We start from the raw sequence: 466,256 nt of genomic DNA on the forward strand, positions 1-466,256 counted from the left end.
AAGTCAAGAGGACCTCTGCAGGACAGGGTACCTGGGGTGTTTGGCCCAGAGTCAAATGTGGCGGCTACCACTGGCCCCTAACTGTTAATTATATCTCTGTGGGCAAGCAATGGGGGCAGTATTGTTACAACAGGCAGACCACAGACAGCAACCCTAACCCCCAGCCAAGGAATGGGTAAAAGCACAGAACTGGAGGGATAGGAGGAAAAGAGGCCAGATGGAAAACTTGAGAGTGGAGAGAGGCCCTCACATTTTGGCCCCAGAGGAAATGATGGGGGGGGGGGGGTGTTGGTCCAGTCTGGGTGGGTTTGAAGAAGGGAATGTGTCATCAAGTACAGGGGGAAAAGTTGCCATCAGACATGTTCCCAGGGGCAGGACAGACCCCTTCAAGGGCTGCAGTGGGAGCTGGAGAGCTCAGTGCTCTCAAGAATGTCATTGGCTAAATATATATCTACATATTAACATCATTGGAGCTCAAGGCCAGGCTGAATGAGGTCAGAGGATCTGACCTGGTGCAGCATCTAGTAGCTTGTCACGACCATCTGAGGTGCCCATCTGTAACCCAAATCACATTCTTTGCCTTCTTGCAGCTGGTTGTCTGAGAATTTCTGAGGGTTCTCCTTGGAATTCTTAGAAAACCAATGAGGAGTCAACAGAGAAGATCCTGGGCTACTGCCAGCTCATCCATGTTCATAAGCCTACTTCAGAATATGAAAGGTCATATTCCTCCCTTTCCAGAGGACCACAATCTGGAACTGTCTGTGGTATTGATACCACCTGCAGGAACAGAGATCTGCTCCATCTGCTTGAAGCCACGATGGAGGTCCTGATCTTCTTCATGAGGACCTGTCCTTTACAGTACAGAGAGTTGATGAGCTCACACAGAACTGTGCCATCTTTAAGCCAGTTTTGGTAGTTTTCATGCCCAGGCTGAGGCCGGCCCACAACCTGTGGCACGAGGTGGTGATCCGCTGGATGAGGATCTGCTTCTGATGTGCATACTATTGCCTCTCAATCTTCTGCTGGACTCCCTGGCTCAAGCCACAGGGAGGCCCCCACTGGCCATCTGAATGGCAGTGGCTGTGGAGAGCATGTGGACAGTGGCGTTGAGAGTTTGAGAGGGGGCTGCAGCAACGAGTAGGTCAGAATTCTGAGTGGCAGTTTGGGGCCCCCATAGAAAGGAGGTTCTAGGAGACCCAGAAATAAGCTTCAATCTCAGAAGTCATAGAATATCACTTTCTACCACATTCTATTGGTCAAGCAGGTCACTAAATTCAGCCCAGATTCAAGTAGAAGTAGCAGAGCATGATCATCTTTAAATACAGCTCCCCTTTTCTCAGATTCTATTTCTGCAAATCCACCTAAGACAAGGGTCATGGGAGGCTTCAGGATCTGGACACAGCTATCTCTTGAGGACTATCTTGCCCTTGGTGCCTGTTGCCCTGTTTTGTAACATGCCATGTTGCATCTTGCTTCTGTGCCTTTGTTTGCTTTTTATATCCAAACTAAAAAGAAAAAAATATACAATAAATGTAATGACAATAGACACTCATGTTCTTCTATGCATAGAAGTATATCTGTAGATGCTTATATACCCATTTTGAATGCAGCCATAAGCAGAACTTACCCAGCAGACCTACAATGGGCTTCATCTTTTCTGTTACAACAAGACCACATGCCTTTCCTCTTGCTCCTATCTCAACAGCCAAGTAAACTTCAGTAAGTTCTCAGGAGAGGGAAAGCCCCTTTCCTTTATCTCTGTACCCTCCTGTATGTTGACAGATGGATGAATGAGCTGTGGCCCTAAGAATGCCCAAACAAAAATCTAATCAGTGAAGCAGACTGCTAAAATTTTCACATCAGTGTTCTTCTGTCATTTGTTGGTTGTTTCCTTAATGTCAACCAGCTAGTTGAGCTGATCATTAAGCTGTTATGGGAGAGAGACTCAGAGGGGAAGAGATGATCAAATCAAACTTTTTGATTTAAAATGATTGGAAAGAATACATCATGCAAAAATGAAAAATGATGTCAAATATAAATAAATAAATAAATAAATAAACAAATAAATAAATAAAATGATTGGACAGTATATGTAATTGATTGTTTCTGCACCCGCATTTAACTTTCCTTGATCCCTAATAAACATGGTTGATATCTTAATAAATTTGATCTCTCTCTGTTGTCCTGTTCTTACAGTATAAAAGAAGTCACAATTGTTCCCAACAGGGGAGATTTTGTTCATAACCCTGTAGGTTTACTGCATATATACTGGAATATAACATAATGCCAGTGCAGTAGTCAGCAAAAATTTTTATGAAGGATCAGATAGTAAATATTTTAGATGTTGTGGATCAAGAGGGAAATTCTAAGATACTTTTCTGTAAATGATTATATAACCACTTTGAATGTAGCCATTTAAACATTTTTACAAATATCCTTGAGCCAGCAGACATTTGGTTCATGAGCTGTGGTTTGCCATCCAGGGTGTAGCTGGTTGAAAGCAAGATTTGAGGTAAATGGAGCTGGGCTCAAGCCCTGACATAGTCACTGTATGATCTTAAGCAGGAAGCCCTGCTGCAGAGTCTACTAATAATGAAGACTCCTGTTCTGGTGGATGTACAGAGAGGTAAGGATTCTACTAATCTCCTGTGTTCCTGGGCAAAAGGGAATTCCAGATACTTGATCCTATTATAACAACAGAGAAAAGGGATATGATTAGTGCACTGGCGCTCCAGAGAACAGATTGTGAACTCCAGAACTACACTTAAGAATGGGCGATGCTGGGTCCATGGATAGAGTGAAGGGATCTTTATGGTGGACCTCAAGCTGATGCAGGCACAATGACTCAACCACAGCACCCATCTGAACATCCCATTCTGCATCAGCACCCAAACAAAGGTGCCTCTCATCGGGTTTCTGCTCCTCTGTGAGCTAGGAATTAACTGGCATTAAAGCTCCATTATTCAGGGTGCAGCAAGCACAGGACACTCAACCAGGATGCCCCCTGTGTTACATCTGAAAATGTGCGACAGCATTCCCCAGTGACCTTTGGGGAAGAGCATGTGCCAAGGATGCACACATTCTGCAACTCATGAAACAGACCTATAGAACAATGACACATCTTGACTAAATATCATCAGTGACCCCATTGAGAAACACTGCTAATAAGGCCCTGTGGTGACCCTGGCTGTTGAAAGGGGGAGGAGAGGGACAGTCTCATTACCTTTAACTCTAGTGGGCTTTGCTTTCCTCATCTAATCTAAAATGTTTTCAAGCATCAAGAGTCAATGGATATAAAAACTGTAGACCCATAAATGTTACAAATATACCAATTATCAGATGGCTCCCTTTAAAAAAATGAGATGTAACTTACATGCAATTAAGTGCACAAATTTTATGGTACAGCTCGTTTACTTTCCACATTTGTGCACATACCTCCCTATCACCCAGATCAAGATGTACAATGTTTCCATCATCCCAGTAAGTCCTTCAACTCCTTTCCAGTCAATACCCCTCACCCAGAGGCAACCACTTTTATGAACTCTCTACAGATTAGTTTTGCCTTTTTTTGAACTTCGTAAACTGTAGATGCTCTTTTGTGTCTGACTTCTTTTGCTCAACATGTTCCTGAGATTCAGTCACGTCATAGCTCTGTGAATGGCTTGTCATTTTTTTTTATTGCTGTAACATAACATATATCTTTTTTAGGTCAAAAAGACTTTTCAAATCTCACATTTATAGCAGGACAACATAGAATCTTTCCATCCCTAACACAATTCTGATCTTCATCTCTTTCCAGTCTCACTCCCCTACTTATTAAATTATCAAGTCAATTAGCTTTCGGATGGTCATCTCTAACAGAGACAAGATCTTTGAGAGGAAAGGGTCCCATTGCCTTGACATTTATTGATTGACTGATCTGTCCTTCAAAGCTGGTTTCATATTTAACTGCTTTACTTTCTCAACTTGGGAGCACAGCACTTTAAGATAAAGAGACATGCTGCAAATAAGACATGGGGAGTGGGATGGAAAACTCACTGAGTGCTTTCCTGGCTTCTTGCCATTCTGTGAACACTTAACGATATATATATTTTTAAAAGCCAACTGTTCTCACATTTAGGCCAATTTTTCTTTTGCTAATATGATCCTTTCTTGTCTGCAAGCCAAAACATATTAAGAATAGAAAAGTATATTCTAGCCACAGTTTTATTTCACCAACAATCCGTTCAATTTCCACTAACAGCAGTCATTTATATGTCTTTAAATATTAATGTTGCTAATAAAGAACACAAGACAAATGCAACGTTCAGAGCCCAACTTGAATATGAATTCCAGCAGAGGTGTTAGCAAAGTGGGGTTTCTTCAAGTTGGTTGATATGGTCTGGTAATACCCATTGCTGAAGATGATGTGCCCCACAAGGAAATAAATGAGTCAGTAAGAAACGGTGTCTGTCAACAGTCTAGGAGTTTAGAGATAAATTAGGCAAGTGTCTAGCTCATTTTGTGTGATAGTCAATGGTGCCATATTAAGTTGCCTATGGACCCCCTTAGAAACTGAAAAGGAATTCAGAGAGATGCACTGCATTCCCCACCTTCCTTTTGTCATTGGCTTCACAGCACTTTAATCAGCATTCCCATTCTCAGCCTTTGTATTTCATAGTGCTCTGCCTAGGCTCTGGTTTTTAGATTCATCCAGGAGGTGATTAGGGAAAGGGCTTTGACAGGAGGAGGTGTTTAATGAATTCTGGAAGCAATGCAAGTTAGTAAAGGAAGGAGGTGCTGCCTCCTCTTCTGCCTCCACTTCACATTTAATGTTACCCTAAGAAAAGCCCCAGAATAAACCCTTCAGAATGTTTTATTAATGTTTAGGAAAAAGGCAGTCCCTACTTTAAAGTAATTAAATATAAAGTCTTGTTGGTAGAATCAGATTAAATCTGCCCATCTGTCCCAGTCAAGTGACTAAAAATAATCAGGTGTTATAGCTTATTGGCTTCATTTACCCCCCATCATCAGAATATAAACTCCACGGCAGGACACTGTTAAGTCACCATTATATCACTGGTGCCTAGGCCAGAGCCTAACACGTAGCAGGTAGTCTATAAATACTCACTGAATAAAGGAGAGAGTGAAAAAAGGAAGAAATGGGGAAAAGAAGGATAATGTAAAGCTCAGATAGGGAAAGTGGTATATCTAAACCCATGTAACTACAGTAACCTGGATATTCAAGAAGGATTAATATTAATACTACTCCTTTGTTAAATCTTTTCAATTTCTCTTCATTTACATTGGCAACATTCATTATTTTTATGGGGGCAGAGGAGGGAGAAAGGAGAGAAGCCATTTTCCAAGACAAACATTTTTAACAAGTCATCAGGGTTACTGCATAGCCTACCTGAGAAGGGAAGTAAGAGTGGCTCTGGAAGTCTATGCTAACAACCAGCCAAGTCCACCAACTTGCAAACAAGTAGCTGACTTACAGCATATGATTCAAATCCACAGGTTATTACATAATAGAGACCTTAACAAGGCTATGGCTGCTATTCCACAGACATTAAAGGTTTGGGTACTTCGTCATCTTGAGAGTCTTATATCTAATCTATATTTAAAGAATGTCACCCATAATTCTTATGTATCACAAGACCCATAGAAAATTTAGAGTTATTTGATGGTTGATGCTTAGAATATTCTGGAGAAAATATATCTACTCATGAATATGCAAATAATTGATTTAAGGTCTAACTGATTTGTAAAAAAATTCTTGAATCGCCTCTTGCTTTCTAGGAATTCAATATTTCTCAGGCAAATATCAAACTCCTACTCAGACCAACCAAATTGTGACTTGGCTGCATCTGAAACATCTATTTATTGAGGGGAATAAAGCCCACACTTAGGAGAAAATGTATATTCTCCTTAATGTTCCAAATGCTTCTTTGCATAAGGATTATTTCAAAAGGATGCCAAGGGAGACAATGCAACTTTATAGTGAAGGATGGATCAATCCAACTCAATATTAAATATTTATATTGCAAAAAATTATAAGGCTCACAGTAAGAAGAAGGAAGAGTCAATACAGACAGAAAGTGCTTATGCTTTTTGGAAAGAGGATGCCGGGATGGTGATGGTACCAGACATCATACCTTAATGTCTTTTTAAAAATTAATGTGTGTACCTTTCTTTCTCCTCCTAGTCTGTGTTTTTAAGATAGAGAACAACTCCATGGCTTAACAATGTTTTCTACCAGCAGAAAAATTAGAGTAGCCATGCATACCAGAAAGCTCATAATTTTCCTGGCCAGCCATCTTTAGGTTTATTCCTTTGGTTATATTAAAAATGGAGGCTAATTAAGGCAACTGTGGCTAAAGTAAGCCAAATTGGATTTTTCTGACAGCTTTTCCTTCATCTCACAGAATGATGTCATTACATATTCAGGCTATGAAATGGTAAGAACAGCCTGTTTCTACTGTGCAGGGGCAAACTGCAAGGCCAGGGAAATACACAGCAGAAGGTTGTAAAGCTTTAAAGAGTTACAATGAAACCAATGTGGAGACCAGAGAAGAATATAAGCATTTACATCTCCTTGCAAAAAGACTGCAGGAAGCAAGAGGGAACAAGTATGGGTAGGGATATGGGAAATGAAGGAATTATAGCCTCAAGTAGCCACTCTTGATGCTCTGGGGGGTTTCTTGAAAGGTGGGTCATCACTCATAGGCTTTACATAGACCTGGGGATTGGGACTTCCAAATTGCCCACTTTCTTAGCAGACATATTTGACCACAGGCAGCTTTAGGTTATATGTCTATATACCCAAGTTTTTGTTTTACACAATACCTTCTTGTAACTGAGCAAGCTCCAGTGGGCTTTCCTAATAAACATGCATTAGTCCAGTCAGTTTACTTCATTTGTTCTCCTGAGCCCTATCATGTAGAGAATTAAAAGATAGGTTATAGTTCACTAACCAAGTTTGTTTCATATAAAAGATTTTCTTAGAATGTATCTATTTCATTCTCAATTGAAAATTATTTAGCCAGATTCTTCTTTATTGTCGTATTTATGTGTCTAGGTAATTTTTGAGTCCTTATCCTTACCCACACATAACCAAGTGTGTTGAAGTTCAAGGAAAAAAAGAGTAGTAAGGCATCAGCCACGCACATTTTAGCGGGTTCCTGCGCCCCAGGCCTCGCCATTCCTCAGCCATCATGCCAGATGTTCATGGTGATACCAACCTGCCTGGCACCTCAGTGCTCAATGGGCTCCTCTCTAAGCTAACCCAGCAGCCGGCACAGGTCACTGGCAAGCAGCCCCCAGTACACAGGGCACATGGTCCCAGAATAGCTCATGACCTTTGGCGGCTGCAGCGAGTCTTGCACCTCTGCAGTCTGCACACAGCATTCTCAGGATCAACAGTACAGCAAGCTGCTCGGCGACCCAGAGCCTGCCCTTCCGCCGGGACAGGATCTACCTCAACTATTGACACATAGACTTTAATGTGGCCAGTTTAGGCTGAAATGGCTCTATTTTCGGCTGAGGATACGTTTCACTCCACTGGTCTGCACAGGCAGGCCCCTGCTTCCCAGAAGTATTGTGCCCTGCACCACCACCACCACCCACTACTTTAACTAGAATCTAGAATACCACTTTAACTAGAATCACAAGGTTGGCCATGTTCCACTAGTGGATTATCTCAAATGTTAAACTAAGGAGTATTATTTTTCCTTTATAAACAATAGGGAGATATAGAAGGTTCTTAACATTTTTGTACTACTTTGTCATAAGCAATGGAGAAGTCAAAAGACCTGGCTTAAAACAATAAAGTGAGTTTTCAGCTTACATAATAGAAAGCTCCACCCATGACATAGGCAGGCCTCAGAGAAGGCCTGTTCTAGCAGTCTCAATAAGGTCTCCAGAGAAGCTGGCCTCTCTGTCTCTGTTTCTCTCTCTGTTTTATATTGTCCCTCCAGCCTGTCCTCCTCAGAGGCAGCTAGAGACTCTCCACTTGTAGTTGCAAAATGGTTGTAATAGCTCCATACCTCAGATCTCCTCCCATACCTTCCAGAGGAAGAGTGAGCATTATTTCTGGTAGTACCTGTAGAAGAGGAAACCTTGTCTTTCTCACAGGCCTCAAGTGTCCCTTTTTGTCTCAGTGGATCTGATTGGATAACTAGCTTATGGGAACGAGCAAAGGAAGGGAGTAGGCAAATAGGAAAATCTGATCAATTTAATCCAACCACAATCCATGCCTAGAGCAGGGATGAGGCCAATATCTCCCAAGTCATGGGACTGAGAATGAGGAAAGAGAAATGTCCGAGAGGGAACTCCAAGTACACTTAGGAAGAATGGTCACTGGGTGACCAAAAAGGGACACATGTCCAGTAAAGGGAACAAAATGACTAAAGAAGAAATATTTGATGTCTAAACCACTTTATTAATATGAAATTGGAGAGGTGTAAGTACCTAGTTATCTTCCCCACCTTCTCCTGGCCTTGTGTGCACACACCTTGCTCCCTTTATTTCAAAAAGGCATCATATAGAAAGAATTCTTAAATTTGTATTTAGAAATAATAGAAAATATTTCTAAAAAGTCAAGATTTTTTCAGAAATTGTATCCTTGGATCCAAGTTTATTCTGTACACTGACCGGCCAGAAGAAGGCAGTAAGCATTCAGAATTCATTAGAAAACTGGTTGGCTCTGAAGCCTGCTTTTGTGAGCATATATTCCCTTTAAAAAATTGTTGGGTTCAATCCTTTGTCCCTTACAAAAGCAAATTTTAACATTGACTTCAGTGGGGAGAAGGAAGCCACTTTTCAATAGAAGGGCATTTTGTTGGTCTGGTTCCAGTCCCCGTGGGGCCGGAACCCACTGTGAACTACAAAGCTATATGTGCACAAATTAGGAGCACAACCGCCAGGCCTTGCCAGCTGTTTGGCATTTTTCAATGAAGTCACAACTGTCATGGTCACCATGGTTCAATACCACAGAAGCATTTGTGAGGGCTTAGAGTCTGTGTTGCTCAAAGTTTCTAGGGTTGGGGGAGCATGGTGGATGTCTTCTACCCAGATTCATACATAGAGTAACACTCTCTTCCTTCATCCTTACCTCTCTGCCCCTTAGCCAGTATCTTTTTTTTTCTTTTTTTTTAATTTAAATTTTATTTTTATATTCCCCATACAATTACAACCTCCTTATTTTGACCCCAATCCCTCCTTTCCCTGCCCCCTACCCCCCAAAGAGTGTCTCTGGTTCATGGTTGTTAGTTGATTTTGATATTTTCTTTCTTATAGTTATTCTTTTTCCTGGTCCCTTATTTAAGTTTTCTAGATTCCTGCTATGAGTGAGACCATCCAGTATTTTTCTTTTTATTTCTGGCTTATTTCGCTGAGCATGATCCCTTCCAGCTCCATCCATGTTGTTGCAAATTGCATGTGTTTATCTTTTTTGAATGCTGAGTAATATTCCATGGTGTATATGTACCACAGCTTCTTGATCTAGTCATCTATTTTTGGGAATTTGGGTTGTTTCCAAAGCTTACCTATTGTAAATAGTGCTGCTATAAACATAGGGGTGCAGGTGCTCTTTGGAATGGATGTTTCTGTGTCCTTTGGGTAAATACCTAGGAGTGGAATTGCTGGATCATATGGAAGCTCTATGTTTAGTAGGTCAAGAAAACTCCACACAGCTCTCCACAGTGGTTGGACCAGTTTGCACTCCCACCAGCAATGCAGGAGAGTTCCTTTTTCTCCACATCCTCGCCAACATTTGTTGTTGCTAGTTTTTTTTAATATGTGCCATTCTCACTGGTGTAAGATGGTATCTCATTGTAGCTTTGGTTTGCATTTCCCTGATTACAAGTGATGCTGAACATTTTTTCATATGCCTGTTGGCCATTTGCATTTCCTCTTTGGAGAAGTTTCTTTTTAGCTCTTCTGCCCATTTTTTGACTGGATTATTGTGTTTGTTTTTGTTGAGTCTCATCAGCTCTTTGTAGATTTTTGTGATCAGTCCTTTATCATTAGTGTTGTGTGCAAAAATGTTCTCCCAGTCGGTGGGGTTTCTCTTTGTTTTTGTTATTGTCTCTTTTGCTGTGCAGAAGCTCTTTAATTTGATGTAGTCCCAGCTGTTGATCTTTGCCTTCACTATCACTGCTTTGGGTGATGTGTCTGTAAAGATGTCTTTGATGTGCATATCACGTAGTGTTTTGCCTATATTTCCTTCTATGTATTTTATGGTTTCAGGTCTTATGTCTAGTTCTTTAATCCATTTTGAGTTGGTTTTTGTGCATGGTTTGAGGTAGTAGTCAAGCTTCATTCTTTTGCATGTAGTGACCCAGTTTTCCCAGCACCATTTATTGAACAAACTTTCTTTGCTCCAATGCATATTCTTTGCTCCTTTGTCAAAGATTAGTTGACCATAAACCTGTAGGTTTATTTCTGGATTTTCTATTCAATTCCATTGGTCTGTGTGTCGGTTCTTGTTCCAATACCATGCAGTTTTGATGATTATAGCTTTGTAGTATAGTTTGAAGTCTGGGAGTGTGATGCCTCCATCCCTGTCTTTTTTTTTTTTCAGGAGAGATTTGTTAGCCAGTATCTTGACCAATGAATGAAGTCCCGGGTGGTGTGAAGCTAGTCAAGGCTTGAAAGAAATCTTTGAATGAGAATGTTGGCTAGAGGAAAGACAAAGGACTCAAAAGGAGAAAATGTGACAGTGATTGGAGACATACCCCTTATAAAGTTCACCTATGCTGACATGATTCTCTAACACTAAGATGGATGCCTTTGTGCTTCTAAGGCTTTTCATTCATAGGAACAGGCTGAACCATAACAGCCCTTGATTGGGAAGTAAACGCCAGTCAGAAAGGGAAATAAAGAGCAAAGCAGAAGTTTTCCACTCCCAGTCCATGTTCGTTTGTATTCAACTAACAGCTGGACTGAGAGAGGTTTACTCTTATCCTCTCTGGCAATGAACCTACACAGAAAGAGGAAAATTGATTTGATTCACTAAGACTGTAGACTCCGGTTTTAAAAAATTGTCTCCCCGCTCTCCACCCCATGCAGATGGCCCAGCCTTCTGAAATGCAGCAGTTGATACGTGACCCATTGAAGATAATATTGCATGTCTGAAAAATGTAATATAGATGGAAAGTGAAAACAAATGTAAAATTGTAAATTGCTTAGAGCCAAATAAACAAGTGCTAGGTAGAGAGAAGTAAAGAGTGGAAAGGAAGGAGGATGGAGAAGGGTATGAGAGGTGAGAGGAGGTTTTCCTCCACACATACTAGTACTGAGGTCAGTGCTAAGATTCTTGGCATTTAAAGATAATGGGTGCCAAATGCCCAAAAATAGATGACTGGATCAAGAAGATGTGGTACATATATACCATGGAATATTACTCAGCATTCAAAAAAGATAAATACATGCAATTTGCAGCAACATGGATGGCGCTGGAAGGGATCATGCTCAGCGAAATAAGCCAAAAAGAAAAAGAAAAATACCGGATGGTCTCACTCATAGCAGGAATCTAGAAAACTTAAATAATAGTTTCTAATGCCCTTGAAGCATAAAAGAAGTGCAAACAATTCTAAGTCAATCTTCAGAAAGCTCACTAAATAAACAATACTGAAAATATTACTCATTTTGCCTAAAAAGAACTATGACCACATATTTATGCCACCGTAGTACCAATCTTGTTGATGTTTGTTCAGAGTAATCCATGTGCATGCCAGTAAGTCAAGCAGAGCAGCTTCTGATGAAATCAGTCATCTTCACGGAGCCCTCCCCTTACTCAATTATAAAAAATTAAATAAAATTCCTTTATTTAATTCTCCTGATATTTTATGCTTATCTCTCAATTTCTTGACCTAACTTTAGGCTCCTTACTAACTCTGGTAAGAAAGATGATTTTGATTTACTTTTATCTGCCTCATCTCTTCCTCCTATTTCTAGTGACTGAGTTACCTGATAATTATTAGGCTGTCTATGGGTTATCTTTGTAACTATAAATAATATACTATGTCTGAATATTACATAATAAATAAAAAATAAAATCTCTAGTTTTTATTCTAATAAATCCCTTCTGTATAAGATCCTTATCTTATACAGGAGGCTTAATTTGGGCTTAATCCTTCCCCCCCCACTCCTTCTGCTGCACTACTCTTGCTATAGCATTACCATTATATCAACAGGATGCTCCCTCAACCTGCACCAAGTCTTTTGTGCCTTATCTGACTGAGACTAGATCTACAAGTGGGCAAGCAATGAATGCAGAGTCCATGTAACCATTCATTGCCAAAGACATGGATCCCTCTCCAGATTCAGCTACACAACTAAGTACCTCCTCACAAAGTCACCTGTTTGATTGAGAGACATACCCAGAGGGTTTTAGCTACCATCCTACTCGTGTCCCTGCCTTAGAGTTTTAAGACATAACCTCTTTAAACCTTGCTGCTTCAATCATTGTATTTGCATAAATTAGCACCATTTCATCAGTGAAACAAGTTGTTTTTTAACAGCTTTTTTTGATGCAGAAAACAAAGAACTGAACTATAAATGCATGGAATTGAATGGCAGTCACATGTCCCACTTTGATTGCTAATGGTTTAAAAGTATATTAATAAACATTTATCAGTGACTCGGCTGATTTTCTAAATATACAGAGCTCAGATACACCTCTTTCCAGTAATGGAGATCTAAATGTAACTGGGGTTAATAGGAATAAGTGTGTTTTTGAAATATAAGCTAGAAAATTTCCATTGCAACCAGACATTTCTTGATAATTGATCAAAAGCAACCCTTTATATTACTTAAAGCTTATGGTAAGTACAGCACAGAACTTTTTCTAAGTAGGTGCTAAGATGACCAGCTATTCCAGTTGCTTACAAATTGCCCAGTTTTAGCACTGAAAGTTCCGCATCACAGGAAACCCGTCAATCCTGGATAAACTTGACAAAGTTGATCACCCTACATATGGTAACAATGATGATAGCAATATTATTTGTGCTCCTTATGGGCCAGGCACTTTACTAATTAATGCCGTTTCATCTGTGACCATATACTAAGTGATTTAGACAGTTTTAAAATTTAATCTTCACAATAACCATACAATGTAGATATTAATAATCTCATTTTAGAGATGGGGAAACTACAGTCTGACAAAGTTAAATAACTTCCTCAAGTTCAATTAATCAATGAGTGACTGAGCTAAGATTCAAACCCAGGCTATCTTACACCCCACTTACTCCTATATCAAAACAAATTCTATCGTATTTTGAATTGTCAGGTAAAACATAGGGCATCCAGTCAAATTTACATTTTGGAGAAGCAAGGAATACTATGCAGTACATGTACCACTTGCACAGGGCATGCTGATACTAAAAAACTTTCATCACTTACCTGACATTCAAATCTACCTGGACAGTTACATTTTTACTTGCTAAATCTGACAACCCTAATTTGGAGCAATCACCTTTAAAAACAAAAATAAGGGCCTCCCCGGTGGCGCAGTGGTTGAGCGCTGGGTTGCGAAGCTGCCCGCGGCCTCTGCGGCGCCAGTTCGATCCCCGGCTGCTCCCCGGCCACCAGAGGAGGGTCCCACATGGCGCGCAGACCTCTCCTGCCGCCCGCTGCTCCCCTCAGCAGTGTACCTTGGTCCTTCTGCCTGCTCTGCTCCCCGCTCTGGCTCTGGTGAATTCTCTCACCCTCCCGCGCTTCTGACTGTACCCAGTGCATGTATAAAACAAAAAACAAACAAATAAATAAATAAATAAAACATGCCTCTATAAAAAAAAAAAAAAAAAACAAAAATAAGTTTTTACTGATGTTTTATGTGACCCAACGTATTTATGCGCTGATAAGATCTAAGGAAACAGATTTCAAATTCAAGAAGTCAATAAATTAGAGCACAAATGCATCCACATGTTGCTTTATTTGAGAAACCTCGTTGATGTAAGTGGCCTCTTTCTGAGATAGCCTCTGAATAATGATATATTTAGTATGAGAGTGAAATGAAAGTAAAGGACATACACTCAGTTATTTTTACATTCACTATGAATTGAGTGCCTACTAAGTTCTAGGCCCTATTCTAGACCTTGGGTTATAGTAAAACAAAACATGGTTCTAAACTTCATAGAGCTTACATTTTCTATGGGGTAAATGGAGCCAAATAAACTAGCAAGAAATATGGTTTCAGGTAGTGGTAAAAGATACAAAAGTGAATATAGCTGGGTAAGAGGACAAAAAAAAGGCAGGTATCTTTTGAGATAGGTATTTTTAAGAAAAGGACTCCAGTAGTGATCAAAATTTAAATGAAGGGAATAATATAACACGGAACCTGGGAGGAAAGATGCATGGCAGAGAGAAAACTGAGTGCAAAGGCCTAGAGATGAGAATGTGTTAGACACATCAGAGACCGGAGAAGCTATGGTCAGACCATAAACATTTCGGATCAAAATAATAGTGGGACCCCTGGGAACTGAGGTAGATGACAGTTCAGGACATAAGGCAGGAAAAGAACAAGAGTAGATAAAACAAAGTGAAAGAGTTCAGTGACAATTTTTTTTTAAAGATTTATTTATTTATGCATACAAGAGCTGGGGTACAGGCCAGAGACGTGGGGGGTGAGAGGATTCACCAGAGACAGCGGGGAATAGAACAGGCAGACTGATTGAAACACACTGCTGAGGGGATCAGCGGGCGAGACAGGAGAGGTCTGCTTCACCATGTGGGTTGCTCCCTAGATGCCTGGGGATTGAATGCGTGCTACAGAGGCTATGGTTAGCTTCATAGTGCAGCTCTTAACCCCTTGCATCACCATGGAGGCCCCGACAATATTTTTTTATAGAGGCATTTTTTTTTTTTAATTTATTTGTTTGTTTGTTTGTTTTGTTTATACATGCACTGGGTACAGTCAGAAGCGCGGGAGGGTGAGAGAATTCACCAGAGCCAGAGCGGGGAGCAGAGCAGGCAGAAGGACCGAAGTACACCGCTGAGGGGAGCAGCGGGCCGCAGGAGAGGTCTGCGCACCATGTGGGACCCTCCTCCGGTGGCCGGGGAGCAGCCGGGGATCGAACCGGCGCCCCAGAGGCCGCGGGCAGCTTCGCAACCCAGCGCTCAACTGCTGCGCCACCGGGGAGGCCCCGACAATATTTTTTTTTAAAGCAAGTTATTAACAACATTCAAAGATGTCCATAAACACACATGGTTCAAGTGCCTCTGTTTCACTTGTAGTAGGACAAGTGTATTGCATTACCACAAACTTTGGGGGCTCTATGATCTCCCCCCTTTCCTGCTTCTCTTGTCCATGGGCTCTCAGAAGCAGAATTGGTCATTGGTAATTATGTTCCCACCCTGTTGCCTAGCCCCAGATCACGACATGGTCACAGTGGTGAACTTGCAAGTGCCTTCTCCTTCACTACCCTTGCTTAGGCCAACTCGGTTTCCAGGGGACATCAAGGTCTTAGAGATTGCAGGATAAATTGGGAGATGACCAGACCACAGTTCTCTTTTGTTCCCTTCCAAGGAAGACATATGGTGACCATTCTCCCTCCTACACTGTCAGAAGCAGCCCTGAAATTCCCTTAACATTGATGGGAAAACTCAAACAAAAATCAAAGTGATAATCAATGTCACTTAGTGAATTAGTGATGGAGACAAGAACAGAATCCAGACTTTCTAACTTGGGGATCCCCTGCTTTTAAGTCTAAATGGCTCTCTCTCTTTTTTTTTTAATTCCAGCTGTGCTGAGTTAATAAGACTTTGACGAGATCCAGCCCTGTGTTTTGTGGAGTTAACATATTTGATATTTACCTCAGCTATTTGTTGTCTGTTTAATAGGTTTTGTTTGTCTTCCCAGATGCATGTTATTTGGCAGTGTATAATCACATACAATTGTTTACACCATTTACTGCTTGCTTTCAAGTCTTGCCAAGAAGGCCTTGGTGTAAACTAGCTGTCTGCAGCAGCCACACTAAGTTAAGCCTTTAAAAGGGTCTAATCGAGCCTATATAAATAAACAATATGATATGGAAAATAAGTCCATATAAATTTACTATACTGCAGGACAGCTGGTAAATTTGCAGACGTCTCCTACGGAACAGATAGGATTAATATAACTAATGACAGTACTGTCCATGTAATGATTGCAGAAAGGTATTTCAGTTTTAATTTCAAGCTTTTTCCAAACCTTACACACACACACACACACACACACACACACACACACACACACACGAAAAATCCTTTTAGTGATAATAAATTTCAATCATGTGGTAAGCAAAGCTCTGCTCTGGCTTTTATTTTCAGAGAAAATAATCAGTGGAGCATATTCCATGTTTACCCATTAGTAGGCCAGTGGACAGGTCCTAAAAATGGGGGAAACAATATCTTTCTGAAAATGTTCAGCATTATTGGGCCTCCCCTGGGGGGCACAGCGGTTGAGCACTGGGCTGTGAAGCTGCCTGCAGCCTCTGCAGCACGAGTTCAATCCCCGGCCACGGGCGAGAGTCCCACATGGCACGACAGACCTCTCCTGCCGTGCCTGCTACTCCCCTCAGCAGTGTATTTCGTCAGTCTGCCTGTTCTGTTCCCGCTCTGGCTCTGGTGAATTCTCTCACCTTCCTGTGCTTCTGACTGTACCCAGTGCTTGTATAAATAAATAAATAAATCTTTAAAAAAAGAAAATTTTCAGCACTATTGATCCCTCATAATTCCACGCTTCCTGGTGGGGGTTCTGTGTCATAGTCTTCATGTATGCAATCAGCACAGTATAATGTAGAAATTTTAAGACAAGTTGAGAACTGATATTAATAACCACTTGGGTAAAAAGTGAATTTTACATTCATTTCTTCAATAAATGTCTCTTGAATGGCCACTATGTGTCTGGCACTGTGCGAGGTGTCACACAGTCCAGGGCAGTAAACTGGAAACCATTGGAAGATCTCGCCTTTGCTTTTGAAGAATAACTATAATAATGACTTATCTTTATGCCGTTGACTCCTCTGGCGAAAAGACCTCTTCTGCTGCTTCAGAACGGCACACATCCTTTACAACTCTTTTTAGTGGCTCCTTTACCTCGTGTCCTCATTTGTGGGTATTTCCTTCTACTTTGTACTGAAATGTAAACATGCATGTTCCTCAATTCCTGAAGGACAAAGTTCAGATCCCTGGATCTTGTGCTCAGTAAATATCTGTAGGATGGATGGATGAATTAATGGATGGATGAATGACTCAATAATAGTAATATATCTCTGGAAAGTGGCCAGCTATATTAATACTGATGGGAGTGTTTGAATTTGCCTTCTCTGAAATGTTACTAGGATGGTATTTGAACTTGTCCAAGCTAAATACCAGGATAAAATCCTGGAAGATCATTTCTGCTTGATCTAGCAAATTTTATTTTAAATGCCTTTTTTGGGAATTATTGTTAGTTTCGGGTGTGTGTGATGAGGGTACTGTTGTTATGTTTAAATGAGAGAGTCCCCAAATGTTAAAATACATCCTGAAACATTTAAAGATGAAATTAGATGATGTCTGGAATTAGCCTCATAATAACTAGAGAGGAATAAAGAGTAGGACTTGAGACAAAACAAATCAGCCATGAGTTGATTGTTGTTGGAATGGTAATACGTGGGGACTCATGAACTAGACCCTCTATTTGCAAATGTCTAAAATTTTCCATAACAATAATTTTGATATTTTATTTACATTTTCAAAAAAGGAGAATCTGGTGTAAGGGTCACAACTGGGTAAGTATAAACCCACAGACCTAAGTTTCTCTTGCTCAGAATGCCCATAACACAGCACAGTTTTTGCATGAAGTAACCAGAAATTCATAATTGATCCATTTCTGACCACAGTATTTCTTTCTTAACTCTTACAAATTGTTTGTTATAACTTTCAAGGATTACAACTTGACCATTCCCTATTATAAATGTACTTGTTGAACTGTTTATGGCAGACTCAGAGAAATGGAACAACAACAACAAATATATATATATATATTTATATATATATACTGCAACACATGCATCTCACCTAAGAAGTACCTTGAGGTCAGCCCTGGGTTATCTGGGTGGAGTAAATTAAAAAAATCCCCCATTTCTCATCTTCACTATGTTTCAGTCTAGCAATTTTCATGAATTCTACCATTTCTTACATAGGGTTGTTAGATAAAATATAGACTATGAAGTGAAACTTGAATTTCAAATAAATAACAAATGATACTTTAGCATAAGTATGTCTCAAATACTGCGTGGGAGTTATTTTTATTTGTTAAATTTGGCAAAGTTATTCTTCTATGTTGTGCTTAAAATTCCAGACACCATATTGGTTAATTGATTATTTACTCAATTAAATATTTAAAAATTAAATATTTCCTTAGTTGGTTTAATTATCCTGAAAACCTCATTCAGTTCTTTTCATGGGAACATTGAGTTAAGAAAGACCCAGCCTTACTCAGAAACACCAAACTCTGCAAAAACCTATATTTTCAAATGTAATCATTTTTTATTTTAAGTAAAGTAACATGCAGATTGTTAAAATAAAATCTAATATGAAAAGACTGATGATGAAAAACACCTGACTTTGGCCATACCCTCTCCTGAACCCTTGATTCACTTACTCCTTAGAGCCAACAGCAAATAGAGACCATATTACGAAAATGTTTGTACTGTTATTTCTTGAATTATCAACTTGTGGCATTATATATTAAATTTCTTTTGATAGAGGGAAATTTAATTTCTTTTCCTCTGTTCTTACTTTCCCTTTCTAGTTTTATTGCTAATTTTAATGAAATCAGTGATCAAGTGTTTGTATCATAACATTGCTGTGGGTGAATTGTGCCCGCACCTTCAAAAAAAAATTCATGTGTTAAAGCCTTAAATGAGGCATTTGGACATAATTATATTTAACTGAAATCATAAGCATAAAGCCCTTGTGATGGAATTAGTAGTCCTCTTATTAAAAAAAAGAGGAAGAAAGAACATTTCACCACCTCCCCTCTGCCCCCACACACTTCAGGACACAGAGAAAGCAGCTGTCTCAAACCAGGAAAAAAAATGTTGCCAGGTCCATTAGCACCTTGATCTTGGACTTCCCTGCCACAGAACTGTGAGAAATAAATGTCTGCCACTTAAACCACTCAGTATTTTGTTGTAGCCATACAGCCACACATATATTCACTGCAAAGTCATGTTGTAATGACTTATTATGATTACATTTCCTTTCTTTATTTACCTTTTAGAATTAAGAATTTTCTTGATTTTTTTCTTGTATACCTTTAATTATTTACGTATGTTCTGTTATATAATACTACAAGTCAAAGTAATGCTCCACAGACCAACAATATCAATATCACATAAGAACTTATTAGACATAATGAAGCACTTGGATTTCATTTATAAAAAGAACACCCTTTATAAAATTTAACCTCAAATGTATCATAGAGATAAATATAAAACCTAAATCTATAAATCCTTCAGAAGGAGACATAGGCGAAATCTTCATGACCATAGATTAGACAAAGATGTCTTAGATACAAGCAAGACACGATCCATAAAAGAAAAAAATGACAATTGGACTTAACCAAAATTAAGAACTTAAGCTGTTTGAGAAATACTTTAAAATAATGAAAAAATAGGGCCTCCCTGGTGGTGCAGGCAGTTGAGCACTGGCAGTTGAGCGGCCTCTGCAGCGCCGGTTCCATACCCGCCGGCTGGCCGGCGAGGGTCCCACATGGTGCAGCAGACCTCTCCTGTCTCATCCGCTGCTCCCCTCAGCAGTGTATTTCATCAGTCTGCCTGTTCTGGTCCCCGCTCTGTCTCTGGTGAATCCTCTCACCCTCCCGCACATCTGGCATGTACCCCAGTTCTTGTATAAAAAAAAATAAAAAAATAAAATGAAAAAATAAGTTATATAATGGAAAATATATTCAAAACATATATATAAGGACTTATACACAGAATACGTAAAGAATTTTCAAACTCAGTTATAAGAAAACAATCCAATAGAAAATGGGCAAGACATTTCAACTGACACTTCACCAAAAAAAAAAAATATATGGGTGGTAAATAAGCACATGAAAAAATGCTTGATATCACTAGTCACTGGAGATAGGCAAATTAAAATCACAGCATGACCCTAGTACAGGTTTACTAAAAATGACTAAAATTTTTAAAACTCACCATATGAAATATGGGCAAGGATGTTGAAGAACTGAAATTCTTTTGGTGGACAAGTAAACAGCAAAACCACTTTGCAGGGCCTCCCCGGTGGCGCAGCGGTTGAGCGCTGGGTTGCGAAGCTGCCCGCAGCCTCTGCAGCGCCAGTTTGATCCCCAGCTGCTCCCCGGCCACCGGAGGAGGGTCCCACATGGCGCGCAGACCTCTCCTGCCGCCCGCTGCTCCCCTCAGCAGTGTACTTCGGTCCTTCTGCCTGCTCTGCTCCCCGCTCTGGCTCTGGTGAATTCTCTCACCCTCCCGCGCTTCTGACTGTACCCAGTGCTTGTATAAATAAATAAATAAATAAATAAATAAATAAATAAATAAATAAATAAATAAATAAATAAATAAATAAATAAATCTTTAAAAAAAAAAAAAAAAAAACCACTTTGCAAAATAGCTTGGCAGTCCTTAAACAGCTAAACATATAGTCCAGACATTTCATTCCAGTCACTTACCCAAAGACTAAGCAACCTAATTTTCAGTAGCCAAAAATAACCCAAACTTCCATCAGTAGATGAATGGCTAAATAGATTGTGGTCTACCTATAAAATGGAATTCTACCAAGTAGTATAAAGGAATAAATTGTTGATACACACTATAACATGGATGAATCTCAAAATAATGAAAGAGGTCAGACAAAAAAAAGAATACATGTTGTAGGATTCACTTACGTGAAGTTCTGGAAAATTCAGGAAAAAATTACAGAAAAAATTCAGAGACTGCCTGGAGTAACAGTGTGAGAGGATTACAAAGGGACACAAAAAACTTTCTGGGGTTATATTAGGTTATGTCACAGGTGTATACAATGTCAAAAAAATCAATTTTTAAAGTTTATGTGAAGTTAACTATATGTCAATTTTCCCTTGACGAAGCTGTTGAAGAAATAGTGGCTGAGAAACATGGCATTTTCCTGGTTGATGGGAAAGATAGAGGGATACTTCTTTTAGGCTACTTAACAACAGAAGGAGAGATGTTTTCTAATTTTTAGAAGCAGGGTGGTAATGTTGAAAGAATAAAATACCAAAAAAAAGTTCATGAAAAGAACAATGTAAATTAAGAAACTCTAGTTGGTTTGGTCTGAACAATGCAAAAGTTTCAAATTTTTCATCAGGATGAAAAATTAAGCTGTGCTCAGTCAGGGGTGGCTCCCATCTGGCTCCTCCTTTCATATTGATTTATTGTCACTTACACAATTTTTCATCACCCAGTGCAGTTTTTTATTCCTCTTCATTTGCTTTGAAATTTGAACCATAATCAGTTGTAGTTTATTTCTTGGAAATGTTTATCAGTTGACTAGATTGTCAACAGAGAATTCTTCTTTGAAATCTCTCCATGCCTCTCAGGTATCTCTATTGTCTTGTTCTTTTTCCTTATTATTACCTCTTGTCTCAAGTGAGTTGGGATATATATACAGAGGTTGAGTAAACTGATTCATGGCCAGTGTGCCCACCTTCCATGCTATGCGCTTGTGATGACTCCAGAATATCTAGTATAGCCCCAGATTTGTTGCAGTATAAAGCAATTCCAGGTGTAATCTCCCTAGTGTGATCCCAAGTGATCTGAATGCTCTTGGGACAGTAAACATTCCGAAGACTCTTATAAATTGGTATTTGGAGGTAGTTCAAGGGGACAAATGTTTTTCTCTGCCTCTGAATGAATAAAAAAGTCTGTCTGACATCTAAAGAATTCCAGTGATTTGAACTCCTCCTTGGCTGACTTCCCAATGTGTCAGAACCCTACAACCTCAGCACACTAGGTTTGGGTAAGACATTCTATATCTCCATGTATTCAATACAAGGACAGAATGATACAAATGCTGTTCTAATTAGAACAATGGAGCTTATTTTAACAAAGCTCAGAAACCAGTGGAAATCCGTGAAGAATTATCAGTGTCTTCTACAACCTGTGATGTAAATTCTACTCTCCTCTGGAAGATGGCACTGTGCAAGTCAATTCATTTGTTCCCACTTAGGGCAACAAAAGCCACCCTCACTGCATCTGGAAAAATAATGCATATTTTCAAACATTATGAAAGGTTCACACTGGATTCCATATGGTACCATGGGACTTCTGCTTTTAGAAAAATTATGAAATGTATGTGATTTTTAAAGATTAGAGTGCATGCTCAAAATATAATTTGAGACATAAAGTCCATCCATGAGAAGTTTACCAATACTACGAACTTATAAACCAAAAATGTGAAATGAAAGAGGGTGAAATTATTTATAACTTGCAGCTCAAGATTTGGCAAGCTTTACTTCATATCTTCATCAATCATCCTAACACTGACCAGCATTTGTGTTCAGCTGAGATAGAACTAGAATTAATAGAAGAGTGTTATCCAAGAGTATATATTATTAATACTTAATAGCATGACATTACTTTCCCTAAAGGAGACATTTAAAATTCTGGAGTAGGAGTGAAAATAATATATTAGGAAATAAATGCTATTGCTCTATCTTAGTCCTTATAAGCCACCTCCATACAAAGTTATCATCTTAGGTTTTCATCACACCTGCTTCTTTCTTTGGAGCTATCACCTTTTGCCCAAAGTAATGGTACCAAATTAATGTCATAAATGATTTCTTTGTACTCATCAAATGTTCAATAAATTTACCTCATAATAAGTGAATTTTTTGGAAATTCTCCCTTTGCTTGTCCTGAGGCAAAGATTTAAATGAAAATCATTTAAATAGATGTTAATCCCAAAAATCACTGAGGAAAAGTTAGGGAATAGAGGAAAGCCAATAAAGGGTAAATTCATGATCATGTGGGTAACTGAGGCTCATTTCTGTCAGAGACCTTCTGACATAGACCTCAGAATCAACTGGGTGAGGGGAAAAGAGGCTGGTTTTAATACCCAATCCCTCATAGGCTAAAAGTAATTGCAGTGAGGTTAAATCCAGGTGCACAGGCTGAATGGATGGCAGTGACCAGAGAAGGCTCATATGTAGAGGTATACAAGAAGACAGTGGGCATGTGGGTGACTTTCTGAAAGTGACCTTCCAGGTAGGTTGTAGGGGAAATATCTGTAGGTGGTGGGTCAAGGGATATGGGAAGGGCATTAACTTGCATCTTCAACAAGAACTCTGGTCTTTAAATCCTTACTCTAAAATTTACTGCTTGGTCTTGAACAAGTTAGTAGTGTCATATGACAAACCTAGATACCCAGAGCCAGGTATCCAGGAATTCTGCATGATTAACTTAGACATTTGCTTCTTGTGTAGGGTGTGGTACTTTTACATCCTGGCAATAAAATATTTGGCATCCTCCTCATATTCCCTTCCACAGAAGTATACTCGGAAAACATGTTTGTGCTATGACTTGCCTTCTCACCAAACTTGACTATGGTGGGCACTTGACCTAAAATGGTGCTCATCATATTTATCCTCTCAGTGACTTGGAATTAGAATTAGAATCTGAAATCTATTATAATGAGAAGTTAATAAACTTGGGCATTCTGAGTTAACCGAATTACCCATCACATAACTAGAGATTCAGAGAAAGTAGATCTAGGAAGAGAGAAACAGTGAAGAACTGCTTGAAAACAAAGAGAAAGGGAAGGCTAGAGGGTTCTGCAGGCTTCCCATGGTTCCTATGACCCGTTTGCATTTCTGCCCTTGGGTTCTGTGAGTCACTACTGCATTTTTGTAATAAATTTCCTTACACAATACTTGGAAACCAGGGTTCCAGCTAATATATGCACCCAACTTCATGGTAACCTTTTCTTAGGAGACAAGCAATTTGTGTTATCAGTAACTTTATGGAAGTATTTCTTTTTCAAGTGGATTTTTAAATAAGAGTCCTTAAAACAGTTGCTTGTTGATTTTGATTTTTACTTTGTATTGATTCGTCTTTTTCCTGGTCACTTATTTAAGTTTTCTAAATTGCTGCTATGAGTGAGACCATCCGGTATTTTTCTTTTTCTTTCTGACTTATTTCGCTGAGCATTATCCCTTCCAGCGCCATCCATGTTGCTGCAAACTGCATGTGTTTATCTTTTTTGATTGTTGAGTAATATTCCATTGTGTATATGTACCACATCTGGGGGGGGGGTGCAATTGTATGGGGAATATAACCATAATGAAAATACATACATTGTGCAATGAAAAATGATGTAAGAATTATATAAAATAAAATATTAAAAAATACAACTTAAAAAGAAGCAATTATTTCTCAAACAGTAAAAAAATGAATCCTTAAAACACCATTATTACTGAAAATGATAGAATTAGAAAAAAATTCCATCACTTTTGAAAAATCTTTCAATCAAAGTGAATCCTACATGTTCTTATGAATGTATCTCTCTAGGTTAGGACAAATAGCAAGTTTGCATCTTCTTGTGAAATCACAGTGTTTTGGGTGGGCAAATGGACCCCAATTCTGCTTGTTTCCAACACTGTCATTGGCAATATGAGCAACTTGCTTCCATCTGCATAAACATGACCTGTAAAAGTCTTCCACTTACAGGGTGATTACCTAGGTTTTTAGGACCTTGTTCCTGGTTAAGGGGCCCAGCGGAGAGAGTTATGCTGGCATCTTCCCAAAGGTACACTTTAAGTTTGTGCTTGGGGGCCTCCCCGGTGGCGCAGCAGTTGAGCGCCGGGTTGCGAAGCTGCCCGCAGCCTCTGCGGCGCCAGTTCGATCCCCGGCTGCCCCCGGCCACCAGAGGAGGGTCCCACATGGCGCGCAGACCTCTCCTGCCGCCCGCTGCTCCCCTCAGCAGTGTACTTCAGTCCTTCTGCCTGCTCTGCTCCCTGCTCTGGCTCTGGTGAATTCTCTCACTCTCCCGCACTTCTGACTCTGCCCAGTGCTTGTATAAATAAATAAATAAATAAATGAATAAATAAATAAATAAATAAATAAATCTTTTAAATAAATAAATATTTTACCATGAATGTCATTCTCTATACAATAGGAATCACCATGTTGCAAATACTTTGGCTATCATAGTTTAATGCCTCCCTGTGCCATATTTCTTATTTTCAGAAACAAAAGAGCATCACTTTCATTCACAGTGCCCTTGGAAATACTGTCCTTTCTGTTTACTTTCATCCTCCCTGTTTACTTTTGTTATTGCCACGGTGCTCTTGTAGCCATAGGACTATAGCCCAAATTGTTATATGTGGCTATATGCAAAATCTACAATAATCTCTTCAACCCACATTGACCAAGTCCCTAAGATGACTTGTAGCTCATGGCTCTCAGGACAATCATATATATAGAAATCAAATCACCTTTAATTCACCACCCACCCAAACAGTGTGATTTTTTTCCCTGGAAACCTGCAAATATTTCAAATCCTGTGTTTATATATTTTTTAAATAATAAATTTTATTTTTATATCCCCCATACAATTGCAGCCCCCCATTCTGACCCCAATCCCTCCCCTCCCGCCCACACCCCCCTAAAAGTGTCTCTGGTTCATAGTTTTTTGTTGATTTTGATTTTCACTTTCTTATAGTTATTCATTTTCCTGGTCCCTTATTTAAGTTTTCTAGATTCCTGCTATGAGTGAGACCATCGGTATTTTTCTTTTTCTTTTTGGCTTATTTCGCTGAGCATGATCCCTTCCAGTGCCATCCATGTTGCTGCAAATTGCATGTGTTTATCTTTTTTGAATGCTGAGTAATATTCCATGGTATATATGTACCACATCTTCTTGATCCAGTCATCTATTTTTGGGCATTTGGGCTGTTTCCAAAGCTTAGCTATTGTAAATAGTGCTGCTATAAACATAGGGGTGAAGGTGTTCTTTGGAATTGATGTTTCTGTGTCCTTTGGGTAAATACCTAGGAGTGGAATTGCTGGATCATATGGAAGCTCTATGTTTAGTAGGTCCAGAAATCTCCACACAGCTCTCCACAGTGGTTGGACCAGTTTGCACTCCCACCAACAGTGCAGAAGAGTTCCTTTTTCTCCACACCCTCACCAACATTTGTTGTTGCTAGTTTTTTTAATATGTGCCATTCTCACTGGTGTGAGATGGTATCTCATGGTAGTTTTGATTTGCATTTCCCTGATGACAAGTGATGTTGAACATTTTTTCATATGCCTGTTGGCCATTTGCATTTCCTCTTCAGAGAAGTTTCTTTTTAGCTCTTCTGCCCATTTTTTGACTGGATTCTTTTCTTTGTTGTTGTTGAGTCTCATCAGCTCTTTGCAGATTTTTGTGATCAGTCCTTTATCATTAGTGTTGGGTGCAAAAATGTTCTCCCAGTTGGTGGGGTTTCTCTTTGTTTTTGTTATTGTCTCTTTTGCTGTGCAGAAGCTCTTTAATTTGATGTAGTCCCAGCTGTTTATCTTTGTCTTCACTATCACTGCTTTGGGTGATGTGTCTGTGAAAATGTCTTTGAGGTGCAAATCACGTAGTGTTTTGCCTATATTTCCTTCTATATATTTTATGGTTTCAGGTCTTATGTCTAGTTCTTTAATCCATTTTGAGTTGATTTTTGTGTATGGTGTGAGGTAGCAATTCCATTAAGATCTGGAACAAGACAAGGATGTCCACTCTCACCACTGCTTTTCAATATAATACTGGAAGTCCTAGCCAGAGCAATAAGACAAGAGAAAGACATCCAAGGAATCCAAATAGGAAAAGAAGAAGTCAAACTATCACTATTTGCAGATGATATGATAATATACATAGAGAACCCCAAAAACTCCACAGAAAAACTAATTCAACTCATCAATCAGTTCAGTAAAGTGGCAGGATACAAAATCAACACGCAAAAGTCAGTAGCCTTCCTATACACAAACAATAAATCTGAAGAAGAAGAAATCAAAAAAACCATCCCTTTTTTTATTGAAACAAAAAAAATCAAATATTTGGGAATAAATCTAACAAAAGAGATAAAGGACCTATACAAAGAAAACTATAAAACACTGTTAAAAGAAATAGAAGAAGACACAAAGAAATGGAAAGACATCCCCTGCTCATGGATTGGAAGAATAAACATTATTAAAATGGCCATCCTTCCAAAAGCAATATACAGATTCAATGCTATTCCAATCAAAATTTCAATGTCATTCTTCAAAGAAATAGAACAATTATTGATGAAATTCATATGGAATCACAAAAAACCCCGAATAGCCAAAGCTCTCCTGAAAAAAATCAGAAGGGAATGGAGGCATCACACTCCCAGACTTCAAACTATACTACAAAGCCATAATCATCAAAACTGCATGGTATTGGAACAAGAACAGACATACAGACCAATGGAATCGAATAGAAAATCCAGAAATAAAGCCACAGATTTATGGTCAACTAATCTTTGACAAAGGAGCAAAGACTATGCATTGGAGCAAAGAAAGTTTGTTCAATAAATGGTGCTGGGAAAACTGGGTCGCTACATGCAAAAGAATGTGTTTATATTTTGACACATTCATCCCACCTGTCTCTCATCAATCCACAGTGAGTTTTAGAATTTTTAAAAAGTTTAGAGTTTTCACAGCTCCAACTTTAGGAGATGATGCTATCAAACCCAAGCTGAGTTCTAACACATCCACTCCCTTTGCCATGCCATGTAGAGGGGGGACTATGTTGCCACTTAATGGATAAGAGATTTGAAAGATAGGCTTTAAGCTAATGTTATTCATTCTAAAAGGAAATTGTGTCAAGAGTTTATGTAACTGTATTTGGAATCCTGGTGAAAATTTTAAAACTAACCATAAAACCATTTAGTGATTTTAAAAAATAAAATCAATATGCAGATGAGAAAAATACAAGCCCAAAGAAGTTGGGCAAGCTGCTGAAGCCATGAATATAGTGACAGAATCAAGAAAATACCTATAATTGGAGAGGGATATAATAGATTACTCATACCAGGAAATCCTGGAGCCTCTTATTACACGGCAAGGAAAGACTATAACTTCCACTGAGCACAAATAGCCACTTCTTTTCTGTGAAACTTAAAGTTCACAATAGCCTAGAACTATCAGAATGGCATACCAAAAACTAGACTGCAAGAAAACTATGCAAGAAAAGTATTGTAAATATAGTTTAATTAAAGTTAGTATACAATAGAGCATATTGCAGAGAGGACTTATTTAGCACAGTCACCAAATACTTCACTGGGAGATAAAATCTGTTTTCTAACAAAAGAAATGAAGGCTACTATGCAAAGCATAGAAAGTATGATAACAGTGTTTTATAATTTTCTTTGTATAGGTCCTTCACCTCTTTTGTTAGGTTTATTCCCAAGTATCTGATTTTTTTGTTTCAATTATAAAAGGGATGGTTTTCTTGATTTCTTCTTTTTCAGATTGATTGTTTGTGTATAAGAAGGCTACTGATTTTTGTGTGTTGATTTTGTATCCTGCTACTTTACTAAACTGGTTGATTACTTTGAGTAGTTTTTCTGTGGAGTTTGTAGGGGGGTTCTCTGTGTATATTATCATATCATCTGCAAATAGTGATAGTTTTACTTCTTCTTTCCCCATTTGGATTCCATGTATGTCTTTCTATTTTCTTATTGCCCTGGCTAGGACCTCCAGTATTATATTGAAGAGCAGTGGTGAGAGAGGACATCCTTGTCTTGTTCCTGATCATAAAGGAAAGGACTTCAGCTTTTTGCCATTGAGAATAATATTGGCTGTGGGTTTGTCATATATGGGTTTTATCATGTTAAGGTATATTCCTTCTATCCCGAGAATTTCAAGGGCCTTTGTCATAAGTGGATGTAAAAATGAAGCTACCATATGGCCCAGCAATTGCACACCTAGCAATCTACCCAAAGGACTCAAAAACATTTATTCAAAAGAAAATCTGTGCCTCTATGTTTATTGCAGCACTATTTATAACAGATAAAACCTGAAAATAACCCGAATGTCCAAAAATAGATGATTGGATCAAGAAGATGTGGTATATATATGCAATGGAATATTACTCAGCAAGCAGAAAAGATAAACTCATGCCATTCGCAGCAACATGGATGGAGCTAGAAGGAATTATGCTCAGTGAAATAAGCCAGAAGGAAAAAGAAAAATATCGGATGGTTTCACTTACAGGAGGAATATAGGGGAACCAACTACAAACGACATCAGTATAAAAAAAAAAAAGGCAATAAGAGACGTCATCAACATGGCGGCGAGGAAACGCTGAGAGTAAGGCCTCCCATAAAAAAAAAAAGTTAATAGGGAGGAAAAGTGGCAGGTCCCTGAGAGAACTGGGACACGGAAGATAAATGGGCGACTCTGGCAAACTGCCCGAAGAAAAAAATTGCCATAAAAGAGATCAAGAAGGGAGGAAAGCTCAGAACCCTGCTACCCTACCCACCCACAAAGTCCGCACTCTCTGACCAACAGAAAGGAAGAAAAAAAAACAAACAACCAATAAGAACAAACAACGCATCAAGTGGGACTGTGAGTGGAAAGGAACTATTTCAGCCACCGCACCCTGTGAACTGGAACTGTGGAGAACTGTGCAGGATTCACCGCGGAGGTGAGCGAACAGCTCTGGGTGCCATTGGAGAAAAATAAAGACTCCCAGGAGACCTACAAATAGCCCAAGGCCAGCCGGTAAGCTTGTGCAGAAAAGCGTCGCGCTTGAAAAGCATACGCGGATAGGGGCTGCCCAGGTCTCCGTGCCTGCATCCTAGGCTTGCGGGGAGATGCATGGGGACCCTCATTGAGGTGAATGTCCCTCACTGAGTAATCAGAAACCAGGTGCTGGACACGGGAGCGGGGTGCAAAAGGCGCCATTTCTGCGGACATTGAACTGGGCTACAGCCCTTGTCCTGGACCTGAGGTCTTTGGGAACTGAGACCCGGGGCATGAAATTCAGGGTGTGGGATCCCCATGACGGTGGGGCACAAGGCAGACACAGCTCCCCTACGCCGTTGAGGCTCTCCACACCACTCCCACTCTGTTCCCCCAGACCCACGGGGTTAAAAACAGTTCCCAAAGGACACTAGGAAAGATCTCTGGTGCCACCTAGCAACCAGAAAAAAAATCACTAACACCCTATAGTTGGAAACCAGGGATCACATAAACACCCTCAGGCGCTGAGAGAGGGTGGGCCACACAAATGGGGGTAAGGAGCGAAATAAGGCGTGGAGCAAGACCCAATCCTGGAACTGAGAGCTAGGCACAGGATCCGGGGCGTGGGATGTGCCATAGCAGTGGGCACTGTGCAGGGTGTCAGCCAGCGTTTTGGATCTGATAGCCCTGGAACTGAGACCTAGAGTGCAGACTTCAGGGCATGGGTCCATACAGCTGCGGGTACAACACCTGGTGAACACAGGGCAGACACAGCACCTGGCTTGAATAAGAGCCCCTGTGTTGAGGTGCTCCTCTCCACCCTCGACCCCCCCTTCCCCTGCTACTCAGAGGTCAACAAGTACCTGGGAAAAGCACAGGTCAGCAAGTACGGGTCTCTGGCACCACCTCGTGACCAGAACTAAATCACCAACTAGCTGATTCCCTGTTGGAATTGAGTAAATACAGAGGGAGGGAACTGTAAGGGACAGAGCCCAGCAACACAGCATCAACACCCTGGTGGAGTTTTGGCCTACCAGTGCTGATCTCAGCCTGGTAAACAGTTTCCAACACTCCTAAAGGAGCACTCCAAAGAGATGCCCCCCAACACCAGTGGCACAATGTCCCAATGCATAGAACTAACTAGAAAGCAAACAACAGGGAGAAGAAAAAATATAAATAACCAAGCAAGCCAGCAGGAGGACACACCACAAAAAGAAACACAGTACGAGAGCTCAATGATGACATGGAAGAACTTCTCGGCCTATCAGATAGAGAATTAATAATCATCCTGATTAAAAAGCAGAAAGAAAACGAAAAGGAAAAAAAAATGATTTGAGACAAATAATCACTGAACTGAAGAATGAAATTGAGAACTTAAGAAAGGAAAGAAAAAAAATGCAGGAGATAAAAAGATTACTAGAAGAGATAAAGAACTCTGGGAAAAGCAATGAAAACTGGATCGATGAAATGGAAAAAGGGATCAGTACTATCAAAAATACAGAAATAAAAAGAGCCAAAAGAGAAAAGGAGAGAGAAATGCAAAGGAAGCAGTATGAGGAGACGCCTAGACAATTATCAGACTCCATGAAGAGAGGAAATGTAAGAGTTACAGGCATTCCAGAAGGTGAGGAGAGAGACACAGGAACTGAGAAATTATTCAAGGAGATAATTGAAGAAAACTTCCCAAGCATGATAAAGGAGATGAATACAGACATACAGGAAGCGAGAAGAACTCCCAATTACCATAATGAAAAGAAAACTATGACAAGACAAGAGTCCAAGACAAGGAAAAAATAATGAAATTGGCAAGGGGGAGGAAACAGATAATTTATAAGGGAAAACCAATCAGGTTAACTTCTGACTTCTCCGAAGAAACATTATGGACAAGAAGAGAATGGAGTAACATATTCAGCAAACTTCAAGACAGCAAATGCCAACCAAGAATACTTTACCCTGCAAAGCTCTCCTTCCTCTACGAAGAAAAAATATGAACCTTCTCAGAAAAACAGAAACTCCAGAAATTCATTACAACTAAACCCCCACTGCAAAAATTCTATAAGAAGTCCTAAAGCCAAAACCAACAGAGGAATGAACAAGAAGAACAGAATAAAGCAAGGAATAAAATCACAACAAAGACAAATAAAATGGCAAACACAGATTACAACATATCAATATTAACTCTAAATGTAAATGGATTAAACTCATGAGTAAAAAGACAAAGAGTAGCAGACTGGATGAAAAAACAAAATCCAACCTTCTGCTGTCTCCAGGAAACACATTTAAACACAAAAGATAAACACAGACTGAAAGTAAAAGGGTGGAAAACAATCCTACAAGCAAATGGACCAACCAAAAAAAGAAGGCAGGAACAGCCATACTTATATCAGAAGAAATAGACTTCAAATTAAAAAAAGTAAAAAGAGACACAGATGGACACTACATTATGATCAAGGGGACAATACATCAGGAAGATATAGCACTCATCAACATATACTCACCAAATGAAGGGGCACCAAAATATATTAGACAATTATTATCAGCTCTGAAAACAGATATTAAAGAAAATACAAATATAGTGGGAGACTTCAACACCCCACTCTCACCAATGGACAGATCAACGAGAAAAAAATAAACAAAGACATTAGAGCCCTAAATGAAGACATAGAACTCATGGACTTAACAGACATCTATAGGACACTGCACCCAAAAAAATCTGAGTACACATTTTTCTCAAGTGTGCATGGATCATTCTCCAGAATCGATCACATAATGGGCCACAAGACTAACATCAACGGATACATGAAAATCAAAATCATTCCATCTACCTTCTCCAATCATAAAGGCATCAAGCTAGAAATAAATCATGAAAAGAAAATGAGGAACCTTCCCACTTTATGGTGATTGAAATCCACACTACTGGAAGACCACTGGACTAATGAGGAGATCAAAAAAGAAATTAAAAAATACTTTGAGTTGAATGACAAGGAGGATACCACTCCAGAATGTATGGGATGCAGCAAAAGCAGTAATAAGAGGAAAATATTTAGCAATACAGGCTCACATCAAAAAACAAGAGAGAACTCAAAAAAGCAACCTAACCTCACATCTCAAAGAACTAGGAAAAGAACAACAAAAAAACCCTAAAGCCAGTAGAAGAAAGGAAATAATAAAAATCAAAGCAGAAATAAATGAAATAGAAAGTAAAAAAACAATCCAAAAGATCAATGAAACCAAAAGTTGGTTCTTTGAAAAAATAAACAAAATAGACAAACCTTGAGCAAGGCTCACAAAGAAAAAATGGGAGAAAACACATATAAATAGGATTATAAATGAAAGAGGAGAAATCACAACAGACTCAGTAGAAATCAAAAGAATAATAAGAGATTGCTGTGAACACTTATGCGCAAACAAATTTAACAACCTAGAAGAGATGGACAAATTCCTAGAATGATATAGTCCTCCAAAGCTGGACAAAGAAGAAATAGAACAACTAAACAGACCAATTATAAGCAGTGAAATTGAAGCAGTAATCAAAGCACTCCCCAAAAACAAAAGCCCAGGCCCAGACGGCTTCACAAATGAATTCTACCAAATGTTCAGCAGTGAATTAGTGCCTATCCTACACAAACTCTTTCAAAAAATTGAAAAAGAAGTAACACTACCAAATACATTCTATGAAGCCAGCATTACACTAATACCAAAACCCAATGAAGACAGCACAAAATAAGAAAATTACAGGCCAATTTCCCTAATGAACACTGATGCAAAAATCCACAACAAAATCCTTGCCAACAGAATCCAACAATGCATCCATAAGATAATTTCACCACGACCAAGTAGGATTTATTCCAGGGACACAAGGATGGTTCAGCATCCGAAAATCAATCAATGTAATCCAACACATCAACAAAAAGAAATATAACAACCATATGATAATATCCATAGATGCTGAGAAAGCATTCGACAAAGTACAACACCCATTTATGATAAAGGCCCTTGAAATTCTCGGATTACAAGGAACATACCTCAACATCATAAAGGCCATCTATGACAAGCCCACAGCCAATATCATTCTCAATGGTGAAAAGCTGAAAGCATTCCCATTAAGATCTGGAACAAGACAAGGATGTCCACTCTCACCACTGCCTTTCAACATAATACTGGAAGTCCTAGCCAGAGCAATAAGACAAGAGAAAGACATACAAGGAATCGAAATAGGCAAGGAAGAAGTCAAACTATCACTATTTGCAGACGATATGATAATATACATAGAGAACCCCAAAAACTCCACAGAAAAACTAATTAAACTAATCAATCAGTTTAGTAATGTGGCAGGATACAAAATCAGTGCACAAAAATCAGTAGCCTTCCTATACACAAATAATAAATCTTAAGAAGAAGAAATCAAGAATACCATTCCTTTTACTATTGAAACAAAAAAAAATCAAATACTTGGGAATAAACCTAACAAAAGAAGTAAAGGACCTATACAAAGAAAACTATAAAACACTGTTAAAAGAAATAGAAGTAGACGCAAAGAAATGGAAAGACATCCCTTGCTCATGGATTGGAAGAATTAACATTATCAAAATGGCCATCCTACCAAAAGCAATATACAGATTCAATGCTATTCCAATCAAAATTTCAATGTCATTCTTCAAAGAAATAGAACAATTATTGATGACATTCATATGGAGCCACCAAAAACCCTGAATAGCCAAAGCTCGCCTTAAAAAAAAAAAGAAGGGAATGGAGGAATCACTCGCCTAGATCTCAAACTATACTACAAAGCCATAATCATCAAAACTGCATGGTATTGGAACCAGAACAGACACACAGACCAATGGAACCAAATAGAAAACCCAGAAATAAACCCACAGATCTGTGGTCAACTAATCTTTGACAAAGGAGCAAAGAATATGCACTGGAGCAAAGAAAGTTTGTTCCATAAATGGTGCTGGGAAAACTGGGTCACTACATGCAAAAGAATGAAGCTTGACTACTACCTCACACCATGCACAAAAACCAACTCAAAATGGATTAAAGAACTAGACATAAAACCTGAAACCATAAAATATATAGAAGGAAATATAGGTGAAACATTACATGGCATGCACCTCAAAGACATTTTCACAGACACATCACCCAAAGCAGTGATAGTGAAGGCAAAGATAAACAGCTGGAACTACATCAAATTAAAGAGCTTCTGCACAGCAAAAGAGATAATAACAAAAACAAAGAGAAACCCCACTGCTGAGAGAACATTTTTGTACACAACACTAATGATAAAGGACTGATCACAAAAATCTGCAAAGAGCTGATGAGACTCAACAAAAACAAAGAAAATAATCCTGTCAAAAAATGGGCAGAAGAGCTAAAAAGAAACTTCTCTGAAGAGGAAATGCAAATGGCCAACAGGCATATGAAAAAATGTTCAACATCACTTGTAATCAGGGAAATGGCAAATCAAAACTACAATGAGATACCATCTTACACCAGTGAGAATGGCACATATTAAAAAAACTAGCAACAACAAATGTTGGCAAGGATATGGAGAGAAAGGAACTCTCCTGCACTGCTGGTGGGAGTGCAAACTGGTCCAACCACTATGGAAAACTGTGTGGAGATTCCTCAACGTACTAAAGATAGAGCTTCCATATGATCCAGCAATTCCACTCCTAGGTATTTACCCAAAGGACACAGAAACATTAATTCCAAAGGGCACCTCCACCCCTATGTTTATAGCAGCACTATTTACAATAGCTAAGCTTTGGAAACAACCCAGATGCCCAAAAATAGATGACTGGATCAAGAAGCTGTGGTACATATACACAATGGAATATTACTCAGCACTCAAAAAAGATACACACATGGAATTTGCAGTAACATGGATGGAGCTGGAAGGGATCATGCTCAGCGAAATAAGCCAGAAAGAAAAAGAAAAATACCAGATGGTCTCACTCATAACAGGAATCTGGAAAACTTAAATAAGGGACCAGGAAAAAGAATAACTTTAAGAAAGAAAAAATCAAAATCAACAAACAACAATGAACCAGATACACTCTTTGTGGGGGGGGCGGCAGGGAAAGGAGGGATTGGTGCCAAAATCGAGTTTGCAATTGTATGGGGACTATAAAAATAAAAAAAAAAATGGCAATACAAAACACAACAAAACAAAAGAAAAACAATCAGTTATAAACCAGAGACATCTGTAGGGGAGGAGGAGGGAGAGGGATCAGAGGGAGGGAGGGAGGAGCACAGGGGACCGTGGTGATGGTGCACATGTGCATTGGTGATGGAAATTTTATGGGGACTACACCTGGGATGGGAGCAAATATTGTTTAAAAATGAACAATAATGTAAAAAATAAATAATTTTTAAAAAGAAAGTATGATAAATTTTCTGGAGCAAATATTTAGTGAGATTGAAGCAGAAGAGGACAAAGGAACATGATTTAGAAACTAATGGAGAAACACTATGAGCATTATCAGATTTCACAAGAAAAGAAAACATAAGGATAATGGTATCCCAGAAGGTGAAGAGAGGCAGAAGGGAACCAAAATATTATTTAAAGAAATAATTCCTGATGGGCCTCTTTAAATAATTCCTAATTATTTAAAGAAATAATTCCTGTAAAATAAATAATTTTACAATTTATTTAAATTGTAATTCCCCATGCAATTATTTCTTTATTTAAAGAAATAATTCCTGGTGGCACACGTAGTTGAGTGCAGCACTGTGAAGCTGTCTGCAGCCTCTGCAGTGCAGGTTCAATCCCAGGCCTGCCATGGAGATACCTACATGGCATGGCAGACCTCTCCTGTCTCACCCGCTACTCTCCTCAGCAGTGTATTTCAGTCAGTCTGCCTGTTCTGTTCCTCACTCTCTCTGGTGATTCCGCTCACCTTCCTGCACATCTGGCCTATACCCCGGTTCTTGTATAAAGAAAATAAATCTTAAAAAAAAAAAAATAATGCCTAAAACTGTTGAAATTTAGGAAAACAACTAACCATGTAAGTTCATGAAAGTAACTATCTAAATGCAAAATGACCTATACCAAGATCTTTTGTCAAAAGTCAGTGATAAAGAGGGCCTCCCCTGTGGCGCTGCGGTTGAGCGCTGGGGTGCAAAGCTGCCCGCAGTCTCTGCAGCACCAGTTCGATCCCCGGCTGCTGGGTGAGGGTCCCACATGGCGCGCAGACCTCTCCTGCTGCCCGCTGCTCCCCTCAGCAGTGTACTTCGTCACTCTGCCTGTTCTACTCTCCATTCTGGCTCTGGTGAATTCTCTCACCCTCCCGTGCCTCTGACTGTACCCAGTGCTTGTATAAATAAATAAATAAATCTTAAAAAAAAAAAAAGTCAATGATAAAGAAAAATAGTCATGACTAGTAGGAGTACCTCATAATGCTACTACCAGAATTTTCAGCGGAAATTCTACAGACCAAGAGACAGTGGAATGACATAATAAAAATACTAAAAGACAAAAACTACCATCCAAGAATACTCCACCCCTTAAGATTATCATTCAAATACGATGAAAAAAAATTAAAGCTTTCCCAGATAAACAAAAACTAATAGAGCTAATCATCACCAGACTTGCTTTATAAGAAATGTTGAAAAGAGTTCTACATATAAAGAAAAAAATAAAGAAAGAATACAATATCTTGAGTAAGATCATAGATAAATAGAAAGACGAAGCAGAACGTTGCAACTATATCCCATAATAGATGTAAATTGGTTAATTATAGCATAAAAATTAAAGAGAATGAAACATTAAAACTATGATAATTACTTCCAGTTAACAGCAATCTCACTCATAGTTTAAAATAAAATTATAAGTGAATTCCTTTTTCTTCACACTTTTGTCACACTTGTTAATAGTTTTTTGTTGTTGTTTTTTTTTTTATATACATATGGGTCTTTCTCAAAGGTTTTGATTTGCATTAACCAATAAGTGATGATGAAAGTTTTTTCATATGACTATTGGCCTTCTACATGTCTTCTTTGGAGAAGTGCCTATTGAGCTCTTCTTTCTATTTTTTTTTTTTGATGGAATTGTTTGTTTTCTTTTTTTAAATTATATAAGCTCTTGGTAGATTTTCAATATCTACACTTATAAATGATGTGCAAATATTTTCTCCCATGCAGTTGGGTGTCTTTTTGTTTTGGAGACTGTCTCTATTGCTGTGCAGAAGTTCTTTAGTTCAATATAGTCCCACTTGTTTATTTTCTCCTTTGTTGGCATTGCTGCTGGAGATGAATCCACAACGATGCTTCTGATGGTTATGTTAAGGAGTATTTGCCTCTGTTTTCTTTTAGGTATTTTATGGTTTCAAGCTTTACATCCCAATCTTTGATCTATTTTGAGTTGATTTTCATGTGTAGTGTGAGACAGTAGTCTAATTTCATTCTTTTGCATGCGGAAGTCCAATTTTCCCAGCATCATTTATTGAAGAGGCTTTCCTTGTTCCAGTATATATACATTGCTCCTTTGTCATACATTAGTTGTCCATAAATGAGTGGTTTTAGTTCTGAATTGTCAGTTGTATTCCATTTGTCTATGTGTCCATTTTTGTTCCAGTACCATACTGTTATAATTTTTATGGATTCATAGTATAGCTTGAAGTCCAGAAGTGTGATACTTCTATGTTTCCCCTTTTTTAGTCAGAAGAGCTAAGGCTGTGTGTGTGTGTGTGTGTGTGTGTGTGTGTGTGTTCCCATATGAATTTCAGTAATCTTTGTTCTATTTCTTTAAATAATGCTTTTGGAATTTTTATTGGAATTGCATGAATCTATAAATTGCTTTGGGTAGAATGGCCATTTGAAACTATTAATTCTGAACATGGGATATCTTTCAATTTTTTTGTGTCTTAGTTAAACGATATTTTATAGTTTTTCTTGCATAGGTCCTTCACCACATTTGTTATGTTTATTCCCAGGTATTTATTTGGTGAGACTGTAAATGGGATGACTCTCAATTTCCTCTTTCTCTAATTCATTATTTGTATATAGGAAGGCAACTGATTGTCATGTCTTGATTTTGTATCCTGCCACTTTGCTGAACTAGTTTACTATTCAACTAGTTTTTCATGGAATTATTGGGGTTTTGTGTGTGTGTGTTATTATCATATCATCTGTTAATAATGATAGTTTCATTTCTTCTTTCCCAATTTGGATACCTTTTATTACTTTATTGCCTTTTTATTACTTTATTGCCTTTTATTATTTTATTACTTTATTGCCTAATTGCTCTAGCTAGGACTTCTAATATTATGTTGAGTAATAATAATAAGAGTGGACATCCTTGTCTTGTACCAGATCTTATAGGAAAGACTCAGTTTTTTTACCATTGAGAATGATACTAGTGCTGGGTTTGTCTTACGTGACTTTTATTATGTCAATATATATTCACTTATCTCCAGTTTTTCAAGGATTTTTATCATAAATAGATGCTGAATATTATCAAATGCTTTTTCAGCATCTATTGATATGATCATGTGTTTTTTTCTTTCCTTTAGTTGATGTGGTGAATAACATTAATTTTTAGGTGTTGAATCATCCTTGTCTTCATTGTATTTATCCCACTTGGTCATACTGTATAATCTTTTTAATGCATTGTTGGATTTGTTTTAATAGGATTTTATTGAGGATTTTTGTCTTTGTGTTCATTAGAGATATTGATCTGTAGTTTTCTTTCTTTGTGTTGTTTGTGTTTGGTTTTGGTGCTAATGTAATATTGGTCTCATAAATGTTTTATGCAGAATTTCTTTCTCGATTTCTTTTTGTTTTAAGATTTATTTATTTATGCATACAAGAATTGGGGTACAGGCCAGAGGTGTGGGGGGGTGACAGGATTCACCAGAGACAAAGTGGGGTGAGAAGTGGCAGACTGACTGAAATACAGTGCTGAGGGGAACAGTGGGTGAGTCAGGAGAGGTCTACTGCACCATGTAGGTAGCTCCCTGGCCGGGGATTGAACTCGTACTGCAGTGGCTTCAGATAGCTTCATAGGTTGCATCTTAACCCCTTGGTCACCAGGGAGGCCCCTTTCTCAGTTTCTTGAGAGTCTGAACAGGATAGTTACTAGTTCATCTTTGAAGGCTGGTAGAACTCACTTGAGAAGCCATCTGGTCCTGGACTTTTGGTTTTGTAGAGAGTTTTGATTGCTGTTTGAATTACCTTGCTTGTGATTGGTTTGTTCAAGTTTTCTATTTGTTCCCTATTCAATCTTGTATGAGTGTATAATCTATGTCATCTAAATTGTTGAATTTGTGCATATAAATTTTCATAGTAATCTCTGTCCTCTGAATTTCTTCAGTGTCTGTTTTAATTTCTCTTTCATTTTTTATCATATTTATTTAATTCTTCCCCCTTTTTCTTAGTGAGGCTAGCTAATGGCTTGTCTATATTGTTTATTATTTTAAAGAGACAGATTTTTTTTCTCCCATTGGTCTTTTGGACTGTCTTTTAAATTTCCATTTAATTTACTTCTGATATGATTTTTAGTATTTTCTTCTTCCTATTGGCTTTTGCATTTTCCCATTTTTTTTTCTTGCTCCTTAAACTAGATTCCTGAGATAAGAAACAAGGTTTGTTAGTTTGTTTGTTTCAGCTCTTTCTAATTTCTTTTTTTAAAAAGATTTATTTATTTATGCCTACAAGAACTGGGGTACAGGCCAGACATTCTGGGGATAAGAGGATTCACCAGAGACAGAGTGGGGAGCAGAACAGGGAGATCTAATGATATACACTGCTAAGGGGAGCAGTGGGTAAGACAGGAGAATCTGCTGCACCACATGGGTTGCTCCCTCGCCAGTCGGGGATCGAACTTGTGCTGCAGAGGCTGCGGATAGCTTCGAACTTGTGCTGCAGAGACTGTGGATAGCTTGATAGTGCTGTCTTTAACCCCTGTGTCACCAGGGAGGCCCTCTAGAATTTCTTTTTTTTTTTTTTTTAGGGATGTTTATGTGGGGGAGGGGATCTACCTATAAGCTACTCCTATGCTCCCAAGGCATCAGATCCTAAATATTGACAAATTATAGTGCAGTAAAACTGCAGAGATGTTAGTGTCTCCATATTGCTGGCCCGATTGTGATTGCCCAAGTGCTAGAGAAAACATTTTAAAAATATGGATGAATAAAATGATTCTACCACCTGAGACCCCTTCTACTTGCTGTGCAAAGTCAATATAAGCATCAGAACAAAACACTGGAAAGGTATCATGGGTTGCAAGCAGGGGAGGCAACTTGGCAAGACACAGCCCCTCTCCTCAAGAATTTCTTAATGTGGGCCTGTATTGCTATATTCTTCTCTCTTAAAAATCCTTTCACTGTGTTCATAAATTCTAAAAGGTTTTGTCCTCATTATCATTTGTATAGTTATTTTATTAATTTCTTCTTTGATTTCCTCATACAGTAGTGTATTGTTCAGTCTCATAATATTAAAATATTTCCTTGTTCTCCTTTCATAGTTGATTTGTGATCAAAGAAGAAACTTGGTATGATTTCAATATTTATGAATTGGTTGATGTTTGTCTTGTGACCAAATATGTGGTCAGTCCTGGAGAATGGCTCCTGTGCACTTGAGGAAAGTGTATAATCAGCTTTTTTGGAGTGCAGTGCCCTGCAAATGTCTAATAGACCTGTAACAGGGTGGTACCCAGGAAAGGGGGAGGTTCCAGGGTTCCTGCCCCACCCAAGGCGGGGTGGAGCTGAGCAGGGAGAGAAGAAGCTGCAGAGGAGACTGAGGAAGGAAGGAAGGAAGCAGGATGGAGAGCAGGAGGAGACCTGGAGGAGGCACATGGAGCCAAGCTACACGTGAAGAAACTACACTTGCCTTTTGGTCGTGGACTGGTTGACACAGATGTGGGTGAGAGACCCGTGGGGAGGTGACAATGGAGGTTTTTGTCTTGATTTTGATTTGCTCTTTTCCTTCCAGACTTGTCTGGTTGTTTCTGATACTTTTCTGTGGGTCCCCACTGGAAGATGCTTTAGACTTGCAGAAGGCTTTGGAGCCTTGCTCTGGGCCAATCCCATTTGGATGGACTTTTACCCAAGAGGGGATGGGTAACTTTGGGTGCTTGATTTAGAAACCATATTCTTTGTCCTTTCTGTATTGTTCATTAATTGTATTAAAGTTCTTTCCCACTAAAGTCTTATTTGTTTTGTGCTGGTGTTGTGGATGGCAGAACCTATTTAGAGCAGGGGGTTTTGCGGGTTCTGGAGTGTCCCACTCCCTGCCCTGTAAAAGATCCATGATTCTTTGTTTAGGGCAATTATGTCTTTTTTTTTTTTCTCTAAATTAGGGTAATAGCTTTTTTTTTTTAATTTAAATTTTATTTTTATATTCCCCATACAATTGCAACCCCCTTATTTTGACCCCAATCTCTCCTTTCCCCGCCCCCCGCCGCCCATAGAGTGTCTCTGGTTCATAGTTGTTTGTTGATTTTGATTTTTACTTTCTTATAGTTTTTCTTTTTTCCTGGTCTCTTATTTAAGTTTTCTAGATTCCTGCTATGAGTGAGACCATCCGGTATTTTTCTTTTTATTTTTGGCTTATTTTGCTGAGCATGATCCCTTCCAGCTCCATCCATGTTGCTGCAAATTGCATGTGTTTATCTTTTTTGAATGCTGAGTAATATTCCATGGTGTATATGTACCACATCTTCTTGATCCAGTCATCTATTTTTGGGCATTTGGGCTGTTTCTAAAGCTTAGCTATTGTAAACAGTGCTGCTATAAACATAGGGGTGCAGGTGCTCTTTGGAATTGATGTTTCTTTGTCCTTTGGGTAAATAACTAGGAGTGGAATTGCTGGATCATATGGAAGCTTTATGTTTAGTAGGTCAAGAAATCTCCACACTGCTCTCCACAGTGGTTGGACCAGTTTGCACTCCCACCAACAATGCAGGAGAGTTCCTTTCTCTCCACCACCTCGCCAACATTTGTTGTTGCTAGTTTTTTTAATATGTGCCATTCTCACTGGTGTAAGATGGTATCTCATGGTAGTTTTGATTTGCATTTCCCTGATTACATGTGATGTTGAGCATTTTTTCATATGCATGTTGGCCATTTCCATTTCCTCTTCGGAGAAGTTTCTTTTTAGCTCTTCTGCCCATTTTTTGTCTGGATTATTTTCTTTGTTTTTGTTGAGTCTCATCAGCTCTTTGTAGATTTTTGTGATCAGTCCTTTATCATTAGTGTTGTGTGCAAAAATGTTCTCCCAGTCGGTGGGGTTTCTCTTTGTTTTTGTTATTGTCTCTTTTGCTGTGCAGAAGCTCTTTAATTTGATGTAGTCCCAGCTGTTTATCTTTGCCTTCACTATCACTGCTTTGGGTGATGTGTCTGTAAAGATGTCTTTGATGTGCATATCACGTAGTGTTTCGCCTATATTTCCTTCTATGTATTTTATGGTTTCAGGTTTTATGTCTAGTTCTTTAATCCATTTTGTGTTGGTTTTTGTGTATGGTGTGAGGTAGTAGCCAAGCTTCATTCTTTTGCATGTAGCGACCCAGTTTTCCCAGCACCATTTATTGAACAAACTTTCTTTGCTCCAATGCATATTCTTTGCTCCTTTGTCAAAGATTAGTTGACCATAAACCTGTGGGTTTATTTCTGGATTTTCTATTCGATTCCATTGGTCAGTATGTCTGTTCTTGTTCCAATACCATGCAGTTTTGATGTTTATGGCTTTGTAGTACAGTTTGAAATCTGGGAGTGTGATGCCTCCATTCCCTTCTTTTTTTTTTAAGGCGAGCTTTGGCTATTCAGGGTTTTTGGTGATTCCATATGAATTTCATCAATAATTGTTCTATTTCTTTGAAGAATGATATTGAAATTTTGATTGGATAAAATTTTAGCTATCAGAATCCAACAATGTATCCATAAGATAATTCACCACGACCAAGTTGGATTCATTCCAGGGGCACAAGGATGGTTTAACATCCGAAAATCAATCAACGTTATCCAACACATCAACAAAAAGAAATATAAAAACCATATGATAATATCAATAGATGCTGAGAAAGCTTTCGACAAAGTGCAACACCCATTCATGATAAAAGCCCTTGGGATACAAGGAACATACCTTGTATGTTGTACATACAACATACCTTGTATGTTGTACATCCCTTCTTGGGATACAAGGAACATACCTCAACATCATAAAGGCCATCTATGACAAGCCAACAGCCAGTATCATTCTCAATGGTGAAAAGCTGAAAGCAATTCCATTAAGATCTGGAACAAGACAAGGATGTCCACTCTCACCACTGCTTTTCAATATAATACTGGAAGTCCTAGCCAGAGCAATAAGACAAGAGAAAGACATCCAAGGAATCCAAATAGGAAAAGAAGAAGTCAAACTATCACTATTTGCAGATGATATGATAATATACATAGAGAACCCCAAAATCTCCACAGAAAAACTAATTCAACTCATCAATCAATTCAGTAAAGTGGCAGGATACAAAATCAACACGCAAAAGTCAGTAGCCTTCCTATACACAAACAATAAATCTGAAGAAGAAGAAATCAAAAAAACCACCCCTTTTATTATCAAAACAAAAAAAAATCAAATATTTGGGAATAAATCTAACAAAAGAGGTAAAGGACCTATACAAAGAAAACTATAAAACACTGTTAAAAGAAATAGAAGAAGACACAAAGAAATGGAAAGACATCCCCTGCTCATGGATTGGAAGAATAAACATTATTAAAATGGCCATCCTACCAAAAGCAATATACAGATTCAATGCTATTCCAATCAAAATCTCAATGGCATTCTTCAAAGAAATAGAACAATTATTGATGAAATTCATATGGAATCACCAAAAACCCCGAATAGCCAAAGCTCTACTGAAAAAAAAAGAAGGAAATGGAGGCATCACATTCCCAGACTTCAAACTATACTACAAAGCCATAATCATCAAAACTGCATGGTATTGGAACAAGAACAGACATACAGACCAATGGAATCGAATAGAAAATCCAGAAATAAACCCACAGATTTATGGTCAACTAATCTTTGACAAAGGAGCAAAGACTATGCATTGGAGCAAAGAAAATTTGTTCAATAAATGGTGCTGGGAAAACTGGGTCGCTACATGCAAAAGAATGAAGCTTGACCACTACCTCACACCATACACAAAAATCAACTCAAAATGGATTAAAGAACTAGACATAAGACCTGAAACCATAAAATACATAGAAGGAAATATAGGCGAAACACTACGGGATTTGCACATCAAAGACATCTTTACAGACACATCACCCAAAGCAGTGATAGTGAAGACAAAGATAAACAGCTGGGACTACATCAAATTAAAGAGCTTCTGCACAGCAAAAGAGACAATAACAAAAACAAAGAGAAACCCCACCAACTGGGAGAACATTTTTGCACCCAACACTAATGATAAAGGACTGATCACAAAAATCTGCAAAGAGCTGATGAGACTCAGCAACAACAAAGAAAATAATCCAGTCAAAAAATGGGCAGAAGAGCTAAAAAGAAACTTCTCTGAAGAGGAAATGCAAATGGCCAACAGGCATATGAAAAAATGTTCAACATCACTTGTAATCAGGGAAATGCAAATCAAAACTACCATGAGATACCATCTCACACCAGTGAGAATGGCACATATTAAAAAAACTAGCAACAACAAATGTTGGCGAGGGTGTGGAGAAAAAGGAACTCTTCTGCACTGTTGGTGGGAGTGCAAACTGGTCCAACCACTGTGGAGAGCTGTGTGGAGATTTCTGGACCTACTAAACATAGAGCTTCCATATGATCCAGCAATTCCACTCCTAGGTATTTACCCAAAGGACACAGAAACATCAATTCCAAAGAGCACCTGCACCCCTATGTTTATAGCAGCACTGTTTACAATAGCTAAGCTTTGGAAACAACCCAAATGCCCAAAAATAGATGACTGGATTAAGAAGATGTGGTACATATATACCATGGAATATTACTCAGCATTCAAAAAAGATAAACACATGCAATTTGCAGCAACATGGATGGCGCTGGAAGGGATCATGCTCAGCGAAATAAGCCAAAAAGAAAAAGAAAAATACCGGATGGTCTCACTCATAGCAGGAATCTAGAAAACTTAAATAAGGGACCAGGAAAATGAATATAAGAAAGTGAAAATCAAAATCAACAAAAAACTATGAACCAGAGACACTTTTTGGGGGGCGGGAGGGGAAGGATTGGGGTCAGAATGGGGCGTTTGCAATTGTATGGGGAATATAAAAATAAAATTTAATATTTAAAAAAAAAAAAAAAAACCAAAAAAAAAAAAAGAAATTTTGATTGGAATAGCATTGAATCTGTATATTGCTTTTGGTAGGATGGCCATTTTGATAATGTTAATTCTTCCAATCCATGAGCAAGGGATGTCTTTCCATTTCTTTGTGTCTTCTTCTATTTCTTTTAACAGTGTTTTATAGATTTCTTTGTATAGGTCCTTTACCTCTTTTTTTAGATTTATTCCCAAGTATTTGATTTTTTTTGTTTCAATAATAAAAGGGATGGTTTTTTTGATTTCTTCTTCTTCAGATTTATTATTCGTGTATAGGAAGGCTACTAATTTTTGCATGTTGATTTTGTATCCTTCCACTTTACTGAACTTATTGATGAGATTAATTAGTTTTTCTGTGGCATTTTTGGGGTTCTCTATGTATAGTATCATATCATCTGCAAATAGTGATAGTTTGACTTCTTCTTTTCCAAGCGCTTGGTCTTAACAGACATCTATAGAACACTAAACCCAAAAAAATCTGAGTACACATTTTTCTCAAGCGCACATGCATCATTCTCCAGGATCGATCACATACTAGGACCCAAGACAAATATGAACAGATATACCAAGATTGAAATCATACCAAGTATCTTTTCTGACCACGAAGGCATCAAACTAGAAATTAACCATAAAAAGAATCCAAGGAACTCTCCTACCTCATGGAGATTGAAAACCACACTACTGGAAGATCACTGGACTAATGAGGAGATCAAAGAAGAAATTAAAAAATTCTTTGAATTGAATGACAAAGAGGACACCAATTTCCTAAAACAATGGGATGCAGCAAAAGCAGTAATAAGAGGAAAATATATAGCAATAGAGGCTCACATCAAGAAACAAGAAAGAACTCAAAGAAACAACCAAATCTCGAAGCTCAAAGATCTAGAAAAAGAACAACAAAAAACCCCACAAAACCAGTAGAAGAAAAGAAATAATAAAAAACAAAGCAGAAATAAATGAAATTGAAACTAAGAAAACAATCCAAAAGATCAATGAAACCAAGAGCTGCTTCTTCGAAAAAATAAATAAAATAGACAAACCCCTAGCCAGGCTCACAAAGGAAAAAAGGGAAAAAGCACAAATAAAGAGGATCATAAATGAAAGAGGAGAAATCACAACGGACACAGCAGACATCAAAAGAATAATCATTAACTACTATGAACAGTTATATGGAAACAAGTTCAACAATCTAGAGATGGACAAATTCCTACAACTCTACAATCACACAAAGCTAGATAAAGATGAAACAGAACACCTAAATAGACCAATTACAAACAGTGAAATTGAAATGGTAATCAAAAACCTCCCCCAAAACAAAAGCCTAAGACCTGATGGATTTACAAATGAATTCTACCAAACATTCAGAAATGAATTAGTGCCTATCTTTCACAAACTCTTCCAAAAAATTGAAAAGGAAGGGATAATACCAAACACGTTCTATGAAGCCAACATTACGCTAATACCAAAACCGAACAAGGACAACACAAAAAAAGAAAATTACAGGCCAATCTCTCTAATGAACACGGATGCAAAAATCCTCAATAAAATTTTAGCTATCAGAATCCAACAATGTATCCATAAGATAATTCACCACGACCCAAGTAGGATTCATTCCAGGGACACAAGGATTGTTCAACATCCGAAAATCAATCAACGTTATCCAACACATCAACAAAAAGAAATATAAAAACCATATGATAATATCAATAGATGCTGAGAAAGCTTTCAACAAAGGGCAACACCCATTCATGATTAAAGCCCTTGAAATTCTTGGGATACAAGGAACATACCTCAACATCATAAAGGCCATCTATGACAAGCCAACAGCCAGTATCATTCTCAATGGCGAAAAGCTGAAAGCAATTCCATTAAGATCTGGAACAAGACAAGGATGTCCACTCTCACCACTGCTTTTCAATATAATACTGGAAGTCCTAGCCAGAGCAATAAGACAAGAAAAAGACACACAAGGAATCCCAATAGGGCAATTATGTCTTTATTTATTTTCTGTCTTGTTGATTTTTCTCCCAACACCAGTTGTTTTAATTACTGTTGCTTTATAGTGGGGTTTTAGGTCAGGTAACATGATTCTTCCATTTCTCTCCTTTTTGCTCATATTTTTTGCTATTTGAGGCCTTTTATCATTTCATATGAATTTTAATTTTTTTTTCAATTTCTTTGGAGAATATTGTCAGAATTTTATTGGAGATTGTGTTAATTTTATATATTGCTTTAGATAGGATAGTCATTTTGATTATACTGATGTTCCCCTGCAAGAGTATGGAAAGTTTTTCTATCTCCTTATGTCATGTATAACATGTAAGAGTATGGAATGTTTTTCTTTCTCCTTATGTCATCTCCTATATGCTTTAATAATGTGTTGTACTTTTCATTGTATAATTCCTTCATCTTGGTTAGGTTACTTACTAGGTATTTGATTCTGTTAAAAGTGGTTGAGAATGGAATTATTTCCTTAATTTTTTTTTCCTCTCATGCATTGTACAAAAATCATGACAGATTTTTCTATGTTGATTTTGTGAACTGCCACTTGTATTTTTGTTTCTAATAGCTTTTGGTGACATCTTTTTTTTTTTGAGAGGGAGGAAGGAGGGAAGAAGGAGAAAAGATTGTAAAAGGGAGATTGGTGAGGAAAAAATAGAAGTGAACTATTTGAAGCAAAAGAGAGGATCTACCGGCAGAAGAAACAGCATGGCTAAAGTCCTGGTAAAGGTATGGAGCAATGCATGTGCAAAAAAGGAGGGGAACTTAAAATTACTGAGAAATTGCCATTGAATTTAATTATGCAGAGACTAAGGTGACCTTGATAAGAAGTATTCCAGTGGAAAGGTTGAGTGGGGTTTTTGTTTTGTTTTACACTTGAAGTGGCTATATAGTATACTATTATATGACCATATCTAATACATTTTCCAGCTTTATTAAGGTATGTTTGATAAACAAAAATTGTGAATACTTCATTGTATATAACTGTATTATACAACATTTATTTTGTGAAATGATTACTAAAACCATCACCTCATATAGTTACTTTGGGTGTGGAGGAGGAAAGAAAGCTTAATATCTACACTCTTAGCAAATTTCCAGTGTACAATACTTTATTAGCTTTTGAAGAGGATGGAAATCTTCCTAACTATTTTATGAGGTCAATGTTACCCTGATTCCAAAGCCAAACAAGAACATCAGAAAAAAAAGAAAACCACACAACAATAATACCTTTGGTGAACATAGAAGGAAAAATCCTTAACAAAACCTTAGCAAGTCATATCTTATAATATGTTTAGAGAATCAAACACCATGATCAACTGTGGTTTATACGAGGGATGCAAGTATGGTTTAATACACAGGACAATTAACATGATACACCATTTTAACAAGAGAAGAACAAAACCTATATGATCAACTCAATAGACTCAGAAAAAAATAATTAAACAAGATTCAACATTCATTTATGATACAAACTCTCAACAAAATGGGTATAAAGGGAACAAAGCCAACATCATCCTCACTTGTGAATAATTGAAAGTGTTCCCTCTAAGATCAAGAACAAGACAAGGATGATCACTCCCACCACTATTATTTAACATAGTATTGGAAGTCTTAGACAGAACAACTGGATAAGTAAAGGAAATAATGAAGTAAAACTATTACTGTTTGCATATGAAGTAATAATATACATAGACAATCCCAAAGACACTGGTTAAAAAAAACCACAACTATATAAATCATAAACAAATACAGCAAAGTGGTTAGCTACAAAATCAATAAACAAAATCTGATACTTCTGCAAATAAAAAAATATTAGAGAAAGTCGGGAAAATAATCCCACATATAATAGGAATATATTTAACCAAAGAAGTGCAATGAAAACTATAACATTTTGATGAAAGAAATGGAAGAAGACACAAAGAAATGAAAAGCTATTCCATGCTCATGGACTAGAAGAATTAACTTCATTAAAATGGCTGTATTACCTAAAGCAATTGATAGAATCCTCATGCAAATTTCAATAGCAGTCTTGACAGAACTACAATAAAAGAACATAAAAGTACTTGGAGCTACAAAAGACTACAAATAGCCAAACTCATCCTGAGAAAAATGAGCAGAAATGGAGGTATTATGCTTCCTGACTTAAAATTATACAATAAAGTTATTGTAATCAAAACACATAATATTAAAATAAAAAACTGATACACATATAAGTAGAACAGAATAGAGAGAGCCCATATAAAGCCTACACATATACAGAAACTAATTTATGACAAAGGAGTTAAGGGAATAAAATGGAGCAAGGAAATTCTTTTCAACTGCATTGGAAAAACTGAATAACTACTTGTGAAAGGATAAAACTTAGGTCACTAAGACAATACAAAAAGAAAACAATTCAAGTGAAATAAACCCTGAATGAAATACCTGAATCCATAAAATTCAGAGAAGGAATTATGGGTGATATCTCCTTGCCATAAGTCTTATAGGTGTCTTTGAGTATTCTATACCAATGGAAGGGAAACAAAAGCAAAAATAAACAAATTGGACTACATCAAACTAAAGAGCTTCTGAACAGCAAAATAACCTATTGTCAAAACAAAAAGGCATTCTATTTTGAATGGGAGAAGATATTGGTAATCATACATCTGACAAAGGGTTAATATCCAAAATACATTAAAAAACAACTTACAAAACTCAACAACAATAAACAACCAAGAGTGGGCAGAGGATTTGAATAGACACTTCTCCAAAAGAGACATACAGATGGTCAATAGCCACAAGAAAAGATGTTAATTATCTCGTATTATTGGGGAAATACAAATCAAAACAGCACTATGCTATCACCTCACAAACTGTGAGTATGTGTGTTGATGAGGATGTGGAGGAAAGGTAAACCCTATACACTGTATGTGAGTGTAAACTGGTGCATCCAATATGGAAAACAATAGACAGATTCTTCAAAAACTTAAAAATAGAAATCCCATAAGAGTCAGTTATCTTACTCTAGGTATTTATCCAAAGTATATGAAAGAATAATTCTAAGAGTTACATGAACCCCCTTGTTCACTGCAGCATTACTCACAATAGCCAAGAATTGAAAACAACCTATGCCCATTGGCAGATGATTGGATGAAGAAGTATCTTCAAAATGAAAAGATAACCTACTGAATGGGATGTATTTGCAACTCATACATCAGACAAGGGGTTAATACTCAAAATATATAAAGAACTCATCAAGCTCAACAGCAAAATAGCAAATAATCCAATTAAAAATGGGCAGAAGATCTGAATAGACAGGAGACATAGATGACCAACAGAAATATGATAAGGTTTTCATCATCTCTTATTAGGAAGCTATAAATCAAAACCAACAATGTACCACTTCACACCCATAAGAATGGCTATTACTCAAAAGATAAGAAACAAGTTTTGGCAAGGAAAGAATAGAAGGGAACTTTTATACATTATTGGGAATGTAAGTTTGTGCTACCATTATGGAAAGCAGCATGGTGACATTCTCTAAAAACCAAGAACACAAGTACTATATGATTCAGCTATCCCACTGCTGGATATTTACCCAAAGACCATAAAAACACTACTTTGAAGAGATATATGCCCTTCCATGTTGATCGCAGCATAATAAGCAAAAGTTGGAGACAACATAATGATGCATCGTTTTTGGGGAGTTCTTGTCTCCTGCTACTAAACTTGGAGACACCGGCCACAAAAAGTGAGTTTTAGAGAGTTTATATAGCGATAGGAAAGCAGGAAACTTCCCTGCAGTAATAGGAAGGAGCATCTGAATAGGTACCCCTGAAATGGTTAGCTTGCTAGGGAGCCTCTATCTGTTGAATACAGGAGTCGGAGGTAGTTGCTAAAGATTAACACACAATAAGCTAATACGCTGGAAGCTGTCTACCTAACCAGAATCTGTTTCGCTAAGAACTAATTTGGGATACTCCTCAGTGCGCTCTCTGTGTGTACACACACACACACACACACACACACGCACACGCACACGCACACACACGCACACAGATATGCAAATATACTTGCATATATATGTGAAATTCTGCTATTTGTAACACCATAGGTGGACGGAGAGAGTGTTATGCTAAGTACTATAAACTGGATGGAGAAAAATAAACACCCTGTTTCACTCAATTGTGGCAAAGAAACAAAATGAACAAATGAAACAAAACAAAAACAAGCTTTCAAACAGTGAGAATAAAATAGTTGTTACCAGAAGGGAAAGGAGTGAGGGGTGAGTGGGTTAATTATGTAAAAGCGGTCAACTATATGGTGATGGAGGAAATGAAAATTCTACTGGTGAATATAATATAGTATATACAGATGTTGATTATATGACTGTACTCCTGAAAGCTTTATCTTATAAAGCAGTTACTTAAGTGAAGTATTTAATTATATTTTTCATAACAATTTACTTTGTAAAACCTAACTTTTCCTGCACAGTCATGAAAAACAGGTAGAAATATGAAGGAATGAATGGGATTTTATTCTTATGAGTACAAATAAAACAATGTAAAGTGTCAGCTGAAGCATGACCACGATTGGTATTGTGAGTGACTCACAAAAACAAGATACTTCATATCCAGTTGTTTGGCTTCTGTTGCAATTGTCATATACAGTTTTAAATGCATACGTTTCCAGTTTTCTGAGTTAATTTTTACACTGAATAATCAAAAAGAGAATGGAAACCAACTTTATAATGACTTGTTAATATTAGAATCACTGTTCTTGACTTCAAAGTTTTAAAATTCTATTTTCAGTAGGATTTTAATGTAGTGGAATATGTCAACAATCACAGCTGAAACGAGTAAAATAGAAATGAAACGTGTGCTTCTGTATTTAAATATCAAATTTTTTCTTAAACTCGTCAGATTTAGCAATTTAGAATTATTTTTAGTGGGGGTAACTCGATAATCCTACAGCTGCCCAAAGCAGACAAGCTCTCCGCGGTTTCCCAGGGCCTGGCAACTCTGCGCCTGCGCAGACCTCCCCTCCTGCTCCTCTTCCTCTTCCTCCTCCAGGGGCGGGCCAGGCGGACTGCGGTCAGGGCGCGCGTGGATGACGTCGCCTGGCACGTGCCCAGGTCGCCAGTGGTAACCCCGAGTCTGCGGAAGTGGAGACCGGTGGCCCGGCGGCTGAGACAGGTAACCAGTGAGCTCCTGTTTGGGTCGCTGCCTTCCTCTTCTCTAGCGTCGGGATGGCGGCGGGGACTGTAACATCCGCGTTCTCAAGGCGATCGGGCGCCCTTTCCTACCCTTAACCTTAGCCAGGACCGCGGAGAACGCTTGTCCTTGTCAGTCCTCCCGGAATCCGGGGACTGAACCCATCAGTCCGGGGGACCGGACTAAGCGGCCACTTCTCTCCGCCGGCGTTCTTGGGCTGGCAATGGGCGGTGACTTTCCTCTCCTTGGTCCACCGACCCTTCCTCAGCTTGGAGTTGCCGCCTCCTTTCTCGCCTGCCTCCCAGCCCTCTTTACCCTCCCCTTTGCTCCCAGCCCTAATCTTGTTTAAAGAGACAGAATACTTACAGATTCTGTTCATTTTCGAGAGCAGTGAAACCCATGCACCTCCTCTACCTGGAGAATCCTTACTGAGAGCACCAAATTTTGAATTTTGTTCTCTGTCAGTCTGGAGTTTTGCTCATTAACGCCTCAGGGGTGTGGGGGGAGGCATTAAGGGATTGTTGCTGTAATGTGAGAATCAGTTGTCATAAGAAATGATCCACATGCACCCAGTCAGTGTTGAGATGGAACAGTTACGGAATTTCATGATAATGCTCCTTGACCCTGGATTTCTTTTAGACTCGAGCAATGATCCTTTGTATCTTGCAAAGATAGCTATCAAAATAAATTAGCGCTGGGATTAATCTGATGTAGGAATACAAGTCATTACAAAGCCAACCAGAATAGATATGAGAGGAGAAATAGGATTAAGAAATCTTTCATCTTATTCGTGGTTTCATTTTGTATTTTTTGTGCGGGTTTTTTTTTTTTTTTTTTTTTTTTTTGTGGGACCCTCGCCGGCGGTGGGGGAACGAACCAGGGCTGCAGAGGCTGCGGGCAGCTTCACATCCCAGCTCTCAACCGCTGAGCCACCAGGGGAGGCCCTCGTGTGTTTCATTTTTTAGTACCCTATAAATGACCTTGTCAATTAGATTGGTAAGATTAGGTTCTTAGAATCTTTGGGGGACAAAATAGAATAAGTTTATGGAATAATAGTAGTTGCTCATTGTTGATTCTCTGCCACATCCCCTGTCTGTGTTCAACTATTGCTTGTGTTTTCATCTTAACTCATACAACAACCTTGTGAGTTAGGAATTATTATCCCTAATTTACAGAGGAGGAAACTGAGACTCAGTTATGTGAAACTAACTTGCCAAAAATTCACAGTAACTAAATAGCAGAGCTAGGATTTAAGTTTAGGTCTGTGGATGACTTCAAAGTCTGTATTTCTTCTTTTTTTTTAAATTACCATTAGTAAATTCTAGGCCATTTACTATTGTCACAAACAATTCTATGAGTTTCTTTACTCATCTATTCAAATGATTTGACACTAATACTTTTAGTATTAAGTTCTTGTATAAATCTGGAATTAAAACACCCAGAAAGCTTAATTTATCATCACCCTACACACACACAGACACATACATACTCATTATCATCATTTCTTAAGAATGAGATAAATGGCAAATAAGATTGCTCAGTATAACCCTTATGTTTGGAGCCCTTGGGGAATGAGTAATTTTGGATAGTTGAGTTTTACCCCTTTAAAAATGAAAATCATCTTGATTGTTTTGGGTGGAATTTTTTTTAAGGTACTAAAAAATTCCTTCCTTTCTTAAACACCAAATCTACTGAACAGATCTTAAGGTTCCCTTATGTCTCAGAGCAATCATTTTGAATATAATTAATTTTTGTTGTGTTTTAATATGTTGATTTCCTCAGAACTTTTATTATATTTGACCTCCAGATTGCTTTCCATTTTGGGTTTGCCTGTATTTTTTGTAGTCCATTCCTTAATGTCATCAAGGGACAGTAAAATATAGTGATTAAAAGAAGGGTCAGGACATTTCCAGGATTCAGAACCAAGTTCTGCCATTCTGCCATTTCCTAGCAGCACAATGAACCTGGGCTTGAGTGTTGACCCTTCTGCACCTTAGTTTTCTCATTTGTGAAATGGGAATTCTAAGAGAACTTTTCTCAGAAGTTTGTTGTGAGGGTAAAATGAATTAATATACATAAAAACTTAGAGTAAACCAGGCATATTATAAGAGTCATATAAGTGTTTCTTAATATTTTTTGTCTGGTTTTGGCCTTAGGTTCTTTGAAAATTACATTTTAGTTCTTTGAAAATTCTTTGTTATTCCTTGAATGATATTTGATATATGGTATTTATGAGTTTACTAGAGAATTAAATTATCCCAGCTTGAATCCCTTAATATAAGCCATTTTGGGAAAATGTTAATTTATTAAATTCATTTTCATTATGTCTTGTAATGCAATATGCCTTTTTCTTGGGGTGTTTCGAGTGGAGATTTCAAATATTTCACTTTATTATATGTATCAAAGCAATGGATTTAATTTTTGTTTTGAATTTGGAAGATATTCCAGTGTTTTAAACTATGGCTTACCATTACATGGGAAGCTTCTCTACTTTTGAATTGAATATCAGTTGATTACATGCCCATTTATGGGCCAGTATAATATTGCACTCATATTATCATGATTTGATATGGATAAGAATCTCCTTATAAAACCACCACTGTGCACTGGCCACACATAAAGGTATCTCCTCAGTGTAGTTTTCTTTCCTTCTTCAAGGAGAGAAAAAACCCAACAAACTGATATGTGCCCATTTTCAATACCAACTTTTAGTTGGTGTCCATAGTTCGAACTTGAGAATAAGTGATCCATACTTTATTTTTGACACTCATCTTAAATTTCCTCTTGAAAACATAGGCTATATTTTTTAAAGATTTTTTTTTATTGTGGTAAACTATACATAACATAAAGTTTACTATTAACCATTTTAAGTTTACAATTCATTCGCCTTAAGCACATTTGCAATGTTTGCTTATCACCATTGTACACTTCCAGAATGTCTTTATCATCCTAAATAGAAACTCTGTACCCATTACACACTAACTTCCCATTCCCTGAGCCATACCCCCACTCTACCCTAAACCCCAGTAATCTTTATTCTACTCTCTTTTTCTATGGATTTTGCCTATTTAAATACCTCATATAGGTGGAATCATATATTATTTATTCTTTGTATCAGAATTTCATGACTTTTTATGACCAATAATATTTTATTGTATGTATATACCATATACTGAACTCTGGTGTGTATCAAATTAAGTTTTTTTAGACTTTTCATTTTATATGATATGAACTTAGTATTTGGTGATTTGATTTGACTGTGAACTTAGTATTTGGTGATTTGATTTGATTTGGTGATTAGCAACTAACATAACATGGTTATTGAACTATGGACAAAATAACTGATAAAAAATGTTAAACTGGACCTGGACTTACATTAGAGTGTTACTTTTTTCATCTAATATTTAATTAAAGTGAGTAAAGAAAATAATAAAAATAATAACCTAGTATATATGTGGTGTTTACAGTATGCCAGGCATTGTAGCAAGCATTTTAACTATAAAATGCTATCTTTATCTATAAAGTACCTACCTATGAAAAACTACTAGATACTACAACTGATCTGTTTTACAGATGTAGAAACTGAGGCACTGAGAAATTCTATGAATTGTTAAAATTACAAAGCTGAGAGGTGGTGAAATTGGAATTTGAACTCAGGATGTGTAACTCCGGAGTTGATTTATCCTAAATTATGAGTTGACATGTTAATATCGACTTTGCAGTGGAAATTGTTTTGCCTACCACACTGTTCCACTATACACTCCTTTTATTCACTCTTTAAAACAGAGCATTACTTTTGAGCTTAGTAGGCAATGGAAGAGCAACTGAACCCAACAGGTTAACAGGTGCTGCTCATTTGGTTGTGGTGATAACATTTTAATAGATTCAGAATGCATTTTCACAGCTTAGCTCATATTATCTTTCTTTGAGAGCCTTGTCTTTGCAAACAGATGCTGAAACTTTTAATGATGTCATATTGCATATATATTGTGTTGGTGTGTTACTTTTACTATTGTACAATGCCCACTCAGCTCTTCTGTGGATATAGAGAAAATTTTGTTCATGCTGTTATTGACTGTCAGAATGGTTTACAGTGTAATCATTTTGTTGGGAACTCATTGTTCTGTGTTGCTTGATTCCTGAAGAAATTATCTTGAAATAGCATTTTTATATACATAATCAATTTCATTATAATTTTTCTTAAGTTTTTCTTTTGCTTACATTTTATTTCTTTAACACTTGCAGTTGTGGCTTTGGTTTTTGAAACAGGTGGAAATTAGCATATGCTTGATGTATTTTGGCTGCAAAGTAGACACATCAGCCTGTTTCTTTTGGCACCAGTAACGTCTTGAATATAGCAAGTATGGTGCATATTTGGAGATGTGAGCTATCTATGTCTAGTTGACGTGGAACGATAGAATGAATGTTAAGTGTTCAAAAGGTCCTTAGGTATATCTCTCACTTTTCATTACCAACTACTGCTGGTAATCTGAAACCTAGGGTGATTAAATAACTTGCTTATATATAATATTACAGTAATTTTTTAAAGAAGAATACTTTTTTGCTTTTGAATCACACCTCATTGAGTTTTGATGTGCTTATATATAAGAAGGAACTCTCAAGTTTTTTTTTACCATATGTACTTAATTAGCATTCTAGTTGTAATATGTTCTGGATGAGAGATAATGACCTGAGTTAGGTTGCAAAGAAAATGAACTATGTTGAGTCCCAGGGATACTTAGATTAAATTGATAGGATAGGCTATTTTAAGGATTTGATTGTGAGAGTGAGAGACTTAGAATATAGAATTAAGGAGGGTTTTGGGGGTTTCTTCCCCCTGTGAAGAGATTGGAACATTCACTTATTCCTGGGGTGGAAAGAGTTGGGAAAGAGGAAGAAATTGAGGTAGAGAGAATTTAGGGAGCTGGGTGAATAATGAAGCAAGATCCAGACGAGGGTAGTGAGAGACAGTATCCAGATCACAAGTCATGATCAAAGAGGGACAGTTCTTCCACTCTCCTGGGAGAGATGTGGAGAAAGGTATAGGGGTAAGATGTAAAGAAGTTTATAGTGTAGGAAAGTAATAATTGAAAGGTGTTTTTTGTTTTTTTTGTTTTTTTTGATGATGGCAAAATTTCTTAAGTGGAACAGGGAAATTTGTTAATATTGAGGTGAGGATATGGATTGAGGAGAGAGGTAGAAATTTAGAATGGTAACTGAGGGGAAAGGACTGGAGTTTAACTAGAGACAGACACAGAAGGTTGCCTTCCTGGTGCTGAGGATCCTACTGAGGTTGGCAGTGTGAATATGTAGTGTCAGCTATTTTCATGGCTGTGTAATATTTATGTATGTACATATTTATGGTAGCCCCCCTTATCTGCTGGGCAACCACCCTAGTGAATGCCTGACACCATGAATCATATGGGACCTATATAAACTATGTTTTTTACTAATACATATATACCTTTGATATAATTTGATTTTTAAATTAGTCACAGTAAGAGATTAATGACAACTGATAATAAAATAGAACAGTTATAGCAATATATTATAATAGAAGTTATGTGAAAAATCTTATATACAAATTTTCAGGTGCAGTTGACTATGGGCAATGGAAACTAGGGAAAGTGAAATTTCAAATAATGTGAGACTACTGTATTTAGCTTTTGTTGAGCTCAGCTCTCTGAGTTTAGAATAGACACTTTAGATGATTCAGTGCAGGCTTAGATTAGAACAGGTGTGTCAAAGGATGAAAAGGCACAAAAACTGAGGTTAAAATGCTCAGGGATTGATAGAAGAAATGGACCACTTTGTCCAGAGAAGGCCACAGAGCAAGTGACTCTTCTCAACTTTGGAAACATTTATAATTCTCTGTTATGCGTGCAGTCCTGAGTACTGTAGGATGTTCAGCATCATGGCTTTATCTACTGGATACCAATAGCTTGCCTCTCTAGTTTTGACAACCAAAAATATCTCCAGAAATTGCCAGTTGTCCTCTGAGGGACAAAATTATCCCCAATTGGAGCCACTATCCGGAATCAGAAGAAGCAGATCAATTGGAGAAAATCCAAAAGCCAAAGAACTGGAATCTCAACAAAACAAGTAAAAATCATTGGCAAGTAAACAAGAGAGAGAGTAGGGAGAATAGAGGGTATGTTCTAGATTAGAGTATGAAAATTAAATATTTCAGAGGTGAAGCTGTTCTAGGTAATGAAAATGTCAGGAATGTATCATTGGTTTGCTGAGTGGCATTCAAGCAAAAGTTGTTGGCATTGAGTAGGTAATTTTGGAAGAAAAAGCAAATAAGCCTAAGTTATAGAAATAATTGGAAAAACTATTGTGTGTAGCCTAAGAGTTTCTAAATTGAAACCAGAACTAAGACTTTCTGAATGTTCTCTCCTCACTCATCTGTTATTTCTTTCTCAGCTATTTCTGACATTGTCAATTCCCTTAACTTGTGCCTCCCTCTTGCAGTGTTTCAAAAGTCTTAGAAATTATCCAGCTTGCTTTTTGTAGTACTTTTTAAGTGAATAGTTTTTGTTGTTTCTTTTTCAATAGGTTCTTGATCTGATTTTGTGGTTCTTTACCTCTGATTATACTACTTTTCAAAGTGGCCTGGTTCTGTACTGTCACCTAATTTCAGGCTGTTTCTTTTGCATTTGGGCGTCAACTCCCTACCTCTCTTACAAGGCAGCAAATAAAAAGAAAATTATCCACAGATAAAAAGTGATCTAGATTTTGTTATTACAGGTGTTGTCTTGCAAAATGAGATGTAAGTAGATGCCTTGATAGTTTTACTTAATTCTCACTCAGGTGTTTTTCATAGATGCTGATCAATTTGATATAGTATAAAAAGTGGCTTTTCTCAAGGAATAGCCTATGATTGCTAAATCCCCCATTGGTCATTACTAATGTTACTGTATGACCTTATTTCCATATTTAATTATAAGGATTTCTATGAGAAAGATTAATTTACTATCTCAACAAATGGTGACCAGTATTTCATAAAGACCTTGGTGTTCAGAATCTAGCACCTTAAAGGAGAAATGGGTTGCTCTCTCTTTATCATGAATATGAACATTCATGGTGAGTATAGAATACTGAACCCAAAGCATGCCAGATGCAAAACGTTTTCAAATTATTGTACTTTAAGAAGCAACAGCATCCCATTGGTTGCCTTTAGTGACTGATGAAACTGAATGATTTTTGTGTCAGTGCTACAGTGCTGGACAGGTATAAGATTCTTTGATGGTCACAGCAGAGCCCATGGACTTCAACTGTTGTTTATAGTAAATATTTTTTATTCAGAATATGGCTTAATATCTTTACTAATAAAGAAAGTGTTTCTGGTTCTGACACATATAGTATATGTTGTGTTTAATAATTTTCTTACTATGCTTTAAAGAAATAATATTTTTTTATACTATGGTAAATTGTAAATGTTATGCAGTATTTATAATATTTAACTAGCTTATGGCCAATACTTTAAAAATATCCTTAGGTTCTTTCCATTTTAGTATAGTCCTATATTCATTCTCTAGGTTTACTTTTTTTCTTCAAGCATTATCAATGTTTCAAAGGCAAAAAAAACCTGAATTTTTAAATATCCTACTTAACTTTAACATATTTCCCAATTGTCAGTTAAATGATCAGATTTCAAAAATATCTGAGTACGTAAAGGTCTTCTAATGATATTTAAGCTAAATCAAATGCATTTTCTTATCTTGCTCCCAAATGTTTCTCAATCTCCAGGAATTAGTTGAAATCGCTTTTCTTAAGAAGGATGAACTGAACACATATCCAATTCACCACCAACATCTAATGCTGGGAGTACATTTTATATCTCTATAAAGATGAATTTGAAAGCCTTTTAGAGAGAAGGCGGCACCCATTTGTAGTGTGTAAATTCTGCATCTACCTCTAAATAGAGAAACCTGTGTTCCTACAAATAGAGAAACCTTTTGTTCCTACAAAAGACTAGAATGTAAAAATGAGATCTGAATGTTTCTAATATTTTTAGGGAAACTTTGAGTGATACTTGACCTGATTTTGCCTTTAGATGCAGTACTGTTTGCTGAGTTCATCTGTCCAAAGGTAGCCTTGTGACAACCACCAAATAAGTTGCTAAATGGAGGGTGTCTATCTTGATTTCCTGCTAAAGGAAATGTAGACAGGAACTACACTGAGACAGGAACAGAGGGACCTCTTGCCCTTCCTACACCTTTCCTGCTGAAGGAAGTATAGCTTCCTGTAGAGGACAGAAAGACTGTCAATGCAGGGTAGGAAAGGGGACTGTAGGGTCAGGTGGAGGACAAGAATTGGGGGAGGGATAGCAATATCCCCCGAATTGCCAAGAGGAGACAAACTTACCATTTATACTACAAGTTTTGAATTATGGGAAGTTCCTGAAGATACTAAACAACAAGATTCCTGTAAGAAGCCTTACCGCTAGTGGTTAGTTAGTGGTAATGTCAGTAGGAGCCATTTTTTAGTATCATTGAACTCCACAGTGAATACTAAATAGTGCTGGTCAGGAGATGAGAATTGGATTAAGCTGATGGTTCTGAGACTCTAGTTTCTCAAGCAGCAACAGCAGTATCACCTGGAATTTGTTAGAAATGCAAATTTGGGGGGCCTGGTAGTCTATGTTTTAACAAGATCTTCAAGTTATTCTCACTACACATCAAGTTTGAAAATCCCTGGCCCAGGCAATTCGAAGTGATTTAGAACCACTTGGCTACTTGTGGTGGCAAAGACAAAATGCTGAGAAAAAAAAGAACAACCTTTAATCTTCTTGCAGGGATGGCGTTTCTCTTACGGAGTTATTGTATTTCAAGTGAAGCACAGAAAAGGTACTAGTGTCTTCACTAAAAGTACCAGTAACAGGTAACACTTTTTTTTTTTTTTTAGGATTTTTATTTATTTATTTACACAAGAACCAGGGTACAGGCCAGATTCACAGGAGGGTGAGAGGATTCACCAGAGACAGAGCGGGGAACAGAACAGGCAGACTGACTGAAACACACTGTTGAGGAGGGGAGCAGCGGGTGAGACAGGAGAGGTCTGTTAGGCCATGTGGGGCCCTCGCCAGCAGGCCGAGATTGAACCAGTGCTGCAGAGGCGGTGGATAGCCTTACAGTGCTGCGCTCAACCACCTGCGCCACCAGGGGAGGCCCAACAGGTAACACTTTTTGTGGGTGAATACCCTAAGCTCATGGTTGCATTTCACACCACAGTCTAGATAAAAGAGAGTTTTTACCTTGCCTCCTTTTTAATTTTAAATATTTATCCTTTGATGATCTTTTTTGTACTTTATATATTCAATAACCCATGAGAATCCTCCTTTGAGGGCTTTGGATAGCAAGAGTCATTTCACTTAACTCAAATGGTTCCGAAGCATTAGGGTACATAAGAGCTACCTGAACATCTTATCTAAATATGGATTATTAGTCCCTAGGTATGATTTAGTAAATCTGATGTAGTGTCCAAGAATCTGCTTTTAAGAGTGCGTGACCTGCTCAATTGATTAGTGCTTGTGATCTTCAGATCACACCTTGAGAAACACTGTGCTAGATCTTGGAAAAGAGTAGAGATTTATCCAATTATAATTTTATCTTTGGGGATTCTGAGATAGAAATGTTTTCTTGAGTTTGAGAATATGCACAGATTGAATCTTAATTGCTAAATGAAGCTACCTGAATCTTTTATATTTTTGGGAAATTGCACAGAGACGCTTAGGATAAAATTCTGTGAGTGAAGACCACTTTGATAGTATAAAACATAATCAATTAGCCTTTAAAATATTGTAATTCTATAATTACATAGAGTCCCCATAGAATTTCCTTCACCAATGCACCTGTTCATCACCTCCGTCCCCTGTGCTTCTCTCTCCCTCCCTCTCATCCCTCTTCCTCCTCCTCTCCTGCAGTATGTCTCTGATTTATAAGTGTCCATTTTTGCTTTGTTGTGTTTTGTATTGTTATTATTTTTTTTACACTGATGTCTTATTTGGTTCCCCTATATTCCTGCTTTAAGTGAAACCATCTGATATTTTTCTTTTACCTTCTGGCTTACTTCACTGAGCATAATTCCTTCTAGTTCCATCCACGTTGCTGCAGATGGCATGAGTTTATCTTTTTTGATTGCTGAGTAATATTCCATTGTGTACATGTACCACAGCTTCTTGATCCAGTCATCTACTTTTGGGCATTTGGGTTGTTTCCAGGTTTTACCTATTGTAAATAGTGCTGCAATAAACATAGGTGTACAGATGTTCTTTTGAATCACTGTTTTTGTGCCCTTTAGGTAGATCCCTAGTAGTGTAATTGCCGGGTCATATGGTAGCTCCATTTTTAGTAGACTGAGGATCCTCCAGACAGCTTTCCATAGTAGTTGGACCAGTGTGCACTCCCACCAGCAATGTAGGAGAGTTCCTTTTCCACCATATCCTCAACAGCATTTGTTGTTGCTAGTTCTTTTTTTTTTTTTTTTTTGATATGTGCCATTCTTACTGGTGTATGGTGATATCTTATGTGGTTTTGATTTGCATTTCCCTGATTATAAGAGATGTTGAACATTTTTTCATATACCTGTTGGCCATTTGCATTTCCTCTTTGGAGAAGTGTCTTTTAAGTTCTTCTGCCCATTTCTTGACTGGATTGTTTACTTTGTTTTTGTGGAATGGTGTGAGTTCTTTGTATATCTTTGAGATCAGTCCCTGTCATTTGACTGGAGTGCAAAGATTTTTTCCTAGTCAGTGGGATGTCTCTCTGTTTTGGTTAATGTCTCGTTTGCTGTGCAGAAGCTTTTCAGTTTGATGTAATCCCAGGTGTTTATCTTTTCCTTACCTTTCTTTGCTTTGGGTGATGAGTCTTTAAAGATGTTATTGCAATGTATGTCTTGTAGTGTTTTACCTATATTTTCTTCTATATATTTTATGGTTTCAGGTCTTATGTCCAGTTCTTTTATCCATTTTGAGTTGATTTTTGCGCATGGTGAAAAGTAGTGGTGTTTCATTTTTTTGCATGTGTAGCACCCCTGTTCTTTCAGCTGCTTCCCTCATAGAGTCCGCTGCCTACCATTTTCCTCTACCTTTCACTCTGATATTCTCCTCAAATACTTAAGTGCCAGCCTTGTTGCTCTCATTGAACATGGACCTTATTTTATGAAATAGTCCTAAATTTTGCTGAGAAGTGGTTTTCTGAACATTTTAATTTCCTTGTCTCTTTTTAAAATATAGACATAGATATAAGTATAAAACTAAGCTGATTTTTAAAATCAGCGTTTTTTTAAAATCAGTGTTTTCTTTTTTTTTTTTTTTAGAGACATGTTTTTTTTATTTATTTATTTTATTTGTTTGTTTGTTTATACATGCACTGGGTACAGTCAGAAGTGCGGGAGGGTGAGAGAATTCACCAGAGCCAGAGCGGGGAGCAGAGCAGGCAGAAGGACCGAAGTACACTGCTGAGGGGAGCAGCGGGCGGCAGGAGAGGTCTGCGCGCCATGTGGGATCCTCCTCCAGTGGCTGGGGAGCAGCCGGGGATCGAACCGGCACTGCAGAGGCTGCAGGCAGCTTTGCAACCCAGCGCTCAACCACTGCGCCACCGGGGAGGCCCTAAAATCAGTGTTTTCTTGAGTTGTAGATGAGGTGATTTAAAGTTGTATATAAACATCTTTGACTTTTAATAGTTACATCTATTTTAACATATGATGGGAAAATGTAAATTAGCAAATCAAACCCAATGATTTCATGAATCTTATAAAAAGTGAGCCAATGATAAAATGGACTGAAGAGAAAGATTTAGCAAATAATAATGCAAATGGTGGGAGGAGGGCAGAATTACTAAAGGTGGTACATAAATGAATGAGGTTTGGGAAGTGTTTAAATATGTATGGTCTTTATCATAATAGACAAAATAAATTATAAATTTAAAATGCTATACCATGTTGGAAGAAGATGTATACTTAGTGTAGAATAACTCCTTAACTGCAAATTCCTAATTAAATTAGTTGTGCCTCTATTTTAAATAGAGACCTTTGAAACACTAAGCTTACATTTAGTCCTTGCTAATATCATTTATATCTTCTTACTGAGTCTTTTGTTCCAAATTATGTAAGGTTTCCTGTTTTCTGTAGGGCACTTGTGAGAAAACCACTGGTAAACTTTGTTTCAGTGGCTTGCTATTCTTTTTTTTTCCCCTCTAAAAAATTGAAGTTTTTTTGAAATACAATTCATATACCATAAAATTCACCCCTTAAATATGTACAGTTCAGTGGTTTTGGGTATGTTAACTACTGTGAGTTGTATAATCATCACCACTGGCTAATTTTAGCATATTTTCATCACACCAAAAGGAATTCCTGTACCTGTCAACAGTCACTCCCCTTCCCCAGTGCCTGGTAACACTAACACTTGTCTCCTTACTATGTGTGGCACAGAATGTAAAAAGATTACTCAGAGTCCATGAGTAGCAGAACAATGAGAAGCCTAGAGGGATTGCACCATGAAGGCATAGCCCAGCTGCCAAGGGCAGTCTCGTTTTTATTTAGAATCAAACAAACAAAAAATCAAAGAAGCAAGCAGGCAAGTGGGGAATGCACAAGTATTTGGGGATGCATAACCAGCTGGCCCCAGCCAAGGCTGGGAAATCAGGGAGAGATAACATCTATTGCTGTTTTCAGTACATGCTGTTTTCAGCATGTATAGATCCTCATGCCAGGACTTTTGCCCTGAGAATTTCCTTATCTCAAACTTTCCCTGTTCATATTCTGAGTGAAAGGCAGAGAATAGTCAAGGCACAGAATAATCAAGGCAAAGACACAGAATAGTTGAGGAACAGAATAATCCAAGTTACCACCACTACTAATCTACTTCTATCACTGAAGATTTGTCTATTCTAACCAGTTCATATAAGTGGAATCCTTTGTGGCCTTTGATATGTCTTCCTTTCATTTGGCATGTTTTCAAGCCTCATCTATGCTGTAGAATATACCACTATTTCATTGAACCACTTTTTTTTTTAAGATTTATTTATTTATTTATACAAGCACTGGGTACAGTCAGAAGCACGGGAGGGTGAGAGAATTCACCAGAGCCAGAACTGGGAACAGAACAGGCAGAGTGACAAAATACACTGCTGAGGGGAGCAGCGTGCGCTGCAGGAGAGGTATGTCGCGCCATGTGGGACCCTTGCCATCGGCCGGGGATCGAACAGGCACTGCAGAGGCTGCGGGTAGCTTCGCAGCCCAGCGCTCAACCGCTGCGCCACCAGGGGAGGCCCATGAACCACTTTTGTTTAACCATTCATCACTTGAATATTCTGGTCATTTTGTTGTTTTTAAAAAAACAATATTAAAAATACATTGAACTTTTGAAATAGTCTCTGGATGACTCTGTACATGAGTTGTAAAGGACATTCATGTAATGAGTGGGAACTGGATTTCAAGTTCCTTGAGATGACAGTGAAGAGTCTGTATCTGTTATTTTTTTGTGCTGGTGAACTATATAGTCTACAGGCTGGAGCAAGACTTTTTTCTCCACAGCAGAATGTTCGTTAATAATAAACTTTTTTTACATTATTTCTTTAAAGGCTGACCTTCAAAAGTAGCTTCTGTTGAAAAATATTTTTCTACATTTGTAGACAAGGAAATCCTCCTGGAAAAGCTGATATTTTTATCTGTATTTTCTCTTCCAATTTCTTTATTTTTACCCTACTACACTCTGTAACCAAATTCTGTCTAGAGCCTGTTTCAAATATATGAATATTTATAGACAATAATAAATTTCATTCTCGTGGAATTATAGAACTTTTATTAATTTTTATTAAAATGAAAATCCCTGGGTGTTCTGATAAAGCCCTCATTTAAAATACTAAATATTAGGCCAGGTTTTTTAAAAATTTTCAAGACTATATTAATTGAATTTTATCCACAAAAGTATTCAATAGTTATTTTATCTTGAGTTGGTTGTATGCAAAGCACTTTAGGCAGTAGTGCTTTGGCATCTGCTGTAGTCATACCTTGTTTCAATTGTTGTATTCAGATTCTACCATGAGGAGAGCGACTGAAATTGAGTATGATTGGTATTACAAAGATTTTAGAACCATGTCACATGAGAATTAGGTGATAGAACTGAGGTGGTTCACTTTTTTTTTTAAGATTTATTTATTTATTTATACAAGCACTGGGTACAGTCAGAAGCGTGGGAGGGTGAGAGAATTCACCAGAGCCAGAGCAGGGAGCAGAGCAGGCAGAAGGACCGAAGTACACTGCTGAGGGGAGCAGCGGGCGGCAGGAGAGGTCTGCGCGCCATGTGGGACCTGCCTCCGGTGTCCTGGGAGCAGCCAGGGATTGAACCGGCGCTGCAGAGGCCGCGCACAGCTTCACAGCTCAGTGCTCAACCACTGCGCCACCGGGGAAGCCCGGTGGTTCACTTTTTAAAAAGAAGACTCAGTTTCATGAAATGCTCCCAGCCATTCTTGTCTGTAGAAATCTTATCCTTTTGTAATACTGCCAAATATGTTTTATGAAGCCAATATTACACTAATGCCAGAACTGAACAAAGACAACGCAAAAAAAGAAAACTACAGACCAAGCTCGCTAATAAACACTGATGCAAAAACCCTCAATAAAATCCTAGGCAACAGAATCCAACAGTGCATCAAAAAGATGATTCACCATGACCAAGTGGAATTTATTCCAGGGGCACAAGGATGGTTCAATATTTGAAAATCAATTAATGTAATCCAACACATCAACAAAAAGAAAAACAAAAAACATATGATCATAACAATAGATGCTGAGAAAGCATTCAATAAAGTTCAACATCTGTTTATGATAAAGGCTCTTGAAATTCCCGGGATAGAAGGAACATACTTTAACATAATAAAAGCATATATGACAAACCCATAGCCAATATTATTCTCAATGGTGAAAAGCTGAAAGTATTTCAGCTTAAGATCTGGAATAAGACAAGGATGTCCACTCTTACCCCACTGCTTTTCAATATAATACTGGAAAGTCCTAGCCAGAGCAGTAAGACAAGAGAAAGACATAAAGGAATCCCAGTAGGAAAAGAATAAGTAAAACTATCACGATTTGCAGATGATATGATAATATACATAGAGAATCCCAAAAATTCCACAAAAACTAATCAAAATAATCAACCAGTTTAGTAAAGTAGCAGGATACAAAATTAACACAAAAAACAATAGCCTTTCTGTATACAAACAATCTAAAGAAGATGAAATCAAAACCATCCCTTTTATAATTGAAACCAAAAAAAGAAATCAAATACTTGGGAATAAACCTAACAAAAGAGGTGAAGGGCCTATACAAAGAAAATTATAAAACATTGTTAAAAGAAATAGAAGAAAACATAAAGAAATGGAAAGACATCATCTGCTTATGCACTGGAAGAATTAACATTATCAAAATGGCCAAAAGCTGTTTACAGATTCAGCACTATTCCAATAAAAATTTCAATGACATTCTTCAAAGAAATAGAACCAATATTGATGAAATTCTAATGGAGCCACACAAAAACCTTCAATAGCCAAAGCTCTCCTGACTGAAAAAGAGAATGGAAGTATCACACTCCCAGACTTCACCGTAATACAAAGCCATAGTTATTAAAACAATATGGTACTGGAACAAAAACAGACAGGCCAATGGAATTGAATAGAAAACCCAGAAATAAACCCACATCTTTATGGACAACTAATCTTTGACAAAGGGGTAAAGTATTTGCAGTGGAACAAGGAAAGTTTGTTCAGTAAATGGTGCTGGGAAAACTGGACTGCTGCATGCAAAAGAATGAAGGTAGGCTACTACCCCATACCATGCACAAAAACCATCTCAAAATGGATAAGAGTACTGAACATAAGACCTGAAACCATAAAATATATAGAAGAAAATATAGGCAAAACACTACATGACATACATCTTAGTAACATTTTTAAAGACACATCCATGAAAGCAAAGAAAGTGAAGGAATAGATGAACAGCCGGGATTATATCAAACTGAAAAGCTCTGTACAGCAAAGGAGACATTAATTAAATCAAAGAGACACCCTAATGATTGGGAGAAGTTTTTGTACTCCATACAACTGATTCGGGACTGATCACAAAGATCTACAAAGAGCTGACAAAACTCAACAAAAGCGAACAATCCCGTCAAAATGTGCAGAAGAGCTAAAAAGACACTTCTCCAAAGAGGAAATGCAAATGGCCAACTGGTATATCAAAAAATGTTCAACATCACTTGTAATCAGGGAAATGCAAATTAAAACCACCATGAAATACCACCTTACACTAGTAAGAGTGGCACATACCAAAAAAAACAGGAAACAACAAATGATGGCAAGGATGTGAAGAGAAAGGAACTCTCCTACACTGCTGGTGGGAATGCAAACTGGTGCAACCACAATGGAAAGCTCTGTGGAGGTTCCTTAGCCTACTAAAAATGGAGCTACCATATGACTCAGCAATTCCACTCTTAGAAATCTACCCAAAGGACACAAAAACTTAATTCAAAAGGATACCTGCACCCCTATGTTTATTGCAGCACTATTTACAATAGGTAAGCTATGGAAACAACCCAAATGCCCAAAAATAGATAACTCAATCAAGAAGATGTGGCATATATATATGTATATATATGCCATATACACACATACACAGGATGGAATACTATTCAGCAATCAAAAAAGATAAACTCATGCCATTCACAGCAACATGGATGGAGCTGGAAGGGATTATGCTCAGTGAAATGAGCCAGAAGGAAAAAGAAAAATACTGGATGGTTTCACTTATAGGAGGAATATAGGGGAACCAAATAAGGATCAGTATAAAAAAATTATAAATAAAAAAAAATTAATGGGCAACAGCAACTATAAATCATAGACATTCTGCAGGGGAGGGGAAGGGGGAATGGATCAAAATGAGGAAGGGAAGAGCACAAAGGACTATGGTGATGGTGCACGGGTGAATTGGTGGTGGGAATTTTACAGGGACTACACCTGAGAGGAGAAAGCATACACTGTACAAAAATGTAGAATGATGTAAAAAAAATATATATATATGAAATATTTTCAAAGGAAATGTAGCTGTTGATTTATTAATCTTGTTTTTGTTGTTGTTTGTTTGTTTGTTTGTTTGTTTTCCCAGTAGGAAACCTGAGCAAATTTAAAGACTTCCATGTGGGAAATGCAATATTGGTAAAAAGGAGGTAGTGGTGTTTCATGACTGGGTGTAGGGATAGAAAACAGAGACCACGGACTTAACCTGAGTGTTGAGAACAGGGGTAGATTGAAGAGGAATAATGCAGTAGCCCAGATAACTACTAGCAGGTGACAAACTGAAGGTGCTTAGGACAGATAGGAATTTGTAAATCACAGTGGACTCAAACAGGAAAATATAAGATAGGGGTCAAACATTGATTCAGAGGGTATAGTCAAAATGAAGTGAGCACAGACTCAGAAGTCCTAGTAATAGCATTGATGTAATGGCTCAGAATTGTGACTGTGGGTCAAACATGGGTTATTCAGCTTCTTAGTTGAATTTCTTTTAGTTATTGTTCCATAAATATGAGCACTGGGCAACAAAGCCACGAAGGGAAGAATGCAGTGGGGTTACTAAATCCTTGGTCATGGTTAAAAGAAGAATAAAATTACAATACAAAATAGATTTAAGATAAAATTTTTAGTTTAATTTATGTTTAATGTTTAAAAACACAGTCATTATTCATCAAAAATTGTGGTGGCGCAAGGGGTTAAGTCTCAGCACTATGAAGCTGCTGGCAGCCACTGCAGCACAAGTTTTGTCCCTGGCCAGATTGCTAACCCACATGGCGCAGCAGACCTCTCCAGTCTTGCCCGCTGCTCCCCTCAGCAGTGCATTTCAGTCAATCCACCTGTTCTGCTCCCCACTCTGTCTCTGGTGAATCCTCTCCCACCACCTGCCAACCTGCACCTCTGGCCACACCCTAGCTCTTGTATGCATGAATAAATAAATTTTTTAAAAATGTGGAAAGGATAAGGTATGATGTTTTGGGTGCACTGAGCATTGTAAAACCTGAAAAGTGTCTTAAAACTCCTACATGTCAATCTGTTAGAGACTTCTCATTTTCATTGAGTCCTCTCTTCCATTAAGTATTAGCATGAGATAAAAGCTATGCACAGCTGCTATATCTGCTCTTTGTAGTTACCTTTCTTTCTCTGACCTTCCATGCTCCCTTTACAGCCCTGAACCCCACCCTCACCTTTGCTTTTGCCTGGCCTGGGTTTCTGTTTGATTTTCCAGATGACGTGGATATAAGGTAGCATGGTGTGATTACTCTTTAGAATTGTCATGCAGTAAAAGCTGTGGATATGTAAACTAAGAATATTCTGGAGTCCAGCTGCTTGAGTTCAAATCTTAGTAATCTTGGATACGTAGCTTCTCTGAGCATCATTTCCTCAACTGTAAGAGAGGGCTAGTAAGAATAAAAAGTATTGCAAAAGTTTAGGGGAGGGCATCCCCTGGTGGCGCAGCGGTTGAGCGCTGGGCTGCGAGGCTGCCCGCAGCCTCTGCTGCACCAGTTCGTTCCCCGGCCGCTGGCGAGGGTCCCACAAAAAGAAAAAAAAAAGTTTAGGGGAGTATCAGATACATAGCAAGTTCTCAATAAATGTATTTCTTCCTCTAAGTAGGCATCTGATAGATGTTTTCACTATTTTTATGTGTTTTGTAAATACACTTAATCAAGCCCTTTGCCCTCTATATGAAGAGTTGTCAGTAGGCAAAGTCTTGTTCATTAAGATAGAAAGGCCCTTGGGCCTCCCTGGTGGCGCAGCGGTTGAGCGCTGGGTTGCGAAGCTGCCCGTGGCCTCTGCGACGCCGGTTCGATCCCCGGCTGCTCCCCGGCCACCAGAGGAGGGTCCCACATGGCGCGCAGACCTCTCCTGCCGCCCGCTGCTCCCCTCAGCAGTGTACTTCGGTCCTTCTGCCTGCTCTGCTCCCTGCTCTGGCTCTGGTGAATTCTCTCACCCTCCCACGCTTCTGACTGTACCCAGTGCATGTATAAACAAAACAAACAAACAAACAAATAAATAAAAACATGCCTCTATAAAAAAAAAAAAAAAAAAAAATTAAAAAAAAAAAAAAAAAAGATAGAAAGGCCCAGGGAAGAGGGAAAAATAACGGGATTACATAAGGATAAAAACAAACGATATAAGAGACTTATCTACAGGCTGTGCTATGATTGATTGACTAATCTTTGTTATGTTCCATTGATATATCTTTAACAGTTTTGATGGAGAGGTTATTTTGCAGTTTCAAAAATTAGATATTTCATATGAAGTCTTTAATTGTTGATAGTGCCAGGAAAAAAATCAGTGTTGATAAGACACATCTTCAATGTAGAAATCAGATGTTGCAGTTTAGTAGATAAATAACATTTACAAGTGCCTTCACTGGTCAGCCTCCCTGGGCAGGCATAACTTCTTAAAAAAGAAGCAGAAATGTATAATATCCTTTTCTTCATAACTGTAATGATTTCTCCCTGGAATCCTTTTCTCATCACTCTGCTCTAATTTAGTTTAGTCTACTTTGCAAGCAAGTAGCAATCAAAGGGATACATTCTTTTCTCTTTGAAAATAGGGTAAAATCACTTCCAATGTGATCCTTGCAACCCAATGCCTTCCGATAATGTGAGCATAAACACATTAGGCACCAAAGAGAAACAGCATCTGGATGCTGAGATGTGATGAGGCTAGCCAGAATAAACACAAGCTGCCATCAGGGAAGCTGAATTCCATCACATCACATCATGTTGAAGCATAATTCAGTGTAGTCATACACCGATGTGGGTAAATCAGTTTTTGCTTTCAGTGTTCACATTTTGGACCCCACTCTCGCTCCCCCCTTGACAAACTGCAATATATAAATCAAGCCACAGCTGACAGTGATTTGCTTTCTTTATAGGGGAAAAGGGTCTTTGACTCTGATTCTGACTTGGCTTCACTGCATTGATCTTCATCACAAGTGCTTTTTATAATTCCCACAATAACATTAACTCCAGTTGTGTTATTTTTTTTTTTGGTGGGAGGGCATGTGCATATCACAATAGGGGCTTTCATTTCATGCTCGCAAATTATATGCAGTCACTCTCATATGCTTCATGACAGCAGTAAATTTAAAAAAAAGAGAGACTATTTAAAACTTGAGACCAGAGAACACAGTTTATCTTATTTACAATTTGACTTAATGATTGGTATTTAAGTTAATATCATACCACATGTAGTAATCTTGCAAAGAGCCATGTATTTTTATTTATAGTTAAGGGAATAAAGCAAAATCCCCTTTTCATAATGTTATGTTGCATTATTTACTCAATGATAAATGGCATTGCCTCATGGGTGTGAGTTTTGCAGTGAAAGACCCTATTGTAGCTTATATTTATATGGGGTTTGCGGGGGGACTGGTTGTTAGAATTACAGTTCCAAAGGGAATTTAAACTCTGAATATCCTGTAACTTGTTTAGTTAAAACATATAGCTTAATGTTGTTTTAACACTGTATTTTTACTTGAAGTAGAAGAAAAATAAAATGGAAGGAACACAGGAGAAAAACAATGTTAAAATGATGAAATGAAATGACTGAAGGCATATTGGCATATCCTAAAATCAAAGATTAAATTGTACCAGAGATCATGGTGATCCCCTTAAGTGGTTTGTTTTAGCTGTTTAAAACTAACTTAATAAATTTTAGAGGTTTATTAACCATTTAATGATGTCAGTAAATGATTTCTATTATATTGGGGAGATATGAAAATTAGGGGCTGAGAGAAAAATTCTCATTGGAAATAACAGAGGTCCAGAAAACAATGGAAGGACAACTTTTAAATGTTAAAGAAGTTGGGGGAGGGGTTGGAGCATTTAACTCAAATATATTAGTTCTAAAATCTACCTATAGGGTAAAGTAAAAAGTATCAGACTTTTCTGCCCTCCCACCATTAGGATAGATGATGGAACCCTGTGGTCCCGAATGCATGCCTGATGGCGGGCACATGGAATAGGATGTGGGCATATGTAGATGGGATTCACCTGGGCTAAGACTGGGCTTTTTAAGGATGGCGTCACAGGGAGGACAACAGAAGCAGAGAAGCAGAGAGGCAGCCAGAGAGTCCAGAAAGAATGAAGACTTGCTGGGAGCTGGGAGGCCTGCCAGCCTCCCGGCCTCCCAGCACCCCTGCCTGCTGTGTACCTGGTAAATCCCAATAAAAGCTTGCAAAAGCCACTGAGGACTCCAGGATTCGCTGGACTCCTCCTTTACCTGGTCTACTGGATCAGAAAACCTGCTCCGTGTCCATTCCTGCCATTACACTACCTCACTTTATTCATATGGTAGAAAGTAATTGTTTTTATACCAGTAAAATAGTACCCATTTGTAATTGAATTATCAGGGGTTAGAGAGCTCAAGCTTTTGAGAAGCTTGAGCTTCTCAAAATCAAGTCCATACTATATATATATATATCGCTTTGTGATATATCACCTTGTCCAATATTCATGAGAATTTCTACCAAAATAGCAGAGGTTGATATTCTTTCAGAATATATGTTTTGAAATAGAACAAAATATAATGAAGAGGAAATGCCAATTTCAAATAAGGTAAAAATTCGTGCAGGCACCACTCATTCAAACTTTGGATAATTCAATCAGAAATGGGGTACCATTTTACTAGCATAAAAATAATCACTTTCTACCATATGAATAAAGGGAGGTAGATTTTAGAACTTATATATTTGAGTTAAATGCTCCCTGTAGGATAAGGTGAAAAATCAGGCTTTTCTGCCCTCCCGCCATCAGGATAGATGAGGGAACCCTGTGATCCTGAATGCATGCCTAATGGGGGGCACCTGAAGTGGGTACACCTGCACTAAGATTGTGTTTTTAAGGGCCGCGTCACAGGGACGCCAGTAGAAGCCAAAAGAGAAGCAGTGGAAGCCGAACGAGAAGCCGAGAGAAGCAGCAGAAGCCCAGAGAGAAGCAGAACGTCGGAGAGCCCACATAGAGTGAAGACTTGCTGGGGGCTGGGAGGACTGCCAGCCTCCCGGCCCCCCCAGCACCCCTGCCTGCCGTGTACTGGGTAAATCCCAATAAAAGACCTGCATAAAACCACTGAGGACTCTGACTCCTCCTTTACCTGGTCTGCATGGGATCAGAAAACCTGCTCTGTGTCCATTCCTGCCCCTACAATTGGCGTAAGTCGGCAAGATGATCCATGCAGACGGGTATGGAGCCCTCCGAAGACCTGGAGGGACTAAGGAGTAACAGGCTGATTCCCTGTGACCGCGTTGGAGGCGTCATGGCGACACAGGAGAGGGACAAGGTCCGGAAGCTACAGGATGAGACCTCGCATGGAGAAGACGCCCGAGTGGACCAGCCAATAACCCCTGAGGCAGCAAGAACCGTCGGGAAGAGAACCATGATTCAGAGCTCGCCAGTGCTGATGGCAGGGAGAGACCTAATGGACTTGGACTGATGGACTGGACTGACAATCCTGCCAGAAGGCGGAGGACCTTGGCAGGTTATGTTTTTCTGAGAATCTGGGGTGGCCAGTGGGCCTTGATGGCCAAAAGCAGCCTGTGTATGCCCAGCCAGGCAGAGGAGAAAAGCCAACTGAGAAGGCAAAAGCTGGTGCTGATGCTAAGTTTGGGAAACCTTGAGCGGCTGTTAAGCAGCCTGGGTATGCTGAAGACCTGTGAGTCTCGTAAAATCACCTGTGGGTGATGCCCTGCTCATTCCTGAGTGAGGGTGAGGAGCTGAGGAACCCGTCCTTGGGGGACGGATGAGGAACATGGCTTGGGGTGGAGCCCAAGCCGAATGTAGAGTTTGGATCCCTGACCCATGTGCTTGTGCAGTGGGTTGGCCTGAGTGCAGGGGTCTGTGAGTCACATTGGTGGCTATGAAGGCCGAGTGTTGGAGCGACTGCCGACAGAAACCCTGAGGGTTGGCGATTACCCCCAACAGTATAGAATCGCCAATCCCAGAGCTAGTGCATCCTGGGGGTGGATGCGGTGTGTGGCTTGTAGCTGAGACTACAGCCAGAGAAGGCCAGGAAGCCTGACAGCTCCTGGCGTGTTACAGTAGATGCTGTGAGTGTTTCCCCTCCCTTGTATGAGCAGTGCCTTTGGCAGCAGATTTGGTGGCTCATCTGCTGGTACTAATAATTGTCTTTTGCACTAGGTTGGGGCCCTGCCTGGACTTATTTGTGTTCTTTTGTATTTTGTTGTTATATTGTGATGTATTTGCTTTGGTGGGCCATGGCTGCATTGTTTATGTTTGCTAAGAAAATTGTGTGTGTGTGTATATATATATATATATATATATATATAGACTGTATGGTGGAAAACCCTGAGGGGGTGGACTGTTGGGTAAGGTAAAAAATCAGGCTTTTCTACCCTCCCGCCATCAGGATAGATGAGGGAACCCTGTGATCCTGAATACATGCCTGATGGCGGGCACCTGAAATGGGTACACCTGCGCTTTTAAGGGCCGTGTCACGGGGACGCCAGTAGAAGCCGAAAGAGAAGCCAAGAGAAACAGCAGAAGCCGAGAGAGAAGCAGAACGCCGGAGAGCCCAGATAGAGTGAAGACCTTGGTGGGGGCTGGGAGGACTGCCAGCCTCCCGGCCCCCCAGCACCCTTGCCTGTCGTGTACCGGTTAAATTCCAATAAAAGACCTGCATAAAACCACTGAGGACTCTGACACCTCCTTTACCTGGTCTGCATGGGATCAGAAAACCTGCACTGTGTCCATTCCTGCCCCTACACTCCCCCCACCCCAACTTCTTTAGCATTTAAAATTTGTCACTCCATTGTTTTCTGGGCCTCTGTTATTTTTAATGAGAAGTAAAGTGTCACTCTGATGAGAAATCAACTGTCCCTTGTGTCATTGTTCTGGCTTTCAAGATTTTTTTTTATTTTTGTTTCCAGTGTGACTATGATGTGGCTAGGTGTGGTTTCCTTTGCATTTATCCTTCTTGGGTTTGTTCATATTGTTGACTTATGTCTTGTATCAAGTTTGTAAAATTTTAGCTGTTATAAAAATAAATGGTTTATTTTGGAATACTTTTGGATTTACAAAAAAAGTTACAAAGATAATAGAATTCTTACTCATAACCCAGATTTTCCAGATGTTAACATCAAACATAATCATGGTTTACTTGTTCAACTATAAAAGTGATATTGGTACAATGCTAATAGCTGCAATATTTCTGTTAATGTCCTTTTTCTATTTTAGTAGAAATAATCCAGTAGAATAGTCCAGTAATAGTCCAAATTTTAGTTTCTTTTCAAGACTTTGACACTTTTGAAGTGTACTAGTTATTTTTTTAGCTTTATGGACTGGTATGTTTATTTCCTTCCCCAAGTGTGGGATGTTTTCCTCTATTATTTCCTTAAATAAGCCCTCTGTTCACCGGCACCCCCTTCCCTTCTGGGATACCCATTCTTATGTTGACTTCCTCATTAATCTAGCGATCTTTCAGTAGCATGTTCTTCAGTCTCCATGTAATGGGAGGGGATGTGTTCCTTGATTTTTTTCACGGTTGATTTCTAGTTTGATGCCTTTCTGATCAGAGAAGGTAGTTGTCATGATTTCAGTATTTGTTTATTTGTTGATGTTTGTCTTGTGACCCAATACATGGTCTATCCTGGAGAATGATCCATGTGTACTTGAGAAAATGTTTGTTTTTTGGGGGGTCCTGCGTCCAGTTTCCTATGGATGTCTGTTAGGCCCATGTGGTCTAGATCTTTATTTAGGGCTGTTGTGTCATTGTTTATTTTTTGTGTTGTTGATCTGTTCTTTGATGAGAGTGGAGTGTTGAAGTCTTCTACTGTATATGTATTTTCTCTAATATGTTTTCAGAGGTGAATGTATTTTGGTGTTCCTTCACTTGATGAGTATATATTAATGAGTGTTATATCTTCCTGGTGTATTGTCCCCATGAACATTATATAGTGTCCATCGGTGTCGCTTGTCAACTTTTCTCATTTTAATTCTGTTTTGTCTGATATAAATATGACTGCCCTTGCCTTGAGGGGGTGGGGGTGGGGGAGGCATTTGCTTGTAGAATTGTTTTCCAGTTCTTTACTTTCAATCTGTTTATCTGTGACAAAGATTATTCTCAGTGTTTCATCATTCTTTCTCCTTTGTACCTCTCTTTTCTTTTTTGTGTCTTTTTATATCTGTATCTTTGAGAGTACTGATTTATTCTGTCATTTCACTTATTCTATTTTTGTGACTTCTTCCAGCATTATTTAGCTCTGGAGAGGTATTTTAAAGTCGGTATGATTAACAGGAGTCTAACCTGAGAGGGTCTCATAGAATAATAAATAATAAGCCATAGGAGCTGGGGTCCTGATCTCCACCAAGTAAGGGATACCCACTCATGGGTCAGTACATGTTAAGTACTAAACCTTAGACATTTGCATATTTTGGGGGGATGATCCCTATTTTCAGTGGATAAAGAAAATTCCATACCACTGATCCTTTAGAGAGGCAAGGAAATGTGCTGTCTACTTAGGACATTGCATACAAATAATTCCTGAGTCCTCAGATTGAAGGAGCACATTGAATCTTGAGCCAACCAAATAAAAATAAAACCACATTTAGACATATTGGCTGAAACTGTAGAACATCAAAAGCAGTGAAAAAATATAAAAGCTACCAGGGGAAAAATGTAAACTACATGTCACAAAATGCAGAGTAATAAGAAGCTTCTTATCAGTAAAAAAGTGTCAAAATATAATAAAGTAATATATTCAAAGTGGTAAGTGAAAATAACTGCTTAAAATTTTAGTTTTAGTTAAGTGATCATTCAATAATGAGGGTGTAATAAAGACACTTTTAAACACAACAATGGTGAAAGAGTTTACTACTCACAGACTCCTCCTGGAAAAAATGCTGAAGATATATACTTAAGTAAAAAGGAAATTGTGGCAGATTGTATTTTCCAAAAATGACCATAACATCTGTCATTTTATGTGCTCTTCTCTACTATTCCCTAATCAAGAAATGGAGTTGAATTCCCTCTCCTTGGATCTGAGCTCTCTTCTGAAACCTGTAAAATGTGGTGAGAGTTATACCACATAGACTTTTTTTGTATTTTTAAAAATATATAATTCTTACATCATTTTTCATCTTTGCACAATGTATGCATTTTCATTATGGTTATATTCCCCATACAATTGCACCCCCCCCCCTTATTTTGACTCTAGTCCTTCCTCTCCCCGCCCCCCCCCACCTGCCATAGACTTTCAAGAGTAGATCAGAAGAGTTATTCAGCCTTCAGCTTGAGCATTTTTTCATGTGCCTCTTGATTATTTGTATGTCTTCTTTGATGAAATCTTGCCACTTGCATAACATGGATGGAACTGGAGGGATTATTCTAAATGAAGTGAGAATGAGAAAGACAAATACTAGATGATTTAAATATGATTTAACTCATATCTGTGGAACAAACCAACAGATCAAACCTAAACAAACCCTAGAAATCTAACTGTAGATTAGAGGCTACCAGATGGAGAGGGTGCGAACACAGTGTGGAGGGGCACACATTGGATTATGGTGGAGAACTCGGTGCCTTGGTAGTAGGTATAGTGTGTAACATATATCTGAAGAGGTGTGAACTTATACCTCTGATCATATACAGTATTATAAACCAATGTTACCTCAATAAAAAATAATACAATTTCAAAAACTTTAAAAATAATAAAAAGTAAATAAAAATGTAATACTAAGATGTTAGCCATAATAATATGCAAACTGATATAGAGTGGAAAAGAGGAGACAATAATGATAAAACTTTCCAGGATCCTTCTGTTTTTCAGAAGACTACTTAGAGATTGACTTTAAGCAGACATGTTATAGAATTGAAATAAATTATATAGCTTATGAAAAGTAGATGAAATAAAGAGAATTTTAAAAAAAAATCAGCAAAAAGCAGCACAGTAAAAGCTAGAAAGCAAAGGAGATCATGATACATGGAAAAAAAAAAAGTTGGCTAAGGTCACTGCTATTATAGCCGTAATCGGGAAATGTAAAGAAACTAATTTTAATTATTAAAAATGATAATTACATTTTTTTTTATAGAGGCATGTTTTTATTTGTTTGTTTGTTTTTTGTTTATACATGCACTGGGTACAGTCAGAAGTGCAGGAGGGTGAGAGAATTCACCAGAGCCAGAGCGGGGAGCAGAGCAGGCAGAAGGACCGAAGTACACTGCTGAGGGGAGCAGCGGGCGGCAGGAGAGGTCTGCGCGCCATGTGGGACCCTCCTCTGGTGGCCGGGAGCAGCCGGGGATCGAACCGGCGCTGCAGAGGCTGCGGGCAGCTTCACAACCTAGTGCTCAACCGCTGCGCCACTGGGGAGGCCCCGATAATTACATATTTTTAATGTAGCCAGATGGTGCTTTAATAAAAACATCCAAGGTGAAACAATCTAGAACAGTTAAAAATAATAGGACTGAAAATGTATTTCAGGAAGAAACAAGTAAAAGAGGTGTGACAAGTCAGACAAATGAAATTTCTAGGTATTTTTCCAGGAAAATCTTGCAGAAATGTTCTAGGAGATATGTTCAAGGTTGTTTATTGCAACATAGTTTGTAATAATGATAATTTTAAAAGAGCTGAAATATCAGTAGGGAAATGTGTAGATAAATTGTGAAATATTCATATGGGACACTAAACAGCAGCTAAAAGAAATAAGCTAGATTTTATCACAGTCTGGGTTTCTTTTCTAGCTTGTCTATGTTTTCTCAAAAGAGCACTTCTGTTCTTTTTTTAAAGTGATGACTTTTAATTTGCTTGATTGAACTAATCAGTCTGCAATGTACACAGATATACTGTACACTTTAAATATATGCAAATTTTTGTTGTCAAAAATGAAGGAAAATATCAAAAGAAAAAAATAAATGCAACTTGAAATATCAAAAAAAAAAAAAAGAAACAAGCTAGATCTCTGTGTATTTATATGACTACTTCTCAAAATCTTTGAGTGAAAGATCTGTTACAGAATAATATGTGTGACATTTCTAAACACAAAATAATGTATTTCTACTTCCTTCAAATTCTGAAATTATTTTATTGAATTTCACAGCAATAAGCTAAGCAGTGTTCCTGTGACTACGTGCATTTGAGTGTCTGAGGAACTATGCCCAGAAACATACTTCAGAAAGCAAACTGTCATTAGGAGCAATCACTGTATTCCAAACAGTGAATATATTTAGAATAGCAGAAAGTGGTCTTTCTATAATCAAGTATTGTGGAAAATTAAGTGTTTTGACACTGCTCACAGTGTGCTCTGTGTTATATAATAAACATATATGCAAAATTCCTTTTTGAGATGCTTACAAGATGAGACATAAAGAGGAACAGGTATATCCTGTTAAAAAAAAAATGAGAGCTATCTGAAGGAAGATATTTGTTAAGTGGTAAATTTCTATTGTTCTGTAAATAACTAGGCATTGAAATCACAAATGCCCTTAAATGTCAATTCCATAGATATTTATTTGAGAACCTTCTATGTACTGGGTATTCTATTTCACGTAGTCATAAACTCACAGATGAGTCAAGAGTTCAGAGGACTTCATAAACTATAGAAAGATAAAGGGCAATAGGGTAATAACTTGAAAGGAGAATTATTTTCTTTGGGGGAATTCAGATTGGCTGTACAGAGGCATTTGTAAATGTGCATTCTGTTTGGGTGATTGAAAGTGTCAGGACAGTTTCTTGACTTGCCATTGCTCTGTTTCGTGTTTGATCTTAAGGAAAATATTGTTGTACATTAATCATTTTGGAGTTTTTAATGGTGTTGCTAAGATAATAATTTTAAGTATTTAAAATATATATATATATATTGCATGGTACACTTATTTTAGAGACTCAGTGGTTAGCCACTGGAATCCATTGAATTTGATAAAGGGGTGAATTTTATAAGTTATGGCTTATGAGCTTATGAGAGAGAATGGAAAAATGTTTCGGTGAGATGGGGTGGCTTTGAGCACAGTAGTAGTAAAAAGTGCTGAAGTCAACAGATTGCTTAGAAATATGGTTACTATTTGCTGAGAAAGATCTTTCAAGGTGGCCACATGTACTCATTTGCAACCACAGTCAGTTCAGTTCTTCCCTGAATGTGGGACTGTGACCTTGATTGACATCAGTGAGAGTTATGTACTTGCAGAGAAAGGTGATTTAGGGCATCCACAAATCCAAAGCAAGTAGGAAATCAGTGTGGTAACCAATGAGTGTAATAGATATACACATTGCCCATTACTTAGGTTGGAAACCATGCAAAGATGACAGTGATCTGACTTTTCTGAGGCAGGCCTTAAAGTTTTCCTTTTTCCCCTAAAGCTATTACAATAAGAAGTGATTCTAATACACATAACTGTAAGAAGATAAAGAAAAGTAAAATGGAAATATGGAAGAGAGTCTTAGGAGGTAAAATTTGACAATATGAAGGAAATGACTGTGAGAACTGGAGGATGAGAATTCCAAGGAAAATCATTAGAAATGAGTGAGCTTATACAAGTTGCTTTACCTCTCTGGGCCAAATTGTTTTCATTTGTAAAACTAAAGTTAGATTAAGTCATCCCTAAAGAATTTTTTAGCTCCAAAATTCAATAAAGCAGACCAGTTTGAATGGGCAACAAAAGCAAATGTACTTTTTGGTTTTTGTTTTTTTCCAGTTTTACTGAGAGATAATTGACATATAATAGTGTGTTAGTTTAGGGTGTAAAACATAGTGCTGTGGTACAGGTAGTAGTGTATGTATATGTTTGTTTTTAAAGCTGGCAATCCTATTTGTTTGAAACATTGGAAACAGGATGGGAAATTGAATGGGAAAAATGTGGCAAGGAGAAAATATCAAATTAAACAAGACTCCAATTTAGTGTGAAGAGGCGGTGTTGGGGTGCTTCTTTCTCATTTGATGTTTGAGTGGAGAGAGCTTAATTATTGTAACATCCCCAGTCCCTTTACTTCTACCCAAAGGGAGGTAGAATGACTTGGTAACTTTGGGAAGAAACTTACTGTGTTCTATTGATCTCAGTTTTCCCTTTTGCTTTTGGACAGTGATCCTGACACAGAAAACTGTTCTCTTTTCTTCCTTAAGCCTTAAGTCTTACATGAGGAAGGTACTTTCTCTTCTGCAGCTTTTACCTGATTCAGCACTGCCTGTGATAGTATATCTAATTTTGGAATTTGTTTTTCAGGTACGATTGTCTCCTACACTAAGCCTTATTCTACAGTTTAGCCCCCATCAGTAATAGTGGTGATGTTTCAGTCTCCCTCTGATTTATCCTCATCTTATTTTCAGAATTTGGATGGATGAGTGCTATTTCTTTGACTCTTTTAGACCTCAAACCCTGCATTCCAGGGTAAAGGAATTAGCTTTGGCTCAGAAGAGTTATTGTTTTCTCTGAGTCAAGAGAAGGCAATAGTTGAAAGAACTCAATGTTTGAGGTATGATAGAGTTTCAGAGATTCAAAATCATTTCAGTTAAGTAGAAAGACAAATAATATACTGAGAATAAGTCAGCAGGCATGGAATTGAAAAGTTAAAAGAAGAAAAGAATTAAAATTACCTCTATGAGTATTGGACTCAAGAATCCACTGAAGAGGACCAGTGGATTGTCTGTTAGGAAGACAAAGTGACATTAATAGATTTGGAAGGGTAGGGGTCTAAGGTAGACTTTTCACAAGTAAGTGAAAGTGTCTTTCAAGGTTGGGCAATGAATGGTTACTTCTATATAGTTACAAATGCTGTACTACTTTTCAAATATGATAGTTTAGAGAGTCACTAAATTTACCCTATTCCAGTTGATTTAGATTTTCCTCTTGTCTGTATATGGTCAGGGTTTTTTTAATGAAACAAGTGGTCTTTTTTTTTTTTTTTTTTTTTCATTTTAAATAGCACAGTCAGTGAAGCACTGCATGTTAGTAGCCCCAGACATCGGCAGGATGAAGTTTTAACATCCGTTGCGTCTTATTACATAGATAAAGCCAATGATTTTATTGAAGGTTATTATTACGTGACAAGCTCAATTGCTCACACACAGAAAAGAAAATACCCAGACTTATTCCCTTTGCTCATTGACATTTCTAGGACCAAAGGGAGTACTAGCTCATCCATAAAGTAATCTCATTCTTCTTTGCATTCCTGATTTCTCTTAATTCCTATTACATTTAAAGTCAAAGTATATATTGTCACATACAGTTTGATGGGGGGAAAGGGAAGGGAAAAGGAATGATTTCAGGATGCATTTGCATTTGTACTGGAACTGGGTGTGGAGAAAATAGAATTTGCAGGTGGATTTGGAAAGTAGTGCTCTTGTACTCTAATTATGGAACTTGGCTTAATGCAAAAGTCATGGTGGAATAGTCCTAGTCACCTTTGGGAAGCAGGATGGTGAGCAGGCCTTTCAGATAGAAGTCAAGGATGCAAAGGGAGTGCTGTCTTTAAGATTGGAAACAAAACCAAAGCAGAAATAAATGAAATTGATACTAAAAAAACAATCCAAAAGATCAATGAAACCAAGAGCTGGTTCTTTGAAAAAATAAATAAAATAGACAAACCCCTAGCCAGGCTCACAAAGGAAAAAAGGGAGAAAGCACAAATAAACAGGATCATAAATGAAAGAGGAGAAATCACAATGGACACAGCAGAAATCAAAAGAATAATCAGTAACTACTATGAACAGTTATATGGAAACAAGTAAAGAAGAAATAGAACACCTAAACAGACCAATTACAAGCAGCGAAATTGAAATGGTAATCAAAAACCTCCCCAAAAACAAAAGCCTAAGACCTGATGGATTTACAAATGAATTCTACCAAACATTCAGAGACGAATTAGTGCCTATCCTTCACAAACTCTTCCAAAAAATTGAGAAGGAAGGGACAATACCAAACACGTTCTATGAAGCCAACATTACACTAATACCAAAACCGAACAAGGACAACACAAAAAAGGAAAACTACAGGCCAATCTCCCTAATGAACACTGATGCAAAAATCCTCAATAAAATTTTAGCTATCAGAATCCAACAATGTATCCATAAGATAATTCACCACGACCAAGTTGGATTCATTCCAGGGACACAAGGATGGTTTAACATCCGAAAATCAATCAACGTTATCCAACACATCAACAAAAAGAAATATAAAAACCATATGATAATATCAATAGATGCTGAGAAAGCTTTCGACAAAGTGCAACATGCATTCATGATAAAAGCCCTTGAAATTCTTGGGATACAAGGAACATACCTCAACATCATAAAGGCCATCTATGACAAGCCAACAGCCAGTATCATTCTCAATGGTGAAAAGCTGAAAGCAATTCCATTAAGATCTGGAGCAAGACAAGGATGTCCACTCTCACCACTGCTTTTCAATATAATACTGGAAGTCCTAGCCAGAGCAATAAGACAAGAGAAAGACATCCAAGGAATCCAAATAGGAAAAGAAGAAGTCAAACTATCACTATTTGCAGATGATATGATAATATACATAGAGAACCCCAAAAACTCCACAGAAAAACTAATTCAACTCATCAATCAATTCAGTAAAGTGGCAGGATACAAAATCAACACGCAAAAGTCAGTAGCCTTCCTATACACAAACAATAAATCTGAAGAAGAAGAAATAAAAAAAACCATCCCTTTTATTATTGAAACAAAAAAAAATCATATATTTGGGAATAAATCTAACAAAAGAGGTAAAGGACCTATACAAAGAAAACTATAAAACACTGTTAAAAGAAATAGAAGAAGACACAAAGAAATGGAAAGACATCCCCTGCTCATGGATTGGAAGAATAAACATTATTAAAATGGCCATCCTACCAAAAGCAATATACAGATTCAATGCTATTCCAATCAAAATTTCAATGACATTCTTCAAAGAAATAGAACAATTATTGATGAAATTCATATAAAATCACCAAAAACCCCGAATAGCCAAAGCTCTCCTGAGAAAAAAGAAGGGAATGGAGGCATCACATTCCCAGATTTCAAACTGTACTACAAAGCCATAATCATCAAAACTGCATGGTATTGGAACAAGAACAGACATACAGACCAATGGAATCGAATAGAAAATCCAGAAATAAACCCACAGATTTATGGTCAACTAATCTTTGACAAAGGAGCAAAGACTATGCATTGGAGCAAAGAAAGTTTGTTCAATAAATGGTGCTGGGAAAACTGGATCGCTACATGCGAAAGAATGAAGCTTGACCACTACCTCAGACCATACACAAAAATCAACTCAAAATGGATTAAAGAACTAGACATAAGACCTGAAACCATAAAATACATAGAAGGAAATATAGGCGAAACACTACGGGATTTGCAAATCAAAGACATCTTTACAGACACATCACCCAAAGCAGTGATAGTGAAGGCAAAGATAAACAGCTGGGACTACATCAAATTAAAGAGCTTCTGCACAGCAAAAGAGACAATAACAAAAACAAAGAGAAACCCCACCAACTGGGAGAACATTTTTGCACTCAACACTAATGATAAAGGACTGATCACAAAAATCTGCAAAGAGCTGATGAGACTCAGCAACAACAAAGAAAATAATCCAGTCAAAAAATGGGCAGAAGAGCTAAAAAGAAACTTCTCTGAAGAGGAAATGCAAATGGCCAACAGACATATGAAAAAATGTTCAACATCACTTGTAATCAGGGAAATGCAAATCAAAACTACCATGAGATACCATCTCACACCAGTGAGAATGGCACATATTAAAAAAACTAGCAACAACAAATGTTGGCGAGGTTGTGGAGAAAAAGGAACTCTTCTGCACTGTTGGTGGGAGTGCAAACTGGTCCAACCACTGTGGAGAGCTGTGTGGAGATTTCTGGACCTACTAAACATAGAGCTTCCATATGATCCAGCAATTCCACTCCTAGGTATTTACCCAAAGGACACAGAAACATCAATTCCAAAGAACACCTGCACCCCTATGTTTATAGCAGCACTATTTACAATAGCTAAGCTTTGGAAACAGCCCAAATGCCCAAAAATAGATGACTGGATCAAGAAGATGTGGTACATATACACCATGGAATATTACTCAGCATTCAAAAAAGATAAACACATTCAATTTGCAGCAACATGGATGGCGAGGGAAGGGATCATGCTCAGTGAAATAAGCCAAAAAGAAACAGAAAAATACCGGATGGTCTCACTCATAGCAGGAATCTAGAAAACTTAAATAAGGGACCAGGAAAATGAATAACTATAAGAAAGTGAAAATCAAAATCAACAAAAAACTATGAACCAGAGACACTTTTTGGGTGGTGGGGGGCGGGGAGGGGAGGGATTGGGGTCAGAATGGGGCGTTTGCAATTGTATGGGGGAATATAAAAATAAAATTTATTATTTAAAAAAAAAAAAGATTGGAAACAGCAGCATGAATCTAGAATATACTAGGTCAGAAAACCAGGCCAATTTTTTTTTGTGGGGGGGTGAGGTGAGATTTTTATAAGGAACTAGACTAAGGAGAAATAGAAAATGAAAATTCCTTAGGTTTGATTATAAGTGTGAGTCTAAAAGAAAGGGGAATGAGTCTAGTAGGCAGATAAAATCAGAAAGGGAGTGAGGAGGAGTTAAATACAGTAAAATAGGAGTGCTCAATTTTACTTGTAAAGTCAAACAAAAGTAATGTTTGTTAGAAATACAATTTTTTTTTCCCCTGACATTTCTTTTTCATTTTTGGTAAGGTGATGATGATAATGATCATGATGATGATGATGATAATAATAATAATAGTGCAATTGCATATGCTGAAAGAAATTAGGTACAGAACAGGGTCTGAAATGATTTTTAATAATTTTTCTTTTAGCTGGATTGTTATTATAAAATAAGAATACATTTTGACTTTGAACTTTTATGAAGAACTTGTGCATTTTATTATAACATCTGTTTCTACACTTAATTTCTCTCCTTCCTTTTATAGGTATTTGCATACTTTTTTTTTTCAAATGAGAAGACCTTTTTGTTTGCCACAAGAAAGCTATTATCCAGAATGTTAATGGATTTTCAGCTATTAAGATGTAATGATATACCTTGAGTATTTAACTATAGATTTGAAAAATCTCTGTGAAAAATCTCAAAGGAATACTTAGAATGCACTCCTGGTAAATTGGCTCATTTTCCTGTAATTTACTGGAAGTGCTGATATGAGAGCTGTCCTAATGTGAAAAGTACATTAATCCCTGGAGTTACATTGTATGTATTAAATTATTACTCTCAAAGAATAAAATGTATGAGGCCATTTAGCCTTCATTCACATTTGTTACTGAGAATCACTGTAGAAAAACAGTCACTTATCTTTTTTGATGCACAAAATTAGAATTGATGCATTTAATATCTTTTAAGACAAGAGGCACAGTGATGCTCACTTACACTTTTGCATAACAATTGCTCTTTCCCAAAACAAGGGCTGGTCTAGTTTGAGAACAATTCTTTTGACTTTTTGGAGGCCCATTTCATTCCACTGGTAATTGAAATATTTTTAGAAACCCATAATGGAGCTTTCTTTGACGTAGTCAAAAAGATTAGTCTGCCTTGTAACCATGAACTTCTACCACCTTGGGGGAGTATTTAAGGAGGTAGTCAACTTGCAAGAGAAGTGGGTGCAGGAACATTTAGGATATTATCTGGAATTTTGTCTAATTGTGTTTTTCTTTGCCAGAGGACTGAAGTTGTGGAACCATAATATGTGACATCAGGTGTGTTTTGGTCAGTAGCCATTAATGATTCTGGAAATTAAAGCAGATACAACACCTCATCTGAGCTCTTAAAAAGCAAGCTACACCATGGACATAAAGCTGAACTCTTCCCAAGATGACCTACCTCTCATGGCCAATACCAGCCACATACTTGTGAAGCATTATGTGCTGGATTTCGATGTGGATTTAGAAAGCCAAATCATCGAGGGCACCATAGTGCTTTTCTTTGAGTCTGAAAACATATTCAACAAACCAAGTAGTTCCACTGAGGAAATCTGCCAGTCAAATGAAGCCTGCAAATTTAGGATGACTGAACCCTGCCATATTCCTGTGACAAATACTAGGACTTTCTCATCTAAAATGGGATATAATGATTTTACCATCTGTGGCAAAGGTGAAAGAGATACTTCTGATAATGATGGTAACCATGACAACCAGGAACAGGCTTCTGGGATTTCTGGCTCAAAGTACTGCTGTGACACAGGGAATCATGGAAGTGAGGATTTTTTGCTAGTGTTGGACTGCTGTGATTTATCTGTGTTAAAGGTTGAGGAGGTGGATGTTGCTGCTGTGCCAGGTATTGAAAAATTTACAAGATTTTCCAAGCTCACGGCTGTTTCTGAGAAGCTTAGGAATCAGATTGTACATGAACTTGTGACTCTGCCTGCAGATCATTGGAGGGAGCAGTTAGACTATTACGCTCGCTGTAGTCAGGCTTCTGGCTGTGGGGAACTCCTGTTTGACACTGACACTTGGAGTTTACAGATCAGGAAGACAGGAGCTCAGACAGCTACTGACTTTCCTCATGCCATAAGGATATGGTACAGAACTAAACCCCAGGGGCGATCAGTTACATGGACCTCAGACCAGAGTGGCAGGTAGGTTATCTGGGCACTCTGCATCCCCCTGCTCATTAATTTTACACACTGGGAGATGAGCCTTTGTGGGACTCTCTTAGACAAGGAACCAACTCTACAAAGATTCTCCTTTTTATTTGGTGGCATTATCCATATGGACCCATAGTGAGGCAGATAAATTCTCAGGAATGCTGAACCCTTAACAGGATTACTACCCTTAAATCAGGATGAAAAGATTATTTTAATAAGCTCCTATATTTCTGTGTTAGGAGATGGAAAGGTAAGCCTAATGATTAAATTCAGAGCCTAGCTCTCTGCTGAGATATCTGCTGGTGACTTCCAGTGCTGTAGATAGGAGCCATATGTATCTCTGAGTGAAGACTTTCTCAAAGTTGCTTCATATTGTTATTTCCCTGAAGGGAGTAGACTACCTGCCAAGTTGGCTTGGTGTAAAGCCTGGCAAAGTGCTTCCAAATATAGCCAGCTCTGCTTTGTAAAATTCTTACTCTACCTGTCTCCTGGCAGAGTTGCTTCCTTGGACTTTGTTAGCTGTTATTTAACGTGGACCCCCTACCTTCCTCCATTCAGTGCGCACACACACACATTGAACACTAGAAAGATTAGTTTCTGGTGAGTATGATGATCAGTCTTGCTGAGATTGCACACTTGCATCTTTGGTTGTGATTCTCAGTGTTTGATATTAGGGAGACTCGTGATTTTAAGTGTGGGGAGAAGGAATTGAGGAGACATGGATTTCCAGGGCATGTAGTTCGGCAGTCATTTGTTCTTGCCCTTTCTCCAACAGTTGTTTGGGGTTTTAGAATTGAGGATTTTTAAATCAAATTTTATTGATTCCTTATTATTTTACCTATTTGTTTGTGTTAATGTACTGTAAATCAATACAGTCATTATTACAGAGCATAGTTGGAAGAACGTACATCTCTGTGAGCTTGTTTTGAGAGCCTTCATTTATAATATTGTAGTCCCTTAATGGAGGCAGTGGTCTCAGTACATTACTTACACTCTGCCCTAACCCACCCCCCAAAAGCCTTTTCGAATTTTTTTTAAAGTACCACTTTGACTTTGAGCTCTAATTATGCCATTCCTCTCCTCTAATCTTCACTCCTGCTCCAGTCTCCTGCACTGCTCAGAATGAGTTCACTTCCTGTCTTATTTCTGCTAGGTTCTGTGCAGCCCTTAGGAAATTGCAGACTTAGTGCAAACTTACATCAGTCAAAAGCATTGTGACTTTTTTTTAAAGATTGATGTATGGGACATTTTTGGGAGACTGTGAAAGAGCAGGTGTTCTTATTTTATCTGAAAATTTTTGCAATTAGTAAGGATGAGGTTTTCAATAAGATCTAACATACTATCTCTGACTATTTAACTAGAACATTGTAGTTTTTATACTCCCAGATATTTCATTTACTTTTTTTTTTATTTTTCTCCTCCTCCCCCAGATATTTCACTTTTTAATTAATGATGGGGTAAAAGAAACTAGATGCATTAATAGCCTTCACACTTGACTGTTTTCTGTGCTCGCTATGAAGAAAGAGATTTGTGAATTACATTACATGTCAAGTATGAGTAGGAATGAGTTATGTGTAATTGCTTGTTTCCTTAAAGAAACTAAAGAGACACTTAGGCACATCTTGTTTCTGCAAAGGTTGACTTGGTGAATTTACTCTTGATATCTCCTTTCTGACCATTCAATAAAATGCATGATCACAGCGGAATTTAAACTGTACCCTTTGCATTGGTGAAGGAAACTCTATGGGGACTACACCTGAGGGGGTGTAAAAATATTGATGAAAATATTGTTTAAAAATGAACAATGATGTAAAAAATTAATACAAAAAAATAAAAAGGTGACCACAGAGAAAAAAAAAGCAAAAAAATAAATAAACTGTACCCTTGGTATATGTGCTGCCAAAATAAGCACATTAAACTATACCCTTGGAAGTTTGTGATTATATGCTAGTAAATAAATGGCATATAATGCAGTCTTAAGAGAATAATAAATTTTATTTTTTTTAATTCTCAAAAGATGTTTTTTTTTTGCCATTTCATATACAATTTTATTTTTTTAATTTTTTAAATAAATTTTATTTTTATATTCCCCATACAGTTGCAGCCCCCTTATTTTGACCCCAATCCCTCCCCTCCCCGCCCCCCACCCCCCATAGAGTGTCTCTGGTTCATAGTTTTTTGTTGATTTTGATTTTCACTTTCTTATAGTTATTCATTTTCCTGGTCCCTTATTTAACTTTTCTAGATTCCTGCTATGAGTGAGACCATCGGTATTTTTCTTTTTCTTTCTGGCTTATTTCGCTGAGCATGATCCCTTTCAGCGCCATCCAGGTTGCTGCAAATTACATGTGTTTATCTTTTTTGAATGCTGAGTAATATTCCATGGTGTATATGTACCACATCTTCTTGATCCAGTCATCTATTTTTGGGCATTTGAGTTGTTTCCAAAGCTTAGCTATTGTAAACAGTGCTGCTATAAACATAGGGGTGCAGGTGCTTTTTGGAACTGATGTTTCTGTGTCCTTTGGGTAAATACCTAGGAGTGGAATTGCTGGATCATATGGAAGCTCTATGTTTAGTAGGTCCAGAAATCTCCACACAGCTCTCCACAGTGGTTGGACCAGTTTGCACTCCCACCAACAGTGCAGGAGAGTTCCTTTCTCTCCACACCCTCCCCAACATTTGTTGTTGCTAGTTTTTTTAATATGTGCCATTCTCACTGGTGTAAGATGGTATCTCATGGTAGTTTTGATTTGCATTTCCCTGACTACAAGTGATGTTGAACATTTTTTCATATGTCTGTTGGCCATTTGCATTTCCTCTTCAGAGAAGTTTCTTTTTAGCTCTTCTGCCCATTTTTTGACTGGATTATTTTCTTTGTTTTTGTTGAGTCTCATCAACTCTGCAGATTTTTGTGATCAGTCCTTTATCATTAGTGTTGTGTGCAAAAATGTTCTGCCAGTAGGTGGGGTTTCTCTTTTTTTTGTTATTGTCTCTTTTGCTGTGCAGAAGCTCTTTAATTTGATGTAGTCCCAGCTGTTTATCTTTGCCTTCACTATCACTGCTTTGGGTGATGTGTCTGTAAAGATGTCTTTGATGTGCATATCACGTAGTGTTTCGCCTATATTTCCTTCTATGTATTTTATGGTTTCAGGTCTTATGTCTAGTTCTTTAATCCATTTTGAGTTGATTTTTGTGTATGGTCTGAGGTAGTGGTCAAGCTTCATTCTTTTGCATGTAGCGATCCAGTTTTCCCAGCACCATTTATTGAACAAACTTTCTTTGCTCCAATGCATAGTCTTTGCTCCTTTGTCGAAGATTAGTTGACCATAAATCTGTGGGTTTATTTCTGGATTTTCTATTCTATTCCATTGGTCTGTGTGTCTGTTCTTGTTCCAATACCATGCAGTTTTGATGATTATGGCTTTGTAGTACAGTTTGAAATCTGGGAGTGTGATGCCTCCATTCCCTTCTTTTTTTCTCAGGAGAGCTTTGGCTATTCGGGGTTTTTGGTGATTTTATATGAATTTCATCAATAATTGTTCTATTTCTTTGAAGAATGTCATTGAAATTTTGATTGGAATAGCATTGAATCTGTATATTGCTTTTGGTAGGATGGCCATTTTAATAATGTTTATTCTTCCAATCCATGAGCAGGGGATGTCTTTCCATTTCTTTGTGTCTTCTTCTATTTCTTTTAACAGTGTTTTATAGTTTTCTTTGTATAGGTCCTTTACCCCTTTTCTTAGATTTATTCCCAAGTATTTGATTTTTTTTTTGGTTCAATATTAAAAGGGATTTTTTTTTTGGTTTCTTCTTCAGATTTATTGTTTGTGTATAGGAAGGCATGTTGATTTTGTATCCTGCCACTTTACTGAACTGATTGATGAGTTGAATTAGTTTTTCTGTGGAGTTTTTGGGGTTCTCTATGTATATTATCATATCATCTGCAAATAGTGATAGTTTGACTTCTTCTTTTCCTATTTGGATTCCTTGGATGTCTTTCTCTTGTCTTATTGCTCTGGCTAGGACTTCCAGTATTATATTGAAAAGCAGTGGTGAGAGTGGACATCCTTGTCTTGTTCCAGATCTTAGTGGAAATGCTTTTAGCTTTTCATCATTGAGAATGAAACTGGCTGTTGGCTTGTCATAGATGGCCTTTATGATGTTGAGGTACGTTCCTTGTATCCCAAGAATTTCAAGGGCTTTTATCATGAATGGGTGTTGCACTTTATTGAAAGCTTTCTGAGCATCTGTTGATATTATCATATGGCTTTTATATTTCTTCAAAAGATATTTTATCTTTTTTTTGTGGGAAATTTTAGTACAGTTAAAATAATCTTACATGAATGACCTATAGATCTCTCTAAACTCTCCCACAGTAAATCTAGGTATACACTGGTAGTTGTTTGAATTTTTTTTTAAAGATTTATTTATTTATGCATACAAGAGCTGGGGCACAGGACAGAGATATGGGGGGTGAGTGGATCCACCAGAGACAGTGGCGAACAGAACAGGCAGATTGATTGAAATACACTGCTGAGGGGAGCAGCCAGAGAGACAGGAGAGGTCTGCCTCGCCATGTGGGTTGCTCCCTGGCCAGCCAGGGATTGAACTCGTGCTGTAGAGGCTGTGGATTGCTTCATAGGCAGTACTTAACCCCTTTCGCCACCTGGGAGGCCCTGTTTGAATTTTTAATGACTTTTAAGTGCCTAAAGATCCCAGTTTGATAGATGGAAATAACTCCTTAGTGGTAAGAGCGAATAGTAATCACCAGGTTTACAGAGGCTTTATGAATATAACAGTGTGAAAATATAAAATTTCACATTTGTGTGAAAAATATAATTGGATAAAGTTTATTTCCGGGCCTCCCCTGGTAGTGCAGGTGGTTGAGCACAGCACTGTGAAACTGTCCTCAGCCTCAACAGCGCTGGTTCGATCCCAGCTGGCCAGCGAGATACCCACATGGCGTGGCAGAACTCTGTTGTCTCGACCGCTGCTCCTCTCAACAGTGTATCTTGGTCAGTCTGCCTGTTCTGTTCCCCATTCTGTCTCTGGTGAATCCTCTCACCCTCCCACACAAGTGGCCTGTACCCCTGTTCTTGTATGCATAAATAAATAAATCTTAAAAAATAAAAAGCTTATTTCCTCTAAGGCATAGGCTCTACATTTATTAAAACTAAAATAATTGTTACATTTTATCCTTGAATTGCAAAATACTGTCAGCATACCTACCCAGTATTCTTAGTCCTGGAGGAGAAACTTTTGATTCCTATTTTATAAGCAGAAAAATTAAAGTTACCAGATGTGCTTAGGAACCTCCATGTCTCAATTGTGAAAGAAAACTATTCTTGATCTTTACCACATCCTTTAATGTATGCAAAGGTATACTGAAAAATAAATAAATTACATTAGCTTTCAATGGAATTCTATTTTCAAGCATATATTAGACAGAAATATAACAATATCTCTATAAATTGTTACCTTTTCCTTTGCATTACATCCTTGGCTTTTCCCCTCCCCACCCTCACCATACTCCCTTTCAAGAGTATAATTTAATTTATTTTGTTTAATAATATATAAATAAATAATCATTTGGAAGGTGCCATCATAGAATGCAAAATATGATAAAATAGTCTAGCTATATGAAAAGTGCATGAAACAACCTCGCTGAAGAGGAATCGGGGAAAAAGTGGTAATCTAACTTTGGAAATGAATAATCTGTAAGACTAAAGGTAAAGAACTATATACATAATTAATTTTCTGTAATTGATAAAGTTGTTTCCTATGAGGGTATAGGTTAACAATTCTGGTGCTGTTATATGCATGCTAAAATTGAGCAATTATGTAAATGGATGGTGGATAGTGGGAGCCAGGTTTCTCACTATTGAAATGGGAGTTGACAGATAAGCAAGTAGAAAAGAGTGATCCATGTGGAAATGAATTAGTAGTTGAAGACATCTATGAACCCGTTTAGCTTAATTTATTTTTTTAGGAAATTTTTCCATAAAATATTCCATAATTAATGTTTTATTTTTTAAATTTCCTTTTCATTTACATAACTATATATTTTGAGGAGTACAACTTCATACTTCCATGTTTATATATGCTTTACTCATCCTCCACCAATCTGATCACATTTCTTCTCCTACCCTCTTATATCCCCTCTGGTATTTTGGTAATGCCAGCTTGTTTTCTCTAGCTGTTTATAAACAGCAGAATATATTCTGCAAATGAATGGAGCCATCCAATAACTGTCTTTCACTTTCTTATTTCACTTAGAACAATCATCTCAAGATCCATCCATTTTGTCCCAAAAGGCACTATTTCATCTTCTTAAATAGCTGAGTAGTATTCCAGTAAGTATATAGTCTGTAATTTCTTTATTCAGTTTCCTGTCAGGGGCATTTAGCATGGTTCCATGACTTGATTAGTGTGAATAATACTATCATGAATATAGGAGTACATAAAAATTTTCATATTAGTGTTTACAAGTTCTTTGAGTAAATACTTAGAAGTAGTATTGCTAGATTATAGTGTTTCCATTTTTATATTTTTGTGGAATCTCCATTCTATTTTCCATTGACAGTCCCAACTGCAATGGATGAGTGCTCCTTTTTCTTCACATCCTTGCCAGCACTTATTGTTTCCAATTGTTTGATATAGGCCACTCTCACAGAGGTAAGGTGAAAACCTCATTGTGGTTTTGATATAAATTTCCCTTATAATAAATGATGTGGAGCTTTTTTTTTGTTTTCATGTACCTGCAGACAATGTGTATGTTTTCTTTAGGCAGGAGTCCATTTAGGTCTTTTCTAATTATTTTTGATTGTGTCATTTGGATTTTTTGGTTACTGAGTTATTTTAGTTCTTTATGTAGCTTGGAAATTAACCCCTGTTGGACGTGTGATGTGCAAGTATCTTCTCCCAGTCCAGAGGTTGCCTTTTTTGTTTTTGTAGTCATTTCTTTTATGGTATAAAAGTGTTTTTATTTGATATAGTCTCATTTGTTTGTTTTATTTTAGTTTCCTTTGCCACTAGAATTGTATCCCTAAATATATTTCCCTGGTTGACATCTTAGGATTATATCTGCTATGTTTGCTTATATGTATTTTCATGGTTTCAGATCTTACAGCCAAGTCTTTACTCCATTTTGAATTAACTTTTGTATATGGAGTTATATATGTATTTATATATAACTATAACATATATATGTGTATGTGTATATATATATATATATATATATATATATATATATATATATATATGGTTTCTTTTTGTTTGTTTTTTGTTTTGCTTGTGGATGTCCAGATTTCTCAGCATATGTGTTATAGAGGCTTTCTTTTCTCCATTGTATATTTATGGCACCTTTGTCAAAGATTAACTGACCACATTTGTGTAGGTTTATTTCTGGCTTTCTGTTCTCTTAAACTGGTCTGTATCTGATTTTATTCCAGTACCATTCTGTTTTGGTTACTATTGCTGTGTAGTATAGTTTGAAATCAGAGAGTATGATACCTCATTTTTCTTTTTCACACTCTGCATTGATTTGGTGTTTTGTGGCCATTTGTGGTTCTATACAAATTTTATAATTGTCTTGAAAAATGCCACTGGAATTTTGACAGGTAGTACATTGACTCTGTAAATTTTTTTCATTAATATGGCCATTTTACCAATGTTTATTCCTACAACCAATGGACATGGTTACCTTTTCATTTCTTTGTGTCTTACTTCTTTTGACAGTGTCATAGTTTTCAGTGTATAGATCCATCACTTCTTTTGTTAAGTTTACTTCCAGTTACTTCATCTGTTTTGCTGCAGTTATAAATGGGATTGTTTTCTTAATTTCTTTCTTATAATTTATTGTTTGCATATAAGAATGAAACAGATTTTAGTGTATTGATTTTGTATCCCACCATTTTACTAAATTCATTATTTCTGGTCATTTTTTGGAAGGGTCTTTTGGATTTTCAGTGATATTATGGCATCTACAAATAGTGATAGTTTCACTTCAATTAATTTTATGTCTTTGTCTTCCTTAATTGCTTTGTCTAGGACTTCTAATACTTTGTTGAACAGTAGTGGTGAAAAGTGGACATCCTTGTCTTGTTCCTGATCTTAGGGGAAATGTTTTAGTTTTTCATCATTGAGTATGAGGTTCACTGTGGGTTTATCATATATGGCCTTTATTATATTGGGATATGTTCCTTTTACACCCATTTTATTGAGAGTTTTCATTATAAATGAGTATTGTCAAATGCTTTCCCAGCATGTATTGAAATGAACATGTGATTTTTCTCATTTGTATGATATGATTTGATGGTTTCATTGATCTTTTGTATTGTTTTTTATTGTATTGTTACTGAATTGTACTGTTTATGAATGTTGAACCAAACTTGCATTTCTGGAATGAATCTTGGTTATGGTGAATAATTCTCTTAATATATAGCTTTATTCTGTTTGATAAGATATCACTCTATAGTTTTCTTTTTTTGTGCTGCCCTTGTTTGGATTCAAGGTAATGTTGGCCTTATGAAATGTGTTTCTGATCTTTCCCTCCTTTTCAGGTTTTTGAAGAGTTTGAAAAGTATAGATATTAGATCTTCTGTGATGGTTTGGTAGAATTCACTAGTGAAGCAAGTCGTTTAGACCTGGACTTTTGTTCTTAAAGAGAATTTTGATCATTCTTTGAATTTCTGTGCTTGTCATTGGTCTGTTCAAGCTATCTGTGTCATCCTGGTTCAGTCTTGGATGGCTGTATGATTTGGAAGGCACTTGACCATTTCTTCTAAGTTGTCTAGTTTGCTGGCATATAAGACATTCAGAGTAGTTTCTTATGATCTCTTGCATTTCCGTGGTATCTATTGTAATTTTGCCTGTTTAATTTCTGATTCCATTTATTTGTGATTTGGCGCGCGCTCTCTCTCTCTCTCTCTCCCCGAACCTACTTAAAGGTTCATCAACTTTGTTTATCCTTATAAAGAACCAACTCTTGGATTTATTGATCTTTCACATTGTCTTTTTGGTTTTTAGTTTGTGTATTCTGTTCCTAATATTTATTATTACCTTCTTTCTACTGATTTTTGGTTAAATTTTTTTTTATTTTAGTTCCTTCAAATGTAAAGTTAGATTGCTTATTTGGGATTTTTCATCTTTTAATGTGGGCCTATATTGCTGTGTACTTCGATCTTAATACCACATTGATGCATTCCATAGAGTCTGGTAGCTTGTCTCTTCATTTTTGTTAGTTTCAGATATTTTTTATTCCTCTTAGATTTGTTCATTGACCTAGAATCATTCTAAAGCATTTTGTTTAGTCTTCACATGTTTTGGTTTATTCCAGTTTTCTTCTTATGGTTTATTTCTACCTTTATACTGTTATGACCAGAAAACATGTTTGATATAATGGCAATTTTTACATATTTTTGAGACATGTTTTGTTTCCTAATGTATGAGAATGTTCAGTGTGCAGTTGAGAAGGCTGTATATTCATTTCTGCAGCATGGAAGGCTCTTTAGATGTCTATTAAATCCATTTGATATATAGCTACATTTATTTCCTTCTTTCTGTCTGGGTGATCTATCCATTGACATTACTGGTGTGTATAGATTTCTATTAGGGTGTTTCTGTCAATGTGTTGCTTTTTTTCTCTTAAGTTACTTTTTATATTTGGGTACATCTGTATTGGGTGCATAAGTATTGATGACAGTTCTACCTTCTTGATCAATTGTCCCTTGGATCATTATATAGTGCCAGCCTTTGTCCCTGATTGCCTTTTTGGCTGAAAATCTAATTTATCAGATAAGAGATAGCAGTTTCTGCTTTTTTTCTCTGTGTTATTGTCTTGAAATACTCTCCTCAAGGCTTTCAATTTAAGGCTATGTTTGTCTTTTATCTGAAGTGAGTTTCTTGTATGTATAATATTACTTATTTATCCAATTGTCATTGTCTGTCTTTTAATTGGTGTGTCAAACTGTTCATGTTTCAGGTGATTATTTATATAGGAGGCTTATTTACTGATATTTTTCTTTTCTTTTTTTGATTTATTTTCCTGTTGTTTCTTTTTCCATGTGTTTCTGTCCACTTCTTTATTTGGATGTCTTTCCCTAAGGGTTTTCTCAATTTTTTTTTTTTTATTCTGAATGTCTGTATTATAGGTTTCGTGTTCCCATGAGGGGTGTGTCTTACTTTCTGTATCCAAAGTTTTTTAGTGCTAGTATTTACTTACTGTCATTTGACTATATATATTTTATCCTTTTCTTCTTCCCCCTTAATGTTTTGTTGTTGTCTTATATTATTCTTGCTTATACTTCACCTTGCTCCAGGTTTTATAATTTTTGTTTTTTCTTCTCATGTGGAAGAACTCCTTTGAACACTTCTTATAGATCAGGTTTGGTGGTGCTAAACTTCATTAGCTTTTGTTTGTCTGAAAAAGTCTTTATTTCTGCACCATATTTGAACAATACTTTTTTAAGATAGCATATTCTTGATTGGTAGTTTTTAATCTTTCACAATTATAAATAGGTCATTTTACTCTCTTGAAAGTTTCTGCTGAGAAACTGATGAGATTCTATTCAAGGTGACTTGTATATAACATTCTTCTTCTTTGCAGCCTTTAATATTTTTTTCCTCATCTTGGATTTTTGATAATAATGATATGTCTTGGTGTAGGTCATCTACATTTGCAAATTTGGTTGTTCTTTTGGCTTCCTGTATATTCATGTTCAGTTATTTCCTTAGGTTTGATCAGTTCTCAGCTACTGTTTCTTTGATTTTGTTTGTTTTTTCATATGTGTATATATATGTTTGCGTGTGAATTTATATATATATATATATTACATCATTGTTCATTTTTGTACAATGTTTGCTTTGTCCTCTCAAATGTATTCTCCATAAAATTCCCAGCACCAAAACATCTGTGAACCATCATCATAGTCCCTTGTGCTCGTCCCTTCCCTGTTTTGATCCCTCTGCCTCCCCCTCCCTTGCAGTATATCTCTGGTTTATAGTTGCCTGTTGATTTTGATTTTTACTTTATTATAATTAGTTTTTTTTCCTGATCCCTTATTTTGTCTCCATATGTTCCTACTATAAGTGAAACCATTGATACTTTTCTTTTTCCTTCTGGTTTATTTCACTGGGCATAATCCCTTCCACCTTCATCCATGTTGCTGCCAATGGCATGAGTTTATCTTTTTTGATTGCTAAATAGTATTCCATTGTGTATGTATATATACCACATCTTCTTGATCCAGTCATCTATTTTTGGGCACTTGGGTTGTTTTCATAGCTTACTTATTGTAAATAGTGCTGCAATAAACATAGGGGTGCAGGTATCCTTTTGAATTAATGTTTTTGTGTCCTTTGGGTAGACTCCTACAAGAGGAATTGCTGGGTCATATAGTAGCTCCCTTTTTAGTAGTTTGAGGAATCTCCAGACAGATTTTTATAGTGGTTAGACCAGTTTGCAGTCCTACCAGCAGTATAGGAGAGTTCCTTTCTCTTCACATCCTCAACAACATTTGTTGTTTCCTGTTTTTCTAATATGTGCCTTTCTCACTGGTGTAAGGTGGTGTCTCATTGTAGTTTTGATTTGTATTTCCCTGATTATAAGGGATGTTGAATATTTTTTCATATACCTGTTGGCATTTGTATTTCCTCTTTGGAGAAGTTTATTTTTAGCTCTTCAGCCCGTTTTTGGACTGGATTATTTACTTTGTTTTTGTTGAGTAGTGTGAGCTCTTTGTAGATCTTTGTGATTGGTCCCTTATCATTTGTATAGAGTGCAAAAATTTTCTCCCAATCATTAGGGTGTCTCTTTGATTTGTTAATGTCTCCTTTGCTGTACGGAGCTTTTTAGTTTGATATAATCCCAGCTCTTTGTCTATTCCTTCACTTTCTTTGCTTTGGGGGATGTGTCTTTAAAGATGTTACTGAGATGTATGTCATGTAGTGTTTTTCCTATATTTTCTTCCACATATTTTATGGTTTCAGGTCTTATGTTCAGTTCTTTTATAGATTTTGAGATGGTTTTTGTGCATGGTATGAGGTTGTAGTCTACCCTCATTCTTTTGCATGTAGCAGTCCAGTTTTCCCAGCACCATTTATTGAATAAACTGTCCTTGTTCCATTGCATATTCTTTGTTCCTTTGTCAAAGATTAGTTGTCCATAAATATGTGGATTTATTTCTGGGTTTTCTATTCAATACCATTGGTCTGTGGGTCTGTTTTTGTTGCAGTACCATACTGTTTAATTACTATGACTTTGTAGTATAGTTTGACATCTGGGAGTGTGATACCTCTATTCTCCTTTTTAGTCAGGAGCGCTTTCACTATTTGAGGTTTTTTGTGTTTCTATATGATCTTCATCAATATTTGTTCTATGTTAATATATATAGAGGACCTAAAAACTCCACAGAAAAACTTATCAAAATACAAAATCAACATACAAAAACTAGTAGCCTTCCTATATGCAAACAATCAATCTGAAGAAGAAATCAAGAAAGCATCCCTTTTATAATTGAAACAAAAAAAAAATCAAATACTTAGGAATAAACCTAACAAAAGAGGTGAAGGACCTATATAAAGAAAATTATAAAACATTGTTAAAAGGAATAGAAGACGACACAAAGAAATGGAAAGACATCCCCTTCTCAAGCATTTGAAGAATTGACATTATAAAAATGGCTATCCTGGGCCCCCCTGGTGGTTCAAGGGGTTAAGCACCACACTATAAGCAATTTGCAGCCTCTGCAGCACGAGTTCGATCCCCGGCTGGCCAGGGAGCAACCTACATGGTGCAGCAGACCTCTCCTGTCTCTCCTGCTGCTCCCCTCAGCAGTGTATTTCAGTCAGTCTGCCTGTTCTGTTCCCCACTCTGTCTCTGATGAATCCTCTCACCCTCCCGCACATGTGGCCTGTACCCTAGCTCTTGTATGCATAAATAAATAAATCCTTAAAAAAAAGGCCATCCTACCTAAAGCAATTTACATATTCAACACTGTTCAAGTGGAAATTTTAATGACATTCTTTAAAGAAATAGAACAAATATCATTTCTTTATATAGTGTCTGTGCTCCCTTTTCTGTCTCTTTTCCCCTACTGAAATACTAAATATCCTTATGTTTCCTCTTCCTATGTAGTCATAAAGTTTGTTTTAGTTTTTGTTTTACATTTTCCTAAATATCACTTCTCTCTTTCTGGGTCATTTATACAAACGTTGTGTCTTCAGTTTTGGAAATTCTCTTTTGCTTGCTAAAGCCTACATATATGTTTTCTATGTTTGTCTTCATTACATTCTGTGTCTCTTTATGTGTGTGTTTTAATATCTTCAGTCTCTTTAGTGAATAACTCCTTTTGTTCCTGGATCTCAGATCCTATATCTGCCTTTCTGCATTTGATTAAGCTGCTAGGACCTTGTTGATTTTTTAAAAAAAAAATGTTATTTCAATATCTTTGTATATTAGGTCCTCAAATTCTGTGTGCTTCAGATCGTTCTCTAGACTTATATTTTTCTCTTTCAGCTTTTCCATCTTGTGTTTGGATGCTCCTTGTCTCCTGGCTATGTGTATTACCTTATTTACTTTTTCCAGCTGAAATGCTGTGGCTTTAATTTTGTTTGTTTGGCTTCTATGTTTAACTTGGTAACAGTGGATACAAGAAGGGTATGCTGGAATTCAAAGACGGCATCAGTCTCAGTGAGGAGGGAGAGTTATGCAGAGATTTACACTGCCTCTGCTTTCCTTGCTCTGCAAAGCAAACACTGTTTGCTGCTTCACGGAACCCACATTCTGGGGGCCACTTCTTTGCTACCTCTCCATAGTACAGGGTACCATGTTTTGGAGCAAGTCTCTCTTAAATCTCCCAGCTAGGAAGCGGCTCCACTGCCTGCATTGCCAGTAGTCAGATTATTCACCACTGAACCAACAGCCCCAGTACCCATACACAAATAGGTCTGTACTTTCCTCACACACAGTCTATGCACCTTCATAGTCTGTGCTCCGTCCCCAGTTTATTCAGCAGCTTGGTGTGACCTCCACCCTGGTTACAAATCCTTTATGCTCTCCCTATTCCACTCCAATAGAGTTATCAATATCAGAGCAAAATATCCATGTTTCAATTACTTGTTGCCAGTAGTGAACTGGTATAATTTACTGACAGACAAAATCAGCTTTTCTGTAGTTGTATTTAGGGATGAGGGTTATCAGAACCTTCCTATTCCACTTTGTTGTGGGTAGTCTAAGATAGACATGGATGGTTGCATATAGAAATAATTGTAGGTATAAATGTTCTAAGAGTTAGCGTACACACATGTATTTCCTTGCTTATCAGCTGAGACGGTTTAGGAGTAGTGAACTCACCTTAACACCAGCATTTTGGTTTCTAATACCATTATTCAATGAAAGAACCAGAACTTGTTGGAAAAAATGACTTGAACTGGGGTAGGAAATATACAAAATGAGCCTGGAGCAGCTTGCAGTGTTAGAAAATAAGGAAGTTCTCAAAGAATAAGCAACTACTTATAATTGTGAGTATATATCAGATCCCCAAGAAGTCATCTAAAAGAACTTCTAATGGCCAATACTTAGCAACAAAATAAAGGAAATAAATAAAATAAAGAAAAAAATTACTTTGAGTCCATACTGTTATAAATGATTGACAGAAGGAAAAAAATGGGTGAGAATGAACAAATCCAATGATAAAGAGGTCCCCATGATATAGGTACTCTGTCCCAAAAGAGGTGGAAAATAACTCTCACTCTTTAAGTGCAGTCTTCCTTCTAAAAAGGATGGTATGAAAAAGGGGGGAAAAGAATCACTTCGCACTGTAGAAACCTGGCAAACAGCCTGAGATTAAGATTAGCATCAGTAGTGATGTGATGAAATGACACCTTTGTGAACCTCCTCCCCCAAACCTCTAACTCCTAACCCTCTCTAACCAAGAGAAAAACAAAAGGTGAATACTCCTGTGGTATTTCAGTAAAATACCTGTCCAACAAAATACCTAACTGGTACTCTTCAAAATTATCAAGAGCAACACAAAAAAAAATCTTATGAACCTATCATAGTCAAGAGAAGCCTGAGGAAACATTATTAAAAAGTAATGCAATGTACTGGCATAGGAAAAAAAATCATTAAGAAGCAAACTAAGGAAATCTAAATAAAATGTAGACTTAATGTGTCAATATCGGTTTATCAGCTGTGACAAGTATGGCATACATGCAATGTTAATAATAGGGAAAACTAGGATTAGGGTATATGACAGCTTTGTGTATTAGTTTTACATTTTTATAAGTAAATCTAAAGCTGATCTAAAAGTTTTTTTTTTCAATTAGCTTCATATTTATAAAAAGTCACCATGATGTCCCCCCATTTTAAGGGCTGTCTACCCACCTTTTACCAAATGGTAATGTTCTCTGAAGAACTAAAAATATATATGAAAGTACAGTAGAGTATTTCTTTTAATAATTGTCAATAATTTCTTCTTCCCTATTATTATTATACTGTAGTTCTAAAGTAAAATATCTTGAAGTATAAAAGCTACATTTTCCTATCTTAGGTTATCCATCATAGGATTGTGGCAGCTCTTGAATTGAAATGCTCTTTCTCATCTTCATCATTCTGATATTGGGTGTTAGCTGACATTAAAGAGTGAGTGGTGAAGCAAACGTATATGTAATAATACAACATGATTCTTGGAAAAGTTGTGTACTTTGTACACAAAGGAAGAATATGTCCTTTAAAAATATTTTTGTGAGAATGGGACAGGATCAAGAAGGTGTAAATGTGTTCTTGCAAAATTAGAGAGAGAGGGGACTTAATATGGTTTTGATTCTTGATTCTCAGTAAACTTAAATTTTGAAAACAGACATTTTTAGAGTTTTTTATACTTTCTGCATTTTCCCATGTTTTTCCCATTCTACTAAGTAAAAATGTGATTCCAAATGCCAAAAAAAAAAGCATTTTCTCTGGATTAAAGAACTAGACATAAGACCTGAAACTATAAAATACATAGAAGGAAATATAGGCGAAACACTACGTGATATGCACATCAAAGACATCTTTACAGACACATCACCCAAAGCAGTGATAGTGAAGGCAAAGATCAACAGCTGGGACTACATCAAATTAAAGAGCTTCTGCACAGCAAAAGAGACAATAACCAAAACAAAGAGAAACCCCACTGACTGGGAGAACATTTTTGCACACAACACTAATGATAAAGGACTGATCACAAAAATCTACAAAGAGCTGATGAGACTCAACAAAAACAAAGACAATAATCCAGTCAAAAAATGGGCAGAAGAGCTAAAAAGAAACTTCTTTGAAGAGGAAATGCAAATGGCCAACAGGCATATGAAAAAATGTTCAACATCACTTGTCATCAGGGAAATGCAAATCAAAACTACCATGAGATACCATCTTACACCAGTGAGAATGGCACATATTAAAAAAACTAGCAACAACAAATGTTGGCGAGGTTGTGGAGAAAAAGGAACTCTCCTGCACTGTTGGTGGGAGTGCAAACTGGTCCAACCACTGTGGAGAGCTGTGTGGAGATTTCTGGACCTACTAAACATAGAACTTCCATATGATCCAGCAATTCCACTCCTAGGTATTTACACAAAGGACACAGAAACATCAATTCCAAAGAGCACCTGCACCCCTATGTATATTGCAGCACTATTTACAATAGCTAAGCTATGGAAACAACCCAAATGCCCAAAAATAGATGACTGGATCAAGAAGCTGTGGTACATATACACCATGGAGTATTACTCAGCATTCAAAAAAGATAAACATGCAATTTGCAGCAACATGGATGGCGCATAGCAGGAATCTAAAAAACTTAAATAAGGGACCAGGAAAAAGAATAACTATAAGAAAGTAAAAAATCTAAATCAACAAACAGCTATGAACCAGAGACACTCTATGGGGGTGGGGGGCTGGGAGGGGAGGGATTGGGGTCAAAATGAGGGGGTTGCAATTGTATGGGGAATATAAAAATTAAAAAAAGCAAAAAAAAAAGCATTTTCTTGTAACCCAAAATTTCCTTTTTCCTTGGGATTATTAAAATACTTTTGGAACCAGCCAAGTGATCTGTAAGAGCTGAGCTGAAGCTGAAGAATTATTGAATATGAATTGAAAGGTGGAAATCTGATTAAATACAAGAAATTTATTTTTTAAAGTATAATTATTTGGACTATGGTGATGGTGCACGGGTGAATTGTGGTGGGAATTTCACAGGGACTATAACCGAGATGAGAAAGCATACATTGTACAAAAATAAAGAACAATGTGAAAATGGATATAAAATAAAAACTATAATAAAAAATTGTTCCCCTCGCCCCCCCCTCCTTACTTGCCTTAAGAAACCAATACAAAACTCATGAGAACTGAAGTGGAATTATACATCAATTTTATAATATCATTGTATAACTTCAAAGGAAGAATTGATCTTCTCAAACTTGAAAATATTTGGGAAGGATCTTTTTAATCCTGTACATTCTAGAATTAAAATTGTTTCCCAGAATCCCAGAAAGTTATGGAAGAAAAGACAATTATGGACTCTCTTAGTTTAAACAAGTAACCAAAATCACCAACCAAACTAAAAAAGAAAAATTCAAGTAACAAAACATCAATGGAAAATAACATATCTCAACCTATAACCAAAAGCATATTGGAAGGTTAGAGTCAGAAGACACAAATATTGCTAACTAACCTATGATTTCAGATAAATTATTTATGATTTTATGATTTATTTGTGTAAAATAAGAGGATTCCATGAGAAGATCTTCACATATTTGCCACATATGAAATCCTATATTCACAAGGGACTTCCATATGAGTAATACTGTCTTTACTTTTATGAGCAGCTTGCCTAATTTGTACCTAAAACACCTCTGGTGAAGAAATAGTGAACTCTTCAAAAGCCACTTTCAGTCCATTTCATTTGTACTATATACAAAATCTGTGTTTCTAAGTCAAAGCAGCATTTTCCTTGGACTTGCCATATGTTCATCATGATTGACAAATCCTGATTTTGGTAATTGTCCCATGAAATAGAATGAAATCAGAGGGGTGTGTGTGTGTGTATGTGTGTGTGTGTATGTGTGTGTATAGGGAAGAGAGAGAGAGTCATAGTTGACACCTCCTGTTTAGTAATCTAGCTCCTGGCACAAGAAGGCAAGACAGTTGCTCACCTGCAGTGGAGACTGTAACTTAAGTTTAATGAGAACATGGAGTCATAAAAAGACATCTGGTGCAGGGACAGACTGAAAAGTATTGGAGGAGGTCTGGAGACTTTTTAACCCTTGGAAACTTATAAAAGATACTGACCTATGAAATTGCTACATCTGAGGCCTTCTGACCTCCAAATGACCATAAAACCATACCCAAAGCAATTGCAGACTCATCACCTCCTATATGTCTCTCCTGAAACAGCTCTATTCCCAGTCACTGATACAAATCTCTGAAAATGGTGACTCTGTGGAAAGTAGTAGGGCTTGAGACATTTTTTTAAACTAAAAATAACTGACTGCAAGAAGACAAATGTGAAAGAAAATGCATGGTTTGAATCAGTTCTCTACAAGTTTTCCTTTATTATTTTTTATTTATTTAAATTTTTTTAATTTGTTTTTTATTTTGTATATTATTTACATCATTTTTCATTTTTTAAAAAAGATTTATTTATTTATTTTATACAAGCACTGGGTACAGTCAGAAGCGTGGGAGGATGAGAGAATTCACCAGAGCCAGAGCTGGGAGCAGAACAGGCAGACTGACGAAATACACTGCTGAGGGGAGCAGTCGAGGTGGCAGGAGTGGTCTGCGTGCCATGTGGGACTTCGCCGGTAGATCGAACCTGCCAGGGATCGAAATAGCACTGCAGAGGCTGCAGGCAGCTTCGCAGCCCAGCGCTCAACCACTGCGCCACCAGGGAGGCCCTCATTTTTCATTTTTGTACAATGTGTGCTTTCTCATCTCGGTTATAGTCCCTGTGAAATTCCCACCACTCATTCACCTGTGTGCCATTACCATAGCCCCTTGTGCTCTTCCCACCCCTATTTTGATCCTATTCCCTTCTCCCCACCACTGTGGAATGTCTCTGGTTTATGGTTGCCTTGCCTGTTGATTGTGCTTTTTACTTTATTGTAATACTTTTTTTTTTTTCCTGATTCCTTATTTGGATCCAAAAAATTTTCCTTTAAGTATGGCTTGTGACTAAAGCATGTCAGTGTGAATTGACCTCTTATCTTGGAAGGTATAGGTCTTAAGCTGTTTAGGCTGCTATAGCAAAATATAGCCCTGGGTGGCTTATGAACAACAGAAATTTATTTGTCACAGTTCTGGAGGCTAGAAGGCCAGCATTGTCAGATTCTGGATATAGCCCTCTTCCGGGATGAAGGTTGCCTACTTCTCACTGTGTCCTCACTTGGTGGAAGGCACTAGGGAGTTCTGTGAGGCTACCTCTGTAAGGTCATTAATCTCATTCATGAGGGCTCTGTCCTCATGACCTAGACATCTTCCATAGACCCCAGGTCTGAACACTATCACTTTGAATGTTAGGACAATTCTGGGTACCTGTACATCTATCCCATAAGCATTTTAGTACTGGGACCAAAATGCCAGTATGTGCATGTGGCATATATACAACTGCATTTATTTCAGTGATTATACATCTAGATAACTGCAAAGTATATTTATATACATAGATTTATATACATAGAGTATATCTATGTGCATAGATTTTCCTTCCCTCTTAGGACACAATGGGCAAAAAAGTCAGCCCTCCAAACTTTAACTTGAATGGGTGCGTGATAAGAGCCATTTCACTCTGAAGTCAAAATGACGGGAGGACACTTTTCATGACTCCCCATCCTCCACCTGTTCGTTGATACCTAGAATTCCACTACTAGAGCTTTTCTAGGGCTTAAAGTTTTTCTCCCTATTAAGATATACTTAATTTTAAATTGTTTTAGATATTTGCACTCTGACATGTGATGTACATAAGTATATCAGGCTGCAAAAGCTTAAAAGGCACTTGGTTTGGGTGTGTCGAGGAAGGGAAAAAGGTCAGAAAAAAGTAGGCTGGGAGTACAACTTGAAACTGCCTACCAGGGTATTTCTGGCTTAGGATCTCTTACACAAGGTTGCTGTGAATTGTCTGCCAGGACCTTTTTATGAACACATTTCAATATGAAAGAGACTGAGTCTTATGTGGGTATATTTGTGGATGCCTTTAGATAGATAACTTGATCTACACTTTCAGACTGATAGCTTTGGAGACTGAGTGGAAATCTAGAAAGAAAACACACACTGCAGCAGAAGGGATACCCAAGCATGTAAAGAGGAGGCAAGAAAAGAGAACTGAGAGAACAGTGGGGAGTTGGAGGTGAGTTTTTCCTTGGGGCCTGCCAAGTAATTAATGCCCTTGGTGGAAAAGTACAGATATCTAGAGGATGACAGAAGCATCAGGAAAAACTCCAGAAGAAAATATCTGAAACCATATCATTTGGAGAGGAAGTAATAAGAGAATGGGTTGGGGGAAGGATGGTGATAACAATCTGTACTTCAAGCTGGTCAGTGGAAGAACACCTCCTCTGATTGTGTGGTACCCAACTCAGATTTGCCTGCCACACCAGTACTTTTTATTTAAAAAAAAAAAAATCATCATTCCCAGATTTTTTGAGATTGGTCTGATTTCAGATGCTCAGTATCATTATTGGACACTGCCTTTTTGGAGTTAAGAAATCACCATCCTTGTGTCCCAAGTATCCTCTCTCTCTGGAGTGTAAAACCCCTTACACACAAACAATAGGAACTCTTTCTATTTTGTCCCTTATTTTAGCCTTGAATGTCATCCTTTCTTGTTTAATAACTTCACCATCCCTCTTATCACTTGAGCCAGAAACTTGAGAAAATTGTTATCTATTGTAGCATGACAAATTATTCCAAAATTAAACAGCTTAAAGAACAAATGATTATCTCACATAATTTCTAAGGGTTAGGAATCCAGGAACAACATAAATGGGTAGTTCTGGCTTAGGCTCGCTTGCAAGGTTGCAGTGAACTGTCTGCCAGGACCAGAGGTATCTTAAGGCTCCATTGGAGTTGGAAATTCCTTTTCCAGACTCACTTTCATGGTTGTTGACAGACCTTAAGTCCTCATGACTGTTGGGCAGAGTCACTGTTGCTACCACTTGGCACCTTCAGGGTCTGAGTACCCTCATGGGAGCTGGGTTCCCCCATAGCAACTGGAGAGAAAGAGAGGGAGAGATAGAGAACCTAAATGGAAAGCCAGTTAGGTGCTTTCCATTTGTAAATAATCTAATGTCAGAAGTGCCATTACTTCTGCCATATCCTATTGGTCACAAAGATCATCCCTGCTACCATGGGAGGAGATTATATAAAGGTGTGAATACTGAGAGGCAAGGGTTGTTATTTTCCCATCTTCTTTTGTAGTGTTTCAGACATGACCTTATCGTAAATCTGATTGATTTTTCAGGTAGCTCTTGAGGTTGATGGAGGAAGCCTTGGTTACCACACACCTAATCTCACAGGTGAAAAGCATAATAATATGCCAGCATGGCCTCCAACACAACATTATAGAGAGGACAGTAAACATCTTGTCATGCCATTCTTTTGGGGAGGATTTGTTCCCTGTGCAGGGAAGGAAAGACATGTGACACCAGAGTCATCCTAAAGAAATGAGGTGCTAAGTACAAAAGCAAGAGAGCTTACATAGTTTCAGAGTTGGCCTAAGAACCTTAGGACTTAGGAACATAATATGGGGTTAGCTCCCTTTTGTGTGAGGCAGAGAAAATCTTAGAGATTTGTAGGCATGAGCTTGATACTTCCAGTAAAAATCGCAACTTGTTTTAACCCCAGGAGTCTCTTTAGATTGGAAGTGGCTTCTAGAGTTCCAGAAATGAGAAAAGTTGGGGGGGGGTGGGAAGCATTTGCTTCAGTGAGGAAGAAAAGAAGACTTGATTCTCTGTGTCTGCCTTTGCCAGAGAAAGCACTGGGAAGATAGCCTGTTTCCACCAATGAGACTTTTTTTTTTTTTTAACCAGCATGTAATTTATTTTTTATTTATTATTTTATGTATTTTTACATGATTTTTCATTTTTGTATAATGTATGCTTTTTCATCGTGGTTATAGTCCCTGTGAAATTCCCACCACCCTTTCACCTATGAACTATCACCATTGTCCCTTGTGCTCTTCTCACCCTTGTTTGATCCTACTCCCTTCACCTTCCCTGCAGTATGTCTCTGGTTTGTAGTTGCCTGTTGATTTTGATTTTTGCTTTATTATAGATTTTTTTTCTGATCCCTTATTTGGATCCTCTACATTTCTGATATAAATGAGACCATCCGGTATTTTCCTTTTTCTTTCTGGCCTATTTCACTGAGCATGATCCCTTCCAGTTCCATCCATGTTGCTGCAAATGCCATGAGTTTATCTTTTTTGATTGCTGAGTAATATTCCATTGTGTATATATATCTACATCTTCTTGATCCAGTCATCTATTTTTGGGCATTTGGGTTGTTTCCATAGCTTACCTGTTGTAAATAGTGCTGCAATAGACATAGGGGTGCAGGTGTCCTTTTGAATTAATTTTTTTTTGTCCTTTGGGTAGATACCTAGGAGTGGAGTTGCTGGGTCATATGGAAGCACCATTTTTAGCAGACTGAGGAAGCTCCACACAGCTTTCTATATATAGCAGTTGCACCAATTTGCACTCCCACCAGCAGTGTAATAAAGTTCCTTTTTCTCCACACCCTCACCAACACTTGTTGTTGCTAGTTTTTCTAATATGTGCCATTCTCACTGGTGTAAGGTAGTATCTCATTGTGGTTTTGATTTGCATTTCCCTGATTACAAGTGATGTTGAACATTTTTTCATATGCCTGTTGGCCATTTGCATTTCCTCTTCGGAGAAGTATTTTTTTTTTTTTTTAGCTCTTCTGCCCTTTTTTTTTTTTTAAAGATTTATTTATTTATTTATACAAGCACTGGGTACAGTCAGAAGTGTGGGAGGATGAGAGAATTCACCAGAGGCAGAGCAGGGAACAGAACAGGCAGAAGGACTGAGGTACACTGCTGAGGGGACCACCGGGCGCGGCAGGAGAGGTCTGCTGCACCATGTGGGACCCTCGCTGGCGGCCAGGGATTGAACCGGCGATGCAGAGGCTGAGGGCAGCTTCGCAGCCCAGCGCTCATCTGCTGCGCCACCTGGGAGGCCCTTCTGCCCATTTCTTGACTGGGTTATTTACTTTGTTTTTGTTGAGTTTTGTCAGCAATTTGTAGATTTTTGTCATCAGTCCCTTATCATTAGTATTGTGTGCAAAAATTTTCTCCCAATCAGTGGTTATTGTCTCTTTTGCTATACAGAAGCTCTTTAATTTGATGTAGTCCCAGCTGTTTATGCTTTCCTTCACTATCATTGTTTTGGGTGATGTGTCTTTAAATATGTTACTGAGGTGTATTGGAACAAGAACAGACACACATACCAATGGAACCAAACAGAAAACCCAGAAATAAACCCATAGATTTACGGTCAGCTAGTCTTTGACAAAGGAGCAAAGAATATGAAATGGAGCTTTCTTGACCTACTAAAGATAGAGCTTCCACATGATCCAGCAATTCCACTCCTATGTATTTACCCAAATGACGCAGAAACATTAATTCCAAATGACACCTGCATCCCTATGTTTATTGCAGCACTATTTACAATAGCTAAGCTATGGAAACAACCCAAATGCCCAAAAATAGATGACTGGATCAAGAAGCTGTGGTACATATACACCATGGAATATTACTCAGCAATCAAAAAAGATAAACACATGCAGTTTGCAGCAACATGGATGGAGCTGGAAGGGATCATGGCCAGCGAAATAAGTCAGAAAGAAAAAGAAAAATACAGGATGGTCTCACTCATAGCAGGAATTTAGAAAACCTAAATAAGGGACCAGGAAAAAGACTAATTAATACAAAGTAAAAATCAAAATCAACAAGCAATTATAAACCAGAGACACACTATGGGGGAGAGGGTGGGAGAGGAAGGACTAGGGTCAAAATAAGGGGGGAGGGTGCAATTGTATGGGGAATATAACCAAATGAAAATGCATACATTGTGCAAAAATGAAAAAATGATATAAGAATTATATAAAATATAATTTGTTTTTAAAAAGGAATATGCAATGGAGCAAAGAAAGTTTGTTCAATAAATGGTGCTGGGTAAACTGGGCTGCTACATGCAAAGGAATGAAGCTTGACTACTACCTCACACCATGCACAAAAACCAACTCAAAATGGGTTAAAGAACTAGACATAAGAACTGAAATCATAAACTATATAGAAGGTAATATAGGCAAAACACTATATGACATACACCTCAGTAATGATACTTACTTTTTCTTTCTTGGAGCCTTCTCTAATTTGGGCTTTGGGGAAAAATATCAAAACCAGCATCCCTCCCTCCTCATGCATCCCCCACCCCCAGCCCCATCTAGAAGGAGGTGAGCTCTAGAGGCTTCCTCATAAGATTCTTTTTTTATTATTTTATTATTATTATTTTTTAACAATATTTGCTTTCTTTCCTCAGGTATAATCCCCATAAAATTCCAACCACCAATTCACCTGTGCACCATCACCATAGTCCCTTGTGCTCTTCCCACCCTTGTTTTGATTCCTTTCCCTCCCCCCTCCCCTACAGAATGTCTCTGATTTATATAGTTGTCTGTTTATTTTTATTTTGTTGTTTTCTTATTGTTACTATTTTTTCCTTGATCTCGTGTATCATTCCCATATATTCCTCCTATAAGTGAAACCATCTATTATTTTTCTTTTTCCTTCTGACTTATTTTACTGAGCATAATCCCTTGTAGCTCCATCCATGTTGCTGTGAATAGCATTAGCTTATCTTTTTTAATTGCTGAATAGTATTCCATTGTACACATCTCTTTGATCCAGTCATCTATTTTGGACATTTCCTCATTAGATTCTTAAACAGCCTGAGGCTGGACAGTTAACTGAAGTTAAGTCTATTCAGTAAGGGCTCAAGGGCCCAGAGTGGGAATCCCTTTCATTGAAATTGATAAGAGATTCTGAGTCTTCCATAAAATCTTATCTTTGTTCTAATATCATTAACTTGAAATACAGAATCATACAATTATATTCTACAGCAGACAATTTAGAATCACCTGCCCGTCCCCATCCCCATTTTACTCAGAGAGGTCAAGTTACTGTCCACAGTAACGGAGTAAGTTGGCATCCCAGGTGGTAAAGTCTAAAGTCTTCTGAATTTCTCATCTTTTTTCCCTATGCCAAATTGAACCTGCGAGTTATAATGGCAGGTACATTTCTAGGATAGGCAGACTGCAACTGCCTATATGCTCGCAGGTCCAATTTTTTCTCTTATTGTGATCTTCTCTGAATGACAAGAAAACTCATTGTCCAGGCTCCTTTGTCTTCTAGCTTCCTACTAGGTTTGGCAATAGTGGGGGAGGGGAGGGCACTGGTGGAATTTTTGAAAGGAAGAGTTGGTGAAAACAAGTTATTCTTCCCCACTTCCTGCTTGCTTTAGCATCAGCAGCAGTGACGGGGTCTTCTCTGTGGTCCCAGCATTCATGAGACAGCTCCCATTTGTGACTCAGGCTTCTGCCAAATGATGCAGCCACTAACCCTAGAACATCCAGCAACACCAGCTTTTCCAACCCAAGAAGTCAGTTTACTCACTGTTGTAACTACACTCTGAGTTGCCTTGATCTCTCTTGCTTGGGTTTTCAGTTCTTCTCACTTATTTAACCAGTTCCATGTATTAAATTATCTGGTTGTTAAGACCTAGACTAGTTTCTCTTTTCCTTACTGGACCCTGACTCACAGAGTGGGGCCAGTGCGTTCGTGCACTTTGTAGGAATACAATAAATCCTAGTGTTCAATCCTAGTGTTGTTAGTAAAGCTGATGAAAACTACATATTTGTCCTAACTCCTGAAATGCAAAAGGTAGACACATTTTCATAAGGGTTAGTCTTGTGCCTTCTGTGGTAGTGTCAAAAGAATGGATTACTTTGGTCTTGTAGATCTCCATTTATGTAAACCATGACTTAATCATGGAAGACACTGTTCTTGGTATAGGTGGGTTCGTATTTTTTAATTAGTAGAACGAGCCCCAATGTCATGCCGTTGGTTTCCACCCTCATTTTGGTAATGACTCTGCCCTTGGCCTTCCCATCACAAGCTGGTTGTTGTGACCTATAGTCCTGTTTATATGCCAACCCTGTTTTTGGCCTACACACAAGGATTCCCACAAGGGTTCCATTTGAGATGGTGGTTTCCAAGATTGGGGTGTCTGTCTGCCAGCACTGGATTTGAGACCACCAGCTTGTTTTTCCAAGCATTAATATCTCAGTGATCTCCAAACATATTTTCTTTTCCAGAATATTTTCCAAAAGGTTTGTAAGAATATCTCTAAAACATTTTTCTTTTGAAGGCAAAAGGGTGTAAGGGGAGGGGTAAGGGTAATATAAATTTTAACTTGGCAGGCTGGTTTAAAAACCTTTATCCAAAAAATATTTTCCCTTTAAAAGAAAACAACTCTCTTTACATATTTAAGTAATTCATTTGGGAGAAATTACCACTCGACTATTCACATAGCCAACGTTTGGCAGCTTTAGTTCAGAATGCTTTGAAACCAGTCAACTACAAAGCCTCAAATGTTTTGTCTTTGAAAGCTCAACTTAACCTTTACTACCATGGTGGTGAGAAAAGTGACAACTCATTTTAAAGATTCTCCTCCTTTATTTCTTTGTCTTTCTTCTATAGGCCATGTGTTTATACTATGGGATCGCCCATAAACAACAGGGCCCTTTTTCCGTGCCAGGAGCCACCCGTTGCCATGTCAACATGGCAAGCTACAGTTCGAGCAGCTGCATCTTTTGTTGTTTTAATGAGTGGGGAAAATTCTGCCAAGCCAACACAGCTTCGGGAAGGTACCGTACATGTGGTCTGTGCTGCTTTATGTATTGCACACATGCTGGACCCAGGAACCCAATACGCCCTGTTTTTCTCAACTTTAAAAAGCTCCTTTATTAGTTGGGTTGGAATGAACATGCTGTAATATATCGTGCCAGAGAAAACAGCAGGGAATGGGGAGGGGCACCTGGGATCCTGGGCAGGGGATGTGGATTCTTCATGCCAGAGTTATCAATTCCTCTATTATTTCAGCAGTTACTTTCACCTGGTAGCTTGTGGGCCATAAGTGGGTGGTCTTGAGTAAAGACTTTCTGGGCAGACTAGTATGTCATGGAAGCCTCTGAGGTGTCTATGGTTCAGTCCCAGAGCCTGTACAAGATCATTCATTACACTGAGTGATAATGCTCCTTTTGGCCAACCACTGGAGTTGTTCTGCTAAAGCATCTGTTCTTTTAGCCCATGAAGTTCTGAACCAAAAGAAAAAGGGAAGGCAAGTACAAAAGTACTATCACAGTTTTTTGTTAGGATAATTAATTTTTTCATTTCAATCCCCAGCATGTTGATGCCAGGTAAAATTTTGGTAATTATAACATTTCTTCATCTAAAGTATGATGCCTGTGCTACATACTTATAGGAACTAAAATAGAAAAATAAAAGTAATAAGACTAAATAATTTTAAAGAAAATGGTTGCTTACATTTTGTTGCATTTCCCTCCAGTATTTAAAATGTGTATGTATAGAAAATGTTGTCTTAAAATTGTCATATAGCACTTAATAATTTTATATTTCTTTTCCATTTATCTATTGTTTTTCAAAAATAGTATTTTAAATCCTTCATAATATTTTGTTGTATGAATATGTTCATATAACATTACTAACATATCCATATTGCTAGATCTTTTTGTTTCTAGAGTTTTTTTTCCCTACTAGTGGTAAAGTTGCATTAAATTCTTGAGTTTTATATAAAACTAGAATTATTCAGTCTAAAATTTTGCACATTTTTAAGGCTGTTGGTACATATCCCAGGTTGTTATGAGGATACCTGTTTCCCATCTGATAGGCAAGGGAAGATCTCGTTTCAGTTTCGAATGTTCTGATTACCAATGAGATTTCAGATGGTCTGCATGTTTCTTAAACATTTTCATTTCATTTCTATCCGTTTCCTTTGCCCATTTTTATACTGAGGTCTTAGTGAGGTTTTTCAAAGGCTTGATTTGTCTTTTAATTGATTGTTTTTTAAAAAAAATAAAGAATTAATTTTGTCTTTGTAAGAAGTATTTTTTAAGTTTTAAGTATGCCTTGTATTTAATGTTCCTGACAGGAAATCTTCATTTTAATGTAATCAAGTACATCAGATTTCTTTTGGAACGTCTTTTGCTCTGGGATCCACCTGTTTTATTCCAATGTTTTAATTTAATTTTTAGTTTAAATTTTATAATTTAACTCTTTAATCTGTTTGTAGTTTATTATGGTCAGTGCTGTGAAATAAGTACTAGAGTTTTTTTGTTTTTTTTTTAATATCAGAAACCATTTCTTCCAAGATCATTTATTGTTTTTCTGATTTGTGATATTTCCTTTATCATATATTATATTTAGATGTGCAATAGATTCTGCAATGAGTATTTACTTGATTATAAAAGCATTTAAAATTCCGATATCTTTAAAATAGGTTACCTTTATATGATTTATTTACAAATAAACAAAGGAGAAAAAACTGCAATAAAGTCTCCTTTTTACTGCTAATTCCCAACTACTCTCATACAAGGCAGCCAAGGTCACCAATTTCCTTTGTTACAGTAATCATAGCATGCTATATATATTTTTTGTATTATACTTCTACTTTAGAATAAATTAATCTTCTAGATAATTTTGTATCTGAACATGAAGTATGTCCTCATTATTTTTATGAGTGAATATTTGACAATTTAGTTACACAATAGCTCTCAAGTTCACTCTACATCTAATAATGATTAATTTAATGGTAGCATTTACTACCTACTGTCATCTTCTGTCATCCCCACCCCCCTGTTTTAATTAATGTAATTTGAGGTTTGGGACTGTTACTGCCTTTATATATATATGTTTTGTTTTGTGTCTAGGAATAACAGTTATTGTTTGACAAATGTCAAACAGTTTCATGTAATTTTTGCAATAAGTATTTAGATTTTCTTTATTCTTCACTTCTTAAGTGTGAATCATCTCTATCAGCTAGAAAATAGTTTCATTTTTTTTCCATAAGGGTGGGTGTGTGGTATTATTTTCGGAGTCCTCCCATATTTAGGTTGTGGGTTTTTTTTTTTTTTTTTTGTTATATAACTTATAAACAGTTATTGTCTAGACATAAAAATCTTAGGGCTTCTTTTCCCTCCAAAATAACTGTAAACAAATTTTCATTATCATCCTTAGTATTTCTGAGGAGAAATCTGATAACAATTTTTTTTTACTCTTTGGAAGTAGTCTGATTTTCCTTCCCAGAAATTCGTAGAATTTTCCTTAAGGTATGCAATTCAGACTTTTTAGAATGCAGCTAGTTATAGATACCTTTTTATAAAAATCAACTTTATTCAAAATTTACATATAACAAAATGCACATGCTTTAAGACTGTTTCAGTGGGCTTTGACAAGTATACCACCTCTTTGAAGATCTAGGCCATTCCATTATCATAGAAATTCCCTCCTGTCTTTACTGTTTTTCCCTTATTCCATTCCAGATCAACCACTGAGCTAATCTCCCTATCTGTAGATTAGATTTACCTCTTTTATTTATTTTTTTAAGATTTATTTATTTATGCATACAAGAACTGGGGTACAGGCCAGAGGTGTGGAGGGTGAGAAGATTCACCAGAGACAGAGTAGGGAACAGAACAGGCAGACTGACTGAAATACACTGCTGAGGGGAGCAGCAGGTGAGTCAGGAGAGGTCTGCTGTGCCACGTGGGTTAGCTCCCTGGCCAGGGTTGAACTCAAGCAGTAGTAGTGAGACTTAACCCCTAGGCCTCCAGGGAGACCCGATACTAGTATTGTTTAGCAATTCTATTACAGATTTAAATAGTCATGGTATTTGTTTCCTTGAAACTCTTATCACTATCTGTCACTTTGTCTCTGTTTCACCCTGTTACACTCTTTCAACCTGCTGTCATCTTATGGATTTTTACTACTTTTTGTACAGAAGTGATAATAATCTTCTTGTATCATAATGGGAATGCCAGTTTCTTTTCTTTTCTTTATTATTTACATCATTTTTTCATTTTTGCACAACGTATGCATTTTCATCTTGGTTATAGTCCCCATACAATTCCCACACCCCCCCCTTATTTTGACTGTAATACCTCCTACACCCCTTCTCCTGTAGTGGTAATGTGTCTCTGGTTTATAGTTGCTTGTTGATTTTGATTTTTACTTTATTATAATTAGTCTTTTTCCTGGTCCCTTATTTAGGGGCTCTTATTTGCAGTCAACTTCTAAATCCCTGCTATGAGTGAGACCATCCAGTATTTTTCTTCTTCTTTCTGGCTTATTTCACTGAGCATGAACACTTTCAGCTCCATCCATGTGACTGCAAGTTGCATGAGTTTATCTTTTTTTTTTTTTAAGATTTTTTTTTTATTTATTTATACAAGCACTGGGTACAGTCAGAAGCACGGGAGGGTGAGAGAATTCACCAGAGCCAGAGCAGGGAGCAGAACAGGCAGAATGACGAAATACACTGCTGAGGGGAGCAGCGGGCACGACAGGAGAGATCTGCGCACCATGTGGGACCCTCACCGGCGACCCTGGATCGAACCGGCGCTGCAGAGGCTGCAGGCAGCTTTGCAGCCCAGCGCTCAACTGCTGCGCCACCAGGGAGGCCCGAGTTTATCTTTTTTGATTGCTGAGAATATTCCATTGTGTATACATATCACATCTTGATCCAGTCATCCATTTTTGGGTATTTGGGTTGTTTCCATAGCTTAGCTATTGTAAATAGCACTGCTATAAACATAGGGGTGCAGGTGCCCTTTTGAATTAATGTTTCTGTGTCCTTTGGGTAAATACCTAGGAGTGGAATTGCTGGATCATATGGAAGCTCCATCTTTAGCAGGCTGAGGAATCTCTAAGCTTTCCATAGTGGTTGGACCAGTTTGCACTCCTACCAGCTCTGCAATAGAGTTCCTTTTTCTCCACATCCTTGCCAGCATTTGTTGTTGCTAGTTTTTTTAATATGTGCCATTCTCACTGGTGTAATATGGTATCTCATTGTAGTTTTGATTTGCATTTCCCTGATTACAAGTGATGGTGGACATTTTTTCATATGCCTGTTGGCCATTCGCATTTCCTCTTTGGAGAAGTGTCTTTTTAGCTCTTCTGCCCATTTTTTGACTGGAGTATTTACTTTGTTTTTATTGAGACTGTTCAGCTCTTTGTAGATTTTTGTGATCAGTCCTTTATCATTACTGTTAGCATGCAAAAATTTTCTCCCAGTTGGTGGGGTGTCTAGACGTTTTGGTTACTGTCTCTTTTGCTGTACAGAAGCTCTTTAATTTGATGTAGTCCCAGTTGTTTATCTTTGCCTTTGCTATCATTGCTTTGGGTGATGAGTCTTTAAAGATGTTACTGAGGTGTATGTCATGTTGTGTTTCACATATATTTCCTTTTATATATTTTATGGTTTCAGGTCTTATGTCTAGTTCTTTAATCCATTTTGAGTTGGTTTTTGTGCATGATGTGAGGTAGTTTGTCAAGCTTCATTCTTTTGCTTGTAGCGACCCAGTTTTCCCAGCACCATTTATTGAACAAACTTTCTTTGTTCCACTGCATATTCTTTGCTCCTTTGTCAAAGATTAGTTGACTGTAAATCTGTGGGTTTATTTCTGGATTTTCTGTTCAGTTCCATTGTTCCATGTGTCTGTTCTTGTTCCAAAACCATGCATTTTTGATTATTATGGAAATGCCAGTTTCCTAAACTAGTTTGGTTTAAGTAGTAATTGATTTCCAAAACTTGTTCTTCCTCTGAGTGCCTAGAACAGTGTTTTGTTTTTTTTTTTTTTTACCTTTTTACTTCTGTATTTTTCTTCTTGTGGCTATAGGATAAAGTCTGTTGATTTCCCTTTGCTCCATTCACTGCCCACTTGTTTATTTTCCAACCCCCATACCCTTCTTGGTTCAACAGATTAGCAGTTACTGAAGCCCACCACACTATCCAGGGCATAAGTGTCTTGTTGATGATTGTCTAGTGAAGCTCTGCTGAACTCACATAGGATCTTTTTTCTACCCTCCCTACTCCCATGCTGAATTGATTGGGTTTGTAAAACTCTGCCATCTGAAGCATGCACCAATACCTGTACTCCTCTAGGAGTACAGTCCATTTCTGCCCATAGCAGTTAACTTTTGATAACTATACCTCCCCAGTTACCACAACTCTTTCCATATCTTACCAAGCCAACATTACTTTCTTATTCGTGATGTGGCCCTGAAGTTCAGATTTAAAGGCTTGTGTTCTCAGGGTTCTTAAACTTGAACCTAATTTTTGTTTTAAGCAGGGGAAAATATCTCATGATTCTCATGTAGAAAGTGATATTTTAAAAGATATAAAAGCAAGATGAGGTAAATGTATATGCCTATAACTCTTAAACATTTACAAAGTTAAAATCTAAAACACAGACCATATTACTAAATCAATAAAATTCAAATGAATGACTTTAAATTTAATGTAAAGAATAATACATTGCTAAAATGAGATTGCCCTAACAATATGAATGTGATGCCAACAGTTCCACGAAGTTTCTTTTGTATTGTGCTGTTCTACCATCAGCCATGTGATACTCTGGTTTTTCACTACTTTTCTTCCATCTGTCTTTTTTTAGAATTACTGAGTCAGGGCAGAGTTATGATAAAGTAGGTACTTATTGGAATTTGCCTATGTTCAAGCCATTTATACCTTACATAACATCACAGAAAAGAATTTAGGAACTCAGGCTGAGGGCAGCCCACAGGTGGGGTCTATGAGAAAAGAGCTAGCAAAGAGTCAGACCTGAAATGGCTGTAAAACCCAGAATGGAGCAATATCTATAAATGTCTTCATACTCCTTGGAGAAAAAGGATACCACTGTCTTTCCACCTTTTGTCTCTGGACTGGTAGATTGGTGTCCTAGACCTCCAGTCTGCTATACATAGCACTCTTTGAGACAATGAGTTATCCCTGAAAACATGAACTGCAAAATCCAACCCACAAGTCATAGTTTCCATCACAGCAACACATCAACCTGGTTAGCACATTTGCCAGGCACCAGCTGATTCTCTGAAAGAAGCAAAACACCTGGTAGCGGCACAAGGTAATGAGGCAGATAACAGTTACAGAAATGCAACCCTTGAGCAGGGGGAAGAAATCAAAAGATGGACCACTGGTTCCAGCTATGTGAAAGAAATAATTCTTTAAAGGAAGGCTAGTGGTTCATGTTGTAGGGTGATGACAACCATAAGTATTTTATTAGCTGAGGAGTCACTAACCTTTCTTATGAAGGCTAAGCCAAAGTTATAGATTTTGATTGACTTTTTTGACTCCTTTATTATTTAATTTCCCCAGCATAATGTCATTTGGGTAGACAGAAATGTTAGCCTGTGTGTTATTGTCAGCCTGTATCTCCTGCCAGAATGTAGCTATCCTGTTAAGTACAGAGACTCAGTGCCCAATACAGTCCTTTGTATATAATAGTTGTCAATACCCATTTGTTGAATAACTGTGTTCTTTATGATCAGACGGAGTAATATGTTCATGGAAGAAGCATTTTGTCACCACTGATAGTGACAAAAATGATTTAAAATCATTTCTTTAGCTATGTTTCTGATTAAAGTGTATACTTCTTCACAATTTTAAAAGGACAAAAACTGGTATAGTGTATCCTTATTTCCCCATGTTTGGACTTTTTTGTTGTTTTTTACAGAATATTGTATTTCTAATTCCTAGAAAAATAAAACATTCCACTTGTATTTTTATGAGAAACCTCAGGATGAATGAGATGGCCTAATTTAAGCTCCTTCCAAATGTAGGAGAAAAACATGAGCACGTGAAAGGTGTTAAAAATTATATGTGCCCTTGCATAGGATCTGATTTCATTTTTCTGTGAAAAAGTATGAGACTGTAGACATTACTTCATCCTGGACAAAATGCTACTCTCTGGCCTGTCCAATAGACCAGCTCTCTGACATTCTCTCTCTTGATTTTGTGTGGGAAATTCCAGGAAAAAGCCAAGATTTCAGAATCCAGACCCTCCTGTATGCAATTGAAAGCCAACTTTTCTTCCCTCTTGATGCCTCAAAATGAGCAATACTATTTAGACTGCTCCCACAGTGTGTAGACGGGAATTACATAGAAGGAAATGGAAAATTAAAAAACATTTAGGAATGGTTATGATTAAGTGTTTTCCCCACAAAGAGAGAATACAAAGTAGAGAAAACTCCTTGTTTCTGGAACTGAGGAAACTTTATTCTGGGATAGTACATATACATGTGTTTCAAGGGGCAGGAGAACAAAGTGAATGCATTTTTTTTTTTTTCTCTTTAGAAAGTTCTGGTGATTAAGGACCATGTTCTGCTCTGTTACATCATTCACAAGGTTTCACATAATGCCTGCACGTTCGAATCTCTGTCAACTCATCCTCCTCCTCCCCCCCTACTTTGGTGATTTACTTTTGACTAGTTCTTGCTTGCCCTCCTAGAAACAGTACTTACCTACTTGGCATATAGGGAGGTCATCATGATTTCTTTTGGATAATGATTCCTGCAGGCATGTGTGTACCAATTCTGTTGCTGTGGATTTTTGTCTTAAAATTCATGAATTTTCTCACAACTGAAGCACTGTGATTTGGTGTCCAGTTTACTGACTAATTCTGCACATAAGTTTAAGGGGAATTATGTTAACTGTGTCCATAGATTAGAATGGCAACTAAGAATTACTTTGCCTTCTCTCTTTGTGGGGAAAACATTAATCATAACCATCCTACATGTCTTTTTTTTTTTTTTTTTTTTTTTATAGAGGCATGTTTTTATTTATTTATTTGTTTGTTTGTTTTGTTTACCTACATGTCTTTTAATTTAGCATTTCCTTATATGTAATTCCTGGCTATACACCGTGGGAGCAGTCTAAATAGTATTGCTCATTTTGAGGCATCAAGAGGAAAGAAAAGTTGGCTTTCAGTTGAACACAGAATGGCAAACTGAAGAAAGTATTCATTAGCCAGGAGGGAAAACCCTCAAAACTTATGGCGGCACTTGTGTTCCAGGTTCAGTAGGTGGCGCTCTTTTACCTGATTCACAAAAAAGATCTTCAAGGTCATTCTCTCTTGGGCCTCCAGTGCCTTAGGCGGTTCCATGTTGTGGAGAAGGAAACCTGAAGCTTTGCTGGGTGGCATCAGTGTTTGAAAAGTAGTGGCATGACCTGGCACATGGCACTGGTTAGGCAGTGCCGGTGCATACCAGCCCGGGGCGTCTTACTGTCTCTTTGTTCTGGTGCCAGTTCCCACCCTTGAGCAATAGCAGAGAAGAACTAACGAAAGACAGTCATGCCACTGGTATTCAAGAGGGTGAAATTAGCTCATAAAAGCAATACATGTAGACTCGGCATCTAAAAATTAATGAAAGAAAAACAGCTGGGTTTGCTGAAAGACTCAAGCACTAGAGAAGAAAGCTAAGAGAAAAAGCATATTTCTATAGCTTTATAAATGTATTGGCAATACTCTTATAAAATACATAGTTACATATATATATACATTTTCCTACATGTGTTGCCAGTCACCTTTAATTTTTTATATAGAGATGTCCCAAATAATGAAATTGTTTGGAAGAATTGAAAGTAAGAATAGTGACTGGAGAAGAAAACAATCTTGAGATGGGAAAAAGCAAGGACCACAGAAGAATTGAGTAAAGAAATGGTATATATTAAAGAAAAGCATGTAACAATTGTATATTTCTGAATGTGTCATGCTGTCTTTTTAACATATAAAAGTTTAAAAGATAGACATTTTAACAGAGTTTAAGTGTGTGTTTTAATTGAAGTGAAAACAATAGCTTTTTTAATACAAGAAATTCTATGAGATGCTGAATTTTACAAGATAAATTGTCTGCTTTTGCTTCTATGGATTGAGTATGTTGTGACTGCCTTTTTATCCAAGGCTCCCTTAAGTATAGGATGTCATTCTATTAATTTTGTAATTAATTTACTATGTCTGGGCATGATTGCTGTGTAAAAATGACTATAGTATCTTAAATTTTATTCTTAAACGTTTTTCCTTTGTATAGACATGATTTTTCTCAAAGTTTTTCATAAGTTTAGCATAAAATGTTCTTTCTCCCCCTAGGAGAAGGGAACTGACTACTCCATTATGTGCTGCCTTTTTTCATTTTCTCTCTAGGAAGATAGAATCTTCAAAAATATTCAAAGGACAATATTCTAGAGTGGTGATTGTAAAGAATTAAGAAAATTGTTCTAACACTCTCTAGTTACAGGTATTTTCAAAAACAAATTTTAAACTGCCTGTTATGATTTGAAAAATGGTCTATTTCCACTTACATCAATAGTTCACCCAGACAGAAATTAAGAAGAAAACAATGCTCTTAAGACAATTTAGATTAGATGTACTTAATAGATATTTAAATAGCATTCCACCTGAAAACAGAAAAATGCACATTCTTCACAAGTGCACATGGAACACTCTCAAGGGGAAAACATATATTAGAACATAAAACAGTACCTATAAATTTATGAATATTGAAATCATAACAAGTCTTTTTTGAGCACACTGACACAAAACTAGAAATCAATAGAAAGAATAAAGAGGGAAAAATCACAAATACCTGGAGATTAAATAACATGTTGCTGAACATCTGTTGGGTCAATGAGTAAATCAAGGAAGAATTGAAAAATACACCTGTAGAGAAATGAAAATAAAGATACATATTACCAGACCTGTGAGATGCAGCCAAAGCAGTACTAAAAGGAAAATTGTAGCAATACAGCCCTACTTTAGAAAATCAAATTGTGTACTTAATAGTATAAAAAGAGAATAGGAAGGACTTAAAAAAATTAGGGCAGAAATAAACAAAATAGAGATCAAAGAGATAATACAAATGAGCAATGAAAGCAAAAACTGGTTCTTTGAAAAGATAAACAAAATAGACAAACATTTTTACCAGACTCACAAAGAAAAGAAAATTTAAATAAAATAGAAACAAAAGAAATACAAAGGATCACAAGAAAGTATTAAGAATATTTATATGGCAATAAATTGTAATAATCTACAATATAAGGATAAATTCTTAGAAACATACAGCGTTCTAAGACCAAATGAGGAATAGAAAATCTGAACAGACTGTTTACCATAAGGAAATTGAAACAGTAGTCAAAAGCCTCCCAAGAAGCAAAATCCCAGGACCAGATTGCTTTGCTAGTAAATTCTACCACATTTTCAAAGATGAGTTAATACCAGTCATCATCAAACCATTCCAAAAAATTGAAAAAGAGGGAAAGACTTTGAAACCCACTTTATGACATCAACATTAACCTGGTTCTAAAACCAGATATGGGCACCACAAGAAAAGTATAGTTTACTATCTCTGATTAACATAAATCCAAAAAACCTCAACAAAACACTAGAATTTAACAATATTCAAAGAATCGTACACCATGATCAAGTAGGATATTTCCAGGGATACAAGGATGGTTCAACATACACAAATCAATTAATGTGATATGCAACATCAAAAAAGGCAGGATTAAAAGCAAGGTCATCTCAGTAAGGGCAGAAAAATACTTTTTTGACATGATTCAATGCCTATTTATGATAAAAACCCTCCAGCAAATAAGTATAAAAGAAACATACTTCAGGGTCTCCCCTGGTGGTGCAGTGATTGAGTGCTAGGCTGTGAAGCTGCCTGCATGCAGCCTCTGCAGCACCCATTCGATCCCCGGCCCCCAGCGAGGGTCCCACATGGCGCAACAGACCTCTCCTGCCGCGCCTGCTGCTCCCCTCAGCGGTGTGCTTCGGTCCTTCTGCCTGCTCTGCTCCCCGCTCTGGCTCTGGTGAATTCTCTCCCGCTCCCGTGCTTCTGACTGTACCCAGTGCTTGTATAAATAAATAAACAAACAAATAAATCTTTAAAAACAAAACAAAACAGGGGGCGGAGCAACATGGCAGAGAGGAGACACTGCGAGTAAGATCTCCCATTAAAAAAAGTTAATAGGGAGGAAAAGCGGCAGGTCCCAGTGAGAACTGGGACACGGAAGATAAACGGGTGACTCCAGCAAACTACCCAAAGAAGAAAGTGGCCATAAAAGAGGACTAGAAGGGAGGGAAGCGCAGAACCTTGCTCCCCTCCCCCGCCCACAGAGGCGGCACTCTCCCACCAAAACCAAAACGGCCCGGCCCACAAGAACAAACGAGGCAGCAAGCGGGACTGTGAGCAGAAAGGAACTATTGCAGCCACCACACCCCGTGAACGGGAGCTGAGGCGAACCCTGCAGGATTCGCCACGGCGGTGAGCGAACGGCTCCGGGCGCCATTAGAGAAGAACAAAGACCCCAGGAGACGCGCACACAGCCCTGGCTGCCGGTAAGCTTGCCCGGAAAGCAGCGCGCTTGGCAGTGCGCTTGAAAAGCAAGTGCAGACCTGGATCGCGGCTGCCCAGGTACCCGCGCCTGCGACCTAGGCTTGGGAGACGACCTAGGCTTGCGGGGAGATGCGCGGAGGTCCTCACTGAGGTGAAGGTCCCTCCCTGAGTGAGCAGGAACCAGGCGTCCAGGCACGGGAGCGGTGAAAAAGGCGCCATTCCCGCGCCACTGAACTGGGCTACAGCCCGCGTCCTAGAACTGAGGGCTTTGGAACTGAGACCCGGGGCACGAAATTAGGGGCGTGGGTTCCCCACTACGGTGGGGCACAAGGCAGACAGAGCACCCCAAAGCCGTTGAGGTGTACCCTACCATCCCCGCTCTGCTCCCTGTCCCACGGGGTGGAAAATCAGCTCCCCAAGGGCTCTAGGAGAGATCTCTGGCGCCACCTAGCGACTTGAAGCCAGCACAGGCTCCTGAAGGAGCTAGTGGCCAGCTGGGGAGTTAGCCCACACCGGGCCCCTTCCGAACAAGTAGTCTGAGCCCACAGGGAGAGCGAGCACCCACAGCCGGGGCAGACCAGGCGCGCAGAAGAGTGTGCCTGAGACTGGACGCGCAGGGAGTGTGTCCCACATCACCATTTTAGAACAGGGACATTTCTTCAGTAAAGACTAACTGCACAAGGCTTCCTCAGGAGCCAGAGGTGAGCAGGGGAAGTTCGCCCACGCCAGACCCCCTCTGGCCTGCAGTCCAAGCCCAGAGGGGGAACAGGAACCCACCGCTGGGACAGACCAGGCGCACAGGGGAGTGTGTCCCCACATCGGCATTTTAGGACAGGGACCTTTCTCCAATAAAGACTGCTTGAAACTGACAGATGACTCCTGGAGGAACCAGAGGGGAGCAGAGAAGCCCACCCAAGATGCCGGCCAGTCCCAACAACACAGTGTCCCAACACATACGGCAAATTAGAAAACAGACAGTAGGGAGGAGAAGAGCCACACGCAACCTAGCAACTCTCCAGAGAAAAAGCACACCACAAAAAGAAAACCAGCCCCCAGATTGCAATGACAGTAACTTGGAAGAACTTCTGAGCCTTCCAGAAAGAGAATTTAAAATTGCCATGATTAAAAAAATGACAGAAGTCATAAAGGAAAACAATGATAAGGGAAAAATAATCAACGATCAGAAGAATGAAATTGAGTCCCTAAAGAGGGAAGTAAAAGAAATGCAGGAGATCAAAGAATTAGTGGAAGAACTAAAGAATTCTGGGAAAAGCAATGAAAGCAGAATTGATGAAATGGAAGAACGAATAAGTGCTCTTGAAGACACAGAAATAAAAAGAACCAAAACAGAAAAGGAAAGAGAAGTACGAAGGAAAAAGAATGAAGAAAGACTTCGGGAACTATCTGACTCCATGAGGAAAGGAAATATAAGAGTTATAGGAATACCAGAAGGAGAGGAGAGAGAAGTAGGAACAGAGAAAATATTCAAAGAGATAATTGAAGAGAACTTCCCAAATGTGAAGAAGGAGCTGAAAATTGATATACAAGAAGCAAGAAGAACACCAAACTTCCACGACGAAAGAAAAAATACAGCAAGACACATAATAGTAAAGCTCCCTAGAATCCAGGACAAGGAAAAAATAATGAAGCTGACAAGAGGGAAGAAACAGATAACATTCAAAGGAAAGCCAATCAGGCTGACATCAGACTTCTCCGAAGAAACACTACGGGCAAGGAGAGAGTGGAGGGACATAGTCAACAGACTCCAAGAAAACAGATGCCAACCAAGAATACTCTATCCCGCAAAGCTCTCTTTCTTCTCTGAAGAAAGAATATGGACCTTCCCAGACAAACAGAAACTCCGGAATTTCATTGCAACTAAACCCCCACTCCAAAAAATACTACAAGGAGTCCTAAAGCCAGAACCTCAGAGGGACAAATAACAATGAAAGAAGGCCAAAAAAAAAAAAGTTATTAAAAGAATAAATAAATAAAATCAAAGGAAAGACAAACACAATGGCAAATACAGATGTTAACATATCAATATTAACTCTAAATGTAAATGGACTAAACTCTTCAATAAAAAGACACAGAGTTGCAGCCTGGATTAAGAAACAAAACCCAACCTTTTGCTGTCTCCAGGAAACACATTTAGCTACAAAAGATAAAAATAGGCTCAAAGTTAAAGGATGGAAAACAATCCTACAAGCAAATGGACCAAAAAAGAAAGCAGGAACAGCTATACTTATATCAGATAAAACAGATTTCAAACTCAAAAAGATAAAAAGAGACCCCAATGGTCACTACATTATGATCAAGGGGACAATACTTCAAGAAGAAATAACACTCATTAACATATACTCACCAAACGAAGGAGCACCAAAATATATCAGACAACTGTTGTCCTCTCTGAAAACAGACATCAGAGAAAACACATACGTAGTGGGAGACTTCAACACACCACTATCAACAATGGATAGATCAACAAGACAAAAAATAAGTAAAGAAACCAAAGCTCTAAATAAGGACCTAGAGCAATTGGGCTTAACAGACATCTATAGAACACTAAACCCCAAAAAAACGGAGTACACATTTTTCTCAAGCGCACACGGATCATTCTCCAGGATCGATCACATACTGGGGCACAAGACAAACATCAACAGATACACCAAGATTGAAATCATATCAACCATCTTTTCTGACCATGAAGGCATCAAACTAGAAATAAACCATAAAAAGAAGGCAAGGAACTTTCCTACCTCATGGAGATTAAAAACCACACTACTGGAAGACCACTGGACTAATGAGGAGATCAAAGAAGAAATTAAAAAATTTTTTGAATTGAACGACAAGGAGGACACCAATATCCTAAATGTATGGGATGCAGCAAAAGCAGTAATAAGAGGAAAATATATAGCAATAGAAGCTCACATCAAGAAACAAGAAAGAACTCAAAGAAACAACCTAATCTCGAAGCTCAAAGATCTAGAAAAAGAACAACAAAAAAACCCCAAAACCAGTAGAAGAAAAGAAATAATAAAAACCAAAGCAGAAATAAATGAAATTGAAACTAAAAAAACAATCCAAAAGATCAATGAAACCAAAAGCTGGTTCTTTGAAAAAATCAATAAAATAGACAAACCCCTAGCCAGGCTCACAAAGGAAAAAAGGGAGAAAGCACAAATAAACAGGATCATCAATGAAAGAGGAGAAATCACAACGGACACAGCAGAAATCAAAAGAATAATCAGTAACTACTATGAACAGTTATATGGAAACAAGTTTAACAATCTAGAGGAGATGGACAAATTCCTACAACTCTACAATCACCCAAAGCTAGATAAAGAAGAAATAGAACACCTAAACAGACCAATTACAATTAGCGAAATTGAAATGGTAATCAAAAACCTCCCCAAAATCAAAAGCCCAGGACCTGATGGATTTACAAATGAATTCTACCAAACATTCAGAGACGAATTAGTGCCTATCCTTCACAAACTCTTCCAAAAAATTGAGAAGGAAGGGACAATACCAAACACATTCTACAAAGCCAACATTACACTAATACCAAAACCGAACAAGGACAACACAAAAAAGGAAAACTACAGGCCAATCTCCCTAATGAACACTGATGCAAAAATCCTCAATAAAATTTTAGCCATCAGAATCCAACAATGTATCCATAAGATAATTCACCACGACCAAGTAGGATTCATTCCAGGGGCACAAGGATGGTTTAACATCCGAAAATCAATCAACGTTATCCAACACATCAACAAAAAGAAATATAAAAATCATATGATAATATCAATAGATGCTGAGAAAGCTTTCGACAAAGTGCAACACCCATTCATGATAAAAGCCCTTGAAATTCTAGGGATACAAGGAACATACCTCAACATCATAAAGGCCATCTATGACAAGCCAACAGCCAGTATCATTCTCAATGGTGAAAAGCTGAAAGCAATTCCATTAAGATCTGGAACAAGACAAGGATGTCCACTCTCACCACTGCTTTTCAATATAATACTGGAAGTCCTAGCCAGGGCAATAAGACAAGAGAAAGACATCCAAGGAATCCAAATAGGAAAAGAAGAAGTCAAACTATCACTATTTGCAGACGATATGATATTATACATAGAGAACCCCAAAAACTCCACAGAAAAGCTAATTCAACTCATCAATCAGTTCAGTAAAGTGGCAGGATACAAAATCAACACGCAAAAGTCAGTAGCCTTCCTATACACAAACAATAAATCTGAAGAAGAAGAAATCAAAAAACCATCCCTTTTGTTATTGAAACAAAAAAAATCAAATATTTGGGAATAAATCTAACAAAAGAGGTAAAGGACCTATACAAAGAAAACTATAAAACACTGTTAAAAGAAATAGAAGAAGACACAAAGAAATGGAGAGACATCCCCTGCTCGTGGATTGGAAGAATAAACATTATTAAAATGGCCATTCTTCCAAAAACAATATACAGATTCAATGCTATTCCAATTTCAATGTCATTCTTCAAAGAAATAGAACAATTATTGATGAAATTCATATGGAATCACAAAAAACCCCGAATAGCCAAAGCTCTCCTGAAAAAAAAAGAAGGGAATGGAGGCATTACACTCCCAGACTTCAAACTATACTACAAAGCCATAATCATCAAAACTGCATGGTATTGGAACAAGAACAGACATACAGACCAATGGAATCGAATAGAAAATCCAGAAATAAACCCACAGATTTATGGTCAACTAATCTTTGACAAAGGAGCAAAGACTATGCATTGGAGCAAAGAAAGTTTGTTCAATAAATGGTGCTGGGAAAACTGGGTCGCTACATGCAAAAGAATGAAGCTTGACCACTACCTCACACCATACACAAAAATCAACTCAAAATGGATTAAAGAACTAGACATAAGACCTGAAACCATAAAATATATAGAAGGAAATATAGGTGAAACACTACGTGATTTGCACATCAAAGACATCTTTACAGACACATCACCCAAATCAGTGAGAGTGAAGGCAAAGATAAACAGCTGGGACTACATCAAATTAAAGAGCTTCTGCACAGCAAAAGAGACAATAACAAAAACAAAGAGAAACCCCACCAACTGGGAGAACATTTTTGCACCCAACACTAATGATAAAGGACTGATCACAAAAATCTGCAAAGAGCTGATGAGACTCAACAACAACAAAGAAAATAATCCAGTCAAAAAATGGGCAGAAGAGCTAAAAAGACACTTCTCTGAAGAGGAAATGCAAATGGCCAACAGGCATATGAAAAAATGTTCAACATCACTTGCCATCAGGGAAATGCAAATCAAAACTACCATGAGATACCATCTTACACCAGTGAGAATGGCACATATTAAAAAAACTAGCAACAACAAATGCTGGCGAGGGTGTGGAGAAAAAGGAACTCTTCTGCACTGTTGGTGGGAGTGCAAACTGGTCCAACCACTGTGGAGAGCTGTGTGGAGATTTCTGGACCTACTAAACATAGAGCTTCCATATGATCCAGCAATTCCACTCCTAGGTATTTACCCAAAGGACACAGAAACATCAATTCCAAACAACACCTGCACCCCTATGTTTATAGCAGCACTGTTTACAATAGCTAAGCTTTGGAAACAACCCAAATGTCCAAAAATAGATGACTGGATCAAGAAGATGTGGTACATATATACCATGGAATATTACTCAGCATTCAAAAAGATAAACACATGCAATTTGCAGCAACATGGATGGCGCTGGAAGGGATCATGCTCAGCGAAATAAGCCAAAAAGAAAAAGAAAAATACCGGATCGTCTCACTCATAGCAGGAATCTAGAAAACTTAAATAAGGGACCAGGAAAATGAATAACTATAAGAAAGTGAAAATCAAAATCAACAAAATATGAACCAGAGACACTTTTTTGGGGGGCAGGGGCGGGGGCGGGAGGGGAGGGATTGGGGTCAGAATGGGGGGGCTGCAATTGTATGGGGAATATAACAATAAAATTTATTATTAAAAAAAAATAAAATAAAAAAATAAAAAATAAAAACAAAACAAAACATACTTCAGCCCAATAAAGGCCATATAAAACAAATGCCCAGCCAATATCATCATCAGGGGTAAAAAATTGAAAGCTTTTCCTCTAACATCAGAAACAAAATTAGGATTTTCCCTCTCATTACTATTTTTTAACATTGTATTTACACAAAGTAAATAACAGTTATTCAAATTGAAAAGGAAAAAGTAAAATTATCACTATGATGTAAATGAGATGTTAATGTATGCAGAAAATCCCAACAACTCCAGTTAAAAAAAGAAAATTAGAAATACTAAACAAATATAATAAAGTGATAGGCTCCAAAATCAGAATACAAAAAATCCATTGCAGACGAGAAATCAGGAGAATATTCCTATTTATAATCACATCAAAAAGAGTAAAATACCTAGAGCTTAAGTAAGGACATAAAAGATCTATACATGTAAAACTACATTATTGAAAGAAAAAAAGAGACACAAATAAGTGGATATTCCAAGTTCATGGGTTGTAAAATTAACTTAATTGAAATGTCCTTATTACCTAAAGCAATATGCAAATTTAGGGCAATCCTTCCTATCAAAATCCCAAAGACATTCTTCATAGAACAAAGGACATTACCAGCACCCACCCAAACCTGCAGAGGCCTTGTGACCTTCCATGGGATCCTGCCAGCACCCTTCTCTACCTACACCACCTGAACCTCCCACAAGATCTCTGCTGGCACCTACAAAGACACCACCTCTTTTAGGGAATGAGTCAGTAGACAGAGACCTCATGACCTCCTATGATACCCTGCCAGCTGCTTGCCCAGAGAGAGGATACCACTGACCAGTGACGGGGGAGAGGCCATCCTCAGAGGAAACTCCACATACAACAGTTGGCTTCCAAAGCTAATAATGGGCAGAAGGAAAAAGCTAACAAACAGCAAATTGAGTCAAGAAAATAGTGCAACTCAGAGAGAGAACAAATCTACAAGACCCCAGTCACAGACATGAAAGCTATGTTCTCTTGATCAGATATAGATTTTAGAATTGTAATGATAAAGAAATTCACTGGTAGAAGAAAACTCAGAAAAAAATGAATGTCCTTAGAAATAAAATCAATGAAGATAGAAAATGATGCTCTAAATAAGATGAAAATGAAGCTTCAATACTTCAAAAGAGAAATACAAGAAATGAAAAATTCAAGAGAAAGTCACAGACGTAGGATAGATCAAGTAGAACAACAAGTCAGTGGAATTGAAGATACAGGTATACAAAGAATCTGGGTAGAGAAGGAAAGAGAGAAACAAAGTCTTAAAAAAGCAAAGAAAAACTGAGAACTATCTGACTCCATGAGAAAAGGCAATGTAAGAATAATGGGAATACCAGCGGAAGAAGAGACAGCGAAAAAAACAGAAAAAGTTTTTGAAAAAATAATGAAGGAAAACACCCAGAACCTAGAGAAGGGAATAAATGTGCATATTCAGGAAAGTAAAAGAACCCTGGCATATCTAGATAAAGCAAGACATATATTAGTGAAATTTCCAAGAGTTCAGGATAAAGAAAGAATACTGAAGCTGGAAGGGGGAAGAAGCAGATAATCTATAAAGGTACCCTGATCAGGTTAACATCAAGGTGCTCTGAGGAAACACTACAAACAAGAGAATGGAATGGTATGTTCCAAATACCATTTGGAACATGAAAGAAAAAAATCTGCCAGCTGAGAACACTCTATCCTACAAGACTTCTTCAGATGAGAGGGAGGAATAAAGACCTTTTCAGATATAGAAAAACTCAAGGAGTTGGCAAACATTAAACCACTAATCCAAGAAATATTGAAAGGAGCTTATACATTGAAACCAAAATAGGCACATACACAAAGAACTGAATAAGGGAATAGAATGGCCCACAAAAATTAAGAATAAAAGGGTAGCAGTAGACCATCACATATCAATAATCACTTTAAAAGTAATTTGGGCCTCCCTGGTGGCACAAGCGGTTGAGCACTGTACTATGAAGCTGTCCGCAATCTCTGCAGCACGGGTTCGATCCCAGCCGGCATGGGAGAAACCACGTGGTGTGGTAGACCTCTCCTGACTTGCCTGCTGCTCCCCTCAGCAGTGTATTTTGTCAGTCTGCCTGTTCTGTTCCCCACTCTGTCTCTGGTGAATCCTCTCACTGTCCCACTCATCTGGCCTGTACTCCAGTTCTTGTATAAATAAATAAATAAATAAATCTTAAAAAAAAATAATTTAACTGAATTCAGCAATTAAAAGACACAAAGTATCTAGCCAGATCAGGAAACAGAATTCAATCTTTTGCTGTCTCCAAGAGACACACCTAAACTGTAAAGACAAATGTAGGCTTAAGACAAATGATTGGAAAACAATCTTACAAGGGGATGGGACTTTAAAGAAGACAGAAATAGCCATACTTATCTCAGATAAAATAAATTCCAGTTACGAAAGGTAATGAGAGCAAGGGAGGGACACTACATAATGATTAAGGGAACAATACATCAGGAAAACATGACATTCATCAATGTATATGCACTAAATTAAGGAGCACCAATATACATTAAACAACTACTATCAACTTTGAAAACAAACATTGTAAAAAAACATTTGTGTTAGGAGACTTAAACATCCCACTCTCACCAATGGACTGACATATCAACTAGATAATCAGGGATACAATAGCCTTAAATAGAGAATGTACCTCACAGATATATATGTGTGTGTGTGTGTGTGTGTGTGTGTGAGATATATATATATTTTATATATATATATATATATATATATATATATATATATATATCAATGCACGCCCCCCCTAAAAGAGAACATACAATTTTCTCAAGTGCATATGAGACATTATCCTGAATAGACCATTTTCTGGGACACAAAACAAATATCCACAATTTCATGAAGATTAAAATCATACCCAACATGTTCTCAGACTATAAAGGTATCAAATTAGAAATCAACTATCAAAAGAAAGCAAGGAAATATTTTAATACATGGAGACTGAACAACACACTACTGAAAGACCACTGGGTTTGAAATAGGGGCAGAGACAGAGACAAACAAGGCAGAAGGCTGGATGGATGGAAGGATAGGATGGCCATCCACCTGCCTGGGCATTGAGGCAAGAGAGCCACCAAAAAGCCCCAAAAGGCCAAAAATCAAAACTAAGGGCTATAACCTAACAAAGAACAGTGCCCGGTAAGAGGACAGGTCACTGTCTGTGGGTTCTCACCCATGCACACAATTACAAGAAACCTCAGGCTCCAGGAGCAACCACGGGTTTTATTTTACAAACAGGGGAAACAAATGGCTGGCTATTTCACCCAGATAGTGTCAATGATGGTCAATGCCAGTCTCTTGGAGTTCTGGAAAGCACTGGCCAGTAGTGATGGTCACTACTGGTCCCTCAGAGGCAGTGTCAGAGAATCCTAGTGTTAACAGCTCTTTTTGAATTGTTGGATTACACCAACAACAAACAGCTCTTTGAGACACCAGGCCCAGGGTCTTTGATGCTCCTTTCAGGCCCAGTCTCTGACAGAAGTCTTCAGCTTCACTTCTCTCCTTGAGGGTCAGTTGCTGGATGCTCCTTTTCCTCTTTCGTCAGAGGCCAGGAATAGAGTCTTCCTCTTCTTTCTTCTACTTTTGGAGACTGGAAAAATCTTTTCTTCAGGGGCTGGCGTTGTCTCTCCTGTTTGTCTCCTCAGGGGCTGGCATTGGGAGCTCTCTCCTTCAGTGGCTGGTGTCCTCTCCCCCAGCTCCCTCTGTCCCTGGCTTATATCTTTTTTCAGGGTGCCCCACCCACAATTCTGATTGGATCATTTTTCAATCCTGTGGCTGATTAGATCATTTACCAGTCAGCTCATAGCACCTGACTGGTCCATTCCACAATCCAGGAAGTATGCTGTTACATAAAAGGGCTGAGGAGCAACTGCCACAACTAACTTGTGGTGCAACAGGGTGAAAGAACAACACTGTTACTGCTGGCTCCCACTGCTGAGGTGGTTGGGTCCTGGTAACAAAAGTCTGATTGGACCATTTTTCAATCCTGTGGCTGATTGGACGATCTAGCAACAATCAGCTCATAGCTCACACCTGATTGGTTCATTCCATGATCCAGGAAGTACCTATTACATAAAAGATCTCTGAGGAGCAACCACCACAACTGACTTATAATGGAGCGGCAGAGTGAAAGAATACCACTGCCCCTGGAGGCTCCCACAGCCAGAGTAGCCAGGTTCCTGTAACAGGTTCATGCAGAAATCAGAGAAGTTTAAAAATATCTCTAGACAAATGAGAACAAGCATACAAATATACAAAACTTATGGGATGTGGCAAAAGCAGTAGAAACTGCTAGCATGATTGTAAGAACAAAATATGATATTATATGTCTATCTTACTAGTGAGACAATTGAACTAAAAGAATCACACACACCCCCACACAACCCCCAGAGTAATGTGATCATATATTTGAACTGGAGCTTTGGTGGGGAGTAAGTGAAGCATATGTACATGTTGAGGTGTGAAGCTGTACTCCCAAAATGATATAATTGTGTAAGCAAATGACAAATCAAAATTCCATTTAAAAACAAAAGTTTATTTTTTTTATAATAAATTTTATTTTTATATTCCCCATACAATTGCAACCCCCCCATTGTGACCCCAATCCCTCCCCTCCCGCCCCCCACCCCCCAAAAAGTGACTCTGGTTCATAGTTTTTTGTTGATTTTGATTTTCACTTTCTTATAGTTATTCATTTTCCTGGTCCCTTATTTAAGTTTTCTAGATTCCTGCTATGAGTGAGACCATCCGGTATTTTTCTTTTTTCTTTTTGGCTTATTTCACTGAGCATGATCCCTTCCAGTGCCATCCATGTTGCTGCAAATTGCATGTGTTTATCTTTTTTGAATGCTGAGTAATATTCCATGGTATATATGTACCACATCTTCTTGATCCAGTCATCTATTTTTGGGCATTTGGGCTGTTTCCAAAGCTTAGCTATTGTAAACAGTGCTGCTATAAACATAGGTGTGCAGGTGCTCTTTGGAATGATGTTTCTGTGTCCTTTGGGTAATACCTAGGAGTGGAATTGCTGGATCATATGGAAGCTCTATGTTTAGTAGGTCAAGAAATCTCCACACAGCTCTCCATAGTGGTTGGACCAGTTTGCACTCCCACCAACAGTGCAGAAGAGTTCCTTTTCTCCACACACCTCGCCAACATTTGTTGTTGCTAGTTTTTTTAATATGTACCATTCTCACTGGTGTAAGATGGTATCTCATGGTAGTTTTGATTTGCATTTCCCTGATTACAAGTGATATTGAACATTTTTTCATATGCCTGTTGGCCATTTGCATTTCCTCTTCAGAGAAGTTTCTTTTTAGCTCTTCTGCCCATTTTTTGACTGGGTTATTTTCTTTGTTGTTGTTGAGTCTCATCAGCTCTTTGCAGATTTTTGTGATCAGTCCTTTATCATTAGTGTTGGGTGCAAAAATGTTCTCCCAGTCACTGGGGTTTCTCTTTGTTTTTGTTATTGTCTCTTTTGCTGTGCAGAAGCTCTTTAATTTGATGTAGTCCCAGCTGTTTATCTTTGCCTTCACTATCACTGCTTTGGGTGATGTATCTGTAAAGATGTCTTTGATGTGCAAATCACGTAGTGTTTCTCCTATATTTCCTTCTATATATTTTATGGTTTCAGGTCTTATGTCTAGTTCTTTAATCCATTTTGAGTGGATTTTTGTGTATGGTGTGAGGTAGTGGTCAAGCTTCATTCTTTTGTATGTAGCGACCCAGTTTTCCCAGCACCATTTATTGAACAAACTTTCTTTGCTCCAATGCATAGTCTTTGCTCCTTTGTCAAAGATTAGTTGACCATAAATCTGTGGGTTTTTTTCTGGATTTTCTATTCGATTCCATTGGTCTGTGTGTCTGTTCTTGTTCCAATACCATGCAGTTTTGATGATTATGGCTTTGTAGTATAGTTTGAAGTCTGGGAGTGTGATGCCTCCATTCCCTTTTCAGGAGAGCTTTGGCAATTCGGGGTTTTTGTGATTCCATATGAATTTCATCAATAATTGTTCTATTTCTTTGAAGAATGACATTGAAATTTTGATTGGAATAGCATTGAATCTGTATATTGCTTTTGGTAGGATGGCCATTTTAATAATGTTTATTCTTCCAATCCATGAGCAGGGGATGTCTTTCCATTTCTTTGTGTCTTCTTCTATTTCTTTTAACAGTGTTTTATAGTTTTCTTTGTATAGGTCCTTTACCTCTTTTGTTAGATTTATTCCCAAATATTTGATTTTTTTTGTTTCAATAATAAAAGGGATGGTTTTTTTTTTTATTTCTTCTTCTTCAGATTTATTGTTTGTGTATAGGAAGGCTACTGCTTTTGTGTGTTGATTTTGTATCCTGCCACTTTACTGAACTGATTGATGAGTTCAATTAGTTTTTCTGTGGAGTTTTTGGGGTTCTCTATGTATATTATCATATCATCTGCAAATAGTGATAGTTTGACTTCTTCTTTTCCTATTTGGATTCCTTGGATGTCTTTCTCTTGTCTTATTGCTCTGGTTAGGACTTACAGTATTATATTGAAAAGCAGTGGTGAGAGTGGGCATCCTTGTCTTGTTCCAGATCTTAATGGAATTGCTTTCAGCTTTTCACCATTGAGAATGATACTGGCTGTTGGCTTGTCATAGATGGCCTTTATGATGTTGAGGTATGTTCCTTGTATCCCAAGAATTTCAAGGGCTTTTATCATGAATGCGTGTTGCACTTTGTCGAAAGCTTTCTCAGCATCTATTGATATTATCATATGGTTTTTATATTTCTTTTTGTTGATGTGTTGGATAACGTTGATTGATTTTCGGATGTTAAACCATCCTTGTGTCCCTGGAATGAATCCTACTTGGTCGTGGTGAATTATCTTATGGATACATTGTTGGATTCTGATAGCTAAAATTTTGTTGAGGATTTTTGCATCAGTGTTCATTAGGGAGATTGGCCTGTAGTTTTCCTTTTTTGTGTTGTCCTTGTTTGGTTTTGGTATTAGTGTAATGTTGGCTTCATAGAACGTGTTTGGTATTGTCTCTTCCTTCTCAATTTTTTGGAAGAGTTTGTGTAGGATAGGCACCAATTCATCTCTGAATGTTTGGTAGAATTCATTTGTAAATCCATCAGGTCCTGGGCTTTTGTTTTTGGGGAGGTTTTTGATTACCATTTCAATTTGCTGCTTGTAATTGGTCTGTTTAGGTGTTCTATTTCTTCTTTATCTAGCTTTGGGTGATTGTAGAGTTGTAGGAATTTGTCCATCTCCTCTAGATTGTTGAACTTGTTTCCATACAACTCTTCATAGTAGTTACTGATTATTCTTTTTATTTCTGCTGTGTCCGTTGTGATTTCTCCTCTTTCATTTCTGATCCTGTTTATTTGTGCTTTCTCCCTTTTTTCCTTTGTGAGCCTGGCTAGGGGTTTGTCTATTTTATTGATTTCTTCGAAGAACCAGCTCTTGGTTTCATTAATCTTTTGGATTGTTTTTTTAGTTTCAATTTCATTTATTTCTTCTTTGTTTTTTATTATTTCTTCTACTGGTTTTGGGGTTTTTTTGTTGTTCTTTTTCTAGATCTTTGAGCTTCGAGATTAGGTTGTTTCTTTGAGTTCTTTCTTGTTTCTTGATGTGAGCTTCTATTGCTATATATTTTCCTCTTATTACTGCTTTTGCTGCGTCCCATACATTTAGGATATTGGTATCCTCCTTGTCATTCAATTCAAAGAATTTTTTAATTTCCTCTTTGATCTCCTCATTAGTCCAGTGGTCTTCCAGTAGTGTGGTTTTAGTCTCCATGAGGTAGGAAAGTTCCTTGCCTTCATTTTATGGTTTATTTCTAGCTTGATGCCTTCATGGTCAGAAAAGATGGTTGGTATGATTTCAATCTTGGTGTATCTGTTGATGTTTGTCTTGTGCCCCAGTATGTGATCGATCCTGGAGAATGATCCGTGTGCGCTTGAGAAAAATACGTACTCCGTTTTTTGGGGGTTTAGTGTTCTATATATGTCTGTTAAGCCCAAATGCTCTAGGTCCTTATTTAGAGCTTTAGTTTCTTTACTTATTTTTGTCTTGTTGATCTATCCATTGTTGATAGTGGTGTGTTGAAGTCTCCCACTACATATGTATTTTCTCTGATGTCTGTTTTCGGAGATGACAACAGTTGTCTGATATATTTTGGTGCTCCTTAGTTTGGTGAGTATATGTTTAATTAGTGTTATTTCTTCTTGAAGTATTGTCCCTTTGATCATAATGTAGTGACCGTTGGGATCCCTTTTTATTTTTTTGAGTTTGAAATCTGTTTTATCTGATATAAGTATAGCTGTTACTGCTTTCTTTTTTGGCCCATTTGCTTGTAGGATTGTTTTCCATCCTTTAACTTTGAGTCTATTTTTATCTTTTGTAGCTAAATGTGTTTCCTGGAGACAGCAAAAGGTTGGGTTTTGTTTCTTAATCCAGGCTGCAACTCTGTGTCTTTTTATTGAAGAGTTTAGTCCATTTACATTTAGGGTTAATATTGATATGTTAGCATCTGTATTTGCCATTGTGTTTGTCTTTCCTTTGATTTTATTTATTCTTTTAATATCTTTTTTTTTTCCTTGTCTTCTTTCGTTGTTGTTCATCCCTCTGAGGTTCTGGCTTTAGGATTCCTTGTAGTATTTTTTGGAGTGGGGGTTTATTGGTAATGATGTTCCATAGTTTCTGTTTGTCTGAGAAGGTCCTTATTCTTTCTTCATAGAGGAAGGAAAGCTTTGCGGGATAGATTATTCTTGGTTGACATCTGTTTTCTTGGAGTCTGTTGACTATGTCCTTCCACTTTCTCCTTGCCCGTAGTGTTTCTTCAGAGAAGTCTGATGTCAGCCTGATTGGTTTTCCTTTGAATGTTATTTGTTTCTTCCCTCTTGTCAGCTTCATTATTTTTTCCTTTCCTGGATTCTTGGGAGCTTCACTGTTATGTGTCTTGCTGTATTTTTCCTTTCGTCATGGAAGTTTGGTGTTCTTCTTGCTTCTTGTATATCAATTTTCAGCTCCTTCTTCACATTTGGGAAGTTCTCTTCAATTATCTCCTGGAATATTTTCTCTGTTCCTACATCTCTCTCCTCTCCTTCTGGTATTCCTCTAACTCTTATATTTCCTTTCCTCATGGTGTCAGATAGTTCCTGAAGTCTTTCTTTGTTCTTTTTCCTTCGTACTTCTCTTTCCTTTTCTGTTTTGGTTCTTTTTACTTCTGTGTCTTCAAGAGAACTTATTCGTTCTTCCATTTCATCTATTCTGCTTTCATTGCTTTTCCCAGAATTCTTTAGTTCTTCCATTAATTCTTTGATCTCCTGCATTTCTTTTACTTCCCTCTTTAGGGACTCAATTTCATTCTTCTGATCGTTGATTATTTTTCCCTTATCATTGTTTTCCTTTATGAGTTCTGTCATTTTTTTAATCATGGCAATTTTAAATTCTCTTTCTGGAAGGCTCAGAAGTTCTTCCAAGTTACTGTCGTTGCAATCTGGGGGCTGGTTTTCTTTTTGTGGTGTGCTTCTTCCCTGAGGAGTTGCTATGTTGCATGTGGTTCTTCTACTCCCTACTCTCTGTTTTCTAATTTGCCGTATGCGTTGGGGCACTGTGTTGCTGCGACTGGCCGGCATCTTGGGTGAGCTTCTCTGTTCCCCTCTGGCTCCTCCGGGAGCCATCTGTCAGTTTCAAGCAGTTTTTACTGAAGAAAGGTCCCTGTTCTAAAATGCCGATGTGGGGACACACTCCCCTGTGCTCTTGGTCTGCCCCGGTGGTGGGTTCCCTCTCCCCCTCTGGGCTTGGACTGCAGGCCAGAGGTGTTCTGGTGTGGGCGAACTTCCCCCGCTCACCTCTGGCTCCTGAGGGAGCCTTCTGCAGGCAATCTTTACTGAAGAAATGTCCCTGTTCTAAAATGGCGATGCGGGACACACTCCCTGCCTGTCCAGTCTCAGGCACACTCTTCTGCGCACCTGGTCTGCCTCGTCTTTGCGTACTCACTCCCCCTGTGGGCTCAGACTACTGGTCGGTAGGGGCCCGGCGTGGGCTAACTTCCCGGCTGGCCACTGGCTCCTCCAGGAGCCTCTGCTGGTTTCAAGTCGCTAGGTGGCACCAGAGATCTCTCCTAGAGCCCTTGGGGAGCTGTTTTTTGTTTTTGCTTTTGTTTTTTTTTTTTCACCCCGTGGGACAGGAAACAGAGCGGGAATGGTAGGGTAAACCTCAACGGCTTTGGGTGTTGTGTCTGCCTTGTGCCCCACTGTCGTGGAGAACCCACGCCCCGAATTTTGTGCCCCAGATCTCAGTTCCAAACCCCTCAGGTCCAGGACGCGGGCTGTAGCCCAGTTCAGTGTCCACAGAATGGCGTCTTTTGCACCCCACTCCCATGCCTGGGTGCCTGGTTCCTGGATACTCAGTGAGGGTCTTTCACCTCAGTGAGGGTCTTCGCGCGCTTCTCCCTGCAAGCCTAGGTCGCAGGCGCTGGGACCTGGGCAGCCGCGATCCCAATCCGCGTTTGCTTTTCAACCGCGCTGCTTTTCCGCGCTATCCCGATCCCGATCCACGTTTGCTTTTCCAGCACACCACTTTTCCGCGCAAGCTTACTGGGCGGCCAGGGGCTGTGTGCTGGTCCTGGCCTCCTCCTGGGGGCGGGGTCTCTGTTTAATGGAGCCCGGAGCTCACCTCTGTGGCGAATCCTGCAGGGTTCTCCGCAGCTCCCATTCACGGGGTGTGGTGGCTGCAATAGTTCCTTTCCACTCACAGCCCCGCTTGCTGCGTAGTTTGTTCTTGTTGGTCATTTTAGTTTGTTGTTTTCCTCCTCTCTGCCGGTCAGAGAGTGCCGCCTCTGTGGGTGGGGGAGGGGAGCAGGGTTCTGCGCTTTCCTCCCTTCTAGTCCTCTTTTATGGCAACTTTCTTCTTTGGGTAGTTTGCTGGAGTCGTCCGTTTATCTTCCGTGTCCCAGTTCTCACTGGGACCTGCCGCTTTTCCTCCCTATTAACTTTTTTTAATGGGAGATCTTACTCGCAGCATCTCCTCGCTGCCATGTTGCTCCGCCCATCCTCCCAAAAGTTTATTTTAAAAAGGAATTTTCTCCCCTATAAATTCCAATTTGAGATGGTGGCATAGGGGCCTTAGGGAACTTTCTGAGGAAGCCTAGCCTTATATGATCTATCCTGCAGGGAGTGGGAAGGTGAGCTGGATGGCTGCTTAGTCTGCAGCTGGGGATAACCACTTCCTTTGGGCCCCTCTCTACTGCCCCCCTCCCTATTAGTCTTGCTAAGGAATCCTGCCCTGGTCTTAAAATCATCCAGTGGTGCAATGAACTTCTGGCCTTTGCAGAGGAGAACTCTGGGTTAATTCAACTACAGTGTGTTCCCTTTGTTTTGCAGTTGGTGTAGTGAGAGTAGCAAGTGGATTGAATCAAAAAGGAAAATGAAGGTATTTGCTGTCCATTTCATTGAGGATGGCTCATTTAGAGTAAACACCATTTAAATGGTCTCCAAATGGTCCATTCTATGTGAAGTCATGTGGGATGCCCCCTTTAGCCTGTCATTCCCCTTTAAATGAATCACTTTGTGTGCACTGTGCTTTAATGTCATTCAACCTTAATCCCCATATGTGGACCTCATCAGGCCACAGGCTCCATTGCACATGTGGCAGCCATACCTTCAACATTCTTCATTTCTGCTTCTAGGAAGTCAGGCCAGGCAATAGGAGGAGGCAGCTATAAAGTAGTCAGCAGTTAACATTTCTTCTCTACGTACTGTGTGCCAATTGCTATGCACTGTGATTTCTATGTATATTATCTAATTTAATCCTCATAATCCTATGAGGTAGATTTTTGTGATATTTCCCCCTTGTGATAGATGAGGAAACTGACACATTAAGAGATTAAGTTATGTGCCCAAACTGGTAAGTGTGAGCAGGAAACTGTACTCCAGCAGTCACATTCCAAAGCTGGAACTCAATCAATGGACAAATTCAAAAGAAATAATTCTCATCAATCCCCTTTGCAAGGTAGGCTTATCCCAAACAATGGGTAATCCAGAAATTATTTCTCTTTGTCTCTGGAATGCATGCTCTGCTTTCTGGGCCAGAATTTCTACCTTGTTATTTGCATTTTTTACAGTGTTGTTTGAAGATAAAAGTCAGGTATTCCCTAAGCAGCTGTGCAGTCTTTATACAAGACTTGACTTAGTGGAATCATCTCAGAACAGACAACCTCATTTTCTACCAAATGAGGATATTAGACATGGTGTGACAGTAATGAATTGGTAGCAGCTTCCTGGAGTCCTGGAGGTATTCAGTTGTCACAGCACTGGCTTCAGTGTCCACTCAGAGCTGGGCAGGAAACCAGAGTTGGAAACCACCTTTGAGAAGCTCTTGCAAAGAGCCCAACCAGGGTCTTTGGGAAGTGGGTTCCTGACCAGTTCTTATTTAGCTCTGCCTATTTATCTGCCCCTGTTTTATGACCACATGATAGCCTAGAAATGTTTTTGCTTTAAAAAATTGAAGTATGAAATGGTTTAGTAGGGGACCTTATGAGTCCAAAATAAAAAAAAAAAAAAGAAAGAAAATTTATGAGGGCTGCCTAAGAGAAGTTCATGTAGAGCATTTAAAATATAAGTTCAGGTGCTGATTTCAATACATTTGGGAAAAAAATCCTTGTCTTTCTGTTGTTTTACTTCAGAACAAACTGAAGAACAACAGTTCTAAAATGTTTTTGCTGGAGTTAATTCAGGTTCTGTTTCCACTTTTTGCTATCTCACTCCAAACTTCAGGTTATTTCAAGTTTCTGACTAAAAAGTAATATTCCTTCCCCATTCTTTCAGTGACTCTAGTCATCTCTCCATATATCCTGGAGTGCACAGAAATTCTGATAAAAACACTGGGACGTGATTTGGTTGCACCCTATGTGCGAATTCCTTGTGACTTTGTGCATGCACTTAACAGATACTTCTTATTCCATTAGCAGTGTTCTCTTTTGAAAGCATTTTCAAATACTGCTGTTTCCAAGTCTCATCTTGCCCAGGTACAAGAGTCAGAAGTGCAGGGAAATAATGGGTCAAGAAATCATGCAGTCTCCTGCACTGTTGGTGGGAGTGCAAACTGGTCCAACCACTGTGGAGAGCTGTGTGGAGATTTCTGGACCTACTAAACATAGAGCTTCCATATGATCCAGCAATTCCACTCCTAGGTATTTACCCAAAGGACATAGAAACATCAATTCCAAAGAGCAACTGCACCCCTATGTTTATAGCAGCACAGTTTACAATAGCTAAGCTTTGGAAACAACCCAAATGCCCAAAAATCGATGACTAGATCAAGAAGCTGTGGTACATATACACCATGGAATATTACTCAGCATTCAAAAAAGATAAACACATGCAATTTGCAGCAACATGGATGGCGCTGGAAGGGATCATGCTCAGCAAAATAAGCCAGAAAGAAAAAGAAAAATACCGGATGGTCTCACTCATAGCAGGAATCTAGAAAACTTAAATAAGGGACCAGGAAAATGAATAATTATAAGAAAGTGAAAATCAAAATCAACAAACAACTATGAACCAGAGACACTCTATGGGGGGTGGGGGGTGAGGAGGGGAGGGATTGGGGTCAAAATAAGGGGGTTGCAATTGTATGGGGAATATAAAAATAAAAATTATTAAAAAAAGTCATGCAGGATGAAGGGAGAAAACCTATTATATACAGTGTTTTTTGTTTCTTCCAGCTTTACTGAAATATAATTGATAAATTTTCACAGAACTTTGTGTAAGTTTAAGGCATACAAAGTAATGATTTGGTATGTGTATATATTGTGAAATGATTACCATGGTAAATTAACACATCATCACCTCAAACAGATAGAATGTTTTTGTTTTTGATGAGGATTTTTAAGATCTACTCTCTTAGCTACTTTTAAATATACAACACAGTATTGTTATATTGTTACCTATATTATTGTTACCATGTGGTATGTGTCATTCTTAGAATGTATTCATTTTATAATTGGAAGTTTGAATGTCTTCTCTCTTTTTCCCTTTCATCTCCCCCACTCCCCATCTCTGGCAGCCACCAGTCTACTCTGTTTCTATGAGTTGTTGTTTTTAGATTACACATATAAATTAGACACTAAGGCATTTGTCTTTTTCTGACTTATTTTACTTAAAATGATGCCCTCCAGGCACATTCATTTTGTCACAAATGATGGGATTTCTTTTTTTAAAAAAATGACTAAAAATTATTCCACTGTATATATTCATCAGTCCTCCTTATTTGCTAAGGATGCATCCCAAGGCCCTCAGTGGATTCCTGAAGCCATGGATAGTACTGACCCCATATGCTGCACTGTTTTTTCCCTATACTTGTATACCTGTGATAGGGTTTAATAAATTTGGCACAGCCAGAGACCAACAATAACTAATAATAAAATAGAGCAATTACAATTTACCATAATAAGAGTATTAAAAGAAGCTGAGACAGCTACTAAATGACTATTGGGGAGGTAGCATATGCAGTATAGATACACTGGGCAGAGATGGTTCATGTCCGGTGTCGGACAGTCCCATGTGCAGGTCAGTGTGAGATGGCATCATACTACTCATGGCTCGCAGTTTAAAATGTGTGGATTGTTTATTTCTGAAATATTCCATTTAATATTTTCAGAAGTTGGGTAATTGCCATTGGAAATTAAAACCTTAGATTAGGAGAAATGTGTACACCACATATTCTTAATCCTTTCATCCATCAACAGACATTTAAGATGTTTCTATATTTTGGCTATTGCAAATAACGCTGCATCAAACACAGAGTGCAGATATTTCTTTGAGTTAGTGATTTAAGTTCCTTCGAGTATATATATATTATAGTTGCTTGATCATATGGTAGCTAAATTTTTAATTTTCTGAGGAACCTTTCATGTTTTCTATGGAGGCCGCACCAAGTTACAATCCTGCCTACAGTATAAACAAGTGTCCACTTTTTCATATTCTCACAAGCACTTGTCTCATCTTATTTTTGCTAACAACTCTAACAGATGTGAGGTGACCTCTCTTTGTGGTTTTGACTTGTATTTCCCTGATAGCAGTGATGGTGAGCATTTATTGACCATTTGAATATCTTCTCTGGAAAAATGTCTGTTTGGATTCTTTCACCCACTTTTTAATCTGGTTATTTTGTTTTTGTTTTTGCTACTCAGTTGTGTTGAATCCTAACTCCTTTTCAGATATATAATTTGCAAATATTTTCTCCCACTCCATAGGTTGCCTTTTCATTTTATTGATGGTTTCTTCTGCTGTGTAGAAGCTTTTTAGTTTGATATAGTACTAGTTTATTTCTGCTTTTGTTTCTTGTGTTATTGGTGTCATAACCAAAAAAATTATTGCCAGTATTTAATTCTTAAAAATAATTTCTTAATTAATATTGTTATTATATACCTTATCTCTAAATATCCACTTCTTTCTGTGTTTTATCTTTAATAATATCTCAGAACAAAAAATGCTATTTTTTTCTGTTAGCTTTTAACTCATTGACTCATTAGTTTCCTTTAAATTTTTTTAATATTAAAATGCACATTTAAGAGTCAAATAGTTCTGTGGGGGTTATTATAGTATCTTTCTAAAGTAACAGTCCTTAGTACCTCCCCCTGTTTCTTCTGCTTCATAAGTACCTTCATTTCTTTTAGCTCATTACTTAATATTTACATACAGCTCATTACTTGATATTTACATACATGTCATGTAATAAGATGCTTGAATGTTTAGGGTTGATCTTCCCACTATGGGAGAGAGGGATTTAGCTCTCTTCTCCCACTTCCCACCCCATCACACACATGCTCCCTGTTCCAAATCCTATCTTTCCCAATGTAATTAATAACATAACTTTGATTACATTAGTTTTCTCCATTTACATTGTTATATCCATGTTTGTTATTAAGTCTCATAGCAAAACTCGGATTAAATTATTACTATTATATACCATGTTAATTTTTCAAGCTAATAATTGTTTATTTTTTGTTTTTCACATTTACTTTTTTTATGTATTTACTAACCCCACACTTTTTGAAAGTTAATTCTTTCAAGACACTCAGCTCTATCTGCTTTTTTTTCTGTTTCATCTTTCCAAAGCAGCTTCCCTGTGACCCCATAACCTGTTCCGATGGGTATGAGTTAGCCTCTCACAAAGCACACAGCTGCTCTTTGTTTCACTGATTTTTTTTTTGTATTATCTTTTTATCTCTATTTCATCTACTTTTCCTTTTTTTTATTATTTTCTTCCTTCTACTAACTTTGGGTCTTGTTTATTGCTCTTTTTAAGTTGCTTCAAGTATGTATTAGATGGGGTTTTTCTTGACTTTAATGTGGCCTGTATTGCAATTATCTTCTCTCTTAATGCTGTTTTTGCTGAATTGCAAAGATTCTGGTAACTTGTATCATTTTTGTTCATCTCAAATTATTTTTTAATTTCTACCTTGATTTCCATTTTATCTAATTGATATTAAACAGTATGTTATTTAGTCTCCATGTTCATAGATTTTCCTGGGTTTTTTTTTCTTACAGAGAATTTGTAATTTTCTGACATTAAGTCAGAGTATTAGATAAAATTTTGATCTTTGTGGTTTTATTGACTTATGTCAATAAGATATGGTCTATTCTGCAGATGTTCCATGTGCCTTTTGAAAAAAATACATATGCAGCAATTTTGGGGTGGAGTTTTCTATAGATGTCTATGAGACCTATTTAGTGTAGTTTCTCATTTAAAGCTGTTATTTCCTCATTCATGCTTTGTCTTGTTGATCTGTCCATTGTAAGTGGAACAGTAACATCTCTAATATTATTATGTTGCTGTGAATATCTCAAGTTCTATTATGAATTGTCTTATATATCATAGTGCTTCATCATTTGGTGCATATATATTTATGAGTATTATTAATTCTCATTGCATTAGATCTTTAATCAAAATATAGTGCCCTTATCTACTTTTTATTACCTTTCTTAATTGAAAGTCTGTCTTATCAGATGTAAGTATAGCTTCTCCTTATTTATTTATTTGTTTGTTTATTTATTTATTTATTTAGGTTGCCAGTTGCTTGAAACCTGTCTTCCAATATTTAACTCTAAGTCTACTTGTCTTTGTTGGTGAGTTTCTTTTAAACAGAAGATGGTTAAATTTTGTTTTGAAATTCATTCAGCCACTCTACATCTTTTGATTGGTGAGTTCAGGCCATTTGTGTTTAAAATTATTAGTGACAAGTAAGTGCTCATTGCTATCTTGTTATGATTTTGCTTTGTTTTGGTTTGTCTTGTTTTTTTTTTTTTATTTTTTGAGGACTTCCTGTCATGATTTTCTTCAGTTCCATTTCCATTGACTTAAATGTTACCACCATTATTGTTTGTTTGAAGATTCCATTGAGGTTAGTAAAAGATAGGTTTTTTGTGTGAACCTTTGAATAAGTCTTATCTCTAGTTAGTTCTGATAGGTCACATTGTTACTTTACTCCACCTTCTTCATGTTAAATGATTCTGTTTCCTGATATTTGTTGTTCTGTAGCCTCATCATGATTTCATTTATGATTTCATTCTTATGCAGCTTGGTGCTGATAAAGTTTTTATTTTTTTTCTTTTTTTTTAAAGATTTATTTATTTATTTATACAAGCACTGGGTACAGTCAGAAGCGCAGGAGGGTGAGAGAATTCACCAGAGCCAGAGCAGGAAGCAGAGCAGGCAGAAGGACCGAAGTACACTGCTGAGAGGAGCAGCGGGCTGCAGGAGAGGTCTGCATGCCATGTGGGATCCTCCTCCAGTGGTCGGGGAGCAGCCGGGGATCGAACCGGTGCCACAGAGGCTGTGGGCAGCTTCGCAACCCAGTACTCCACTGCTGCGCCACCGGGGAGACCCTAAAGTTTTTGTTTTTCAATGAAATTCTTTACTATTTCTTTTATCTTGATTATTAATCTTGCTGGGTAGATTATTCTGGACAAGAAAAATTTTTTTTTTAAAGATTTATTTATTTATTTATTTATTTATTTATACAAGCACTGGGTACAGTCAGAGGCGCGGGAGGGTGAGAGAATTCACCAGAGCTAGAGCCGAGCATAGAACAGGCAGAGTGACTAAGTACACTGCTGAGGGGAGCAGCAGGCGCCATGTGGGACCCTCGTCCGGCAGCCTGGGAGCAGCCGGGGATCGAACCGTCGCTGCAGAGGTTGCGGGCAGCTTCGCAAGCCAGCGCTCAACCGCTGCGCCACCGGGGAGGCCCAAGAATTTTTTTTTTTTAATACTTTAAATATCTCTTCCCAGTCCTTTTGTGCTTGTAATGTTCCTGCTGAAAATTCTGCTGAGTCTGATTGCTGTTCTGATTGGGTTATACTTTTTTCTCTTGGTATTTTTAATATTCTTTCTTTGTCATTTGTTCTCAACAGGTTTATGTTATGTGTCTTGTTTGTCTATTGGTATTATTTTGTTTGGAGCTCTTTGGGTCTCTTGCATTACAATTTCTGGTTCATTTGCCAGATTGAGATGGTTTTCAATGATTATTTCTTTGAAATTTTTCTATTCTTTCTCTTTACCTTCTGGGATCCTCATCGATATATTTTTTTCTCTATGTATTCCCAGAGAACTCTTACACTCTTTTCATTCTTTTTTCTCTACATTGTCCTATTCTTGTTTTCTCCAACATTGTGTTTACAAGCTCATTCATTCTTTCCATTGCATCTGTTTTCTGTTATTGAAGTTCTCAATTGTATTTTTTAAATTAACTATAGTGTGTCTCACTCTGTTATTTCTAATTGTAGCTGCCTCATATTTTCCTTACCCTTTTCTACTGCTTTATACTCTCTATTTTTATATTTGTTTTTCTGAGTTCCACCAGTGTTGCCAGGCTGTTGTGCTGAATTCTCCTTCTGTCATGTTCTACAACTCCATTGAGTTGGGGCTCCTTTCAGGCCTGGTTTTGTATTTTTTTTTCTCTGTCACTTGTGATGTGTTCTTTTCCTCATGAATTTTCATAGGGATAGTAGTTAGTACCATAAAAAAAAGACTAGGGCAATGGGCACCAAAGGAACACTGTCACTAGACTCAGGTATTTGAACGTGCACAATGATCCCCTTCTCCAGATCAGCTGCTCAGATTCAGTCTCTCTTACCTCTCATGTCCAATTCCACTCTAGGCTATTTTTAAGCACGAGGAGCAGCACTGGGCATGGATTGCAGGTGATATAGGGTCGTAGGCTAGGAGTTGTTCTCTTTTCCTCCCCAGCAGTCTTATGCTGGGGTGTTGACTCCCGCTGTTGGTAGGTGCTTGAACATTTATTTGTGGGGGAGGGGGAGAGGTGTTTGGGATATCTCAGTCCATGGGGGAAGGGTGGCATATTTTGGATATATCAACCCCTTTTATAGGGAAGTCCAGGTGCTGTGATCCATTCAGGCTACAGCTATTCTGTGTTGAGTCTCAGACTCAAGCCAGTAGTCCTCACTGCAGCTCTCCAGCAGTATACCCACTGTTTTGGGTACCTATTCCTGTATTCCCTTATCCAGTGCAATGTTAGTTTTTAAGAGTCCAAATGTGGGCATTTGCCTGATTCACTGGCAGTAGAGGCCTCTATGTAGCAGCTATTGCTTCCTTTTGGGGCTTATTGTTCCTTATCATTCTAAACAAAGTTCACTTAGTTTTTCCTACCTCTTTCCTTGACTAATGCTCCTATTGTGGACTGTGGTTGTCAGTTTTTACAGCATTTTTTGTGAGTATCCATAGGAGGGAGGCCTCTTCACTCTGCTGCCATCTTGCCAGACTTTTAAAAATCCTATACCCTGGTGGATTATGGGTGATTTGGTGGTGGGTATACTATGGTGGCAATACTTTTTGCAGGGGTGGGGGGTGGGGGTGGGGCCAAATGTTATCTCAATCAATAAAATAAATTAATTTAAAAATTTAAAAATCTGTACCTCTAAATCAATATTATAAGCCCATATTACCTCAAAAATTAAGTAATTTTTAAAAGAAATAATAAAAGTCCTTTTACTGTTCTTCCTTGGGTTTTGAAAGGCAGCAAAGGTATTCCATCTTAACATTTTTACCTGAAAGCCATTGCTTTCAAGAATGTGAAAGTTTTAAAAGGAAAATCAATGACCCATGGTAAATACTCCAAAATATACTTGAGGGAAAGAATGACTAGCCTTTTGATTAAAATTTTTAATTACTCCAGATCTTTGTTTTAAACAAATCTGTTTGAAAGATTTAGTTCCTCAACTTTCCTTTTCTTCCATCTCCTCTCTCCTCCCTTCCTACAACTTGTGCCAGTTATTGCATTGTTCAGTGCAAACTGAACTTCTTTATGCAGCTATTGCAAGAAGCATTAGTTTGCTGAGAATGAGGGAGTAATGAAAGTTAGAAAGATGAGGCAGGTGGGTTCAATGAAGCATGTCATAACAGGTCCATCTCATGCTTTCATCAAGACCGTTAACTATCTCTACCCTCTTCTTGCTGGCTTGGGATCAGAGCAGTGATTCTCTTTATTTATTTATTTATTTAATTAATTTTGTTTATATATATATATATGTATACACACACACACACACACACACACACACAAGCACATGGGAGGGTGAGAGAATTCACCAGAGCCAGAGCAGGGAGCAGAACAGGCAGACTGATAAAATGCACTGCTGAGGGGAGCAGTGGGCGTGGCAGGAGAGGTCTGTGTGCCATGTGGGACCCTTGTCCAGCTGCCGGGGATCAAACCGGTGCTGCAGAGGCTGCGGGCAGCTTCATAACCCAGCGCTCAACCGCTGCGCCACTGAGGAGGCCCAGTGATTCTTTTTAAAGCTGTGTTTTTCCATAAAGTCCAGTAGATGGTACACATATCATTGGGTTAGCTACAACATCATTGTAGGTAGCCCTTCTCTTTATCCTTTAAAAAGGAGCATACCTTGAGCTTTTTAGTTAGCTTTGGAGGGAATGATCTCAAGAGTGTCCATTCTGATTCCAGGAGCAAGATGAAAATTACAAACAAGTTTGAGAGAATGACTCCCTCTGTGGTGAATTCCAGTAGTTCTGAGTCTGCCTTTCTATGTTCCACCTTCAAGTGTCTTCGCCAATGACTTTCAAACTTGATATCATATCACATATTGCTTCAAACTTGATAACACATTTTTTTTTCTGCAGTTTAAGTTTTTGTTTCCTTTCAAAAATTTTATTTTCATCACAGGATTTCTGTAATACATTTCTTTGGATCTATGTTGGTAGAGTTTCAGAGGGTAATAAATAATGATCCCTCGGCTTCTCTGAGTTCAGAATTAGTTGAGAGACAAAGGAGTCAAGCATATGGAGACCGAAATTGAACCTTTATTATTGACTTTTACTGGTAAAGCACTTTGAAAAGTACATGTTAGGTCAGCTTGTTGGACATTATGGGGAGTTTATATTTCAAGTGAGCTTTTAATATCTTATCCACTCACTTACCAAAGTGGGAAAACCACAGTCCATTTCTTTAATATTTTACCCCTTAAAACTTACAAGAAAGACAGGAATAGCTCCTGGAAAGGAATTAGTAAGGGACAAAAAAGACTATAGGGGTGTTAAGTTATGGTGTGGTAAGTTATCAATAACTTGTTCCTTCTTAAAAAAAAAACCAAAAAACCTCTATGGTCTGGACTAATGGAGGGCATACCCTTGGCTAGGGTGAGGAGTGCCAGCTATGATTCCAGCCCTATTACAGGCTAGCTGGGAGTCCTTGACTCCACTGAATCTCTCTAGGTATGTTTTTTATCTACTCACTGAGGAATGGGGGGGGGCAGTTCAACACATAAACAGATAAGAAGGATGAAGGATAAGACTAGAACTTCCAGAGCTAATCAATTTCAGGGTATCTCCCTGAAGCCCAGGTAACTCCCTTCCCTAGTCTCTTTGTTTTCTTCTATATCTACTTCAGGCTGAGTTGAGTTGAAGTTAGGCAAAATAGTTTAGCAGCCCAGAAGTGATCATCCATTCATTGATTGATTGAACAGATCATCTTTTTAATGCCAAATACTGTACTAGCAATAAGGATGAGTAAGACATAATCTAGCCTCTATAGGCGCACACAACCTGTGCCCTTCATTGTTTGTAGCTCTTAGTGACAAGCTCAGCGTTGCTCTTTATTTAAAACCTTACTTAAAGGGATTCGAACTGATTCCTAGAAGAAATTCAAACCTCCTTAGCTGCCCTGAAAACATCATCCCTCTTATGCTTTTCTTAGTTTTGGAATAATGCCCTTTCATCTTACATGACCCACTTCCAATAATTGGCTCATACCATGTTATCACAAGTTCATCTAGTTCCTAAAGAGAGAAATTAGAGTAAGGTCCACAGCTCTCCAGTGGCTTCATTATTGTTTTTCTTTCTGTTTATAGGTTATTTAAGTTGGCATTATTATGTAACAATGCCCATGCCAGCCTCCACCTTCACAATTGCAGTGGGATCCTGGACAGAAGTAAAGAAAGAGATCTGCTCTTTAGATGAAGTGACAAAAGACAGCTCTGTCTCACCTTCTAAGCCTGATTTTAGGTTTGTATATGGGAACTTGCTCAGTTGGGGACACTTAAGGAAGTTGTATGATGCATTTTTTTCAAGCACTGGGGACATGAGTCATCCCTGCTGAGAAACTAAACTAAAATATGATTAGTCAAAGCAGGAAAAGCCCTACTGAGAGGGAAGAGTTGAGAGGCAGAAATGTGGGCATATTGTTTATAAAGAAAAAAAAAAAAAGACAAGAGTAGCATATATGAAATCCTCTGTGAAGTCAGGTGAAATATTTTTACGTAATTGATTAAATCAGCATAATCTTCAGATTCACACTTTTCTTCTACACCTTTTAACTTTGGTTTTCAGTGCTTATGTGGTCAAAAACACAGCTTAACAAGAAGTTGTTGTCTGATTAATTTATATGTAGACTCCCCACTGTTTTGGTTCTAGTCACTGCTCTTAGCAGTGTGTTTGTGGGGGGACCCTCTCCCAGTGGGGCTAATCAGCTTCTTTAGGAGCACAGGACAGAAGGAAGCTTTCCCAAGACCATAGGGTTAAGAGAATCCTTCTGGGGAAGGACACTTAATTTCAGTAACAATTTCTTGTTTTCCCAAAAGGACTGGAGAAAATCAGTTTGAAGTTTTTAACATTAAGTATAGGTCTCAGATACTCACTTGCAGCCTCCCCAGTTGTTTAACTATTTCTAATTTTGAGAGCCAGAGGGATCAGGGGGATATATATAGAAGACACAAAAATGCACTAATTGTGCTTCATTGCCTCATGCCTCACTCCAGGACTTTTACACCCTTCTCACCTTAATCATTTTTCTTGTTTAGAGATAGTTAGTAAGTCAGTACCTCCTCGTGGCAACAGCCCAGAGCTCAGAGTAATAGAACAGATGGTTTGTTCACCCTTGAACGACACCTAAGATAATGATTTTAGAGCAAATTCCTTTTGTATTGGTTTTATTATGCTATGTTGGTCTCTGTTACGAGGTGACTGTATTGTTAAGACCGAAATCTGTTAAACCCTGTCTTATGACAGGCATGTCTTATTGCCCCATTTTTGCTCTTTGGGGGAAGGCAAGTAATTTTTACTCCCTGCTCAATAACTTACCTATTTTGAACTGTCTTCCCTATGCTATATTAAATATTCTGGATTGCTTAGAGGATTTTACTTACACATTCTTGAAGGAAGAAGAGAATTGTGGACAGAGGGGATGTATGCTATTTTCATACGGTCGTATTTAATTGTGTATGAGATCATATATCACTTTCTTTCCCTGCCACTGAGATCAAAAAGTAAGCCTTATTTTATAGTTTTGTACAGCCTAGATTTTTAAGCAGGAAGGACACATGTCTTGGAGAGTCACTTGGATCCACAGTGAACTAGGTATAAGTGAGAAATAAACCTTTTTATAATATAGCCACTGAAACAGTAGGGTTGTTTGTTAATTATAGCCTTAATCTATTTTGCATTGATAAGGAAACCATTGGATGTTTGAAGTCAGGGAAAGTTTTGATCTAAATGCTATCTCAGTTGGTTCTAAGGATAATCTTATAAAATACATTGCCATATTACCTCCATTTTATAGATCAGGATACCTAGGCTTCAGATAGCAACTTGTTCATATTCATGTCTTCACTAAGTGACAGCACCTGGAATCACATCTCGATTTGTTCCTCACTCCTCCCACCAGAGAGGTGATTTAGAATCTTACCCAGGATCTTATAAAGACTCGCCTACAGTCTGATCCACCTTCCCACCTCAGGAGTCAGCACCGCAATTGTTATTGATCGAAGGGTCTCCTGTTGGAACAGAAAACAAGTTAGGAATAGTGCCTTTGAGACTGGGTACATTTCTTTGGGCAAAGCCACGCTTTCCTTTTCTGTATACTAGAAACTGGAGTTCACCTATAGTCTCAGGGCTGATTGTTAAAGATGTATAGTTGAAAAATGTGTACCTGAAGAAAGCTAAGAAAGAGAAAAGATATTTCCACAGATATGATGTGGGGGAGTAGGCAGTAACCATATCCTATGTGCTCTCCAAAAACCATATCCTATGTGCTCTCCTATGTGCTTCCAAAAACACCTGAAATGGCTTCACATTCCTAATTGTGAAGGGAGAAATTATAGCCAAATCAAGTAGGGATTGTGGGGAGAGATGATATATATCTAAAATCCCAGTTGGTGTTTAGGAAAGGGGTAAATACAGCTCTTCTCATGTTCTCCTGGGTTCAAAACCAATTGAGAAACAGACAAAAGGAGAACAAAATAAAGATCTTATTATTGTCTGGGTGAACTGAGGGAATGCTCAGGTCCATGGTTTCAGTGGACTTTCTAATACCCCATATGCAAATGAGGCAAACTTACTGACCCACTTATTGGTAGTTGGACCTCTGCTGGTCTCTCAACACAGGCCTGACAAAAAATACCCCTCTGTGCACAAGCCAATCACATAAGCTGTCGAGAGAGGTCATGGGTGACACCCCAGGGAAGCATGCCCCCACATAGAAACTCCAGATCTGGGGAATGGAGTCCTTCCCACACTCATTTCCATGTCAGACATCTCATGACAAGTTTTCCCTTCATTTATTACTGAGCTTGTCCATCAAAAATGTAGCTCACCTTTGCTTAATCCTCTCCTGGCTGTATGTTTCATATGTGCTGTCTTTACTCAGGAGGAGTGGCTTGTGTTTTGATTCATTAAATTTTGATCATGCTAAGTTTGCCAACAAAGGTGCTCTGAGTGACTACTGCTGTTGTGTTTTGGTTATGTTCACATATGGTCCCCTTGCCTTCCCCATCCCTCTTTATACTTCAGGCCTTCTTAAGACAGCCAGTTCAATTCCCACAAATGTAACTTTCATTTGCCTGAAATGTTCTATGGAATACAGAAATCTGGGTAAGCTTTTGGTCCCCAAAGGTTTGATTGATCACTGTTCCTATGGGCTAAGCTATAGGGAAGACATTCTCTTCCAGCTCCATGTTCACACATGTGCCAACCCACACTGGGTGAGCAGTTAGTAAATATAGTTATAAGGCATTTAGGTAAACTGCTGAAAGCTTAGTAACTGTGTTTGTCTACAGTATTATTTCCCTTGTACTCTGCTTAACTTCTTGAGGCCTTTGTCAAATCATTGCCTTCACTTTGGACCCACATAGTTTAAGCTCAACAGGGATAACAGCTAGAGTAACTCAGCAATAATTATTTCAAGAATGAAAGAAAGAGAGGAGCTACAAAGAAGAAGAAAAACATTGAGATTACTCATTCTAAAGAAGTGAAGAATGGTTAGGGCAAGAGGTCTTCTTTAAAGTTGTAAAGTTGGGCCTCCCTGGTGGCGCAAGGGTTAAGACGCAACCTATGAAGCTATCCAAGCCACTGCAGCACGAGTTCGATTCCCGGCCAGCCAGGGAGCAACCCACATGATGCAGCAGACCTCTTCTGACTCACCCGCTGCTCCCCTCAGCACTTTGGTCAATCTGCTTGTTCTGTTCCCCACTCTGTCTCTGGTGAATCCTTTCACCCCCCACATCTCTGACCTGTACTCCAGCTCTTGTATGCATAAATAAATAAATCTTTTAAAAAAAATAGAGTTGAAAGTTGAAATGTTGCCTTGTTTCTATGTCTTTCAAAGTTTAGAAAAGAAGAAATTATATATTTATATTTATATATATGAAATCATAGGGGGAAAATTGCCAGTTTCCAATACAGCCTCAACTGTGAGAAAAACCTTTTCAGATCTTCCTGGGTCACTTTGATTTCTTTATCCCTTGCTCTCTCATGCATGTTGATTATCTCTTATTGCACATATCTCATTTTGCTTTGCAATATATGGAACTCCCTAAGAAAGTGCATCTAGCTTTCAGACACTACTATATTATCATATGCATTAACACATTGTGGGCTGGTGTTGGCATTTTGAATACTTGTGATTAATACAGTAACCAAGTGTCTACTTACTAAATGTTAATAAATTATGTAAACATTTTACTGTGTCACTGTACTTAGAATTTTAATATTTTTCTTCAAACAAAACTGTAAACTCCTCAAGGTAGGGTCAGAGGTGTATTTATCTGTGTGTACACTAAAGTACCTTGAGGGATGCCTTGAATAGAGCAAGAATGCAGAAAATATTGACTAAATTTTAGGATTTAGTAGATTTTTTTTTTAACATGGAAGGGAATGTAAACAAAAAGGAAGGAAAAAGGATATGCATTCTCAAGGGAGACTTTTTCCAGAGGTTTCTTTTGATGCTAAACAGGGAAACATTTGCAGCAGGTGGTTTCAGTACAGTTCCATCTTGAAACAAGAGGGTGGTTGAAGGAGAACCTTGTGAGCTAATTTCCAATCTTGTGATTTTGAGTGTAACCTGGTCACTCTGACTCCTTGGAAAGACCTCTAATAAAATATTTTCAGCCCAGCAATTATCTAAGAGTGACCCAATGGTCTAACATTTATTTCATTCATATTTCCATTCTTAGTAGTACTCATGAGTAGTGCTGCCCAGGAGAACAGGAAACCAGAGAACCACAGAGCAGCCGAGCTCAGTTCTGAGAAAAATCCAGGGTCCAGATTTATTCAAGATGATTAATGAAGTATATGGGGAAGGAGGATCAGAAGGCAAGAGCTTATGATTACTCATGATTCTTAGGAATATTACATGGATTAATTAGTATAATGCAAACAAGGTGGTCAGAACAATTTTTGGCACATAGTAAATGTTCAATAAATGTAAATAGTCATTGTGATTGGAGCTTTTGTTTATCATTCTTATCATTAGTATTACAGAGTATTTATTAGCAATAAATAACCAAGCATTGATTATTAATCTTTACCTTTTAAAACACTCTGGGCAAAAAGGATAGCTATTTCCAAATGCTTGATTTGTTGACAATATTGAGAGTATATTGGAACAGGTGTAAAGATCAACAGTTAAAGGTTAGTCTTTAAAGGAAGATGAAAGATCTTTGAGTTAATACTGACTCTCTGACAGACTATGACTTTATAAAAGTACAGTGTTCCCTCACCACTTCAGGGACATGACTGTTAAATGAGTTATCATTAAATCACAGTGCCAGAAGAAACCCCAGAAACCATTTTAGGTTCTTTGTTTTTAGCTAAAACAAACAAAATACATACAACAAAATGCATACGTTTTAAGTGTTTGACTTAATGAGGTTGCCACAACTGCCAACACCATAACCCAAATAGAGTGATACAGAGAATACTCCATTACTCTAGTAAGTTCCTCCTTCCAGTTAATTCCTCCCCTCCTCTAGCAGCCAGTTTTCTAAGATCATGTTAGAGAACAGGAAGAGGAGGGTCTAGATACTGAGTTGCTCATCTCAGGACATAGTGTGAGAACAGCCACTGAAGCCCAGGTTTCCCGATCCCCATTTTGGAAACCACTTGTGGCATCCCTGATGCCCTTTCAGTTTTTACTGGGAGCATTTGTGGTTTCAACTATTGCTCAATTACCTTAACAACTTGCATTTTTGCCTAGACTTTGATTATGAAAAATGATGCTAATTCACATAATTGGAAAAACCCTCATGAATCTCTTTAGTGCCTTTCATGTCCAGAGGGTTTTTAACTCACCTTTTCTCTTGAATCATTGGCTTTTTTGACTAGAGAATAGAGGTATATCTATATTTAACTTTGAAGTTCTTGGCTGCAAGAAATATTCTTGCCATATAGTGTGCTTCTAGTTAGGCCAACGGAATGCCTCTTTGCAAAATTGTGCTTTGATAGATAGTATTTAAATTTATGTCCCAACTTTGCTCCAAAGATGCCTTTATACCTCCACTATCTCCATTATTTAATGTGCTCTGAAAGCTTTTCAATAGACTGCTAGCGTAATCACTATAACACATTATATACCTATGTCAATACATTAATAATAGTTACTATGGTGGTTCAATAAATGTTTTTTTTTCGCTTTATATGACCTTTTTCTAAAAAAAAATTTATGCATACAAGAACTGGGGTACAGGCCAGAGATGCAGGGGGTGACGGAGTGGGGAGCAGAACAGGCGGGCTGACTGAAATATACTGCTGAGGGGAAGAGCGGGCAAGTCAGGAGGTCTGCTGCGCCTTGGCCTGCCAGGGAATCAAACTCATGCTGCAGTGGCTGCGAATAGCTTCATAGGTTGCGTCTTAACCCCTTGCGCCACCAGGGAGGCCCCATCACTTTACATGACCTTTGATTGAATTGATGCACCAACACAGTGTTATGGCCACATAGTTATTGCACACGCAGCCTATCAGTTAAATGATTATCAACAGGCACTTTTTCTCACTTTCTCCATAAAGCAAGGTTATCATTCTGGCATCTAGACTAGAGTTTAATATCAATAATTATATTCTTCCTGTCACCTTATCCTGGCAGAAGTTTTATTGTTGTTTTGACTTACGACGTAATCCACTTCCTTAATACCATTCTCTTTGGGGGTTAGAATTCAGCATATGAGTTTGGGGTGGAACATAGCCATTCAATCAATAGCAAGCTACTTAATACAGTATGAGTACACTACAGGATGATTATTGTTTGAACCTGAATTCAACTGAAACTCAAGTAGAATAAAATATATATTTGCTATTTAACTTAGAAAATTTTTTTATTGTTATCCCCTTATATTCCAAAGGAAATTAAAACTAGTCTGATAAATTGCCTGATAGGACCCTTGGGAATCAACTATATTTTCTTTTCACTTAACATGTGGGAAAACAGAGGTCCAGAGAGTTGGTGAAACTTGCCCAGAGACAGATACTTTTGGTTTGAATCAGTGTAAGACCAGGGTTCTTTTTATTAATATGCCCCTCTTTTCCTTTTACAAAGCACTTCCTTAGCTCAATTACCTTATTTATTATACTGTATCTGCAAGCTTACGGAAATGGTTTCTTCCCACTTGTCTTGGGGAGGACTTTTACATTCTCAGAACTGTGTTACAGCAGCTGACTTTATATTGACCCTGGAACTAAAAAAATACAATTAAAATACCACAAACATTTAAAACTATGTGCATTATATATGTGTGTATATATATGATGTGTGTATATATACACACAGATGACATACAAAGCACAGATACAAAGCACAAAGAGAGAATGGTCTTAGGTTTGAGAATTCCCGGGTTGTTGTACTTCAATACTAAAGGGTTTAGAAGTAGTTATCTTTTCAAGGGTCATGGGAACATTTATTGCCACCATTTATTCTCATTTTTGAGACAGAATGGTGAGGTCAATCGTAGTTTTGCTGTAAGTCCTTCAAAAGCTGAATAGTGAAACCAATTTATTTTCCTCTTTGCTGTAAGGTTATATATAAAGGTATAAGTATATGATCATCATAAAAGATAAGGATCTCATGAGGGATAAAGGCAGACTATAAATTTTGTAAATATGCAAATTAAAAATCTGAACTCACGAATAGGGTAAGAGCTTTTCACAAAGCTGTCATATACAATGCATCTGTCCTCAAAAGCAGGAAAGATTAGAAAAACCCTGGGCTGCAGAAGGAGGCTGGGGTCTTAGTTAGAGAACTTTTTTTGTATTTGTAATTGGGCTGGGCCATCACCTGCCTTTTCCAGAATAGGTAAAGAAAGATAGAAGTGCAGTTGGACCACAGAGAAGTAGTACTCCCAGTTTTTTCCTGTCTAGTCACACTGGATGGTGAAATGAGCTAGACTTGCTTTGGGGGTTTGCTCATAGGTCTCATAATTCCCTAGATCACCACACAGTTTAATTGTGAAAACACCACTCCCAAAAGAGACATGATCAGATTCTTCAAATATGTAAGGTTTGTCTCTAGGCTCTTCGAAAAACTTTGCTAAGGACCCCAGTGTCTTCTCTGCCACACTCTCATAGATGATCTCACCTGGAGAATCTGGATTGCCCAAGTACCCACTGTCCTCAAATTCATCAAATAAACACTGCTTTTTGACAGAATCAGATTGAAGCAACAGAGGTTCAAACTGGAATTGCTGGACACACAGCTTGCACAGCTTCCAACACACAAGTCCTGGTGGCTGGTGAGCAGGGTGTCCTCTCTCTGCATGTGGGGCCTGATACAGGCCTGGGCAGAGCCCGGAAATGCCAAGCAGAACAGGAGGTTGACAGCTGCACCCTGGCAACCTGGCAGAAGTTTCTGTGGGTCTCCACCCATTTTCTTACCCTCAGCTGAGCTGAAACACCATCAGTGCTGGAAGCTGTGTTCTATTGAGGACAAAGCTTATCTCTATAGCTGTGTGGATCTCTTGAGTGCTGACCTTGAGTGGTGAAAGGCACTTCAAAAATTTGGGGAGTAATTATTGTTGTACTTTGCCCATATTGGAACATGCCAGCATTTTATAGTTTTTCAGTAGTCACTGTAAATCTAATAAGCAGCTTAGTCAGAATTATAATTTGTAAATTAAAATTAAGGGGCTTCCCACTGTGCTTGAATATAGGATTTGTTAACAGGTAAAAAAAATAGAGTTGCCTTTGATGTAGGTTTCTCTGGGTAGATAAGTTCTCTTGAGGTCTGTGAGTCAAATGCTAGGAATTCTTTTCTGCTCCACCTTTGATGGAATAACTGGCAGTGGTCAGATGGTTCAGGCTGAGCTTCATCTGTTTCCTTAAAAGGTTGATTCAGTTAAATTTGTATTGAAAGTGAATTGAGTAAAATATTTTACCACGTGTCCTCTATGTCCCTTAACAGTATAACTTCTGTTAAAAAAAAAAAAAAAAGCAGCATCCAGCACCCAGGTAACTCTTGAGTAAGATGGATTGTGTTCTTTTAAAAAGTTGGAATCTGCACTGTCATTTGGTTCATTGTTCTACCTGAGTCCACATCTTTTATTCTAGGAAATGCCAGAATGGGATTTTTAATTTGGTTGCACCATCCTGCCCTTTCTAAGTTATGAATCATCTCAGATTTGGAAAAGATTTTTTCCATGGTGTTATTTGAAAGCACATAATGCCAGAAATTATTTTTTATTTTGGTGGGATATTGTTTTGAGTCTTAGATTTTTTTCCAGATGCTAAAAAAGGAGGTTTTATTACTTTCACTAAGCTTAAAGTGAAACTACTCAGTCTATCAGCATATCCATAAGAATTTTGACCTGTAAATTTTAACTGCCTCACAGAAAAAGACAGTCCAAGAACTCAAATGAATGGTCTTTGTTCGTGAGTCCACAAGAGCTCTCCTAGAACTTGTCCATATCTGTGAATTATCCTCACTCCCATGGCAAGAAGAATTAACCTGATTTACCATAAAGACCATCTGTTTATTTCATGTTGTTCGCAGGCACATTGGCATTTGTGATCATGTGGACTATCCTTGCCGCTTCCAGAATTCTTCCGCCATCACCCAGGAGATCATTCCTTATCGGATCTTTGCCCCAGTCTGCCTCCAGGGTACCTGCCAAGAGACCCTTCTGCCGCTGATTCCTCCTTGCCTCTCAGCAGCACACTCTGTCCTGGGAACACACCCCTTCTCCAGGCTGGATGTCCTCATCGTCCCTGCCAACTTTCCAAGTTTGGGGATGGCCAGGTATTTTGTTCTCTCTTGGAGAATGTGCTTTGGAAATTCTTTGACTGTTTCTTGCTTTCCGTGAGCTCTGTCAGGGCTGTTAATTTGATTAGGCTGTAGGGACCATCGTTGCTCACACTTGGGTATTTAATTGCTAACGCGAGGTGTAGTTTGTACATAGATTCCACCGTGCCTGAATTTTTGGGTGTCATGGCTCCATTCAGCAGCCTAGAAAATGAAAAAGTCCCATTGTTGCTGGGATTGTGAACAGTTGTAACCCCAGGGTGATAAATGTTAGAAGAGGCTTATCAGTGGTTGGTTGGCTTAGGTGGTGAGAATATAATGCTAATGAGTTCAAGGTCTTAGCTCTGGCAGGGTGACACACTTAGTCCCAGGGCTATGGGGTGCTTGCCTAATCTTGACCAGCTGTCTCTTCCATTCTCACCATTGGTCACAAGGGCAACAACAGGAGAGCCCCTGTGTCAGAAAGACTATTGTGGGAGCAGTGTAAATTCATCACCACTGCTAGAAAAACAGGTCAAAGCAAATGGCTTTTGGCAGAGAATGGGAGGAGAGTCAGTTGTCCCACTGCTGTTTTTTAATATAATAAATGCATTTTTCTTCATTACCATCTCACATTTTTTTTATTTGTTTAAATGATTAAATGACACAGGCTAAAGCAAAAATAGAAATATTGTGTTTTTATGGCATATTTGAAATTAAAATACGTAACAAAGAACACATAAAGGGCAGAAGAGAGTAACTGAAAATACATTATTTTAAAGGTGTTTAGCAAACACGATTCAACTATATTTCCATTTACTACATTTAAATCCTATGTTACATGTATTTTTTTTTTTTGAGGCAACATTAGTTGGTAATGCTGTATATGATTTAGAGGAATAATTCATACCTCCTCAGATATGTGTTACCGCACCCTACGCCTTCTCACCCCCCCTCTCCTGCCACCATGAAAGCACCCATAGACCTTTACTCTAGGCCACTGGGTCCCTTCCCAGTCTTTGTTCCTCCCTCCCTCCCTTCTAGTACTCTCAATTCTGAATAAATGCAGTATTCTCATTTTTATCTCAATTTAGTTCCTATAATCAAGACCTGAAATTAACCTTTCCCTATATATTATTTACACCTAAAATTCATTCATCGATGTCATTTATTCGTAAGTAGCTCCATTTCACTAAGCATTTTGCTTGGTTATATACTCAGAGTTTTACTTGGTTTTACTTCTGTTTGAAAATTTTAATCATTAACAGTGTATATGCTTGACTAAGGATGGGAAAAATAAGCTCATCAAAACATGTGACGTTAAGTTTTTCCTTATTAGTCAAGGAAATTCCTGCCACCAATTAATTTCCATGCTTTTGAACATCTGTCATTTGTGGCGTTTTCCCTGAAAATTGCAAACATTCTTAGTAAAACCCATGAGTAGAGAAGAACTGACCAGAACATTTGCTTTTGATCTTTATTACATACATATATTTTTTAAAAGATGGTTGACTAGTCTTAATCCTCAAGAAGGCCTGAGAAAATCATTTAGACTGATTTTTATCCTATGTTTATGTAGATAATAGGAATGGTAGAAACCAGGTAATTAAATATATTTGCTTATGTGCATCATATAATTGTCTTGGATGTCTATATATAGAATTTGTCTTAATGAGGGGACTTCTCTGGTCCCTTTGAAGAGTCTGCTGGAGTTAATTTAAGGCGAGTTATTGGTGAAGAAAGGGTTGTTCATTAAGTGGTTCTCATTTGTATACAGTTTTGAGGGGCCATATTTATTTGTGAGTGAGTGTTTAGCACTTTATGAAATTTGACATTTTTCAGGGCATGTTTGCTAACAGTTCCAAGTTCTGACCTGAGGGAACTAAAGGCAGGAGTACTTTTCATATAGAGGACCTTATTTTATATAACTCCTTCCTGACATCAGTCTGCCAAAACCAGAATTTGTTGACCTGAAGGCCATTCTATAAAGCTTCCCTTTTCAGATTTGCATGCCCAAGCAGGAAGGCTGTGTGTTTGCTGCTTTTTGAGCTATTTAGAGTGATTTAAACATGCTTAACTGTATTTTTAAAGCAGTAAGCCTAAGAACCCTAAGGCTAAATGGTACTGGGCACAAATGTCCAAAAATGTGATGGTGATAATAGCAGCAACAAGACTGCTTTTATGCTTAAAAACAGGAGAACCATACACTTAAGAATTTGTGGTTGGTTGTCAAATAACATTTTTTCCTCATTTATTTCTTTCTCTGTAAACTGGAAATAGTCTACCCTGGTCTAGATGTTTTCCTGGGCTTAGTTACCATCCCCTGTATTTGAGCTGTGGAGGGAAGATTGTGGTATCTTCCACTGCCAGTTGGGGTTGGGGAGGAGGAGCACTGTTTTCCTAGTTCTGGCCTAAATTGATTCCACTTGCTTGGCCTGACTCTTGCGATCCCAACACCTTGAGCCACATGTGGCTGAGTGGGGTTTATGACTCAGCTGGCTCCCGGGTCCTGCTGCCTTATTTACAATCAAGGCTTTACTTGAGGCTGGAACAAAGCAAAGCTGGAAAAAAAATGACAGACTTAGAAGTCAACTCTGTACCCTAAGCAGGAATGGAGAAACCCAAGGCTAGTAGGAGCCATCCCAAAAGACCTCCACACTGAAATTTGTCACTGCTGTTAGTTGTAATGTGTGAGAGATCAAAGGATTTCTTGGTAAATGAAACGATTCTCAAGTCCACATTTTATAAACATATATGCAAGATCATAAATTCCATCCCTCTGGACTGCATAGTTATTAGGTCTTAATCATAATGAATACTACTTTAATGTTCTTTTTTTCTGGTAAATGGCATTAAACATTCCCATATGAACTAAAATGGACAAGGTATTAATAATCATTTAAAAGGGTTTTTTTTTTAAACTTTTGAATGATATCCATAGTGATTTCTGTATTTTAAATGTTACGTATCATGGTTTGTGTGAATAATCTTAAAACTTTCCTCTCCAAGTCTGATTTTGAGACTGATTCTGATATTTCAGTGAAGTAGGAAAAGTATTTGCACAACTTGAATATAGGTGATATGAAAAATCATTTTATAAGAAGGTGAATAATACACAAACAACATTTTAGAATTTGGAATTATTTTCAAACACAGCAGTAACTAGGACATTTATCAATACTGTATGTAATTATTTTTTGTGACCTTTTAGTATAATAGAAGCTATTACTTATAAACCCCTCCCCCATCCTTTTCTGAATCACTATGGGAGGGGCAATGAATACAGTCATCCATTCTGATGCTGAAAAAAATCCCTAATTTTCCTTTAAGACACTATTAACAGCTACATTTTCATACTTTTCTCGTCTAGTAAGTATGGGCTTTCTGGCTTTGCTCCATTTTGTGTGTGTGTGTGTGCAAGGCAGAATCTTTGATATGGGGAGCAATGGAGAGTACATTTCTTGGATTGAGTAATATGGTCTCTATCGAAGATATGCATGCATTTTAAATACATTTCCAATGTATGTAACAGCTCTCTTCTTGGTGCTATAATTAGTATTCTGCCATTTTCATGTGGCCTCATAGATTCTCAGGTGTCTCAGCTAGAGATTGACTAGTAAGCCTTATTTCCTAAGTATTGAGGAATACGTGAAAGGAGCTCATCATCATTCTTATACTCTTCGTTATAATAATAATAATGTTAATGGAATAATATCCTAGAACCAGATTTATGACTGTTCCTTAAAAATTAACACCTCAGTCTTACCTCTCTGTGTTTATAATAAGTGCCTTGCTTCACCATTTGTCTTTCAGCAGCTCGCAATTACATGTCACAGGGCATAATTAGGTTGGCAGATCTACCTTGCTGACATCCAAATACATTCTTTTTCCCCACTTCTATTTGAATTTCAAGAATCTCCTTCAACTCATTTCAGAGTGCTTTCATGTTTACAGCACCAAATAAAAAATTCATGTCTTACATGGCTGTGCTTCCCAGCTCTACCATCCAGTAGAGGCTGCACTCCTGGTCTCATGGGGAAATTGGGGAAAAAAATAAAAAACAAAAAACACAGCAGTGTGGTTGATGATAGGTGACAGATTCTGCTTTGATTTTTTTGTGATTGTCTTGTTCATCTGTTCATAGTTTATTCATTCATTTATTCTTGCAGTAAATTTCTATTAAACACTTACCTGTCCACCTGAGTCTACAGGGATTGGCAAGATTGATGAGGCTTCTGTCTTCATAGAGCTTGCATTCTAGTCAGGGGTGAAAAAAGTATACTACGAAAAACAAGTGATTAACACGTGTGCTTGAGGTAAAACCTAATTAAGTGCGGAGTGACTGGAAATAGATAGCATTGTTGGTGTGGGGAGGGAAGACTTCTTTAAAGAGCGGCTTTTACAATAAGATTGAAAAATGGGAAGGAGCCAACTTTGTGACAATCTGGTAGAAAAGCAACCCAGACTAAGGAAGTTCAAGTCCAAAGGCCCCAAAGTGGAAACCGTAATAATCGGCTAGAGGAGCAGAAAGAAGGCCAGTGTGGCTGAGGGCAATGAACTTTTAGAAAGACTTTCCTTAAATTCATTTTGGTACCAGGAAATTCCATGGTCCCTTGGGACTCATGTCCCCAGAGCCATCCGCATACCAGTATGAGAGGTAGGGAGAGCCACTAAAAAATGACAGAGGTTGAATGGGGACTGATGGTTCCAGACCGGTGTTATGTGAAGAGTCACAAGAGAGGTCAAATCTTTCCTTAGTTTTCTGGGGACCAACAGTGTCACATCATCTCATGACTGGCTGATAAGAACCTGACTTGGCTTAGCAGTTGCTGTCCTTGACCAAAGTTCGAAGCAGCCGAGCACCTGGCACACAGACTGGCAACCCTCCCTTTGAGAAGTCTCAGCTCCCACCCCTCTGTTTCCTCCTGCTCCCCCTGACACACACACACAGCTGCTGATTGATTCATTTTTTGACAAAGCAGGCCCCAGGGAGAGAGGCTATATTTATATGTTTGCTCATCTTAATTTTTAAGTTTTTTAAAGGCGGAACAAAAATGGGATTGATGACGAGTGAAGAGAAATAACCATCAATTACTTAAATATCGTCAGTGTACTTCATAGTAGATAAAAGCTATAAAACTCCCTATTACACAGGGCTTGTTCTTAAAAGATTTGATTGTGCAATAAAAGGCTTCTGAATGCTTATACTAGTTCCTGACTATTGCATGCACAATTTTCCTAAGTACCCCAATTTGCGAATAAACGGTGTGCACATACATGCCCAAGAATGAACATAACCAGCTTTCCCTCCACCCTCTCCTCCTGGGGTTAGACAGGGTGTTGCCCTGTTTATTCTTATCTCCCAGCCAATGTGTGATAGAATCAGCAAAACATAACATGCTGGTACAAAGGGCCTGTTGTTTTCAACCTTCTAATTGTGCTCCGTTCTGCTGGGGAAGGAAGCAGTCATAAATTTCTGTCATTATCTTAAGTAGCAGGGTTTCACAGCTTTGGGAGTTTTTCTTTGCTTGTTCTTTGTTAGCTTCTACTTGAATTTTTTTTTTTTTTTTTTTGATCACCAAACCAAAACTCTCATACTTCTGAACAATTCTCCTTTAAGTTTCAGGGAATGTTATACCATGACTTCAAGACAGGATGCAACCATAGTGATTCTTTCCTTGAAGAGTCTGCTTTTGATTCATTAATGAGTGCACCTTTCACTTCACCAAGGTCGCCAGCTCCTCTTCTCTCGTGTGTGGAGAATTTGGAGTCTATTTGTGGATTTGGGTTATTGTCACTTTTTTTTTTTTTTTTCTATTTTGCTTTTGGCTTGATGTTTGCTATCACTTTCACAAGGGTTATCTACTATATTCTAGGGGCACCTCCAAATCGCCACAAAATGGAAATGGGTCTTCATTTCATCTGTGTCTTTGTTACTGTTTGTTTCCCAGACTTTAATAAATTTTCAAATTTCTTTCTGTGTGTGTTGTTTAAAAAATACTTTGAAGGGGCATTCTTTCCCCTTTTTCCAGTATAACTTTTCTCCATTTATTTTTTTCAGCAGATGGGTGTGAATGATAGAAAACAGCTCGAACTATCTTTTTTCTCCCCTCATAAAAATTTAATCCTTTGTTTACTGGCACCCCTGTGTCGCTGGAGTGATGAGCAAACAAAACGTGTTCCCAGTGGCGAGGTCCGTGGCAGGTGACTCCTCCCCACTCTGACGAATCCCCTTTGTTGTTTTCTTTGTGTCCGTTTCTCCATATTGTTTTTTATTTCTGTTTTTCTTGAGAAAATCATTTGACTTTGTTTCCCCTTCTGATATGTTTTGTTTCTGTCATTTTTTTTCTTGAAATAGTAACTGGTAATCATACAGTGATTTTCTTTTGGGACTCTGAAAGCCCTTGGCTGTGGTTGATTAGTGTTAACAATACCAGTTTGTACTGAGAGTAGCAGCTTGTGAGAGGGAGTGTGTGTTCTCCATTCTTTACAGCACAGGTGCAGTAGGACATACGATGTCACCATGTCACTTAGAGCTAAGAGTTCAGAGAGAGAAGGAAAGTGCCTCATCCTTAGGAGCTCGCGTTCAGACCAGGCAAAACTGACCTGTAACCCTTATTGGGCATGCCCATATTTGATCTCCCCATGGAAATCATCTCATTGAGTCAATTTGAAGATTAGCATTCACTATGAGCTCATTTGGAGATATCCAGAGAACCTGAGTACCAGACAAATCCTGGATCACATGTGTAAGATGAGGTGGGGCTCTCTTTCTTTTCTGTTGGAACAATGGGTAGAGTGGACTCTCAGCTTTTGCCTTAGCCAAAATCATCTTCTTGCCATCAAACAGCTGTGCTGCTTGTCACAGCTCCAGAGGTAGCATTTTATCATCATTATGCCATGACCCCTCACCTTCTGAAAAATTATTCTTAAGTGTTTTGTTTTCTTTGAACTGTTCTCCACACTCATAGACTGACAGTCTTACCTTCAGAGAACACTGCTGGGGTCATCCTTCAAGAGAAGTTGCCAGGCCTTTGAAAGGCTTTCCTGAAACAATCATCCCTCTACCTGCATTTGTAATCTTCTCTCTCTATCGATGTCATCATGGCCTTAATCTCTTCCAGCCCTTGAGCCTGAGATGACCTGTTGACACTACCTTTCCATTTCTATATTGCAAAGAAAAGGCTTTTTTTCCCCCTTCTAAAAATTGCTCTACAGAAGCATCATCACTAAATAGAATATATACTTCCTGGGCAAAAAAAGAAGAATAGAATGCAATGTGCATAGTTGCCCAAGTTAGAATAAATCCCAATTTCACAGGTTCCCACTTCTCAGACTACTACACAGTGTGAGCAAAAGCTTCTGGCTCTGGTCTGTGTATGTATGAGGGCACAGAGCTGTGTATATATTTCATTTAAGGTTAGACTTCTTTGAGAAAGAATATCAACTTTGGAAGCAGTCCTCAAGCAAGGGACAATGCATGAATAGCTGTGCTGGGAGGGGACACTGACTTTGTTGTGTGGCAGCCAATATGGAGCTGAAACTGACCAACATAGAGGCCTGTTTCCATAAAATGGTTAAGAGATTGACTTGTTGCATTACCTCATCCCTAAAACATAACCAAAAGAATATCTCAGCTATCTTTTCTTTTTTAAAAAAAATAAGTTTTAAAAAGGCCACCAATGTGAGGAAATCCTTCTTTACAAAAACTGGTTGCTTTGTTGGGATTTGTGATACAATGCAAAAGTCCACCCCAATATAACACCGGAGTGGAGATCAGAGTAGAACATGTTATATTTCTGGGTGAACCATGCTGTATTTCTAACAGTGACTCCTCAGAAAGTCTAGACATCATTCAAGGGAGACGAAATGCCAAATCTGCCCTTCACCTTCCTAATTCATTGCTAAAAATAACCGCCTTCCCCCTTCTTACATAAGATGGGGATCTCAAGTTCCATTTCAGGAGAGCATAAATGCTACTTGAGCTCCCCAGCCAAGCTTGGGGTAGACATGGAGGAGCACACTCTTGTGAGCCTGGCAACCCATTGCCAGGCCTGTGAGACTTAGAAACTAGCTTGCTGCGTGGTGGGGACTGTGGTTGGTGGATCCTAATTTGTGAATTGGTCTCCTCTAAGAGAAGACCCCTAGAACCTACTTTGAGAATGAATTGGCTACAGTTTATGGCTTTTATTATGTATATGCGGTTTCTAAACATACTGAAATCTGACAGTTGGAAAGGGATGGAAGGGCTAAGCCAAGAATTCACTCAATAGACACATGTCAAAGGATAGATGTGATGAATGGTCATGATTTTGGGGCTAGAAGGAAATGTGAGCCTGTTAGCCAAAATCAGAGTTTTCTATAGTAGTTTCTAAGGAAAACTCCTTTTATGGAATGTTAGTAATGCCAGAAAAGGACTATGGCTTAATTTGTTTAGGAAATGAATGAATTAAAGTTAAAAGGGGGCCTTTACTAGAGCGCTTCTGCAAAAGCTTTTAATATCCTTACTATCCTGATTTAATATCCTGATGTGTATGTGCCTCTTGAGGACAGGAAGAGAATATATGCAGCATGGCTCCAAATGTTGTGCCTAGGAATCCCCCTCTATAGGGTGCATTTCATGGGACCATTGTGGTCTTTAAAAAGCTGTGTCCTCAGACTACATTTTGGGGAATGATTCTGTTGAGAAATCTCTTAAAGACCATAGACAACTGGCTGTGGAAACCAGCTTTCACTCTGTCAGTAGCTGTTAAGGACCTGCCATGTGCCGGGCAATGGGCTCACAATGTGGGCTCATAATTTAGTGCAGGAGTCCCCACACTTTTCTGACCACATATCCCTTTTTGAACAATCACCCCATTCGTGTGCTTATATTAATAAGTTGTGTAGAGTCAGTAGAGTGTTGAAAGGTACACTGTAACACATACATACACAAACAGAAATGTAAAAGGATGAGGCAAAAATTATAAAAGGAAGTTCTGATGTATCTCCCTGTGTCCTGTTGCCTCCTGGGCCTCTCAACAGAGACTCTGCTTCAGTAGGTTTGGGTGGGGTCTTGGCATCTGGAATGTTAATAGGACTGCCCAGGTGTTTCTGCCGCAGATGTTGCTGAGGACCATGTGGACCAGCTCTGGGGGTAAATATCAGTTGGGAAGCTTTACAAACTCCAGACTCTTCCATCTCTCTTCTCTCAGGTAAGAATGTCAGATGGAGGAAAGAGGAGATTCTTGGTGGGTGCTCCCTACCTGTCTGTTACTCAGAAGAAAGGAGTGTTCCAGTGACAGGTTGGGATCCTAGGCAAGTCCCTAAGCTTCCCGGGCCTAGTTTTCTTCTCTGGAGACGTGAGGGGCTGATTTAGAATTGTTTGCAGAGTGTGTTAGCACCCTAACATTCTTTGCTTTAATTAACTTTTTAAATTTTGAACAAGGGTGGGTGAATCATTTTCATTCAGCAGTTTAAATACACATATATTTTCTTTTTGATGTAAGAGCTCATTAGATCATAAGCCTGAGATTTCTTGCACTTCTCGGGCACCTAGACACCAGTGGGCGTTTAAATTTTAGGTCTGCAAGAAATGTTCAGAAGGGGCCTCTCTTACCCTTAGTTAATTGCAAAATAAACAGATCTCAAGGGCTGGGGAGGGGGGGCCCTTTCTTTCATAATAACTGCCTCTGTGCACCATCAGGGCAAAACAGCATTTCCAAATACTGTGTGTGGAATGTGCTCTGTGGATGGTCTTCAGTCTAACAATCTACAGCTCAGACCCTAGCCCCTCGCCTCTGCCACCTTGGAGTTAGCAACTAACATGTTCCCCTCAATTCCTTGTTTTTAGCCTCCAGATATCTCCACTTGCAAGCTAATAAGTTGCATGTACATATGTTTGAACAGTTGTCAGGTTTGTCTGCTGCTTAAATTATGCTTTCGTTTAAAACAAACAACAACAGAGAACCAAGAGCTGAGGACAGATGAAGACATTTCAGTTGTACCTGCAGGTGGTGTTGTTTTGACCTTGACAGTCAGTTTTAAATGACCTGTCAAGCACCTTTGTGTGCTTCTGGGCACACCCACCTGGAAGACATTATATCCCCTAAGCTTTATGTGCCCCAGCAGGCAGGCACCAGGTCCCTGGATTTTGTTTTCATTGATGGGGGTTAATGCATGCATGGCAGGACTTTACGGAGAGGGGCCCAGCTACAAATGCTGTTTTCACTTAATTCTGACTTCTCTCGGCTAACCCTCCCAGCCCCCAGACTCTGCCGCCCTCTCCTTTCTACTGCCAGTCAGCCCTCCTTCTCTCTGCCCCCCTGTGTTTGGCTTCAAACCATTTCTTCCTGGCTTTGATATCTCCTTGCAGAACTGCAAACAATCAGGAGATTATGGACCCCAGAGCTCAGCAGGGCACACTGCCTGGTAGGGAGCTCGTGCCCAAGTCCCCAGGCCATTGCAGGAAATCAGACCCAGAAAGCCTGCCATCCTCCAGAACCCTCCACTCCATCCACTCTGTGTGTTCTGGTAAACCAGCTCTTTCTGGGTGCAGGGGCCCTCTCCTCAGCTTAAGTGCTGTGTGGGGAGGCCCCTTCAAGAATGATTCTGACCTTTCCTAGGTGGTTCAGGGTCACCTCTATTGTATATTTGAATTTTGTCTTTTGAAACTTCAAGTCTTTACCCTGCCTTCTGAGACATACATGTTGGTTCCCGGAAATTGGAGTGAAGAAAATGAATGAGTAAATTAGATTCAGCCTCATGCCTACCAATGTTTGGATTGTTTGAGTTATTTGAAGATATAAATGATAGCTTTTTATCCAGGCATTGGATAAAAGCCTTCCATATCTGAGGCCCCAAGTTGTTGAAGGAAATCTGTGCATTATTCCTAAAAGTAGAGATGAGAGAAGATGTTTGTGTTCAAGTCCAAATGTCCATCTTATCATTCTGAAATTCTTCCTCCAAAGTTTGAAAGAAACTGGCCCAGATCTAGATATTTATGTCTCCAATGTGACCAGCGCCAGCAGTCTGTTCCCCTGCTCGTTTAGCTCACAAAGGTGACTGCAGGAGGCAGTCTCTCCTGGTTCTCTGGAGGCCTTGCTGAGATCTGACTCAAGTCTGAGAAGAATAGTGCTTGTCAAATTCTCCTTCTCAGACCCCAGGAACCTTCCCAGGCATGGCAGGACATCACATTGTCTCACTCCAAGGGATACAGCATCTCATTCTTTCAACCCCTTCCCTAGGGGTACTTCTATATTGGAACTTTATTACTTAACCTTTGGCACAAGTCCTGCCCTAGGACTTCCAGTTGGAATAAAGAGGACAGGCACTGAGAGGTGTATGGTGTGAGAGGAATTGGATTGTTTCCAGTCCCCAGGAATAACCTGATCTTACAGGATGTAAGTGAAACAGAAATGTGGGTGAGAAATGGTATTCACTGTGGACCACTGCCCTTATCATACCTATGTTCATTTTCCCCATCGAGTTTTTGTTTCAGGAATTGTGGACATTCTAGGTTTTTGATTCATACTTAGAAGCAACGATCTTAGGTGTTTTTGAACCACGAAACTACCAGATTTCTCCAAATCTCCAGAGTAAGCAACGGCTATTTGTAGAGAACTGTGTTTTGGTGCAAGCTTGTTGAGTTGGGTTTCTGTTGTTTACAACCTAGGGTCCCAACTAACTTATAAGGGCCGCTTCTTTTTTGCCTCTACAGACAAAAGCGTCATTAGACCTTCAGGATTAGAAGGCGTCAGTGGCTTTGAACAACTCTGGATCCCTTCTCTTTTTAATTTTTGAATTCCTTATTGATAATACCAGCTAGCTTTTACTCTAAAGCTTGCAAGAGTCCTCATATACATGCTCTCTCATTAAATTCTCACAAGCAAGCTCTCATCCTTTCCATGACCCAGCTGCCACAGGCTCCCCACGGCTTCTTTCACAACCTGCTCTTTCCTGGCTCCCCACAACCTAAGACCAGGATTCCCTGATACTCAAGAGAGGTCTCTCTGTCCAGCCCCTCCTATGATTTTTCTACCAACCACTGCTTTCTGCCCAGCTGAGTAGTTTATCTTGTGGAATGATGAGTCCTGACAGCCTGGATCAGGACCTAGGCTTCTGTGGCTCGGCCTCTGAGCAATGGGGCAAGTGAATCCTCATCATTGGTGGTATGCATGAGCTGAGTGGTAGAAACTTGTAGATTCACTCACAGGTTGTGAGCTAAACAAGGGCAAGCCCCAGACAACCAAGCACACTTCATATATGCTCATTCTATTTACTTTTCTTTGATTAGCCCTTTGAGTCACCCTGCTGTTACTACATGCTTCTTCAGAGCCTGTGTTCATCCTCCTGCCCCTGCGGACTCCGTTTGAGATGATGGAAAGAGAGGCCTGACATTGAAGTCAGAAAGACTAGGTACCAATCCAGTTGACTACTGTGAAACCTGGCCCAATTACTTGCTTGTAAAAACTCTCAAGACTACTCACCTCCAAGACTCTAGTTTGCGTTAGATAAGATCACATGTCGGATGCTGACACATTATTAGACCCTTTGCAAGTATCGGTTCCTTGCTTCAGGAGGTTTGGAGAAATCTGGTAGTTTTTTGAGTCAAAAAACACCTAAGATTTGTCACTTCTAAGTTTGACTTACAAAGTTTAAGGTCCCTATCAACCCTACAATGTCCACAATTCTCTGAAATAATGCTACTTGAGGGAGAAAATGAAAATAGGTGTGATAAGTTACCATGATAGTATGAACAGTTTGTTACAAAGAGTTATCAAGTCTAGATACTCAGATTGTACAAATTTCTTGATTCACTGAAGGAGCATGTTAGAGTAGCAACTACGTTCTTGTTAGTTCTTCATTCAAGGATGTAGCTTGAACTTCAGGAGTTTAAATACACATACTAACTTTTCTTCCATGCCAAAAGAGATTTGAAGAATGCAGCAAAATCAAACCACTTGACATTTTTTCGTTCAGGTATGTTAAAAGATAAACTGAGGTATTCTAAAAATTTTAAGAGTTTATTTGAGCAAAAATCAGTTCATATAGGGCAGTGCCAAACCAGAAGTAGTTAGGCGTGCCCCACCCACAGGAGCTCTCAGAGAGACTTTCATGGAGAGAAAGTGGAAGCAAAGCAAGGAAATCGTTGGTTGGCTACAGCTTCAGGTCTAGTTGGTTGTTCTTAGTGTTTTCGTTTTGTAACCTTGAGGCACACACAGGTTTAAATTTTGGTTTTTTTTTTGTTGTTGTTTTGTTTTGTTTTGTTTTTTTACCAGGAAAAAGACTAATTATAATAAAGTAAAAATCAAAATCAACAAGCAACTATAATCCAGAGACACACTATGGGAGGGAAAGGGAGGAAGGATTAGGGTCAAAATAAGGGGGGGTGGGAATTGTATGGGGAATATAACCAAGATGAAAATGCATACATTGTGCAAAAATGAAAAATGATGTAAAAAATATATAAAATTAAAAAAATTAAAAAATACTAAAACAAAAACGCAGATTTAAATTTTGGTTTGCTTACATAGGCTGCCACAAGATTAGAACTACTGTATCTGATGGCTCCATCATTTAGGTAATTTAACAGGTCAAATGGATTTCTTAGTTCCCTTTCACATCTAAGTAAACATCTGGGGATTTGGGATCCCACCGGGACTCATTTGGACTGGACCTGTGGTATTTGAATCCACCAGATGGACAATGCTCTGTGTCCTTGTCCTCTTTTCCTGTCACTTGTGGGTCAGATATCTAGTCCTGATCCTCTCCCAAACCAACCATCTCTGGGCTGTTCTCGGTGGTATCAAAGGCATTATTTGACCTGTACTTGAAAGACCAATTGATGGAAAGTTCTGAAAGAGGCCTGTGTCACCACACCTGCTGTTGCTGAATCGAGCCAGAGAGGCCCTGAGTCAGAGAGAAAGCCACAGAGGGGGCAAACAGCAGCCGTGGAGGGATTTCCTGCTCAGCTGCCTTCACAAGTGCTCTCTCCCAGAAATGTGCACAGCATTTTTGCAAATAGTACCTGCCAGTCTTTGTGTGTGTGTGTGTGTGTGTGTGTGTGTGTGTGTGTGTGAAAGAGAGAGAGAGAGAGAGAGAGAGAGAGTGTTTAACAGCCAGTCTTACTGAGGTAAGCCTGTAGGTCAGAATGGCTTAAGACACTTTTGCAAAAGAGCGATGCTTAAAAAGTCTTTGAATAGTAAGTTTTTATAATGAAATTGTTTTCTGTTTTTGTTCCCCACCTTTGTTCCATCTTCCCCCATTCCTCTGACACCTTAGGTACTTTGATTAGTTTTTGGTATAACCTTTAGTATCTCTTTATACTGATGCAATAGTAAATAACCAATAAGACTATATAGATAATTATCCCACTTCCCTTTTCATATTCTTAGGATATATACAGTGTACATACCATCTTTGCCCTCTGCTTTGATCATTTAACAGTTCTATCCTGAATTTCTTTCTATAATTTGGACTGTAAAGCATTTTCTCTTTTTATTTAGCTGCATGGCACTCCATCCTATGGGATTTTTCAGTTTATTTTTCCAAAATATAGATCTTTTCATCTTTTCCTGTATTTTATTATTGCAAACAATGCTGCAATGAGCACTTAGTGCATTTTAAAGAGTCAGTAAATGCACAAAGATTCCTTTAACATACCTGCCATGTTATGGGAAGCAGGGATATGCCTGCATCCTATTTATCCTACACTATTGCACTGTAAGTATAGGTGGAATCACATGAATTTTTTCTTTTGGAAAATTTCAAAAACAGTGACTATCAGCACTTTTGTTTGGTTCACTAATGCTTGGAGGGACCTACATGCTGCAGTGCAGGGATGGAAATAAGAATGCTAAGTCTCTCACCCCACACCTAATATGTTGTTGTGAAGCTCTTGCTCAGTGAGTCCTCATTTAATAATGCGAGTAGAAGTCATAATGATCCCCCTTTTGCCAACTTTGTAATGATGTGGCTCTTCAGATTTCATTAATTTCAACATCTGTCCAATTGTATTCATTCTATTCTATGTAATTTTGGGGGTTTAAACAGAACTTCCTTTTGTAAAATGAACCCATCTATCTGACATTTTTGGATAGTATTAAGAAGTGCCATTATTTTTCTGTTTAAGAGAACTAGGTATCAGTTATACAGCTTTGTGGTTGACTTTATTTATTTGGGTTGCTCCTAGTGTTGGCAGAGCCATCCTGGCTGATATAGGAATTCTCAGGTGTGTTTCCTGTAGCTCTGCATTTAGTGACAGAAGTCAGTCTTACAAAATAACACCATGGTGCACGTTTTACATCAGAAAATTTAAAGGAGGAAAAGGGAAAATATTCCTTAACCATACTGAGAAAGAAAATGAATGGCAAATCTAATGCTGTCTCCATTTTGTAAATAGGAGGATGTTGAGAAGACAGAGATTTGTAATGGTTTTAATCTTCAGTCTTGGGCAGAAGGCCAAGTGTGATTTGAATGCAGAAAACGTGGAATGAAATGCCAGAAAGGGAAGTGGAAAGTGGTGGGTTATGGAAACAACTAAATGTGTCTGAATTTCAAGGCTCTTTGGGAATGGGTTGTGGCAGAGTTGCTGAAATGTTTTTTAAAGCTCAGTTGAATGTCCATCTGCCACCCATCGCCCCCCAAATGCACAAACACACACATAATTCTAGAGAATATCACCCAAAACTCAATTTTAAATACTAGGCAGAGCCTAGGCTGCTACCCAATTATGGATTCATGTTGGCCAGACTAATCTAATTTTTTTCAGTGACATCAATGGGAGGCAAGCAATGGATGTGATTTATCTCAGCTTTAATAAGGTGTGACACTAAAAAATAAATTCGAAAAATGTTCTTTACCAGCATGGCAAATTATTTTTTTTAATCTCTAAAGGACAACCATTATAGTGGATAGAAAATTGACTTAAGTCATAGGCCTCTGGATGCTATGTGTGCAGACACACACACACACACATTCAACTTACTCACCTTCCTGAGGTTTTTTTTTTTTTTCTATAGACACACACATAGACAGTGATCCCTGTAGGCTGAGGGAACAGAGAAAGGAACTCTCACAAAAGGGCTGAGACTTAGCAAGTGCACTGAGGGGAGCTACTTACTGGTCAGTTGTGTCACCTTCCCCATTGTAGGGTAAGGAAAAATGTCAGGCTTTTCTGCCCTCCCGCCATCAGGATAGATGATGGATCCTTGCGGTCCTGAATGCATGCCTGATGGCGGGCACCTGGAGTAGGGTGTGGGCATAGGTAGATGGGATTCACCTGGGCCGAGACTGGGCTTTTAAGGGCAGCGTCACAGGGACGCCAGCAGCAGCAGCAGAAGCCGAGAGAGAAGCAGAGAAGGCCGGAGAGCCCAGATAGAGTGAAGACTTGCTGGGGGCTGGGAGGCCTGCCAGCCTACCAGCCCCCCAGCATCCCTGCCTGCCATATGCCTGGTGAACCCCAATAAACCTGCAAAAACCACTGAGGATTCTGACTCCTTCTTTACCCGGTCTGCTAGATATTAGAAAACCTGCCCCGTGTCCTCTTCTGACCTTACACCCACCTGGCAGGACTCTTCCACCTTTTAAAGATGTGGTGATCTTATCAGAAAAGAAGTAGTAGCTGGAGGGTTATTTTTCTTGTGCTTTCAAATGGATGTCTGATCTGGTGGGAAATAGACTTGTGCTTCTCTAGTTTCTGACTTCACAAAAAAGGAAAATTATTAAAAAGTTCCTTCTTGGAACTGCACATGCTGCAGCAACACAGGTTCCCTCACAATCTAAGTCCAGAATAGTCACCTGGTGTTAAATAATGGGGTACCTTATTGCTTTGTTACTGAGCCTTCCAGCTTCTACTGTTCTAGGCCAGATAATTCCAATAGTTTTTTGCATCTCTTTTAATAGTTTGTGTCTCCTTCAAAGGCTGATCATTTCTTCTGGATTATTCTCTAGTTCTCTCCATTGCACAGAAGTTGAAAAATGTAAAACCCAGCACAAGAAAATGCCCAGGTGAATATTACAGCCATTTATGGAGCTCAAGACCCAACATTGTCCTAGACATTCCGATGGTGTCCCATTTAAGCCTATGACCTTTCCGGGGTGGAGAGGATTACTACCTGCATTTTGTCAATGACAAAACTGAGAAAAGAGTAATTTTGTGTCCTGCCCAGCACTCAAAGGACACAGCTGAAACTCATCTTGGGCTCTGACTGTGGCACCTGAGGCGGAACCTCTTCTCCAGGTGCCATGATTTCCATCATCTCACCCAGAATCATACATTTAACTCTAATAGCCATGCCAAGCAGTTGACTTGCTTTCCATTTAAAGATCATTACACCTCCTATATCCTTTTACTATTTTATTAACACATGGTTAGTCATTCTTACTTCAGACTGGTCTGCATGTGTTCCTGGAAATTCATCTTATTAAAACACTTTTCCAAGTTCTTTGATTCTTATTGAATTTTGATTCAGCCCTTCAAGAGGCTGTTAAACTTGCCCAGCTTGATTCTCTGGGGGATCTAATGAGGTGTCTTAAGTGAACCTACCAGAGAGTCTTGGGTGTCCAGTGCCCTCTCTGATGTCACCTCCCCATACCTATCCTGGCCCTTCCCTGGGTTTCCATGGCAGACTGGATGGAAGGAAGTATAGAGTGAACAACAAATAGTGTTGGCTGTCCCGTGGCAGTGAACTTTTAGGTACTCTCTTATTTACATTTATTTTAATTTAGACTCACTTGAATTTTGCAGTAATTTCAGAATTAGGGAAATCTAAGTTGGATTTTATTTCAACACCAGTGTTCTCAGGGACTCTTCACTGTCACTGAGCATCTGGGGCAATGTTACTTTGTGAACGCTATGCTTTAAAAGTGAAAAACACCACCTAGGAAAAATATTCACCTGACATTGAATTATAAAGCAACCAGATTACTGTACAGTACCATCCATGAGGATGACATGCAGTTGCCATTTGAAGAATGAGGGAAAGAATGCATGTAGAAATATCAGTAGTGGTTAAGGTGATTTTACTTTTGGTGAAAGATTTCTGGTATGATTTTTCGAATGTATGGACACCTGTTCAAATTATCCTTGAAATTAAAATTAAATTAAAAGTTTCTTGGGGATAACACCAAATAAATCTTTGTTACAGACTCTCTTCAAGTCCCTAAAAAGAAATTTCAAAAGTCTTTAGTTTTAGGCATTCCTTTCCTTCGCTCCTTTCCTGGTTTCTTATCCAACAATATTCGTATCAGCCAATGAGGGTCTCCTGTGAATCACTTGCTGTGACACCCATCATTACAAGTATAGCTTTATATTTTATTTAAGAACTCAGGAGTACTTGGAGAAACTGCCGAAAATGGTTCCTAACTTTCAGGTAGAGCAAAAAATAAATAAATAATTCTGCCTCTGTACTGACCATTTGTCAAACACAGATCAAAGCAGAATCTTGAGTATGGAATATTTTTTTTTCTGGTTCCATGTAGCTCAGTTAATCTGTAAACCACTGGAGTGTGTTATTGAGAACATTAGCACAAGGGTAGAACCAAGAGCTTGTGGGTCTAGCAAGAAAGTGGTTCCTTATTTACAGAACAAGAGAATGAAACCCCTGAGACTTGAATTCTGTGTCTCCTCAAGGGAATCATAGGTCCATTGTTTTACATTGGGAAGAGGAAAATAATTAAATGGAGAAAACAAACGTTCTTTTACATTTCTTTTCCCTTTTTCAATTTCGCCCTCCAGTTTTTTTTTAATACCCTTCTCAAGTCTTGAAAATACAACTGCTTCCCATTTGGAAAGTGTTCTTCTGCCCCCCTTTTCCATTTGGCAACAGCATTTTCCTGTGTTTTCAATGGCATCAAAATTAACATGGCTGTTTTTATTTAACAGGAACAACTTCAAGTTTTATATTACACGCCCAGTCAAAGAATCTTTGATTTTGCCCTAGTGGTTCCCAAGATGCTAGCATGACTTTGAAAACAGGGCTGCTTAACTGCTGTTGCAAAGACAGCAGGGCAGATTGGGGAGGGGAGTGTGAGAGAATGTAGGAGATGATGGAAACTGGCCTCCCCAAGTTACTATTTTTAAAGTTTGCTTGCCTACTGAATAGCTCAATTTACAAATCCTACTGGATATCATTTTGACCTTCCCCAGTTTTTTTTTTTCCTGTTGAAAGTGTGATGGATGCGTTGGTGGAGACACACCATTTGTTTCCTAGGTTTTGCCATGTGCACGCTCCCTTGTGAACACCAGCTCCTCCACTCCTGTCAGTATGGGATCCCCACATGTCAAAGGCATCCTGCGGGAGGTATCCAAGCCCAGAATTTCTTAGGAGGTGGGATCTCAGATCCCAATTAGAAACACTCCAGGAAACACACATCTTTATTTGTTAAACAAATAGTCTTATGTGAGCCTTGGCAAAGACACTCACTTATTTTAAATAGGTGAAGTAAACATTACTGTGCAGGGGTGCGCCTCCTTATGCAGATGGTGACTTTGAAGCCCAGTTTTAAAGTTTTAAGTTGGAACATGCAGTGTTCTTTTTTCCTTGGCTTAGGTTCTAGAGAATGTTGTTTCCTCATGTAGTAATTGGAAAGTTAATGGAGTTCTTTGTGATGCTACTGTAGAAGAGCAACTGTTTTATTCCATTCTGGGACTGTAATTAACGTGGCGCCCATTGGCGTGGTTAGAGTTAAGGTTGCTTCAACTTTTCCAATATAAACTCATATTTCAGGGGTTTATAACCAGCTATAAATTTTTGCTTCTAGCTACAGACCTGGCATATTCAGTGTCAGCCTAGGAATAACCTTTCCTTTTTAAAATGGATAATTAAAAATTCAGTTTAGCTGTTTATAACTTTTAAGTTATAAGGATGCAAGGAAATAAAAATAGGGGTTTTTCCCCAAGCAAAAACTTGTGACCCTTTTTTAATGTGGACAAGGTTATTAGATATTTTTTATGTCTTCAAAAGAAAATACAGCAGTCTCTGTGAAAGATATCTTTAAAGGATGTTGTTTCAGTTTTCCTCATGGCGACAGGCAGTGCACTAGTAAATGCCCCCCTTGTTCTCCTAAAACATACATTTCCTATAGGACTACTGGCAAAGCTGTTTTGTCAGTGGGCGTCAAGTTTATTGTAACAAAAGCACAGTGGCCTCTTCCTGGCAGAGGAAGATATGGCCCACCCTTCCAGTGATGAGGCCATGCTACTCACTCATTCCATTCAGCCCTGACTGTTGGGGCCTGCTTGTCAGACACAGTGAACAGTCCAGGTACACAGTCATGTTAGAGACCCACTTGGGACCCTCGGGAGCATTTTCCGGCCATTAGCTTTGCCTCCCACATTTCTCTGGGAGTCTCTCTTCGGTCAGTGTTGCCACAGGTGACTTTAGGTGGAGCCACTTTTCTACATACTGTGAGATGGTCCTGACAGTTTGCACAGGTGATTCAAAAGTAAAGCTGCACAGTAGGCAGGTTTACCTTTAGTCATTCTTTTTATAGCAGCCCTGGTCTTGATTGATGTCATGTGATAATAATTGTGGTGGTAACTTGCTGTATTGGAAGAAGGAGAAAAGGTAGTGCTGGTCATGGAGATGGTGCTGGTGATGTTCCTGGGGGAGGTAGAGATGGAAGTGGGGGAAGTAATAGTGGTGATGGGTAGTGATGGTAACCTGCCCAAGTTGTTTGCAAAAGCATTTCTTCATCTTAGCCAATCAGAGGCAGGTCTACATTTTAGACCCAGATAATAACCTGTCTTCTTATCTGTGGCTTCTAGTTTAGGATCAAGAAACAGTAACCTGAAGTTCTGGAATTCCAGAACTAAAGAGGGGGGAGGGGATATTTCTACAAAAATTGAACTGCTCCTGTGTCCTAGCAACATACCCTGTGCTTTACATGCACGCATGTTGCCTATAAATCTTTTCAACAACTCTATGAAGTAGGTTTTTAATAATCTTGTTCTTACAGATTAGGAAAGTGAGGCTAGCCTCATTGGTCACAAAACTAGGATTTAAAAGCTGAGGTCTTCATGACCTCAAATCCTTTACTTTTTCCTCCACTGCAGCCACCAGATAGCTCTTTCAGTCTTCCTAGAACATTCTAGAGTATTTTTTGTCTTTACTTAGGTGCGGGTATGGGAAATTCATAAAAGAGTATTCCATATTTGGTTTACCTCTCTAACTTAGCGTGAGGCAGAGAATGTCTTTTCTCCCTACATATTTCCTTACACTTGTACTGTACTCAGATGACCCTTTTAAAATTCATATGGGAACTGTTTGGAGGCTGTTCCCGCATGTTTTCAAGGCTGGAACTGTGGCGTGATCTTTTCCTGACCTGGCTGGTCTTTTGCCAAATAGGACATTGAGCAAGCCAGAAACCAGGCCCCAAGAGAAAAAAAGCAAATGAAGATAAATATTTATCCTCATCCCAGTGAGATCCCTAGGTTTTCTGGATCAAAGGCCTATTTTGTGCATGGCTGTTCATAAGCCTGGGATAAGTATACAGAAGCGAGCAATCTGTAATATAGTAAAGACTGTGGTACTCAGGCTCTTTAACCCTCAAAGAAAGTCCCTGGTGATGTTTAAGAAAAATAAAAATAAAAACCAAAGAAATCCATTTGTAAAAATATAAATTGCATTTGCTAGATATGAATTAAGAGAAAGGAAAAAACAGAAATAAGAACAAAAAGAAAGGAAAGAAAAAGAGAAGAAATGGGAAAAAAAGGACCAGGACAGTAAAAGGGATGAAGAGTAGTGGTTCAGGAGTTGGTGCTGGGAGTAATTTTTATTTTTTATTTATCTATTCATACAAGAGCTGGGGTACAGGCCAGAGATGCGGGGATGAGATGACTCACCAGAGACAGAGTGGGGAACAGAACAGGCAGATTGACTGAAATACACTGCTGAGGGAGCAATGGGCAATTCAAGAGAGGTCTGCTGAGCCATGTGGGTAGCTCCCTGGCCAGGGATCGAACTTGTGTTGCATTGGCTGCAGAGAGCTTCATAGGTTGCGTCTCAACCCCTTGGCCACCAGGGAGGCCCAATGCAGGGAGTAATTTTATAAGCAGCATGGAAACGGATGTAGTGGATAGATTTTTTTTTCTTCATATTTTGTGGGTTGTCTTCTCGCTTTTTTGATCATTTCCTTTGAAGCCCAAAAGTTTTTATTTGATATGAAGTCCAAGTGCTCTATTTTTTCTTTGGTTGCTTGTGCTTTTGGTGTCACATCGAAGAATTCATTGCTAAATCCGGCGTCATGAAGATTTATACCTGTTTTCTTCTAAGAATTTTATGGCTCTAACTCTTCTGTTTTTAATCCATTTTGAGTAGATTTTTTGTGTATGGTTTGAGAGCTTCATCCTTCTGCATGTGGGTATACATTGTCTCAGATTTTTCTACCTTAATTTAACAAATACGTATGTAACAAACATTGTGTTCCAGGCATTTCTACTGGATGCTAGGTGTAGACCTGCCAACCGAATGGTCATTGGTGTTTATGTGCTTCAGAACCTTTCTTAAATAAGCTATTTAAGAAATTTGAGAGGTAGACTTTCGGAAGATTTAGACTCTTGAGCAGTTTTTCAAAGTATAATATGAGGAAACCTGTGTTAGAATTACCTGAATGGCTTGTTAAGAAAGCAAATAGAATGAATATACATACATTATATATATTTATATATAAAATATATATATGCACTTATTTATATGCATTATATCTATTACATATATTTATATATGCAAAATCAAGTATGAGAAGCACGCTTTTTACATTAAAACCTAGGTAGATATGTCTGTTATTTCCTCTTGGGGTGTCAAATTTTTGAATATTTGAATATCAATATTTTTATATTGATTCGTGTTTTTCATCATGAAAAAATCAGACTTTTTCTGTCACCTTACTTTGAGATCCAAAGACATCTGGCAATTTTCTAACCAAATGCCAGACTACAATTGCGGAAGTCATTCTTCCAAAAGTCTATTGATTGCAAGTATTTTAGATAGGAGACATGATACATTTCTGGAAAGAGAAGTAAAAACTCTTTCCCCTTTCCTAAGTTGGACACACTTCACAAAACAGGCTGTGTCCATGTTGCCAGGGCACTGGGCAGAGTTCCCCTGAGCAGTTAGCTGCTTTTTCTATCAAAATTCTTCTCAGTTCCATAAACACCCACAAACATCTATGTAAGTACCCCTTAAACACCCTGGCCAATTGGCAAATGCTAGTTGGCCCCAGGGAGAATCCATTATCCCCTTGCACCTTGATTTCCTTTGCATTTCATTCCCTTAATAGAGAGGGAACAAAACACCTTTAACTCTCTCTTGGCATCCAGGGTATTGGTTGTTTGGATCCTATCTCATGTCATGACTGCAGGTGGCATAGGTGAACTCCATAAAAAGAGAAACGCAATGACACATTCAGATGTGTGTCTCTGTGCTTTGTCTGCACAATCCAAAGATTCTTGCATGTGAAAAAGCATCATTAGGAGAATGACTACATGAACTACATCAAGTTTTGTTTTTTTTTTTAAAGATTTATTTATTTATGCATACAAGAGCTAGGGTACAGGCCAGAGGTATGGGGGGGTGAGAGGATTCACCAGAGACAGAGTGGGGAACAGAACAGGCAGATTGACCAAAGTACACCGCTGAGGGTAGCAGTGGGCGAGTCAGGAGAGGTCTGCTGCACCATGTGGGCTGCTCCCTGCCCAGCCAGCAATCAAACTCATGCTGCAGAGGCTGTGGACAGTTTCATATGTTGCATTTTAACCCCTTGGGCCACCAGGGAGGCCCTACATCAAGTTTTTTTTTCTTTTAAAATGGGAAATAAGGTACATCAAGTATTTGAGCTAACTGGACTTAATGTTTTTGTGCCTTGTCTAGGGGACTTAAGAAAAAAAGGTAATAATCATTTTAAATGTTCTATTGAGTCCTAGGAGAAAATATGAGTGAATTCCTTTGTTAACCTAAAAGTGTAGAAAACTTCTGATTTCAAAATATAGAACCTATATAAAAATCGATAAATTAGATCACATCAAACCAAAATATTTTTGCATGAAATAAAATAAGCAAGGCAAATGACTCATTGGGGAAAAAATATCTATAGTTTATGTCACAGTGTCATAAACAATGAGCTTCTAAAAAACAGAATGGATTAGGAAAAAAATTAATTCAACAACCTATAAAAAATGAGCAAAAGATATAAACAATTCACAGAAAGAAATGCAGTTAAGATGCTCAACTTCATCATAGCAGAAATGCAAATTAAAACTAATTTGTTGTTTCTTTCCTATCAAATTGGAAAGATTCAAGATTTTAACAACGTACTCTGGTAGTAGAACTGCAGTGAAACAGGCAATCTGCATTGCTGCTAGAAATGCAAAATGATTTAACCTCCATGGAGGGAGAATTTACAATATCTAGCAAAATTAAATAGGCCTTTGATTCAATAGTGTAACTTCTAGGAAATTATAAACTAAAGATACACTGGCAAAAATATGAAAATATATGCATTTACAAGGTTACCTATTGACATGGGAGACTGAAACAACCCAAATGCTCAATAATTTGGGCTAACTGAAAGAATATGTGGTATATCCACACAATGGAGTGCTAGGTAGCTGTAGAAAAAGATGTGAGTTTGTGGCATAACTACACAGAGTAACTACTGCCAATGACATAAGTACAGTAAATTTTTTATGTCCTCCCAGTAGAATTTCTTTGCAGAATAAAGCAAATGAATAATCATATTGGGGCTTTTGAGAACCAAGATTTGAGGAGTAATAGGAAGAAGATCCAGATATAAAATGGATGAGGTTAAGAAAAACTCCATTGTCATGAATTTGAATTGGACATGTTTATGTTGAATTTATCATGTAGTTTGTCTTAAGAAAAAAAAAATAGATTTCCTAAATGTGTCAACTGAAAGACTAAGGATTGTTACTATCCAAGTCAGTAACAATGAGCATCCCTTGCCCATAGTTTGTGGTTTCTAAATACCATTTCTCACAAAAAGAAAATAGGACTACTTATAGAAATGATTGTTTCCAAATTTAAGGCAGGATATATGCAACTTGTAGTTTCTTGTCACAAAGAAAGCAAATAAATATCAAAGACTCCTAGAGCCACAGCCAAAGGACTCAGGAGCCAAATTTAAGAGGTTCCCACTGGCAATAATTTGAACATTAATAAGATAATAACTGCAATAGTTTAAAACATATCAAATATGTTTAAATAGATGAGTTCATAATGCAAAAAATAAACACATTTAATTGACCACATTTAAGGATGCCAGAGAATTAACTATTTTTAAACCAGATAAAGAATCAGCATTTATCCTATCTTTGCTGCATGTACTGCACCTCAGCATAATAAAATTGTTAAGAAAGAGAGTTTATTTTTATAGAAGAATTTCAGCTAAGTAAATGATAGGAAAAGGTATTACCATTTTGTAGCCTCTACTTAATTAGTGTTGTTAGGCAATGATCATTTATTTGTGCCTCCTAATGGGTACACAACACACTTCCATTAAAATATTCTTGCCTACCTGAAACCAACCTGAATCTGATCAAACCTCTAGATTAGATTACCAATTTATAGGAAATACAAAGGACAGAGCAAGAAATTAAATGCATGATAAGAATACAATAAGCAAAATCCCGGCTGTCTTAAATTCTGTAAGACTACACTGGTTTCGGGCCTCCCCGGTGGCGCAGCAGTTGAGTGCTGGGTTGAAGCTGCCCGCAGTCTCTGCGGCGCCGGTTTGATCCCCGGCTGTTCCCCGGCTACCTGAGGCGGGTCCCACATGGCGCGCAGACCTCGCTGCTCCCCTCAGCGGTGTGCTTCGGTCCTTCTGCCTGCTCTGCTCCCCGCTCTGGCTCTGGTGAATTCTCTCACCCTCCCGCACTTCTGACTGTACCCAGTGCTTGTATAATTAAATAAATGAATAAATAAATAAATCTTAAAAAAAAAAAAAGACTACACTGGTTTCTTCAACAAATAAATTGCAAGGAAAGAAAGTGTGTGCTAAGTGGGCCTTCCTGGTGGCGCAAGGAGTTAAGAACAGCACTATGAGGCTATCGGCAGCCTCTGCAGCACGAGTTCCATCCCCAGCCAGGGAGGTGACCCCCATGGCTCAGCAGACCTCTCTTGAATTGCCCATTGCTCCCCTCGGCAGTGTATTTCAGTCAATCTGCCTGTTCTGTTCCCCACTCTGTCTATGGTGAGTCCTCTCACCCCCTCCCCCCACACCTCTGGTCTGTACCCCAGTTCTTATATGCATAAATAAATCTTTTTTTAGAAAAAAATGTGTGCTAAAAGAAACTTCAGCGAAATATCAACCAGTCCCACAATTTCAATGTGTGGACCTCATTTAGATCCTAATTTGGAAAACTATAAATAAGTATTTATGAGACAAAACTTAAAATTTAAACAAAATTTAAATACTAAGTAGTTGATGATTAAGTCATTATAATATTTAAGGTACAATAATGGTACCATGGTTTTGTTTTTAAGTCTTTTTAGAGCTACATACTGAAATATTTGAGGGAAACAAGTTATAACATGATATCATAAACAGTATAATGGAACATACATTGAAATATTTTTGTCTGCTTACTTAATTCTTTCCTGGTTTTTAGGTCTTAGGAAATGACTCTGTCTTTATATTTCTCTATCCCTAGTGCTACCACCATGCCTTGCATTTACAACCTAATTAACTCTTTGTTGAATATATATTGAATTGCATTTAAAGATGAAAGAGTCGGGACTCCCTGGTAGCTGAGCAGGTTGAGCACAGTGCTGTGAAGCTGTCTGTAGCCTCTGCAGCGCGGGTTTGATTCCCAGCCGGCCAGGGAGATTCCCACATGGCGCTGCAGACCTCTCCTGCCTCTCCCGCTGCTCCCCTCAGCAGTGTCTTCAGTCCATCTGCCTGTTCTGCTCCCTGCTCTATCTCTGGTGAATTCTCTCACCCTCCCGTGCCTTTGGGCTATACCCTAGTTCTTGTATAAATAAATAAATCTTAAAAAAAATAGAGATGAAAGGGTATGGTATTGGCATGTATTGTAAGTATGATAAGAATTATAGACAGTGAGAGAACTTTGTCACATACAATTATTAGGGGGTGCTTTGTGGGAGAGGAAGGAAAGGAATGTTTTAAGGATAGAATAAAGAGTCACCCAAAGCAGTGATAGCAAAGGCAAACAACTGGGACTACATCAAATTAAAGAGCTTCTGCACAGCAAAAGAGACAATAACAAAAACAAACAGACACCCCACCAACTGGGAGAAAATTTTTGCACACAACACTAATGATAAAGGACTGATCACAAAAATCTACAGAGAGCTGAACAGTCTCAACAAAAACAAAGTAAATAATCCAGTCAAAAAATGGGCAGAAGAGCTAAAAAAGAACTTCTCCAAAGTGAAAATAAAAATGGCCACCAGGCATATGAAAAAATGTTCAGCATCACTTGTAATCAGGGAAATGCAAATCAAAACTACAATGAGATACCATCTTACACCAGTGAAAATGGCACATATTAAAAAATAACTAGCAATAACAAATGTTGGCGAGGATGTGGAGAAAAAGGAACTCTCCTGCACTGCTGGTGGGAGTGCAAACTGGTCCTACCACTATGGAAAGCTGTGTGGAGATTCCTCAACCTGCTAAAAGATGGACCTTCCATATGATCCAGCAATTCCACTCTAGGTATTTACCCAGAGGACACGGAATCATTAATTCAAAAGGGCACCTGCACCCCTGTGTTTATAGCAGCGCTGTTTACAATAGCTAAGCTACGGAAACAACCCAAGTGCCCCAAAATGGATGACTGGATCAAGAAGATGTGGTACATATACACGATGGAATATTACTCAGCAATCAAAAAAGATAAACTCATGCAATTTGCAGCAACATAGATGGAGCTGGAAGGGATCATGCGCAGCAAAATAAGCCAGAAAGAAAAAGAAAAATACCGGATGGTCTTACTCATAGCAGGAATCTAGAAAACCTAAATAAGGGACCTGGGAAAAGACTATAATAAAGTAAAAATCAAAATCAACAAGCAACTATAAACCAGAGACACACTACGGGGGTGGGGAGGGGGAAGGAGGGATTATGGTCAAAATAAGGAGGGTGGGAATTGTATGGGGAATATAACCAAGATAAAAATGCATACATTGTGCAAAAATGAAAAATGATGTAAAAAATATATAAAATAAAAAAAAACAGAAGAAAAAAACGAATTTAAAATTGGAGACATTATACCAAAAAAAAAAAAAAAAAAGAATATCCCAGGATGGCAGGACGAATGATATGAATGAGATGATTAAGTAACAGTGATAATGGTGTATTAATGGTATAAAGATAGGGATTGAGGTCAGTTTGGCTGAACCAAAAAGTTGTTTGATTGAAGTACTTTGATGTCAAAATGGGAAATTTATACTTGATCTGATGGACAGTAAAGAAACTTAAGTCTTTGAGGAAGGAAAATGCATGATAAAGGATAGGTTATCGAGAAGTATACCCACACCTATATGGTCAGTTCAGTTTCAACAGAGATGCCAGTTTAGTTCACAGGGGTAAAAGCAACCTTTATCACAAACAGTTCTGAAACAACTAGGTGAGTATATTAAAAATGAACGTTGTTCCAAGCCTCATGCAATAACAAAATAGCTTGTAAACCTAAACTAAAACTTTGACAAAATATAAAAGTCTTCATGACCTTACGATAAGAAAAGGTTTATTCGGCTCCGGGCGCCATTAGAGAAGAACAAAGACCCCGGGAGACGCGCACACAGCCCAGGCTGCCGGTAAGCTGGCGCGGAAACGCGGCTTGCTCGGTGCACTTGAAAAGCAAGTGCAGACCTGGATCGCGGCTGCCCAGGTCCCCGCACCTGCGACCTAGGCTTGCGGGGAGACGACCTAGGCTTGCGGGGAGACGTGCGGAGGTCCTCACTGAGGTGAAGGTCCCTCCCTGAGTGAGCAGGAACCAGGCGCCCAGGCACGGGAGCTGTGCAAAAGGCGCCATTCCAGCGCCACTGAACTGGGCTACAGCCCGCGTCCTGGAACTGAGGGCTTTGAACTGAGACCTGGGGCACGAAAATTCGGGGCGTGGTTTCTCCACGACGGTGGGGCACAAGGCAGACACAGCACCCCAAAGCTGTTGAGGTGAACCCTACCATTCCCGCTCTGTTCTCTGTCCCACGGGGTGGGGGGAGGCGAAAAACAGCCCCCCAAGGACAATAGGAGAGATCTCTGGCGCCACCTAGCGACCAGGAAAAAAAAAAAGTCACTAACACCCTATAAAACAGGACATTTCTTAAGACTGCTTGAAAAGGACAGAAGGTTTCTGGAGGACCCAGTGGCCAGCCGGGAAGTTATTCCACGCCAGGCCCCTTCTGACCAGCAGTCTGAGCCCACAGAGGGAGCAGGCACCCACGTCCGGGGCAGACCGGGTGCGCAGAAGAGTGTGCCTGAAACCGGAGGCGCAGGGACTGCATCCCGCTTCGCCATTTGAGAACAGGGACATTTCTTCAGTAAAAACTGCCTAAAACCAGCAGAAAGCTCCCCCAGAAGACAGAGATGGCTCCTGGAAGAGCCAGAGGGGAGCGGAGAAGTTCACCCAAGATGTCAGTCAGTCCGAGCAACACAGTGTCCCAACGCATACGACAAATTAGAAAACAGACAGTAGGGAGTAGAAGAACCACACGCAACCTAAAAACTCCTCAGGAAAGAAGCACACCACAAAAAGAAAACCACTCCCCAGATTGCAACGACAGCAACTTGGAAGAACTTCTGAGCCTTCCAGAAAGAGAATTTAAAATTGCCATGATTAAAAAAGTGATAGATCAGAAGAAGGAAATTGAGTCCCTAAAGAGGGAAGTAAGAGAAATGCGGGAGATCAAAGAATTAATGGAGGAACTAAAGAACTCTGGGAAAAGCAATGAAAGCAGAATAGATGAAATGGAAGAACGAATAAGTAATCTTGAAGACACAGAAATAAAAAGAACCAAAACAGAAAAGGAAAGAGAAGTACGAAGGAAAAAGAATGAAGAAAGACTTCGGGAACTATCTGACTCCATGAGGAAAGGAAATATAAGAGTTATAGGAATTCCAGAAGGAGAGGAGAGAGATGTAGGAACAGAGAAAATATTCATGGATATAATTGAAGAGAACTTCCCAAATGAGAAGAAGGAGCTGAAAATTGATATACAAGAAGCAAGAAGAACACCAAACTTCCACGACGAAAGGAAAAACACAGCAAGACACATAATAGTAAAGTTCCCAAGAATCCAGGACAAGGAAAAAATAATGAAGCTGACAAGAGGGAAGAAACAGATAACATTCAAAGGAAAACCAATCAGGCTGACATCAGACTTCTCTGAAGAAACACTACGGGCAAGGAGAGAGTGGAGGGACATAGTCAACAGACTCCAAGAAAACAGATGCCAACCAAGAATACTCTATCCCGCAAAGCTCTCTTTCCTCCATGAAGAAAGAATATGGACCTTCCCAGACAAAGAGAAACTCCGGAGTTTCATTGCGACTAAACCCCCACTCCAAAAAATACTACAAGGAATCCTAAAGCCAGAACCTCAGAGGGACGAATAACAACGAAAGAAGACCAAAAAAAAAAAAAAAAGTTATTAAAAGAATAAATAAATAAAATCAAAGGAAAGACAAACAATGGCAAATACAGATGCTAACATATCAATATTAACTCTAAATGTAAATGGACTAAACTCTTCAATAAAAAGACACAGAGTTGCAGCCTGGATTAAGAAACAAAACCCAACCTTTTGCTGTCTCCAGGAAACACATTTAGCTACAAAAGATAAAAATAGGCTCAAAGTCAAAGGATGGAAAACAATCCTACAAGCAAAAGGGCCAAAAAAGAAAGCAGGAACAGCTATACTCATATCAGATAAAACAGACTTCAAACTCAAAAAAATAAAAAGAGACCCCAATGGTCACTACATTATGATTAAGGGGACAATACTTCAAGAAGAAATAACACTCATTAACATATACTCACCAAACGAAAGAGCACCAAAATATATCAGACAACTGTTGTCCTCTCTGAAAACAGACATCAGAGAAAACACATATGTAGTGGGAGACTTCAACACACCACTATCAACAATGGATAGATCAACAAGACAAAAAATAAGTAAAGAAACTAAAGCTCTAAATAAGGACCTAGAGCATTTGGGCTTAACAGACATCTATAGAACACTAAACCCAAAAAAAACGGAGTACACATTTTTCTCAAGCGCACACGGATCATTCTCCAGGATCGATCACATACTGGGGCACAAGACAAACATCAACAGATACACCAAGATTGAAATCATACCAACCATCTTTTCTGACCACGAAGGCATCAAACTAGAAATAAATCATAAAAAGAAGGCAAGGAACTATCCTACCTCATGGAGATTAAAAGCCACACTACTGGAAGACCACTGGACTAACGAGGAGATCAAAGAAGAAATTAAAAAATTCTTTGAATTGAATGACAAGGAGGACACCAATATCCTAAATGTATGGGATGCAGCAAAAGCAGTAATAAGAGGAAAATATATAGCAATAGAAGCTCACATCAAAAAACAAGAAAGAACTCAAAGAAACAACCTAATCTCGAAGCTCAAAGATCTAGAAAAAGAACAACAAAAAACCCCAGAACCAGTAGAAGAAAGAAATAATAAAACCAAAGCAGAAATAAATGAAATTGAAACTAAAAAAACAATCCAAAAGATCAATGAAACCAAGAGCTGGTTCTTTGAAAAAATAAATAAAATAGACAAACCCCTAGCCAGGCTCACAAAGGAAAAAAGGAGAAAGCACAAATACACAGAATCATAAATGAAAGAGGAGAAATCACAACAGACACAGCAGAAATCAAAAGAATAATCAGTAACTACTATGAACAGTTATATGGAAACAAGTTCAACAATCTAGAGGAGATGGACAAATTCCTACAACTCTACAATCACCCAAAGCTAGATAAAGAAGAAATAGAACACCTAAACAGACCAATTACAATTAGCGAAATTGAAATGGTAATCAAAAACTCCCCAAAAACAAAAGCCCAGGACCTGATGGATTTACAAATGAATTCTACCAAACATTCAGAGACGAATTAGTGCCTATCCTTCACAAACTCTTCCAAAAAATTGAGAAGGAAGGGACAATACCAAACACGTTCTATGAAGCCAATATTACACTAATACCAAAACCGAATAAGGACAACACAAAAAAGGAAAACTATAGGCCAATCTCCCTAATGAAAACTGATGCAAAAATCCTCAATAAAATTTTAGCTATCAGAATCCAACAATGTATTCATAAGATAATTCACCACGACCAAGTTGGATTCATTCCAGGGGCACAAGGATGGTTTAACATCCGAAAATCAATCAACGTTATCCAACACATCAACAAAAAGAAATATAAAAACCATATGATAATATCAATAGATGCTGAGAAAGCTTTCGACAAAGTGCAACACCCATTCATGATAAAAGCCCTTGAAATTCTTGGGATACAAGGAACATACCTCAACATCATAAAGGCCATCTATGACAAGCCAACAGCCAGTATCATTCTCAATGGTGAAAAGCTGAAAGCAATTCCATTAAGATCTGGAACAAGACAAGGATGTCCACTCTCACCACTGCTTTTCAATATAATACTGGAAGTCCTAGCCAGAGCAATAAGACAAGAGAAAGACATCCAAGGAATCCAAATAGGAAAAGAAGAAGTCAAACTATCACTATTTGCAGATGATATGATAATATACATAGAGAACCCCAAATCTCCACAGAAAAACTAATTCAACTCATCAATCAATTCAGTAAAGTGGCAGGATACAAAATCAACACGCAAAAGTCAGTAGCCTTCCTATACACAAACAATAAATCTGAAGAAGAAGAAATCAAAAAAACCACCCCTTTTATTATCGAAAGAAAAAAAAATCAAATATTTGGGAATAAATCTAACAAAAGAGGTAAAGGACCTATACAAAGAAAACTATAAAACACTGTTAAAAGAAATAGAAGAAGACACAAAGAAATGGAAAGACATCCCCTGCTCATGGATTGGAAGAATAAACATTATTAAAATGGCCATCCTACCAAAAGCAATATACAGATTTAATGCTATTCCAATCAAAATCTCAATGGCATTCTTCAAAGAAATAGAACAATTATTGATGAAATTCATATGGAATCACCAAAAACCCCGAATAGCCAAAGCTCTCCTGAAAAAAAAAGAAGGAAATGGAGGCATCACACTCCCAGACTTCAAACTATACTACAAAGCCATAATCATCAAAACTGCATGGTATTGGAACAAGAACAGACATACAGACCAATGGAATCGAATAGAAAATCCAGAAATAAACCACAGATTTATGGTCAACTAATCTTTGACAAAGGAGCAAAGACTATGCATTGGAGCAAAGAAAGTTTGTTCAATAAATGGTGCTGGGAAAACTGGGTCGCTACATGCAAAAGAATGAAGCTTGACCACTACCTCACACCATACACAAAAATCAACTCAAAATGGATTAAAGAACTAGACATAAGACCTGAAACCATAAAATACATAGAAGGAAATATAGGCGAAACACTACGGGATTTGCACATCAAAGACATCTTTACAGACACATCACCCAAAGCAGTGATAGTGAAGACAAAGATAAACAGCTGGGACTACATCAAATTAAAGAGCTTCTGCACAGTAAAAGAGACAATAACAAAACAAAGAGAAACCCCACCAACTGGGAGAACATTTTTGCACCCAACACTAATGATAAAGGACTGATCACAAAAATCTGCAAAGAGCTGATGAGACTCAGCAACAACAAAGAAAATAATCCAGTCAAAAAATGGGCAGAAGAGCTAAAAAGAAACTTCTCTGAAGAGGAAATGCAAATGGCCAACAGACATATGAAAAAATGTTCAACATCACTTGTAATCAGGGAAATGCAAATCAAAACTACCATGAGATACCATCTCACACCAGTGAGAATGGCACATATTAAAAAACTAGCAACAACAAATGTTGGCGAGGATGTGGAGAAAAAGGAACTCTTGTGCACTGTTGGTTGGTGGGAGTGCAAAGTGGTCCAACCACTATGGAGAGCTGTGTGGAGATTTCTGGACCTACTAAACATAGAGCTTCCATATGATCCAGCAATTCCACTCCTAGGTATTTACCCAAAGGACACAGAAACATCAATTCCAAAGAGCACCTGCACTCCTATGTTTATAGCAGCACTGTTTACAATAGCTAAGCTTTGGAAACAACCCAAATGCCCAAAAATAGATGACTGGATCAAGAAGATGTGGTACATATATACCATGGAATATTACTCAGCATTCAAAAAAGATAAACACATGCAATTTGCAGCAACATGGATGGCGCTGGAAGGGATCATGCTCAGTGAAATAAGCCAAAAAGAAAAAGAAAAATACCGGATGGTCTCACTCATAGCAGGAATCTAGAAAACTTAAATAAGGGACCAGGAAAATGAATATAAGAAAGTGAAAATCAAAATCAACAAAAAACTATGAACCAGAGACACTTTTTGGGGGGGGGGGGCGTGGAGGGGAAGGATTGGGGTCAGAATGGGGCATTTGCAATTGTATGGGGGAATATAAAAATAAAATTTAATATTTAAAAAAAAATAAATAAATAAACACAAAAAAAAAAAAAAAGAAAAGGTTTATTAAGATAAAAAATATATGAACCATACCAAAGTTGATAAATTGGACTTCATCAAGAAGACATAGTTAAGAAAACTTAAGAGACTGGGAGAAAATATTCACAATACTTATATCTGACAAAGGACATGTATTCATAATAAATATCCTTACAATTAAATAATAACAAAACCCAATAAATAATTGACAAAAGTTTACTAACAGATACTTTAGAAAAGTAGATATTCCAATTGTCAGCAAACTTTTAAAATGTCGACATCATCAGTCATCACGGAAATGCAAATTAACTTTCAATGACACCTCAGTTGACTTCTACACATTAGAATAGCTAAAATTTTTAAAACTGACTGACAATATAAGTGTTGACAAGGATATGGAGTAACTGAAACACTCATACATGGCTGATAATGATGCAAAATGGTACAACTGCTTTGAAAAACAGTTTGGCAGTTGGCAAGTTAAACATACACATACCAAGCAGCTCAACAAATACTCTCCTAAGCAGTTCCCCAAGAGAAAAGGAAATTAAAGTTGTATTATGACCACATTAAGACTTATACACCAGTGTTCATTGCCATTTAAACTGGAAACAACCAAATGTCTACCCTTAGGTGAATGAATAAACAAATTGTGGTATCTCCATGTAATGGAATATATATGGATATATATATGAATATATTATATATTCATGAATATATATGAATATATATGGATCCATATAATGGAATCTTACTCAACAATAAAAAGATATACCCAATAACACAGTTGAATCTCAAAAGCATTATGCTGAAAGAAACCAGACATGAAGGAATATATGTGGAATAATTCCACCCATGTGAAACTCTAAGAAAAAATAAATTTTCAGTGACAGCAGATCAGATCACACAAGTGAACTTTTGTGGAAGATGGAAACTATTCTGTATCTTGACTGTTTTGGTAGCTACTTTTTTGTACAGATTTGCCAAAAACTTAAAATGTTCCCTTTCAACTAGTGCATTTTGTTATATGTAAATGAATAAGCAGCATAGATTGGATGGCCCAGAGTCCAGCTCTGGAGTGCCACAGCAGACCATAGAGAAGAGATTCCCCCCTCCCCCCCCCCCCATATATAATTTAACTTTTCACTAAGGGTTGATGTAGTCAAGGTTTTGTTTTGGCTCAACTGTTACCTGACCCATGGTCCACCTGTGCCTGTCTAACCTTGGCCAGTATTTTCTTAAGTCTGTTACATCACTAGAGATAGAGGGCATGTGAGAGGATAAGGGGTGTGAGAAATTTTCCACCATCAAATAAGTATCTTTTTTTTTAATCTCTTTTAAAGGAAGTCTCACTTGCTCTAAGGTCTCTGACTTGGTTTCCCAAATTTCCTAGTGACTTAAGTGGGAGGTGCAAGGCCTTGCTAAGAAATGCATTAAGACTCCTGTTTTATTAAAATGTTACTTTGTTTCTTTCTATTTAAGCCACAAAAACTAAAAGTTTATAGGTGAGTACTTCAGTTGAAATAGTACCTGTGTAAAACTCCAAAACATGCATGAATGAAGTCAAGGGCAAAGGAAATTCTTTCAACTCTTCCAAGGATGAGTTTAAAGGTTCTTTTGATCAATTAATTAGTGTTTCACTTAATCTGGATTCTTCTGCTTCTCTTTGTTTTTATCTTTGTTTTATCTCTCCCAGCCCCTGAAATTAGTCAATCCCAGGGCAGGGAATCTTGAGATCAGAGATGTAGTGATATAGGGTGGGGTAAAAAGCTAGATGTGTTTATCTGTTGGAGAAAGCACTTTGATGAGATTGTATGCATTTGGTTGACTTTTTTCCTGCTAGTTTGTGCATACACATATGCATCACTTTTAAGGAAAATGTAATTGCCCTGTAAGTTAGGATATACATAGAACTATAAACATTCATCTACAGATTTTTGTTTGAACATAAGTTTTCATTTCTCTGAGGTAAATAAGAGAGATAGTTGGGTCATATGGTAAGTTTTTGCCTAATTTTATAAGAAACTTTAAATTTTGCAAAGTGAGTTCATATACATTACCGTTAGTGATGAACAAGAGTTCCTTTTGCTCTACATCCTGGTTAATACTTTCCATTGTCAGTTTTTTTAATCTTAGTCATTCTATTAGTAGTATTATTGTAGTTGCTCATTGCATTTCCCCATAATTAATGATGTTGAACTTTTTTCCTTATGCATTTGTGAGTGTGTCTATGTGTGTGGCATTTGGCTAGATATTTTGCCTCTTAATAACTAAGTTATTTTATTAGTTTTGGGCTTTGAGAGTTCATTATTTATTTTGTATCCAAGTGCTTTGTCATATACAAGATTTGCACATATTTTCTACCAGCCTATAGCTTGTCTTTTCCTTCTCTTAACGGTGTCTTTCACAGAACAAATTAATTTTGATGCAAATTTATCAATTTTTTTTTGCAGATTGTGTTTTTAGTGTCATGTCTAGGAATTATTTGCCTAACTCTAAATCATGACAATTTTACATTTTTAAGTTAAGCTTAAGCTTCACATGTAGATCTATGATCAATATAAAACATTGGTAAGATGTGAGGTTTACGTTAGGGGTCATTTTTCACCTATGCATGTTCAATGATATTTTAATGTCATTTTCTTGAAATACTACCCTTTCTCTATTGACTTGCCTTTGCACTTTTGTAAAAACTCAGGAATCTATTGTGTGGGACTTTCTAGATTTTCTCATCTTGTTCATTGTGCTATGTGTCTCTCTCTTCTCCTATGGCACACTTATCTTGATTACTCACTTTTTTAAATAATTATTAAAATTGGGTGTGATTCTTTCAACTTTCTAATTATTTTTTTAAATTTTCTTTGCTAATTCCTTTACCATTCCATAAAATTTTAGAATTAACTTATCCATATCTGTGAAAAAGTATTCTGGTAATTGGATTGCATTTGCATTAAATCTAGAGATAAATTTGGAAAAAGTTGGCATCTTTACTGTGAGTCTTTACTTTGAATCTTCTAATCCATGAACTTAGTATGGTATGTTACCTCCTTTTATTTTTTTAAAGATTGATTTATTTATGCATGCAAGAACTGGGGTACCGGCCAGAGGTGCTGGGGAGGGGTGTGTGTGAGAGGATTCACCAGAGACTGAGTGGGGAGCAGAACAGGCAGATTGACTGAAATACATTGCTGAGGGGAGCAGTGGGTGAGACAGGAGCAGTGTGACCTCCTTTTATATAGGTCTTCTTTGATTTCTTCAGTGTTTTATAGTTCACAGCATACTGATCCTGTATATGTTGCATTAAATCAAGACCTAAGTAACTCACTTTTTAAAAAATTACTGTAACTGCTATTATTTTTAAACTTTGGTTTTAAATTTTTACAGTATAGGGCCTCCCTGGTGGCTCAAGGGGTTAAGCACCACACTATGAAGCAATCCGCAACCTCTGCAGCACGAGTTCGATCCCCCCACTGGCCAGGGAGCTGCCCACATGGTGCAGCATACCTCTCCTGACTCACCCACTGCTCCCCTCAACAGTGTATTTCAGTCAGTCTGCCTTTTCTGTTCCCCACTCTGTCTCTGGTGAATCCTTTCACCCCCTGCATCTCTGGCCTGTACCCCAGCTCTTGTATACATAAATAAATAAATCTTTTAAAAAATTAATTATTAGAGTATATTGACATATGATTTGTTTTTGTGGGTTGATCTTGTAGTGATTTCTCATTTATTAGTTCTAGGAGTCAGCAAAAAGAGCAGTTTTATTGCTTCTTTTTTAATTTATGTGACTTTTCTTTCTTTCCCTTGCCTTATTTTACTCTTAGGATTTCCAGTATGATATTGAACAACAGTAGTAAGAGTAGGTATACTTGTCTTGTTCCTGATCTTAAGGAAAAAAAAAACATTTAGTTTTTAGCTTTAGCTATAGGTTTTTATGTGTCTTTTCCAATTTGAGAGTATTCTATCCCTAGTTTGCTGAGAATTTTTAACATAAATGAATGTTGAGCTTTGTCAGGTGCTTTTTCTACTTATTTAAACTGATCTGATTATGCGTGTTTTCTTTTTTTTACTGTCAGTATGACAGATTATATTTATTTATCTTTAAATGTTGAACCACCTTTGCATTTCTAGGATAAATCACATTTTGTTGTAAAATACTATTATTTATATATATTTTTGGATTCAATTTGCTAATGATTTGTTGAGGATTTTTGCATCTATGTTTATAAGGAGTATTGACCTACACTTTTCTTATACTAAATTTTGACTGGTTTTAATATCAGGATAGTTCTGAACTCAGAAACTGAGTTGAGAAGTGTTCCCTCCTCTTCTGTTTTCTGGAAGATATTGCATAGAATTGAACATTTTAATTGTTGGTAGAAATATTTACCATTTGTCTTGCTCTTCCTTTATTCCAAAGGAGTTGTCTATCCAAGTCCTCTTACCCTTCAGTTATATTTTATATATTATTGAATATAAGAGAAAATTAACCTAATCTATCATAGTTAACAAATATTTATCATTTCTCTTGCTCTTTCTGTATTCTTATGTTCTGGTGTACTTCTGGTTCCATTTTAAGAACTTCCTAGGCAATTTTTGAGAGCAAATCTGCTCATAATAAATTATCTTAATTTACCTTCATTTGAAAATATCATTTTGCCTTTTATTTTTGGGAAATATTTTTACATAAAATTCTGGGTAGGTGGTTCTTTTCTTTCAGTACTTTATTTTTTTTTTATTTTATTTTTTTAATATTAAATTTTATTTTTATATTCCCCCATACAATTGCAAACGCCCCATTCTGACCCCAATCCTTCCCCTCTCTTTTCTTTCAGTACTTTAAATATGCTGTTAATTTCCTTCTGACCGCCATAATTTCTGATGAAAAATCCACTGTCATTCAAATCATTGTTCCCTTCCTGTAAGTGTTCCTTCTGAGTGCTTTTGAGGGCAGCTTTGTGTTTAGTTTTCAGTTTTTGATTTGTCTTGGAATTGATTTATTTCAGTTTATTTTGGTTAGGTATTGCTTATCCTTTAAACTTGTTTGTCTTTTGCCAAATTTGTGGAGTTTTCTGTCTTCAAATATTTCTTCTCCACTGCAGTATTTTTCCTTTCTTTCTTTCTTTTTTTAAAAAAAAAATACTTTTTTTTTTTTTTTTTTTTTTAGATTTATTTATACAAGCACTGGGTACAGTCAGAAGCGAGGGAGGGTGAAAGAATTCACCAGAGCCAGAGCGGGGAACAGAACAGGCAACCAATGAAATACACTGCTGAGGGGAGCAGCGGGTGGCAGGAGAGGTCTGCGCGCCATGTGGGACCCTCACCAGCGACCCTGGATCAAACCGGGGCTGCAGAGGCTGCGGGCAGCTTCGCAGCCCAGCGCTCAACTGCTGCGCCACCAGGGAGGTCCTTTTTCATTTCTTTCTAGAACTTTAATGACATGACTATTCACCGTTTAATATTGTTCCACAATTCCCTGAGACTTTGAACAGTTTCTGCCATTTTTTTTTTTCCTTTGTTGCACTCCATCTTCAAATTATTGGCCCTTTCCCCTCTCACTCTTAACGGTCTACTGAGCCTGATGAGAATTTTTTTCAAATCTTGGTTGTTACACTTTTCAGTTTTAAAATTTGTGTTTGGTTCTGTTTGCCTTCTCTTTGTGTCTTATTTCTTTATATCTTTTTTATTCATTTCAAGAGGGCTGACCCTTACTTCCTTGATCATTTTATAATAACTACTTTAAAATCTGTCAGATAATTTCAACATTGTGATCTCATAATCCATTGATTGAGATTTTCTTGATTCTTCATATTCCAACTAATTTTGATTTGTATCCTGGATATTTTTAATATTAGAGATTTGGGGTTTTATTTAAAACTATGAAAATATTTATTTTTAATTGAGGTAATATTTGGATACCCCCATCAGGTTTTGCCACCATAGTACACCCACCACCAAGTCATCTGTAGTCCATGGTAACAGTCCATTGTGCTTCCAATACTGATTTTTTAAAAATCAGTTATTGATAATTATTTTAGGTTGGAAGTTCTGACCAGCCTTCTGTAGAGCCTGGTTTCAATGTCTGTTCTGTTGTAAAAGACTGTGATATTTGCATCTGTCTCTCATGTTTACCACCCCTTGGGCAGCCTGGAATCTGAGAGGTAGTCATTCCCTTAGTGCAATGCCTCAAGTCTTTGGTGTGCTGTTTACCATTAGGCCCCCACATGCATGTTTAGGAGTATGCTGTAGGGTTTATAGACAATGTTATAGAGTCCTGAGACTCTTTCCATCTGCAGTCTCTCTTGTTCCCCGGGCATTCTTTTTTTTTTGACTTCTAGCCAAAATGCTGGGACTTTTTGTCCAGGGCCGAGCAGCAGAAATACTGACAGAAAAAATAAAGTACTGGGATTTTGCTCAAGTCTATTGGGATCACAACTTCTCCAAACATAAAGGATGGTTTCTTCCTTTAGTTTCAAGTGCTTTGTACCCAGCTGTCTCCACTGCCTGTTAACACAGTCACTCATGATTGCCTGGGACTGTTGTTTGAGCAAAGGAAAAAAAAGAAAAAGTGGGGGATCTCTCTTTCTCTTTCTCTCTATTTTGTGTTCTTCTCTACTTTTTTCCCCCTTCAAATTAGGGAATTTCTTCTGGAGCTCTCTGACCTTGTCCTGCCCCTATTATCGAGTTTTAGGCAGCTTTGAATATAGTCCAGAGGAATCTGGAGGAAAACAGAAATTTCACCACTGCTTCAGTAGTATTTTGAAGAGTGGTCTTCATCTATAACTCCCCTGCTACTATTCATTTTTCAGCATCTTCCAATTCTTGTTCCATGAATTCTGTCAATTGTTTTAGATTTGCCTTCATTGGGACAAAAAGAGTGATGTGGGCTTATTTTGTCATAGCTGAGTGTAGGGTAAGGAAAAATGTCAGGCTTTTCTGCCCTCCTGCCATCAGGATAGATGATGGATCCTTGAGGTCCTGAATGCATGCCTGATGGCGGGCACCTGGAGTAGGGTGTGGGCATATGTAGATGGGATTCACCTGGGCTAAGACTGTGCTTTTAAGGGCGGCGTCACGGGGATGCCAGGAGAAGCCAAGGACGAACGGAAGCCGAAAGAAGAAGAGAAGCCAGGAGAGAAACGAGAAGCAGAAGCTGAGAGAAGGCCGGAGCACCCAGATAGAATGAAGACTTGCTGGGGGCTGGGAGGCCTGCCAGCCTCCCGGCCCCCCAGCACCCTTACCTGCTGTGTGCCAGGTAAATCCCAATAAAAAGACCTGCAAAAAGCCACTAAGGACTCTGATTCCTCCTTTACCCGGTCTGCATGGGATCAGAAAACCTGCACTGTGCCCATTCCTGTCCTGCCTTTACAATGAGACTAGAACTCCCCTGGACCAATATTCTTTCTTTAAAAAAAAGATTTATTCATTTATGTATATAAGAACTGGGGTGTAGGCCAAGGGTGCGGGCTGGGGGGTGATATGTTTCACCAGAGACAGAGTAGGGAGCAGAACAGATGGTAAAGGGAGCAGCGGGCGAGACAGGAGAGGTCTGCTGCACCATGTGGGTTAGCTCCCTGGCTGGGGATCGAACTTACACTGCAGTGGCTGGCGCTAACTTGAGAGCACTGAGACTTAACCCCTGTGCCACCATGGAGGCCCTGGACCAATATTCTTTTAACTAACAACTGGGGACCCTCCACTGACTGATGGTTTTCTTCCAAGGACTTTATTATATTTTTTCCTTGGAATCTGCATTATAAGATTAATAGAGTGTAGTGTCAGGAAGGACACTGCAGGTTTTCTGGTCCAGCAGACCAGGTAAAGAGGAGTCATAGTCCTCAGTGGCTTTTGCAGGTCTTTTATTGGGATTACCAGGTACACGGCAGGTAGGGGCGCTGGGGGGCCGGTAGGCTGGCAGGCCTCCCAGCCCCCAGCAGGTCTTCACTCTGGGCTCTCCGACCTTCTCTTGGTTTTTGCTTCTCTCTCGGCTTCTGCTGGCGTCCCCGTGACGCCGCCCTTAAAAAGCCCAGTCTTAACCCAGGTAAATCCCATTTACCTATGCCCACACCCTACTCCAGGTGCCCGCCATCAGGCATGCATTCAAGACCGCAGGGTTCCATCATCTATCCTGATGGCGGGAGGGCAGAAAAGTCTGATACTTTTCATTTTACCCTACATAGAGCCTATTGAAATTGATTATAGTGGTGATAGTTTAGAAGATTAAAATTTATTAATCCATTTTTATTCAAAAATATTTTCATATTTTCATATTTTCATTAACAATTAGAATGTTAAACTCATATGAAAGTAAAAAATACTTAAGAATAAACAAACTTATGTGGTAAGAAGATATTGAAGTCTTCAAAAATTCCATGGTTACCTCCCCAAAACTTATTCATGTGCCAGTAAAGTTATTGTATTATTTGAAGCCTGTGGGATGCCAAACTGCTTTTTCAGTTTCTATGAGCAGGTAGGGTCAACTGTCTGACCTCTTTCATTTAATGTGGCATTTGTATAAAGCAGCAGCTGTGGGGGCACAGTGCTAAGGAAGAGGTGCCATACCTCTATGACACTGGGTCTCCCCAAAAAGACTAGAGGCCAAGGCACTTTGCACCTGCTTTCTCCTCAGACCAGCTCTGGGTGCTTGCAGAGAACAACTTGAGTAATAATGAAGGCCTTGCTGCCGCACCTGGAGGGCCCAAGGTAAGCGAGCGTGGACACAGATGCAGCCATGTATGTAATAGCTATCATCTTCCTTACATCTCTCTTCCCCTCTTCTATCTCCATTAATGGCACCAGAATCCATTCAGTGACTTAAGACACAGATCTTCACATCAACCTGAACTCTTGCTGACCTCCCATTTGCTTCATCAATCAATCACTAGGCACTGCCTGTTTTTCCTCCAAAGTGTCTCAGAAATTGGCCCTCTTCTCTCCCTTCTGCAGGTGCTTCCTGATTAGAACTCCTGTCCTCTCAACTGCTTTTTGAGGATGCTTCCTCCTGGGCTCCCCTGCCTCTGGCCCTGCTTTCCTCAAATCCATTCTCTGTACTGCTGACACCTCCTAAAATGCAAACCCGGTTATCCAACCTGCCTGAAAACTGACTAAAATAGTTCCTTATCACCTTACCATAGTACACATTTCCCTGCCTGCCTCTGCCCATGTATCAAAAAAGGCCCTCAGCAAAAATATGGATCTCTTGTTAGGACAGATTCCTATACCACTCAGGGGTTTTTGTGCCTCTGTACCTTTTTGCATCTTTTTCCTTTTGCTTAGCTTGCCTTTCCTAATTCCCCACTCTTTTGCTACCAGGAAAACTGCTTTTTTTAATGTCATTTTAAAAAAGATTTATTTATTTTTGATTTTTTTAATATTTTATATAATTCTTACATCATTTTTCATTTTTGCACAATGTATGCATTTTCATTTTGGTTATATTCCCCATGCAATTGCACACCCCCCCTTATTTTGACCCTAATCCTTCCTCTCCTCCCCTCATAGTGTTTGTTTATTTTTATACAGGAACCAGGGTATAGGCCAGATGTGCGGGAGGGTGAGAGGGTTCTCCAGAGACAGAACGGGCAGCAGAACAGGCAGACTGATGAAATACACTGCTGAGGGGAGCAGTGGGTGAGACAGCAGAGGTCTGTCTCACCATGTGAGATTCTCACTGGCCGTCCGGGATCAAACCCATGCTGTAGATGCTGTGGACAGCTTCACAGTGTGGCGCTCAACCTCCCGCACCACCAGGGAGGCCCCAGGAAAACTACTTTTCCTTAAAAACCCACTCCAGAAATTTCATACCAAATGGTCCATCTTTGACCCCCCAGAGTGAGTTCATTCCAGCCCCCTCTTTTCTCGTTGTGTATTCCGTATGTTTTGTTATTGTACTGTTTATATCCTGTTGTGATGATCTATGTCTGTATCTCCTTCTCTCAGCCGATGTTCTCAAGGGCTCACAACCAACAACATCTCATTCAATCTCATATCCCCAGTGCCTGGCACAGTGTCTGGCATCTGGAAGAGGCTCAATTAGTAAATGAATGACTAGTTTGTTATTATCACCCGTCAGCCTCCCAGCTAACTTGGGCACCAGACATAGCATGCCCATGAGCCTTTGAAACCAAATTTTTTATGGAAATTACAGATAATATTCATTCAATTTAACCAGGGCTTTTTTTTTTTTTGTCTTGTCTAATATTACCATAATAATTATGGCTCTTGAACACTTGATTACTCTTCAGAAAGGAAAAGATTATTGTTTCTTGGCTTTTTTTTTCTTTGTAATCCAAACAATGGTATTTACAGCTGGCTTTTGTTTCCCTCCAATATGCCTTCCCATCTTTTTTATGTATGTCTCATTGTTCATTTTTTTAATTAATGGCATCTAATTATAGTAAGATTTATGCCACCGAAAAGAAGTCCATTTATCAATTATGCCTACCTAAATCTAAGTAAAATTATTACTTCATCTAACTATATCTGGATTATTTATTTTTCTTCTTGTACCTGGCATATAATTTAAATTCACAAACACATAATGAGCAGCCAGCCACATTGTACCTGCCACTAATGTGCCAGCCACATTAGTACAGGGGCCAAGACTCAAGTTCCTTGAGAGCTGTCTGTGAGACCAGAATAGGCCAGATAGGGGTCCGCCTACTGGGATGGAGTTCAGGTGGGATGGTGTGAAGCCTGTTAGCCCAATGCATAAATTACTTCAGCCAGTTAATAAATTGTGGGAATTTTAAAAAGTATCCATTTCAGGAAACAATGGAGAAGTCCATATATTTATTTCATCATTTATTCAGTCTGTCAATGAACAAATATTTATTGAACATTTACTACATACCAAGTAGTATTACCAGATGCTCAATAAAAAGTCCATTTCATCATAGAGTTTAAGTTCTGCTGTGTGGAGAGAAGTGATTGAGGTATATATGATATGCAGTTAGGTAATGAAAGTGTTACGGAACATTGAGTAGGGGAAAGGAACTAAAGTATGAAAACTTGCTACTTTATATGGTGAGTCCAGGTGGGACTTTTGACAATATGAGATTGGAGGGCAGGCCTGAATGAAACAAGGGAGAGGGCCTGGTAAGGCAGACCCTCTGTGGTAGGAATATACTTAGCAAGTTGAAAGAACCACAGGAAGGCCTGGCTGCCCATTTTGAATGAACAACAAAAAGAGTGGATTAAGTGCAGCTGGAGAAGTTGCCGAGGACCCCAACTGTGTGGGACCTTCTAGGTCTTTTATGCTGATGATGAGACGTTTTGTGTGGTATGGAACATGATTTCACTTGTACTTGAAAAGATCATTCTGAATGGCTGCAAATAAGAATAGAAGCAGACATACAATTTTGAAAACTAATAGAAAAATCTGTGTGAACAATAATGCTAGCTTGGATTTGAGTGATAGCAGTGCATGAGGTAAGAAGTTTCCAAATTTGTGATATTTTCAACATAGAACTAAGAAATGTTTGGAGTGGTGTAAGGGGCAGGACAGGGCACAAGGCAGGTTTTCTGATCCCATGCAGACCGGGTAAAGGAGGAGTCAGAGTCCTCAGTAGTTTTGCAGGTTTTTTATTTGGGGTTCACCAGGCATATGGCAGGCAGGGGTGCTGGCTGGGGGGCTGGGAGGCCTGCCAGCCTCCCAGCCCCCAGCAAGTCTTCACTCTATCTGGGCTCTCTGGCGTTCTCTGCTTCTGCTTCGGCTTCTCCTTCAGGTTCTGCTGCTGCTGGCTGGGGCTGCTGGCGTCCCCCCCGTGACGCCGCCCTTAAAAGCACAGTCTTAGCTCAGCTGAATCCCATCTACCTATGCCCACACCCTACTCCAGGTGCCCGCCATCAGGCATGCATTCAGGACAAGGATCCATCATCTATCCTGATGGCGGAAGGGCAGAAAAGCCTGATATTTTCTTTACCCTACAAGTGGCTTATTTGTAAAATGTGAAAGAGGAGTCAAGGACAACTTCAAAATTTGGGGCATGAACAAAATGTTAGTGTCATTTTATCAAGATAATAACACCCAAGAAAGAATAAGTTGTAAGAAAAAAATCAAGATTGGTTTTACATTTGTTGAGTTTAAAATGTCTAAGTAGAAGTGTAGCTGAAATTTTCAGGAATCTCATGACTGGAGATACACATTTAGAGTCTTTGATATTTCAAGCTATGTGTAGGGTAAGGAAAAATGTCAGGCTTTTCTGCCCTCCCGCCATCAGGATAGATGATGGATCCTTGCGGTCCTGAATGCATGCCTGATGGCGGGCACCTGGAATAGGGTGTGGGCAGATGTAGATAGGGTTCACCTGTGCTAAGACTGGGCTATTAAGGGCGGTGTCATGGGGACGCCAGTAGAAGCCGAAAGAGAAGTAGAGAGAGAAGCAAGAGAAGCCGAAGCCGAAGCCAAAGCCGAGAGAAGGCCGGAAAGCCCAGAGTGAAGACTTGCTGGGGGCTGGGAGGCTGGCAGCACCCTTGCCTATTGTGTACCGGGTAAATCCCAATAAAGCCTGCAAAGGCCACTGAGGACTCTGATTCCTCCTTTACCCGGTCTGCATGGGATCAGAAAACCTGCTCTGTGTCCTTCCTGTCCCTACACTATGGGACCAGAAGAGTTAAGAAGAGGTGTGAGAACTGAGATGTGATTGTCAGGTTTGTCAGCCACTAAGAAGTGAAACATGAGGTCTGAGAATGGACCATGGATTTGTTTCAGTGTAGGTCACTGGTGACTTTGAAGAGTGAATGTTAGAATGGTGGCAAAAAACTTAACGGGTGTGTTTTAAGGAGAGAGTTGAGTGCAACAAAGTTGGGATATCAATACATCAGGACTCTGCTCTTTCAAGAAATCTCATGAGAAGTAGAGCAGAGGAACATGGATGTGAAGTTAAGTGAGGTTGTTTTAAGGACAAATTATATCAGAGCACATATATATGTTGATGAGAATCATCTAAGCAAAGAGAAAGAAATTGATATGAAAGGAAAAAATGAGAGGACGGGCAGTAATTGCAACTACTAGATGAGTTAGAATGGCTAGAGGGATGGGGATTTAGAATATGAGAAGAGTGCATTTCTGATGGACACACAGATAGTTCACCGCTGTCAAAGAAGTGGAGGCACATGTGAGTACAGGTAGGTTGGTAGGTTTGTAGTGGGTATAGGTAGGTTGGTAGATTTGTGGCAGAACAATTAGGGTATGCTGTGTTGATCACTCCTCTTTCCCACACTAGGCTGTGTAGAGAAAGCCTGGGGGCATGAGGAGAATCAGAGGTGATTGTCCTGGACCAGATGATACCTCTCTTTGGTTCTTTATGTTACTGATTCCTAATTAACACCTACCTCTTTTAAATTGAATATATTCTTATAAGAAAATGAAATTCATTCAAGAAGTAATGAAACAGAACTATGTTATAAGCTGCCAGGCAAGTAGCTGATTTCCTTAATAGGGTGAATCATTAAATGGGGTGGGAGACTGGGACCTTCTTGTGCGGTAAAAGGGGAAACAGATATGAGTGGGAGAAAATTTGAGTTATGTTGGAACCGAAACAATCTCATTAGCTACTCTTAATATCCTTAGCCATTCTGTAGGGACAGCTGATCTCCTCTAACAGATGAAGAATGAGAGCCCAGGGTGTTTCAGTAACTGCTTATAGCACCCAGCAAATTAATGATAAATCCAGGGTTAAAATGGTGTCCTTGAATTTCAAGTTCTTTACTTGGTACCTGGATTGAAGCAAAGTGATGAATCTTGACTATAAACCACCTGCAGGATTAGGGATGTATCATTTACTCTTTAATGTTCAGGTCCTAACTGCTACACATAATTTTTACAATTTAAAGAGAGAATTATTTGACTACTGGCTCCAGGGGAAACATAATACTGCAATTAGTCATTCAGTTCCCATTTTAAGGCCCTCTGTGGAAGAGAGCATCTAATCAGCATACATTTGGATAATGAGGGTTAATGAGTAAAACATGGAGCCTGACTCCGTGATGGCTGTAACTTCCAAACTTCCTCCCTTCTCTGACTGCATCACCAAGTTAATAACAATGGGAGACACACACACACACATACACACACACACACTGCTATAGTAAACATAAACATTGAATGTAAGATGCATGCTGATTTCAGCAATATTAAAATATTGGAAGTAGGGAGGAGAGAAAATGTGTCTTAGAACTGCCGATTAGGTATCTCAGATATTCATTTGACATTACACTGTGGAAATGTTTATGCTTTAAAGACAACCCTATATTTTGTTTGAGGTAAGCTTTAAGGATTTTTATTGATAAATCTGCTCCCATAGATTGGTTTTAGGATTAAATGTAAGGCATTTTTAAGTCTCCAGCACAAATTAAAAGCTCAATAAATATCCTTTGTAAATAGCAATTATTATTATATTTCTTTTAATGTATTTTCCAGAGAGTAATAGACCTTTTGAAGTATTTATAAAATGCTACCTTTTAGTCAGTAACATCATTTTGCTGACAATAAGAAATGGACCTTTTAACTAAGTTACTTATATGCCAAAAAAACCAAATGAACTCATTGAATGCCTAATTGAGCACGGTGCTGATCTCAGTACTAGTCAGAGAGAACCCCTCTCCAACATCTGATCCTTGCCCGTTAGCTGTTTATAATCTATGACAGACACTATGGAGGTGACCACTAATATTTATAAAGTCCTAATATATGCCAGTATACTATATGCCAGTATAATATATGCCAGTGTACTATACATTTAATGTTTCCAGCAACTTTCTGAGTTAGGAACTCTTATTATTCCTTTTTTAAAGGGAAGAAAACTGAGGCCCACACACCCTGTTAGTAAAGTGGGATTTCAGCCCCCTGCCTGACTCCAGAGTATGTGCCTTCTACTTTTCAGTCTGTTTCTAATATGCTGTAAACTGAAACAAACCCTATTGGTTGCCTGCCCAAACTCGGTCCCACTTTCTTGCTTGCTGGAAGAGCTTTGATTTTGTTTGGTTGTGGACACCTCTATGCATTTCAGATATATACATAGGTATACATGTTCCCATGAGTTAATCCTGCTTCGTCAAAGATCTTCATAGGGTCCCATTTTTCCCTGCCAAGGGTTAGGCAAGGGTATTTGACAAGAGTCTGACAAAGGGAATATGAAGGGTAACTTTCTGTGGGCTGCAAAAGATTTCTTCACTGAGAGAAATAGAGAACTAAGGAAGGACACTTCTCTTCTTCCCCCAATCATGTCTAGATGTTATGCTTAGTAATGTGGCCTAGAATAAGGCACAGTAGAGAAAATGGAGAGGCAGAGCAAAACCCAACATTCTACATCTGGAGGCTCTCTACCCCTACTCTTCTAGTTCTACAGCGGATGAGAGACCCTTCTCTTAGAGCAGTTAGAATTTGGTTTTCTGTGACTGGTAGCTAAAGGTATCCTAATTTGAAGCACTTCCACAAGTATCCTTGGCATGCTAGCATCCCACAAATATATTACAGGCATGCTGAAATATAGATGCCCTCAGCTGGGAGGGAGCGGGTTTAGGAGTGGAAAGGGGTGGATGTGCAGAACACAGAGAATTTCTAGGGCAGCAAAACTGCTCTATCTGATATTACACTGGTCAACCCATGTCAGTTTATAGCAGGGAACTTATCACAGTAGCCCCCATGAAATACAATGGCTCCAGCAGGTATAATCACTGAGGAGCTGCGATGGTGGACACCTATGACAGAGATCCTCATCCTGCCTACACATAGAATCACCAGGAAGCTTTTTAAAAACAAAGTACTTGGACCCTATCCCAGAGATCCTGATTAAATCGATCTGGAGTAGAGTCTAAGCATTGGTACATTTTAACCTTTTTAAAGCTCTGCATGTGATTCTAATGAGTTGCCAAGGTTGAGAAATACTGCCTTAAGGGAATAGCAGTAGAAATTGACCCTATTTTGGTATTAGACATTGAGTAGCTATTATCCTAAGCTTCCAGCTTTGAGATGTTGAGAAATTTAAAGAGGACTGGCTGAAGTTGGTCATAGCATATAGGGTAAAGAGCAGGGGTTGAAGATAAACACTTCTTTATGGGATTCAGTTTGAGCTGACAGTAGGCCTTGAAATCCATGACAGTTTTTGGCTGAGAGTAAGCTGGAAAGCTGAAAGCAATTCCTCATGTGGCCACTCCCACCCCATATCCTAGTAGTGATCTATAAGTGTCTTGGCAGTTTTGGAGGATAAATCAGTGAAGTAATTTTATTTACACACATTGGAGCAACATTAAATTATTATCTTTTCAGGAATCTTGTTCTGAATAATTTTTTATTCTTTTAAAGATTGCATATATGCTAGAAAAACTGCCTATCATTTTTATTGGCTAGTACTTGGTCAGTTAAGTGTAGTTCATCTCAGCTGACATTTTTATATCATCTGCCACTATTGTTCATATAAATGTTCATTTATTACAGTTATTATATACCAATTAAAAATGGCTCAGTGGTGAAGAGCAAAAGTAGAATGAGTCAGGTAAATATTTGCACTTATATAATGTTAGAACAATTAACAGTGCAAATATAGGATACATACTTGTAGCTGATGGGACATGATTCCTTGAGTAGGATGATTTAATATAAGTGGACTAAAAAGGAAGAAGGAATGATGTTGAATATCTGAAATTAGATTTTACTGAACCAGCAGCCCATTCAAATCCACTTCACTGTACATTATCCTTTTATCAAATAGTGGCATGGAGTCCTTGAAACTTTTCTGTCACCTTAAGACACACAGAGGTAAATTATTTTTTCTAGAACAAATCCAAATTGTGTTTTTCAAAATGATACTGCTGAATTCTACAATGAAATCAGGGAAGCCAGAGTGACTGACATAATATTTGATGCTATACTCCATGTCGAGCAAGCAAGACACAAGTCATATTAGTTAAGAAGTTCATAAGATCAATTCTAACGTTAATGACAAAAGTAATTTTCAGAGAAAACAGAATAGGGTAGTTAGCACGATTCTTTCATCCACTGGGCATAATATCCATGGTACAAGAATGGAAAAGCAGTTACTATTGTATATACATGCTAGCAGATCTTTTATTTCACATTTGGGCAAAACCAGTAATGTCCAGACTATGAGTCAACTCTTGGCATATGTGCATACTTATATGAAGGAGAACTGCTTGATGAGTTTGTGTTCAACAAAAACCCATGTCATAAGAGAAGAATGTTTTGTTTGGTTAGTGATTATATTATGAGCCATGAAGGAGAATGAAAAGGGTAAAGTGGGATCAGCAGAGACAGGTAAGAGAGGAAAAGGTACATGAATACACTAGAATGTGAATGACAACCTTGTTTTATTCTCAGGGAATAGATGGTGTCTGCACATAACTCTTGATCCTGATTATAGTTAAAAGCAGCAGTGATGACAAAGGTCATTTCTGTCACTTAGGGGGGCTTCCACAAGTGATGGACTATTTGAGGACTGAACATTAAGATATTTAATGTTAACTACAAGAAATCTTGTCATCCTGTGGGTCTCTGAGGACAGCAATCCTGTCTGGGTTCCTAGTGTGTCCCAAGAGCCTTTCAGTACCTGCAGTCTCTCAATAAGTATTTACTGAATTAATAGATCACATTCACTAGCCAGAGAAAAACTGATGGTATTTTATATTATTTTTTAAACCATATCCAAATGCTGAAAGCTAATCCTTGTTAAATGCAACTAAAAAGTAGATTAGGCACCTATCTGTTGCTCTTTCCTGATGGAACATTCAACCCATTCCAGCTCTTGAACCTAATGTGTTCATCAATTTATGTTTACCAAGCACTGAAAAAAGTTCTTGGTGAGATATCATCCTATAATCCTATAATTTGGGGGGCTATATTTGGGGGGCTATGCTGAATCTGAACATCCAAATGTATCTGACTCAGCCACCAGACACTTGAGCCCTTTACAACAATCTCTGCCCTACGTGGGGATTCTAATTTAGTATAAATATGTAAAAATATATAAAATAAAGGATAGAAAAGGAATACTCTTTATGTAAAAATAAAGAGTACAAGAAGAAACTATTTAGAAAACAGCTCAAACTATTTTGTCATTATATGTATACAATGTAGATATAATGTCAGATATACATTAGCTAAATATTATAAGCCATATCATATCTCTAACTGATCTGAATTTTATATAATAATTCCATTACAGTGCATTTTAGTTTTTCCTTTAAAAATGGTGAGGGGCCTCCTCTGGTGGCGCAGCAGTTGAGCACTGGGCTGCGAAGCTGCCCGCAGCCTCGGCAGCACCGGTTTGATCTCTGGCCACTGGCGAGGGTCCCACATGGCGCGACAGACCTCTCCAGCTGCACCCGCTGCTCCCCTCAGCAGTGTATTTCGTCAGTCTACCTGTTCTGTTCCCTGCTGTGGCTCTGGTGAATTCTCTCACCCTCCCACACTTCTGACTGTACCCAGTGCTTGTATAATTAATAAATCTTTTAAAAAAAATGGTGAGGAGTCTGATTTTAATGTGCTAATAGTTGGCATATAGGTCACGTACCCACTAGGTTTGATTAGTAATGGCCTGGAGATAGGGCAAATATATTTTGAAAAGTATCTTTATAAAAAGTGCATTACACAAAGTTAAATGTGTCTTTCTAACATTGAAATACTATTACCGTCATGCCTTTGAAAAGTATCCTTATAAAAAGTGCATTCTACAAAGTCAAAGGTGTCTTTCTCTTGGATTCTGGGGTGAGAGTCAAAGAATATATGAAAAAGGAGAGGTTCATTCCTGTCATCAGATGTGCAGGAGACACCAATGAGGAAGTGTTAGAATTAAGAGCCTGGCCATGGCACACATGGTGGGGGGAGGAGGGTGAGGGTCACAACTTAGGGTTGCTCATATCCTGACTTCCATCTACTAAAGGCTAACAGCAAGCTATTGCTCTGACACCTCTGAGCACCAGCTTTGGAGAGGAACACAAGAGTGGAGAGGTTAATGCCCCTGAGCACAATGACTGGGCACACACCACATCTGGTGCTTTTGACTCAGGCTACCACTTGCTCCCGGACCAGCTCACACCGGCACACCCACCAGTGCCTTCACTCAGTGAGGACACCATCAGCACACGTAGCTGACTGATGATGATTGAGGTATAACAACTAGATAGTCTCAATGAAAACAAATTACTTGAACAAGTAGTTACCTGCCACCAATGGCCTTATGGGGAGGCAAAAGCTAGAGGAAGGGACAAGAAGATGATGGAGTGCTACATCTCTTTGCATGTGATATTGAAATAACTCATTATAGAATGGATTTATAGTGCTTTAAATTTAATTTGCCTCTAAGAAATAAAAGAAATTTTGCTATTGTTTAAACTAGTCAACATACCTCTAATGTCTGAAGTAAATGTGGAAAGGCACAGCACACAGAATGCTATAGGAGAGTCAACCAGACCTGAGTCTGAGTCCCAGCTTAGCCACTTGATTGTTGTTTGTCTATGGGAAAGTGACATTGCCCTTATTAGCCTCATTTTCTCATCTATGAAGTGGGCCCATTTAGCCAAATGATCTTCAAAGTTGTTTCTTACTCCCAAGTACTATGACAGTAAAGTTTTCTAAATTTCCGATTCCAGTTAGGCTCTGGGCCCTCTGAAGAACATCTTTGCTCAGGAAATTTTCTAACATTGAAATACCTTTACCCTCATGTCTTGCCCTCTGTCAGACTCAGTAACCTTGAGTCACCTCATCTAATTTCTTCACCATATTTCCTACCCCTCCCTTGTAGCAGTTCCTTTGATAGTCATTCTTCAACCAGATTTTAAAGACTATGCATTTACCTCATGTATGTTCATTTTAAACTGCACAGCCATATTGACAACAGCTTTGAAAATTTTCGATTTCCTTTGACAGGATTATTTTCCAACGACTTAATATCCTTTTACCATCTGGAAGCACTGAATGGAATAAAAGCAAGATGGCTGCTCTGACAAGAGGGCTGTTATCCCTCTTGAGGGCGGGAACACTGAGAGCATGTCAAATGTATTTCTTTATAGTGTATCTCACCTCACAGGTATTATTTGACTTCTTACAATATTATAGTCATTGAAATTTTAGTTTTCTAGTCATTTTATCTTATGAAATTGTAGGTCTTGTTAGAGTACATTTTCAATCTGCCAAGTTCAAATCTTTAATATTTGAGACAGAAGTATGACCCAAAGGTAGACTAAAGATGAACTGGATATATAAGGCCTTTAATTTCATAGAATATGGTTCTTTGGTCTAAAGATTGTTGTCAATTATCTGTATTATGAAAATCAATTATTAATTATCTGCATTATGAAAGTGATAGTACAGTATGGATGCATTTTGGAAGCAGTATTAAAACATTGTTTATTATGATTTTCACTTAAGTCCTGAGCTTTGAAGTATTTGTAATCCCTAGAGGTCACTTGTTTCTTTTGGTTTTGCCTTATAATTTTCTCATTCCTCATTGCTAATCCCCCACTTAGGGAATGTGTAGAAGATACTGAGAATGGGGAGCTATGGATATCTGTGGTTGCAGTGTATGGTGCAGTGCAGATGTGGGACATCGGGAAGGAGAATAATAACCTTTCTAGTCATAAACCACTGTTGTAGCTAGACTATGTTATGGACTGTATATTAGTTTCTGTGTTTGCTGAAGCAGGATTATATATTAGTGTCTGTGTTTGCTGAAGCATACTACCAGAAACTTGATGGCTTAAAACAATGGAAATTGATTCTTTCACAGTTCTGAAGCCCAGAAGTCTGAGATCAGTATGACTGGGCTGAAATGAAGGTATTGCCAGGGCTACTCTCCCTCGTGAGATTCTAGAGGAGAGTTTGTTCCTTGTCTCTTCCAGCTTCCAACAACATTCCTTGACTTGTGGCTGTATCATTGCAATCTTTAAGACCAGCATCTTCAAGTCCTTCTCTGTCTGGTTTCATATTCCTATATTTGCTGTGTGTCAAAACTCCCTCTGCCTTTCTCTTCTTAGGACACTTGTAATTACATTGAGGGCCCACCTGTGTAATCCAGGGTAATTTCCCCATCTCAAGATTCTTAACCTGCAAAGACCTTCCTCTTTTCTTCCTTTTTCCCTACCATGTAAATTAACATTCACAGTTTCAGGAATTTATATGTAGCTATCTTTTGGGGGTGGCATTATTTCTCTATCACAGACTCCATTTGTTCCAAATGAATCAAATAAACATCAACACTTTTATATCTCCTATTTCTTTTCTCTGTCCTAATGTAATCTGGTGTTAAAAGCATAAATATAGTAATCCAACACATGTATATATACCTGCTACTACATTCTGTGGCTACAATGATGAACAAAAAGATGTGGTCCCAGCACTCATAGTCTGGTTGGGGATATGGGCATTAAACAGATATTGTCAAAAATATAATATCACAAACTGGTAATTGCTACACAGTGGCTCCCAGCAGGGTCTCAGAGAAGGTCCATCTAAGGACTTTATATATAAAGGTCCAACTAAGGACCTATGTTTAAAGTAAGATCTGAAGAATGATGAAGAACCATGCTAACAGTATAAGGACAGAACAGGCAGACTGACGAAATACACTGCTGAGGGGAGCGGCAGGGGAGACAGGAGAGGTCTGTCGCACCACACGAGACCCTTGCTGGTCAGCCGGGATCGAACCGGCGCTGCAGAGGCTGTGGACAGCTTCACAGCATGGTGCTCAACTGCCTGCGCCACCAGGAGAGGCCCTGTATATGTTGACTTTTAAGAAGTAAGGCAGTTGACACAGTGTCTGGCGCAGAGCACACCATAACTAGGAACTTATATTTCAGTCAGTCATTTCAAAATCATGCAGAGAGGCAGCCTATGGGTGAAAGGAGCTTGGAAGTTTAGAACTGAAAGAGTGGTGGGAATGTTGGGGCAAAACAAGATTGGAGACATTATCGGGGGTCCTACCAGGCAGGGCCTTGTACAAATCTGAGCTTCACCTTGAGTATATTGGGAAGACCATGGTTTGACAGTGGCAGGATAAACATGACATGACCTAGTTTACGATGTTACGGATTACTCAGGATTATTCTTCTGGTTGAAGAATAGACTGACAGAGTCAGGAGTGGTGGCACTGGGATGGTGAGATCAGAGGTGTGACCACAGTTCAGGCAATAGGCGACAGTGGTTTGGATCAGAATGGAGATAGTAATGGTAGAGAAAACTGGAGAGATGAGAGACATGCTCTGAGAAATGACAGGACTCAAGAGTTTTGTATAGGGGAGTCATGAGGAAGAGGGAGGTGTCATGATGACTTCCAAGTTCTTGGCATAAGTAGTTTGATGGATGAGGCTGCCATTCATGAAGGTGGGAAGACAGGAGAAGGAATAGATTTGGAGAAAAGATCCTGAGTTCAAGTTTGTATATGTTGACTTTTTTTTAAGATGTATTTATTTATTTATTTATTTATTTATACAAGAACCAAGGTACAGGCCAGATGCGCGGGAGGGTGAGAGGATACACGAGAGACAGAGCGGGGAACAGAACAGGCAGACTGACGAAATACACTACTGAGGGGAGCAGCGGGCGAGATAGGAGAGGTCTATGGCGCCACATGGGACGCTTGCCGGTCAGCAGGGATCGAACAGGTGCTGCAGAGGCTGCGGACAGCTTCACAGCATGGTGCTCAACTGCCTGCGCCACCAGGAGAGGCCCTGTATATGTTGACTTTTAAGAAGTAAGGCAGTTGACACAGTGTATGGCGCAGAGCACACCATAACTAGGAACTTGTATTTCAGTCAGTCATTTCAAAATCACAACTGGCCTTTGAGTCAGTAGACTAAGGTTTTGGCTCTGGCTTGGTCACTTTCGATAAATAAAACACTCTGGGCAGCCATGTCTTCATGTATGTGTTGGAGACAGTGAACTAGATGCATTTTGTGGGCCCTTTCAGCTTTAATATGCCTGCAATCCTATGAAATTCTTTGGTCCTGACCACCTGGAATGCTACTCTGGCCAGCTGGATCTGCTTCTGAGAGGTTGATGAACTAGACTCTGCATATGGGTGGCAGTTTCTGGTGGAAGCTGACGCAGAGGGAGCTCTGGCCAAGGCAAACTGTGGCTAGTGAGGAGGCCTCATGACGAAAAGGAAGGATGTGGTTTGAGGAGAGCAGCTGCTCTGCCACCAAATAAGCATGAAATTCACTGAGCTTTGGAGGAGATTGCATCTGAGGATGGCTGCTTATTAGCTGGCGAATTAATCTGATTTGGGGCATATGGACAAATGGTGATGGGCAGTAAAGAAGAGGAAAAGAGAAAATCATATTTCCTTCTTTCCTATGCCCTCATCTGTTTTTGGCTCAGTCATTTTTGGGGCCAGAGTGGGTATCAGGGATCATCTCCAGTTGAGCTCCCTTTATCTACAGAATAAAAACCCAAGGACAACCAGTCCCATGGCAGCAGAGCCAAACCAGCTTCAGGTTTCTTCACACCGGGTCGGCCGTTTATGCTCCACTAGGCTGCCAGGGATGATTCCCATGAGTCATTTTAGGTTGAATTTTGGGAAAACAGTTAAGTATGGTTTCATTTACCTTAGACCAGACCCCAGAGAGATTATTCACTCCTCACCACCTCCAGATATAAAAACATATCATGTAATTTGTTACACTTTGGACCCTCTCCTTCCTCAGTACTTTATTACTCAATAGTAAACCTGGCTGGGCCGTGGTTCCTTGGGGACCCTTCTGTTTAAGTGACCTCATCCAGGCTTCTTAGGGATCATGAAAGTGCTTGCTCTTCCCAGACACCTTCTATGAATTGAGGGCTTTGCCCAAGTCTTCCATTAGATTAGGCAGTGTTCTTCTTACCTCAAAGGTATTGGCTGGTTGCTTTTTAAAAACTGAACCATGACTGTAATGAGGATCAGCTGAAAGGGAACCTATTAGGAAAGTTGCTGCCTCATCCTGTGATTGTGGTTAGTTTGTGAGTAATAGAAATCCCTAGCCTCTTCTTTGAAACAGTAATTGATCAGTCTATAGCTTTATTGGTATTTCACAGCATAGAAGGCAGAGCACTGCTCTACCAATACCTGACAGCCTGAATTTAGATCTTCATCAGAGGATGTAAGAAAGACTTCAGATATGCCTGTTCTACATTCTAGAGAACGTAGAAGTTACTATGAGGCTGATGCCTAGGGCATACTGCAGAGTAAGACTTGAAGGAGTCATAAGCAATATCAGGCATGTGTTATATGCAAGGCAGAGAAAATATGGAGTAGAGATTCTTCTTCCAAATGTGGCGTGAATGGGGAGATAAGCACTTCTTTATGAGGACTCTTTTCAAGGCTGAGAGATCACATTCTGAGAAAAGGGAGGGCTCTGTTTCCAGAGGCCACACATCTGGTTGACCTCTTTCCAGTATCCTTGAACATGCTGTGTTCATTACTGAAAGCAGTTCCCCACCCTGGGGACAGCGGCCAGTTTCCACTCCCTCTCCAGTTTTGCTTCTCCTATAAGTCTCACCTTCAAGAGCCAGCTCCTCCCTGGAACCTTCCTTGAGAACCCCATCCTTACTGGCCCTTTGGTTTCTAAATTCCTTCTACAATTGCCAACAGCAATTTGTGCAGCTGTATGTTGTTTCCTCTAGTCTGGTATGTTGGGCAGGGGGCTAGGGGGAGAATGGACAAGTTGTAGCTCAGTCATTAATTTCTCAAGATAAGAACCCAGTCTTAAATTTCTCTGTGGTCTCTCACTGTGTCAAACTTAATTCTGAGAACAAAATATATGCTCATAAATTTTTGCCCACTCATTGGAAAGAGTTTTCAGTATGCTTATTGAATAATAGATTTTTAAAATGCACACACAAATCCTATCTGTGCCTAATTTTTCAAATTATTCACAAAATCATACTGTTCAAATTTGATTTGGCTGCATGTGGCAGAAGATTCAAAACAATAATGAATTAAATGAGATGGAAGTTTCTTTCTCTATGTAAAAGAGGAGCAGAGGTCTAGGGTGGAGTAGGACTCCATGGGTAGGAAGCCAGACTTCTTCTCTGTTATTGCTCTATCACAAAATTTTCAATCTCAGAATCAACTCATAGTCTACCGCGACTGTTCCATTACATGCACATTATAGAGGCAGCAAGAGAAAAGGAGAGAAGAAGGGGCAAAGGATGAGTACTTGATTATATTTCTAGGTGTTTTCCCAGAATTTATGCAGAATTCTTCTACATCAATTAGTTCACACCTAGTGACACCTACCTCCAAGGGAGGCTGGAAAATGTAGTCGTTATTCCAGGTGGCTATGTATTCAGTGGAAACTTGAGGGTACAAAGAAGGGAGGGGGAAAATAACTGAAAACTCTCACAGATGGTGCTTATATATCCAATTTGGATAAAGTACACGATGTTTAGAATATCTTTAAATAACTGAGTCTCTTTAGCTTTATCTCATCAGGCCATTCACGAATTCTTCAGTGAGAAACTCTGTGTGCCTGGCACTGCACTAAGTGTTAGAGATAGAGCAGAGAAGACAGCGGTGATCTTTACTCTCAGAAAGCCTATAATTTAAGTAGGGCAGACAAAAAAATAAATAGGAGACAAATAGGTAAACAACATAATATGAGCTAATATAAGTATTAGAAAGAAAATAAAATCACCATGATCTTAGTTGGTTTCAAAAACCATCCATCTATTGGATATGCTTAGAGTTGTTCATTACATGAATGAAACATTCAGTCTTCTTTAAATCTATTATGGTTTCTCTTTTGGATTGTGCCTATAAATCTCTATGAACTTTTTAGGGGGGGAAATGCTTTAAAAATTGCTTTGCTGGATCATTCATAAGAGGATTTATTTAGACTGGAAAGTTTTAGGTTGACATTTTTTAAAAGTTTATATCTGGGTATGTTTATATTAATTAAGGTTTTATTTATATAATATAAATGCACATTTTCAGGAGCCATTTATTTAAACATGCAAAGACCATTAAGAAGTGTTGTCAGTAACAGAGGAGACTTCTAATGGTATGTGTTTAATAAAGCAGCGTAATTTATAAAATACTTAGAAAAGCGTTAATGTTTCTTTTTTCCCAAGGGAGGAATTTTTATTTCCCTACATTTCAAACACAGTAGTATGATTCAGTTATTTAAATATTATAATAGGTTGCCATTAGAATCAGATATGTCTTTGCAGAGATTTTTTTAAGTGACTAAAACAAAACAAAGAACCATCAGCGACACTTGTATGGCTTTGATTTGATGTCTTGTAGTTGTCCAAGTTGATTTCTGGAATCTCGTAATAAAATTGCTTAAGGTAAGAGAGTCCTTTGGTGAAACTTTCATTTTATGATTCTGTCATCAACCCCTAGGTAACTTTCTAGTATCTAATATTCATTTCTACCTATTTCAAGTCATGACTTATCTCTTAATCATGGTAAAGACCGCAATCTGAAGAAGAAAGAGAAAATTCACATTGTTTAGAATATCTTTAAGTTAAAAAGTCTGCAGAACAGTCCTGGACTTTACATGCGAAGACGTTAATCAACAGCAATAAACCGCACGCAGATGACGTGCTTAAAACAAACCAGGATTTAGGAAAAAACAGGAAATTTGACAAACAGCTCTTCCTAGTAACACGTTTTGTGTATCATTGTTAACATCATCACAGCTTGTTTTAATTCTTTTTTCACTTCCTTTCCAAAATGTGATGTTATGTTTCTTTGCAGTTTTATGTACAGCTTTCATTTAATAAGCACTTTTTTCTTCAAATAAACGGGATTCCTGTAACAGAAGAATTGTAAATGAAAGAATCTATTATGAAATTGGAATGCTGCACATTAGTAATCCATAGGCAAATTGGTGTTAAAAACTAATTAATGAGTTTTTTGCTTATATAATACTTAAACAGACTTCAAACCCAATTCTTAATTGCTAACTTTACCTAGAATTTCGTAGAGCTGGGAATACATTTTGCTTACCATTCTTGGCCTTATTTCTATCTTCTTAATTTTAAACTAACTCTTTGTTGTCACTGTAATGCAAGAAACCATTTCCACTTAATCTGGGACAGCTGCATATGTTTAGAGACTATATGCATAAGTTCTCACAGAAATCTGACCTAAAACTGACAGATGTTTGAACTCCTATGTAAAAATCTATTCTAAACAATCTGGGCTACTGCTAGACAGGAATGCCAAACATTTCCAACTGCAAATTATACTTGATAATAACCACCTTGATAGCAGAAAACAGCAGACCCCCAGCTGTATTACATGAGAAGATAACTGGTATTTGGCATTTTAGCGGAGATTTGCTTTATTTACAGATGATTAGGGCCAGTGTAAATTGCATCTCTGTGGAAGTTTGAAACTATAAATCACATATAAAAATTTTCTGAGTTCAAATATGTATACTTTCCTCCCCTTGTAACTGGACCATAGCAGAGAATTGCTGACTGTGAGCAGGCCCAAGCTAATACCAGGCAAGCTGAGCGTGCGCGCACACACACACGTGCACGCACACATGCACACACATACACACACACACCCCCAAATGGCCTAATAAATGGACATTCATTCCCTTTGAGAATTTCTGAAATCAGTGTATTCCTGAAGCACCGTTTAAATAAGCTCACCAGAGTGTTTCATTTTATGAAATGTGGGGCATTCTACTTATGAAATGGGAACCTTGAAATATGATACATCCATCTTATCCAGCTCAAGGCTTTATTCAATTCTTCAAGCCTTAATCCTATTAACTCTCATGCACAAAGGAAAGGCAGGACTCTTTTAGATGATTCTGCCCAGGCCTCATGGCATTTGCAAACCAAGTCTTGAATTTTACGAATAAAGTTTATTGGTTGATTAAAAATATCACAAGCAGCAGTGAAACGACTTTTCAAAAAAAGTCATTTAGATGGTTTAAGAGAAGGATTTAGAAGCGATTGATGCCCTTAGTCAGTTTATAGAATTTGATGATCTTTTTTAAAATATCTCACTTGAATATCAGCTCTTTGGTATAAAGCACATCAAAAATAATGCTTTTTAAAACCAAATCTTTGGGTTTACAAATAAAAATCATTGGTTGATTTAAAATATAAATGTACCAATAGAACACAGTTCAGAAGGGATTTTTTTTTTTTTTTGGACTGTTTACTTAAGGGTTTTTGAAGGGTTTGATGATTCACAATCAGTTTATAAAATGTGAAGGTTTTTAAAATGCAGTTGTACTTAAGTGAAAATTTTGGTGTGAAATGCACAAAGTTATTTCTGGCTGCATGTCCTTAGGACATGGATCTAACCCAGCAAAATAGCAAGATCTGATTATGATGCTGTTGGGAGTTAATCTCATTGTAGTGAAAATGAGCTAATGACTTTCACTATATTATATTATGTACTTTTTAGTCTGTGGTCTCCCGTTTTGATTAAATTTAGTTCCTACAATTCAGATTTGAAACAACAAAGTCTTCCTATTACTACCTATCAGGTTTATAAAGCCTTTATCTACAATTTTGAAGTATTTTAGATCTCCTTTATTTACAAAGTTTTATCCAACGTGAAATTTTAGCTCCAATGTAAAATCATAGAAGATATTTGCATCCATCCCCTTTCCGTTCAGAAATACTGCTGTTTACATGTGGCAGGCTGTCATTAGCATGGCCTGCCCTTCACTAGGGTTGCCTGGAATGTCTAGTCATTTCAGTTTACATAACACTGGGGTGTTGGCTTTCAGAGGTCACTTCAATGTCAATCTCAGCAGTCCACACCTAAGTCTGCCTGCTCCCTGTAATTGGCAAAGAAAATATTTCATCTAAAGTGTCCTTCCTTTCTTTCCTTAGCCTGAATTCTTTAAATATACATTAGAAGAGTGTTAAGATTCACCTCATAGTCTGATGAATAGCCTTATTTTTCTTTCATACTTTCTATTCTGTCTGACTCTTTTCCTGCCTGGGAGGCGCACGGCCTTATAGAGAGGATAATGGAATGTTCCTCTTCCAAACACCTTACCCTGAAGTTAGAATGACACTAGCTTAGTGACCCCTTATCCTCCTCACCAGAGTCATCCCAGCTCTGTTAGAATCTGTTTTGATTCAGAATTCAGGACCATTCTTTTGGTGAATGGACCTGGCTTCTTATGTCCTATGCACTGACCTCCCTGTAGCTGGGTAATTTAAGCCAATTGCCTTTCATTTCAACCTGTCAAAGTACCAAATAAAACTATAACACCACAACAGCCAGGGAAATGAGAGGCTGGACAGTAACATGTTTATAATATAAATCCTTCCTGTTTTCTCAACCCTTGTTCCCCTGGCTGTTTTCCATTCTGACAGAACACTCTGGAGGTTCCGTACTGACAATAGCACCAATTTAAGGATATGTTGATGACTGATTAAGGAAAATTGAAAGCTTAAATAAACAAATCCAGTGCTAGTAGATGGTAGGCTAATATTAATATCCCCAAGATTCATTAGCATTAATTACCATAATAACCAGGACAGGTTGGCCTGTGTCACTCATTCCCCAGGAAATCAGTTTAGAGGACCCTGGTGATATCTTTCTAGACCCAGACATCCCAGAGGCACCACAATTCACCTGAATGAAGAGGGCACTTGTCTGAGAGTAAGAATACCTATCAGTCCCTTGATCTTGAAGACTGTGCTTTCTGAACTTGGGGAACACTCGTGTTAAAACATTGATTTTTCAGTCATTACAGTTACACATCACTTATCTCTTGCACTCTTGAACCATTGAAGAATGTTTGTGAAATGCCTTAAGTAGGATAAATAAAAGTATCTCTAACTGAAAATGGGCAGAGAAAAATAAGGAAGTTAACAACAGGCCAGGGGAGACTCAAGGCAGCGTTGGTTCTTTTCTAAAGTTCCCTTAGTTTAGTGTGTAGCGCATGTAGACATAAATACATATATACACACCTTCACCAATATATATATAACCATATCTACTTATTAACTGAAAGGAATAGGTGTTTTCAGAAGAGAATGTATTAACCTTGTCAAATAACATTAGGAAAGGAAGTATATTTTCCAATTAGAACCCTCTTGTTCTTCAAAGTGGTACACACTTACCAATTTTTCCTCCTTTCAAATCATGTTTTCCAAACTTACACTTCCCAAGACACTGGCCAGGAGATGCTCCTGAAATCAAGTACTATCAGTTAGTTAGACATTCATATCAGGGGCTCCAGAGCTGTGGAAAATCTGCCTATAACTTATAGTAGGCCCATGTAAGTGGATCCAAATAGTTAAAACCCGTGTTGTGCAAGGGACAAATTAGAAGCCAGATTTCCTTTGGGGAAGAACTTGGTAGTTAAGTGGACTACCTTGGACTACCTCAGTCAAAGACAAGGAAAAGGTACTTTTAGAGATAGTTTGCCCCTTTCTTTCCCAGTTCCTCTCAAATTGTTGTGGTGTTATTTTATCTGCCACGTGATGTTTTAAGTTGAAATTTTTAATTGTTAGCATGAATTTACAGCTCTTTTTAAAAAATCAGTTATTTTACTACTTACAAAAGTGTTGCTTATTTTACCTTTGCACAATTGTTTACAATTGACTGGATTTTAGGCCTCCTTTTCATCACCTTTTGTAGCTCTGATTGCCTTTGTTCTACTCTTCTCATTCCAGGAATATTTACCCTTTCTTTGCACCTGAGTAAAGTGTGTGTGTATGTGTTAGAGTGTGTGTGCAAGCATGTATATGTGCTAAGCTATAATTCATCTTTCTGTTAGGTAAAGCCAATTTTATATGCCAATATAAGAACATTTAATGCACATGCAGAATTACTGAAATGATACACTTCCTTGTAGCTCATAGACACATGCAATTTTTTTAACCAAAACAGTGGAAAGATTGCACAAAAATAACTTACTGTTTTTATTTCACTTCTTGATACATACACTTTCTACCAACTCTCCATTTTTACTTACTTACAAGTAAAGAAAAACTAAAAGAAAATGAACTACAGCTTGTGCTACCTTTGCTACTCCTTTTATGACATCATTTTTAGCTAAATGGTTGGCTAGTACAGGAAAGTAACAAGAATAAGAAATGATAGGATTCCTCAGTGGTTAGTGTTTCTTAGAACATTTTTACTTCTTTATGCTATTGCCTTTCTTTTGCATTTGAAGAAAATTCTGGTATAAATGGAAAGCAGAGCTCTCAGGACTGTCAAGCAATCTCATTTACTTGTACTTAGATATAATAGAGCTATCTGCTGTTCACTTTGAGTCTCCCTGAATTCTCACATATTTTGGGCCCCCCAGAATTCTTTGCTTGTAGATGTTATCTCTGCTATATGTGGAGCAGATGCAAATACATGTAAATATCGCTCCTCTACTCCTATGTATACACACTTCATCATCCCATTGGTCTTCACTTGCAAAACATAAGATCAAAGATAGCATTATTAAGAATTTCAAGTCTATCTTTTTGATTGCTGAGTAATATTCCATTGTGTATATATACCACATCTTCTTGATCCAGTCATCTATTTTTGGGCATTTGCGTTGTTTCCATAGGTTAGCTATTATAAATAGTGCTGCTGTAAACATAGGGGTGCAGGTGCCCTTTTGAGTTAATGTTTCTGTGTCCTTTGGGTAAATACCTAGGAGTCGAATTTGCAGCAACATGGATGGAGCTGGAAGGGATCATGTTCAGTGAAATAAGCCATAAAGAAAAAGAAAAATACTGGATGGCCTCACTTATAACAGGAATTTAGAAAACCTAAATAAGGGACCAGGAAAAAGACTAATTACAATAAAGAAAAAAAATCAAAATCAACAAGCAACTATAAACCAGAGACACACTACAGGGTTGGGGGGAGAGGAGGGATTAGAGTCAAAGTCAGGGGGGTGGAAATTGTATAGGGAATATAACCAAAATAAAAATGCATACATTGTGCAAATATGAAAAATGATGTAAGAATTATATAAAATAAAATATTTTTTAAAAAGAATTTCAAGTAAATGCCAACAGAACATTAAATCAAGCTGGGGGTATGTGAGGCCATGTGTCATTTACCCATGAAGTCATTTACCCATGAGAAGGTACAGAGGTCATTTACCCATGAAGTTGATGCCAAGGCCTGTATTTTTGCTGATTTCCCATGTAGATCCTAAAAGGTGTAGGGCTTCATGCTTCACCTGTCTTATCTAGTTTTGCCTGCTGAGGACTGGTGAGCAAGAATGAACTAGAGGTTGATGCTGACCATGCCCCGAGGTTGCCCTTGCTAAATCACATGGCTCCTAGTAACAAGTTGTGCTAAGGTGAAATGTCTCCATATTAGCTCATCCCTCTCACCCAACCAGTTATCCCACCTGACTTGGTGAAATGGAAATAAGGGTTTCTGGAATCCATTTTACTATTACTACTCACAAATATCATCAAACAGGTTTTATTTCTTCTTCACAAGGCAGCTGTTTTCAGTCATAATATTATTTTTATTTTTCATATTGTTTTGGTAGGAAATATTTTAGAAACATAAAAATTTTAGAGAATTGCATCATGAGCCTCTGGGTCATCCAAATAAGAATTAAAATATTACAAATATAGCAGAAGTTCCCTATGTTACCTTCTCTAATTTCATTCTTCTCCTTGTACCTCTCCCTAGCAACCACTATTATTTTTCATTCGGTTGGATCGCTTTATTATAATTTTGCTTCATGTGTCTGTATTCTTGAAACCTGTATTTAGTACCACTTGGCATGTTATATTCCAACATCTTGGTTTTTTACTTTCAGTTATATGCCTTTGAAATTTGTCCTTGTTGCTGTGGCAGTAGCCTCTGTGTCCACTTTAATTTTGTGTTTCTGGAGTTCCAAGTTTTTGACCCTGAGGGAGTTGTTGACTGTTAGTGACTATCCTATTTCTAGTTCTTTGAGGCTTACTTTGACCAAAAATTTGTTGGGAGACTTGAGTCATCAACTCTTATCTGTTTTATTGAGTGTCCATTCAGCCCATTGTCTAGGTAAAATATGTGTTGAAAGTGTTGACTAGCATCTCTTGGCATTTATTTACTGGGGTATAGTACAACCATGTAGAATGAAATGGGTAATGTTTTGGGTTTCTTTGGGGGGTTACATTAGTTGCCTTCAAAGTAAGATTGAATTAGTATAAAAGGAAGCATGTAGAGATATAGAATCAAAGCTAGATAAGGCTCATCTTACCCAGAAGTCGAAGGAATGATTACTCACTATAAAATGCCATTTGCAGATAGCCTATCTTCTGTGGATAGCTCCACAAACTATTCATTTTTTAATTATTGCCCAATATGCAGTGTTTTTTAGAGTCTGTTCTATTGTGTAGCCCTTTGATATAAGTGACAATGTCAAAGTGATTTTTCTCCTAATGGGAAAGATGGGGCATGATGAGGACACATGGTACTTGGGCAAGGAAAGGGATTAAGATTGTGAATTCTTTAAAAAGGGAGAGGGAATAGTCAAAACATGATATTTTTAAAAAGAGCAGAAAATTAGTAATAATCACTTCCTGGATTATGCTAAGCGAAATAAATCAGTAGGAAAAAGATAAATTTTGGATAGTTTCACTTATATGTGGAATATATAAGGGTCAGTAAAAAGACAAAACTTGCAAGCTAACCATAAATCTGAGGCATACAGGGGAGGAGAATGAAGGAGAGGATGAGGGGCCAAAACAGGGGAGGGAAGAACAGAAGGGATGATGGTGATAAATTGCTAGGTGGTGGGAGAACTACAGTGACTACACCCAAAGGGAGAAATTAAATACCATACAAAAATTAACAATGATGTAAGAAAATAAATTTAATAAAAAAGGAAAATAATATCCACTTCCATTTCTAGAATTCCAGTAACATGGCTAGTACATGCTAAGTGCTTTTTTTTTTAAAGATTTATTTATTTATTTTGGAGTAGAAGAATTGGAGTACAGGCCAGACACATGGGGGGTGAGAGGATTCACCAGAGACAGAGTGGGGAACAGTACAAGCAGATCTACTGAAATACACTGCTGAGGGGAGCAGTGGGTGAGACAGGAGAGGTCTGCTGTGCCGTGTGGGATAGATAGCTCCCTGGCTGGGCATCAAACTCAGGCCGTAGTGGGGACAGTGCTCAGACTTAAGCCCTAGCCATCAGGGAGGCTCTACTAAGTGCTTTATATTCATTCAAATCCCATTCAATCCTCACAACAACCCTTCAAGATAGACATTTATTTTATTATTTTTCTAGATGAGAAAAGCTCAAAGACAGTCCTTCAGGGTCCCTGAATTGGACATGGGAGGGCTGGGTTTGAACCCCAGAGGTGGCCACAGAGCCAGGGTTCTTTACACATTCCAGTAAACCAAGCTTGCTGATGCCACAGTTTAGCAGCAACCCAGTCTTGCCTTAGGCAAGAGTCACCACTGGTGCCTGGCAAAGACTGGATGTATGCTATGAGTTTTGTGGACATAGAATGTGTAAGTTGGATGTGACTTGACTTAGTGGGAAAAGAAGTAGAATGCTGGTGGCTATGTGGTTTATAAGGAAGAGCCAGAAAAACTAAAAAGTCACCATGATTTGGGTGTTCACAGACCTGCCTTTAGCTTCAAAAGGATCACCACCCTACATGAGGTCTGTGACTAGCTGGCCTTCTGAAGGGTGGTTGGCATGGCCTACTTCTCTCTGCCCAGATGGGCTAGGCCAGAATCCAGTATCCAGTAGTTAAGCAGTAGTGTCCTTTCTCAATGCACACGGCTGGTCATTCCTTTTTCTCTTTCTCTCCCTGCCTCTCTTGGCCTTCTGCCTCAATGCTTCTGAAAATGGGTGTCACTCCCAATTCCATTCTCTAAAAAGGTCTGAACCCTGGAGTACATTCTGATACCCCACCCTGACACCATAGTTTTGAACCTGTGTCAGCAGCCTTTCTACTGACTCTCATTATAGTCCTTTCATATGACCTTGATTCATCTTGCTATCTTTAGCTTTGCTCTTAACCATAGGCACAGGTAATGCTACTACACAAGTAATCACTTGATTTCCAAGCCTTGGCTGCTTTTCAGCCTTTCTGTTTTCAATGTGTCCCTTATTTATCATCTACCCAGGAACCTTTCTGAGTTGATGGCATAATTTTCCGACTTCCTGACATCTGAATGCCACACATACACACCCTCCTTAATGCTGGCTGATTTTAATCTTCTTGGCCACAATAAATCTGACACATACCTCAATCCAATGGCATGCTCCTCTTGATATTTTGATCCCTTTTCCTTTACCACAGAGATGGCTTGATTTAAGAAAATAGCTCTGGCATATGCTGTTTTTACTAACATTGGAGTATTAACTTGGCATTCCAGCACACTTGATTTCTGCAATGCGTTATCAACCTGACTATTCTAGACCAAAAAGTATTTTGCCTATCTGATATTTGCTGATATACAGAAGATCAGTTAGGTGTTTTCCTTGTCTTATGTCTGATAGAGTGATAAGAAATATGACAGGTTGAGGATTTTTTCTAGTAGGTTTTATATAGGTCAGTAAAATATCTATAGGAAATCAATGGTTCTGAAAAAAAAAATAGTACCTAGAATTTCCATATCATTTTTCAACTTCCTCAGATTTTATTTGGATGACCTTTCTATGGCTATCTGATGAAGGGTTCTTAAGTGGTACTTGTGTTTAAAATAGATTGATGGCAGGATAAACAATCACACTTCCTGGTAAAGATCTAAATGAGTCTACTAATCATTCTTTAGTCTTGTTTTTTTTTTTGTTTATTTGGTTTTAAAGTTCATCTAACCAACCCCCTCATTTTACGGAGGAGGAAAATGGAGTCAATTATATGGTACTCACATAATTCATATCAGAAATGGGCTCACACCCAGGGCTCATGAGTTTGTATACTCAGAAAATCTAGGAGGAATTTTGAAACCTCACCTCCATATAATTTTGGGTCACTTGCTGATGAAACAATAGAAATGCTCCTTTGAGGCAAAAGTTCTATATTCTATTAGTTAGACTCTTATACCTACATGTTTCCTATATTATTGAATAAAATAGCTTAAATATCTGAAGCTCATTTAACCTCAAGTCCTATTATCCTTAAATGAGGCTATAATTTATTCCCATGAAATATTTCCACCATCCTAAGTTTATACAGTATGTATCATTTAAATCTCAAATGATATATTGAATAGCTGCCTCCTCAAATGGGAAGAAAATACATGAAGGATTACTATCTATGGGAATAAAATACTAATTGTGTGGTACCAATCATTGGTGCCATGACTTTAAGGGAAATAAAAGGCACCGGAAGTTGGAGCAGGGGAGATTTCTCACTGACAAGATGGTTAAGTTATCTACAGAGGGGTTAAGTAGCAAGATCAGGGATTTGTCAAAGAGGAACCCGGAGTCCAGGAAAGGCAATAAGAACAGGAAATACACCCAGGAGCAGTGAGTTATAACACAACTAAATAGATCGAGGAGGATGACAGAGGTATAGATGATCCAAAGAGAAAGCAACAAGGAAAGGGTGGGAAAAAGAAATAGGAGGAAAAAATTGGAGAGGAAAAAAACATGAAAATGAATCACCTAATTAATGGGTGGGAATGCTGGCTGATGGTTTCCAGGGGCACTATTTCTAGTCCAATTATCTGTCAAAAATGCTTTGGCTTGGTGGCCAAAGGAAACTTAGGAGAAAACTCCCTGCCGAAATACTTGAATGCTTTCCCCAAACCTCTACTTTTATTTCTGTTATTTGAAAAGATATGAAAGAACGTGTTATACCTTTTACCAAGGATATAATTTTAAAGTTCTGATTCTAGAATTCTTTGGAATTAACATATTTGTGGTGTGGTCTTTATCACTACAATTTGGGAAGCACCTGACATCTTTGGAGCCAGAGTATAACTTAATAAATTACAGTTCCCTGGGTGGTTAAGAGATAACTCTGACAAGGAGCTGGGAACTTTGGCCAAGTTGGAAGAAACAAACAACAGGGTAAATTGCTGGTCTGTTCACTTTTCTTTTCCTTCATATCTGGTTTGTTCACACGAACTCATCACCTTGGAGAATCTGAGCAATTATTTGTACATTTGATATTTGATACATATTTGATATATTGACTTAATAAAGGATGAGAAAATGTTTACTATAATGTTTTTCAATCAACTTTGAAATAATAATATCTTATTCTGTTTCAGCAGTATGCTATAGAAAGTTTATTTTTTAATTTATTTTCTATTCTTTTTTATTTATTCATACAAATGCTGGGGTACAGGCCAAAGATGCAGGGGGTGAGAGGATCCACCAGAGACAGAGTGGGGAACAGAACAGGCAGATTGACTGAAATACACTGCTGAGGGGAGCAGCAGGCAAGACAGGAGAGGTCCGCCTAGCCATGTGGGTTTTTCCCTGGCCACCTAGGGATCTAACTCATGCTGCAGAGACTGCAGACTGCTTCATAGTGCGGCTCTTAATCCCTTGCCCCACCAGGGAAGCCCAGCTATAGAAAGTTTAAAGTAAATTGTATCTTCCCAACATAATTTGCCCTAGACGCTGACTCTGTGCTTAATGTGTTTAGAGAAATAAGATTATATGTCCTACTCTCAGTGGAACATGAGTAAATCATTAGTTGTGGAGTGAACACATTCCTTCTTCCAGATGTAGAATACAGCTTCTTTTCAAAACAGGAATGACCTGTGTACATAAAGAATATGAAAGAATATATTTTGTATTGTGTCACTGCAAACATGATATCCCTTTAAAACTAAATAGGAAAAAGGTAAAAAACTTGTGTTTAGAAATTTTCTTGTTGTAGTTCACAAGTATAATGTAATGAAAATGAAGTATATTGGGCTTCCCCTGGTGGCGCAGGTGGTTGAGCGCAGCGCTGTGAAGCTGTCCGCAGCCTCTGCAGCACCAGTTCGATCCCGGCTGGCCAGCGAGGGTCCCACATGGCGCGGCAGACCTCTTCTGTCTCGCCCACTGCTCCCATCAGCAGTGTATTTTGTCAGTCTGCCTATTCTGTTCCCCGCTCTGTCTCTGGTGAATCCTCTCACCCTCCTGCACATTTGGCCTGTACCCCGTTCTTGTATAAATAAATAAATCTTTAAAAAAAAAGTTTCATTAAAAAAAATGAAGTATATTATAAAACTCTCCAGCATTACCATCCAGGCAACATCTTGAGCATTTCCAAAGGCGTGGTTCAGCCACTTTCTCCCTTTTATTTTAATTCCAGAAAAGTGATGATGATTTATGTTCTTCTACAAAAATATCTTACTTTCGATGGGCTTTATTATTTTTCAAAAATTGGTTATAATCAGCAACTTAAAGAACATTCCTCTTTTTTTAAAATAGCCACAGGAAAATGGAATTATTTTTAATATGATAATGTGTTTTTATCTATCTATCTATCTATCTATCTATCTATCTATCTATCTATCTATCTATCTATCTCTGTGGTCTTTCATCTACGAACTTCCAAGGACTTTTCAAATGTTGACTCATGAATCCATCACACAGAAATTCTTCTTCTATTTGATTCCAAAGAGAACTCACTGTATCCCAAGACATTTAGTCATTTTTGCCTTTCTTCCTTTTTTTTAAGATTTATTTATGTATACAAGATCTGGGGTGTAAGCCAGAGGTATGGGAGGTGAGAGGATTCACCAGAGACAGAGTGGGGAGCAGAACAGGTGGATCTATTGAAAAACACTGCTAAGAGGAACAGCAGGCGAGATAGAAGAGGTCTGCTGTGCCATTTGTGTTAGCTCCCTGGCCAGGAATCGAACTTATGCTGCAGTGGCTGGTGATAGCTTGATAGTGCTGACTTTAACCTCTGCATCACTAGGAAAGCCCTGTCTTTCTTTCTTCTCTTCTTCTTTTCTTTGTTCCTTCCTCCTTCCTTTTTTTTAACTTTCTTATTTTTTTTAAAGGTGAGAAGATGTAAGATCTGGTCCCAACCTACTAGAATTCAGTATGTGAAGGAGCCATAGAAAAGCTCTTCAAATTCCATTAGCACATGCTATAACTTAAAACCAGATGGAAATCTCTCCATATTTTTAAAAGGTCTAGAGACGTATTCAGAAGATTTTGAGCCCTGAATTGTTCCAAGATACAGAAGGCAGATTTTCTTTGCTTAGTTGACATTTTAATCAGTATTTTTCTTGTTAATTTTTTAACAAGGCAACTATTGTTTATAATATCCCTGCCAAACATGAATTTATACCTTTCACCCATGTAAGAAAAGAGGATCAAGTTTATCTTCCTGGCTGATGAATTCATCTATAAGTATTTCCTAGGCCAAGGATAGAAAAATAAGCTTCCATTGGCTAGACATTTTATGAAGTATCCATTCAGATTTTTGTTAATTAATAGTCTCAAGATTTAGCTCTTCATTGTCTTACTCTGATTTCCTTTGGTAGGTAAAGTTCAGTGGCCTTTTTAGTTATCCTTTGAGTGGATAAAGTAGAGAACAGTCTTGGGGGGAGATTTTCAACCAGGGGCCTTATTTTTTTCACCTACATGCTTTTTAATTACTCTACTTCCAGTTGAAGAATGTTGTGAAAATAATGTTTATGAATATGAATTAGTTTGAGAATAACAAAGTTGTAGAAATAAGATCATTACTTCAAATTATCAGAAAAATAGGTTTATCTAGCATAAGTCATCGTCTGTGAAACAATTTGATGGTAGGAAATATTAGCCAAAAATGTTAAATATTAAAGTTGAGATAGAGATGAGAGAAATATCTGACATATTAAAGAACATATGGAAAAAGTAGAGGCAGAAACCCCACCATATGGTGGGTAGTGTGGACTTCCATTCCAGGCAGAAGTGTGAAAGCTGAGTCCCGGGATTGGCTTCTAGCTTCTTCATTCCTCAGGACTATAAATCCAAGATGGAATCACTCCATGAAGCCAGGAGATTGGAATTTCAGGAGAAGCATCCCTAACTCATACTCATCTTCTTTGGAATGCAAAGAACTGAATGGATCTTCCCTAAAAGACTTCTGTCTTCATCAATACCAAGCAAGCCGTAAGCCTAGGTAGGAGCCCTCTTAGATCCAGAGAGAGACAGGGAAAGAAAGAAACATGAAATGTCTTTTTAATAGTGCTATTTACTTCTTCTTTTGTCTTTGATTACCACCATATATTAGCAGGTAAATCTTTTTTTTTTTATTTTAATTTTATTTCTATATTCCCCATACAATTGCAACCCCCTTATTTTGACCCCTATCCCTCCTTTCCCCGACCCCCACTCCCCATAGAGTGTCTCCGGTTCATAGTTGTTTGTTGATTTTGATTTTTACTTTCTTATAGTTATTCTTTTTCCTGGTCTCTTATTTAAGTTTTCTAGATTCCTGCTATGAGTGAGACCATCCGGTATTTTTCTTTTTCTTTCTGGCTTATTTCACTGAGCATGATCCCTTCCAGCTCCATCCATGTTGCTGCAAATTGCATGTGTTTATCTTTTTTGAATGCTGAGTAATATTCCATGGTGTATATGTACCACATCTTCTTGATCCAGTCATCTATTTTTGGGCATTTTGGGTTGTTTCCAAAGCTTAGCTATTGTAAATAGTGCTGCTGTTATAGGGCAGCCCTGATATTGAACGGGTTGCCTGGTTGTAGGTCTTTACCCGCATGCTTGCAAGGGACTTATTAATACTCCACTACAGGCATACACAAAAGGTTAATAAAAGGTTTATTTACAAGGGAAAAGGAAATAAGGAAAATGTACAACTCAGGGAGAAAATAGGGAAATAAAGTCTTCAATGCGTCCTACCCGATCCGCCGACCTGGAAACCCAAAAAGCACTCTCAGAGCTGGCCAGACCCTGCGAGCTTGCGGAGAGTCAAAATGGGGGACCCCTCCAAAGCCCACGTGTCTGGCTTTATACCAACCTGGCTGCTTAACCCCACCCTCAGGTCCCAGCCACCTTCCCTTTGGTGATGATGGGATTTGGAGTTCCCAGTGTCTTTGGCTTTGGCCTGGGGTGGGGGTGGAGTCCACAAAGCCTGTATGGAATTAGCTTTAGGACATCCTTATCCCCCTAACACTGCTATAAACATAGGGGTGCAGGTGCTCTTTGGAATTGATGTTTCTGTGTCCTTTGGGTAAATACCTAGGAGTGGAATTGCTGGATCATATGGAAGCTCTGTGTTTAGTAGGTCCAGAAATCTCCACACAGCTCTCCATAGTGGTTGGACCAGTTTGCACTCCCACCAACAGTGCAGGAGAGTTCCTTTTTCTCCACATCCTCGCCAACATTTGTTGTTGCTAGTTTTTTTAATATGTGCCATTCTCACTGGTGTAAGATGGTATCTCATTGTAGTTTTGAATTGAAGATGCTTTGGCAAGGATTTGAATTCAAGCCCCAAGATTAACAGTTCTGCTTGCTAAGGAATGAATTTATAAGGATTGATCTGTGGCACCCCAGCTCAACAGTTAGGAAAGTTAAAAGTGTATTAGCCAGTAAGAACTTTCTGTCTGAATACATCTTTAGACTAACTTAGAGTTATCACAAAATATGAAACACATGTTAATATTTTCTGCTATTATTATTTTGTACAAAAAATATAAAAATATCTTGTATTAATTAACTACTGACATTTAAGTAGTTGAAGGAGAAATAACATGGAGGAGTACACATAGACGTTTTTATGATCTGAGCCTGTTTATAGCTAACTTCACTCCTACTCACATTCCATTGGCTAGAGCTCAGTCAAACGGCCACACCTAACTGAAGGGGAAGTTGGAAAATATAACCTAACACTGGGAGCCCAGGAGCAAGAAGGGAATGTGGATTTTGCAGAGTTCTAACACTAACCTTTGATAATGACTTGGCTGCTTCTATTTTTCAAAAGATCAAGTGGGAAAAAAAGGTACTTGGACTATGTGACCTGAAAGGTGTTTTGTTTCTGATTTGCAAAGGCTTTTTGTGTGAATAGTCTTACAAGACATTAAAAAAAAAAAATGAATTTGGTGTGTGTTTAAAGAAGATAGGATATTATTAAAAAAAAGATATCATTATATGAAATTAAGGCATTGCCAGAAATCTGACACATTCTCTTTTGAACAACAAACAACTGACCCATCATTGTAAAATCCACATTAACTCTGCTGACTTAGCAGCCAGGGTTAACGTCAATACAACCTGAAATTAGTACAGTGGAAGCCAACAAGTGTTGATTAACATTAAAACCCCAAAGTGTTATGGAAAATTGAGAGGTTTGGATGGAACATGAGGGTCAAAGCAATAGAAAATTGTCTGATGAACAAACTAACCCACGGGAGAAGCAGAAGTAATGTGCCTTTGACAGGTGGTGGGCAGTGGAATTTCCTTGGCACTTCTTAAAGTACACAGATAAAATATGGCCAAGGACCAGATGTTCTTTGCTGTTGCTTTGCTAGAGTCCTGAGAAGATGTCCATAAATTGTACTTGTAAAAATCCAAGGTTAATGCTTTAGAAAAGATATCTACTAAACCCTACAGAAAAGGCTAAAAATTCATTTTGTTTATTTGCTTTATAAGCCTAAGCAATTACTGATTACTCTACCAGTTCATGTTACATATTTAATACAAATGAGATAAAATTTGAAATCCAGACTAGAAATGGATTAGCTTTATATTTTTGTTCTTTTAAATATTCTGCTTTAGAATTAAGAAAAGTAAAAAGAAGATACAATATTTTTTTTAGAAATATCATGCCATATTTTCTTAAGAAAGAGTTTTAGATTGATGTAATGTAGTGTGATTCTTTGTTCCTTAGTATTGATGAGTCGTGCCATAGTAGATTCAGTTTTATGCATTTTAAATTAAGCTTGTATTCTAAAATCCCAGTGGTTTCAGTTATCTTTAAAATTTCTTAAAGCACCCAGAATATATACTCTATGTGGTTTGTTTATATAAGTCTACCAACTAATAGGAATGAGTAATATAGATTAATGTACAATAGTGAAAAATACCTCCAAGTGTTGTCTGATGGCATTATTTAAATGATTAGTCCCTGTTTTCTATTATGTTTTATTGTTATGGGTATGATTTAGTACATATAAGTTAAATTCACATAAGATGGAATTCTGTGGTTCTGAGGAACAAGCACTGGACTTGAATTAGAAGTCCTGGCTTTTTATGACCTTGGGCAAGTCATTTGATCTTTCTGAGCCTTACCTCTCTTGCCTATAAGATAAAGCTCATACTGCTTACTTCATATGTTGAATTAAATATCACATGCAATTATATAAACTCTAATATGCAAGACATATCCAGAGGTCCTAACATCCAGAGTGTCAGGAATACTGCTATTGAATTTTCATGAATTTCTGCTGAAGTTAAATTGGAATACCAGATCAGTGTGTTGGCTCTGCCTGGGGCAAATGCACTCAGATGGACCTATATACAAAGTAGTGTTATCTGAAGAAAAGTAAGCCAACTAGGCTCTTTTCTTGAACTTCAGTGTGTACAAAGAGAAGGTAGAACTATTGCATATTTAAGTTGCAGTAAGTCCATAAAAGTATCCAGTGCAAACTCTGAAAGTTTCCCTCATTAGGCAGTGAGCAGTGGATTTTATTAGTAATAGAATTGTGATGCTGAGTTTTCTAATTGTAATGTCATTGTTTACTTTGACTGACTACTGAAAATATGTCTAATGTGGCATATTAAAAAAGAGGGTTATTAAGAGGTACAAAAATATTTTAATAACAATGAAAAGAGTAAAGATAAAAACAAACAAGAAAATCTATCCATAACAGCTGAGGTGACAGTGTCAATGAATTAGAATTGTATTCCCTTCTCCTTAAAATGAGACTTTAAACACTGTGTTTAAAGCACTTTGTCAAAGTGCTTTGTTAAAGTGCTTTGTCAAAGCATTCATAATGCTACTCCATCATAGAATAAATTGAGACCGTGCATGTGTGTGTATTTATGCGTTTACTTTTATTTTGAAATAATTATACAGTCACAGGAAGTTACAAAAAAAATTGTATTATACAGGGAATTCCCAATCTCCTCACATGTTAACATCTTGCAGAGCCACAGTACAATATCAAAACCAGGGTATTGACATTTACACAATCCGCAGAGTTAATTCAACTTTCCCACTTATACATGCGTTCATTTCTCTATGCAGTTGTATGTATAGCTCTATGCAATTTTATTGTGTGTAGCTTGTCACCTCATGTAACACCACAATCAAGATACTAAACACCATCACCACAAGACTCCCTTGTGCTACCCTCTTACAACTACATCTGCCTCTTCCCCAATACCTCACCTCTATCACTATTCTTTTCTATAATTATGCTATTTCCCAAATGCTATATAAATTGTATTATGTAGTATGTATCATGTTGAAATTAGGACTTAAGTCTGCTCTTTTATTATGTGTTTTGTGTTTGGTCTTCTGTTTGTCATTCCTCTTTTTTCTTGCCTTCCATTTTGATTATATTTTTGAGTTATAGTGGTTTCTATAACTTTCTTAGTGGTTTCTCTGAGTAACTTACATATGTGACACACATAGCATAGTCTACTGTTGTTGACATATTTTACTCCTTCAACTGAAGTGCAGAAACCTTACATTTACGTTTCCGCCCCATTTTTCAAATATATTTTAAGTATTTCCTCTATATACATTGAGTACCATAACATGATATTACATGGTATTACAACTTTTGCTCCAATCATAACATATAAGTAAAGAAACCCATGAGTGAAGGATATTTTGTTTACTTCTCTTTTTTTCTTCCCATTCTGTTCTTTCCATTGTGAATGCCTCAACTTTCTTTTGCTATTATTGTCTTTTGTTACAAGAGTTTCCTTTGACCATCCTTTAAGACTAGGTCTGCTATCAATAAATTCTCTTAATTTCCTTCCCCTGAGAATGGATTCTGTTAGAAGGGTTTATTCCAGAAACAGTTTATTCCTGAAAAATAAATTTACTATATATAGGGTTGATGTGTTTTATTGCATTTGAAAAACATTGTGCCACTTCCCGGGCCTTCTTGGTTTCAGATGAAATAGTCATTCCCATTTGAATTGGTGTCTATTATTATGTCATTTCTCTCAGTTTTTTTCAAGATTTTTTTTCTTTTATTGGTTTTCAAAAGTTTAATTGTGATATATTTTCCTTTGAATTTCTTTGGACTTATCCTCCTTGGGAGTTGCTCACCTTCTTGAAGTTGTATGTTTATGTCTTTTGCTAAATTTGGGGAATTTCAAGTCCTTATTTCTTTAAATAACTTCTTCAATCACACCGTTCCTCCTTTTCTTAAATTTTGCTGTTACAAATATTAGTTTTTTTGTTATTTCCCAAAGAGTCCTGAAGTTCTACTTTTTTCCTAATCTATTTTCTTGCTTTTCTTCAAAGTGAGTAAACTTTATTGATCTGCTTTCAAGTTCACTGATTCTATTCTCTGTTATTTCCACTCTACTATCAAGTCCATCCAGTGATTTTTTAATTTTAATTATTTAATTATGTTTTTCAACTCTACAATTTCTGCTTGGTTCTTTTTTATGACTTTTCTTTCTTTGCTTAAATTTTCTACTTCTTTTACCTATCTGAAGAGAACTTTAATTGATTACTAAAACATCTATTGATAATAGCTGCTTTAAAATCCTTGTGAGATAATCGCAACATTTTATTCTTTTTGGAATTGACTCTACTAAAGGGAAATTATTGCTCCAACCTCAGAACTTTTTGAAGCCAGTGGTAAAGTTAATTGAACAACACCTGCAATAATATCAAGCCACAATTTAACTATAGTTTAGATTGACTTGAACTAAAAAAGGAAGGGGCATATCCTTTCCTGGACAAATATTATATACTTTAGTCTGTTTTTCTTTTACCCTCAGTTGAGTACACAGCAAAAAAAAAAAAAAAAAAGGAAAGATATGAAGAACATGTGGCCTAAAATCAGTCTGAGAAGCAGGTCATAGAAAACCCAGATATTGGAATTAACAGAGAAGTACTTTAAAATAACTTTAACCATGTTAAAGAATCTAATAGAAAAGATGAGCCATGTGTATGAACAGATAGAGGCTGTCAGCCAAACAATAAAAATGGAAATTATGAAAAACAACTAAATACAAAGTACAAAAATGAAAAATAGCCATAATTCTGCCTTTGTATTACAGAATAAAAACTGGACTACATACAACTGAGAAGTTAATAGAATTTATCTGAAATAAAATGAAGTATATAGAAAAACAACCAAAAACTCTGAACAAAATATCTTAGAGCTGGAAAACATTATCATATCAGCTGACATATACATACTCTTTCCCAGAGGAAAAGAGTGACTGCAGAAACAAAATATTTGAAAATAACTCCATGAGAAAATAACTCCATTTGTAATTACATCCAAAAAAATTTAAATGCCTGAGAATTAACCTAACAAAGAAGGTAAAATAAAATGGCCAAGAATTTTATAAATTTTATAAAAGAAATCAACCCACATATTGAAGATGCTCAAAAATTTCCATGGAGAATAGCAAATTACAAACAAAATAATATCTAATCGTGTCATGTCAAATGCTAAATATCAAAGATAATTTGAAAATCTGATATGCAACCAGTTTAAAAAGACACTTTACATCCAGAAGAATATTTGAAATGATGGCACATCTCTCCTCAGAAATAATGGAAGCCAAACTTAGGATAGTACTGCAATAAAATGAAAATATATCACGAGAGCAGAATAAAGAATCTAGAAATCGACCCATATACATATGGTCAATTGCTTTTGCACTATAAGTCAAGGGAAACCAATAAGAGGAATGAGACTAAAACAACTACATATCATATGGAAACAAATGAACCATAGCTACTATGTCATTCCATAAACAAAAATTAATTTTAGATGAATCATAAATCTAGATTTGAAATCTATAACCACTGTTATTCTGAAAGAAATATAAAATATTTTAATGACCTTGTGCTATACACAGATTTCTTAGGATGTAAAAAATATAAACTATACATGATACAATTAAAAAATTAAAAATTCTGATTATGAATTTTTGATAATGAATAGGTTAGCCATAGACTGGGACAAAATATTCACCTTACAAATAACTTACATGCATTCTGTTTTACTTAGTGCTAGAGGTTTTGGCCAGAGCTAGCAAATAAAAACAAGATATAAAGTGAATCCAAGTCAGAAAAAAAGTGAAACTATTATTATCTGCAGACTATATGATACTATATATAGAAAATCCTAAAGATCCCATCAAAAAGTTATTAGAAGCAATAAATACAACAGAGTACAATATCAATATATAAAAATCCATAGCCTTTTTATATACAAAAAAGAGCACAATGCAAAAGAAAAATTAAAAAATAACTCCATAACAAAAACTCCATTTATAATCACTTCAAAAAGACTTAAATGCCTCAGATTTAATCTAAGAAAGGAGGCAAAAGACCTATACAATAAGCACTGCTAGATATTACTAAGGGACTTAGATAGTCACATAACAAGATGAAAGGATATCCCATGCTCATAGATGGGGAGAATTAATATTTTCAAAATGACTCTCCTGCCTGAAGATAGATAGAATAGATAGATAGATAGATAGATAGATAGATAGATAGATAGATAGATAGATAGATTAGATAGATAGATAGATGCCAGCAATATTTTTCAAAGAAATTGAACAAAAATATTGAAATTTATGTGGAACCACAAAAGGCCTCAAATTGTAAAAGCAACTCAGAAAAAAGGAGGGAAATGGGAGGTCATGTTACCTGACTTTAAACTTAACTATAAAGCAACACTACTAAAACAACATGGTACAAAAATAGATACATGAATCAATGGACCAGAATTGAAAGCCCAGAAATAAATCGATGTTCCTATCAGCATCTAACTTATATTAAGCATCCATGACCTTAAAATGGAGACCATAAAAAGACAGTCTCTTTAATAAATGTTACTGGGAAAATTGGAAAGCCACACATAAAAGAATGAAATTGTATAGCTCACTAATCCCAGATATAAAAGTAAATTCCTAATGAATTAAAGATTAAGATATAAAACCTGTAACAATAAGATACATAGACAAAAATGTAGACAAAAATATCAACAAAAATATTGTTGATATTTTTTATATCAATGATATCAATGATAAAGATATCATATCATTGATATTTTGATATCAATGATAAAGATATTGTTGGTGGTTCAAACCCTATGGCAATGGAATTAAAAATAAAATAAACAATTGGGATTACCTCATGTTTAAAAGATTTTATACATGAAAGAAAATACAAGACAATTTGAAAAATACCATATTAAATGGGAGAAATATTCATACACTATAAATCTGATAAGGGATTAATATCCAAGATACTTAAAAAGCTCATACAATTCAACAATTGAAAAAAGACTCATACCCCAAAGCAAAGAAAGTGAAGGAAAAGACAAACACCTGGGATTACATCAAACTGAAAAGTTTCTGTACAGCAAAAGAGACGTTAACCAAAACAGAGAGACACCCTAATGATTGGGAGAAAATTTTTGCACTCCATACAACTGATAAGGGACTGATCACAAAGATATACAAAGAACTCGGATGACTCAACAAAAGCAAAGTAAACAATACAGTCAAGAAATGGGCAGAGGAGGGCCTCCCCTGGTGGCGCAGGTGGTTGAGCAACACGCTGTGAAGCTGTCCGCAGCCTCTGCAGCACCAGTTTGATCTCAGCTGGCCAGCCAGCTGGCGAGGGTCCCACATGTTGCTGCAGACCTCTCCTGTCACACCCACTGCTGCCTCACCAGTGTATTTCATCAGTCTGCCTGTTCTGTTCCCCACTCTGTCTCTGGTGAATCTTCTAACCCTCCTACGCATCTGGCCTGTACCCAGGTTCTTGTATAAATACATACATAAATCTTAAAAAAAAAAAAAGAAAGAAATGGGCAGAGGAATTTATTTATTTATTTATTTATTTATTTTTGGGAGACAAAGTTTTATTTATTTTTTTTTTTATAGTTTTATATGGATTTTTTTTTGTTTTTTTTTTTTTTAAATATTAAATTTTATTTTTATATTCCCCCATACAATTGCAAACGCCCCATTCTGACCCCAATCCTTCCCCTCCCGCCCCCACCCCCCAAAAAGTGTCTCTGGTTCATAGTTTTTTGTTGATTTTGATTTTCACTTTCTTATATTCATTTTCCTGGTCCCTTATTTAAGTTTTCTAGATTCCTGCTATGAGTGAGACCATCCGGTATTTTTCTTTTTCTTTTTGGCTTATTTCGCTGAGCATGATCCCTTCCAGTGCCATCCATGTTGCTGCAAATTGCATGTGTTTATCTTTTTTGAATGCTGAGTAATATTCCATGGTATATATGTACCACATCTTCTTGATCCAGTCATCTATTTTTGGGCATTTGGGTTGTTTCCAAAGCTTAGCTATTGTAAACAGTGCTGCTATAAACATAGGAGTGCAGGTGCTCTTTGGAATTGATGTTTCTGTGTCCTTTGGGTAAATACCTAGGAGTGGAATTGCTGGATCATATGGAAGCTCTATGTTTAGTAGGTCCAGAAATCTCCACACAGCTCTCCATAATGGTTGGACCAGTTTGCACTCCCACCAACAGTGCACAAGAGTTCCTTTTTCTCCACATCCTCGCCAACATTTGTTGTTGCTAGTTTTTTTAATATGTGCCATTCTCACTGGTGTGAGATGGTATCTCATGGTAGTTTTGATTTGCATTTCCCTGATTACAAGTGATGTTGAACATTTTTTCATATGTCTGTTGGCCATTTGCATTTCCTCTTCAGAGAAGTTTCTTTTTAGCTCTTCATGGGCAGAGGAATTTAAAAGACACTTCTCCAAAGAGAAAATGCAAATGGCCAACAGGCATATGAAAAAATGTTCACCATCCCTCATAATTAGAGAAATGCAAATCAAAACCACAATGAGTTACCACCCTACACAGGTAAGAATGGCACACATCGAAAAACTAGCAATAATAAATGTTGATGAGGATGTGGTGAAAAAGGAACTCCTCTACACTGCTGATGGGAGTGCAAACTGATCCAGCCACCATGGAAAGCTGTATGGAGTTTCCTCAGACTACTAAAATTAGAGCTACTGTACGACCCAACAATTCCACTCCTAGGGATCTACCCAAAGGACACAAAAACATTTATTCAAAAGGATACCTGCACTCCTATGTTTATTGCAGCACGATTTATAGTAGGTAAAACCTGGAAAAAATCCAAATGCCCAAAAATAGATGACTGGATCAAGAAGATGTGGTATATATACACAGTGGAATAATAGCAATAAAAAAAAATAAAATAATGCCATCTGCAGCAACATGGATGGAGCTAGAGGTGATTATGCTCAATGAAATAAATCAGAAGGAAAAAGAAAAATATCAGGTGGTTTCACTTATAGGAGGTATATAGGGGAACCAAATAAGGCATCAGGGAAAATGTAACAATAAAAAACACAACAAAACAAAACAAAAAACAAACAGACAACTGTAAACCAGAGACATTCTGCAAGAAGGTGAGGGAGAGGGATCAGAACAAGGGAAGAAGGAGCACATGGGACTTTGGTGATGGTGCACAGGTGAATTGGTGGTGGATATTCTATGGAAACTATACCTGAGAAAAGAAAGTAAACATTGTTTAAAAATGAACAATGCAAAGAAATGGAAAGACATCCTTGCTCATGGATTGGAAGAATCAACATTATTAAAATGGCCATCCTACCAAAAGCACTATACCGATTCAATGCTATTCCAATAAAAATCCCAATGACATTCTTCAAAGAAATAGAACAAATACTGATGAAATTCATACAGAACCACAAAAAACCATGAATAGCCAAAGCCCTACTGATGAAAACAAAGGAGAAAGGAGGAATCACACTTCCAAACTTCAAGCTATACTACAAAGCCTTAATAATAAAAAGTTTGGTATTTGAACAAAAACAGACACACAGACCAATGGAACTGAATAGAGAGCCCAGAAATAAAGCCACACTTATATGAACAACTAATCTTTGACAAAGGAGCAAAGAATATGCAATGAAACACGGACAGTTTGTTCAATAAATGGTGCTGGGATAACTGGACCTCCTCATGCAAAAAAATGAAACTAGACCACTACCTCTTACTGTGCACAAAAATCAACTCAAAAGGGATGAAAGAACTGGCCATAAAACCTGAAACCATAAAATATATAGAAGAAAATATAGGTAAAACACTACAAGACATACATCTCAGAAACATCTTTAAAGACTTATCACCCAAAGCAGTGATAGTGAAGGCAAAGATAAACATCTGGGATTACATAAATTGAAAAGCTTCTGTACAGCCAAAGAGACATTAACCAAAACAGAGAGACACCCCACTGATTAGGAAAAAATCTTTGCATTCTATTCAGCTGATAAGGGACTGATCACAAAGATATACAAAGAACTCACATGGCTCAACAAAAACAAAATAAACTATACAGTCAAGAAATGGGCAGAAGAACTCAAAAGACATCTCTCCAAAGAAGAAATGCAAATGGCCAACAAGCATATGAAAAAAAATGTTCAACATCCCTTGTAATCAAGGAAATGCAAATCAAAACCACACTGAGATACCACCTTACACCAGTAAGAATGGCACATATTAAAAAAAAAAAAAAAACAAGCAACAACAAATGTTGGCAAGGATGTGGTGAAAAAGGAACTCTCCTACGTTGCTGGTGGGAGCACAAACTGGTCCAACCACTGTGGAAAGCTGTCTGGAGGTTCTTCAATCTACTAAAAATGGAGCTACCATACGATCTGGCAATTCCACTACTAGGAATCTACCCAAAGGACACAAAAACAGTGATTCGAAAGAGCACCTGTACACCTATGTTTACTGCAGCACTATTTACAATAGGTAAAACCTGGAAACAACCCAAATGCCCAAAAATAGATGACTGCATCAAGAAGATTTGTTATCTATACATAATGGAATATTATTCAGCGATCAAAAAAGATAAACTCCTGCCATTCGCAAAAACGTGGATGGAGCTAGAAGGAATTATGCTCCGTGAAATAAGCCAGAAGAAAAAAGAAAAATATTGGATGGTTTCACTTATAGCAGGAATATGGGGGAACCAAATAAGACATCAGTGTAAAAAACATAATAACAGTACAAAGCACAACAAAGCAAAAACAATTATAAACCAAAGACATACTGCAGGGGAGGAAGAGGGAGAGGGAATGAGAGAGAGGGAGGGAGGGAGGAGCACAGGGGACTGTGGTGATGGTGCATGGGTTCCTTGGGGAAGGAAATTCTATGGGGACTCAATCTGAAGGGGTGGGGGGAAGCAAATATTGTCTAAAAAAATTTTAAATATGATAAATGTTAAAATAAAAAAATAAAAATGAACAATGATGTAAAATATATATAAATAATTAAATGAACCCAATTAATAAATAGGTTAGCAGATGAAAAAAACTATTCACCAAAGATGATATCCAGAAGGCCAGAAGACATATGAAAAAATGTTCATTGTCAGAGGTACAAGGTGAAACGACAATGAAAATCTCATATATGTGAGAATGGTACATATTAAAAAGACCTCCAACAAGTATTAGAGAGGAAGCAGAGGAAAAGGAACCCTATTACACTCTTGGTGGGAATGTAAACTGGTGTAACTATTATGAAAAGCAATTTGCGTTTACCTTAAACAAATAAAAATGCAATTCAACACATCAATCCCACTCTTAGACCTAACTGCAAACAATATGAAATCATCAACACAAAAACCATATGTTCCACAATGTTCATATCAGCATTATTTACAATAGTCAAGAAATGGACGCAGCCTAAATGCCCATCAGTGGACAATTCAATATAGAAGATGTGGTACATACACACCTTGAGGTGTTTATAGCCATAAGAAAGGATAAAATGTAGCCATTTTCAACAAAATGTAGGGAATTTGAAAGAATTATGAGCAGCAAAATCAGAAAGATAAATACTGAACATTCACATAGCAAATCATTCAATAATGTAAAACTTTCAATAACCAGTGGATATCAATAAACACCCTGAGCTCTGAGGTTAAAAGGGAAAGGGACAAGGGATGGTGGTGGGAGACGAAAAGAAAACCCAAAGGATTAACATTCAGAATATATAAAGAATACAAATAACCGAGTTTAAAATACAGAAAAAGACTAGTCACTACACTCATACACACAGACTTACAAATGGCCAATAAGTACATGAAACTATATACAAAATCATGAGTCATCATGAAAATGAAAATTCAGACTACTTGGAGCTACCATTATTCCCACAAGGATGGCTAATGGGTGTGTTAGAAAGGCTAAAAGACTTTTATTTTACCAAATATTAGCAGGTATGTGGAGTATCAAAACTCTCATCTATTTCTGATGAAGATGTGGTACATAAAATAAAATAGTGCTTCCACTTTGAAAACCTTTCTGAAAAAAAAAAAAAGAGAAAAGAAAACCTTTCTGGTAGTTTCTTATAAAGCTTTAGAAAGTATAAAATGAAAAATGATGTGAGAATTATATAAAATAAAATAATTTATAAAAAAAAGTATCATATAAGCTAACAACTCCAGTCCAAAGAATTTATCCAAAAGAAATAAAAGCGTATCCACAAAAATACCTGCACAAAAATATCTATGGCACTCTAAATCTTAGTAGCCCAAAACTGAAAGCAACCTAATGGCCTACTTACAGGAGAATGAATAAGCAAATTGTGGTACATTAGTTCAAAGAAATACTGCCGCACAATAAAAAGAAACTTGCTGCTTAAATAACACAATAACATGTAAGTCAAACACATTAAGCAAAAAGAAACCAGGTGTATAAGAATATGTGCTATCTGATTCCAGTATGTGGAATTCAAGAAGAGGCAAAATTAATCTACACGCTAGAACTAAGAGAGTTGTTGTCTTTGGAATGGAGTTAGGGATTTACTGGAAGAAGGCAGTAAGTAACTTTTTGGGTGATGGAAATATTTTGTATCTTGATTTGGTGGTGGTTACTTAAGTGTATTCATAGTCAAAACCCATAAAATTGTTATTATTTTTCATTCTTTTGTATGTAAAATTTGATTCAATTAAACACACACACACGCACCTCACTAGGTATTTCTGGTATCAGAGAGACTTGAGTTTTAGACCTCAGTTCCACCATTTACTAGCTGTGGCACCTTGAACAAGATACTTTATCTTCTCTGAGGGCTTAGTTTCCTAATCTGAAAAATGAGAAACAAAGCAAAATCTACCCCTTAGGAATAGTTGTGGAATAAAATGTCCTAATATAAATAAATTACTTAGCATAGTATCTGGCATATAATAAATATTCATTAAATCATAACCATTATTGTTACTGTCTTTTTTTTTTTTTAATTGAAGAAAGTGAGACTGGTTACCTAATTTGCCCAAGGATGTTGTCAGTATATTACAGAAGGAAAATAAATCCAGTTTCACTCCAGAGCAGTTCTGAAGGCAGTTCTACTACTGCTTTTAATGAATTGTTCAATGTCCTATATCAAATTGTTTTGGAAAGGGCATGGAGAATTACTTGTGATTGACTGATTGGTTCGATCATTGGTTAAGTCAATATAGAGATAGGCAGTTAATCAACCTTGTAATTTTGAACTGTACTGAGGGAAGATTAATCTGTCCATGTTATATAGGATAGGTTGGTTAGTTCTGCAGTAATAATTAGAGTGGCCCTAAGAAGTGGGTGGTGCAAGTCTCAGTAGGATGTAATAACTGGAATAGAAATAATGGATTTCTAGAAGTGTATAGGTGGATTCTTGATGATTGGACAACTGATTGAGTGTGGGAGTCGAGTGATAGGGAGGGACAAAACATGACTCTGAAGAGAACAGCAGAAACATTAACACAAGTAGGAACATTGGGTAGAAACTGGTTGAAGGTTGGGGAAGAGCAAGGAAGCCAAGATAAGTGAATTGAATGTGAGCAATCAACACAACACCCTGAAATGCCATGTTCTACAGATAGTTGGCTTTGGTGTTCTGGAGAGTTGGGCCCAGAGGGGCGGATTTGAGAAACACCTGTTTGTGACAATTGATATTCTCTGAGTGTGTGGAGCAAGAAGGAGGAGTAAGAACTGGTGATGGCCATGTTTAGAGGGTAGAGGAGAAAGAAGCCATGGAGGAGGTTGACTTATGTGTAGAACATTAGTACAGTTGACACTTGGCCAACTGGACATATGCTTTAGGTGGCTTTCTTGGTGTGGTTCTCTCTCATTAAAATCAGATATCTGACAAAGACTATTGTATTTCTTAAACTCTGAAAGTAGTGTGCCTTTAGAGAAAACAGGCTCAGAACTGTGGAATTATATAGCTTAGATCACAAGTTCATGATATGGTAGACTGTCAAGCAAAATGTCAATTTCTCCTAACTTTTCTCTTGTTGATACCCACTCAACTGGATGCACTGTAGGATGGAAAGTAATGCAAAATTCTCAAGGAGCTTACAGTTTTACCAGGAAGAGACACTAAAAGTTGCTGGATAACTGTGTAAAGTCCTTTAGCCCACATGCCAAAATTGAGTCTCATCAATGAAGTTCTCAAGAATAGAGAAAAGAAAGAGTTAGTAAACTCAACGAGATTTCATGAATGAGTCAGGATTTGAGCCTTAAAAGATGAGTATAAAAAGAACACACAAGAAGGCGAAGAAAAAAGGAGACTATAAACCAGGTGTTTAGCACCCTACGTATCAAATTCTGTTTTCACTTCTTCATTACTCATTTTACTCTGGATCCCTATGAAATGAATGATTTAGCAGTTCATCAGTTTTATCCTGGTGTGAGGAGAGATTGTTCAGAACCAGCAAACCTCAGAAAAATAAACCAGTTGAATCAGAAAGCATTCATTGATTCAACAACCATTTTATTGAACAACTCTGTGCCAAGCATAGCAGTAATTATTGAAGACAGAAACATGAATAACCTAAGTCTTCTGCTCTTCAGAAACTAAAGGTGCAGACCTTTGTACTATCTTTAGAAAGAAAAATGTAAACTGTGTAATTGCTTTAAAAATTTGTAAATATTCATGGGGCATTTGTAGAAGTTAATCATATCTGAAATAGTAATCATGAATGAAGTTAATCATTTGCTGAAAAATACCAGTTTCTCAAAAGTAGAACTAAAACTCTCTCTAACCCCAATGCAATAAAGTAATAAAATTAGGAAATAATAAAATATGAGCAAAACGCCTACCCTCCCCCCAAAAAATTCTTCTCTTATATAGCTCAGTCTGCGGGGTGTCTGTGAAATTGTTCTTGATGAAAAATTCATAGCCCAAAATAATTTCTCAAGAGATTAGAAAATAGTAATGAAATCAACCTAAAGAACACCAAAGAAATAAAAATAAATTAATTAGAAAGCATGAAAGAAAAACAGAATTGATACATACATCTAAGGGTTGACATTTTGCCAAAGCCAATGAAACAGAGATGACATCGGCTAGCTTATTTTTAAGAGAGAAGAAGGGAGATCCCACTAATATAGAAGATTAGAAATGAAAAGTGACAACAACAGATGTAGAGGAAATTAAAAGACTCATAAACAGTACTTTATGAATTTTTCTGCAAATAATTTTGACAATCTGGGTAAAATAAACGTTTTTCTAAGAACATATGAATCACCAAAATTTGACACGAGAACTGTTACAACCTAAAAAAACAATACCCATGGAAGAAAGAGAAAGTCACCAAAGATTTTCCATTAAAACAAGAGGCTCAGGTGGCTTTATAGGTGCTTTTGCTCAAAATTTCTATTAACAAGTAAATCCTAGCCATACAAATAGTTCCATAGAAAGAAAGGCTTGGGGCCTCCCTGATGGCACAAGGGGTTAAGACGCAACCTCTTAAGCTGTCCACAGCCTCTGCAGCACGAATTCAGTCCCCAGCCAGGGAGCTGACCCACATGGTGCAGCAGATCTCTCCTGACTCGCCTGCTGCTCCCCTCAGCAGTGCATTTCTGTCAGTCTGCCTATTGTGTTCCCTACTCTGTCTCTGGTGAATCCTCTCACCAGCCCCCCATGCCTCTGGCATGTACCCCAGTTCTTGTATGCATAAATAAAAAATAAATCTCTAAAAAAAAAGAGTTTCAAATTATACTTATGAAGCCAGCAAGATACTAATACCATAACCTGGCTAGTTAGAATAACATACCAGAAACTGTACTTATTTGTAAATATCAATGTAAAAATCATATATAGGCAATTAACAAAAGTAATTTAGTAATATATAACATATCAAAAGTATGATAAACCAAATTCAGGTAGGTTTTATATCAGAACTTTAAGAATGGTTCTATCTTAAAAACTATATGAACATAACTTACTATATTTATAGGCCAAAAATAAAGAAGTTCAGTAGTTAGAAAAAAAGTAACTTAACAAAATTCAACCATGGTTGAACAGAATTCAACCATGGTTGAACAATATTCAACCAGAAAGGCTTTTAGGGAAAATAGAACAAAGTGTATATTTCTTTAACATTAAACTATTTGTATATGTGTATGTTTATAATCCAAAACCAGTATTAGGTTTATTTTTTTTAAAGATTTATTTATTCATACAAGAACTGGGGTACTCCAGGTTTATTTTTTTAAGATATATTTATTTATGCATACAAGAGCTGGGGTGTAGGCCAGAGGTGGGAGGTAGGGGTGAGAGGATTCACCAGAGACAGAGTGGGGAGAAAACCAGCAGATTGACTGAAATACACTGCTGAGGGGAGCAGCAGGCTAGACAGGAGAGGTCTGCTGTGCCATGTGAGTCACTTCCCTGGTCGGGGATCCAACTCTTGCTGCAGTAACTGCTGATTGCGTCATAGTGCTAACATTTAACCCCTTGTGCCACCAGGGAGGCCCAGTATTAGGTTTACTAGTGAAGCACAACATGTGTTTAAAGTGAAGAATAAAACAAATAAAGGTACCCATCATTATCATCATCACGTTGCATAATTTGGGTTCTAGACCAGTGATCAATAAATTACCACCTATAAAACAGCTGTCTGTGTTTGTAAAATTTTATTGGAATGTAGTATTGCCCATTTGTTTACATATTTTCTATGCCTACTTCCATGCTAGAGTTGCAGAACTGACTATGACTGTGACTATAATTGATAAAGCATACAATATTTGCTGTATGACTTTTTATAGATAAATTTTGCATCTCTCTATTCCAGATAATATAAATAGATAAGACAAAGAAATAAAAGATAATTATTGAAAAGAGGAAGGAAAATTATCATGGTTTACAGAAAATAACTGGGAAAGCAGGTCAAATAGTTGAAAAGAAAATAGAAACAACAGGAGAATTCAACAGATGTTTACAAAATAAATTTATTCAGAAATCATCAGTTTTCTACTTTACAAACAAAAGTTGTAATGGAATGCGTTTGGCAAGGCACGGCAGAAGAAGATTGCTCATTTGGAAAAGTATTTCTTGGAATAGAATTTAAAAGATAGTTATAGCAATAGATAAAGAAAAATATCCAAACTTTCTTGAGGATCATAGGAGAAGAAAATTGATAAAATGGACTTATAAAAATATATCCATTACCAACATCCTAAATAGGAAGATCCATTCACCTGGTGATTGAAAGCAAATGACAGGGCCTCCCTTGTGGCACAAGGGGTTGAGTCTCAGCACTATGAAGCAATCCACAGCCACTGTAATATGAATTTGATCCCTGGCCAGGGAGCTAACCCACATGGCATAGCAGACCTTTCCTGTCTGGCCCCCTGCTCCCCTCAGCAGTGTATTTCAGTGTATTTCCACCTGTTCTGCTCCCCAATCTGCCTCTGTTGAATCCTCTCACCCTCCTGTATCTCTGACCTATATACCAGCTCTTGTATGCATAAATAAATAAATAAATCTTAAAAAAAAAGAAAGAAAGAAAAGATAACAAATAACCCAACAACCAGGATCCTTAAATCTTGATTGTGTGGCCTAACAATGCCTACAGGGGGAACTCATGTTCCAAAGCATTTTTCTCCCCTGGCTTGTGGTGAGGTGAGATTATCAGGCTTTGACCAAGGGGGTGTTTCCATATTCTGTGTGCTCTCTGTGGAGAGTAAGTTACACATACACTTTTCCATCATATGTCTTTACACAAGTCAAATGTCTCATTAAATGTTAAGTCTCCACCCAAGTGTAATTTTTCGTATTATAATGAAACAAAGGTCACTTTTATGTTACCTTAGTCACCCTTTGTCCAAGAGAGCAAATTTGGACCACTTATCTCTCAAATTCAACTGTTTCAGCCATCAACATTCCCCTTCCTGCAGGGGACTATAGCTGGGTACAAATAACACCTTTCTTTTCCTAGGCAGCTACATTTCTAATTATTACTTATTTACATTAAATTCTAAACAGAAAACAAACAATCTCAAGTAATCTGTAAATTAAATGTCATATCAGTTATCAGTAGGATGTGGGTGGGTTGAGTTGGTGAGCAGGGAAAGAGACTTTAAAATGATACTAAATAATATAAATACAGATACATGCATATAAAAAAACATGTGTATATACATAGGCTAGGGTGCACACATATATTTAATTGTTCTGTCAGCTCAGAGGACCCAGAAGCAAAGAAACACTATTGGCAAAGACCACACCTAGCATCCAGATCTTGATTTCTAAGAATATTTTCCACTAAAAAGAATCAGAATTCCTTAGAAGAAATGGCTGGTTCTTTTTTTTTCAAATAAATTTTATTTTTATATTCCCCATTCAATTGCAATCCCCTTATTTTGACCCCAGTCCCTCCCCTCCCCGCCCCTCACCCCCCATTAAGTGTCTCTGGTTCATAGTTGTTTGCTGATTTTGATTTTCACTTTCTTATAGTTATTCATTTTCCTGGTCCCTTATTTAAGTTTTCTAGATTCCTGCTATGAGTGAGACCATCCGGTATTTTTCTTTTTCTTTCTGGCTTATTTCGCTGAGCATGATCCCTTCCAGCGCCATCCATGTTGCTGCAAATTGCATGTGTTTATCTTTTTTGAATGCTGAGTAATATTCCATGGTGTATATGTACCACAGCTTCTTGATCCAGTCATCTATTTTTGAGCATTTGAATTGTTTCCAAAGCTTAGCTATTGTAAATAGTGCTGCTATAAACATAGGGGTGCAGGTGCTCTTTGGAATTGATGTTTCTGTGTCCTTTGGGTAAATACCTAGGAGTGGAATTGCTGGATCATATGGAAGCTCTATGTTTAGTAGTTCCAGAAATCTCCACACAGCTCTCCATAGTGGTTGGACCAGTTTGCACTCTCGCCAACAGTGCAGGAGAGTTCCTTTTTCTTCACATCCTCGCCAACATTTGTTGTTGCTAGTTTTTTTAATATGTGGAAATGGCTGATTCTAAGAATGGGGCAGGGAATATACAGATAAACCAATAGGTCCTATAATACCCAAAAGTAAGGAAATACTAAAAGCAACAAACCCTCCTGACAGTGATGTGACTATGTTAAAGGAACAGAGGTGTCCACCTGAGTTAACAGTGGGCCAAACCTGGAGCAATTTGAGCTATAAACAAAAAAAATGCAGTATTAGATTATAATCCAAAGTGTAAAATAAGTAACTGTGCATCTACACTAATACAAATAAGTGCTTGAATAAATAAATAAATGGGGAAGAATAGACAAATCTCCCATACAGAATTACAAAGACTGTATGTGGAGACATCCCCTTAAGCAGGGGGGATTATTATAAGACCCCACTCTGTAAGTGTGGGCTGTACATAGTGCCTTCCTTCCAAAGGACATGGTATAGAAGAGGGGTATGGGACCATTCTACAGTGGAAAAAGCTGACCAACATTCCTCCTAACTAAGCTTCATGATCATGGTCAACATCAAAAGTCATGTTGATACATTTTCTTTGATGTGATGAGAATGGCACTATATGTCTGTGTTATTCCTCCCAAAATCCTGTAACTATGAGAAATACTTCACAGAAATCCAAACTGAAGGACATTCAGGTTTGTATCCTGAGCAGGTTTCCTCAAAATTGTTAAGTTCATCAAAAACAAGGAAAGTCTGAGAAACTGTCACAAAGAGGAGACTAAGGAATCATGATGACTAAATGTAATATTTTCCTGGATGGGCTCCTGGGAAATGGAATAAATTATGGACTTTAAAAATAATGTATTGCTATTGATTCATTCTAAGTATAGTACATTTTGGCAAATGTATCATACTCATGTGAGAATATAATAATACAGGAAACTGGACATGAAATGGTTCACAACTTTTTCATGAATCACAAACTATTCTAAAGTCATAAAGTTCACTTAAACCAAAAATAATAAAAATTGAATGTAAAATACAATAAGGTATATAGGTTGACCTCAATAAAGTTCCCAGATCATTAACACAAAATACATATTTTAGAAAAGTTTAAAAAAATGATACTAAAGGTCATCTGAAAAAATAAACATGGAAATGAATGGGAATTTTTTCTTAAGATTAATAAAGGGTTTTGTGTCAATCAAACATTAAAACATGTTACAAAGACATTTTAATCGGAACAGTTTGTTACTAGAAAGAACTAAACACTTAAAATATGACAGAATAAAACTCAGATTCAAATACATTTAGAATTTTTATATGATAAAGTTAGCATCTCAAATAAGTGGGGAAAAGATAGGCTTGATAAAAATTATTGAAGCTAATGATAAGCAATTTGTAAATTTATCTGCATGTCTTTTAAAAATCCAGATCAAATATTAAATGTATAAAAGAAAGTCAAACCACAGTAAGTAAACAAACTTGAATAAATTTATGTATGTTCTTAAAATGTGAGAAACTTTTTACAGCCAGATATTAAAACCAAAAATAAAAGGGGAGAGTGGGACTGTTTGTAACATATGACAAATAAGGGACTGAATTCCTTCTTTTATAGTGTTTCTAACAAATTTTTAAAATATCTCTCCTCTGAATGAAAATATAAGCAAGAAGAAAAGTGGGCAAATGAAACTGGCATTCTCAATCACTTTTTTTGTGGGAGTCTTCTCCTACAAAAGGTATCATTAAAATTGGTGTCACTTCTTTGAGGGCAGTTTGGCAGTATTTACCAGTGTTTCAAAAGTATATTGTCTTTGACTCAGCACTTCTACTGCTAGGAATTTCACCAACGCTTAGGTGGGTAAATGGACAAAAATGTTCATTTTAGCATCATTGGTTAAAATCAAACTGTAAGAAACCGCACAGGTAGGAGCAGGATAAAATCATTCAGTGGAATCATCTACAACCTTTAAGAGGAATGAGGTAGAACAATGTAGGAGAAGCTCCAAGGTACTTAAAAATCAAGATGCAGTGTCCAACATACCTTTGTCCTATATACCTGCAAGTATTTTCTGAAGATTCTTCATAAATATTTAGCAGTGGTTATATGGAGAAGAAAGATTCAAAGTGGAAAACTGATACGAATTTTCACCTTCATTTGCTACTTTTTTACGCCAAGATATTTTTACTATGTACATTTTACCTACCTTGTTAAAATTACAAAAAAACATTAGAAGCAATATACAAACAACTTCTCCCAGTAAGTGTTACAAAAAATTTAAAACAATGTTGCTTAAGTCCCAAACTGCTAAGTAGAATTTACACAAAAGTTAAATTTAACCAAAAGTAGGGTCTTAGTAACTGTAATCTTTGTTGCCTCTCCTGGCAAATATATAGATTCAATTGAACTTTTTGAAATTCTGAATGTAATTCATGGATCCCCATGGACTTAGAGGACTCACTAGTTTGGAAATCACTATTATAATATGAAGAGCCCTGAATAGGGAGTCAGGGTATGAATGCCACAACTAACTGATAGCTGCCTCCACTCACTGGCATGGGACTTTAGCAAACCCCTTACCCTTTTTCAGCCGGAGTTTTCTACTCTGTGTAATGATTTGGGCAAAAAAATGTAGTGGCCAAAGACTTTACTACTTAATCAGATGTACTCTATGAACATTCTATTCTTTTTTTTTTTTTTTAAGGTTTATTTGTTTATTTATTTATACCAGCACTGGGTACAGTCAGAAGTGCGGGAGGGTGAGAGAATCCACCAGAGCCAGAGCGGGGAGCAGAGCAGACAGAAGGACTGAAGTACACTGCTGAGGGGAGCAGCGGGCGGCAGGAGAGGTCTGCGCGCCATGCTCAACTTTTGATACCACCAATGCCATTGTGATCGCCACAGTAACCAACTAATGGAACGTTATGTTTCAAACCACACTTTTAAAGATCAAAACAATGCTACTCCCAAGTTCTGATAATGTCTTTATTGAGGGTCTGGTGGCTATTCTCTTCTCATGGGGGACGGAATGCAGGCTGCTTTTTCTCCCCAGTTCTGAGCCTTCAGAACTTGCCTCTGCTTCCCCCATTCCCTGGAGAATCTCTTTCATTATCATCTTCCTTCCCACTTCTCATGCTTCTGCTCTTTGTCCCATTAAGAAAGTGACCCTGGGCTGCACAGGAGGTAGGGGAAACAAACCATTACTGCTGGGATAAGAGCCAATAGTAAAAATTCTTTGAGACATTTTTTTTTTTTCTGCGTATCTGTCTCATAGTCAACTTTGTTTTTCACCTATGCAGGGAGAGTGGGGTGTGTAGGTATTCTAAATGTCATTTATATTTGGCATTAGATTATGTTTTCTACTTAGCTTTGAGTTCTGGATATATCTGAGATTCCGGGAACTGACTCTACACAGAATCACGAAGATTTGCAGAGAGGATACATCTGACTCATAAGTTAAATGGGACACTTTCCAGAAGCCTCATTTTTTAGACCTTACTCAAAGCTCTCCTTCATTAACACCATGCGTAGAATAGCTTGCTTTCTCTTAGATCTTGGAAAAACTGGCACAAATCTTACCAGTATTTCCTTGTGTCATGAAGGTAGTTGCCATTTAGGTTCTATTTCTAGATCCTGCAAAGTTGAGTAAATAGTATGAAATAGCACTTCAGTAATTGTTTTGGTGTGAGACATCAAAACAATTAAGTAGAATTTGGTACCCATGTCAACAAATAGGAAATCAAAATTCCGTAATCTTCCCTGACTCATATCACATTAACTTGCATTTATGGAACCTTCTACAAACTTTTAATGGGAAAATGACAAGAAAGAGGGTATTCAAATTTGCTCCAATTGAAAAAGAATTGATTGCTTCTTCCTCTGTGCCCCATATCCCTCAATGCATTTTTTTTCTTTTTTGTTTAGCAATTTGAATAATCTAATTGCACTTGGAGAGGAGAGGAAAGGGGAGGAAATGGGAAGGAAGGGGAGGTTTAAAAGGGAGGACAGACCCCTTCCACCTGGTCCAATATTGCACATATGGTTAATATTCTTCTGAACATTGTTAAATGTGGGATTTTTCTCCTGAATTAAGATCTGGGATCCTGGAGTTGGGCCTTGAATTCTTGGGACACCTCCCTTCTTCTGAGGGTCTTGCACAAGAGAAAAAAAAATAACAATCTCTAACTGCTTTAGCCAGTTTGTTTAAATGCATATACTTTTCACTTAGAAAAGTGCTTCTAAAACTTTAAGGTGGATCAAGTGAGGATCTTGTTAAAATGTGGGTTCTCTGGCACCAGAAGGAAGAGAGAGGGCTGAGAGGAGGAGATGGGGAAGAGAAGTACATAGGGTATAGGGAGGTGGGGTTTGATGGAGGGTGAATGGAACATGTGCTCATATGGAGGGATAAAAATGTAACCCCCCAAATAAAATAATAGTAAAAGATTTCTTCAAAAAATAAACTCAAAACTTTAAAATACAGATTCTGATTCAACATTTCTGAGATAGGACTAAGATACTTCATTTGTAATAAACTCCAAATAGATGGCTATGGCACTGGTCCCATAGCACACTTCAAGTATTAAGAACTTGGAGTTGATTTGCTTGTGCTATTACTTGACTGAAGGTTTCAGCAGAGAAAAAAGACATGTTTTAGTTCCCCAGTGAACATGGCATTTAATATTTTTAGAAACATATATGTAGAGAAAGGGGTGAAGAAAGAGTAACAGGGTTCAGTATGGATGATGTTCAGAAAGTGAGAAAGGAAAATAGTGACACTGTCTGGACTTTGTGTGCTGTGCTTCAGCTCTGCAAATGATCTGGAATGGGGGCTGGGTGAATAGGGTCAGCTGCTAAAACACAGGTTACTGTAGAGGTGAAGCTCCACAGCTGTTTAATGTCTTCTCCAGCAACACACCCCTATTTAAGACTGGAATCAAAGCAAGGCATTGTGTCCAAGGACATTACAAAGAATGGCATTTTAGGCAGGTAGCAATTGCCCAATTGGGAATTTACCTAAGATGTCAGTGGTAATAGTTTGTGTGACTTATCTTCTACAAATATGTATTTATCTTCCTCTTTAACCACAATTTACATTATCTGGCTCTTCGGTTTCTCAGTGCTTTCTCAGATAGAAAAAAAATAATATGTATGTAAAAAAATAATATGTATACATATATACTATATATATGTATCTCTATATATATATGTGTGTATGCTGTTTAAAGAATGAAATTGAAATCTCATTTTTATCTTTGTGTGATAATTTCTTGCATCTTAGCTTCCTTAAAGTAGTTTTGCTTGTTTGCTTCTGTTAGAAATATTATACAGGACATCAGGTCCCCGTGATGGGGAAAAAAATGGTAGCAAATGTTGTTGTGTGGTCTACACAGCAAGTGTCATCCTCATCCTCTCTTTACAGTGATTGAATTGGCGAAGAGATTTGGAAATCGAAACTAGGTACACTTTTAAAATATCACTAAAACACTTCTGATTGTCATTTTATGCCATTTGACTGCATAGCATACCACTCATGTAGCCTTGTATTTGCCCCCATGTGCTCTTTGCTGCATCTTCACTTGATTTGCCCACAGCCCAAATAAATTAACCCCCGCCCCAAAAGTAAAGGAAGTGAAATCAAATGATCTGAGGAAAGTGTGGCCAAGATATTCATGTATCAAAAATGTCATTGGCATTGGAAATCCTTCCAACTTCCCTGCAAAGTGATTGTGATATTTGTTGTAGAGATAGGAAATTAAGGTCCAGAGAGGTAAAGAACTTGGCCTGAAACACACAGTTATTCGGCACTTGAGCCAGGTTTTGAATGAAGTCAAGAATGTCTGGTCTCTAAGTCTGTACCACACCTGATTTCTAACTATTGCACTGCTAGTCCTCTAGGACATGAGGCATCATCTGGAGATGTTGGGGGTTTTTGTTTTTTTGTTTGTTTTTGTTTTTGTTTTTTAAATCACATGGATACATTGTTCAATTACTCTCCCTCTCACAGCCCTGTGCCTCAGCCTCACCCACCCTCTGGAATCCTTAAGGCTTTTAAAAACATGTCTCCCATAATGTGGAATATGATTGTCTCAGTTAAAATACCCTTTTCATCATTATCAAAAATAAAAATCAGCAAGATCCTCTCATTATATATTTCATACCTTTAGGAATTGCATTTTACTCTAACTCATACTATTGGACTAAATGAGTTCTTAGGTCTTCTCTAGGACTGCAATTTTATTTCATAAGTTTCTCTTCTAAAACTTGAGATCCCCCTGAAATGCACATATTTGGGTCATGCCACCACTCTTTATTAGAAATAGGTGTCTCCATAGAATTTCTGGAAGTTTGGAAGAAGGTGAATGGCTAGAATCAACACACATATTTCAGCTGCACTATTAGCATTCTAGCAAAGGGAGTTTATTGTTCCAGGTTTAGTCATTATAATACAGTCCTGTTTAGTATTGAATGATCCGTGGGTTGCCATAAACTTGGTACAAATTAGAGCACTGATATAACATGAAATGAAGCGCCTTGTCTGAATGTTGCTTTTGTTTTGCATTTAACAAATTAGTATGTTGACATTTGTCACTGATGGATTTCATTATTTGCTGAAAGGGTTTTAGGGGGTTTGACAACATGAATGGTTGGTCCTACAGACTTTTGAGAATTGATAAAAGCATCTTTGTTCTTTGTACAAAAGCAAAACAGATATCTTATTGATGCACACACAAAAAGGGATGACTTGTGTAGCTGCAACATAAAATAAATGGAGAAAATAACTTTTGAGTTGCTACTTATTCTTTTATGTGATTTTTCCCCCTTCATCTGTTTTTTTTTCTGATTAAAGGGTACATTTCATTCATCTCAATATCATGTTCAAGAGCAATTAGTAGTCTTTTAGTAAATTTAAAATATTGGATTTTTCCCCACTCCCTTTACATGTTGTTTTAGAAAGGTTGTTTTAAAACATTATAGCAGCAGTTTTTGTGTAGGGATTGCATTAAATAACTGTTCCAAATCCCAGATAACAAAAAGGTAAGATGGAGTAGTCAACCTATGGGTCAAGTAACTAAGAGTTGCATAGAGAAAATTAAAATAAAATAGACAGACATTTGATTTAAAATTCAAATTTAATCACAACAGTAAAAATACATGTTCTTTTGTCACTTCTTTTTGTAGTTACATTGAGAGAGACAGCACTCTCACTGAAATATATCTTCCCTGTTCATATCATTGTGCCCTTATTTGAAAGCTGCTCACTTCAGAATTTTGCCACAGTACTGTTAAAATCTGTCATAAAGTATACTTTGGGACACACACACACACACACACACACTTCCAGTAAAAGCCATGAGAGAAAGCTACAAATAATGAAATCTATCAATGATCAGATAATAACACCCATCACTGAAACGGGCAACACTCAGACTAAAGCAGTGAGACACTGCAAGAACCATCCATCACCCTTGTCATTTCAGGGGAATGGAATGGAGAGTAGGCCCCTGGGAGCTGCAGAGGCTGAGAGTGAACAGAACATAAAAGGAAGGGGTTGAAGATCTCAGCATGGCCTGAAGTTCCTACCCTGAAAACACAGCAACCAAGAGAGGCAAAGAAGTGAATGACTTAATAAAGAAATTTCCTTTATTGAATGTTTCTCTCCCTATAGCTGTCATCTCCCTGAGGACCTCAGTCTGTGTCCCTTTTTATAAATGTATCTCAAGCATGAAGTACAGGGCCTGACACTCCATAGGTGTTCGACAAACATTTGTTCAATGAATGAATGGTTCAAACTCAGTGTCTGTCTTCTATGTCCTCTTTGGCCAACCCAATCTTGGACCAATAATTGATGTCCCCTGAATGAAGTCCCTTTATGAACCATGGAACGAAGTTACTCCTACTCTGTGTGTTCAGAGTAATCTTAGGAAAAAGAACTCGCTATAAGTACCAGCTTGCTGATTTGGTCTCTCTTTCCTTCTTTCAGAGCTTCCATTTTCTCACTTGATGGGAAAAAATCCACACTCCTTACAAAGCTGTTGAGATTCAAGTAAAGTGAGAAAGAGAAAAGGGATGTGAAAGACCTTTAAAGATTATAAGGGTAATCAACTATTCACTTTATTAATGCAAGGATTTCTCTTTGGGCCATCACTGAGGAGAGTTGACTTAATAGAAAAGTATAAATCCTTTTGAAGTGACATAGTGGTATTTTAAAATTAAGCTTGGTTGATTCACATCTGCAGCCATGAGTGCAGCATGTGGACAGCCCTGCTTTGTGACTTCTGCAAGCTCTTCTCTGTTGTCCCTTAGCTGTCACCTCGTGGTCCTTTCTATAAAGGAGAAAGCTGAAGCACCAAGAGATCTGGTGGTAGGCCTGGTCCCCATGCAGTGTGGCTCCCCAGTTTCAAGATGCAGAGTCCACAGCCAGTGTGTGCCACCCCACACATCAGGATGTTTTCTGTGGGCAAAAGTATAAGAGGGACAGGCCTGCCTATGTGCACCCCTTTCACATATGTACTTAAGTGTGTGTGTATGTGCACACACACACACATACACACAGCCTCTCCCATCTTTCCAAGCAAGATCTCTGGGCTTGGACTGTCAGCAGGCAGCATGACAGGACAGATCTCTCCAGCCATCCATGAACCTCTGTGGGAGCAACCCCTCTGCACATTGTAAGTGGGATACTTTGTTTTCTGAGCTACTGACAAGGGGCAGGCAGTTGCCTTTGTGATAACAGCATGGTGTAGTGAGTGAGCTGCCCTGGAAACTCATGGGGCTAACAAACAGTCCCCACCCTGCTCAGAATCTCAGTTTCCGTATTTGATGTTTGGAGTGGAGGTTGTACCAAATGACCACCAAGTGCCTTTCCAGATATGACTCTAAACTCCAGGTTTCTTCCTTTCCAAGTTGTGGAAATTATTTTCCCCACTTTTCCTGAGAGGGGAAGTAAAAGACCCCAGACTGTCTCTGACAACTGCCAAAGTGGTTGTTTTTTAATGGAAAGTCAGCTTCCTTCTCAGGTTGCTTAACATAGCAGAAGCTTCTGGAGAACAGAGAAGCCCAATGTTTCCCTCTAGCTTTTTGACGTCATTTGCCTGTGGGTGGGTTCCCGCTTACTGCTGTCTCTCCAACCACACTAAATTTTACTGCACAGATTTAAAAAACACACCTTGGTGTACAGGCCACCTAAAGCAGCTATTTGGCTCTGGAGCTCTGCTGCTAAGCTGCGGCCAAGAGAGCTAGTGCAGCCACGCAGAGCACCAGGAGCCCGCCTGGAAGTGTAAATTAGCCATCCCCCTTTCCAGTCCCCATGAATAAAAGTGAAATGTTCACTTAACATCATTTCATGGGGGATTTGAAGAATCAGTTTCAAACATGAACTTGAAGACACTTATCAATCCAAGAGAGAGTGTAAGAGGAGAGATTAATACAGCCTGTTTACTCTGTGCCAGGTACCAGGTTGGGCGCTTCACTTTTGCTCTTTATTTAACTCAGCAGCGTAATCATACACAAAAACCATCAAACAGTTGTTTTTAGACCACTGAGAAACTCAAGCTGATAGAGGAGACAGTGGTCAGAGGGAGAGAAGTAAGCCCCCGGAAGTCATTGGAATAATTAACCATCGACACAAAGTTTAAAATTCAATTTATGTCCATTTGCAATGCACAAATATGCAGGATTGGGAATACACCAATTAACAGAAATGTTTTGCCCTTTTGTGCTTTTCAATGGCAGAGAATTTAGCTGAATGATTCAAAAGCTAACCTCTAATAAATAATAGAGATGTCAATATTATTCCAGTATTTTCTAAGTTACAATCATTTTATCAACCTTCCTCGTATGTTTTTAGGTGATTAGTCTTCAAATGTGTAATAGGTGGTAAGTCCAGGAGAATCAAAGTTCATCGCCAAAATAAGCAGCATTGCCCATGACATTATAGGATAAAAACACATGAGTTTGATCTTGCCTGCCTTGAGGCTTCCATCGCCTGGTAACGTGAGTAGTGTTCACAGTGAGGCACATGTGTGGAAACCATTCCACACGAGAACTGTGACTCAGGTCTGTTCTCAGAAGAACTGAGGTCATGGCTATTAATATTTTATTTCATACATTATAGTGTTTGCAAAAGCAAACACTGTAGTTAAGGTTACATGAACTGATGCTCCAGCACAACTCAATTTTTCTTTATGCCAGACTTTCTTTTCACAGATGTGTTCAACCCAAAGGTGAATTATCAGTATTTTTTATATATATTATTTACATCATTTTTCATTTTTGCACAATGTATGCATTTCATCTTGGTTACAGTCCCCATACAATTCCCACCCACCCTTGTTTTGATCCTCCTCCCTCCTCCCCACCCTGTGTGTCTCTTGTTTATAGTTGCTTTTTGACTTAGATTTTTACTTTATTATAATTAATCTTTTTCCTGGTCCCTTATTTAGTTTAGTTTTTTTTTTTTTTTAATGAATGCGCAAAGGAACATGAGAGAAAAGTTGAAAACAATTAGGTTAACCATTATAGTCATACAACTGTGAAAAATATGACTTATTATACTTAGAAAATAGTATGAAGTGTTTTCTTTTTCTTATTTGTTGTTATTTTCCTCCCACGTGAAACTGGTGAACAACATAAAGCCAATGTGGTTGAAACTCTCCTTAAGGGGAGTCCTTTGTCAGCAGAAGAAAAGGCCGAGTCTTACCAGAGTAAACATCTTAGTCATCAGCTGCTGTTATTCAGTGTAACATCCATTTCAGAAGCATTTTGTGAATGTGGCTTCAGAGGATGGCCTACGCCAGTGTCTTCCCTTGTCCACACAAACTTTCAGCACTGAGTGACTCACCAGGGCTTTCCAGCTAGCAGCCTCCGCTGGTTCTGCTGCAACTGGTATTTTATAAAATAGTTTTGAATAAAATGCGTTGCAGGCTTAAGTCTGCTGTGAATTAGTCGTGGCACAGAAAGCCCCCACTGCGTGGCATGCAGGACATCAGCTCTCTGGCTCTTCGTTTTCTCATGTTTGGAATGCAGAGGAGCAGGTCTCTAAGATCCCTTCTGGACTGAGTGTCCGTATTTCTAGAACCAGCCTGACACCTTCCCCAGCTATTTCATCTGTCCACCGCAGACCATCTCCTGCCTGTCAGGGTTGCGGCAAAACTTCCGTGAGTCAGATTCTATGCAAGCCTTGGAGTTGATGACCCTGCCCTATAGTTTGCTCTTCATCTACTCTGAGTGGACTAAGTTTCTTCTTCTTGACACCTTTCCTCCTTATGTCTTGTCCTCCATCAAGATAGACCTGTTCTCTTTCCCACAGCCCTTCTGACTGTGGCTAAACAAATATGGCATGCATGTTCACTTTTTAGGGAGTGACTATGAAGCACTGTGTCCACTCCCACCAGTGTTCTGGGACCTTGTGATGCTTAAATCTTTGGGGGTTGACTCCACGATAGAAGCGCCAGGCCTCAACAGCAGGCTGACTGGCTGGACTCCTACTACCCAGGTGGCATTCCAACTTCTCTGCATGCAATTCCTGCCTCCTTCCCTCTGGGTTGGAAGTAGCCTTGCAACGTGCAGCCATTAGGCCGCAGATCTACTTCACCTCCCCTAAGGCTTGGGGGCGGTTGCTATTGCCATCTCCCAGCTCTGGCCACTACTGCTTCTGCTATTGAGTGAGGGTCTGCTTCTAACCCAAGGCTGGCTTCAAACCAATCAGGCACAGGACAGAAGGGGCACTGATCTCAGGTCCAGCTCTTTCTGAGGACAGCTGCCTAGAACCAGTGTGATTTAACATCATTTCTAGTTCTCTGTTGCTTGAGAAGTATTGGAGTTCCCCTAGATCTTTTGGGAGCTCCTGACATTTCTGTTGAGGGTAAGGAGGGGCAGTCTATTAGGATAAACCTTATGAAATTGCTCATTTGGGGCGGTTGATGTTGCCAGGTAGAATTCATTTTCCTATAGTTATTTCATGTAGTTTAACTCACAAGTTGAAAAGATGGAGGAGGTTCAGGGCCTTGTGCTGATGTTATATTTGCCTAATAAGCATGCTGAGTTTTGCCTTGAGTGTTATGTTTCATAACAGCAGCATACTGTCAAAGGATATTATTGTAGATACTATTACCTCTAGAAGTTGTGCTATTATTATGACTACTATTACTTGAGGTCATTTTAGAAACAGTTGATAGAGATGTCCTGGGGGCCACCACTGCCCAGATCCTGTCCAGGGTCTCCACCCTTGGAACTAGTTATTTAAATCAGTTCTCCCCTCCTCCAACCCTTTCTTGGTTTGGCCAAGATGGTTGTTTCAGAGATAAGGGACAATGGTGATCAATGATGACAGAAAATGTAGCTGACACAATTTCATTTTAAAAATGTCATAGCAATTAAAAAAAAAAAACTAATAAAAAGGGTTGGATTCATCACCGAGAGGATTCAGTGCCGAGTTCGCATCCATGCTGTCACTGCCTCGCCCAGATTTCTCAGAGCAGCTGCCGGCTCCATGTCATAGCTGAATGATGTCATTTCAGTCATAACGTAATTTTCCAGCTGGCCAGGATGGAAAAGGGGTTTATTATTACGGCATGTTTTCCACTGTGTCTAAAAGAAAATGAAGCAGACACGGATATATGACAGGGTCAGTTCTGTTTTTCCAGGTGTGTGTCTGAAGGATACAAGGTACCTTTTACTTATTAAAGAAATGTAGCTTTATGGCAAAAGCAAATTTTAAAAAAAATTTCCCAAGAGATGTAAAGAATATGTATAATTACTATTGGAAATTGACTGTGAATATATCACCTTGAAGGACTAGGGAGTTGGCTGTCCAGTCTCTGTTCTTTTTCTATCCCTACTGAAGGGGCTCTGATTCTTTGCCTTCGTTCCTCTTTGGAGACAATGGAGATGCCCAAGATATTGAATGTTTGAATGTTTGTTTTTGAAGTATAGTACCTGCAGAAAAATGCATGTCTTCAGCATACAGCTCAAAGGATGTGCACAAACTGAACACAGCTCTGTAATGAGCACCATGCTAGAACAATGCCCCAGAAAACACCTGTGCCCCCTTCCAGTCACCCCTTACCCGAAACATAGGGACTAGTGTCCTGACTTCTGACAGCATAGATTTCGCCCAGCAGACCCACATCAGACTACTGACCTGCAGAACTCTAAAATGACAGATGTGTGTTGTTTGAAGCCACCAAGTTTGTGGCTGTTAAAACAGAAGCAGAAAGCTAATACTGGCCAGGTGGAAGAACTAAGAGTCAAACCCAGAACTCTGTCTGCAAAGCCTGAGTTCTTAAAAATCACCATAATATATAATACTACCTTTAGCTTTAATAATAGGCATTTTGTCATTTGTAGAGGATAAGAACATAAAAGTCTAAATGCCATTCAGCATCAGGTTAAGTTGGGAACTAGGTAGAATGTGTCTTGGAAGTACCCTTACTTACACAGTTTCCACAGACGGAGTGCCTCCTGTCTAGAAAAACATGTGCTATGTTACTATTGATAGCACATCAGTGTGAATTATTTTAATATATTGTCCCTTCCTAATGGATCGGCATTATGAAAGATTACCCAAGGAATGACTAATATTTCAAAGAAAGAAGTACATGTGGGTGTTGTAACTGACACAGGGCATTGATGAATCCAACACCCATAAACAAACCCATTATTGCAACCCATCTCCACCACAGTATCAGCAAAAGTCAAAGGTCCTCTTTTCTGGGAACCCATGAGTATAAATCTGCTAAGGTATTTTCTAGAGCAAGTGTGGCTTTTCTGATGAAAACCATTCATGTTAACTGTCACAGCACCCATCTTCTTTCCCCCAACCTTTTCCTTCTATGGTAAATGTGAAAACGATGTTCAGAACTATGGTGACCAACTTGTGACCATGAGGTGGCAAGCATGAGCACAAGTTTGAATGTGGTAAGGCTGGCCGTGTGGGAAGATAGAAAAACCTGCAGCTCTTACTGCTCCAGACCTAACAGCCATCCTCCTCCAGGGGGGGTGGGTGTAGGAAAAAGAAAACCTGTCCTGTGGGTACCACATCAGCCTTAGTTATCTTCTCTCTTTCCTTGCAGCTGAATATATGCCAAACAGGTCCAGATGCCTTTCAAATGACAAAAAGCAACCTCCAGGAATAGGAACATGAGCATTTAGAATTGTTTAGGCAAAAAAATCCCCGTGATCCTTCCCTATGCTTTTACCATGGTGAACACTCCAAAGAATGACAGATCAAGGGAACCATCCAAGAGAAAGGGGATTTCTGCAGATAATGGATTAGCTATAGATATCCAACAAACCCTGATGCATTCCATTTGGAGAGAAAAAAATGCAAGGATTGTGACTTTAAATGAAAAGGCTAGTTAAAACCAGGAGACTTTGGAGAACAAACCATTTTATTTTCTTATTTTTGTATCTGGTGAGGTTTCTTACCTTTCAAAGGGAAATGCTCTTAAGCTTAATACCTCTGAGAATGACATCTGTACCCATAGTTTCTGGGCCCATCTTGGAAAATATGAAGCATTCTGTCCCTATATCTCCAAAAGCATGTCACATTGATGTGTTCATGGAATCACAAACTGAGCTAAAGAATCATGGCTATATCTTAGAATCTTAAAAGTGCAGTCATTTATGAACCCCCAATCCCAATCACCAGGTGATCCCTTATCCTTAAAACCACTTATTGATGCAGATGAGCTGTTTCAAAATTCTGAGACATTTACTGTGTAAGCAACCACCAGAAAGATCTCTGGTCAGATAAAGATAACTCCAGAGAGCTAATCCTTTTAACAAAGGTGGTGGTATATATTGTGACAGTTGAATGCTCCTTTACAACCCAGGGAGAACAATCAGTGAATTCATTGATTTAATTCATGAATTTTCCTTCTATTTATACTTTAAACAAACATGCCAGTTGTTTGCTTAGCTAACAATCTCAGCCTTCATTATAAGCCATTAGTGACTAGTAATAATTGAAACTGTGTTTGGATTTCAAAAATACAACAACCTAATTAATTCTATCCTTAGTAATATGGAACTTGTAGTGACTTGACTTGAACTAGCCTAAAGTTTGTGTTTTTGCCCTCTCCACAAAGCAGATGTTTGCTAACAAACTATTTAATAGTTGTAAGCAAGTGTGATAGTGGAATTTTTCATAAGAACTGAGGTTAAATCTAAATGCCTCTGAGTAGTCAGGCAGCAAATATAACTGGTATATACGCAGAGCATCCTGTGAGAAAACACTTGGTATTCTCTGCCTGCTTTTGATGGGGACATAGATAGAAGAAATGTTTCACTTTCCTGTTAATCCTGCTGTACAAAGAGGGGGAGAGTTATGCATACATAACTAAATGACAAGTGGACTCAGTCAGTAGTAGGGAAATAGGAGGGAGTGGTGAGGAGTTAGAAAACTTAAGCCCCCTCTAAAATGGTCAGCTGTTCTTCAGCTGCAGTTGCTACATAGGAATGCGAGCATAGCATGGCCAGATTCCTTAAATTTTTCATGTAACTTGAAAGTCCAGATTTCTAGGTGAACTCTTCCCACTTGAAAACCTTAACAGTGGATTTTTTTTTTTAAGTTAACACCACTCAGTCACCACAGTGGTTCTCAGAGTGTGATCCCGGGACTACCAACATTGCATGACCTGGGAACTTCAAAGAAATGCAAATTCTCAGGCCCCACCCAAGGCAAATTAATCTTTGGAGGTAGCACCCTGCAATCTGTTTTGTTGTTGTTGTTGTTGTTTTAAAGATTTATTTATTTATTTATTTATTTATTTATTTATTTTTAAATTTTATTTATTTATTATTCATGCAAGCACTGGGTACAGTCAGAAGCACTGGAAGGTGAACGAATTCACCAGAGCCAGAGCGGGGAGCAGAGCAGACAGAAGGACCGAAGTACACTGCTGAGGGGAGCAGCGGGTGGCAGGAGAGGTCTGCGCACCATGTGGGACCCTCCTCCTGTGGCCGGGGAGCAGCCGGGGATTGAACTGGCGCTGCAGAGACCGCGGGCAGCTTCGCAACCCAGCACTCAACCGCTGCGCCACTGGGTACAGTCAGAAGCGCGGGAGGGTAAGAGAATTTACCAGAGCCAGAGCGGGGAACAGAACAGGCAGACTGACGAAATACACTGCAGAGGGGAGCAGCAGGCGCGGCAGGAAAGGTCTGTCGCGCCATGTGGGACCCTTGCCAGTGGCCAGGGATCGGATCGAATCAGTGCTGCAGAGGCTGCAGGCAGCTTCGCAACCCAGTGCTCAACCGCTGCACCACCAGGGGAGGCCCCCTGCAATCTGTTTTAACAAGTCTCCAAATAGGGTTGCAAGGTATAGCAAATATTGGATAGAATATACACTAGAAAATTACTTGTTGTTTACTATGTTTCAGATTTAACTTAGTGTCCATTTATCTAGCATCTGTACTTATAGGTGATTCTGAAACAAGCTGGTGTGATCAAGCAAAACATGAACATGAGCTAGGCTGCCTGTGTTTGAATCAGCTTGGTGACATACTAATTATGGGATCCTGGAAAAGTGATATTGCTTCTTCAAGGCTTAGTTTATTTTTGTGTAGAATGGGAGTATAGGTTTCCCCCATCATCCTATTTGGTATGATTTGTAAGGTTATATTTTGGGTCTAGGAACACGCAAAAATTTTTTTTTAATATTTATTTATGCATACAAGAACTGGGGTTTAGGCCGGAGGTGCAGGGGGTAAGAGGTTTCATCAAAGACAAAGTCGGGAACAGAACAGGCAGACTGACCGAAATGCACTGCTAAGGGAAACAGTGGGCGAGGCAGGAGAGATCTGCTGTGCCATGTGGGTAGCTCCCTGGCCAGCCACAGATCGAACTTCAGAATGCTAGCTTCACAGTGCTGTGCTAACCCCCTTGCACCACCAGAGAGGCCCAGAACACTCAAAAATTATTATGAATTAATAGTAACTACATTCCCAGACTCTTCCCCCGCCCAAAAAACAACAACAACAACAATAACAACAACAACAACAACAAAAACCGGGAATGTTCTACTTTGAAATATTGGGGAAATCTGTAATAATATCTCCCTGGAGGGGTTGCAGTTAGAAGTGAGTGAGTTAGTGAACACAGAATATTGAGCACTGTACCTGGGAGACAGCAAGCACTAGCTGAGAGCTTACCATCAGCATTATTTATTTGTTCCTGTTCTTTTTCTCTACCTTTTTCTCCATTTTTTTCACCACTACCATCGTCATCTTAACTGTCATGGAATCCTTGAACTCTGCTCCATTGTCTTCTCTTGTCCTGGATCCAACTTTGATTTAGTGACAGAACTGGTTCTGATACCCTGTATCCCGGGGTAGCTCTTGTGTTTGTTCCTGCCAAAAGTAACCTCCCGCTTTGGAAGCTAATGACACTGTGACTGTCTGGCAGGGGACACACATGTTTTCTTCCTTACCAGTATAGCTTGCTTGCTCTCTGCTGTGGAAGCGACTCACCAGTTACACTTCTGAGTGCTCTTTGAGCAATCACCACAATTTCTGTCTCTAGACAAGGAACATGGGACTTGATTTCTGTATCCAAGGAGTGTTTGCCCTGTATTTAAAAGGAAACCCTAACTACACTGTTGTTACTGAGAGTGGTGCAAGCTCTCCCAATGTGTCCCTCCATGAAGCAGATTTTCAAGCTTCCACATGACCACAAATGACAGAGTTGTACATGCAGCAAAAACCAGTTGGATGAGCTATTATGGTTCTCAGTTTCACCATTTTATTGCTGTTCTGGGAATGAAGCAAAATGCATTATTTTATTAAATAAAGATTTTCTCTATATCACAGTGGAGGCTAATTTTATTAGCTTTTTTTTATGGGAACAAACATCATCATCCTGGTTGGGGAGGACAGGAGTGGGGGTTGAGGCAGTGGAAAGAATCACATTTTGTCATCCGTGTGCTCCAATGGAGGCTGCCAACATGTTTTAATTGGTAATTACTTACCAGAAGAGTTCTCCAGATCCTCTAGAAAATGCACAGCTCTCAGTTCACAAGTAATTTAAGAGATGATTCAAAAGACATATTCAGCCACAATAAATACTGTTCATGGAGTTTAGGTATGTCCGAACATCAGAGTATTCAGTAACTTCAAAAAAAGTTATTTTTTCCTAAACTTGAACATAAATGCCTTATGTTTCAAAGAGAAAGGAGTCTAAATTCAGTTGGAAAATTCACTCAGATACTGGTTTTGCCTCTGATTCATAGCTTTAAAACATATAGAAACTTCAAAATACACTTGCAGCTTTAATTAGCTTCTTAGATGAGCACAAAAACTAGATACCAACCCCAACCACCTTCTTCAGGCAGCCTGAGTTAGGTGTAGCCAACTCCTAATACTGGGTGCTGGCACTGCCTTCATTTAGCATTCTGGGCTAGATGTAGACCACATTCTCCATGGACGAATCACCATAAAAACAAACCACCTCTCTAGCCAACCACTCTACCAGAGGGGATCTCTGTGTTTTATAGTTACCACCCTATCATTTTTCCTATAAGCAGTAGGCCAACGCCAACACTAAGCAAAATGATAATGCTAGTAAAAATATTTTAGTATTTCCAGCCCCTTGTGCCTCACAAGAAGTCACTGCACCTTCTTCTTCCCCACTGTTATCAGAAGCCTAGTAGATCAGTCATGACATCTAATCATGCAATGAAAACAGGCACATCTTCTCTGAGGATTACTGCTTTAAATAGGAGATAGTACATTTGTAGCTCCTGTCCATAGATTTGTTTGTTTTGCTCTACCCACCCCCTTATTCTTTCCTACTTCTCTTCTATAGTTGCCTTTTCTTGAATGTTATCTCTTGATCCACTTCCCATCTTCTTATCTACTTCCTTCTTTCTGTTTTCTTCATGTTACCTGTTTCCTGCCTCTACTTCTTCCATCCCTTTGTTTGCTTCCCTATTCTTCTTGTCTACTTTCCTCTATAGTTATCCATTTCTTACCTTGTAAAAAATTATTTATTTATTTATTTATTTGTTTGTTTGTTTATTTTAGTGTTTGCTTTCTGTTCTCAGGTGTAGTACCCATAGAATTTTCCACCACCAGTTCACCCATGCACCATCACCATAGTCCGTTGGGCTCTTCCCTCCCTCCTTTTGATCCCTCTCCTTTCCCTTCCCCTGCAGAATATCTATGTTTTTTAGATGTCTGTTTATTTTTGTTTTGTTGTGGTTTTTATTCTTATTATTTTTTCCATGATCCTTTATTTGGTCCCCCTATATTCCTTCTATAAGTGAAACCATAGATATTTTTTTTTCCTTCTGACTTATTTCACTGAGCATAATCCCTTCCAGCTCCATCCATGTTGCTGTGAATGCCATTAGATTATCTTTTTTGATTGCTAAATAGTATTCCATTGTGTATATGTACCACATTTTCTTGATCCAGTCATTTATTTTGGGGCATTTGGGTTGTTTTCAAGTCTTGCCTATTATAAATACAGGGGTACAGGTGTCCTTTTGAATTAATGTTTTTATGCCCTTTGGGTAGATCCCTAGAAGTGGAATTGCTGGGTCATATGGTAGTTACATTTTCAGTAGTCTGAGGAACCTCCACACAGCTTTCCATAGTGGTTGGACCAGTTTGTTTTCCCACCAGCAGTGTAGGAGAGTTCCTTTTTCACCACATCCTCACCAACATTTTTTGTTGCTAGTTTTTTAATATGTGCCATTCTTACTGGTGTAAGGTGGTATCTCGTGGTTTTGATTTGTATTTTCCTCATTATGAAGGATGTTGAACAATTTTTCATATGTCTGTTGACCATTTTGTATTTCCTCTTAAGTTCTTCTGCTCATCTTTTGACTGGATTGTTTACTTTGTTTTTATTGAGTAATGTGAGTTCTTTGTATATTTTTGTGATGACTTCCTTATCAGTTGTATGGAGAGCAAAAATTTTCTCCCAGTCAGTGGGGTGTCTCTTTGTTTTGGTTAATGTCTTTTTTGCTGTACAGAAGCTTTTTAGTTTGATGTAGTCCCAGCTGTTTATCTTTTCCTTAACTTTCTTTGCTTTGGAGGATGAGTCTTTAAAGATGTTACTGAGATGTATGTCTTACAGTGTTTTACCTATATTTTCTTCTGTATAGTTTTTGGTTTCAGGTCTTATGTTCAGTTCTTTTATCCATTTTGAGTTGATTTTTGTGCATGATGTGAGGTAGTAGTCTAGTTTCATTCTTTTGCTTATGGTGATCCAATTTCCCCAGCACCATTTACTGAACAAACTGTCCTTGTTCTATTGCATATTCTTTGTTCCTTTGGCAAAGATTAGTTGTCCATAAATACGTGGGTTTATTTCTGGGCTTTCTATTCAACTCCATTGGTCTGTGTGTCTCTTTTTGTTCCAGTACCATACTGGAACCATACTGTTTTAATTATTACGGCTTTGGAGGACAGTCTGAAGTCTGGGAGTGCATTCTCCTTCTTTTTAGTTAGGAGAGCTTTGGCTATGTGAGGTTTTTTTTGTGACCCCATATGAATTTCATCAATATTGACTCTATTTCTTTGAAGAATGTCATTGATATTTTTATTGGAATAGCATTGAACTGTAAGTTGCTTTTGGTAGGATGGCCATTTTGATAATGTTAAGTCTTCCAATCCATGAGCAGAAGTTGTCTTCCCATTTCTTTGTGTCTTCTTCTATTTTTATTTTAACAATATTTTATAATTTTCTTTGTAGAGGTCCTTCATCCCTTTTAGTGTTATTCCCAAGTATTTTATTTTGTTTTTGTTTCAATTGTAAAAGAAATGGCTTTCTTGATTTCTTCTTAAGATTGGTTGTTTGTGTGTTGATTTTATATACTGCTACTTTACTAAACTGGTTGATTGTTTTGATTAGTTTTTCTGTGGAGTTTTTAGGGTTCTCTATATAATCATATTGTCTGCAAATAGTGATAGCTTTATTTTTTCTTTCCCTATTTGGATTCCTTGTATGTCTTTTTCTTGTCTTATTGCTCTGGCTGGGACTTCCAGTATTATGTTGAAAGCAGTGGTGAGAGTGAACATCCTTGTCGTGTTCCTGATCTTAAAGGAAAGGCTTTCAACTTTTTACCTTTAAGAATAATATTGGCGGTGGGTTTGTCATATATGGCTTTTATCATGTTGAGGTATGTTCCTTCTATCCCGAGAATGTCAACTGCCTTCATCATAAACGGATGTTGAACTTTGTCAAATCCCTTCTCAGCATCTATTGACATGATCATATGGTTTTTTATTTTTATTTTTGTTAATGTGTTGGATTACTTAATTGATTTTCAGATGTTGAACCATCCTTGTGCCCTTGGAATAAATCCCCCTTGATCGTGATATATTTTTTTGATGCATTGTTGGAGTCTGTGCCAAGGATTTTATTGAGGATTTTTGCTTCAATGTTCATTAGGGAGATTGGCCTTTAGTGTTCTTTTTTTGTGTTGTCTTTGCTTGGTTTTGGTATTAGTGTAATTCTGGCTTATTACCAATATCCTTCATATCTTTGTTTCCTTCTTGTTCTTGTCTATTTCCCCCCTCCTCCTTGTTTACTTTCTTGGTCTCCTTGTCTACTTCTCCCATCTTGTTGCCTACCTACCCTGCCTTCTTGTCTGCTACTCCATCTATTTGTCTTTTTTTGTCTCTCTGTCTACTCCCCGTCTCCTAATTGACTTTTGTTGTCCATTCACCTCATTTTTTCACCTCTTTGCCTCCTGTAACTGTCAAGTTTGTAACCTTCATGAAAAACATATCATAGGATTTTTGTGGTAGTGAAACTACTGTTAGATACTACTATAATAGTGGAGACATGATATTATACCCTTGTCTAAATCCACAGGATGTATTTATACCAAGAATGTGTCCTAATGTAAACTATGAAGTATGGGTGCTAATGATGCATTGGTGTCAGTTCATCAGATGTACCTCTCAGATAGAGGATGTTGATAGTGGGGGCAGTTGTGCATGTGGAAGGGGACATCTGGGAAATCTCTGTGCCTTCTGCTCAATTTTGCTATGAACCTAAAACTGCTCTAAAATATATAGTCTTATTAGGGGAATAAAGTCAGGCTTTATCGAAAGCAGGTGAGAGTTTAGGACTAAGAAGAGGCATTAGGCTGTGTGTTGCCCTTCCTGGGCTCTTGTGTATAGTAGGGACTGGCCCAATGACCCTTATGTTTGCTCATCTAAGCATCCCCTTGCAGTGGCCCATGAAAAACCCCTCCCATAGAACACCGTTAAGAAGAAAGAGGTGCTGCATTTGGAAATTTTGCCTGTTTGGGGGCATCAGCGGTGGAGTAGAGATGCTCCTCCTCCTTTTTCCTTTTAGGTAGGCCGGAGCTTTGCTAGTCAAAAGGACTGGTAACCTGTGGCTAGTTCTGGCTGTGATACAGATTTAGGAAACAGATGCCAGTTGGTGCTTTGTTGGGTGGATGCAGACTCTAAAGATGCAGCTCCTGGGAGAGCACTGGGTGTGAGTCCTGAAGTCACAGATGTGAACAGTGACTTGGGCAGAGTGAGTTAGGTTAAGGATTAAGGGGCAAGACTATGAATACAAATACTGACTCCATTACTTGCCAGCTCTGTGACCGTGGACTAGATATTTTACCTCTCTGTACCTCCCTTTTGTCATCTATAAAATGGGGATAAAAATAAAATCTATACTAAGGATGTGGGGTAGAGAGTAGATTAGGTGATATATGTAAAATTCAGTGCCTAACCCACAGCAAGCACTCAGGCAAAATCAGGATATGTTTTTGTAGAAGTCTTTGGTATGTGGCCCTGGGGCTTCCCTCATTCACTCTCTGTTGTAATCATAATGGCAGTTTGGGCCAAAATTCATGTAGGTGAATTAGTAGATGTGTACAGCCTATTTGCTATTCAGAATTTTTAACGGAAAACTTAATACTGACCAACATCAACTCTTTTCTCACGAACCCAGGTCCCTGTGTTGATCAGACATAGTAAGTTTACTCCATCAAGTTTTTAGAACTGGTTTCTACCTCAGGCTCCAGAAAGTCCCAGATTCCCCAAAGAACATCCCCTCACCTCCTTGGGCTTCAGTTTAAAGACTCCACTTCATAGGTCCATTTGCCCTCCCTTTCAGGTTGCCCCAGGCCTCTATGAGTCTCCTTTTCAATTGTCCAAATTAAATCAGCAAGTAATTAAGTTCACTTCCATATGATTATGAGGCCCTTCTAACTCTCCAGTTTGACTTTGGAGGGAAAGGAGCCCCCAGTTTCCTATTTCTGGCTTTTTCCTTACTTTCTGTAGCAGGATACTGGGTTCCATGTGTTGTTGAGATTGTAAAAAAGCCTTGAACCCACAAGAAGTGCAAGCCTGATGAATCCAAGTCTGTTTCCTGGATGCACCTCCAAAGAGCCTTATAAAAAGTGAATCTGCTCCCCCTGAGGGGAATTGGGACCTGCTCCAGTATAATGGGAGGGGTGGCCTGAGGCTCTTCTTGTCATTAACCCAAAGTAATTTCCTGCCCTCCTGGTCCCAGCAGCAGCAGCAGCTCTAACCCGCTGAGGCAGCAGCAGGAGCTGGAGCTGCTAAGTGCTGTACCTCTCCTGAGCAGTGAGATGGGCTGTGCCGGGCACGTCTCCCTGGACAAAACAGAAATAAATCACACACCAGCCCCTACTTAAGATCTGATGAAATTCTCCATTTCCGTTCCAAATTGAATTCCCCCCGAAGGATTGGAGCTGCTCCTGAGAGTAATGAAGGCACTCCTTCCTCCTCTGCTAGAAGCATGTTTTAAATTAACGGACACAGCCCTCTAATCTGGGTGGGGAGATAGCTTGAGGAAAAGTCTTGAGAAACTGTTTTCAGATCAGATGATATTTTTAGTCTCAAGGGGTGAGACAGCAGACAGAGGATGCCATGTGGTCTTTGTGGGGCGGCAGCCCTGCTGGTGGTCTCCTGGGACAGATGCCCCCATGCCCTGGACCTGGGCTACTGCCTGCCTCCTCCTTGGCCACCTGTAGCCACAGAGATGGAGAATACAAGCCAGAGTGATTGCGCTTTTTTCAAAGATAAAAACATGACTTTGCCATCCATCTCTTATTTGGGAAAAATGATAACCTCTGTGGTAAGAGAAAGAGAGAGAGAGAATGAAGGTGTCATTGAAGTGACTCTCTTCCCTTCGCTCTCTATAATGATGATGAATCGCGACAATTTGGCATCTGCAGAGGCAGTTGACACGGGCCCTTTCAGGGAAAAAAAAGAGAAAAGAAAACCCGTTTTCAAATGGGCCTTGTCAGAGTGAAGACGGATGAGCTGCTGCCTGATTGGGACCATGAATAAGGTTCTGGGAATGCGGGAATGAGTGAGGGCCCCGGTGAGAGCTACAAATCAAAGTGAAGGTTGAAGTGGAAAATTCTAAACTTTCATTCTGCGTTGAAGGTGGATGTGAAGTAGATTACCCACTGGTAAAGGAGTATTTACTGTTACCCCTTGAATTTAAGAGTATTATACTTCCCTTCACTCACTATTAAGAAAAGCAGGGCCTCCCTGGTGGCGCAAGGGATTAAGTACCGCACTATGAAGCAATCCTGCAGCCTCTGCAGCACAAGTTCAATCCCCTGCCTGCCGGGGAGCTACCCACATGGCGCAGCAGACCTCTCCTGACTCGCCAGCTGCGCCCCTCAGCAGTGTATTTCAGTCGATCTGCCTGTTCTGTTCCCCACTCTGTCTCTGGTGAATCCTCTCACCCCCCGCATCTCTGGCCTGTGCCCCAGCTCTTGTATGCATGAATAAACAAATATTAAAAAAAAAAAAGGAAAAAGAAAAGCAGTTTTAAAATCATATTTAACATGAGAGATTCTGACATATACTGTCCAAAGAAGAGGTGTGACTTCTCCTTTAAAGAAAACTCTTTCGATCATTTTATATCAGATTTTTGTTAACAACCCACTAGAAAGCGTATGAGAACCTTATTCCATGTTTTATATTAGTTTTAAGAAAGAACTCATTTTCTTCCTAGGGAAATGAGACCCCAGACCGCCCACCCCACAGGTCAAACCCAACTTTAGGGGACAAACTGGACTGCAGGGAGATTTGTTTCTCAACTGGAATATTGCTTTTCAGGAAGAAGGTCATGCTTTTAATGGGTAATAGGCCCATTTATATCCGGGAAACGCCTTTTCTTGCTACCCAGGAAGATGTTTCAGCTTCAGTCTTTCTCAGAGGACAGTGGGAAATGTATTCTTCCCTCCCTCCCCGACAGGGAAGAAAGGATTCCAGCAATGCCAGGGTCTGTCCTGAGTCCAACCAAGATTCACCAAGGTTGCATTGGTGGTGTCTCCCAAGTGCCTGCAGTTTGGGAAGTTAACAGCAAAGACTGTTTCAGGCAGGAAAATTAAATGCCACTCCAGAGACAGGCCCTTCCAGACTTTGATATTTGCATTAACAGACCTTGGTTCGGCTTCCACCCTGAGACAAAGTGGGTCGCCCCAGACAGAGTGGGCCTTTTCTTTCTGAGCAGTCTGCTGCAGTTTCTCAGCTGTCAGTTTGAGGCTCCTTCCTGGGTCAGCCACACAGTCTCTGTAACACCGCCTGGGGTTCTGGCCAGAGGACCCTTTTGATGCAGGCCTGTTGTTGAACCTGTTTACAAGACCTGAAGTTACTTGTGTTTTGTTTTAGCCAAAACGGTGAAGTGCAGTATGTCTGGAATGTTATTTACTTGCTACATTTTTGTGGCTTTTTTTTTTTTTTTTTTTGAGCAGTGTACATGCAAGGGGTCATTTACTTGAAAATGCCAGGTTGCAGTTTGTCTTCTCTAGGGGACAACTTTCTCAGCAAGAGGAAGTTTCTATCCTGTGATTCTCAGTTCCCGTTCTCCCTCCTCCCTTTCTCCTGTGCAGCCTTCTTCTTGCCCGCCCTCCTTGCCTCCTTCCCTCCCTTCTGCCCTTCCTTCTTTCCTTCCTTCCTTCTTTCCCTGAGCTTCTGTTGATACCAGCTGCATTGCACCCCTGTGTCCTCGAGACCCCAACTGTACTCTTCTTTCCTGAGGTTTCTGGTAAGCTCTTCCAAGTGTCCAGCAGACGCGTTTTCATTTGCGCACCTATCCTGCTGTTATTTCACATGAAAGCCGTCTCTTTTGGCACACATGACTCCTGGGACTTCAGTTGGGCTCTCTGAGCTGAATGGGTGAGGCTGGGGAGGGAGGGGAAATGCAGGTGGGGCTTTCTGTACCCGTGGGTGTGGGGGTGGAGGACAAATCTGCAAGTAGTCCTGGCTTGTGTGGAGCCCACACGATGGCAAACAAATGGTGTTTGAAGAAAGGAACCAGTGTGTGCCGTTTCTTAATTTGGAATGTTTCACAACCTTTTTTGTTCAGTTGATGGAGACAGGGTTTTTTTAAGAGCAGATTCTTCATTAAGAAGACTGTAAACAAGTCCTGGATAAAGGAAGGTAGAAGCTCAGGAGATAGTCTATTTGCCTCTCCTCTTCAGCCTCCTTTCCTCCCACCAATGCAGCCTAATCATGGTATTTGAGGTTTTAAACAAGGAATGGAAAATGAGATTAGATAAATCTCCCTGGCTGGTGCCAGCCCTGGAGCCATTTGCACACCTGCGTGGTTAACTCCTCTCTCTCTCTCTCTCTCTCTCTCTTTCTCACTCACTCGCTCTCTCGCTCTTTCTCTCTCCTGCTCTCTCCCGTTTTTGTTATGTGATATGCTTATACACGCATCTACAGAGAGGGGATGATACCTTTGAAAATCTTTACCTTACAGAAGTTCAGCCTTTCTCGTTCTCTTGGAAACCCGTCCCTGACACCTGTTTAGTTGTTGACTCCATAACCAACCCCAGTGAGAAATGGAAAATTGTGGGTGCCATTCTTCTCGGCTTTTCCTGGCCTTCTTCAGAACTTCTTGATTTGTTTGTAAGCTATTCAGAGTTCAGCTGAAGGCTCTTCTTTGATCATCATCCTGACAGCATGGACTCACATTCTCACACCTGCTCTTCCCTTACAGTCCAGATTTCAGGGTAAATGCTTCCATTGCCTTGTCATTTTTTTTTTTTTTTCTTCGTGTAAAACTTTGGTGCAGGTTACTTATTACAGGTAATAGTCGTTTGATGACGGAGACAACTGCTTGGCAGAAACGGCTGCCTGAACTGCTGCCAGCAACGTAAACTGCCACTTTATTTCTGAAAGCATCGAAGCTGTAGGCCTATCGGTCGTGATCTGGCATGCACATGATAATAACAGGTTTGCCAGGCTGAGAAAGCACCCGCGGGGCAGCCGCGAGGGGCAGGCTCTGACACGACTCCCTGTGTTTTCTCCCCCATTATCCACAGCCCACACATCATCTTCCTCTCCCAGAGCACCTTAACAGGAAAGAGCCAGCTCTGTGGAACCCGTCTCTGCCACGAAATCGCCCATGCCTGGTTTGGCCTAGCTATTGGGGCCCGCGACTGGACGGAAGAGTGGCTGAGTGAAGGGTTCGCCACTCACTTGGAGGACGTGTTCTGGGCTGAAGCACAGCAGGTGGGTTTAACGTGACCCTAAACACCTAATCATCCAGAGTCAAATTCAATTTCTAGTCACTCGTTTACCCAACATATATGGATTGAGTGCTTATTCCACAGAGAGCTGCATAAACAAGGAAGGAAAGTCCCTGCTCCCCAGAGGTTCACAGTCTAGTGAAAGAAAATAGACAAGTGAAGATATCGCTAACCTGTCACGTAGTGGGGAGTACTGTGAAGAAAGTGAGACCTAATAGAAAGTGGGAATGGGAGAAGCTTTTCAGCAGGCCTAAGAGAAGGCCCTCTATGATAAGGGGACATTGAATGAAGATTTCAAGCAAAGGTCATGCCATGGCGTACTCAATCACTCCTTTGTGGTTGTGGTTTTGGTGACGTTAACTCTGTGTATATGCATGTATTCTGTAATAATGAGATTACAATTTAAATTAGAGTTTATAATATCAGATGTCTGCTGGCAAGGAGTGAATAGAGAAAGAAGTTGTTAGTGTTATAGCTTATGGAATGGTGGGGACTGTGGCAAACTGGCAGCTGCTCCTGAGTTCTGATCATGTTGAAGAAGAGAATTTAAAATAACATGGGCTTCTAATTTTTTTAAGGAAAGTTCTAAAATTGGAATTTTATGTACTATTTCCTAATTTAAAACGTATTATACAAGCCAAACATACCCAGAGGCCAGATCTGGTCAACATGCTGCCAGTTTACAACTTCTAAACAACTTGTTACCAATTCTACTGAGAGTTGGTAGCTGAACTACTTCCTGCTTATTTTTCAGCCCATAATATTTGGTCACACTCCCTCCCCCATCCCCTTACACATGGGATTATTTGATATTATCCAAAATTCCAAGGTTTGTGAATACCTATATAATTTTGCTAAAGGTCCTTCTGCCTATTAAGTCTTGTTTGTCAAGATCACCCTCTCAGGATATTCTACTCTTCTAGAAAGTTACACTCCCACACTGTTACTTACAACTTTTTTCTCACTTTTTTCTTCTTCCTTGTCCTCAGAACTGTGTCTTACTCATCCTCTCTCCCCCTTCACATTTGGCCATCAACCTAGCAGTGTGCACATCTGTGTCCCCCTGCCACACAGAGTCCCGTGGAAGTGAGCCACAAGGCAGATTGAGGAGGTGTCTGAATTCAGAGTTAGTTCAAGCTTGGAATTCCAGCTCTGTTATTCATCAGCTTTCTGGGTATAAGCAGGTTATATAGGTTTCCAGAGCCCTAGTTCCTCATTTATAAAATAGGTATAAAAATACTTAATCTCGCAGGGTGAATGGGATAATGTGTGAATGAGTTTAGCACAGCACCTGACACTGTGGAGGGTGTGCCAGAAGCACTAATTCTCCCTTCCTGTTCTGTTCCTCTTTGTATTTGCTGCTACCTTGCCCACAGTAGGCATTCAGCAAGAGCTAAATAGGTTTAGTAAATGTGCCTCTGTTACCATCCCTTCCCTGGAGTTTGTCCATCCTGAGACAATGATTCATGCTATTTTTAGTAATCATGAGTACATTTTAAAAGATTTGTTTTTTATTTATTTATGCATACAATAACTGGGGTATAGGCCAGAGTGTGGGGGATAAGAGGATTCACCAGAGAGAGTGGGGAGCAGGACAGGCAGATTTACTGAAATACACTGCTGAGGGGAGCAGCGGGTGAGACAGGTCTGCTGTGCCGTATGTGGGTTAGCTCCCTGGCTGGGGACTGAACTCAGGATGAAGTGATGATTGTGCTGAGACTTAACCCCTAGGCCACCAGGGAGGCCCCATGAGTACATTTTAAGCTTCTGATGGATACCGTCTCTCTGTCCTTTATCTCTGGAATGCCCCCAAAGTGCTCCTCCTTTACCCTTCCAGTGGGTCAATCCTGAATTTCTTTGCTTGGGTGGGTCCTGCTTCTCCCCTAAACACAGCCATTTCCACTGTTGGATGCACAGAGTCAACCTGGCTGACTCTCATTGCTGCTTGCCTTCTGGGTGGCCCTTCTGTGCTAGGTCTGTAGGGATAAAGGGGTATAAAAGACACAACCCAAATCTGAAAGAGACCATAGTCTCATTGTGAAGATAAGAAAAGCACACAATGCAGGGAAGAAGGAAATATGATACAAAAGAGAAGGGAATAGCAAATATTATGAAACTTCAAGGTTGCCAGAAGCCAAGTCTGAGTAGATCCACAAAGGCTTCTTGAAGGAGGTGACTCTCTGAGGTGGATCTCAAAGGGAAAGTAGGAGTTGAAGTTTCTCTATCCCTCCTTTCCCCTCAACTTGACAAGGGAACAATCCATTATCCTCTCCTTCAAGGTTCATACAATAATGGTTCAATATGTGGAAACACAGATGCCCCTGACGCAAAGTGGCCAATCTAGATTCCAGTACAAAACTTCCAGAGCACATCCGTCACCCTGACCTCTTCTTTGATGGATGTACTGAGTTGCCGCTGGTCCCTAAAGAGTGTGCACAGTCCATTTTCCCAGTGAGAAAGGAGCACTCTTCAGAGCAGGGAAGGGTATGCCACTGTGGGAGTCTCCTGGCCCCCAGTGAAGAGGATATGAGGACACTTGTCCCTGTTCTGCCAATGAGGCTGCATGCCACAGCACTGAGCATTAACAAGCGCAGCAGCGTCAAGGAATGGGACATCATTGAGCAAGGAGCTAGAAGCTGACATTCTACTCAGGGAGGCATTCTGCAGGGAGAAGTGAATTGAGTTCATTGCAAGATTGAATCCTGTTACTCGTTCATCAACCTGGATAAAATCTGAACTCTTTCATGGATGTCTTTGTTAGCTGGGTCTGCATAAGATCCCTCAGAAGAGGAAACTTAACAAATGTTTGCTTTCTCATTGTTCTGGAAGCCAAGAAGTCCAACATCAAGGTGCAGACAGACTTGGTTTCAGGTTGTCTTCCCTGGCTTGGTGAGAGCCACCTCTCATTTTGCCCTCACATGGGCTTTCTATACACACAAGGAAAGAGAGCTCTGGTGTCTCTTCTTATAAGGCACCAGTACTGTTGAATTAGGGTCCCACCCTTATGATTTCATTTAACCTTAATTTCCTCTGTAAGCCCCATCTCCAAACATGGTCACATTGGGTGTTAAGCCTTCAATATGTGAATTTGGCGGGTGAGAGAGACACAATTCAGGCCAGAACAACAGGGCACACAAAGTCTGTTGATCGTCTGACCTCTGCTGGTTAATTGGCACCTCTGTCCGTCCCAGGATAGCAGCCTAACCACATCCCTTACCATTCCCTAAGCCCATCATGCTCTCCTCAGGCACCTTGCCTTCCCTCTGACTGAAATTCGTCCTCCTGATTGACTCCTGCTTTTCCTGAGGACCCACTCAGGCCCCACCATGTGTGTATGGGGGTATCTGGGTTCTTAACCTCTACCATCGCTGAACACCAATGGTTAATGTTCTCATGTGTCTTTCCCCTGGACTCCTCAGAGTAAGGCCTTTGTCCATATATGCCCAGGGCCTAGCAGAGACTCAGTAAATATCAGCTAAATGAACTGTTAGGGACGTGTAATTTCCAGAAGTGCCCATAGACAATGACATTTTCCTACCCAGTGAAATTCTGTTGGTCTCCCTTGCAGATGTTATAGCTGTGGGGCCTGGTGAACATTTGGAATGACAGCAGCTGATTTTGAGCACAGGGCAGGATGCAATGGCCTTCCCCTCCCCCAGAGTGATCCAGGCAGTACACTCTTTCTGGTTATATGCAAACAGAATCATCTGGGTTGCATTAGCAGGCTCCACTGTAAACAGCCCTTAACAAAACTGAGGACTGGGAAAAATAGGAGGTAAATGGAGGGGACTTTTCCCACCCTGTGCAGAGACAAAGCATGAAAGCCTGGAAGGAATGAGTGGAAATGGTCCCCTAGGGAAGCCTGCTCTGTCTAGGGCAGCGGAGGGAGGGGTCGTTTCAGGACCAGGGATTTCCTCCCCAATAGGCAACCTAAGAATGAGTGACTGATTCTAGGAGACCCCTTTGACCTCTGACTCTTCTGATGGGGGGAGGCAAGGTATAAGGTGCAGTGGGGAGATTGTCTGGGCCACCCTCAGACAAGCCAGCCACTGCTCCGCGGGGCAGCTCTGACTCTGCAGGACAATGACTGAGTTTGTGTGTCTGTGCCCCTTCAGCTGGCCCCCCACCAGGCGCAGGAGCACCAGGAGCTGAGGGCCTGTCTGCGCTGGAGGCGCCTCCAGGACGAGGTACGGGACTCCTCGGAGGAGCTGCAGGTGTTGAGGTAAAGCACCACCTGATTCCTTTCCCTTTCTGTTCCCTCCCTCCCACCCCTCCTTTCCTTCAAGACACATCCAGGCCAGCCATTAAATCTGCTGTGTTTCCTTTTTAAATTACATTAGGATAGGTTACTCATCCTTGCAGGGAAATGACTGTAATGTTTTAAGTTTTTCAGGGCGTGGGTTTGGATTTGCCTTTAACATTTTTCTGTTGTCTCTATTTGGGGTACAAAAAGAGTACAAAGCATTTCCGGGACCGAATTCTTCTTTTGAAGTTGTAATAGTCACTTTATGTGGTAGCTGGGGACTTGAAGAAGGGTGGGGTTTGGTAGCCTAGCAGACAGTAACCCTTTAAAGCCAAAAGGGAGGGGGTGCCCTTTAGAAAAATATTGATTCCAAAGTGTTTAGTAGTAACAGATGTTTGTGTCAATGGGGCCTTTTGTTTAGGATGGTTCCCGCAGGAGGCCACTCCTGTGCTTTGGGAGGATTTTCTCCTGCTCCTGCATTTTGTTTTCAGTGTGTCTTGCAGCATTTGTAGGATTACTTCTTGCCGTTTCCCATTTTTGTCCCTTTCTGCTTTGCTCCATTTTCTTCCCTTCTCTAAATAGTTGTTTATCTGAAACCTTGAGCCTAGGCCCCAGGAGCACTTGGTTGCTATGGCAACAGAAGCTTTCATCCTGCCCCCTCTTGACTAGAGCTAAGTGTTTAGAATCCACAATCAGACAGGTGGGAAGCCACCATCCAGGAATCACCCCCCCACCCCCCATTTTAGATGGCAGCCCTGAAGACCAGTCTACCTTGTGGGCAGAAGCCTGCCTAGACTGGTTCTGCTGTTGTTGTTTTAAAATAAACAGCCCCATTCCTCAGTGACTGTCCACTGAAACTGAGGTCTGATGGAAATACCAAGCCCAGCCTGACTCCAGGGAGACTGGTTAGCACTTTTGTGCAGCCCTGGAGCATGGGGTGTGGCTGCTCTTCCCACAGAGAAGTCCCAGCTCGCACGCTAGCCCATCCGCTCTGACTCATCCATTGTTTAGGAGAGGCAGAACCAGGCGCCGAGTGTTCCCCACCCAGGGCCACTGTTGACTGTCTGTTCATGCAGGCAGTGGGAAGGCTACACCTACTACCAAATGGACAGGGACCCATGTCCCATGCTCTCATGGAACTTCCCCGTAGCGGGGACCTTGTTGCACATGCAGCTACTGACGGGGAGTGAGAAGTGGCACGAAGGGAACTCAGCTTTATAGAAAGAGGTTCAGGAAGGCAGGAAAGGACTTGCCTTGCACAGAAAGGCAAGCGGTGTGGCAGGAATGGCAAGGAGAGGCAGCAAGAGCCATGTCATCCAACCTTGCTCCACATGCAGACAGTAGACAACAAGCAAGGAGAAGAGTCAGAGTGTTGCCATAGTCCATCTCGAGGTCCTGGGATCACTGACAGATGAAAGAAGCAACCTATCCGAGACGTGTTTTGGTGGTGAAATTGGAAGGTCTTTGATTCTTTGCATGTGGAGAAGAGGGAAATGAGAGTTTCCAGAAAGATTTTAGGCTTTTGACTTCAGCAGCTGGATAGATTATGAGGTCATTTAGGCCTCTTTGTCGAAAACTGTGGAAGGAAAAGCCTTTGGGGGGGAAATAAAAATTCTGGTTTTGCATGTGTTTGTCTGAGATGCCAAATAGGTATTGGGAATCGAGAACTTAGTGAGGTGTACAAGTCAAAAGCTCGTTGAGACATTAGAAGAATCAGCTTACAAATACAGTTCTGCAAAGCAAAACCAGACAATTATAAACCAGAGATATCCTGCAGAGGAGGAGGAGGGAGAGCAGTCAGAGGGAGGGAGGGAGGAGCACAGGAGACTGAGGTGATGGTGCACGGGTGCATTGGTGAAGGAAACTCTATGGGGACTGCACCTGAGGGGGTTGGGGGGAAGCAAATATTGTTTAAAAATGAACAACGATGTAAAAAAATTTTAAAAATTTAAAATAATAAACAAAAACCTACAGTTCTAAACACATTGAAATTGCTGGATACAGGGGGAAAGCAAGAGAGGACATTGGGAGGAAGATGAGGAGCCAACAGCAGAGGAGCTGGGGAAATCAGTGCAGAGGAAACCCTGACACCAGGGGTCATGGAGGCCATGAATGAAAGGGTATCAAGAAGGTGGGAGTGGGATGTTGGATGCTGCTGAGGGGTGTGAAAAGGGGCCTTTGGGATGGACCACATGAACTGTATGTTGACCTTGACATGCATGCATTTGTTCCTCAGTGGGAGGAGAAGTAAAGCAGATTGAATTGGGTAGAAGAGTGAACGGGAAGCCAGGAGATGCCAAGTGTAGACTTGGTGAGAGAAGGGCAAGGAGGACAAGCAGAGGAAGATCAGAGAGGTTTGCTCTAAGGTGGCTGACACAGAAGCATGCCTTTGTGTGAGTGTTTAACTGTGCCAGTCTTGTTACTCAGAAGACAGTTTCTCCATTCTTCACTTCTCCACAAGTCCCAGCAAAGCCTCCAGCCTGCTTGACTGTAACCCTTCTGTGGAGGTCAGGACATCATACATAACATGGACTGATGGAATGTCAGTGCTCACACAGTGGAGTGACTCTGGCTTCCATGGACCTGTGGCCAACCTGGCTTCTCCAGATCAGGAGTTTTTCATTTGTGTGTAAATCTGGGAGAAAGAATACAGTATTTTTAGACCATGGTGCTAGAAGGCTTATTATCACATTAGTTTTTCTTTTTCTTGGTATTCAGAAATTGCGTTTGCCTAAATTTAGGCTAAGCATGAGATGACTGCATTTTGAAGATTTCTTGCACTTTGGTGTAGAAAATTTTTTATCAGATCCACTTACAATGAAGAGGAAATGTTTCTGAACCTACTACCAGTTAATATAGTCTAGGTTTAATTTACTCCCATATCTTAGAATTCTCCCTTAAATGGGCACCGAGAAATTTCTGAATGTGCAAGGAAAAACTAGTGTTGTCAAAATTTGTTACCAGATTTTGTTTTGTATTAATATGCAAATAAAACCTTAAGAAAGAAGTTCCTTCAAACAATATGGTGATCAAAGATGACCTTTTTTCCCCCCCGTCTTACTTTCAAGATACCTCACAGTGATCAAAGATGTCCTGTTTTTTCTTCTTTCAAGATACCTTAGATGGACTAAGAACAATTATTTATTATAGAAGTACAGTTGATATACATTATTTCAGTTACAAGCATACAATGTAATGATTCAATATTTGGACACATTGCAAAGCGACCATTGCAATACTTCTATTTACCATCTTTCCTTAGCAGCTTTCAAAGGGGATACCATATTATTGATTTTATCCCTACTGCACTTTATGTCCTTAACTTATTTTGTAACTGGAAGTTTGTAATTTTTGATCCTCTTTACCCTTTTTGCCCACTTTCCAACATTCCTCCACCCCTCTGCTGGCCACCAATCTGTATTCTATCTCTGTGATTTTAGTTTTAGTTTGTTGTTTTTGTTTTTGTTTTTGTTTTAGAGTCTACATATTAAGTGAAACCTTATGGTATTTATGGTATTTGCTTCTCTCTGACTTATTTCATTTCATTGTAAATGGTAAGATTTCATTCTTGGCTGAGCAGTAGCTATGTGTGTGTTTTCTTTATCATTTCATCCATCAATGGACACATAGGTTATTTCCATACCTGAACATAGGGGTGGATATATCTTTTTAAATTAGTGTTTTTCTATTCTTTGGATAAATACCCAGAAGTACAATTGTTGGATTTTGTGGTAGTTTTATCTTTAATTTCTGAAAAACCTTCTTACTAGTTTCTAATTTATATTTTCTGTTTATAATTTATACAGTTTTCTAAATTTTAATGTATATAATTAAATTTATATTCCCACCAGTAGTGCACAATGATTTTCTTTTCTGTCCATCCTCATTAATATTTATTATTTCTTTTTCTTTTTGACAACAGCCATTCTGACAGGAGTGAGGTGGTATCTCATTGTGGTCTTGATTTGTATTTCCCTAAAGAGTAGTGATGAACATAGTTCCACATGCCAGTCGGCCATCTGTGTATCTCCTCTAGATAAAAGCCTCTGTGGTTTCTTTGCCTATTTTTTAACTGGATTTTTTTTTTATTGAGTTGTATGAGTTCTTTATATATTTTGGATATTAACCCTTAATTGTATACATGATTTGCAAATATCTTTGTCCATTCAGTAGGTTGTCTGTTTTTGTTGTTGAGGTTTTCTTTCTTCCAACTTGCAGAAGCTTTTTAGTTTTATATAGCCCTGATAGTTACTTTTGTTACCCGTGTATTTAATAATTAACAAATAATAATCTAGAAAAATATCATTAAGACTGAGGTCAAGGAGCTTGTGTTTTCTCCTAGGAATTCTATGGTTTAAGTTCTTATAGTAAAGTCTTTTGGCCATTTTCAATTAATTTTGTGTATGGTGTGAGAAAATGGCCCAGTTTCATTCTTTTGCAAGTGGCTATTAATTTTTCCACCATTTATTGAAATGACTGTCTTTTCCCCATTGTTTTTTCTTGCCTCCTTTGTCTTAAGCTAATTGGCTGTTTTGTTTTGTTTTGTTTTGTTTTGCAGAGGCTGTATATTTCTGGATTGTCTATTCTGTTCCATTGATTTATGTTTTTCTGCTGATACCATACTATTTTGTTTACTACGTCTTTATAATATAATTTGAAATCAGGATGTGATGCTCCATCTTTGTTCTTTTTTTCAGATTGCTTTGGCTATTTGGTGTGGCTATTTTGCTTTGGCTATTTTGTGGCTCCATACAAATTTTAGGATTGTTTCTTCTATTTCTTTGAAAAATGCCATTGAAATTTTGATAAGAATTGCATTGACTCTGTAGATTACGTTGGTTATATGGACATTTTGATAATATTTGTTTTTCTAATTCATGATCATGGAACATTCTTTCCATTTCCTTCTGTCTTCTTCAATTTCTTTCATCAATGCCTTATAGTATTTCACTTCCTTATTCCTAGGGTGTTTTATTCTTGTTGATGCCGTTATAAATGGGATTGCTTTCTTTTTTTTTTTTTAATAGAGGCATGTTTTTATTTATTTATTTATTATATTTGTTTGTTTTGTTTATACATGCACTGGGTACAGTCAGAAGCGCGGGAGGGTGAGAGAATTCACCAGAGCCAGAGCGGGGAGCAGAGCAGGCAGAAGGGCTGAAGTACACTGCTGAGGGGAGCAGCGGGCGGCAGGAGAGGTCTGCGCGCCATGTGGGATCCTCCTCCGGTGGCCGGGGAGCAGCTGGGGATCGAACCGGCGCCGCAGAGGCCGCGGGCAGCTTCACAACCCAGCGCTCAACCGCTGCGCCACCGGGGAGGCCCGGGATTGCTTTCTTAATTTCACTTTCTGATAGTTCATTGTTGGTATAAAGGAATACAAGAGATTTTTGTACATTGATTTTATATCCTGCAACTTTACTGAATTTGTTTATTAGTTCTAAGAGATTTTAGGAAGAGTGTCTAGGGTTTTCTATGACCAAGAAGAATGTAGAAGTCTTAGTTTGTGTCTTGACATAATCCTCCATGTTGTCAGATGCAATGGAAGCTTCTCTTGCCTGTCTTTGCAGTAACTTTCAAGATAGTTAACCACATCTCCTTCTTAAAAGTCTTTCTTCTCTTGGCTTCTATATGTCACGTTCATCTTGATTTTCTTCTGCTTCACTGGCTACCTCTTTTGCTGGTTATTTAGCATCTTCACTAGGTGACTAAAACTCTAAGATTGAATAAGCTCTTGCCATTTGCAGCAACATTGATGGAGTTAAAGGGGTTAGGCTATTTGAAATAAGTCAGAAGGAGAAAGACAAATACTGAATGCTGTCACCTACTTGTAGAATATAAAGAAACCAAACAAAGCATCAGATAAAGCCTAACTAACAACAAACCCTATAGAACAGAGAGGGAGGGGCGAGAACAAAGTAGGTAGGGAACACCATGGACTGTGGGTGATCTGGTGGTGGATGCAATGTGGTAACGACACCTGAAGGAGAGATCCTGTACTTCTGAAATGCAAACAACATTGTAAACCAATATTACCCTAATAAAGACTGAATAAGGTATTCAATGTAATACAGCTGATAAAGAGCAGAGTGGGGATTTAAAGGATCATGTTTTCCCTACATCATCTCCCTCTGTCTGTGGAACTCCATGTAGCATTTGGTTGCATTAAAAAGATTTTCCAAGTAACTCGAACTACAGAAGAACTTGTAGAAGTGAAAAAAAGAAAAGTATCCTTGGAATGAGCATCTCTTTACGTGAAATTATGTATCTTCTTATTTTAGTAGATATCTGGAAGAAAAAACAAAATTCAACACTGTGTTCAATATAGATACTGGAGTATTGACAAAGTGAGAAGAGAAAATTTTAAGTATTGTTTGGCTCTGACTAATTTCAGGAATTTATATGAGGAATTTTCTCTTTTTGCCTTCCATACATCATGATTCTCACCAAATGTGTGTTAGATCAGCTTGCTTATGATTTGCCCTTGGTTTCAACAGTTCCTTGTGTTTGCCCGGCCTTCTCAGCTTTCATTGGCTGGGGAGCCTGTAATGTGGCTACAGGTTCCAGAAAATGGCAATTTATTCATTATTTCAGAATGCTGGGGTCACATTTCTGACGTCATGCCTTTTCTCATTTGTTAATTATTAAACATGCCTTTCACGTAGACAAGACTCCTGGCTCTCTCCAGGCGCTCCCTCACCCTTCCACCAGTTGTAGGCTTGATCTTACTGTTGGCTGACTATGCCTTGGGGTGGACTCCCACTATGCCCTCCTCTATTACGCCTTCCCCACCCCTTGACCTAAAAGCTTTCCAGTTTCCCTTCTGAAAGTCATGACTCTTGCCAAGGAATATGCTGGCAAGTGGCATTGGGTGATGATTCCGAAAGATTCACGTGTCTCTGGTCTCTAGGGTACAGCTGGATTCTGGCATCTTCTCTAAGTGCTCTCAGTTAGCATATCCTGTCAGGTTAGTGAGATACAAGAGCTACAATGGAAGAATCAGAAGAAGTCTCTGTTGGTTTTTATTGTTTGTGATTTATTATCACTTCCCCCTTTTTCAGGATTCATTGTTAAAGTCAAGCTCATGCTAAGAGAAACATTAAATCACGTTGAGGAGGTGTTGATGGGCCCAGAGGTAATGTGGCCCTTCTTTCTCTTAGCTCCTGTTTCCACAGTTGATGGAATCCTAGTAAAATGCAGACATATTTTCGTACCTTACCCCTGGTCACAAAGGCATCTCATAATAACAGCGAAAAAACCCAGGAATATCTCTCTATCCATAGCCAAATAAAATGTTCATGCCATCAGTTTGCATGATGCTCAAGCACTGTACATTCATTTGAAAATGGTAAGAGCTATCTTTTTCATTAAATATCTATGTATAAGCGTTTCACTAGTACGCATGAAGCTTACATCTCTAACAGTTCCCTCAAAATTTGTATTTCTAATCCTTGAGGAACTTAGTTGTCTTTTCCCACCCTCTTGTGGGAACATGTCCATACACAGCCAGACAAACCTGCTTCATGAAAAATTTCCACTTATAGAGACACTCCAGCCCTGTGGTTCAATTTTTTCCACTGCTTCTCCATCCTGGATAACCCTCACCCTTCTTCCTTCCATCTCCACTGGCCCCTCAGGCTGTGAATAAATCTTTTCAAACTCCCTTCTCCCCTTGGTAAGAATAAACTACTGATTCTAGACCTTTCCTGCTCCCTGCTTTCCATGGTCCCCGCCTCATGGGAGAAAACTGAAGTCATCAGTCACATTCTCCCTTTATTCTATAAACCCATCAACATTTATCTTGACTTCTCAGATACCTGAATGCCAATCCATAGGTCTTAATACAGTAAAAGACAAATTTATAGTTTAGAGGTAGAACTAGTTCACATACATATGTGAACTTTCAAACCTTCTACCCATAAGGAAGAAGGGAAGGGAGGATCGTACACCAAGGGAAACTGCCATCACTTTGGACCATGGATCAGCTCACAAGTCTAGGGAATCTTTTTTACCAAGGTGCCCAAATGGTGACAGATTCTGTAAGCATATCTCAATTTTTATTGGACTTCCCTGTTTTGTTTGGTGCTCCTATTAACTCTTCCCTTCTGGAAATTTCTATCACCTGGCTTTCATGGCAACCACTCTTCTGGTTCTCCTTGTCCCCCTCTGCCTTCCCTTTTCCATCCCCTTCTCAGTCCCTCTTTGTCTCCCAGCATCTTCTTGGTGTTCTTCAGGGGGCTTCACTCTTCACTGCAAACCCTCTTGGAATGCTCTTATCTAAACCCCCCTCTCTCAAGTGAGTTTTCTCAGAAGCTGACCCTGAGACAAAATTCATGTGAATGAAATTTATTACAAAGAATCCCGGCAGGGAAAAGGGAAGGGGAAATGAAAGTGAGAAGGAGGCCAAGTTAGGGTGCCATGATGTCATCTAGTCACACAGGCCTGCTCTGAAAGCGTGCAGGTCAGCCTCAGAGTTATCCAGTTAGGGGCAGGGGCCCCGGAGTATAGCCCCAAACCTGTCATTATTGCTCAGAGAGATGTGTATTCCCAGGTATTTCTGGCTCATTTGTTCAGGTTCCAGCAACCAAGGGCCACATCTTACAAAGAGTCACTGAGAACATGGCAAGAACAAGTAAATACACAAATGGTAAAATGGTCCCATAGGATATAAAGAGGGTATGTCACTGCCAGCTCTGTCTGGCTGTTTCTAGACCAGCCCAACTCTTTATTAAAGTCAAATGTGAATGTTTACCCAAGTGACAACATTTCTTCCTGGTTACCCTCTAGGCATCTCACAATGGCAATGCTCTCCCCTCACTCCCATCTGCTCACTTCCTATAACATTGACTTTCTCCTGGTAGCATAGGTTCACACACTCATCCAAGATCGAAACCTGGACTTTTCCAGCTACTTCGTCTCCTTTCCTTCCCTCCTCCCCTTGTAGGGTTTCCAGCCATTACCATGAATTTACCTCATAAATATTTTTCAATTCAACCCTTCTCCACCCCTAGTACTACTATTTCTATGTTTAAAACTTAATCCCTTGCTTGTATCAATCTAACAGTCTCCTAATTGTGTTTTGTACTAGTTTTATCCCCATCAAATTTGTCTTCCTCCCTGCCACTGGGTACCTCTGCTTAGAACACCCTATGATTCTGCTACCCGCTTCCTAAAACCTCTCCAAAACTTCCCCTCACCTAAAGAAAAAAGTTTAAGCTCCTTAATGTAGCATACAAGTTCCCACACACTTATCTCTTTGTACCATAGTACTTGGCACTGAGTGGGTATGTAATAAATGTTGAAGAAATGCATGTCATAGATACCATGATCTCTGTTCCCTAGGGTTCTTTATATATTATTTGGAGAGCTGAAATACTGCTTATAAGATAGTCAGTAGACAAATTTGGGGCTGCATTCTCAGAGTTCTAATAACTGAGTTTATTAATGGTAAGTTTAATAAGAAAAGGCTACTGAAAGATGTGAAACTTGAAGTGGGATGGGATGGTAAGAAAGGATCACATTGAGACTGATAGAGAGGCTGAAGGATGGGAATTTGATGAGCAGTGCCAGCCAGGTATAAAAATGGATGGAGCTGGAAGGGATCATGCTCAATGAAATAAGCCAGAAAAAAAAAGAAAAATACCGGATGGTCTCACTCATAGCAGGAATTTAGGAAACCTAAATAAGGGACCAGGAAAAAGACTAATTATAATAAAGTAAAAATCAATATCAACAGGAAACTATAAACCAGAGACACACTACAGGGGGGAAGAAGGGAGTAGGATCAAAACACGGGGGGTGGGGAGGAATTTTGTGGGGATGATAACCAAGATGAAAATGCATACATTGCACAAAAATGAAAAATGATATAAAAATATATAAAATAAAAATTAAAAAAAGGAATTGACTATGGAAATGGGCATTAAGTGAGACTAGGTTTACTCGAGTGGAGCTGAAAGTGAAGCAGTGAGGACAAGCTAAACAAAGGAGTTCTTTATTTATTTATTTATTTATTTATTTAAAAGAGTTTATTTATTTATTTATTTGTTCATTTATTTACTTATTTATACAAGCACTGGGTACAGTCAGAAGCGTGGGAGGGTGAGAGAATTCACCAGAGCCAGAGCGGGGAGCAGAGCAGGCAGAAGGACCGAAGGACACGGCTGAGGGGAGCAGCGGGCAGCAGGAGAGGTCTGCGCGCCATGTGGGACCCTCCTCCGGTGGCTGGGGAGCAGCCGGGGATCGAACTAGCGCTGCAGAGGCTGCGGGCAGCTTCACAACCCAGCGCTCAACCGCTGCGCCTCCGGGGAGGCCCATCAATGGAGTTCTTTAGATTCAAGGGTTTGCATGTGACCATCAAAACTATGGGGTGCAATTTCCATTCCAAGAATAACAATATGAAAATGGAATTGTGGGAAGATTTCCTGGCTTTTGGAATACCACATAGTCAGAGATTTAGAGTCTAGAGGTCAGCTGGATTTAGATGACCATTTCAGGAACCCAGGCCTCAGTCTAGAATTGCTTGGGATCGTCTAGTTGGCCCAAGGCTAAGACTGAGTGAGTCCTGCAATTGGGGTTATTCAAAACTGAGGAAAATGCCAATATAACTTCAAAGAAGGCTTTTAACAATATGATGTAAAGTTGCCCCTCATTGCAAATAAGGATTTTCCCATGAAAGGAACTGACTTAATATGTGGACTCTGTGAAGTGTATTACGATTTTGTACAGTTCCTTCTTGGCCAAGGTCTGGTTGTGCTGTCTCTTTTTAGAGAAACATCTGAGGTTGCAGGCCTGAGCCCTGCTCCCAGTTTCTATTTTAGGAGAGTAGTCTAGGATTTATAAGGGCAACTGCCTGGGTATGCATCTAGTCCAAACTCTACTACCACAGCTTCACTGAGCTTTCGGCTCCTTACTATAAAATGTGAATAGTAGCACAGTAGTTTCTACCTTACAGGTGTGAGTGTGAGGGAAAAATGTGAGGGATACATGAAAATCATTTAGAGCATGTGTTAGGTTGAATCATAAGAAAGTACCATTTTTATGGATCTACAATGGCTGAATATGACCAATTTCCCATTTTTAAACTTATAGTAAGTAACATGTTAGGTACTATCATCTAGACCCTCTAACACCTGGTAAATGTTTGACCCTAACAAGTGACAGAGGTACAAGGGTGCAGCCCCACAGCCAGCCCTGCTCTCTGGCCTGCTTTGCTCTCCTGCCCTGTTCCCTTCTCTCCCTGGAGCTCTAAGCTGGGCCCATCTCTTCTTTCCCTATGTCAACCACAGAGGACATCCTACTCTTTTCTCATTTACCAACCAGAGGTTGGAAATACCTACGTTTCCTCCTGACAAACTTACAGTTGGCTGGAATATTCATAATGTTGACTAAGAGGTTAAAAAAATGAAAGAATGCCTGGTTACAAGTGAAAAGGATGGGATTAAAAGCAAAAAAAAAAAAAAAAAAGGTAAAAGAAAGAAAAAAGAAATTAGAACATTCAACAAAGATGCTCAAACTAATAGCTTGGGGTAAAAATTAAATTGGCAATGCTTCTAAGACAAACGGGATCCTCACAGCCTCCCCAGACTTACTTCTGGTTTAACCGCCCTGGTGAGCCTCTCGATCTACTCTTTATTGTTACCCTGGCCTCTGAACAAAATCTGACCATGGCTCTGAAAAGTGGTTTATGGCCTCCAATAGTTCTTACCTTAGATTTGGCCCCCCAAGACTATCCTGTGCCACTCCTCAAGTCTCTACATCTTGTCTGAAATTCCTGCCCCAAACCCTCCATCCCTCAGGTCCAGGACCCTTTCTACACAACTCTCCCTGTCTAGTTCGGTATTTGAACCACACACATTAGCCAGCTAGTTGTGTAGATTGTTTGTACCCTTTCATAACAGGAGGGTACTATACCTGTGCCAGCATTTTCTGAAAAACCTTAGGGCTCCCAGCTAGCCAGAGACAGACTCTGCCCTTTCCTGTTTCAAAGGCCAGCTCCACCCCTGGGGCTGCCCACTCAGTTTCTATTTCCTGACGAAGGGACACACTCAATCCTCGCTTTCCCCTCTCCTTCCCAGCAAAGATGACAGAAATGTCCTGTATAGCTGAACTCAAATAAAACTCTCTCTTCAGTTTTTCTAGACCATTCCCTGGTTACTCATCACTCAGCTTTTTCTAAGGGAGGGAATAGAACTCTCCTCCATTGATTCCTAATTTCATATTTATTGTGCATGCTGCTTCATTTTCACAGTTAACATTTAGTAGGCTTTTTTTTTTTTAATATAGAGAGGCCATAAAGAAATAAAGCAGTTCATAACTACTGCTTCGTTAACCATGACTTTTCTCCTTTTTTCCTTCAAAAGTAAAAACACATAATAGTATAACTCAAACAGGTTAGAGAGGTATAAAATTCATCCCATCACTAAGACAATCATTGTTAGCATTTTCTTGTGAATCCTTCAGAAAAAAATGTTTCAGTACATGTGCGTACATCTGTATTGCTGCCCTGTATGGCATCGATTCATTATAATACTGCTTTCCTAAAAAGTAAACTTTCTACATAAACCCACCTATAGATAGAATCTATAGCTCACTTTTTTTTTAAGACTAAAGATCTACCCTCAGCAACTTTCAAGTATGCAATACATTATTGTAAATTATAGTCACCATGCTGTACATTACATTCCCATGATTTACTTATTTTGTAACTGGTTTGTGCCTTTTGACTTCCTTAACCCATTTTGCCCACCCCCTGGCAATTACCAATCTGTTCTCTGTATTTATGAGCTTGTTTTTATTGTTGTTTTTGTTTTGTTTTGTTTCTAATTCCACATATATATGAGATTCTAAGGCATTTGTCTCTCATTCATTTCATTTAGCATATTCCCATCAAGTTTCATCCATGTTATTGCAAATAACAAGATTTTGTTCTTTTTTGTGACTGAATTGTATTCTACAATTCCACTTTGTATTTAATATTCTACTACATCACAACTTTTTTATTTATTTATCCATCGATGGACACTTAGTTTGTTTCCATATCTTGGTTATTATAAATAACGCACAGTAAACATAGGGACATACATATTGTTTCAAATTAGTGTTTTTATTTTCTTCAGGTAAACATTCCTAACTGGCATTGCTGGACCACATGGTAGTTCTTCCTTAATTTTTTGAGGCACCTCTATACTACTGATGTTTTCCATAGTGGCTGCACCAATTTTCATACCCACCTGCAGAGCCCAAGGGCTCCCTTTTCTCTACATCCTTCCCAACATCATCAAAACAATAATAGCCATTCTGAGAGGAGTGACGTGATCTCTTACTGTGGTTTTGAGTGCATTTCCTTGATGATTAGTGATATTGCACATCTGTTGGCTCTCTGTATAGTTGAGAAAAATGTCCATTCAGATTCTCTGCTTATCTTAACTTTTTTATTCCCTCTGCTCATCTTTAAATTGGATTGTTTGTATGGATTTATTTCTAGGTTCTCTATTCTGTTCCACCAATCTATGTGTCTTTTATGCCAGTATCATGCTTTTTGCTACATCTATAATATAATTTGAAATCAGGGATCTCTGCAGCTTTGTTCTTCTTCCCCAAGGTTGTTTTGGCTATTTGGGTCTTTTGTGGCTCCATACAGATTTTAGGATTATTTGTTCTGTTTTGTGCAAAATGCCATTGGAATTTTGATAGGGATTTCACTGACTTTGTAGATTGCTTTGAGTTGGACATTTTAGCAATATGAATTCTATCAATACATGAGCTCAGAACATTCTTTCCATTTCCTTTTGTCTTCAACTATTTCTTTCATCACTGTACTATAGTTTAAATTGAACTTTTTTATTTCCTTAGCTAAATTTATTCCTAAGGTATTTAATTCTATTTGATACAGTTGTAAATGGGATTTTTTCTTTATTTCACTTTCCAATAGATTATTAATGTATAGGAGTGCAACTTGTTTTTTTATATTGCCCTTTTCCCCCAGCAACTTTAGTGTAGTCATTTATTAGTTCTAATGGTTTTTTGGTGGAGGCCTTAAAGTTTTTTATATATATAATATCATATCATCTGCACATAGTGACAGGTTTTTTTTGTTTGTTTGTATGTCTTTATTTCTTTTTCTTGTCTAATTGCTCTGTCTAGGACTTCCAATACTATGTTGAATAAGTGTGATAAGAGGATGTCTTTGTCTTGTTCCTGAACTTAAAGGAAAAGTTTTCAGCTTTTTACCACTCAATAATATGTTAGCTCTGGGCTTGTCAAATATAACATTAATGATGTTCAGGTGCTTTCCCTCTGTGCCCACTTTGTTAAGAGTTTTTATCATAATGGATGTTAAATTTTGTCAAATGATTTTTCTGCATTTATTGAGATGATTGCTTGAGTTTTATTCTTTATTTTGTAAATATTGTGTGTCATGTTGATTTGTGATGTTGAACCATCCCTGCATCTCTGGAATAAATACTTCTTAATGATGGTGTATAATCTTTCTAATGTATTGTTGAATTTGTTTTGCTGATAATTTCATTGAGGATGTTTGCCATCTATGTTCATCAGGAATATTGTTTGGTAATTTTCTTTCTTTTTGGTATCCTTGACTGGTTTTGGTATCAAGGAAATGGTGGCCTTGTAGCATGATTTTAGAAGTATTCTCTCCTCTTCCACTTGTTGGAAGAGTTTGAGAAGAATTGGTATTCTTTGACTATTTGGTGGAATTCATCAATGACATCATCTGATCCTGAATTCTATTTGGAGACTTCTGATTACTGATTCAATCTCTTTACTCTAGTAACAAGTGTATTCAGATTTTCTAATGTCTTCATGATGCAATCATGTAAAGTTATAACTTTCTAGGAATTTATTCATTTCTTCCAGGTTGTCAAATTTGTGGACTTCTTTGTCTCTTATGATATATTGTATTTCTGCAGCATTGTTGTAATTTCTCCTCTTCCATTTTTGACTTTATTTATTTGAGCCGTCTGTCTATTTTTCTTGTTCAACCTAGCCAAAGGCTTGTCAATTATGTTTGTCTTTTCAAAGAATCAGCTGTTAGTTTTACTGACCTTTTCTATTGTGTTTTTAGTCTCTTCTAGTTCATATTTACTTTTCTCATCCTCTAAACATGTCTTATACATTGAATCAATCCTAACAATCTCTATGTTCATTTTCAGCAAGTGAGGATTAGTTTCCCATTCAGAAAAACTCTCACCCAGTGAGTACATTGGCATGTAATCCTAAATTGATTTTGTTCTATAAAATATTTACTTCCGGGCCTCCCCGGTGGCGCAGTGGTTGAGCGCTGGGTTGCGAAGCTGCCCGCAGCCTCTGCAGTGCCGGTTCGATCCCCGGCTGCTCCCCGGCCACTGGAGGAGGGTCCCACATGGCGCGCAGACCTCTCCTGCCGCCCGCTGCTCCCCCCAGCAGTGTGCTTTGGTCCTTCTGCCTGCTCTGCTCCCCGCTCTGGCTCTGGTGAATTCTCTCACCCTCCTGCGTTTCTGACTGTACCCAGTGCTTGTATAAATAAACAAACAAATAAATAAATCTTTAAAAAAAAATATTTACTTCCTCCCTATCTCTCTCCTCTCACCTCCATTTAGTACCTGTTTTGGCCAACAGTTTTGACCCAGAATGGCTAATAAAAACTGTGCAAGTGTGTAATTGGACTTTCTTCAAAGACATGAAAGAAAAGTATCCAAATAGATGTTAAAACTTGGCTTTACAGGAATTTTCCTCCCTTTTAAGTCAATAGTGGAAGGAAGAAAGAAAGGAAAAGAGGGACTGTATTGTGCTCAAAATTGCATGAGACAATTAGGCAAGAAAGTGTAGAAAAGGCATCTAGGTTAGAAAGGAAGAAATAAAACTATCTATTTGCAGATCATCTTATGTAGAGGAAATCCTAAAGATTTTTCCCCACACCCAAAACTGTTAGAACTAATAAGACCAACTAGGTTGAGGATGCAAAAAGAATATGCAACAATCAGTTGTGTTTCTATACACTAGCTATAAATAATCTGAAAAGAAATTAAGAAAGAAAATGACTTATAAATAATGATGTCAAATTGGTAAAATACTTATGAATAAATTTCACATAAGTTTAATATATATACTGGAAAATACAAAGCAATGTTGAAAGAAATTAAAGAACTAAGTGGAAAAATATCTTGTGTTTCTGAATTGGAAGACTTGAAATTGTTAAGATGGCAACAGTTCCTAAACTGATCTCAGTTGTTAATTCCTGTGAAAGTATCAACTACTTTTTCCCTGAGAAAGGGACAAGTTGATTCTAAAATTCATATGGAATAGCCAATACAATATTGAAGAACAAAGTTCAAGGATTCACACTTCTCAGTGTTAGAAAAGCTAATCAAAACAGGTTAGTACTGGCATAATCAAAACAGGTTAGTATGGGCATGCAGATCAATAGAATAAAACTGAGACCCTAACCAACCTTGCCATTTATGGTTAGTTTGCTTTTTACAAGGGTGTCAGGACCATGCAATGGGGAAGAATGATCTTTTAAGATATGGTCATGGCATACAGACCAATGGAATCGAATAGAAAATCCAGAAATAAACCCACAGATTTATGGTCAACTAATCTTTGACAAAGGAGCAAAGACTATGCATTGGAGCAAAGAAAGTTTGTTCAATAAATGGTGCTGGGAAAACTGGGTCGCTACATGCAAAAGAATGAAGCTTGACCACTACCTCACACCATACACAAAAATCAACTCAAAATGGATTAAAGAACTAGACATAAGACCTGAAACCATAAAATACATAGAAGAAAATATAGGCGAAACACTACAGGATTTGCACATCAAAGACATCTTTACAGACACATCACCCAAAGCAGTGATAGTGAAGACAAAGATAAACAGCTGGGACTACATCAAATTAAAGAGCTTCTGCACAGCAAAAGAGACAATAACAAAAACAAAGAGAAACCCCACCAACTGGGAGAACATTTTTGCACCCAACACTAATGATAAAGGACTGATCACAAAAATCTGCAAAGAGCTGATGAGACTCAGCAACAACAAAGAAAATAATCCAGTCAAAAAATGGGCAGAAGAGCTAAAAAGAAACTTCTCTGAAGAGGAAATGCAAATGGCCAACAGGCATATGAAAAAATGTTCAACATCACTTGTAATCAGGGAAATGCAAATCAAAACTACCATGAGATACCATCTCACACCAGTGAGAATGGCACATATTAAAAAAACTAGCAACAACAAATGTTGGCGAGGGTGTGGAGAAAAAGGAACTCTTGTGCACTGTTGGTGGGAGTGCAAACTGGTCCAACCACTATGGAGAGCTGTGTGGAGATTTCTGGACCTACTAAACATAGAGCTTCCATATGATCCAGCAATTCCACTCCTAGGTATTTACCCAAAGGACACAGAAACATCAATTCCAAAGAGCACCTGAACCTCTATGTTTATAGCAGCACTGTTTACAATAGCTAAGCTTTGGAAACAACCCAAATGCCCAAAAATAGATGACTGGATCAAGAAGATGTGGTACATATATACCATGGAATATTACTCAGCATTCAAAAAAGATAAACACATGCAATTTGCAGCAACATGGATGGCACTGGAAGGGATCATGCTCAGCGAAATAAGCCAAAAAGAAAAAGAAAAATACCGGATGGTCTCACTCATAGCAGGAATCTAGAAAACTTAAATAAGGGACCAGGAAAATGAATATAAGAAAGTGAAAATCAAAATCAACAAAAAACTATGAACCAGAGACACTTTTTGGGGGGTGAGGGGCGGGAGGGGAAGGATTGGGGTCAGAATGGGGCGTTTGCAATTGTATGGGGGAATATAAAAATAAAATTTAATATTTAAAAAAAAAAAAGATATGGTCATGGGACAACTCTATAGCTACATGTAGAAGAATGAAATTTTTTCACAGCATGTGAAAAAATAAACTCAACATGTATCACAGAGTAATAGCTTTAACTATAAAACATAGGTATAAATCTTCTTGACTTTGGATTAGGCAAGTTTCATATCAATGACACCTAAAGTGCTAGCAACCAAAGGGGGCAAAAAAAAATAAACTAGATTTCATCAAAATTAAAAACTTGTGTATTTCAAATGCCTTCATTAAGAAAAACAACCCGTGCCTCCCCTGGTGGCGCAGGCAGTTGAGCGCAGTGCTGTGAAGCTGTCCGCAGCCTCTGCAGTGCCAGTTAGATCCCGGCTGGCTGCAAGGGTCCCACATGGCGTGGCAGATCTCTCCTGTCGTGCCACTGCTCCCCTCAGCAGTGTATTTCCTCAGTCTCCCTGTTCTGTACCCTGCTCTGTCTCTGGTGAATCCTCTCACCCTCCTGCGCATCTGGCCTGTATCCTGGTTCTTGTATAAATAAATAAATCTTAAAGAAAAGAAAAGAAAAGAAAAGAAAAACAACCCACAAAGGCCAGAGAAAATACTTACAAATCATATATCTAAAGGACTTGTATCCAGAATATGAGGAACTTGTATCTAGACTATACAAAACATTCTTACAACTCAACAATAAAAACACAAGCCAATTTAAAAAATGAGCAAAGCGTATAGACATTCTCCAAAGAAGATGCATCTCTTCCAGTAAGCATATAGAAGAGATGCTTGATATTATTCACCAATAGGGAGATGTGAATCAAAACCTCAGTGAAATTCTACTTCATACCTTGTAGGATAGCTATACTGAAGACAGATAAAAACAAGTGATAATGAGAATCTGGAGAAATTAGAACCCTCATACACTGTTGGTGGAGACATAAAATGGTGCATTTACTTTGGAGTTCGACAGACCCTCAGGTTAAACTTAGAGTTACCATTTAACTCAGCAATTCCACTCATAGGTATATACCCAAAAATGTAGAACATATACATGCGAAAGCTCACGGAAGCATTTTTCTTAATAGCCAAACAGTAAAAACTTTAATGTCCATCCATACATGAATAGATAAGTAAAGTATGTTAAATGTACAATGGAATATTAATCAGTCATACAGAGGAATGAAATACTGATGTGTGCTATAAAAATGAGCAAGTCTTGAAAACATTACACTCAGCAAAGAAGTCAGACACAAAAGACTACCTATTTTATGATTTATTTTTTAAGATTTATTTTTATTTATTTATGCATTCAAGAATTGGGGTGTAGGCCAGAGGTGCAGGGGGTGAAAGGATCCACCAAGACAGAGTGGGGAGCAGAACAGGTGCATCTACTGAAATAAACTGCTGAGGGGAGCAGCAGGTGAGAAAGGAGAGGTCTGTTGCATCATGTAGGTTGGCTCCCTGGCAGGGGAATTGAACTCATGCTTCAGTGGCTGGTGATATCTTGACAGAACTTAACCCCTGCACCAACAGGAAGGCCCCTGTATGATTTCTTTTATCTGAAATATGTAGAATAGGCAAATCCTTTGAAAAGAAATTAATGATTGTCAGGGGTAGGGTACACAAGGAAAGGAGGGGAGAGAAAAGAGAGCTGCTCTCCCAACTACTCATCCTGACATATCCTGGTTTGTGCTAGGCTTCCAGCCCAGGCAAACCCTCCACTACTTGACTCCCCTAATCGTGAGTACTGCACCCTTCTCCTCTAAGAAGGGAAAAGTCCTTCTCCAGCTCCCACAGACCATCTGCTCCTCTTTGAGTCATAAGATGAGACAATCCTTCCCATTATCTTGGCACACAGCACCACACACGCTGTTGGTGTTCCAAAGACGCTGCTAACCTCCTCTTGAGAAATGAAGCCATTTGTCTCATTCCAAACGAAGTCATGGGGTTTTTTTAATGTAGTACACAAGAAAAAGTTTTCCATTTTTTGCCCTTTCTACTTTTGCTTCCTGTAATTTTCAGATTCTCCGTATTCATGTGTTTCCCGTGTGTATAGACTACTGGCAGTGTGTTTCATTATGACCACCTTAGCTCCAAATAGAGGGAGCGGCCCTTTAACCTGGCTGCTGAGATTTCTAGTTCAAATACATTGCTTATGCATCATTTTTTCCTCTGCCTCTCTTCCAGAAAAGTGTAATGAAGCCTTATATTACTTGGATCCACACTCTAAGCTAAATCTATCCAATGTATGTGTTTGAATAAAATTCGGCTGAGGTTCCTCAAAATCATTTCACTTTTAGTCAAAATCAGCCTTGATGCTGACTTGGCCAGGCCAAGGCTCCATAGCAAGCATTGGGTAAAACTCAATGGATGAATGGATAACATTTCATTTATAACTTCCTTAACTTAAAATAGATGCTGGACTATGCTCTCTCTTAAAAATCACAGAATATGAGGGTCAGAAAAGTAATCTAAATTTATTTTCTTAACCTGATCAATAGCCAGTCTGCTTCTACCTGAGTATTTCCCTGTTTTAGATCTCACTCCTTAAGCAAGCAGAGGCCTTCCTGTGGGGACTGCCAGGTCATAGAACAGCCTTCCTAGATTGGGCTGGACCTGCCCAGTAAGGTCTACCTGGTCCTCTGATCTCTGACCTCCAATATTATATGGTATTACCTTGTTCTCCCCCAAGCAATCTTCATATTTATTTGAAAAGTTGTCTCTTTTCCTGGCCATTAGACCATGGGTTTTGGTAAATTTGTCATACATACTACAATGTTCTCCTATTTGGTCTCAGCCTTTTGTTGTTCGTTTCATTGACAGTGGCCTTCTTCAAAAATGATACTGAACTGAACTGAACATGGCCCTCTGAGATTACATCTGCAAAGACAATGAGACTGTATGGCTTTCCTTGGAATGGATAGTCCAGAAAGGGAAGATCAGCATTAATCCAGCTGAATCCGCTCACATATATACTATATCTCATTTTAAAACCCAGCATCATACACCTTCTCATAGCAGTCCTACCACTCCAACTCCCGTGAATTTTTTTCTTTTAGGAAGTATCCACTAAATGCTTTTAATGTACCAAATACTTTTCTAAGCACTCCGCTGGATATCATATTGTGGCCCTAGTACCATCTCCCTCTCATTTGCTAGATGAAGAAACTGATGCATGGAAATATTAAGCAGTTGATCTCCTTTCTATATCTAGCAAGTGACAGAGCCAGGATGAAAGCAGTGGTAACTCTGACCACAGAGCCCAGCTCTTAACCTCCACACTTCATGCTGCTTTCTCTGCAGGACTTCCATTACATCTCACTCCTCCTGTGGATCCCACTGTCATTGTATTTATTGTTTTGGAAGTTACATTGTCATCTCTTGCTGCATGTTGAGTTTACAATTTAATATATTGATTTCTTTTTCATCATAAACACATCATTTTAAAACCCATTTGTCTTTGTTAATTGTTTTATTAATTTGAGATCCTCATTCCAGCCTGTGATTGCTGTTAAGTATGGATGCTGTCAATCAACCTGCTAGACTCCCAGCTTCCAATCATATGCAAATTTGTTAGACCATTAAGTCTTCATTCCTGGGGCACAGCCCTAAAGACTTCCCTCCTTGTTATAGCAAGTATAGTAATTTTATCAATAGCCTTGAAGTTAGTTTTTTTAACTTTGTGAAAAGTCATGAAACAAACCACTGTCCACTCACCTCACATCTGTTCTACCCACGCCTTGTAGAAGTCAGGATGCCTGATGCCTGCCCACAGTGAATTTCTGGAAGTGGTCCTCTATATCCCTTACTAACTTGTATAAGCCATCATTTTCTCTTCTAAGTGCTCACAAACTGTCTGTTTAGTAACCTAGTCACAAATTTTGCCTCCTGTCCAATTATCCCCCTTTCCTTTGCAGATCAGAATAACATTTGTCTATATCTCCATCAGCCCCTTTCTCATAGTCTCTGTGATCTTGGGCCCATGAGCACAGGGTTGTGGCAAGTCCTTCACCTGGCTCTGGGATTAGAACTATTTTAAAGGGTTCATAGTAATCTCTGATTATTCTTTTGATTTCTACTGAGTCTGTGGTGATTTCTCCTCTTTCATTTATAAACCTATTTATATGTGTTTTCTCCCATTTTTTTCTCTTTGAGCCTGGCTAGAGGTTTGTCTATTTTGTTTACTTTTTCAAAGAACCAACTTTTGGTCTTATTGATCTTTTGGATTGTTTTTTAATTTCTATTTTGTTTATTTCTGCTTTGATTTTTATTATTTCCTTTCTTCCACTGGTGTTAGGGTTTTTTGTTGTTCTTTTTCTAGCTCTTTGAGATGTGAGATTAGGTTGTTTCTTTGAGTTCTTTCTTGTTTCTTGATGTAAGCCTGTATTTCTACATATTTTCCTCTTTATTTATATATTCTCCTCTTTATTTTCCTATATATTACTGCTTTTGCTGCATCCCATACATTCTGGAAAGTGGTGTCCTCCTTGTCGTTCAACTCAAACCAAAGGACACAAAAACATTGATTCAAAAGAACACCTGTACACCTATGTTTATTGCGGCACTATTTACAGTAGGTAAAACCTGGAAACAACCCAAATGCCCCAAAATAGATGACTGGATCAAGAAGCTGTGGCATATATGTACAATGGAATATTATTCAGCAATCAAAAAAGATAAACTCATGTCATTCTCAGCAAAGTGGATGGAACTAGAAGGAATTATGCTCAGTGAAATAAGCCAGAAGGAAAAAGAAAAATATCAGATGGTTTCACTTATAGCAGGAATATAAGGAAACCAAATAAGACATCAGTGTAAAAAAATAATAACAGTACAAAACACAACAAAGCAAAACGGACAATTGTAAATTAGAGACATACTGCAGGGGAGGAGAGAGAGGGACCAGAGGGAGGGAAGGAGGAGCACAGGGGACTGTGGTGATGGTGCACGGGTGCATTAGTGAAGGAAACTCTATGGGGACTACACCTGAGGGGGGGGGAAAGCAAATATTGTTTAAAAATGAACAATGATGTAAAAATTTTTTAAAAATTAAAACATAAATTCATATAAAAACAAAAATAAATAAATAAAAGGGATGTTGAACATTTGAAAAAAAACTATTTTAAAGGATTGTGACTATTAATATATTTAGAATCCTATTTAAATGAGGTTGGGAGGGCCTCCCCGGTGGCGCAGTGGTTGAGCGATGGGTTTCGAAGCTGTCCAAAGCCTCTGCAGCGCCGGTTCCATCCCCGGCCACTGGGCAAGGGTCCCACATGGTGCGCGGACCTCTCCTGCAGCCCACTGCTCCCGTCAGCAGTGTACTTCGTCAGTCTGCCTGCTCTGCTCTCCCCTCTGGCTCTGGTGAATTCTCTCACCCTCCTGTGCTTCTGACTGTACCCAGTGCTTGTATAAATAAATCCTTAAAAAAAAAAATTACAAAAAAAAATTTACAATATAGTGTCCAGTGGTTATAGGCTACATCCAGTTTCCTCTCAGAAAATAAAAGCCCGTAAATAAAATAAAATAAAATAAAAATAAATGTTGGGAGATTAGAAATTATCCACACTTGAGCAAATGAGCAAAACCAACATACCTGTATCTTCCAGGAGAAATACTGTGTGCTTGTGGGTCTTAACATGAACTCTGATCTGCCATTTGTTCAGTTACTTTGTTTCTGAATAAGTCCTGTTTGTTGTGGAAATAACTGGATACATGGGCCCTTCCACCTGTACCAAGTGCATCACTTTCCATATATGAAACATCAGTTCCAACATGGCAATGTTTGTTCTACCACGTATAGTTTGAAAATCAATCTTGTTGGCATGAAAGTTGAATCCAAGAGGGAATCGAGTTAGTTCTAATCATTCTTTCATTTCTTAACACTTGGCCATGCTTAGGCTCTAAAATCACTTCTAAAGCTCTTTTTCTTGTCCTAAGCATTCTCCATTAGAGTTGCCTCATGCTGGAATTCTTCCTTCCTGACAACAATTTTACACCTTCCTGGTTCTTTCATATTTACTGCTGGTTTTTCTCTTACACCAGCATCGTCCCTTTCATCTCTTATACAGGTCCTCTGAAAACGCCACCTATTTTGGAAACCTCCTGTGCAGTCACACTGATGTCTTTGTTCTCCATTTTCTTGTTCATCTCCTTTGTAAACACATCTAAATTATCTGCTGTTATGTTGAATGGGGTGATACACTGATCAGACCATTGTACTCATGTATTCCTTGTTTTTATTCTTTGTTTGGAGGTTTGTTTCTTAGAGGAATTTCTCATTTATGACCATTTGAAACCTGAAGACTGCTTTGGATTTATACTGCTGTTCATTACTCTCTGTTTTTCTAAGTTACATCTTTTGTTTTGCTATCCTGTCAAAATTGGTAGGGTTTTTTTTTTTTTTTTCCATGTTTTCCACAGTTCTGCTGTCCACAGAGTCTTTTCTTATCACCTTTTTCAGCAGCTGACCTCGATTTCTGTAAGTACCAATCACTGATTCTTTTCCCCATCAGGGGACAGAATATTCACTTTTTCTGGCTCCTCAGAGGGGTCCCTCTTTCTGTCTTAAATCACTTTACCAATTGCCTTTTTTAACACTAGAGTAATATCCTGCTGTGTCTGCAACAGGATAATCGTCCCTGATGGGGAAAAACCTTCATGCTTGAGAGCTGTTAAGCCCATTGTGCAAAACACACAGATAATCAAACTTGCCAAACACCAGAAGCTTGGATAAAATGCATCTTCACTAGTTAAAGGTGTGCAACACCTTCTATCCATTTTTCTTTGGTGGCACTCTCCAAAGGCAAGTGTTCATTATGCACAATTTGTAGATGAAAAAATGATTGTAAAAAAAATGGAAGGTATAAAATTTCTACACTTTCAGTCATTCTGCCTTTCATCTTTTACTCGGAATTTAATAATCTCCTCACAAAATGGTATAGACCGTGGTGTGTGTGTATGTGTTGCGAATATTCTCAGACCTAACTTACTATTGTAGAATTTTAAGCAACACCTGAAATTCCTTTTTAAATTCATTTTCTGATGATGATGCAGCAAGGAACAAACTCCAAGACCAACCCTTATGTAAGAGAAGCATGTAAAATTGCATTTATGTGCCATGTCTTTAAGAAAAAGAAAAGATTTAGAATAATTTTACTACATTCACAAGAAGTTACCAAAATAGTAGAAAGAGTTCCTGCGTGTCCTTCAACATACATATGTACATATATAACTACCTGGTGATGTCTTTTTAATGTCTGCCAGAGGAAAGCTTTGCAAATACTCCCTGAACTCCAATCAGGGTTCATTATGATGATAATAGAACATTTATATTGTGCCTACAAAATGCCAATAGCAACCCTAGTGAAGCACTTTTAGTTGATACCACATCCTATTGAGGTGTCATCATCACTCTCATTGTGCCCTTTTCACAAATGAAGGGACAGGGATTCATGAGGTTGTGCAGTGAACTCGCTCAAGACCACCCATGCATTTAAGTGGCAAAGTCAGATTCACACCCAAACTCTTATCCAGTGTGCTATGCTCTTTCCCTGTGGTCCTCACCAGTGTTTAGGATTCAGATAGGCACTGGGAGGCCAGATTCTACACAAGGGTAATGTTTAACTTCTGCCATTATTATTGGGCAGTGAGGCCTTCCACCTGGTCTATCAGACTTCGTGGGGCAACTACAACTGGTGAACAGACAGGATGTTGAAATGCTGGTTAATCCCTTTTAGTCTGATGTCTGGGATGCTTTGTCCCTGGCTCAAGCTCTACTGGAGCAAGTTTACAGATGAAGATAACTCGTGACTCTCACTTATGCTGCCAAGGCGTGTGGGACAAGAACACTGGCGGATGGCCTGTCTGGTCTGTAGCAGAGAAGTAAGCTTCAGACCTAAGCTGATATGCCTGCACACCTTTCAGAGACATTTCTCTAAATCCTACCCTTGGGGATAAGCCCAGCAGAATTCATCTCTTCTTTAAGAGGTTTGATTCCAAATCAAATCACCAAGTATGAAGTATCACTGCCATCTGACAGCTCCTTAAATGTCCACAATGCTTTTGTGAGTGCAGTGGAAAGGAAGGAGGTGGGAAGGAAAAGGTCATGCTAATCTCAGTTGATACATTAGGTGCCAGGTACAACACAAACCAGGGGCATTTAAGCCCAGATGACCTTGGTAACTTGATCTCTTAAATTCCAGCCAAGGAAATAAACACTGGTGAACAATGTCTGAGAGATACTTAATGTTTACATTTACAATATACTTTTCCACTTTTTTAACCTCATCACACTCTTATATGCAAGGAGACAGAGCTTCGGGTAGAGTAAGCAACTTAGACAAGATTCCCCACTTGATATTTAGTACAACCAATATGGGAGCCTCGATCTTGGGAGAGGCCCCAGAGTGCTGCAAGGACTGTGTGTTTTGTGGGCCTAGTTCTAGCCTCAGTGCTGCCACTAACTAGCTTTGTCTTCTCCAAGTTTTACTTTCCTCTGTTTTTAAATGGGTACAACCATAGTACCCACCCCATCAATTTCTTGTGAGAGTAGAAGGACATGATGCGTACGAAAAGTTCGACAGAGTATCTGGCATAGGGGGATAAAAGGAAAGGCTAATTTTTAGCATTTGTTCAACTCTCCATCAAACTTTGGCTACAAATAATAGAGCAGTATAAAGCAATATTGACTTAAACAAATGGATGGATGGCAAGCAGTCTTGGACAGGTCAGCAGATAGATGAAGGCTACCATAAAAGACGATTTACCTTCCTTCATTCTGTTTTGCTCTCCATAGCATATTGGTTTGTTTCCTCATGGCTACAAGGTGGTTGCTGCAGTTCCCTCTACCATGTTTGGGAGGAAGAGGAATAGTACCTGTTGCATTTTCCCCTTTTGTAAGGAAAGCAAAAGCCTTCCCAGAACTCCACCCCCAACCATAGCAGACATCTGCTTTCGTCTTGAACTGGAATATCTTCTGACTATTCGCCACTGCAAGGACTCTTAGAAAGCGACAACTAACTTTTTAAATTATATTATTAGATTTAATAATAAATTAAATAATTAGATTAAATTATATAGGTGACAAGGAAGGAAGTGGGTGAGAATGGGAATAGACAGAGCTGATTGCATTTGCCACAATTGTTCCTACCTCACAATGTTATTAAAATTTTTTTTTCATTGGTTCTTAAGTGTGGGGGGCTTAGTTGATCCTAGTCAAAAGCCCTTTTCTAGACTGGTTCCCTTTAATTCTAACAAAATATGTACTAATTTATGTGCACCTATTTTTTTAACTTTTAAGTTGTTATATACATACACTAAAGTGCATCATTTTTTTAGGTGGCTCAATAGATTTTTACTACTTACCCTAATGAAGCACCACTCACATCAGAATATAGAGACCATTCCTAGCATCCCAGAAACCTTCCTCTTTTCTCTTGTCTATACTCCCTCCCAGAGGTGACTGTTACTTGGATCTCTGAACCTATGGGCCAGTTGTACCTGTTTTTTGACTTCAAATAAATGGAATTGTACATTTTTATATATCATTTTGGATGTGATATCTTTCACTCACTCAATTGCGTGTAGTAGTAGTTCATCCCATATTCTCTCTGTGCTTCTCTCTGCCCATACCTGGGATAAGAGCCATTATGAGGACCAGAGTAGCACAGAAATGGAAGTCACCCTTTCTCCTTCATGGAGTGTCTTTTCCTCATTAAAAAAAAAAAAAAAAAAAAAAAAAAAAAAAAAAAACAACACTCTAGTGATGGTTTGCAAAGCTTGTCTATGTACTGTTCTCTCCAGCGCCACATCTACTTTAAAAGGAATCTCTTGGAAACTTGTACATTTGCCTTGAATGCCGTCAGCATGAAAGAATTTTCTTGAGCATGTCTTCATTTGGAGAGGGTGGAGGGTGGAAGAAGAAAGTAGAAGGGGGATGCTTTCAGGAAGGACAATTTTAGGCAAGGGAAAGGAACTCCAACTAAAGGTATCATTAGGAACTTGAGCCAGGAAGTTTGCCTCCAGAGCAGACATTTTTTTTTGATTTCTGTGTCCTTCCCTTCTAGCTTCTCAGTTTAGAGCTCAAGGGCATAAGAAACTCACAGCAACTGTGTCTCCTGGGGCTGGGAAAACTGGTTTGAATTCAGACTGACTCTGAGAAGTCTTTCTCCTTCCTTTGCACACACACCCCCCACCCCCAGGCTGTGGGTGGTAGGGTTTCCCTAACAAAGCCAGTGTGGCTTTTGCAGGAATAAAGCTGAGACTTTTCAATGGAGTCTTAAATGAAGATGAAAGGGACTAATTATTCTTGCAAGTATAGTCATGTGAGTAAATCAGGGATCAAGGAGAAAAATTGAAACTATGCAGTTCTCTTGGCCAGTCATCATCTTTCCTTTAGGTATTTGCTGGTTCCATGCCTGCTGGGAAAATGTACGAATATTCTGCAGAGATTTTATCAGTGGTATTTGCTTGATGGCTAGAACACACTGAAAAGGGGCAAACTGGGTCATCAGGCATGCCCCTTTCAGTCTCACACCCTACACATTATGTCTGTGGAGATAATGGAGAGATTAAGAACCACCTGAATCCATTGCTCTGACATCAGATGACCGACCTTGAATTTAGCAATGTTTATTGTTAACAATTTTAGAATATTTCACTAAGTTCATTATTTTCTGTGTCCCTGCCCCTTGCGAGAGATTTTACCTGTATTATTTCAATTATTCCTCATAGTACCTAAGAAGCTAGGCAGGATTGTTTCCATTTTACAGGTGAGCAATTAAGGATTAGAGAAGTAACTTTCCTGCTAGTATATAAGAGGTAGTAAGGAGTTTCGTCACTGTATTCTCAGATTCCAAAGGCCATGTACCTCATACCACACCACACTGCCTTTTATAAATAGCTCCCTGCCTTTCTCTTTCCCCCACCCCCAGCTAACATTTTATTATAAACAATTTAAAATGTGCAGAGAAGTTGGGGCCTCCCTGGTGGCGCAAGGGGTTGAGACGCAACCTATGAAGCTTTCCACAGCCACTGCAGCATGAGTTCGATCCCTGGCCAGGGAGATACCCACATGGCGCAGCAGACCTCTCCTGACTCACCTGCCGCTCCCCTCAGCAGTGTATTTTGGTCAATCTGACTGTTCTGTTCCCCATTCTGTCTCTGGTGAATCCTCTCACCCCCCACACCTCTCGCCTATACCCCAGTTCTTGTATGCATAAATAAATAAATCTTAAAAAAAATACAGAAAACTTGAGGGAATTGTACAGCAAGCACTCATATACGCCCAGCACCTAATTGCTGCAGTTAACATTTTACTATAACATTTTACTATCATATGTATCATATGCATTCCCTTTATACAATCCATCTTTTTTTCTCTTTTGGACATATTTGAAAGTAAATCGAAGATATCAGTACACCTTACCTCCTAAAATTTCAGCGTACATATCATCAACCAGAGTTCAATGTTTGCTTGGGTTTCCTTTTTTCTATTGCAGTAAAATTTGCGTATAATTCAATGCACAAATCTTAATTATACCATTCTTTGGTTTTCACAAATTTACAATTTTGTGTAACCCAACCTCCTATCAGGATATAAAATGTTATTCTCATTCCAGAAAGTTCTGTTACACTATTTCCCAGTTTAGTCTCCATCTCCCCACCTCAGGCAACCACAGTTCTGACATATTTCTACCATAGGAATTTCACCCATTCTAGAACTTCATATAAAATGAATTATCTTTTTGTGTAAGGCTTACTTCACAAAGCACATGTTTTTGAGACTCATCCAGATTGTTTCAGCTATCAGCAGTTCCTTTTTATTGCTTAGTGATGTTTCATTATTATGAACTGAGTACCCCTTGACCCATTCATATTTTGAAGCTCTAACCCTCAAGATGATGGTATTTGGCAATATGGCTTTTGGGGGGGTAATTAGGCTTGATGAGGCTGGCAGTGTGGAACTCTAGTCTGAGGGAGTTAGTGCCCTAATAAAAAGAGATACAAGACAGCTTGCTCTCTGTCTCCTATATGTGAAGACATAGAGAGAAGGTGACCAATGAGAAAGCCCTCGCCAGACCATGCCCATGCTGGCACCTTCGTGTTAGACTTACAGCCTTTCGAATGTGTCAGCCCTCTTATTGGTCTTGGCCTTCCTATCACCCCAACATGTGCTCTTCTAAGTTTATCCAATAACTGACTAGTTTTAGGTTAACTGAAAACTACTATCTACCCTATATAACCCATATTGTGATCTTAGCTAGTTGTTGAAGCTTCACTGTATATAACATAATGATATTTAATGAAAGGAAATTTTTTTAAAGATTTATTTATTTATACAAGAACTGTGGTATAGGCCAGAGACGCGGCAGGGTAAGAGAATTCACCAGAGACAGAGCGGGGAGCAGAACAGGAAGATGGACAGAAAACATTGCTGAGGGGAGCAGCCAGCGAGACAGGAGAGGTCTGCTGCGCCATGTGGGCATCCTCCTGGCCAGCCAGGAATTGAACCCGTGCTGCAGAGGCTGCGGACAGCTTCATAGTGCTGTGCTCAACACACTACACCGCCGGGAAGGCCCAAAAGGAAATTTTTTTAAAGGAAGGATTTTTTTAAATATTGAAAATCATAAAGCATAACAGAAAACACCCTGATAGAGAATAAAGAGATACTGATTTCAGTCCTACTGTTACCACAAATCAAAATAAGCCATGGTATCTTGGATGCATTAATCCTAGTGTGCCTCAGTTTCCCTTCTCTCTGAAATGAGTAGGTTGAAATATGTGATTACTAATGTCACCAATTGTTCTAAAGTCATGGACTTCTATGATATTTGGTTGTTTGTTTTGTTTTGTATTTGTTTTTTTGATGTGTGATTCTAAAATATCTTCAGAGTACAAATATTTCTTAAGGGGTCCTTAATTACTAAATGCAAACCAACAGACGTGGGTAACATTGGAGCTTTCAGAATATTTTTTTAAAAATATGTTTTTTACTCGTCCAAGTAAAGCTACATTTTCCATTGCATTTCGTAGTCCATCATTCCCACCAAAATGAAAGCGTATCGGTTCTTAAATAATTCATAGTAAAGCTTGAATTCCTTGAGGGTCTGGCAAGCTTTAACCTTGGAAAAGATGATGTAAAATATTGCCAATGGCCAACCTCAAGTTGCCAACCCAAATATAAATCTCTCCTTGTTCAGTATATGAATTTATAATGTAAACTGTTTTTAATTATATCTGGACTGTTGAATAGAATTAAGGCACTATTGAGCTACTCTGAAAATAAGAAATAATAGTGTGGTTTAATCAATTCAGAATGTGTTATACTTAAAGAAAATTTTACTACATCATTTTAGACCCAATAAAGAGAAAACTGGGCATGTGAGTGACTCAGGATCATCTGTCATCAAACATGGGCTCAATCCAGAGAAAGCCTTCATGCAGGTTCATTATTTAAAGGTAAGCACATTTACATGGCAGAAGTCAGGAAATATGGGGGCACTTTTTAGGTTAAACATGTAAACAATAAAGATTAGTAACATGACTGAGGCAAAACAAAAAAATCACATTGAAATGACATTTGAGGGCACCTGCACCCCTGTGTTTATAGCAGCACTATTTACACTAGCTAAGCTATGGAAACAACTCAAATGCCCAAAAATAGATGACTGGATCAAGAAGATGTGGTACATATACACAATGGAATATTACTCAGCAATCAAAAAAGACAAACACATGCAGTTTGCGCAATATGGATGGAGCTGGAAGGGATCATGCTCAGCGAAGTAAGTCAGAAAGAAAAAGAAAAATACCGGATGGTCTCACTCATAGCAGGAATTTAGAAAACCTAAATAAGGGACTAGGAAAAAGACTAATTAATACAAAGTAAAAATCAAAATCAACAAGCAACTATAAACCAGAGACACACTATGGAGAGAGGGGAGGCGGGCAGGGAGAGGAAGGATTAGGGTCAAAATAAGGGGGAGGGGTGCAATTGTATGGGAATATAACCAAAATGAAAATACATGCATTGTGCAAAAATGAAAAAAATAAAATAAAAAGAGCTATTTTATGCAAAAAAAAAAAAAAGAAATGACATTTGACTAGGCAGATAACTGATTGTCAATGGTTACAGCATTCCTGCACCCCAAATAAGGCCCCATTTGGAAGGCATGAATCAAAGGCAGTAAAACTATATACCCTGCCCTGTACCCACCTTCTCCCTGCTTCATATCACTTTTGAACAGCAGAACCTTAAAAAAACCTTTCAGGTACCTGCTAAAAAACAGGAGTAATAAGGAAGTATTTTAAGTTGTAAAGGCCTTTCCTACTAGCTGAGAGAGAGAAACGTGAGCCTGTCTCCCCTTTTGCTGCTTGATGGATATCCAGCTCTCATGGAAACCAAGGGAAAACAAGATGGTAATAACATTACCAAATGAGTTAAAAACAAAATAGTCAGTTCTTAATTTCTAGACCCAAATTTGCTTGTAAGAATATAGAGGTAAGTCTGGGACAGCTCATACAGAATGTTCTTGACGTGCATAATGTGCTGGTGGGTAAATTAGAATTGACTCTGTGAACATTTTTCAGATGAAGCCATGACAGGCATCCTTTTTCCCTTCTTCTTTTTCTAGGGCTATTTCCTTCTCCGGTTCCTTGCCAGAAGAATTGGAGATGACACCTATTTTTCATTTTTAAGAAAATTTGTGCATGCTTTTCATGGGCAGTTAATTCTTTCTCAGGTAATTTATGGATCCTCTTGAGTCCATGATATATAATTGAAAAGGGTGTGACTTTGGGGACTAAATTGTGTAGATATTTAAAAGCAGGGGAAAGATTTACAACTTAGTGCAATAGGAAAAATAGAAAGTTAATGAAATGAATGCAAGGAAGTGTTGTTTCAGGATAGGTGATCTCCCTGTACTTTGGGGACAGACTGTAACCCAAAACTGTCCTGCACGGTCATGTAGACAGTTGCACCTTAGCTGACCTTAAAAACAAAACAAAGCAATCCTGCTCTTCCCTCTCTCCAGAATGATCTTTGCAAGGTTAATTCCTTCTTATTCTTTCATCTTAACTTGAATGACAATCTCAGAGTCATCCCTGCCAAACAGATGTGCATCCACCCTGTTACTCTCTACCCCTGCCCTTTTCATTCCCTTCATTATTCATAGTGTTATTGTCTTTCATGGGCCAATTTGTCTCTTTTCTGTTTCCTCCATTCTATATATACATTCAACAAAGCCAGACCATGTTTTATCTCCCCAGTACTTAATATATGACTGGCACATAGTAGGTACACCATGTGTATAGATGAGAAACTAATAATAACAAGAAATGTGCAGACAACCTGGTCACAAAACTCTCAGAGAAAGATTATCAGCTTGTAGTGGGAGTGAGTGAGCTGCACATAACAAGAAAGTAAACATAAAGGAAGGCTGTGATAACAGTGTTTATAACTGGTTGGTAGGAGATGACTGAAAGGTATTTTTGATATTCCACATTTATGTTCATATCCGACTTTGAAGTCACATTATCCACAATGTTAGATGTAGAGGATATGCATGTTTAGTGTGAAAACATGGAGGGAAATCATCAGAGTAACAAGACTAGATTGAAAGAGAGCTATATGGGTGCTATAGAAGGTCAAAGAACAGGTAGAGGACAGGTCGTTGCCTGAGTTCTCACCTGCATGCGTGCACAATTATAAGACCACTCAGGTTCAGGAAACAATGACAATGGGGTTTATTTAGCAATCAAGGAAAACAGAGTTTCTAAGGCTACAAGTGGCTGGCTATCTTACCCCAGATAGTGTCCACAGTGTCCAAAAGTCTGGAACAAAAAGATTGCTTACTCAAGACGGCACTGTCCTGTCAACAAGGACCTGGAGATCATGGCACACTGGCAAGCAGTGAGCCAGGATCCAACTTACAGTGGCAGCTAGAGGTGCTCACAGATTGGGTCACTGAGATGGCACTGCAGCAGCTCATAACAACGTTCTGAAGGTCCAGTTGGATAGCACCATATGGTGAGCAGACAGCAAAGGAGGCAATAGCACCAGGAGATGATGCCAGAAGATCAAAAGTGGTGGACAGCTCCCAGGTGACCCAGAGTGCCAGTCCATTGTGTGGCTTACCATTCCAGTCATCAGGAGACAATGTCAGATACTCCATGTTAACAGCTCTCAAAAGTGATCTGGACACAGTGATGTCAGTCAACAGTGCTGGACACCACTGGCCAGTAGTGCCAGTTACTAGAGATACCAATATTTAACAATTCTTTGTGAGTTGTTGGCCTATACCAACAACAAACAGCTTTTTAAGACACCAGGCCCAAGGCCTTTGGTGTGCCTTTCAGATATTAGAGGCAGGACCAGAGGCAGGTGTTGCCCCCCAGTCTTTGACTTCTTTCTTTTTTTTTTTTTTTTTAAAGATTTATTTATTTATTTGTTTGTTTATACAAGCACTGGGTACAGTCAGAAGTGTGGGAGGGTGAGAGAATTCACCAGAGCCAGAGCAGGGAGCAGAGCAGGCAGAAGGACCGAAGTACACTGCTGCTGGGAGCAGCGGGCCGGCAGGAGAGGTCTGCACGCCATGTGGGACCCTCCTCCGGTTGCTGGGGAGCAGAAGGGGATCAAACCGGCGCTGCAGAGGCTGTGGACAGCTTTGCAACCCAGCACTCAACCGCTGCGCCACCGGGGAGGCTTTGGCTTCTTTCTTTGGAGGTCAGCTGCCGGTCCTTCTTCTTTCTTTTGTCTTCATTTCTCTTTCTTCTTCAGAGACCAGGAACAGAGCCTTTAAACTGACTTCTGCAATGCCTTATATCCAGTTTCAAGGTCCTCCACCCTACCTGCCTGATTGGACCATTTTCAATTTTAAGTGACCGATTAGACTATTTTTAGGAACAATCAGCTCATTCTTCATTTTTGATCCAAATAATTAATTAACTTATTGAATATGATTGGTTCATTTAGCTCACACCTGATTGGTCTATTCTATGATCCAGGCACCAATATAAAAAGGAAAACTGGTGCCTGCGCAGTCCCAACCTGCCCTGACCTCAGGAAGGGCTCATGGGCTGTTAGGCTCTGAGAACCCACAGCCAGAGCCAACCTCAGTGGGGCCAGAAGCTCCCTGCACCTGGTAGCCCTTCAAGGGGCTGGGTGTAACAATGTAAAGTGGGGGAGGGTCCTGTGGCAACACTGCAGGATGGACCCCACTGGGAAGCTGCTGTGTTGGCCTGGGACTCCATGAACTTCTATTCTGCCCGTGGCTCCAGGGAGCTGCAGCACTGGAGCTGGCCCACTGGGGTCCCATGCTCTTCCCTGCAGCCTTGAACCAAGAACCATGGGGCTAGCCATTTTCTCCTTTACTGGAGCTTGCTCCTGCATAGGGTATCCTTGCCTCTGTAGCCCCAGTGGGGCAGCATGCCCTAGGGCAAAGTGGTAAGGGAACCCCTACCACTGGCCAGCACTGCTGATCTCTCTGTACAGCCTGAGCCATAGTAAGTCCACAGTAAAATGCCCGACACCCACTGCCTCTGTACTCTCGCAAGCAGCTTCTGGGGCCAAGCACGAGAGCCCTAAGGTCAGGGGTGGTAGAGATAGGGACAGCGTGAGTGTGTGGGGAGGGTAGCTCTGGGATTCAAACCCAGCTACTGCTCTCCTTAGGAATCTAAGTATTTGGAAAGGCAACTGAAACTCAAAAATCTTATATGCTTGGTTGACTGATAAATTTCTACTACTAACAACTTCACGTCAAGAGACTGCAGTGTTAAACCAGTACATTGCATTTACTGTGACTTCTGAAGTTATGATTTCAGCTTCCATGGAACTCTGAGTTCTCCCTCAAACAAATCATTTAATTTTTCTTTTATTGATCTCTTTTGAATGAGATTATTGTTTTATCATAAAGCTTTATTGAGATGTAACCCACATACCGTAAAATTCACCCTTTTAAAGAATGCGAGTCAGTGTTTTAGTATATTCACAAGGCTTTGCAGCCATCATCACTAATTTCAGAATATTTTTATCATTCCCCCAAAGAATCCCTATATCCATTAATAGTCATTTCCCACCTCCACCTCCCCTCCCCCACAAGTCCTAGGCAACCACTAACATAATTTGTTTACTCTGGATCTACCTATTTTGAACATTCCATATAATTGGGGTCTTATAATATGCAGCCAGTCATATTGTATGTAACAGATATCAGTACTGCATTCCTCTTTCTATATTTTAATCTTCATGTGATAAAACATGCTTAACAAAATCTGCCATTTTAATCTAAAATGCTCGCATTGTAATCATGCTCGCAATCATTGTCACCAGCATTCTCTAGAATATTTTCGTCTTCCCAAATTGAAATTTGTACTCATTAGACAGTAACTCCCCACTCTTGCCTCCCTCCAGCCCCTGATACCCACTATTCTACTTTATCTATATGAGTTTCACTGCTCTGTGTACCTCATATCAGTGGACTCATACAATAATTGTCCCTTTGTGTTTGGCTTATTTTGCTTGGCATGTCTTCATTGTAGCATGTGTCAGAATTTCCTTCCTTCTAAAAACTGAATATTCTATTGTATGTATGCACCATGTTTTGTTTATCTAGTCATTTGTCAATTGATATTTGAGTTGTTTCCACTTTTGGGGTCCTGTGAATAATGCTGCTGTAGACATTAGCACAATATCTGTTTGAGTGTCTACTCTTAAGTTCTTCTGAGTACATACCTAGAAATGGAATTAAAAAAAAAAAACTGTCTATTTTTGGGCATTTGGGTTGTTTCCATAGCTTAGCTATTGTAAATAGTGCTGCTATAAACATAGGGGTGCAGGTGCCTTTTGAATTAATATTTCTGTGTCCTTTGGGTAAATACCTCGGAATGGAATTGCTGGATCATATGGAAGCTCTAGGTTTAGTAGGTCAAGAAATCTCCACACAGGTCTCCATAGTGGTTGGACCAGTTTGCACTCCCACCAGCAATGCAGGAGAGTTCCTTTTTCTCCACATCCTCACCAACATTTGTTGTTGCTGGATTTTAATATGTGCCATTCTCACTGGTATAAGATGGTATCTCATGGTAGTTTTGATTTGCATTTCCCTGATTACAATGATGTTGAACATTTTTTCATATGCCTGTTGGCCATTTGCATTTCCTCTTTGGACTGGATAAAGAAGATGTGGTACATATACACAATGGAATATTACTCAGCAATCAAAAAAGATAAACTCATGCAATTTGCAGCAACATGGATGGAGCTGGAAGGGATCATGCTCAGCAAAATAAGCCAGAAAGAAAAAGAAAAATACCGCATGGTCTCACTCATAGCAGGAATTTAGAAAACCTAAATAAAGGACCAGGAAAAAGACTGATTATAATAAAGAAAAAAATCAAAATCAACAAGTAACTATAAACCAGAGACACAATGGGGTCAGGGGAGAAGAGGGGGGATTAGGGCCAAAATAAGAGGGGGGGTGGGAATTGTATGGGGAATATAACCAAAATGAAAATGCTTACATTGTGCAAAAATGAAAAATGATGTAAGAATTATATGAAATAGGGCCTCCCTGGTGCTGCAGGTGGTTGAGCACTGCACTGTGGAGCTGTCCGCAGCCTCTGCAGTGCGGGTTTGATCTCGGCCAGTGGGCGAGAATCCCACTTGGCGAAGCAGACCTCTCCTGTCTCGCCTGCAGTGTATTTCTTCAGTCTGCCTGTTCTGTTCCTGCTATGTCTCTGGTGAATCCTCTCATCCTCCCACACATATGGCCTGTACCCCGGTTCTTATATAAAAATAAATATATCTTTAAAAAAAAAGAATTATATAAAATAAAATAAAATATAAAAAAAAACTGTCATGCCATTTTCCACAGTGGTTTTATAATTTTCCATTCTCACCAGCAGTGCTCAGGGCTCCAGTTCTCCACATCCTCACCAAAGCTTTTTTTCTGTATTTTTTATTATAGCCATCCTAGTGGGTGTGAAGTGGTATCTCATTGCAGTTCTTACTTCCATTTCTTACATAGCTGATGATGTTGAACATTTTATCTACTTTTTATTTTCTTAAGGTAACATTGGTATATAACACTATATGTTTTGGGAGTATTGGTTCACACTTCTTCAAATGTATGTTACTACATCACTGCCATTGCCAAAGTTCCAATAACCCTTCACCACAGTTTACTGTACCCTCTTCAACATTTGTCCCACCTCCCACTCCCCATCTGGTATCCGCAGTTCTGTTGTCAGAATCCAAGACCTTGATTTGTTCCTTTATACTCCATCATGAGTGAAATAATGCATTATTTGTCTTTCTCTTTCTGATTTACTTCAATTAGCATTATGTCCTCAGGGGATGTTACAATGACAGGATTTCATCTTTTTTATGCCTGAGTAGTATTCCATTGTGTATCTATACCACATCCTCTTATCCAGTCATCTGTCAGTGGGCACTTAGGTCATTTCCATATCATAAGTATTGTAAATAGTGCTGCAGTGACATAGTGGTACATATCTTCCCAATTAATGTTTTTATATTCTTGAGATAAATACTTAGAACTGGAATTGCTGTATCATAAGGTAGATGTATTTTTAATTTTTTGAGATCCCTCTGTAGAGCCTTTCCAAAAAGGCTACATCAGTTTACATTTCTATCTGCAGGATATGATGTTTCCTTTTTCTCCACACTCTCACCAACACTTGTTTCTGGTTTTTTTCTTTTTAATATGGGCCGGATCCCATTGTGTTGTTTTGTTTTGCTTTTTAAATATTTATTGGGGCCTCTCTGGTGGCACAAGTGGTTAAGCACCACACTGTGAAGCAATCCGCACTCTCTGCAGCATGAGTGCGATCCCCAGTCTGCCTAACCCACATGGCAAAGCAGACCTCTCCTGTCTCGCCCACTGCTCCCCTCAGCAGTGTGTTTCAGTCAGTCTGCCTGTTCTGTTCCCCACTTTGTCTCTGGTGAATCCTCTGCACCCCACCTCTTATATGCATAAATAAATCTTTATAATAAATAAATAAATATTTATTTATTTATTTGTATTAAGTGGGAAGAATACTTCCATAGTGCAATGAAACTTGGGTCCTTCTTTCCTTCCTTAATATTAAAAGGCATTGAAGTAGTACATACTGATATATTCCAAGTTGTCAAATCCTTCAATTTACTAAGATGAACTGAAATTGTTGGCCCAACTCACATCCATGTGAGAACCTAAAGAATTTACATTGCCTGTAGCTGCTTCATACCTTATAAAAGATAAGTGGATGCTATTGGTATTACAAGACTGTAATCTTTTATTGAAATTTTTTTGTTAATATTCTTATTCATAAATTAGGATATGTCACTCAGTATTAGGATATATCACTCACTATTCCATCCCAGTCTTATTTATTGACACAAACTTATCCTTTGCTTTGTCACCAGGTTCACAGGACTAAATTTTTTGCCAACTTTAGTCTAGCATTTAAAATCTTCCTGCCATCAGGGATCATGCTCAGCGAAATAAGCCAAAAAGAAAAAGAAAAATACCGGATGGTCTCACTCATAGCAGGAATCTAGAAAACTTAAATAAGGGACCAGGAAAATGAATAACTATAAGAAAGTGAAAATCAGAATCAACAAAAAAATATGAAACAGAGACACTTTTGGGGGGTGGGGGGTGGGAGGGGAGGGATTGGGATCAGAAGGGGGGGGTTGCAATTTTATGGGGAATATAAAAATAAAATTTATTATTTAAAAAAAAAACAATTATGGATAGTAAAAAATAAAATAAAATAAAATAAAATCTTCCTGCCATCAAATGCCCAGCAACCCTTAATGTATAGAGGGCAGTCTTTTTTTTTTTTTTTTAAAGATTTATTTATTTATTTATTTATACAAGCACTGGGTACAGTCAGAAGCACGGGAAGGTGAGAGAATTCACCAGAGCCAGAGCAGGGAGCAGAGCAGGCAGATGGACCGAAGTACACTGCTGAGGGGAGCAGTGGGTGGCAGGAGAGGTCTGCACGCCATGTGGGACCCTCCTCTGGTGGGTGGGGAGCAGCCGGGGATAGAGGGCAGTCTTTTGATAGCAACATTCATCATATACCAGGAATGTAAAACCATGAGTGAACAGCAAAAAGATTAAAACAATTCTTATTTGCTTCCCAAAGTCATGATTTGTCAGATTCTCCCTCTCTATAAAGATAGATGGATAGAGACCACGTATAGTATAGTATAGTATAGTATAGTATAGTATAGTATAGTATAGTATAGTATAGTATAGTATAGTATAGTATAGTATAGTATAGTAATGTGTGCATTAAATTAATGTCTTCAAAACTTGAACAAGGTGATTCATTTGCATGGTTCAATATGAACTGCTTCAGATGACAATATCAGATAATAAAGAGAATTTTAAACTCAAATTAACATGTACCCCCCTAAAACTGGCCACCTCAAAGTGGGGTATTGATATAGAACTGATAGATAATGAGACATAATCTTCCTTCTTTTTGTGTTTGAATTCTGGAGAGTTGTTCTGACCTTGTAATGTCTTGCTCTCTTGAGGTCTCATATTTCCATTTTGCGTGAGAGCTCCCTATTTTATTTTTGTTTTTGCTATCTTTAGCAGTAATGTAGTAGGTTAAATTATTTTACTGTTGAAATAGTACTGTGGTTTGGTTTTGTTTCATTTTCTTTTTGTTGATTTCTGTGCGTACTCATATCTGTTTTGTAATTGCAGAGTGGTGAGGGTCTTGGAAGGATCCAGATGTTGGTGTGAATGAGTTAAGTTGGGGCTGGCTCATTTTTGTGCTATCCCTGATATCCTTCCTCTCTGGGGTTTGGAATGAGAGACTCAGCAGTTACTGTGCTCTCAGTGTACCTCACAAGGTAATCACCAGTCCCAGGTAGTAGGAAATGGAAATGCATATCAGAATGCCTGCTGTGTTATGATCTTAACTGGGGACCCAGTCAGTGTGGAGTACACCAGCTCCTCCAAGGTTTTCCACTCCTTCATGGAAGTGTACTTCCATACAAAGTCTGCTCTCTCCTCCACAGGGTCCCTTGCTTTACCGACAGCCCTGCCACCTGTGTCCCCTACTCCAGACTACCACTCAGGTTCCTCTCTCCACCCACCTTTTGTTCAGTGTAGCATGAATTTCCTCAGTGTTAACCCTGTTGAAGTTTAAGAGGTCTTATTGTGTTGGGCTTGCTTCCAAGACTTGCCTAATCATCACTGCGGTCTTCAACTGCCTACCATTTGTGGAGATGCTTCCTAACCCCCATCCTGGGGCCTACTGGCATCTGTCAGGGCCTATCACAGTGGGTCTGCTTCCAGAACCTACCCCATGTCTCACTGAGTTCTGTAGGTGCCTATTAACTGTTGGGGCTGCTTCAGGATCCAGCCTGGAGCTTGCTGGGGTCTGTTGGGGCCTACCACATAAGGGCTGCTTGTCAGTTCCTCTCTGATGCTTATGGGGCTCTGTGAGCCATGGGGGCTCATCTTGCCTGCCTAGGATACCTGCTTGGTCAATTTCACTGCTCTCTGGGGCCCTCTTGCTCTGGACATTCTTCTTAGCATGTGCTGTAACTGTCTGTTTTCCTTCAGGAGTTATTGACTGTTCAGTTCCAATCTCACTGTGAGTATAAGAGGGTGAGCCCAGTGTCTACACTTTGCTGACATCTTGTAGCTCTCTTCCTCATTATGGTTTTGATTTACATTTCCCTGATGATAAGTAGTGATGGACACTTTTTCAAGAGCCTGTGGGCAATCTATATGTGTACTTTCTGGAAGTGTCTATTTAGTCTGTCTGCACATTTTTGATTGGATTATTTGTTTTCTTTTCATTGGGTTGTATAAGTCCTTTGCAGATTTTGGATATTAGCTTCCTGTTGCATGTATAATGTGGAAATATTTTCTCCCATTCAGAGGAATTCTTTTTATTTTAATGATTTTTTTGTGCAAAAGCTTCTTAGTTTGATGTAATCTTATTCTATTTATTTTTTTTTCTTTTGTTTCCCTTGCTGTTGGAGTCCCCAAAGACATCTATAGACCAATGTGAGGGAATATATCACCTATGTCTTATTCTATGTATTTTAATGCTTTAAGAACTCAGCATATTTTCATGTGCTTATCAGCCACTTGTATATCTTTTTTCAAAAAATATCTTTTTAGATCCTTTACCAATTTTCTTATTTGATTCTTTTATTTTTGTGTCATAAAGAGTACTTTATATATTCTGTATTCAATTTCCTCAGATATATGACTTCCATATTCCATATATGATTTCTCTCATTTTGTGAGTTGTCTTTTCACTTCCTTGATTGTGTCCTTTATAGCAAAAGCTTTTTCAATTTTGATAAAGTTCGATTTATCTTTTTTCTCTTTGGTTGCTTGTACTTAAGGTGTTGTAGCTTGGAAACCTTAACTCCATTAAGGCTGTAAAGATTGACTCCTATGTTTTCTTATAAGAATTTTTTTTTTCTTATTTTTTCCCCTAAGGTGGGGCGCACTATTCCTGCAGTTATTGTAATACCAGGTCTATGTGTGAAATGGATGGAGCAAGCTCCTATTCATCTCCCTTCTCCAAAAATCCATTTAATATATGGATTAAAGAGCATATCAGATATTAGACTGATAAGAAGGTAATACACTTGATCTTAGCCAGAAGACTGAAAAGTAATTGGTTTTAGGTCTTATAATTAGGTTTCTGATCCATTTTGAGTTAATTTTTGTATATGGTGTGAGGTAGATGCTCCAACTTCATTCTTTTGCATGTAGATATCCAGTTTTCCCATGGCCATTTGTTGAAAATGCTATTCTTTCCCTCCATTAAATTATCTTGGGATATTGTAAAAAATGAATTGACCATAAATGTAAGAGTTTATGCCTGAGAGTTTACTCTCAGGCATAAATTGAGAGTTTACTCTCAATTCTATTCCACTGGTCTCTATTTCTGTCCTTATATTAGTGCCATAGTAGGTTTGGATATTATTGACTTTTCAACTGACATATTCATTTTTAAAAATCAAGCAATAAAGGAAAATACAAAAAAAAAGAATGTAAAATAGCATTCAATATCTTACCATCCAAAAATAATCTATAATTAATATTAGGTGAACATCATTACAGAAATTGCACTTTTTATTTCTCTATATATGTTCTATATGCATATGTATGTATTGCATATGTGTGTGTGTTTAATGTGTATCTATACACATATATGAATAGAAAGATATAGTTGGATATAATTGTTTTAAAAAGAATTATATGTGCTTTTTAACAAAATGTTCTAAGTTTTGTTTTACTTGAATTTAATGAAAAAGATACTAAAATGACTGCCTTGAACTTCAAAAAATTAAGAGAGCTATTATTTCTTAAAAGATTCTCTGTGATTAAGAAACATTACTAAAAGTCTTTGAGTTTGAAATTGTTATATTTTCTTTTTAGCTATTTTATTTTTAGAGAACATCACTTTATTCACTATTGTAAAAGATGAGGAAATCAGCAGTTATAGACATCTACTACTTTCCCCCAATTTTAAATTTTTCTTATTTATTGTTTTTACATCAGCAAGGCTTATATCATTTATGGCATGTGCTATCACCATCATTTTCACAGATGTATAGTGTTATTTCTGTATTTAAAGAATTTCAGTATTCACTACTAGTCATCTTACCATTCTTCTATATTCATGAATACTTTGTTTTGATTTAAATGTTTGTTGGCTGCATTTCACTATCAAATTGATGTTCAAGTTACAGACTCACTACTTATGTGGCTTCTGAGTTCTTATATTCTTGAGAATGTATGCCTGTTGCTGTATATTTAAATTATAAACTGGTTGGGTATAATATTCTTGGATCACATTTTCATTTCCTTAAAACTTTGTAGACATTGCTCAATTGCTTTCTGGCATTAAATCTTGCTGTAGAAATTTCTGAAGTCAGCTTACATTTTCTTCTTTATATTTCTGAAATGACAGAAAAATTCCTTATCTTTGAAGTTTAGTAATTTAATTAGAAAATAACTTGGTGTCCATGATCTGCATCAGTGTCTTTTCTTGGGAAACAGTGCATTTTCAGTCTTCACTTCCATTCTTCCTTATTTCAATAACATTGTCTTAATTCTGTATTTGAAAGCATTTTTTTTCTTTGAAGATTCTGTACTTCAGTGTTACCAGGTATTATGTTATATCATCTTTGCTCTCAAACCTTGTTATTTTCTAATTACTTTTTTCTTTTTGTTATTCATGATGTGTATTTATCTCAAGTAACATTGTTGTTAATCATCATTAATGTTTTTATAACATAATTAACATTTTCTTTAATGTCTATAAATTTTTTCACTGTTTTTATTTTATTAGTACTCCTATGTGGATGTAATTTTGGTCCTGAATTCACTTCTGTCACTTTGAAACCTCTCTTCATGTCATTTGTTTTGTCATCTTGTCTTTGAGCTTTCATTTTACTCAGTTTATGTTATTGTGTTCTCTTGACTTTATTTTATAGTGTAAAGCACTCATGGAGGATTTTCTTCTGTTCCTTGGGTTGTGCTTTTTTCATGATTTTATGCATTTATTTTTCTTTTTTCTTTCTGTGGGTTTTATTGTATTAATTTGCATAATTGCCATACTTTTCTTCTTGCTCATCCTCACCATGGGCAGCACTATCCTGACCTTTTATTTCTTCTCATAGAACATTATTCTTGGTTCTCAACTGTTCTTAGCCATATTTTTCTTACCATCTGAGCTACAGTTTGAAGCTTGGATACTATGCATGTGGGGAGCAGAAGGGAAGAGCTCACTGGAGCTGTTTACATCTTTGTTGCAAAAATTTGGCTCTGTTAACTCTTTGAAATTTTGTTAAAGTCCCCAACCAAGAGTCTGTTCACTTAATTTGCATATAGCTTTTCCCTATTACAGGTACTCCCCCATTGTTCTTCCTTTTCAATTTAGAGTTCTAGAACCTGAACAGTTCTTCAAAGTGTGTCATCCTCTGTTGTTTATTTCCCAGGATTGCTCATTTCTCTCCAGCAAACATTTCTGGTCCCACTACCGTTAAAAAAAAAAAAAAAAAAAAAGGAGGAATTATAAAGATATTCCTATTTCCTTCCAAATTGTGTGGGTATTTGTGAGAATTTGCGGGGTTTGGGCAATTCACCAGTCTCACTTTTGCTAAGCATGAGGTTGGGGGTGGTACAGGGAGAGGGTTGGAGGCTGGTGTTGGAATCTTCTGTTTCTTTCCTTAGTTGTTTCTTTTTGAAGTTTATGCCATGAGGCTGTACTTCTTTCCTTGTTTAGATGCTGCTGGTGAAGTTTTTACTGTGTGTATGTGTTTGTGTTTTAATGGATGGTGGTTTTTTGTTATCTCATGTTAGTTATTGATGAGAAAGGATATGATCCCATTTCTTTACTCAGAAGTCCATCAGTTTCTTCTTTTTCTACTTACTTCTTAATCCCTTCCCTTCTTACTTATTCAGCATTTTGTACTATCATTTTTCTAGCCCTCACTAAAACTGTTCTCTTTAGCTTAACAATCACTTCTTCCTTAACATTTTATTTCTCCTCAACTCTTATTCTGTTAGCCCTGTCCTTACTTTAAGATTTTCATTGTTTTGTCTCTCTATCTTCCATTCCCCATGACCATGTTAATTATTCATAAAACAGGAGACAGAAATTGCTAAGTCTGTGTAATTACAAAGTCAGAGTATCCAGTAGAATCAACATATAACTGCTTTTTATTGAATACTTCCACCAGGACTACAAAACAATTACCAATTTAGCCATGTGCCACAATCAATGTAGTTTTTGTTGTTGTTTTTTTAACTATTTAACTAATTTAGCTTGTTCTGACCTGATTAACATATATTCAATAGATTATTAGGAAAGTAGGGAATGAAAAAAATATTCTTAAAGGATATATTTTTTGAGTGGAGTATGGGTTTAAAACAATTTCTAAGGATCTAGAAAAAATTTCATCCCAAGCCTTTTTTAAAACAGGCAGGGTTTTAGGGGTGAGGGTTTGTCTTTGGTTTTAATCTTTTTTTTTTTTTTTGGGAATACTATAGAAGTGACAAACCCCTAGCATTTATTGTTAATTAATTTTGTCAATGATTCTAGAATTAGCCTTTGTTCCTCCTTGTTCTAATATAATTTATAAGTTGCTTTCACAAAACTGCAAATACTCTAAAGGGAAGAGTGAAGATGGATGAAAGAATTGAAAAAGTAAGGAAAGGAATAGTCATAAAAGAAATCTTTTTATGTTGTGGAGAGTGACATAAAGCTTCTAACATGAGTCTAATTCAAGGACACATGCCAATTTACAAACAAACAGGAAAACTAGCATTTCATTAAAGATTAAAGAATAGGTCTATGAAAGGAGTAGAAGAAGGAAGTAAGAAGGTCCACTTGGGTTGATTCCATTAACTGATAACACAGAGATTGTCTGGCTGAAACCAAAGGTCTTCTTGGGTTGGCAGAACCCAGGACAAAGAAATATTAAGTACTATAGATAAACATTCATCTAACTTATAGGAACACAGGCATTGTGTCATAGAAAGCCTCAAGGTGTTGGGTTTCATGAGCCAGTATGATCCCCTAGACCTGTTTTCCTGTCTTGAATGGCTACCTGTTAGGAGGTGGGACATCTCTCCCTCTTTAAAAAGAACCAGTGTTACTTAGGACCCTCCTGCACTTTTCTTAGCTTCACACAAAATTCTAAATGTTATGTTTTGCAGTCCTATAAATATCCAGTCGTAATTGGGAAATGCAAAAGTACAGAATTAAGGTTACTCTGAATTTCCTGTTTCTCACAAATTTAAATTCTCCCCCTTACCATTGAGTTAATGACCCCCCACCACCACCACGTGCGTGCACGCGTGCACACACACACACACACACATAATTGGGCATAAATTACTGAACAAATAAAGGATAAGTTGATATGGGCTATAAGAAAATAATGAAGTGAAACTAGTAAGACATTATAATTACACTACTTGGACTTTCAAGAAGGAAGAATGCTGTTATTAAGCCAACAAAATATTTACCAAGTTAATTTATTGATATGAGATTGTGATAAATGAATTTCTAATTCAACAATTTTCACAAAATAATTATTAAAAATTTTAAAACATTGCTATTTTTTTCTCCATATATCCACTGCAGGTGTTAAGAAGGACTTCATATGTGAGGCATTATTATATTTAGTGTTGTGCCTTTTCATTTTGACTGCACGATGCATGTTTTTAATACTAGTTGTATTTTTTATTGTTTATTTTAGATGAAGCACAATAGACAAGTGAAATCTTGGAAGGAGAACAGAGATTGCAAGCAATAAATCTTCATTAGTGCCTTAATAGGGAGATTTTACTGGAAGAAATGGACCTAAATACTCATAAACACATAGAACAGGGTAGCTGGCTTCACTAGTGCAGTGATCACTGTGCTTAGGGAAAAAAAGCACCTTGTCATACAAATTGTTTGCAGATTTCTATTCCTTTGTAATTCCATCTGTTTTTAATACAAAGGTCTGTGCTGAGCTTCCATTTCGCACTCTAAGTTAAGTGGATCTCATCAGAACCCTGCACTATCCCTGTATCTACAGACTTGGTTGAGGAGGTAGAAGGGAGGGGGGGACTTCAGACAGGAGGGATACATATTTGGCAATGTAGTATATAGGTTTACCTATGTGCCCTTTTTAAAGACCCATTTTTAAAAATTATTTTCAATTTATTAAAAGAAAACCTGCAAGTATAACTTTTATTTTGTTCAATATCAAGAAAGTGAAAAATTATACTCAGTTTTTCATGGTCTGCATTTATCCAAAATATGTCATTTCAACCCTTCAGCTAACAAATAATTAACTCTAGACTTATCCATTTAGCAAATAAAAATGCCCAACATACAGTTAAATTCAGATTTCTGAAAGCCTAAGTTGAAACCAAATCAAGATTCCAAAATTAGATAGCTTGATAAAATTGGTCATAATACTCAAGGTACAAATTTAGTATCAATGTGATTTGGAACATTCATACATGAATTTTTATTAGGTCTTAATGGTACTGTGGTCACATTTTTAAAGAGTCCTTATCTTTGAAATGTATATTTGCTGAAACATTGATTGGTGAAATTATATAATATTTGTAATTCACTTCTAAATAATACTACAGGCCAGTAAGTGATTGGATGGGCAGATTGGCTGTGGGTTGATGGGTATGTGAAAGTTAATTATACTCTTTTTTCTACTTTTGAATGTGTTTGAAATTTCCACAGTAAAGAAAAATGGGTACATGTCATGTCTTTGTGTTATAAAAAAATGTTATGATTGAAACATCGTAAATGTCATACAATTGAGGACTTTCTAGAAGAGACTAGAAAGATGGAGGCAGGGGCCTGTGAACCATTTTTGGAATTGTGACATTTTTGTTCTACCATTGCGATATTAATTTTTTTGATTTTTGCCTTTATCTTTCCATAGAGCAGTGCAAGAAAATTGCGTGTTAGTTACAGGCTTGTCAGTGGAGATTGTTCTGTATATAACAGGATCGCTAGATAAAGCTCATGAAGAGGAGAACAAGGTTAAGTAGATAGGGATAGTGCTTTCTGCCATGGCCAGCCAACACAAAATAAACTGGGTGAGGACAAAATAATATTACATTTTTCAATGTGTTTGTGGTTTTTATAAAATAAATCTCTCTAACTGATTGAAGCCCTATAAATTAATCAATTGAGTATGTAGTCTAATAAGTCAGCTTAAGTCTAGCTCAAGGTGAGCTGTCAACAACTGAGAAGGCTTCATCTATGACATGATTCTAGGCAGAGTTGCTAATTGAGGGCCATCTTTAATGGTTTGCTTTTATTCAATTCCAGGATTTCCTTCAAATGCTGTTGGAGAGCATCCCAGAAGAAAAACGGTGAGAACCAATTTAGGAATTGAGTCCAGTTTTACTTTTAATATAAAAAATGACTCTGCCACTGTTTGACTTGTTACAACGCAGAAAGTTCAGTCTTCCTCTCAACAAAGTCAGAGACCTATCCTAGCCAGAGGTAGTCCCATGCTTTAGAGACGAGCCTATGTGGATATTGGGAACCAACATGCACAACCAGGGAGCCCCAGAGTCAGAATCCCCCAAAGTGATAGAAGAGGCCAACCAGAACAACCTGCCATCTCAGTGGCTGTGGAAAAGAATGGAGAAGAGAAAGTTCTCTGTCAGTGTGGCTCCAGTTAACATGACAATATAAGGAAACACTGTTGAATTGAAAATGTAGAGTGGTAATAAGAGATTGGTATTTGAAGTCAGGCTTTCCTAGATTCTAATCTTAGAATATGATAGAGCAACTTACCTTATCCCTCCGGATTTTAGTTTTCCACTCTCTCTTGTAGGGCTGAAGGAGGTTTAAGGAGATAGCATGTGAAAAGTAGGTATGCAGTTAATGATTGATACAGTATAACCTTCTGTGTACCAGGCACTGGGTATGGTATCTACATAAAAAATCATTTCATCCTTATAGCACTCTTATCATCATCATCATCTCATGATGATTACAAATCAACATTGTTGGATATGGAGGCAGTTAGCCTTCAAAACAACACTATTTTGGTGCATTACGTTTCTCTCCCTATTTTTCCAGTAAAAGGACTGAGAACCAAAGACTGAGTAAGCAGCTGGGGTCTCACAGCTGTGTGTGGTAGGACTGGGATTTTTGCTCAGGCAACCTGGCTCTGAACCTTCTCCCCTTGTCCACTTATTTCAAAGGAGGAAACCAGGTCTCCCAGAGTTAAGTAATTTTCCAAGATGGCTGAGTTAGTATTGAAGATGTATTGATTAGAATTACATCTGTCTGGCTCTTGTTTCCTTCAGTAGGATTTCACTATTCTGAAAAGAAAGAATACACACTTCCCTAGAAGTGACCAGTTGTAGGTTGGCTGACCACCTACAGGGATTCATAGAGGAGGTTTAACTCTTACATCAAAGGTTAGAATAAGTACATTCTAACCCACTTCTGCTAATTTCCTACCTTAATTTAGGCACTAAAAGTGAACACCCTGAAACATAATTTCTAATTGCCAAATTGGTATTCAAATGTTCAGGGGGAGAATCTTGAGAAATTAAACATTTCTTTGAAGGAGAGTCAACATCACTGTTCTTTCTGACCCACAGTTTAACTATGCTTTTATGTTGTAAGAGATTTCCAAATGTGGAAATGAATTATTTCACACAGACAAAGACTTAGATCCATGCAAAGTCAGAAACCTAGTTGTTGATTGACCTGTCTTCCATCTTCCACAATTAACATACCCATGTTATTTGATAAATTCCTTTATTTTTACATCTTTGTGTTTGTGTCTTTTGATGCTAAGGGAAGTGTTATCCAGGGACATTGCATGGCTAAGATACTAGATTTTCAGCAGGTTGCACAAAGGAAGTATGGCTTGCTTTGGAAGGTATGAAATGCTTCAGGTTCACCATCATTTCTTTTTAAGCAGTCATATGGGTTTCCTTCATCCAAAATCTTGTCAAATATGACCATTATACCCAAGTCAAGAACAACGGTTTACCTGCAAGCTGTTCATTTTCATTTTCTTTTGTAACTGCCTTGGAATAACTTTTCAGGTCCTCTCATAATGGAGCAGTTTCCATAGGCTATAAGCCAAGTCACTTTCCGAGTGATGACTATGCATTCCTCAGAAGAGCTTCTTAGACACAAATAGATCCATTTTCATGGAAACAGCAAAGTACATTTTTAGTTTAGGAGGTCTTCTTTCTTTTCATCCTCTTCCTAATAAGGTTATAGAGTTCCCTTGGAGTTCCCTCAGTCCTCTGGCTCTGGGGAACTGGATTTTATCATTGCATTTATTGAGCTGCACATTGTGGGCCCACCAAGAGACTTTTGTTATAATTGTGAAAGTCAAGAGCAGCAGCTAAGTTCAATGGTGGCCACTGACCACCAGCTTCACCCTTTGAGAGAATACATCTCTTCAATAGGATCTTGATTTGGTTAGCAGCTTCAAGCTTCTTTTAAAAATTCCCCTGAAAAGCAATATTCCTACAATGAACCTCTTTTAGCAAGTAAACCAGAATATTTTCAAACTCCAACATCTTCTTTCCTGCAAACTAATCTCAGAATCTGATCCAGCTATTAAAACAGTTTATTCTTGGGCCTCCCCAGTGGTGCAGCGGTTGAGCGCTGGGTTGCGAAGTTGCCCGCAGCCTCTGTGGTGCCTGTTCGATCCCCGGCTGCTCCCCGGCCACCGGAGGAGGGTCCCACATGGCGTGCAGACCTCTCCTGCCACCCGCTGCTCCCCTCAGCAGTGTACTTCGGTCCTTCTGCCTGTTCTGCTCCCCGCTCTGGCTCTGGTGAATTCTCTCACCCTCCCGCGCTTCTGACTGTACCCAGTGCATGTATAAACAAAACAAACAAACAAACAAATAAATAAAACATGCCCTTATAAAAAAAAAAACCAAAAAAAAACAGTTTATTCTTCTTCCTGTGAAGCATACTGTACAATTTATCTAGGTCTTCAAAGGCCCCACACCTACCCCAGAGTCTAATATTTGGTCCTATTGTAAATTGATCCTTAGTCATGTCTATTAGGCACATGAGCCTCTGAATAGGGCAGGGTCTTCAGATTAAACCAGCCAGTTAATATTCAGGGACTAGTGTCCTGTGTGTCACACTACCTTTATGCTCTTCTATTTCTTCAAGAAATACAACTGTTCTATTGAGCACTGCTGTACCAGAGTTTATGCTGAACACTAGAGAACAGAAAAGAATAAATTCCATGCTGAGCCCTCGGGAACTCCTAGTCAACCCTGAAGACACACATGAAGTAGATAATTATGACTTAGTGGAGAAAGTATTCAGGGGAACTTCAAAGTCCTGAATCCATAGAGAAATGTCTCATTCCTCATCTTGAGTCTTTATAAAACAGTGCCAAGGTGGGGAAAAAGTCATAGTTTCTGGGTTCTCATCTATGTGCTCACAGTTGCAAGATACCACTCAGGCTCAGGGTGCAACAACAACTCCCAATCTTAACAAAGGGGAGGTTGGGATGAAGGAAGGAAGTTTATAAAGCCACAAATTACTGGCTGTCCAACCCCAGATATTGCCCAATAGTCCAAAACAAAGGCTGTTCCCTCAAGATGGCAATGTCCCTTTGATGAGAGCCTGAAACTGATGGCACACCAGTAAGCAAAGGACCAGGATCTGACTCAGCTGGAAGTGGTCACAGGTGGGGCTACTGAGGTGATACTACAGCAGCAAGGCCAGGCTGGATAACACCAGATGCCAGACCAGACAGTAGCAGATGCAACAGCACCAGGAAGTAGTACTGGAGGATCCAAAGTGGTAGACAGCTCTGAGAGGTGACCAGATACAGGTCAGTAGTGCCTGTCACAGGTCAGCAGTGCCAGTCAGCACTGGCCAGCAATGCTGGATAGCATGCATCAGGGAGCAACAGTGCCAGAGCCACCAGTGTTACAGCTCTTTAAAAGCTGTTGGCATACACCAACAGCAGGCAGCTCTTTTAGAGACACCAGGTGCATGCCAACAGTGCTCTTTGAAGGTGGTGTTAGAGGCAAGATGGGAGGCAGGTGCAGTAGTCAGGTCTCTGTGGAGGTCTTGGAGGTCTCAAAGTCTGCAGAAGTCATGGAGGTATCTGTGAAGGTCATGAAGTTTCAAAGTCTGCGGCAGTCTCTTCAAAGGTCTTTCCAGGAGTCCCAATGAATCTCTCTACAAAAGTTCTGACAAATGGTTCTGCAGCTGTCTGTTCAATGAATCAAGCCACTTATTCTCTGACCTATATGTCGTCAGGGTTCCTATCTTTCAAGGTTGATTAGCTGTTTGGTGCCAGTTAAGCACCAATCAGATTGGTCTATGTACGATCCTCTGCGGTCTCAAAAACCTTGAATGGCACTGGCGAAAACTCAGACTTGATGGGTCCTTTGAGAGTTTGAATCTGATTGGTCTGTTTATGATCCAGCACCATATTAAAAAGTGAAATCCCAGCTGTGTCCAGATGCAACCTACAATGAGATTAAGCAGGCTCAAGTGAGCAGTGGGCTCAGGGTAGCCAGGCATGGCATTGAAGGGGTCCCCATAGCAGAGCTGGGACATATGTCCAGGCAGCTAGAGCACAGGCTACCACTGCCAGGTTGGCCTAGTATCCTGCGGTACAGCCCAGGCCAAAGTCACTGGAGCTCAGGCCTGACCTGCAGGCTGCATGCACTGAGGCCAGCCATCAAGCCAGCCTTACTGAGGTAGGCCACAGCAAAACTGGTCATACCCTCACTGCAGCAGCAGCTGTGGAGCCCCTGTGACAATTAGGGAAAGAGGTGCCACTATAGGTTTTAAGTAGTGGAGTGACACCAGCAGATTGGAGAACACTCCGGGGGGCAGCATAGATGATAGAGAAATTGGGAAACCACTTAGAAACCAACATAGCATTTCACTAAAGAGATAGAGAGCATCCCCTGGCAGGGAGGGTGGTGCTGATAGTGGGTTTGAGAGTAATAAACAGATGTGGGGAATATTTCAGAGGTGCCACAGAAAACATGCAGTTGAAGAGAGGATTCTAACATGAACCTGGCCTTTCTTACTGGCCACTGACTTACACTCTGAAGTAGCACAGAAAATACAGGGGGCAAGTGTTTTGTCTGAAGAATCTGCCTGGAACAGAGGTGTAAGAGAGAGACTATTTGAAGGTAGAAGAGGAGAGATTAGGAGTTGTGTTTTAGATATCTTCAATGTGAGGTTGCTGTTTAAATGCTGATTTTTTTTTTTTTTGAGATAAAGATTTTTTTTAAAAAAGATGAAAGTGGTTACTTAAAAGAACATCCAGACAAATCTGGGTACCAACCTGCCTAGTACAGGATAGCCAGGGAGAAACTTATCCAATGTGCCTTGCCTTGCCTGATAGTCCACCAGTATCAGCAGTTACCAGTTTTTCCTTTGCTCATTAATTATTATGTTTGGGTGTGCATGTTCTTGTGTTTGTTTTAATTCAATACTTTTCCCCCCACATGGACTATTCATTATTTATTTTTTTTTTTTTAAAAGATTTATTTATTTATTTATACAAGCACTGGGTACAGTCAGAAGCGTGGGAGGGTGAGAGAATTCACCAGAGCCAGAGCGGGGAGCAGAGCAGGCAGAAGGACCGAAGTACACTGCTGAGGGGAGCAGCGGGCGGCAGGAGAGGTCTGCGCGCCATGTGGGACCCTCCTCCGGTTGCTGGGGAGCAGTCGGGGATCGAACTGGCACTGCAGAGGCTGCGGACAGCTTCGCAACCCAGCGCTCAACCGCTGCGCCACCGGGGAGGCCCTGGACTATTCATTATTAAATGTTTTGTCAGCAATCTTCAGTAACTACCCAAGCACAAATGACTTGTTTTGATAAAGAAATAAATACTGTATGCAATGCTTTGAGATTCTTTGAGATCCACATGTAGAAAAGGAACTTATAAATTTCTAAAATCATGAAATGAAAATTTTAAAGAAAGAATGTCAGTTGTATCCAGAACAAGAGCATTTTCTTTTCTATCCCCTGGTACTGCAGTCCCCAGTGCTTGTATTGCTGAGTGCCTGCCCTTCCAGAATTCTCTTGTCTATGCTTCATTTGAAAGTTATTTTCCTTCAGAGGCTCAGAGAGAATGTGATCTTTAGAATCTCAAGAGGCTGAAGATGGAAGCCAGAAGTGATAAAGACCTTTCTCTTAATCAGCAACAAGTTAACAGGCACAAATGGCAGATATGGCTAATAATCAACACCCCATCCATGTCACTCTGCCTGCAGAAACCAGCAGAGTGAGCAAATACAGCACAGGCAATGCCATTTTCATGCACACTTGTGTTTGTTTCTATGTCCTTTAACTTCATGAAAAGAAAAAATCTGTTACTTTCTCAGCTTTAACGCAGCTTATTTTCCTAACCAGCATCATGGTAGGGTGCCTAGCCTATTTTCTCCCCTCGGTATTAACTATATTTGACCACATTTATAGCTCAGGGAGACTGGAGATGAACCCCTGAAACTCTGATCTGCCTCACTGGATGCAAGACTACAGCTGGGCACTCACCAACCAGAGATAAAACAACCCGTGTTCCAGAGACCCAGGAGGACTCTGGGGCAGGCGGGGCCTGGGCTTTAGGCGGAAGTGCCACTCACTAGTACAAGTACGGGGGATGTGCAGTCATGGGTCCATGTACTTTTAGCTATCTGTATAAAATCAATTTCCATAGTGATCAGACATGCAGAAGAGTAATTTCCTGTAAGTCCTGGGTCCCCACTAAGTGGAAATGCTTCTGCTTGTCTGTTGTGATGATTTAAGCCACATGATCTCAGAGGGGAAAAAAATCACCATTGGTTTACATTCTGAGCATCTTGATTTGAAAAAGTCAACCTTCATTTCTACCATGGTGAGATTTTCCATGTCCAGAATTGAAAATTCATTTGTGCTACCATGTCAAAAATTATGATCAAAATAGCAAAAACTACCTACATGTTACTATTTTTCTCTAAAACACAGTTCATTTCTTTCCTGAAAATAAAGCATTTTCACATGGAGTCTCATGATTTCCTTGAGAGGTAATGCCATTGATAGTACCTTGAGCATTTTCTTTTCTAGCCCCAGGTACCAAATATGTGTGTGAGTGTGTGTGTGTGTGTGTGTGTATACACATATATATGTGTGCATGTGTGTGTGTATATATATGTATACATATATATACATATATATATACACACACGCGCACACACACACACACATATATATATATACATATATACATATATACACACATACAGCAGCTGGAGTTAATTCTCTCATCTTTCTCTCATAGTTTAACATCTTATTCCACATTAACAATCTATGAACAGGCCTTGGTGCAGTTTGATGTCTGCACTGATACTGGAAGTCTGAAAACCTGGGTCTTTCTCTTTGTCCAGGCTGACTTTGACCAGAGGCTTCTTAGGTTGCAGTTTCTCCATCTGCTAAAAAGCCACACAACAATTGACACCCACTTCACAAGGATATTATGAGGAATGAAGTGATAATGGTTATAAGATGCTTTGAACCTTTGCAAAGGAAAGTGATCTGAAAACACATGTTCTCTTCATTCATGGGAGAGTGTCTTTTGCTCCTGAGAGCAGCTGAACAATGAACTCTCCTGCCCTCACACTTTTGCCCCTCCCAAGAGTCTCCCCATCTCTTCAGAACTATAATTGGAGGGCAGACAAACAGGGCAGCCGCAGCAGGGGCCAGGCCGCCTCCAGCAGGAGAGATGTGAGCAAGTAGAAGTCAGCCTTGTTTGGAACCAGTGCAGACCTTCCCCTTCTGCAGACTTTTCTGCACCATAAATCATGTTCTGATGCACTGTGCAGACAAGTTCAGCACAGAGAGAAAAGTGGGGCTTTGCCACCTAGTGACTTAGACTTGTATCTCAGCTCTTTAAGTTCCATCTCTTTGGCCTTGGATAAGTCCCTTACTTTCTTAGAACATTTATTTATTCATCTCTAAGATTTTAATATTGGTCTTGCACAGACATTGAAAATTTAAATGAGATTTTGTCTATAGTGTTTGGTATATGACAGACATTCAATAACATTAACTACTACTACTTTTATGCCTTTAATTGGCAGTGCAGAGAGGGGTTTTTGTTTGTTTTCTTTCTGGTGTCACTGTATGATAGTATTTCTGTATGTGCAAATGCTAAATACAGTAATGCAAAGTTTGCTTTAATATCTTTCAAATGAAATGCCCATCACATTTGGCCTAACCAGCTGTCCAGGTTGTAGACTGGCACAGATTGTACACAGATATATTCATGCTATGGAGAGTCAGCCTACAGAGAGCTGTGGAGTCTTTTGTCCTCACACCATCTGTCACGGCTCCAAAGTCATCCTCTACAACCATCCTGAGTATCCCACATCGATGAAGGCCTCCTTTCATGGTCACTCATTTGAACACATTTACAATCCCCTTTGGTTTCTCTGTCTCCAGCCTCTCCTTTGGTTACTTTTGCTCAAGTCCATTTGGTTCATGTCATCCAGCCCTGTTTCAGAGCCTTCTTGATGCATCCACAGCTGGGACTTCAGGGTCCTCAAGGACATCCTGCTTCCTTTTTATTGGTCATTCTCTATGCAGCCAGTTGACGATGACTGTGTTCTTTCCTGCCTCTGCCCTACATGTGTCTTCCTTCCACTTTTTTTTTTTTTTTTTTTTTGCGTAAAAGAACTGGGGTGTAGGCTAGAGATGCAAGGGATGAAAGGATTCACCCAAGTTAGATTGGGAGCTGAGCAAGCTAGTTAACTGAAATACACTGCTGAGGGGAGCAGCAGGCAAAACAGAAGAGGTCTGCTGTGCCATGTGGCTTCCTGGCTGGGGATCGAACTCAGGTCACAGTGGTGATAGTGCTGAGGCTTAACTCTTAGTCCACTAGGGAAACCCATTCTCATTCCACTGCTATTGGTCTGCTCCATCCTTTGGGATAGTCTTCCTCTGCACACAGATCAAGATACCCTTGATGCGCCTCCACTTCCTTCCAGCTGTTGCACCTAAAGCTGTCAATGGGGACCTCTTCACCTGCACAGAGCCCACATCTTTTTTCATGCCAGGCAGCCCTAGGACTGGTGTCTCATATCTCACAGCCACACCCTGGACTTTTCTATCACAACCTCCGACAGAATGTGTGCCTAGTAGACATCTACCAAATGTCTTGCATGGAAGACTTGGCCTTTTCTTCATGCTTTGGTAATGACTTGGCCCTCACTCAGTAACATTCCAGGACTCAAGTCTCCAGCCTCTCCTCATACCACTCCTAAAGAAACATCTTTAAGCTCAAAGTCCCCAAAGGAAATTTATGTCCCCATCCCATTATTCACCCGTCCTCCATGGGTAAACAACAGCTGTGCACCATCTTTTTCTAAAATCAGTCAAAAATGACTATGAAGTCACTCCTCAGACTTCTCTTCTCCAGGATCTTAAATGTTATAGATCCAACGCACTTAGCCCTTTAATCCTCACCACTGCTCATTTCTAAGTCCTTTCTAAATTCTCCATCTCCCTCTTGAAGTTGTGGAAGTTTTAAGTCTGTCCATTTTCCTATGTCACAACATAGTTAAGTTCCATCCAGATTCAGTCTCTCCCTGTGGTTTGAAGTTCTGTTGGGAACTTTTGGCTCTCGGCTCCAGACTCAAGAGTTCATCACTCTGGAAAGGAAACAAATGAATGGCACACTTAAAATCATCAATGAAGGAGGGACAGGAAAGAAAATGGGCCCTTGCCTGCAGATCAGGGCAAACAATATAGAGGCCCAGCAGAGGCCTCCAGGGCTGCTTCGCACTTCACCCACCAAATGAACCACCCTCCCAGTAGTCAGACAAGATGAGGACAGTCTACTTGCTTTCCAAACAAGATCACAGTAAATGAAAATTATGCAGTCTCTTTACCATACAGCCTCACACATTGTACTATGACATAAACCAACTTCAGGTTTCCTTAGATACTTTCTAAGGGGCCCCTTTGACCCCAGTGTCCTGCTCCTGGTAGGTGGATTATGCCAAGTAAGAGTGTTTCCTCCCCTTGCAGTCAACTGAATGAATCACGTGCAAGTAAGAACAGTGACCTTGTCTAAGGTCCTTTGGAGGTGCTTCCTCTTTTTAAGTCACCTCACTGCACCTTGTGTGTGTGCACACACACTCGTACTCACACAGCACATGAACTCATGTTTCCACACTCGCAGCTTACAGAGTGAATGAAGCTGGCTATTTACACTGAGGTTGACACTGTTCAATGACAACAAAGAAGCAGTGGAGAAGTGGTGCCTGGCCTTTGAACTTAGGGGTGTCCAGTAATTCCACTGAGTCTGCAAACCTGGAGGAACCTGGCACAAGAAGCTTAGGGTGGTAGCCTTCTTCCTCCTATTCCTCTTGCCCTGCCTGGTCCTCCCACAGATGGGCATCATCTTGAAAATGAACTCCAGCCACTTTTTTGGCTGTATTTTTTTCCATTGTGTTCGTAAGTGACTTTTGCTTTTGCTGTGGCCTGGGAAGACAAAGGCACACCAGTGATATGCTTCCCCGCTGGGGAAGAAAAGAAAAGGAGAATATCAGTCAGCCCCTCTTCCCCAGCCCCGCCCAGGCCTGCTCCTCCTGTCCCTCTCCCTTACCACTGCCCAGTCTGTAGCACAACCCCAAGGCCAGGGAAGCACTTGACTTTCAGCACCTTAATGGACGTAGTGAGCTCTGTATTTTTCCACAACTACTTCTTTGAACAATTTTAAAAAGAGAGAGGAAGGAAAGGAAACTTTTATGCATATAATGTCGTACAGAATATATAATTTTTTTTAAATTCAGAGTTTTACAACTTGGGGATATCTTACTGGCAATGTGATTATTATCTTAAAAATGAATACTTTTTATTGAGTAAATAGTGAAATCTGTTTTCATTCAATAAGATAGAAAATATCTCTGGGGATTTTTTATATCAGGAGTGTTCTGAGTGCTGGATTTAGAGAAGTGAGTAAAGTAGACATGGACCCTGACCTCAGAGAACCTCAATGCATAGAACCTCCATGCACAGAGGTCAGGAAGATACAGCCTATCTATCGATCCTAAATATACTGCATTCTTAGCACATTTCATGCCCTATTCAAATGAGTAGGGCATGAAACCAAAAGAATTTCCGTTGACTTTGGATCACAGGTAACCATCATAATATTTCGAATAAAAAACAACGAGAGCCTATTTGGAAGCAGAGGTTGTGGGAGCCGCAAGAACCCCTTGCTCCTGAGCCTCTTTGTGCTCCCATAGGACTTGTTGCTTTATAAAGTTGGAATTTCATTTGAATGCTGTGAGATGCTAGGAGTTTTGCATTTCACTTCCACTCCTCTCGGAAAGCAGTCACCACAGATGTATCCTGAACCTGCCCGTACTCCCTGAATTGACATTCGCAACCAAAAGCTCTTTTCAAGGTGCTACACCACCTGCAGAGGTAGGCCTGGGACTCTGAGGTTCGTAGTATGCATTCAGGGTCCCTGCCACACTTTAACCTGGGCTAGCACTACTCTTTCTCCAGAGAACAGGTCCTTTGGTGGAAGGTGGATGCTGTGGTGTTCCTATATAGTTAGAAAGAACCGTTCTGTGTACTAAGTGCTCTGTAACTTTTTAATCCTTTGCTTTTTGTTGTTTTATTTTTAAAGGCTTGAATTGTCTGTTGAAAACATCTTCCAAGACTGGCTTGAGAGTTCCGGAATACCACAGGTGCGCTCAAGAAAACCACTTTAGCGAGTCTGTGGGGAATAGTAAAGCTTGTCACTTAATGTATCAATTATGATAATGTTTTTACGTATACATCATATATATGTGGTACATATTGCACACATGTATGTAAGAGAATAGATAACATGGATACATGTAAATACATACAAGCAATCATCTCTCTGTGTTGAAGTATCCCTGTGCTTAAAAAATGATGCTTTCCTACCCCTTTTCTGCCAGCCATCAAGGCTGTGCTTCTGACTGCTACCTCAAGCAACCTGCTACTCACCAACCCTGAACTTTTGTCAAATGAAGTCTTGCAAAAGAGTGCATATTTTGTGTGGTGCAGCCCAGCAACAGTCCAAGTTCAATGAGTTGAGCCAGACAAGTGAGCTGGCTTCCTGCAGTTTCCTCAGACCTGTCCTTCCCCATGATTTCTCCATCATTTCCCCTCCACTTTTCCTATGATTTTTGTATCCCTGTCTCAGGCTGACGTTTGCATCTACATGAGTTTTTCAGATGCATTTTTCTGTCTTAGGACCAGGACCCATGCAACTTGAGGTTTTCTTCTCTCCCCTTTTTCAGCCCTTAGGCAAGTCTGAGGGAGAGATGAAAACCAGCCAAGCCTAGCTCTATAAGGTCACCTGGCCTGGAAACTTCTCTCCACTCCAACTTCTGTGCTTTCTGGAGCCAGTGGTAGCCCCCACCCACTCAGCAGCCTGAGTGCTGATCCCCGTAGAGCATGGAACCTGGGGAGTCCAAGGGTGGCATCCCAGATGGGGCAGGTCAAAGGATATTGCTGGCCTAAAGCTTTCCCAGTCTTGGCAGTTGGCAGGCCCTCATAGTGGGTCCTAGTGTCTGGGAGTGGACCCCCATGATGATGAGAAATTATGCCTTGGGCCCAGGCACGCAGCCCTGTTAGTCTGGTTTCATGGCTGGTTATATGAGCTTCCCTTGGGAGTGTCTGAATGTCAATGAATGTCTGTGAACCATGAAATTAAGGAACAGGAGGGGCCATTCTCCATTACCTTTTCATCCCTCTACTCACATCTTTGTCCTTTTCCACCACACAAGGGAAAATGTTAGCCACCAGGCACCATTAACTCATTCCTAAAAAGGACACCCTGCCTTTGGTTCAGGAATGCGTGTCACCCGTTAAAAGTTATTTATTTGACCCAATCCTTTTGGGGGTGAAAGAAAAAGAATAAAATCCTAAGTCCTAAAAAAACCATCAAAACAGGTGGAGTGAGGCAGCACCTGGTCCTGGGAAGCAGGGCTTTCAAGCCATGTGTATTATAATGAGTGCTTGTGATTTCTAAGACTGTGGCCTCCCAACCATGCCACTCGCTGTCCCCAGAGGGGACAAAGTTAAGGAGTTAAGATTTGTCTGATCCTAAATAGCCAAGTCTTGCCCTTCATGTTTCAAATGGGGGGAGGGGAGCATCTGCTGAAACCACCTGCCTTGTGTTCCATGGCCAGACTACAGCAAGACTCCCAGACATTCTTAGCGGAGCCTGGAAACTAGGAAGAGTTGAGAGCTCAGAGAGCAGACTCCAGAATTTCCTGGCCCAGAACAACAGGCTGCTGTATTCAGCAGTGAGCCCTGAGGGAACGGAAAAGAATGAGTCCTTAATCGAGTGCCCAGAAGCAGGCTCACCCCACTCGAGCTGTAGCACTGGGGTTGACCCTACTCATTCTCTGGAGGCTCTGTGATTTCCCCTGAAGAAGAGGAGGCCTTGCCACCAGCAGGAGGCTTTTGCTTTTCATTAAAGGGGGGAGGGGACATGTGAAGGGGAGAGCTCTGCCTCTGGGCAATACATTTTTCCAAAGGTTTTGTTGCATTAGTGACAGCTTATGGTGTAGACAAGAATCTCTGCTATAAACTGACGAAACCTGCTGTCAAAACATAGCCAGGTGCAATGAGGCCAGCAGCCCAGCTATAAATTGTCTTTAAGACCCAACTGGTATTTCCTTGGGTGCCTAACTGTTCGGTAAAAACAACAGTCTCAGACAGAAAAAAAAACCCTGATTTAGTGCACATCTTTCCATTGGTGAATGATCAAACAGCATCTTTTTATTTCTTTACACATTTTGTGCCATTATTTATATGGTTGGTGATAATTTACCTGCTCACACTCCTTGAGAGTTCCTCCTCCTTTCCACTTCAGTGAAAGACTCTGCAAAGACTCAGAACCCTCTGCTGCAGGAGCTCCGTGGTGAATGGGACACCTTGTTCTTTGTCCTCACCATTATAATATAAAGTTACTAGCATGCTTAGCCTGGATGGACAATGAGAGCACCAAAATTGCTCCATGTTCTTTGTTCTCATTAAAAATGTCTGCCCACCAGCCATTGAAGTCTTTCATAACAAAAGAATCACGTTCTACTAGTGAAGTTTTCATTCACAGGTTACAGAGGCTTTCTGTCTTCTCTCAGGAATGCTTGCCTTGTGGTTGGCCTTGATTTTCCTTTTTGGCCATATTGAATGGAAATCATTATTTTTTTAATGTAGAAATAGCTTCGGCAGCAATAAAAGTAAGAATGAGTCCCAAAAAGTAAAAGAAATCAGGCCCAGACATCTCTAAAGACTCTCAACCCTTTGACTTTGCAAATAGATTTAAAATTAATTTTATCCTCAGCATTACTGATTATTTTCTTTATAACTTATTTCTGACTACAGATTCTGACTACATATTTACTTTGAGATGTAAAAAACTTGTAAATAAGGAAATAAAAATGGCCCAGAGATAATTTTTTTAATATAAGTTCTTTCAGTCATTTTTCTGGATATATGAATAAATAGCTTACCATTTTCTTTGTCTTCCTTTAAACATTAAAAAAAAATTAAAAATTCTCTTTTGCAAGTTTAAGCAATAGCAAAATGCAAAATGTCAAACAAAGCTCTTGTCTCCTTAATCCACCAGCTTTCCTTCGGGCATCCCCTTTCTCTCCTTGGAATACTTCCCTTTTTCTGCGTTTAGGAAATATCATAACCTGCCTGATATTGTTGCTGTTTGTATTTCTCTCTTATAATCCCCTCCCCACTCCACCTGGGAAAGCCAGGGTTGTGTGTGACTCATACTAGTCTTACCTGCTCTGGTGCACACAAGATATTCAGGGACTAGGCTGATGTGGTACTAGCCACACAGTCGCTGAGCACTTGAAATATATCTAGTGTACCTGAGGAGCCGAATTTTTAATTTAATGTAATTTAAATGTATATTTAGAATCTAATAATTCAGTTATTGTTTGGAACAGCTTAGGTATGTCAATGAATCTAATTTTTCGACTGTAAATTTTATGAAATTTTAACATAGCATTATTTATTATTTCTGACTAAAATTTTGCATCTGAATTGAGATGGACTATGCAATTCCTCATATTTAGAAGACTTAGTATAAAAAAAAGTAAAATGAGATCACTAATAGCTTTAAAAATATTGGTGACATGTTGATATATTATTTTAGTACATCATAACCCAATCTATATCTACCTGATAAAACCTTACTGAAATTAATTTTAGCTGCTATGTCTCACTTTTTAAACATGGCAACTGGGATTTTAAATTAGAAATGTGTCTTGTATATATTCCTATTGAACTTTGCTGCTCTAAGCCTATTAATGCCTTAAGTGCTGAATTAATGCCTTAAGTGCTTAATGCTTTAAGATCCCCCACAAAATATATACTATTGAAATCATCCAATTTTTTTTGAAGATTTCTTTTTATTTATGCATACAAGAACTGGGTTTTAGGCTAGAGGTGCGGGGGGTGGCGAGGATGAGAAGATTCACCAGAGACAGAGTGGGGAACAGAACAAGCAGACTGACTGAAATACACTGCTGAGGGGAGCAACAGGTGAGTCAGGAGAGGTCTGCTGTGCCATGTGGGTTGCTTCCCTGGCCAGGGATCAAACTTGTGCTGTGGTGGTCTCCTGTGACTGCAGGAATGATTGTAGTCGTGGATAAGGAGTCAGAGTGCTGCTGTCATGGTAGGTACTCAGAAAGGCAGAAATACCTACTAATTACCAACCTCATTTCATCTCTTAAACTCCTAGGTGACCTGTTTCCCAAGGTACCGACAAATAGCACACTGGTAGACCTCATAGTTCTTCTGTGGCTTTGTGACTCTTTGGGGGAAGTGTTCCGTAACTTGAAGCAGCAAAAGGGATAGAGAAGATAGGTATTGGGCAATCACATAATGTGTGCTAGAAGCAGGCAGGAGTCAACTCAAGCTCACAGCCTTGTTCCTGAATCCTGAGATTTATAACAGTAGGTGATGCTTCCATTTTGGGAAAGGGCCACTTCTTTCCAAGCAAGCACCCACTGGCTGCCAAAGGCCACACAGCAAAGGATGGAAAATTTAAGTCTTGCAGGGAAAGTGCTGCAGTCACATAATGAGGAAACTTGATAAGAAATAATGCAAGACACTTTGTTAGTGGAGCAATGGTGTGCTTTTAGCACAGAGAAGGCCAAAAGTCGGGCTGTCTGTTAGGGGAGTAATTTACAGGCTTTATTTAGCTCTGATTATATAATATTATCAACATAATTTGAAGACTCATTAGGATATTTGATCTTAGTGGTGTCTATAAGAATTCTGCATTTAATGATCATTCAAGAAAACAAAGACTGATTATTTTGCAACTTCCAGAGAAATTATATTTTTCAAATTATATGTGCTATGAGATCTTTTATATCCATAATAGCAGTTACCATAGTGTGGTATACTTTGGGGGTTTCAAATAATTTTATTGTCATTTTTGACTAGTGGTTTGACTCACATTTTCTAAATGACTAAACAACTCATCAGAGACCACACTTGGGGCAGAGCCTGCAATGTTGACAAGTCACCACAGTCACTTACTATTCATTCAGGAGCTTGGCGCTTCCCACAAATTCCTCAAGGTGATAGACTCCATGGTAGTCAAAGAAAAGGGAGGGTTTTTATTAAAATCCTTTAATTTTCAATCTAATTTCTTTTATTTTTGGCAACTATGGCTTCATGCACATATTAGTTACTTGGCTGACATGACAAAATACCATGGGCCAGGTGGCTTAAACAGCAGACATTTATTGTCTCACAGTTTTGAAGGATGGAGTCCAAGATTGAGGTGTGGGTAGGGTTGGTTTCTCTTCTGTCCTTGGCTTACAAACAGCTGTCTTCTTGTGTCCTCAGATGGTCTTTCCTCTGTGTATTTTAGGATCTCTGTCCTAATCTCATCTAAAGAACCAGTCAGGTTGTATTAAGGCCCACTCTTATGATCTCAACTTACTTTAATCACCTCTTTAAAGACCCTTTCTCCAGGGCCTCCCTGGTGGCGCAAGGGGTTAAGATGCAACTTATGAAGCTATCCTCAGACACTGCAGCACGAGTTGGATCTCTGGCCAGGGAGCTACCCACATGGCTCAGCAGACCTCCCCTGTCTCGCCCGCTGCTCCCCTCAGCAGTGTATTTCAGTCAATCTGCCTGTTCTGTTCTCCACTCTGTCTCTGGTGAATCCTCTCAACCCCACACCTCTGGCCTGTACCCCAGTTCTCGTATGCATAAATAAATAAATCTTTAAAAAAGTAAAGAACCTTTCTCCAATACAGTTACTTTTGGAGGTACTGGGTGTATTACTTCACTTGAATTTGGGGGGAACAAATGCAGCCTATAACAATGCTTATTTCCAGTACTTCTCTGATTAACTCCACATTTCTGGTGAACAATTTCAAAATGGCCAGTAAAACTCACTCAGTTCCACCTCACTATATTTTGTTTCCCCGTGGATATGTGTTAGGTGTAAATTTTTTGCATCCCAAGTGGCATTTATATCTAGTCCACAAAATGGAAAGTTCAGTGGAATGAGAAAGAACTGTGGGATGGAATTGTCCATCCTCTCAGAAAATAGTAGGTACATGAAAATCTGTGCTAGGTATTTTGTATTTGGGGGAGCATCTGATTTGTCCCTCTCCAAACCGATTGATTTCTTTGAAGGAGAAGGCAATACAGTGAGACATTTTCCTTTGGTGTCCTGAATGAAAGCTCTGAGGCCTCCTTTCTCTAACTTTCAAACTTGACTTCCAGAAGAGAAACAGAATCTCACTCAGAGTAGTTTAAGACAGACTCCACTGAAGAGTAAGGATTAAAAGTGTTTCCTCCTTGAAGATTTCCTTTGTTATAGTTTCAGATTTAGGCCTTGACAGAACTGTGGAGTTTCCCAGACCAGATAGATGAAATATGCAAGAGGAAGCCTCTTTCAGGATCTGAAATCTATGTCCTATTCCTCTCCATAAGCCCCTTCCCTTCTTGTCAAGCATATATAACCCAAGCATCTGCCCTTATGAGGAACATAAACATCTTTGAGTGAATGACACAAAGATAAGAGAAACACAGGACTTGGTCTTCAAGATGCTTAATAATTCAGTAGGAAAACTAGACACGCAAATAACTAACCTAATAAAGAAAGCAATAAGTAGTGAAAAAGTTATGCTTGGTTAGGGTTCAGAAAAAAGAGATAATTTCCCACTTGTGAAAGCAGAGAGGGTTGAGGTAATGTTGGGTGCCAGTCTTGAAAGTAGGGGAATGGCCATTACAGGCAGGGGGAGAGGCATAACCATGGCCTGGAGGTAGAAAACTAAGCATGTACATTTGAGCAGCTTTGGGTAAGTAAAATCTGAATGATGGGCTTATTAACTAGTTTGTCTTAAGCATGATTAAGGCTGAGCTGGCAGTGCCCCAGGAACAGCAGAATGGAACAGTGGAAGAAAGAACCCTTTCAGTCAGTTCACTCTTACTCTCCGCTTCCTCCCCAGCCCCTGGCCCTGCCACACTCCAACCAAGGCCATTTTGCCCTGCATAAGCGAACAGGGAGTCCATTTTTTAATGTGATAAAATCCGTCAGGTGAATGCATTTTGACCACAAGTTTGAGTAGTGGTCCCTGGTTGGAATGGAGTTTATTTTTGCTGGCTTTGCCTGGCGAGCAGGATCTGCAAAGCAGAGAGCAGGATCGATGAGTAATGCAGGACACAGCCAGATCTGAGCGGGACTTCAATGTGATGATGGAGAGTTCTCCTAAGATTCAGAAGCCGTAGTGAACCTTTGAAACTTGTAGAAAAACTGCCAGCTCCTGAGCAGCAATTAAATACTGGGGCATGTGGGCCAGTAGCTTTGTGTAGAAAGAAAAGTCCCTGAGTGGAAAGCCAAGACTTTCCCCTCTTCAGAGGTATCAGGGAGTCTCTAGAAGTAAAAAGAACAGCTAGACTTTGTTGCTTGATTTTCTACTTTGAAATTTTGTGTCCAGAATCTATACCAAATTACATGGATACTGTTATTTTTTTAATTATTTATTTTTAACTGAGGTATCACCATCAGGTATTACCACCAGTGTGCACCCACCACCAACCCACCCATGTTCCACCACCAAAGACCATTGTGCTTCCTATCCTCTCCGTTCTTTCTAGCCATCCTCCCCTCTCTTCCTTGGTGTTTCAGTTCTGCTATCAGCTATCAAGGGTTAGTTTTTCAGCTTGTCTTTATCTGGCTATTAACTTAGTTACTTTAAATTAGTGACACCATCCAGTATGTAACTTTCTCCTTTTGACTTTTGTCACTTAACATTATCCTTTCAAGTTCCATTCATATTGCCACAAATGGCCTGAGTTTATCTTTTTTGATCACTGAGTAGTATTCCATTGTGTATGTATCCCATATCTTCTTCATCCACACATCTGTTCTGGGGCATGTAGATTGTTTCCATAGTTTAGCTACAGTAAATAGTGCTGCAATAAACATGGGAGTGCAGGTTTCCTTTCAAATAAGTGTCTTTGCATTTTTTGGATAGATTTCTAGGAGTGGGATGAAAGATTGGAATGGCAGATCATGTTTAATGTTAAGAGACACCTCCACACTGCTCTCCATAAAGGCTGGACCACTTACATTCCCACCAGCTGTGTAGGATGGTTCCCTTTTCTCCATGTCCTCACCAGCACTTGTTGTTTCTGGTCTTCTTGATAGGAGATAGGTGTGAGATGGTATCTCATTGTGGTCTTGGTTTGCATTTCTGTAATAAAACATGATTGTGAACATTTTTTCATGTGCCTCCTTGTCAGTTTAATGTCTTCTTTGGAGAGGTGCCTGTTTACTTTTGCCCATTTTTTTCATTAGGTTATTTGTTTTGTTTTGTAGAATTTTATGAGTTCTTTGTGTACATTTCATATCCATCCTTTGTCAGATGTATGGTATGCAAATATTTTTTCCTATTCAGTAGAGTGTCCTTTCATTTTAATTGTAGTAGTTTCTTTTGCTGGACAGAAGTTTTTTTGTTTGCTGTAGTACAGCTGTTTATGTTCTCCTTATTGTTGGGGATGAATCCCTAAAGGCATCACTGACGTTTATTCATGAAATGTTTTCCTATGTTTTCTTCTATGTATTTCATGGTTTCAGGTTTTACATCCAAGTCTTTTATCCATGTTGAGTTGATTTTGGTGTATGGTGTGAGATCATGGTCTAGTTTCCTTCTTTCGCATGCAGCTGTCCAGTTTTCCAACTATTTATTGAAGAGGCTTATCCTAGTTCCATTGTATTTTTTTTTTTTTGGCCCTTTCTTGTCTTAGAATAACTATCCATATATGGGTTTTTTTTCTGGGCTGTCAATTCTATTCGATTGGTCTGTGTGTCTGTTTTTCCTTCAGTGCCAGGCTGTTTTAATTATTGTGACTTTATAATAGTGATTGAGGTCTAGAAGTGTGATGCCGCCATTCTCTTTCTTCTTTGTCAAGATTGCTTTTGCTATTCAGTGTCTTCCGTGACCCCAGATGAATTTCAGTAATGTTTGTTCCAGATCTTTGAAATATAACATTGATATTTTTACAGGGATTACATTGAATCTGTATTTTATTCTTCCAATCCATGAGCAGTAAATATTTTTCACTTTCTTTGTGTCTTTTTCTTTCAACAGCACCTTATAGTTTTCTTTGTATAGATCTTTTACCTCCTTTGTTAGATTTACTTCTAGATTTATTTGTTTATTTTTGGTGTGATTGTTAATGGGATCAATTTCTTAATTTCTTCTTCTTCTATCTCATTCTTTGGATCTAGGAAAGCAACTGAATTTTGGGTATTGATTTTATATCTGTCCCTTTGCTGAAGTAATTGTTTCAATTAATTTTCCTGTGGAATCTTGAGGGTTCTCTATGTATATTATCATGTAACCTGCAAATAATGATAGCTTTACTTCTTTCCCAATTTGGATTCCTTTTATATCTTTCTCTTGTATAATTGCTCTAAGACTACCAATACTATGTTCAATAGAAATGGTGAGAGTGAACATCCTTGTCTTGTACCAGATCTTAGTAGTTTTTTTCTTCTTCCCATTATTAGCCTTGGAACCCAACTGTTGTATGTGGGGTTTCCTCTGGGCATGGCTTCACCCTCCTCACTGATCAGGGTTCTCACCTGAGAACTGCTGCTAGTGTCTCATGGGAGCTCTTGAGGCCTCTGGCCACTCTGGTTCACTGCCTGATGTGCCCAGGTCCTGGCAAGGATCTCATAGGAAGTCCTAAGGAATACTTGCTTGGTATGGATGAAAGATAAGCCCTCTCTTTCTTTTGCATCAGAAGGAAAAGGAAGCAGAAGCCACTAACTTTGAAAAGTCTATGGCTCATTCCAATTGATAGAGATAACTGGTAGTGGCCTGTACACCTATGTGTTTTAGTAAAGAGATAAGACTGGGTACTTTCTAGAGGCATAGCTTTGTAAGCTTGTGTTAGAAAGGTCCTCAGATCCACCTTGTCCAATTATGCTGGCATCTGGTTATTAATGTCATCCAGGAAGATGTTAAGTCTACAGATCCTGGACTCAGACCAGTCTCACTTAATGGGACTCTCTATAAGTAAGGCTAGAACTGACTGATAGAATCATGACTATGTCATATTCTGGAATATATCTATTAAAAAAGTTTAGTTCAGAAGAAAGTGATTATTTCTCATTTGTGGTAGCAGTCTTTGAATTTTATATTCTTTTCTTAAAAAGATTTATTTATTTATGTATACAAGAACTGGGGTACAGGCCAGAGATGTGGATGGTGAGAGGATTCACCAGAGACAGTGGGGAGCAGAACAGGCAGATTGACTGAAATACACTGCTGAGGGGAGCAGTGGGCGAGACAAGAGAGGTCTGCTGTGCCATGTGGGTAGCTCCCTGGCCAGGGATCAAATTCGTGCTGCAGTGGCTGCAGATAGCTTCATAGGTTGCATCTTAACCCCTTGCCCCACCATGGAGGCCCCAGAATTTTATATTCTTTTTGAGAAATGTAAGTATCTGGCCTTGTTGTCTAACCTTTGTTGTCACCTAACCTTTTTGCTGGGCAGTGGGTATACAAAGAGATGAAAGGGTACAGTCTCTGCGCATGAACTCATAATCTGTGGGGGCATCAAAAACCATCCATCATTGTGCACAAGGGACCATGGCTTGGAGTTTGAGATCTAGAAGGAACTATAGAGACTGACTTTCATATTTGTCTCATTCAGTCTGGAGACTAAGTCCATTACAACGTAACATGCTTGGCTGGAGACTCAGGTGCTAAGGCCCACTCAGACACAAGTCAGTCCGTTGGTTGTACATGGGAGCCAATGTGATTGTCCTCAAGGTGCAAAGCCTGGTAGGCCATGTTTGCATATAGAAGTGTTACCTGCTTTTCAGGTACATGCATATTGTGCACTGACAAAGAGATTCACTTAGATAAGGACTATTGCAGCCCTTGTCAATTGCAATATATAAATAAAATTCAATTTTATTATAACCATGCTTCACTTATTTCATAGACAGGGACCTTTAAAATGGAGGCATCACCTCACCTAAACTCAAAGAATTAAGAGAAAGATAGCTTGAGATTGTGAATCTTCATGTCCAGAGGAAAACATCTGATACAACTTTTTAAGGAGAATTACCCCCATTCTGTCTTTTACTAGACTGAAGACATACTCTTGTAGACTTTTCGCCAAAGGCAAAGTATCCTCTATTTGCACTGTATTCTTCCCATGTTCTTGGGAGAGCCCTGAGACCCAACAGTGTGGTGAACTGTGCATATAGATGCACTCACATGCAGGCCCTCTGGGCTCTTTGACATTGCACAACACTGTTGCATCTACCAGTGTTCAAATCAACACCCTGGGCTTCTCGGCAGTGGCTCTGATGGTGACTATATCTGGTCGTCACAGGGACTTGTGCCAGCATGGGTGGAATATATGGACGAAGCACCTGCTGGCAAGGAAAGCTATGGGGAACATTTAACTACCTTTAGAACATGGGACTTTTTTTTTTTTTCTGATGGAGAATCATTATGTCTTAAAAAATAGAGATATGTTTAGTAGCTGTGTGGTATGTATTTTCCAGGTGTGGCCTCCACTTCTTCCTGATTGGTCTTTTATGATGTTGCACAACTTTGGGCTGTTTAGAATCCTAGTATAGGAGAAAGCCTTGAAGGAAAGCTCATCTTTTCACCAGTAGGGAGCTGCACCCTAGGACAGATGTCCTGATCTGTCTAACTCATAGCCCTGTTAGTGCCAGAGTCAGGAGTTGGATCCAGGACTCTCAGCCTTCAGCCCATCTGACTGAGGCATTTTGTGGTTTTCAGCAATGTTGCTTTTAATCCAAATCAGCTTAGTCTCATCTTTGCCTTAATTTGCATAGGACCTGTGAATACACACTAACAGAACACAGTAAAGAGCCCTGAGCAGTGATGATTTTGAATTTAATTGTTAACTGCTCTTTTTCTTAAAACTCTTTGTATTGTTTAGTGGATAAAAATGTGCTTTGTGTGTGCAATAATGAGAACTTCACTTTCCAGGGTTTCATGGGCACACACGGCCCTCTTCCACATAGATGTTTTTGAAGGGCAGCCCTGTGTGTCTGGTCAAATAATGTTTTCCTGGAGTAGTTTTCACACGTTGCCTCTGGATGGTGTTTGAAGGTACCCTTTCAAAAATCCCTGTTTGTGCATTTCTTTTCTTTCTCACTGGAAATGGAGATTTGAAGATTATTAGGAGAAATCTTAAAAATCAACCAACAAGAGCACTTAGGCTAGTTGATCATTAATGGATAGGTATTTGCTTCTAATTCAAATCAATTATTCACAGATATTAACCTATCTGACCAGTAGGGTTTGAAAAAAAATTACTAAGGCTGTTAATATCTTCACATGCTTGCAGATCAAGAAAACTACAGGTCAGTTTACCTTGGACAGTGGTAAATCTTATTTCTAGGGTACATTTTCAGATACAAAAGTAGTACATTTTCAGATACAAAAGTAGATACAAGTTTACTTCTGTTGCCTAACTATCCTCAGGGAAAATTACCCAGTGAGTTCTCACTTGCCTTTGGTCGGAGGGGAAAACTTTGAGGCCAGATGCTCCAGATGGAACACCACATTTTTTTATGCCGCTTTTATTTTTAAGTCATTAGAGTATTTCCCCCTTTAAAAGATAAAGACAAACTGAGTCAGTAATGAAATGTTTATGAGAAGTCGCTGCAGTGCTCACTGCATTTCTTGCAATGGAGTGTTGTGGTGCCCTTGTATTGAGAAAGCAAAGCCTATTTAGTGTAGAGGTATAACAAGAAATGATCAAACCCAGATGCGCTCCCAAAATTATATTTTCAGAGCATTTATATGTCTGTTACAAAGTGTGCTACATGCTAAAAATATTTTCCTTTGTAGGCCAAGGGAAATTTCGAACCACATTGAGGGCTACATAGATCAGATGGTTTTTCTTAAGAGTGTTAAGGGCATCCTGGTGGATGTTAGCCCTGACTTTACAATACAACATTATTTATGCCAGAAAGCTTCACAATTCAATTCTTCTTTAATTTCAGTGACTTTATTGGCATGAAAATGCATGGAAGGGAGGCCAGAGTCAATACATTAGAATCAGGGATTATAACTCAGGGGCACCAAGTGATAATGGGATTGGGCTGGAGAGAGCACCTTCATCCTTGGGGTCCATTTCCCAGGGGAGAAGTCACAGCCAATGCTAAGCAGCTTCACCTGCCTTTCTCTGAGTGCCCAAGCCTTTTCTCTCCAGGCTTGCTTCCTTTTCCACAGTTGTATGAGTTGTCACTTTTCATATTTCGTGCAACCAAGCAAAGATACATTCTCTTTATGACTTTTTTTTTGGATGTGTTTAGTACAAAGTAGGCTGTCTTGAGTTCTCACTGGGTCTCTCCTCTTTAATTTGTTTTTCTTCCTCCCTATCATTGATTTTATACTGGAGATATGTCTGCCTGGGCTTGGCATAAATTCTGCTAGTGAATTAAGTTGAAGTGGATGCATCCTAGAATATATATTCAATTCTCTAAAGAATTTTTTTTAATGTAAACTTTCTCTTTCCCCTACCAGGTGTACTGGGCATACCATTTTACAACTTGAACATCCAGAGTAAAAAAAAAAAAAAAGCTGTTATTTTATTCAGTAGGGGCTATGCTAAGTACACTACACATAATAGCTATTTACTTCTTGTGTGTACATCTCTGTAAAATAGACATTATTATGCCCATTTTATAGATGAGGGTACTTAAAAGCCTGGGTTTTTATTATTACATTGGTTTCACATGCACAAAACTACTATTAGGATTTTAGATGTTTTTGCATCTAGCACCTGATAATGCCTTCAGAGAACAATGTAGAAACATCAGCTTTCATTTTATGATCATCTTGTAACAACAGGCATGTTGTTTTGAGTGAGATGGGAACAGAAATGAAATAACCTCCTTTCTATTAGGCATGTGAGAAAGAGAACTTGCTTCTTCATGGCTCCTGGTCCTTGGGGAAGGGACAAGTGCTTGTTTGTGGTGATTTCAACACGTCACGTACCTGTAGGCTCCCTCTAATAGCACCACATCTGTGCAGGGGGTCAGGTGGAGCTCTTCAGTAGGATGTCACAATTCAGCTATTTGGAGACCTTTAAGAGTTTGCTTCGGTTCAAACTACAAGACAGGCTTTTGTCGCTGAGGGGAGAGGGGAAGGGAATCAGTATTTAGTGGGTCACCTGTGTCTCACTTCAGGTGCGGTCTCATTTTATCCTCCCAACACCTCTGTGAACCAAGTAGCACCATCTCCATTTCATAGGCTCAGAGAGGCTGTGTGACATGCTTGTAGCTTCTAGGTGAAAAGATTGAGGGCACCTAGGATAACTTTTCAGCTATGTGTATTTCCCATTGCACATGGTTTTGCAAGGAGACAGATAGTTGTTACATTCATAGGACAGGACTTAAAAACAGCAACAGAATATTGAGCCTCAGAGAGCAAAGCAGGAAAATAAGAAATGCTCAAATAGAAGGCAAAGCTAAAACAGGCCGCAGTATTTGCACTATAAATGAAATCCAAAATTATGAAAAGTCAGAGATAACCAGAAAATTATTAAGTTTAAGAGATCCTAACATAACCTAATAAGACTATGAATACAAATTAACTTGGTGGATTCTTAAATTCTGCATATTAGAAAGTGTTTATGATAAGTCTAATAAAGCTCTAATGTTCTTTGTGGTTCTTTTCCATCTTTCATACTACTAAGCACAAAAGCTGTGTTGTGAGCAGAACGACTGGGTTTATCCCTGGTAGAAAGAAGTTATGTTTGGTATCTCAGAACAATGAGAGTTTGCTGCTTGGCTGATCAATGCTGGATCAAATTCACATTCCCCAGCTCCTACTCTCCCACCTACATGGAGGGGGTAGAAGCAGAGCAAAGGGAGGAGGACAGATCCCTTTTCACACAGAGGGAGATGTGAACTCAGGCTTTCCTAATATGGACACAGCTGGGCCTGTGTAGCATGTGACATTGATTTAATCCACTGCTGAAGAAAACAGCCTACAGAAAGTAAAGAGATTAGCAGCCAATTAATATCACCCTTCCCATTGTATTCCTGGAACACCTCTTACATGGACCTAAATATTTGGTGAGCAAACATTCAGGAAAAATGCTTTTTTTTGGTCATGTATTATTTATTTTTGAGATAACCATCCCACTGCCACCCCCAACTGTGATGAATTTGACTTTTCTTAATCTCTCTCTCTCTCTCTCTCTCTCTCTCTCTCTCTCTCTGTGTGTGTGTGTGTGTGTGTGTGTGTGTGTGTGTGTGAGAGAGAGAGAGAGAGAGAGAGAGAGAGAGAGAGAGATGTCTTCTGAATAGAGGTAGAATGACTCAGGCCTATTCCTCGAGTTTGCAAGCTGTCACTTTATTGGGCTTCACACAGCCTGGATTATTTTACTTTGGGACTCACTGTTCCTTAATCCAAGTTAGCAGCCTTCCAAATGCAAAATCATTGTTTTTAGAGAATGGGTGGCATCCTCTGCTGTGAGTGTACATGGTGTATAGGGGAGGAGTGAGAAGTACCATCTCATGCAGGCTGCAACCAGGTCAGCACTGATATCGGCTTCCCTGAGTATAAGGATGTTTTCTCTCAGGATCAGAGTCATATTCACCATGGACCTGAAAAAAACTCTGAAAAGTCCAATACCCATCATTCTCCTCTTCCTTCTGGTTAGTGCTTAACTCTTGGACTTCTTTTTAAGTTTTGTTTTTGGGTGTGTGTGTTTAACTAATTTGCCCAGAAATTTATCCCCAAGTATAGGCTATCAGAAGTGCTACCCTGATCAGCCTGACAGTGCATCCCACCCAGCTTTGTGTCTGACATCTGCCCTAGGGGCTTACTGCTGTCCTCTGTGGCACTGACCTTGAAACTTAGATGTCTTCCAAACATCTGGAATTTCTTCACTGTAACCTGTTAGAGATGGGTTATCATGAAAATGATCTAAACTTGTGGTTCTCAACACTGACTGCACATCAGAATCACTCATGAGGGAGAGGGGGATCTTGAAAATGACTGAAACCGAGTTTCCATACTCAAGAGACATGACTCTAAGCAGTCTGGAGTACCACCTGGGCACAGGGATTTGTAAATCCTTCTGGATTTTCTAATAAACAGTTGAGGTGGGAATCACTGATCTAAAGCCATTCCCAGGTAATTTTCTGTTTCATCTATGAAACTCTTAAAGGTTAGTGTTGGCGAATGTTAAACGGTAAAGAATTATAGTCATACAGGTGTTAGAGATACACTAATATATGTTTTCTAGAATGGCTGCTTCAGTAGATTTGTATGTACAGGATTATATTTTATGGGCTGTGTTTTGATCTGAGGTTGATCTGATTCACATAATAAGCAACTATTTTAAAGTGAGAAGATCATGCTAGATGTTCTCTAAGCTCTGATGCTGCATTTCCAGCCAAGAGGTCTGAGAACCACGCAAGATGAAATACTAAAGGTACTGAAATCCTCAAGAATCATTTTCATTCTGAAAATTGGACTGTGTGAGAAACCTAAGAACAGTCTATATGTGGAAATAGTTCAGTTCTGTACAAAACTGTCCACTCTGGTTCTTTCTACCAGTTCTGAGATTCCCTGGTCTCTGAGAAAGGTAGCACTTCAGTACTTTGTCTTCAGGTCAATTCCTACCAGCTTCTAGAAGTGTTGGATTGCTTCTTAGTTCCAGCAGATCAGAATTTGATCAGCAGCATTGTTTTGATCAGAATTTGATCAGCAGCAGCTCCTTCCCTTTCTAAGCAGATCACACTTTTCCTTTTGATCTTCAGAACTCATGGAGAAGGGAAGCTTAGAAGAGGTCAGACTCAAATGTGAATGGATTCAAACTCAAACAGGTTATGGAGCATGACTTATCCCGGAACACATTACACCTTTGTCATATGAACTTTCTGAGTAAATGGATGATATTTTATTCTTTGTGTTCACAAAGTCTAGTGCTCTGTTTTGCCTAAGGACTTAATATGTTTGTTGGTGAATAACCCATCCTTATGTCCAATGGACATACTGCTTCTTGCAATATAAGCCCATTTAATTCTCTGGTTTTGATATCAAAGGGATATAATGGTTGGGTAACATTTTTTTTTCTTTATTGAGTTAGCATTGGTTTACAACACTGTATATGATTTAGGGGAATAGGTTCTCTTCCCCTCAGATGTGTGTCTCCACACCATTCTCTTTAAACACCCATAGTCATTTACTGTAGATCATTGGGTCTCCCCTCCCGTTTGTTCCCAGTTGGGTAGCATTTTTATATCTGTCCTGTGTGACATTTGTATAGTATTTTGTTTTTATTTTTAACTTTTTTCATTGAATTTTTCAGTTAGGTATAATCAGATGTCCTTAACTTCAGCAATTCAATGCTAAGAGTTATTAATGGAGAGAGAGAAATATTAGAAGCATATTATAAGCATAAAACTTTACCTTTCTTCCTGCCAAAAAAGAAAAAAAAAGAAAGGAAGAAAAAGTAGACCCAGGATATTGTATTTATCCATACCCCACCTTATCCAAATGGAATTAAGTCAGATCCCAAAGCAAAATATAGCGTGATATAAATAAATTAAAATAAGAAAAAAAGCAATGTGAACATAATGATAGGAAAGTAAGATGGAGCCAGGAATTATATTAGCACCATACCATATACACCCCCTTTCCATAATTGTGGAAAGGGATAAATTGTAGTGTTTGTGAGCTAAAAGCAAGTCAGTTGTCCAAGTCCAACAGTTCCTGATGTTGATACTAGGGACATGTTTTTCCTGTGGTTTCTCAGAAAATTACTATTTAATGTAATTAAAAAAAAACTCTAAAACTATCCTTACAGTAAACACTGTAATGGATTTTATGGGGCTGTTTCTTATAATGCACCTCAATAAAGGTTGATGCATAGTGCAATGAAAGGAATTTCATAGAGCACCAGTAAGATTCAGTGCACATATTTTCTCCCACTCAGTAGTGTGTCTTTTCTTTTTTTGAAAAAAAAGATTTATTTTTTTATGCATACAAGATCTGGGGTATAGGCCAGAGGTGTAGGGGGTAAGAGTATTCACCAGAGACAGAGTGGGGAGCAGAATAGGCAGATTGACTTAAATGCACTGCTGAGGGGAGCAGCAGGCAAGTCAGGAGAGGTCTGCTGTCTTTTCATTTTAGTGAGAGTTTCTCTGGCTGTGAAGAAGATTTTTACTTCAAGGTCGTCCCATATGTTTATTTTTGCTTTTGTGTTCCCTGCTGTTGTAGTCCCCAAAGATAATACTATGGAGTGTAATGTCTATGGAGTGTTTTGCTTCTGATTTCTTATATGTATTTTATGGTTTCATGTCTTACATTTAAGTCTTTACTCCAGTCTGAGTTCATTTTTGTGTATGGTGTGAGATAGTGGCCTAGTTTTATTCCTTTACATGTGGTTGTCCAGCTTTCTCAGCACTATTTGTAGAAGAGACTATAAATACCAATTTGTAAGAGAGACCCTCTCTCCCTCCATTGTATACTCTTGGTTCCTCTGTCATAAATTAATTGTCCATATATGTGTGAGTTTATTTCTGGGTTCTCAAATCTATTCCCTTGATTATAAATCGATTTTCATTCATTCAAGTACCATACTGTTTTGATTACAAACTACAAATACTATTCTGATTACTATGGCTTTGTGGCATAGTTTCAAGTCTGGGTCTTTTTTTTTTTTTGGTCTGAATCTGAATTGTTTTGGCTATTCAGGATCTTTTGTTATTCCATGTAAATTTCAGTAATTTTTGCACTCTGTCTTTGAAGAATGTCATTGAAACTTTGATAAGGATTACATTAAATATACATATTATTTTGGGTAAAATGACCATTTTAACAATGTAGGTCTTCTATTTTTTGTTTTTTAATAATGTCTTCTAGTTTTTGTTGTACAGGTCTTTTACTTCCTTTATTAAGTTTATTTGTAGGTATTTAATTCTTTTCAGTGCAATTGTAATTAGGATTTTTTTCTTGATTTCTTTCTCTTCTAGGTTACTAAAAGAATGCAACCAACTTTTGTGTATTGATTTTGTAGCTTGCCATTTCACTGTACTGATTTATTGTTTCTAATAGTTTTTTTTTTTTAATGGAGTCTTTATGGTTTTCTATGTACATTGTGAGGTGATGTGCAGATAGTGATAGTTATACGTCACTTTTACTTACTTAAACTCCTTTTGTATCTTTCTCTTGCTCCAGCTAGGACTTCCAATACTATGTTGAATAGTAGTGGTGAGAGTGGATGTCCTTATCTGATCTTAGAGGAAAGGCTTTCAGTCATTCATCATTGAATAAGATATTAGCTGTGGGTTTGGCATATATGGGCTTTATAGCCAAGATCTACAAAGAACTCATACAATTCAACAATAGGGGAAAAAGTAATCCAATCAAAATGGACAGAGGTGTAAGTATACACTTCTCCAAAGAAGTACATGGGCAATATACAGATGATGAAAAAGTGCTCATTACTTTTTATCAGGAAAAGCAAATCAAAACCAAAATTTAATACTACTTCATACCTGTGAGAATGGCTTATATGGAAAAGACCAGAAACACCAAGTGTTGGTGAGGATGAGGAACCCTTGTCCACTGTTGATAGGAATTAGACTGGTTCAGCCTCTGTGGAAAACAGTATGGAAGATCTTCAAAAAATTAATATATGATCCAGCTGTGCCTCTTCTAGGTACCTAAAGAATATAAAACACTAATTGAAGGTATATATGCATTCCTATGTTCAGTACAGCACTATTTACAGTAGCCAAGGTATGAAAACAAGGTATGAGCACTTAACTAAGGTAAGTGCTCAATAACAATGAGTGGATTAAGAAGATGTATAGTTACATAATGGAATACTACTCATAAAAATGATGAAATCTTGCATGGATGGTACTAGAGGGAATTGTGTTACGCAAAATCAATCAGAAGGAGAAATACAAATACCAAGTGATTTTATCTCCCATGTGGAATATAAAGAAACAATCAAAAAAGGAACTGACAAAACTATATTAGGACCCTAGCAATCTGACTGCTGAGGCAACCAGAGAGGGAGGGTAGGTGTAAGCAACATAGGGAGAGGGGGCCCATTGGACTGTGGGTGGAGGATTATTGGTGCTTTAGTGATGGGCATGGTATGGTAGCATACATCTGAAGAAGTGTGAATTTATCCTCTAAAACATACACAATACATTTGAGCAATAGTGAGTTCTTGGTTATGGTTACTGAAAGGAAGAGATTCTCTCAATTAGTCAGTTCACCGCAGCACAAGTGTGGGATGGATTGCCTATTTTGAAAACTAGACTTTAGAGGGGCTTTCACTAAGAAGCCCATTTGGTTGGGCCAAAAAATTATCTCCAGAAAGAAATTAGGCATCTAACACAGACACAAATTAAGCAATTATATATGTATATATGTGTGTGTGTATACATATATATAATTTTTCTATTATCAATTAAATAGATATCATAAAGAACCAGTACAATTCAAAACAATAGAACAAAATTTAACAACATAAACATTTGATATCTTTATCTCTAATCCTTATTATTATTATTTGCAGGTTAAACTAAACTTTATTTCCAGGCCTGTAGATTCTTTTAACTTTCCCTGAACATATGTTGAATATAGAGTCCTTCTGAAACCTGCCAATTCTTCTGGATCTGTCTACCCTGTTTCATAGTAAAAGATCTTTTGACTTTTCCTAGGAAGTAGTTTTCACTCTGCTATGTGCAAGGGATAGAAATTTGCTACCTAAGGCTGTTTGGTTTAATTAAAGAGCTTCCCCTTATGTGCACGCTCAGCCTTCTAGTTGACCAGAAGGGGTGTGTGTGTGTGTGTGTGTGTGTGTGTGTGTGTGTGTGTGTTGAGAGAGAGAGAGAGAGAGAGAGAGAGAGAGAGATTCCTTTGGATTGTACCTCATCACAAAGTAAAAGCAGGAAGAGAGCACTCATATTTTAACAATGTGAAATTTGTATCACTCTCATTTTTTCTGTGAAAGGAGTAATTTCCTCTTGAGTTAAAAAAAAAAAAGAAAAAGAAGAAAACAGAAAAAGATTTTTCCTCAAAAGTAATCTCCAGCCAGTAGGTTAAGTAACGCTTTTATTTTAAAGCAATGGCATTTTGCTCAGCCTCTGAAATGGTTTTCAGCTATTATAAACTGCTTTGACAAGTAAATTTCTTAGAACAACTTCCTTTTAGAAACTTGCATCTCTACTAGATGAGGCATTTTTAAAGATATGGTTCAAGTAGAAAACCTTTGTTTTTAAAAGACAGCTATAAAATGCTCTCACCACATTTTGAACGATAGTAATCCTGGCTACAGAATTCAACTTCCAACAGTCACTGTCTTCCTCCAATTCTCCGCATACTACCTTTATTGGGATCAATCATGAATTAAGTGAGATTTAAATAAATAAAAGGAGAAATGGGTTGAGTGTTAATATTTTTTCCTATATCATATGTTACTATTTCATTCTAGGTTAAATTCAGCTCCTAAGAACAGCTTTGGGATACAATGTTTGTGATGAATATACGAGGAAATTAGGTACCATTGATTTTCATTTCTGGTTTAAAAAAACTCATTTTAGAACTAACCCCCCCCCAATGTAACTGATATATCATGCTTTCTCTATTTAAAAATGCATGTTACAAAATAAGGTATTTTAGTGGAGAAACAAACAGGACTGAAAAGTCTTCACTGAAGACTGCCTCCCTTGAAATTTCATAGGCTATTCCTTTTTCCTTTTCCCCCCATTCACTTACTTAATATATTTATAGAGCAGGTACTATACGCCAGGCAAAGTTTTTAGAGACTGCACAAAAATCAAGAACAAAAGAGACCAGATTTCCTTCTTCTTGGAACTTAAAAGTCAGCTGGGGAGACAGACATTCAATAAATTAATTTTTAAAAATAGCTGTAATGGAACTAACTATACACCCCCAAATAGTGAACCCTAATGTAAACTAGGGACTTTAGTTAATAATGATGTATCAAATATTATAACACCAATAAAATAATGTATCATCAATTGTTACAAATGGCCACTTAATCCAGGATATTAATAATGGAGGAAACTGGTTTGGTGGTATACGGGAACTCTGTGCTTTCTGACCATTTTTTCTGTTAACTTCTCTAAAAAGTGAAGTCTCCTAATTAAAGATAATCACTTTAAAGGAAAGAAATAGGATGCTATTAATAGTGGGATGACATAATTTGGTTTGGGGAGTGAGTAAATACCTTTCTAGAGAAATGCTGTAAGCTCAGAGCTAGCAAATAAGGAGAAGCCAGCTAAGAAGGAAATGCATTCTGGACCTCCCCTGGTGGGGCAGCGGTGGAGTGCTGGGCTGCGAAGCTGCCGGCTGCAAATGCCTGCAGCCTCTGCAGCGCCGGTTTGATCCCCAGCCTCCGGCGAGGAGGGTCGCACATGGTGCGCAGACCTCTCCTGCGGCGGCTGCTCCCCTCAGCAGTGTATTTTGTCCATATGCCTGTTCTGTTCCCGCTCTGGCTCTGGTGAATTCTCTCACCCTCCCGCGCTTCTGACTGTACCCAGTGCTTGTATAAATAAATAAATAAATCTTTTTTTTAAAAAAAAAAAAGAAGAAGAAGAAGGAATTGCATTCTTAGTAAAGCACAGCCATATCACTTGAACTACCTTTGGAAATATTCTGATTTCTCTGTGGAGGACGGATGGGTTTTGGGAGTGAGCTGGAGGAGCAAGAGTACAAAGAAGGAAGGCACTTAGAATGGACTACAGCTTTTGCTACCCACTCAAAGTTCTAGAAGAGCCAAGTGACAGTAGGATGTTTCCTTCCTCAGCTGATGCTAGAAACCTTTAGCTCTCCATGGACTGGGTGCTAGGAAAAAAGGAAAATGTCAGTGGCAGGAAAATGGGATTCCCAGATCTCAATTCCTAAGACAGTTTAGTGACTCAATGGGATTTATAGAATGAGGAATGATCTTGTGTGTGTGCATTAAAGCACAACCACATGAGAATTAGAAGTACTAACTACTCAGGCGTAACAACAGATTTTCATAAAAGTCTGTCTTAGGCTGAACTTGTAATAATTATCTTTAATTTTACTATTGAATTAATGGAATTCAGTTTTTTGTTTCTTCTAAGACTATATGTTCGACAAAGAGGACACTTAATAAAAATCCATTTAGGAAGAATTAGAGTATAGGGATAGTAACTTCCCAAAGGAAAAACCTAGTGGTTAAGAGATGTGTCTGCCAGTGATAGATTTCTATTGATTCTGGAACGGTTATAAGTATTATAGAAGCTTAAATAGTTCAGTTTTATTTCCATTAAAAATAAGCAGCTCTGCAATTACGTAACTTCATCATTCGTAAGCCTGTGTATGTGCACTCAAGATTTGCAAATTGTTCACTTTTCATAAATTTATTTTACTGTAGAAAATTTGTAATGATAGGTAAGACTTAATAACATGTTGATAAACCATTGACAAATGATCATGCGTTTGGTAACACTTAGCTAATAGTGAATCAAAATGGTTAATATCTTTCTAGTTAGATATTTTTCCTATACTTGGAAACACAAACAGTAAGTCAAGAATCCTCCATTTGAGGAGACCTATTGTTTATTTTAGGAAAAGGACATGCAGCATCAATGTAATTTTAAGTGGCTCAGTAATGAATATGGGATGAAGGGATAAAATAAAGTTTTCTACTCTGATGTCTCCATTAAGAAGCTCCTCTTTGTGTAAAATACTCCACGGCAAAGTTGCTTCTATTTAAAGTAGTGAGTTTGATCTTGGCTTTGATCTAAAGCTTTTGATCTTGAAAGAAGGATGGAGTAGCAATAAAGAGAGGGCAAGACAGATTTTCTTTAAAGAAATGCGATAAAGTTGAAGGGATGGTCAAGATCAGCAAACACAACTGCGACCCGACTCTTCTCCCGAAGTGAGCACCCTCAGTTTGTTTCAGCCAACTTCTGATGTGGCTGGGACAGAAGACTTTGGGGGTTCAGCGGAAAAACTTGGAGGTAGCTCACACTTTGAAAACTAAGTAGAAACTTTCCCCTTAATAAGAGGACAGATGGCCTTCTTTAATCAGTTCTCCGCCGGCGGCTCCGGGGCTCGGTAAGCTGGAGAGCGCAGGGCCGGCTGCACCTTGGCGGCGCGCGGACTCCGACGGCGCGCGGGGACCGCGCGGGGTTTCCCTTTTCCGCGCTCCCGGCTTGTCCCGGGAGAGGTGACCCGCCCCGGGGTTCGGAGGGACCACCGAATAGGTGCGCTTCGTGGCGTTTCGTTTATTAGCAGAGAAAAGTGCTTTAGGAAAGTTCCGTTCCCCCGGCAAGCCCTCTAGACACGTAGGTGGCAGACGCGCGGCGCGGCTTCGGGTGGGCCGTGGGGGTGGCGATGCGCCCCAGGCTTTGCCCTTTCGCCCGCGGGCGGCTCGGAGACGGCCCCGCGGCCAGGTGACCCTTTCGCGGGGACCCAGGGGTGCGCGGGCGGAGGCTAGAAAGGTAAGGCGTGTGCGCCGGGACCGAAGTCCGCTTGTTGCGGGGCGCGGGCGCACGGACGCGGCTGGGACCCGGGAGGAAAGGAGGTTTGTCCGGAGAACAATAAAGTAGCCGGCGCGGGCGGGGGGAGGCGCCCTGCGGGCCGGCGCGGCGGGGAGGCGCCCTGCGGCCGGCGCGGGGGGGAGGGCGCCCTGCGGGCCGGCGCGCCGCGTGTACCTTTAAGGCAGGCCCCGCCCCCCCGCGCCGGCCCCGCCCGCGCGGCGCCCGAGGTGGTGCGGGCCGGGGGCGCCCGCGGCTCCGCGCGGACCAGGACGGCTGGCGGCGCGGGGTGCGGGCTCCCGCGCCCTCCCTCACCTGCCGCGGGCGAGGTCCGGGGTCGGCGAGCGAGGGGGGGGGGGAAGGCGGGGCGGCGCCCGGGCTAAACTTGACTCTGTCCCTGTCCCCGCAGCCGCTGCGGAGCGAGCGCCAGGCCCGGGCGGAGTGCGGGCTCGCGCGGCAAGTGCGCGCCGAGGTGAGTGCGCGGGTCCCTGCGCGCCCCTCTCCCGAGCGGCGGGGGCCGCGCCGCCTTCGCGGAGCCCCGGAGGCTGCTGGGCGCCGGCGCGCGGCGGTGCGGGCGGAGGGGGCCCTGGCGCGGGGGCCCTGGCGCGGGGTCGGCCCGCTCAGCCGGGGGCCGCGGGGAGCGGCCGGCGGAGGTCACGGCCCCGGAGGCCCCCGGCGTGGAGGCGGCCGGGCGAGCCTGGAAAACCGCGGGTGGCTGCCCCAGGTGGAGCCGGGGAAGGTGGCTTCGCGAATCTGTCGACCCTCTGCTTTCTCCCGGGGAGACCCGGCGTCCTGTTTCACATGCTGTGTGGTGTTTCAACTTCAGGTCGCGAAATGGATTCAGGTGAACCGGAGACCCCGAAAACGGAAACGAAAGGAAACGGAAGAAGTGTTTGAAAAGGTAGGGGTCCCCGAAAAGGAGCACTGAGTAGAGTTCTTGATAAATCTTTCCGCCTTCCTCAGAGGTCACAACAATGGAGTAGCCTATTTTTAAAAAGTTTTTATCAAATTTACAGTAAGCCGTAAATTTACGTGGATAGTTCTGTAAAAATATTGGTTGAGAATCCTAATGATCATCAACATACGATGTTCTCCTAAAATAAAGTAAGAATGACCCAGGATTTGTTTCATGCTTATTAAGTAGAGCAGTAAAGCCCAACTAGGTCTATTATTGTTATTAAATCGGTAGGCTTTATGATGGCAGTGTTAAGGTACCTCTAAAAAAACCGGGGAGGGGTGGGGGTTGCCTGTGAATAGATCGCCCACTGTACCAGGTTTCTGTTTTGGACTGTGGTAGATACAGTAGCATCCACACTCATTTAGACTTTAGTCATCTCAGAAATGTAGAGGGAAGATGAAAGAAGCGGATTAGTTTGAGACACTAGGAGGGAATGAAACTGTAAAGCAGTTTTCTAAATTTAGAATTATAATATGTTGCTTCGAAGAAGTTTGGACTATCTCTTTCCCCCTGAATTGTATTCAGTTAAGACTTGATATGTCATTGTATTCTATATTATGAACTAAGGTAAGTAGTCTTTTGTTTTCTAAGTGATTTTTATTGATACCTAAAAATGAATTTTTATGAATGTTAACAGCAGATATGATTTTTTGTTGTTTTGATTAGGCAAAATGATGATTTTGCTTAATTATTTTACTGGTCTTTATCCTGGATAGTACTAACAGATTAAAATAGCGTTGTGTTGTTTTTCTGCTGCTAGAATGTATCATGAATCACTCCTGATTCTGAAGCCAAATTCTTGCTGATAGCATTGCTGCCAACTTCGGGGATGTGTTGCCTTAGTATGGGCATTGCAGCGTCTGAGAATGTGCACAAAGCACATCATAATTAAGGTGATACCAATTTCAGAGTGCATTTAAGGATACCAAAGACGGCTTCTGAGAGAATTGTAAAAAGAACTGGCCTAGAATATAGCGAGACATTTATATGGAGACATTCAGTATGCGAAAAGTGGATACCCAGCTCTTACCTTTTTTAGTAGAGGCACTTCAGTTAAACACTAATAGGACAAGTTGTCATTTTGAACAGATTTGAGTTTTTCTAACATTCCTCAGTAGGGTATGGTTTGTGGTGTTTGCTTCACTTTCTGGTGTTAGGGTCTAGGTCTAGGTGTTTTTAAAAAATGTTTGTGCGGTTACGGAAAAGATCATGAAATGTCCAAACAAGGATAAGGAATTATGGCTTGCTCAGTATTCAAAACAGTTATTTTCTACCTACTTTTTAAACCAAAAGATTACCCACATACATGCTGTATCCTGCATAAATGAGGGGAAAACTATTTGTGGATTACTTGGTACTGTCACTTCCCAAATCTGAACCTGAAGTAACCACATTCTGCAACGCCTGAAAAAGAGAGGAGCTGGGGGGAACTGAGGATTTTGCTTCCCAAGGAAATGGAGTTCTTTGCTGAGCTTTTCTCTTTATTAGAGGCGATTGTGTTAAAACTTATGGGGAGGACACAAGTTTGACTTCTTAGAAAATGTGGGCAGCAGTTTTAAAGAGGACAGGAAAAGCAGGTTGGGACCAAGGAGTGAAGCTTAAAGCTTACTAGCTTTGAGGATGGAGGTGGGAAGGGTGCAAAGATGTAAAATTTCAGTAGTTGTATTAGGCAGTATTACCAGTGTCTCCAGCATTTCCTCCTGACTGTTTTTGCATCTGCCCTGCCTAGGAGAGGGTTTAGAGCTCACTTAGGCTAAACCTGTGACATTTTCAAGGGCAAGGTGAAAGAGAATGAGATCAAAGACCAAGGGCAGGAGAACAAATTCTGAACAAATTCTGAGGTACGTAAACTCTCCTCAGCTGGTAACCAAGGGGTGTCCTCTGATTGCCCAAGTGGTTATTCCGAAATACAGATCGAATTCTGTGTGGACATGAGTATTCAAACAGAAGTCATGTGTTAACCTTTTGCTAGGATTTGAACCTGTTAATAGTAGGAATCTAGGTACTGATCTTACTGTTGCTTGTTTAATGTCAGCCATGCCACAAGTATAAGCAAATAAGTCAATTTTCCTTTTTTTTATACATACGCTATATCTTTCTAGAACTTTAAAATCATGGCATTTCTCCTTTTATTCACATATTACCATAAAATAAGAAAATCTGTTTTAGTCATTTCTAGTAGGGGTGCATTTCAACTCTAACGTTGCCTTTATGTGCCTGCTTTGTTTTTTGTGTCTGTATTTCTTCCCCACGCTGCCCTTTCCTTCATGTCCTAGGTTTCCTTCTGCCTCTTCAGACCTTGCCAGGATTCAGCTAACAGAGTGAACTTGGTTAACTAGTCTGTATTTAACTATACTAGGGTCATAACAATTTTCCTCAAATTTTTACTGACTTATGGGAGGTGAAGCCTTCCAACCTGCTTGAGGAAGGCAAACAATAGTGATGTAGGACTCGCGTCTGGAATCAGGCCCTGGGAAAGAAATTATACAGAAAGAATGTCATCGTCTAGGAGATAGATATGTTTCCCTCTTGAAGTGGTGCGCGTAGCTTGATGTAACTTGAAATACTGGTTGAGTATTTCAGTTGAACTCAGGAGGGAAAGCAAAACAGACTTACCCTATGCTCTGCAATGAGTTAAAATAATGAATAATGAAATAAAGTAAACTGGACACATAAGAGATGCCACTGGAGGAGGATTGCTGCCTCCCACCCACCCACCAGGGAGCACTGCTACAGGTCTATGCTGTCTTACAGGTTTCCATTTCTTACCCTTTTGAAGGCACATCATTCTCTCTGCGCATAGGCTTCTTCTATCTTTTCTGACATTTTTAAAGTTTCATAATTTAGCCCCTTTTCACTCAGTAGTATAACTGAATTCTTTTACACTGTTTTTTGTTTTCATTTTATTTTATTTATATTTTTTTAAAGATTTATTCATTTATGCATACAGGAACTGGGGTACAGGCCAGAGGTGTGGGGGGTGAGAGGATTCACCAGAGAGAGAGTAGGAAACAGAACAGGCAGACGGACTGAAATACACTGCTGAGGGGAGCAACGGGTGAGACAGGAGAGGTCTGCTGCGCCAAGTGGGTAGCTGCCTGGCCAGGGATCAAACTTGCACTGCGGTGGCTGCGGATAGCTTCATAGGTTGCGTTTCAACCCCTTGAGCCACCAGGGAGGCCCCTGTTTTCATTTTAAATTGCAAGACTCACCTCTCCTGCTTCTGGTCCCCAGGTATTTACTCCTTAGAGTTTCATATTCTGACTTTTTCATTCTTTGAGTTCCTTTCATTTATTTATCTTGAATAATTTGTATAACAAAAAGGCAGGGGGAACATGTACAACTACACAAAGAGCAGTTAGGATGGATAATTCAGCCTATGCTGCAAGGGGCAGGCCATACATTGGTGACTGGAGCAGCGAATTGTGTAATGTACATTTATTGTAATAACATTAATAGATCTTAGTAAATGGCTATTGATTTTGGAACAAGAACAATCTTTTTCTCCCCTGCTTTATCTTTGATTCAAAGATAAATGATCCACATCTTTGAAAGACTAAGGAATAATATGTTTTTATAAACATACCACTTTATAAGGATTAGAATATGCTATAGAATAATTTATGAAATGATATATTTGAAGAAAATATATGAATAGTGAATGATTTTTTTAGAGGAAGAAAATTTCAATTTTCAGATTCTAAAGAAACTCCCTGCCAACTTTCATGCATATTTGATAATATACAAGACCTAATTTTAAAATACTTATTTCTGATCATCAGCAGGTAATATGTGATGATGTCAAAAGTAGTCATTGGCATACTTTCAAAACATGGAAAAATCAACAATTCTAAGGTCGGCCTTTATTATTAACAAGTGATCTTTTATGTGTGTTGGTTTGTTTCTAGGCAAGTGGTGTTGGCAGAGGTGAGGTTCTCTGGCCTCTGTTATGATTAGTCATAAGGAACAACTAGGTGCAAATGATTTCCAATAAAAGCACCCTTTAAAGCAACAATTTTTTTTCCTGCTAGTGCCTGAAAAGCTATATTTTTGAGCATGACATTGTTTAAAAATTGAAATTTTCCTTGATGTTTTCCTTGACATATCAAGTAAAAGAAAATCTAAAAAGGTGATTGTGAAAATGTGAACTTTATAATATTTAATGGTCATTTTAGATGATAAATTCTATTTTCTGAGTCTTTGAGGAAAAAAGACTGAAACTATTTTGTTTGTGATAATATCCTTCTGAAATTCTAGAGTATTTTGTCTTTACTTTTATATTATTTGTTCTTTCCGCACACTTGATACTGAACTGCAATCCGTGGTAATTTTGGTATGAATAACAACTCACAGAAGATTTTTTCAAATTGTATATAAACCCAACTTGGTTTGTGCATTTTACATTTGCTGTTCCTTTTAAAATTTTATACCTTCTAAAAGAATGATTTTATTATAATTCTAATGTTGAAGTATTCATTGCGACAAAGGTAGGTGCAAATTTTTAACTACTTAACAAAGTGCTTTACTGCCTTTGTCTTTTGTGACAAAGGCCTGTTTTATTTTTGGCTTATGATTTCTGGAAAACAATATGTAAGGCTAATAAAAATTATCTGACTCTTTCCTGGACCCATAGCAGCAGACAACTGTTATGCTCAACTCTGGAACCATCAAGGTATAAAGCTTGGCAAAATGGAAGTGCTGAACCAAGGTGCCTTCATTTTATAGGAACTACCCTGCATTTAGCAAAGTGTTAGGAATGGGCAGCCGCCTCTCTGCCTCTCTTAGGCAACTGAGGCAATGATCCTGTTGAGTGGTTTCCCAGGCATTGGTGCCCTTGCTTCTTTTCGAAAAGTGCTCTGCCCTGTGAGAATTCATAACTAGTCCACATTTATATAGCTGTATTCTTTTACAATAGCTTCATTGATACTTGATCTCCAAAGAAAAGCTTTATGGATTCTAATGAGTCACAGCTCTTGAGGCACCACCCACCCTCCCTAGTGCCTTCCCTATCTATGAGTGGCTTTGTGTCCTGTGTTGGACTGATTGTGCCTTTGGATGACAACTTACTTGAGTGATGGGGGAGGCAGAGTAATTTATTAAAAGTAATTGCAAAGAAATCAAACAAAAGGAGTAATTACCACGCTATTAATATGCAATTCGTTATTTTATTACTGAACTATTTGGAACTCAGGCTTTTTGTGGGTCTCTCTTTTTTCCTTGTAAATTCCTAGCAAATACATAATTTATTAGATTTTCTGTACCCAGGTCTCAAGTTAGATCTGGTTTCACCAGATCTTGGCTTTGTTTTTGCCTTTTTTTAAAAAAAAAAGCTGAACCAGGGAAGAATTGCTGATAGAATATATTTTGGGTAGCCTCAGGAAGGAAGTCTGATCTGTATAATTTTAAACCATTAAATTTTCATATGCCCATGGATTTATTTTTTTAAGACTTGCAGTCAAAATTTTGAGTATACTAAAATCCCTTCCCATTTGCAAAGAGCATAACAGAGAAAATTAAAGTATAGTCATCCATTCACCCGTATGCATTATTCACATATTTTTCAAAGAATCTTCAAATGGAACTATTAAGATAATAGTAGATGACACTTGTCATGTGTCAAGTACTTGACATGTATCAGTTCATGTAAATGCACCATTAAAGTAGTGTCACAAACCTGTGGCATGATATGAGGGTGTTGTCAGCTGCATCGAACACTTGGTGAAAGTAGGTGAGGTATAAACAAATCAAATAATTGCTGTAGAGAAGATTTGTGGACTGCTTTCGGCAAGATTTTAAAATTCTCTTTTAAGGCTATTGACAGTCCTGGACCACCAACATAAAGCACACATTTCTAAATTAGGAAAATCCCAACCAGCATGTATTTTGAAAACACTTGAAAGTGTGCAGATAATTACACTATTGTTGATTTTAGCAGAATTGATGCCAGCAGCCGTCATCTCTTCTACGCCATGAAAGATGAAAGCCATTTTAATGTAAAACATGAGTTTGACTGGAAAAGGGAGGCAGACAGAGAAAAATTTTGTGACTTTTTAGTTACTTTTATAGGAAGTTTTAGTTACATTCTTGTGACAGAGTTCTTTACTTGGCAATCATTCTCACTGTAGGCATTTTAATGAGCTGCTGTTTTGTGCCGGGTATCATATGGCACTAATAAGATGCATTTTATTTAGCATTATTTTAGTAGCACCTAGTAGTGTCAGTCTAATTTAGAGCTTGTGATTGTTTCCATTAATTTTCTATTTTAGGAGGTTAACACTAGTATGTGTTTTTAAGTCCATCTAACGTGTATTTCATTTATATTTCTGTGTGTCTACACACAGGAAGATGACAACTCAAGCCAAAAGGGCCTGGTCACATGCACTGTCAATAAATACTTGTTGAACAAAATAGATGAATCCCACTATCTCGTTAATATTTTATAATGTCCAGAGTTTTATATAATTATTTTGTTCTTTAATGACAGAAGTTTTCATTAAAGCACATTTGGTAGCGTTTTTCTGACTTGGATGTGGGTCATCTTTTTCATCCCTTCTGTGGCGAGCTCAGCCAAGAAGACATGACACTGGTCCGAACTCTGCCACCTAATTATGTTACTTCTTGACTTAGTTGTCTTTTGCTTTCATCTGAAAATCCTTTTATTTAGTAGGCCACTTAAACCAATTTATGTTAGTTATAAAATTAATATGTCTGACCTTGATTCTTTCATAGAGTTTTATGATACATCTTTTTCTTTTGTCCATCTTTTGATATTTAGGAAGTCTTGTGTTTTTGTTCTGATGGTTAGTTTTACATAATAACACATTTTTGCCTCTTGTCTGCTTTTATATTTTTTTCTGTTTTTTTTTTTTTGTGCATTAATTTCCTGCTCAGAGCAACAGTGAATTAAATATTAACCTTTCTTACCCTTCCCCTCATTATCTTCCATCATCTGACTTGAAATGTTACCTTTTTACTTCCAGATAAATACTATAACACAACCAGCAAACTAATTTTCATATAATCTTCCCATTCCCATTCCTTTTTTGGAAATTATACTCTGTGATGTCAGAATATGTAAACATTATACATTATACTGTATTCTTTTTTTTTAATTCTGTATCCTTTATGAAATCACTTAGTTCTTTTAAGTATCTTAAATATTAACATGTTACCTCATTGTCTTATGCAAAGTCTGTTGCTGGTCTTCTTTCCTACAAAGTGACCTGGTCTTTTTTCTTGGAGACCTAGATTTGTTTCATTACATTCCAAAAATTTTACTCTAATCTGGCTTATTGTGGGTCAATTTTTCCACATAAACCTTTTGAGCTTTATTTATTTTCCTTATTTGTAAAATGAAAATAATGATAATTTTTTTGCCTGCCCAGAGAATGGAGTGGAAGACCAGTGAGATAGTGTAAAGTGCTTTTAATATCTTGTGCTTTCTATTACCCTTTGAAGTCAAGTCCTTTGTTGTTAGGAACTTTAAAATTTCAAGTACTTCATTTTATGGACAATTAGACTTGAGTTGGTTTTATGTTTGTGAGAAATCTAAAGTGGATAGGCTGAAACCTTTTGTCTATACCCAGATGGTAAATAAGCTCCCCCCAACTCCATGAGAACTACTGAACTACAATCAGGTGTATTTAAAAGTGTCTCATCTAAAATCCCACCCACACTTTATTCTTCCCATAATCTTGTCTGTCATATATTTTTAGTTTTCCACACAAAACTGAGTATACGTGATCTCAGTGGATATGTGCATGGAAGGATAACACAGGAAAAAAAAAATACAGGACTCTCTTTTTTCAGATAATGAGGAAAGCTGAAAAACAAAAGCAATCTAGTCAACTAGTGTGTTTCCTTGCATTTCTTGTACATAAGACCCCATGTAAGAAGTTGCTGGAAAATACCAAAGAAACAAGAGATGTCATTTCTGCCCATGGGAGATAAAACTTACAATATATCAGAGATCATTTACAAAGCAGCATGTGATAAATCTAAACCAGGGTAGCACAAACCAAGGGCATGATGCATTTTACCTGAGGCTACCTTGGACTAGAATTTCCATGCCTGGGCCTTGTTTTGATAAAGCAACCCTTTACATAAGCAAGCTGGAAGTTACGGTGGGAAATTGGGTAATTGAATTAACTGAATCCATTTTAATGCTTTTCCCTGATTTGTAAGCACAGATAGGGGTTTGATTGACATACATATAAATAGTGTTAGTGTCTTTGTGTGAATCTGTGATTTCTAAAAATAAATTCATTTATATTTTGCAGTTAAGGCTGGAACCCATCAGAAATTCTGCTGCCATTTATGAATCAGGATGCTTGGGAAAACCAAGTCTAGAAATGTAATACTGTCTCTAAACCTGTGTACAACACATTCTTTATTAAATTCTATCTTTCTTTAAAACAGTTTATTTACTAACTTCATTGCGTAGCCACAATATACGAAATCCCAAGAAAGAAGTAGAACATAAAGAAACAAATAGAGTTTACAGTCAGAGTTTACAGTTGAGCTACAAGAAAAATTATAAAGAGCAGAAAACAGACTTGAATCAAACCTGTATCAGAGTACAAGCACAGTACCACAGGCGGACAGACAGGTTGTATCTCTCCATAAGGAAAGGAACTCGCTTCACCTTGGACTGTTTGCATTCTCCACCAGCCTCATCCAGATGGATAGCAGGAAACAAATATTTGTTCCTCATCATTCAATTTTTATTGCTTTGTAGAATTGAAGATACTATAATTTATGTACTCAAAATTTGGTTTGTCTTCATAAACACGTATTGAAACTGAAAGATGAGTATTTCCTTTGGCTCACTAAGGTGAAGTTTAGATAAGTTTAGGCTACCTCTGAAGTTTTCAATCTTTCATTCTCACTCTTATTTTTTTCCTCTTGTTTGCCTTAGGTTTATTTCCACCTTTCCCTTTAAACATTTGGTTTCAAGGCAAAATGAGGAAACTGTTTCAGAATGAAAGAGGTGGCTATAAATTCACCTCCTGTCGTAGCTGATTATGGTTTTCTGTCATCCAGAAGTCACCCCATATGTTTTCAGCACCATAGATGCTCTTTTGTTTTAAAAAAAAATAAAAAGGTACTATAAAAATCAGTTATGCCCCTTTTCTCCTTACAATAAGAGCAGTGGCCTTTAAAGTGGGCCACATGAATGTGTATATCCAAATCATTTGCTATTTTGTGTATCTTTCTATAAAGAATCACTGACTTTTTAGAGCAATAAGTTCTGAACCATACATCAGTGAAGATGCAGATCTCTTTTATATGAAAGCAAGAAAACAAATGAATTTGAAGTAATTAATACCAAGGTAACCATGTAAAATGGGAAAATGGTCTTAGAATATATTTTCACTTTTCTGGAATTTTTGTAGAGCAGGCAACAGTAGTCATTTTAACATACACATACCAGTTTTTGTTTGAAGATACATCTGTAACATTTATTTCTCACAGTAGAGGATGCCTCATGCTCCCATAGATAACACAAGATAGTGCTCCCGATTCTCTTTTAACAACTTTATTGTGTATCATGTATATTTTATGCTCCATAAAATTCACCCTTTATATAGTTGAATTTTAGGAAACTTACATAGTTGTGTAACTGTCACCACAATCCAGTTTTAGAACACTTCCATCACCAAAAACTTCCCAGTTGTCCTTTTGTGGTCAGTTCCCATTCCATGCCTTAGCCCCGGGGCAACTACTAATCTTGTTTTCTGTCTTTATAGTTTGGCCTTTTCTAAAAATTTCACATAAATGGAATTGTACACTGATTTTTTTGACTCTGGATTCCTTTCATTTATTATAATGTGTTGAGGTTCAGCAGTCTTGCATGTTATACGAAGATAGTATTCTATTGTATGGCTTATTTTGTTTATCCATTTGTTGGTTAACAGATGTTTGGATTTTGTTTTGTTTTGGTTTTTTTTCTCCCCCCTTCAGTTTTTGGCTATTAAGAGTACTGTGTCTCTGAACAGTGGTTCAACTATCTTTGTATGGACATATGTTTTCATTTCTCTTAAGTAGATACCTAGGACTGCAATGGCTTGGCCTTATGGTAGACGTATATTTAACTTTTTAGGAAATTGCTAAACTGATCCAAAGCAGCTGCATCGTTTTACATTCCAAACAGCAGTGTTTAAGGTTCTCTTTCTCCACCTCCTCATCTGCACTTGGTGTTGTCAGACTTCTTTGTTGGGCCTCTCTAAGGGGTGTTGACCACACTTTTTATACTTTATTTCTTGAGAGAATCTTAAAGTGTGCAGATACCCTAGTTATGCTTGTGTCCTCCATTTTACAGATGAATTTATACTCCATTTTATGCTTGGAAAAGGCAGTAGTGCAGTAAGTGGAAAATCTAAATGTCTCACCCAAGATCTCCAAATGAGTCACTCAGCCTCGAGTCCTTCGGCATCAGTTGGTGTCACAGCAATTTGCCTTTGTTCAGATTCTTGGTTGCAGTGACTCAGGGTCCTCTGTTTCCTCTTAGCATTGTTAGGTGTGGCTTTTTTTTGATATTTGTAAAGTGATCCATTCTTTTCCTCTCTGGAATTGTGTCTGATAAAATCAGTTATTTTCTGCTTGCTCGTTCTTTGAGAGGTGGCAGTTACTTGGGAGACTCAGGCCTGGTTTCTGAGGTGGCCTCGCTTCTTGTATCCTGTCAAAGGGGACAGATACTTGTTTCAACCAGAGTCTTGTTGGGAGTTAGGTGAGGACTTACCCAAGACAGCTGGCACTTACTAAATATTTAATATGTTTTATAGCCTCTCTTCAAAAAATGTTGTGAAAGCTTGATTACCGGCTGACATGAGGATTGTAACACTGCCATTTGTTCTTTCCCCCCTCCATGACAGACAGGAAAACACCTTTAAATGTATTTACAAACTTAAAAAATCACCCTTGATGTCTTCCTGAAACTATTCTTTGACCCACAGCAAAAATAGCAACAGGACTTTTACAAATTTGTGTTTTGTTTCTGATTTTGGTTTTTTCAAGAAGACCAATCATGTTTTTCCAAGTACTAAATATTTCCTTTGCATCTGTCTTTAGTTGGTCCACTCTGGTGGAATAAATTGTCATCATTCCTGTTTCTAATTGGAATCTCAAAGGGTTGTTCAGGTTGTTGAAAAGTTTTTTATTCTATCTCTGTTTTAGCTAGGCCTCCATTTTAGATCAATCTGTAATCATTTCTTATAGTCGGTATTCATTACTTTTGTCTTTTGTTCAAACGATTTTGATTTGAAGTTCCTTTGAAGGCTGGTGGGCTTGTACAAATACCCAACTAATGAAAGGCACTTAAGACAGAGCACATGTCTTCCATTGTCCATTTGCAGGGTGTATTTCTGGTCTGAGGAAGTTTCCAACTGTCTCTGATACCTTTACTAGTGAAATTTGCAAATTTATTTCATGACAAAACGCGAATTCTAGTACAGGTCATTGTTTATTATTATTTTATTAATAATTTATTATTATTAATTTATCATTGTAAATTATTATTTTTCTGAGATTATTCTTGGTCATATTGAGTTTCTGAATGTTAACCAGAACACAGAGTTTGGGATCTGTTTAAGTCTCATCTTGAGAAATCAGGGAGAACTAAAAAGATAAGGTAATTTCAGAAAATAAAATCACACCAGAAAGGAGCTGTGTAAAATAATTGGAAAATTAATAACTCATGCAACTGGAGGAATGTTTGACATGCTGGGCCACAAGCTTGGGTCTATGTTCTTTTGTGCGTCACAGACCCTATAGAGGGAGGCAGGGAAAGACTGAGAGACTCAAGATGCCTCTACATGGCCATCTTGTGGCTTCAAAACACATCCAGAGTTAGGGCCTCTTCCTGCTTAGGAGGACCAAACCATCTAGGCTTGATTAGATGTGGACCAGGTCAGAATTTGAGGACCTAGTTATTCCAAAGAGCTGGCAAAGAGTCCATAGTGAGATATCTGGGTGGCAGCAAGAGAGATGAAAAATTCCTTTATCCTAAGTTATTGAATTTTATAAGGCATAGATTATTGGGAGGTTTTGTGAGTCTTGAGAACCAAGTAAGTGGACGTGAAAATGTTTCCTTTTTTTAGTCAAACGTGTGACCAGATAACCAGGCATTTTATTTTAGACTACAGTAAAAGTACTCTCATAAATGCCCATTTTTCAGTGTGTTCAGATATTTCTTAATATATATGGGGGGTTTTTTGCTGTCATTCATTGCAACTTTCTATGTTTATATATATATTCATATACTGATGTATTGCACATGCAAAGTTAAGTTTTTCTGAGTTGGCTATTTATATCTAGGCCAAATCAAACCACCTCTACTCCCAAAATAGTATAGATAAAACCAGTACTGAACTTGAATTATGAAAGTTCCCCAGAACTTTCTGTACTGTTGGCAGAGCAAAGTGAATAGGAATATTGTGGTTTAGGAAAAAAGCTGCTTGCGTTTTCTCTGCCACACAGCTGAGTGACACAGAAGCATGGTGCCCCAGCTGGGCAGTGAGAAGAAAAGGTAGAGACTGAGATGTTTCAGATTTGTACGTGGTGCATTCTCCCACCCTTCTCCTCCCAGCAAAATGTAAGAGCAAAGGTGCCAGGTGATACTCCTATGTTGCTAATCCTGGCATACTGGGAATCTTATTAATGATTAAGTCAGTAACTTGGTCTACAATAACAGAACACCAGATTACCAGATTATCTAGGACAAATCTAATGGACGCTGAAATTCTTTTTTTTTTTTTTTTGGACGCTGAAATTCTTCTGGCAATGGATTACTGAGGTACCAGTGTGCATGTGTAGCTTGTGTGTGCTTGCGTGCAAACACACACGCATGCTTTCTCTTTTCCATCGACCTTTGGCCTCCCAGCAGGGGAGGTTTGGGTTGAGGCCTGCTTTGTGACCACTGTTGTGTTGGAGGGAAGCTGTAGGCACTGTGTGTCTGAGCCTGACTCATGCAGAGAGCAGCCCTCTGCATAATGCAAAGTCGTTGTCATCCTGAGCCATCCTAGGGAGAGGCGCAGTAGAAAAAGTGAAGGTGGAACAGATCTGACTCCAGAAAAGAAGGAAAAAGACAACTTTTTGTTCAGTTTTGCTAAACTTCATAGTTACTGTAACCTTGATGGAGTCCAAGAAAGTTGAAGAGAGGGAATCTGACATGTTATTGCAGGACATCTTGCTCTTAGGTTCAAATTCTTAAACAGGAAACAAAGAGAAGAAAAGAATATTAAGGAGTGTTGCAGGTTTTAAACATGCATTTGTAACTTCTTAGTTTTTAATTTTGTTTATCAAATCTGTTTTGTGGTTATGTACTGTTACAGAGGCCAGAGGGTCTGTATTATAGTTGTGTGTGATCATCAGGATTCTTAATACTTAAAAGGATCTTCCAGACATCTGGAAGGTGAGACACATAAGTGAAGTTTAAGTGTAGAGAAATAATTCTGTGGTATTCTTGGTAGGACTTCTCTATGAAAAACCAGCATATTTTGGAATTTTTTTTAGAAAGATAATATTTTAGTAAATCTTAATTTTGGGAATAATTAAATGTTAAAATAGTAGGTTTAACAACAGCTCAATAGAAAGAGTTCATTGTCAAGAGCATCGACTTCGCAAGTAGTTTTCCTTGCAAGAAAAATATTAATCTTCTATGAATAGACCTCCCCCATCCTCTGCCCCCCCCACCCCAATGTATGTGGTTTCTATTAACTTCTCCACAGAACTTTGGAGATGACCACAGCCCATGCCTGTGAGTCATCTGTGCTTATAGAATGAAATTGAAATCTTAAAGTCCATTTCTCCTCCTCTGTGTCCTTAATGACAGGGGATTCATAATTAACAAATGGATTGAAGTCCCCTCTCCACCCCTTACTACCTTTTTACCTTGGAAAATATAGCCTATGTCAGGTGAGTTTTCACATCTGTCAGATAATACCTTGTAGCCAAGAGCTGCCTCTGGGTCATTGCTCACCGATAGCAGTTACTAGTATTGTTGGTGATGGGCTTTTCGGGGTTGACAGTCATTTTTCCATCTGTGGCATATTAAAAGAGCAGGAGCCTGAGACTAAGGAATGTGGCTGCAGAATAAGAGTGGCCATAAAGGCATGTATTGGGAACATCAGTGCTGTGTCCATGGGACAACTGAAGGATTCCTAGTGTAATACCATGAAGGTAGCTGATTCTTTTTCTGGCAGGTACTGTCCATATCTAAAGGGACAGTTGTCTTGAAGGCTGGTCCAGGAAGCTACTTCTGGGGCCACTCTGCCACATACTGTCTCTGGTTATGCTAGAAGAGGCTTCTGCAAATTGAAGTCATCAGAACCATTTTACTGGTTTTGGTTCAAGTCTTAATTAAAAGTATCTAATTTGGGGCCTCCCCTCCCTGGTGGTGCAGGCAGTTGAGTGCCGCGCTGTGAAGCTGCCCTCAGCCTCTGCAGCGCCGGTTCAATCCCAGCTGGCCAGCAAGGGTCTCACATGGCGCAGCAGACCTCTCCTGTCGCACCCACTGCTCCCCTTAGCAGTGTATTTCATCAGTCTGCCTGTTCTGTTTCACGCTCTGTCTCTGGTGAATCCTGTTACCCTTCTGCACATCTGGCCTGTACCCCAGCTCTTGTATAAATAAATAAATCAATCTTTAAAAAAAAAAAGTATCTAATTTGCAAAGGGCCTATCATCCAGAAATACATTGCTTGCTGGTGTCCTGAGCATACAGAATTCTAGGAATCTTCCAAAGACAAATATTAAGGTTTTTACCCCTTAGCGATGCTAGAGGTCTGAGTTTACTGTAACTGTTACTTTAATGTAGACTTGACTTGAAATAGCAAGTTTACCTAGGCATGCACTCACTAATAGAAACCAACTTAGACACTGAAGAAATGGCCTGCCATTTGTCTCGACTATAAGTAATGTGTTATACATGATTTAAAAAGGATTTTCAGAATGTCCTTGCTTATGTAAATCAAGGATCAATATTTTTTAGTAAGAAGTTTTTATAGATAAGCTGTAACATTATTTGATAATCAGACATCATTTTCAAGTAGTTAAAAGGGTCATTGGACAAAACCCAGTGGGCTCACTTTAGCTTCCTAATTGCTAAGGATTGAAACTCTACATGCCCTCTAAATTATGAGCATGCTTGAATTTTTTATGGGGAAAGAAATTATTTTTTTATGTAGGATAATTTTCATGTCAAATGTTACATTAGCCAGCTAGCTCTCTCTGGTTTATGCAGGTTGCCATTTTTACTCACCTGATCCCTACTTTTCCCCTGTGAAATTTATTTTAAATAGAGATTAAGGAATGCAAAAGTAGTTGGGAATGAAAGGGATGACTCATGAGAAAACATGGCTGGTCATTTTCATTAGTTCTTGACATTCTTGGAATATTCTTACCTCTGTTGACAGTGAGGAGTAGTTCAGCTGTAGGTTCATTTACAGCTAGGGGTGTTATGGACCCCAGAAAGCAGCTGGAACATTCTCCCCATTTTCTGCATGAGGGATGAGAGCCACTAGAAGGATTCCATAGGTCAGGGGATGCCATGCAACCAACTTCAGCTGTTTCCAATGTATGACCGCTGCTGTGAATACTCACTGCCCGTGGGACTGTTTTCTGTACATTTCTCCAGGCCAAGTTTGTGGCCGCTACACTAGTGGGGCTTGGCTAGTTTGTTTGCCATTATGTCTCTGAACAGAAGAATAGTGTTGGCAGTTTTAATGTTTTCTTCTCAAAGTAGAGAAAATACTCAAGGGTTGGGGGAGAGAATGGGATAAATATAGCATTTCCGTTTTCCCGTCCCTTGTTCTCTTTTTTTTTTTTTTTCACTACAGCATTTCATTTCTTATAAGATGGATTTTTGTCCTGTGAATTTCAACTAGAAATATTTCCATACCATTTCTATTGGCTTGGTATACTTATCACTTATATACTTACTATTATATTCCTGTTGAGAAACTTCAGTGTTCAGAGATTTGTAAGATGGTCCTACAGTACTTGTCTTTTGCGCCTGGCATATACACTGCAGTTTCTGACTGGGACCTCCTGCGAATCCACGTCAGAGGCTATCTTCATGTCCCTGCTGTGGGTGTCAGAAAACTTCAGAGACTCAGATTAGCTTTTCCGTGCTCTTACTTCTTCGTGACCATTTTCCAAGAGTGCTGTTCCATACATGCTCGTCTCATTCCCTTTCTACCTTCCATCATTAAGTACTGTTTGCCCACAATTGTCATGGCCCTAAGAACCCAATTCTTGTCCATGGTAAAAGTGCTGGATGCTGCCTAGGCCCTTTTCTGCCAAGAAAGAGTCTGTTTTGAGTCTGCAAAGCAGAGCTGCCACACTGGCTTAAGGCCCTGCCCAACTGAGTAAAGCAGCAAGTTTGTTTGGTAGGTGCTTGGCAGAACTCTTTAGGAGATGGGAGGGGAAGGCAAGATAGGTTGTCTTAGGTCATCCTACATGGTGTACCTGATTATCAGATAAAGGTTTTCACTGCATGTAATTATTAAGTTGGTATTGATTTTAACAAGTAAGGCCTCCCAGGGGGCACAGCGGTTGAGCGCTGGGCTGCGAAGCTGATTTTAACAAGTAAAACCTTACTTTGAGACTTGTGAGGTATGTGACTGGTGTTAAATTTTAGCACTTGAACTAAATGTGAGAGTGTATCTAGTTCTCAGTTTTCTAATTGTTTGGTGTCCATTTTATGGTGAGCTCCGTGTCTGACCTGGGTCTGCGCACTACCAAGATCTAATATTCTTGGGCATAGTGGACCCTGCCATTCCCAGCCTCTAGCACTGTCCCTGCCAGCAGTGAACAGTAATAAGTAAGCTACTCCTGGTTACCGCCTAATGGGGCCCTGACCTGGTTTGAACTCTGTAATGAGGAAAGAACAGATTTATTTGCTCTCCCGCCCCCGTGTGCCTCTTTACCCCCATGCTCCTTTATTATCTTTAAGAGGAAATTGAATAGCAAAATTCTGCATTCTCATAATGTTAATGGCCTGATGTCATCTTTTCCATTCTGAAGTCAGGAAAGTAAGAGACAAACAAAACATAGATTTAACACTTTGTAGTTGTTCAGGGCTTCAACCCTTTAGCTGTGTGTGTGCATGTGTGTGTGTGTGTGTGTGTGTGTGTGTGTGTGTAACAGCTTGAGGATGTAATGTACACATCACAAAATTCAGTGTACAATTTACTGATTTTTAGTAAATTCACCAAGTTGTGCTGTCATCACCAATATCCAGTTTTAGAACTTTTCCATCATCCCAGAAAGATCCTTTGTACCCATTAGCAGTCACTCTTAATTCCACCCCTTCCTGACCCTTGGGGACCAGTACTCTACTTTCTGTTTCTATAGATTTGCCTTTTCTGGACATTTCATATCAGTAGAATTATATAGCACATGATCTTATGCATTTGTCTTTCACTTAGCACAGTGTTTTTGAGTTTGTCCATGTTGTAGCATTAATCAGTAGTTTACTCCTTTTTATTCCTAAATAGTATCTCCCATTATATGGATATGCCACATTTTGTCTGTCACCAATTGATGGAACATTTATTTGCATGGTTTCTGGCTTAGGCACATCATGAATAATGCTGCTGTAAAAGAGTCACACATGTTTTTTTCGTGGACATGCAATTATAGTTCTCTTGGGTAGATACTTAGGAGTCATTTGGTAAATTTATGATTAACTTTTAAGAAAACTGCCTAACCCATGTTACATTCCCACCAGTGATGTATAGGGGATCTACTCCATAAGGTTATGGAGAATGGCCTTACTACAGGATTTATTTAAGGAACAACTTTAACCTTTACACTCACTTGATATTCTTATGCATAAAAGAAAACTAGAAACTATTTTAAGTTTTTCTTCAATTTCTAAAGCATTGTTAACATGTAATCACTAAAATTGTACTCCTTGGTTATTCTCCCTTCCAATCTCTAGGTTCTGGCACTAGTCATACAATAATTTGAGAGTGTTCCATTTAATTATGTTTTTTCTTGTGGACTTGATATGCAATATGGAGGGTATGTGTGTGTGGATGAGAGAGAGCAAGCGTAAGAGAGAATTATTTAATCAGTAAGCTAGTTTCCTTTGAGAAGGGATTTGGTGTGTGTGCTTTCAATTCGTTGTTTTTTAATTTGTTATTCAATCCCCAGGTTGTAAGCTTACATTCTCATTCTATACATGTCTATAGAACTATGTTTTATGGTGGTTTAAATAATGAAGTTGTAAAGTTTCTTCCTGATAGAATTAGATAACTTTTAAGGATTCTTTATTAAAAATGCATCTAGGGATATTTATGTGAATGTTTAGCTGTTTGCAGAGGCCTGTCCCGTTGTATAGGATAAATTTATCACGTCATTTGACATCGCAGGGATTACTGTACATTTTCAAGATTAAATGACTAAAGTTAGTAATTGTATTTTGTTCTGAGATTTGCAAAGTTGTTTTATTTTGGCAATGAGTTTATCAGATACATTTATTTTTCTAAATAAGTCATGTAATTGGTCATGACCAGAGCATTCTGGTAGTTAACCCTTTTGTCACGAGGGAGGTTCATGATTGCTTTTTTGGGTCTGAGCTTCAGGACACTTGTTACAGGCCCATTTGTCTTTTGAATCTATGCTTGCCCACAACTGGTTTTAGTAATGACCAGGCAAGGGTAATGTTCTTCAGGGGAGTACATGACTTCCACAAGCAAAGGATGAGAGGCCCAAGTGCCAGTGGAAAAGGTCCATGGGAGGGAAATAGCAGCAGAGATGATTTTCTTATGAATGTGCAAGTGATTCTGGCTTCCAAAGGCACTTTTTCAGTTGTGCAGAATCACCTTCTTGGAGCTGGTGTGGGTGGCACAGTGGTTGATGTGCCACTGGCCTTTGGGGCCGTTGAGTCCAGAAACACTATGCCTGCAATGCACAGCAGTTTCCAGCTTGGTGAAAATTACACTCCTCCCACATGGTCTTTGGGGCCTGCCAAAGAGGGCTCCAAGGGGAGGATTTGTGTCCACTGTTTGCACTTAGAACATAATTCCTTCATATGTACTTTTTTAATTTTTACTGAATTTTCTAGGAATGCAACTTCCAGGTAAATTTGGGAAGATTATGTTTTGTTGAATTTTCCCAAGAGGAGTTTGCCATTTCAGAAAAATCTTGTCATCAATGAGAATGCTTTTGTGTTTGAGTACCTGCGGAGACCTGCTTCTTTAGATTGTGTTAATAACTTTCTGTGAGAATTTTACAGGTATCTCCTTGCCCATTATGTCTGATGGAGAGTTTAGTGTTCAGTTTGTCAACATTAAAATCCATATTAATGTGTTCTGACCCCCTTTTCTCTTAATTCTCTTTTGTTAAACACCTCCTCCCATTATACGTGCAATATATGTTAAGGTATCTAAGAATTTCATTTCAAGATAATTTTCAAAGTGAGACCTTGCTTCTGGTGTCATGAGAGCCGTTGGCTTCAGGTTATAGCAGACTTTGGTCAACATATTAAATTCATGTGTCTGTGGAGGGAAGTGGCAGAGATTATGGGAAGCAGCACCATCACTCAGAGGATGCAGGCAGAGCAGAGCTTCCAGGTAATTGGGGGGAGGGGAGTGTGTGCTGCATGTCATCAAGCTGTCCTCATTTTCTGTAAATTGATTCTCTAATGGGTTCTATTCCCTAGGACTCAGCCTTCTGTGCCAGATGCCTTCACCAAGGCAGAATCCTTCCTGTCACTGTGCACTCTCTCATTGGGAAGATGGGGTGTCTACAAGCCGGCTACATATTTCTCAGAAGGGGTATGATTGGTAGGTGTAGGGCAAAGATGGGAATGAAGACTCAGCTGTTGGCCCTCATGACAACGTCACTGAATTCCTCTGGGCACTGCATAGATGCTGACATGAAATCATTTTACCAGTCTCAGTTTTCCTGACCTTTGCCCTTTTGTCTGTGTGTGTTCCTTACAAGGAGCCGTGCCTGTTACACAACCACAGTCGCCCCTTCTGAAGTCTTGTTTTCTCAGCAGGGTAAAGTTACTGGAAGCCCTCACATGCATGCTCCCTTTCTTCCTTCATGCTGCGTTGCACGCGCCTGGGCTCCTGGTGCCCTCTTGTGTTCTGGGATACCTGCCACCCATTCACCATTCAGTACTCCAGGCCACTTGGTGCCATGCCAGTCACTCCTTGAGTTTTAGAGACATGGTGTTGTATCGGTTCCTATTGATTTTAGTACTGATTAAATTTGTAATTTTCCAATAATAATTGTTCTCCTTCTACTTGTTATTGATAGTTTGGACTTCTCAATGTCTATAAGCACCTTCCCCGGTGTTTACAGGCACTTACCAGGGAGACTGTGAGGAAACAAAAGTTAATTGAACCATATTATGGATGCTCATGATGAGAGAGGTTTATTCAGGGACAATAGTTAAGAATTCATTTTAATGTGGTTTAATTTATAATAACCGGGTCCATAATTTAAAGACTTGAGTTTCCAGTAAGCCTTACATATGCCCTTGAGAGTCCTTGGTAAAACGGAGCCACGCTTCAGGGTGGCATCAGCTGTGGTATACCCAGGAGGGCTGAGCAGGTAAATTCTCAGGGATTTCTACTTTATGTTCCTCAAGTTGTTGAACTCTCAATTGAGTGTTGCATTGACTATTAAATACCATGGTATGTCCGCAGTTATTGCACAGAGTAACTGATTTTATTTTCTGGTGTGTCACGTTTCTTACTATGATTCCAGTTCAGTAGAGTTAGCCCCTCTTTTAGTTTCTAACAAACTAACTTGGACCAAGAAAGCAACATTTTTTTGGTTATACAAATGATGCAGTTTTTCAACCACAGAAGTTTTAGAAAATACAGACAAATAAAAAGAAAATTGAAAACTACCAGTAACATTGTCATCCAGAGAATTATTTACTCAATATTTTGGTGTTTGTCCTTTTAGTCTTTGAGAGAAAATAATTCCTGAAAGAGAAGGGTTGGAGTGTGTTTTATATTTGTGACTTCTACTTGTGACTTCAAAGGTGTTTCAGGCTGTTTTTTATGTTTTTTAATTAATTGAATTCAGTGATCTTAAAATGCTGGGTTTGGTTTTTATTTTTTATTTTGAAAGATCTGTACCTTTCATTAAAAATAACTTGATTGACAGCAAACACTGGAATTCAACACTTAACTGCAGCTGTAGTCCTGACTTTCCCCAGGATTTGTATAGCATAACCACATCCATTTGTAAACAATCCCTTGTGTGCTAGAGTAGATTTTTATAAATAGAGATTGTGATTCGATCTCATGATCTCATGAATAGATGGTAGGATTGGGCAACGAGGGCCTGTGGATTATCCTTTTACCTTTGACTTTCTGTATGTGACCATGATAAAAAAAAGTGGCCTCCACATTGCTGTGTTTCCTCTACTTCTCTTAACGTAATCAAACTGACATCCATTTCAAGATCTGAAGGTACGCTCCCCGCTCAGCCTTCATCTTGTATACTGAGCTTGTAGTCACAATATGGAAATTATGGAAGATGAGCCTCTGTTCAGCAATTAACTGGGGGGCCATTTCTGTTCTACTTTAAGAGTTATGTTGAACTTGATATCCCAACTTATTTCTAAGGAATATACAGTTACACAGCTGTCTTCTGTTTTCTGGCTTTTATTAAAATGCAAATAGTCTTAACTTCAAAGTAGCATAATCAAATCCTGAAAGGAGGTTATAGCTGATGGTTTTGCTTCTTTCTTCTTCAGTGTTTTTGTTTTATTGTCTGGCCTGACTCACTTCTTTGACCATCTCACTCTCACATCGGTGTGAAAACCCCTCCTGGCTAGTTCGGGTCACAGGTTAGTGGGAAGTCTGGCATAAGCAGGGCTTCCTTCATCCCTGGGAATATACCCCCCACCCAAAGGGCCCCGTAGTGTTATCACACACTACTGTGTGTGTCAGGTATAAATTTATATGATTGAAAGTGTTGATTATTTTTGCAATAGATTTCTGTGCATTTACTTACATCAAGTAGCCTCTGTGCCTTTGGGCTTTTGCTATTAATTGAAAAAGAATGTCATACAACTTAAAGTAGACTCTCTTCTCTCAAATACAATAGCAGAAGGTGTTCTGGTTGAATGTGCTACATGTTTCTCAGAAGACCAGAATATGGTGCTCTTTCAGTTTTTATTTTAATGTGAGAAGGAATTAAGTCCCTCAGAGCAGTTTTTCATAGAAAGTTATATATATCTGATGGAAACCTCACTGTCTGTCTGTGTCGATGTTCTGACAGTGGGTGTCTGGGTGCATGGCATGGGCTCAGAGCTGCATGCTCGTGAACCCAAAAGGGGCAGTTGTGGCTTTCTTTCCCATGAGAAACCCAAGAATTGCTAAAACTCATCTGTGCACCTTAGATCCTCTTCCAACTTGACTCTCAGGAGCTAGGAAAATTAAAATGTAAAGCTGCTTCACGAGATGCTGGATCATGTCATGTTCGGTTCTCTTTTGGACATGTATCTCAAGTGAACCCTGTTGCTCGCCAGCTCTCATTTGGGCCTTGCTGTCTGCAGGATTATCCTGACTGTGGATGGTGCACCGCAGCCGAGGGCTTTGATGCTCCTTGGCCTCTACCCCTTCCTTTGATTACATGTGTTTCTGCTAAACATGCTTTTTCCCAGTGTTTTTTGGGAGGTCCAGGGCGGGGAGGGAGAAGGGGACATGAGTAAATTGCCCAGTCCCTTGTAGCTTTTTGTACTCTGTGGTTTCTCTCATCCTATGATGTTAACCATAACATGGAAAGACACCCAGTGAGAAGGTACACATCCCAGGTTATCAAACTGATGTGTGATGGCCCAGAAGCTTCCCAGCATGACCCAGAGAGGACTTGGAAACAATTTTTGTCCTGTGTATCTGAGAAAACCCTACTGGCCCTGATCAGTCAAGGTCAACTTCTTCTGGGAATGTGTTCTTCTTTTTCAGGGCATTCTCAGGGATTGACAGGTCCCACTCTTGGTATTCCTGGAGTGCTGGGGCCAGGCAGGCATTTGCAGAGGTAGAGGTAAGGGAACCTTTCTGGGCCAGACCATCCCTCAGAGGTCCAACCCTTTAGGACCAGAGAGACTCTTCTTTTAAACGTGCTGCTCAGTATGTTCTGTTAGTACGTTCTGCCATTTTAAGGTGCTTCTAGTGTCACAGAAGCTACAGGGGGAAATCTTGAGATGTTTTCCTCTGTCCTTTGGGGGAGCTAATGATGGCAATGTTCCCCCTCATCTGGGGTATCTTGTGGGACTTGCCAGAGCACACTTATTCTGAAGTTGATTTCCTTTTGGTCCATTACATTAGCTCCAGAGGTTACTTATAATTAGTGAATAGTAAGCAATATTTGGGAATCAATGCATATTCACTCAAACAAATTGGTAAATACATGCTGAATAACGTCACAGCAGGGTAATTTGTAGTTGTCCCCGCTATTGTGCATTTATTCTGTGATGAAACAGTTTTATTATTGATTTTACAGGATCTGCTGCCCTGAAAGATTCCCAGAGATTTTTACTGACAGAAAGAGGGTGTGTGTGTGTGTGTGTGTGTGTGTGTGTGTGTGTGAGAGAGAGAGAGAGAGAGAGAGAGAGAGAGAGATAGAGAGATGGGGATAAGGATTTTCCTAATGTCATTGTGCTACATGCTGGAATAGTAGAGGTCATTCTGAAATGGCTGTTTTTAGGATACCCATGTAACTTCCAAAGAAATTTCAGTTGGAAACGGTGTCAGAGGCACACCTGATAGGGTTTGAGGGAAGGTGCCTGCAATGGCAGCCAGCACAAATAGCTAAGAATATCTCCTGCCATGCCTTGTGCTTTGATCTCTGAGGCAGTCCTTTACCACTGGATCCTAGAAGCCAGAGGTTGGCACAATTGAGGTACCAGTCCAGCGTGTCCTCATTTCACCTCTTCTTTTAATTTCTTGTTCTTTTTTCTGGTGCTAATCTCCTCCACCTGTTGATTCAGGTACTTCTGCCCACAAGTGCTTAGCAGGTCTCTCTCCCCTCAACTCTCACTATCCCTCAACACACCACATGTTTCCCCCATCCCTCATGCAAAACCTACTTGGCCAATGTACTTTTCCTCCTCCTCCATCATGCCTCTTTGCCTTACCTTTCTGCCAGAGGAGGTGTGATAAACCAGTAGTACTGATGGGCATATGTTTGTGGTCCTTGCCATTGGTCAGGGAGTCTTCATGTTAAGAGAGATTTTCCGGCCGGCGGGCCAGGCTGCGGAGGGAGCTGAGCACGGGGTTGTGGCTTCTGGCTTCAGTCTGGTCATGTTTCTCCAGTATTACCTCAAGAAGCAGGGAGAGCGGGTCTATACGTTGAAGAAACTTGACCCCATGGGACAACAGACCTGCTCAGCCCATCCTGCTTGGTTCTCCCCAGATGATAAATACTCTCGACACCGAATCACCATCAAGAAACACTTCAAGGTCCTCATGACCCAGCAACCGCGCCCTGTCCTCTGAGGGTCCCTTAAATATCATGTCACTTATGCCACCTGTTACCCCTCAGAGACCTTCTATAACCAGTAAGAGCCTGAAGCTTTCCACCCTTACTCTCTGTAATCCTGTTTCATCATCGCCTTTGATCATACTTGTGAGGCAATCATGGTAGCATCCCCTGTGAAGGGAACAAGTTCGAATCTCTGTTTCATATTTTTGATCACTGCCAGGTTATTAAAATGATTTGAAAGAAAAAAAAAAGATTTTCCGAAGACACAGTAATATAACTCAGCTTTTTAAAATTGAAATATTCGCTTAATTGTATGACACTATAATTAATAATAAATTTAACCTAACATAGTTTTCACTAAAAGGATCACATAGGAAATTTTTTACATTTAAAAGTAAAAACTTTACATTAAAATTTGGCAAGATTCAACAAATCTCAGTATTTTTTTCTGTTTATTTTGTGACATTTCAGGAATAGGAGTAGAGTATGAAATAATGATTCTACATGCAGAAATAGTGAAAATGATATCATACATCCAGAAGTTAAATGTCCAGAATTCCATGTGTGAGCAATTAAATTTGGTATATTATAAATAGAAATTTATAATATCACAGTATACTCTTAGCTTAACCAAATAGAGATTTTGAAATTTTGTATGTTCTCTATCCCTGTTTTGCTGTCAGCTGTTAGTGCAGTGAAACCATTGAAAATGAGAGAACTGCTTCTAAATGACATATTAAGGACTTTCCACTGCTCTGTCTTCTATTAGAAATTTCGTTCCAAGCCCTAACATTGCTTTGTTCTCATATTTGAAAGCAAGGGAATTTTCACTTATATCTGCAACATGATCATATTCTTCTTCCTCAAAGCCAAGATATAAGTAGTGATTACTTCAACTTAATTCTTACTGTATGTTTGGATAATACCTGGATAGGTGTCTTCATAAGAGGGGAAAGTAAATCCAGACACTCACTAAAACTTCCTTCTTCTACTCTCTTCCTCATCATTTTCTCCTACTCTGCAACATAATTTGATTTGATAGAAGGGCATCAGGATATTAAAGACAAAACTGGTAAATGCAGATTGAGTTCTCTGACACAGATCATACAGATAAGGGGATTTCAGACCATGCTTCTTATAATTGGAGAATTATAAGTGGGACAGAAGTGGCAGGAGGAGGTGAGGTTGAAGCAGTCTGAAAATAAAGATGAGCTAGTCTTGAAATTCTATTTGTGTATTATAATCTTCCACATAGGCCTGTGAGGCCTCATTTGGCTGCTCTGTTTCTACGTGGGCTAAAGGCACTTGTTTGGAAAGTGTAAATATCCTCCTTTTTTTAATGGGGGAAGGTTGGAACAATTATGCTTTCAATTCTTATTAACTGACAGTCTTTGATTTGCCCTGAGCCACACTAAGATGAAGCAGATATTGCTTTGATGATGTCACATAGACCTCTAGAAAGGAGTTTGATGAGCAGGCCTGGTTGTGATTCTCTAGTGACGGAATTGGATGGATTGTTATGAACCTGGAAGAGAAGTAGGAAGACATCCCATACACATAGCATTTCATTAACCCTTTGCACTCCGAACCATTCTGGACATTGGCTACCAGGTACTCAACGCTACTTTGCGGCGGAAACATGCATTTACAGACCCTCGTATTATTTAGTATAATTTTGGAACCAAGTAACGTATTATAATGATATTGGACTTACATGAATTGGGTGACATCGAGGAATGTATATTTGCAAAAAAAAACCAATATTTTATTGTTTATAATTTTGTACAGTATGATAAGTTTTGTAACACTCCCCAAGATGCATTGCAGGCTGATTAGTGCATGTTTGACATGTCTGTATAGAGGTCTATCTGGAGCTCATCTTCACTTGTGTCATGAGACTCATTCGTGGTTGGACACTTTGCCATTGTTCTAATAAAAAATATGAATAAATGCATGGGTTGAAAATTTCTAATTGTTATTACTAACTGACAAGATGGTATTTTCCAAAATAGCTTTCACCAAACAATTTATTCACTAAGAAAAGAATCACTTTTCCGGTTTTCTCCTCGTTAGATCTATGTGCACTGCTCGAAGCTTCAAACCAAAATGAGCTCAGCTTTGAAAATCTTTTCCTCTAGATGTAGACTTGTTTATTTGTAATTATATATCTCACTATACAGTGTGCGCTATGTTCGAAAACCGACCTTTCTTCTACAAACTCCCCTTATCGCTCTTTTCTAGTGGCGTCGCGAAGTGCTCGGACCGTCGTGAGCACGCATCTCACGTTCTCGTCCAACACAAAACCCGCTGACATTTCTTGTATATATTTTAGTAATTTTACGATATTTTGATTTAATTTCTTGTGCCATTTCAAGATAAAACTTCAGAGAAACATGCATGTCTCAAAAAGTTGTGTTGAAATAACTCAATTCCCCGTAATCACTAATAAATTGCAATGTCCCCTGAGAGGGGACATCCGAGTGATATGCTAGAATTCCGATGTCCCCTGAGAGGGGACAGCGAAGTGCAAAGGGTTAAATAGTTTGGAAGAGGGCCTCCCCTGGTGGCACAGTGGTTGAGTGCTGGGCTGCTACCGCTGCCCTCAGCCTCTGCAGTGCTGGTTTCATCCCCGGAGGCTACCAGCGAGGGTCCCACATGGTGTGACAGACTTCTCCTGCCGCACCTGCTGCTCCCCTCAGCAGTGTATTTCTTTGTCAGTCTGCCTGTTCTGTTCCCCGCTCTGGCTCTGGTGAATTCTCTTCACCCTCCGGCGCTTCTGACTGTACCCAGTGCTTGTATAAATGAATGAATGAATGAATGAATGAATGAATGAATGAATGAATGAATGAATCTTTTAAAAAAAAGTTTAAAAAAAATTTGGAAGAGAAACGTTTTTAACACTAATCACATAACAGTTTTCTCCTGAAATGGTACATCAGTTGTTGGCCAATTTGAAGAATCTGCCCTATTAATCCCTCTTGGAGGAGTAATCAGTAACTAGAGCTAGCAGTGTGACTGCAAGTGAGGACTAGCTGGAACATCCTTATGCTCTGAGCCATAGTAAATCTTAAATCTCTAAGGAGTTTCCTTTGTACTGGTGACCGTTTCTTAAATGACTCCCCCTTTGACATCAGATTGATTTAGAAAAAATTTTAAATTGCAGCATGGCATAGCCTGGTTTTCACTCAGAACAAATACTGCTTTCATTTTGCCAGACTCCCCTTAGATGGACATTTGGGATTGCATCCCTCAAGGAGAGATCCCTGTGACATTGGTCACACAGAGGTTTTTTTTAATATAAGTGTTTATAGAAATACTTGTGTTTTAAATCTTCCCAGATTTCTACTACCTAGTGATTAAAATATCTTTAAAAATTTATGTGTTTAAGGGTTCCTTTATGGGGATGTACATATGATCCTGTGCGGGCACATTTTCTCTAAACTTAGGCTTCAGGGCAATTGGAATATTCCAGTGACCTTGCTTGCTTTTTCAAGATCTTACTACTGATTTCTGAGAAAGACATGTTAAAAAATATTTAGCTGTTTGAAAGTGTGAAGATAAAATCTTGTGATGGAATTTACCTGGTAGGTCCTGCTTGCTTTTAACATCTCTGTGGAAAAGAGATGTTAAAAGCAAATTTTATTTAAAATTCTAAATTTTAAATAAACATCTAAGAGTTGCAACCCTTAAAATACAAGGATCATAGTGGAGGGGAGCTCTCTTTTCCCTTTAAAGGTTTTTAATCTTTTTTTAAAAAAAGCTTTCCTATTTTTCCTTACTCTCTGATTATCTTAAATAAATATTGGCCATAAAATAAGTATTTACTTGCTCTTAAAGTGTGGCATTGCATTCCTCTTAGTAGATGTGAGAATGGTAGGGATTTTTTCTTAACTTGGGGAGAACACTACAGTTTGTTCCAGTATAATCAGAGAAAGCATAACCAAGAGATGTAACAAAGATGTCTCTGTGAGCTCCATGTCTGACTTTGAGATAATGACTTGAAGTCACTGAGGGGGTCTTTTTAGAGCCTTGAGCTTGTTTCTCCAGCCTGGCCACAGTTGATACCCAGAGTGTCTTCTCTTGCTGATTTGACTATTCTTGGATGACATGGTCACTGTGATTTAGCAGTTCTGTATTCTGAAGATGGCATTGGCAGAAAGTGGTAAATATATCACACATTTTACCAAAGTAGATCTGCTTCTCTTTAAGCTTGAGTTGTGTTCAGTCTAAGAGTAGTCATGAGAACTGTAGAGAGTGGGGTCAGACAGACAAACTTTAAAAACCACCCCTTGAAAACAGATATTCAGCTTTTAGAGGGGGATATGGGCATAAAAATAGGGAACTGGGAGTTGGGGAGAAAACACAGTGGACCATGGTGAAGGACAATGGGTGCTTCGGTGACACCTGATAGGGGGAATCCTATGCTGTCAGAATAGTAGCAAGGATGTGAACCAATGGTACTTCAATAACAAACTTTTAAAAAGAGAGAAATTTTGGTATATGTGGAGGAAAAAAAAAACTGTAGAAAACTCAGGGCTTTTGAAGATTTTTACCAAAAAGACCTCAGGATATTGTGGGTAGTTTCATTTTGAGTAACCCTTTCATGACTCTTCAGTAATATATTTTGTTCACCTTTATTGTGACTTAGAAAATATATTTTCCTGTATTAATCTCTAACCATTTTATCTTAAGAATTCTTTCTGAAGTCATCCTTTGTTTGTTTTAGCCAGAAAGCTGGTTAGAGTTCATTGATGGAAATGATAGACTGTACAAATAACTGTGAAGAATATTTTTACCCTTGACACCTAAAAGTTGTTGAAAGTATTGTCACATTCACTTATAAAGGTTATGCAGGGTATAAAAAGTAGAGGGTCTGCACATTAAAGCTCTGTGAATTCAGGTGTTTTTCAGGAGGTTTAACTTGCATTTTTCCCGTGGGATATTCACAGTTCTCTCTTACTCCTCATTTTGTGAAGTAAATAAAGCATAGCCTTCCTCTAGGGGAGTTTCTTCTAGATTGCCAAAGGACTGAGGAATGAGCTTTTTAGGGGAAGTGAATAGCCCAGTTAGCTGAACTAGAAAGGAAAGTTAGTAAGAAAAGTAAGCACTCATTCCTTTGTAACTGATCTGCTAGTCTCAGATACACTTGGGGAAGGGAAGTGCTTGGTCCTGAAAGCTATGGCAACATTACAGGTGATTTATCTAACTACTGTGGCCACTGCTTGGTATAACAAGCAAGTAAATTCTGAAGAATTTATCTGTCTTTAATTTCTGATTTGTAGTGATCACAACCAGCTTTCTGAGCCCCCATGTACACAGTGTGACCCATGGCGGGAATGGTGGCATATCAGACATATGTGAGATACATGGGCTTTTTAGGTGAAACATGTTCAGTGTAGCAAATGCTTTCAGTTTGAGAAACCTTTAATCTGTCTGTCCATCCACCCGTCCAACCACCCATGCTCCATGGAAAGCAAGTTCCCTGACCCCTACATCTGTATCTCCCAAATCTAAAGCTGATGCACTGTCCTGACATAAGAGAAAGGACATGCATTCTTTGAAGAATAAAGTGCACTCAAACAAGATGAAGAAACACCTGCTGATTTCTCTCCAGTTATTCCAAAAGTGATGGATAACTAAACCAAACTTCCTGGGGAACTCCAAAACTTTTGGTGTGAATGACAAGGGAGATAGAAAGGAGCCCAACCCAGAATATAGTTGGGAAGGACATACTGTTTTCAGCCACTGCAATTTAGCATATACGAGACTGTGATTTTTTTCCATGGTTTGGTTTCTAGGCAACTTACACAAATTTTAAATCTGCATATAAACATATGTACACACTCCTCTCGTTCTTAGTTTTTTAAAATGATAGCCTGATGACATAACCCTGTTTTCCATAACCCACAGTAATTACAGCAAGCAAATCTGGGCTACCGCCTGGTTATATAGAGATTCTGGTGGGTAATCCTAAGAAATAAAGGCAAAGCAGCTGTAAATAATTCCTTTTGTTGCAAAATGATAAATCCTTTTACAGTGTTAGTTGTTGTGGGTACTCTACCTTCAATGTCCCCTGCAAGATCCCCCATTCCTTATGGGAATGATTTTGATTGTTAAGGGAGATGTCTTTTTCTGTACTTTTAATTAGTACTGCGTTAAAATTTTTAGAAATTGTAAATTGGTATCGCCAGCAACAAGCTCGCTCCATGAAGGGGCACAGACAGTTCCTGAATATTGGCTTTATGGGTTTTCCCAGTCATCTTTTCCTGAATTCCTTAGCAGTCATTGTAAACCAGTCCAGCATTCCTCTGAGTGGGCAAGTGCTCGCCAATGCCTTCTCTGCTACCAAAAGGGAGATGATAGAAATAGTCCCAGGGCCAGTGTGGATTATATATCTCTGTTGCAGATTTGAACTTAAAGAGAAGCTTGATGAATTTATACACAAGGTAGGTTTAATAATAAATTTAACAATAAATTTGGCAATCTACATGATCTTGTTAGAACATGCACTGTTTAGATTCATGTGGGAAACCAACCATCTCTAGGTTTGAAAGAAGGGTTATAGTGGGCCTCCTGGTGGACAGAGAATCCAGTGTGACATCTGCAGGTATATGTGTGCACTGCCTTTAAATATTTAATGGTGTGAAGGCAGGAAGGCTTGATATGCTTTTGGAGTGTGCATTTTGAACAACATGAATCAGTTCAAGTAATATCATTCATGAGTATAAAGAAGTAAGACCTATGAGAAGAGTTTTTAAGCTTTAGTTATTTTTTAATTGCAGTAGCATTGGTTTACTACACTGTATATGATTTAAGGGAGTAAGTTAGCACTTCTTCAGATGTATGTTACCACACCATATCTACCATCAAAGCACCCATAAGTCCTTTATCATAGGCCATTGAGCCCCGTGCTCCCTTGGACCTCACCCCCAGTCTCCCTTGCCCTCTGATAGCTTCAGTTACAAAATCATATTTCTAGGTTTTGTTTTGGTTTAGTTTTGTCAGTTCCTTTGTTTTGTTTTCTACAGCAGTGAAATAATCCTGTGTTTGTCTTTCTCCTTTTGACTTATTTCACTTAGCATAGTCCCTTCCTGTTCTATCCATACTGTCGCATATGGCAGGAGTTCATCTTTTTTTTAATAGCTGAGTAGTATTTCATATATATATATATACACTATATTCTCTTAATCGGCTCCTCTGTTGTTGGCACTTAGGTTGTTTTTATAACTTAACTATTGTAAACAATGCTGCAGTGAATATAGGAGTGCATATATTCCTTTGAATAATTGTTTTTGCATTCTTTGGGTAGATATGTAGGAGTGGAATTTATGGGTCATATAGCATATCTATTTTTAATATTTTGAGATGTCTCCATACTATTTTCCAAAGGGGTTGGACAGGTTTATTTACATTTCCACCAACAATGTATGAGGGTTTCTTTCTCTCACATCCTTGCCAGCATTTATTGTTACTGATATGGCCATCCACACAGGAGTAAGGTGGTATCTCATTGTGGTTTTGACTTGTATTTCCCTGATGATAAGTGATGTTGAACATTTATTTATGTGCCTGTTGGCCATCTCTGTGTCTTCTTTGGCAAGTGTCTTTTAACCTTTCTGCCCATTTTTGATTGGGTTCTTTGTTCTCTTTTTGTTGAATAGTATCAATTCTTTGTAGATCTTGGATCCTCTTGTTGGATGTATGATGTGCGATTTTTTCTCTCATTTTGTAGGCTTTTTTTTTTTTTTTTTAAAAAGATTTATGTAAGAACTAGGGTCTAAGCCAGAGAGGTGGGGAGAGAGGATTCACCACCAGCAGAGGGGGGAGCAGAACAGGAAGGTCTAATGAAATACACTGCTGAGGGTGGCAGCAGGTGAGACGGGAGAGGTCTGATGCACCATGTAGGGAGGGTAGCTACCTGGCCGGGGCCGGGTATCGAACTCATGCTGCAGTGGCTGGCAATAGCTTGATAACGCTGATACTTTAATCCCTGTGCCTCCAGGGAGGATGGTCTCTTTTGTTTTAATGCTAGTTCTTTAAATGTACAGAATGTAGTCTATTCATTTATTTATTGTTGTTGTTTTTCTTTGCCATTGGAATCAGTCCCCAAGATATTACTGAAGTTAATGTTATAGAGTGTTTCCCTGTGTTTTCCTTTTCTGTATTTTACGGTTTCTGGTCTTATGTCGTTTTTTTTTTTTTTTTTTTTTTTTTAATAGAGGCATATTTTTTTTTCTTTTTTTTTTTTAAATAATAAATTTTATTTTTATATTCCCCCATACAATTGCAAACGCCCCATTCTGACCCCAATCCCTCCCCTCCCGCCCCCCAAAAAGTGTCTCTGGTTCATAGTTTTTTGTTGATTTTGATTTTCACTTTCTTATAGTTATTCATTTTCCTGGTCCCTTATTTCAGTTTTCTAGATTCCTGCTATGAGTGAGACCATCCGGTATTTTTCTTTTTCTTTTTGGCTTATTTCACTGAGCATGATCCCTTCCAACGCCATCCATGTTGCTGCAAATTGCATGTGTTTATCTTTTTTGAATGCTGAGTAATATTCCATGGTGTATATGTACCACATCTTCTTGATCCAGTCATCTATTTTTGGGCATTTGGGCTGTTTCCAAAGCTTAGCTATTGTAAACAGTGCTGCTATAAACATAGGGGTGCAGGTATTCTTTGGAATTGATGTTTCTGTGTCCTTTGGGTAAATACCTAGGAGTGGAATTGCTGGATCATATGGAAGTTCTATGTTTAGTAGGTCCAGAAATCTCCACACAGCTCTCCACAGTGGTTGGACCAGTTTGCACTCCCACCAACAGTGCAGAAGAGTTCCTTTTTCTCCACACCCTCGCCAACATTTGTTGTTGCTAGTTTTTTTAATATGTGCCATTCTCACTGGTGTGAGATGGTATCTCATGGTAGTTTTGATTTGCATTTCCCTGATGACAAGTGATGTTGAACATTTTTTCATATGTCTGTTGGCCATTTGCATTTCCTCTTCAGAGAAGTTTCTTTTTAGCTCTTCTGCCCATTTTTTGACTGGATTATTTTCTTTGTTGTTGCTGAGTCTCATCAGCTCTTTGCAGATTTTTGTGATCAGTCCTTTATCATTAGTGTTGTGTGCAAAAATGTTCTCCCAGTTGGTGGGGTTTCAATAGAGGCATATTTTTATTTATTTATTTGTTTTGCTTGTTTGTTTGTTTATACATGCATTGGGTACAGTCAGAAGCGCGGGAGGGTGAGAGAATTCACCAGAGCCAGAGCGGGGAGCAGAGCAGGCAGAAGGACCGAAGTACACTGCTGAGGGGAGCAGCGGGCGGCAGGAGAGGTCTGCGCGCCATGTGGGACCCTCCTCCGGTGGCCGGGGAGCAGCCTGGGATCGAACCGGTGCCGCAGAGGCCGCGGGCAGCTTCGCAACCCAGCGCTCAACCGCTGCGCCACCGGGGAGGCCCTTTATGTCGTCTTTTTTTGTACGTGCTGTGAGAGAGTGATCTAGGTTCATTTTTCTGCATGTGACTGTCCAGTTGTCCCAGCACCATTTGTTGAAGAAACTTTCCTTTCTCCATTGCATACTATTGGCTCCTTTGTAATAGATTAACCATATAAGTGTGGGCTTATTTCTGGACTATCAGTTCTATTCCTTTGGTCTATGTGTCTCTTTTTATTCTAATACCACACTGTTTTTTGATTAATATAGTCTTATTGTATAGTTTGAACTCTTGATGTGTGGTACTTCATCCTTCTCAAAGAGAGGTTTTTAAAATTGTATTTATTCTTTCTAGTAAGAGTAATCTTCATTGCTCTAGGGAAGAGATGGCAGGAGGGTTCCAACCTTTGTGCCTCCAGACAAGTCATTGAGTGCTTCTGTACTTAAAACTGGTATGTAATGAGGACACCATATAGTTTGTCAATTTTGCATTTGTTCCTAATTCAAAGGTGTTCACAATTAAGTCACAAAAATTGTGACTTAAATTGTATTGGCGGGCTTATAATAAGGACATGTTAATAAATATTCTGTGCTACTAATAGAAACAATTAAATAATATATTTCTACATGGCTATCTTCAGTGCTAATTATTCGTGGCTTTGCTAAAAGTTGATCACACGCGATTGCTAGTGTAGTTCTGCAATCAAAACACAACATTTTACTTAAGTAATACTTCTCAAAAACTTCAGGGCAAGCTGTACAAATGACTGAGGAGCTTGCTGATTTGTTTATCCCTGCTAAGGACATCATGTTTGTTTATTCAGTCATTTATTTTTTATGTTAATTAATGTTAAGAAATATTTAAAAAAGCCACTGGAGTTATTTATCGTCAGTAACAATGATTTGTAGTAGCATACTAAATAAAATTGCTGACAATATATTTTTTATTCAGAGTTTGTGAAACAGATTCCAGGATGTTAAATTTTTATAGTTATTGCATGATTGATACATTTCCTTTTCCCACGAAAATAAAGCATGTTAAAGATCTTATTTTAATTTAATTTAATTCTGGGAAGATAATAAGAAAAGCATTAGGGGGTGTGTAAGAGGAGCCAGAGGAAGGATGCAGGACCTGCCTCTTTCACAAGTAGCACAAGGTCGTTGGATGGCTCTTTCTCAGCCCCGAGGGCCGTAGTGGGGTAGAGGAGAACAGGACCAGAGGAGACTAGAGCTCGGAGAGAGGGAGGGTCCATTTCCCCAGTCCACTTCCTGTAGGCTTGCACCTACGTTGATAGTCACAGTTGCCCAATCAAAATCCCATGGTCGTGACTTTCCTGCCCTTTGTAAAATTTAATGCCAGTTTCTTTATTTTGCATTTTATTTTCCCCCTTTGGGATTATATGACTGCCAGCAATGATTTTCCAAGAATTAGAGATGAAGTAGAGCTGTATGTCATAGTATGCAGTTCTAATAAAATGGATGATCAAACACTGCCAAGTTTGGCTTCCAGCCTAGACCATTGTAAAGCCACATGATAACTACCTTTTTCTAAAGGAAAACGGCAAAGCCGGGATTCAAGTGTCTTTCATTCTGAGCTGCTTACCACTGCCCAAGGTTCCACTTTTTCCAGTTCTTCCCCAGAACTTCTCTGTCTATCCTGAGCTGAAAATGTGAAGAGCAGGATATCTGGCTTCTTTGCACTCTACTACCCTTACTTTTGATTAGATTCTCTGAGACACACTTCTGGTGATACATGCTTCCTGGTCCCCCCCACCCCCGGTACATGTTCATGTTCATGGAGATGAGGTGCACAGGGCAGGCATACCCCCACTTCTATTTCCCTCCCCCTCAGTGGTACCGGGTGTTGATTTTGAATGAACCCAGCTTTCATGCTGGTCCAAGTCCACAGTCAGGATTCCAAATGAGAGCCAAAGATATAAAACACAGTGTTCTGAGGAATGATCCAAAAAATTGACATGGTAAAGAATTGCAATTAAATTCCTCAGTGACGTGTTCACCTGGAAAGATCTGACCTGTTAATTGTTTCGCTCTGGGAAACTATAACAGTGTGAACTTTGGAAAACAACATCAGGCATTTCCATGACAACCTGTACACCATGAAAAAAAGAAAGTAATGACTCTGATCTTGTGGACATGTGGATTGCTCCAACCTCTTACTCATTCCTTTTGCTATTCAGACATTTTGTCAAGGTTCTCAGACCAGAAGGCTTTGTGTTATTCAGAATATAGCTAGGTTTAACATAAGAACGGGAAATATTTGAGGACAAAAGAAGACCCCTTTAGCAGCAAAAACATGCCCTTTGAACAGTGTAGACAGGGCCTTATGAAGATTGGTCTGTACTAGAAAAAAAATTAAGGGAAACTCTTAAAAAATAAGATTGTCTTTTAACTCAATTATGTAGTAAAGTAAACCCTGATACAGCCAGATCACAATGTCTGTGTGTGTGTGTGTGTGTGTGTGTGTGTGTGTGTGTGTGTGTGTGTTGGGGAGGAGGGGTGGTGACACTTAAAGAACTACAATAAACCGGGCTGTGATCTCACCATATGTGTTGAATTGAACACAACTCTTCTGCATCTAATGAAGACTTTAGCCTTTAGGGGTAAATAAAACATCACTAAACAGGGATGGCCTGAATATTTTTTACTGGCTGTAATAATTAAAGCCATGAAAAAGGTGGTAGGGTTATGTTACTTATTAACTTGAATCGCTCTTAGATTTGATCAAGACGTGGTTGCCCATGGCGTTTTGTTTCATGTTTGTCCTTTGTTTCATTGACATGCTCGGCCCTGGCCTCCGTGGCATTATAAAAGCAGCGAAGCAGTTAGGAACCAGACCCAAAAGTGCTTTCAAGACCTCCTATCCAGCTTTCTTCTCATCCCAGCCCAAACTTTTCAGCCACTCAAATTGAGCCTGAAATCCCCTGTAAAACTGTGTGCTTTGTGGGGGTTGGGGGGTGGTCTTAGTTGATGGGGAGGAGGGGAGCTGAAAGAAATCTTCCAATCTTACAAGGAAACTAATCAGAGTTAAGGTGTAGCTGAGAGCTTTTAAAGGATGTTTTTATTTCCCTCACATATGAAACCAAACATTAAGCAACAGTGAGGGTTATTGTAAGAGGAACTTGGAACCCACATGTATTAGTTTCTTATGGCTGCTGTAACAAATCACCGCAAATTCTGTGACTTAAAACAACACAGATTTATGATGTCACAGTCAGCCTTACTTGGCTAAATCAAGGTGTCTGCAAGCCTTTGTGCCTTTCTGGGAACTTCATGGGAAAATCTGTTCCCTGGCCTTTTTCAGCTTTTAGAAGTCTCTGTACTCCTTGGCTGGTGATCCCATCCTCCAAAGTCAGGTTGAACCTTCTCTTTTTTTTTTTTTTTTTTTTTAAATGAGGCTTTCTATTTTTTTTTTTTTTTTTTAATAGAGGCATGTTTATTTATTTATTTGTTTGTTTGTTCTGTTTACACATGCACTGGGTACAGTCAGAAGTGCGGGAGGGTGAGAGAATTCACCAGAGCCAGAGCGGGGAGCAGAGCAGGCAGAAGGACCGAAGTACACTGCTGAGGGGAGCAGCGGGCGGCAGGAGAGGTCTGCGCGCCATGTGGGACCCTCCTCCGGTGGCCGGGGAGCAGCCGGGGATCGAACCGGCACCGCAGAGGCCGCGGGCAGCTTCGCAACCCAGCGCTCAACCGCTGCGCCACCGGGGAGGCCCAGGTTGAACCTTCTCTTGCTCCCTTTCTGATTTTCTCTTTCCTGTTTGCCCTCTTCACTTGCAAGGATCCTTATGATTATATTGGGCCCACCTGGATAATCATGGTCCTCTCTTCATTGCTAGGTCAATTAGTTACAGTTTGTAGTAACTATGAGGAAAAATACATATGTACACTACACACGCACATGCTGTAGTAGCAAAAGTCATTCATATTTTTGGCTTTAATGGGGCTTACATTTGCCTGTAATATCTAGGTCAACTACTGAGTTTGAAGAGAAATTTTAAGTGTGACGTACAAATTATAATTTTGGCTTGGGGGCAGTTAGCATTTCTCTCTTCAGAAGAATGATCCAATTAGTTTTATTGATTTTAGAATAATTTAATCATGTTTTGTTCATGAATTTTTGTGCTAAATATCATTTTTATTAACACAATTCATAGGAAAACCTCCAATAAAAATGATACTCTATTTTAATACTATAAGCATCATTTTTGGTGATCACATCAGTAAAATTATTAAATGGTTTTAACTGCTATACATGTTCTTATATGTTAGTGACTTGATTTTTCTCTCTCCCCTTTCATCAGTCATCTCTTAAGATCGTAGGTAGTGTGTACTTCTGTCTGCAAGGCCACAGCAAAGTCAACTAAGGTAACAGATGTGTGAAGTTCTCTGGGAGAAAAGCACCATCTGTATTTGCATAAAGCAGAGCTACAGTGGTTAAGCTGTCAACACCTTCCTGGTAGAATAGATATGACATTTACCTGTAATGGCTTTCCTTGCCTGTGAAATTAATGGTGTAAGCCTTTATTTTAAAAAGTGTGTTATCTTTGAATTTCTCTTTGAAAGTTGATCTAATTTTAATATATTTTTATCATTTAGTTGCTAAAAACCAGTGCTAATGAGCACAAGATTGAAATTTTGATTTTGCCACAAGACAGGTTACATTAGTTCAAAATTGGCTGTGCTAGATGCTGGGGGCAGGGAGATTCAAAGAAAGGCCACACCAGGCCTATTCAGAGCTCAGAAATTCAAGCAGTGCTCTGACACTCCTGTTACAGGGCAGACTAGAACTACCTACACGGCAGTGGATGAGAGAATAAAACCCAGAAAGCAGAAATGATTTCTGGAGTTCTTGAAAAAGATGACCCTTGAAAAGTAACACAGAGAAGAAGAGGAAGGGAGGGAGGGAGAGATGGGTATTCCAGGTAGAAGAATTTGTATTAGCAATTTATGTGTTTGCAGAAAAAAAATTGCCCCACTGTGGGGGGAGGGATTAGAAGTGGAAATGCCCATATTGACAGCAAAACTGAGCCTGCGTGCCATGGTTTGTCAGAGGACAGAGAGAAGGCTGTGATCAGAGCGGTGTTTAGTCATGCTCTCCTGGCCAGGCAGTGGTGTTCAAAGTGGGTTTACAATTCCTGTCCTTGAGGTAGCACAGACTTATTGAGGCCCTAGGGCCACTGAAAATCCAGGAGAGAGGAGAAAGAATGTAGAACTCATTTGGCAACTAGATTACATTTGATGGTCACCCTTTGGTAAGGGTCCCCCTTCCATTCCTAGCCTGGAGCTTCTTGTCTGCACAGTTGGTCTGTAAAGAACATGGGAGAAACGGGTGAGCCTTTGTAAATTGTAAAACAAAGTGGGTCTTTAGACCCTGGAGGGCGTTGGCCTTTTTTCCTGACACTTTTGATTGTTGAGTCAAGTTTTAAATGGGTGAGAAAATGGAAGTCTCAAAGCTTGTAGTGAGGGTTACTAGGTGAATAGCCTGGTGGGATTAGACCAGTACCCCTAGCGCCTCCTGTTTGTGTGGGCACTGGCTAGGCTGGAAGGACTTGAATAAACTTTAAGGAGGATTTTCGTGCCCTGAACCAGGGAAGACCTTGTCCTGGGCGATGCAGCAGGAAGTGTGCTGCCAGTGGGGAGGATAGGCTAGGGGGCGGGGGAGGGGCGGGGCATTGGTGGGGGGTTGGACCCCTGCTGTGAGTCCACCTTGGGCCCCCCCCCACCCCCCTACCTGCAAGGGCTGGACTTCCAGGCCACCGTGGAAACTGGGTTGAGCAGCTGATTTTAGACTGGGGCTTCACAGCTGGTGTCGGATGAGGTGCCTGATGCTGGAAATACAAGGACAAATGCTACCTGCTTGGTGAAAGCCTTCCTGTATTAGGCGTACTCCCAGCCCGAGTCACAGGTAAGCTTCCCTGAGTCTCCTTGGTCCCCCATCATTACTTTCCTGCAGGCAGATGACTACTTCCTGTCGAGCGGTGGTGGCTGCAGCCTCTGTGTCAGGTGGTGCAGCTGCAAGCTCACCCCACCTACTCGAAACCCAGGCAGTTGCTGGCCTCAAGGATGCTGCACCACTGCCTAGGCTCTCCTGTGAGCTAGGTACTTAAATTTTTTTACCTCCTTTCATAATCCACTCTCTTCATCCTCTATTTTGGGTCATTCTTTGAGTTCAGAGACAGATGTGCTCCCGGGACATGTCAGGGTAGTTCTCATCATTGTTGAATTTCGGGAAGTCAATTGAGAGTAGGGAGCAAGTTAGGTTTAGGGCAGCATTTCCTAGTGGATCCTATGGAATTGATTAGTGTAAGTTGGGGATTTGCCTTTGAAAAGTCTTAGAAAGGTGTCCCCTGTTGGGAAGAGAGATGGGAGCAGCAGGAAGTGCAGGTGGCCCTGGCCAGCAGAAGACGGACTCTGCTCAGAAAGGAAGAAAGATTCCCAGAAATGGGTCCTTCCCACACTCTCCACGCCCAATTCATGGTATAGGAATATTGATTTGACTACCAAAAGGGAAAACAGTAATTATAAAAATAGCTTGAACAAGTATATAGTATTGGAATCAATAAGAAATAAAATCTGTGGTGTTGGTGAGCACTATTTATCTTAAGTGGAGATACTTTTAAGAAAGTATGTGGTTTTTATCTTAAGGCTTGTGCTCTTCCAGTTTAAAGCAAAATTACTTATTTGACCAACAGCTTACTCCTGTAATGGTTTTGCCTTTCACAGCAGATGATAACTTTGTCACTGAGTTGAGGCTGATAGTAGCATCTTTTGGTATATTTTGTGAAATTTCTTTATTGTCTCTCATTGCAGAACATATTTGTTTTATTATCTGAAGGAAGATATCCTGAAGTTTTCAAACTGAAAAATACTCTGTTAAAAGAATTTTATTAAACGATTTTAATTTTTTAATATATTGAATTTTATTAATGTTCTTAACATTTAAAGGAAGATGTCCTGTCTTGTACACAAAGCTAAGAAAACTTTAAAACTGTGGAAAGATTTAGATCTTGACTCGATGGGGGAGATATTAGAAGAATAAATTTTTTAGGAATGATTCTGTTATCGCTGAAGGAATTTTTCTCCTTTTTTTCAATTGGTAATTTCATCTGCAGAAAAAGTATTTGGGAGTCCTCGCTATGTTTTTGTTTTTCAGGTACCTGGTTTTCTTAGCTTAAGCTTTTACGAATGTCATCTTATTTTCAGGATATTACAGTTTTAATTGAAGCAGAAACATTAGCATTTGAACCTATTGCATTTGATTTTAGTTTTTTCTTACTTTCAACCTGTTTAAGTTGATTTTCTTGTTTAAAAAGATTAAAATTTTTCTGATGGTTGCTACAGTGAAACTAAATTGTGTTCAGCTATTTGTCTTATTAATATTTAGAGATTAGGTCATAGCTGCCAAATAAAAACAGTATTTTGTTACAAAATGAAGTGCTAAATTAGTTTTTCATAATATAAACTGAAATTTCCTTCATTTAAAAGTGGGGAAATTTTAGAGTGTATTTTATTGAAAACTATACTTATTTGAAATTTTGGGGAAAAACCTGTTTTTTAAGCAAAAGATTGAAAATGTATACAACTGAGTGTACTTTGTGCTGTCTTTTTTTAAATTGAGATCTAATCTATATACATTAGTTTCAAGTGTACAACATAATGATTGGATATTTGCATTTATTACAAAATGATCACCACAATAATTAATAATTAGCAGCAGCATTTTTTTTTAAAGATTTACTTATTTAATCATATAAGAGCTGGGGTACAGACCAGAGGTATGGCGGGTGAGAGGATTCACCAGAGACAGAGCGGGAATTAGAACAGGCAGATCGGTGGAAGTACTCTGCTGAGGGGAGGAGTGGGTCAGCCAGGAGAGGTCTGCGGCACCATGTGGGTTACTCCATGGCCCGCCTGGCAATGAACTCATGCTGTAGAGGCTGCAGACAGCTTCACAGGCTATGTCTAAACCCCTTGCGCCACCAGGGAGGCCCCCAGCAACAGCATTTTGTGCAGTTTTTGTAGGGGTTGTTTTTATGAGTTTTCTACTCTATTCAGTAGTTTTTTGCTTTTTTTTATGTAAACCTCCAAGTTCTTAAGTAATTCTTTTAAATAAATGCAGATTACTTAAAAGATCAAGCTGGTATTAGAAAAGGATGTATTAAGAAGGCTTTACTTACGGTGTTTTTTTTTCTAGCACATTTCAGTTATAAAACTGTACTCATCCTGAAAATTCTATATCTTTCAGACTAGAATGAAAAGTTTAATACTCAGAAATAGTAAATGGCCTATTAAAACTTTCTGGGTGAAAACAGGCCTCATCACATCCTTCCTTCGGGGCTCCCGTGGTTTGAGAGATATTTTCTTTCTGACTCTGTTGTGAAATGCATCTGTAAAAAATGCCTGTCTCTCATTTATTTCCGATAAATAATTTCCCCTGTAACCCTTGAAATGGTTATTCCAGTGGCTAGTAATTGCAGTTTTTGATTTTGCTGTTGGAATCTGTCCTGGTGACCTTTATCTACTGGGATTGCTGTAAGACTGAAAACAAGATTGGTCTCTTGCGTGCTGTTGGAGTATTCTGGTTGTTTCCAGTGAGGACTCGAGTTATTAGGCATTAAAGCTGTCCTTGCACCCAGGAAACTGAATCCCGGCATTTGGTGTTTCCCTCCTATGAGCCGGAGGTGCCAATAACCAATATTAATGTGAACAGTTAGCAACCTCTGTCAGTACTAATTAAGAATCATGCAGATTGTTTACTAGAAAAGGTAGTTTGTTTCCCTTTCATTCACATAATCTATAAACTGTAGGAAAACAGCGCTCCCACCCCACGTTTATGTCCATCTTGTGCATTTCCACCAGATGATCCAGTACTTTAATTCTGCAAGGAGGAACCAAACTTTACAAGTTAAAAATCCACTTTTTGGAAACAGTGGCTTTTCTTCTTAGCTAGTTAGAGCTGGCATGCTCTGGTGTTTTTCCACAGCAGTGCTAATATCCTGGTGAAATGGCACGTACATTAGAGGGTAGACTTTTTTTTTAAGTACAATGTGCAGTGAGAGAAAGTCTTCACATTCTATAAATTAGAGGAAAATTGCTACAGTTCTGATTGCCTTTGTTCTCAAAGCCATTTGAATGGCAGGCTGTGTTGGGACTGGTTCTTACATTGTTTAAATGCTGAAACTAAAACTTCTAATTAGAGTAATGACTGGGTGGTAACTGAGTGGCGGGGCGGGGCAGGAGCCGGGGTGTGGCTGGGCAGGGGGGTGGAGGAGGGGGAGGGACAAGGGCGGGCCGGGCTGGGCGGGGCGCAGAGGCCTCTCCGGGGATTGGCCAGGAGCGGGGGGGGGGGGGCGGCGCGCCGGGCAATGGGGGGACTTATCTGTGGCGCCTGGGACGGGACCTCACGGGAGGACGACTCGGGGCCGGCCTGCGCCCGTGCGATCCTCTGTAAGTACACTCGCTCCTCTTCCCGGTTCGGGCAGTCTGACAGCTGCGGGTGCCGGGGCCTTGCACAGGTGTGCTGGCTCCGAGGATCAGAGTGGTTTCTTTTCCATTCGCCAAATCCTTTCTCGTTTTCCTTCTTTTCTTTTTTGACCTCACCAAATGAGCTTTAGCAGGGGAAAAAAAGAAGTTTAGTTCACTGTTCCTTCTGTTTCATCATTTTGTCCTTATTTGTTCACAACTAGGGGCCCAGTTCTATGGAGTTGTATTCCCACTACCATGTTGCTATCACTGGATGTGCATGGGACTTCTGGTTGCCTTCAAAAATACTACGTAGGGTGCTCCGACCAGCTCTTGTTTTTGTTCTCAGACTTTTGTGCCGGTTGTAAACATTTTAAACTTTCAGAGTGCATTCAATGGCATTGAAGTCGGTATTGTAATTTTGGGTGTTATATTTACCAAGCCTTCAAGGTAAAAAGATCAGGTAAATAAATATGTTAGGATGCACTCAGATCTAGCCAGGAAAAAATAGTAACAACTTAGTTACGTAGTTATGACTTAAGACTGGCACCTTCTTTAGAAATGTGTTATAGGCAACCTTACTCTTTAGCGCAGGTTCGATTCCCAGCCAGCCAGGGAGAAATCCACATGGCAAGGCAGACCTCTCCTGCCTGCCCGCTGCTCCCCTCAGCAGTGTCTTCGGTCCCTCTGCCTATTCTGCTCCCTGCTCTGTCTCTGGTGAATTCTCACCCTCCCACATCACTGACTGTACCCCAATTCTTGTAAAAATAAATAAATCTTTAAAAAAAAATAGTCTTTGGAGATCTATTCTCCTCTCCTGTCAAAGGGCCTGTGCTGATCCTGAGGGGTTGTGGTCTTTGATCTCAATTCCTAGGAAACTTTTGTAGATGAAAACGTGGACCAAATGCCAGACAACTAACAGACAATAAAGAAAAGTTTGTGTGGGTTGCCCTGGAGGAAGCAGTCTGTTCACTTTTTGTTTCAAAGGTGGCTATTTCTTGTTAAGTTCTTCCATGAGCCCTTGCATTTGCAGGAAAATGATTCTTAACCTGTGAGGTTGCATTTAGTGATTTAAAAATCTGGCTGTATTACATATGTACTTTTCATTTTATGGGTAATCTGTGATCACTGGTTTTTCAAGTTAATTTGTTTTAAATAAGTCAAGCTTTGCTTTGGAATAGAACTTGTTGATTATAGTTGGTATGTTGTAACTTTGATGTGATAATTGCCAAGTAGCAGAAATTCTGTTAAAATGTGGAGCATGAACACTTTCAAAAGTTTTTCTTTTTAGTTTTAATTATATAAAATTTCTAAAAACCTATATTAAAAAAAGATCTGTTGCTTCCTCTTTATTTTTGAGATGAATTCCACGTTAATTTGTTACAGATAAGCTGGAATACTGAGAAGAGGGAAGTTTTATTTTCCATAGAATCTTTGCAATTAAAATTGAATTAATCAGAAACTTAGAAGTGTCTTAACATATTTATGTGTCTATGTGCAGTTAAAATGTTCTATTTCAATAAAATAATGCTGACTTTTTTCTTATATGTGCATATTACACACATAGAAGAAGATACAGGAAAAGGGAAAATGCTAAAACATACTTTTTGCATGAAATTTCTTTAGGGGTCTATTAGGAATAACTTGCATATGCCAAAGATTTTAGATTGCTCCTGGAAAACACATCTTAGGTTTAATCATGTTCCTCCCAAAGGTGTTGGTAGGTCTAAGTCTACTGGGATTTTAGATCCATGGCTAACAATTTTGGGGTTTCATATCCATGAATTTTGGATGCATAGTTAATAAGTAACTATTTTACATCTTTGAAAACTTTCTTCTGTTGATCACCTTTCAAGTACTTAAATGCACATGACATTTTCATGGTAGCAAACAAGACCACATTCAGATTTTCTGCCCCGGTATCAGCGTCAGGCTATGCAGGCCCTGAGTCCAAGCTGGAGCCCATGGTCGATGTGAGATTGTGGCCTCTAGACTCTCACAGCAGTAAAGTAGGCATTTTCCCCTTAAAAAAAAAAAAAAAATTTATAACACCATTTAGTATACTTGTTGGGAATAATTTATGTCATAATGGGAAAGTGCATTACTTTCTGAATAATTCAAACCAATTGTACATAGATTGAGGTAAAACAAACCTAGCATCGATCGCATTCATGTCATTTTATTGTTCAGTCTCCTATTCACCTGTTTGTTTCACCTTCTTACATGATGTACATCCACAAAACAGTCATTTCTCTTTTCACTCAGAATGCTGACCTCATAAGAACTTTTATTCCCTTCAGAGAGCTGGTATTGAGGTGGAAGAGAAATAAAAGGAGACATTAAAAAGAAACTAGACATTTGTTGAAAGGACATGGAATGCTTTTCTTTCTCCTCTTTTATTTAAGTCTATATTTTTTCCAATAATGTGAATTTCTGTAATTGTAGAAGTTACCCTTAGAAAGTTAATCCTTTGCTCCGTTCCTTGTACTACTTTTCAGAGTTAATCCAGTGTATAAAATATCTGAACTCAGATCCAAAATTGTACAGAATTTGTGTGAAATCTGACTCCTGTGCTTTATATACATGAATCATCCTGTGAAAGAAAACGAAGACATTGTGTAGTAATTGTAGAGTATTTTAATATACATACTTTCATTAAATAAAAATAACTTTATTCATATATTTTTCTAGTGATAGTTCATGTAGTTTGACTCTTCACCCTCTTCCATCTCACAGTCCCCACAATTTCTTTTCCATTGTGGTTGGCCATACATTTATTTAAATATATATTCTTTGTCAACTTTATGACAGAAACCACAATAAATTGCAGTCATATGGCTAAAACTTATTCTTAGTTTGGATTTGGTAGAAAACACAGAAAGCAAAATCTTTCGAAAGCAAAATCTAAGGAAAAGATATTTATGTTGTTTTTACCATGTGTCTATGAAGAAGAAAGAACAGGAACTAGGAGTAATGGAATGTTAGTGTTTTGATCAGAATAAACACTCGTCGGACCTCTGTTTATAAATTATGTTCCCCACTTTAAATTTTGCTCTGTGTACGTGTGTACGTGTGCCTGAATTATTTGTCTATGCTGAGGTAAGAACTTTTGACTTGGTTTCTTCCTCCTGTTTCTTGATGTTTTTCCCTCACCTTGCAACTCTTGTTAATAACATTGTCTCTAAAATGCTTTTGTGGCTTCCTTGTTTGTTTGTTTTTTTAAGTTAATTTTGATAATTTAACTCTCTAATAGCAAGTCTTGACTAGACTGTGGAAAGCAAAGGGACAGATCTCTAAGGGATACTATTGAGTTTTTGCACTTAGTGTAAAATGGGCCTTTACAGCTCCTTCTCATACAGTCTTATTTATTAGCTTATAAAAAAACTGTGGAGCCATCACTTCATTGATTACAGTCACTTGCAACTGAAGAGGTATTTCGATTATCTTACCATTAGTTTTTTAAATAAGAATTATCCCCCATGTGCGTTGTTATACAGAACGTTTTAAAACTTTTTAAATTGTTAGATTTGACTCTGTGTGTTTTTCAGATTTATTCTAGTTAAGAAGTGGAAATCACTTCAGGCCTGAATGTTAGCTATATAAAATTTCTTTTAATAGATTTACTTAAACCACTGAATTGTTGGTTGACATATTGGATGTTAAGTCCTTTGTTTAAATTGGATAAACATTTGAGTACCAGGCGGGCATCAGGTAGGTGGGACGAGAAAATGAGCAAGATCGGGCTGTAGCCCTTAAGGTGAAATGTACAATGTTTTTATAGATGTTAAAATAGAGTTTTGTTTGACCCTAGTTATTTCTTGTTTAAACTTAAATGAAGAAAATGCTCATTTTTGTTCATAAGATTCGAAAAGCATATTTTCAGTAAGAGGTTGATTTATGGGGTTTTATTTTACATGTAAAAATCACTTGTACTTTTAGAGAGAAAACTATGCTTTGAGATTAACTTTCAGTAAGGATTGCATGTTTGTGCATCTGAATACCTTAATTTTATGCATATTGTAGACCACTTTTCACTAGAAACAGTGCTGTATAAAATAAATTCAACTGCAAGTTGCAAGGAAGAATTTAATGTTGATACGGTTGTTCACTAAAAGTATTAAATTTATTACAGAGACTCTCCCAAAGAGAGTCTGATTTTGATAATATAGGAAGTTAGAGAAAGATAGGTAGAAATTCTGAGTTTGAGAGAAATTACAATTACTGTTTTTTTTTTTACTTGGAAAACACTCAAAGTATCTGATATTTCACTTATCCTGTAAATGACAACATAACAGTCTGAGCGTATGACCCATGCAGTACTACATATATATTTGCAAAGCCTTTGAAAATTTAAAGTTCTTAAGGTATATGAGTATTGTTCGTATACTGAGATCTTACATTTAATGGTATTAATGGGCACTATGTAGAAGTAATAAAATCAGAACTTTCAGGATTTGTGTCATTTTCAAATATTGTCATTGAAACTAAGACTAGAGAGGTAGTAATATGTTTCTTGGTGCACACTCATGCTAGGGGACCTGCCTCTAACAGGAACCGGTAGTTTCCAGTTTGCTAGCTCAGCTCACCCTAGAGCATTTGCACATCTCAGTGCCCTTAGATTAGATGTAGTATTGACTTTCTCCATAAAGTGGATTTTCTCTCTGTTAAGGAAATTATTGGGAAATATTTTTCACATGGTTTAAGAAAAAATAGTTCAACTTGAGCTGGAAATAGCAAAAAAGAAAAAAGTCCATGTATGTTATTCCCCCCAAAAAGTTAACTTGAAGAGTTATTTGATTTCTTTTCATATTTCTTTAGAAAATTATGTACACAAATTCAACCATATTCTACCAGCCTTCACTTTCCCACCACTTAGTAACATTTCTTTGCCATCTTGCCATATCGCAGAAATAATTGCATCTCATTCTTTTTAAAGGCTTTGTAGTATCCCATGCCTGGTGGCTATATGCCACAACCAGTCTTGACACACAGAACCAGCTGATGGTTCACAATGAAGGTATATTCATATGCTGGACTTCCGGGCTGAAGGTCATGCATTTAATTAGTATGCAACTAGAATTTCGAGTTAGAACATATCACTAATTTAGGAACTCAGACTCATAAATTATATACTCTTACTCCAGATAAATATATTATTTATTAAGTACATTAATTTTGGCTAGGTAAAAGCACTGATTCCAAGGAAATGAAAAGAAGCTGATTTCTATTTAAAACAAAAACAAACTGCTAACACCAGAAAAATTAAATACAGTCTCTGATACTTTGAAATGTTCCAAATCTTTATGAGATCTGCAAGAAGCCATGTGTTGAACATGTCATTGTCAGGGCAGGGTGGATAGACTGAATCACTTCGGAATTTGTAAGCTTTTTTTAATGAGTGATGATTTTCTTGAGAAGCGTAAAATTCAAATCAGGGATGGTTATTGGTTTGGCAGGTTCCTGGGTGAGGGAGGCAGACATGAAGATGCCATACATTTCTTGTAAAACACTTGGAAATTTTCAATTTGAGTGTTTACAAGTATTTCTTTTCCAAAATGTGTAATAATATAAACGATTAGTGTATACACAGTTATAAGTGACCCAGCTGACAAGGGCATTATTACATTTTATGTAGTTTAAATAATATAATTGTTGAAGTTCCTCAAAACAAGCATTTGCCTTCCTCATAACACTAAAAGAAACAAAATCCTTTGTGTCAGACTACGTATAGTTTGGATAATATTACAAAAGTTAGGGAAGTATTAGCACATGAAAATTTGACCCTTATTACCTAGAAACATGAGTTTGATTTATGCCAGTAAATGATTTCAGATTCTGTTTGTTAATGATTGTATCTGTAATGTATTTTTTGGAAGTATCATAACTGTGATGTTCTTTTTTGGAAGTATCACAACTAAATCATGGCTCAAAAGTGCTGTAGTCTTTTAAACTGTAACTATTAGAATTGCTTGCCAAAAATGCAGTAATTATGCCCTTTTTTCTTATATGAAATGAATTATGTTTGCTTTTACCTAAATTTTATTTCTAAAATTTAACTGTAGGCATAATCCTTAAAAATGTTTACATAGTTCATCTTTGTAACTTCAAAATGTTTACTGTTAGGAAAGTGACTACTGGAAAATCAAACACCAACATTGATGTGAAGACTGCGGCCTGCCCTCGCCATTGCTTGAGACAGGCAAGGGCAGCTATCCCAGACTTCGGATACCTCAGGATTTTGTTTCTTTTAGTGTTATGAGGAAGGCGAATGCTTGTTTTGAGGAACTTCAACAATTATATTTTAAATTTTACTCCCATTTTCAAAAATAAGAAAAATTGATACAACCTGGAGATTTTTACTTTTTTTTATTTTGTTTCAGAGCAGTGTCTAAAAGATGATTTAGTTTAAAGTTCTCTTCTTTCTGCTGTATCAGAACTATGTAAATCTTTCTTAAGGAGAAAACTGTGAATGAGAAATGTTTGCTCTCATACCTAAGGACTGGAAACGGGGAGGGGGGGTGCGAATAGTGTGGTGGGTATGGGGGGAGTAGAAAGAAATTTGTTTGACTTTGGGGAAATCCTGTAAAAAAAAAACAAAAACATTTTATATCTATGGGATTTCCTTTTTAATCCAAGGGGCAAAAGAGGATCTCTGCCTCTGCTGTGCCCCTAGGCCAGAAGGCTTCTGCTAGTGACTTTCAAGGTTCAACTGCTTCAGTTCTGGTTTGGACCCTGCTTGTGTTGAATTTCAGCCAGTATGTCCCCAGCATGCAGGAGAATTTGAGATTTTCTCCCTCCCCCATTTCTTCTGTTTTTGTTCCATGTAAACAGTTCTGCCGTAGTAACATAGACAAATATAGCAGAGAATGCTTTTCTGGAAGAAGAATGCTCCCTAAGCATTTTTTAACCATTTTTGGGAAGAATTGATCTTTTTGTGTATTTCAGACAGACTGAAAAAGAGAGGGAGGCCATTGCTGTAAATTGAAGTGACATCATATGTATTGCTTCCATTGATCTGCTTTTAGTCTGCAGCCAGGATAAAAAGGAAATGGCATCAGGGAGGAAGCATGCTTCATTTAGGCACAGATCCCAGAATGATAATGGGGTAATAATAGAACTCACGCCACTGACAGTCAGGGGCTGCAGGAGTCCCAGGCTCATCCAGGCTCGTTCCCCTTCCTTCTGGGAGCCTCTCAGACTCTCTTCCTGAGGCTGTAGTGTGCCCATCACTGCCTCCAGGCGAGGTGGGAGGTACCCTCCTTGCTTTTGAAGGGTTGCAAGCGGTGGGCTGGGATGTCTGCGTGTGCCGGTTCCTGGTCTGGGCACTGCTTGGGGAAGGTCAGTATGAGACGCATCCTGACATTTTGTGATCTAGTAGGTGAACCAGACTTTTCCTGCCTCCTGCTCTTGGAAGAAATAGTGTAGCCTCGGTTGTGTGGGTGGTCTTCTGGGAGCTGAGAGTGAGTGATGCCCTCTTGACAGCATAAAGAGGCTTCTGGAAGAGACAGGATTTGTTTTCTTTGTGCTGTTTGCAGGCTGGAGGGGCGGTTTCAGAAAATTCGTATTTTTTTTCCGAGTGCCTATATAGAAGCTCTTAAAAACCTTTCAAAGTTGTGCACCTTGCCTCAACTCTTAAGTTGAATGGAAACAGTATACCAGGTAGACTTTTTTTATTTGCAGCTATGGAATCCTGCATGTTGCAAGCAAGAATGCAGACTTGTAAAGCCTTAACAAATAGCATTTGTAATTGACTGATGTTCAGCATTTGATTTTTCATGTGTGAGTAAGTTTTACAGGCCTGTGAAGCTCTCTGTTTCAAGTACTCACTTGACTTTGGCACCCTGTCATCTTACTTTGTCTTAAGTTTCTGAGGCAGATGTGTTTTAAAAATACTGAGTTGGTCTTCGTTTGGAAGAAAATAATAACCCCCATCTTGAAGCCCACTTTTGTGCAAAGGAAAGGAATTTTTATTCTTAGCGCTAATGGAGTGAATGCCACGAGACCCTCAGACATAAAGCAGGTTCTTTCTCAGGAGATAATGCCCTGAAACTTGTACTTTGTTTTTCTTCGTCACTCCATGTTGGGACTGAAGCCATGTCTGTCTCCCTCAGTAGTGCTGTATTAAGACACAGTTGACCTAGAAGTCATGTGAAATTTAATTTGATTTCTACGTGGGTGGGAATGGAATGACCCACACACCATTTCCCATTGCCGTGGTGCCAACTGCCAAGACGAGGCGCGCCCAGCTCTGTGCCTGAGCATATTTGCAGTGTATGATATCTGCATCGCTCAGCTGCTTTGCAAACATTTTGGCTTATTACGTAGTATTTCTTTTTCATTGTTGTTTGGTTCTACATGAACAAAAGTTTATTAAGAGTAATATGCTGTATTAGAGTGAGCTGCTCACCATTTTTCCTTTAATATTCTCAAGATGTGTTATCTCATGTAAAAAAATGTTTACTCATTTGTGACCGAAATGTATTAGTTTTTTTGTCTGTGTGCTAAAATAGCATTTAATCGCTGATTTTTTTCACTACTTTTCTCACTGTTTGGAAACTAAAATTTCCTCCCATGAATTGGAATGGTTGCAGGTTGTTTGCTAAGTGACAGGCATTTATCCCAGTTCATTCTGTAGAACTCTCAGCATGTGGGAGGAATATTCTCATATCACTGTCTTGGCCCTTGTTGTGTTCTGTCTGCCCCTGAACAAGTCCACTCTTGCAGCCCTTTCACCCTTAGTGAGGGAGGAGAGCTACCTGGCTGGGGTGTGTGCCTGCTCTTTCCTGCTCTCCAATTAAAGTAAATTAAACTTAATAAAGAACCATAAACTTTGACTCCCTCCCTTCCATCTCAGCTCTCCATCATAAGTCAGGGGACTCCACTTTAAACATTTGCATTGATGAAATCTGGAGGAGACAGAAATTTTCAGGGGTCCTTTCTGGTCTATTTCTCTTCAGATGACTGAACTTTCTGCTTGGAAGAAAAGTGGATGAGATAGAAAAGTCTGAATCCAGATGCCTTGACAACTTTCCCTATTAGTCACTCTTTAATTTTTTAATTTTTAAATTGTCTTTTTATTTATATAGTTTTTACATCATTGTTCATTTTCAAACAGTGTTTGCTTCCTCCACCCCCCACCCCCCGCAGTGTAGACCCCTTAGAATTTCCTTCGCCAATGCATCCAGGCACCATCACCACAGTCCCCACTCTTTAATTTTAAACTGGAGTTGTATTTAGTCATTAGTAAACTCATTTGGGGAAAGATGAGGACTAAGCAACTTACACAAGGTTTCTCTTCTCCATTTGGGGTCTTGAGTTTAAAGCAAATCCCAAACTGGAGTTCTAACAACAGGCCTTTTGAAAGTGTGGGCACATAATCAGAAGGTGTTTTTCTTTTGACTCTTTCCTCCCCTGTAATTCTGCACATTGGCATCGCTGGTTCTTGCTGTGTTTGGCCAGTGACTATGGCTCGTACTGTGGTGTCTTGAGCTGTGTCAGAACTGTTTGGGCCGATGCCTTCTCTTTTGGGCTGAGCTGTACAGAGCCGCCTCAGCATTCAGCTGCTGGTGCCAAGGATGTGGCTGCCTGGAGAAGTGCTACTGACCTGCTATGAGGTGCTAGTTAGACGCCCCCTCCTAGCATCCTGTAGGCCCTTCTCATGTAGAGCACACTTAAGAAAAGGATGTTGTAGGGTGGCTGGGTGGTTAGGGGGAGACTGATAGGAAAGGGTAGACTCTCTGAAGAGGGTTTATGTGCAGGAGGACAGTTAAGCAGTGGCTTTAGGGGAACTGAGGGGTACGCTCAGCAGGGGTGGCAGTAAGTTGAGAAGGGCCCTCTTGGAACCCAAGCTAGGAAGATCTGGAGGAGGAGGCTGCAGGGGAGACATGGAGGGAAGCACGGAGGAGAAGTGGTTGGGAGTGCCTACCCGTCTAGGGTGCCTGGAGAACCTGAAGAGATGGGGCCCCTACAATACTATCTACCCTCCCATTCTACTAGCCAAGTGTTCATGGTATGAGGAAGGAGTTAGGAGGCTGTCCAGAGTCTGGTGGCTCTGGATTTGGCCTGTTTTATAAAACAGCACATTTCTGTTAATATTGTAAAGTAGCCTCATGTATATAAAACTGTAGCAAGATGGAAAGCTGACATTTTGTTACTGGTTGTTAAGTAGTAATTTTTAAAACATCCTGCAGGCATTCAGCCTAATGGAAGTGAATTGAGTGTGGGTCTTTTTCAAGTCCTGGTGTAGCGCCTCCTGGGCCAGAGCTAATTGTAAACCTCTGTTTTTTGCTGAAGGCACATCATTTCTCCCATCAGCCCAAGGGAGGTCCACAGGGTGGTTCCTAGTTGCATGGAGTGATACTACAAAATACCCAAATGATGTGCATCCATGCCTGCCTGTGTGTAGAATTAGGGGCTTTATAAGAATTTAGGGTGAGGTTGGGAAAAAAAAAACAACTTTCTTTGTGAAGTTACATGGTTTTCATGGTAGTCTACCCAGTTTTCCTCTGTGAATTTTGTGAATGAGAGAGAGAGAATAGGGGTGGCAGTGTGCACAGTGGAGGCCAGAAAGGTAAAGAGTGAGAATATGCGCTTTTAGAGTAACACAAAGTGGGGATTAACAGTTTGCGCATACTCTTTATTCTAGTGTTGACTTTCAGACCTTTCAGTTAGGGTTGCTGGCCAGGGATTATCTAGGCATAAGCAGGAATGGAGCAAAGCTGCATGTAGAGAATAGTTGAATCGTAATAGTAATTTTAAAACTTTGATTTTTTTTGAGAAATTTTAATATATGCTTGTTAAGTTATTGAGGTAGCTTTGGTTTTTAAAACTTGATTTTAGAAGAATTTTCATTTCCAACATGTTGTATCTTATATTTGTTTATTCCTCTGCTACTCTGCCCTAGACATTGTCTAGCCGATCTAGGCAATACTGCCTGTGTATAGAATCAGGGAGTTTATTAGAATTTAGGGTGAGGTTAAAAAAAAATACACTTTATAATGCAGAACAATAATGAATAAGGCAGATGCTTTAAGTATTGGATTTCACAAATATTATTTGTTCACCAATAAATTCTCATTATTTTTTGCCATATAAAAATATCCTCCTCTCTTTGCCCTCAACTGTTAACACCATTTCTGGCCTATCTTTTTAAAAACTCATGTATATGCGTGGCCTTGTGTTGTGTGTATGTGTGTGTCTGCATGTGTATTTGGCAGACACAGACACGTATAAGTACCCAGTGGTTTTCTTTTAATTTAAATCTTACAATTTTTATAATGGAGGTAGTATGAGATAGTACTTGCATCATCACAAGCTGTTTATTTCTTGGTGTATCTTTGCAAGTTTTGTGCGGTAGAGAAAGAAATCTGTAAAGCTGCTGCTTACTCTCTTGAAAGTTTATTTATTTGCCTGAGATCACATGTCTTCTTGAATCTTTAGGCTAAATGACATTTTTGTCATATGCTTTTTATAAAGAAAGGCATCTGATAAACTGTGATAATGTTTTATTAAAATAAACATAGCTTTTATTTCAGTGTCTGTGTGTGTATATATATACATCTATACACTGTGTGTGTATATATATATATATATATAGTCATCATTTTGTACACCTAAAAAATTATATAACCTAAAAAATAAACTACATAAACATAGTTTTAGCCTGTTCTAAATGTAGATCTAACATAAAAAGACCATGGCAAATAGGGGCCACAAAATGTAGTGTCTTTGGGGATGTGATGTAAACTCCGAGGTTTGACGAAAGTCAAGTCTACAGTCTCCTGTGCTTCAGACAGCTTCTGGATTGTCCTGGATTTGCTATATTTAGCCTAAATGTTTGGATTTTAGTTTCTCAGAAACTAGATGGCATTTTCACAAGTTGTTTGGTTTTGCCCGCAGCTTCTCCCAGATCAGCTGATCCTATTGCTGGAACATCTCTTGGAGCAGAAGACCCTGAGCGCCCGAACTCTGCAAAGCCTCAAGAGGATATACTGCCTCCCCGAGCAGGATGCAGAGGTAATTGGGAGGGTCCTCGGTGTGGGTGAAGAATGTTGGCTTTGCTGTATTTCCAAACTGTAGAAACCATTATTTCCATTAGTAGTATCCATGCTGCCGGGTATTTGTAAATGAAGAGCAAGTGCTTTTAGCATAGTGCAGCCTGCTTCCCTGGTTGTCCTTGCTCTAGCAGTGGGCCTCCGATCCTGGCTATTACTGGGTAATTTGATGTTGTAAGTTTTTCTTAAATCATAAAAATGCATATGCGCTTCTTAAAGGAAAAGGAGCAGGTAATGACGAGTTATCTTGAATTAAAACTCAGTCATCATGTGCATCGTGGTGGTGCCAACGCCCTGTTGTACATTAAGGAAACTTGGCTCCGACGCATCTGAGTTTCTTGGTTGCATTCAGTTGAGACAGGAAAGGAGCCATGTATAAAGGAAATGAAAACTAAATCTAACAGCTGTGATTTGAAAAGCAAATTCGGATGCTTATGGGAAAGCAATATGATGTGGTCCCTAATATCCTTTAGCATATTGAGAAGAATGCATGTAATACCCAAGATGAGTTCCAATAATAAATATTTAATGTATTTAGTCATTTCAAGTGAAAAAATAAAACAAGTATACAATCAAAAAGAGAAGAGGCTCTTATGTAAACCTCATAAAATGTAACTAAGATAGATTTGTGTTTAGTTTGAAATAGCTGAATATTTGAAGCAGTGTCATCTAAATTGGCAACTTTTCGGCACCGATGGCCACTATGCTTTTGTTGTGTGGTGCTTTTGAATTGAGATGTGCTGTCAGTATGAAATGCACAGTACATATCAAAGAGAAGTATAGAAAAAGATTGCAAAATAACTCAATAATTTCTTAATGGTTACAATTTCCAGATGATATTTTAATAAAATATTGTTAAAATTAATTTCACAATCATTAAAAAGAAATGGAAAAAGAAATAAAAGCCAGTTCATTGTTAGAATAAAAGGTGTGATGGACATTGGTAGACATTTTGCATGCCCTCCATAAATTCAGGAATTAATTGAAAAACTCCAGCAAAGACACAGCTTTTGCCCCACCTGAGCATAGATCAAAGGTTGCAACTGTTGCTGTTTATTTCAGCTCCTCTTATATTTTGTTTATAAGAGTTTCCAAATGCCAGCCTGTTATTTTTAATTACTGTTTAAAAGACATTTCTATTTATAGGCATGAGGTTATGTTTTAATCAGAGCTGAGTCCCTCTGAAATGGCAGGCCCCCTTGATGGGCTAAGGACAGGCCCAAGCGGGAGGATTAAAGCTCTGGGCACCTGTCACCCGTGCCCGAGGCCAAGATGATAGACCCTGCTCATACACACGCCCTGTTTTGTTTTTTTTTCCCCTTTGGCATAAAATACATCTTGTTCTCAACTTACACCTCCACTTAGTTGTTATCTATAACCTCTCAAACCTTTGAGAAGTGTAACAGGTTTTATGTGGCTGCTTGTTCCTACATCTTATGAACTACAGTATGATGCTCAAAGCCAGGCAGCCTCTTCAGTTTGATCTCTGCTGATGAGACACTGGGAATGGGAGATGACTTTGGTCTGTTCATAGAACTAGTGTGAGCGGAGTGTGCACCATACTGCAAGGGTCCCCCTTAGGAAGTTTATAGTTATCTGGAAAGACAGCTTATAAGCAAATGAACAAGACAATTTCAGATCAGAGCTACAGAGGGAACTACACATGGTCAAGTTGGATAGGTGTCTCTAGACATTCAGGAAGGTCCACTCAGAGTAAGTGACACTTGAGCCAGGAACTGAGAACAAGGAACTGTCTATGCAAGGCCAAGAGGTAAGTGCCAAACACAGAAATGCAGAGGTATATACTTGGCATGTGCCCAGATAGAAGGGTTAACAAGCTTTCTGTAAAGAAACAGATAAAATTTCATACCCATCGTGTTTCTGTCTCAACCGTTCAACTTTGCTGTTGTCATTGGAAAGCATCCTTGTACAATACAAAAACAACTGTTTATAGAACCTGAGACTTGAATTTCATATCATCATTATGTGGCTGAAGGTATTCTTTTTTGTTGTTGCTCCTTTTTAAAACTAATATTTTAAAATGCACATACCACTCACCACTACAGATTGGTTTGACCTGCCCCCTCCAGAGTTTATTGTCCCCTTCTGAGGGTGGCCTGCAGCATCAAGGTGAGAGGTGGGGCAGGAACCAGATCTGGGAGGCTGTAGTGTGTGTTTGGGATTTGTTTCTAAAATGTGTCACTGCTTCACTCCTTCCCGGACCCTTTGAAGTGCTGATGTGGAGGTAGTTACCCTGACAACTGTCTCAGTGTGAGGTTTCCTTGAAATGTCACTCAGAACCAAGAAAGCTATAGGACTTTGGCCAACCAGCATGTTTTATAGAATCTTTATTATTAAGTGGAATTGACTGTGACCCTGATTAGCAGGAATTTAGTTGAATAACCATCTACCTTTATTTTAAGTCATAGAACATTTCATGGGAGAAAGAATTCTTACTTGGTGGAAAATTTCTTGAGGATTCTGACTTTATTTTCACTTCCCCTTGACTAAACAAATAAGGAGAGCCCTTTCATTCTTACTGGGGTTCTTCTGTATATACTAAATAATCATGCACAAGTTGGCTGAAGATCCTAGAGTATGGCAGGTTGTGTGGGAAGGAGCATCCCTGTGGGCCCTAGCTCTGGAGGGGTTTTCCATGTAAGTTTATTTTCTGATGCCCTTTGTTCAGGGTGCTGCCTCAGGCCCCTGGGAACACATCTTGAATTGGATGTCTGTGTAAAAAGACCTCAGAGCAATCCCCGGGGTTGCTGGGGATCTTTGTCCAGCACTGAGCAGGGGTGTTCATGACTGAGGCGGGGGAGGATGGAAATAATGTTCCAGTATTTCTGAGACATACAGAAAGAACCCCTCCTTCCTCTTCCTGGGACAGCATTTGTCTTAAAGGTTGTCTTAAAGTCAGCATCTGTCTTAAAGTCACTTTTTGAGAAGGAAAGCCTGTTGCCGTGTGTTTGTAGCTGCAGCAGCATTTCCATAGCTCTTTGAGGTAGAATCTTCTGCTGCTGCCTGTGCCCTGCTTGTCCAGGGGACTGCACAACTCTTGTTAGAAAAGTAATATTTTCCTAATGTTTCATCCCCAGATCGTTATAGTTATGTATGAAATCCACCCTGACAGGATCAGGGCCTGCATTCATAAGTGGCTGTAGCTGCTTCACTGCCGTCTCCCCTCCCCTCCTTCGTTCTGTATGTAAGTAAACTGGTGTAGTCCCACGAAATAGTTCTTTTTCATTATCCTCTTTATTTGGCTCAGTTTCAGTTGTGTCCACAGAATGTCTGGTCTGATGGTCAGTTTTTGAGCCTCAAGCTAGTCAGATGTTGCCTGCTTCTAGTTTTTTGCCTGTCTGGGTTGGTGGGCGACAGCCTTCTGAACACTGTTCCAGGATACACACTCCCTTTTCTCCTGTGCTCTGCACCAGTTGTGGTTTGAATACACACAGGTCTCCTGGGTGCAATGACACCATGTGTTAGAAACTTACAGGAAAATTTGGAGAGGACAAATGTACAACAAGCCGAGGAGAGGCCATTTCCTGCCTCATTGCACCACCTGAAAAGAGGTACCCTGGTGGAGAAATATTTGCGTCCCTTAGCCTGAAAAAGTAACACTAAATAGAGAGTCATCCATCTTTCATATATGTGCCAAAGAAACTTCTAGACATCCTGTGCTATTCTAACCAGAACAGAAAAGGACAGAAAAGGAGTTGAAGGGAGCCTTAGCTCAGTGAAATACTGTCTTCAGTTTTTGAGCATATTGGCTCAAATAAAAACCATAAAGTTTAAAAAATATATTGAACTTTGGATTCTTGGAACAAAAGATATTTTCTGAGATCCTTTCTAGTATGTCTAGTATGTTTTTCTAGTATGTCTAGTATGTCTTTTAAGCTGTAAAGCCACATACCCTATGATAGTGGGTAAGAATCCGTAGAACTTGGCTATGACTTTTGTCCCCAAGAGTCCCATGACTGACATTGAAGCAACTTCTACAGATTACAGTCGAACGCTTCAAAATTGGGGTCTTCCTCAGGCAATAGAATGTCCCTATATGAGTTTTGAAAATTCAGAAACAGCTACTCACTATCTTATGTGGCTTAGATGGGAGTAAGGAGCATTAGTCAGAAAGGTCCCAGAATGACATGATGTGCTCTGATGCATGATTGAACTAGAACATTAATTTGGGGGGAGAGGTCATTAAGTTCATCCCCTCACTGTACTGGGGGAAATACTGTTGACTGGAAGGAAGATGCCTCCCTCGTCACATTGGTATGGGGAAGTTAGGTATGTGTCTTGAGTCTCCCCTTGGTGTCGCTGCCTGTCTCCCTCTGGGCATACTGCCATGTGCCAAGCGCCTGGTACTAACCCAAGCATTGACTTGGCAATGAGTTTGGACCCAGGTCCCCAAATGGCTGTTGAACACAGACAAGTTTTCTGCCCTCCCAGGGCCCCATTTTCTTCATCTGAACTGCATATCCAGACTTGACTACTGGCTTTTGGGCTTTTTGCCAACTGGCAAAGAAAGCTTCACAAAACTTTCTTTACTCTTGAACATTTTCTATTATGTTCTTTTTAATTTTCTTTAAAAAAGTGTATTATGTGCAGTAAATTGACTGCATGATCCACTAATGGGCTGCAGCCCATGGTTTGAAAAATGCTGGATGGGATGACAGCAAGGTGCTTACCAGCTTGCCTGCTTCTGAATGCTGAGGACTGAGTTTCCTGAACCTTTGTCTTCGCAGGATTATCAACATGATATGAGAAAACATCTGTGAGAATCCATGGTTTTCATGTAATTTCTGTGAATGTTGTTTCCTTCATCTCTCATTTGGTATGAAGTATTGATTTTGTGATTTAGCTGAAACAATTTTTATATTTTCGCTTCTTTTTAATCTGTCAAGACTGATGGAGAGAAAAAGAAAAGAAGTCTATGATGCACAACTGTCAGAAGTCCCTAAGCACCTGGTCAGAGAATTCTTGATCTGGGGGCTTGGTGGCTGTTTGGGGTGAGGGACTTTGTGCTAAGCCACGGGGACAGTCACTGTTTCAGAACCTCTGCTCTAAGCAGTAAATGATTTACATTTTCTTCCTTTCATCTAATAAAGTGCCTAAAACAGGTGGGCACAACAGAGTGGAGCAGCTAGGAAGATGGTTAAAAGTTTTTGCAACCACCCTGAAATAGCCCTGCTTCTCCAAAGTGCCAAAGACTGTAACCTTGGAAGAAATACAGACAAAATCTTTCACATGGGAGAGAATGAAGGAATTGCAAACTAAAGTAATGACAAATCTCGGGAAACAGATGAGTAAGGAAGGACAGGCCTGCTCCAACTACAGACCCGTCCAAGGACAGCAACTTCTTCCCTCCTCCTTTGAGGCTGCCCAGGGTGCAAACCTATCCCCGGTCTCCTCTGGTCATTGTCCAAGGCCCTGTTGTAGAACAGAGCCCCACGAGGCAGGTCTTGGAGCTCATGAGGAGAGTCAGAATGGCGTGTGGCAATTAGCAAAATGGTTTCCAGGGTAAGAATTGAGGGGTGCCAGGATGCACTTGAGCTTCTAGAAAGTCTGGTGACACCATAACCACCACTAGGCATTTGTCAAGATTTCTTTTCAGGGGTGAGGAGCCCAGCCCTTGGATGCCTTGAAATATGTAATCAAGTTTGACTAGCTGAGATGTAGGGTGTCACCTGTAGTGTCATGTTTGTTTTTAAAAGCCCAGACCTTGTGTCTGTCCCTCTGAGACAGCATTGTAATTCCCTTCATAGTGTTTTGAAAGCCGAGGGGTATAAGTTGAAAAAAAGGGTTGGGGTAATTTTCTTCACGTATAGCTAGCTTGTTAAACCATTTAAGATGTGGGAAAGAATAGAGCTCTTATATAATTCTTTAGTTATATTTGGTGGGGTTTTCTTCCTCTGTTGCATTTGGTGTATGAAACAGTATTTTAAACAGTATTCTTTCAAAATCAGGAACAAATAACTAGTTATTTCTTGGGGTTTTCCTTCATTATTATTCAATTCAGTGCCCCTAATGCTCTGTATGGGAACTTTGTAACAAATAGCTTCTCCCCTCCCCCATACAATATTATGAACCAATGTTATTTCAAAAAAATTTGAGGGAAAAAAAGATCTAAAAGACAAAATAAAGAAACTTTACCTTTTAGATTAATATTCCTCCCATTCCTGAGTCTAGGGGACTGCATTGTATTTGCCATGAATTATTCCAGTGTGTGGGGCTCATCAGATGTTTGTTAAATAATGAAGATAAAGAAAAAAATGAGTCATAGTTAGTATAATCTGCTGAAATTTTCTTAAAGGGAGCTTTTAAATAAGCAATTATAATCAATTCATATTATGTGGAATTTATCTGTAAGTAAAAGGCAAAGGAAATGAGCATTTAATAGGTGGGTTTCTAGCTACAGGTTCAACCAGATTTTATCAGAAAAGTTCATGGTGATTACAACTTCACTATCTGTAGCAATAGGTTCTGTTGTACAGGTGTCTGAAGATTTAAGGGGCATTATCTGCTCTTGCTGTGTATGTCCCCCACAGTGTGTTCAGAGTTCTCTGAGTTGGGAGAGATTCACATTATGCTTGTTTTCCTTTAGTTTTCCCCAAACTGAGCTACCTCTCCTGTCCACTTCATCTTTAAAGATCTCCCGTGCAATCTCTTGGGTTTTATTAGTTCTTCTGAATTCCATGTACCTCTGTCAATACTTTGTATGTTGTTGCATAAGATTTTTGTACTGAAATCCATGCCCAGAAAGGACACGGTTTTCTGTGAACACAACCATTTTCATACACAACTAGAAACGGAACATATTTCCCTGCAAAGTGTGCCTTAAATGTCTTAAAATTAGAGTGCTCCCTTTGCCAAAATGCTTTGCTGTCTCTCAAGCTTGTCTTTTTTCTTTACTTTCCCACCTCCTTTCTTCTGCTCATTGGTTCCATGGCATACCAGATTGGGAGTTGAGACTCCTGGCCAGGGCACTGTGGAATCCCCACTTCTGCCTATTTTGGTATCAGGGGCAAAGGAACACACCCAGTGGGCCTCGCAGGATGGAGTAGCATACCACAGAGCCTGCCAATTCCTGGCTGCTTATGCCTCTTACAGGTGGATGTTTGTGCCAGTACTGACAGCAAGGAAATCACGATTCCATTGGATTCAAATTGTTTTTAAAAAATTGAAAGGACTCTCATTTGTGTGCAAATTACGGATTTTTGTATGTGTTTCAAGGATATGAAATTTCAAGATTAAATTCAACTTTTGGGGTGGCACTAAAAATGATTTTTTAAGTTATACTTGGTCTGCATGTTGCTTTGCTGCAGCCTTGAACCACATGGAACTGTATTCCACGGACCAACTGGTCTTGCCCATCTGTGGGTAGAAGCAGATGCCCAAGCTGAGCACACAGAGTCCCTAGGCTTTGGGGGAATCACTCAGTCAGAAAACAGCAGACCTGACCTGGCCTGTCTCTTGGACCTGCTGTCAGGTTCAGGAAGGATCCTCAGGAGTGGTCTATAAATACTAGTCCCCTTGCTGAAACAGCCTTGGTTATTTTGATTTTGGGGTGGTCTCTAATGACAACCTTGACTCGCATGCCCTGCAGTTCTCCCATTTAAAGTGTACAATCCCATGTGTGCACAGCATCATGCAGTCATTGCCCCACTCAGCTGTAGAAGGTTTTCATCATTCTCCCAGTGAAACTGTGTCCCCTTTAACTGTCACTCCCATCACCCACACCCACCCTGTGTTCACAGATCTACATATTCTGGATTTTCATATAAACAGAACCTTTATGTAATATGTGACCTTTCGTGACTGACTTCTTTTCATTAGCATAGTGTTTTCAGAAATAATCCATGTTTTAACACATATCAGTGCTTCGTTCCTTTTTATTGCCAAATATTTTTGATTACATGAAAATGTGCTCAATTATTTCCACCTCTGCCTTATCATGAATAGTGGTTTTGTAGGAACACATACTGGAATAGCCATTAAGAAGGATGGGTAAGGCAGAGTTGCCAACAATAAGAGTCCTTTAAAGAAATGAAGACAGAAGATGGCATGTATCACTTTGAGTTCCAGAATTACAGATTGGGGTGCAGTGGAAGTGTTGATGGAAAGCAGGGCAAAGAATGCCATGTTTCAAGGTGCACCCAACATGGCCTCCCATGTTCTACTTTCTGGAACCAATTGCCTTTACTAGCACTCATGTCATCAAATAACACGGTACATTTTTAGGAAAAGGAAAGGTGTTTAGAATTTGGCCCTAAGTAAGATGTCCTCATTTATGACACTCGACATTTGTTGTCACGTGACCTCGTTGCCACTCTCCATGTGTATTAAGTTGATGGTCCTGTGTGCACACAAGTGTACAACCATGTAGACTGTACATTATCATGTACACTGACTCAGCAAGGTTTTAGTAAGAGTCCATGGGAAAGAACTGAGAGCCTCCAATGCCACATTTGTTGTCGTCACTGCAGACCTAGGATTTACAAACCTGGCTTTATGACAGCAAACAGTCACTTTTAATTCCCTTCATTTAAAAGATAATATTAAGGGCCTCCCTGGTGGCGCAAGGGGTTAAGACACAACCTATGAAGCTCTCCGCAGCCACTGCAGCATGAGTTCAATCCCCAGCCAGGGAGCTACCGACATGGCACAGCAGACCTCTCCTGACTCACCCGCTGCTCCAATCAGCAGTGTATTTCAGTCAGTCTGCCTGTTCTGTTCCCCACTCTGTCTCTGATGAATCCTCTTACCCCCCCATACCTCTGCCTTGTACCCCAGTTCTTGTATGCATAAATAAATAAATCTTAAAAAGAAATATTAAGATTGCAACCTTTTGGAGTAAGGAACAATAAAGGTTGGCAGGAAAGATAGAAGCAAGAGTCCCTGTGACAAGCACACTGTCGGTTCATGAGAATCAACAGATCACACAGTAGACCTTTAGAAATGCCCCGAAAGAGAATGTTTGCTGGAGATGCTGCCTGTTTGAAGCTGCCAGCGAAGGCTCCCTGTGTCTGAGCTGCTAGGCAAGCTTCCCTCACCAGCATGAACCCTCTTTAAGGCTAAGTTAAATCTAATTTAAGAACACAAATTGAAAAAGCAGGTTTGTTTATTGTAGTGTTAGATATACTAACTCACAAAAGCCCTGAGCCTTGGTCTTTCTGTTTACAGATACAAAACAGAACTCTAAATGAGGTTTAATGGGTTTCCCAGATCATGTTCCTTGGATAGATTTTTTTTTTTTCCCTTCCACAGTAAATTTTAAAATCAAAAGGACTGAAAAGGAAAGGGGAGTGCTTCCTGTCATAAATAGGATGGGTGGCATTCTTCAAAGCATTTAACAGCTTCCCCACAGCACATTATAATTTAAAGTAACTGAAAAGCATTCCGAGTCTTTAGAAGAGTGGTACATTAGTTCAGAAACATTTATCAAGCACATACTATGTGCCAGGCTTTGAGACAGGCCCAGAGGTGGTCTGTGGGGGCTCAGGCATTGTTCTTACCAAGCCTGCCTTTGTGTGTAAGTAAATACATAAGCAGGGAAACCAGGAGACTCGATAGTTTCAGCACCATGAGCTTAAGGAGACATAAAACATGACTCTGAGACAGTGACCCATGGGAGTCAGGGGTTGTAGCAGCAAGTTAAGGGATGTGGACATTGGTCATTGAAGCAAACATGGGTGGCTGAGGCGGGCCACAGGGTGCCACCTAGTGTCACAGCAGCCATCTGTCGCTCTGCCAGCAGGCCCTTCACAGCCTTGTTGAAAGGCTAAAAGGCTTTTAACACCCCTTGGGACTTCTTGCAACATACCTGAAACTTTGGGTTTGGAAATCAGAGGATGGAAGGACTAATGGAGCTTTAGTATATTAACCGAAGGGAAGACTCTGGAGTCATGTTTACGTGAAAGTATATGGGCTGCACTCAGCTAAGGAATCCAGCAGCAGCCAGTGCAGAAAAGGAAAAAAGCAAAACAATGTGTCCATACTGATTGCTGCTGTCACAAAGTCAGAAATCGGTTTGACCTGAACGGCTATAGAGTTCCATGTTCATGAGTTTTTTTTATTTGTATAAAGTTATCTGTTTATAATTGTTAAACATTTAAAAATAAAGCAAGGGGCGGGGGGAGCAGCTCCCACGGGAGCCATGGTACTTTGCAGGGATGGCGGTGAGTGCACTAGACTCAGCCCTGGCTCCAGAATCAAAGTGCCAGCCACTCAGGGTCTCCCACCTCTGACCCTGACTGTCAGATGTACCTTGTGGCACAGTGGCTGCCAGGGCCGAGTTGGGATATTCCGGAGTTAGCAGAATTAGTCTGTTTTGTCTCACGTTTACGGCAGTGTCTGCTCAACCTCTGTGATGGAATTCATTCCTCAAGAACAGTAACTCCCCCCTAAGACACTAGTTTTCAAACTCCATTTTCAAGGAACCAGGGCAACCACAAAGAGGCGTATTATTTTAAAGGTGTTTCCTACCTGATAAGAAGGTTGAACTGCTTAATGAACTCATTGATATTCTTCTCATAAATTTGTCTGTATACTGGGGCTCAAGATAACATTTTTACTAGAAGTTAGAAGAATTATGTTTAAGAAAAGCTTAAAAATCATTTTGTAAGATTAATCTGTTAGGTAATAAGTCAGTTTTGGGAAGCAGTTCTATACAATAATTTTTATTTCTTCATGGAAAACACTAAAATTGAAGTTGTTTTTGTTTTTTGAAAAGAACATTAAAATTACAGTGTTAATAAACTTGGTTTCTGGGGTGTGTGGTGATTCCAGAGGGAAACATCTGTGCAGTGATGCTCTGGGATGTTGCCACTCCTGAGTGCTGGTTCCTGGTGTCTGCTCCCCACTGACCGCAGCGCCTTATGTCTGCATGTGTCTGAGAGAAGCTTGTATTTCAGAAGGAATTTACTGATCCACCCAGAAAAAGAACAGGATTTAAAGTCCCCACATTAAAGAACAACCCTGATTTCCTGGCAGGACCACCCAAGCCTGCCCATGAGGGCTCCCCGCGTTGTGCTCTGTGACCACAGGCTGGTATGTTCAGAGTGAAAAGTGACCTGCCTCCCTCGGGATCAACAACTGCTGCCCAGGCCATTAAGCTCCCTGCCTGGTGGAAAAGCCAGAAATGCTCACTGTCTGGCTCTTGACAGAAAGGGCCACCCCCATCTAGAGCTTAGGAAAGCGATTCTAGATGTGCTAAAATTTGGGGGTTGAAAGAGATTGGAGTAAGGGATAGGTTTTTCCTTTAGCAGCTTCTCTCTCCTGAGAGAGCAATGAAATGAGAGGGAGCCCCAGTGTGGCCTAATAAAGGCCATGGTTACATCACCAAGGCCGTTGGTCATGGGACTTGTTCCCTGAAGCTGACACTGGTGTGGGAATATCAGTGACTGCAAGGCAGACACCATTTTCAGCGCACTTGAACTCAAAGGGCAGTCAGGTTAGTCCTTTTCTTGAAAAGGCTGAAAAGACATGCACCCAGGGCTGCTACTAGCAATCCTGTTCCATCTTACTCCACAAATGGTTTGGAAAATGCCCATTGCCTGGCCCTGGGTTAAGCTCCCAGGGTGGGTGATCCTGTTTCTCTGCTCTTTTCCCCCTGAGAATCTCAGACCCAGGCTACCCTTGTGAGCCTTCCCTTTTCCCCTCTAGTTCCCAGGCTTGTTTGTCCCTTCCCCCCCACCCCTTTTCCTGCCCTGTGAGCCCAGGCCCCGCCCTTCAAGGATGTCCTACACTAGCCCTTCCATCTGCTCTGAGAGCCAGGCATCTGACAGGTGCCAAATACTTCTTGGAGTTATTGCTCCCATTTTTGTAAATTCAACACATAGCAGGACTATTAAAGTAGGAAATAAAGAAACAGGGTTCCTTCTGCCAAGATGACAGGCGTGTCCTACGTGGCAGTTCTGTCCTGACACTTGCCTTGGGTGACTTCAGCCAGTTTCCAGGGCAGCCCCCAGAGAGCAGCGCTCTGACACCCAGCCCAGGGAAAGGATGAGGTTTTCCCACTGAGTCAGAACACAATAGGGTCTTGAAATCAGTTTAGGAGGACCTCAACCAGCATAAAGAAAGGAACAGAATGCATTAGGGTGTTAAATATAGTGAGGGAGAATACAATAAAACTTTGGCCTCTGTGTAACATGTGTTGGTTCAGGACACCACTCTCACACGCCTCTTCCCCAGCCCCTATCACACAGAGACCTGCCTGCTGTGAATGTGCTTGGAGTGAGCTTGAAGTCAGCTCACAGCCAGGTGTTTCCTACAACGGGCCATTTGGCTGTCCAGGCCAGGTGGCTCTCTGGTCTCCCAGGTGATTCACCCTGTCCTGGCGGGGGCCCCTGCTGGGGGCCAGGGCCCACCATCTGGACAGTTACATGAATTGTTGCAGGTTTTAGTTCTATATCATCAAACGTGGGTCTGCCATGAATCAGCTTCTGTGTAGTATCTAGCACTCTTCCCACCCAAATTCATAGCCGCCACACCGGTGTTCTGCTCAGTGTCCCTTGAGCAAGTTCAAGTAGTTATTACTGAACTGCAGTATTTATGGGTGCATGCTTCTGTATGCACACGTATATGTCACAGCTTGACTTTGATTTGGTGGGAGGAATCAGATTAAATCCCCTTTATTTGTTACTCTTCATTGTCCAGGTAACAGGCTGCTGTGCAAAAATGCTTTGCACAGTTTTAGGGAATCTGAAGCAGACTGTTAGGGGGTTGCCTTTGTCTTGGCCCAAGCAGGCTGGCATTGTTTGCCAGCCAGTGACCCTTCTCTGATTTTCTGCAGCTTTCTTATTCTTTTCCTGCCCTCCCTGCCTCCTCCTCCCTTTTCATCCTTGTCCTATCTCCTCCAGCCTGAACGGCTGGATGGTGTGCAAGGCAAGGCTGGCTGTCTGGAGGTGCTGTTCACTTGTGTACAGGGTCTGAATGAGGGAGTTAAAGGACAGGCAACTACTGCCCCGTTATTTAACTAGAAAATAAAGAAGAGCACATGGGCAGCATGAACATCTTTCTTCTTAAGAGACCTGCTTCCGAATTCTCTGACTCTGGCCTGGAACTGAGAACGTCGCTTTTCGTCCATTATCTGCAGAAAAGCATGACGGCCTTTGTTGAGGTTTTCTAAGTTTCTCTGACTAGGGAAAGGGGTGCCGGGCATCAGTGTCCAGCATGCAGATGTTACTGGGAAGAAATGAAGCAAACGTTACTCCCCTGCTAGCTTTTCGGGAAACCCCTGTTCCATGTGGAGATAAGTGGCCCTGCCAATTGTGGGTCCTCTTTAGGGGTTTACAATATCAGGATTTTCTTTTTTTTTTTCAGAGGAAAAGATGTTAAGAACTCTGTGCACAATCAAGAAATATCTGTTAGGCTCTCGGCCTCATACAGCATCTCTAAATGTCTTGCAAACATCCTGTCGCTGAAATATTAAAATGCATTTTGCTCTTTTGTAACAAAAAGCCTTGTTTTTTCTGCTCTCCCCAGAGTAGGGATTGGAGTGGGGGGGGTTGGTCTGTACTTCCTGGAGGCCATGTTTGCTTTCAGGGCTCAGAAAAACTAGATCATTTATGAATTGTGACAATAAACTATGTTTAACAGTAGGAGAAGTGGAAATGCTGACTTCATAGTGTGTGAAAGAGCCTCTTTCTCTCACCCATCTCCTGGACTTTCAGAAGGTTACGAAGGAACCACCCCAGCCTCCCGCCTGCCTGGGGGCATTTGAGCCCACTAGGAAATAGGCTCTAATTTATTCTTCATTATTTCTGTAAGTGGACAGAAGATGAAGAGAGCGTAGGAACTAAAAAGCAAGAGGCTGAACCCTCTATTCTCAAAATCATCAGATCTTATATAACGTCTCAAGTTTCGAAATGACAAGGACTACCAAGGTGTCCTCTGAGTTGGTTACCCTGTGTGACTCGTCAGTCGTTAACAGGCCTTGAAGCCGTAGAGGTCTCCTGGGCACGGCCCTGGTAAAGCTGGTGAAGGTGTTACTCCCATGTTGCGTTTGGGAGACCTGAGGCCCATTTCTGAGAGCCCAAAGGAGCAGCACAGCAGCTGTCTTGGGGCTCCTGCTTGCCCCACGTGGCACCGTGGCACTGAGATCACCCAGACTCTCCTGGCTCAGGACTGGCACCCATGTTGGTGAAGTTCACATGCAAAAGGCACTTCCAAGTGTGTGGACAGGGCTGGTGGTGTCTGAGGTGCTGGGGTTACCATGAGTTTGGAGATAAACTAGGACAGGAGTGTCCTGGGGCCATTTGGGCTCTCTGTGTCCTTGGCCTTTGGTACTTGAACCAGAGCCTGGAGCTGCATCCACTTCCTCTCACCAGTGTAGTGTGATAAGTGGGCCACTCTGAGCGCTGGTGACTTGTTCTTTCCATGAATAATATATTAGGAGCTGCCTTTCCTTTCTGTGGCCTTTTGTTAATTTCTGTTGGCTGTAGAGGAAAGAGCATTTGTTGAAGATGTGTTTCCGAGACCTGTCTAGTCTGATATGTTTCCCTTTTTGTTGTGATGGCCCAAGGTTCTTACCTAATTACCATACACCTGAAAACCCTTGCTGGATGTCAAGTTTGCTGGCCTATCCTTCCAAATTCAAAGGGCCTAGTTGTCCACAGCGAAGGGCGCTACCATAGGAACCCTGAGTTAACGCCCTACCTCAGAGTGCACAGTGGCGTGGGGGAAGGATTTTTCTCAAAAGATTTGTTTCTTCCCTTCATTCCTCATTGTTGTGTGTAAATCTATTTATAGTAGATGAAAGGAGAGTACAGGCCTGTGCAATGATATAATTTACAGGGGCCCCACCAAAATGTTGAAATTGCTTATTACATTTTACTACACAAACCGATTGTTGCAAAGGGTGTGCCTCTTGCAATGGCAGTGAAAGCAAAGAATGATGGGAGGTGGCTTTTTACTTATGTATGGCTAATGTTGAACCAAGAATGAACTATAAAATACTATCCTCTTTGCTGGGTATGCCTTGGAAAATGGCTTGAGATCGCACTCTGAAAACCAAATTCAGGTAGAATCTCCATGTAAAGAATGTGCCTCTCTATCTGCTGAGGCTGCCAGTGCTGGGGTCAGACTTCTGTACTGTCTGCCTGCGTGGGAATGGAAAGATTTCCTAGCAAATTCCTGCTGATAAACCTTTAGTAAAGTGTCGCCTTACTTAGTGGCACCCACATTGAGCTTGTCGATCTTCAGTGCCTTGTGCAAACCTTTGGTGCACACGTGGGTGGGCTGCAGGAGCTACCTGTGTGAACATGGTCTGCCCTCCTTCCTTCCCCCTCGGGCAGACACCCCAGACTCCTCAGAAGGCACCCTTTGTCTTTTCTCAGGAATGTGGAGGGCAGTGTCTTTCTGCCTGTACTGTGTTTATTATGATGGGCAGCACTGAACCAGATCAGTTCTTGCAGAAAGTAGCTACTCTAGGTTTTTGGAGATGCCTTCATTGACCCTGAATTTCAGGGCTGAGTACAAGGCTCCCAGCAAAGACTTGAATTTAATTTCCCAGATACATTTGTGTTCATCTGTTATCTTGCAAAATAGTGTTTAAAAACATGAAAAGATCTGACACAGACACTCAACCTCCCCCAGAGGTGCCTGACATTTTTTTCGTTTCTTGTAAAAGAAATTAATTTAAAATTAAATTTAAAAGGAACAGCAAGGTTAATATATTTCAGAGAGTAACTTTTCCAGACACACAAGACTTGATCATTGAACTCTTTAGGCTAAGGAAACCTACCAGTTCATAACTTCCTGGCTTTTCTCATTTTTTAAGGTTCGCCACCGGTGGTGTGAGCTCATTGTCAAGCACAAGTACAGACAAGCGTACAAAGATGTGGAGAGATTCCTTCAGGAGGACCAGGTGAGATTCATTTCTCAGCAGATGGGGATTCCTTAAATCCTGTCCCTTCCTGTCAGGTATACGTGCATCACAAATACAGAAGCAATTTGTAAAGATATTTAAGGAGTTGGGAGAAACTTACATAGCACACATGAGAGCTGATTTCTTCGCTCTCTCAGTGTCCTACTAAAGCATCGAATTGCACCCCTTGTGTGCTTCAGTTCCCTTGCTTTTATAAAACTCACTGGACCACTGCCTTACGGAATGGAGTCTGCACAGGCTCACGGCCTCTCCAGATCTCAGGCCAGCCTTGTGACTTAATGATGCCTTGATGTGTTTCCAAATTGTCAGTGGCCCTAACTTAAAACTGTGAGATTGGACAGAGAAAGCCTCACCTGGCTGGAGCAGTCCAGGTCTGTATCTGCACCTGCCACGAAGGCCAGTCCCCTGTTTCGAGCTCTCTTCCTGTTCTTGAACTTTGCTCACTTCCTCAAGGGTATAGCAAGAAGCATGTGCCTGCATGAACAACTTTGGGGATGCCTGCCTTCCAGCCTCTGCCAGGCTGTGCTTAGCATGTCACCCCGCGTGGCACCCGAGTGTCACAGGTTCTGTTAGCCATGGCGGTCAGTCTGTTTGCGTGACCATGTGCGCCTGCAGCTTTCTGCCTAGCTCTGTGGGCTGGCAGCATGGAGCCAAGTTTCAGTTGGGGTGGAGAGTGGGGGTAGGGAAAACAAAAGGTCATTTGACAGGACTCGAGTATAGGGGAGAGCCAGCAAGTCAGGGCTCGTTATTCCCACAAAGAAAAATACTTGACTTTGTACCAGAAGAAATGTCACATTTGCAAGAGAAGTTTGGAAACACAGAGGGGCGTATAAGAAGGACAAAATGTAGGAGCAGCTTAAAGTCTGCTCTGAAAACCAAAATTAACTGTAGTCTCTTTAGAACCATGATCTTTGCCAAGTAAGAATCCCTATCTCAGCTTTTTCAGGAAAGAATTTCGAACCCATAACTACCAAGTTTTTGTCTTGTGCAATCTTTGAGATCCTTCTTTTAATTTGCTCCAGCAGAATGTAATCCGCAGCATAACTGAGCTTGAAACAAGGGAGGAGACACAACCAAAGGGCGCTTTGGGTTTCCAGAACATAATTGGCTGTTTTGAAAACTGCAGGGAAAATGCAGATGTGAGTCTTGACAGCATTGTTTTTGAAACAGAAGAGCCAGTGTTTACCACAGTGGTGGGGCAGTTGGAGAAAAGGGGTCAGGAGGTGCTGGCGCAACAGGCATCTTTCTTGGGGTGACATGATGGCTCTTCCTCCCATGGCTGCGACATGACATAGTGGTCTCCATTTCCCAGCCACATCTAGGGACTCGCTTTCTTCGGATTGGTGTCTGTGACGTGCACACACCACCTCCGTGCTTTTCTCGGTTATCCATGCTGGTCTGTAGGGACCTTTTTCTCTATCCAGAGCCTTCCTGACAAGATCATCACCAGAGACATGCTCACTTGCGCTCTGGCCAGTTAAATCACCGGGGGCTGCTGGTGGAATTGATATCTAAGAATTCCTTGGGGTTTCGCGGAGGCAAGAGAAGGGAATTGAAAAATGCAGATTCCAGAATTAGAGCTACTCAACTCCATCTTGTAGGATGTTTGTCGCACAGACGATTGCCTTTTCTTACACTCTCTGGCCTCTCTGCCCCTCCAGGCCATGGGCATCTACCTCTATGGGGAGCTGATGGTGGGTGAGGATGCCACGCAGCAGCAGCTTGCCCGCAGGTGCTTCGAGCTGACCAAGGAGCAGATGGACAGAACCTGTGCTGAGGTCGTCGCTGAGATGTTGTTTTAAAAAGGTGACTCTCTCCCTTTCTTTTCTCCATTTTTTGCTTCTAACCATAGAGTTCTCTTAGGAGGCAAATAGACCAGTGAGCAGGTGGTGTGAGCCCAGTGCTCCCGCAGCATCAGTCCTCTGCTCTCCCCCCGACAGCTGGGGGGCCTTGGAGAGGAGGGTCAGTTCTTCTAGGCCACTTTTGGGCAACTTCAGGATTTGTTATTTGTGAGCACAAAATTCATAGGAGGACATCTTGGAAAATGGACTGGGAAGCCAGTGGAAGCCCCGGTTCCCAGTCTTCACAGTGAAGTCCAGCACCAGGTTTATCGTGGGGTTACCCCAAACCTCCACTGTGTGGTCCTTTAGGTTCCTCGGTCTGTGTCCACCTGAATGATGAGGCTGGCAGAGGTTGTTCACCACAGTGTGCAGGCTACTCCGAGCTCGTTCTCCGCCTTGTCGTGTTTGAGCAGAAAGGCTTCCTGGCTTAACTTGGACTGGAACATACATAAATCACATAAATTGCTCCCTCTGTTAATTGTGTTTGGAATTGACCTGGTAGATTTACATCCTGGCAGTTCATTTTAAATGGTGGGTTTCTGTATTTTATAAGTAATTTAGCAATGAGTGGTACATAAAGTTTCGTAAAACTGTGGGATTCTATTTTAAGTGTATTTTCCCCCGTAAAAGTCATTATCATTTCCGTATCTTCTCAGTTTTTCTTCAAGATTTTACATAATAGAGTATGTCTAATTTTGTATTTTTTATAGTTTAGCATCAAATTTCACACATTTTCCACATTATATATCTTTATAAATATGATTTTAATGGCCATTTCATATTTTCTGTTGATGCTCTTAACCCACTGTTGGACATTTAGTTTGCTTCAAATGTTTTGTTCTTATAAAAACTATTTCTGCATAACATGTTTAATCATCTTATTTTTCTGAAAGAACTCTAATAGGAGAGACAAAAAATTTTGTAAAGTATGATGCTGTTCTTCCAGAAGAGTCAAGGACCTATGTTTGCCAGGAAAAGGAAACAGAGAAAATAAATGCCACCATTGTACCTCTTGTGGTGAAACAACCACAGGCAGACTTCTCCACACACACCCCTCAGGCGCCCTCTGGCCGTGGTCACAGGTTGGCCAGTTTGAAAAACAGAGCAGTTAGATAGTTACCGTGTTGCCAGCCGCATGTAATAATCAGTATAAGTCATATTTCTCTTCAGATTTTTAATTTCACAGCTGGTGTTTCTTGAATGCCTAGAACTATAGTAGGGTATACTACGCCCTGAGTTCCACGTTTTAGAAACCCACTGCAGGACGCACTGCTCTGGCCATTCTTGTGACTTTTACTCCAAGTAGGCAAGAGGCGAAGGAGGCATCCCAGTGAGATGAGTTTCTGCTGTTTTCTCTCTTCCCTCTGAGCTCTTCCGGTGTTTGAGAAAGGCAGGGTCACAGCATGCCCTGGGTCCCCAACTCTGCCTTCTGAGGAACAGCAGTGACCAGGGCTACTCCCGTGTGTACCTTCAAACAGCCAGGAGTCCTCCTTAGCCTGGGAGGACCCCCGAAATTGTGGACCATTTAGGATCTCTACCCCATTTGTACTTCCTAAAAGTTTTGCAGAATGGCTGCTCAGTGCATTTGGCATGTCATGTCCCCAAGCTGCACTGGTATTTGTATGGTTGTCTTTTGATTTAGAAAGTTCTTTTGATTTAGAAAGTTATATGTCTAGGGTACCAAGTACATGAAAAGAAAGCAATACAACCCATATCATAGCTTAGAGGCCTGGAGGTGGTGTCGTCTCCTGTGTCCAAGGACCCCGTGCCTGCGACGGGGCAGTGATGGGCGGGCACGGCTGCTCCAGAGTGCTCTGGCTGCTTGGGTTCCTGGCATGCTGATTTGTGACTTAAGATTAAAATCACATTGCCAGGGATTACCACGCAACCACGACCTTGGCTGCTCCTCCAGAAGCTATAGTTCCCCTCTCTCTGCAGTTGGAGAACAGACGCCTCTGTAGCTCTTCTTTGGAAACAGAAGCCGACACAGCAGAAGATGCTCGTGGCCCCTCACTATGTCCGGCCGGTGACCTCTCTGATGAGGTGCAGAGCTTAGCTGATTGGTGAACAGTGACTGGTTTCCGCTTTGTTCACAGTGGCTAAGTTCTGCACCTGAAGAGAAGGTGAGATATGGGGACAGTTAAGTTGGAGCCGCGGGGCAGAGGCCGCTGCTGTGAGCGGGCTGCTCAGGCACTGAGCGCCATGCTGGAGGATGAGACCTGTGGCCTCGGGAATGCACTTTCTCCTGCACGAAGGCAAGGATTATACCGGAAGTCCACAGAATTATAAACCCGCTAGTGAGGCATCTGTCTGAAAGGTCAAATGTATTGAAAACTGCAGCAATTACTCTTACAAAAAAGTAAACCAGATGCATGACAAGTCAGGTAAAACTGTGGCAGCAGTTGGTTGCATGTGAGTAGGTCTGGGTGCTGTCAGAGGAGACCCTGTGGTGACTTCCCGAGCGTGGTGAACTCTCTCTTGTATTTGCAGTCTAGGTTTCTGTGTCTTCCGCAGTGGCCAGCAGACGACGGAGCGAGCTGTCAGCTGAGGCGCTGCTTCTCCAGGCTGTCGATTGGACCCGCCCTCCGGTGCCTACTGAGCTGATATCAGTTCTCATTTTACACACTGGCTCAGTTCAGCAGGAACAGGAGTCGAGCCCTAGAGCAAAAAGCCTTCCTGCTTGTAAGTGCCCAGAGGCTCAGGAGCTGGAGTCCATCCTGCAAGACAGCTGAGCGGCCACCACTTTACCCCGACAGCAGCAGTGGTGCCATCTGTATGTGGTCCTGGTGTGTGGATGGTGGGAGAATCATAAAACTGCTGACGTGAAAGCCAGGCTCTTCACTGAAAGGCAGACGTGGTTATTAGCACCGCACATGTGTGACACAGGCGGTGCCCACCTCTCCTGCTGTGTAGAGCATAGACGGTCTCAAACTGATCAGTGAATGTGGGTGTGAAATGGGTTGTCTCTCTGGATACTTCCTTGTGAGTGGAGCCTTGGTGACAGCACTGGCTTTCATAGCCACGTGTGAACCCGGTGATCCCCCCCTCTGGGGTGTGAGCTGCGGCTTGGGTCTCAGAGACGGTCCTCTCTGCAAAGTCCTCTCCACAGCAGAGAGCGGAGGCACACAGAGGTGCCCCTTTACAAGAATTCCTCATCTCTGACTGGGCAATAAATTTTATTGCTGTTCCCTTTGCAGGAAGGATCACAGCAAGATTCTTTTCAGACATCTCCCAGCCCTGGCTGCAACCAGGATGGCAGTGACCCTGGACATCAAAGCAAGAATTACAGGGCTGCTGAAGCCATGAGCCAACAGTGATGTGCACAGCTGCGCCAGAGACCGGTCCCCCTCATGAACACCATCCCCACACGCCTATGTGGGGGCCTTTGTCCCCCAGCCTGGACGTGCCGCCTCAGGATGTTGAATCAGAGTTGCACCTGTTCTGTGAGGTTAAGGCAGTTCTTTCATACAAATGATGAAAATCCAAGACACACGGGCAGAAAGCCTGCTGAACATTCTGCGTCAGCCGTCAGCGTGTGACTTCACTGCACGTTTCTGTCATTTCAGGAAACCAGAGTCTCTGTGCTGGGTCCGGGCTTAGGACATCCTCCTCCGGGTTACTTCGGAAAGATGTTACAGAATCATTTTGATTGATATGTCCATTATTTAGATTGTTCAAATTTTTCTTAGCTTTTGGTGAACGTACAGGATGAACACCTCAGATGTATAAATAAACTGTAATAGATTCAGTTTTTTGTATTTGATTCCTTCTCAATTTAGTACTGATTTAACAGGGCAATTACTGTGTAAGAAAAGGGTACTGCCCGTATGCTGGTGTGTTCTTGCCCACCTTACTGGTGTCTCTAGTTTCCAGGGTAGTGTTGGGGCTCTCAGAAAGCTTGCATGGGGGACACCTGCTCCTGATGTGCAGAGTTGGGGCACATTGAGGCCCTCTGGGGTCTGCGGTGTGTCACCCCTCTTTCCCACAAATGTTTGAAGTTTTAAAAAGACAAAAGCTTCCCAGTACTGTCCAAAAGCAGGATAGTCCAAAACAGCACAGGAAACACACTGACAGGTTCTTCACACAGGTGCTGCCTCTGGGGGCTGAGCTGACACTGGCTCCCCTGCCAGGCTGTGCCCCACTTTGGTGGGGTGACTGCAACTCTTCCACCAACCTTCATTAGAGCTCGATGTTCAGAATTCTTTCACAGTGACTCATTCTAAAAGGTCTCCTAGGATTCGCTCTTGGCTGTTAACTCTGTGCTGCATATCATTGTATGTTGTGTGTTTATTGTGTTGGTAAAAGAATTTTTTTAATTGGAATAAATGTAAGAACAGCTTTCGCTGATGACTAGAGGTGAAAGTGATGCTTTCTCTTCCGGTCGGGGTGAGAGTTTGGCCCTCAATGAGGTGGAGCAGGACGGGGCCAGGAGCGTAGATGGACTGGGGAGACCAGCTGGCTCAGTGGTTCCATTTCAGTCTTGTTTTTCCAAAAAGTTAAAGCCACGCTACATGTCTCTGGAAGTACTGAGGGAGAGCCGAGCCGCAGCACGTGTGAGGTTTTGCGCAAAAACAGCTTATCAGAACTGACCTCCAGGTCATCACTGGGGCCAGGGACCAGAACGAGCAGCATCCTACTTTCTAGCCTCTGAATGGGTTTTCCTACCTGCCCTCCAGCATTTCTCAAGACACTGGAGCCAAGTGTGAGGAGGTAAGTCTGGCCAGAGCCCAAAGGGATTCCAGTGTGGCGGCACATCAAGAAAACGCCGGAGACTGGCAGTCCTTGATTTTAGGTAATTTGATTTTAAAAACACCTTCCAGTAGGCCACTGGGAACCGGCCGACTCTGGTGTTTGGTGGGACTTGAGTCAGAATGTCATAGGGCAGCCCCGATATAAAATAAAACGGGATGCCTGGCTGTGGGTCCTCACCCGCGCGCTTAAAAGCGACTTATGAATACTCCACTACAGACACACACAAAAGGTTAATAAAAGGTTTATTTACAAGGGAAGGGGAAATGAGGAAATGTACAACTCAGGGAGAAAATAGGGAAATAAAGTCTTTAATGCGTCCTACCCGATCCGCCGACCTGGAAACCTAAAGGCACTCTCCGAGCTGGCCTGACGCTGCGAGCTGGTGGAGAGCCAAAATGGGGGACCCCCCCCCCAAAGCCCACGTGTCTGCCTTTATACCAACCTGGCTGCTTAACCCCACCCTCAGGTCCCAGCCACCTTCCCTCTGGTGGTGATGGGATTTGGAGTTCCCAGTGTCTTTGGCTTTGGCCTGGGGTGGGGGTGGAGTCCACAAAGCCTGTGTGGAATTACCTTCAGGACATCCTTTTCCCCCTAACAAGAAGGCTGTGCCCATGGAGGCTTTCTCAACATAGAAGCCGTGGTCCAGTGGGGAGTACAACCAGGCCCAGGCGCACCCACCCTCCCCAGGTCCCCATCATGGGTCAGGCTGGAACAGGTTTGCTTCCCCAAGGTCACTTACTAAGTGGCAGGCAGGATTTGGACATGGCTGTATGTGGCCAGGGACTTCCCCATCCTAGTGCCTGTCAGTTCGGTAATAGCTTGAGGAACCCCATCTTGTCACTGAGAGGGCATGCTCCTGATGCAGCCTGCTGTAAGGATGGACCTGGTCAGGGGCAGGACCAGGTGGTGCCTGTTATCAAAAGCGTGGAAATGAGAACCTGTTTCACAGACCCCATGGAGAGATCGCCCACGGACCTGCGTGGCAGGCTGGCCCACTTCCTCAGTGGCCCAGCTTCTGATCCCTGGTCCCCCCCTAAGAGGGTGTGTTTCTGGCTCAGCAGTTCACCAGACTCCTACCCCCAGGTAGGAACCACCTGGAAATATTGCTGCCCCCAGGCTTAGGGGAGAAGACAACAGAATAGAAAGGTAACTACTTAACAAAAGGTACAATTTGGAGCCTACAAGTTGCCTGGATGCCCTGGTCTAGTGAAAGCAAACCCAGGGACTGTCACTTGGCTTCCTTAAACAGTGTGTGTATTTGACATGAAACGCCGCCATCTGTCAGTATTGCTGAGCAGGCAGAAATCAAATTCCGCAGGACTGTTGGGGGCCACCACAGCCCTAGAAGTGAAGTCTGTTGAACCGCAGATTTGCTCTGGGGATGTGTCCCAGGCCCACCGAGCCCTCCTGACACGGTACCAATCAAGCCAGGCAGGTGGTGGCACCTGCCACCTGGCAGTCAAGCACACGGCCAGCCAGCTTTGAACTCAGCTGGGTTCACATTTATTAAATGAGAAAAGGGGGCGCTCCCATCCTTTGGGCGGGTCAATGGTTAATTGCCAAGCAATTGTCCTCCATGGGACAAAAATGTCCTCCATTTCCCATCTGGAAATGGGAATTCCCTGCCTTAGCCAGCAGACCTGTGCTTGCACCCAACGGGGCAGGCTGGGGATAAGGGTGATCTTCTGAGGCCACCTTGGCTCTGGAATGTATGGGAAAAAATGGGCCAACCTGTGGTGGGACACCGCAGGGCTGCCAGGTGCTGATGTGTCTCAGGTCCCCGTGTGGGAAACACCATGACCCAAACCTGTGCAGGACTTGACTGGGGCCTGGCTGTTCCATCTTTCCCGCTGACCTGGGGCAACCCCAATCCCTCCTCCCACCCAGGTTTGGGTGCAGGGGACACCTACTATGTGACCCTGGGCTTGGGCAGGAGATGGAGGTGGGGGCAGTGTTGGGGGGGGAGTACATGATTCAGTTCTCTTTCATCTCTATTTTAGGATTAAAGGACTTTAAAGTGTTTATTTGTGTTGGAATTTCAAACGAACATTGAAATAATAACCTCCATCCCAAATGAGGTACAGAGACATTAAAGGCAGAACCCAGTACCCCAGTGGAAGACCCAAAAATAGTGAGCTTCATCCCTAACATGAACCATCCCTTTAAAATGAGAGCAGAGCTCTGAAAGTTTTCAGACACATTTCTGGGGTGGCCCAGCTTACTCCCTGACCTGCTGGATTCGGCACAGACAGCCTCACCAAGGCCGCTGTAGCCACTGGTGAATGAGAGGCCTGAGCGATTTATGATGAGGGCCGATCTTCCACACTTTCACGTGCTGGGCCTCCCACCTCCTCACTCCGTAGATGAAGGTGGGGCTGGGGGAGATGAGAGGAATCCGCCCAGCACTTCAGCAAGGCAGAAGCGCCCTGGGGGGTCCCCGCCCCAGCTGTTCCCTGCAGCACAGACCTCCAGTGTCCCAGGCCTGTGGTCTCCAAAGGGTGGCAGTGCCCACCACACCCCATTCCTGAGAAGTCAGAGGGCATGCTCCCGCTGGTCCTTCCCCAGCCAGTAACAGTACAATGTCTATGGGGTCACACGTTCCTTGGAGCAGTCCTCCCTGGGGCCCTTGAGGAGGCAGACCGATGCTCCCTCCGGACAGGGCCCAGCCCTGGCACAGACTCCATGGGAGTAGGAGGGCGCCAGTGTGGTGGTGATCCTGAGCCCAGAGTTCCTGGAGGCCCCCAGCGCAAGGTCAGGGCTGGAGGGCCTGGGGTTTAAGGGACTGTCTGGACCTTCTAGAGCAGTGCCCAGAGGCCAAGCTCAATGAGGAGGGCATGAACCCAGCCCCTAGGAGACAATGACCTGCTGCTCTGGTTGGCCCTCAGGGTTTACAAGGTGGGAGGGCGGGCAGTAGAAGCTATTCAAAACGACATTTATAGATCTTTTCCCAGCCTTTGGTGCTGTCCAGGAGATTGATCAGCTAATAAAGCATTTCTGTTCCAGTCCCCTGATCAGAGAGTGTGAAGAAAGAGGGAGGAGGCCATCAGCCAAGCCTGAGGGCAGAAGGAAGCTGCCAGAAAACTAAATGCTGCCAGAACTTGCAGACTGCAGAGAAAGCCTCTGGCCTGGGTGGCGGGAGTGCAGGCCGCTGGGCGGCGGAGACAGAGCGGGGCGCACAGGCGCACCTCACTCTTGAGGGCCAGGCCTGGGGTTGGGGATGGTGAAGGCCCCAGAGACCCATGTTTATCTGTGGGTGTGGGTGCAAGCAGAGGGGTGAGTGCCTACAGAACGCAGATCAAGACTTCTGACCACACATTCCCATCTACTCCCATCTACTTCTGTCTCACGGAAGACAAATTGGTTCCTGCTGAGAGGGAACAAGTTCAGGGGTTTGGCTTCTCAACCCCAAAGACTTAGGGTACACTACTCTGTTGGGTTCCCCCCCTTACCCTGGCCCCCAGCAGCCACTTCCCCCATCCGCTGTAGCTGCTGTGGAGGTTCCTTCAGCAGGATGCCCACCAGGGGGACCAGAGCCAGGGCCCCACAAGGCAGCATCACCACACCTTCCCAGGAGCTCCTCCGAGGCTTTGTTCAGGACGCTGAGACTGTGGGGTGAGCTGTGGGTTGTTTTCTTCAGCTTTCCTTGTGTTCCTCTTGTCCCTGATTCCCAGCTCAGCCCTTGGGAATGATCCCACCGCCGTGAAGCCTAGCCAGAGGCCATCTTGCCGTGGCTGGGCCGTAACCACACTGCCAAAGGTGCCAAATTCCAGAATGTCTTTCCCGCCTTAATAGTCCTCCCTGTTGCATGAGGTCTGGCAGAACAGACCTTGGAAGCAGAAGGCTGTGTCCTAAGACCAGAGAGGACACTTGCGGCCAGATTTGAAAGGCCGGGGTAGAGGAAGCCCAGCACTCTCCACCCGGAGGCCTCAGTTTTCCACGCTCCGATTGCATGATTTCAATCTCCCAATACTCTAATGACTGTTAAGTTTAAGGCGGAAAATGTGAATTGTGGCGATAAGAGATTAAGTGGGAGCCAGTTTCAGTGATCGCTGACGGGACAGCACACAGCCACGTTAATGCTGGGTTGTGAAGACAAGACAGTTACTGTTAAGAGGAAAGAATTGTAGCTTCATGGTTTTATCTGCTTTAATAAATAAGCTGAGGAAGAGAGAACTGCAGAAATTGTGGCTTCAGCACTGGAGGCAGAGATTATGTTGTGGAGCAGGAAGTGCTGATCAGGAATCCAGAGGCAGACAGACAGACTGGTATTTGGGCAGTTGAGTCATGGCCACAAACTTCTACAACTTGGGGTGATTAAAAGCTCCCCATTCCTCAGGCCATCCTCCCTCTGTGTTAGGGTACACAGATCTTACCTAACAAGCTAATCTTCATTTTTTTTAAGATTTATTTATTTATGCATACAAGAACTGGGGTACAGGCCAGAGGTGTGCGGGGTGAGAGGATTCACCAGAGACAGAGTGGGGAACAGAACAGGCAGACTGACTGAAACACACTGCTGAGGGGAGCAGTAAGCGAGACAGGAGAGGTCTGCTTTGCCATGTGGGTAGCTCCCTGGCAGGGGATCAAGTTTGTGCTGCAGTGGCTGTGGACAGCTTCATAGGTTGCGTCTTAACCCCTTGCACCACCAGGGAGGCCCACAAGTCGTCTTTCTCTAGAAAACTTTTATGTCCAACACTACATACTTCCAATGAATTAGCTATAAAAATGCCATAGGCTGATGTAAGTTCAAGGATATGGCACAGATGTCTCTTTTTAAAGTCATAGAAGGTGCCGGAGGCGTCTTCTCAGCATGTAGAAGTAAGTCTCTCTCAGAACAACAAACACGAATTTACCTTTATATACTGATGATCACAACTTTGTCTTTTTTGCATACATTAAATATGCAAGGAAATATAAATATGGAAGCAAAGACTTAAGTTTTCCTCCACCTGTTCCTTTCTCCAAACCAGTCACCATCAGGAGGAGGTTGGCAGGCCTCTCTGGCCCAGACAAGCCTGAGCCCGGGCCCCTACTTTCTACACAGATGAGAGCAAGGCATATGCTGATGTTTCCAGGTAATGGCACATTTCAAGATTGGTGCACCCTTCAGACTTGGCTTCATTTTGAGGTCCATTGATGGACCATCCTATAAGTTGTGGGGCGGTGATGCACAGAGGCCCGTGGTCCTTTCTTCAGGTCCCAGCCCTATGAGATGACAGCCTCTAACTTCCTGGGCTTCAGTTTCCTGCCCATAACTGTGGATGAGTTTGTTCGGTGTTGGTGAGAATTAAATGAATGAATTTATGCAAAGCCCTAATGACAGGGCCTGGCACCAACAATTAAAGTCTGCGTTACTCTTTATTGTTTTTGTGGTGTACTTCACCAGCCTCTGCAGTGAATCTTCGTTTCCAGTGGGCAACTCTTGAATCTCTTGGGGCCAGCCAAGGCCGTGAATGACCCACTTCTCAGGGCGTCCACACCCCACTTCCTAGATTCGCTAGTCCCGGTGGGATCCATGCAATCTGGACCAAGGAGAGGATTTTGTTACTGGATAGAAGGATATATAATTAAAGACTTTAATATCTAATTTTGATAGATTGATGTAACATATTTGCCATTTTAACCATTTTCAAGTGAATAGTTCAGTAGCTTCAAGTCTCTTCACATGGTTGTGCAACCACCTTCACCATCCACCTCCAGAACTTTCTCGTCTTCCCAAACTGAAATGCCGCGCCCATTAAACACTGTTCTGTTCACTCTCCGCCCCGCCCCACCCCCTCCAGCCCCTGGCACCCACCTTTCCTCATATTTTCTTTCCCTACCAATATGACTGTTCCGGAGACCGCTGTGAGTGGAGACACATTGACACGTGGCTTTTGGGAACTGGTTCATCTCACTTAGCGAAATAGCCTCAAGGCTCACACCTCCCGTTGCCTGTGTCAGCACTTGGCTCCCTCGGAGGGAGCCCACGCATTGCTTGCTCAGCCCCTGTCCACGCACACTGTGCCGCCCCTCCGGGCTCTTGAGGACACGGCTGCCATGAACGTGACGGACAGCTACCACTCGCGCTCCAGCTTGCAATTCTGTGGGGGACACTTGTAGAAGTGGAACAGGTGCGAGTGTGACTTCCTTGCCGCGCTGCTTCCAGGATGTCTGCATGGAAATGTCGCTATCTAGCAAGCTGACCACAGACCGGAGGTGTCCAGCAGGGGAGGGGAGCGGGGGTCAGAACAGGGGCCTGTGATGGGGGAACCACACCTGAGGGGAGAAACCAACTACTGCACACGGATGAACAGTGATGTAAGAATGAGAAGATTAAAGTAAGGGAATACTGCCATCGGACCACTCGTCTCCCTCCCCGTAGAAACTTGCCTTTGCCCCCTCCCTCGCCAGGTGTGGCAGGACCCATTTCATCTCTTCCAACCTGACATGGAAAAATAGTTTTATTCATTTGCGTTTCTCATCAGTTGTGTTAAATATTTGCTGTTCGTCTTTGCAAGGCCATGTCTATTTCCCCTTCTGTGAATTGCATGTGGCGTTGTCTCTAGTCCACCAGTCTCTTGGGCTGAGGGCCTTTTTCTTATTGATTTGTAGCAGACCTCTAGAAGTTAGACTATTAGTTCTTTTTTATGTGTTGCATAACAAAGAAAACTTTTCTTTTTTCCAGTTTGATTTAGAGTTTTGGTTATTTGTTGTTCATCTCTGTTTGGTCACTTTCATTTGGTAGTTTTCTTTGGTCGCTTTGGGTTTTGCATCTTGCAGAGAAAGGGCCAAGTCAGGAGATTCTGGAAGTCAGCAGTCACGTGGCTGGAGCCTCAGGTCCCTCCTCGTGTCATGCAGAGCCACCTTCTCCCCCGCAGCCCCCCCAAAGACTGAAAAGTCTCTGAAGGGGCAGGGCCGTGAACTTGCAGAACGCATGCAGGGCTTGAGGGTGGGTGAGGGTCAGGCCAGAGGGACTGAAATCAGCTTATGTGAAAGTTTGCAAACCAAAGATGAGCAAGATAGTCTAAATGAAATACAGGAACATTCCTTTCACATTTGGGAGCAAGGAAGTTCTAATTTTACAAACTCGCGTTTTTCTGTGTCTGAGCAATGGACTACCTTCCTTTCCTCCTGCCCCCATTCCCCTTTTCTTTCCAAGTGGAACTGCTAGAATCTTCTCTGGAGAAAACGCCCAACTCCAGAGAGCAGACCTCCAGTGACAGAAGTTTGGTAAAGAAAGAGTGGGGTATTTTGTTTTTATGTTTATTTTCATTTAAGAAGTAGAAGTCCAACTTGATTTCCCAGCACTTTTTTCCTGTTGATCAAAATTCCTTTATTAAATTCATAATCAGATTAATCCAAGAAATAGTGACACCTTTTACGCCTGACACTATTCCAGGCACTTATAACGGAGTCAGCAAAAGAGTAAACATTTAAGTAATTCCCTCGTGGCTCGAAGGTGTTGGGTATTAGGGACAAAAGCTAAGGTAGTGCTGGGTAAGGGGGGAGGGTCATGGGAGCCTCATGGAGGTGATGACGTGAGCAGAGGAAGGAAATAGCCTGCATGTCTGGGGGTTCAGGGCAACCCACAGGGGCACTGGGGTGGGAGTAACTGCTACAGGCCCACACGGCTGGAGCAGGTGCGGTGGGTGGGTAGCTGCAGGCAGGATAGTAGAGGCATTAGGAGATGAAGTGGAGGGTAAAGCGGGTCTAGACTGCATAGGGCTTCTACGTTAAGTCTTCACTTGAAGTCTTTTGAGATTTACTCTGACAGGGACCTTTGGGTGGTCTTTGGACAGTGGTATGACAAGATGGTACTAGGAAAGGACAAGGGCAGTAGCTGGGAGGCTGACAGATGATGTGTCTAAGACACGGTGGCAGCAGTGGAGGGCAAGAGGTGGTCAGATTCAGGAACGTCCTAATGGATTACATGTAGCTGAAAGAGGGGAGTCTAGAATAACTAGAAGATTTGGCCTGAGTCATGTTATGACTCAATTGAGCGTCACCACCAGCTGACGGGAGACTGGCTGGGGGTGGAGCCGATGGAATCAGCTTTGGTTTGAGATGGTTGTCTGATGTCTGACAGGCAGCGGGGTACTCTGGTCTATGGTCCTGAATGAGGGTGTGGCCCCTCTGTACACAGGTGGCAGTGAAAGCCCAGTTGAGTGAGGGCGCATAGGGCAGAGGCCCAAGAATGGATCCACTGACCACTGGGAAGAGGTCAAGGGTTGAGCAGAGACCAACTCTCAGACTGAGCATAAGCCTTGGAATGTTCTGTCAGACAAGGGAGGAGGGATGATGGGCCAAACGCGTAGGCCAGTGGGAGGCCTGAGAACCCTTGGCTAGACAGGGAGGGCTCCCTGGCTCAGCTGAGGGCCTGCTAGTGCTCTCTCAGGTCCCATCAACTGTTGTAATGACTCAAACTAGTGCCAGTAACTGGTGCACGTTGCCAGACTCCATTATACAACACTTCCAGAATTCTCCTGGATGTTCCTGAAGGTTATTTTTTTCCCTATAAAAATTTTGGAATCAGATTACCTAGTTGTCATAGTAGCATCCTGGTAAGTCTAACTACTCTTTTTTTTTTTATTTAAAGATTTTTTTATTTATGCATACAAGAACTGGGGTGTAGGCCAGAGGCACAGGAGGGTGAGAGGATTCACCAGAGTGAGGAACAGAACAGGCAGATTGACTGAAATACACTGCTGAGGGAAGCAGCGGGCGAGTCGGGAGAGGTCTGCTGCGCCATGTGAGTAGCTCCCTGGCTGGGGATCGAATTCATGCTGCAGTGGCTGTGGATTGCTTCATAGGTTGCGTCTTAACCCCTTGTGCCACCAGGGAGGCCTCAAGTCTAACAACTCTTAACAAAATTTCCAGGATGTCTTCCCAAAAGGAAAGCACCACGAGTTTGAGCAGGGGTTCTCAATGAGGGAGGGATGGTGACAGGGCAATCTTCCAGGGACACTAGCAGTGCCGGGAAGGTCTGGTGTCATTGAGGGGCTGGCACTAGTGGGAGAGGCCAGAGTAGGCTCCGCCATCCTGCAAAGCACATGCACCTCCTCTACCCCTGAACATTCTGGGTCTCAGGATTCACAGGGCCTGAGGTGCCTGCAGACTGGCTTCTGCCAAGGGCCCTCTCTACCTTTTTTTGAGTGTTAGACTATTCCACGGTACTCGACTTTCTCAAATACTCTAGAAGGGTCGAAAAAGAGGCAATAGAGACAATATATAGTGTTGTGGGCATTATTTTCTTCAGCCGTGCAGGTCCTGACCTCTTCCTGTCCAAGGGTGACACAGTTGGTGGTGGAAGGATAACCAATGATGTCAGGATGAAACAAGGCAGACACTTGCTTTCCCAGCTCCCTTTTCAGCCAAATAGCAGGAGAGGACCTGGGCTCCTCTGGTCAGATGTGCCAGCCAGACTGGCCAGTGCTTTAAAGAATGGGCTAAAGGGCCTTCCTACTGGCGGTCACAGATGTTGCAGGGCACAGCCACAAAGGTTCTCAGTTTCAGGATTTTGTGGCAGTAGCAGCAGTTTCCTCAGGCCTCTTGAAGTTGGGCATGAGGCACTGCAGCTGGCTGAGTAGTACTCAGCCTGCCAGGTTATGTCATGGTTGTGTCAGGAATTGGAAAGGTTCGTCCTACAATATACACTTTGTTGTCACTAGTCTGAATGTGAGGGATAAGATTTGCACCCTTGGTATAATCACTAGGCAACTGGATTTTGAAGACTTTAAGATACACATTTGCCTTAATTTTGGGTCTTCTGGAATAGCTTGGTGATGATTAGTAACAG

At 39.3% G+C, this 466,256-nt stretch overlaps 1 protein-coding gene, 1 non-coding gene and 1 pseudogene across 9 annotated transcripts; 1 reads left to right on the forward strand and 2 right to left on the reverse strand.

The window, feature by feature from the left end:
- Window positions 1–521: 521 nt before the first annotated feature.
- LOC119231444 (transgelin-2-like) lies at window positions 522–3,473 on the reverse strand (annotated as a pseudogene).
- Window positions 3,474–53,129: 49,656 nt separating this feature from the next.
- On the forward strand, window positions 53,130–458,147 carry AOPEP (aminopeptidase O (putative)). Of its 8 annotated transcripts, XM_054689497.1 has the most exons (17): window positions 53,130–53,168; window positions 88,934–89,848; window positions 116,686–116,852; window positions 156,895–157,048; window positions 166,293–166,538; window positions 288,723–288,912; window positions 293,045–293,151; window positions 324,365–324,467; window positions 325,643–325,750; window positions 341,865–341,908; window positions 353,191–353,251; window positions 378,020–378,082; window positions 378,437–378,511; window positions 433,839–433,955; window positions 449,778–449,864; window positions 451,547–451,691; window positions 454,924–458,147. In XM_054689497.1, exons 2-16 carry the CDS (start codon window positions 89,058–89,060, stop codon window positions 451,685–451,687), a joined length of 2,454 nt encoding a protein of 817 aa, XP_054545472.1. In that variant the 5' UTR covers window positions 53,130–53,168; window positions 88,934–89,057; the 3' UTR covers window positions 451,688–451,691; window positions 454,924–458,147. The 8 variants fall into 8 exon arrangements, with proteins under 8 accessions (XP_054545472.1, XP_054545470.1, XP_054545474.1 ...); XM_054689495.1 differs by lacking the exons at window positions 451,547–451,691; window positions 454,924–458,147 and adding an exon at window positions 450,911–451,540; XM_054689496.1 differs by lacking the exons at window positions 53,130–53,168; window positions 451,547–451,691; window positions 454,924–458,147 and adding exons at window positions 61,987–62,072; window positions 450,911–451,540.
- LOC119233214 (U2 spliceosomal RNA) lies at window positions 335,495–335,676 on the reverse strand. Its single transcript, XR_005122359.1, has one exon. It is a non-coding gene; the product is annotated as a U2 spliceosomal RNA (small nuclear RNA).
- Window positions 458,148–466,256: the final 8,109 nt, after the last annotated feature.

The sequence above is a fragment of the Talpa occidentalis genome, unplaced genomic scaffold, assembly GCF_014898055.3.
Source record: "Talpa occidentalis isolate TD23 unplaced genomic scaffold, MPIMG_talOcc4v2.1 talOcc4.7, whole genome shotgun sequence".
Taxonomy (NCBI): Eukaryota; Metazoa; Chordata; class Mammalia; order Eulipotyphla; family Talpidae; genus Talpa; species Talpa occidentalis.

Excerpts from the sequence above, each read along its gene's own strand:
- AOPEP (XM_054689495.1), top strand. The coding sequence starts at position 89,058 with ATGGACATAAAGCTGAACTCTTCCCAAGATGACCTACCTCTCATGGCC. Across the intron at positions 293,152-324,364 it reads GAGGAGCTGCAGGTGTTGAG|ACCCAATAAAGAGAAAACTG; the intron begins GTAAAGCACCAC and ends ACATCATTTTAG. Across the intron at positions 378,512-433,838 it reads CGGAAGAAGTGTTTGAAAAG|CTTCTCCCAGATCAGCTGAT; the intron begins GTAGGGGTCCCC and ends TTTTGCCCGCAG.